Source organism: Amia ocellicauda, chromosome 7 (genome assembly GCF_036373705.1).
Source record: "Amia ocellicauda isolate fAmiCal2 chromosome 7, fAmiCal2.hap1, whole genome shotgun sequence".
In the NCBI taxonomy this organism is placed as follows: domain Eukaryota; kingdom Metazoa; phylum Chordata; class Actinopteri; order Amiiformes; family Amiidae; genus Amia; species Amia ocellicauda.
This window is the reverse complement of record NC_089856.1, coordinates 28,460,090-28,944,160: the sequence shown is the minus strand read 5'-3', so window position 1 is coordinate 28,944,160 and position 484,071 is coordinate 28,460,090. Positions and strand designations below refer to the sequence as shown.

Genomic DNA, 484,071 nt, shown 5'->3' with positions numbered 1-484,071 from the left:
AGCCCTCTTCTGAGACACAAATGACTGGGCTATTCATCATATTTTACTGCTGGGGTCTCTGATGTAAGATTAAGACCTTCAGCAGAAAGTAAAAGAAAAAAACATGCTTTAAAGGTTAATATGTTTTGTTTTTATGCGTAGGTTTTAATAAGTGAAGTGTATAAAAACAAGTCTGAAGTGACCCCTCTGTGAAAAGGTGCGGCTAATTTATGCGTGACGTCACACCAGTCTCAGGTTGTTTTGCTGCATTAGCGCAAACCAAACCCTAAGGCACCCAGAGGAGAGAGAGTGCTAAATAGGTGTATAATATATGGTTGCATCCAGGTATATATCAACAGCGTGTCTGCACGACGTTGTGTGTTAGCTGGGAAACAAGCCATCGTTATGATCAGTTCAACAACTTTTCCCACACCATGTAACAACGCCGACCACACAAGCATCTCCCCCCCATCCTACTGTCCCTCCATCTTCTCGCTCCTCATTGGCGCCTTCGAAACCCACCGAGCATTCCACCGGTCCCTGTTCTCTTGAGTTCTATTGGCTGTCAATCTCCCGGTCTAGCAGAAGCCCCTCCCTCTCTTCGGTTCTATTGGCTACTCTTGATATTCATTTAGCCCACACTCACACCCTCATAGGCCCACTGGCCACTGGGGATGTCAATCAACTACCCCTACCTCTAGTGCACCCTCTGGCACTTCCTCTCTGTATGTGTATGTGCGATATAGAATCACTAGGCCAGTGCACTGGCCCCTCATCCGCTGTCTGTCCCCCCCTTATTACATTTTAGTAGTTAGTAGTACATTCTTCCAATACATATATATATATATATATTAACTTTGCAAGAAAATAAAGTAGAGCGAGCTTTTAGAAGTTATGCACTTTTTTGTATCTACGGCTTTCTATGTGTATTTCGCCTTTACAGTTTCGACTTCTTTCTGACAATTATTATTATTATTATTATTATTATTATTATTATTATTATTATTTTCTGGGCAAGTGGCGTCAGATCATTCGCGCACTGTACCATCGAGGTCCCAACCAGCACGCACATGCGCACTACCGAGCAGCAGCACGCTTTGCGCAGGCGCAGGTTCAGCTGACTTCTCTGAGGTAAGCTGCTCATGTCGAACTCTTCCCGGGATTTCCATTTTTTGGGTTGTGTAATATATGTATATATTTTTTTCAGAATTAAAAATGAAAGTAGTAACTTTGCTGTTACCGTACGTACATTGTTGACGTACATATACAGTTTTAATTGTGTAGATGTATAGATATTCGGTATTGGGAGAAACTTCTGAGTGTTTTGGGTGCTCGCTGCACGGAAACCCGCGCTGCTGTTTTTAGGTGTAACGCTGAGGAGCAGATACAAGGTAAACATGTGTGAGTCCGTTTGCTGTTTTACACGTACTATTATGCCTTTGATTACTGGATGTTGAATTTGGTGGTGTTTGTCTTGCTTACAACTCATTGTCGCCATCCCTTTATTTTGTGTTGAAAACTTTGTCTCATTTAACATCATTTACGTTATTTCAGCAGTATTTGGTTTTTGAGTGCTGGGGTACTAGTTATTTAGGGATATTACGTACTAACTGCATTTATTATCCCAACTTGTCGTGAGAAATGTATTATATTGGTTTTGCACCGCTGTTATTGTAGGTATCTGTGTATTTTTCAATTTTAAATATGTAATGATTGGCAGAAGGAATTGGCCAACCCACTGACAAGATTCCTGTTTGTCTTCACTTTATGTAAACCTAATCAGATTTAAATCGAGATTTTACTATCCATCAGTAGTGGCACTACACTGAACAGATGCATTGCTACTCAGCCAATGGAAAAATCCTAGGAGATGTCGGAAAACATTAGAAGTGAATATTTCTAGCACAGTCTAAATTACAACCGTGCTGTATTAGGCTATGGAATACCAGGTGACTTGTCAATCAGACTTGCACAGCACTGATTAAGTGAGTGTCAAATCGGATTTACAGGTACATGACTTGAGCGATCCAGCTGCAGCATAGACATTCACATTGTCTCTTCTGTTTTATGACTTTTTTTTTGGTGGTGACTTTTTTTGAATGCTGCTGATTGAATAACCCTGGTCTGCCTGACCTTTTGTTCTTCCTCAAGTGGTGAAGAGAGAGAAGAAGGTGGAGATGCCAGCAGTGGCGGAGGAGGAGCTGTCCCAGGCAGACTACAACTGCACCATATGCCTGGAGATCTTTGTGGAGCCCGTCACCCTGCCTTGCAGCCACACCTTCTGTAAGGCTTGCTTCCAGCAGACTGTGGACAAGGCCAACTTGTGCTGCCCGCTCTGCCGCAAGAGGGTGTCCACCTGGGCCCGCCTCCACAGCCGCAACAAGACATTGGTGAACGCGGAGCTGTGGCACCGAGTGCAGGCGGCATTTCCCCTGCAGTGCCAGCGCAAACTCAATGGCCAAGACCCTGATGATGGCAGCAGTGAGTGACCCTGAGGCTCTCTGGCCAGTTCAGACATCCCTGCCCTCCCTCCTTTCCTATTCCCTCGCTCTGCCCTGTGATTCCAACTTCAGTACTTGCCTAAATGATCTTTGAATCAGGGGATCTTTTGTGTACTGTATGGAGTTATTTATGCAGCACCATCCTGTACTAAATTCCTTTGGAGAACCCTGAGGTCTGATCTAATTTTGTATGAATGTGTTGGGTTTTTAAAGCTCCTTTTTGGTTTTCTGCAGCTCTGATTTCACTGCCAAAGGTCTGCAAGCCTGGAGAGCTGCGGCAGGAATATGAGGCCCAGGTCAGCAAGGTAAACAGGCTGGTTACGTGGATAATAGAATCAAAAACTCGGGAAAGGCCAGAAACCCCAATCATGGTGTAGAACTGTGCAACTGTGCCGGAAGGTTCTGGGTGTGTCAGCTCTGAACTGGACCAGCGTGTGTTAATACATTTAAATCTTACTGTGAGATGCTGTCAGGAGGGTTGCATTCTGTAGAGATGTCAGCCTTTCTGACTGGTCATTCATCTCTCTGATCTATTCATATATTTGTCTATCTATCCTTCTGTTACTCTTTCTGAAAACAGCTGGAGGAGGAGAAGCGTGCCCTGGAGGAGGCTGAGAGTCGCGCAAGTGAGGAGTACATCCAGAGGCTACTGGCAGAGGAGGAGGAGAGGCGGTTAGAGGAGAGGAGGAGGGAAGAAGAGCAGCAGCTGGAGAGTGATGAGAAGCTGGCTCGTCTGCTCAGCCAGGAGCTGGTGAGCTGGGGAGGACAGGGGGGCCTGACGCTTCATTATTCCATACCTATTCTGCATTACGAATTAGAAGTTATTTACTAACTGAAATTTTTACTGACCACAGTTGTCAGTTTGACTGTTTTGGTTTTGCTGTTCTTTCCTCAGAACTCCAGCCCGGTTTCCGAATCACAGAGAAACTCTTGGCAGGTCGTAACACCAAATCCTGTAGGAAAGAAGAAGAAGAAAAGTGTAGGAGACATTGAGAAGTAGGCATTTTAATTCTGCACTATTCTCTGTCCCCATAACGGCCTCATTGAAACTAAGCGCACACACTTTCCCTCTTTACATTAATCAGGCCCATACATATTTTTTTAGATTGATATAACTTTGATATACAATTTAAAAATATCAACTTTCAAAATCAGACCATCCTTTTATTGAAGACATCATGACTTTGGACTCTGTAAGGGAAAAGAAAGAAAGAAAGAAAGAGAAAAAATGTATTTAAAAAGTATGCATTGCTAACTGTATCATATGTACTTTGTAATTTCAGGTATCTGTCTCCGGTTTCACAGCGATCTCCCAGCTTGCTTCTGCATGCTGAAACTAGTCCAAGCACAAGCTTCTCTGCCAACAAGGTGTGCATATTTCAGTGCATTTTCCACCTGTATGTATGTTGTTAGGTGCTCTTTAGAGCTAGTCTGTCTTTATGCTGAGGTAATAAGTAACTATCTTACTTAACATTTTACTTTAGTTCCGGAGCAAGAGGATTCGATTGTAGGATAATCAAGGAGGATGTTGAGAATTCTGCACATAACAAAAAAGGTGTAATGCCAAAATGTCAATTTCAGAAATTCAGAGATGGGAATCTTTTCTTAAATTTTACAGGAATATTGTATACTTTTTCTGGACAAAAAATGCACAGTATTTGAAAAGTTTTACTGCTGAATGTAGAGTTCAGTCAGCACTTCAGAGGTAAGATAATGCTTCTGTATTTTATTTTGTTTTCTAAGGAGAATATCTTGGCTGGCTTTCACGCATCAGACTGGTATGAAGATGATATTCCAACATTAAGCCCTCAATCGAAATCCCATTTTCCTGCGGGGGAGGTGGCGGAATCGTCTGAACAGTGTCAGATGCCAGTGCTGACACTGTGTGGTACTGCGGATGATCCCATAGAGCGATCAGAATCAGCCACCAGTTCTGCAATGGGGAGCTGCAGAGACACTGAGTGCAGTGTTGAAATTATCCCAGCAGCTGCAAAATCATTTGTGTGCTCCAGTGATAAAGATCGGAGCATCTTGTTTCCAACAAACATGGATGGGGTCTCAAATTGCAGCAGGCACACTAGACATGGGGGGAGCTCCTGTGTGGGCTGTGGGACAGCAGGGAGAGCTGGGGAATGGTGTGCAGATTGCTCACAGTACAAGGGAGATGTTCCTAAGAGGAAGAAGGAGGAGAACAGGCTCAGAACTGAGGACGAGAAGACGAGCAAGAAGTGTAGAGCCCTGCCTGGCGACTTACAGCTTGATGGGTGCTACTTGGGGATCCCTTCTGAAGCCCCACACATCCAGGAGCTGCTGAGGCTGGAGGAGGAGCTGTTCAGAAAGAGGCAACAGGAGGAGAAAGACAGGCTCCTGGCCCTGGAGCTACAGAAACAGCTAGACCAGGAGAGGGGGCCTGTGGACCGGAAGAAGGGTTCCCCTGACGAGTATCAGCTCCGTGAGAGTATGCGCCACAAGCAGAGAGCCAGCTCTGGCGAACAGCCGTCAGGGAGCGGGTGCAGGACCAGTTTGAGGCCACCGAGAAAGCAGGAGGAAGACCCAAGGGCGAGACAGTTACAGGGCTCTGTGGGCAAGTGCTCAAGAGGGAAGCCAGGTCTTCCTGAGGTTTCAGCTGGTTCCAGTACACCAACCACTGGCTGCATAAAGAACCGCAAGCAATCCACCCTCATAGAGATGTTTCAGAGCCAGGCAAGCTAAAGGGACAATCATCCCTTCTTGACTACCAGTCAGTTTTTAGACTCCTATAATTTCCTGTCATAGGATTTGTTCTTTTTTTCTGTTAATATATTTTATATGTTCTGTTTTTTGTTTTGTTTTTTTCTGTCAACCATTACTTTAAAATATTAATGATTCAGTTTGTGGCTGGAAACAAAGCAGGATGAGCATATGCTGTTTTTCAAAATAAACAAAAAACGGGCGTTGTTACTTAAATTAGTCATGTTGTAAGTTCATAAGCAAAATGGATATTATAAGTAATACTTTGTGAAGTGATGTACTTCAAATGCTTTTGACAGTTTTATTGCCATGTTGAATTTTTTTTTAATTAAAAATGTTTTAAACTAGGTATTGCATTGTTAATGAAGAAGACCTTCAAATTTCACTCAATGCAACAGTTTCACAAAAGAAAATGCATCTACAGGAAGAACCAGGTTTTCAAATCACCTGGTTCATTAAGTCTTTTCAACATATAACAAAATGTTGCTTTTAATTACATTTTATTTATAACAATTCATGGTCTGTGTTCAACACATTAATACTTTGAAACAGTTTGGTAATGGTTGAAAGTGGATCAGTTTTCTTTGATTGTCGCTATTGTACATTTGTTTTGCACTTTGAAATGGATGGATTTTTTTTTTTTAAATAATACTAATTAATACAACATTGTATTGAAAAGTATTGAGTTTCATGCATCATAGTTTTGGTTTCATCTGATCTTTGTACAACATAGACTGGATCAAGCACTGGTTAATGGGGAGAAAGTGCAGATGTTTAATTTTGTTCTTTTTTTTAATTAAAAAAAATTAAGTTAATCTGAAGTGAATGGTTGCTGGTGCATTGATTTGTTCTTGTTGCTTGAGCATATCATATATATGTTAAGGTGGTGAAGCATGGTTAGAAATTGAGAAATCTCATGAAAATGGACTGACACTACACATCACTGCAGGACACTTTGCGATACCGAATGATGTTATATGGAGTTGTTGAGTGGCTTTTAAGCAGGTCTAACACCTCCGTGAAGCTGGCACCCCATGTGTTCAGAGTATGAATAAAAATATATGCATTACTACAGAGTGGTGTGTAAGCCACAGATACAACATACTGGCAGATTCGATAGCTCAGGGTTTTCATTGGATACTCTGGAATACAGAGAAGTGTAAGATTAACAAATAAATGACAGAATAATCTAGCATACACTACTCCAACGTCATTCCTTAATGTCACTTTTTATATACACGAAGTGAAACCTATGTTTAGAAATAAGAGCAGTGACACACTACAATACCCGGCCTCCTACAGTGCTGGGAAACGTCATGTGACACTTCCCTGAGGGCGGTGTTAGAGGTCGGGGGTATAGCAGCTCAGCGCGCATGCGTGCCGGTGTGTTGTTGTCGGCGGCGGTAAGATGGCGGCGCTCGGGGATGCATCAGCTCCGGGACTGAATGGGTTAATACAGCAATTTACAGCCATAACTGGTAAATATGATATTTTATAAGGGAGTTGATGTTGTTTTATTAAGGCACTCATTAAAAAAGGAATCGACGACGCGGCGCAAACAAGTGTGTTAAATACGCAAAGGGGCAATAGAAAGTACTGCCCCCCCTGTCATGCATGGAAAAAGACCTGCTCGGCTTAAAAAAAGAGAGAGAGCGAGAGAGATGGGCAACTAGAATTAGAAACCAAGAGCAGCATGATTTGTGTAAGATAATGTGCCGCGTTACACGATCATGCCTTGAAACTGAAAGTCAGGAAGTCCCATGCTCAACAGCCGCCTAGTATTATTCCAAGGAATGGTTGAAATTTGGCTAATGTAAAGAATGGTCGCTGTGTAACATTTTCAATATCGCAGCACAGGCTCCTCCTAACTGTGGAATGGTGGTTCAACGTACAGTCTCACGTCAGATCCCGAAAATGTTCTTTAAAAGTAAGATGAGATTGCTTCTCCTGCAGGTCCGCTGATGAGAGTGCAATATGAACTTCTGTGCAACTTTTCAGATAAAGCCGATGTGTAAGGGGGGAGGGAGTTTGTAAAAATGCTCTATATTATCAGCCATTCAACTACAAAAAGGGGACGTGGGCTGGCGTTTTGGTCGGGGTGAATGAAAGGTTTAGCCGGGCATCTTGGATCTCGGAGTAAGTACACACTGTTGCATGACATCCAGTGCAAATTTCAAAAAAATATTACTGTACAGCGTGTTTATGAATGACTATTGCACAGGAGCATGAACACAGGAGCCTTAGCGAGGGATTCTGTGGCGTTTAAATCAAACATGGGTGGGTAACTTTAACCTCTGAGGGAAAATGGCTTGTGTTATATTGAAGTCAGGTTCAGTTTTAAAACAGAATCCGGTACAATTAACATTCCTAAATAAAAAGAAAAAAGAAAAAAACATTTTCATTTACGCCCTATTGTATGTTTACAATTCTACAGTGGATTTGGTGCGACACTGACTATCCAATAAAAAGTTGCTGAAGCACATGTCTAGTTTTTGTCTGGCAACTGTTCTGTAGGAGACAAGATGTCTCTGGTGTAATTTAACCCGTTATTTGTGTTATGTTATTAACGGCAGGTTTATAAAATGAAGTGCAAACTTATATCTATGTCGATTTTTTTGTGTTTTTATCTGATTTTCATGCATCTGTCGTATCTTTTTGGTACATGATGAGAAGAGGCTAAGCAGTAAGATGCTGAGGATTACAAAAACCAGGTTATACAATTTGTTGCTGAACAAAAACTGTAGTGGATTTATTCTCTGTTATCCACAGAATTAATGCATGCGAAGGAAGAGCTACCTATAACTCATGATGAGATAAAGTAACTCTTAAAGAAAAGGCAGAAATACAGACAAATGTTGACCTGTAGTTTTGGTGGGCATATTGATTAGGAGTGTCTAATCCATCACAACCAATCATATACTATTGGTGACAGAGCAATTGCTTGGAGAAGTGTTTGCTTGGTTGACCATTTTCAGATGGTCTGTCAGACATCACATTCCTATCATAGCATACCTTTTGTTTCAGGGGTCTTTTGTTATTTATGTGAGCAAGCAAATGGCAGTTACACCTGACTCCTGTGTGTCTGCAAGCTTGATTGGCAAAACCTCTCTGTGAACAAGAGCTGTGCCCAGCTAACCTGGTCCTCGACCCATCTGCAAGTGAGGGCCATTATGGTTACTGCAGAGTCGAGTCTGTATCTATGAAAGTTCGTGTTTCACTTTCAGGGTATTTTTTGCGATTTGAGATGTAGGCATTTGTTCAAAATGGTAATTGGTTAAATTTAATGTTTTAGTAATCACTCAAATGTTTATTCTTTGCATGTTTACTTATTTATTTATTATGTTGATCTTGTCACTATTGAAGAAAAAAAATGGCATTTGCTTTGTGTGGTTTTCTTTGTGAGGCACACTGTGTGAGCAGCATGTGTGGTTTTTGTTTCAGGTGCCACAGAGAGTGTGGGGAAACACATGCTAGAGGCCTGTAATAATAACCTGGAGATGGCAGTGACCATGTTTTTGGATGGAGGGGGGATAGCGGAGGAACCCAGCACCAGTTCCAGCTCTGCAGGGGCATCTAGCAGCAGAGTCCCCCTTGTAGAGTGAGTACATGGGATGCCTAGTTAGAGAACCTAAGAGACATAGTTTCCCACAGGTTCTCACACCAGAGGGGAGTCCTGACACAGGTTGTCATCAGTCCTCAGGACTTGAATACTGAGTTCTCTACCCAGGGTGCCCAACTCTGATTCCTGAGGGTCACAGGTCACAGGTACCCCCAAAGCTCTTAAATCACCAAATTGAACTCCTCATGTGCTTAATTAGATCAATTGATCTCTGTACCCCAGACCAGCACCGAACATGCGGAACACTTAGATGATCAGGCTGGACCATGCAGCACAAACAGAGCAGAGATGATATCTTCTACTGGTTTAACCAAGCCTCTGTTTGCAGTCCAGCTGTTGCTAAATTACTTAATTGGGCCTATTCTTTGTTTATTTTTGTTTTGCTGTCCATGGTACAAAACATTACTCTTTTAAGAAAATAAAAAAACAACGACCAAGCAGTAACCAAAAATTACAGAACAGCCTAAACCCGAGATCTTGTAATTGACACATTCTGTTGTCATTGTAGGGATGACGTGCGAGCCCCAATTCCACAGAAGCAGGAAATTTTAGTGGAACCTGAACCATTATTTGGAGGTCTGTAATACTTTTAGAATTATTTTACCAGCTGTGACTTGGAAGCAATGTATTATTTTTACTAACTTGCTATTTTCTGCTGTTTTGCTCATTCGATCCTGCTTTTCCCAGTGCCTAAGAGACGGAGGCCAGCCAGATCCATATTTGATGGCTTTCGTGATTTCCAAACGGAAACAAGTAAGACCATGCACTTTGACCTTTGTCCTGTAGACAGTCATTAAATGTTTTGCTGAACATGCAGGACCTTAGGGTTCCTTCAAGCAAAATTTCTCAAATATAGCAAGAGTTATGGATCCTTACTAACTCACTTTCTGCTTTGTCATCCTCACAGTTCGTCAGGAGCAGGAGCTGCGAAACGGTAGTGCTGTTGACAAAAAGCTGAGCACACTGGCAGACCTTTTCAGACCTCCCATTGACCTCATGCACAAAGGCAGCTTTGAAACGGTAAACTAAGCAAGACTAACGTATGCAGACGTATCAAAATGCTTGCAAAACTCCAAAGCCTCCGGTACAAAAACATCTCCTCTAAAGTTCGTATTTGCATTACTATCAAGAATTTTTATCTTCAAGAATATTTGTTAGCACTAGTCATTAACATGTTCATGAACTAGGTAAGGAATGAATTCCTGGAAAAGCCTGCAAATCACATCATCCAACCTAGAGACAAATTAAACTGAGTAAAACAAAGTCAAACTGAATATAGTGGAATGCTTTCTTTATGAATGAGACAAGGATATTTTGACTGGGTCAATTCAAATGTGGAGCTTTAAGATTTAGTGTTTTCTGTTCTCTCTGCCTCTTCTCTTCCAGGCAAAGGAATGTGGGCAGCTGGAGAACAAGTGGCTCATGATAAACATCCAGAATGTCCAGGACTTTGCCTGCCAGTGTCTGAATAGGGATGTGTGGAGCAATGATGCTGTCAAAACGATAATCCGTGAACACTTTATCTTCTGGCAGGTATGGCCCATTATGCAGGCAGACATACCATCCTAGCATCCTGCTCACAAATGCCTAAATACACACAGGGATATAACATTTTTCTCTATCCTCAAAAATCCAGGGCATACACAGATCTAAAATGTATTTATGCAAAGTCCAACATTTGATTCCTGTATAGGTGGACATTAATGGCCGTGATAATTAAGTTCAAATCTGTTTTTATTTTTAATATAGCACCCCTTGCAATAAGCTGCTTCACACTGTGATTAGAAAGAAAGAAAACAATTCGGCATGGAGGATAAAACAAATGACAGACGTGATAGGAAAAAGAGTGCTTGCATGTCAGAGTGATTTGTTAACATCCCTTCCCCCCCATGCACAATTTCTTGTTCAGTTACATTTTGAATGATTGGCAAAATATGTGGGTGTTCGCAGGTATATCATGACAGCGAGGAAGGACAGAGATACATTCAGTTCTACAAGTTGAATGAATTTCCATATATCTCCATCCTGGACCCCAGAACAGGTGAAGCTTAAATGTTGGCTACACGGACGTTTCTATTTGTTGATTGTTTAGCATGCAGTTTTATTGGTAAAAATATATGGATTGATTGTTTTTTATTACCCATGTTATATATACATATTAAAATGACTATGTCCTCAAACTGTTCTGATGTAGACTTTATAAACCTGACATTTCTGCACAATTTTCCACCTTAGTGCACTTCTTAAGAATGCTGCTGCTGCTCAAAATCACAAATACAAATTTACCTATGGAGTCTTAACTTACAATCCAGATGGGTTTATCTGACACTTCACAGCTTCGTCATTGTTTTTTTTTTTTTAAACAAAAAATTGGTGTAATTTTAGCATGATTTTAAAGTTTTTTCATGAACGTGTACCTGAAACACATTAAAAAAAGAGTCTGAAAGAAGTAAAAGTGGTAAAAATTAAAAAACAAAAACTTTGCCATATTCGGATAACCAATTGTAATAGCATTTGGACCATGCAGTCCTTTTTTGGTTTGTTGTAATACTTGATGTAACCACCCCTCCACTGATCTCTCTCTCTCTCTCTCCCCCACCCCACCGTCCTGTAGGTCAGAAGCTGGTGGAGTGGCACCAGTTGGATGTTACCTCCTTCTTGGAGCAGGTGACTGGCTTCCTATCAGAGCATGGCCAGCTAGATGGCCTCTCGAGCCGCCCGCCGAAGAAACGTGTGCGCTCTGTGAGTACCCATCGGACCTGCCTGTCTCTGTCTTTACTTCTTCCTGTGTGTCTTATTCTGTTAACCTTTCCTTTTTTTTTTTAATGTTGCCATTTTGAGTTGTCCTTCATGATATAGCTATGATGGCCGTCTAGCTAAACCTTTTTCTTTTTGACAACTCTGTTTTTTCCCTTCTCTGCCTTGCTACCTGTTTGACTCTCTCTGTCTGATGCTGCATGCCTTTCCATTTCCCTCTTCCTAACTCTGTTTCTCACTGATCTCAGGAGAGCCTGATAGATGCCAGCGAGGATAGCCAGCTGGAGGCGGCGATCCGGGCCTCCCTGCAGGAGACTCACTACGAGTCCACCGAGCCACGGGGGGACTCACGCTCGGAGGACGAGTCTGAGGCCGAGCCCTTCTCTGACAGCGAGGGGCTTATCTCGGTCGATGCCTCTGATGAAGACGAAGGGGTCGTGGCGATGAATACCAGCCACCCTGTTCCCCAGCTCCAACCCCAGGCGCAGCTTCAACCTCCGATCCAACCCCCTTGTCAGGACAGTCCCCCCAGGGTCAGAAAGAGTCCCCACAAGGAGTCCAGTCACCGAAAAGAGGAGAGCAAGAAGAACCATCTGGAGCCCCCATCTAGGAGGGAAATGGACACAGAGGACCATGGCACAGGCCTCAACCACCGGACCGAACCGCCACAGAATTCGGGTTTGAGAGAGGCAGAAACACATGCAGGAGAGCCCTACTATCAGGAGGGTCTGGATGATAACGGTAAATCTAGAGAGTTTTTGTTGGCCCTATTATTAATTTTTTTTGTTGTGCAAGGTACAAAATATTTATTTTTTCTTTAATTTGGAATTGCAATATTAATATTAAAAAATACTCTTTAAGAAAAAACTACTAAGCAATAACCAAAAATTACAGAACAAGTTAATTTATTTATTAATCAGTTTGTATATACTGCGGCTCGTATGAAAATGGTTAGTTCCTGTTGAAGTCTCTGCATATAATTTCACAAAGATCGGATACATATGGTTAATATTATCGTTTTAGCTTTTGTACAACAATAAAAGGCAATTCAGCTTGACAGTGCCCCTTGGTGTTGAATACAGAGAGGTTTCAGTCTTCCCTAGTTCAGTGCACCAATCAGGTAGCATGGGGATGAGGCCACAGATGAAATCCCATTCGTTGGGGCTGAGGCCATTGTTTTACTGTGTGTAAAGTGTTGTTGCAGTCTGAAAATGCCTAGATGTCACTGTTGAGCAGTGGCTGAGCTGTAGGACTGTGTTGTTAAAGTGGGCATCAATAAAATAGCAGCCTGTCAAGACACAAGATGGGTGTAACTCTCACTTCCTGTAGGGCGCCCCACACTTCAGCCTTGTGTTCATCCTAAGCTTTCATTTAATAATAGGTGTAGCTTGCTTGGTTAATTAATTAATTAATTAATTAATTAATTTTTATTAGATTTCTCTCTGGGCCTTTGGCAGACCTTTGTGCAAGTCTAGAAAAAGTGCAAATGTATTAGAGATTATTGCAAGTCTTTTGTGAATAACGCTTTCCAGGTTGCGTTTATTCTGATGTAAGGAGGCTGCACTGATATGCAAATAAGTGTTAAAAGGATATTTTTATTTGTAACACTAATGAATTGTTCTGTATTATTCCAGGGCCAAAAGCAAGGTTAATGCTGCGATATCCAGACGGACAGAGAGAACAGATATCACTGCCTACTCAAGCTAAGCTGATGGTAAGTGTCATATCCTTACCTTTCATATCATAGCTTTACTGCAACAATACTCAATCCTTTGTTCACAAGAGCCTGACTGCAGTAGTCAAATTCCAGATCTCTCATGACATTTCCTCACAGGATTGTGGCGCAACCAGCTGTTGCACAATTCAGTCATATAATCAATGAACAGAATTTCAACAGACACATCCACTGAAATAGATACTGCAACACACTAAATCACTTAAACAGATCAATGGCAGTGTTAGTTGTAACAGACCTGTGTATTCCAGGTAGAATGCAATAATGCAGAAATGTTCTTTATGAAGGTCATGATGCCGTCCTGCAAGTACTGTAATAAACTAAGCATAAAAGTCAGATATTACACTGGTTTTCATAACTAGCAGAAGGGATGAGTGGAGGAAAATGATCTATTTTAATTTATATCTAAACTGAACCAAAAATATACATGTGCACCTTTATGCATTTTTGTTTTGTGTGAGGGCTTGGTGCTCATGTGTTTGGGTTTTTTCTCCTTCCCTCGCAGTCTCTGGTGCGGCATGTCCAGTCCAAGGGGTATCCAAACGAACGCTTTGAACTCGTAACCAACTTTCCTCGGCGGAAACTGTCTCACTTGGACTATGACATCACGTTGCAGGACGCTGGCCTTTGCCCACAAGAAACTGTGTTTGTGCAGGAGAGGAATTAACACTATGTACTCTGTGTACCTTCCTTCAGCTACCCCCTTCCCCTTCCCCTGCCCCTCTCTTCCTACCCCCAAAATGCTGAAAACAACCAACAGGACCTGAGAGCAACACAGAGGTAAAACTCTTCCAGCCAGCACTCCCTGCATTACACAAGCAGGCTTCTGCCGATGGACCAGTAGTTTCTCCCCCGACCTGCAGCTTCCCCACCCCTGCAGAACGATGGGGCTGGAGACCTGCGCAGGGTGCTAGGGTTTCAGACATTGCTGTTGACCCATCATATTCAATTCAGTTTTGTAAGAATACATTTTTTCTTCTATTTTTTTCCTCCTCCACCATCACCCCAATAATTGACCACCTTTGGTTTTTCACAGATTTGACAGGGGAGAACAGTGTATGAAACGAAATAAAAAATAATTGTATATATGTCCCCTCTTTCCAAAACAAACTATGTTGATGCTTAAATATAATCATAAAATCAAAGGGAATTTTGTTTATTTTTCTATTACAATTTTTTTTATAAATAAAAAAAAAGTGCATTGCACTCTCCTAAAGCTCTGAATCCAAATGGAGTTAATCCGTCATACAGTATGTACTCAGCATGGAGAACGAATTATCAAAGTTGGAAGTTAGCATTTTTACCATATCCAAAGTGTCGGAGATCTGTTTTCAATAGGAATGAAGTGAAAGGTGAAGTACTACTTAAAATTATTCATCATTTAATGTGTGTGTGTGTGTGTTTATATAATATATACACACATACACGTGTATGTATATGTATATATATATATATATATATATATGTGTATATATAAAATGTGTGTGTATGTATATATATATATATATATATATATATACATACACATTTTATATATACATATATAATGTGTGTGTATATATGTATATACATATATATGATGATTAATTTTAATTACATTCCAATTGTTTATTGATATCTACCATACAGATTATTTGACCCAGACTTTTTTTTTATTATGACTGAATTAAAATTAAATGTGGGCTCAAACCAGAGACAAACCAGAAATGATGCTTATTTTGAAGGTTTGTGTGTTTTCTTGAAATGCAGTCGTAAGTCTGCTGTTTAATGACACGCCTGTAATTGTAAAGATGGAGCGTTGGGGGGTGTTTTGATTGCCGATTCTCATTGCAGTCTGCACTGTTGCCTTCGCCAGCTTCAGTTCTAGAGTGGGTGGTTTTGTTTTTTTAGAACACTTGTGAACTTGATAGTGGCTCCCCAGTCTTTCTGTAAGACTGAATTATGTTGTCCATGAAGAGAAACTTATTAAAAAATAAATGATGTCTAATGGGAACACCAAAACATATTTGACATAAAAAAATGAATTATTTTTAAATACAGACTATTCCCCAATACTCTTGATATTTTGGTTATTTACACAGTAGCCCATGTGATCTTTCCCCTGGTAGTGTGTGAAGCTTGGAGAAGAAATCTTACAGGTTAGCTGATTTTATTTCAATCTGCTTGGCCAGATTAAGCATTTTGTTTTGCCTCGCTGTTCCTTTACATCAGCTAGTCTGTGATTCCCACTCACAAGTCTTACTTGATCGCTTCAGGAAGGAGTGTGTCTGTAACAAGGATTTGTATTCATAAATTTTTGCCTAAAGCAACAATTAGTACTCCGACAGTTTGTTTCTTGAGCGCTGAATATTTTGCCTATCAACTCCACTATTCCACAATACATGGCTTCTGTATATATATATATATTTAACTTCCATGAAATACAATCGTTTTTAACCCTTCATAAAAGAAATGAATGATTTGAACTCGTAACTCAATTAATTTCAGAAAAGCCAACAAAGATTTGTTTGTCTCAATGAAAATCAGTAATGGTGTCATACAAACTTTGTTCAGCAATTTTACAGGTGTTGCTAATTCTTGTTCTAAAGAATTAGCAAAACAGTGCACCTGCTGTTTAAAGCCCAGAATATCTTTGGTTTATATCAAAAGGTCGAACCATCTAACTAGTAACTAGTAACACTGGCTACCTGATACCAGGGTCCTATAATGCAGAGACTCAATGCCTTTAGCATACAGAAAGCTTCCATTAAGTGCCAATGTTTTATTTTTTTGAGCGATTAGTCGGTGGGTCTAATTGGCAATTGCTCATTTGCATCTAGCCGAAATAGTTGTGACATTAGCCTGCACTATTTCAAGCTAAATCTTCTTTTGTTAATAAGACTTATCCCTTGATATAATTGTAACATGTCAAAAATGCTTTTTTGTTGTTTTGTGTAGTTTTTTTTTTTTTTTCCCCCAAACAAGTCTACCTGATACCACCTTAGCCTTTTGATCGTTAATTTTGGTAAGTGCATTGTATTGAAAATATGAATAATAATCACATGTGGTAAGTAACCAAAGCCCCGTCAGTGTGGTCCTGGTCATGTGTGAATCTCGGGGTGTAGTCTCACTGGCCCTGTGGTCCTGGGCTGTGATTTTGGAAGAGTGTCGAGCTGCTTGCGTTGACTTGGTCACCCGATCGTTTTAACTTCCCCTTCAGCATCAGCTTCCTTATAAGGTCTTGGTTTCCCATTGTTGTAAACATGTCACCCTCACGTGAGTCAGTACTTTGTTTAGCTCGTTAGGGACATTTATTCCATGGGGAATATTACTGTAGCTCTTTAAGGAGCCAATCTGCTTCATTCTTATTCCTGTCCCTGGGATCTGCATTTCCACTGGGACTCCCAATTCAAAGTGCTCCTCTTCTAACAATTATTCAGTGTGGTATTTTAGTGTTTTTTTTATTAAACTTCCATTTGTATGAGTTTTTGATTCTCCTCCAGTTATAGGCGATTCAATGACAATGAATTGGATAAGAATGTTTAAACACAGCAGTGCATCCTGAAAAGAGATTATTTTTCTTCCTCTGTTTTTTCTGTAAGGTTTTAATTACTGAACACAGATGCTAGAAGGTTATCAATTTCAAGCAGTAATGTATTGCCGTGATCACCATTCACACTCCCAAAACCGCAGTATTCTTCTCATGCAAGCTGTACATAAGATGACCGCACATGGTAGCTCTAGGACTGTACTGGTTGCACAGCCAACCAACACTATATACACAGATGATAAGGCTGCCACAGATAGTATAAACATACCCTCTTATGATCGGGTCATTTTGTTTTTTCCTGGCTTTAAAATACCTTATGTTTTGTGACTGGCACTATATCAGTAAGGGCAGTACTTTGTTTTGCCACCCCGTTGCTTAATGCAAGGATGCAGTGTGCTGTCCCACTGTGAGATCAGCAGTCCTAGTGTGTGGGATTACCTTCTGGAATTGTCTATGACAAGGTACAAGGACAAGCGTTGGTGTGGTGCGTGCAGGCTCACCATGAAGTCCGTTTTTTCATCATGCTTGTGGGCCAATACAATAGTGCAAGACGATAATGTTATTTCCATGCAGTAATGTTCTTAATCCCCAGCAGGAACATAGAATATTAGTCATGTTTCTTGTGTTTAAATAAGAGAATTCTCTTTAAGCAATTATTCTGAAGCACTATGTCAGACATGTGCATCTACTAAATTATCTTGATTTATTTCCCATTTTGTTTTATTTAGTTTTGGTTGAATAGATGCACTAAGGAGATCGATTGTACATATCAGGATTGTTGTTATACTTTTATAATCATACATTAACATGAATGTTTATGCCCTGTAATTTGTTTAAGGGAAACTTTATCCCTCCCCGCCCCGACTAGCTGCAATAAGCAAACTGATCCTTTCATAAAAGTATTGCATTTATGGGTTAAGTGCACAGCAGAAATGGCAAACTATACTTGCTTTTGAAAGAAAGCAATGCGTATGAAAATACCCTCTGATGATTAATGCAGGCTGCTCGTAGTAACTGCTTTCTCTGTAAATAGCAAGACAATAGGGATTTGAATAGACCTCTCTGTCCGTGTGTGTGTGCTTGTGTGTGTCAGTGTGCGAGGGTGCAAGTGTGTCTGCGTGTGCGCGTGCATTTAGGGACCAAACACGTGTCGGTGTTCATATCTGTAAAACAGTTTTTTTTATACAACTTGGCTTACAATTGTAATATTTTACCTGACAAAATAAAAAATAAGTCAAACTGTGTTACACCTGTGTTTTGTTCTCCCTGTAGGGTATTGACACCTTGGAGAGACCCTTTAATGTGGAACTGATGTTCAACCCTGGCCTTGTTGAGTCCCAATCCTTTGAATTCTACAGTTTCATTCTGTGGCTATGATTCAGGTATATGTTGACAAGTTCAGCCAATAAACTAAAGTGAATAAGAGAGTTGTACAAAACATGAATTAGAATGCCACTCACCAGGACCACACTTTGAGAGCCTTCCTACAGTGCCTTACAAAAGTATTCAGACCCCTGACCAATTCTCTCATAGTATTTAATAACAAATGGTGCACTGCAATTTTGTTCTGTTTGATATTTTATTTTAAAACACTGAAACTGAATCAATTATTGTAAGGTGACATTGGTTTTATGTTGGGTAATATTTGGAAAAAAAAAAAAAAAAAGAAAGCTGTTGCTTGCATAAGTATTCAAACCCCACACATTAATATTTGGTAGAGACACCTTTCACTGCAATAACCACTTTAAGTGTTGAGGTACCAGCTTTGCGCACAGTGTCAGAGTGATTTTGGCCCATTCTTCCTGGCAGATTTGCTCCAGGTTGTTCAGGTTGGGTGGACAATGCTTGTGGATCACAATTTTCAAATAGTGCCACAGATTCTCAATGAACTTTGACTGGGACATTTTTGTTCTTGAGCCACTCCAATGTTGCTTTGAGCTTGTGCTTTGAGCTTGTGCTTTGAGTTGTCCTGCTGAAAAGTGAATTTCCTCCCAAGCTTCAGTTTTTTAGTGGACTGAAACAGGTTGTCTTACAGTATTTCCCTGTATTTTGTTTAATCCATTCTTCCTTCAGTTTTACAAGGTGCCCAGTCCCTACAGAAGCAACTCCACAGCATGATGCTCCCACCACCATACTTCTCTGAAGGCATGGTGTGTCTGGAGGCATGGGCAGTTTTAGGTTTGTGCCACACATGGCGCTTTGAGTTTTGGCCAAAAAGCTCTAACTTGGTCTCCTCTGACAAAACCTTTTCCCACATTGCAACTGGGTCAATCTCTTGCTTTCTGGTAAACTCCTATAATCCTATACATCCACTTTCAGTCCATGAAAAAAATAATAAAAAAAAATCTGATAACCGGCAAGATTGGATCTATCGCTGTACCTGAAGTTGCTGCAGCGGTCAAGGGCCTCCACGGCAGTAAAGTCTGAGGTCTTGGTTCTCTATTGGAAAAGAGTGGATTGCTTGCTCCAGGTTAGGGGGGACCAGCTTCCCTTAGTGGAGGAGTTTAAGTACCTCAGGGTTTTGTTCACAAGATTGGCAGGTGGATCGCTGCAGCGCCTACAGCATTGCGGGCGCTGTATTGGTCCGTGGTATTTCTGTTTCGTGAAGTATAATAATTAATATATTCTCTGTGACACAGATAATTTTCTACTGAGACCAAGCTGAACATGAAACTTTGGCCTTGGTTGGTAGGTATCCAACCAACCTCCGTGGTAGTGAAGTGAACCTCGAACAAGGCTCGCGGTTTACATGTCAGTCTACCTCCCCATCCTCACCTATGGTCATGAAAGTTGGGTAATGACCGAAAGGATGCGGGTACAAGCGTCGGAAATTAGGCTTCACCACAGGGTTGCTGGACTCACCCTTCGGGATAGGGTGAGGATCTTAGTAACCCGGGAGAGCCTCGGAGTAGAGTCGCTACTTCTCTGGATCGAGAGGAGTCAGTTGAGGTGGTTCGGGCATCTGGTAAGGATGCCCCCTGGGAGGCTGCCTGTGTAGCTTTACCGGGCATGCCCCACTGGGCGGAGACCCCGAGGCTGACCCAGGACACGCTGGAGGGATTATATCTCCCGGCTGTCCTGGGAACATCTGGGAATCCCCCAGTAGGAGCTGGAATCTGTCGCTAGGGAAAGGGAGGTATGGTCCTCCCTGCTTAGTATGCTGTCACCGAGACCCTCACCAGGAAAAGTGGTGTAGAAAATGGATGGATGGATGGAGATTGTGTGTGTGTGTGTGTATGTGTGTATATATATATACACAGTGAGGGAAAAAAGTATTTGATCCCCTGCTGATTTTGTACGTTTGCCCACTGACAAAGAAATGATCAGTCTATAATTTTAATGGTAGGTGTATTTTAACAGTGAGAGACAGAATAACAACATAAAAATCCAGAAAAACGCATTTCAAAAAAGTTTTACATTGTATTTGCATGTTAATGAGGGAAATAAGTATTTGATCCCCTATCAATCAGCAAGATTTCTGGCTCCCAGGTGTCTTTTATACAGGTAACTTAAACTCTCCCTTTAAGAGAGTGCTCCTAATCTCAGCTCGTTACCTGTATAAAAGACACCTGTCCACAGAAGCAATCAATCACTCAGATTCCAAACTCTCCACCATGGCCAAGACCAAAGAGCTGTCCAAGGATGTCAGGGACAAGATTGTAGACCTACACAAGGCTGGAATGGGCTACAAGACCATCGCCAAGCATCTTGGTGAGAAGGTGACAACAGCTGGTGCGATTATTCGCAAATGGAAGAAACACAAAATAACTGTCAGTCTCCCTCGGTCTGGGGCTCCATGCAAGATCTCACCTCGTGGAGTTTCAATGATCATGAGAACGGTGAGGAATCAGCCCAGAACTACACGGGAGGATCTTGTTAATGATCTCAAGGCAGCTGGGACCATAGTCACCAAGAAAACAATTGGTAACACACTACGCCGTGAAGGACTGAAATCCTGCAGCGCCCGCAAGGTCCCCCTGCTCAAGAAAGCACATGTACAGGCCCGTCTGAAGTTTGCCAATGAACATCTGAATGATTCAGAGGAGAACTGGGTGAAAGTGTTGTGGTCAGATGAGACCAAAATCGAGCTCTTTGGCATCAACTCAACTCGCCGTGTTTGGAGGAAGAGGAATGACCCCAAGAACACCATCCCCACCGTCAAACATGGAGGTGGAAACATTATGCTTTGGGGGTGTTTTTCTGCTATGGGGACAGGACAACTGCACCGCATCAAAGGGACGATGGACGGGGCCATGTACCATCAAATCTTGGGTGAGAACCTCCTTCCCTCAGCCAGGGCATTGAAAATGGGTCGTGGATGGGTATTCCAGCATGACAATGACCCAAAACACACAGCCAAGGCAACAAAGGAGTGGCTCAAGAAGAAGCACATTAAGGTCCTGGAGTGGCCTAGCCAGTCTCCAGACCTTAATCCCATAGAAAATCTGTGGAGGGAGCTGAAGGTTCGAGTTGCCAAACGTCAGCCTCGAAACCTTAATGACTTGGAGAGGATCTGCAAAGAGGAGTGGGACAAAATCCCTCCTGAGATGTGTGCAAACCTGGTGGCCAACTACAAGAAACGTCTGACCTCTGTGATTGCCAACAAGGGTTTTGCCACCAAGTACTAAGTCGAAGGGGTCAAATACTTATTTCCCTCATTAACATGCAAATCAATTTATAACTTTTTTGAAATGCGTTTTTCTGGATTTTTTTGGTGTTATTCTGTCTCTCACTGTTAAAATACACCTACCATTAAAATTATAGACTGATCATTTCTTTGTCAGTGGGAAAACGTACAAAATCAGCAGGGGATCAAATACTTTTTTCCCTCACTGTATGTATATATATATATAATTATGATGAACAAGCACAGTTAATGGACCTCTTATTGTACTGAACTTGTTGTCTATGAATAATTTCTAATAGAAATATGGTTTGTAGAAGATGCATCTGCATTCCTCTGTGGATGGAACATATGTGTGGTAAAGGTTGTAAGGAAATGCAGTTCCTTATAGATTACCCAAACAATAGCAGATCATTGCTTTTCTACTTCTCTTCCTCTGCAGTCTTGAGCAATTGTCTGGCTTTAGACCCACTGTGGGACGTGAGCAGCTTGTAAAGGCACATCTTAATTCTCAGAAGGAGGTCTGTATCATTCTACTGTCTGTGAAACGTTTCAGTTTCAAAAGTGAAGAGAATTCTTAGAATCTCGAGATGGGGTGGATTTTTTTTCAAACGTATATGTCTACTAAAACAGCACTAGAAATTACCAGAACTCATTTTGCCTCTAGGGTGATGTCCTGGGCTATGCAAAATGTGTTCTTCTGCTCTGCCATGACACGATCTTGAATTTCATTGAGTCATAAGATAGACCAATATATGATGTTTTATGATTAGTGTTAAATGGACTTTTGGGTTGTCAACAAACAATGTTGAAGGGGTCAATGTATGAACTTTATACATCCCAGTAAGGGCCTGTGTTGCTACACTGCTCTAACATCTACTTCTTTATTTAGATTTATTATATATTATCAGCTTCAGAATTGTGTTGGTGTTGACAGTTTGTTTGGAAATAATTTTCAGTTTTTGGCACAGAATCAGTCTAATCCATCGCCAACCCTTTTGTCATGATACAGGTTTGGTGCTGTGACCATCTTATTCATGGGTGATGCACGTGATTAAATTGTGGTTCCCAACTGCATCTCACGTGAGAGCAGGTTGCAAAACTATGGTCTATATGGGAACCAAGTTTAAGTATGTACCGGAGGTTATGTAATTCTGATTATAAAAAATCATAAAATGAAAAAAGAAACCTGTTTTGAAATGGCATTGCAGATTCCTGATTCATTGTTGATACCTAACCACTGCCCTATCCCCTACTCACCAAACCCAATGCTTCCCTGAGTGCTGAAACATTAGATCCCTGACCAGTATTAGCAGGCTTTGCGTTGTAGCTGTTGCATCAGGAACCGAGATATTACTCAATTCAACACTGACAGTTTCTCAACAGGCATACACAGTGTAGAGATGACAGTAATAGGAAACACAGGTCCATCAGAAAAGGTACAAAACTGTGAACACTCGCTATGTGTTCTTCAGATGTGTGACGAAGTGGCTAATCTAGTCTATTGTGCCCCCTCACTGCAGCGTCTCTGATGATTGATTAAATTATTAAGTGACATTCTAAATGTAATGTAAAGAAGCACAGAGAATGACCATCGGGATATATGTAATATGTAAATAGGTTATGTATTGGGGGTATTATAATGAGGTGGTTTTGGCTCAGATAAAATGTGAAGCATTGATAAATGTTTATATATAAAATAATTTTTTGTTTTTCGTTTGAGTTACTGTGAATTGTTTTCTTTTGTAACTTAAACCTTTCAAAATATGTAAAAGAATTCCTAAAAATTAAACTTATAACTTACACTCAATAATAAAGATGAATGAGTTTTCTTTCATTGTAGTGTGTGCATCTCCCTTACGATATCCGTCGGAGGGGAGGCGATGGCAACAGTTTCTTTCATGGCAATTATTTATCTTTTGTCTTTATTTGTATGTACTGTATTAACTCAATTTACATGTCCTACCATACATTGCTTGTATTTGTATTACTGTTTAGCCAGTAGTGAATAGGATTCTGTGTGTTTCACTTTGTCTTTAACCCATGCCTGGTAGTAAGATATCGTACGACGGGGGTGGAGTTCATTACCCCCTCGCCTATATCATGGTAATTGTGTTGTAAGCGCGAGACCTATGAGACCTTGAAATGAACAAGGAACTGGTACAGCACTATTAAGTTATTGTTTTTTGTTTTTGTTTTTATTTTGTGCAATTGGTGTACTTTGAGGACTTCAATACAGCCAGACTTCTTTTCTGCGCTCAAAGAAAAGAAAAACCCTGCATTTTTGTACCACAAATTGTATCTCTCCTTTCATGACAGTCACTCTCCCATGTTACTTTGTGACAAGGTGAGACATTAAACTGACACCCTTTAAAGCAAAAATGCTGTACACACTTATTGGTGAACATTCTGTTAGGAAATGAGTTTGCTTGAAAGTGAAGAAGAACTTGTTCTCCCCCCCCCCCCCCCCGTCTCAAATTCTGTTCTGAGCTCATCCCCCCTTCCCAAGATGTATTTTATGGAGAAAGTAAAACATACAAAATTGGCCAAGTTCTAGTGCAAGCTATTTTTGAATTCTAAAATAAGCAGAGCGAATGGGGTGAAATGTAATTTTTATCATTGTGCTTTTTCAGCATCCCTGAAATGATGAGTTGTTCAATTCCTCTAAACCACCACAGTGCTACAATGGAAAGGCTTGGCACAATAAACTGTTGTATTACACTGTAAATACATGACTGTTCAGTTAGTAGAAAAGTAATCTGAGGTCTGAGGTTATTGGAAAATGTAACCCTTATACTAGCTCAAATTAAAATATTACCCTAACTCATCTCTAAACTTGGTTCTATTTATATGTGTATTCTATTCTATTCTATTCTAAAAATACATCTATTTTCTCTCTCATTGTGACCTATTTGTTTCTCTTTGTTTCTATTTCATTTTACTGATCATCATAGCTGTAATGAATTTCAGTCTCATATAAGTTCATTATCCCCCTTAGTGTGCTGTGGCTGACTGTGCTCCTGTGTATAGCAAAGCCTTCACATTAGGGGTTGGTGATATGAACTGAAATTAATATCAAAATATTTTTCAGCATCCGGACGATAATGATACGATATCATGATATGCTACACAAAAAAACCTGATTGAAATTTTATGAGCCCTTCAAATAAATATAATAATAATACATTTCCAAAGATTGCTTTTAACCTTATAAAACCTGAAAGGCGAGGTATTAGATATATTATGTACCTGAAAAGCTTTTTTATATTGTGCAAATGTTTTTTTTTTTCTGTGGCAAAATGCAAATACACAACATACATAAAGGTATATGAATTAAATAAGTATAAAGTAAAATTGAATATGAAAATATTTCATTTACTCAGGATGTAAAAATAATTAAAACAATTGTTGCAATATGTAAAGTAACTTTTTATCATATACGATTTATTTCATAAATGTATTAATTTATCACCATATGATATGACAAAATCCATATCATGGCACAATGTCATACCGGTATTCATATTCATAACAGTATACCGCCCACTCCTACTTCACATCCCCATATCTACTCACAAGCTTCCCTTCCACAATAGTGAATCAGTCTGCCTACAGTTTTAGCCTCATATTTCCACTACCAAAAATAGATTACAAATATCCCCAAGCACAAGCTAATTTTAACCCTTCCATCATACAGCTGTAGCCAGAGGTGTCTTGCAACTACATTGTTTGGGAGAGCACAGACATAAAACACAGACTCTGCTTTCAAACAAGCAGCTGTGATCCCACTACCCTTGACCCTTCTTGGCCTTCTTGAACTACCGCCCTGTCTCCCTACTCCCCTTTCTCTCAAACACCCTCGAGCGTGCTGTCCACCGTCAGCTCTCTGCATTTCGTTCCCATCACTAACTTTGTAATCCTCTGTAATCCGGCTTCCACACAGCTCCCTCCACTGAGACTACCCTCCTGGCAGTCACTGACTCCCTCAGCTGTGCTCGGGCAGCCTCCCTCTCCTCAGTCCTCATCCTCCTTGATCTCTCTGCAGTTTTTGACACTGTCAATCACTCCATCATCCTCTCCTGCCTCGCTGACCTTGGAATCTCTCACACTGCTCTAGCCTGGTTCTCCTCCTAACTCAATGACTGGACCTACTAAGTGACATGGTGAGGTTCTTCGTCCACACCTCAACCTCTCCTCACAGGCATACCCCAAGGCTCTGTCCTGGGCCCCCTCCTGTTCTCTCTATACACTCGCTCCCTGGGCCCCCTCATCGCATCCCATGGTTTCTTCTACCATTTATATGTAGATGATGCCAAGATCTTTCTGTTTTTTCCCTCTTCTGACCCCCTCATTCCCTCTCACATCTCTTCCTGTTTGTCTGCTACCCGCCCGCTCCAGCTCATCCAGAACTCTGCAGCTGGTATGGTATTCTCTCTTCCCTTATTCGCACACGCTACTCCACTACCCCTCTCCCTCCACTGGCTACCGATATCAGTTCACATCCAATTCAAGACCCTGACCCTCAACCAACCATTGTCTCAATCAGACTGTACCAAGCTACCTTCAGACCCTCATCATCGTGTACATCCCCTCTTGTCTGTACTTATTAGCTATTACAGTCTAGGGAGTATGACTTGTATTTTGTATTAACTGTATATTTCGCCTATGTACTTGTGTAATTATCTGCATTGTAAAATGGAGATCTTGTGCTCTGTTTCTTTATTATTCATGCTTCTTCTTCTTCTTTTTCTTCTTCTTCTCATTTCCAACCACTTTTTGTAAATGCATCTCCTCCTTACAGAGTGCAGTTAGTCTCATACTTACTATGCCTGTGACCCTGTGAAGGATCCGCTCTCATTTCAAACCAACTGTGCACACTGCGCATGGCCAACCCAACATCTCCACCACATCACTTTGGTATATATTTTTGGTGAAACGTGACATGGTTTTTCTGGTGTGTGTATATATATATATATATATATATATATATATATATATACACACTCACCTAAAGGATTATTAGGAACATCTGTTCAATTTCTCATTAATGCAATTATCTAACCAACCAATCACATGGCAGTTGCTTCAATGCATTTAGGGGTGTGGTCCTGGTCAAGACAATCTCCTGAACTCCAAACTGAATGTCTGAATGGGCATTTTTAGGGTTTACAAAGAATGGTGTGAAAAGGGAAAAACATCCAGTATGCGGCAGTCCTGTGGGTGAAAATGCCTTGTTGATGCTAGAGGTCAGAGGAGAATGGGCCGACTGATTCAAGCTGATAGAAGAGCAACTTTGACTGAAATAACCACTCGTTACAACCGAGGTATGCAGCAAAGCATTTGTGAAGCCACAACACGTAAAACCTTGAGGCAGATGGGCTACAACAGCAGAAGACCCCACCGGGTACCACTCATCTCCACTACAAATAGGAAAAAGAGGCTACAATTTGCACAAGCTCACCAAAATTGGACAGTTGAAGACTGGAAAAATGTTGCCTGGTCTGATGAGTCTCGATTTCTGTTGAGACATTCAGATGGTAGAGTCAGAATTTGGCGTAAACAGAATGAGAACATGGATCCATCATGCCTTGTTACCACTGTGCAGGCTGGTGGTGGTGGTGTAATGGTGTGGGGGATGTTTTCTTGGCACACTTTAGGCCCCTTAGTGCCAATTGGGCATCGTTTAAATGCCACGGCCTACCTGAGCATTGTTTCTGACCATGTCCATCCCTTTATGACCACCATGTACCCATCCTCTGATGGCTACTTCCAGCAGGATAATGCACCATGTCACAAAGGTCGAATCATTTCAAATTGGTTTCTTGAACATGACAATGAGTTCACTGTATTAAAATGGCCCCCACAGTCACCAGATCTCAACCCAATAGAACATCTTTGGGATGTGGTGGAACGGGAGCTTCGTGCCCTGGATGTGCATCCCACAAATCTCCATCAACTGCAAGATGCTATCCTATCAATATGGGCCAACATTTCTAAAGAATGCTTTCAGCACCTTGTTGAATCAATGCCACGTAGAATTAAGGCAGTTCTGAAGGCGAAAGGGGGTCAAACACAGTATTAGTATGGTGTTCCTAATAATCCTTTAGGTGAGTGTATATATATATATATATTTTTTTTTATTATTATTATTATTATTATTATTATTATTTATTTTTTTGCAGTGACATATTTTTTTCTGCTATATGATATATCCACAGAGGAATACTGAGGCTCGTAAATTATTTTACACTTTTATGAATTCATTGTATTCTCTTATTGCAACCTTTGTAAGTCACAATGGACAGATAGATAGACAGGTAGATAATGCAACCTCTTCAGTGTGGTTGATGATGTAGTGAACTAAAGGCTGTCTTAATGAATGAGGAACTACTGACTATGTTTAAAGACTTATAAAACAGAAGTATTCAGTTGCTATCTGTGATGACCACACACAAGCTCACACAACACATACAGAGACTCGTACTTTGAGCTGCTGTTACATGCTCCTGTTCAGGACAGTTTGGATATTGAAGTAGTGCTGGGATTAAAAACTTTGGATTACAGAATCCATATTTAGTTTTGGTAAGTCCAATTTAAAGGCATTATTTCTTTCTTGGGTATATTTGTATTGGATACTTTTTTCTTAATTCTGTATATATTTGATTTGCACATGTGTCTGAACTCTCTGTACTTGATTTTGTTGTTTTTTAAGACAAAATATATTTTTAAGCTTGAAGATCATTTATGGTTGAGTCACTGACTGGAAAAATGGCATCTTCAAAAACATCTTTCTTTCCTTTCATAACTTATGACTTTTGGCTTTTATTCCATGTCTTCCTGTTTTAGAATTGCAAAACGTAAATAAATAGTACTTATGTCTGTGTGTGTTCCCAGAGAATGTGTATTGCTCGCTGTACCCGATGTCTGGGCATTACCTTGGTGCCTCTGGCTGTGGTGTCCATGCTGGCCAACACCCTCCTGTTGTTCCCAGACCTACAGATACAATACCTGTTGGAAGGGCATGTCACCAAGTATGCCATCTGGGTGCCAGGGCTGTGGGCATCGGGCTTCTTGGTAGGACTCTCCACACCTAAAAATAATAATAATAATTGCACACAATCAACATATTTGAGTAAGGTATTAACACTGTAGGAATTCCCTGTGCATTGTAGGCAGTTATTTTCCAGCATTTATTTATTGTGAGCATTTTACTTCCCTCTGGATGAAGTGTTTATTGGACATAGATGGATTTCACTTCATAAAAGCTTGTTTGTATTGAACTCCAATGTGAAATATGTTGTGTTTCCCAGGTTCTTCTAGTTGCCAGGGCATTCATATCAAGTGGCTCTAAGAAAGATTGCTGTGGATTCAGGAGTGAAGTAAGGATCCAATGTCTTTACAACTTTTCAGTAAATATTTGTCATATATACATGACAAATTAGATGCAAACACCCTATTGAATACACTAAACACACACACACACACATATATATACTCAATTTGTACTATCTGTACATGAAAGTTGGTGTGTGGCAGTGTGAGACTGAGGTGAGTTGAGGTGATGCTGTGTTTGTCCTGCAGATGCTGTGTTCTTTCATGTATGTGGCAATAGCCGTGGCGGGTGCCTCCTTCTGTTTTCTGATGAGTGGCACTGGGCTGGCAGAGGGTCCGCTCTGCAAGTTCAACGTCACCCTCAGCAACGGCAACCAGAGCCAGGTGTGGGGCACACCGCTGGAGCTCAAAAACAGCAGGTGGGCAGACCACACAAGGGGCACAAGAAGTGGCAGGGGGCACACATTGCTTTGCCAGGGTTTATTATTGAGAATGTATCACTTCTTTACTTCTGGTAAACATGAGTATCAGCCTTGTCCTTACTTTGCCCTGCGCTGTTCATATCCAGAGCATAACGGAAAAATAATGTTCTTCCTGCCGTTTGTGGTTAACCATAATTTCAAAATGTTTTTTTTTCTGCCCTTTAAATTGTGCCCTTAAAACAAGTTGACTCCTTTTGCATAATACGCCAGTCCTGGACTGTTTTCTGGACATTCTGAGTGTTGCATAAGCAACTGGTTGGAACAGGTAAATGTGTCAATATGTTGATACATTTCTGAGCTGGAACTAGTGTTTAAGTTACAAATTATAAATTATAAAACTGTGTCATATTTTAATTTAATTTATGGGGGAAACAATAATGTACTTACCTTTGATTCTGCTGCCTTTTTTGATTTTATTTGATTTAGTCCTTGAGTTTATGACACTATGGATTACCAATGGTGCAGGATTCAGATTCTCTTCACTACTGTTTTACTGTAGTAAATGTCACTTTTGGATCCCAGTTTGGAAAAGTACAATTTCAATCTTCACACATCAGTTTACTATTACACATTTTGGAGCTCTATTTTGTCATGGTTTGGACCTGATATAGCCTTTGATTAACGTATGATGTTCCTATCTGTTTAGGTAAGTAGCACCATATTGTGTGTGACATCACTTCCCTTAAGGCATTGTCCACTGTTGCTTCTTTAAATGAAGCTTCACCTCTCTAAGCTTTACTCAGATCTCTTATCTGACCTGTGTTGTGTCCTCCTGTCTTGGCTGTCCAGAGACAAAAGCTACCTGTTTGATCAGAGCCGCTGGGAGGGGGTCTGTGAGGAGCCGCGGGGCGTGGTGCTGTGGAACATGGTCCTGTTCTCCGTGCTCATGGCCAGCAGTGGCCTGCAGGCTGTAATCTGTGCTGTCCAGGCCATCAACGCTGTGCTTGGACTTGTGTGTGGGCCAGGCTTCCGCAAAAACAAGGTGATTACAAAATCACAGATTTAATTTTTTTTTCCAGATGTTTGTATACTCATACCTAAATGTCCTTCCCAGCTGTAAATGCAGGAACTTAATTGGTCCTCGGGAAGATCTCTTGCACTTAAATATGTTGATACTGGGTATAATCAAATATAAATAATTTGGAGCATGATATAGAAGTGTGTGGGTACCATGTGTGCTTAACCTTAAAATCTTTCTATCCTGAACCTTAAAATACTTGTATTCATTTACATTCCTTTACTGATGGATGTCAAAATTTACTGAGGAATCTAACTCTAACCCTAGCCCAAAGCAAAATACAAGCCTAATTTGGACTGTTTACTTATTTCTAGTGCAAAGTGTAACTTCATTAGTCAACATATCACTCAGAAAACAACTTAAATGTAACTTTAAAACCAACCTCCCATCATTTGCACCCCTGCTTAAATCTCACCTGAATTGCTCCTTCAGTTAAGTACAACTTTAAACCTATACTGAGCCCAGCGGTATATACGCATTAGGATTGGACAAAAGAGTTCTAAGAGATCTGTAAATAATTCTTTTTTGACACCATCATTTTAGCCATTGAGTCTGTGTTCTATACACAGTACATTCTGAAATGTGAGAGAACTTTGATTCTGTTTGTAGGTTGGCCCAATGTGACTACAGCCTCCCTGAGCAAAAGAAGCACAAAAACAGCACCTTGAATAGAGAATGCTCCAGACCAGATGGGAGCCAACATTCAGGTCATTCTCTGGCTGTGGGGGCAAGCCTGTTCATGGTTTTCTTTTGTTTTGTGTATGAAAAGCAGGTTTGTGTTTTTTGAGTGCTGGCAAAATGCACTGTGGATACTGATGTGCAATATAGATTCACAGGGCTGGAACCTTCACTGTGGGAGAGGAAGTGCTCAAGTATTTCTATAGGGGGTTCCTAGCTGTGGCCTCACCCCAAGAAATGGGTGCCTGCCACCAAATCTTCACATCATGGCTAATTAAATGACCAGTGATCTCTTTCCTTGTGCATCCTAAACTCTAGTAGCATTCTCACACAGATGGTTGATTTTAAATGCACACAGGCTGCTGTTGGCCATAGCCTACACCAGAACAAAGGAAACAACATAGGAAATGATTATAGTTTGGCTTCTGCACTAACCCAGGCTCTGGGGCTACTCTGGCTCCCTCCCACCTCTTACCTATTTATTATTTTGCATTATCACAATTGGCAGATCCAAATGGAGACAGACAGTTGCAGATTCATGCCAAAACCCAATAATCTCCCAGCCCAGGTTGCTCCCATTATTACATTTCTTTAAACAATCAATTCACCATTCTTACATGTTCAATTCCACTCAAGTATCATGTTAAATTGCCATAATGTATGTTGATGTCTGGTATCATTCCAAGAAATGTGGACATATCCCCTTTCTTAAGAGGTGTTGACTGTCAAATTTACAATGCTGTCAGTCTTTGTTCACAGCATTCATAACAAAATAAGCAATTTCTATAAATGTAAATAACTGTTCAGTGTGTAGCTGAATTAATTACTTAAGAACAAATACCCCTTTCTTAAATAAATGAACATCTTCTTGAGCTAGGATTGTGGTGAAGAGAAGAACTACACCATTCTAAGGGTAAAATGTGATAAAGCAGTGATATGGGTTCTTATAGCAGTTCATTGCATATGTGTTTTCAAATATGTAAAAAAATGGAAACTGAAGAAAAAAAAAGGGCTGTATACATTTGCTCTTATAACCATGTATACTTCCTTTTTCCAAATGAGCTACCTCCATAATTGATCTTTTCTGCTTTTGTTAATGTGTTAAATACATTGTCAATTAAAACATGTCAATGTCATAGGTGTTTTTCTGAAAGCATGTACAGGTAACTGACTTAAAAATAAAAACATTTGTTTACATTTTCATTTCCTTTATTTCCTGCCAATTTCAGTGGCAACACCCCACAGCATTTAGACAGAAAGAGAAGTGTGTTTACAATTTGGAGAGTCTGATCTTGGCACTTGCTGTGAGCTCTGGCTTGCTCTCAGTGCACCACCAGGATCAAGATGCTGTCCAGACACCCTGTGAACAGTGATGGTATGATGTTTTTCCAAAAGCACGTAGCATTAGAGTGGTCCTCCTCCCACCTCAACACAAGGGTCACTGTGGGTTTCTACTGCTTCTTCATTGTGCATTGTTTTTCTCTTGACAAGGGAATTATGGCCACAGTTATGGCCCTGCTCTACTCCCATTTTCCCTGCCGATTTAAAATGCCAAAAAATGGTTAACAGGATATCTTTAAGACATAAATGCATATAGCAACATGCATAACTATGCTCTCCTAGGCTACGAGACACTGCAGTGCCTGCATCCTCTGGAGCTGCTCCGAGGTTTCCCCCTGGTGTGGACAGTGCTCCCTCTTTTGATGTTGTGAATGAGTTCGTACAAGGTGAAGATGCTGAAGGAGATCTCCTCATAGGGCGTCCGAGTGCCATTCTCGAACAGGCAAGCGAACGCCACGGCAGGGGGGGTATTAGCAGTGGGCAGCTCCAAGTATGCCAGGTCAGAGTAGGCACTGGGCCCTTCATAGATCACCCAGGGTTCGGACCAGCTGTCAGGGTCCCTGGGGAATAGGCTGAGGTAGACTCCTAGATCGAGGCGGGCGGATGGGAAGGTGGGGTGAGAATAGACCACCCAGGTGGGAGTGAGGAACTTTGTGCTGGGAATTGGACTAGGCTGAGGACATTCTGAGGTGCAGGCAGGTTTGGCAGTAGGGGCTCCTCCACGGTCACTGTCAAGCTTGGGGCTCCGGTAGGATCTCAGCAGGCTGTGGAATACCTGATCCAGACTCCTGAGGGTGCGGTGCAACGTTCGGAATGGGGTGGTAAAAAAAGGGGCCGGGAACCCCACCACGCTTCCATGACACCCGTGGGGCGGCTCCACCAGCTTCTGCACCAGCTGCCCCTCTTGGAACACGGCACCATCGTCCATGCTCAACGCCTGCACACGGTACCCCAGGGTGCTGCGGGCGTTGCAGTACAGCACGTTGGTGCCGTCTTCCTGGTCCACAGACACTATCTGGCACTCCACCGTCGCCAGGTTGGGCACAAACTCCCCGAAGCGCCAGGTGCGGCCGTGGGTGTCGCTGTGGAAGCAGAAGGAGTGTGGCGTGGTGAGGCACATCTTGCCAAAGCACTCACGGCAGTCAATGTGGTAGGCATATGCTGGAATCAGGAGACGGCCTGATTTCAGCTGAATGCCGTGGCCAGGCCCCAGAGCAAAGGTAGCCCACTCTACCCCAAGAGAATGAAAAAGAGGTAAAACATCAATGAAAGTCTATGTCTGGGTGACAAAGATCACAAATTAACTACCCTGACTTTTCTAATTTGTTTTGTGACATAAGAAATAAACAAGTTTAACTTAAGGCTCCATTTCATTATAAGACTGTGACTCAAAGCCTGGGCCAAAAAGGAACTTCCCAAGGGAATGGAATGTAGTGGAAGAATTTGGTTGCCTGCCCCAGACTTTGGAAGCCAGAATCGACAACATAAGGCAAGTTAGTCAAGAGTTGCCCGTGATGCAGTAGGCATGATCGCAGCTAGTATCAAGAATGACTGACAAATTGTGTGACTCCAGATGAGAACAACCCTGAAGGTTGTGTTGTAGATCAGAGAGAGCAGTGGCTGAGCTGAGCACTGAGTGCCCTGACCCACCCTTGATGGCGAGGCCAATGGTGCGCTGGGTGAGGTCGGTGACGGCGCTCCAGCTGCGGCCCTGGTCCTGGCTGGAGACGTAGCAGAGGCGTGTGACGTTCTTGCCGGTGATGAGCTGCAGGGCCTCAGGGGTGTGGCCTAGTACAGCAATGAAGAAGAGGAACACGGTGCCAGTGAACTCGTCATACACAGGACAGGGGTTCATGGAGCGGTGCCCCTGCAGACGGGCTGTGCCCAGCGCCCTCATGTCTTCCCACTATGGAGAGAGTGCAGCCTTGTGAGTGACAAACATGCACCCCACAAAAACTTGAATCCCTCCACACAAGCCTAGAGGCATAACTAATCTACGGAGCACCATGTCTGTCTCATACCCTGTATTAGGAAGCAAGGTTTGCCTTCCTTTAATTTATAAACATCAAGTGACCCTTTGTCTACTGCTGTATTATTCATTGAACTATTTTCCTAATTAGGGATTTCAACTATTTTCTGCTCTCAGACTTTGGTGTTGTTAACAACCTAATTTGGTTGTATTGTTGCGGAGAGTGTGCGCGAACAAAACGTCAGTAAGTTGTCGATATCCTACAGGCGTATCAGAAAATCATGTTACAAACATTCATTTTGTCTGGACTCATTTACTAAATTCAAGGTCATTCAACAGATTCCTCCAAATAATCCTAGAAGTTCAGTTGAGAGAGGGGGCGGAGAAGCTGACCTCCACATAATTGCGGTAGAAGGTTCCTCTGCGCATAACTAGCAGTTCTGCCTGGGCGTCGTCAGGGGTGAGCCGCTCCTCGCAGAAGGCCAGGAAGGTGGCAGAGCTGGGCAGGTAGAGCAGTGCCGGGATCCGGTATGTAACGCCACTCGTCTCTTTCCGAAACAGCACAGTACGAGCCGGGAAATAAGGAGATCCCATCGTAGGTTTCCCAATGTTGAACTCTTGACAGAGAGACAGAGAGGTTCCTGATTATTGTAATTGTCACTCAGGTCAGTTGTAATCAAAACACACAGGCAGTGCTACAGATGTTTAATCCATGCCCAACTTTTTAATATAACTGATCTGCCGTTTAAATAGTTTGCATAGTACTTTGGTTTCAGCATTCTTTCTCTGGATTACCGCTTTCAAATGAACAAATCATCTGACATTAATTCGATATGCTTTATTTAAGTGGTGCATGATAGTCTCACATTCTCCAACACTATTGCAAACTGCTGCTTGAACAGTGAAGACAGTATTGAAAATGCCCATCAGTGTTTAACTTGAACACTGGGGAAAAAAATCACTGTATTAATTCCTCCAATTTGTCCTATGCATAGTTACCTGTACTGAACGAAGAAAGATTGATAGGGATGCTGAAGTTGAAAAAGCACTGATTATTTTACAGGCACATTTACACAGTTCCGTGGTATATGATGAGGCACTAACCTTTCTCCAAGGGTGAAATACATCTATAAGACTGGGATCAGAGAGGTGTCCCTGTGTCCTGGATAATTCAGCCCTCTATAATATGGCTATAATATTATAAGAATTTGAAGGAATCTATGAACCAACAGCCCAGCACAAATGGCACAGAATTGGGGTTTCACACAGTATTTAACCCTCTGCTCTGGACTGTGTGGGTAGTTTTAATGTACCTGATACCATTAGCAGTGGGCTGGAGAGCATTTTTTACATACAAGCTGTCTCCATGGAATGCCCCGACTCCCACTGTCAGCATTCTTGGCAAAGGCTAGTGGCTTTAACAGCTATTGTCAATTGAACTTTAACATGTGCTGCATCTCCAGGGCTCCAGACTAACGTTTTCCATTGGTGCCGCCAGTACCTGATTTGGTCATACCATACAAGCCTTGATATATAGTTGTGCACTGTTCAGTACTTTCCATCATGTTGTAATCCTAACTTTATAAAAGCACTTGCCTAGGGTGGACTGTTTTGTTTAATAGCCTACTTAGGAGTTAAGGGAGTGTAGTCATATATTAAACTGCATTAGAAGGGAGATAATTAGCTGGCCTTATAGTCAAGGTTTGCTAGCTCCAGTGACTTATAACTTGGGTAAGATCAGTAAAACACAGTATTAAACAACTAGACGACAGCTGTACACGTTATAATTTGAACACGTTGTCACATGACAGCCATATATAATTGGCGTACTACACTTGACAAGGTGCTCTTGTGCAAATAGAAGATGAAAGTACGCAATGTTGGTCACCCTAGTCTGTACTAGCCATACTATGGAATTATACCCCTAAAAATAGTTAATCAAGGAACCAGAAAAACTGTCGCTTGTTGAGGTCAATATAGTTTTAATTGAGCCAATTATAATTAAGGTAACTGATTAGCACACAAGTTTTTTTTCAAGAGGAGGAGTATGCAGAGTGAGGACACCAAAAAAAAAGACCCAAACTACGATTTTATTAACAAAAGACAAGCACAAAATAAAAATTAAAATATTATTTTATAATACCAATAAATAACAGGATATTCCTCCTACTAGATCCTTCTAGAAATACTACACAACTAATTATAACATAAGACCACTAGTAAAATCTAAATTCCTTAAAAATATTGTTACCCAATTAGAGGTCTGTAAACTTGTATTTGAGCAATTCTTAAGCCATTTTTAAGAATGTAGTATTCATACCTGAATACCAATTAAACGCTAAATTTTAAACAAGAAGGCCACTTAAAAAAATTAAGTACACCCCATAAACAAAATGAATACAGATATCAAAAAATCTTAATTAAAATCAGAAAACAGTCACAGCAACACACACCACAATAGTTTCAATACCACACAACCCTAAACTGTTTCATATTAACCCAATATCTCCTATATCAGCTATTGTCTATTCATTATTTCAATCAACTACAGTCTTTAGAATTTTTCAATCAGCTATGGCCTTTACATTAATTAATTCAGCCACTGCCTTCTAGGATATTCAATCAGCTAAAACATTTAATCCGTATACAGGTTGTGTTATGGGGCACAGGTATTTGATTGAGGACTTAAAACAATATCTTTGATCAACATCTGCTGCCTGAAGAATGCCAACAAGCACAGAACATTTCAACATCAGCAACAAACTTAGGTCTGTTTATTATGCATGTGGTAAACCATTTTAATGAGATGTAATCACTTCTAATAGATAAGATAACCTACAGTCTCTGAAGAAGGCTTCTCCAAATGTACATCCTCAGTTATTTTCCTCACTTCATATGAGAGGAGCTCTCTGGGTTAACCTGTAGTTAGGTTTTCTGTAATGAACTGGTTACTTCTTTATCAGTGAATCCTGTGATTTACTAAAACTACTCCAAAAGCAAGAGGGTTACTTTTGCCAAACCAATCTAGTATAGAGCAGACCAATCTATTCAATATGAACATACAACATTTATTAGTAACCTAGGGCTCTCAAACCAATCCCAGGGCATTTATAAGTTCTGAAGTTAAAAATAAACTAAAATGTCTTACCCCCCCCAATGGCTAGTCACAACCCTTACTCTGATTTTACTCTCCAGCCAGGTAGCTCTCCCTTTGTTTGATTTACAATCCACATTTATACACCTGGAACAATTAGCAAGCAGACCTGCCACGCCTCTAATAGCCTGTAGTTGATTAAGGGGAAAGTCAAGGGAGTGTGTCCATTCCAAAGTACCAAGTATGCAGTATACAACCAGAGCTCACTACAATGAATACTACATCCCATCATGCTTCACATTCGCCTGATGTTCCATGTCACGTGTGGTCACATGACATATAGAACACTGAATCATAAATCTTCATACTGCGTACTGTACTACTTACTAGTCAGAAAATCAGTATGTAGCATGCAGTATGTACTTATGCAGTATGTAGTAGGGTAGTATGCGGTTTGAATATAGCCACATATTTGTGCAGTTTGTATTAAGCTTGGTTATCTTGACACATGCGCACAATAAGCCTGATCACTGTGAGATTTTACTGGTTTTACCCTGATCATCCGCTTCAGCTGAGGGAAGCTTTCCTGGTGTAGGAAGACTTAAAACCAGCCTCCAAGGTACAATATTGTAGCTAAAACTAAACAATTTCCTTATTTTACATATACACAAAGAAAGGTTTCATGATCTTGACTTTGAGGTCATTGTGTGAGATTTCTCTTGCCACTCTGCCTGCAGGGCTAATACTTTTTGGACATTTAAAAATAAAGATACATATTTAAGTTTACTTAATCAATGTAAACACACATTACTGTTTCCGCTGTTTTCCCATTCACATGACTGCATGAAGACTGCATGTATGTGTTGTGTTGTATTAACAGGTATTGAGTTGAGTAATTTTGAGCCTCTGTTGATTGAAAGGCATTGATAGCTGCTGTCCTGCACTGCACAACACACTGGTTCTTTGATACTGAGAGGAAACCAACATTGTGTTATTATCAATCAGTATTGGTATTTGTGAGTAAACAAACTTCATGATGTCTCAGACAGCCTGTTTATTTGGATACATACCATGAATGCATGAACACTGAATTGATAGCAATGAATTTGATTAAAGGGGTGCCATAAGGCTAATACTGCCCACAGCAAATACTGCAAAATTGCAGGAAAGTGATATCAAAATTGCATTTTTTCCCTTGGGGGGGAACCCAACACAACCGGTTCAAATTTTGATTCTGTCCCACCCCCTACTTTTAAACAGTTAGGCCCTTATGTCCAGATATATGGGATAGTCAAAAGGAAACATCAGATTAAACTTTCTGGACACACTGGATAAGGGCGTCTGCCAAGAAATAAAAAACATAATAATAATACATTCTAAAGTGCTTGCTACATACAGATTATTAAAATACAAATTAATCAGTTATGAAGTATTTGTTAATAAAACAGTGAAGAAATGTTTGCAAACATGCCCGCTGTTTATGTGCAATATAAGGACATGGCCTAATTACCTCAGTTTGGCTAAGCTTTTTTTGTGTGTTCGGACTACATTTTTATTAGTGCACTGAAAAAACATAATAATAAGCAAACGACACATTATGTCAAGTGGGTCTGGTTTGCATTTCAGAAAACAGTAATAAACAACTGCACACAGTTAACACCTTCAAAACAAAGAAACCCATAAATAGGTACATTTACAAGCATTAATCAATAAATGTTGGTTCTTTTTGCTTATCTGATCAGAGTGTGCAGTTGCCTGCTATAAACACGAAATGCCCATGGAGAATTAAATAAACAAATAAATGAATATATAAGAATAAAGCACTTACGTTTTGGTTTTTGCTGAAGCAGTGGGAAGTCTAGTACAAAGTAAGTGAGTGTGTGTGTGTGTGTGTGTGTGTGTGTGTGAGTCTGTGTGTCGCTTTGCTGTCCAGTGCACCAGCCTATTCAGAGCAGGAGGGCAGGGTGCTCGCTGATCCAGAAATCAGCCCGAGTCATCAGTACTGCTGCTCCCTGTGCATCAGTACACCAGGGCCATTGTTACACTGTAATTATCACTCCCTGAAAAAAATATAACTCCAATAATAGGAAGCTCACTTCACTAAGTACAGTGGGGGGAAAAAGACCTTCTGTTACTATAATTAAAAGGAGGTCTTTAACTACACACACAATGTAATTGTTTGTTTATTTGTCCCCAATGTGGTCCCTTATGGTTGTGCATTCCTCTAGTGGACAATCTTGCTTTGTATTCCATCCTGCGCTTTCATCGTGGGTTTCACTAACCAGCTGGACACATTGCCGCTGCACTAATGACAATTGATGGGCACACTTGACCACAGATCAGCTCACAGTGCTAATAAATACCTGCCTAGAGGTTTAATCATTTCACCAAGTAAGGAGCACATATGACCAGGAAAAATAGCCAAGGATACTATGTGAAGATGCTTCAGAAACACCTTGCTCACTGGTTTCTGTTCCAGTCTATGTATACCTTGACAATAGTATGAACTGTCAAATACCAGCTTGTGTATTAATATAAGTTTAACCCCCTCCAATGCTGACCTTTCTCCCCTCAATGTGACTGTATATACTGTACCTGTGGCAACTAGCAACACTTGCAATGCACGGGCTATACACTAGGGTTGGTCAGGTTGGTGCAAGACCACAGTGGGCAATCAATAATTAATAATATTATTATCACATATACATATTAAAAACAATATTTTTTCTATTGATCTCCTATATTTGCTGATGCTCTCTAGGAATGCCTGTTGTGTGCGTGCTTTGCACATTAGTCATGTACAACCTCACCTTTCGTTCAGATACAGAGGAGGGCGATCCAGCACCTGATCAAACAATGCGGTTATTGAACCTGCAGCCTCAGCTCCCTTGACACACACATGATGCCACAGCTGAGATTTAGGTTTTAGTTAAATATTTATTTATACTGCAAATATGTAATTAAACACAAGATTTAAGTTAGAACTGTGAAAAAAATACACAAAACAGATGGATTAGCATCAGCTTTTTTGTAAGTGATCCCTTTTTATAGTAAACGTCTTATTGTATGTTTGTTCATTTGCTAGAGATGGTTTAAACATACTGTCTTACATATACATGTATTTATTGTATGTCAAAAACATTATAATAAAAATACATAATTGCATCAGCGTCTTCCTTTTTCAATTGCCAGGTTCCAGGTTCCTTTTAAAAACGAAACCTTGCCCTGTCTTATTTTAATGTCTAATGACTAAAATGAAGTCTAAAAATGTTAATTTTGGACTACACATACCAGAATACTTTGCGGCAGATTTAGAAAGACGAAAACAAATCGCCATTTTAACGTCATCAACTCGCGACATTAATTTAACGTTTAGTTATTTCTTGGCAGAATTGCACGTGTCCGAAGGGTAAGTTTACAGTAATTACTAGTAATAATATTTTAACAATGTTTCTAAACGTAATATAAAGCACAAATATGTAAACCAATTTCCTAAAGTGATATCGTTTCTACTGTGTCAATTTGTCGGGGGTGGCAATATCAAATAATGTAAAAAGTACATGAATCTGTCTCGTAATTACACCACAGCAGGAATAAGCGCTGTAGCAATTAATAAACTATTCAATGTGCATTTAAATTTGTATTATGTGTCTAATCGAAAACCGTTTGTAAAACTCTCCAAACCCATCCACACTTTTCTTTGAACCATGAGTCGAAGAAAGTAAAACGCACACAGCAAAAAAGACAACGTGCAATTTGATTGACAGACTGCTGCCCACTTGTTTGCTTTTTTAATTTGTTCTAGAAAACAAACATCAATCTACACGGTCTATTTACACCTGGTTAATTTTAACCTAATCCGGTTCAATGCTAGTTAATATGTAACCGCAGAGTGCTTATGTAACTGTGATGAAGTGCAGAGTATCAAAATGAATAGAAAAGATCCCACACTTGAATATCTGTTTGCGGTTGATCACCTGCAACGTAAACAGTATCCATCAGTTGACTTTTTATGTTTGCAAATTATAGTCATTCGAAAGGGTAGTGTATTTAGCTGATGCATTACACTGAACTGACAATACAAATATGTGCATGAATCCAAACAGTTTTTTTTATATGATTATCCTGTAAGAACAGTTAGGATGGCAGACAACCAGAGATAATGGAATAATAATAATAATAATCCCATTGATAGGCAGTTTAATCCATTTCACTCTTTTACAAATTGCACTGATAAAGCAGATAAAAACTATGCATATATTCAAAGTCACATGTCTGCCTATGCTTATTTATTTCAGCATTAGCTAAAAAGATTCAGTTAAAAGTTCATCTAAAATTATCCAGTAAGCATGTAAAAGGTGAAATCTGGGGACTGGGGCTGGGTTTACAACTGTTGTGTTTATTAGCGGCAGGCTTTGTCAGCTGGGTCATGGGTATTTTGTGTTTGTGTGCAGGTCTTCAGCTGAGAGGATGGCGGTAAAGTGGTGCGACGGCCACACCTCGCCTGTGCTGTGTGTGGGGGCTGCTAGCTTTGAGTGCCTCCTGGCTTCAGGGGCGGAGGGTGGGGAGGTGACAGTATGGAGCGAGGAAGGCACCCCAGTTTCCACACTCAGGTTGGAGGGGGGGGGGGATGTGACCAGTGCTGTCTTTTCCCCGGGTTCCCCCAGCAAGCTGTATGTGTCTCACGGGGAGGCGGTCAGTATCCTGGACCCCAGGGCCTTGAAGCAGCCTGTCAGCGTTCTGCGCATCGGGGAGGACGAGATCAACGGACTGTCGCTGAATGAGACCAACAGCCTGCTCGCCGCCGCAGATGACTCTGGAGCCGTGAGGATCGTGGAGCTGGACAGTGGAAAGGTGGTGCGAACGCTTCGCAGACACACAAACATCTGCTCCTCCGTGGCTTTCCGGCCTCAGCGACCACAGAGCCTGGTGTCTTGTGGCCTTGACATGCAGGTAAAAAGGGGGGTCTAATTGTCACTGGCTGGAGTGGGTCTGTTTTTTTATTTAAGGAAGAGTTCATGTTGGATTGTTGAGTCTGCAAAAAGTCTTGCAACATGTGGAGTGGACATCACCACAATGGCACCATTGATTTGTAGTGTATGCCACTCTGGTCTGGACTTTGTGCCTTACTCATTTTGCAACTGCTGAATCTTGTATTCTTCTTTCATACACAATCTGCAAAAATCCTTCCCATTATCAATGTCATGTCTTTGTTTAAAGAGCCAACAGAAAATTAGGTTCTGCAGTTGACTGCACTTTTTACTCTGTACACAGGCATGGCTGTCCTCGACAAAGGCTATTTTTCTACCGTTCCCCTGAGGCTTGTTCAGCCTGTCCCATTACATTTGTACTGGTTCAAATTCCACAACTGATGGACAGATATAATCAAGTCGGTCTCAGTTATAATGTTATGGTGAGGTGTATTAGACATCAAGGCTTGTAGGCCACTAGCTCCAGGGCTGTAGGTCTTGATTGTGACTGAAAGCTCTGTATCACTGCAGGTGATGCTGTGGAGTCTGCAGAAGGCTCGTCCCCTGTGGGTGCTCAACCTGAAGGAAGCCACAGAAGAAGAGGAAGAGCCACAGCAGTCAGCCGGCCGACTCTTCAACCCGCCTTTGGCGCACTGCGTCACTGTAGCATCCTGTGGCAACATTTTTGCCTGCGCTGCTGAGGACAGCAGGGTGCACCTGCTCAGGGTGGCGGGCTCCAAGTTCGAGCGACACGGCGTCCTGAAGGCCCACACACAGGGCGCCTCACAGGTCCATTTCCTCAGCTTCCTGACACACCCTTACTGGCTGGTTTCAGGTGGGAATGATGGGAAGGTCTTGTTGTGGGACATCTGTGAGATGGGACAGACTACTGAAAGCAAAGGCAGGGCAAAAGGTGCCCAGCGGAGGAAAAGCAAAAGTGTGCACTCGCCCAAACCGGACCAGAGCTCCAGCCAGGGTATGGCTGACCATGCGCAGGCCCCTGAGGACCACAGAGACCTTAAGCCAAAGTTCAGCTTCAACCATGGCGAGAAGGTGAACTGGATTTGTCCCACACAGCTGAAGGGAGAGGGCACGGTCATAGTGGCAGATCAGAGCAGCTCGTTATCCCTTTATACTCTGAATGGACTGTAAGGTCAATGCAACACTCCTTCTCAAGTACTCTATCACATAGACTCAAGAGCTTTGTGATCAAACAAAGACCATTAAAGAGAATGCAAAGGCAAAGATTCATTCAGCATGTTTTTCATTAATGTCTGATCCCTTGTGTTGAAATTAGTGTCTTCGGTCAGAAAATATTAGTAATCAGGCCCAGGCTGTGCAGGTAACCTATTGTGTAACCTGAGGTTTATCTCTGCAGTTTGATTATCGGTATGCTGTACTTAACCCTGTATTCCCCTACAGGGAGCAGGGCAGGTCATGTCCACTGATATTGAACCCAGAGTTAATAATTCACAGTGCTTCTGTGCTGCATTGGTTTCAGTGACCAACATCTTATCCCATTGTGAGCACTTTTGTGCTTTATGAGACTGTTTCTTTCTTCTTCCTGATAACAACATTACACTGCATTAAATTGCTGGGAAAAGCTAAGGGATTAAAGGTGCAGTTTTCTGAATTGTGTACTGGCCCTATTTATTGTGCACTTTGAAATGGTATTGAAGCCTTAATATGGTCCTGTTTGTTTCCTGAGTGATGAACATGTTCTGTTTCTACTATTTGAATGCTGTGTGATTCAGACCTTTTTTTTCTAGCTAAATATTTAGATGACTTTAACCCATCTGCATTCTAGAAATGAAGGCTTGTACACATTCTCCCTACTTCTCATAGACCTCAGATACATTGTTCTAGCGCCACTGTAGTGGAATCTGCTGAATAACATTATGGATTAATTTACCAACAATACTCTTTATGACCTGTCCTGTTGGCCTTTGTTCCTGTATTTGAATGGAATGTGAACTGGAAGTGTCAAGACTTCCATAAATATGAAGCTTCAGGTTTTGAAGAATGCTTTTATATATATATATATATATATATATATATATATATATAATACACACAAATATAGCTGTATATTTGTATTGCTGTTAATTGCAACATAAGAAATTATGGAAATTATGGAGTTCGCCTTTAATTTATCTATTACATTATATTCAGATCCAAATAAGCCCAGCATAATGTACTTATAGGCTAGAATGTAAAGAGAACTTAGCATTTGATACTAACTTCTGCATCTGCAAACCACAATATAGTCACTGTATGATTTATTTTCAGGGCTGCCAGAATAGAGGGGTTGGAGACAATAGCTATCGGGCATAAAAGACTGCTTTACATTGTTCATTCTATCATGATCTGCATGATGTTCAATCTTATCACAGTGCCTGGAGATGAATGTTAGCTTACACTTGTGCTTAGATTGCTGGCACTACCTGAGCAATGATGAATGGAATCTCTCCATCTCTCTACGTATCTGCAAATAGAGATTTGTAACTGTTGTAAAATGTTCAACTTTGCCCATGAGACTGTTTGAATACTCTCTACTGATCTCACACTGATGCGAACCAGGCATCTGCTATATCAGTATTTCTTCAACTGTTACATGTTTGCAACCCCTGCAGCGATCCATGGTAACCCCGCACTCTCAACAGGTTAAGGTCTCGACTGGTGCTGCCGATTATAGTCCATAGTCATTTTGATTTGCCATATTGATATGAATTTAATTTTGGTTTGTTTGGAATGTCTTATTATTAAAACAAAAATAACAAAAAAGTTGAATTAGACCTGTACCACCTGGACTCACCTCCAGCAAACCCAGGATGGGCACCCCCATTCTAAACAATCTGCCATGGCTCACACCCCCAGAAAGGGCATCTCCTGGTTAAGAACCCCCTGTGCTATATGAGGAAATAATAAAATGTCCAGTTTGGCCAAGCATTGAAGCTGAGGTTTTTAAGCTTGTGTGTGTGTCTGCATATGTGTCCTAGTCTGTATGTAGCTAATTGGAATTTATAAATGAATTTCGGGAATAGAGAACTCCCATTTAGCTCTCTCGCTTCCACTCAATAAAGTATAAATACCCTGTCCTTATCACATGCTCCCTGCGTTCATCGTTTTGCATCCCACCACCACCCCTGTCACCGCCTCCGTTCCTTGGCTCATTCCCCATACACAGAGGGATGGGGATTGATGGTCTGCGTCCGGTGACTGTCATTCCCTCAGCCAAGTGACTTCAGCCAAACCTCTTTTACGTTTAAACATCACACCACATTACAACCTCATGCACATCCATCCAACCATCCATCCATCCATGTTCAAAACCGCTTATCCTGGTGAGGGTCACGGGGAAGCCGGAGCCGATCCCAGCAGGCATAGGGCACAAGGCAGGAATACACCCAGGATGGGACGCCAGTCTCCTCATGCACATCGGTGTTGTAAAACTACTGAATTAAAGTTTAGTACTTGTGTACCTTTCAGAGGAATGCTTGCTTTACCTCATGTACTCTCCACTGTGTTAAAATAAAATCTCCCATCGCTATTGATTCATTAAGCAATGTTGGAAGGAACAAGGAACTGTAATCAGAAGATGTTCCCTTGTGAAAGTCTGGGCTGTACTTTTGTTCAGGTGAGTCTGCTGCTGTGTGCCAAAATGGCTGGCTTTCTACAGTGCTTCTCGGAAAGACCTGGCTCAAGGTTTGCATTCAGAAGTTTCTTCACGCATGCAAAGACACATGTACTGTATTAAAATAAACATTGGCAAACATTGTGGAATTGTACAGTTTCCCCCATAACCTCCCCTTGCCTGTAGTGTACAGATCAGCCTGCTGTCTCAGTGTCTGCATGGTGCAACTGGCTGAGCCACCAGATGCTATTGCTTGCTTTGTGTTGTCTTTCAGTTTTGTACTTGCATGTTGGCTCGTTTGTCTCCTTTATTTCCGATCTTTTCAGAGGGCTGCCTTCAGAGAGCTTGGGAGGAGCAGCAAGTAATAATATCAATGTGAAAAATGTAAGCACACTGCGATCATCTTCAGCCATGCAGATTGCAGAACATGCTCTTTGTTGACACTAAATTGTTAAACAGCAAAAAGACAGCATTGGGATTGAGAGCCATTCCACTCATTTAGGGTTCAGCAGGGTTTTGATCAAAGACCAAATTCCTGATGTATTCCAATGCCTTCAATAATTAGGCTCACAACTAAAAACTCCTTTGTGGTCTATTATTATAATTACATAATTTCTTAGCAGACTTATTATTTTTGTCATTTAGCTGACACTCTTATCCAGGGCGACTTACATTTGTACCCATTTATACAGCTGGGCATTTTACTGGAGCAATCTAAATGAAGCACCTTGCTCAAGGGTACAACAGTGTCCCCCCAGGATTGAACCCACAGCCCTCTGCACCAGAAACCAAAGCTACTACGTAGGTCTAACACTTATTGTCTTTGGCTGATTCTCATTGACTGATAAAATGCAGACTCAAAACACTGATAGACCGGATTGACTACAGTGCACTTTTTTAAATAATGAAGCAATTGTTTTAGTGATCCACTATCACCCAATATACAATCATGACATAATATGTTGACATTTAAATATTTGTTGATGATTTAAAAAGGTAAAATTACCATGCATTTCTCAGATTTTAATTGTATCAGTTATTCTTATGGATCATTTTTTCAAACTGGCACTATTAAATTAGAAAAAAGTGTTAACTGCTGTCATTGAGTCTAGAGCACTAATCTAATCAAAGCACAATTCACATTCAATGAAGAAATCACTTATGGTAATTTTTAACAAGGACAATGCTAAGGAATGTTCACCACATGTACAAAACTATTAATCAAAACTGAGGTCATCCCAACTGATAATGTTTGTAAGTAAATAATGTAAATAATTACTGTTTTGGCAACTAAATGTTGCTTTCTCATGCAATTAACAATGCAATGGTTTAATTTCAGTTCCAGGGTTATTAATATTGTTCCTTGTTTTATTCTGTTCACCCTGCTGTGCTGAAATGTACAAAGAATACCAGCATCATTTAATAATAACATATCTTACTAGAAGTGTTAAACCTCTAGTGATGACAATCAATTAGTTCTAGATCTGCCTAAACATTATTCTGTTTCAGATCAATTGTCCCTGTGGCAAATATTTGTATTTATTTATTTTGCTGACCTCCAGATTCAAGGTGACATACACTCCAATGCAAAATGCATTTTAAATGTGTAGATAAGTTTAATGTTACATAGTGTGGAATGGTTTGTCACAGCAATGCATTAAGTGATACAGTGAGATAATTACAGTAAAAAAATACAGTATAGCAGAGTGATCATACACAGAGACATGGAGCAATAGTAAAAATAGCAAAATGGAATCTATTGTGCCTTAATAGTAAACACTTATGTTACCAAAGTCAAGTACTCTACCTATTTCTGTCAATCTCAGAGATAAATGGTCTGTATTTTAACAAACACTGCATCTTGTCATATTTTGCTGTACAAAGTCAAAAAAGCTTGCAGCATGATTCTGTGCCTTAGATTGAGCATTGTGCAATGTTGATCCAGCAAACACTGCCATTAGGCCCCCAGAAGCCTGGTTAACTGTTTAGTTCAAGGTGGATATGTCTTTGTGGATATGTCCCCAAGTGAAGGGAAACCTGTATAGTATTATAAATAAAGTATTATAAATTCCAAATTGCAATCAATGTATAATATTTCAGGTATAATATAATGCTATCCTCTCTGGAAGCAGATGCAATTTGAAATATTCCTTTCAGAAAAGCATTATAGAGCAGGCAATATAGGTATTCTCATGCTTACTAATCTACAATTCTTGAATGTGGTACATTTTGGAATAGGGTTCAGTGGATCCATCTTGTAATTTACACAGATGTTGGATTTTCAGCTCCTCTTCCTTTAGTAATGAAATGTACTCCAAGTCCTCTTTTGCTTTATTTTGTCTATGGATATGTGTATTGGGAAATAACTGTTCCATGTTTGTGTATTTATTGAGAAATCTTGGGAAAAAACTGAGATCATGTCAATTAACTCCCTTACACAACCATTTGAGAAATTTGTTTGAAGAACATGAACATGAAGAAAAACAAACAAACAAAAAATAAGGTAAATAAAGTATATACTGCCTATTCCTTATTTCACAGGCTATTATTGGCAAGCTGTTTTTACTGTTTTTCACAATACATTTCACTTGTCAGTGCAACATCAGTGCTTTTGTAAAATAGCTACTACAATAAAATTTGATTAACAGAATGCAATTTCCCATAGGTATATTCACAGATTAATATATGAATTGAATATTCCTGCCCAAACATGTTATTGGAACAATATTATAGCTCTAATGCAATGAAAATAATAACTAGATGTAGGAAAATAAGTAGTTTTTGTTTGTTGGAGTGTACACATATTAATATTTAATTGCTGTTAATGAGATGCCAAATGTAAAACTGCATACACTTTTCTTTTCAGGTGTCTTTTCCACAGATTTAACTAAAATCTTTTGTTTTTCCAGATTTAGTAAATACTTAAGGCATTGCCCCACATTTATAAATACTTAATTAATCTGTTTAGAAAAATAAGTATTTATTGTTTGACTAAATAGTTCGCTAAATCTTAAAAATGGGCCTTGCAAACTAAACATTTAACTTTGAAATAAATATTCAACTTAAATCCGAGTCACAAAATAAACATATAGCTTTTACATAAATAAATCAAAATAGTAAATCTCAATCTAAATCTAAATATTAAATCTAAATCTTAAAACTGGACTTTTCAAAATAAATGTATAGCTAACATGCAAAGGTTACATTTAGATTTAGATTTGGATGTAACATAGATTTAACATTTAGATTTAATATTTAGATATAACATTGAGATATAGATGTAACATTGAGATATAGATGTAACATATCGATTTCGATTTAACATTTCGATTTCGATATAACATTTCGATTTAAACTAAACATTTATTTAAAAACCTATATCTATTTATTGTGTGATTTAAGTTAAATACTTATTAATAAGTACGCTTAATGTTTAGTTCGCAAAGACCATATTTAGGATTTAGCTAAATATTTAGTCAAAAGATAAATATTTATTTTTCAAAACAGGGATTTCAAATTTATTTTAGTATTTATTAAAAAAAATGAAATATTTATAAACGTGATTTAAGTTAAATCTGTGGAAAAACACACTCACAAAAAAGTGAGTGCTGTTTTACATTTGGCGCGCTATAGCTGTTAATGTAGGTGATGTGCCTTGATAGTCCCATAATGAATGGTATATCCAGGAGAATGTGCTGGGAACTTCCCCCTCCCTGCCATTCTCACAGTGTCCATTAATGTGTGCCAGGGCTCTTGGGAAATCAAGACCAAACTTATTTTTTGGCTCAGCCCACTGTTGCTATCTATAAAAGGGTCATCTGGGGAAGAGTAAGTCAGTAGTAACTTGTGTTCCTCTCACCGTCAGCCGCCATGAACCTCCTCCTGTGCTCATTGCTGCTGCTGGGATGTCTCGGTAAAAGACAACATTTTCTTTCTAAAATGTGTACTTACTTCATTCTGATCATGTATTTATTCATGTCATGTTTTAGCAGCAATGCAGAACACTGTGAGTGTGTGTTATTCATTATTATTATTATTATTATTATTATTATTATTATTATTATTATTATCTCCTCCTACTGGAACTACCAAGTCAGCTCGCAGCAAATGATTTTAAGCTCCTACACACACGTCAATTTTACACAGGACATTAACTTCACTGCTGAAGATGAATATATACTTAATTTATTTGTATCAAATATCCATGTCAGTAGTATGTGAAGATGCATATATTTCTTCTGTATATGGTATGCATTTGTGTGTTTCAGTTTGATTTATTCATCCATCCGTCAGTTCTTGCTGTGGGATTGAATTTACCAGTGATTATTATTTGCAGCTTCTGTGTTGGGACATGCATCTGAACGCTTTTGTGTTGTGTCTGACATCGAGAAGAAGAAATGTGATGATGTGAATAAAGTGGTCCCTGCCTTGCTCTGTGTAAAGAGAGATTCGGTCAAAAGCTGCTTAGAGGCAATAAAGGTAATATTGTTTTGTGTGATTCATTGTCAATACTCAATACTTTTTCCCAGTCATAATTGCTTTTTTTTTTTTAATACCATGGATATTGTGATTGTTACAAATCAATGGAAGTTTACTGTTTCGCGTGATAAAGGCTCATTGGTTTATTTATACCTTCAATACTACCTTTTTATTATTTTATTTTCTTCATGATCAATAGATTTTTAAAAGCTATGTCTGAGAAGGAAAATTATATTTTTAATAGATTTTTGCACCTGATTTCTCTCTAAACAATCTTGTGGTGAATTAGCAGTCTTGGAATGAATTGTGTAAATCTTTGACCTGGGTCATTTAGCACCAAAAATAGGTGGCAGACGTTGATACTTACAGAAAGTGTCCGTCTCAAACTCCCCAGCCATGCTGCTGAAGATGACTCTTTGAGATCCTTAAAGTAATGGAAAGCTCTGTGGCAGAGACTGTGGGAGAGAATAACCAATAGCATTCAAACAAGGGAAATTGGGCTGCTCTTGTCTTCACCCTTTCTTATGCTTTTCTCGTGCCTTTAATCTCCTGTAGAATGGAGACGCTGATTCAATCACTCTGGATGGTGGTGATATATATGAAGCTGGTCTTAAAAACTACGATCTCCACCCAATCATAGCGGAGGACTACGGTGTCGGTATGAGAAACAACACACTGTGTCATTCAAAGGCTTGACATTCCAGTTGGGCATTGATTAGATATATGCTGTTTAGTTAGGGCATGTATTGATTATATCCCCCAAATCCTTCCAGGAAAATGCATTGTATAGTGTTGTGACTGGTGTAAGGAAAAATTATCACAGCTTAGCTGACAGCTATTTTAATAATTTTATTCCATCTAATCAATTAAAAAACACACACTGTGAATCTAAGTACTGTGGCTGATTCAGAAATCTGCAGGCATTTTGTAAAAAATCACTGCGGCAATGCAACCCAAACTCTGTATTCAACTGTGCAACACAACAGCTAATAATAATAATCCTCTGCCACAATGTGTGTCTTACCTGTTTACTTCACAGAATCAGACACTTGTTACTACGCCGTTGCGTTGGTGAAGAAAGGCAGTGGTTTCACTTTCAAGCAACTGGCAGGCAAGAAGTCCTGCCACACAGGCCTGGGCAAGTCCGCTGGGTGGAACATTCCCATTGGCACCCTGGTGTCTGAAGGTTTTATTCAATGGGAAGGAATTGAGAATGAGCCCCTGGAGAAAGGTAAAGACAATAAGGATATAAATAATTTTCCCCTCACTTATTTCAAATCCCGTTTTGTCCCTTGTTAGATTTGCACCAAGGGTTCAAAATGACCTTTGGATCAGGATCATGCTTTTAATATAAATAAATCCATGTTTTAAATTTGTATTGTGACTTTAGTACATTCGATCAGATAAATAAAAGAATGACACAGCATCTATTGATGACTGTAAAACCATATTGAGATGTGTTTAAATTGAATATATTTGAGAAACCCCTTACAGTTGTATTTATTGTTCTGCTCCATTGCAGCTGTGGCCAGGTTCTTTTCTGGAAGTTGTGTCCCTGGAGCAAAAACCCCGGAACTGTGCAGCCAATGCCAGGGAGACTGCAGCCGCTCCCATAAGGAACCCTACTACGATTATTCTGGCGCTTTCCAGTAAGTCACACAGCATTGCAGTGCTCACAACAAGAACTGTTTATTGATACATATCACAGTGTGAACCATTTCATTACATGTGTTAATTGGCCCTTCATTCTCAAGCCAATATCTTTCCTCTGTTCAGGTGTCTGAAAGACGGAAAAGGAGATGTCGCCTTTGTGAAGCACCTCACAGTACCAGGTGACCGTAGAAAGTCAGAACATTGTTCTGGTTTCTGTATTAAATAATTCACAGTTTTTGCTTGTCAATTTGTTGGCATTGCAAAAGTCATGATGTATTTTGTATTTTGTGTTGTTAGTGGCAGAACAAGCTGACTATGAACTGCTCTGCAGAGATGGGAGCAGAAAACCCATTAGTGATTACAAATCCTGTCATCTGGCGAGAGTGCCAGCACATGCAGTTGTCAGCCGAAAAGATCCTGTGTTGGCCGAAAAAATTTGGCATACCCTGGAGGAAGCCCAGGTAAAGTAACAGGTCACTTCAGCCATTTTCCACTGGCACATCCTACCTGACCCTTAACCAAGCTAGACAAGCTGGCCTGGCATGGCTTTGGTGTTTTTCCCGGGTTTGTAATGTATTTTATTAACAACTTCTGTTAACTCCTCCCCCGGCCTGGTTCACGGTCAGCCAGAAAACATTGCAAGTGGGTAGCGTGCCACACCGCGCCAGCCTGGTTCTGGGTTGGGTCAGATATTCCAGTGGAAAAGACGTGTCACTATGTAACACAGAAACAGGTCCTGGTGCGACACGAGATATCAACGTTTGTTACAGTTGAACACGAGGCTAAAAACATGTTGATACATATAAATGGATGTGTGATCAAGTGTCTGAATGGACACAACCAGGTCCTTTTGTAAATTCACTCTCTTCACATTACAGGAGAAGTTCAGTCTGTTCAAGTCCGATAAATATGGAGGAAAGGACCTGATGTTCAAAGACTCCACAAAGAAGCTGATCCGCATTCCTGAGATCAGCGACTCCTTCCTGTACCTTGGTGCAGAATACATGAAGATCGTGCGATCACTGCAGAAGGGTGAGTGAGCTGAAATAGAATGAGGAGAAAACCCGGGAGAGACAGAGAGAGAGAGAGAGAGAGAGAGAGAGAGAGAGACTGCCTTGTTATTAGCTGTGGCTTTAAGGAACAAGAGACAAACAAGTAGAATATTAATCAGGAGCGTTGAGTTACTACCAAATTCAACACGTCTTATTGCCCATATTTTAATAGTTTTTCTTGTCCATTGCAATTCAGCGGCAAGTTCCAGCCGCCCCCAAGAGAAGGTGACATGGTGTGCCGTGGGCCACGCGGAGGAAAGAATGTGTGACGCTTGGAGCTCTAACACCCTAGATGAAAGAGGCGATGCTAGAATTGCATGTGTCACTGGGGAATCAGTTGATGAATGTCTGAGGAAGATCATGGTGAGTGAAACATGGATGCAGAAGAGGGGAGTACACTGAGAGGACCACTATCTAATAATATATGATTAAAGGAAGATCAGGAACATTTCTGTAGATTGACAAGGAGGAAGACATACAAAGCAGTTCTGAATTAAGGAAACAACTGAACCTCAAAATGTACAGTTTGGTACATATTTTTATTAAACTATATGATAAAGTAAAGGATGCTTTATTCAGATACACAATTTCTGCTCTGTTGTATGTCATTCAAAGACCCACAGAGGTTAGATGCACCCCATGGTTGATAACTGCCTCCCTCTTCTCTCTCAGCGGGAAGAAGCAGATGCTATCGCCGTAGATGGAGGGCAGGTATTTTCTGCAGGGAAGTGTGGCCTGGTGCCAGCCATGGCAGAGCAGTATGACAAAGGTAAGATGGGTGTCTATCCTGGACCCACAAGTTTTCCTGTATAGGAATGTCAACCTGTCTATCTATCTATCTATCTCTATATGTATGTGTGTGTGTGTGTGTGTGTTTTGTGCTATAATTATATACAGCATGGTAAAAGCATAGAATTTGTTTTGTTTTGTTGCTGTTTTCATTTTCATGTAAACTTGTCCAAAAGACTGCCAAGTAGCACTCCTCAAATTGAACTATTATTTCTCTCTCTGTCTTCACAGATAAGTGCACTTCACAAGGAGAGACAGGTAGTGTTGATTCACATGCTAACAGTTTTGGAATGGACATTATTATATTAATGTGTGACATTAATGTACACTGAGAATATCAGTATGAGGTAACAGAGAGCCTGAATTAATGTGTACTGCTGTGGGAGTGACTACAGCATGTATCCAGCAGTCTAACACTGGACCTGAGATTGAGCACAGAAAAACTGAACAAGATTAGAGCAAATAATTTGTGTTCGTGTTTAGAATTTAATTTGAAGTAAGCAAGAAACATCTCAACTCAATAGCTTTAAGAAAATATACATAATGTTCATTTATTTTTTAAGTGTCATTATAGCTTCAGTGTAAATGTGTAATTAGTTGTTGTTCTTTTCTGATGTTCCTGCTTCACTACACACTTTGACACTTAGAGTTGGGCTCCTATTACGCTGTGGCTGTTGTGAAGGGCTCGGGAATCACCTGGGAGACACTGAGAGGAAAGAAATCCTGCCACACGGGATTGGGTCGTACTGCAGGGTGGAATATCCCCATGGGTATTATTCTGCACGAAAACAAAGACATCAAAAACTGCAACTTTTGTAAGTACCACACTGTGTAACCATTGGAGAAAACATGAATTTAGTATCTGAACACAGCACACTAAAATGTCTCAGTGAATTAGGCTATTGGTTTGACTACAGTTGAGAGCGTTTCAGTATAAGCCAATGTTTATATCAAAATGCTTCCAATTGTAGTTCTATGGCTGTAGAATTGCTCTGTGTTATTATATGTTTTTACATGCAATACATGTTACATTCCAAAGTAGGATTGTGCACAAGTAAATGTATGGTTTTTCAAATGGTGCAAATAGATTGCAAATTTTGAAAAGCATTGAAATACACTGCATCAGACAGAATGCAATGGAATTTGAAATGAATACAATGACCTTTGGATGGGTGTCTTTTATTTTTTCTAAACAGCACAATTCTTCCCTAAGAGCTGTGCTCCAGGAGCTGATAAATCCTCCCATCTATGTGATCTGTGTGTTGGCAGTATGTCGAAGATTGTTAGAGATGAATCCAAATGTGATGCCAGTTCTAGTGAGCTATATTATGGATATGCTGGAGCATTCAGGTAGGAATGCTTTAATTCCCTGTATATGGAGACCTCAACATACATGTCCCCTGTAAGAGCATTTTAATCCAGGGAAATGTCATGCAATAATACAGACAAGAACAGGTCAATGTATGCGTACACCTTTTTAGTGAGAATACAGTATAGCAAGTACTGGAACAGATCACAACTTGCTACTCCATTCCATGATCTTGTTTCCCTTATTTCTTATTCTCAGGTGCTTGGCAGAAGGAAAGGGTGATGTAGCATTTGTGAAACACACAATTGTGCAAGAGAATACTGATGGTAAGTGTCTCTGTCTTGTCTCTCCCAGTGTGCCAGCAGATGCATGTTTCTCTCCAACCCCAGCTAGTTTTGTTCAATAGATTAAACACAATTGGCTAGATTCTGCTGGTGTTGGGTAGGCATCTGTATAATACCTTGGCTCTGCTGTACACACCCTGAACTCAACTCAAGCAGATAATCCTGTGCCAACATGGGGGGCTATTAGTAGTTATTCAAGTTGATTAATGATTGGTTGTTCAAATTGGAAAAGAATAAAAAGAAACAGATAGTCTAACATTTCACTTTGTGGATGACACATGTAGGTTGACTTTACCAGTGTTATTCTAGCTGATTCTTCGTGTCATAATGTTGCACCTTTTCCTCATGCTCTCAAGGACATAACACCGCATCCTGGGCCTCAAAGCTGGTTGGGTCCGACTACAAGCTGGTGTGTCCCAGTAAACCCACATCATCTGTCGATGTAAGCCAGTATAAAGAATGCCACTTGGCTAAAGTGCCCTCACATGCTGTCATGACTCGTCCAGAAGCCCGGAAGAAGGTTGTCAAGATTCTGAAAGAGCTGCAGGTATGATGGGCCCAAATTATTAATTATATGAAATGAATGTTAAATCGGAGAACAATCATGGTAGCTGGTACATAAATTACTTAATGCTTAAAATATGTATATAGTAAATCAGAATGTTTATTTTTGTCATGCATTTATATTAATTTGACTGACTTGTATTGAAATATTTAATAATGCATTGTAGAAGATCTTTTATCTAAGATCTTTATCTTTTTTGATATTTTTAAGTGGCCTGAAATAATCCTGTTTAATGTTTTTGTAAACTTATTCAAATGTGAGAATATCATGAATCAAACATCAAATATCTATTGATCTTTGCAGTCAGGTTTGATATAGTTTTGAGCATTACTATATTGCATAGTCATTACTTGAGATTTCATAAACGTTGTCATTGCATATTAAGCAGACTAAGCATTTCCCACACTCCCCCTCTTTTTAAACAGCCAACATCTGGAACCACTTTCAAAGAGTATTTCAATGAGTTTAAGCCAAAAGACCTAGACAAAACCAACCTCCTGTTTAAGGACTCCACTCAGTGTCTGCAAGAAGTTCCTGAGACTAAAACCTTCAAAGACTTCCTTGGGAAATACTACTATGACTCTGTGACAGGGCTCGGCACCTGTGGACAATCAGGTCAGTAAAAGTTAAGGGAGGTTTGAGGGCACAGTTCTCAAAAGGAATAGGGAACCTTTTTTCCCTGTCTGGCTGAGCCTTATTTTCTTGTCCATTTTCCCCCAGATCTTGTGAAAGCCTGCACTTTCCACACCTGCCAGAGACTGGACTGAATCCATTGTTACCTGAACTGAGGAGTGCCTTTCAAATATCCATCCCTGGGCACATGCTACCAATCCCCACTGAATTAGTGAAGGAAGATGGGTTTTGATTGAAACATTTCCCAACAAATCAAGAAATAAAGTGTTTTCCAACTCAAAACTTGTGACCGTGATTTTTGTTGTGTGTGTATATTTTATAGTTAACCAGTGTTCAGTTATTTTCGTAAAATTTCAAAATACGCTTCAGAAACTCAGTACAAACATAGATGACACTGTTTTACAAGATGCTTATGGAGTATTCAGGTCAGCTTCAGAGCATCCACATCTAGAGAGTCCCTTTACAGTATTGCTAGTTAAGATGGAGCTCTTAAAGTTATTTTCCATATTGTGTGCATGTCTAAATGGAAACAAAATCCTATTCATTTTAATTTCAAATTCCTCATTGGTAAATGTAATTGTTTTGGCAGTATTATTGATGCAAGTTACAAGGTGTTTGGTTATAATAATTTGCACTGCATGTTATTGCCCTTTTTTAAGTAGGGAAATGAACTGTGCTCAGTTGTGTAGTTAACCCTTGCTAGTGGTGGCACCATGCTATGGGAGGGAGGCAGAGAAAAACTGACAGAAGAGATATGAAAGAAAACGCAGAGAGAGAGGAGAGGGGAAGAGGACAGCGCTTACAGAGAGAGGGAGAAAGGGAGTGCAGGGAGGGCGCGGAAGGGTGCCATCTGCTGTCTAATTCACGTAGCTTGCATTCATTGCAGGAAGAACACACAGAGTCTCTCTCACACACACACACTCACACCTGATTACAGCGCAGGTGAGCCACTCTGTATAGAGAACCCAGGCAGGTGTGACAGTGACAGGGTGACTAGAGGTAAGCCAGTTTAAGTACTGTTATGCCACTGGCCAGTCACTTAAAATACATGACAGCAATGGAAAAAGCCTACTCAGAACATATAGTTTTACTTTATCATTTAGTAAATCAAATAGATAGGTACTTACAAGTACTGTGAATTTGCTTGTAAAATGATTCTCTCCTTGACTGCTCACTGTTATATAACAACATTGTCAATCACTCAAAAACATTACTGAATTAAGTGTACCTATCATACAATAGGCACTAAAGATTTTTTTATTGGTCAGGGGATAGTTTTGACACCCACACTAAAGCTTGATGCAAAGAGGCTGACCCCTTCATTCATTTATTTGGAACAATGTAGACTGCACCTGTATTATCATAGTGTATGTCATGCTTCAAGGCATTTATTAAATACAAATATCACACCTGTAAACACAGCTGTAGTCTTGTATTCATCCTTACCAGTGTCGTGTATGTTATTCGGGGATCTACTGCATTTGGATGTTTTCAAAGCACTGACAATTGCAGGAGCACTGGCCTCAGTTGCCCCCTCAAATAGTGACAGATGCTCCCTGCTCAGCCCTCAATCACTGCGTGTGCAGCTGGCTAGAAATCCACTACAAGCTGGTACCACTCTTTCTCTGGCCATCAACTTTGAAACATTTACCCAGCCTGTCCTAAAACCTACACAGACATGAGTTAAAAGTGTACCATGTGACTAACATTACTTAGAGTGGTTTAATATTGCATGTGTGGATCACATGTGTGGATCACTGATTACAAAACCAAAAGGAAAATAGTATGTACAAATCTGACTGTGAATTAAGTAAATATTTAAATAATTGAAAAAGAGGATATGTACAGTACTGTGCTTAGGCAGGTATGAAAAAATGCTGTAAAGTAAGAATGCTTTAAAAAATAGACATGTTAATAGATTATATGTATCAATTAACAAAATCCAAAGTGAGTGAACAGAAGAAAAATCAAAACGGCATAAATTCTTCTAGGTACACTTGCACAAAGTCAGGGATCTTGTAGGCATATAGTCAGGTCTATAATTAAACAATTATACCAAACAGGTGCTAATGATCATCAATTCAATATGTAGGTTGAAACACAATCATTAACTGAAACAGAAACAGCTGTGTAGGAGGAATAAAACTGGGTGAGGATCAGCCAAACTCAGCAACAAGGTGAGGTTGCTGAAGACAGTTTATTGTCAAAAGTCATACACCATGGAAAGACTGAGCACAGCAACAAGACACAAGGTAGTTATACTGCATCAGCAAGGTCTCTCCCAGGCAGACATTTCAAGGCAGACAGGGGTTTCCAGATGTGCTGTCCAAGCTCTTTTGAAGAAGCACAAAGAAACGGGCAACGTTGAGGACTGTAGAGGCAGTGTTCGGCCAAGGAAACTTACTGCAGCAGATGAAAGACACATCATGCTTACTTCCCTTCCCAACAGGAAGATGTCCAGCAGTGCCATCGGCTCAGAAATGGCAGAAAACAGTAGGACCCTGGTACACCCATCTACTGTCCGGAGAAGTCTGGTCAGAAGTGGCCTTCATGGAAGACTTGCAGCCAAAAAGCCATACCTCCAACGTGGCAACAAGGCCAAGCGACTCAACTATGCATGAAAACACAAGAACTGGGGTTCAGAAAATGGCAGCAGGTGCTCTGGACTGATGAGTCAAAATGTAAAATATTTGGCTGTAGCAGAAGGCAATTGTTCGCCGAAGGGCTGGAGAGCAGTACACGAATGAATGTCTGCAGGCAACAGTGAAGCATGGTGGAAGTTCCTTGCAAGTTTGGGGCTGCATTTCTGCAAATGGAGTTGGGGATTTGGAATTAATGGAATTAATGGTCTCCTCAATGCTGAGAAGTACAGGCAGATACTTATCCATCATGCAATACCATCAGGGAGGCATCTGATGGGCCCCAAATTTATTCTGCAACATGACAAAGACCCCAAACATAAAGCAACAGTCATTAAGAACTATCTTCAGCGTAAAGAAGAACAAGGAGTCCTGGAAGTGATGGTATGGCCCCCACAGAGCCCTGATCTCAACATCAGCAAGAGGTCAATAACGGAGGAAGTGAAACAGATAAAGGGCAAAAATTGAAGTATCTTGGAAAATGAAAAAGATGTGGCAAATGTTCTAAATGAATATTTCACAGAGGTTTTCACAAAAGAAAAAATTGATAACATGCCACAGGTTAACAACCAGTCCAGTCAAACCCTAAGAGAGATCAGGATAAATGAGGAGGAGGTACTAAAGGGACTAGCAGAATTAAAAACAAACAAATCACCTGGGCCAGATGGTATATTTCCAACAGTACTTAAAGAAATGAGGGAAATTATTTATAGGCCACTAACTCAAATATTCCAAATGACACTTAGAACAGGGGATGTGCCAACTGACTGGAAGACGGCAAATGTCATACCAATCCACAAGAAAGGGGACAAAACTGAGCCAGGAAATTACAGACCAATCAGTCTCACCTGCATCACCTGTAAAATGTTGGAAAAAATGATTAGACAGAAAATAGAGGAGCATTTTAATGAAAACCATATTCTTGGAGATACCAACACGGGTTTAGATGAGGCAGATCACGTCTTACTAATTTATTAGATTTTTTTTAACATGCAACTGCAGCTGTAGTTAATGTGAAAGCATATGATCTGATATACTTAGATTTTCAAAAAGCTTTTGATAAGGTTCCACACCAAAGACTGATCCTCAAATTGGATGCTGTAGGCATTCAGGGTAATGTAAGTAGATGGATTATGAACTGGTTGATGTATAGGAAACAGAGGGTGTCGATTAGAGGAGTCGCTTCTAACTGGAGTGCAGCTGTTAGTGGAGTTCCACAGGGATCAGTACTATGGCCTTTGCTTTTTCTAATCTATATTTGGATAGTTAGCAAACTTGCAGATGATACAAAATTGGTGGTTCAGCAAATACAATCTCGGCAGCACAGGTTATTCAAAGGGACTTAGATAATATTCAGTTATGAAATTCAATGTGGACAAGTGCAGGTAACAAAAATGTCCACTATAATTACACTATGGGAGGTACAGATCTAGATGAAGTATCGCATGAGAAAGACCTAGGAGTCTATGTGGACTCCTCACTTTCTCCATCCAAACAATGTCGGGAAGCAATAAAAAAGGCAAACAGAATACTAGGGTATATTGTCAAAAGTGTAGAATTGAGAACAAGGGCAGTAATGTTCAGACTGTGCAATGCACTATTAAACCTCATCTGGATACTGTGTACAGTTCTGGGCTCCACACTTCAAGAAAGATATCGCTGCTCTAGGGGCAGTTCAGAGAAGAGCAACCAGACTTATTCCAGGTCTGAAGGGAATGTCCTACTCTGAGAGACTGAGGGAACTGAACCTTTTCACCCTGGAACAGAAGAGACTACGTGGGGACTTGATTCAAGTCTTCAAAATCATGAAAGGCATCGACCACATCAAACCAGAGGAACTTTTCCAGATCAGCAATGGACACACGCACCTGGGGAGACAAATGGAAATTGGGTTCAAGACATTCAAAGGAGACACTTCTTCATACAGAGAGTTGTCACAATCTGCAACAAACTCCATGTGAAGCTGAAAATTTGGGAACATTTAAAATCAGACTGGATAGGATCCTTGGATCACTCAGTTATTAATGGACACCAAAGCGAGCACGATGGGTCGAATGGCCTCCTCTCGTTTGTAAACTTTCTTATGTTCTTATGTTCTTTCTAACTGTTTCTGGTTGACCAGTATTCCCTATTAGACTTGGAAGAAACCAATTTACAATTACCTTTAGCATATTGTTGGTGTTGAGGACCCATTTACTCCACCTTAATCCATAATTCTCCTCTGTAAATGTTTTTTGTGTACCTATAGGAGTTTTCTTATTTGTTTGAACCTGCATAGTGTGCTGATTAGAGTAAAACTTCCTTCCAAAAAGACAGAGTTTGCATCTATAATTAGTGCTTGTGGACAGGGCCGGCCCGTGGCTTAGGCAGAATAGGAAATTGGGTGAGTGACATTGAACACGAAACATGATCAATTAGCATCAGTAGTCACTTCAAACCATGTCAAAAAGACCAAAGTCCTCTGGTGTCCAGGGAAGAAAAATAAGAAGAGAAGAGGAGGAAAAACAGGATTAGGACAGAAGTGATGTGATGAATGAATAGTGTATCTAATTGCATAGTTGCCGTTGGAGCAGTGTTACTACTCGCCAGCTTACTTTGGACGATACTAGTAACGTTCACTCATTTAAATACCTAGCTAGAGTTAATATCAGTTACTTTGACCTTAAATTCATTAGGGAATGTTGGAAAGACTATTCAGGTGTTTGGGGAATAACCTAACCTATAATGTTTTGAAGGGCAGTGGAAATTGCTCTTGTAGTGACTCGCTTAACTTCACGTTTTTATACGTTTTTGCTCCATTGCCGGCCCTTAACAATCAGCCAATCGGAGCGCCGAACTGCCGCGCCTTTAATACACTTCCTGAGTTCTGAAAGTAAGGTTTATGTGTAGGTTGGTGCTGGAAAAGTTATAGTTTAGGTCTACAAAACAGAGAGTAATTGTTCATTATTTATATGATTGTGTGCATGCAGCAAAATGTAAATGTTTGTTTGTTTGGTATAAGTTATGGCCGCTCATATTGAGAATAGCAATGCTAATCTGTTAGCCAGCCAGCCTCACCATGCGGTCGTAATACAAACTGCGTTGATTTATAATATATTATTTATTACCGTTGTCTATTGTTTACATGTTTATTGAATTGAAGACAGCGTATTATCGATATGTATAACGGTTGTAAGTTTATAAGATTTAACCTTGGTTAAGGTAATTTTTCAGCATCCAGCTGTAGTAAGATAGCAGATCCATAGGTTTGAATTTATGCTGCATGTAAAGTCATTTGAGTATATTAGCTCTGCTGTCAGAACTGTGTATATTTATATTATTATTCTTTGTATGATTATTGGCTATATTGATTATTTTACGACTGATTTATATTATTGATATTTCTTTGTAGAACCACAAATGCATATTCATCAAACTTAATATTACAATGACTGAAGACACCGTTTTGGATACAGTGCTAGTGATGCAATAAAGGGACTCTGTTTGGAATGAATGATAATTGTGCATTTTTACCGATGCCCCACAATGATCACACCTTTTGAACGATCAGCTATTTTACTCTTTCATCAACCTCCATTACCTATAACATCATTTTGAGAAATACACTTTTTCAAGTGTGCTGCACGAACCATCCACTTCTTTATAATTCGTTTTATGTCACTTGTTTGCTGCAAGAAAGGCAAGACAAAGCAATATTATGCATATTGCACTAAGGTGTCTGTAATATTTTAAAATATATTTTAATATTTGTGCAATATTCTTATTTATATTGTATTTATAATGTTTTATGTCACTTGTTTCTTTAATACTGTTTATTTTGTGGGTTTGTTTCTAAAATAAAGAAAATCTCAAAGACATAAAGCTATGCAGTTTCTGTGTGTGTGTATGAACACAATGATCAGTGGTGGAATTGGCTGCGATGCAAGGGGCACCAGCTAAAATCTTGGCTAGGGCATCAAATTGGTCAGGGCCGGCCCTGGTTCCCGGGCATATTGGTGTGCTGTCTCCAAGCGTTGAGTGTACTCAGGACCAGTGCATTCAGCAGAGGGGACTGGTGGGCAGCCAAACAGCAGCTGGGCCCGGGTGTGTAACTCTCTCCCCAGCATAAGTATGGCTGGGGTGCAGTTTGTGCTCTCCTGGACTGCACTCCGGGCAGCCATGAGGACAACAAGCAGGTGGGCGTCCCAAGTCCTGCTGGTGCTTGGAGGTCACAATGGCCAGCAGTGCTGACAGCATGCGGTTAAACCGCTCGACCAGCCCGTCACTCTGAGGTTGAAGAGGGGTAGTGCATGTCTTCCTGACAGTTTACACAGCACCTCCATTACTCGGGATTCGAAGTTGCGCCCCTGGTCAGAATGCAGTTCCAAGGGGGCTCCGAAGAGTGTAAAGAATCCTTCCAGGAGTGCATCAGCAACTGTCTCCACCTCCTGGTTAGGGATTGCATACGCCTCAGGCCAGTTAATGAAGTAATCCATTGCAACCAGCACAAAACGATTTCCCCGGCTGGAGACCGGAAAGGGGCCCAGAATGTCAACACCCACTTGTTCTAGGGGGCTCCCTGTCCAAAGTGGCTGCAACTGAGCAAGAGGTCACAGCGGCGACAGAAATCCTCTACATCTCTCCGACAGCATCCCCAGTAGTACCTCTGTCGCAGGAGAGGGTCTTGGCCACCACATAATGCCCGGTCCCCACTGCCCCATGGTTAACTTGAAGCACTAGTTCCTTCAATTCCTGGGGCATAATAACCTGCCAGTGGTCGGCTCTCCCAGCTGAATCACGCCACCATTTCTGCAGGACCCCATCCCTCAGTGCCAAGCAGTTTCATAAGGACCAGTGTCCCTTAGTGGCTTCAGACTGGTCAGCGATGTGTTCCCATGATGGCTGTTGGCCCCGTTGTATCCAGCTGAAGACAGGCCAGAGGTCTGGGTCCCTTTCCTGAGCTGCGCGCCAATCCTCCGAGGGGACAATTGAGACTTCCCAGCAGCTGAGTTCCTCCTCCTGCAGACACTGGTCTCCTGTGAGTTCTCCCTCCGTGCCATCTCTTTTACTGCAGTGTGTGCAGTTGGTAGGATGGCAAGGACGCCGGGACAAGGCGTCAGCGTTGATGTGATGCTCACTGGCCCTGTGCTGCACAGTGAAGTCGGAAGACTGAAGCTGCTCCAGCCAGGCTCCCTTCGGTCTGCACTGAGCACCCTCACTGGTCGGTGAGCACCCAGAGGACGACTCGGTTCCTCTTTGCCCAGAACATCTTTGACCATCATTGCCCAGCTCAGGGCTTCTTCTATGGAGCTTGGCTCGGTCAGGCATACTTGCTGCCGTAACTGTATGGGACGCAAGCTCCGTAGAAAGGCATTCAACGCCTGGCACTGGATGGCTTCTATAGGGAGATCTTTATACACTCTTTGGGCTAAGTAAGCAATATCTGCCGCTAGGACTCCCAGTCTCTCTCCTCTTGCTTGCTCTCTGTGGCTCAGTTGCTCCAATAGCTTTTAGTTCTGGGTTGCCAAAGCTTCGGGTCAGTGCAGCGATGAATGCGGTCCCATCAGTCCTCTGCTCCCGGCTCAGGTCTCACAGTGTCTGCGCAGCAGAGCCCTCCAGAACTGAGGCCAGATTGACAGCCTTCTGGCACCGCTCAAGCTGAGCCCCTGTTGTGTCCGGTGTAGCTGGCCCGTGAGAATGCGGGGCTTTCCTTGGGGAGCAATGGATGGGGTTCCCAGGCTGATTATCTGGTTCAGGATGGTTGCAAGGGTGGCCGCGAGTTCTCTGATGATTCCCTGTCAAATGTGAGGGCCGACCTCTGGAGTCTGGGGTAGCAGAAGAGGGTCCCTCATGATAAGGGGCCAGGTGATCCCGGTGCAGTACAACTTTTCTTCCACCTTGTGGCATCTGCACCCGGTACACCACCTCTCCCACTCGCTCTAGGATCTCGCGGGGCCCACTCATTCGCTGTCCAGTTTGGGACACCGGCCCTTGCGCCTCCTGGGCGCATAAATCCAGACGTGCTCTCCTGCTTCAAAGTCTCTTCCTTGTCCTCTGACATCATAATACCACTTCATTCTGACCCCGGCTGCTAGAAGCTGGTCGCTCTCGTTACTGTTGACACTCTCTACAGAAGTAGTGTCAGGTTCGGTTTGTTGCTTTAGATTTTTTGTTAAAAACAAAACTCCAAACAACGTTGTCATTTTGCCATTTTTGTTTTTGAAGGCCACACTGACTGAAAAGTCTCATGTGAGAGCAAATATAACGTTGAACTATGGGTCAAAGACACTTGTTCTCGTGTGAATAAAGATAAGGATGTGGATGGTTATATTAAGGTTTGAAAGTTTTAAGCAAACTACTAAGCACTCATGTATTCTTTACCCAAAACTTTATATATATATATATTTATATATACATACACAGTGTGTGTGTCTCTGTCAGTTCTGTAATTTAGTGGAAATTGTGGGGTCTACCAGGCTCATGGATTAACCCCATGTGGGAACATGAGGGGCGCTGTGGTTGGGGGAGCTGGTCAGTGTAAATAGGGGTGCCCAGTTTCCCACAAGGAAACAGTTCAAGCTGTGTGCCAGTGATGAGCCCCTGCCACAAGAAGATACCAAGCTGCTGAGTGAGTCCCTGCAGCTGCATAGTCAGCGAGACAGGCCCAGAAGTAGCAGGGTGACGACAAGTCCCCGCCTCAAGATGGAGAGCGACAGTGACTCAGAGCAGCAGCACCGCAACAGTGAGGAGGCCTGGCGAGAGGGAGCATACATAGAGCTGGTGTATGGGGCCCAGCAACAGCTCTCGGTGATGAAACAGAGATTCAACGGGTGGAGCAGGGGTGTCCTCTACGAGCAGGCAGCGATAGTGAGGCTCTGCCGGAAGAGACCTGTGCTGTGATGACCGGGCATGAGGAAGAATAGAGGAACAGCAACACATAGCAGTATGGAAGAAACTCAGCCTTCAATCAGGTTAGTGCATTTGTTGTAATGGCTTTATTTCACCCAGCGTGGAGAAGTGAAACGAAAACAATACAAAGTTACTCTGACTCGATACAATAAAGACAGAGAATTTGAAGCACAAAAGTAAGCAAAAGTGTGGTTATAATTAAGTTATTTCTATGTTATCTTTTAAGCAGGCTAAGCAGAAGATATTTCTTTACGGCTGACAGTTTCCAGGCTAATGCATAGATAAGGAAAAAGAAACTTAAATCATACAGTTTGACAACTTCTCCCCGATGCACATCATTCTAAGACCTTGATTCTCAAGAAATCCTCTTCTCCTGTACCAAACTAGAGGGTGGTGTAGTCACATGTAGCTCATAGTGGGTGCTACACAGTTAAGGGAAAACTTGATATGGTTAAATTCCAACCATGTATAATTTCAACCATGTATAATATTTCTGATTAATGGAACACTATCCTCTCTGGAAAATTTGAAATACACCTTTCACAAAAGGATTAAAGAGCAGGCCATCAGGGTATGCTCATGCTTACTAATGTACAATTATTGAATGTTTGGAATAGGGTTCAGTGGATCATTTTCGTCCGTGTAGGGCATTCCTTCCAAAGCAATGGCAATTTTCAGGTGATTGCTGAGTGATTTGATTAAGACCAAAGGACATTGAAAATGGGGGCAGTTCATGCAAACCGCAGTGATTGGAGTTTGCACAGATATTCTATTTCCAGCTCCTATTCCTTCAGTAATTAAATGTACTCTCAAGTCCTCATTTACTTTATTTTGTCTGTGGATATGTGTATTGAGAAATAACAGCTCAATGTTTGTCTTTATTGAGACATTTTGGAAAAAACTCAGATCATGTCAACAGCTGTATTTAACTCCCTTACACAACCACAGAACATGATTTTACAAGAACAAAAAAACAAAAAATGGGACACAAAGTAACTGCCTGTTCCCTATTACACAGGCTATGATTGGCAAGCTGGTTTTAGTGTTACTCACAATACCTTTCACTCACAATATCTGTGCTTTGGTAAAATAGCTACAAACAGGTTTATGATTATAGACAGAATACAGTTTCAAATAGGTTTATTCACAGATTAATATATTAATTGAATATTCCTGTACCAACATATTATTGAAACAATACTATAGACCTAATGTAATAAAAATAATAAGATGTATGAAAATAGTCTGTATTAGTTGGAGTTTATATATATATATATATAAACTCCAACTAATACAAACTATAATATATATAATTGTTTAAAATTAAATATTAAATGTTTTTAATTAAATATAGCTTGGTAGTCCCTGTTCCCATAATTAATGGAATTTCCAGGAGAATGTGCTGGGAACTTCCCCCTCCCTGCCACTCTCACAGTGTCCATTAATGTGTGCCAGGGCTCTTGGGAAATCAAGACCAAACTTTTTGGCTCAGCCCACTGTCGCTATCTATAAAAGAGAGCTGTATGCAGACGACCATCTCCTCAACCTGGGGAAGAGTAAGTCAGTAGTAACTCGTGTTCCTCTCACCGCCTGCCGTCATGAACCTCCTCCTGTGCTCATTGCTGCTGCTGGGATGTCTCGGTAAAAGACCAGATTTTCTTTCTAAAATTTGTACTTACTTTATTCTGATAATGTATTTATTCATGTCATGATTTAGAAGCAATGCAGAACACTGTGAGTGTGTGTTATTCATTATTATTATTATTATTATTATTATTATTATTATTATTATTATTGTTATTATTATTATTATTATTATTATTATTATTATTATTATCATTACCTCCTCCTACTGGAACTACCAAGTCAGCTCGCAGCAAATGATTTTAAGCTCCTACACACATGTCAATTTTACACAGGACATTAACTTCACTGCTGAAGATGAATATATACTTAATTTATTTGTATCAAATATCCATGTCAGTAGTATGTGAAGATGCATATATTTCTTCTGTATATGGTATGCATTTGTGTGTTTCAGTTTGATTTATTCATCCATCCGTCAGTTCTTGCTGTGGGATTGAATTTACCAGTGATTATTATTTGCAGCTTCTGTGTTGGGACATGCATCTGAACGCTTTTGTGTTGTGTCTGACATCGAGAAGAAGAAATGTGATGATGTGAATAAAGTGGTCCCTGCCTTCCTCTGTGTAAAGAGAGATTCGGTCAAAAGCTGCTTAGAGGCAATAAAGGTAATATTGTTTTGTGTGATTCATTGTCAATACTCAATACTTTTTCCCAGTCATAATTGCTTTTTTTTTTTAATACCATGGATATTGTGATTGTTACAAATCAATGGAAGTTTATTGTTTCGCGTGATAAAGGCTCATTGGTTTATTTATACCTTCAATACTACCTTTTTATTATTTTATTTTCTTCATGATCAATAGATTTTTAAAAGCTATGTCTGAGAAGGAAAATTATATTTTTAATAGATTTTTGCACCTGATTTATCTCTAAACAATCTTGTGGTGAATTAGCAGTCTTGGAATGAATTGTGTAAATCTTTGACCTGGGTCATTTAGCACCAAAAATAGGTGGCAGACGTTGATACTTACAGAAAGTGTCCGTCTCAAACTCCCCAGCCATGCTGCTGAAGATGACTCTTTGAGATCCTTAAAGTAATGGAAAGCTCTGTGGCAGAGACTGTGGGAGAGAATAACCAATATCATTCAAACAAGGGAAATTGGGCTGCTCTTTTCTTCACCCTTTCTTTTCTCATGCCTTTAATCTCCTGTAGAATGGAGACGCTGATTCAATCACTCTGGATGGTGGTGATATATATGAAGCTGGTCTTAAAAACTACGATCTCCACCCAATCATAGCGGAGGACTACGGTGTCGGTATGAGAAACAACACACTGTGTCATTCAAAGGCTTGACATTCCAGTTGGGCATTGATTAGATATATGCTGTTTAGTTAGGGCATGTATTGATTATATCCCCCAAATCCTTCCAGGAAAATACATTGTATAGTGTTGTGACTGGTGTAAGGAAAAATTATCACAGCTTAGCTGACAGCTATTTTAATAATTTTATTCCATCTAATCAATTAAAAAACACACACTGTGAATCTAAGTACTGTGGCTGATTCAGATTCTGTTTACTTCACAGAATCAGACACTTGTTACTACGCCGTTGCGTTGGTGAAGAAAGGCAGTGGTTTCACTTTCAAGCAACTGGCAGGCAAGAAGTCCTGCCACACAGGCCTGGGCAAGTCCGCTGGGTGGAACATTCCCATTGGCACCCTGGTGTCTGAAGGTTTTATTCAATGGGAAGGAATTGAGAATGAGCCCCTGGAGAAAGGTAAAGACAATAAGGATATAAATAATTATCCCCTCACTTATTTCAAATCCCGTGTTGTCCCTTGTTAGATTTGCACCAAGGGTTCAAAATGACCTTTGGATCAGGATCATGCTTTTAATATAAATAAATCCATGTTTTAAATTTGTATTGTGACTTTAGTACATTCGATCAGATAAATAAAAGAATGACACAGCATCTATTGATGACTGTAAAACCATATTGAGATGTGTTTAAATTGAATATATTTGAGAAACCCCTTACAGTTGTATTTATTGTTCTGCTCCATTGCAGCTGTGGCCAGGTTCTTTTCTGGAAGTTGTGTCCCTGGAGCAAAAACCCCGGAACTGTGCAGCCAATGCCAGGGAGACTGCAGCCGCTCCCATAAGGAACCCTACTACGATTATTCTGGTGCTTTCCAGTAAGTCACACAGCATTACAGTGCTCACAATGAGAACTGTTTATATATAAGACTGAATTACAAATTGAAATTTTGTTCTGTTTGATATTTTATTTTAAAACACTGAAACTCAAAATAAATTCATAGTAATATTTGTAAGAAACAAAAACTGAAATGCTGTATGTTGCTTGAATATGTATTTAATCCCTGTGCTGTGGAAGCTCCCAGTTTACACAGATTGTCCTAGCAAGTACACAATTACCTTAATATTGACTTCCACCTTAACCATTAAGTTAAGTGTTTAGATATCCCAATGTACACAGTTGGATCAATAATCGGAAAGTGGAAGCTGCATAACACCAACCAGACACTGCTAAGAAAAGGCCGTAACTCAAAACTATCGAACAAGAAGCAGACTTGTGAGTGAAACCACAGAGAGGCCAACAATCACTTTGAAGGAGCTACAGAGTTCAGAGTGGATTAGGGGTGCACCAGTCAACCACATCAAGAGCTGTGCATAACTCTGGCCTGTGTGGGAGGGTGGCAAGAAAGAAGCTGTTACTCAAGACATACCATCTGAGAGCACATCTGGAGTTTGCCAGAAATCATGAGAGTGACCCAGCTGCAATGTGGGAAAAGGTTTTGTGGTCAGATAAGACCAAGATAGAGCTTTTTGGCCAAAACTCAAAGCGCTATGTGTGGTGTTAACCTAACACTGCCATGCCTCAAGATACACCATGCCTACAGTGAAGTATGGTGGTTGCAACATCATGCTGTGGGGATGCTTCTCATCAGCAGGGACTGGGCACCTTGTTAAAATTGAAGGAAGAATGGATGGATCAAAATTGAGTGAAATACTGCAAGAGAGTCTGGTTCAGTTCAGCCTTGTTATTAGCTGTGGCTTTAAGGAACAAGAGACAAACAAGTAGACTATTCATCAGGAGCGTTGAGTTACTACCAAATTCAACACATCTTATTCCCCAATTTTAATAGTTTATTTTCCATTGCAATTCAGAAGCAAGTACCAGCTGCTCCCTAGAGAAGGTCACATGGTATGCCGTGGGCCACGCGGAGGAAAGAATTGCAACTTTTTGGGATGTTTTTGTTTTTAGGTTATTCAGTCTTCCTTGATGGTCTTGTGTAGTATTTAACCTATCCTTGACTCTGTCCACTTGCGCAATAATCACAATGACAACCATTTCATTCCATATGCTTCTTAGCCCTTCATTCTCAAACCATTATCTTTCTTCTGTTCAGGTGTCTGAAAGACAGAAAAGGAGATGTCGCCTTTGTGGACCACCTCAGAGTACCAGGTGACCTTCGAATGTTCTGGTTTCTGTATAGAATAATTAAGGGAAAAAAGTAGTATCTGAGAATACTCTTCACAGTTTTTGCTTGTCACTTTGTTGGCTTTGCAAAAGTCATGATGTATTTTGTATTTTGTGTTGTTAGTGGCAGAACAAGCTGACTATGAACTGCTATGCAGAGATGGGAGCAGAAAACCCATTAGTGAATACAAATCCTGTCACCTGGCGAAAGTGCCAGCACATGCAGTCGTCAGCCGAAAAGATCCTGTTTTGGCTGAAAAAATCTGGCATACCCTGGAGGAAGCCCAGGTAAAGTAACAGGTCACTTAAGCCACTTTTCCACTGGCACATCCTACCTGACCCTTAAACAAGCTAGACAAGCTGGACTGGCACGGGTTTGGTGTCTTTCCCCTGCACTACCCGGGCTGAGGTAAATGATGCCACAAGCTTACTTATTTCAAAGGCTGCAAATATTTTGATTAATCCTTCTTACCATGGTTTAATTTATAATTAGAAAGCTATCTGCTGTTACTGGTATGAATAAATAAAGGTATCTATCAAGACAGGTGAGAGAACAAGTAAACAAAAAGTTAGTGGACGTTGGAGGTTAAAGACCTAACTTACAGATGAAGAAGGGCTATCGTTGGAAACGACCTGTAACAATTCTATGATTTATGACCAGTATATAAATAGCAGTAGCAGTTTAAGTATTTGTAATGTTTTTAAACCCAGTAATAGGGTTGACTGACTGTATGTGATGACTACTTCAGTTAACTCCTCCCCCGGCCTGGTTCACGGTCAGCCAGAAAACATTGCAAGTGGGTAGCGTGCCACACCGCGCCAGCCTGGTTCTGGGTTGGGTCAGATATTCCAGTGGAAAAGACGTGTCACTATGTAACACAGAAACAGGTCCTAGTGCGACACGAGATATCAACGTTTGTTACAGTTGAACACGAGGCTAAAAACATGTTGATACATATAAATGGATGTGTGATCAAGTGTCTGAATGGACACAACCAGGTCCTTTTGTAAATTCACTCTCTTACACATTACAGGAGAAGTTCAGTCTGTTCAAGTCCGATAAATATGGAGGAAAGGACCTGATGTTCAAAGACTCCACAAAGAAGCTGATCCGCATTCCTGAGATCACAGACTCCTTCCTGTACCTTGGAGCAGAATACATGAAGATCGTGCGATCACTGCAGAAGGGTGAGTGAGCTGAAATAGAATGAGGAGAAAACCCGGGAGAGACAGAGAGAGAGAGAGAGAGAGAGAGAGAGAGAGAGACTGCCTTGTTATTAGCTGTGGCTTTAAGGAACGAGAGACAAACAAGTAGAATATTAATCAGGAGCGTTGAGTTACTACCAAATTCAACACGTCTTATTGCCCATATTTTAATAGTGTTTTTCTTGTCCATTGCAATTCAGAGGCAAGTTCCAGCCACTCCCTAGAGAAGGTGACATGGTGTGCCGTGGGCCACGAGGAGGAAAGAATGTGTGATGCTTGGAGCTCTAACACCCTAGATGAAAGACGCGATGCCAGAATTGCATGTGTCACTGGGGCATCAGTTGATGAATGTCTGAGGAAGATCATGGTGAGTGAGACATGGATGCAGAAGAGGGGAGTACACTGAGAGAACCACTATCTAATAATATACAGTTAGGTTCATACATATTTGGAGTGACACAGTGACACAATTGCCATCATTTCCCTCAATAGTTAAATTACAGGTAAGCAGATAAATGATCTAGATTTTATTTAAAGTGTGGTAGTTGCATTTGGAATCTGTAGCTGTTAACCCTCAATATGAAATCCAAAGAGCTGCGACTGCGAGTGAAGCATGCCATCATTAGACTGAGAAATCAAAACAAACCAAAAACATTATGTGTGGCCAAATCAACTATTTGATACATTCTTAAAAAGAAAGAACGCACTGGTGAGCTCAGGAACACCAAAAGGCCCGGAAGACCATGGAAAACAACTGTGGTGGATGACAGAAGAATTATTTCCCTTCACAACAGTTGGCCAGATCAAGAACACCCTCCAGGAGGTAGGCGTATCTGTGCCAAAGTCAACAATCAAGATAAGACTTCACCAGAGTAAATACAGATGGTTTACCACAAGATGTAAACAGGAAACAGGAAGACCAGATTAGAGTTTGCCAAAAAACATTGAAAGAACCCTGTACAGTTCTGGAACAACATCCTATGGACAGATGAGACAAAGATCAACTTGTACCAGAATGATGGGAAGTGAACAGTATGGGGAAGGGAAGAAACTGCTCATGATCCGAAGCATACCACCTCATCTGTGAAGCATGTTTTGGCATGGGCATGTATGGCTGCCAAGGGAACTGGTTCCCTTGTATTTAATGATGATGTGACTGCTGACAAAAACAGCAGGATGAATTCTGTAGTGTTTAGGGCTATATTATCTGCTCAGATTCAGCCAAATGCTTCAAAACTCATTGGATGGCACTTCACAGTGCAGATGGACAATGACCCGAAGCATACTGCGAAAGCAACCCAAGACTTTTTTAAGGCCAATTGGAATGTTCTGCAATGGCCAAGTCAATCACCTGACCTGAATCCAGTTGAGCATGCATTTCACTTGCTGAAGACAAAACTGAAGGAAAAACACCCCAAGAGCAAGCAGGAACTAAAGACAGCTGCAGTTCAGGCCTGGCAGAGCATCACCAGGGAAGAAACCCAGCATCTGGTGATGTCTATGGGTTCCAGACTTCAGGCAGTCATTGACTGCAAAGGATTTGCAACCACGTATTGAAACTCACAATTAAATTCATGATTATTTTAGTTTGTCCAATTACTTTTGAGCCCCTAAAATTGGGGGACCACATATGAAAATGGGTGTTATTCCTACACCATTCACCCTATTTGGATATAACTACCCTCAAATTAAAGATGAAAGTCTACACTTAAAGCACATCTGGATTGTTTCCTTTCAAATCCATTGTGGTGGAATACAGAGCCACAATGATGATTGTGTCACTGTCCAAATATTTATGGACTTAGCTGTATGATTAAGGCAACATTTTTGTAGATTGGCAAGAAAGAAAAAAACATGTAAAGCAATTCTGAATTAAATAAATAATTCAACATGAAAATATATTTTGTTACCTTTTTAAATTAAACAATAAGTAAATAATTATTTATTTAGATACACAGTTTCAGCTCTGTTGTGCTTCATTTGAAGAACTTTACTTTTATCCACAGAGAATAAGGTTGCAGGTTAGCAGCACCTCATGGTTGATAATTCCCTCCCTCTTTCTTTCTCAGCGGGAGGAAGCAGATGCTATCGCTATATTTGGAGGGCAGGTATTTTCTGCAGGGAAGTGCCACCTGGTGCCAGCCATGGCTGAGCAGTATGACAAAGGTAAGATGGGCGTTTATCATGGACCCACAGGTTTTTCTGTACAGGAATGTCAACACTAATATTATGCACAGACACACGTGCACACACCCACACATTCTTCCAGTCTGCCCCAAACAAATACAAAGATCACTAAAATTCTAATAACATTCCCTATTCCTTATCAGATGGAGTGCAATACAATTGATAAATGATGAGTGTGTCTGTATAAATAAAGGTATATGTATGTGTGTATTGTGCGATAATTATCGAAGGCATTGTAAAAGCCTTGAAGCTATTGAAAGATTTTTGTTGTCGTTTCCCTTTCAATTTAATTTTAATACAGACGTGATATTGATTGGTAATGGGGGAAATAACTTAAACGTGTCCAAAAGACTGCCAAGTAGCGCTTCTCAAAATGAACTATTCTTTGCTTCTGTCTCTTTGTCTTCACAGATAAGTGCACTTCACAAGGAGAGACAGGTAGTGTTGATTCACATGTTAACAGTTTTGGAATGGACATTATTATATTAATGTGTGACATTAATGTACACTGAGAATATCAGTATGAGGAAACAGAGAGCCTGAATTAATGTGTACTGTTGTGGGAGTGAAAAATTTAAGAAGATACTCTATTAGAGCAAAGAATTTGTGTTCTTGCTTAGGATTTAATTTCAAGTAAGCAAGAAACACCTCAACTCAATAGCATTAAGAAAGTATACATAGGGTAACGAGCTGAGATTAGGAGCACTCCATTTAAGAGAGTGCTCCTAATCTCAGCTCGTTACCTGTATAAAAGACACATGGGAGACAAATCTTGCTGATTGATAGGGGATCAAATTCTGGATTTTTTTGTTGTTATTCTGTCTCTCACTGTTAAAATACACCTACCATTAAAATTATAGACCATTTCTTTGTCAGTGGGCAAACGTACAAAATCAGCAGGGGATCAAATACTTTTTCCCCTCACTGTATATATACACTCACCTAAAGGATTATTAGGAACACCTGTTCAATTTCTCATTAATGCAATTATCTAACCAACCAATCACATGGCAGTTGCTTCAATGCATTTAGGGGTGTGGTCCTGGTCAAGACAATCTCCTGAACTCCAAACTGAATGTCTGAATGGGAAAGAAAGGTGATTTAAGCAATTTTGAGCGTGGCATGGTTGTTGGTGCCAGACGGGCCGGTCTGAGTATTTCACAATCTGCTCAGTTACTGGGATTTTCACGCACACCCATTTCTAGGGTTTACAAAGAATGGTGTGAAAAGGGAAAAACATCCAGTATGCGGCAGTCCTGTGGGTGAAAATGCCTTGTTGATGCTAGAGGTCAGAGGAGAATGGGCCGACTGATTCAAGCTGATAGAAGAGCAACTTTGACTGAAATAACCACTCGTTACAACCGAGGTATGCAGCAAAGCATTTGTGAAGCCACAACACGTACAACCTTGAGGCGGATGGGCTACAACAGCAGAAGACCCCACCGGGTACCACTCATCTCCACTACAAATAGGAAAAAGAGGCTACAATTTGCACAAGCTCACCAAAATTGGACAGTTGAAGACTGGAAAAATGTTGCCTGGTCTGATGAGTCTCGATTTCTGTTGAGACATTCAGATGGTAGAGTCAGAATTTGGCGTAAACGGAATGAGAACATGGATCCATCATGCCTTGTTACCACTGTGCAGGCTGGTGGTGGTGGTGTAATGGTGTGGGGGATGTTTTCTTGGCACACTTTAGGCCCCTTAGTGCCAACTGGGCATCGTTTAAATGCCACGGCCTACCTGAGCATTGTTTCTGACCATGTCCATCCCTTTATGACCACCATGTACCCATCCTCTGATGGCTACTTCCAGCAGGATAATGCACCATGTCACAAAGGTCGAATCATTTCAAATTGGTTTCTTGAACATGACAATGAGTTCACTGTACTAAACTGGCCCCCACAGTCACCAGATCTCAACCCAATAGAGCATCTTTGGGATGTGGTGGAACGGGAGCTTCGTGCCCTGGATGTGCATCCCACAAATCTCCATCAACTGCAAGATGCTATCCTATCAATATGGGCCAACATTTCTAAAGAATGCTTTCAGCACCTTGTTGAATCAATGCCACGTAGAATTAAGGCAGTTCTGAAGGCGAAAGGGGGTCAAACACAGTATTAGTATGGTGTTCCTAATAATCCTTTAGGTGAGTGTGTATGTGTATATATATATATATATATATATATGTGTATATATATATATACACACATTTCCTACAATGTCATTGTGTTCAGTGCTAAGCTATTTTCTTAAATGTTCTGCTTCTCCACACACTTTGACAACACTGCCTCTCTTTAGAGTTTGGTTTCTATTACGCTGTGGCTGTTGTGAAGAAGGACTCAGGCATCACCTGGGAGACCCTGAGAGGAAAGAAATCCTGCCACACAAAATTGGGAAGTACTGGAGGGTGGAATATCCCCATGGGTATTATTCTGAAGGAAACCAAAGACTGCAACTTCAGTAAGTCCACACCGTGTAACCATGACATGTCAGACCACAGGTGAATATTGTTCAAGCACATATACTAAATGGATATGAAGCAGGGGTCACCAACTGGAAAACATTAATTTAGTAGCTGAACACAACACTGACCTTCAGATGGTTGTCTTTTATTTTTTCTAAACAGCAAAATTCTTCAGTAAGAGTTGTGCTCCTGGAGCTGATAAATCCTCCAGTCTGTGTTATCTGTGCATCGGCAGTGGGAAAACAGAGGTTGCTGAAGATAAATACAAATGTGATCCCAGTTTTAATGAGCTATATTATGGATATCCTGGAGCATTCAGGTAGGAATGCTTTAATTCCCTGTATATGGAGACCTCAACATACATGTCCCCTGTAAGAGCATTGTATTCCAAGGAAATGTCATACAATAATAGACAATGTATGAGTATACCTTTTTAGTGAAAATACAGTATAGCAAGTACTGGAACAGATCACAACTTGCTACTCCATTCCATGATCTTGTTTCCCTTATTTCTTATTCTCAGGTGCATGGCAGAAGGAAAGGGTGATGTGGCATTTGTGTTACACACAACTATTGAACAGAACACTGGTGGTAAGAGTCTCTGTCTTGTCTCTCCAAGTGTGCCAGCAGACGCATGTTTCTCTCCAACCAAAGCAATTTTGTTCAATAGATGAAACACAATTGGCTAGATTCTGCTGGTGTTGGGTAGGCATCTGTATAATACCTTGGCTCTGCTGTACACACCCTGAACTCATCACATAAAAAGAAGCAGATAATCCTGTGCCAACATGGGGGGCTATTAGTAGTTATTCAAGTTGATTAATGATTGGTTGTTTAAATTGGGAATGTGTAAAAACAATACATTAATTGTATGATCATTTATATATATATGTACTGTGTGTATGTATATGTGTGTGTGTATATATATATATATATATATATATATATATATATATATATATATACACACATAGTACTGTGGAAAGGGTTTAGGCAGGTGTGAAAAAATGCTGTAAAGTAAGAATGCTTTCAAAAATAAACATATTAATAGATTATATGTATCAATTTACAAAATGCAAAGTGAGTGAACAGAAGAAAAATCTACAGCAGATCAATATTTGTTGTGACCACCCTTTGCCTTCAAAACAGCATCAATTCTTCTAGGTACCCTTGCACACAGTTTTTGAAGGAACTCGGCAGGTAGGTCGGCCAAAACATATTGGGAGAACTAACCACAGTTCTTCTGTGGATTTAGGCAGCCTCAGTTGCTTCTCTCTCTTCATGTAATCACAGTCAGACTCAATGGTGTTGAGATCAGGGCTCTGTGGGGGCCATAACATCACTTCCAGGACTCCTTGTTCTCAAGGACATAATTGTGTAATGTTGCACCTTTTCTCATGCTCTCAAGGACATAACACCGCAGCCTGGGCCTCAAATCTGGTTGCGTCCGACTACAAGCTGGTGTGTCCCAGTCATCCCAAATCATCTGTAGATGTAAGCCAGTACAAAGAATGCCACTTGGCTAGAGTGCCCTCGCCTGTTGTTATGACTCGTCCAGAAGTCCGAAAGGAGGTTGTCAAGATTCTGAAAGAGCTGCTGGTATGATGGGCCCAAATTATGAATTATATGAAATTACTGTTTATCAGAAAACAATAATTGTAGCTGGTACAAAAATTACTTAATGCTTTAAAAAATGTTTTCATAGTTAGTAAAACATATATACGTTTACTTTTGTTATGCATGAATATCAATTTTAATGACTTACTGAAATTTTAATAAAGTTTAATAAATCATTGTGGAAGACATCTTTCACATGTCCTGAAATAATGGTTTACTGTTTTTGTAAATGCATTCAAACATGAAATTATAATTAATCAAATAGGCATATTTATATATCTTTGCAGTCAGATTTAATTTAGTTTTGAACATTACTATGTTGCATAGTCATTACTTGAGATTTCATAAAAGTTGTCGTTGCATATTAAGCTGACTAAGCATTCTGCACTCTCCCACTTTTTGTTTTTTTAAACAGCCAACATCTGGACCTACAATCAAAGAGTATTTCAAGACCTTTCAGCCAGCAGGTACAAACAATACCAGCCTCCTGTTTTCAGCTTCCACTCAGTGTTTGCAAGAAGTTCCTGATACTCAATCCTACAAAGACTTCCTTGGGAAAACATACTATGACTCTATGACAGAACTCAGCACCTGTGAGCCATCAGGTCAGTAAAAGCTAAGGGATGTGTAAGGGCAGTTCTCAAAAAGAATTTGGAAAATTTCAACCCCCTGTCATTAAAGGCATCTAGCTCAACCATTGTTCTTGTCCATTTTCCCCCAGATCTTGTGAAAGCCTGCACTTTCCACACCTGCCAGAGAGTGGACTGAATCCATTGTCACCTGAACTGAGGAGTCCCTTCCAAATAACCATCCCTGGGCACACGCTACCAATCCCCACTGAATTAGTGAAGGACAACAGGTTTTGATTTAAACTTTTCACACAAACAAAACAACAATAAAGCATTTTACAACTAAAAACTTATGACTGATTTTTATTGTGCGTGTATATTCTCTAGTTAACCACTGCTCAGGTATTTTAGTAACATTTCAAAATACGCCTCAGAAACTCAAACATAGACAACACTGTTTTACCAGATGCTGATGAAGTATTCACATTCAGAGGATCCACATCTAGTGAGTCTGTTCTACATTATTGCTAGTTAAGTCATAACTAAGTCATAGTTAAACACAACAGACCTGGTTTACCAAGGCATTACAGAGTAGCAATCCCTGTAGATCTCTTATTGTCCAGTACATAGGTTTCCTACACATTTCAATCACACAAAACCAAAGGCTGTGCATGTGTTGCATTTATTTTAAAGCAGAACAAACAAACAAACCAACATTAAAATAGCTATTTAAGAAATTATGGCATCTGGGCTGTTACATTTAAATATGCATTTGAATTCCCTGGAATTTATAAAAGGCACATACATGACATTCTTTAAATGTATTAGAAGAAAGTATAAACTATCTTCAAGAGTCTGATCTTGTAAAATTAAACAAAAAATAAAAATTGGGTCATCCTTCTAATAACTTAAATGAAATACTTAAACTTAAAAAAAAAAAAAAAAAATGCAATAAACAGCTATGCCTGTACATACCTTGCAAAGCAATCTAATCCCACATTCCCTTACAAATAAGTATTTGTCAGACTATTTTGGAGCTTGCTTATCATAGTATAATTCTGGAACACTGGAACACAAACTATTTTAAAGATTCAAAAACAGGACGTAGCAATATATGAAATCTATAAGGAATAAGAAGGGTATGTTGTGTTTTAGGGGAGGGGAGGGGTGGGTGGGTTTGGAAAATTGTAGTGGAAGAGAAGCACATTCTCAGTTATTATGACATTTTTCAATAAATTGTATTCATCCTGAGAGCAGAACAACATGAAATCCAAAGAAACAAGCAGTCAACAAAGATGACCAAAAAAAAATATTGACAAGCCCCCTGTAAAACAATGTGATACTTCTTACGCCCTTTATAGAAAGGTACATGATGACATGTAAATAAACAGAATACTGTTGCTTCTCTTTGGGGAGCCAGTTAATGACCATATCCAAAGCTGTTCAGTGTCAACATTGCACTACAGTCCTACCAGCAGCCCTGGCATGTCCTCTGCACTCATGCTAACTTGGCCAGGAATTTCTCCAGATTCTCAATGTCAGCTTCCCCCTCCTCACCCTTGCTGCCCCTTGCGCTGCACTCCACAAACTCCACTCTCATGGGCAGCTGTGAAAATTCAAAATCCTTGCCTTTCTTCCCCAGGTGCACCGTGCCCCCACCGCTGGGCCCATCCTGGGCGCTCAAAGCAGCCGAACGAGTCACCCGCAGTGTGTTCCTATGAACAATGAAAGACAGTGGCAGGTTGAAGAGTATTGCAATGCTGTAGGGTCACACTCTTCTGGCTGGGGACCCCTTTACACTGCTTTAAACAGGACCCTTCAGTTGACACATGGACATCAAAACAAACTTTCAATATAATATCAGTGATAAAACATCAAAATAGGGCTTGATGAGGGATTCACCACAAATGATTAGTTTGCACCACGAATACATTACCATCTATTGACCAACTGTGGAATTTAACCACTTGGTCCTGGTCTTGGACAGTCAGAATTCTGTAGGTTTAATAGGAAACTTAAAATCCAAAAGACTGAAACAAAACATAGAAGTATGAATACTCACATCTCCTTTTCCAGCTGCTGTTGAATAAGTTTCGCAGACTTTGCCATGGTAATGTCTGGAGAGAAAAACAAAAATTTTAACATAACCATGACATTTCCTTTCAATTTATTCACTCCTTTTATTGTTAACAATGCAATCGGCCCTTTTGCACTCAGAACTAAAGCTTGGCTATAAACAGGGGATACAATTAACTTTCTTGGACACTAGGCACTGTGTCTGGTAGAAGGAAAAAACTTACCAGCCACTTGGTATTTTTACCAGCCAAAGGCAAACATCACCAGAAATATATGAGGGTATATAAATGTGTGGTGAACATGACATTTATTCAGGTAATTTATTCACCGTCATTAAAAGTCATTAAATTTCAAAGCATTTTCTTAGGGCCTTTAAAAATCATTAAAATTAATGTTATCATTAAAAGTCATTGTTTATAAGTTACAATGTAAAAGTCTGTTTCTCTCTCTCATCTGCACTCTGACCACTGCTCTCACAGCAGCACATAACTTGACACCTGCTTTATCAGTTGAGAGTGCCAGGGCTGAGAGAGGTCCTTTGGATTGGATCTTTAGGGATGATGACAGACAGTGACGTCCTTTCCATTGGTCAATACCACGCAATGTGAACAAACCGCACGTTTCTCTTCAGCAGAATCTCCACTACACAGCAAAAAATGCTCGTCTCTATCGCAAATCGTTTCAACACAAATTAATATGTTGTAATTGATGAATACTTATCTGACACAACAACTTTGTTAAATAAATATCTATGTAAAAATGCATTATTAGAAGACATATGGAAATAGCATAATAACAGCAGACCCGTATTATTATTGTTGTAGCCGACATATCATAACTTTTTGTCACACTTTCAAATTAACCATAAAGGTTGTGACTATTTGTTTATAAAGGAATATTTTGCCATTACATCTGTAACTGACCGACCAATATGTATTTTTTTTCAATTTTTATACATTTTCATTAATTTGCCAGTTTAGCAATGTGAGGTGCAATGAAAATGCCTTAACATTAGCGTCCTTGTGGTAATGTTTTCCGGTTACAACAACGAAATACAAAATGTGTAAGACCTATCTAGTTAGCTAATTAATACAATCTACTTGACTAAACGATTGGCTTTTCCTGTCCACAGCACACTCACACTGCCGCTCTGCGTTCGGAAACAGAACTGTGCGCTCGAGTTCCAGCGAATACAGAATAGAGGAGCAATAGCCGTCTGTGTGTGTGTTCATGTGTTTGTTGCTCCTCTTTCCTTTTCTCTCATTGCTAGTTTCGGAGAAGGTTGTTTGGTTGCTGTAGATTTGTGGTAGTTTAATTGCACTCGACATTATTATACACTCATGTGCTTCTCTGTAAGGAAGTCATGGGGCGTGTTGTAGCGCAGATTTCCCCAGATATGCAGAGACCTGCAGAATTCCACCGATTGTGCGAATATGAACTTCAATATGAACTTATGAATATCAACGCAACTATTATTAACTACTATTAACTCGAAAACACTTTTTGAAACAAATCAACCAATACATTATGAGAAATCATAACAAGTTGAGTTCCCATACACTTGTTGGCTACCCGTTGAAGTGACTGGTAAAAATGACAGATTGGCGGGTGTCGGGTGTTAATTTTATTCCATGGCTATAAAAATAAAACACTTGTAATGGATGTGCCAGACTTTCCTTCCCCTGGGGGTAATTTCCCATTCAGGTCCAGTACAATACCTTGCTTATTGCAGGCGATGAGCAGAAAGGGGGTATTCTTTACAATTACACTGTCAGTCAGCAAGGAGTAGAGGAACTCTGCCACATCACGCACCTCCTTCTGAAAAACTGCACTGTCCACCACAAACACTATTGCCCTGCGGAGAAAAAGCAGTCAAAAGCAATGGTTTTATATATATATATATATATATATATATATATGCTAGTTTTCATTGTAAATGGTACACTGACTAATTCCAAGAACAAAAAAATATAATAATCTCCAACCATCTGGTAGATTAAGACGGGAATTGGGAAGTGACCAACAATGTGAGAAGTTATTTGCAAATGTTACGATCCCACCACATCCATACAATTCAATTGTTAAGTCAATTAATAAAATTATAAATGATCACCTCGCGGAAGACTTGAACTTCTCCACATACTGAGGCCGCAAGCTTTCGTGTCCTGGCAGGTCAATCATAGTCAAGCCACTTCTCTGCAGGCAAGAGAGGAGTGACTCGGAAACTTCAACAGAAAGTAGACCCCAGATGTTGCAAACACTGGCTGTGTCCATTTATAATGTTCAAAGCCAAATGGGTATTGTGGGTTTCTTTTCTGTTGCACTCTTAATAATGTACCTGACATTTATTTAATTGGTCCAATTTCTCAACTTTCTCAGGTTTTTAGCAGTTAATTATCTGAGACCACCTACACACATCTGAAAAAAGTTTGATTCTTAGCTGTCTTTGGTTTCTTTTTATGAAGTTAATGGCAAGAATTAAAATGAATGTACTGATAGGTACATTTTTGGAGTGCTTATCCATCAACCACAAAGAGAGGAAAAACATTTGAATTCAGAAAGTGCAAAAGAGAAAAGAAAAAGCTGAACCTTAGGAATGTGGCCCAGCATATTTTACTCACCCTGTCATTTTTGGTTTTGTATATTGCAGTGGTGTCTGTAATGGAGGTTTGAGTCTTCTTATATTTTCCGGACAGCAGCTGCAAAAAAAATACTAATTAACAAAAGGAGAAACATCATCTAAGGCAAAGCACAAACATTAGATATATTTTTACTGAGTGCTTGATAGGATTCCTCTTTTGTATTGTACGTTCATTTGGAAAGGAGTGAGTGGAAACACACTGAACACCATTTGTTTCAATTTAAGTTGATATCTTATTAAATATGCACCTTGATATGAGAACAGTTATTGATCAAACAGTGTCTGTTGCATTGCAAAATTAATTAACCTGTTATACAGTAAATCAGCGGCATAGCATTGGTTTGAGAACTGGGGGGAAATGCATTTCGAGCAAGGGGGATGCTGTCAATATCGGATGTAGAGGACAACTTCCCAGGAATGGGTCTGACGCAGATAGGGCAAAATATAGTCGAGTTCTAGTAGCCCACATTTCCAGATCTGCAGAATTCCAACAATCCCACTGGTGGAGCAGCACAGATCCATGCAGAGCTGCACAAATCTGCGCTACATGAACATGACCCTGGTACACAGAGATGACAGATTGGGGATACCCACTCGAATGAAGAGGAGAGTCTTCCCCGAATCACAGAGCCCGACCAACAGAACTGCCCTCCTCGTAGACTTGCTGGCCCAGAAAATCTTCATAAGCACTAGAAGACAGAAACAAACAAATATCTTAAATACACTGTGATATTATGGCATGATATACATACATATAGTATTGTACTGTCCACATGAGTTGCACAATTATTTTCCATAACAATATAAAAAGGCAACCCTCCATCAGTCCACCAGGTCCAACAAAAAAAAAAAGTCTACCCCCCCCCGGAACCACACACCTCATAATACAAATTATAGTCTTGAAAGGCTTTAAAACACTTGTAAACAGACACGTAACGTTAATGCTCGAGCAGCAGCACTGCAGCTGTAGCACAGGTCTCGGAGCGCAGATTTCCTCAGTTCTGCACTTTTCTTGCACTGTAATTGGTTTAAAGCTGCAGAACTGCGGAAATCTGCGCGACATCTGTTCCCCAAGAGACAAACTAGGCCTGAGTCCACAAGCCCATGTGTAAATTACTAACACACTTTACTAACCTGCCGTAAGGATAACCAGCAACAGGGCCACAACAACCCCGATCACGGCGGGATCTTGTGCCTGCAGCTCCTTTCGAAAAGAGTCTAAATAAGGCTGAAACGAAGCCTGCTCCGGCACCATCTCCCCCTCCATCTTTCACGCAGAACAGCGCACTGAGCCGGGCAGCTGCGCAGCGCTGTCACTGACCGTGCGCGAAGACACGTGGACCTTAGACACGGGCATGCGCAGTAAGCACAACTTGACACTGGCGCAGATAGGGTGCGTCGTAGCCAATCTAAGGTCGCGGTCTTGCAGCGCAGATTTCCGCGGTTCTGCGCAGATCTGTAGAATCCCACCGATCCCATTGGTGGAGCAGCGCAGATCCGCGCAACACAGAGCAAAATTAGCACTCCAATGATATTTTAGGTAGAGCAGTACAAGACTAGTACTAATCAGGATATGTGAAACCTGCTAGGACGTTTTTTTTTTTTTTCAAACAAAGCATGATGCCATTTTCTACTGAAAACAATAATTCTTATACGTATAAGATACAAGATACAATAATCCAACAGTGTTCTTAGAGAAAACACCATAAATTAAAATATGAATGTCCTATATAATTGGATTATAACAACTTTTGTATTGTATTTGTACTTTTTTTTACATTCTGGCAGAAATTTAATTTAATTTAATTTCAATGTATATCCGTTTGATTATAATGAAGTACATACATCTCATATGCAATTCATCAACACAGACATACCGAATTGCAAAGTACATACTAGCAGAAATACCACGAAAAGCCACTACAGGACTGACAGTAAGCATTTGCAGTACCTAGAGTGTCCGTCAGAGTCCACCAAAACACTTTTATAATTTGCAAAATCAGAAATCTCGCATTAGTCCCCTTCTCGGCTTTATATGATGAATTCCAGGGAGATAACTGAGATAAACTCTGTGACCCTCTCTGTCTCTGTATAGCAATTGGACGTGCGGATATTTGAAATGACAAACCTGCGCTAGACCAAATGTACCTCTGTCTCAACCTTGACACGTTGCGAATTGCAATGCTTTAAAACGTGTCTGAGAAGAAGAAAAAAGAAAAGATGCGTATATATACCGAAGTCTGGCTTCATGCATATCACATGTATTGAACGAACCGTGTGGGCTGAGGTTGAACGAGCTCATTCTTATAGACTTCTTATTGCTGTCTGGTCAAAACAGGGTTAGTCGTTAATGAGATGGAAACTGAACTTTCCCGGCTAGTTTAGCTAGCCCGGGTTATGAGCCCTGACCTGGGCAAGCAGCGTCCATTCCTCCCATGTTGTCTCAGGTCACTCACCCTGAAACTGAGCACTGCTTCAAATAAGGCATGTAAACATGGTGACACCTCGGACAGAGATGGCGAGTTAGAGAATGTCGCCGGTGAAACGCAATTGAGTTATTTAGTTATTATGTTACACATTATGCAACTTACAGTGAGGGGAAAAAAGTATTTGATCCCCTGCTGATTTTGTACGTTTGCCCACTGACAAAGAAATGATCTGTGAGAGACAGAATAACAGCAAAAAAATCCAGAAAAACGCATTTCAAAAAAGTTATAAATTGATTTGCATGTTAATGAGGGAAATAAGTATTTGACCCCTTCGACTTAGTACTTGGTGGCAAAACCCTTGTTGGCAATCACAGAGGTCAGACGTTTCTTGTAGTTGGCCACCAGGTTTGCACACATCTCAGGAGGGATTTTGTCCCACTCCTCTTTGCAGATCCTCTCCAAGTCATTAAGGTTTCGAGGCTGACGTTTGGCAACTCGAACCGTCAGCTCCCTCCACAGATTTTCTATGGGATTAAGGTCTGGAGACTGGCTAGGCCACTCCAGGATCTTAATGTGCTTCTTCTTGAGCCACTCCTTTGTTGCCTTGGCTGTGTGTTTTGGGTCATTGTCATGCTGGAATACCATCCACGACCCATTTTCAATGCCCTGGCTGAGGGAAGGAGGTTCTCACCCAAGATTTGACGGTACATGGCCCCGTCCATCGTCCCTTTGATGCGGTGCAGTTGTCCTGTCCCCTTAGCAGAAAAACACCCCCAAAGCATAATGTTTTCACCTCCATGTTTGACGGTGGGGATGGTGTTCTTGGGGTCATTCCTCCTCCTCCAAACATGACGAGTTGAGTTGATGCCAAAGAGCTCGATTTTGGTCTCATCTGACCACAACACTTTCACCCAGTTCTCCTCTGAATCATTCAGATGTTCATTGGTAAACTTCAGATGGGCCTGTACATGTGCTTTCTTGAGCAGGGGGACCTCGCGGGCGCTACAGGATTTCAGTCCTTCACGGCGTAGTGTGTTACCAATTGTTTTCTTGGTGACTATGGTCCCAGCTGCCTTGAGATCATTAACAAGATCCTCCCGTGTAGTTCTGGTCTGATTCCTCACCGTTCTCATGATCATTGAAACTCCACGAGGTGAGATCTTGCATGGAGCCCCAGACCGAGGGAGACTGACAGTTATTTTGTGTTTCTTCCATTTGCGAATAATCGCACCAACTGTTGTCACCTTCTCACCAAGCTGCTTGGCGATGGTCTTGTAGCCCATTCCAGCCTTGTGTAGGTCTACAATCTTGTCCCTGACATCCTTGGACAGCTCTTTGGTCTTGGCCATGGTGGAGAGTTTGGAATCTGATTGATTGATTGCTTCTGTGGACAGGTGTCTTTTATACAGGTAACGAGCTGAGATTAGGAGCACTCCCTTTAAGACAGTGCTCCTAATCTCAGCTCGTTACCTGTATAAAAGACACCTGGGAGCCAGAAATCTTGCTGATTGATAGGGGATCAAATACTTATTTCCCTCATTAACATGCAAATCAATTTATAACTTTTTGAAATGCATTTTTCTGGATTTTTTTGCTGTTATTCTGTCTCTCACTGTTAAAATACACCTACCATTAAAATTATAGACTGATCATTTCTTTGTCACTGGGCAAACGTACAAAATCAGCAGGGGATCAAATACTTTTTTTTCCCTCAATGTAGTGTGCATAACGGAGATGGGCTTTTTGAAACACCTAATATATGTTTGTTGTAAAAACAGTTTTATGAGAATGGACAATTCGTCTGTTAGTATAATACATTTGATGTTCAGTGGTGACGTTGAATTAAGCCTGATTATATATTTTTATATTTCCATTTGGAATACATATGAATGCATGTTCAGCTGTGATTTCTCAGAAAATATTGCAATGCGATTGGCTGTCCCGTTATCATCTCAGGGTTCCGTAGACGACAGCACTTGGTGTGTGTCTCTGATTCAGCCCTGTTGCTGCGGTGTTTGCCCGGAGCATTAATGAACAGGTTGGCTGCGTTATTAATATTCCGCGCCTGTAGCTGACAGCGCATTCCAGCGGCAGACTCCTCCGGATCGGCTCCCACAATAGGAAAGGGATGCTGAAACAGGTAAGAGAATGAAGAGCTCTTGCGCTCTTATATACATTTCACATGTAGACTCATTTGTGGGCATGCTTTCGATTTTATATTAGTATTGGCAATATCTGAATAGAAAGAATGGACCCTGCAACGGTCTAAATTGATTAAAAAAAAATGTCTGCAAGGCTGAAATGCAAACCCAATAGGAGCACCACTGATATGTGTGTGATGGCATTTTGGAGAATACTGCAGATGAAAGCTCGTATACCAGTACCAGCTTAGCGGGTGGCATGTTTTAAATATACACTGTAATCATTAAGCAGCCAGACCCCAGTAGAATGATTAAAGACGCATAAGATGATGTTGTGCTCGTTGTACATGCCCTGTTCAAATTACTCCTTATTGATTAGAGGAAGGGTTTAATATTTTCCATCACTGGGATGGTTTAGTCTTGTATTCAGCTTTGGTACCAAGGGAGAGGGGAAAGCAATCACTATAGTAACCACGTTAAATTGATGCCCTAGAATCGCATCCTTTAAAAAAGGTAAGAAGACCTCAAGATGCGTCTTTTTAGCACAAGAATATAACGCGGTCTGCTGGATTGCACTAGTGATGTACGTTTGCTGCTGCATGTTACTGATAGATGTACAGACATCATGTATTATTAATGATTTTGCGGGGTATTCGTTACACAGAAACCCAAAGGGAAATCTGTTGGAAATGACAAAAACAAAAATAAAGGATGTTGTTTCTGAGCCGTGTATTTACGTTGAATACAGATGCATTCATTAGGAACGCGTCTTGGATATAGGGACATAAAAAATGGATATATGATTGCTACCTTATTCTTGAATTAGAAAAAGGACAGAATCTCCCTTTCACTGTATATCTTGCAGTACTTACAACATATTCTGTGCATAGGTTTTTATCATTGATGTATTTGTTGTAATACAATGCAATGTCTTATTTGTTTTTATTACCTCCTCCATGGTTGTGAAATTAAAATTAGGCACCGTAGTCCCCATGGCACTTATTTAAAAGAATAAGAGATGTGATTCGAATGTGAAAGTAGAAATAAAGCGAGGACGAAACTGAGCCTAGTTGCTTAAACTAAAATCTATTTGGTTGAAGTAAATCCCGTCATTTTTTTAAAATACAACGAAACAAAATTATAAATACTCTTTTTGTTGCTAAAAATCGTGTTTTTTGCAGTAATGCCAGTTTTTCATACTTCAAGTACTTTCTCTTCCAATTTTTTTTTTTAAATCAAGCATACTATTTGACATAGTTTCAGTTTAAAATGTTAAACGTGTTCTTTAAATAAATAAATCGTTTGGAATTCACCAAAGACGTGTTCTGTAGATGGATTCCAGAACGCAATTCTGTTGTAAATAATTTGTCATTCTCACACATGCAAGTATATGGGTAATCCAATCTACCAGGAGCACGCGATAATATATAATTTTCCAAACAGATTTTTGGCAGAGCAAGTAGACTAGCGGAAGGAAGTTTTTTTTCGACAGATAGATGTAGCTGCCAAATATGAATTGTAATCCTTTCTTTTTTTCCCTTTTTGCTTCTTTCTCAAATTTGTCTTTCTTGCGTTTTTGTTCTTTCATTCTTGGTCACATATGACAGTTTTGGCTTCCATATGACATGTGTTGGTCACGCATGACACATTTTGGTCAGGTATACCAGTTTGAGAAGAGTTAATTTTGTTTTTAATTTATGCAAAATATATTGATGTGAAATATAATTTGAACTAAAGGGACAATAAGATCTTTATGAACAATTATACATTTCCTCTGATCTTTTCTTCTTACCAGAAATGCCAATGAAGTGTCAAAATGGAGCCGACAGAGAGCCCCCCAAAAAGCAGCTTGCAGCTCCCCAAGGATCAGATCAGCCCCACTGTGGATGTCAAATCTGGTGAGCATGTCCAATGCCTGCAGGTGAGCTCTGTGGCGTGTAATGAAGCCAGCAGCAGAGGGGGAGAAGACAGCAGCAAGGAGGGTTCCTCTGGAGTTCCCACCAGTGATTGCGGCCAGGGCTGGGGTCATAGCCAATCTGTAAGGAAAAGCAAGACCCATGACTGTGTTGTGAGCATGGGGCTACAGCCAATGCCAGACAGTGGGAGCTCTGGGGAAAGCTTGTCACCCTCTGCCCAGAGGAGGGGTAGGCTGGTGAGCAGTGTGAGCTTTTCTGGGTTTGGGATCTCCTCTGATGGTTATGGCAGACTGATGCAAGAAAACCGTGGTGTCTCAGGTTATGGCCGGCAAATCATCGACTACAGGGACTTTACTCCTCAAGTGCCCTTCGTACCGTCCATTGCCAAGTCTATTCCCAGGAAGAGGATCTCACTGAGGAAGCCCAGGAAGGCTTTCAGAGACTTGTTTGGGATGAAGAGGCACAAGCATGAGAAGGCAGCCTCTCCTGTGCCCTTAGATCATGGCCCTGGAGGAAAGGAAACTGCTTCAAAAGAGTCTAGGAAATCCTCGAAACATAGGGAGCGATCTACTGGGAATCCTGTGCCACCAGAGCTCTCCAATAGCGATCTTCTGTCAGACTCTTCTAACGAGTGCTATGGCAATTTCTGTGAAGATGTGGCTTCCCTGAAAAGCTTTGACTCCCAGGCAGGGTGTGGGGAAATATTTGCAGATGAGGAGCAGCACATCTCTCTGGGGATTGAGCGGAGACAGGACCCGGACAAGGATGTGTGCGAACCAAGAAAGCCCAGCCCAGTGGGGGGGTCCTTCCAGGGTGGTGTGGAGCAGCTGGCATCTCCCCATCAAACAGAGGTGATGGATTTCCTGGGAATATGGGATGGCTTGGGCAGAACAGTCCTGTTACGCCAGAATTCTAGAACTGAAAGAAAGGTGTTGAGTACACAAAGCCCTACCCAAAACCAGCCAGCCAGTCAAAACCTAGGTGCATCCCCTAGCAGCCTCCCCACTCCTGCTGAAGAGGAGATGACAGTGGATTTAAATGCAGATGTGACGACACCAAAGAGTGAAAATCAGTCGGTCTCCACAAGTGATGAGGGCTATTATGATTCATTCAGCCCTGGTCAAGAGGACAACAGCAGGGGATCCATCACACCCTGTGGCTCCAGCAGGTTTCCCAGAGATAGCTACAGTGGTGATGCACTATATGAGCTCTTCTATGACCCCAATGAGACTGGGATTACTCCGATCTTTGACGATGACATGAGCCTATCCGAGAGTGATTTAGGTCAGTCTAGTGACCTTCCACTGTCCATGTACAGCTTCCATGTTGGTGCTGAGGAAAACCTTGCTCCCCCACTGGCTCTGGACGTAATTGGCCAGGAACTCCTGCAGAGCAACTGGAAGGGCAAGGAGTGCCTGTTAAAATTGTGCGACACTGAAATCTCTCTGGCGATGGGCATTGTGAACTGGCTCAAGCACAGAACTGAGAAGCTTAGCCCATCAGAGGCAGTGTGTAATGGGACGGAGCAACAGAGAAATAGTGGGTGTCTGAATGGAGAGGTAATTTCTCCAGTAATGCGGAAGGTGCCAAGAAAGCACACGTGGAGTGAGCACAGTGATTCATCGAAACATCTTTCTAAAGAGAGACCAGTCTGCTCACAAAATGGGACTCCTGTGTCTGGAGTTGTTCCCTTCCAACTCAGTAAAGACAGATTTGTCTCTGCTTTATCTGAATGTAATGCTTCTAATGGACATGGAGAAGCCAAGTTCAAAACTGCCACTAATGGTAGGTGTCTCAAAATTTTCAGTGATGATCACTCTTTCATGCTAAACAAAGATATAAAGTTGCCTTCCCCACGAACACCAGGCACAGGGGCGAATGCTATAATTCTGCTTGCTATTAATAAAGAATCTCTCTGTGAGTCCTGTAGGGCATCCTTGAAACACAGCTCAAAGGAATTGCTATTGTGTGCCTCATGTTTGTCCTTCATTGAACACATTAAAACCTCTGAGCTCCTAAACTGTGCTGCTGATGGCTTCAAAAAATCTGTTCCAGTTGACCTCAAGGGGACCCACAATGCATTGCCACTGGGGATCTTTGAATCTCCCATCAGCCCATCAAGAGGAGGAGGTGACCTTAACCTAATGAACCTCTTGGAGCAATGTGTAGGCCAGGTATCTTCTCTGAAGATCAATGGTAGTGTGACCCAGGAGCTGAAGGACAGCGAGCCATTCTTCCTACAGTTTGACCAGAACACCAGTGGCAAGAAAGAGAAAGACCTGATTTTAGAAAATGAAAAAGATCAGATCCACAGATTTTTAAAACCCAAGAAAAACCAGACACCAAGAAGTATGGACAAGAGAAGACAAGACACCAGTTGTCACAGTCAGACAAAGGGAAGTACAGAGAAAGACACTGGCACCTTGCAACCGGAACAAAGCAACGTTCAAGACTTACTTCCTCAACAGGAGGGTGGTGGATTGGAAATTGGGCTGGTCACAACAAACAGCTCAGATGAGCTTGTTCTGGAAACATACTGGAGTCCTTCATCAGACAAATCTAGGTCTGATTTCCTTGGTGACACATATGAAGACCAGCCACTCAGGCCCACATTCCTCCCTCTCTCCAATTCTGCCTTCTCTGAGTTCACCAGCAGCCAGAAACACACAACAGGGCAGCATGGGGATGGAAACAGCAAGGGGCAACAACTCGAAAAAGTAAGACGACACCGGAAGTTGACAGTAAACCGGGATGGCCCGTGTGGATATGTGATGGCAGAAGAGAAGAAAGAAGAATGGAAAAGGAGGATAAAGAAGTGAAAGATGTTGAAAACAGGTAGGTGCTGGTTGGAAAAATAGAAAATGTCCATTTTATGACTGTTTAACGTGACAACACAGCCTTGACTCGATTTGAATTGAAGCACATGTCAAAGCTAATGAAAAAAAGCTAGACTTAACATTAATATAGCTAATATCTTTGGTAATTCCTTCTGAATCAGGAGTACTGCTTGATAAAGACAGAGAAAGACTATGATTAACAAACCAGTCTACATGCAGAATTGTCCTAATTTTTATTGTTACAACAAACATTCTTAATACAAATTATTTTGAGGTAGCATAATGCATTATAGGGGAACTGCTGTGAATTTAATTCCTTACAATATATGTTTTCTCATATGTTAAAGGCTATGAAGGCTGCACAGTGTTTGTCCTTTTGCTAATGCTCCTTCACACTCCCTGTTGGGTGCCAAAATCACCTTTACAGCTTGACCTTTTTCAAGGTGGTTGTTGTGCCTCTTTCCAAAAGATAAATTCTTCCCTTTCCTTATGAATTACGAAATCCAGCCAGCAAGCTTCTGTTTATTTCTGTGCATCAGTTAATGTCACCAAGTTGTTCTTGCTCTCTCACAGCTTGAATGAATGGCAAACACATTGGTTTGACAAGAGGTGACTGGTTTGCCAAAAGGTAAAGAGAGAGAAAGCGGCAATAATGCAAAGTGACAATGACCTGTTGAAGGTTTTTAACACTTTCACCTCAACAGCTAACACCCAAAGACAAAGTATCTCCATTGTGTAGCTTAGTTCAGGAGGATGTTCTACACCGGCAATCTAATAACAAGAGCCATTGTAAAGAGATTTAGCAAAAAAATCATGGACAGCCTGTTAGGGTGGAACTATATGCAGAAGGCAGTTTAAGGGATAGATGTTGTGCTTCTTACACTATCAATAGTTTAATTAGTTTTTTAGTTGTTTTTTATATATTATTATTATTATTATTATTATTATTATTATTATTATTTATTACTTAGCAGATGCCCTTATCCAGGGAAACTTGCAAAATATAAGCGCAATACAAAGTGCAAAAATACAGTGCAATTCAAGACATAAAACATTACAAATTCCAATTTTCATAATACAGTGCAATTCAAAGCATAATACATTTTACAAATTCCAATTTACACATGTGTGTACAATATATGAGGTCTTATATCCTGGAAGTACGAGGGTCTGAAGGTAGCTTGGTGCAGTGTGGTTGAGACAGCGGTAGGTGAAGGTCAATGTCTTGAACTGAATTTATATTGTTCAAATTGTTCAGTTCAAATTAAGAGCCTTAGCAAGTCTTGCTGGTTGAATATGTGCTATGCCATAAATATAGCACTGTTTGTATATCTTTTTCTCCCTTTCTCTCTCTTTCTCTCTCTCTCTCATATTCTTTGAAACCTTATCAATTTTTAAGATAGTTTTGTGCCCCTTAGGGAAAGGTGAGCGCATTGTTAAAGTAATCAATTAACACTTAAATTAGTCATACTGATGAAGAGATCCCAGAGGTGCACTTCCATGCCCAAACCCGCCTTTAATACTTTGGGCCTCTTTCGGTCTGTCGTGTCCCAGATACCAAGAGGCTGTTCTCAGCAACACCACAGAATCCTGTCAGAGTATTTACAGACAATATCTATTTAATCTTCAGCGGTGTGGCCAAAGTGGTAATCGCTTCACACCCAGATTTGTTGTGCATCAGTACAGAACAGAGGAACAATTCTGTCCTTTAGTTTTTCAACGGAGATGATACAAAGAACTAACTGAAATAAATATATGTCCTGAGATTCTTGTTTTGTTTTAAAAGGTGAAATAAAGTTATTAAGGTAAATAATTTTCCAAGTTTGTTCATTAATTTATTTCATTTTCAGCATCTGTCCCTGCACCCCAATCAAACTGATAATTAGTAATGACTCTGGGAATGAAGGCCTTAAATTAAATTATGTAATTCGTGCAGGTTACTTATAACCCTATAATAATAGAGAGAGCAGCTTGATTAATCTGTTCACCTTGTTGCTCATTGTGCTGTAATCATGATGTCACTATAGTCATGTATCTGATCATCTTTACAACATGACATATTTATTTCTATGACACATTTACAAATGTATTTGGCTGATGCTTTATTTCAAACGAATTACATGGAGAGACGCAATTGAATAATAAATGTACAAGGAACAGTAGTAATGCAATTTATGTAATTTAATCTTATATATGTCCTTAGTATGTATCCTTTGCTGTAATGGCAGCTGTAACTCTTTTGATAGATGGCTATCCTGGTTTACCATTCCAGTTCATCCCAAAGGTTCATCCCAAAGTCAGATAAGACAAAGTGTTCTACTGCTTTTCTTATCTGACACCATGTATTATTGTGCTGGCAGATATTGCCACTATAGCATATTTGCAAATTGTCTTTGTTTGAATAGTGTAGTCCTTTACTATTCTAAATCCAGACTGGTATCTTAAAGCAAGTAATTTGTACCATTTATACATATATGGTTACTGTCAGACTTTCCTTGCTCAGCTAGTGGTCTTTTGTCTTCCATTACTGCCATGTTTCTGCGGGATGGATGGATCTCTCTCTGTCAGGGACTGCAAGGGCAAGCTTGTGAGTGCTTCAGATCAGATTCAAGCCAGGTCCTGGGGGGATACTGTGCTGCTGATCTCATTCTAGTCTCTTCTATTTATAAATCCTTAATTGTTTAAAATGACTGATCTGTCACATACCATTAAACAACCTGCTGTCTGGGTAGCTTTTGTACATTATGTTTAGAATTGAAACAATTGGATTTACTGGTGATTTTAAACTTAAAGGCACATACTGTGTTTTCATGTTGTGAAACTGTTTTCCTTTTAACATATCTACATATTTCATGACTGCAGCATCAGCATGTTCAGCATAATTTCATAGTCTAAAAGGGCATTCTCTCTTGATAAGTCCTGTCTATGTTTCTGGCATGTATTAGTAATTATTTTTTACACTGGTTCTAGTCCTGAAGGTTTTATAAAAGACTCATAAGTGACTCAGTGAGTGAAAGTGGTAAAATTCTCTCCAAAAGCAAATGACAACTGAGGAATGTGCAAAGCTACTGTTATCCTTCTTGGGGTCTTTAGGAATGACTGCAGTGGTATGGGGTGGTTGATAGGTCATGGCTGACAGGGTAAAATATAATTTGCTGAGGCAGGGGGGAGATGAAGGTACACTGGACCAACTACCCCTGAGGGTTGAGTCTGTTAGCTTTCCCTCCACCAGTAGCTCTATCAGTGTCTTCACACACTCTACACTGAGATGGTAAATTAAGTAATTTTCTCCTTCATTTCACATGCTGTGCAATCCCTGGAGGCACAGAACAAGCAGTGCAGTGGCCTCTTAACAACTACCAGCAATACTGCTGCTCCACTGACATTCTCCAGATGGGCCACACCAGGCTCAGCCTGTCTGACCTGGGCACCTAAAGGACACCCAGCAGGGGAGGAGTGCAATAGGAGAGTGCTGCTGGACCTTTCCTGGAAGCTGAAGGATTTCTCCATGTTACTGGACCCTTTCCTACAGGTCTTCGTTTTCTTGCTCTGCTGCTTCATAAATAGTCACAATCAAGTGCAGGTACAGCATCTGGAATCCAGATTGTTACTATGCAAAATAAAGTAAATATCTGCAAAGGCATGTCCCTTTTCACAGGCAATGCAGACCTTTTGCCCCTGCCTTGTGGTTGGCATATATTGTACAGAATCTACTTTTTAATCTACATGACTGATGCTGGCCCCTTACACTGGGAACAGTTTGCTGTATATCTCTTTTCCTACAGCTGACACCTAACCTTGCCAGACAGGCTGTGAAATGAAAAGAGGAATGGCTGCAGTCCAGTGAAACTAGCAAATCTGCTTCAGGGTCAAACTGTGCAATATTGCCTTTAACTGGAGGTTTAATTCAACCAAAGGCAGAGAGAGAGAGACAATTATTAATACCCTGTTAAATCTACCAAGACAGATTTGGTCTGAGAGTCATTAAGATCAAGGCACACAAACCACTAGAGTATTACAAGAAATACATTCAAACTCTGGTGGCAGCAGAATAGAAACAGCATGGAAACCATGCAATTTCCTTGCAACTAAGCATGTATTTGGTATAACTGGGTGTATCCATCTGTGCAGCTTTAGTTCTTATATGGAGAATATATAAAAATGCATGTGTTGTGTTGCCATTATCTGGGGAATCCATAACACATAACAGCTTCTGTCTCAGTGGTTATGACTGATGCTAGATAAGATAGGGGACGACAGTGAAAAATATTGCACATGCCTGTTGTACCTCAAACAACAATAAAGCCTTTTAATCTTTTCTCAGTTTTTGTCAAAGTCTTAAGTATTTCTTTGTTTTTTGTGCTGGTAAATCACCTATTACAATCACCTGTTATTACGTTTAGCTTTAACTATTTCCTTTTCTAATGAATATTGTTTTATCACTCCTAAGTTATAGTTTATACCAAATTATGTCCCACATGTCAGTCCCCTTATAGCCAGTCTTAGTGTGCCCTTAACCATATGCTTGCATTCCTTGCTTATGAATCAGTTCTGTACCATTTTCACTGCTCTTTCACTGAAATACACAGTTGCCAGATAAGCACCTGTATTTTTTTTCTCTGAATAAATTGTATGCATCGGCTGAGCAATGTAATGAAATCCTCAGTGTTGCAGTCAGTGCTGACATTTGCCTGGAGTAGAATAGTCACTGAAACCTGTGAAGGTGGCATGTTTGCTGTTGGGAAGGTTTTATTGACTGGACAGTGCTGTAATTAGGAATCAGCACAGCCTGGAGGGAAAGGGCACAGCGAGATCTATAATTAGCCAGGTGCACAGGCGGCATTAGAAAGTGAAAGTCAATGAAAGCAGGCCACACTGACAGGCAATTTTGTCTGTAATCTCCTAAATTATTTTGAGGGAAAATGAGAACTAGCTTTGTACCGTAGTCTTTCTCTCTCTGTCTCTCTCTCTCTCTGTCTCTCTGCTCGGCTGCGGAGCTGCAGCTACCATATTAAGCAGCATCTCGCAGAACCTTGGGTAAGCTTGGTCTCCATGGAAACTAGCTCTCTTAAAAGCCTTACTGGCACTGAAGAGACCATGCTGCGAAGACAGGCCGCAGATTAGATGGGGATTGCTGTGCACTCTGTAAAAAACGACAACCCAAGGTCACTGTGGTAAGACATCAGCCTTCAGTCACCTTGGCGTTGGCTCAGGCTAGCAGCTCAAGTTAGTAATGTGAGTTCAGTTCAGTCCTTCCTCTGCTTCTGTCCTATTTAACAGCTGCATATGTTTAAAACAGGTTTAATAACGCAGTACAGGGTTTCCTGTTTTAGTTTTTTCCTGTGAAGAGTTGACCAGGTTTAGTACAGTTTGCTGCAGCACACAAACACTTGTTTATGTGACAAGCAAGAAATCCAGTGTCCAATGTTGTTTTTCTGTTTTTGAAAATATAAAATTATGTACAGAATGGTTGTTAATACTTTAAACTGAAAGTATAAACATTGCCCAACGATGGACTGGCGTCCCATCCTGGGTGTATTCCTGCTTTGCGCCCTATGCCTGCCGGGATCGGCTCCGGCTTCCCTGCTACCCTCACCAGGATAAGTGGTTTCAAAGATGGATGGATGGATGAAAGTATAAACAGCATTAACATGAACTGTAATACAATATTTATTATGAAATACATGTCAATTTTGTCTGAGAAGCATTTTGAGGTCAGGGAAAATGTTGCCAAAGTTTACATTTGTTTTCATCTTAAAACCAAAGGGATTTTCTATATTATTTTGGCAATATAAATTCTGGGCTTAAACTGTAACCCAAAACATCCAAATCCCAATGTAAACTGTAAAAGTAGATTATACTATATATCGTTACTATATTGAACTTCAGATTAATATTACATTTATTGATATACCTGGATTTTCTTGTTCCAGTCTCCTCAAATTGGTTTTGTTAGATGATTATTTCTCTTGGTAGATTTTGCTTTGACTTGAAATTAGAGTCAAAGGAGAGCAGAACAGATATACATTTACTGGGTAACTGTACATAAACGGACACAGTGACCAACGCAAATGGGTTTTAACTCTGAGACAGAGACAGGGACACCTCAGGGCATTAGGAAATTAAAATATTCAAGCCAAAACCTGTTCTGGGACATTCTGCAGTAAGACATAAACTGCAGCAGAGGTCCGATCACAGCAGTGATGTATTATATACATAGAATATATTGCTGGGAAAACAATAATATCAAAATAACTAATCACACTCTGGGTGTGTTTCTGTGCTAATAGATATATGGGGTAATAAAATAAAAAGAAACCAATATGAACATGTATTATACCAGATATAGACACAGATCGTCTGTAACATTATGACCACCTGCCTAATATTGTGTAGGTCCCCCTTTTGCCAGCAAAACAGCCCTGACCCGTCGAGGCATGGACTCCACTAGACCTCTGAAGGTGTGCTGTGGTATCTGGCACCAAGACGTTAGCAGCAGATCCTTTAAGTCCTGTAAGTTGCGAGGTGGGGCCTCCATGGATCGGACTTGTTTGGCCAGCACATCCCACAGATGCTCGATTGGATTGAGATCTGGGGAATTTCAACACCTTGAACTTGTGATTCATCAGACCAGGCCACCTTCTTCCATTACTCTGTGGTCCAGTTCTGATGCTCACGTGCCCATTGTAGGTGCTTTTGGCAGTGGACAGGTGTCAGCATGGGCACCCTGACTGGTCTGCAGCTACGCAGCCCCATACACAACAAACTGCGATGTACTGTGTGTTCTGACACCTTTCTATCAGAACCAGCATTAACATTTTCAGCAATTTGAGCTACAGTAGCTTGTCTGTTGGATTGAAAGCTGGCCCGTGCTTTCGCTCCCCACGTGCATCAATGAGCCTTGGCCGCCCATGACCCTGTCGACGGTTCACCGCTTTTCCTTCCTTGGACCACTTTTGATAGATACTGACCACTGCAGACCGGGAACACCCCACAAGAGCTGCATCACAATTTGGCCAAAGTCGATCAGATCCTTACGCTTGCCCATTTTTCCTGCTTCTAACACATCAACTTTGAGGACAAAATGTTCACTTGCTGCCTAATATATCCATCCAACTGACAGGTGCCATGATAATGAGATTATCAGTGTTATTCACTTCACCTGTCAGTGGTCATAATGTTATGGTTGATCGGTGTATACACTCACCTAAAGGATTATTAGGAACACCATACTAATACTGTGTTTGACCCCCTTTCGCCTTCAGAACTGCCTTAATTCTACGTGGCATTGATTCAACAAGGTGCTGAAAGCATTCTTTAGAAATGTTGGCCCATATTGATAGGATAGCATCTTGCAGTTGATGGAGATTTGTGGGATGCACATCCAGGGAACGAAGCTCCCGTTCCACCACATCCCAAAGATGCTCTATTGGGTTGAGATCTGGTGACAGTGGGGGCCAGTTTAGTACAGTGAACTCATTGTCATGTTCAAGAAACCAATTTGAAATGATTCGACCTTTGTGACATGGTGCATTATCCTGCTGGAAGTAGCCATCAGAGGATGGGTACATGGTGGTCATAAAGGGATGGACATGGTCAGAAACAATGCTCAGGTAGGCCGTGGCATTTAAACGATGCCCAATTGGCACTAAGGGGCCTAAAGTGTGCCAAGAAAACATCCCCCACACCATTATACCACCACCACCAGCCTGCACAGTGGTAACAAGGCATGGTGGATCCATGTTCTCATTCTGTTTACGCCAAATTCTGACTCTACCATCTGAATGTCTCAACAGAAATCGAGACTCATCAGACCAGGCAACATTTTTCCAGTCTTCAACTGTCCAATTTTGGTGAGCTTGTGCAAATTGTAGCCTCTTTTTCCTATTTGTAGTGGAGATGAGTGGTACCCGGTGGGGTCTTCTGCTGTTGTAGCCCATCCGCCTCAAGGTTGTACGTGTTGTGGCTTCACAAATGCTTTGCTGCATACCTCGGTTGTAACGAGTGGTTATTTCAGTCAAAGTTGCTCTTCTATCAGCTTGAATCAGTCGGCCCATTCTCCTCTGACCTCTAGCATCAACAAGGCATTTTCGCCCACAGGACTGCCGCATACTGGATGTTTTTCCCTTTTCACACCATTCTTTGTAAACCCTAGAAATGGGTGTGCGTGAAAATCCCAATAACTGAGCAGATTGTGAAATACTCAGACCGGCCCGTCTGGCACCAACACCCACGCCACGCTCAAAATTGCTTAAATCACCTTTCTTTCCCATTCAGACATTCAGTTTGGAGTTCAGGAGATTGTCTTGACCAGGACCACACCCCTAAATGCATTGAAGCAACTGCCATGTGATTGGTTGGTTAGATAATTGCATTAATGAGAAATTGAACAGGTGTTCCTAATAATCCTTTAGGTGAGTGTATATTAAATATTATTTTTGTTGTCAAAAGGTCTCATAGAATTAAGGTGTTGACTATATGTAGCAACTACATCTGCCAACAAACATAATAACAGGATTGGTGTTCATTGTAAATTACAATCTATAACTCTGTCTCTATCAATGTATCTAATTCTGGCATTGGCTAAATATACTGGTATACCCCATGCTGTAGTTTTTCTATAACTTTATTCCTTACTTGTATTTGCACAGGAGGGAGTGGATTAGAGAGCAGGGTTTGCTTTGGGATCAGTCCTGAGGAAACAGGATTTTCACACAGAACCTGTGGGACAGATAATAGATGAGGGAGATTTCTTTCTGTCAAGCTCAGATTGTTACCATCTTCAACACATCGTTCATCACTTATCTGCCAGGATAGACAAACACCCGACAGAGATTTATTAAGAGCAAGTGCTGAAAAAGTCAGATTGCTATTTGTTCATGAATCTGTCTTCAAAGCTCAGATCTGGGAATGAGAGAACCCCCTCTGCTGGAACTGATATTTCACTCCACTTCACTTCCACTGAGGTGTACCCAACTGTGTGAGCCTGTGTTGTTTCAGACACTCAAACCAAACTGCTATTTCTATTAGATCTGAACCCAGACCCTCTAGCACAATTATGTTAGCCTACATTGATTTCTTGGGAAGATAATTATTTGGATTATCACTATCAAAAGCATCTACATACATACATAGCCCCCGGAGTCTGATTAAACCAGAAGCAAAACATCATGTGATCTCCAATTTGTAACTGGTGGTGTGAAGAAGAGTGGAGGAGCTAACTGCATCACCAGCTCCACTGCAAATGCAGGACGAGAAATGTGTAGTATTAGAACACAGAGGTAATCCCAACTCTACCCTGGTAAAATCTCAAACTAGTTTAGTTTGTCTGTTTTTTAATACAACGCTATTATGTAAAAGCTCAGAGCCAGTTTTGCCTTCTTTCATCTATGTATGTTATTGCACTTTAGAAAAACAAGTAATTGCAATATAAACACTGATTTCTCACAGGATTGTGGGCAGTGATGCACACATTCTTTATGTTTTCCCACCTACGTTTACTTTGATTACAAATAAATATACACCCTATGATTTATTTATAGCACAACAGCAGCTGTTGCAATATACATTATTGAGGCTTTAAAAATAAAAGATTAAGAAAAAGGGAGTGGAGATGAATAATTGAAGTGTGGAGGTTTCATGGCTGTCTGGCAGGGGTGGCCGTCTGGAGTGTGGTTGGTGGGCTGCTCTGCGTGCACTTTGGCCAGGCCACTGCCTTTTAGAATCATCCATTTTTAAAGAAAGAATTTAGGAGAAATATTGCAAAGATAAAAGCTGATAGTGGGAAGCATTCTATATATGTAGTGTGGTATTTGTCTCCATAACCTGAACATTATTCTTGTAGGAGTGTCTCTGCATTGGCACATCTTTAAAGTCATTTTACACTGTTAAAAAGGTGGAAAGCAATTTAAAGGAAGGTGGCTTCTGAGTAGAATGTTGCTAGGCCTCGAAACATGGGAATTCGATGCAGATAAATACATGGCCATTTTAATGCTACTCATTACTGGCAACCATACAAACATCATGTCACATATGAAGCTGCTGTGCTCACAGAGATCTGTTCCCATAACAACGCTGTGGTGGATTGAGAAACAGGAAAGCAGGGTTGCAAAGGTCTCTTAGGCAGTGGGGCCATTTGACTTGATTTCCCCGTGATAGTTAATTGTCTATATTGTATGATATAATACTTGATTTTTAACTTTTTCTTTTCATTTTAAACAGAGAGTAACACAGTGCAAAGCTACAAAACAACCAGTGTTCAATTATGGCTGTGTATTTCATAACACAGCAGTTTTGTGCCGCTCAGTGAATTTTAATTGAAATGCTAGTTATGGTGCAAAACAGAGTAATAAAAATAATGGGCTCACCGGTGGGAGCTGCTTTCCCTGATTGATTTCTTCCTCTTCATTGAACGCAGATGACTCTAATAGTGTATTCGGAAATGCCTGGTAATAACGGTTACTCAGACAGCAATAAATAAACATGAAACTAGTTTCAAACAATAGGAATTGACTTCAGTGACATTAATCACAACGATTTTGTAATGTTTATTATTATTATTATTATTATTATTATTATTATTATTATTATTATTATTATTATTATTATTATTTGCCGCTGTTAGTGAGAACAGAGTGTTTAGAAAGTATCCCCTCAATTAATCATTCATTCTTTCACTCAAGGAGGTGTCCTTGAACACAGAACCATTTTTAGTTACAATGTTAATATAAAACTAATGACCCATTTAATTCAGCAGCAGGCAACATTTTAACAGCAATGTAGGTAAAAAAATGTAATACAAAGTTCACTCCTGTTTGGAAGGTGAAAATGATACAAACCAGAGGGTTCTGATGGTGTCACATTAAAAATATAGTATCCATAGAGTCATAAGGAAGTTCAATGATCCAAATCTGAGTCAGTGTTTAGATCATTAAAGCGGCCCCTGGTCTGTCTGCAAGGCACAGAGAGAGGGAGACAGAGACAAGGAGAGATGGGGGGAGACAGAGAGAGATGGAGAGAGACATACAGAGAGAGAGGGAGATAGGGACACATAGAGCGAGACAGAGACAGAGAGAGAGATGCTGAACTAAACCTGGCCCTCAGGGTTGCCCCACACATCAACCTTGTTATCCTTTCACTTAAATGATTAATGAGAAACGGTTACATTGATTTATGAAGGATTAATTATTTAAACTGGTCTTTTTAAGAGCTGTTCTCCAAGCCTGCTGTCTCACTTTGAAACCCTGCACCTGGTTGCAGTGGGGTGGGGGGTGCAAGTCCTTGGTTCTCAGTGCCAGCCCTCACACTACAAACCTAGGGACTCCAAAGGTCGAGACACACTGCTGGGCAGACTCCTGTAGGGTCTAGCCTTTGATAGTTACAGCAGTACAGCACATGGAGACAGGGCGTCTCTATAATGGCTCTTGCAATCCATAATTCTGCTTTCACACCCTAATTTTGATTGTTTTTCCTGGAAATGCAATTAATGTAGCATGGTATTAGCCTCAGTATTAGGGAGTGTGTGCAGCAAATGTCATTTTATGCCATACAGGGCAACAAAGCACATTTGTTTGCACAGAAAGTAAAATTAGCCTACATTTCCTTTTGTTTTTCTTCTTTTATTTCCGCTGCCTCCATGCCTTGTCCCAGCAGACATGGATTTCTTTGCATTCTTTATCTAAAAACAGCTGCTCTGTTGCACATCTGGAAGCTATAGGTGTAAAGGGGCATCGGTGACTTGTGAAATGTTTCTGTCCTGCAGCCCTAGAGAAGGACAGGATGTTCTGTCAGAACTATAATGGCCAGCCCTGCTCTGGAGTTGTGTAATTCACTTATGGCAGTGTGTTGTAAGGAGGACTGTCAGGTGATGCCTGATGACTATCATGAAACATTGCTGGGTTACATCCAAACCCCATAGCCTCCTGTACTGTAACAGTAATTGTCACTGGGGACTTTGCTATTAAATTGCACACATTGAGCTTTGCCATAATACGCCCACATAATAGGCTGTTGCTGTAAAAGTCTGAGAGGTGATTATTTAAAGATTGTGTGTGTATTTCCGTACACAATGTGCTTTCCATGTTAGCACATTAACCAATGGGGGTGGATATCCTACAGATCTTACAGTGGAACTATTCACTGCAATGATCCATTGTAGCCACATGATGGCAGTGTATGTGTGCACACTGATGCATCTCTTCAGAAAATGTATCCGGTTCCTGACTTTTTGTTGTTTTGTCGACTTTTACATGGTTTTCACATCGCTATCACTCTGTTTTCTCCTGTCACTGGGAAAATGGTCTCATAGTCACTGCTGTGACCATTGCAGTCTGCAGCTGATGTTGGAGAAACAGACTCGACTTTGTGAAACTTGGTTAATTACTCTTAGACTTGTGACACCAGAACATATTTAACGACGGTGGCAATATGGAATTTTAGCAGAACAAGGAATAATTGCTAGTGTAGTGCCACAAAAGGCAACACAGAATGCTGTCTTGTTTCCCCTGCCAGTAGAATAAACCCAGTGCTGTGTGCTTTCCAGATTTTCTCTGTATCTCTGCTAGTACAATGGGAAACACTGTTTCAATATTGTGGGGCATTTCTAGTATTTACATACAGTATTTAGCAAGTTATTCAAAAGACACAGAAGAGAAAAGCAACATCCTCTTCATTGACACAAACGGAGATCCCGGCAATCAAAGCTCCTTTTAGTCACTTTCTGGTTTGGAAGGATTTGATCTCAGGAAGTTTTTTTTTTGTTTTTTTTTCCTTTTCTTTTTACTGCACAAAAGGCCAGCTGTGACTGTTAACTGAAAATCCTTCATAGATGAGAGACGGAGTAGTTGAAGGAGCCTAGTGACAAAACAAAATCACATAACACACTGCATTGAGGAATACTGGCACCTTGTGTTTTTCATTCTTTTTCAATTTAAATTAGAAAATACAGTGTCAGATACAGTATTTTTAATTGCATGAGATTGCACTGAAAGTAACATTATGTATTTAGTATTAATAAGTTCTTCTTGGTCATTGTCGTTTTGTTTTTTTCCTGAACATGTCAAAAGTTTACAATGCAAAACAATCCCAGTATCTCTGCGATTCATTCCATAGATCATCTCTAATATTGATGGATTTCTAAAGCAGGGTAGAGGCCACACCAAACCTCACTGTTAACATACTCTTCTACCTGTTTTGTTTTGTCTTTGCAGAGGTCCAGAGAGCGGTTGAGGTCCATGCAATGCCAATCCAGACCTGAAAGACAGCTCATGACCTGGCCTGCCCAGCTTTCAGCATCCTTCTCTCCTTCTTTCTGTGTCTTCTTCTTTCAAATGGTCTCTTGAAGCTTTTGCAACTTCAGTTGTAACCGTGCCCCCTAGGATGTTGCCATTTGCTGTTTAGAAATAATGACCTTTTCTGTTCAGCTTTGTATGGACTGGCATGGGCAAAAACTTTTTTTTCTACTTTATAGTACTGTGTTAGCATAGCAGCAGAAGCAACAACAAAAACTGTATTATTGGGACTCCTGCCATATATGCATTTTTAGGATTTTTTTTAAGTTTTTGTATGCATGGTGTCCTACACAGTTACAAAATGACAGCTGAGGAACTGGTGGATTCAGAGGAGATTCTCTGACTCTGAGAAACTCATGACAAATGTCATTTACCATTGTACTGAGGGATCAGTACAATGTGGGTGGCTGTGACTGATTGTACAAAGCTCATGATATTGAGGTGCTGTATTTGTGCTAGTAGTACAGGTTTCTAAATCCAGTTCTGTGTACAGTGTACAGTACAGCAGTTTCAGATCTTTCTGTATAAATGAAGGTGTCAAGTTTATATGAACCCAGACCTATATGAAGTTCTTAGTTCTTGGCAACTGAGAAGGTTTGTTAAGTGCTTTTACCTCTTCAAGAACAAGGTCTTTATGTGGAGTGTGGTAAACAGCATATAAAGCACCCGATCCGTGGATTATAACATGAATTGTTTGATTTGCATTTAAATACAGTCATTGGATGGATGAGCTCCTTTGAGACGGGAATTTAACTCCCCCCCGGTGTGGATGTGTATGAAATGCAGAGAGCCTGAACAGACAGATTTACTGATTGTCTTGTGCATGTTTTCATGGCCTTAATTTGCTTTGAAGATGGTTGATAAGCTGTGTTATGAAACTCTTCCTGAAACCACTTCAATGTTTAAACATCACAGCATAAACACAGACCAAAACAAGCCTAAGCATAATCGTTTTCATTTCTAGGTATTAAAATAGTTGAGATTCGCTGAATGCCTCGAGTGTTTATGAAAAGTGTTTTTTTCCTGTATGTGACCAAGAATGAGGCTTTTAATCCTGACATAACATTATAAAGTTCAAGGCAAAATCTTAGGGTAAATAAGTTGGATTAGTGTTCGGCCCTAATTGTCCACTGTGCGGTAGCTCAGAGTGATATTGATGTGCACACACATTTATTTACAATTGTTCCATTGGAATTATCCAAATGTAGTTCAACGGGAAATTGTTTATGCATATGTTTGTTAGTACTTTTAGATGACATTCACAGCAAACCTCACCGGAGAGTTGAGTGTTGAAAGAATTCCACACAAGTCAGGGACAATTTAACTTGTGCCAGTAACACTCTCTGCAGTCAAGGCTTGGAAAATAAAACTGTACAAGTGATGGTGCCGTTTTGAATGTAATGTCTGGAGAGGGCTTGCAAAAATATCATGTGCATGCGATCAATGTGGCCATCTAGTTGTCAGTCTGAAACCTCATCATGAAGCCATTCCAGCTAAACAGATTACAATCTACCAGGCTTCTATGTGTTTGCCACGATGCGTTTGTTTAATCTGTTGTTTAATAATGTTATTAGGTGATTTTTGACATTGATGTTTATTCTTTTTAGATTATGTCTGATTGACATTTCCAGGTTTTGTTCTGAAAACCAATTGGTCAGACAGATTGAATTTCTCCTCGAGTCTCACAGAAATCTGGAATCTAAAATGAGGCCCTGCCTGGGCATTAAACTGGCATCTCTGATTGTTTTCCTTTAAGAACCCAGTTTGTTGTTTTCAGATGTAAACTCCTTTGCTTTTTATTCTTTCAAATGTAACTTTCAATGTGATTATATCATGTCTGTAACTTTAAACTTTGTTCTTTAGTATATATGGGTCTGAACCATATTTACACTACTAATTAGTTGAATTATTTATTTAAGGATTGTGCTGGTTGCATCCGTGCCTGAATTGGTGGACTGTAGTACAGTGTTATAGAATACTGTAAAAGCTTTGCAATTGCTACAGAGAAGAAGAGAGGACCACAGTCCCTTATTGCTTCCCTGGTTATTGTGTTTTCCCCTGGTTTGAGTGCAACTCGTCTGTTATAAAATACATCTGAAAGTACAAAACACTCCTGAAAATTACTATCTGTGATCTCAAACAGTGTCCAATCAAAAAATAATTACATAAAATAGTAATAGTAATTAATAAACTAGTGTGCCTGCTTTGGTGACAGCAGAAATTGCTACAACCGGGTTGCTGGTGCTGTGCAGCACACTAAACAACACTGGCATTTTAAATGGCAGTAAATTGAACAAAGATGTTTGCTGTCTAGTAACTCCTTTTAGATTAACAGCTCTGTCCCAGCTCAGGTAATGCAACAACAACAAAAAAAACGTCTCCAGTCTCCGAAGGCGGCAGGCAGGGCTAAGGCACGCTGCTTTAATTTTTCAAAGACCAATAAAACATCAAATACAGAGGAAGGCTTTATGGGAGCTTTGTCCTGGTTGTAGAACATGTTCTGTTTATTACCTAGTGGAGAGAGAGCAGGGGAAACAGAGAAATGAGAGCATGGTTTGAGATCCCTGTCGTTCCAGGGCTCAGCAGCAACATTGTTTAGATTGATTTGTGCTTTCTCAGACCCTTTTTTTTTTTTTTACGATTGCTTGTATTACAGCATAAGTAGTAATACTATGGCACATACAGGGCCCAATTAGGCCCCGTCTTTCGCTGCACATGCCTCAAAGGAGATGGAAACTGCCAGATCTAGCAGCTTCTTTTGATTGTATTTGCATTAGGATGAAGGATGTCTCCTGAAACTTCAAGTGCTGCAGCCTCTGACAATAAAAGGGAAGATGTACATGCTTAACTAGGTGTTCAGCCTCTTCAGAAAACAGGTCACACAATATCATGATGATAAATATTTTCTGTCGCACACTGGCTGAATCAGCTTCCACATTCACACTCGTGGTAAACTTTGGAAGTCTGACTGCGATAAGTTGCCCAAAACATTACTAAATTATGATGCTTTCAGAGAGATTGTAAAGGCACGTTGGCACAAACTATGGGGAAGAAGGGCAAGTGTTTCATTTCAAATGGCAATTTATTTAAATAACTAACACATACCTCTTAAATAATATCTTGGTTTAATGGGATTCTGGGGATGAATTAATAAATACGCATTCTTGTGTTTTGTTCTGTTTTTCAAATAACCATGCAAGTACAAGACAGAAAGGATGCATTTAAAATTTTCAAGATGAATTCACTCAGGACATCATTTTTGTCTAACGAACAGTGGAGTGCTATCTCTCTCTGTCCCACATTTACAGCACAGCGAGCTGCTTTAAATCTGGGCTGTATGTAAGACAAAAGGCAATGTACAACCAGGTGCAAAAAGGACATGCTGTGAACATGATAATGGTTTTTGTCTGCATGCCTGAATTTTTGTAAGTGCAATATTGATTCATTTCTACACCATGACATGCTTAGAGTAGACCAATTGGGAGATTTTTAGAATGCGTAAAGATAGACCATTTCATGTGATTCCAAGTGATTTTTGTGCAATATTTATAAATACAAACTTTTTGACACTTTAATTTGTTTTGTTTTATGGAGCACATCTCTCTCTCTCTCTCTCTCTCTCTCTCTCTCTCTCTCTCTCTCTCTGTTGCCTCTGTTTGTCTTTTCCATGGCTGGAATGTATTGGAAAGAATGACATCACATCGGCAATGATTTGTCTTCTATTTTAAACAGTGTTTAAAGACCAGAGGAGGGGTTGTGTGTCACAGTGAAGGGGACAAGCAGGCAAAGTAACAGGCTTTGTTTGTTGAGGTTAACAAGCATGATTTTTGTAATGGGCTAAATGGGAAATTGCTCACAAAGACATTTCTAAAACCTCATTCCGGTCTCTTAAGAAACTCCAAAGAGCTTATATAAAATGTAGCCTCTTTTTGCATATGCAAATAAGGTGATGCGGTTTCATTAACCAGACTTCAATCAGCACTTCATATTTTGCCCCTTTTGAAAGGATCCACCACTACAAAACTAATATGAGTCTACTGAAAAATATGTTTTAAATGTATAGAGCTATTTGAATATTATAATGGTAATAATAGTATCAAGTTTTTGCTATTACAGGATGGTACTTGGGGCAGTTGCTCTTTACAGATTACTTAGATGATGTCTGGTCTATTATTGAAGATGCAGTAATGAATCAGCAATCAGTCTGGGAGTCTGTTGCTATATTTATGGTTATTGGTGGGTTATTTATGAATATACAGCCTACTGTATTTGCTGCAAGAAACTAATTTAAAACAAAAACAAACAGCAGAGGTGAGAGTTGTGTTGAGGGCCAGTCTCTCTTCTTTAGGATGCACATGAAATCACGCTTTAGAAAGAAAAATCGTGGATGGGAAAAAGTGCATTGCATTTAAAGGACTGTGCACTAAGGAGGCTCCAGAGATTCAGCCTAAGACAGCTGTAGAGAAAGAGAAACGGAACAATGAAGCAGTTTGTTTTCACACAGCTGCTCCAGTCTGACTTACTAACACGGAGGGAGCCGCAGACCCAATGGACTGTGCCGGGTAAGTGTGCTGGCTTGGTCTGTTGATCTTTGTGGACCCCAAGCACCTGCAACATGCGTCCAAACTTAGAAGACGTTACACACTACATATAAGCCAAACAAAAACATACATTGTGTCTTTTCATCCTCAGGTTCCCATGTTTACATATTAAAACTGAAGACAAAGTAAGTGTCAAATATTTCCCACTATAGAATACCTAGTGTATGGTGCGTTAATTAACTATTTGGAGCAGCTGTGACCGAGGATAAGACTGACCAAAAAATAGTTAATTGTAAAACATATACATGTCTGATGACAAACTAGGAGTTTCTCCCTAAGAAGACCATTAACCATTTAGATTACTATTGCATTATGAACAGTGCCAGAGGATGCTGTCCACACTGCAGAATATTTGTGGTGTTACTTCTTTACAGTCTCAAAATTCAGTTTGGCATCAGGTAGAACACATAGCTATAACAGCCTTATGTTATATGGCTGTAGAATGCAGTCTTGACAATGTACACGCAACTGGGATAGGTGTATATTTTTAACCAATTAAGTATGCCGTTTTTAATTAAATGTTAGTCTGGCAAGCTATTTTAACATGTAATCGTCGAATTAGTGATATCAACAATTACATTTTTGATATCAACAATTCTATTCTGATAGCCACAATTCCTATTGGAAGTACACTCGTATGCATTTTGGATATCAGAAATGGAATTGTTGATCTCACTGATCGTGTCCATTACATGTTAAAAGGGCTTGCCATATGTTGGGGTCCGTGTTGAGACATAGGGGCCATCAGAAGTAGCTCTCTCTCGCCTGCGAGCTGCGTTGATCTCCAGTGGGAGCCAGTGAGGAACGGCTCTCTTCTCTTTTTGGCACCAGGAGGCTTTTGCAAGGGTGTTAAAGCCAGAACTATATTTGACTTGTGCGGCGGACAGGCTCACACAGCAGCGTCTTTTAGAGGCGATTTTCAAAGCAAACGGCACTCAATGCGATTTGGTTTTAATGAAGCGAGCGACACGTCGATACGGCGCTTCTGTCCGTGTTTCTTACTAAAGTTTTTCGGTTTTTTGCAGAACTGCTCAGAATGAAGCCGCAGTATTTAAAAGAAGTCAGTGAAGTGGAAAAGGCTTTACTATAATAATAACGGGCTGCTCGGGAGAGGTCGGGCTGAAGTGGTGGGTAATTATGTAGTTTTGGCAAACGCGGATAAGGGAAAATGGACAGCAGCAACAATATCAACCACCACCACGCCGTGCCCATGTCTGAAGACAGTGACTGCGGGGCTGACAGCGCAGACCACGGGGGCAGTCGAGCAGGTGGTCTGGACGAAGTGCAAATGCATCTCACCTGCCTGCCGGAGAGGTACATGACGGCAAAGTTCACCTTGTCAGCTTACCTTCTCTGCTGGACAGTATTGCAGTTGTGCCAGGTAAGACTTTAGCAGAATACACACCTGAGGAGGGGGTTGTTGCACTATCTGTCTGCTGAGGTTGCAATGGTCTCGTTCGTGTAGCCCAGACTCCCGCAGTTCTGCGAGGATCTGCGCTGCTCCACCAATGGGATCTTGTGGAATTGTGCAGATCTGTGCACAACTGCGGACGTCTGCGTTGCAAGAACGCGATTAATCGCTGCTGAAAAGGTGAACTTTAACGGTGCCCTTGCTATATTTATCTAATAACATATATTCATATTTAATGCACCATCCCTCCACAAGTTTTTTTGTTAAATGTAAATAAGAGGTAAACCTCATTAGCTTTAGAAGAGACCCTGTCAAAGTATGTGCTTTATATTTAGTTAAGTACCTGTAGTCTGTAGTAGTTTAGTTCAGTATAGTTAAGTAGTCTGTAGTAGTTTAGTTCAGTGTAGTTAAATAGTCTGTAGTATAGACTTAGCATCATTTAACTATTTTTTATCATGAAGATGAAGGTCTTAAACCATTACATTATTATCGAAAAGCAAATACATTTTAGTTAGAGAGCATTTTATCTTGAATGGAATACACATCTAGAAATATTTAGTATTAGTATTCTACATTATACAAAATATACATAGAAATAATCTTTATTTGAGTCATTCATATCTCAGTGCAATAATTATGTGAATATTTTAAAAATATTCTGTAGTCATGGATGTTCTTCATTATTCTACCTCAATGTAGCAGTGGCAAACTATGCCATTTCATATCTTCATCATTTCAGGCTTGTGTTTCATCTCCTTTTTTTTTGGAAGTCCCAGGTAACCTACTATACTTTATAATCAGGATTTGTAAAAGAGTGAGATTAGTATTTCGCAGTTGCTTCCACAAGACATAAAACAATCTTGCCCATGTAGGGTATAGCATTGGAAAACATCCGTGAATTAATTAATGTATTACGGATAATACCTCGAATTTGCCCTGCAGTATCATGAATGTCTACAATTCCTAAAATAATCAGGATTTGCCATTTGTCTCCCTGACCATTCCCACTTGTGCAACATCACTGTCCTACCTAAATAAGGGCTCTCAGTTCCCAAAATTAAATTATGATTCCAACCTGTGTGGGAGATCTACAGATCATAGCAAACCAATCATAAAAGTGCTCAGTCAAAACACACAATGCATCCTTTTGTAAGGCTCAGTCAGTAGAAATGGGAAATATACATATTTTTTCAGAGCATTGATTTTAATATATGTGAAGAGGCAGTGTCAGAGCTCTGACAAATGAGAAGGCGTGATGTTTACATCGCATGATACAAACAGCAGGTAAGTTTACTCTGCTGGCCCTGGGATGTAAACAGAGTGTGCGACAAATATGATGTCTTGCACAAATATTATTTCTGCCAAAGCCCTTGGTAATTTGTTTCTACATTCTTATAGTCTCAGCATAGCAAGCATAATCATTATAAAATACATATATTTATTTGTTGTTTTTGGAAGCTTTGCCCAATAGAGCTCTTGTATATAATATTACAATATTAGGATGCTGGGGGTGCTTCTGAATCTCACCATGCTTGCTTGGCAGTCCCTGCTGTGGTATTTTGGACAACAGCATAAGCATATTGTCAGAATTCTATGCCGAGGACCCATACATCTACCATCTCAACAGACCACAAAACTGGCGTGAGAGAGTGGTTCAAGGAGAACAGTGTTGAAAAAAGGTCCTGACCTCAATTCTATAGAATATCTCAGGGATTAATTGCAAAGGCACAGACACCTCCTGCACTACACTGGAAGCATCACATACATCACTGTTTTTTGTTTTTGTACTGATTTTTGTTTATAATATAGTGTAGCGTCAAACAGACAGTCATTCAACAGTAGTGTAGAGCAATATATCCTTTTTAAGGATGGTTTCATATCAAACATGGGTCATTTGCAGTGGCTGAAGAGCGGCAATGAACCGGGCTTCATTTAAGGCCAGCTGAATTGCTAAATAAAACAGTACCGGTTGGCCTTTGTTTAAGACCAATGATTTCAAAAGCCTTTCAGACACATTTCAACGACTGCCCTCTTCATTCTGCGAACTGTTATGTTTTTTTCCTCTTTTAAGGTCAAAGTCAGGGTGTCCAGTCAGAGCACTGGTGTGAAAGACTGCTGTTGAAGTGATATGTGTGTGTGTGGAGGGGTGGGGGTATGTGTGTCTGGGGGGGGCAGTGTTGTGCTCTTCTTCAGTGCAGATGACTTCATGCGAGCTTGCAGTGGAGATTCAGCAACGGTCAGTAAGTTTAAACTTAGCCCCGAGGAATGCAGCAGTGCTTGAGTATGTACCCAGGCAGGGGATTTGCAAAGTTCATGAGCCTTGGATTCCCTTGGCCTCCATACATCACTGGCCTGTCTGTCTGAGGCCTACGTACACACTGCATCTGTAGTCCTAGACACTTTGAATGGGATTGAGGCAGGTGTAAAATTACAGCTTTTATTTAGGAAGGATTTGGAATAGGACACTCGTGTGCTAGTCTTGAAAAGTCTATGTTTTGTTCACGTTAACAGAACTGGTATCTATGTGAAATCTGAAATATAATACTAATGAACTAATTAATGGCATGCCTATACCAGGACTATATTGTAGGAGTCCTGAATGTTGCTGACTATAATTCACTATCTTTTCTGTACGAACATCTCCTAAGCATTCCCGCAAATCAACAGTTAATTGTCGTTGCTTCAGTGCACGTGTAGCCCCCTCTATTTCCATGTCATTAAAGTAAAACAAGACAGGAAGTATAAGGACTGCTAACATACTGGAGTTTTTGTATGTATGGTAACAGACCATCTAGTTTTCTAAGCAGCACAGTGAGCAAACAGGATGTGCAAAATAGATGGCAAGCTAACTTAAAACTAAACACAAACACTAACCAAAAGCATTACTATATGAAACTGTAGTTTTTAGCATCAGGTCTTACTTTCTAACAGTTGAAGTTATTTCAAAATGCGTTTCAACCATGTGGAAATGACTACAAAATCCCTCTGCTTGTAAAAGTGCTGTAGTGCAGTTGCATTTGTAATACTCAGCTGCGGTAAATCGATACTGAGGTGGCCTTGTGTTTTCTCCGCATGCCGGTCAACTGAGCACAGCGTCCGGTTATTCGGTGAGCAAGGATACCTGTTGCCATGGTGGCCGACTTATGACATCTAAGCACACAGAAAGCATCACTCACAAACACTCAGCTTTGGGAAGATAGGGTCAAAGGGCGGTTGACAAACATAAGAAACTTCCGACAGGCTCAAAAAAGGAAAGGAAGGGAGCTATGTTTGGGAGTTTTATGCAATATGGAGGACGGGTAGTTAGTTGGTTTAGGGATGCTGTACTTCCTGGTCATTCCTGGCAGACCAATTAGCTATAATGAGCACTTTGGTATTTTCACATTGTGCTGAGAGATCTGTTGCTCCAGTCTAGACAGTAATAGGGAGAAAGGCCAGGAGTTCACTGGAAATCTGAGAATCCTGTTCTTCAGGTTTTTATATGTGGTTATTTTCCTGTTTCTTATTTTTTTTTCTGGTCCAAACTGAACATCATTAAGATGTATTTCACTGTGATGAAGGTCAAAGCAGTGCAGAATGAGCTATCACGAACATTTGATCAACAGCGACAGTTCATCGCCAATTTGCATATTCATCAACAATTTGCATATTCAGTTAAAAATTACACACAGACTGTCTCTCTTTTGATTTAGATTGAATATTCCTTATTGTCCTACGATTCCAAAACAGATTTTTAGACCGTCAGTTGTATTCCATTTTTCAAACTACATATTCAATTCAGTATATAAATATGGAGGGAAACTGTAGGATTTGATAAAAGTCTGTTTTGGGGCATTATCCTAGGACATTAAGATAAATTCATTCTAAATCAAAAGAGACAGTCCGTGTGTAGTTTGTAACTGAATATGCATATTGCTGATGAATATGCAAATTGGTAATGAACTGTCGCTGGTGATGAAAAGTGCGTGATGAAATGTCGTAGACCCCGAAACTATTATTTTAAATTTCACCTTATACATTCTCGCTTTCCCTCTCCATGTGAGACAGAAAGCACCAAGGAGATGGTTAACTGAGTTAGTCTTGTTGCATCTGGGTGGGAAAAAAATCTATCAATTCCACTATGAAATGACACCTAATTTGATCTTGGGAGGGGGTGGCACTGGCAGTGTGCACCTGTGCTGATATAGGTGTTGTAATGTTAAGGCGATATGTTCTGTCATGCTTGGCTTGTCTGTGAAGTGTGCTTAGGGAGATCATGGTGCTGGGGTGAAGTCTCACTTTCATCCTGTGCTGGCTGGGCATGCACAGTCACATCGCTGGTGTCTCCCCGAGGATCAAACACACTGAGAGTTTGTAATGTTGTAATGTCTTGTGTTGTAAGTCGCCCTGGATAAGGGCGTCTGCCAAGAAAATAAATAAATAATGGTAATAATAATAATAATAATAAAAATGCGATTAAATATCTCCAGCGTGGGGTGACCTCAGAGACCTACATATAGATATATACAGCTCTGGAAAAAATTAAGAGGCCACTGCATTTGGGAGAAATGTTGTCAGTAGTTTATTGAATAAAACAAAAATGTAAATTTTACCCAAACACACACCTATGAATAGTAAAACCAGAGAAACTGATGATTTTGCAGTGGTCTCTTAATTTTTTCCAGAGCTGTATATGCCTTATATATGTATAGTTTATGAGCCTCTTGACAAGGAAAAGGGTTAAGTACACCCTCCCCCATGCAAGCAGTTTTGTAGTGGGTGGGTCCAGATGGTTGAAGAGGTATCCAGAGCTGATGGTGGATTGTGTTTTACTGAGGCGACTCCATGGTGAGTCCACTGGGGTTAATGTCTCCCTGAGGCTCTCCCAATTGAATCCCAGCTTCAGAGCTGCCTAAAAAGCCATAACTACGAGAGTCCAATCCTTGACACTGCCAGCTGTTGCAGGTTAGGGGGCTGCTTGTGTTGCAACATCACCCAGTTTCCAGGTCTTTTTTTATCACTTTAAAACCTGCTGCTCTTCGGTAAGGTTACATGGGCACGGAGGGCAAGTACATCAAACAAACATATTTATGAACAAAACCAAAACCAGGAACACCCATAAAAAATAAAGTGACCATTGAAACTGCACAGTGGTGAAATATTGTTATTTTTAAAACCCATTAAGGTCTTCAACCTCTGACCCTAAAAAGTTGCATGTAACAAAACATTCCACGAGCAGGGTCTGAGAAAGCCCTTGGAGTCGTAGACCAGCATTGCAAAATGTTTTTCACCGTTTCTCTGGTATCAGGAAACCTTCCCCACATTATGTAAGATAAATAAAGAACTGAAAATAATTCAAATACTTTTCTGTAAAGACAGTATTTCTTCATTTTTTTTAAAAGATACATCTTTTCCCTATTTTCCACTGCATGGAAGACCTGCTAACTGCCCTGTCCTTGTAGATTCTGTATTTACCAAAATATTTCTAAAGAAATCTAAAATATCAGCCATAACCTAATAATGACACTACTGATTAAAAGCCCTGAGCTTCCTTTGTTTTTCATTAGGCTTGAAAGCTTAAAATCCCTAAGGGAAAATGTGAAAAATTCAATTTGCATAAAAACTCTTGCAGAAAAACACGTCTCAGAAGCATTTCATGTGATCCAACTCCATTATTTATTTGTTTATTTTTTACAGAGATTAAGATGCTCACCCTCCTACAGACAGGTAAGAATGCTTCCTTTCTTTTTTCTGTTTGTTTCTTCAAAAGTGTCTTCACGCATGTCTGACTAGGAATTGTGATTTTGACTTCTGTGTTAGCGGCTTCTTAGGTCTGTCTTTTGAGACTTATTACCACAAACCTTTTTTTGTAAGAAGCTAGGGAGGAGGCACTCAGTTGCCAGCAGTGGAAGATGGACTACTTAACATTTGATGTAGATTTTTATACTGAGGTAAATAACACTAAATTATCCTTAGTGTATAGTTTGCACTCAAATGACACCCCCCCTCCCCAATCTAACCTTTTGATTTAGAAGTCCTTTCATTCAAAATGAATGTGTGCACAGTTGTCTTTGGCTATGAATTCAGCCTCTTGTCTTTACAGATAATATTAAGATAGCACTGCAATGCTTTTAAAGTAACAATTCCCAGGCAGCACATGCTTTATGCAGAAGGGCAATGCCTGCTGGATTGAATTCCAAACTATGATATTTTCTCACATCTCTCATCAAAAAAAGTGAAGTTCATGTTTTCAGTTTTGGAGAATGACTTTCATGAACTTTCTCCTACAACTCAACATAAAACGGAACTTATGTCTGATGCCTCCACTTACACATTCACAAAAATCACAGAAAGGATATGAACAATTCTGGTAAGGGAAAGATAAGATTTGTTTTTGTGTCCATATGACACTGTGTTTTATAACCAAAATGACTCACTATATTAACATAATTAAAAATCGCAACAAGACGCACAGAATCACTTTAGAGAGCTAAATGTCTGTCTTTAAACTGTTTGCAGCAGTAGTCCAATCTCCCTTTCATCTGGAAATTCTTTCATTAGATTGTCATGTTTTTGCTTGTTTGTTCAGCCATCACTGGTTTTCATCCAGAATGCAGAGAAAACATTTCAGCATATTTAAAGAAAATTAATCTTGAGAAATCCTAGGGAAAACAGATATCTTGCCTTTTTTCAGAAAAAGCGGTACCAAGCAGCAGTAAGAGTGCCATTGTGTGATCAGGAAATCCGTATTCAGTTTGAATTCTCTCCAGCTGTGGTTTCTGGGCACTCTGGTTTCTGGGCGCTTGATTGTCTGCAGGTTCTGGCCTGTTTGTTTGCCTGTTGATGTATCATATTCATATATTACAGAAGCCTGTATTGTAGTTTATAAATTATATTTTTTGTAATTACAATTACTATATTTGTTTTTTTTTTGGGGGGTTGCTGCTTTTACGTTTTTTTCAAGTAGGCTTTGCATTATATGTGTATCCAAAGCCAATGCTTTGATTAAAGAACATGTCCTCAACAATTGTTCAAAATAGAGATTGCTATATATTAAATTACTAAGGCACGAGGAAGGACCTTACACCCCCACATGACATGAATAATTTCAAGGATGTTTTTGTTTCCCAACTGTAAATGAAGAGCAATTGTTTGTGTTTATTAATGTTGACAAATATTACATTAGACTGGAAATTTCTGCAGACAAGCACATTATCTTTGATCCACACTTGTGAGAAACTCCTCCTTTACAGCATTGTTTTGAATGTAAAAGTATGCACTGGGAAAAAAAACTTCACTGTGTTTCTTCTGAAGTTGCGGCTTGTGTTTTCATCTGGTCTGTTCTAATGCATAGTGCTGATTATCAGATTAAACAATGTCTGTTTCCTCTTGCTAAAAATGTTTTGACTGTGTCAACAAGTTTGCTTTTCCTGAAATGAAAAATAAATAATTAAAATGCATTGAATATACTAAAATAAATGTTTGGGGATTTCACATTTAAAAGGGTTGGAATAAGCTTTGATGTCATCTTAGTTTCAGTTTTTTTCTTAAAATAAAAGTTACTGTGGAAGCCATTAACCAGGAATTTAGGCAAACAGTCATTTAGAAGATATTGTTAAAGACAATATTCCTTCCACCAATACTACATAATGTTTTGAAAAGGATCTAGTCTTGAGATTTGACATGGCTCGTATTGGCTATGGTTTGCTTTTAAAAACAGACTAATTACAGCTTTGTGGTTCATTGCAATGACAGTTACTACTTGGATGTTGGATGGATGAGCAACTGTCAGGCAGGAAACAAAATTACAGGTTAGATTGTTTAACTGAGCTGAAGGTCATGGGCATTCAAGGAGTCAAACAGGCACAGCTGTCCATAGCAAAAAAGGACCCCAGAAAAGTCACAGAATTCAGCTTTAGTTTAGCATAAGTGATAATGAAAATCAGGTCCTGGCTTTGAAGTAAATCATTCTACAACTTATCCTCTGAAATATTTCACTGGACAAGGAGGGGGTTAATGCGGGATATTTTCTTTTCTTTTTTTTAACCCTGTTACCATGTCTTCCTCTTGCTGGAAAACCTGAAACCTGTAATGCTGTGTACTGCCCCCGCCCAGATCACTTCTCTGTTTCATGCCCCAGCTTGCAGTGCAACTTTGTCTGATTTGGGCCTCAAACGGCCGCCCTTTCACCAGACACAGGGAGAGTGAGAGTGGTGTGACAGGAAGGTCAAGCTGCCTAGTTCTGCTTCTGTTAGGGTGTAGAAATTGTTGTATTTGCAAAGGTGGTGTTCAGGGTGGAGGGAGGGATGCAGAGTGATGAATGCTGGGAAGGGAGAGTTTGTTGCCTGCATTTGTATTTGTGTTGGATGTGGAAATTAGGGGAGACTGTTTAGGTACACCTCTTTCTGTGGAATGGTGGGTTATTAAATTATACATGGGTGCCATCCTACTGGCATGTGCTCTGTGTTTCCTTGCGTGTTAGCAAAAGATGCTACCTAGGTTAAGGGGGTGGGGGGTGTTTACTGCTTTGTCATTGCAGTGATTGTGCTTTTGATTGGACAAAAAAGAGCTGTAAATACTTGATAAATGAGCTGGATGCCACCCTCTCCTTCTTTTATGTATGCCAGTGTGCAGGAATTTAAGGATTTAGCAATGTTGTGTTGGTTTTTCTTTCATTTTTCTTTTTCTTTTCTTTTGTTTGTTTATTTATTTTTCTTGTATGTTTTACAAGTTCTGTTTTGTACTAGTTACAGAGAATATTTACTTCCTCATGTAAAGTTGTTACATTTGCTGTATTCAGTTACGGAAAAAGATAAAAGCAGAAAAAGTGGGGGGGTGGGGGGGGGTTGTAGATGTTGTTTTGAAACCTGTTAAATACCTAAGAGGCGAGCAGGTGAGCAGGGTTTCAGGAATGTAGGCAGGTGTTAAATATAAGTTATGGAATATGAGAACTTGGTGCTGGCTTCTTAGGAACACTCCTGGCATCACAATGGGCATATTCTTGGGAGGCTTTTGAATTCCAGGAAGCTATTCTAGAATGCTTTTGTGTGGATGGCAGGCTCTCTGCTCCCCGTGTGTCCAACTGCACAGCAGAGTTATGTAAGCTCTTCACAGCAATATAAGTGTTCAGAGCACATGCATACAAAGGCCAGCCCCTGCTCCATTCTTTCATCGCAAGATGGGCTTGTGAACTTTTTACAGCATAGCTCTTGGCAAAAAAAGAAAAAAAAAAGAGAAAAATAACTATTTCATCTCTAAGTGTGCTCACCCAGACTGCATTCATGGCTCTCAGCTTGCCTGCACAAGACCTTTGGAGAAAAAGAAAGAAAAGAAAAAGAACACTTCTGATTCTTTTAATAAAAAAAACAAATAAAAAGGCAACTGATGCAAATGCTGGAGCCTGCGATTTTACCCATCCCCTGGGGTGCTTAGAAGTAACTGATAAAAAAAAACAAAAAAAATGAAAAACTGTTCTGTCTTACACAGTAACAAATTTAAAGTAATTGCTTTGTTAATACAAATAAAAACGTTCAACTGTGCAATGGATCATTATTTAAGATAATTGTGCAAACAAGTGAGTGAGGGTGTCTTTTTTTTTTTTTTTACATTTAACACACTTTGTTGTATGTTTCCCTATTTCGGGACAAAATAATTATCTTCCAGTGTCCAATCATTAAAAGCACTTTTTATTTTATTTGTATCAGGAAAATTTTTAAGGAAATATTATTGAAAACATTTCAAGATTCAATCTTTTTTTTTTTTTTTTTTTTTTTTAATTTGTCTGCTGTGTTACAATACGAGATGTTCTGTATTGTAGATATGGCCCCGATTTGAACCTGAAGGCACAATTTGGTACTGTAAATTATATGTTGGTGACCATGTGGTTGCTGAAGATACACCAGACCTGCCAAGCTTTCCATAGTAAACAATCTGCAGCCATTGCCATATAAGTCCTTATCCAAACGAGCACGGTAGTGTAAGGGTTAACTTCTGCAATCATTGTTTTTCCTTTTTAAACAATAGAAATGTAGAAAACTCAGAATTGTTACAGTTACTGTTTATTTGTTTACATATATTTGCTTCATTCTGTACAGTATATATTTAATGGCAAGATAGGTCTATTTTGTAACAAACGATCAATTAAAAAAAAAAACCTGACTTGAATGCCTGCAGCAAAAGTAAATAACGAACAATAGCGAAAGCCAGATGGACACAATAGCCGTTACCGAGTTATTGTCTGACCACACGGACGTTACTCTTCTTCCCTCTCTGAAGCTCTTTGAGTTGAATGGCTTCTGTTCATTGCTAATGTAAGTCACGTGTCTGGAGCAAACAGCAGCCATTCAGAGTGACACATTCATTATATTTGCTTTATCATTCACCGAGTAAATCAGAGGAAAGTTGTCAAAAGAGCTGCCAATGCAGGGTCTGAGCGCCTATTTTATTCGGTTTTGGAACAGTCATTTTGGGATCGCCTTGGTAGAGCTGCCTGGCTTTCTCTTGGCAGGATGAAGTGGTTTCAAAAGTGTGTTTGTCTCCCTGTCTGCCCCGTATAAGCTGCCAGAATCGGACAATCATTAAGATGAGGCCAGATTTATTTAACTATTTTACTTTGCTCCAGATTTATTTAGCTTTGGTCATTTAGTATGCTGAGGCTCTGCTGTTGTCTCCATACATGTGTGTATGGAAACATTTAAATAGGCTTTTTATATCTACTTTGTGTATAGTCCTGGGAAATGATTAAAAAGTTGTATTAAAAATCAGACTCAGTGTGCAAGGCATGCTTTAAAGATGCAACATCTTTACACATGTAGACCTGTGTACATGTCTCTTGGTTCTCCCTGTGGATCATTAGGTTTTATCTCCTATTGCTTCACACAGTTTGAGGATGCTGCAGCTTCCCGTGTTCTTAACCCTACACCACCTTTTTTGATATTATACTGTCGTTTGTCTTGGTAATCCTCTGCCCGACATTTCCCCTCAGGAGTTGAACGTCCTATTGAACGTCTGGCACCTGTGTGAGTTTCAGTAGCTTTACCTGTCAGATAAGACTGTCGGCAAGGGAAGGTGTGTTACCTAGGGGTTTTGCAGACATTCAATTGGTCCTCACACATGATTTCTGCCACTAGGAAGCAGTTCAAGCACATTATTTCTGGATAGACTTGCTTTTTCTGTTTTAGTTTTTTTTTTTGTTCTCAGGGGATGGGCTTCCTTCGTGCTTTCACTTATTTCTTCCTTTTTTTGTCTTTGCCAGTAGTAGTGTGTTTGTGTCAGTTTGGGGAGCAATGAACTGACGTTTGGATTAAACAGTCCTCTTTCTGACAGTCCGTCTATAGGAGCAGAGCAGACCTCTTTGATATGTCTATATTAAGGATGCCTTGTCGAGCCTGTTGAAACAGAACCATGTCGCAGGTAAGGGCCAGCTGTTTCTGTTTTTAATTGGACAGGGGAGTTGAGAGCAGTTATCTCAGAAAGACAGCTAAATTATGTGGAACCTTGGTGTTTAGCTGTGTCTCCACTGCCATTTGTCTGTCTGATATTAAGCCTGTAAAATGCTGTGAATGGCATGTCTTTAAAACAGTAGCATAAATCTGGCTGAGGTATTTAGTCAATTGCTGTCACTCTGTGTGGGTAAATTAACAAAGCATGTGCACATCAATTGAATCAGGCTTCTCTCAAAAGCCAAGCCACGGAAGCTAACGTACAAACATTCAGAAAAAGTAAATTGTATTGTATAAATAATATATATATATATATATTGCTGTATAAACCTTATGAAGTTTGACACATGATAATTGGAAATTTTGAGTTTGAGGAGCATTACAGTTTGCCTGCATCAGGGTTGGATTTGTCAGAGTGTACACATCAATAAATCTGTGTTCAGCGAGTATTACTAGGGCTCAGATACTAATATAATGAACAGCAAATTAATGCTTTCCCTCTACTGAAGTCTCGGCAGGATGTTCATACTCTGTGTACAGTATGTTTCTATTGATATGATCATTATCACCCTGTTGTGTAAGGTGGGGAGGCTCTGGGTTTAAATCCTGTTCAGTAACAGTTTCTTTGTATAATTTTGTTTTATTTTAATCTCCTTGGCAATTTCCAGCTCTTACCAAGAACTATGGGTGATACAGTCCTTACGTGTATTAAAAATCAAACATAAAACACTGTGCACTTCTGCCCATATAGTCTCATATTCAACATGCAATACAAATATATAGTATTTGTTTTTTAATCTGTCTGATTATTTAATATGTATTACTCATTAGTAATTGTTATATAATGTAAGAGGCAGGCACTCTGCTCTGGACCTGACAGCTGTGCATGTGTGCTGTATCTCACTACAGCAGAAGTACTACTAATTCTGTTCCTATGTTATCTGATGAGCACTAATGCATTATTAAACACAGTGAGTGTAGGTCTTACTTGATGATCTGTGATCTGTAGCAGCTAAAGGTTATTTAAGGGTTTTGGAAGCAGCATGTGCCTGAGCACTTCCGGTAAAAGATCTGGTGACTCTTCCTTTATCATCATTAACTGTCACCTAAGGGTAACGTTCCCACTCTGTACTTCAGCACAATGCTATTGTTTTGTTCCAGCCAAAATGCTTTTATCCCACCATTTCAGCCTTTTGTCTTCTAGAACCAAGTGGTGCTTCAAGATAAACAAGTACAATGGAACTGCTTATCCACTCTGTATTATTATTATTATTATTATTATTATTATTATTATTATTATTATTATTATTATTAATAATAATAATAATAATAAATTAGACTTCAGCGGTGCAGGTATTGTTAATATGTGATTGCATGCGAGTCTTGTGTAATCCTTTCATTTGCTAGTTAGGTGTTCTTGTAAGTCTTGTCCATGACCTTGGCCATTGACAGGTGTTGTTTCTGGCCTGGTTGAACATGAGAGGGTTAGTGCTCCATAGACCTACAGCATTTATGAGTAAACCTTAGATAGCTTCATAAAACTGACATTGGGAACATTTTTATCAGTCACAGAAAATGAATTATAAGGAATTAATGAAAGTGGGCGGCTGAATAAAAACTCCAGGCTGGGTTTCCATTACCTTGCATGGCAGAATTTCAGTCAGGCCAGTACAGCTCACATTCCTGACCTCACTGCTGATTAGCTGGAAAGGAAAGGCCTGCCCGTGTGTTAGTGCATGGCTCTGTGAGGGTGGTGCACAGGGGTGTGAAAGAAGGGAAATGCCGCCTTCCTGGACAGTTTAGGGGCTGAAGAGGCTTCGGCTGTTGAAACCCTCCTGCAGACCTGGTCCCCCGAGACTGTAAATTATAGACCTCACAGGACCAAGCCAGGCTAGGATCCAGCTTTTTAGCCATCCATCCATACTAATATCAAAGCAGCAAAATTCCCAGTGGTGCATCTGACTATTCTTTTATTATTATTATTATTATTATTATTATTATTATTATTATTATTATTATTATTATTATTATTATTATTATTATTATTTCTTGGCAGACACCCTTATCCAGGGCGACTTACAACATAAGTGCAATACAAAGTGAATACCCTTAATTGAAGTAATAATTAGCTTACATTTGACATTTTAAATTGTGTAACTAATAAAGAGTAGGTTCCTTAATAAGATAAGTTCCTTATACAATTTTGTACTTAATTTAAAACCGCTACTGTTTAAAATAATTAAAAGACTCTGATTTAGTAAATTATTAGTTAAAATAAGGGTTCAATTAAGTATATGAGAGCTTAGTTGGAACAAAAACCATCAGGGTAGGGGGTCCTCCAGGACTGGGGTTGAGAACCACTGGTGTCACCCCAATTATGGAAAACATTTGATTCTGAGTTTGAGCCTTGTTTGACTTTTACATGCAAAAGAAAAACGAGCTTGGCCTTGGATTAAATTATTGTGACTTTTGACGACACCCATTGTATTTTCCAGAAATTCTAAAGCACTTCTTTTCTGAGTGCTGTAGTGGCCTTGAGGCAGTTATGTCATAACCTTGGCTTCAGAACGGCTAGCCTGTCACACACAAAAGAGTGAGCTGGTGACTGCTTGGCTGTGGGTCTTTGAGATTTCTTTCACAACACCTTTTCACTCTCTTTACTGAGTACAAAGGTAGCTGGTCAGCAGTGGAAAATTTCCATTGTGCTTCCTCGTCTGCTTCTTCAAAACGTTTGCCGCTGCCATAATCGACAGCTGTTGTCATGCATGAACAAAGCCTTTTTAAAAATAGAATAATTAAATAATACAAGGGTTTAAAATAACATTGCAGGCCATGTTATTAGAATGTGACTTGCTTGTTTAACATGATCCTCTCACTTTTCCATCTGTAAAACCTCCTGGGTTGCTAATATCACTATTACTTTTTACTGTTCCCTTTAAACACAAGCCGCACAACTGTTTGCTTTTGGTCACAGTTTTAGAAGAGCTAAAGACCTGGCTTTGATCACACCGCTCTTAAAAGGGCTATCTGTGCTGGTTTTATGTTTTAAAAAATAATACATAATATATATATATATATTGTTCTGTCTTTTGTTTCCTTTCTCTTCTTGCAGAAGTACATTAAATCCCAGCTTCCTCATTTAAAAAAAAATAAAAAAATTGTGGTGGTGTTTTTTGTCTCTGATGTAGTCATCTGCCAATGTGCTCTGCTGTCCTGTTCTGTCGAAATGTTTGTTCTTGATATAAACATTTTCCTTAACTGCTTTGTATGTTCACCATTCCAAGAAACCATCCATATCACCCCTAACAAATCTCACATTTAGAAATTCAGTGTTTTAGCGAATATGCATCTCAACATGGCTGCTTTGAACCTTTGAAGGTGAGCTGGATTAGGTTCGATGACACTGATTTCTAGTCTTCTGATTCCGACACAGCAAAATAGGTAAACCCAAAAGCACAGCACTGTCTAAAATTGTAATTATTGTATTTGTCTTCTCACAGACAATGAAAGACACTTTGTGCACCATTACAATTTATAATAAATTCTAAGTTTTGTGTATTTAATAGTGTCATGACTTCTGAATGGTATATCCACATGTTCCTCTTCTCTTTCTCTAACTGACCAAAAGGCGGTTCCTATTGAGATAATTTAAACAGTTCAGTGCATAGATGGATGACTGGAAGCACTGGCAGTGGGATACATTTTATTTCACTCTTCATTTATGCATTTCCTGGTTGGAGAAGCTTGACTGGCCAAACAGGTGGCCTGGTCATCTATTACTCTTCTATAGGTGTCAAAAGCAGCTGTGAAATCCCGGGTGACTAGTAATGTCAGATATCCATTATCACCCCACGCAAACTATTTCATCTGTGACCCCTGGGCACGCAGATCTATAACTAGATCTGGGCAGCCTACACAAGTACTACACTGCGCAGAGCAAAGGGGGACAGCTGTATAGCCACCCCTTGGATAAAAAGGGAATGTCACATGGCAAGCTGACTTTGGAGAGCGAACCACCACCGATTGTGATTCACAGGCTCTGATTCCTCCAGTCACACCATTATTATTAATTTCTGTGTCCTGTGTGTGCTGAACTTTATTTAGCATCGGCACTTTCTTAACCTTCGTTGGAGGGTCTGTTTCTACTCCAGGCCTCATGGAGCACAATCACAAAAGCAGTTTAATGCTATTAAAAATGTACAATTCATTAATGATGATTTAATAGAAGGAGTTGAGCATGTTTTCTTAGCAAACCGAGTGTGAAATGATGAGTAAGAATGGCCTCTTGCCATTTCTAACCTCTATGTTGATTTGTACTGTAGTGCAGTCCTATCCAGTGTTGTGAGGGGACTGGGTTTTCTATCAGCTGTATTTTATCTGTTGTGAATTCTTGAGCCTGGTTTATTTCCAAGCTTCCAGAAGGTGGTGTCAATGGGTTCAGTATTCTTCTTTCTGTACTATTTCTTCTTCTTCTTCAAATTTTTATTTTGTACATTTAGAGTGGACACCGTGGCAGAAGTCACCTTGATGTTAAATGAACTGTAGTCTTACTGTTCTATGCTTCAAAGCCTAATTAAGCGAATGCCAGAGACCTAAGCAGTGCTTTTATATCTGTTATTCATTTCCTAGTCCTATTCAGAACACTGCTGTCCAGCCCCCTTTCTTAGACTGTAGGAGTTTCTTGTTATATACCAGCTGCTAATAACTGTTATTTAAGACTTTTATCCAACCCCATTTCTTAAACCTCTGAATGTGTCTGTATAAGCAGGGGTTATTAATGTTGTTTTATGATACTCAGGACTATATTTACACACTGGAGCTTGTCTCAAGAGATCATTATAGATTTCCACGAAGAATCTCTGAAATCCCTGTCCAGAACTGGTTGGCCTGCACCCCATAGACCAGTCCAGGAAGAACATATTTTCGAAGTATTTCTTCCTTAAAGCATATTTAAATGATCATGTAATGATTTAGTCAAATTGTTAGGAGTGATTGGTCTTACAAAGGCCACACAAACGTCTGACTGGTTTTCATTGAAGCATACCTTGAAACAAATGCCTTTTTTACACATCATTGGTCATCACAATTATTGTTCATGGTTGCTAATGAGAACAATAAAAAGTTCAGTACTCAGTCACTTTAAATTGTCTCCTATTGACTTAATCCTTGACACTGGAAACCAGGCTATCTGCATGTCAGGTGTTACAGTTTCAATGCTTTGTTGACTGGTATAGATAAAGATATGTATTTTTTCCATCCTTTCTAAAACATGGAGGAGGTGTGAGCTATGAGCCTGCCTGCTTATCCCTAGACTGTAGCCCCTGGTGGGTCTGCAGAGTGCATGTGGTGAACGCAGTATTCCTGGCACTGGGGGAACGGACTCTTAAGTGGGGTGCAGGATATGGCTGCGTCACCCCCATGCCCAGCTGTCAGATTATCACAACCTCATTTTCGTCAGGGTATTAAATCTGACAGACATCAGGCCAGAGTAATAGGAGAGCGGCTTGTATAAACAGGCGTCTGTTGAACTGCCTGGGGGTAGTACAGCTTTGCTTATATATTAAAATCTATATGCAGATTGCAAGGTTTCCCTGGAGCCTGTTTGTCTTTTTTATTTTTAAACATGCCTTGTTGTTGTTTTGTTTTGCTACAGTAGAAGACAGATTTACCAAAAAAGCAGAAATGCCACATTTAGGCCTCTGTAGAGAAATTGAAATAATGCACTGAGAGCTTTGCAAGTAAAGGCTTCCCCCCCCCTCTTTGTTGTGTAGAATCATGGGAAGGTTCATGTTGCCTCACCTAAAGGATTTAAGACAAGTCAGTAATGGTCAAATACAATGGCCTTCTATCTAATCTCCACAAACTCCCCCTGCCTGGAGTGCTTTTTGCACCACTCTGGTGATGGTCTAGCAGGACTCCCTTTCTCAAGGAAAAATACAAGATTCCTGAAGGAGGCTGCAGGGGATTTGCAGGAATCTGAAAAGGTTTGGTTCCATATGGAACGATTGTCCTGATGTGTCCTACATGTAATAACGCAGGCTTCTTTCACATGTCCCAGGAGGGGTAATGGTTAGTATTTCACCATGCATCTGAAAAATTAAAGGGAAGGTGTGGAGAACAGAAAAGACAGCAGAGGATGAGGAGGGAGTGAAAGGTTTGGGATGTGAGGTGCTTGGTGGTGGTTGAGCAGGGCTGCCTGCAGCACCATCCCTCTCTAGCCATGTTTGCAGCCGGCCTGCCAGTCAGCATTCCACTGGCTCTGAACTCTGGAGCAGTGAAAAGGTATAAGGAAAAAAGAAAATACTTCAGCGATCAAAGTGGAACCATTTCCTTGATGTTCCTGACCCCAACTGACAAGCCAAGACCATCCCTGCCAAAGAAAATTCTTGTAGAGAGTTCTGTATGATGTTCTGTAACAGGAAGAAGAAATGAGAAGCAAGGAAAAGAGGGAAGCCAATAATCACTAACTGATTTCCTCCCCGCCCCTCAACACACTCTCATCATTTTTAAGGCTAGTAATCAGATTCCTCTCTCAGTTTGTGTGAGCCTCAGAAAATCTGATCGCTAACTGCTAGTTTGGCCCCTGTTCATTGTGAATGGTCCGAAAATATGGAATACTGTTTTGGGATCAATTAGTCATCAACACTTTAGTTTAGGTGCTTACAAATGACTCTGTATTAAAAAGTACACATTAGACAAGCTATTGACTGAATCATACATTGCCAAAGTTTACATATTAAGTCAGAGTACTTGTGGTCAATATGTCAATATGTTAGTGCCATGTTAATGACATTGTATAAATAGCTTTGAGCTTATGAAGCTATAATACATGTGATTTACAACCCCTAGACCAGGGGTTCCCAATGTCTGATGATGGAGGGACAATTTCCAGAGGTTGCATAGGATGGGGGGTCCGCAGTAGAAAATGAACCAAAGATTAAAACAAAACATGTCCCAAATTATACATGTTTATTTCCTATACATTATGAAGTTTAATTGTTGTTTTATTATTTTCCCCCAAATTACATGTGCAATTTGTAACAGAACATTTTCAGAAAGTGCACAAATATAGTAAAGGTTCAGAAATGGGGGGTTGAAGGTTGGCTTTGGGGGACCACACCTAACATCCTCGAGGGCCGCACTTTGGGAACAGCTGCCCTAGACGAAAGTATTTGGCATATGGTTTTATAGACTGGCTGATATATAGGGCACAATTCTCTGACTGCTCTCAGTGCTGCAGTTTTTGTTTCGTAATGGTTCTGTCATCAGGTACTGGGTGCAGTGTACTTCTGAACTTGAAAGGTTTTGTTCTTTGTGGTTTTTGCGGTAGGGAAACAAAAGCAATGGGAATTGTGTAATTTGGGAATGACATCATAGCAGCTCATGTGCTCCCCTTGAACTCTTCTACTATGGCCCAGTGATAACAGGATGAATTAATGGTGATGTGGGTGGCTTGGTTCATGTTACAAGAGTCTTTGAGAAGCACACTTTCCTGAGAATCGCTGAGGTTTCTGTGAAACAACATTCAAATACAGAGCTTTTACTTTGTTTTAGTGCAAAATAGAGAGACAATACAATAATACTCATTCCAGCTGATTAATAAAGGTAGCAGATTTACAGAAAAAAGATACCTAAATTGATGTAAGTTTCTGTCTTTGCTTGATTTGTTATTTTGTTTATAAAAAAGACACTAATAAATTATAATTACAAGACAAAACATCCAAAGGTGTTTTACATAAACGGTCGTGCTCTGATGGTTTACTAGGACCAAACTTGGACAGAGCTCAAGACCTCGTTTGAAATGCAAATCAGGCAGCGGATGCTTAATTATTCCCTGTTTGAAAGGGTTACCGTGGAGACGCAAGGGCTTCAATCTTTCAGGACCTTTCAGAAAAGATCTCACACTTGGCGAGGTGCTGCGCTGCCCCAGCACAGACCCAGATCTCCCAGAGACCTGACCCCTATTGATGTCGGGACATCTTTTATTTCAGATGAGTTTGAGGTACGTAAACCTGCTGGGGACAGTGTTCTCTTTCACTGCTCTGGGGACAAAGGCGTCACATCGTAAATGATGCATTTCACTTTGAAAGTTTGGCTAGAGAGAAAGAGAAATTGCAGACATACAAAAAAAAATACTGTAGGTTGAATAAATAAGTATTGTAATATGGGCTACAGATCCTCACCTGGTTTAAGTTATTACGTGTTTTATAACTTTTATGAGTTTTTGCTTGTGTTTGTCTCTGAAAGTCCCAAGTTTTTGGTGTGCAGAAGATGGCTGACACATTTTGAGAGTTTCTTCAAAAGGTGGAAATCAAGAACAATTGGGGTGACGGATGGGATTGACATGAGGTTCTATGAGGTCGTTTTTATTTTACACAAGACATGAAGACCTGTAAAACTGTGTAGACAAATAAGGACCCCCCCAAGTAAATGACACATGCAGATTTTCTGTTTAAACTGCAATTTGTCAAACTATAGTATAAAGTATAACCATTCACCCTTAGTTAAGATGATATTCCCCAGATTAAAATGTACCATGCTGAGATTGAGAATAGTGAGGTGCAGCTGACGTGCACAACACAGGGCCAGTGACCCACAATTTCTGTAAAAGTATGTAAAGCAGCCAGCTTTGGAGTAATGCATACGGTATATTGCACATGCAGGAGTCATCAATTGTTTACTTGAAGTATTTTTATTTCATTGGACACTGTTCAGTCCTTCCTTCTGTATACAGTACACTGGGGCCTTGGCTTTGCCAGTGCTAAGTCATAAAGTAAAGAAATACTATTTTATTTCTGCCTTGGAATTGTATTTTATTTTTTCCATCTGTTTGTCTTTTGAACCGTTTGAGGATTAATTATTGCAGTGTGAGATGATTCGGACCGACCTAACCCGCTGACTTTTTGAACCAGAACTGCAAGCGATTTAATTGAAATGTATAATTTTATTACAAATGCTAAAATGGAACTTAGTTTATATGATCAAACCTATATACCAAAAGCAAAACTATAACAATAAATCCTGTTACATTGTCATAGCATATGCATGTGCTGCAGTATGAGTGAGTGTAGACAGTGTGTAGAGCAGAGTGTAGAGCAATGTACCAGAGCCTAAGAAACCTCCACAGTGCAGGTGTTGTCTATCACTTTAGATGAGGGGTGTTCAACCGGTCCTGGAGAGCCCTGTACCACCAATATATGAACACATGGAATTATTTAATTCTGATCAATGAAGCAGGTGGTGTGGTAAAATCAGTCCTTTAAAAACCACTGGAGCAATTATCTGAATACCTGCAGCCTCCTGAGGGAAGAATTCCCTTGATTGACTTGCTTCATTGATTAATAAATCACATGTGTTCCCAGTATTTAGAAATTGGTGATTTAGGGTGAACTATTAGATCAAGTGGATTGGGGCTCCCCAGGACCGGGGTTGGACACCCCTGCTTATACTGTATGACAAAACGGAGCAAGATTCACTGGTGATTAATACCTGAACCCATTCAACGACCTGCATGATGCCTCTAGTCTTTGTCAGACTGCTTGCACTGTTATGTAGTTTTGGTTTTCCACAATCTAGATTCTCACTGAGTCTGTCCTGTAACCAAGTTAAGCAGTAGCCACAGCCTCCACTTTCACAAGCATGAGTGAGACAAAAAGGCACGATGGGTCAAATGGCCTCCTCTCTAAAACTTTCTTAAATGTTACTGATCCAAGCAGGCTTTTGCACCAGCAGCCTCTTGTATAGTTCTTTGTACAGTTGCTGAAAGAGGATTGATCCACTGTGTTTATCTTGCCATGTCTTTAAGGATTGGGGATGATCTGTATACCAACCGTATAAAGACAGGCCTCAGCTGCAACTCTCAAGTTCATCAGTACAGTATCCCTATGCCCTGTGCACATTGTGTCTCTCAATTGCATTTACATTATCAACAACCTTTATGTCCGTCTCTAGTTGTCAATCCTGGCCTGCTCTCTCTGGGTAATTGCCTGGATATGGACTGAAGCCTCACACTCTAGCTCTGTGTAAACTCACTCACTCTTGTAGGCTCTGCCAAGGTTTTGACATGGATCGATAGGAGATGATTGTGTTTGAGCCTCGTCTGTCATCCAGGTTCATGCTGATTCTCAAAAAACGATCAGTCTGTAAGAGAAGGCCTGATGTTGTTGCAGAAATGCAAATTTGTGGGTCAACTTTTTCTCAATCAAACACCTTAGAAAATCGTAACTGCATTTTTCGATGAAGGGATAGAGAGATTCATTACTAGCATGAAAAGGAACAATATGTTGTTTTAAATAATGGCTCCTTTAGCAGCTTTCTCACGCTCCCCATCTAAACTGTACTCCATTCTCAGGAGAGTAATCTATGCCAAGAAGTCAGTTGTGCATGCCTACTGTGTTCTAAAAGACACTTTCTGGCTCCAATTTGAATGTTTTGATCATTAAAAAAAAAAGAAAAGAAAAATAAATGTCTTAATAGAAATCATGGGATGTTTTAAAATATTTGTGGTTTTCAATAAAAAAAACAAAATACTGGATATTTTAACATAAGTTAGAGTTCCCATGTGCTTTTTACTGATATAAGAAAGTGACAGTAGAAGAGGAAAATGTATAATAGAATTTGTCCAATGTCCATTTACAATTTAAGAAAATGTTTATCAATGATTTGTGTCAAAGCACAAATGAATCATATTCTATTCCATCCAAAAAGAGTGCTTAAAACTGAACTGTGTTTCATTTGTGTTAATAGATCACAAAATTTCTTATCTATTTGTTTCCAGCTGGATTTTTTTTTTTTGCCTTTTTTGCCAAAACAGGAACATCCTTTCCAAGGAACCATCCTGAATGTCAAGAAGCTGTCAAATTGCAACATCTCACCTCAGGCATTTCATTGTATCCTAACAGTACTGGATTTGACAAGAAACACACCACAAACATTTTTGTATTACTGTCATTTGCGTAGTTTTGACATTACGTTAAACATATCCAGATCTAGGGGAATACCACTGTCTGATAAAAATCCAGTAAGTCATCTGATTACTGTATAACAACCTGATATTCAGAAGCTATCTAACTTTGTTTTATTGCATCCACTTAGGGAGTGTCCTGAGGGAATGGACATGATACGCTAAAAAACATACGAAAATCATTTTTGTGTTATCATGGGGCCGAAGGGTTACAGAGAGCAGTCCATATAGCCAGTTTGCAAGAAGAGCAAGCAGTGAACCATGGTTTACAATGGAAAGTCACAGTAGGAGTTTATAGCCCAGTGTTATGAGCCGTGTGGGACTGACATTCCTAATTCACCAGGTCCACATGATATTGGTAACTGAGAAGGCAATGCAGGATATCAGGCTATTAGCTGTTTCTGAGCCTCTTCTTATTCTGATAGCAAACCACAAATTTATCTCTGGTTTGATCACAGACCATTTTTTTTCTTCACATATTACTGACAAATACCTATCTATACCTAAGGCCTATCTATCTCATTAAATTATTTCTGATCTTTTCCATTGAGATCTTATGCAGTCTTGCACAATCTCAGATGTGTGCACCTAAGAGGTTTTGATGAGTGTAAAAGTCAGGGTTCAAATTACATGAATTCATAGCCGTGATGGAAGCACCCTATAGCCAGAGTTTAATTTGTCACACAAAAAATCTGGGGGTGAATCACGCTATTGTGTTGTGTTTCGCAGCATCTTCTGGAAGGTGGTTATTATTCCTGCATTCTTCCACAGGGAGGAATCGGCTTCCTTCCTGTCCCTAATCCTGTGTGCCGAGGTATGCCTGTGTACAACTCTATGACACAGATTGATGTGGCCTGGGAGAAAAGTTCAGGTTTAGTTTAGTCTTCCATGTTAACAAAAGTAGGCTTTACATTGTGCTTTTGTGTTTGGCAAGATTGCGCAAGCAGAAGGGGTATCTTAGGGCATTGTTTACTTATTTAAAACCTTGTTTTATTGGTATATAAACCTAAACGTTAAAAATAAGTAACAAAATCTCTGTGAATGTGTGTCAGTCATCACTGAGAATTGAAGAGATTCAGTCATGTCAGTTGGGCTAAGGCTTGGCCTTTTGCCATGGTGTAATTATGTAGTCATCGGTCATATTGTTATTACAACTCTTCCCTTTCTTTGATTTGACCGCACGACCTTACTGTCAGGCCTCCCTGCTGCTGATTGGTTGTTAAAGGATATTATGATATCATATCATCAACAACATAATGCACAATTAAACGAAAGTAAATATTACACGTATCACAATGAAAAGGTCATGGTTTTGAGAGGCATACAATTTCACTAGGTGGTTGTCATGTCCCTTGGATTTTTTTCAAAGGCAAGGTGATATAGACACACATCTACCTCTGTGTATTGCTAATATATTTATCCATCTATCTGTACTCTCTTTGTAAATCATAGAATCATAGATTCTTGGTGTTCTTATGGGACTAAATGTTTGTTTTCACAACCCACACAAAGTGCACCATACAAATTTCAGTTAGCCCATATAAGAGCAAGGGTTGGCTGTATGTAAGACCAATTACATTAAGAAAAGGTAATTGCTGGTGCTTATTACTTTATCTGAGTGCTGGGCTGCTGCCAGTTGGTTTTAATTTGCTTTGAATAACCTCTGAGTTCACATAATCAGCTCAGGCTTCTTATTGTCTCCTTGGAAGTCCAGCTTCTTGATGAACATTAGAAGGACTGAGTTGTCTGTTGTGTGGTGCTGTAGAGGGTTATTTCTGTTTTTGTTCAACTCTATGAAAGAAACCAAGGAATGAAAGACCAGAAAACAAGGGAAATGCATGCTCCTTTGTAACGAAAAGCATTTCAGTACAGTCTTTTTCTTTCAACAAGTTTGGTTCATGATCTTAAACAATAATAAATAAACAGAAACAAATTAGAAAAAGACTGGTTATTTAGATAGCTTTCATATATATTGGTCTTATTTATTTTTTATGCTTTTCACTGTCACAAAGTTGTATACTGGGGCTTTTACTTCCAAACTCCCAACTTTGTGAAATACACAGGTTTCAGTCTGGTGTTTACTGCTGTTGACAGGCTTTTGGCAGTTATAGAAGCCCAGTGTACTTTTATACCTGTTCCAGTTTATAGCTCTGCATTTCTCACTCTCCTAGAGTTGAAGATGACTGTGCTGCTGGCTCCTTTTCCCAAAACAGACAAATCAACCAAAACATTTAAATAAACAAAGCCTTCAGCAATTCCTGGCACAGTGTTTCCCAGCTTTTTGTTTCAAGAGCTCTGCACGAACAGAACACTCATTATCTTTTACTTCTTAAGGAGACACAATAAAAGCGAGGGAGAGCTGATTATCATGCCACTGTAGATAAAAACTTGGGCTTAATTTGTACTTTTCATGGTCATTTGTGTGGGGGGAGCAGAGAAATAAATATTGGGGCTTGGATCATCAGCCAGATGGATGCAAGTATTAGTTTTATTATTATTTTTTAAATATTGCAGTGTGTGAAAAAGGGAGTTGACGTCTGTTTCTAAGGTATAACCAAAGGCACCAATCACAAATTCCAAATGGGTCTCCCCTACCGTTGTAACCAAGCTGTAACCAAGAACTGGTTTAGAATTGGCGAGGATGGAGTTCTGATTGAATCCCAATAATTGATCAATAATTATCAGGTCTGCACAGTGAATCTAATGTATGTGCATGCTCTTGATTTTCTCCTGTTACTAATTTCCCTTCTACTGACAAAATGCATGATTGAACTTCCACTGGACCGTATTAGAGCAATGATCTGCACTGAAGACCAGTTACAGGAGTAGTAATCTCTGGTGCTAGTTGTTTATTTAATTGTTCTTATTTAAGACCTGCTAATTGGATTAATCAATTAAATTACATATGTTGGCATGAGTAAAGTAACCTTTATTTAAAATTAATATATGTGCATCTTATGTAAAAAATGAACCATCTTCTTAACCCCCACATCACACTCCTCAGTGTCTTTTATGTATTAACTGTTTAACATGTGTGTCACCTACCTAATACCCGAATCGGCCAGTTCAGGCAGCCGTCTCGCATCGATGAATTAACCAGCTCTTAAGGATGCCATTCGTTTACACAGGACTAACCCAATTAATGCATGTGCTCTTTCAGTGCAGGTGTACAAGACGAGAAATAGGAAACAATAGCACTTAGTGTCTTGAATTCAGTCCAGGATACTGGCCTGGATTCTACTGAAGTGAAGTGAGTCACAGAAAGTGAGTTTTTTTTGTTCCATAAAGGAAATCCAAAATTAAAAAGAGAGAGCAAATGAAATTGGGCAATCATTGTCGCCGATAATCACAGAGTCAAACTAGATTTGTACAGAGGAAGCTACACTTATTCTTTTTTTTTTCAGTAACAAATAATAAACATGCTGGTGGCTTGGCAACAGAATCCCTGAACAAGAAGCAACAGGCCAACAGAGCACTACCCAGGAGGTGTAGGTGGCTCTGTGGGTTACTGGGTGTACCGTACAAACTGTCACCTCTACTGACAGCTCGCACACAACGTCTGTGAGGGGTGGGGGTGGGGGTTGGAGGAAGTGGTGTTTAATTCATTTCCACATTCTTCTGCTCACATTGGTTTCTATTGAGTGACTCTTTCATTGTATAAGAGTGTGTGTTTGTGTGTTGGGTGGTGGTGGTGTTATAGGTGTTGGGGGGTTGTTTGTGTGAAAATAATAATAACATTCTGATATTAGTTTTCAATGTTTCGGGCATTGAAAGAGGAAGGGTCCCCTTTAAGGTCTGATTTTAATTTGACATTTGTTTTTGTAAGTTAAATTCTTTTACCCCCACACCTCACCTCACCTCAAAATCCCTGCTATCCTCTCATAGCTGACCCTTTTATGAAATCAAATTATCCAGACAGGAGCAATTATCACAGAGTGTAGGACATGGAAATTTCAACTCAATACGGAATTCCACAAGCAGCTGAGGACCGTGGGCATCACCCAGTGAAGGCCGTCCTGAGATGCAGCTGAGGGGGATCATATTCAGGCGTAGACATCCCTCCCTCTCACAGATGTCTGGTTAATGTGTGGCAGCAGATCACATACTCATCCCGAAACTTCTGCATCGGCGACAATTGTTCTCGGAAACACATTTTTCCTCTGACAATCAGCTTTTCTAAAATGGGCACGGTTAAAAGTGGCGAGCTCCACACCCAGCTTTTGGGATTCCTAGCTTTAAAAGTGGAACACTGACTCACCCAACAGTCAGATGGAAGTGGTGTAGATTTTCTTACGAAGGGACAGAGAAGGCTTAATGAAATGCCTTGGTAAATAATCCATGGTGTTTATTAATTAAAGTATGCCAAAATATTTAGTAATAAATTCACACATTAAGGCAAGGGTAGAATTCTCCACCAAGGGAAAACAGGCCTATTTTACAACTCACAAAAAATTGCTTTAAGTCCTTCTGAAAACCCAGCTCAATCTCACACAGAGATGGTGGATGAAGTGAGCCACACAGCCTATATAGGTTACCTTGGCATGAGGATTTCTATATAAACCTGTGTGTGGAAGGTCTGTTGCATTGCAGGCAGTGTGCAGGGCAGTCTTGCTCAGCTGACTGACAGGCTGACAATGGCCATCAGGGGGCCTGGATGGTCTGTGGGCCGCAGAGTGTTAATTCACTGACAGGACTTCGTTCCAATTAGCTCAGCTCCAGTGGCTGTGAACTCTCCTTCTGACAAAAAGAGCTTTTTAGAGCAGAACTTGGCTAAGGAAGTTCTTTGAATGGATTTTTGTTTTCTGAGTTTTGAAGCTGAGTACTTATTTCTTTTGTCTCTGCATTTCCCAGCCATCTTTCATCGTAAGCTCTTAACAAAACAATAAGTCTGCTAAACTTAATTTTGACAAAAGTCCTCTTGGGCCAGGTAGACACAGGAAGATTTACACCCCTTTGTCTTGAAGGGGGATAGCTAATCACAGGAAGCCTAAAATGGCCCAGATTTTTCTTGTTTTTTGGATAAATATGTACTTTAAGAATGACCTGAAATTGCGTGGAATTGTTCAGTATGTTTTACAGAAAGCAATAAAGATTTTTATTTTATTTTAGGTTTTTAAATGTAGGCCCAGTTAAACCAAGAGTCTGTGGAGTGACACAGTAGGGAAGCCACTGTTTCCCACACACGTTGTCAGACTATTTTCAGCGTTGTGCAAATATGTTGTCATGCACTATCTCCTAATCACAGCAGGGGGCGACATTTCACAGTTGCGTTTCCATTGTAATAAAGAACCGGAGCAATAATAATGAACTTGCATTTTAATTTAGTATTAGATTTATTTTCTTCTGTTTTCTTTAATTTTCCTTTTCTCTCTTTCTCTCTCTGTGCCTTCCCTGCTTTATCCCTTTTTGTGTTTAGCATTTCTTCAGAGCTGTGTTGTTGTTGCTGCTGAAGTGTTTGGGCCGTATCTGGACTATGTTAGGAATTTGCTGTTAGCATTGGGCTTTATCTGTGCAGCTGTGAGTCTGCAACCTGACAGCTCTTTTCATTAACGTACATTGAATTTATGTTTCACAAGGCTTTTACATGATCTATGAGTTCTGCAGATATGCTACTTGTGTATGTAAAGTTCAAAGTTATTTCCTTTGTGTTTTCTGGGCACATGTGTCCTCTATACGAAGTGGTGAAGGGGTGGTGATGGGGAGCCTAGTAGTTGTAGTATCCCCCATCTGTTTGCCCAGTGACCGCTTTCTGAATGAAAGGTTAATACAGAAATACACCGATCAGCCATAACATTATTATTATTAACCTGTCTAATATTGTGTAGGTCCCCCTTTTGCCGCCAAAACAGCCCTGACCCGTCGAGGCATGGACTCCACTATACCTCTGAAGGTGTGCTGTGGTATCTGGCACCAAGACGTTAGCAGCAGATCCTTTAAGTCCTGTAAGTTGCGAGGTGGGGCCTCCATGGATCAGACTTGTTTGTCCAGCACATCCCACAGATGATCCATTGGATTGAGATCTGGGGAATTTGGAGGCCAAGTCAACACCTTGAACTCGTGATTCATCAGACCAGGCCACCTTCTTCCATTGCTCCATGGTCCAGTTCTGATGCTCATGTGCCCATTGTAGGCGCTTTTGGCAGTGGACAGGGGTCAGCATGGGCACCCTGACTGGTCTGCGGCTACGCAGCCCCATACGCAACAAACTGCGATGCACTGTGTGTTCTGACACCTTTCTATCAGAACCAGCATGAACTATTTCAGCAATTTGAGCTACAGTAGCTCGTCTATTGGATCGGACCACACGGGCCAGCCTTCACTCCCCATGTGCATCAGTGAGTCTTGGCCGCCCATGACCCTGTCGCCGGTTCACCGCTTTTCCTTCCTTGGACCACTTTTGATAGGTACTGACCACTGCAGACCGGGAACACCCCACAAGAGCTGCAGTTTTGGAGATGCTCTGACCCAGTCGTCTAGCCATCACAATTTGGCTCTTGTCAAAGTAGCTCAGATCCTTACACTTGCCCATTTTTCCTGCTTCTAACACATCAACTTTGAGGACAAAATGTTCACTTGCTGCCTAATATATCCCACCAACTGACAGGTGCCATGATAACGAGATTATCAGTGTTATTCACTTCACCTGTTAGTGGTCATAATGTTATGGCTGATCGGTGTATAACAGTCACTTTGACTTTTCTGTTCCCTCTGATATCAGGGGTCATTTCTGCTGTGTTACCAGTTCAGGGTGGAATAGTATTAAACATGCTGAAATGGCATTTAATAGTATATTTTGAAGGGGTCAAAGAGCCAACCAGAGAAGTCCACCAAATACTCCACACTAAGAACAGCAAGGTTGAGCAAACGAGATGTACTTGAACTTGAAAACAAAACACACACAAACACACACACACACACACACACACACACACACTACAGGTATTAGTTACTATCGGCTGCTCAGGAAGCTTTTTGAAAGTAATATAAATTAATGAATAATCTTAACAGTAAAGATACACTTCAGTGAATGTTCTTTAGACAACAAAACTCCAGTGCAGTAGTTATTGCCGTTAAATTCCCAGAATCAATTTAAATTGTTTTAAACGGTCTCCCCTTTTAAACACACAAAGAAGGCACTCTTTTACATGTTTAAATGAGGGTATGAAATGACCTCATCAGCCCTCCCCTCCCCAACCACCCTTTCTTCTTTCTCCCACTTATGCGTTAAATGAACCAAATTAGCATATTATATAATTAACAAAGAAATGAGCAGAGATGAATAGTTGAAGAAGTAGCTCTCCACTCCTGTAGATGGTGCCTGAAACAACCTGTTTGAATTACAGTACAGGGCTGTGCAGATAAGCCCTAATTGTTATGCAACTCTTTAGCATAAGCTCCTGGCATGGCTCATTCTCACTCCCAGGCATTAAGACCGTCTAAAATAGCAACAAGTAAGCATGCAACGAAAGCCAGAGCAGGGACAGTGCAGGGCCTGGCTGTTCTGAGGGGAAGGGGACACTGTGGACTTCTTGCAAAATGTTAAGTGTAATGTACTTTATCCGGAGTTTCTTTAAGGTATGTGCAGTTCAACTTCTTACATGCTGTTTTCCTTTCTGTCTCTTCCTCTCTCCCTCTCTCCATTTCTGGATAGCAAGACTGAGTCCACACCAAGAGAAACATATGTATTTTTCGTATCATTGAAAGAAGCATACAGTAACTGTAACTGGGGAATAATTAGTGTCTGTGAACACATTATGTTACACAGCCGTTGATCCGGTGAGCAAAATTAGATGCCTAGTTGCTCTTTGTACTTGTTGTGTGCCTATTCCTGCGCAGTGAGGGATGCTGGATTTGAACAGTGCAGATGTAGCTTTACATTAGGACATTTCTGTGGTTTTGGGGAGTATATGCTCACAAGCTTTAGATCTATGTTCCTTTAAATTTTGCCCCATGGCATGTCTGCATTTAATTGACTCCAACCTCTGCTGCTTTAAAGCGCAAGGTTTAGTTTCTTCTAGAAAGCTGTTTTTCTTTTTCACATATGTCTTTCATTATTCGGTAATACTGGAGAGATGGTTTGGATCTTTTCCCACGAATGTGATATTATTGGACTTTGTATCAGAACATGGGGCTCTGTTTTGATCTCAAAGTTTATACTCTGTTTACAAGTGGAAAACCACTTAGTGAAGATGGTTTGTGCTCCTATCAATTACCTTTCTCTGCTCATCTGATGTTGGCAGTGCTTTGAGAGTTACCTTGGTTTTGTGTGTGTTGTACAACACCTCGCCCCTACCAGGAGCTGCCCAACTTGAGTTGCTCTGGAGTAACAAACTATTGAGAATCGGACTTCTAAAATTCTCAGGAACTCTGGCGTTTATGAGCAGGAAACACTTACTTACCCTATTTATGTGTGGTTTAGGCTATAATTAGGTTATTTAAGCCAGAAATGCAAAAAAACAGGAAAAGAAGAGGTGGTAAATAGTATCATTACTCTGAATGGAAATAAACATGGCGGAGAACATCCTTATGGACAAGAAAACCAAAACAAATGTTATGAGTGATGAGGTGGAAACATTCAACCCTACTGACTGTTGGAATGTGAGCAACACTGCTATGCTAAAATTATATCATGTTAGACAGGTTATTATATTAGTAGTAGTACTATTATTATTGCTATGCATCTCTAAAATGCCCTCATCAGTCTCCACTCATAACTCATGATGTTTAGCCTGCTTGGTTGTGATGCACCTGCACATATTTGGTGAAACGGATCAGATTTCTGTAAATGTCTAGGAACAGGGCAGCAGGCAGGAAATCAGAGTGGAGTCGAGGATTTGTTTAATCTTAGGTGGGCAACACATGCCCCGTGAATAAAGAGATTTGAACTCTTTCTTGTGCAAGAGAATGGCGAGATGTTTTACCATACTGAAGGTGGCATTACAGGGTCCCCCCCCCCCCGTTAAATAAATAGTTTAAGGAGTGTTGTTATTGGTCTGCTTGTCCAAGTGTTATGGATTATTTTGTTCTTTAAATAAAAATAAAAATGTTTGCAGTTGCCAGAAAAAAAAGGCATAACAGGGAATTAGGAACAGCCCTTCTATAGAATGGTGAAGGATTGTTACTGATGAGACTAGATTTCATTTATTTGCATGCATGTTTTTGGTTTGAAATGACAGTAGGAATAGGGTTTGCGGTCATATAGTGCCTCTGCCTCTGCCTTTTGCTGTGTCAGTGGGTAATATTTATAGTTGTTTGATTTGCACTGACTTTACTCCCTGCACCTACCAGTGCTGCTTTTGTGACACAAATATTCAGCACTGGCTGAGCAGGGCAGGGAGAGCAATTTCCTGCAAGCACAGCCTCTGGCAAAGCACCACCTGATCTTAACAACAGTATTTCTGGTCCCCTGAGACACTGGTAAGGCCAAATCTTAGATCACTAATGAAAATCGGGACATGAGATCTAGTGTTGCTTAACTAGAGTAAACCTAACATTCCCATGATTGTCTATTCTGGCTCTGGTGTCTGCGAACCAACAACTTGGCTGTAAAAACTTAGCCTTCCTTAACAGCAATGGCAATGAGACTTTAATTGCATCACAGCTGTATACATTTCTGTTTTTATTGTCATCAAGCTCTTGTGTACATATTTGCTATTTGACATGGCTGGGACCTTTTTCAACAACGGGGAACTGAAAAGTAGAATACAGCATTATACAGTTATACAGGGAAGCAGAAATGCAGTGCAAGATACAATACAACACTAAGTGCTGTATAGTTTGTTTTTACCTTTTAATGTGTCCATTTCCATATAGGGATATGGGCAAGTAAAACAATGTTCTCAGGAGAAGCTAAAGAAAAGCCCTTGGGAAACCTTGCTTCTGTGGACAGCTGTTCTGAGAGGGTTAAAACCAGGCCTGAGAGCAGCCCTCACACTGGACAAGTGGTGAAACAGCTGCTGTCCAGTGCTATGTAGTACTGTGCGTTTCAGAGCTGTGCTGTGTCTTCATTCTTCAGACATACTCTTGTTTTATTTACCAATTGAATGATCTTCAAGAAATTTAAAAGAATTTAGGTTTAAATTGGAGTTTGGTGTTATCTCTTTCTGTGCATCGTGCAAACAGCTTAATGGTTTAAGATCTAAATGGTAAGTGTTAGTAATTAAGAAATTAACTGCTTTCAGTCATGTAACATGCCGAATGTGCTCGAGTGTGATGGCTGGGGCCATGGAGTGGAAAGCGAGAGTAAGAACAGCAGTCAGACCCCCTGCTGTAGAGCTGTAGAGAGTGTGACGGTCTGGTAGAGAGGGCTGGTGTGACCGAGTCCCATGTCTTACAGGGTAGGGCTGACACACATGGCCACTTCTGGTGTAATGGGAGCATTTCTCACACACCGTGTAAAATAATCAGTCAACTCTGATCCTTCACTTCAAGGGTTGGATTGTTGTAGGATGGCACCAGGGGTGTTTAAAGACAAGTTTTAGGGGGGCTTCGGAATGGTGTCCAGGATCGGGGGGAGGGGTGGTGCTGACAGTGTTGTTTTCCATGTGTAAGATTGGGGGGGGGTGTTGCTGACAGTGTTTTGCGGAGTTACTTTTTCATTCTTGGATTCTTTTGTTGTATTATTTATTGGGGGGCTGAGAGAAAATACAAGGGGCGGCTGACGTCTTTATTATTATAATAAACACACAAACACATCCAAATCTCCTTCATTACCTGTTGGTAATTCAAAGTTGTACAATAATGAAGTACAGAAATCATGACACTAGAAACCCTAACCAGACTCTATCAGAGCACAAGGCATGAGAATCTGTTAGCTGTTGGCTGTGGCTAGAACTATGCTGCTATTTTTTTGATGGAGAGAGGGGAGGCATTTAGACGAATCTGGGGATGGTTGAGAGCAGCTGAAGCAACAGCTGAATGTGGTGTGAATGCTGGCACAGCACCTATCCTGTGACTGTCCTGTAGCTGGGACCCCGGGGTCTACTGTCATGAGCCAAGGACTTCAGTCTTGCTTTGAACTCTCCACTGTGGCACCAGCCTGACCTCTCCTCCCAGAAGGGCAAGAGCAAGTGGCAGAGAGGAGGGCCTGCACTGATCATACCAACAGTCCCATGCTATTTCTCTGTCTCTGCACAAACTCCCTGGCTTACACTTAACACTCACCACAACCAACAACAGAAAAGCAAGTTTTTAAGTATGACTGACCTTGCCTCAGGTGAATAGGCAGAGCAAATCACAAGAGTACAACAACTTTGCAACAACACAAATAATACTTTAGGCAAAATTCCTTTGCTGGGGTTAGGCAACTGTATGACGACGACCTGAGGGAATGCAGAGCTACTGGGATGTAATGTTTGCTCATTCCTTCGCTTTATAATAAAGAGCCAAGCCATGTGACCATTGATCTCCTGAGTGGCGAAAGGAGAGAGAAAAAAACATTCGTGGTGTACTCTTTCGCTAAAAGACAGAGTTAGAAAGAGCTTTTGAATATGTACCATCTGGAGAGTGTGTGTGTGTGTATAGCCATCATTTGTGAGTTCCCAACCGAGTGCCTGAAGGGATACAGTGACATGTGGTCGGGAGCCCTGGCTGTGGCACATCTCGGATCATCTCGAGTCAGGAGTCAGGCCCAGTAATACTATGGGCTCCTATTTCACATCTGAGACATTGAAATCTGCTCCCTAAGTTCAATTAGCCAAGTAACACAGTTGGTCTGAAACACTGTTTGAGATGCAGTTGAAATTGAGATGCAAACAAGTTCCCCACATGCTTTACTCTACATGAGTGCTGGTCTTATGTGCCACCCTTTAGGAAATCCTTGAGCTGCTGTATGACTGCAGGTTGGAATTCCCTTACTAACGATGTGGGTGGCATCTATTCAGAAGAAACCTTCAAGGCATCTGCTGTAGCAGTAAAACAGAAATCTGTATAAAATAAATATCTGGGATTTCAGCTGACCTTTACAAAGTCTCCTTACAGTCATTTCACATCCTCTGGTGCTGAAACGCTGTCTGTCATGTTCAGCAGTGCGCATATGATTTTAAAGGACAACACAGTGAGGCTGCAATCTAGTCTCTCTTCCAAGAAGCAATTAAAAGTGTGTGAATCCGTCCTCAGGATTTTACAATACTTTCCCACATCTCTTTGCATCGACCTTGGGTAACCTCTTCATGTCTGCTGCTAGGATACAGATCTCAAGGGGCTGTGTGATGGGGTGGCGGAGTGCGGGGCGGGAGGTGGGTCCTCAGAGAGTGTGTATGTGTGCTGAGGTTTATGGGAACTGCACAGCTCTGAGCCCTTCTCTGGGAGTGTAGAGCAACAACCCTGATATCTGAGTCCAATGGAGAGAGATGCACATGCAAGTCCAGGATTCAACTTTTTGGTGGATGCTGTCTTTCATGCAGTTCTCCTACCATGCATACTTTATATTGTTCCCCCTGGGACGTGCAGAGGGGGAGGTCAGGCGCCAGTCACTGCCCCTTTTCATTCCCCTGCCCGTGAAGTGCCCTATGTGTCCCAATCACCCCTTGTACCCCCCTGGAACTTGGGCCGCACTCCCCCCCCCTCAGACCACACTTTGCCACCAACCTCACCCCCCGCACCGCACTTTGCCAGCACACCCCCCCATCCCAACCCCCCCCAAAGTGCCCCTTCGTTTGATTCATTGTTACAGCCACTGCCACCCTGCCATGCTGTGCACGTGCTTGCCCCCTCTGACACGGTGTTAGGAACTGATATATTTGACAGGACTGGTGCCTGGATGTGTTATCCTGTACTATGTGGGCTGGAAACATTTACTTTCACATCACATTGAAATGCCAGTTTTATGGTGCAATCTGCCATTTTAATTGTATTATATTAAAGCATTGTTGCATAAGTTAGCAGGAGACAAGACAGCAATATGAATGAGGTTCCTGCAAACCTCTGTTGCCCAGACTGTGACTGTCACACTGCTGTGAATCCTCCTGTCTACAAAGTGCCGTTCATAGATCACTTCAACAGCCTGACCAGTGTGCCCAGAGCCCCGTCTTCAGCTTCCTCTCTCTGTTGGTTATTCATTGATGACAGCAGCCTCCTTTGGCTTAGTGTTATTTACTAGGTTGTGTTGCTAAGTGCCACTGCTTCTCTTTAAGTCGGGATTGGGTGAATATCCAGTCAATGACAGCGTTACCAAATCAAATTAATTTATATAAGTTTAGCCTTGACCATAGGGAACTGCTGAAGGAAATTAGCTGCGAGTTATATCCAGCATATGGTACATTTCCCATCACAACTCCTAATTCTGGAATGGGTGTGTCCCTGTAAAAATGTACAGTCAGTAAGTTGTGACAGTCCTCAAAATTGTCATTGTGTGTGCTTTGTCAGATACGGGGTGCATTCGATTGCCTTCAACCAACCAAGAACTGTCAGTCTCTTATCTTGTTCCTCAAGTGACTGACTACGTTTATTAGCATACTATAAAAGTTTGACTTGTCACGGGAGTTCCTGATGACAGTGATGCTGAATATTGGCTTATCTTGGAATACAAATCGAAGCACCAGCAAATAACTCATACACTCTCCATCTTAAATGTAACTGAAGCAAACCAACACAGCAGTTTAATCTAGGCCTCTCCAGTATGGGAATGGCACCAGGTTCATGTGGATTAAAGAAAGTATCGACACTATGAGGGGCATTGGTGGAGGACAGCTTGAAAGTGCATTCACAAGCACAAGTGTCTATAAAACAAAGAGGGCCAGATGGTTTCATGTTTGCCAGGTTGTTGTGTGTAATGGGAGAGTTTATAGCGATACTGTACATCAAAATGTGTTATCCAGAGGCCTTATGTTACACGTAACTATAGAATGTACCTTTACACATGGGAGTAATCATTTGCACAATAAGTTCATGGCATATCAATTTACACTGCAAAAACCTTTGAAAATCAGTGATAAACGTACACTTTGACATATCTATATAGAACATTGATTGTTCATAATGTTTTTCTTCTGAAATTCACTGACTAAAAGATTTGATATTTTATTTCTGTACTTACACTGCCTGTATACAGATGTGTCCATGGAACCAAACTATATTTTTCTTTTTTAGTGTGACATTTTCTTTTCCTTTAACCTTGCCTGTATTCGGAAATGTTATTATTTTTCATGCTGCAATAAAAGATTACTATTTTCTAATCTGAATGCTATTGTTCCAAAATGACTTTGCTTCCTGCAAGTAATCATAATTAAGCAAGCGCAAACCTATTTAGATGATGGCTGAGGTTCTAACTGCATTACATCAATGAACTTTTGCCAATCCTGTAAATGCCTTGATTATGGAAAAGAAAACATTCAAGCCAAGATTTTTCTGCCTGTAGGTAGCACTGCTGTAGAAATGTACTAATAAGCCATGTTTATATGGTCCAAGATGAAAATCTGGTGTTCTGCTATTGTTTAATAGCTGTTTATGTATTTATTTGCAGCAAAAAAAAATAGCTTCTCAGTTTTGGTAATGTAAATAGTGCTGTCCCATCTAACTCCATACACTGCAGTGGCCAAATTAAAGTTAATAAAACCAGACTGTTCAAAACATAATAGTGCTGCATCTTTAGGGAGAGTGAGTGCACTAGATATACAAGAGAATATATTTTGCTGAGGCATATAAAACTGCTGAAGGTAGGATTAGTTAAAACTATATTTTGCTTGTTATTCTTTTGTACACTATATACGTGATGCTGCGTTTAAGAGAAAAAATATGGTATTTTAAGAAATATATGTTCTTTTGATTAACACTTCAGTTTAATACCAATAGTTAAAATGCTGTGTTGGTAGGGAAATAAAGTCTGATAGCATACTTTGATTATTGTTGTTTGTTTTGGTGTTCCCAAAGAGATAACACATTCTATTGCGGAATCAAAGTGCCCTTGTTAATGCGGTCCTGGAATGTTAATCCCGCTCAATCTTTGTCCCATCCTGTTGCCATGGGTGCAGTGGAGTGGGGCAAATGTGCCGTTCTGGGCTGTGGGAGAACTGTATGTGCAGCAGAAGTGGTGGCGCGGTTGGATACAGTTCTTCATGATTTTCTATAACTGTCTGGCACCATGTAACCCACAGTTTCAGAGACAAATAGTTTTTGTGCATCTCTGCTGCAGACATCATGGTGAGTGAGAGAATAGGCGGAGGACACAGTAAAGCCATGTGAGGACAGATCAGCCCATCCCAGGGGGCTGGGTTATATACAGTGCTCCGCTGGGGATGTCCTCTGTAGGTTTATGTAAGAGGAGAAGGTCTGCTGGGGCGACTTGTCAAATGTAAAATTTGCACAACCTGCATTGCACTAACACTACTGCCCATGCCAACACAAAGTGCGATGAAACCAGATCTCCGCACCATGTTATTTTAACTGTTTGTTTAAATTAATGATATTCTTTCTAAACAACACTGTTTCACTGTTTTGTTGACATCACACAAGCTGTGTTAAAGCAGTTGAAAGCCTTTTTGTGCTTGTCTTGAAAATCCTTTAAAGCCCTTTCTGGAAAACCTATCTCACTTTAAAGCTCTCCTGTCAAGTTTCAAGGCCAGATTACCCAGAATTTTGTGTGTCTCTGTTTATTATTTTTGCTATATGTGAAATGTTCATGAAAAGATCACAGCACTCAGGTTAAAGTAACATTGCATTACCAGAACCTCCACAGCTTACAGTAAGAAAAAAATAATAATGTGTTTGCCTGTCCCTGTTTAAGGCTGTTTACTTTCTATAGCAACGTGCAGTAAATACAATCGCCAGGCTTTAATTCCTCTCAAAAGTCCCTCTATATGGCTGACAGTGATGAATTTGTCATTCTCATCAGAATACTAATCAAAGTTCTCATGTTACCAGTGTGGAATTACAGAAGGAAGTTGTTGACAAAATCAGAGTCACTTTAATAGACATCAGCTATTATTATAGCTGTCTGTCAATGTCTGGGCCTGTGCTGTGCAGCAGGATTCAGTATTTTGTGCATCATTTCTATAGTCTAAGTCAGTGCTCAATCAAACTTTCTCAATATTCTACTAATCCAAATACCTGTATTTATCACTTGTTACTAAGTTCTTCAGTTATGAGTAGCAAGGTGCAGTTATTAATGTATTCTACAATTATCAATCACTTTATAAAAAAGTTCTTATTAAAACAGTCACTAAGAAAGTACTACATTTCTCAATGTGCACTTGGTTAGTAGCTCTAAAATACTTAGTGTAGTAACTTAGTGAGGAAATAGTAAAGGATGAATATTCTTATGAAAAAGAATGCATTAAAACATATGTCATTCTGTCCAGGAAAATTAGAATATTTCAATCAAGAATAGAAGGACAAAAACATTGCCACAGCAATCAATCAGATTTAAAAGTTCACTGGATCATTGTAATTAAAGTGGGGGAATAGTCTGTACACTTGACTGCCTGTCGGGGGGAGAGATGAGCCAATTAGCTTGGTATTAAAATACCAAGATACCAATACCGAGATAACATATCAAGGTTTGTGCATCTTCTAGCTCTAATTACAGTTATTGTTAGTGAGTTCCCCAAACAAATCCAGTACTATACAGATTGGCCTCTTTCCCAGTCCTCTCTGAAGAAAAGTGTTCTCTTTTATGTTTAATCTGTGACTTTTTTGTGTTGGTAGGAATCTCTGTGTGGCATAACAAATGAACTTCCATGAATGGAATGATAAATGTTGACCTTTTCAGGGATTCCGCAGCACAGAACTTTACGCTGCCGTGTCATTTAACATTCGCCCTCGCAAGGTCATTCATCTGTGGGAAGGATTTATAGTACAGTCCTCAGGGTTTGCCATTTCTATCCCTGTAGCCATTCTCTCCCATTGTGTCATCATCACAATGTGGGCATTCCGTTTTTTCTCTTTCTCTTTTTACTGGCATTCCTTGGCATTTTGTTTATGGGTGGTGCAGTAATCCGGCACTGCAGGGAAATGACTAAGTGTCTTTCCATACTTACTGCTAAAGAGTCGATTATTTGTCAAGCTTCACTTCCACAGACGGCTAGCTTAGAGAAGGAGAAATTGCATGTAGGAGTGCACCCACTAATAATATGACACTGTTGAGGAATGTTGTGTGCTTTTGGAAATGTTGACATTTGCCAAACATCATGAAAAACAGTAGATCAATTTTGGAAAAGATGTATACAGAGTATAGCCATGGTCAAAAATGCACTTCCAAAAATAGTGGATTATTGTCAATGCATCCTAGTGCTACTGTATATTATGTATGACTGGGTTATAAATATCAGCTATCTGCAAGATTGTCTGCATTAATGGCTGCGTGACACACAAAGGCTGGCTACGAGATACTGCTTGCTGTGTTGTTGTGTTATCTCTGTGTCAGTGATGGTCACTTTAATAAGGCATTACTCTGTGGATGTAAACATAGATATGTATGTGTGCATATATAATTCATAAACAGCATTACCTGTTCTTTTATTGTATCATGTTCTAGTAAATATATGGATTTTCTGATTGTTTTGGAGCCCTTCTGTATTCCATCCTGTCTGTGGAAGGCTTGTTGTCACACAGATCTCTGCACCATGTGAGGATTTGGCTCCAGTTATTTAATCCCTTTGAGCTGAGTTGGAGATCTGGCTAATGCCTTACACAGGGAATCAGTAAAGAGAAAGTTGTCTGATACATACAGAATTTGTTTCCTGTATTAAGTCCCTGTTAATATCACATAGTCAATTGTTTTCCAGCTCTCTCCGGTGTTTGTGTACGTGCCAAAAAGGAGCACTGTATTTTAATTCCAAACCAACAAAAACCTCTACACCACGCATGCAAAATATCAATGCTATATATACCTCAATACAGCACAGGGAAAAAAATATTAATTAACCATACATGGAGAACAGTGTTGAGACGGACATTCTTAATTCAAAAACATCCCCAGCCCCCAATGGATTGAACAAACAAACACTTAAATAAACAACATTAAAAACCTCTCCTGACACAAAACAGGGTTCAGCTTCCTAAACTGCAGATGAAAGGAGGGAGCTAACTTTGTTGACCACAAAATATCCTCTTGTCCTCATAAATACTCTTTAACTACTCAGAGGGAGGCCAATCTACATAATCTGAATGATCCAATAATGAGTAATTAGCCAGTTCCATCTCCACCTGTCTGATTCCCTTTCCAGTGAAAGGCCTGGACACTTATATACCTTTACTGTGGTAAATCACGGTATTATTACAGGATAGTGTTGTGGGCAACAGGCAAAGCATGCTTCGACTCTTTCCAATCATACTGATCACACGAATGAAGTCCAAAGGTGAAAAAGAAATTGGTTGAAGGACAAGGTATTCAACTACATAGACATAAGGGTAGAAAGACAGTCAATGAATTTGGCACTCAGCACTAGTAGGTGTCCCTTCCCTGCCTGCACAGGGATGTAGATTAGCACTAGGGTGCCAGAAACACCAATGTTGCAGTTTCATGCTCCTGTTCAGAGTCACACTTGCTATTGATAGTGAAGGTCTTCGGTCTGATTGATGTTGGCTATGCTTTAGGAAACTGTTGACATTAATTTGGGATTGAGGCCTGAGAGGAGAACATGGAGTTTTTAGTTTTGTTATTTTAATGAAACCTTTTGAAGATTTGATTTGACCTCCTTGTGGTCTAATTCTCGCTGTAGTATTTTAAAGTCTCTGATCTGTGTAGCAAAAAAAAAGATGGACGTGGACTTTGGAGTAATCACATTGTGAAATCTGAAAGGCTGCCTGAAATCAACAATATTTATATTATGGAATTAAATGAACTACATTTTTTGGATAAAGATAAATAAAGCCAAATTGAAACATGCTTTTGCTGGTTGCCCTATTGTGAGATTTGCACTTGTTTTAATTTACAATCTGGGCAAACTGCAGATTAATCACATCTCCATCTGTTGAACATACATTTCAAAAGAAGACATTATTTGCAAAGTGTATATTGGTTGGGGATCGTGTTGAAAGCAGTTCATATTCTTCTTCTTTGGAAGTGTGTGGAATTGTTTAATTCAAGATTCAACTGCATGGCTCATCCTCCCACTCTGAAAATATGAACAGTGTTAATATGATATGGGCGGGGGGAGTTTTTGATGGGTTGCTTGAGTCCCCAGTGCACATATACCAGCCGCCACCCCACAAAAAAAAAGGGATCAAATTTCCTTTGGGGGGGTCTGAGTCACCAGGAGAGAGATAATTATCAATGACCTCAGAGTGTGGCCTCCTCTCCTGAGCAAACAACTGATGCAAAGAATGGAGACGCACCAGGGATGAGCTGTAATGAGTCGGAGCTCTGTCAAAAAAGGCAAAACCACACCTTAGACACTGGGCCTCATTACAGGTGAGAGGTTTTTCACTGACATCTAGGTTTATAGAAACCATATGTATGCGTATATGTGTGTTTTAATCTAATGCTATCTATATTCATTATTAATAGCATGCCATCTGTTCACATATGGAGCTTGTTTTTGCACTGGATTTCACCTGTAGTCATCAGATATAATTTTTGATATTTGCTTGATTTGCTGTGTATTTATGTCCATGTACTCCTTTTTAATTTTTTTATTAAATATAGATTGTGGGATTTGTGCGGGGGATATAAGGGCTTGTACAGTTGTGTTATTTTCTTAACACACATTTTGTGGAGTAATAAGAAAAGACTAGCAGGCTGTTTCCTCATTTAAATCCCAATATATTTTGAGCTGCTGGTAGTGTATGCTTTTTGCTTGAAAATGTTTTTCTAATTGTATTTTGGTCACTAGCTGATCAATCTAAGAATGTGACAAGCAGTATGAAAAATGTGCTTGTGCAAACAGTGACATTTTGGACACAGACCTCAGAAAAGCAATAGGCTGATACTTCTGTTGACTTGTTGTTATTGTTGAGGCTATTTTCAGGTCTGCTCATGTCAAAGCAAGTTCATCTAAAGCTGGTGGTTTCCGGGTTGAACAGTATTTACAGGGTATGGAATGCACAGCAGGAACAGCGCACTGTTTCCACAGACGGGCCCTCACTCACTGTGCAGTTGTAAACACTACTGCAAATAGACGTGGCACCTTCTCCCATTTCACTTTCTGTTTATGCAATTTTTGACCGTTTTGTACTCTCCTTCTATTCTCTTTTCTTCTTTGTTAAACCTGTAGATGAGTCCAGCAAGCTTTCATAAAAATATTAATTGTCAAATAGAAAGATGGAAATGCATTTTGTCCCCTTTTCTTTCTTATTTGTTTCTTTCTTTTCAACCAATGCTATTGTAAGTGACGGCTTTTTTCAGCAGTTTTTCTTTTTAGACAATACATTCCAATATTACAAATCATTCATTGTTCCACTTTAGGAGAAAGGTGATACAATCATCTGAGGTCTAAGGTCCTCAGCCTAAATCCAGTATTAAATCAAAACTTCAACCCCCTCTGTTGCAAATTACAATCCCAGTTCAAGGGGGATTTAAATTGGATCGAAGCAAGCAGCCTTTCCCAAAATGTTAACCAGCTTCAAGTTCTGCATTTGTAATCTGTGAGGATCAAATCCGACTTGGATCCCTGGGTAACACATCGTTTCTGCACAATGCTCAGTGTAACTTCTAGGATTACAGATATCCTGCCGTCTTGTCAGTGGTAAGACGTATTGGAATGTGCGTTCTGCTGGAGGAGGTTTTAGCCAAGCTGCTCTGATTTCCTGTAGCTGTAGCAGGAAGGTTGCATGCTGCAGTTATACATCCAAAGAAGTAATTATTTATTTAATTTGCAGTCTGAATCCTCAAATTATCTTTCCTTTTTTTGTAATCCAAATTTTTTGGGGGTGGTATCTATGGTGGCACCATGTTTTTGGTCTGTTGCTTTCTGCAGTTCAGAGATTCAGTTTCTACCTATTCCCTTTGATCGGCCAACGCACGCACTTATCTGATGGGTTTCTCTGCCAGAATCTTGGGTGTCGTGCATCATTCCACTGCCGTGCCATTCAGTGCGCGCACAGTGCCAGCTTTCTATCATTTCCCTACCTCAGCCTGTTAGGAGAGTCACCTGCTCCTTTAGTTTTGGGTGAAATACCCTGTAGGTGGAGTCTTTTACTGCAGAACTACCTGCCTATGTAACAAAAGCCAGAGAAACTTCACAATCAAATTATGCTGGAACTAGGCACGATATGAGCAAGAAATTGTACGAGCGTCTCCTCATGAGTTCACTGTTACATCAGCCACCCAGGTATGTTCAGGGGTGTGGTGAAGGCTTTCTGTGAGTCCGTTTCTTCTGACTAGTCTGAGTTTAATGTTTGCAAAGTGTTATTCTCCCAAAATAGGCTTTATGATCACTAACAGTTAACTGAGTCATAACACAAATAGGAAGTGTTGATTGTTGACGCTTACAGAGCAGTGTATGTTTTTCATTTTTCATTGGTTGTACGGTTTTCCTAATGTTATGAAACAGCACCTAATTTTGGTGGAAAACAAGTGATTTTTCCTTAAACTGTACTGCATGCTGTAACATAATAATTTGTTAATTTAGTCTGCATAGCTAAATTTTAGTCATAGTCTCATTCAGGTATGTTAAAATGTGTAATTTTATAGAGGGGTTAAACTCACAATCTTTTACTTCATAATGTATTATTGGTTTTAAAAGAGGAAAGTATATTTTATATAAATAAAGCACATCGTAATGACAGTGGCAGTTTAATAGTAGTTACAATGTAATTACTGCTTGATGTTATGAAGCTTTAAATAGATGTTACAGGGCTGAATAATGACTCCTTTTCCGCTTGGCAGCTGTGGATCCTTGTGTTGTGCTGTTTTCTAGGAAGTGTTAAACTCAGCTCGGACTAAAGAGATATTGTGGTGCTTGAAATAATATGTGGAAAAGGGCTTCAAATTAACATAAATCAAGTATGTTCCTGCCAGTATGTCAAGCAAATCAATGCCCTGATGCTCAATTGAAAAAACATTGATCTCTGTCATTCTCATCTTTTCAGAATAAAAGTAGATGTATTGCACTCTGATGGGGGTCACTAGGGCTACACCGAGGTCATTTAAACTGCATATTTCTACACAAAGCTTGAACTCTGTATACCCATGTTCTTTGACTATAAACATCTCAGGCTTTTGATTCTGAGTTTTGGCAAGACTGCTTATTTGCTTCACAGAGCTTGGTTTTTCAAAAGGGAGCACTGCAAAAACAATAATAATAATAAAAAAGATAAGATCAATGAATCACTGCTTGGAAAGGGATATAAGTATATTAAACTATCCTGCACAGAGGTGCAAGACCTAGAACTGCACTGTGGAGGTTCAAGAGATTATTTAAAGGATGTTGTATACAACGTCAGGCACTAAATGACAACATAAAGTTCCTAGACTGCCCCGGTTGAATCTGAAATTACTGGATTGGATCCTTGGATCACTTAGTTATTAATGGACACCAAATGAGCACAATGGGTCAAATGGCCTCCTCTCGTTTGTAAACTTTATTCTGTTCTTATGTTCTTATGATCTTAAAGACAGATGTGTTTCTTCTGTGAAGAAACCTGGAGTGTAGATTCCCTGGGCTGTTTGTGCCACCCAGTGCAGGGAATTTGCTTTGCTGACGCAGTCTGTTCACAAGGCGGAGAAGTGATCTTGCTAGTTCTGACCTTTTTTCTACTTTCTTTTTTCTACGTTTTCTACTCCTTTCTAAAGGTTTTCCAAGTATTTATAGAAATGGTACTTTCTATGGATTCTGAAAAATATAAAAACATAAAAAAATAAACGCTGTCTCGTCAAAATGACCAAAGTTATGGTCCATTGCCCAATGCACTACAGCCTTCTTATGAAGTGATAGACTGACATTTTGGATGCTGGCCAAGAGCTGTTAAGGTGTCAGTGAACGTGTCAATCTCTACAATCTCTACACTCCCTAAATTAATGAAGGACACTCCCCAGTATGGAACAATGCTCAGAACATGTTATTTAACAGGAATCCAATTGTTTCATAGTCAAACATTGATTCACGGTGCACAACACGCCAATGTGGTCTTGATGGAGTGCCAACTGTAATACTGTTGTGTCATCTCTCATCTTCAGGTATAGTAATAGTGTGATGTATTATTGTAATGTTTTTGCTCTGGTTACTGCTGCTCTCTAGTTGTCCTCTGTGTGGGAAGAGAAAGTGCTTGGCAAAGCCTTTGGGACAAATGAACAAATGGTGTGATTTATACAGGCCCCTGCTTATGTGTTTCCTTTAGCAATATACAAGTTGGCATGAATAATTTTACTGTCTACATGCTTAAATCTGGAGTATTTTAACAATCCAATAATTGTTTCAGAGTTCTGAAGTATACTACACAACTGAAGATGCTATGTGATCCACAGGATAGGGTAAATGGAGACTGTGGCATAATGTTTCGCCTCTCTGACTGCCAGATTCTCAAAGCTGGGTTTCCAGAGTTGAAATATTTGAAATGTAATCCACAGATGCCATTCCAAGTCTTAAAAGTTGATAATACCAAGGAAACAATGGAACTAGACCTGGGCCCACATCACACTGCAGATAATATCAGGAAGCCCCGGTCAGTATTTTTTTTTTTTAAGTAAAGCAGCTCACACCTTCAGAAACCCATTCAAGCAGTTAAGAGTAATCAGATTAATCACAATCCTAGAATTATAAAAAAACAAGGATTTACTGTGATCTAATGCATTGTGTGCTACTCTGTTCCAGAACTTGGCTTACAATAAAAGAGACTGCTGCTCTAAGGTGTTCAGATGAATTATCCGTAGCACGCGATGGTGTCTTATCTGTTTTTCCTCACATGAAAACGTAAGATTTCACCTTCTGCTCAATACAGACTCTGCATGATTCAATGACAATCTAGATCCACATATTTTCTTTTTATGTATGGATATGTATGGTGTCTGTGCTTTCAATTTTACATTGATTTTGAGATGTCTTTAGTTATCTTTGAAATAATAAAAAAAACATGTTTCATTTGTGTCCATTTCTTACAAGAGAAATAATAAAAAAGGCATGACATCAACCTAGAGCACAATCTTTTCACTGTAAAATGACCCTGATTATGAAGCACACTTTCTGACACTTGTACATTTATAATATTTTAATATAAGTCCAGAGTCTGAGCTGTGAGGGGCCCCTCAGTGGGGCTGTTTTTCTCTTCCTGACATTTTCCAGCACAGAGGGTTAAGGCCTGCCTTCCATCACTCCTCCATCTCTCCTCCCATCCCTGTCTTCTTTCTCTCCTCTCCTTACTCATTAGACCCCTGGACAGTGGAGACTAGAGTCTGAGGTGAACGCCTCTTTGCCTCATTATAATGTTTAAATTGAAAACATTCAAAGGCTGCAAAGCGGAACTGTTAACTAGTTATTGTCCGCTTAAATTCAGATCTCTGATCCCACAGTGATTGCCCAGCTGGTGCCTACACATGTTTTTTTAAATAGATGCTCTTGCAAATTAAGAGCAAGCAACATTGAACATTACCTTCCTGTAACAAATATTGCACTTAGAAACCCTTTCTTGGTTGTTGTTGTTTTCCAACGTCTAGAATTCTGTCCAACTTCTAGTTCTTCAGGCTTCTCAGGTGTTGATCTCCCTTATAATTATGTTACACCTGTCTGGCCAGGCTCTGTTGGGACTCCACCCTAATGTATTTGCTGCTCACGTCTGTAAGGAGAAACACTGCTCACCTCAAGTAACATCCCACTAACCATGCTGTCGTGTCTGTCATGCCACAGCCCTGTTTGAAAATCTAGTGCTATGTTAGTCATGTGCTTGGAAACATGAAAAGAAGGTGATTTTCCTTGTTCTTAATTAATCCAGGGTGTGTTAGAGCTTTTTGAGTTCAGACTTACAAACCAAAAATCAAGTATGAGTCTAAAGGGTTTTAAACCTGATCTGCTACTTCAACAAGTTTATTTTTTCCCTCAATCTGTCCCTTAATGTATGATTTGGATGCTTCTGTAGTACTAGTCCTGAGTTCTGAGTCCTATGTCAATGTATTCGTAACCAAGCAGTCAGTGTTCATCATTTGAGGCAGCTGTATCCATACAACAGAGATCAGCTCCTAGACTCCGTCCTTACCGTCCTTCTCCAGTCGTTGCCACTGTAGCTGATGCACTCGTATAGCATTGGCTGAAGTCACTTTAGCAGAAATGTTTTCTCCAAACTTTATCTGAGACTAACCTTGTCATAAGTTGTGTCTGAACTTTCCTTTGTCCTCACCACAGCTGCTGTTTTAAAGAGAGCCCGTGGTTTGTGGTACTGCTATATTAATAGATCAACATGAAACAATGGAATGGTAAAGCTTTCCAAATTTGTACATACTATCGTGTACAGTATAAATAATTAACCACTATTTTCTTAATACAAACCAGCTCCATGTTATCCATATAAAGCCCCCCCATTACCCTCATTACCACTTTCGGCTTCAGATAACATTTAATGACCCAGGTAAGAATGATGGCTGTTTGACAGTCTTGCCCTCTTGTACAGTGCTTATGTTGTCAAAAGCTATAAATACAGAGTGTCCATTGACAGGTCCTGAAGACTAGGCCGTGAGGTAAAACCTTAAAAAGCCTTAAAAAGGCTTTCTGATACCTCTCCTTTAAAGCAGCCTGCTCTTCCACCAACAACATTGCTGCCAAGAAAGGGGATTGACCTCTTGGAAAAACCAAACCAAACAAATTCCGGGTTGAGTGTCTCTCTGTGTGAGTCCAGCCTGCAAATATTTTCATCTGTTTGTAGGTATTAAGAGGTTTTCTCACTATATATGACAAGAAAGCATAGATTTAAGCACTTAAGCCATTTAGTGAAGTCAACACAGATTATTTTCTAAATTGAGGGCTGATTTCACGGCTGGCTAGTAGCGTGGCTTTAAGGAGACAGCGCAGCCAATGGAGCTATGCTTTATTTTAGGACTTCTTTCGTCAGCTGCAAGCTCGGGTGACGGTGCACTTATCAACAGCTCAGTGGGACGTGTCCTTACCTGCAGAGGCAGGAACTGGTGCAAGGACTCCCCTCAGTGAAGGGAATCTCAGCCTGCAAACATACACACAGCTGTGCTGTTAACCAGACAGGATGGTGCACTGTTAAGATTGGGTCATTATAAACAACTTGGCTATGGATCATTTAAATATCACGGTACTTAACAGACAACGAGAGACTGGAGTTTAGAGTTGCCAAGGCTATGCTTGTTAGTTAATTTATCTGAATTCATTTTAATTATAAACACCACCAACACACATTCAGTGAACATGGGTGCAAGTGGTGGTCCTTTATTATTCTGTATTGAGGATGCAAATCCTTTCTTGTGTATTGCATCTTCTTTATTATGGATATTATGATCAGCAGAGAAAGCAGCATAGCTATATATATATATATATATATATATATATATATATATACAGTATATATATATATATATACAGTATATATATATATATATATATATATATATATATATATATATATATATATATATAGATAGATAGATATATGCCATTGATGTCAACAAAAACGGAGGCAGAGGTTCCTCACAGTGTTTACATTCCTCTAAAGATAGGACCTTCAGAACAAAGGACGCAGGCCTACCTCAGAGAGTCCTGTGCACCACATTTTCCCTGCAGACCTTGTAGGCACACTCCAGGAGTTAACCACAGAACTATTCCGTTCACAGCCCCCATTAAAGTAATTTATAAAAAAGCATTTTCCATTTGCAACATGTTTTTTTTGTTTTTTTTTAATGTAGTCATTAACATGCTACAGGAAATTCCAAGGAATTTATGGATTTCCACCTCAACTTCCAAAAATTCCTAAAGCAGGCACTGTTTATCTGGGTGAACTATTTTAAAAGCTACACTGTGTGCCACCATCCACTGTTTGACCCCAGAGATTCTAGGCTTCTTGACATCAAGCAGGAAGAAGCTCACTGTCAGTGAGCCCTGGCATAGGCTTAGTACAGTGGGGCTTTCCCTGTTGTTTTGCTATGCTCGAGTGAGCTTAAAGGCAGGCGTTGTTTGGACGAGTTACAGCAGGTATCAGAGACCTGATCAGGGGAAACGTCACTGGAATTCAAGACTCCTCTCGGCAGGCGATGAGGAAATTGTGCAGTGGAAAATAAACAAATAGCTGGAGAAGGTGAGAAAGAAAAAACAAAGGGTTTTTGCAATGAACACTTCAGGACTGGGTGAAGATGATCACAGAGAGAAGAGTGGAGATTAGTTAAGTGCAGGACCATGGGAGCTGTCTTAAGTTGGGTAATTCTGACTCTACTCTGCATGTATGGATATTATTATATTGATATTGATATTGTTTTTGTTCTGAAAAATAATTATATAGTATCCCAAGCTTTTTTCTGAAAAAACAAAACAAGTGCCATCGTGTTTTCAGTAGCTCTATTGTTTTTGTTAAGGTGGAGTCAAGTACAGTAAATGATGTGCAGCTTATGCCAAAAGATAAAGTATCAGCGCACAGCTGGTTCTCAGTTTGTTTCTCCTGCCTGATTATTTTGACTTCTGAGACTTTGTTGTCAACAGAAGAAAATTAAAATGGGGCTCCTGACTGCAACAGTCCTTTATATCACCATGAAATCTTGTCTTTGCTGCAGTTTGTTGTGATTATTATCTACATAGTAGTCAGATAGGAAGAGCTTTTAAAAGAGCAGTTTATGCATGTGTGTGCGTGTGTGTAAGAGAGGTAGTAAGACTGTGTAGTGGTCTGGTATGCTTGCATATATTGCAGATTTTTGGTTCCGTAGAAATCTTGTTCTGTTTTAAAAACAGACTTTGTTTAAGCACCTTAGGAGGTTCTATGGATGTGTGAAATATTTGAGCCAGGTGCAGTATATTTTGTTTGTGTACATTTATAACTAATATAGTAATCAACATACCAATGCTGTTACAGGGCACAAGCTAACATGTGTTCCATTTTATTAATTCATTAAAGGTTGATGCAATTCCAGAACCATTTTCAACTATGGATGTGTTATTTTCTTAAATATATTAATAATAACACATTTCTTTCTTCTCCAAAGATTTAAAAATAGACAAAGAAATATCAGAAGGCTGGGGGGAGCTAAGCTGCATTGCCTGTGTTGCCCCGCAGGTCTTGTTTTAGTATCTATTTGGATCTGTTCTGTTTGTTAGTGTCTGTAGTGTAGTTACATTGGAAAGTAAAGAACAAAAAATGAAATATTAAGTTTGGAAAGGTCAGTATATGTCTTAGTAATTTGAAGAGTCTCCTCTGAGATAAACATGGTCAAACACAAAAATAATATTGTTATATAGATAGAGGAGGATGCTTTCAACCAATGTTTAATGTTCATTCTTCATGCCAATCATTAATGTCTTTCTTTTTTTGTCTTCCCCACAGGCCCCTGAAATAATTGAGGACTCTGCAAATGACAATGAGTGTCTAGAAGATGGGGACTCCGGCCCTGAAGAAACATCAGAAACTCAGGAATCGGGCGACCCGGCTGTGGAGCAAATACGGGACACCACCGAGGAGTTTTTCGACACTCACTCGTGGCACAGCGACACTTTCTCCGACATCAGCCCTGATAGCTGTGAAGATGTCACTTTGACAGGGCAGGGAACGGGCAATACCTGCACAGCGTGGCATCTCGACACCAGCTTTGCTTCAGTAGAATCTGAAAAAGAACAGAGAGAAACCTCTCTGGAAAGTAAGCAGGGCCCAAGGAACATTACTGTGGATACGCAGCAAAGGACTTACAATGGGCTCGCTGATGTCAACGAAGAGGAATCAGCTGCTAAACTGGGTTCTGTTGATCCTGATTTAAAATCGCCATTTCTGACTTGTGCTAGCAATGAACTTCTGCCAGAATGGAGGGAACTGCTTGTGACAGAGCATTCAGTGAGTGGGATCTGTGATAAAACATTATTCCCAGAAACTGGACTTTCCTCCACCTCAGTTAAGAGTGTTTCTGAAAACACGTCACCTCTGGCAGAGAAGGTGGAATTCAGCATACTGGAGTCAGAAAACAGAGAGTTCATTTCTGGTGATGTCTTTGGGATTGCAGCTTCTGTTGGACTTTCTGGGACAACTGCTGTCAAAAAGGATGAAAATAGAAAGTGCGAACAGACTGTAAACCTTCAGGACGACTTGGACCCCGAGACAAGTTCAGAGATCCACAAACTCGTTGCTGAGCTTCTGGAGTCGCTGAGCCAGGAAGACAGGGAACAAAACTGTGAGGAAAGCAGGACTGAAACGGTCAGTGGTCTGACTGATGGAGATCTCGAGGATTTCTCTGCTCAGAGCCTTTCAGGTGGGGAGTTGCACGAAGCAGAGCAGACTGTTGATGATACTGTAACAGCCTGTGCTGGGGAGGTGGGACAGGAATGTTTAGATTCTTCAGACATATGCTGTGAGGTCATTTGCGCCAACAGCTCAGGACTTGCAGATTCAACAGAGCTGCTAACAGAAACCTCCCTGCATGAACACAGTGCAGAGCTAAATTGTACCTTACCAGAGACTCATAATGTTTGTGTTCTGCAAGGGCAATGTGCACAAGATGAGCTTTCTGCCTCGGAGTCTAACCCAGAGACATCTGACAACTCAGATAAGGTGGAATTGAACAATTTAACAAATAAAGATCTTTGTTCATGTTGTTCCATGTCCAACTCCTCTGACGTTTCAGGTAACCTGCCTTTGAACTGTAAGCATTCTGTGAATGTAAATTCTGATCTAATATCCAACACAGGGGAGGGGGAAATAGAAGCATCTGTGAAATCCAAACATTTGAATGAGTCTAATAGACTTACAGATACTGACCCTTTCCAGAGAGACATTCTAAAGACTAGGTACTCAGATCTAGATGATATTCCACTGAGGAGGATTGAAATTACACTGGGCACAAATTCAAAATTATGCAAGCAGGTGAAGTCACAACTGGATCAGATAGGTTTCAATGGTGTGTCTGAACCAACCTATTTCAAGAAGTTCCCCACTCCTGTCGAAACACCATCCGACACAAATAACAACACAGAGACAAATGTAGAGTCATTCTCTGCTGAAACAACCTTGGAGGAAGTAACTGAAGAACAAGCAGACTCAGATAATGAACTGCCTGTGTTTTCATTGTTAGAAGAGGATAAATGTCATTTTAATGTTGAGGATATCCTAGATTCCTCCTCTGTGCATGCAGAAGACTCAGACCTAACCTCCAGTCATTTTAATTATAGCGCCCACAATTATGCAAGTTCTTCTAGCTGCTCAGAATTTGAAAATAATGTTGCAGATGTGGAAGACGCACTAAGCACCTTAGACTACGAACCATACTGGAGCAGTGAAGATTCAATTTCAGGTTTAGATATAGACACAGTTAAATCTGTGCCTGACTTTGAAGTTTCTGTAGTGGAAGAGCTGGAGAGGTTTCAACCAGAGGTCTTGCAGAGTGATCCTAACAGTTTTGATAGAAATAGCCAGGAAAATGCCTCACATTGTACAGTTCTCCTATATACAGATGCACACTATGGTGGACATGTAGAAGATGCCAACTATAGTGCCAGGAATGTGAAATGCCAACAACTTATTCAAAATTTGGGGAACAGCAGGGAAACCCTTTGCAATAAAGCTGCTGAAGCTGCAGAAGTCTGTGTAGAAAAGGGACGGGAATCATTTGCCAGTTACTTGGAGACCAGAGGTATAGTTTTACAGACTGTAGATAAAGAAGAGGAAGAGTACAACAAATATATAGTTGAAGAATCGGCAGACAGTAGCACCTCTGCTGTGACAAAAAGAGAATGCAGTGAATCAGCTCAGGCTAGTACACAGTCAGACAGAGTGTCTCAAGAAATTAAGGGATCAGTAAATACAGCTCCTGACACCAGTTCATATTTGCATTCTGTTAAACATCTTGAACCTCTTTTAGTGAAATCTGAAAATTCATGGGATTTACCTGTTCCTCTTCAGTGTGAAGGCAGTATAGCTGTAGTTACAGAAGGGGGTCAGGCAATCACTTTAGGTTCATCTAGCAGAAAAGAGCAGCATATTAGTGGTCTTTCATGTAGTGGTGAGACACATACATTCAACAGTGCAGAGACAGAGCAGCAGATTAACTTTTATGCTGAACATGCAAGAAGGTGGACCATGATGCCTCTCCTCAATGGATACATGACGACTAGTGAAAGACGGCACAGTGCAGTCATGGTGCTTCAGGACCCTGATGGCATGAGCACCAACTGCGAGGAAATGGAAGACAATGTGAATGCTCTCCTTGAGAGCAACACTAATCTGAACAAAGCCCTGAAGAAACATGGGTCGAAAAGTGGCTCTGCTGGAAAGGGTTCCAAATTTTCAGTCTTCTCCAAGATGCCATCCTTTAGGAGAAATAAACATTTAATGCAGGAAAGCAAAGGCAAGGGAAAGGTGGACAGCTTTCCCCAGGACCAACAGGACAGTAGTGGAGAGAAAGGGGAAGATGGCTCCACCAGTGATGGCCAACCCAGCTATAAAGACCATTCATATTACAAGGTTAACTTACCCAGTAGCTCAGATTTACCACAGCTCTCCCTGCAGGAAGAGGAACACCAGGCTGAAAATGTGGAAGATGACGTGTTCGAGAAGGGCAGCATTCTCAACCAGACTGTTCAGAAGGCTTTTGCCAGAACTGAAATGGATGAGTTTGGCGTCTGTCCCGCCACACCCAGGACCAAGCATGTCAGACGGCTTTATAACCAGAACACAGGCTCAGCTGTTGGAGAGCCAGGTAGCCACCCACAGTCTTTACGACTCAAGAGCTCCCATAAAGGGGAAAGCCCAGGATACAAGAGGAGTAAAAGCACAGACAGCCTTAACTTGCGCATGAGGTTTGCCCTGGCCCAGAAGTCCCTCTCCAGTTTCTTTGAGATTAAAACCACTGACAAGGAAAATGAAGAGCTCCCAGAAAAAACGGAGATCAACGAGTCCAGGTCTAAACACATGTCCTGGAGGAAGCTTAAAAGGGCAAAGGAGGCAGAAATGCTTAAGAGAACCATGTCAGTGCCTGAAGCTTGCAGCAGTAGGCCTCGGCGTCAGATCCACAGTGACTACGCCTCCCGCACCTCACAGGACAGGGTGGACTCCCGCAGCCAGAGAAGCGCCAAGCTAATGGATTCACCAAGATTGAGCAGAGATCATCTGGAAATGGCAGCAGAGGAGGACAAACCAGTGGAGAGCAGTAAGAGAAGAGGGCCACCCAACGGGCTGTCCATTGTGAGTTCTGATTCTGCCACGCCAACTACAGATGTCTCCCAGAGTGAGTTTCATGCTCTCCCACCAGAGGACTCCAGCCCCTTATCTCCCATGAGCCCAAACAGCCTCATGGCCCATGCTAACCAACTGACTCCCTCTTGGTCCAGGACTCTCATGTCCTCTGAGGTTATGGACATTCCCTTGAGGCCCATGAGCCCTAAACCACAGAGTCCACGCCCCGGCAGCAACCGCAGGAGCTTCCGCTACCCTTGTCGAGCCAGCACTGTTTCCCTCATCTCCCTGGGCACAGGGACCAGCGTGGAGGGTCTCTCAGACCCCCCGGAGCGGCCAAAGACACTGAAGCCCCGAGCCTCCCAGCTCCTGTCCCTCCACTCCCTGGATACGGATTACCAGAAGGAAAATAACAGCTTCAGTAGCCAGTCACAGATGAGCCTTGTCAACTCTACCTCAGTGGGTGACTTCCTGAAAGACGAGGTAAGTTGTGGCAAATCAAGGGGACAGTTAGATATGATGTGGTTTTGAAGAACTTGGTTTGATTAAAATACATTCAATTCCAATTTCATTGGGCTTCGTCACAGGTCTCTCTCCTAAACGGGACACTTGTATTGTAGTCTGAATGAATCTCCTTGCGCCTGAGCCAAGTCTTTCCAGCACTACTACTCTGTCTTCCGTGAGAGCCAAAAAAGTGTTTATACTTCTTTTTAGAGCTCCTGTCCAGTCATGGTTGAATATAAATAGCTTGTTTTGTCTGTTGAGTTCTGTGATTGACTTGAAAATCTCATGAAATTTCACCTGACTGTAGTTTCAAGCATGTCAGGAGTGTTCCTGATGCTCCATCTAGTGGCAGTTAGGTAGAAGTTCACATACAGCAAGTAGAAATATGAAGAAAAATCCACTTTTACTGCTAAATGTTCCTCATCATGCAGCAGACAACTAAAGCATTTAATTGAATCAGAATTTCATAAGGATAGATGCTCTTGGTTACTGGGCAATCAATTAGATCAAGCAATCAGTGTTTTAGTGAATACAGCACCTTTCTGCATCCTCAACCATTTAAATACTGCAATATTTTTTTTTATATTTGGATACTCAACAGTCAGGCTCCAAAATCAAATAATGGGTATGTTGAATATTCAAATTTGCCCATCTGGTGCTATTTCTGATAATTTATATAATTCTCTTGATTTAGTTTATCAGAATTTAAACGGGCACAATGCTGTATCGTCCATGATCACACAATACAATAAAAGGTAAAAAAACTGAAAACAAAAATTGAAGCCAGGGATGTAACTATCATATGTAATCATGTAATCATATCTGTGCTGAAAATTAATTTTTGATCTATGTTCCTATAGAGAGCCGCAGCTGTTACAGTGCAGCGTCAACTGCATATTTACTTTTATTTTTAACCCTTGCAATATCCACTTAACACTTATGCAGGATGTAAGTAAACAGGCAAACCAATCGACACCGGAGAAAAGACCACTGGATCAGACTGCCATCCTCCGCATTAAGCACCCTGAGCAGACCATGCCCATGCCGAGGCCCTTCTCTGACCTGGGTAGCTGGACCCTGCCCCTGCGAAGGAAGGGGGAGTTGCCGCGAATGGCCAGGGAGAGAGGGAGGAAGGACGAGGGCCGGCGCTGCTGCTCGGATGACCTGTGGGTAGTAGAGGAGAAGAACCGCAAGAGGAAGCTGGCCAGGGAGGTACAGGGCAGCTGCACAAGGCTGGCTCTGGAGCCGCCAGAAGAGCTGGAGAAAGTAAGAGACCAAATCTGGACGCTGCTTCTGAGCTCCTGCACCACTCTCCTCCGTCTACTCTCTCACTTCTTCAAGACCTCCTCCTGTTCTTTTTCCTTCAGCTCTGCCTCTGGTCTTCACCGGCTCTCTGCCTCTCTTCTCTGTGTGGTGCCTTTTTTGCATTCAGTCCAGCTCTGTCTGCTTCACCAAATATCTTGCCAGATCTTTGACTGAACTCTTTCTGTGGAAAGGGTTGTGTAAGACTTCAATATCTACACTTTCTTGGAAATTGTGTTTCTGGTTTTGCTGAACTTCTGCCCACTGATTCTGAAAGGTCGAACAACTGTACATGATGTCTGAAAAATCAATGTGCAAAGAAAGACTTCAGGGAATGCACTTGACAGAATAGTTATCTAATAGTGTACTGAATACTGTATTTTTTAATTAATCATAAAATACCTTTTTATCTGTGTGTAAAACATTTAAAATGAATCCATAAAAAAATGAGCATGCATTAAATGCATACATTTTAAAAATAACATGCAAAGTAGGCCTGTCTTGTTAGATGCTCAGACTAATTTTTTAATTTGAAGGCCTTCTGTTTTTGTGCTCAGGCCAGGGCCCGGCTCTCCCTCACCCCAGTGGTGCCCTTCCCCCCGCTGCCCCTGAAAACTCACAGCTTCTCTCAGAGCACCCCGATCGGCCTGGACTGCGTTGGCTGGCGGCGACGTGTGTCATACCCTGGTGAGTAGAGATGCACGTCTCTCCCGCTCTCCTTCTGTTCGCGTTGCACTCTTCTCTGGTACATGAGAGGTGAACTGCAACCTACAGCACCCGGCAGCCCAGTCCACCACCTCTCACTGCCAAGGGGTGTCTTTCTGTTTCACTGCTTGTCCTGTGATGACAATGCCCTGTATGAACCTCAGATCATTATTGTGTGTGCCGTGCTGGGACCACACCAGACTAATTGGACATTGTACATTTATAATGTACCCTGGAATTAATTTAAAGGTATTTTCCATTAACAACTATGATACACTCCCAGAATTATTGACATGTGTTATTGTGTTTTGTGTTTTTGTATTATATTGTTCTAAAACGGTTTAATGTGTGTGTTGTGTTGAACTATCAAAGCCTTTTTCAGTATTTTAAAAATAATGCATAATGTACAATTTGCTGTTTAAAGCTATTGCAAATATTCAGTGTAATACTCTAAAACAATCTGAAACATATATGAGAGTGGCATAGTGATTTGCAGATGTACTGCCACCCACTATATTCAATATTAAACGCCTGCCTTTTTGGAAGCAGCAGACATACTCAGAAGTAATTTCCAGTGTCCTCTTGGGGGAGCTGTTCATTTGTGGTAGGAAGCAGGCCAACATTTGCATGAGACAACATCACCATTGAAATAGTGCTCTCTTGCCAAGATCAATCATTATAAAATATTATAGCCTCCGAACTATTGTTTACAGTAATGTATGTCTGAGTGTGAATCCTTCAAACCATGTGTGGTCTTTCTTTTAGGGGGAGAGTAGTTACAGCTTTAAATACATCATAAATTACATTTCACAAAACCCACAAAGCCAGGATAGATTTTCATATGCACCAAAGAATAACATAATCCTGTGAAAAATTGTTCTTTATTTTGGCGTGACTAGGAAAGTCTGTTTGTATTGAAACTCCCTATGAAATATGATGCCAACCTAAAGGCTAAACAGATGGATTAAATTACTGAATGTTCAAAGCAGTGGGTTGTCAAACGTAAGTATGTATTCCTCTAATATCAAGTGGGAAAGCAACCAAATACTGTGTTAAACTTCGGACAATATGCCTGAAAACTAAAATGTGAGGTAGTAAAGTCTATGAAATAGCAAGGTTATACATGTACTGTACTGTACTGTAGATTTGCTATTCTCAAACTATGATCCAAAAGGCCAGGCTTTCAGAGGAGTGTGGAATTTGTCCTACTCTCCATTAAAATAAAATGTTCTTACTTTCTTTTCTTTTTTTCATTTCTTATAATTCACAAAAGCTGGACTAATGACCACACCTTTACAACCATCTTTAAAAAAAAATGTCAGCACTTAAATCCCCAACTCACATGATCCTTTCTCCCTGTCAGAGAGTATGAAGAAGTGACAGAAACATTCCTGAGAGGGCTGGCATGACTCATTAGCCTCCCCATCCCTCTGCCCTGGGAATCAATGACCTTCCGTGGCAGCAATTAAGCAGGCTAATTTACAGTCCTTCTCGTCCCTCTGAGAGGTTTTCTTTCACTGGAATCTGGTACCAACTATAGTGTGAGAGTAGAGTGAGCATAGAGCACATATTTTTACCTAATTATCCCAGGGTGTGGGAGGGGGTCAAACCCAGAATCCTCTTGACCTCTCGTGAATACAATCCTCTAGATTATGTGTAACAGCCCCCAACTGCCCCCACCCCACCCCACCAACACACACTGGGCTATGGTTTTCTGGGTTTAAGGTGACTTGCCCTTTTTGCCCTGTGCCCCCCCCCACCCTCACACACAAACCTAAAGTGAGGGAAAAAGTGTCTGAATCATTCAGATGTTCATTGGCAAACTTCAGACGGGCCTGTACATGTGCTTTCTTGAGCACTCCTGAGATGTGTGCAAACCTGGTGGCCAACTACAAGAAACGTCTGACCTCTGTGATTGCCAACAAGGGTTTTGCCACCAAGTACTAAGTCGAAGGGGTCAAATACTTATTTCCCTCAATAACATGCAAATCAAATTATAACTTTTTTGAAATGCGTTATTCTGGATTTTTTTGTTGTTATTCTGTCTCTCACTGTTAAAATACACCTACCATTAAAATTATAGACTGATCATTTCTTTGTCAGTTGGCAAATGTACAAAATCAGCAGGGGATCAAATACTTTTTTCCCTCACTGTATATGCAAAACAATAAGACTGTAGAGTCCTTAGCAGTACAGTAATTTCAAGCTGCCTACTTTCTTAATCAAGTGTTTGGAGGAAGGCCGTGTATGGTGGTATATTATAAGACAATATAGTTTTGAAACAATGAATGGTGATAATGGATGCATTTATTAGTGTCATACAAATCACCACCAGATGAATCTAGACTTAGCTTGCCATGGCATTACAGTGGGTCTTAAGATGTAAATTGCATCTGCAGTCAGCTCAAGTACCAGCTGTTTATGAGAAATTAATATTCAAAGCTCCTACGTGGTGGATTAAAACCAGGCATTTTTCTCGAAACAGAAACATTTCAACTTGTCTCACCAGGCAGTTCCTGCTTCTACGAGCAGCTTTTCTTCAGAAACAGAACAGAGAGAGGATGGGGGTGTTGGGGGGGGGGGCGTGGAGTAGAGAGGCACTTTTTCAATCCCAGCCTGTGCATTAAAACAAAACAAGAATTTATTTTAAAAACCAAGCAGCTGCAGCAGTATAACATTGGTGACAAGGCAGCCAGTGCTTGAATCCCCCTCAGAGGACCCCCAGTGATGTCAGCTTGTGTGTCTGTGAGAGAGAGAGAGTGTGTGAGTGTGTGAGTGAGTGAGTGAGGGAGGGAGGGAGGGAGGGAGCAGAACCGGCAAGAGCAGTAGAGGCTAAACGCCCAGCCGCTCACTACTAGACAGCTGTGCCAGGTAGCACTAGGGGAAGCTTGGCTGGGACTGAGAAAGAGAGAGAGGAATCATAGCTGGCAAGAGCCTGTCCTCAGTCTCTGGCCACATGCGGACCCAGCAGAGCACCGAGGGGAGCGGGCCACTGCCGGGCGGGAGCTGTAGCAGCAGCAGTGGCAGCTCTGGACTCTCTCCCGGCTCCGACTCCGACAGCAGCCCCAGCTGTGGTTTGGGAGGAGGGGTGGGGGGCATGCGAGGCTTCATGTCCAGGTACTGGAGCCTGGAGAGTCTGCACTCCACTACTGGTAAGAGCGCCGGAATACCCTGCAGTGTGGGAGACTGTCTGTCAGTTTTTTAAGGGTGGTCCATGTTGCTGGCTGGCTGGCTGGCTGTCTGCTTGTCTGACTGGCAGTCTGTTTGAAAGACACAAGATAGGGGCAAGTGTTGATTGTCTCTGGCTAGTGATTTAAAGGTGCTCTATTTAGGTTTTAATTTGTCTGTGTTTGTTTGTTTGTGTGTGTGTTTGTTAAGGTTTCTGGTTTTCAGGTACTAATGAGAATGTTTTCTAATTGTGTTAATGAACGTGATGAACAGTATCACCAGGCACAATATTGCCTTAAAAGGTATAAACATTTCTAGTGTTTGTGCATCTGACAGAATTGGGGAAATGTATGGGTCTTCTTGTCTTATGTTAAAGGACACATAAGAAAGTAACAATTCTGTCCTAAACAGGATGCTTGATATTGATGTAGGATAAGCACTGATGGTTCTGCTGAGAAAATACTTTATATCTTAGGCAATATTTGGTTTTGCCTGTCAAATGATTTAAAAATGGAAGACATTTAATTTCACTCATTATGGCTGAAATCCAAGGCCATACCCTTAACTTGAAATGTTCTCTGGAAATAAAAATATATGATTTATGCTTTACATAAAGCAGATCTATAGTCTGTGCTTTAAGTTTAAAACATATTTAGAAAATACTTATTTGTGGCATTCGTCTTCAGCAAATAATACGCATACATTGACAGGAAAGCCTTTAGATAAAGTGTGTGTGTGTATATATGTCTCTACCTGTGTTTGTTTATTTTGTCTCTTTTCCTAGAAATAGGCAAAGACGTATGATCATTTTATATATTAGACTTCTGAAGCAGCAGTGAACAGGACCTTTAAAAAGGTCAACCAGATCCAGTAATTTAAGGATCTTTAAAACTGAAGCCTTGTGGAAACCTAAACAAATTCATTTATACACTAAGCACAACACATACCGATTTAAAATACAGAAAGTAAGCATTTCCACATAGCTTTATGGAGTCTTGTGACATTCTGCTCACTGAAGGGATATTAAAGCAGAGAATTCAGTCCATTAGCCTGTCTCATAAAGCTGCTTTCTTAAGTCCACACTGGCTCCAAATGCATATGTTTACAAAATAAAAGCCAGCAACCCAACAAGCTAAAAAAGGATTAATCAGCATTTCACAGAGTGTTCATCAATATCTTCAAATACCCTATCATAAAAAATTACCATCAGAGCAGTAACATTCTGACGTTCTTTTCAACATTTCTCTTAGTATTGTCATCGAGCTCTGTGCTACACTAAAGCATTTCCAGGTATCAACGTGTTCAATCCAATTTAATGTTTTCGATGGAAATTAAATGAGGAAAAATGTATATTTATTTCCTTCAACCATTTGAAGAGCTGAACTGATTTCTGTGAAATGCACACATCTCTCCACTCTCCTGTTAGAAAAAAATAAAGTACCATTGTGAAGCCTCCTTAGTGCTGGAAAGACTTTGTGAGACATCGCCCTGCTGTCTCCTAAACACAACTGCTTCTAGAAAGCTGATGGAAGATCCTAATTCACCAAAATGTTTTAATAACATTTGTACAGAATGCATGTGTGACTGACTGTTTATTGTAAGCATCTTGTGTAAGACAATAAACATTTGTCTGTTGTTCATTATTTGATGTTGTGTGATTTGCAATCCACTTTCTTCATTCCTGGACAGATTTCACACATAGGAAATTCTTTAGCATCATGCAGATTACCTTGAGCATGTTAATCCTGCAGCTTTCCTTTCTATGAGATGTATGCATAGAGTTCAGTTCCCCCTACTGACTGGATGATGTTAGAACAGTTTGGTGTACATAGCCCTTGAAAAAACACTTTGTGTGCTTTTTCACAAGCCCTTTCTATCACTGCATTAGAAGTAACTGCATTCAGAGTCAAGTCTCTGGGACTATCATGTTAAAATATTGAGGTCTTAAACAAATAAGTATTCCTTTAAAATTATAGCCCAAAGTTATATTCTGTACTGGAAAAGTTGCTGGTATCGGTCTAGTCTAGGTATCATGTCTGTGGATGTATTGTTTTACTGACCTGCAATGCTCATTTGCAACAAACACCCTTGTTCTAATGTTTGTAGATTTTTTGTTATTCTTTCACTTAAGACTCAAGATTAATAATTTCTGTATACTGCTCCAGCAGAAAGAGCAAAAATGTATATTGTCTGAGTGATGTAGAATACAGTGTAGTCGACTCCCAATGTATTTCGAGAGCTAAAGTTTCTAGTTTTCAGCATCAATCACTTAGCCTATCTATAGACAGTTTACAACAAAACTGATTATGTATGAATGTATTATGATTTTTTTATTGTTAATCGTTACCACTGTTGCACGTGTAGGTCCAGGGCCTGTGTTAAGAGGAGACAGATGTGTTTGGAGTCCTGGAATTTTATCTTAATATTGATTTTTGAGTGTCTGCACATGTGACCTTTAAAAGTCTGAGGTAAAGGGTCAGAGTGAGACCAGTCAGTGCAGGAAAATATCCTAGGAGGCAATGAATTATATAATATGCAGAGGAGAATTTGCATTAGTGCAGTGAGTGGTCTGGATTGTATCATTATGGTTTAAGTTATTTTGTCATCTTGACTTTGTTCCATTTTGAATTGGCAAGGTGACAAATGCCCTCCGTTGTTGTTGTGGTTAATGCTACTTCTGTATGCCACAGTGTGAGGCCTGAAGTGTGATATGTGTCTTATGAGAGATGTTTGTGTGAGTGCATATCATTCATTCTAAACCCCAAAGCACAGAGCAGCCTACATCATCTGTACATAGAATAAGTAGTAGTAGAATAACGTCATGTATAGGAGCCTGCTGTGGTGATGTCACTCCCCGGAGGTGCACAGTGTGTATCAACCCTGTTTGCTTTGGGACAGATCTTGGTTGCAATGGGTTTGTTGCTTCTTTGGCTTGTGTTGCTCAAACACCCGGAGGTGTGCCGTAGGCAGCAGTACGAATTGGGGGTCTGACCACACACAGTAATATGACAGAACTGACTGAACTGCATTTGTAAATGCTACTAATCTGCTTTTTTGTGCATTTTCTTTAAAGGCAACTCTAGCTATCTTTCTTTGTAGTGCGTGAAATGGAACTGGCATGACTTTGACATAAGACTGTGCTAACTAGTGTACTAAGAGTGTTTACTGTAGAAAATGTGTGTGATAGTTTAGTACTTTGTTTCCTATACTTTAACCACACATTAACTTAGCTTTCCCAATGCTCTGTTATGTTCTGCTGTCTTTTTTGAGGGATTGAATAACTCTGATCATCCCATTGTGTTATTGTGTTATGATTAAACTGGGAGGTACTGCACAAAAACTTGTATAAGTGTCACTAGTTTACAGGCAGAAGGCAGACGCAGGAATCGATACCTTTATGCCATAACTGTGTTTTAAATTTCTTGAGTAAACAAAGCAGAAATAAAGTTAACAAAAGCGTTTTTTTGCAGAAGTTTGGGAGGGTGAATCAAGGCTGCTAGCAAAGCCCAAACAACCTCACTGAAACTGTCAGTTCTGCCGATTAGGGGAAAAAATAAAACATGGCAATAACGTCTCCAAACAACCTACAAAGAAATAATACAAAGTAGAGAGACGGAGACTTAAATAGGTCGCATTTATAAATCAAAATACCCCACGGCTACCTTGGCTGCTGCTCTGTGAAATAGATTGAGTCGACTCGGCAAGAGAGAGAAAATGGCATGGAAAGTGAATAACGAATAACGAAAGGCAAAACGTGAATGACAGTTCCATCGTTAAAACTCAGTCTCCTTCTCCAGATGAATTAGTAAGACTGATAAGACAAGTTTTGTCACAAACACAGGTGGCTCCAATCACAGGGTTTGGGACTATACCTGATCTGAATAATGCGATGATAATAATAAAGAGCTTTTATGCAATGCGGAGTAATCAGTCATGGATTCCGGGCCCAGTGACTTAGGTCACTGTGGATTCTAAACATGCACAATACGCTGGCAAATCTCATATTCCTCAAGATTTTGCATTTTCTTTGGTTGGTGAGTGCATTTCTATTCTCCTGTGGTCTATAACTTCAGGACAAATTCTTTAATGCATAAAAAAACAACATCTATTCTATAATCTGAAGTCAAAAAAGTAGATTTTTCCTCTGAATAAGAAATCCACATAATTTAAATAGACTTTATGAACACAGACTGTACTGCTTTAACAAATATTAAAATATTTGAATATCTTTTCATTACATATTCTGCCATTTTTCTTCATGTTGTGTTGGCAATGATATGAAAATCATTCTTTGATAACCCTACTGAAGGAATGCTCTCCGTCTTACTATGCCCAAATCAAAAGAAGTTATCTGATGGGAAGTTGTCCAAGCATGAATAAGTATTTACTATTTAACAAGCACTTTCACTCATAGACTTCCTATCATGATGTTGTCCTTCAACTGTAATTGAAGTGGTACGAACAGAATACTGTAATGACTTGATGGAATAAATACTAACTTGAAGCTTACAGTCACTGTGGAGTTAAATTGCCAGCAAGCCCTTAACTGAGCTAGAAATCTGTGTGTATTAGGAGTAATTAACTAGCTAATGCATTTCTGAATTACCAGAAATCACAACAGGTTACATAGCAATAGCCTGGAACAGACCATAAAAATATGAAATACTATCATAATCTGTTTTGCAGTTAGTACAAAAAATATATGAGGAAATAAAATCTGTAAATTAGCATTATCCTGCACAACAACAAGAACATTATTAATAATAATACAATAACTATAGATATTATAGTTACTTTAGTTTCTATTCCTGCATTTCATGTTTCTGATTTGTTGAAAACAATGCCTAAGATGTGGTATAAATCAATACATGTATTGATATTATACAGAAATGGCACACAAACCTATTGCAGGTATGAAGATCAATCAATGTAAGCAAAACATTGCAAAAAAACACAGCTTTTTTCAATATCTGTTTTTCACGGCATTGATAAGTTTTATGCCATAGTACTCGCTGAATGAAAGTATGAAGTCCCAACTTCGACCCTTCATATCTCAGACCATACCTATTTCACTTAGCCAGCCATATTATCTCTGTGATAACAGAGAGCTAAAATTATGCTCTTTTGTCTTCTTCCAGCAACCCTTGTCTCATAGCTTTTTAAGTAGCTGGATTCTTTTGCCTTAAATAGGCATCTGGAAATTATCTCTGTAATCCCCCTACAGCCTTACCAAGAATGTATCCCAAAGAGTGCTGCTACAGAAAAATGTGCATTTTCCAACATCCATGTGCACAGGCTAGCTTCTGTCCCAGGGAGCATGAATCAAGTTTGACAGGCAATGGTCCCTCAGTCTCTGATCAATAAGTAGGAAGAGGTGCTGTGGGACTGTAGGTCAGCTCACTGCAGGCTAAGTTATCCTAAGCACTCGGAGCAGCTGTGGAAGCTATCCCACTTTGCAATTAGTTTGGTGAACTACCTAACTAACCCTTTTCACTGCTTTCGACAATGCTGACACCTGCTACATTCGAGGTGACTCCCTCTAAGTTGAGTTTATCTCTTGTCATTGGTCTGGTCCAGTTTCTCTTCTTGAAAATCTTGTCTCCAGATGTCTCCAGATGTCCATATGTCTTTTCTTGTTGTGTGCAGCAGAATCTGTGACATCACCTCTTCTTTGTATCTTATTTCACAAGCAAGATGTTTGTTGAAATGAAACATATCAGGTGTTAGTAAAGGATTTAATTTTTCCCCATAATAAAATCTACATTGTATGGAACATCAGAACTGCACATCTGAATCGAATATGTGTCTAAATTCAGTTCCATTTGATTTGAGGCTTGTTTCATTATTTGGGAATGTTATGCTTTAGTAGATGTATATCAAGTCAATTCACAACTAAACAATAAAAAACTGATGTCCCAATCCCAATTAATTTACCAATCTATTACTGGGCTTGTTAAATCACAAAAAAAAATTAATGTTGATTTAATCTCAAAAGAGGACAATGCCTTGGTCCAGCAGACACTTGATCTTACTTTTTTTTATCATGCATCATGCACAAATTAATTATTATTGATTTAGATTTTAGATTTTTGCTTTCTTTTTAAAAATATTGTAATATTATGAAAGTCTTTTTTGTGTTTTCATATCTGTTGATGCATTTCGCATTTTACATTGTCACTTTCCAGCAGTAATTTGATGTGTAGTGCATGTTCTGTAAATGTATTATGAATAGGATATTTGGTTCATTCTTTCCTAACTGTCCCTGCCTGAAACTAAGTAAGACAATCAATAGGACATTTGGTTTTCTGATACTGTAGTGAACGAGGTGTCTGCTAATTTACATACATTGCTTAATGACAAGAAAACCGAAACACTTAGCATTAACTAACATAGATGTTGCTGCATAACCCTATTGAAAAAGTGAAAAGTCTTTTGGAGTCTTTTCCTGCTAATTATTTTTTTCACCTTCCATGGACAAGATCAGCAATAGCATTATACTTTGCCCCATATTCATTCTTAAACCCTCAGTGCTATAACAACTGGTGAGGATTCTTTATTGCAACACTGAACAGACAAATCATTAGGTCTGTATGCAAACAGCCTTGTAGAAAATCAATGTCTACCTTAATTTTTCAGAATAATACAAGGACTTGCCTAGCTCCTAAACAAAAGGACACTGGGTTGTTGGCTGATGGGTTTCCGTGGCTGTGAATTTCCTTCATAGCTCTTTTATGAGCTCTTTTCTGTCAGTCTGCTCCCTGACATCTTCTTAAATTACTGTGAGGAGCATTATTGCGAATCCACTGAGGTAAAATGGGAGACCAGTTTCCTCATGCTAATAACAGTACTTGTGGGGCTTTTTCAGAACAATGGTGACAACAAAATGCATTACAGTTGACATCCTTTAGTGCTTTACTGGGTTTTAAAAATGTTTATGATTTGTATCTATTTGTCTTTTCTTGTCTTAAAAAAATACATTTTCCTCTTTTTAACCAGTGGAAAATATATTACTTTCCATCTTGCCTTCAGAGATGGTGTTGATTCCATTGCAAATGTATGCTTCACACATATTTTGTAAGATGTAAAAACAGAGGAAAACTGCATGGTGATGCCATAATGAACACTTCAGATTAAAGGGCATTGTGTGACAAGGTGTACACACCACAAGGGTGAATGGTAAAGCATGTCCTGTTTAATTGATGTAATTATTACACGTTGGGCGTGAAAGCTATGTCTCAAGCATGTTGTGTATACATTGAGGAGGGAGGTGTTTCTGTAGCCATCAGACAGTGTCGTCTGGATACGTGATCTGTCATCTTGATGCATGATTTTTAACCATTGATACGTGCCATGGCAGAAACTGCCCCTGAGATAACTAAAAGAACTGACACCTCCTTCCCCCTTGAAACTAGAAGGTACTGAGGTCACCACAGGAAGGATTCTGTTTTGTAAGTGATAAATCCTACAGATATGTTTATTATCGATTCTTATTATTCTGTTAAACTTTGACTGATAAATGTTGTGCAGTGATAAGACTGAAGGCTCAAACATTTCCACACTATAAGCTGGGAAAACCTGGCCTGACATCCAGCTCACCTACGCTGCTGGCAGCTGGTCAGGTGGCACCTAGTCTATACCAAGGTACAAACTGGAGACTATCAGGTCTGACAGAGCCTTTTTAGAGGCATTTAATGGTTGAGACACTCAGGAACCCCCACCCTAATTATTCAGCCTGTTTTACCAGCTTGTTTTCCTCTTCCCTGGACCAGCCTCCCAATTAAATGTATATGATTGCCTTAAAAATAAAAAAATAAAAAAGGAATTAGGTTGTCTTACACTATTGTTGTTGTGACTTTGCTGAATGCCTTTTCAGCATCCACAGAATTGGCCTTCACATATTCAGCTGCCTAAAGACAGGGCCTTGAATCCATGGCAACCTTTTGAAGGGCAGAATGTTTTTGCTGCGTGAGAAGTAAGCTTTAATAAGGCACATTCTCTCCAGCTTCAACAACAGCCTTGTGTGCCGAAAGCTCCCTGTGGAAAGTCAATGACGGCAGTATGATCAGCAGCAGTAAGCCCAGCCAGGCTGATGAAACAACCAATGTGAGCCTGACATTTAGTGTGAACCATTTCTTCAGTTGCGGGAAAAAGAAAAATCACGGGACCCCCTTCTTGGAAAGAATGAAAACAGCCTGTAACTCATCCGATCCATTTAGAGATCAAAACGCCATAGGAGGGTGACACTTGTCAGATGTGAGCTGTTACATATTCTGCAGAGAGAGTCTGGTGATTTGGTGATTGTTAATCATGGTAGACTTCTCTGTATGTTACATTAAAATCAACATTCCTGTTTTTCATCCATTTAATATTGTAAATATCAACATTTTAGTATATTTCCTCATTCAGTGGTTTGATATTTCAGTAGATTTGTCAAGAAAATAGGTGTATGTCACTGTAAGAGAGGGGGTTGAATGCCTGTACTATGCCTTGTGGTTATTGTCCACCACAGGCTCTGTGATGTTTAGTGGAGGTAATTATTTGCAAGTGTTGCGTAGCTGATGATTTTACAATTGCAGATGCAGCACCCAGGGGACATGCAGACTTCTAGGAGATGTGTTTTGAGTTTCCTCGCTTGAAATTTTAATTTCATTTCATTTCCTTGATTAGTAGAACAAAGCTTCCCATGGGGCAGGTCTATAATGTAGGAGCTTAGTAATCCTTCAAAAGTGACCTGATACTGTATTTTTATTATGTCTCTCTGAATACCAAGAACATAAGGAATCTTAATGACAACAGCTGTCTCCCCAGGCCCATCACAGCTCCTCATTCTCCCACACACTAAGGGTTTTGCAGCCTTGGAAAACCACAGGATCTTCTGCCATTAATTCTTACTAAGCTCACGGTTACTTAATATGTCTACCTGTTGGTTTAATTACTCGATATTAAACAGGTCTTTATCCACCTTTACAAGCTTAAGGATTGGTGCTGGTTGGTTTCCAAGTCGTTTTGTCACTACACATGAAACTCTGCATTACCGTTGCTGTGTTGGTCAGCCAACCTGGGGATGTTGGGAGAGGCATGTTGGCGATGCTGGCAGAGACTGTATTGTTTGTGTTGGGGCTGCAGAGAGGCCTGACCCTTCTGCCAAGAGCTGGCATGGTGCTGAGAGAGACAGATAGAGTGAAGGAAAGCCGGGTACAAAGGCATGCCACTCTCTCTCTCCCTCCTTTCACACAATTGCACAACTGCTGGGTTTTTTTTGGCGATGAAAAACAATGAAGGTTGGCAAGTTCCCCTTTAAGAGCCAATAAACTCTGCGTCCATTCCTTCTTTCGCTGGCCTGTGCATTAGAGGCACTCCGAGGAGATGAGAATCGATGCACTCTATGGGATGACGGCAAATTAGCCGCTAGTCATTGTAGTGTTCTCTTGAGTCTCTTCAGATGATGTTTCCGCAGAGGAGTATAGGAGGGCTGCTAGGGCAGGTGGGCTAAGCTGTGATCGTCCCCTTTATTCTACAGTTCTTACCTAGCACAGTGCGATGTGAAGTAGCATTGTGGATACCCGTAAAATATAGTAGGAGGAGCAGGGATCAGGGCCTCCCCTCCATATTTGTATGAGTCAGTTAAAATCAGCGAGACAGGGAGGAAGATTGGTTAGAGAGATCCCTACAGGGGAGAGTAAAACAAAATGCCAGTATGCACAGAGATACGCGGATACACCAGGTGACTCCTGGATTTTTAAAGCGGATGAAGTGGGCGTGTGATGGAGGCATTTGTCAGGGTTTAACCCAGGAAATTCCTCAGCCTGGGCGTGTTAAGAGCTCAAAAGGTCCAAAGCCAAGAGAATGCTGCGTTCTGCTCTCATCATAAAGTCAAACATTGAATAGAGTGCCTGTGTTATGGAAAATAAAACTAACTGAAACTAAACGGTACTTTTCAGAAGCCTGGAGGGACAGTGGGAGGGCAGAGCATAGTCCTGAACAGAGAAACCTGGTGTTCGTCACTTGTCTGCAGCTTATCTGTTCTCATTCCACAGCCCAGGCCTCTCCTGCATAAAGACATCTGTTTAACTCCCACACTTGGCAGTGCTGGGCACCAAGAGCTCTTGCAGAAGCAGACACAGCTTTGCATACTGGCAGCGGCATTAATGAACACACAGTAATCTATTGTACCTAATCATGAAATCCCCCTATTAGTGTATCAGTTTAGTTTTGTATTTATTTTCTCTCAGATGTAAAAGATTAGTATCATTATTGATTTGATTCTATTTATTTATTCTTCCATATATATCTCAGGCCTGTCCCCACTAAAGTGTAATTACAGTCTAACAAGTGAAAATATGTTGTCAGCCCGAGACATTGTTAATTAGGCAGGTCCCTGGGCAGCTGTTTATTATAAAATATCACAGGCCACTCAGCCGTGTCATTACAAATAGATGCAACATGCACAAGTGGGGGAAGACAGGAAGGGGAGATGTGGGGCAGGGAGTGAAGTGGAAGAGCAACTGTAGGGGGAAGGGCAGAGGTGTGCAAAAGAATATCGAACATTTCACAGCCCCTTGTTGGACGGAAACCAGGAGTTCTCTTAATTGATTAAATAGCGGGCATTCTGCTGCCGTGGTGCCCTGGATGATGGAAGAGCATTGGAGAACAGCGGAGGAGGACGAGGCAGTCGTCACGAAAGGCCATCTTCCAAATGATAATAAATAATAACCCAAGCAGGACGTTTGCCATAAGATTAATGTTTATGTTCGGGGACTGAGACGTGAAACTGGGTTACCAGCTGACGGACTGTCTAATGAGTTGGTTGCTGTGGCGTTCTTTAGTTTGGCCTTTCAAAGAGATGCGTTACAATGAGAATAAAGACTGGGTGTTGGATGGATGAACAGACTACGAATGCTGCTGCATCTGGGATACTATACAACCTGGAGTCCCAGATGCTCAGCAGATCTTTGTTCTGTTTGAGACTGGGTATTATTGTGTAGGAGGTGTCCTGCAGTATCACGCTTTGGCTTAAGCTAGGCTATGAACATACTGACATCTTCTGTCGCACAGGAATAATTCGGTTATTGTAAATCTAAAGGATGAGATTAAGAACAGGGTCATTTATCCTGTCAGGGATTGTTATTACCACCAAGACTTTCTAATAAACATTGATTCATCTGTTCATTTTTAGGAGGTGAAAAGTTCATAAGTATTTTTTTTATTCAGGAGGAAACATCAGGGATTTAGTGAAAGGAAAAAACACCACCTATCCACTCACTTTTGTTCAAATACCCTTTGTATTATGTTGTAAACACAAATAATGCCTAAAACAAACTTGTCTCTATGTTAGTAAAAAAAAAAAAAGAAATGATGTGAAGTTAATGCAGTGAGAGCTTCTTTCTCCTTTAGGGAGAGATGGTGTGAGCAGACATGGTAGTCTACATGTCCTTGTAATGGAAAAAGGAAGAGGCTGACTGGCTGTGGCTGCTGTCTTTTCTGATACTGCACCCCTGCATTTCTTAAAAGTTCACAGGATGCTGCAGCTCTGTTAATACAGAGGCAGGAGACTGTACAGTCCCAGCTTGAGCTACATTCATGTGTCTTGCTTTTTTGTATTTTTTATCCCTAGATGACAAGCTCTGCAGTATTGAAGGTACAAATTCTGAGCCAATGCCAAGTGTCCTTTATCATATATATTTTTGCCTTGGCAAGCCTTTAATACCCTGTGGGCTTCTCTTTGACAAGGGAATACTGAACTGTGTGTCTATTCCAGCCCTAACAGCTCTTGATATGTCAGCTTCCTAGTGCCTGTGCCAGAAAATGAATTACTTGACTTGAGTTCAGCAAGGCCAATGCATGTCTCCTGGGAGGTTCAGATGATGTATTGAATGAATGGCTTCAGATGCCCAGTTTTCATAAGGAATGCTTTGAATTCCTGATTCTGTATGTGTGTTTGTGTTTGTGTATATATATATATATATATATATATATATATATATATATATATATATATATATATATATATATATATATATATATATATATATATATATATATATATATATATATATACACTCACCTAAAGGATTATTAGGAACACCATACTAATACTGTGTTTGACCCCCTTTCGCCTTCAGAACTGCCTTAATTCTACGTGGCATTGATTCAACAAGGTGCTGAAAGCATTCTTTATAAATGTTGGCCCATATTGATAGGATAGCATCTTGCAGTTGATGGAGATTTGTGGGATGCACATCCAGGGCACGAAGCTCCCGTTCCACCACATCCCAAAGATGCTCTATTGGGTTGAGATCTGGTGACTGTGGGGGCCAGTTTAGTACAGTGAACTCATTGTCATGTTCAAGAAACCAATTTGAAATGATTCGACCTTTGTGACATGGTGCATTATCCTGCTGGAAGTAGCCATCAGAGGATGGGTACATGGTGGTCATAAAGGGATGGACATGGTCAGAAACAATGCTCAGGTAGGCCGTGGCATTTAAACGATGCCCAGTTGGCACTAAGGGGCCTAAAGTGTGCCAAGAAAACATCCCCCACACCATTACACCACCACCACCAGCCTGCACAGTGGTAACAAGGCATGATGGATCCATGTTCTCATTCTGTTTACGCCAAATTCTGACTGTACCATCTGAATGTCTCAACAGAAATCGAGACTCATCAGACCAGGCAACATTTTTCCAGTCTTCAACTGTCCAATTTTGGTGAGCTTATGCAAATTGTAGCCTCTTTTTCCTATTTGTAGTGGAGATGAGTGGTACCCGGTGGGGTCTTCTGCTGTTGTAGCCCATCCGCCTCAAGGTTGTACGTGTTGTGGCTTCACAAATGCTTTGCTGCATACCTCGGTTGTAACGAGTGGTTATTTCAGTCAAAGTTGCTCTTCTATCAGCTTGAATCAGTCGGCCCATTCTCCTCTGACCTCTAGCATCAACAAGGCATTTTCGCCCACAGGACTGCCGCATACTGGATGTTTTTCCCTTTTCACACCATTCTTTGTAAACCCTAGAAATGGTTGTGCGTGAAAATCCCAGTAACTGAGCAGATTGTGAAATACTCAGACCAGCCCGTCTGGCACCAACAACCATGCCACGCTCAAAATTGCTTAAATCACCTTTCTTTCCCATTCAGACATTCAGTTTGGAGTTCAGGAAATTGTCTTGACCAGGACCACACCCCTAAATGCATTGAAGCAACTGCCATGTGATTGGTTGGTTATATAATTGCATTAATGAGAAATTGAACAGGTGTTCCTAATAATCCTTTAGGTGAGTGTGTATATATATATATATATATATATATATATATATATATATATATATATATACATACACACAAAACACACATATCTACATACACACATACAATCACAAAATATATATACAGTACTGTGCAAAAGTTTTAGTTTTAGGCAGATGTGAAAAAATGCTGTAAAGTAAGAATATTTTCAAAAATAGACATGTTAATAGATTATGTTTATCAATTAACAAAATGCAAAGTGAGTGAACAGAAGAAAAATCTAAATTAAATCCATATTCGGTGTAACCACCCTTTGCCTTCAAAACAGCAACAGCCTATATAAAAGCCTATATAAAGTCTACACCCCCTTGAATGTTTTTCACATTTTGTTGTGTTTCATGCATTTAAATTCGATTTCTCCACTTCTAGACACCATAATCCTCACTGCTAAGCAGAAAAAAATATTTTTGTGGAAAAAAGATTTACCTTTTTGTTGGACACTTATCCAACCATTCTAGAATATTGTATTCATTTGGAAGTTGTGGGGTAGGCTGTGTAGATAAATTAAAGTAAAATATATATATATGTGTGTGTGTGTAATTAGTATTTGGTATTTCCTGTTATCATGGTTTTTGGGTATAATCATATACCTAAACAGCATTTAAAATTGAATATTATCTACTTTCACTTTAGCACCTGTATTTCAGGTGCAGAGGGCCATGTTTTAGCAGTGTTTTGACTTGTAAGGAGCAAAAGCAGCCCAGCCACATAAAAAGACACACTGATGTCTTGTCACACCAAAGCAATGTTGACATACGAATGGTAATAAAGTGCAACACAGTTCTCTCTAGACAGATAGTCACACTGGGACTGACTGGGCTGACATCCATATTATTTATATATTATTTGTCAAATAAACAACTGGGCCATCATTCTTTGATTCAGATCAATAGCCTTCTCTATGCAGAACTTTATAGCTCTGTTGACAGACTATCCATTCTTCCACTCACTGTAACGCTTAACCTCTCAGTGTACTCATAATGAAATGTGGGGGGCAACAGGATTGACCATTCCAATAGTGATATTGCTTTTTGGACCAGGCACAATAAATTAAAGCAATACCGTTCTTTCTTTCTTTCCTCCCCTGTCTCTTTCCCCTTTCATATTTTTTTCCTTCCATCTCCTCAGCTTAGCACACTCTGCTTGGCTCTTACCCCCTCTTCCAGTCTGCTGGGAAGTGTTTGGTGATAGCTGTCGCAGCTCATTCAGCCCTGGTCCATCACTGACACACTTTCACTGCTGTCTCTGTGTTTTAACACCATGTTGCTAATTTTAAGTCAGAAGCCTAACAGGGTGAATAATGCTTGTCATTATGGGGCTTGTCCTGCATGGACCCTGATCAGCATCTTCATTATTCAGGTCTATCTTGGACGAGCAGGCAGCACAGTCGAATAAGTCACTTTCTGTTGCTTCAATAGGTAGTCCCTTTCTACAATCATATTAAATGCAAACCTTTTTAGATCGTATTTTAAAAGCTTCATTCAAACCAAGACATTTTTTCCCTCATTGTTTGCCCTAATTTACTTTCTTGATTGTGTACAGATGACAAAGATCATATCCAAATTTAACAACTGCAGGTGTGTCATGGTCTATTAGGCCAAAGAATGAGACTAGTCTAAAAATTGATAGCATTTTTTTGATAGCATCTTTTTGAGACTAAACAATATTCTGGTTGTGGTCTCGGCTTTATAATAGGAATTTGATGGATACAGAAGTGTTTTCTCTCCCTCTCTCTCTTTCTTTGCTCATAAAAATGTAACAGCCTCCCCCCGTTAACTAGGATTTAAGATTAGGAATGATACCTGCTGCATTCTAATACTGTGTGCTTTGCTGGGGCTCAGCAAAACACAAATTATACAGCTCACAAATCACAAAACCCTGATGTTTATTATATCACAAGAACATAATTCCTCCTTTTTGATGACTGTCAGGCTGATGTGGATGTTTTTAAAGCACCGTTTTTCCTGAAGTCTGCTTAGTATTTCAATTAGGATATTTGAAGCATTTTCTTGAATTAAAACAAATAAGGAGCTAAAAACCAACCTTCACCCAAAACAAAACCGCACCATATGTTTGTTCAGTATGAGTGAGAGAACCTTAAGGGCCATAAATATTCAGATGTATGCATTCTTCCTTGAATGAAATGTATGTAAAGTAAGACATAACAGTAAAGGCTGAGGAAATGGTCATTGTTTTAAACATGGTAATCACTGGAAAAGATGCAACAAACTAGTAATCTTAATGATCTTAATAATGTAACAAAATGTTTTGAAGTTCTTACTTATTTAACAACACAAACCAATTATCCTATGGTCAAAGTCAAAAAAGGAAAAAGATCAATGCGTCCAGACAGACAGAATTAATTGATCATATTGATCCTTCTTTCCAGAATTTGAATACTCTGAGGACATAGCCAACCAAAGAAGTCCTTAAAACATAAGACATTTGATCTCTGTAATGCCTTTTTAAATGATTTCAAAATGTAAATATATTGCAGGTATAGTTCAAATTCATTAAAACAATTATACCAGATATATATATGTGTGTGTCCCTTGTATGTGCATTTTCTATATATTTTAACTTGTACTTGATATTCATACGGGCAGTTCAGAGTGATACAACATTAATCATGTGCAATCAGGCTAAATTGCTTCTCTGCTTCAGCAATTATCTCAGACAAACTGTCCTTTTCTTTTCTTTTCTTTTTTTTCTCTCTACCACAACAGCATGAATGATTACAGCCTGGCTCAGTCCCTATGCAGCAAGCAGTGTCCAGTAGTGATGATAAAGATTTTAAAGCTGGTTTCTGAAATCTGTAACTGCAAAAACCCCAACATAATGCAGCCAGGTATACGGATGAAATGGAATAATGGCACTGTGAAATGAAGATCGAGAACACAGTTATTAAGAGTTTTTTTGGCTTCAGTTTTAATCTGTAATCAGCTTTAGGATTAGGCTGAAGGAGGAGAAACCCTACGTGGGGATTTATGGAACCATCCAGCTTTAGTTAAGGACAAGGGATTTATGGGAAGCAGGTCAGCTCTCGTCTCCCTCATGATTATTTCTCCTAATTAACAGGAGAATCTAAAGTTGTTGTGTTTGTGTACTTCGCACAAAATCAGTGTAAACATCAGGAGCAGTTACTCCTGTTACTGTGTCATTATACCACAGCTACATGGCAGTTCTCAGCACTGTCATCTGCAGACACACACACACACAAACACACACAAACACACACATGCAGCTCTGTGATCAATACATTTATGGAGATTTGTATTTCATATTGATATTCTGCACTCTGCAAGGTCCCTGCATTTTTCACGGAGTCACATACAACAACATAAGTTAGTAAATGTTAAGAGTTAGAATTATACAGAAAGATAGTTTTAAAATACTAAGATTAAAACTCATTTTAAATAGCCCAGTTTTGGGACTGGAACAAACAAAAACTGGGTCTGGTGTCAGTAGTTCATACAAGGTTTTAGTGGAGTTTATAGTGAGAGGATCGTAGGCTGAGAGACAAATTTTACTCCACATTCTTTATATCAGAGGGCCAATTATAATACTCTAAATAGCAAAAGATTGAATTGCAGACACTTTCAAAAGTCTCAGGAAAGGTATCAGTGTCTGTTCAGAAAGAGAATAATTGCTTTTTAATGTATTGTTTGCGAGATATACAGGGAGGGAAAAAAGTATTTGATCCCCTGCTGATTTTGTGCGTTTGCCCAAAGAAATGATCAGTCTATAATTTTAATGGTAGGTGTATTTTAACAGTGAGAGACAGAATAACAACAAAAAAATCCAGAAAAACGCATTTAAAAAAAGTTATAAATTGATTTGCATGTTAATGAGGGAAATAAGTATTTGATCCCCTATCAATCAGCAAGATTTCTGGCTCCCAGGTGTCTTTTATACAGGTAACGAGCCGAGATTAGGAGCACTGTCTTAAAGGGAGTGCTCCTAATCTCAGCTCGTTACCTGTATAAAAGACACCTGTCCACAGAAGCAATCAATCAATCAGATTCCAAACTCTCCACCATGGCCAAGAGCAAAGAGCTGTCCAAGGATGTCAGGGACAAGATTGTAGACCTACACAAGGCTGGAATGGGCTACAAGACCATCGCCAAGCAGTTTGGTGAGAAGGTGACGACAGGTGTTGCGATTATTCGCAAATGGAAGAAACACAAAATAACTGTCAGTCTCCCTCGGTCTGGGGCTCCATGCAAGATCTCACCTCGTGGAGTTTCAATGATCATGAGAACGGTGAGGAATCAGCCCAGAACTACATGGGAGGATCTTGTTAATGATCTCAAGGCAGCTGGGACCATAGTCACCAAGAAAACAATTGGTAACACACTACGCCGTGAAGGACTGACATCCTGCAGCGCCCACAAGGTCCCCCTGCTCAAGAAAGCACATGTACAGGCCTGTCTGAAGTTTGCCAATGAACATCTGAATGATTCAGAGGAGAACTGGGTGAAAGTGTTGTGGTCAGATGAGACAAAAATCGAGCTCTTTGGCATCAACTCAACTCGCCGTGTTTGGAGGAGGAGGAATGCTGCCTATGACCCCAAGAACACCATCCCCACCGTTAAACATGGAGGTGGAAACATTATGCTTTGGGGGTGTTTTTCTGCTAAGGGGACAGGACAACTGCACCGCATCAAAGGGACGATGGACGGGGCCATGTACCATCAAATCTTGGGTGAGAACCTCCTTCCCTCAGCCAGGGCATTGAAAATGGGTCGTGGATGGGTATTCCAGCATGACAATGACCCAAAACGCACAGCCAAGGCAACAAAGGAGTGGCTCAAGAAGAAGCACATTAAGATCCTGGAGTGGCCTAGCCAGTCTCCAGACTTTAATCCCATAGAAAATCTGTGGAGGGAGCTGAAGGTTCGAGTTGCCAAACGTCAGCCTCGAAACCTTAATGACTTGGAGAGGATCTGCAAAGAGGAGTGGGACAAAATCCCTCCTGAGATGTGTGCAAACCTGGTGGCCAACTACAAGAAACGTCTGACCTCTGTGATTGCCAACAAGGGTTTTGCCACCAAGTACTAAGTCGAAGGGGTCAAATACTTATTTCCCTCATTAACATGCAAAACTTTTTTGAAATGCGTTTTTCTGTATTTTTTTGTTGTTATTCTGTCTCTCACTGTTAAAATACACCTACCATTAAAATTATAGACAATTATCTTTGTCAGTGGGCAAACGTACAAAATCAGCAGGGGATCAAATATTTTTTCCCTCACTGTAACCCCAATCAGAAGTTTCCCTGCATCTAGAAAGCAGGGCTGCTTCTTCTCTGTGTGCCCGTTGAAAAGGCTAATGGGAGATATGTTTAATTGCAGAATGGCTCATTTTCATTGCTGAAATAGCTGCACTGAATTCACCTGGTGATCCAGACAAGATGCCCTGGATTCCTGTCCAGACCAGGCTTATCCACGGGTGGGATTACTGTAAATGAAACTTGATTAATATGGAGACATTATCTATTCCTGTAGGTGAACTGAGCTCAAATAAATTGTTGGTTTTCCAATTGGCATAAAATGTTGTTTTCTGTCTAACACAGACTAGCACATACTATGAGTAAAGCAGAAATAGGTCAATTCACTGCTTTAGAGGAGAACTCAATGCCACACTCTGTCTGAGCCGGGGGTTCACCGTGAGGATATATCCCAGCTAGATGTTTGTCACTCGGTTCATTATGTGCAAAAGGGTGTTACCGATTTGCTCTTTTAAGTTCAACTTCAGGCTGCTGCTGTTGCTGCAGCTGCTTACGCCACTGCCTCCCAGACCCTGACTACATCATCCATGCTGAAGCCTGGCCACCTCCCTGACATTGGCCCTGCAAACCCAGACAGTCCCCAGGGATGGAAATGTCTGTTTGTGTCACAGGAGCAGATGTCTCATTAATCAGGCATGGCATTCGCTGCACAGACACCTATTTACTATCTTTGCTTGCCTGTGTAGCCAGAAATAGGGAACTTTAGCACCCTGCACTGCACAGGGTATATGACAAGCAGGTCACAGAGGGAGAAGGGAAGATTGGGCTTAGGGATCATCTTCACATTTACTTTTAGTCTGAACTGCTCTTCCAGAAAATGATACGTGTCGTAAACTTCAAATATGAGCCATAGAAACTCTTTGTGCATTTTGTGATAAGTTTGTTCTGCAGAACCATCACAGATTAAAATACCACACAAGATGCCAGTTTTTGCCTGCAGTGCTGTCTTTCTGTTCAGCTCCTCCAGTCATAACCCTGGACCAGCTGGTGTCTTTACAGGCAAGCCAGGCTAGTCACGGTGACAGGTTCAGTGCATACAATTTCGCTGTGGTCATGATCATGCTTTGACAGATGACAATTGAACATTTTCACACCATTTGAATGGTGTATTTGGTCCCCCTAAGCAGTTGATCTCATGTCTACGATTGCAAGGATGAGTGGATATAAAGACCAATTACCCAATGGTGGGGGGGTTGGAAGCTTCTTCTGACAAATTTTAAAATGCACACACTTTTTCCTCTTCATGGGCAAGATGAAACTCCAACAAAGTGCTCTCTGTCCCTTTCTCTCATCAGTGCCAATCAACCCATTGTTTCCTGGGTAGAGCTCATGGAGAAATGATTTCAGATGGTGTGAGAATAATTTCTTACATCCATTTCTTTAACTGATAAAATTTTGTTCTGCTATTTAATGACTAGAGTATAAAAATAACCAAAACAGTGGCATTTGCAAACATGTACAGTAGTATCAGAATCCAGAACTTGGCAAGAGAAAACCATCATTTGAAACCCAAAGTTGAATCTTTCTTTTTAGGAGACATTCTACATTTGTCTGTTTCTTAGAAAATGCCAGACAATAAAGAGTTAAGAATCAGATAAAAAAATAACTCTTGCAAGTATGACTGTCATGGCCCCTTCAAAAGTAGGTTTCTCTAGTGAGGTTGTGCGCTGATGATCTAGGAGCTGACAGGTGACAGCCCCAGTGACTCACACTGTCATCTTTCCAAGGCAGCGGTTTTGCCTTTTGCTTTTGGACAAACAGTGCATGACTTCATTCCATCAGTTTCAATAATGGTGAAGGACGAAAAAAAAAAAACTGCACACAGAACTATGAGCACTAGCCATTTAAAAGTGTACACCTTTCAAAGTATGGAATGTCTTCAGTGAGCAGATTGAATGGTACAGCAGCTATGCAGCAAGGTTGGCTTGGTTCAGGAAGTAAGGATAGTAAGGTAGCATCTTTATGGTGCAGAAGTAATGTTTTCCATGTAAGTAAATCCCAAGAGATGTCACAAGTGTTTATAGGAACTGCCAAATAAGTAGATTTGGCAGGACAGCAGTACTTAATTGTAACAAGTAATGCCAAAGTGCCCATGTGACAGGTGCACTGGCAGCAAAAGCCCAACTGTAGTTAACTGTTCCTCTACTTTAAAATATTTGCTGGCATTGATTCAGAGCAATGTTTGCCCTTTCACTCTCTGAGAGTATTGTTAAAAGGAGCACAGACACAAAGAAGCAGCATCTGTATTAAATTGGCTTGGAAATCCATCAGTTAGGAAAATGGAAGGACATGGCCAGTGTTGATTTCAGTGGTATAGGGTTTTACAGCGAGACATGTGCATTCTCTCTGAGGAAAATTAGTTTTTGGAACTAGTCTACAGCCATTGTTAACACTGGCATGCTCAACAGTACCAAGGGTGGGTGGGCTCATAGTGTGTAAAATAAGCAAGGTACAGTGATGGCTTACTGAGCCCTCTTGGCTTAGTCAAGCATTCAAACTGGTCAGATGACCTGTCTTCGGGTTGTGTTGATCAGGCAAATCTGGTGTGCAAAGAGAGCAGTTTGATCTGACAGCACAATAGGATTGCCCTGTTGTTTCAATCCAGGGAACCTTAAATGCAATGTTTTTCCATAGTTTAAATGTGATTTTTTTCAGTTGTGCAAACACAGCTATAATTAATACTATTTTACAGCAATTGCTTAACTACGGTTGACGTGTTGTTTTCTCTCTTCCCTTACTGTCCCTGTACATCATATGTGTTCCTTAATTGTCTCTGTAGCAGCTGGAATCTCTTGGCACCATTACTGGGGCTTGTGGTCTGAGCTGAGTTGAAATGTTGTTTATAGCCATGAGGGTGTGGGAGGGAGGTCAGCCTGCAGCAGAGTTTCTGAGATGTAGAGACACAGGAACAAATTCAGTGCACAGACTCTGCCCACTGTGCAAAGTACGTGCGGCTGGTATTGAGTGGAGAGCCTTGCCAAGAGAGAGTCACAGAGATGGAGAAAGAGAGGGAGAAACCAAGACAGTGATGGTTGAAGAGAGGGAGCTAGCTCACGGAGTGCCCTCTTCTGCTCTATTACACCCAGCAGTAGTTGCCAGCTAAATTCACCCAACAGGAAATATTAATTTTTCGCTGGGAATGCCTGTGGGGTCAACACAATGAGCTGAGTCTTCATTTCAGGCATTGCCCATGTGCAAGTATCTCTGTAGACATTTCTCTGGACTAACCACAAATGTATCTTAAATTGGAGGCTGGTCTTTGAGAGTGGTGTTTAGTTTCCACATAACTGTTTATATATATTTATACTATTTAAAAGTGTTTTCCATTGAAATTCCTATATATTTTAAATTCACTTCCTTAAAAAAAGTCTAAAACAATGTTTTATTATTCTTTTTAGAATAGACTTGAAGTCGCCAGTTCTAGAATATTTGTGGTGGTACTTGGGATTTGCTGGCTTTCTGCCCATAAGATTAAGTTTCTTTTTATGGGGATGTTTATAGTTTATTACAACTTAATAAAAGTGTAGTGTGCAGGATATTTCTGTCAAACAGTGCAACTCAGAAACATTCTATCAAACCAAACATATCTTTATTTGTCTAAATAAAACCCTTTTGCTGTCTATGTTTCTAAAAAAAGCCCGTCAGATCATCTTTCCAAAATGGCTGCAGATTTTTTTCTCAGGTTGTATTTCAGCAAGAATGTATTTCAGCATGAGCTGCATTGTATCCTGGCCTGTCCCCTTGTCCCCAGTATCATCACTAATGTCTCCCATGTGCTGTTCTAAGCCCCAGGGCCAGCGCATGAAGACTACTTTCAACTGTGTCGCTGTGTCACCAAGGCCCGAAATGCACTTGCAGTGGGAAATCAGAGCAGGGTCAGAGCCAAGTGGGCCAGGTCAGGCAGTGAGAGCCCCCGGTCTGCCCACCAGCCCCTGGGTGGCATGTGCAGCTCCGCTTTCCTGAGCCGCAGTACAAAAGTATAACCAGCACGCTCACATCCTTTCCGAAACACGAGCCGATATCGAGTGCTGTGAACAATCAATCTCTAATCTGCCCAGAACAGCTCACCAACAATGGGTAGGATTATAATGCCAGCCCCCATGTATCTGAGATTGTTTTACTTGTCTGTTGTAAGTAACAAAGAGGATTTGTGCAGATGTGCATGTAATTTATTGTATTTCCCCCCCACCGTTCACTACAATGAAAAGCTTGCTTTTCTCTACTTGGTTTTCCTCTACTTAGCCCATTGCTAGCTGGATCATGCAGATAATTCACCAGTTTAATGAGTCTTTCATCACCTGTTTTTTTTGTTTTGTTTTTTAATGACAAGGAAATCCCCAGATTAGGATCCATTTAGTGAAGCCTTGGTCGAAGTGGGTGTTTTTTTTTACATTTTACACTCCCCTGCTTATGAAAACCACAGTGCAGTCTTCAGAATGTGTAATGTGGACAGAAACTTGGTTTTACTTCCCAAGTTACTCTTCCCTCTGCAAACCTTTGTCCACATCACTGAAGCGGTGCAGTTCCCCAGTTGTGCTCTCTGCTGAGACAGGATGGAGGGATGCTTATTAGAGACTCTTCTTTTGTAAACCTGCTTCAGACTTATTCAGTATCAACATCTGAAATGAAACAAACATATAAGTAATATTTATTGATCATGTGCTGAGGAAAATAAAAATAAAATAAAACAAAACATTGCTCTGGGCACTTGTTTGGTCTGCTGACTATCACTGAGGTCTCTGGGTCTGCAAAAGTGAGGATTAAATATTTATCTCAGGGTGACTCGGGTTAATTGCCTGTTAATAGTGACTGTTCAGCTGGCTCTCCTTCCACATTAGAGAGTGAATAACATACATGCAGGGCAGTAAAGACAGCTGGCACACAGACAGCACTGTAAAGCCATTCTTCCCCAACCTACCCATTCAGGGGCAGACTGAGACAGACAGATTGGGATTGTACCCTCTACTACCATCTGCACAGCCCATTTCTGGGTTTTTCACTGATATGTCTTTAGAAACTTATCTGGTTTCTACTTGGAGAAAGACAGCATGGAGCTAAATGTTGGCACTGAAGGAAAAAAATAAAGCTTGAATGATGTCCTGCAGTTATTTATGTACTTCAGGGTTTGTGAATAACAAGACGTTCTGAGTCATTACTGTGTCTTACATTAACATAAGTCTAGGTGACGAGTCAGCCTTTTAAACTTGTATGCTTTGCCGCTGTCTCACTGAAAACAATCTGCATTAGAAGAAGGGTGTGATTTTAAAGGAATCATCTTGTTTCTCTTTGCTGACACCTGCTGTTAGGTTTCTGTCATTTTGTCAGATGCATGGATGAGCAGTGTTGGTTTGATTAGGGCTAGTCAGTCTGAATTGAGGCCATTCTTTTAATGGACAGAAGGTGAGCAGCAGATTTAAAACATTCAGTGAAAGAAATAGAAATCAGTTTTGTTTGTTTAATTTTGTTTTCGTTTTTTGGTCTAATAATAAGGAATGAAGATGGTGATCAAAATGTGAGTTTAGGTTTCCAAAAAGTAAAGACAATAATCTCAAATTGCCAGTTAACCCTCAGCACCATCCTGGTTTGTGTTTCTTTTTTACTTTATAAAGAATGTATCTTCAGGATAATCCATTAAGATCATTTCCAAGAAGTGACTGATTAGTAAATATCTTAAGGATATCTGTGTTTCCTTTCTCTGAGCTTTTTAAGTCCCCCTAATCGTTCAGGAAGAAATATACAAGTGAAAACAAAAGGCAGACTTGGTTGTAAGTAGAATTGCCTTATCTTAAGGGGGTGTGGTCAGTGACGTCTATCTGTGTCACCAGCAACAAATGCAAAGCTAGTATTAAGCACTAAGAGTAACATAATCAGTGGCTTGTGAAGGGATTACACTGTTGCATGATAGATTTTTTAAAGAAATCTCTCAATGTCATGGGTAATGTATGATAAAACTACAAAAGCATTCACTGCCAATTAAAGCAAGAGCCACCTGGCACAGTAGCCCAGTTGATTTAACTTAGGAACATGGTGCAGAGTTAGAATTGTGGTTTTATGTGCTCCATGACCCATGAGTCATAGCATTCAGCTACCAATAAGCTGGATCGTGTTCGCGTACCGCACAACTTGCTGCGCCGGCTGATTGAGACTGCGGTCTGACATGAGACGCATCTGATCAAAGAACGCCGAAAGTGTTCGTGTTCAAATTTCCGGAGATCTGCACGGCTCCACCAATGGGATCGGTGGATCCTGCAGAACTGCGCAAATCTTCGCTACAAGAACGCGACCACCTTTCTTCACAAACCCTGCAGAAATCTATGTAATTGGATGACTTAATTTGTTATTATTTTTATATTATTTTAGTTTTCATTAAAACAAAAAATAGAATTGCCAATCATTTAAGTAACAAGTTATGTATTGTGCATCTTTTACATTATATTTTTTTAAATAATGTATGTAATTAATAAAGCATTAACAATGCTAGAGGGTCGATCTAGAATTCAAAATCTATGGTTTTGACAGTGCTGTTCATAGCTTCATTGTGTAATGAAAGTTGACATTCGCCTCCGCTAACAATGGGGGCAGTAGTAGTTTTCATTCAGCTTAACACGTCCTTCTTCATTTCTGCATAATATTTTGTCTCACAGCCACAGCTCTATGGCAAGCCAAATAGTCATTTAGAGAGATCTCAAAATACAATTCAAGATATCTTAAATAGAGTTGCAGATATCTCGAATTGCATTTGCGATTCTGCGCAGATTTGTGGGTGGGGCATAGTGGCGTCACGCAGAAACACTCCAAGAACACGCATCTCTGAATGTCTGCGCTGGACCCTTGGTTTGGAGCGAATGTGCCTCAGCCAAATATCTAGAATAAACTCCATGTGTATTGCTTCTTGACATAAACAAACAAACGTGATAAATGCGCAATGAATGAAGACTAGATGGACGAGAGTAGTGTGGGTGACCCCAGTGAATCTGTCCTGAAGAAAGGTGCGTCATTGATAGTGTGGACATGATTTGGTTTCAAGACAACTGACACAGAACAGGGAAATGTAATTCATTATTAGTTGTGTCCTATTATTTTTGCTTTATAGTATAAACAGTATAAAATGGTCATTAAAAAATATTGTCATACCGTAAAAAAACCGCGATACTGTATTTTGGCCATATCGTCCAGCCCTACAGATGTTTATATCCTTGCCACTTGGTTACAGTACCAGTTTTGTTATTATGAACTTGTTTTTTTTTAATGGCTCCCAAATGCAAAGATAAACAATTGCTTACAAAAGGCATTAATAACTGCCAGTCCTTTTACATTAATTATAAATGAGGCAGGTAGAGCAAATGCTCTAGAAAGTAAGACACTTTTTACCATTGTGTTCAGTTGCACACTAATAAATAAGGAGCAGTCATTAACTGGGCTGGAGCCAGTTGTGACTGCACACAGTGTTACAGTAACTCTGAGCTGGAACATTGCCTTAAGAAAAAGCTAATTACTCAAAGTCTGGAACCAAAACCATAATGAAATCATCCCTAAACGCACTGAATTTTGAAGATTATTTTTTTCATACTGCCTGCCATGTTTCCAGTAAGAGAAAGCCGGCCTGTACTGAGTTTAATTGTAAATCTATATAGCAGCATACAAACACAGAATTTGATCACACTGTTCTCTACTGAGACTTTGTTAGTTTTATATATTTATTATTTTATTCCTTTTTTATAATTCAAACCATTATACATATTTCTAGAGTCACAGCAGTGCCTAACTTTTTATAAAAGTGCAGATGTCTGTAAAATATATGAATGTAAAACATCATTGTAACTTACACTCATTTCACATTTCACATGGAATTTTACATTTTCTTAGAATCAGTATTTGGATCACTACTTTGAAACAACTGCAGTTGCTTAAGCATATCTGGATCCATTTCTATGAGACTTCAATTGTGCTTTTAACATTGAAGGGAATTTTCTGATGAAAGTTCATTTCTTCTTTGCAGTTTCCTCCAGAACGCCTCGTGTGTCTGAAATAGAAAATTGACTTCAAAAACAAATGTGATGTGTTTAGCTGCTTGAGGCACAATGCATAAATATAATAGATTTATAGAATCAATTTCCCCATGCTGCCAGTGGGAGTATGATGCTGTCTTCTTTTTTGTGCTTTTTGTTCTTTGTATCTGCAGTCATTTGTCACTATAGTTACCCAGCTGTTCCAACAGCTGTTTGCATGGTGTAGAACATCACAAATTAGGAAAGCCTGTGAGCATATGTAGTCTTTATTGTTGTAGTTTTTCAGTTTGTATGTGTATGTGAAAAGGTTTGCTCTTGTTCCAGTGACAGTGAATGTGTTGTACTGAACCAGTATCTATTTATGTCTGTGCAAAGTACATACAGAGCTAAACTTCATCTATAGACTGCATTAAAGAGCAAATAACTAGGTTCTGATCAAATATAGCAGCATATATCATCATGTTTTGCTATGCTCACATCCTGATCACCTTTGAAACATATGTGTATTCAGTACACTGCAATGACATACAAATATCTCAGCTTCCAGTGCAACAATGATATACCCCCAAGACCTGCAATATCATCCCCTGCTCCCTTTTCAGGTCGGCAGATGCTTCCTGCCAACTCAGAGCAACAGTTAATGCCAGCCTCTAATGTGAAATCTAGAAGCAAGAGCTAGAAACTTCTCCATGAAAATGTTCAAGCGCTGTTTTCAAAATAGTCAATCTGTTTCTTGGCTATTGGAGGTTGAATGTTGTAATGTGATGAGAAATATGAATGGGTCTCCATGGTGTTTCACTGACTCCCCTTGAGAATGACAGGGTTAATAGTTGAATATAGAAAATAGACACAATTACACTAGACACTGTGGTTTCTGGACACTATTATATTAAAATGTTTGTGAAATTGCTGCATCTCCATCAGAATAGCAAATAGCTGGGAGCTTTATGCCAAAAATAGGAAACCTATCCAAAAAGCTTTTAATGGAAATATTGCCTGGGGAGCTGAGGCCAAGTGGTGACAGAGTGCAGTTCAGACTAAGTGTCACCTGGCCATGGGCGGTCTTTACCTGCCCTTTACAGTTAACAAAATAACTCCGGATGTACTCCTATATAGTCCTCATCAACTGCATTTTCCATCTGAAGGAAATTGTACTTTTTACAATTCCTTGCAGAACCAGTGTTAATATTAAGTGTATGACCCCTCCTCGCCCATTGTTTTGAGTCATTGATGAGAGTAACGCAGAAGCTGTGCCGTTTTCCAGTAAAGAGAATCTGGTAAACCATATTTACCAAGGCTCTTTTCTTGTATTAGTCAAAACTGGACGACCACATAAAATAATTTCTATAGCTGATTAAGGTCCTGCAACATGTGAGGATTGTAATTACAGGTGGGGGGTTGGAAAGCCATTTAAAACCAGCATAGATCTGATAATTACATATTAAGCTAGGTGCTGTTAGGGTTGCTCTCCTAGGACCCGGTTGTTTGTGAGACTGACCTCAGTTTCTCTGCTCTGAACTCCAGCTGTGATCCCTGACTGCGATAAGACGGTGCTGGGAGAAGACGGGGGCAGCGAGGAGGACCTGTATGAGGACTTCCGAAGCTCCAGTCACCGTTTCGGGCACTCCGGCGGAGGAGGGGAGCAGCTGGCCATAAACGAGGTATTCAGGACACCACTTCACCTCATCACATTTTCACTCATATTCATTTCACGATTGCCTCAGATTTGTGCCATAGTCGGACAGCCATTCCCTTTATCCATCTGGCTCAATTATGAATAATTTAAAATCAATTAATAAAAGAATTTGTTATATGTCTGGTTTAAAGCAGTGTTCAATCCGTAGATGGTCAAGTATGCCTTGAGGTAAAGTTACAACGATATGTTTAACACAATGAAACATCTACTGACATCTAGCATTATGTGGCTCTGTGCATCTTTACTGGTTTCTATACAGTGTTCTTCAGGACCTGTCACATGAGTTGCTATGTCAGACATCATCTAATGACCAGCAGGAGAAGAAGGACTTGACAAGACTTGGCTAATTTAAATACAGACCTTTTCCTTGCCTTTCATTTGCACATTTTAGACATGTAACCTGAAGGACAGCTTGGGTGATTTTTGGCTATATTAAAGTGTATAAAAAATATATATACTGTATATCAGAAATGGAAAGGGACCCATTCCCCTTGTCCTCTTTCACTAAATAGCTGACTGAGTTTATCAGTTGTTGAGAATTTGAAAATAAAGAAATAAAGACCCCAAAAAAGTTTGAAATACAATACAAAGTATCTTCTCCTTGGGTCTTTAAAATAAAATGCAAAAACGTAAAATGTAGATAATATAAAAGTAGTAGATAGGATTCAGAATCTTCTATCTCTTCCAGTTAACTGCAGAAAGAGCAACGACAAAAAAGCAGATACACACACTGGCATACACACACAGCAGTGAGTAGTACAGTGCTGATAGATATCTACAATCCCAACCAGCCTCCCACTCTCTGAATGAGTTTTTCTTCGGGGGGGTGATATTTTTTCACTGCTGCTGTTGATCGGACTGGTCTAACTGCCAGTTGATTATTTTCTATGTAGTGTGTTGAAGGACTGAACAGTTTCATTACAGACTGTGTCTCAGGGGAACAGTAAAGTGGAAAGGGGGTGATGGAGATTGCTCACACCCCCTGCCACCTCCACTCAGGAGAAAAAAACAATAACCCTTTGGATTTAACTCATACAGGGGCTAATGGTTATTGCTATGGCCAGCAGTGAGTTTGTCAGTGTCTCCCAGTAAGAAACTGGGTTTTGTGGAAGGACATTTTTAATTCCCTGCAATCTTTGTCATTTAATATTTTTATACATTTTGGGATTATCAGAGGAAATTAATTGGATGAACATGCACGCATGCATGCATGCACCATACACACACACACACACACACACACACACACACATATATATAAAAGGAAATATATATAGCTTAGAAGTCATTAATTAAAATTGATAATTAATCTCCATTGCAGTAGCCTAACAATTATAAAAGTCACGATTTGCAAACCATTGCTGATTGTTTTAATTACAACCTATAAAAGCATTCCACCAAAATTGTGTGATTGGTAAAAAAATGTTTTACTGAGGGCTCACATATGATCACATTTTACAAGGGAAGAGCTTATCAGTATACTACACACGTTCAATATATGGGGGAGGAGATTCATATGCTGCTGTAAAAATAAAATAAAATGAAAGTCCCCCGATACATTTCCTTGAATTTGCTGAACCAGTTGTATCGTATCGTACTGTATTGAAGCTGCTTTGTTTGGGCTGCTAGTGGATGTACTTAAACTACTGAGCTGACATTGGCTGAAAGCAGAGCTTCCCCCTTTTCATGATGTCAGAAGGAATTAGACTGTGAGCTCGTGCAAAGCCACCTGGGGGTGAAATGATCAGGACCCTCAGAAAGCCCGATGCCTGAGCTGTGAGGAGATTGGTCAAGGTGAAATCTGGACCAGCCTGCGTAGGAAACTAAATTAGACTGGTTTGCGTTATCAGGAATGTATCCCTCTTCTTTTAACCAGCAATGGCTTAATAAAGCGGAGAATTTTAGGCTGCAGGTTGTTTTAATGAAAAGTATTAATGGCATCTAATGAAGCACTAATAGTGTTCAACAAGCCATACCTGTGTTGTTGTAAGTGGTGATTAGCCTTTCAGAAGGAATAAACAGTTGTATGTGTATGTATCAAGCACCAGCAGATTGTAATGTGACAGTAAGGCAGAGATATCTGTTAATCCCATTAGCAAGGTCCTAATGCAGATTGTTAGCTTCTAGACCAAGGAATTTGGGAGATTGTTGTGTGCTAGTTCCACAGTTCCACGGACAAAACTGGCAAATAATAATCCAGGGAAGATATCCTCTTTTTTTTTGTATTACACGATGGGAAGAATAACCACAAAAGCGCACAGGGGCCGCCAACATTCAGCTGACATCAGTAATAAATAGCTAGCGCTATGGCAGGCAGAGAGCTTTTAAGATCTATTGTACTGCATCTCCTCCTGCTGCCTCCCCCTCTGCTCTCTTTCGTGTTGCTAAGGCCTGTCTGGCGACTCTGGTTTCCAGGATACGGTGCTGAACACTGCCAGATGATTGGTTCCTGATGATTAAAAAAAAAAAAAGGAAAAAAAAACAGAAAGCAATGCTGGGAGTTAGATGAATGGTTCTGCCAGTGCAGCTTAAGCAAAACCCTGCCACCATTTTTTTCCTTTAGTTTTTGCGTAAAAGGAAGAAGAGGGGGGAGAAAAGAACTGCCATGTAAGTCAATCAGATCCAATAGAATTAGCTGGATCTTGTGTATAAGGGGCTTAGGCAGCAGAAAGAGAGAGAGAGAATGAGAACAAGAATAAGGGGGCACTAATTAAGCAAGATGCCGCGTCAGATAGACCTTGTCTCCTGACAGTACGAATAAGAAAGACAGAGAGAGAGAGAGAGAGAGAGAGAGAGAGAGGGAGAGGGAGAGGGAGAAAGAGAGCGACTGGACGTGGAGCTCCCCCTCCCCCTCCCCCACCTCTGGGAGCGTGGTGTGTGTCGGACAGAGGCGAGCAGCGTTGAGGAACAGCTCCCAGCCTGCGGGGCTCCGGCGCAGGAAAGCAGGCAAGCAGGCAGGCAGGCAGGCAAGCATGGCTCGCAGCACCCACAGAGCCCGGCAGAGGCTGGGCCTGTTCAACACCTTCCTACGCTGCAACCTCAACCCCGAGACGCAGAAGGTGGTGGTCTTTGTCATCATGATGCTGCTGGTCATCATCAACGTGGTCCTGATGTTCCTGCTGGCCTTTCAGTAGAGCCCCAGTGACTGAGAGTGAGAGAGAAACAAAGAGAGAGAAAGAGAGACACAGAGAGAGCGAGAGAGGAAAAAGAAGGGGGACTGCTCTTTGTCTGTCTGTGTTTGCATGGATGGGCTTCCAGGATCTGAGACGCAGAGCGCAGGTAAAGTGAACAGCTGTGGCTGGGCGGGCGGGCGGGTAGGAAGTGCTACTTTTGCATAGGGCGACTGACTGCTAAATTAAGAATAAGAATCTGACTGGAGTGAAGGACTAAATCAGCAGGTTTGGTGGTGTGTGGGGGGGGGTGCTTTACAAAAGCACCGTTTTCATTCATGTCCACCCCTACAGCGTGCGCCGTTATGGTGTTGCTTCAGGTTTTGCTGTTTGTACAGAATTCTGGATGACTGTAGAACTTTCTGGAAGCATTCAAACTTGTGTGCATGTGTCGGAGGCAGGGAAAGGGAGGAGGTGAGCTATCTGTGTGCTTTGGTCACAACTTTTACCCGAAGGGGAGTAATAGGATGCGGATGAGGGGGGGGCTGTAATTCGCAACAATGTAGTAGATAAATAAATGTATGCTTGATGAATCGGAATAGACAGGACACAATTCTACCAGGTTTAATCAAGACTGCTATTCTAGATGTGTGTATGTATTTATAAGTATGTTTTTATAAAAAGTATGCGTTTTTCATTTATTTTGCCAGTTGTGCTCATGCAGCCCAGGGCCCACTGCTTACATTTGTCAGCTGTGTAGCTCTGGGTTAGGAGTTCAGCAGCATCAGTGGGGTGGCTGAATCGTGCCGATTGTGGTCATGGAGGGCACAGGACCTCACATGTGCCCGTGTGGCTCTGTTGGGTGGAGGGCAGGGTTTGTGTATCACCACAGGGCATTCCACTGTTGCATGTGATTTAGCAAAGGCAGCATGTGAGGGACAGTATGTGACTGAATCCATGTACTCTGCCCTGTAGGCATGAAATAATCAAGTGGAAAACCCAGCTCTCATAAGCACTGAGCGTACCAGGCCTTTGATCCTGAATGAGATTGACTCTGACCTCGGGTTTGCGGCAGATTTTTAAAGCTTTTTTTTAACTATACATTATTTTTCCTTATTTATTTATTTAAAATGATTAGACTGCAAATATATGGCAAGCGCACGAAATACAATGTGAAGCTTGCTTATAATGATTCTATCATTATCTTATTGATAATTCTTAAGAAGGCTTTTGGGAACAGCCTAAATTTATTGATGATTTATTTTTTGGTTGTTCTTGTTGTTTTTAACACTGTATGCCTAAAACTGATATATGTTTTGATAGTTACATAATGATACTTGTCTCCTAAGAGGAGGTGGAGGAGAGTGTAGGTTCTGTGGGTGTGTAGCTTAGCAACAGGCTTTAGTCGTTGTCTCTGTGGTTTTGATGCTGTGCTCTGTCAGACTGAGCAGAGGTAATTTCCGTGTGCAGTCTGCAGGAATGCAGGTCTGAAGGGCGCAAGCAATGCAGGTGCTGGCCTCACTCAGCCGTATGCTGTGTTCAGGGGTCAGGCAGCCAGGTCTTTAAGCCCCACTGAGGAGCAGAGCGGTGTGTGGTAATTGATCGTGAGTCAGAGCTCTGTGTTGTGTGTTTGTGCCTGGGGCTGGCTGTGTTGTGCTTGTGGATTGGCTCTTGGTGCCTGGTCTTTAGATGGGCTTAGGAGGAGGCAAGTAATAAAGAAACCACTGCAAATGCGAAAATAGAGAAACAAATCTACATGTAACTGGATGGAAACAGTGCATTCATTTTCATGCTTAATATACTGTGTTTGCGTGCATGTGTGTGTTACTGTGCATGTGAAATTTGTATTTCAGTGTATCATCAAATATTCATATATTTTAGAATTTGGCACATATAACGTTTGCAGTAAGAGGCACAGACAGCAGTACCTGCTCAACACTGCTGATGATTTGCTGTTGTAAGATTTATGGCACATGATGTAAAGAAACATTTCTGGAGATTACCAAAGCGAAACCCTGCAAACCCTGAATGGGTTAACTAGCCAAAAACAAGCCGGTAAATGGTGATTACAGCAGGGGCACCGTGTGTGCCCCAACTGTGTGCCCCATTACAGTTAAAACTGAATAGTATCAGGATACAGAAAATTATATATAAAACATGTTGACTTAGGTAAGGATGGTGCACAATGGCCGAGGAATATTCTGTTTCAGAAATTCTGCTGCATTAAAATGAGCACAGAGATAGCACTGCAGTAAAACACCAAGCACAAAGCTGAAGAGACACAGATGCATCTGCATGGGGTAGCTTGGCTCTAGGCATCATGCAGGTACTGATTCAGAAGTTCATGAAGCATGTTAGCAATGCTGCAGGACACAGCCACTGGTTTGGGGGATGCTTTTTTGAGCACGACAAGTCTCTGTGATGGTTTATGAGGAGCCTTACCCTGTCCCTTGAAAACGACCTTAGACATGTTCCATGTTCTTTCTTTGAACCCAAACCATTTTTCACTCATGTTTCCTGGTAATAACGTGCTGTTCGGGTCAGGACTGCAAATAGGAGGCACTTATTACAGAGTCCAGGTGACTGGGGCTGGGATTGTCTAGAGTCCTTCAAAAAACATCTTGCAAAATGATTTGAATCATTAAGTTACTGAGAAACCAAACTAGCCCATTGGTGCAGATAGTCTGTAACCCTGCTTTCTTGTCCTCCTATACAGCTGATCAGTGATGGCAGCGTGGTGTATGCAGAAGCCCTTTGGGACCATGTCACCATGGACGACCAGGAGCTGGGCTTCAAGGCGGGCGATGTAATCGAAGTTGTGGATGCCACAAACAAGGAGTGGTGGTGGGGCAGGATCCTGGACAGCGAAGGCTGGTTCCCAGCCAGTTTTGTTCGGGTGAGAAAAACCCTCCTCTTACAGGTCTACCGACACATTCACTGCTGACCACTGCTAATGAAATACAACAGCTACTGCTAATACAGTCAACTACTGCTTTCACTTATAATGATTCTACTAGTACTGTTTCACTACTACTATGAATACTATTACTGGTAATAATAATTACATATTAATTAGGAGTACTTTTAAAGTTATTTACAGAGCTAATTAAAATAGAATATTCTAGAACAATAAAATGAATACCACCCCCTCCACATTTTATAAGACTTAATTTAAAAAAAATCTGCTGCTGCCGGTATTGAGAAGGGTCACATGACAAGATGTCTGGCTGGATTGCACTGTAGGGAGCAGTATCAGAACCAGTTGTATCCTCAAGTATTTGATTCTGAAGAACAGCCCAGTGTAATAATTTGTCTTTTCAGCTCTGTAGCTGGTGAACTTTCTCTGATTTAGTTAAATGGCATACTAAACAAACCGATCTAAAATGAGTCACCGGAATCAGTATTTGTTAAAAAGCATTTTAAACCTGCCTACAATAAATAACTTTGATGTAAACTCTTGCTATAAAGGTTCACATATGTACTTGCAGTACCATGGCTGCACCCATGCTAGCTGTACATTATTTTATAGGTCTTTTCACAGGGGGATCCAACTCAAAGAGTAGGAAACAGTAAAAGCATGAAACACAATAGATTAGAAATTGCAAGTTATTTGTATAAGACATTTAAAAATAAATCAATGGATAATTTCAAAGCTATAGTCATTGAGGTTACTGTAAAGTATATCTCAGAAGCTGCCATTGCAAAGCAAGGTTACAATACAGGAAGAATACATTGTTTCCCCCTGCAGGCAAAACTCCCAATCTGATTTATTTTTCAGTGTAGTAGGCAGTTTGCCTACAGTGGGAAGTAGTGATTGAGGGTCTGTTAAGGGGGTGAGCTGAGCTCAGTGAGAGCGGCAGTGACAGTGTGTTGTGTGCACAGCTGCGTGTGAATCAGGATGAGCCGATGGAGGAGTACCTAGCCAAGCTGGAGGACGGGCATGAGGAGGACAGTGCTAGCATGGGCCGGAGGCTGGGACCCGCCCTGCCCAGCAAGGAGCAGATGAGGACTAATGTCATCAACGAGATCATGAGCACCGAGAGGGACTACATCAAACACCTCAAAGACATCTGTGAGGTGAGCACCCAGCACCTGCAACCTTGGTTTGTTGTTTTGGTTTTCTCTCAGAAAGGGAGGATTTCTGTCAAGGTCTGATCTTTGAGGGTCAAATTGTCTGTTGGTTGTTCCACCACAGCTTTCATGTACTCAAAGGGAAATGGACAGCTGGACAGATTCTCACTTAAAAGCCATTTAAATGTGCTTTATCTACAAAACTTGCACATTAAAGAGTGGCCCAATTTTAATCCTTCATAATATACACGTCTGGTAACAAATATATCCTATGTGCTATTCTGTCAATTTCAACTTCCAGAATTAATAAACATAATCAGCCAGTCTCACAATCAATTAGATTTGAAACCTAACAATTTAGGGCATTCACTTTATCTGACCACTACAGGAGTGAATTTGCATCCTTTCTTAATACCAAACTCATTGCACAGATGGCAATTTCTCAAATAGTAACTGTTTAATTAGTGCTGTCCTCTTTTCCCTCAGGGCTACATCAAGCAGTGCCGGAAGAGGACGGACATGTTCACGGATGAGCAGTTACGTACCATCTTCGGTAACATTGACGAAATCTATAGGTTCCAGAAAAAGTTCCTCAAAGGCCTGGAGAAGAAGTTCAACAAGGAGTACCCACACCTCAGCGAAATTGGGTCCTGCTTCTTAGAGCATGTAAGGAACATGGAGGCTGAATATTAATAATTGATTAATAATAATAATAATAATAATAATAATAATAATAATAATAATAACAATAATAACAATAATAATAACAGCAGTTCAAGATGACTAATAGATTATTATTTAAAATATATGGCATACATTCAAACATGACCGGTCTCTAATGGGGAGTCTTCTCACATCTTGCAGCAAATGGATTTCCAGATCTACTCGGAGTACTGCAACAACCACCCCAGCGCCTGCCTGCAGCTCTCCAAGCTCATGAAGGTCAACAAGTATGTGTTCTTCTTCGAGGCCTGTCGCCTGCTTCAGAAGATGATCGATATCTCCTTGGACGGCTTCCTGCTCACCCCGGTCCAGAAGATCTGCAAGTATCCCCTGCAGCTGGCTGAACTGCTCAAGTACACCAACCCCCAGCACAGGTGAGTGCAAGGCCTGCTCCTTCCACCCAGCCTCTCTGGAGCATGTGCAGTTGGGCCAGGAATTGAACCTTCTGTCTCAATCCTGCCTCAAAAGCTCAGCAAGTGACGTGGGGTACAGTATTAGTAATACTCTTCTGTTTCTACTGTCCTGCAGAGACTATAAAGATGTGGAAGCTGCCTTAAACGCAATGAAGAATGTGGCCAGATTGATCAACGAGAGGAAGCGACGCCTTGAAAACATCGACAAGATTGCCCAGTGGCAAAGCTCCATTGAGGACTGGGAGGTAAAGCCAGTGAATTAGGGAATGCGACAGTCTGCCTCTAGAGCAGTGTCATTGCACATAACACTGTGGGTAAAACTATATACGCATGTGTAATACTAAACATAGAATTAACACTTCCCTGTAGAAGAAAAAAAGCAAGGGCAAACCTCTTTGGGTGCCGTGCAGTTCCCGATCTGAACCAGCTCATTTTCTCCTCAGGGTGACGATGTTCTCAGCAGGAGCTCAGAGCTCATCTTCTCTGGGGAAATGGCCAAAATCTCCCAGCCCCAGGCCAAGAGTCAGCAGCGCATGTTCTTTCTGTTCGACCACCAAATGGTCTACTGTAAGAAGGTGAGGAGCCCTGACGCTGATTCCCCTCTGTCCAGAGCTTCATCAGGGTCTGTTAAGAGAATGTTATACACTCTTGCACTTTGTGTTCTCATGTGTGCCTGGTTGTTGTCTATCCCCAGGACCTGCTGCGTCGGGACATGCTGTACTACAAGGGGCGGGTGGACATGGACCAGATGGAGGTGGTGGACTTGGAGGACGGGAAGGACAAGGACTTCAACGTGAGCGTGAAGAACAGCCTGAAGCTGCGGGGGCCGGGGGCTGACGAGGTGCACCTGCTCTGCGCCAAGAAGCCTGAGCAGAAGCAGCGGTGGCTCCGCGCCTTCGCCGACGAGAGGAGGCAGGTGCAGCATGACCGTGAGACAGGTGAGGCCTCTGCAAAAAACGGCTCCACACACAGTCTCCCAACCCCGACCTTTCTGGACTTGACACTGACAGGAACAAGCTGACACCCAATTTCCAATCTGCACATCCACTCCTCGCCCAATTCTATTTTCTCTAGTCTCTAGCTCACTCTGCTGGATCAGCCTTTAATGAGAAGGTTAGATCTGGAATTAAACTAGAAACAAAGAAGGCATATTAAACAGCCTGTATCAATTTTTTATTTTAAACAAAGTAATTTGCGAGAGAAAAAGCTTATATCTAGCATTTGACTTCAAAAGCTTATTCTCATTTAAAATTAACTCAGTGTTTCCATTTCATAGCTGGACTTCAGATAATCAGAATATATTTCTTCACAATATTCCCCCTCAATAACATGATAATCCAGATACAGTTAGGTCCATAAATATTTGGACAAGGACACAATTGTCATCATTTGGCTCTGTACGCCACCACGATGGATTTGAAAGGAAATAATCAAGATGTGCTTTAAGTGTAGACTTTCATCTTTAATTTGAGGGTAGTTACATCCAAATAGGGTGAACGGTGTAGGAATTACATTTATATATGTGGTCCCCCCAATTTTAGGGTCTCAAAAGTATTTGGACAGACTAACATAATCATTAATTAAATTGTGAGTTTCAATACTTGGTTGCAGATCCTTTGCAGTCAATGACTGCCTGAAGTCTGGAACCCATAGACATCACCAGATGCTGGGTTTCTTCCCTGGTGATGCTCTGCCATGCCTGTACTGCAACTGTCTTTAGTTCCTGCTTGTTCTCGGGGCGTTTTCCACTAGTTCTCTGTGCTGTTGTTTAGGAAGTATTGTCTGATCACCATGAGCTTTTTAACAGAATCCTTTGGGAGCCTATCAATTATCAAACAGTACACACATAAAGACGATGGAACTTATTCTTAAATTTCAACACTGTTAGACATGTACTGAATCATTCTGAAAAAATTACAGTCCTCGAAATGAAAATTGGGGGAGTTTTCTCTCGTGAGAGCGGGGGGGTTTCCCATTTGGAGGGCCCCACTCAGCCCGGGGCCCCAGGCAATTGCCTAGGATGCCTACCCCCTTGCACCGCCCCTGCCCATGGTAACCTTTGCTAAGGCTTGGTAACGATTGGTCGGTTTTGTGTTTGGTAGGTTTTGCGATCACTGAGGTCCAGAAGAAACAGGCCATGCAAAACGCCTGCAAGAGCCACCCTGCAGGAAAGCCCAAAGGTACATGACTACTTGACATATATATCATGAATTTAAATATTGTGAGAGTACAACTTTCATCTTACTGTCACTCTAAGGATACAGAAGTAAGTCAGCTTCTCGCTGGAGAGGGTATCAGAAACATAACCCACTGTATCTCATCTGCACATCAGTCCAAACACATTCCTGCACTCAAACCACACCTGCATACTTCCTTTTCATGCATGTTCATATGTTCTTATTCTCTTTTTATTCACCTCCATTCATCCTTTCTTGCATGTCCGTCCCTCTGTCTGTCTGTCTGTGGTTCTGTCATCTATACATCTGTTTTTGGTTTCTCCTTCCGGCATGTCACAGACATTCAGCAGCTGCTGGGCAGTAGCCCATCCCCTGCTCCTCCCCCTTTCTCCCAGTCCTCCCTCTGCCTCTCGGATCCTGTGACCACCCCACCCAGGCCCCCCCCTACCCCAGCCGCCCTCCCCGAGACCCCTCGCATGACCCAGACACGGCTGTTGCTGCAGAGGGGGGTGGGGGTCTCCCCGGGGGTCCTGCGCAGGGCCATGTCCTGGGTGTCGTCCCAAAGCCGTGACCTCTTCCAGTAGATCTGGGTAACGTTGCTGTGTGAGAGTGTCCCAGTTAACCCCACTGACTGCCCATTTGCTGTGTCCATCTCCTGGGTCCATTGTTTTGGGGATTTTGACTTTTACCTGCCTTTTATTATGTTTTGAGATGATGGTATTTCACAGCTATTATTTTCCATTTTGAAGTAGTGCAGTGAGCAGCAGTAGTACACGGTACTTCCCACATCATTCAGTCTTAGAAGTGAACTGTTACACATGATGTGTGTGAGGTTAAATTAAATGTATAGTTATTTGTTTAGCAAAAGCCTCAGTATTTTTAACAGCGTATTATCTGACCCCATCTTTGTGCTGCTTTTATGATACAGATGTACCTCACTTTGCATGAGATCAGTTCCTGAGCAATTTGTTCTAAACTACAATTGTGCTAATTACGTTGAATTAATAGGGATAAGTTCATTAACACAAAAAACGAACATGAAAATGTGTTAAATACTAATATAAATATGTTGTTAATCAGAAAATTGGTTTGATAAATTGACAATAATATAAATCATGACAATAAACCCAATACACTAACCATATTAATTGACATATTAATTTTAATTAAAAGTTCCTAGATCCTGACTGATGCTCTTTGGGTTCATTTTAGATTTCTACTTCCTTTCACTTCCTGCAAAGCAGGGTATACCTGTACTGTGCTGTCTAGTTTGCAGTGTTTCTTACAGCATTAAGAATACATTAGGTGTCCATATCAGATAGGTTACCTCTGGCTTCTAACATTTGTTTCAGCCCCTGTCAGGGATTAGTTTGATATCCTTTAATGTATTTATTTATTTGTTTTCGTAAAGAAACACTAGGTTGATACATGAGTCGCACTGGGGCTGTTACTGTGTGCAATGTTCACTGTGCACAGTCATGCCGTGTGCTGATTTTCTCTGTGCTCTGCTCTCTGCCCAGCTGTGACCCGGCCTTACTACGACTTCCTGCTGAGACAGAAGCACCCCACGCTGCCAGCCAACCTGCCTCAGCAGCAGGTTTTCATGCTAGCAGAGCCTAAACGCAAGACATCCAACTTCTGGCAGAATATCGGCAGACTGACGCCCTTTAAGAAGTGAGGAGGAAGATTTTCTGTGCTTGTGCCTGAATAGAATACAAAAAAAAAATACTTTTTTTATGGTTTGTTTTTGTTTTGTTTTGTTTTGTTTAGTTTTTGTTATTGTTATTATTATTGTTGTTGTTAATAATAATTATGATTTTCTTCAAGAAAGCACTTTATAGGTTGGTTACAATCAGACTTTGAACCTATGTTCCCGGACTGTGTCTATATATTTGGGAGCAAGTCTACGTAACGGCTACAACTAGCACTGCAACTTCAACTACTGCTATGAGTACAACAACTGCACCTACTAATACTACTACTACTGCTCCTAGTAACTCAAGTACAATGTCTATTTATTTGGAAGACCTTGACTGAACAAAAGGACTGTTGTTTTTTTTTTTCTTGTTTTTCTTTTCTTCAATGGATGCCAACTGTTCTCAGTGCCAGATATTTCTTTTCTTTTTTTTAGTTTTGTTTTGATTCACGTGTATAAAAGCTGAAGAAAAGTTAAGGTTCCAACTCTGTTTTTGCAGCAAGATTTTGCCAGCTACGATCTAGTCTTTGTTGCTTTAGTGTCTTTATCACAAGATTCTGGAAACTTGGTCTGTGCTTTTATGCAAATGTGTGTCTGTCTCAGAGAAGAGTTTCACCTAACACAGAAGCACTGTGCAAGGTTTAACTTTTAAGTCCATTATACCATTATTGCAGGTTTGTGCCCAAACATTCAAGCTGAAAGTGTTTTATTTTTTCTGTTTATAAACAGGGACTGATGTGTTACCATTAATTTATTACTTTTTATTTTTATTAGCATCTTTTATTAAATGCTTTTCAGAAATGTTATAGACATTTGTATGAATTGCTAATAACATTCAGTAACTGTTGAGACTTTTTGTTTGTTTGGTACCATTCTCATTATTTCTGCACATGCATTTGACCATATAGTTAAAGATTTAGCTAACAATCTATTCCAGTGTTAGTCACAGAATTATAGATTGAAAATGACACAGGAAAGAGAGAAGCATGTGTTTGAGTCATTGTTTCACGGTAATTATAAGCTTGAGGAGGAACCTTATTTTTACATTGTATATAATTTTGACGTAATCATAAAAAAAAGTTATTTGCTGGTAGGAAAAGACATTACTAACATTTTCTGAATATTCTGCAGTCCATACTTAATTTAAGAAAATGTTGCTGTTAGTTTTTGATTCATTTTGAGGTTTCCCAGAATTGTTCTTATCAAATTTCAAAAGGTTCAGCATGATTCCAAAGCCATTAATTCCTGATTAGGCCCAAAATACATAGTACAGAACGCACTTCAAGGGAATGAAATGACTTGATTAAAGGATGGTACTTGATAATAAATCTCAGACATTTCTTTTGGAAAGTTGGCAGATAACCAAATATTTAATAGAAAAAAAATGAATAATAATGGCAAGATATTGTATATTTTTAAGGAAATGCCATTAGGAAAAGATTTTTAAAAAATCCCAAACTTATATTTTATGGCTAAGAAATATTGCTTAAGCATGTATAGTTGCAAAAGAAAAATGTGCCTATACTGTATTTTAAAGATACAGAAGTAAATGTATTTTTTTTATGAATATAAAATGCCAAGTTTTTTTGTTTTTTTTTAAACCAGGCCAAACTAAGTCAGATCATTTATCATCAGCCCATCTTTTCAAAGTCCTTTTATCAATGTAATCATGCAGACTGGATTCCAAACAGTCATGTCTGAGAATTTCACCGAGCTCCTCATTCTTACTGACTGGTTGTGCCGAGTCACAGGATAAGGAAGAAACCTGTGCTGTAGACCTTTAAGTTTTGAGACATTTTGAGAAAACCACCACACCCACAAAACTTAGCAATTTCCATTTTAAAATGACCTAGTCTTCCCATCAGGAGCACACTATACATTTCATATACAGTTCATCACAATCATAATTAAGCTGCCTGAGGTTTTTCTCCATATAAATGAACTCTAAATGGGGCCCCGGCTGTAGCTTCCGTGTTCCAAGCTTGTCCCGCTGCCTGCTTGCTCGTTTGATATTTATTGAAGCAATAAGGCTGTTGCATGGGGGAGTTTTGCGTTTTCTTTATAAAGAAGCGATTCGTGAAGCCAATAAAAGAAGTGTTTACAAAACAACTGGCTTACCTGGAAAGTGTTAATTCTTATGAGCTGCAAGATACAGGTTTAAAAAACATAAAATCCGTAGGTTTTTAAAACATTAGAAAGCAGCAGCAAGAAAGTCTCTATTTATCCTCAATGGCAAGAGAAGCCAACCTCAGTGTTGGTGGTTCATTGCCCATGGGTCTCTCTCATTCTATTTGGTTCTAATGTGCTTTAGCCCATTGCTGATTTTAAAACCAGTAGGCTGGTGAATCCCAGGGGCCAGTGATGGCTGCCACAACACTGCTTTTCAACTGATGTTGCATATTTGTCTCATGGTAAATATTTTGTTTTATTTTAATACTGCACACATGCACATACACACACACAAACACAATCTACACAACAAAAAAGGACAGGATGAATCCACAGCCCAGGTTTGATAAAAGTAAACCTGCAGGACACTGACAGTGTGTTGTGAAGTGGGGTCCTCTAAAACCCCAGACCTTATTTGACCTTTTTTTGTCCCACAATATCAGGTTGGATGCATAAGCACTGAATCTTTGAGTTCTGTAACTTCAGCAGCAGATGCAGTTGTTGGCAAGCTGTTGTTAAAATGTGTCCAGCATGCTGATGGATACATTTCTCAAAAGAGCTGCAAGTCCTTCTTCATTGACATCATTAAAGCAGGGAGAAACTGAGAGAATGGTTTAGAGCGAGGTCAACCAGTATCCTAAAGGGATTCTGTCAGCTTCAGACAAGCCTGTAATGTGTAAAATTGTTAAGTCGACACAGTGGTGCTACGCATTATTCTCTGCCCGACTGACTCATTGCTGTCAGGATTTGGAAGTGTAATGTGACGAGATTTCACAGTTCACGCACAATGATTTGAGGATAGCTTGCAGTTTCTTAGTTTGCTTCCCAAACGGTTCTGTTTTCAATACCTTTCAGTCATTTGCTTTTTGTTTTAATCATTATTATTTAGGTTTGAACCAGTTGATTTGTATCAATTGCAAAGCTTGCATCTACTAACAAATATTGCAATCACTGAGCAGGCTTATTCAGTTCTCTTAATCACTGGCAGCACTGAGGAGAGACAAACAGGGCGCTAACCAGGTAGGGGAGCTGCGGGAGACATCGCACCTTATAAACTGTGTTGAAGAGGTTGTTGTAACACTATATTATCCTGCATGTCAAACAAAGTGGAAAGGGAAAAAAAGCCAAAGCTTTATTTTATAAAAAGGGATCCTGTACTGATATTTGTACGATTGGAAACTGCACCTTAAGCACTTAACCTACTATTTCCTCAATTAGACCACCAATGTATTCTATTATTTTAAATAGAATTTTAAACATTTCATTAGAAAGCAAGAGGAAAAAAATAATAATTCTGCCACCTGGTGGAAAATAACTGTACATCTATAACTTGAGTCTGCAGTTCCAGCAGTGGACTAACTGAACACTCTGCATGTTTTAGGTTTCTTTGTTTCGGGACTTTTTTTTTTTTTTTAAGTTCCTGTTTTCACTACCATTGTAAATTGGTATCTAAAATGGAAATAGCAGAACTTTATTATTGTACATTGTAGACGACCTCTAACATTCTGCATGTAGTTTTCAGAACAGAAGGTTTGCTACATATCCTGTCAGGTACGCTCTGAACGGGAAGCCAACGCGCAAATTCACTGCACTGCTCAATTTAAAGATGGTGGTGCTTTGAATCCAACCATGTATGATTTTCAGTTTTTTTCTTTGAATAAAAATCCAGTCAACCTATTATGAAGCAAGCATAAGAATGCATGCCAGAATGCTTGAAAACATTTTTTCAAGCTAATTGGATTGGGAATAAATCTAGTGTCTAGTTTGCATTTGCTGGTCCATGGTAATGAAATAATGGGTTGCAGATTAAATAAATCAACAAATCAGTGTACCTGTTCATACGAGTAGTTCTGCATTGGATTAAATTAAATCAAAATGTATGGTACCTTATTGCATGAAAAACAGCATTTTGTTCACAGTAAATCCATATTGTAACACAACATGGCTGCCGAAGTGCTGTTACAAGTACTCTTACCTTGGTATTGATTAGTATGAGAAGTTGCCGGGCTAAAATTTCTCCTGAACATGCAGGTGCAAAGCTTTCAGGTAGAATTCAATGATCTACATTTGGTTTAATTCCTTTTACATTTTAGGAGAAAGACTAGACAACAATTTGGCAATCAATTGCAAATTGTGCAAATGCTCCAAAACAGAAAAAAAATAATAATACTAATCTGCAAAGGTATATTTGATGTACAAATCTGTCTGCTTACCAGTACGTATTTACAGCATTAAGGTCCAGAAAATGCAATATTTATGTACATATTTTGACAAACTTTCTGAAGATGTTTCGTTCTGACTGTGGGAGAATGTCAGTGATTACGCTTCCTGCAATGTTTTCTATTTCAGAGTGAACTAGGCACTTGTGAAATGTAAGTATAGTTTGGTTTAAAAAAAAAAAGGCAAAGAAAAAAAAAAAGTGTTTGTATATTATCTTTGTATGTGTATGGTTGTTTACATATGCATTCAACTCAAACCATGGGAAATAAAAACATTTCAAATGTGTCTTTGAGCTCTTTTCTGATGAGTCTGCAGACTGGTCAGGTGCCAGTCTCAATCTGGTGGTTTGAGATGATTAAAGAGATTAGTGCTATATAGTGCATGTGCTAGTTTCCTTTGAAGAATGTAAGAATTCAGCCCATCGTGTTTGTTCGGTTGTAATATATTGATCATGGATTACCTTTAAGAATTGATGGATAGCAGGTTCTAGAATTATGAAGTATATTCCTGCTGAATAACTATAGATCCTTAACAGAAAAGAGCTGAAAATACAAAATACCATTTCCCTTTATAACTATACATCACAGATTAGGCTTCGTTAACTGACTTGTTTATTATTGTACTTCAAACAATTCACTATGAAAATATTTTTTCACCCCTTAATACCAATATGATCATGAAAAAAATATCTAAAACAAATACAAGTTAAGCAACACAAGTCAATCTTTATTGAAAATGTAAATATTAATACATAACTTTTCTTTGTTACATTAAACGTGCCTTTATGAGAATTTAAATCTGAGCTCCTCTACTCTTCAGATTGCTTTTACAATGGGAGAAAAAAAAAATTCAGCTGGCTCAGAATTAAAACAAATGGGGAGGAAATGGTAGTTTGATAAAATTTGTCAAAATGATGCTTTTAAAAGTTGTAGATTTTATTTGTAGCTTATTGTTGGAAGACAACACTAACCTTAAAAAGAAAGAAAATACCAAAAATAGTTGCTAATTCAGCATAGTGTTTCATACATAATAGAAAAGGTAAAAACACAGTGCCTATCAAACAATGATGGATAAGAACAGCTAGGGCTGAACTGGACAGGCTTCCTGTTTTCCTGCACTTAAGTCAGCAAAATTCCTATTCTCTGTATTTTACATTTGAAATAGCTCTTCCCTGTCACCGTCTCCCATCTCCCATCATGCAGTTCTAAGCTGACAGGCTCTGCACTGTTCACCCAACATAGCATTGAACAGGGGAAGACGAAAAAAAGACATTTCAGAACTTAAATCCCTTCAAATCGTCCACCTTTGACATGTAACCACACACATTACATTTTGAGAAAGCAAAAGTGATCATGTACCTACATCACCACTACAGCATCATTCCCCAAGGGCGAACCACTTGCAGAAAAAGGCAGTAGTGGGTCTGATCAGAACAGAGACTGCTGTGGGTGGACTGGACACTGCATTCACCAGGCAAGCGGGATTGCTTCTCCAAAACACAACGCTGGACAAAAAATGAAAAACAACTGCCCCATCACAATTGAAGACATTTAGCACTAGATGACATTGCTTGACATTTTTCCCCAAACTATAAGGACATCCAGATGGTACACTATTAGATAGTCATATTGCAATGATGTTTTACTCGAGTGTCTTCACATTGCCACAGAATATTTCCAACAATGCTCAATATTATTTTCCATAAAGGAACACCAACATAGAAACGAGCCTTCGGGGATACAAATGAACAAAGCAGAGAACCCCCCCAACAAAAGCATAACCATTAACATCAAAAGTGACACATTGACCATCTATCACTGCCAGCCTTTGTCAGTGAGGAGGGATGTCTAATACAGACTTAAAATCCAGGCTATACATGCAAGCTTACATAGCATAACCATGATAATGGGGGTGGGGGGTGGGAAGGAGAGTGATAAACATTCCCTGTACTATTGCAATGTGGTCCACTCCAGGAACCCAGGCTTTTGCATGTGCATTTATATACTAGGGCTAATGGAAGGCAACAGTAATCCCAAGAGTGGAACAAACTGCTGTGTAGCTAAGGATGTCTCCTTCCTTGGTTACTTGTCTTCAGCCTGCAAATGCTGGTTAAGTCCACCAAGTGCACACGTGCATCCTCAAATCCAGGCCTGCCAAGCTAGACATTGCTGCAGGGAGATTTTTCAGTTAGAAAAATGGAACAACTTCTACGGTCTAATAACCAAGGGAGAATAACACCCTGATAAAGCATTGCTCCTATTAGGTTACATCCTTATCCAAATCATTAAAGCAACATATATGATGATTTAATCAATTAAGATATGCATTTTGGTGGGTGGGGATTAATAAACAAACATTAAGGTCAGTAAAGTTCTGTTTGAGTTTAAAAAGCTGGGGTCCATGTTTAAAAAATAATCTAATTTTGGCAACCTTTAAGTTTAGTTATGTAATTAAAATATACAAGTCTATTGCTTTAAGTGAAAATTATGTAGATGTTTTCTGTACAGTGCTAGAAATACATCTCAGAAAAACCTCAAACCCACTTGTGTGGACTTCCTGATTTACAATCCAAAACATAATGCCACCTAGTGGGTACCAGTGAATCAGCAGGACTTCACCGGAGTACAGAAAGTACTGCATCTTGCCAAGCAGGCTGTGAGCTGTACATCCAAGCACACGGACTCCGACTAATCTCTATATGCAGGCCACAGAACAGTACGTAACAATAATGCATATGATTGTCCCAATGAGTGAATTTTAAGAATAAAAATTATTTATTTGAGTTACTGAAGCTTTTACACACACAAAAAAAAGTTGTTATCCAGACCAACTATAAACTCACATTTAGATATCAAATTAAGAACTCCCCAGTGGACATACTCCTTTTGGTCATGCATTATTGTATCCTGAAAGCACTTGAGACTTCACTACATCAATCCTTACACCCATATTGCACAAACTAGATATTACTTGGCCATCAAGCCACGTGGCCTGTTACCTAGACATAAGATGATCCAAACACATGTTATCAAACAGAAAAACAAAACTCAAAATACAGAATGGAACCCTCTCACCTCAGCCTAGTTCTTAGTCCTATATTACTACACTGGTGTACACACACTTTACATTGCTTGGCCTTCCAAAAATACTGCAGAATCCTTTTACTCAATGCACATACTAAGTACATAATATGTCTGAAAATGTGCATTTATTTATTTTTTCAAATTGGGGAATCATAAGTGAAATAAAAGGTTTCTTGTCTGAGCTGGAAATCTATGTGTAGTCAGTCTTATAGCTGCCACACGTGTTAAATGGGAACAGTTACCTGATAGGAGATCCAAAGCCACTGTATATCTTTAGGAAGTGTCTGACTTATTTCTAACCCATCAGTGCAGCAAAAAAAGAATCCTCTCTATAAAACAAAACCTAAAACACAAAATACATTAATTTAAGAATTAGGAGGAGGAATACTATCACATCAATGTACCTCTACCAAAAAGAAAAATTAAGTACCTTGCACAGAACCAAACAGCCCTGTTCCTTTGCCAGCCCAACTTCCTACTTTAAAACTTGTCCTTTACGGTTTCTATACACTGACACGGCGAGACCACAAGACATCTCACAACCAGCAAGCACTCAATCAACACGACACTCCATCGATGTAAACTTTGTGAAGGGAACAGGCATCCCACATGAATAAAACTAGACCTGTAATTCTATTTAGATGGAACTGAACATTTTTCAGCAGCTCCTATGAATGTATTGTTTGTGAATACCAAGACCTTTTTCCTATTTTTATTTTTTTTTTAACTTGGGAAAAGCAGATCTACCAAACTAGTTTCTTGAAATTATTTCCATTTTAAAAATTAAACATATACGTATACTAATTTCAAGTGCAATCAAATCCAAACTACCTCAGAACACCATTCAGTGCCAGTTTTTATAAACAGTAAAATAAAATGAAGGATGTGTTTAAAGGATGTCAATCTCCACACAAAGATCAGTTAATAACAAAAAAAGTGAAGCTCATCACTGCAAACCAGACTGGGAAGCACTAAGGACTGTCATCAATGAAGTCTGCAGCATAAGACAAGACAGTTGTGCCATTTGTAAGATATAGCAGATATGGTCAACAGTTCAGGAATTCAAAACCAGACTGTGGGGAGGGGATTACACTCAAAATGAACATGCAAAATATCCATTTAATTTTACATTCACTGCTGCATGTACTGAAATCACTTTTCTATACGTTTCAGCGTCCACTATAATTCCTATTCAAGACAGACGTAAATGAAGGCTGAGCTCTAAGTGCAGTGCAGAAACTCAGAGAACAGATCAGCACACTGTGGAGACCATGATCTTCCTCTTGCATCAACTAAGAAAAAAAACAAGAAAAAAAAAACAAGGACAAATCTATCTCAACACTTGCTGTTCTCTTGGAGCAAACTGCAGTACGGCCTAACATTTCAAACTTACATTCCCTCAAAGACCCATAAACGTGACATATTACAATATCCTAGTTTCTGAGACAATTTGAATAAAGGAGAAATCCTAAGAGTAAGTAGGCTGGATGTACATTTAATAAGGATAGAGTATTCTTCTACCACAATACAGAAAAACCCCTAGATGCATAGAATTAAGGATAAAAAGGAAAAGTGGTGTTGTATCTGTCAAAGATTTAGTAAATGGTGTCTTATTGCATTCTATAAACTCAGTTCTTTCTGGTTAGCTGCAAATGTGCATTTGGAAAGGCCACTCTGATTTTTAAGATTGCTTTCAATATTATATTACTGCAGTGTTTGAGTCAGAGTGACAGGAAAGAAGAGGGGGAAAAAAAAAAAAAAATTGGGAACAATTTATCATCATTCATGTTCTTCAGGAATAAAGATCTGTGCATTGGTCATTTTTAAAAAGGCTTAAAATTTCTAATAGGGTGCCAAATTATTACTATGACTTAATTTTAATATAGGAATATATAAAACTCCTGATTTCAAATGCACTGTATATATAATATAGCATCTCAGCTGCATATTAAAATGGGAATTCAATTTTGTATCTTCTAGGTAAGTAAAACTGATAATTTTTACTTCTTGGCAAAATAATCTGAAACAGAAAGGTGCTCACCCCGCAACTACAATTCATGGCTCTTATAAATGTATTTATGTTTGCCCTTTTAAAAAATACAGCAGAAATGGAACAGGACCCGTCACTTTCCTGAAATAGAGGCATCGCATCTGATGAGTGAAAGATAATAATGAAGTCAGTCAGTGCCTGGGTACCTAGAGGTAAAAACTAGTTTGTGCCCCAATGGAAATACCACTTATCCTACCAAAGGGAACTCAGCTGGAAACTTGGACACTACACATTCACATAAAACATCCCTTTTGGGGTTAGTTATAAGCCAGTAGTATTTTTGAGGGGGGATAAAAGTCTGCAATTTCTTTAAATTCCCTAATTTAAAGACCAAGTTTTCCAGCTGGGCTTCAAATTGGACCAGAGAACAAAACGACCAAAAAAAAGAGATTAGTTCTGTAGAAATGCTCACAGATCCATGTTGTTCCAAGGCCCCGTCATCAGCCATGTACAACACACACATGGACACGCACACACACGCACACGCTCGCACACACACACACAGCGGCCCTAACACCCGAGCCTGAAACACTCAACACTACACTAGCCGGAATGGGAGCAGTACAGGCTTCCCAAGCTATCCACCTGCTGGAATCACCCTCTCGCCCCATTACTAGCCTCCACAAAACTCTTTATATAGACGTATCACCCAATGAAATACAACTGTCCATTTGGACCGACCACTGCGGCAACATCAAAAACAAACAAACGTAATAAAACAATCTAAACTGTAGCATTTATCCAAAGTACACTGCACTGAATTGTTGTAAAATCAATGTACACATTTTTAAGAAGTACTAATTTTTGAAAGTAACATTAAGACATTGCATTAGGTATATCGAGTTGCAGAATTCATGTTTTTGTGTTTTTTTTGTTTTTTTTTTATATGAACTTCATTCAGTTCCTTTGGATTTTTGCATATGATGGTTTTGCATCAGTCACTGCCAGTAGATTGAGCAAGCATTATTTTCTTTTCTTTTTTTGTATTTAAACATGCATTCAACTAGATATGGATCCAAATTAATTTAAACTCCCTTTTTATCATTTAATAGTTAGCTATAAAATTGCAAGACAGTCCACAAAACACAAGTTTGCATCAAGACCTTGTTATTAGATGGGAGATATGCAGTGATGACTCAGAAGGTGGGGGGTGCCCGGTAGTGTTTTGGTGATGTGGACAGCACAGGAAGATTTCTTCAACTGGTTCTTTTTCTGTGTTGTGTTGTGTTGTGTTGTGTTTATATATATATATATATATATATATATATATATATATATATATATATATATATATATATATATATATATATTAGTTGGAAGGAACAAATCTTGCTTGGAGACATCAGGGCATCAGCACCAAGTTTACAATACTGGACTGAAAATGAATGCATATCTACCATCTTTGAACCTGGGGAAGAGACAGAAAGATGCAAGTTAATGAAACAGTTATCACCTTCAAAAGCACTTTGGCACAAGGTAGCTGTTACTTCACATTGTCTCTACATTGTTTTCTCCAACAGTGTACACCTGGGTCCATATATACTGCTTTAAAAGGGGAAATGGACAGGCACTCCAATGTGATTTGTCTTACAGTATGTAGTATGTAAAGGTTACATCCAGTTCTTTACTCTCTTGAAAATGCCACTAGGTGAGCAAAAGCCTTGAGAATGCCCTGAATTCGGTTTCTGATCAACCAGACACTTGGCATTAATTTTCTTTAAAATGTATTGCCTTAAATCTGAATCAGTTAAGGCATACTAATTGCAAGAAAATGTGTTCTCATTTGTGGTCGAGAACAATTTCAAAATGAAACTGGACACGCCAACAATTCAGGCACAGAGGAAGAACCACATGACAGTTTCTAAAGAATCAGGAGGGGTGAGAGGGAGGCAACGGTTAACTCTTGTGTTTGAATGACGATGATGGGGCTAAATAGAATACAATACTGGACTGCTTTTCCCAAGTTTAAATTAAAGTGAATCGGTTCAAAATACATGTAAAGGGACATCAGGTGCCAAAATAATGAGAATCACAACAATTACTAAGAAGGAATGCTGGGAATGTCACCTTTTTTCCTCTGCACATGCTATGCTGTGCAGCTTCATACACCTACTCTTTTCTATTGAGAAGTCAGATTGAACTAGTCCCAGACATGGAGGTTTCACTCACTCACTTACACTGCCAAACAGATCACCACTGCGGGGGGACATAGCTGTAGGTGGGTGTGCCAGGGGGCCGGTATGTGGGCATTGTGACTTGGTGAGGGGCTACTGGAGTCGGGGAATGGGTCGTCAACAAAGTCCCTGTAGAGAAAAATAAATAAATACAATAAATATACACATACATACATGTATACCACAGAGGAAAAAGTCTTAATTTCCAATTCCAGCTATTTAGTGGAACACATGTTGGAATTGAATGGAGCTTGAACAAGGTGTGAGTGTAGTCCGGATTGAGTACTTAAAAACGCCCTGCTCACCAGCTGACATTGCCATAGTGGTCCCTGCCACCATGCCCATGGTGACACCGTTGCCTCGAGGTGGTGGGATCTGGGGGGCATACATCGCGGCTGGCATGCCATTAGGCTGGACCACCGTGGTGTGGTGAATGACATGGGGGGGTGCTGCATACAGAGGTTGTGTGTAGTAAGTGCCTTGCTGCTGAGAGAGAAAGCGAGAGCAAGAGAGAGCAAGAGAGCGAGCGAACATTTAAGTACATTCGATTGCTACACAGAGAAGTTCCCATCAGACTGCTAAAAACTCCAGGTTGTGACACCTCGCTAACCAAAGGATTTGAATTTAACGATTGAGAAATTCAAAATATATTCAGAATAAGTCCTAAATATCACAATTGCCTGGTTGAGCAGATAGGCAAAGGGTTGACCATACTAAGAGCAGAAAAGAGTCCCTGAGAAATCATGCTTTAGAGCACATTCACAACTGTTCATACACATTTTATAGTGACAAAAAAAAAAAAACTCATTAAGAGCACAGTTCAAAAGGACACTGTGAATCTCCAGGAGCAGGTGAAGTATAACCATTTTAGAGAGCTGGGCACTACCTGCGCATAGGGATTCTGCTGGGGGTAGGCACTTCTCACAGGGTAGACGGCGGTCTGGTAGGGGTTAGGTGAAGAGGAGTAAGGGGGGACAGCACCGGTGGTTGGGGAGCAGGATACCTTGTATGGCGTGCCTGGAGTGTAGCCTGAAAAAGTCAACACAAACTTTCCATCACATTCTCCTGGCTCTCTACAGAAAGGTAGCCATTCACACAAGAATATAAACATATACAATATAAATAAAAATATAAAAGGAAAAGACACAGAATTCCCCTTCTGTGCACACGGGCTATTCCGTCATCCCCGACCCAGCGGTGCAGGTTAGTAAACTTCTTTGGTGCTTGTAAAATTAAACCATAACCATAACAACCATTTATTTTTAAAGAAAACATGTATTTGGGAAATTAAGCCTCCATTATCAATTTCAGATGATTGGTTTCATGACTACAGTGAGTTCCGCCCAACTACAAAATTGTCTCCCTTGTTACACAGTCCGCATATGGCTAAAGGAAGATTCACCCTTATTGTCACTGAATCTATAGGGCGGAAGCTATTCTTATAAGAAACTAAATTTACTGAAAAAGAAGCAATGCCACATGGACAACAGCCTCTACAACAATGATAGCCATTCAGTTGACAGGGCTGACATCATTGACACCTTAATCCCTTTGATTTTATTATCAGGTTTCTTTAAATCACATTTCTCACATCTGGTTGAAATCAGAGTGATATAATTTGGCAGATGGAGGAGTTCAAAGTAAGATATGATACCCTAGGAAGGCTGCAGCTCAGTTAGGCTCAGCAGGACAGGCAGTGTGAGCCTGGTGCACAGCCTGGGGAAAGAGAAGGCAACATCAAAAATAGAAGCAGATTTAAGGCAGCACAGAAGACCTACCTGTCTGAAAAGCTGTGTTGGCTCCAGGGTACATGTTGGGGGAGTAAGCAGGAGCAGCTGCAGCATAACCTACTGGAAATCCAGCTACAGACCGAAGAGAGGAGACAGGTAGAGATCAAATACAGACGACAGAGGACAACCAACCTATGTGCATCAACTAGGGCAGCTCTCGTTACATCTATCCAATTGGGTACTGGCACAGATAACGGAAATAATGATGGTTTTGTGTAAGACAAGCAGAGAGTGAATGTAAATTGAAAGTGCAATAACTGAGGTACATCACATATTTCTTGGGGAATGCATGGTTTACTCAAAAGTATATATTTGGTTTTGAATATTATGTGGGTTTTTGGTGTGTGTTTATTTGGATACTACATGCTGTACCCAGCCCCAGCCCAATGTCCCCAGCTGCTTACCTGGGTACCCAATTCCCTTTGGGTTTGGATACGGGACCCCTGTTGGTGCAGGGCTGTAGACAGGGTTCATACTGCAAGACAATCTGCAGAACAAAAAGTAAAAGGTATAAATTATTGCAAAGTTACAAATGTACAAGACAGAGAAAAAAAAGCATACTAGCTTATATTGATTGTACTGCAAACATAGACTTAATTTATTATAAGGTAAGGCTATAATGACCTCATCACAACAGACAGCTAGGAATTCAAACTGTCTCCCCAGAAAAGGGTGGTGGTGAATTAAAATGAGAGAGAGAGAGAGCAGAACTACAGAACTTGAGCTTCTCCTCTAGCCCTCAATCATTCCCATTCTGGAAAGGCCTGAACACAGACGGCTGTGCATTCATTTGTTTTATCGTCTCTGTATGAAAGCACATCTTTCAGGTGAGATACAGTGCATACTAAGACAGATGTGTGTTAATAGACACGTCAGCGTGCTGTCAGAGAGTGTTGTCACTCAGCCCGTCAACCGCTTTCAGACCGCGAATCAAAAGACCCATCCGTAAGCTGAAGCTGGGATTCAAGACTGACAGGTTTGCAAAGAGCTACAAAATGGAAATACTGCCATAAAGGCCCTGGCAGACAAACAAATCAAGCTAAAACCCACCCAAAAAACTGGGAAACAGGACTAACTACATATTTAAATGTAGTAAAATATATATTTTTTAATCCCCCAAAGCAACAGCATATTCAAGAAATTGTATTCACTAGTGGGTGTTTACAGTGGTCAAGTCAATAGTTCATCTCCTAACTGTAGAGCCATGTGTTGCATGTACAAATGTATCATGTATGTACAGCCCTGGAGTATTCAACACACTTGATCAAATTCCCCCCCTACTTTTTCATCTCTGTTGCTGTGACAACCTCTTCAAAGTATCATAACTTATTACTCACCTACAGTACATCAACACTATTTTTGGCACCAATAGTTAACTAATTGTGTACATCTAATGAAGGCTAATAATGTGCTTGTTCTGAATGTCACAACCTGATGCTGAACAAAGTATGTGTGTTGCAATGGTTAAATGTCCAATTGGAATTTGTCATCAAAACTGGTTTATACCTGGACTGTTTTAAATTTTGATTCAAAACAACTTTTGAATTTAAAATTTAAGGGACAGGGGGGACAGACAGCGATACAGAGAGAAAGGAAACAAAGAACTTGAAATGCTATCCCAGATCACAGAAATCTTTCCTAAGGGGTGCTGTGAGTCAAGTTTGATATGTAAGGAGCAATAACTATATAATGTTGCATGTATTACATTTGAAACATGAGATCTAGATTTGGTTCACTAGGAAAGTGGATCATATACAGAAAAAACACCATCTGCTGTGACAGGAGGCTCTCCAAACAGGGAACACACTAGTGAACTATTGGTCTGGTTTTTGCTGTTGTTCTTATGGAAAGTCACTGGGATTATTTGCAGGTCACCATCAACATATCCATGAAAGGCCTATGCAGCAACACAGTCATCAGGCAAGAATTAATCTCTCCTCCCATGAAAATTTCAACACTGTACTGCTGACGAATATTAGTTTCACAGAAATAAAAGAAAATACTTACAGGTTCATAAAAAATTCATGTAGACCAGCACATCAACTATAATAGGAATGTAGTCTGTGTTGAATTTCTTCAAAGCCATTCAAAGTTCCTAATCAAATTTAATGTAGTGATTTTTGATTATTTAGGCTATGCAGGGAAAGTATTTTGAATATTTATCTGTTGTTTAAAATTGGAAAGCTAAACATTGGCTAATCAGTTCACACACACACATGTTACGTAACATGAAGGCTTATGTTCTGAAATATTTATGCAGATAACATCAATGATGTGGAAAACAAAAAACATATTTTAATAGGAACCGTGAAACAATGTCAATTTACAGTCTGATATTCTTAAAGGAAAACCTGTAAACTATATTACATAGATTAATATAATCCAGATTTAATCAAGTTTTTTGGGGGGACATGAAGATGTTGTTTTCTTCATCTAGAGTTCCACTTTTCATTGCTGAAAAATACTTCCATTTATCCCCTGTAGATGCCCCAAAACATGCATTTTGAGTATATATGTGATTATTGGGAAGGTTTCCAACCACTGTTTTATTTAGAAACAAATTACATACACATTTTTATGCTTGCAAGCAAATATGCACAGCTATAGAGCGAACACCAAGTTATTTTACACATGCTCAAATGCTAAATGTCACAAAGTGAGGAAGAATACAAAAAAAATTGCAAATGCTAAATCCTATCAGATGTTTTTTTTTATAACCATGCACAAGCCTCTTTGATGCAGGAAGTGGAAACTAAATATAAGGCTCAAAGGACACGTAACTGACCCAGAGACCTTTCACATAAGCAATATGTGCCTTTAAAAGAAAATCCCAAACTTTGTGATTCACATTGTAATTGAACCCTAGGTTGAATGAACTAAAGTGAAAGCTAGGGAAGAACCAACTTAAGATACATGCAGATTCACAAAAACCAAAAAGCTTAGTTATATCCCTTTATTAAAAAAAAAAGAAAAAGAAAAGAAAAATAGTAATCCAATTTGACAGACTTGCTAGATATTAACGATTTATGCACTGGGGCTACAGTGATCTGCATTCATAATTGAAAAGATCCTACATTAGGGCAAGTATAAACATATCTGTAGCTTGTGGTGATGAACCAATGGAGTTAAACAAAAAAAACAACAACAAAAAAGCAAGACTGGAGCTGGAAAGCTTTGCAGTTTCAGCATAGCATAGACTAAAAATGTAATTTAAGTTGATCAGGCAAGACATAACTCACTTATTGATCCCAGAAAATCCCCTGGTTGGCTACAACCTGGGAAGACAAACACATGACGGCTCATAATTTAATTTACAGATTTATCTCAGCACATCACTACTATTGCCTTAAGTGGTGCAGAAAATTGTTTGAAGTACAGTACTGCACTGGCCTGAAATTGAAAAGCATGACTGCCAGTTGATGCAAGGAAGTTGTGACTTTCCATCACACAGTGAAGAGCTAGGCTAACAACCAGAGGAAAAAAAAAAGTGGTCTCACATGATCCCTTCTAGACAGAATACATATGTGACAGAGAGAGAGGGGGAAAAAAAGTTTCAACTTCAAAAGGGGCAAATATACCATCTAAAGGTGTGGTAATGAGATGAACACTAAGTATTGAGGGGTTATATATTACATTAATTAGAATGGAAAGAAAATGATAGGAATGTCACCACGGGAATTAAATTCATATTCCTATTCCAATGTCTGCATATCAGACACCTATGTCCAGTAATTGTTGGAGGGACCCGTCTGCGTCACAGAAGAAAGCCACCATGAATTGCTATTTTAGTTTCAGAACTCAAATGTGTAGACTAACATTTGAAAAATGCTTCAAAATTATGAAAAACAGTATTATAAGCCTGAAATAATAGGTTACCTAAACTGCAACACTGCATCAATAATGATACAAAGGACATTTAATTACAATTTAACAAAAAGTGTCTGTTTTGACAGCTTGTGTAAACCCTACATCAAATTTCAGTAACAAAGCAGGACTTTCATCAGGTATCAAGTAAAATATAAAGCTCAATGTCTCAGTAGGCCACAGTTCTGTATATTGTGTAAAGGGGTCAACATGACTCAGATAAAAAAAAAAAAAAAAACGAATAATCAAATGCACAAACTACCTGGAAAAACAATTGAGTTGCTTTGTCTTCAACATCAGTCCATATTCCCCCACATGTGTGAATAATCGAGAGATCACACTTATTTAAGTGTTCATTTGTAACCCAAATCCATGAAGTGTATTTCCTTTAATTAATTAACCTTCTCGGAATTCGTAACCCAATTCTTTACAACACTGACTAAAGAGTGCTAAAACGGGAAACCAAGTTACTCGTATATATAACTACTTTTACCTGTTATAGTGCAACAACTACTGCGACTTGGAGAAAACGGGTACAGTGTTTACAGAACACAAGACTGGCATGGCGCCCTTTTAATAGAAAAAGGTACGTTTTGTTTTGCCCTCTCATGATTAATAGCCTAATATTTAAATACTGAAAAGCCTCCGTGGTTTTTAATCGGACGTGCCTGGTCACTCGTGGACAAGAAAACTTATTTGCAGAATGCGTGTATCTACCTACAGGATTTTTTGTGTGTTTGTTTTTCTGAGAGAGAGAGAGAGAGAGAGAGAGAGAGAGAGAGAGAGAGAGAGAGAGAGAAACATACAAAAAAAAAAAACACGTTTGCTTGCCTGGTTATTTATTCAACCGATCAGTGTTCAGGTCGAGTTTTGCACTCGATCGCTTTCTGCCTGAGGTCAACACACGCAGTTGAAAGTGTGTACGCCGTGACTGCTGCCTCCAAACGGGCGCTGCAAGGAGATCGGTCAGCGCAGGCCGCAGTTGCACAGGCAGCTTCAGCATCTCGCATCCACGGGTGACTGTGCTCTGTATCCCATTTACCCCCAGTCCACCCTTACCTCCAAGTAGCCAGCACTTGCAACAGGTAAAGACCACAGACACGGATCCCAATGCAGGTGTATGTAATAAGCTATGGTACTCACGTTTGTCAGCCTTCTTCAAACGATCGCCCGATTTTTCTCGCTCTGTCTTTCTCCCTCAGGTACTGAAATATATTTTTTCTTCTCTCTTGTGTCTCCCCTTTCCTCTCTGTCTGGGATTGCTGCGCACCAACCAAACCTACACCAACACGCGTCACTTCCGACTGCCGGCACCGCCGCTCGCCTGTGCGCACACACTGGTCATGTGACAGGGGTCCCCAGCTCCATCACTGGAAATCACACAGTACGGGTTGTATTTGGGAGTGCTAATGATCATTTTGTAAATTAATGTAAGAATAAAATAACATTGCGCCTAGTGTGAAAACAATGATTGAATCCTTAAATGCATCTTAAATAGGCTACTGACATCATATTATTTCAACTGGAAGAGGGTAGCCTAAACCTATCACTTCACGGTGTTCTTTAATATATAGGCTATTTAAAAACGTAAGTTATTGTAGGGTTAGCCACATTTATAATTAGGGATGCAGAAGGCTCTTCATAACAATACAGCACATTACGTAAGTGTACAGTACGCATTGAAAGGAGGGTGTCCTCACAACTGCATAATGTCTATATTAAATTATGTACAGGCATACATATAGTAAGGTAAATTGTATTCATAAGAGGTCAAATTGAGTTTATTTGGATACAGCTACGTCGTGACATGAAATGCAGCTAAATCAGTGCGGTGTTGGGTGTAGCTAGATTACAATGCAACGTTTTGATTATTCAGTTTTAATAACAGTGGTACAGTGCATTAGCTGATCAGTGTCCCACATCTACATGTAACTTATTCATTTAACTGGGTGTATTACATCTTTATATTATCGAGTTATATCCAAAGATATTCCTGCTGTCCCTGCCAAACAAAATAATTTCAAGACAACAAACGTGAATGTGTTTTTTTTTTTTTTATGAATTTACGATTGTATAAAAGGGACGAGTTTGAATGGGCAATTACGTGATCCTTTACGGAGCTGCAATTTTGACAGTCTGGAAATGACAATCCCACCCATGTTTACGCTAACTGGGCAGGCTTCCCTCTCAGGTCCTAATAGTGGTGCAATACAAATATTGTCTATATGGTGCATAACATTTGTAATTTACACTATTTTCTTTACAGAATTAATATATCTAATTTCAAATGTATTTTGAAACACGTTGTATACGACATATACGTGGCAGCTCGTGCTGTAGCGCATTTGCGTATTACACGTGTGCCAGGACCCTTGTTTTTGTTAGGTCCTTTCCTATCCGCTCCCCGTGTGAGTGTGTGAGACTCGCTGGTCCCTGTAAAACAGGAGCGGTGTCCCGGTTTCGACCCGGTCTCACGTCCTGTGAGTCTGGTTTTCATTTGTCTGTCTTTTTATGATTCATTTCCTCCGGTCCGGTCCGTTGCATCAGCTGCCTGTCTTGTTTCTGCGTCTTTTCCCTAGAATGTCCGCAGCGGCGGCCGGTGGGGCGTCTTCATCCGCTGGCGGAGCTGCTGCTGGTGCAGGCGCCGCCGGGTGCTCTGTCGCGGCGGCTGGCGGTGCCGGGGTCGCGGGCAGGCTGCCCAGCCGGGTTCTGGAGCATGTGTTCTCTTATCTGGATCTCCGGGACTTGCTTCGCTGTGCATTGGTCTGCAGACACTGGAACAGATGCCTGTGCGCCGACGAGAACAGCGAGGTCTGGCGAAGCCTGTGTGTCCGCACCCTGGGTGAAGAGGCTCTGCGCTCCGATATTCTTTGCAATCTACCCACTTACAAGGGGAAGGTAAACCGGTTTTAATCACTGCTGCTGTCCAGGCATAACTACCTTTAACCTTATGCACGTTCTATTATTATGGCCCATTGCATCTTACTGTTTTTTTTTTTTCTGAAATTACAGTTTAGCTATACTAAATGAAAGAGATTTGTCTTTGATTTAAATAGCTGTTTTCGCATGTTTCCACGCAGTACTCTGGCCTACGCTGTTACTATGAATCAATTCTGCATCCCGAGGAGCCAGGCAACTTTATTTGAATGAAATGTAACCATGTATCTCTTAAGACGATTTATGGTTTATTTTTGTTATTTAAATGCCAGGTTAAAATAACATAATTTATAAGATACATTAAAATACCGGTTTTCTGGCACTTCAGTCGTATAACTATTGACGGTCATAAGCATTTGCAAAACTGAACATTCCAACATATTTGGCAAAAACATAAGTCAGGTGCAGAAATATTTGGATATATTGATTTATTTTTTATTTTTATTTACACTCTGCATTGGGGCTCAGAAGTGTTTGGTCGTGAAACGCTATGCACTATATCAGCCTTGATGGTTTAACCTAAATGTTAGATCTGTCAATATGGACTAGACATTGTGCAGTTAGTTTTATAATATTAACCATATTGGAATTGCTTATAGGTAAAGGAACTGGAATTGGGCACAGGTTTTTAAAATGAATTGTAAGTGGAATGTCAATTAGAGCACGGGGGTACTTTGGTTGAGATGTAATGTCAGTGTCAATCATAGGGATTTTACAAGAATGATGGCTTGTGCAGCACACACCAGTTGCAACTGCTCTCCTTGACAAAAGCTTGATAAATAACCTCTTCTCTTCAGCTGAAATCCTTCCAGCATGCCCTGAGTTCCCACGACTGCTCTCGTAATGTCTACGTGAAGAAAAACGGATTCACCCTGCACCGCAACCCCATTGCACAGAGCACCGATGGCGCCCGTGGCAAGATTGGCTTCTCCGAGGGCCGCCATGCCTGGGAGATCTGGTGGGAGGGACCGCTGGGCACCGTGGCTGTCATTGGCATTGCCACCAAGAGGGCCGCCATGCAGTGCCAAGGCTATGTAGCGCTCCTGGGTAGTGATGACCAGAGCTGGGGCTGGAACCTGGTGGACAACAACCTGCTGCACAACGGAGAGGTCAACGGCAACTTCCCACAGTGCAACAACGCACCTAAGTACCAGGTATGGGAGACAAGGGTGGGGGGTGTCCACTCACGTTGTGCCAGACTCCAGTCATGTGTCAGACTTCAGAATAGTGTGGAAGGTCTGGGTTTTGATAACCCCTGGATTATTAGTTATTACCCTTCTGAGATCAATTGACAGCAAGCCTAATTGTTAGCTCTTGAAAGAAGACACCTGGGATAAATTGTTGGACAAATAAAGGTGTTTGTGTAATTGAAGCAGTAAGAATTATATTGTATTATTCATATTTATTTGTCAATGTAATATTAATCAACTGTACATATAGTTGGCTGTGATTGGCATTGTGATAGTAGGGTTGAACACCCACAGCAGGAAATGGGTAAAGAGCATATCTCCTCACTCTCTGGAATTTACTAATTTACAAATTACCTCACATAAGTGGTGCCATATGTAACAAAATAAATTAATTAAAGTGGACCCCATTCAAAATGTAGTAATATAATTAAGTAAGGTCTATGTTGTACATTTAGTGTTTTTAAATATGGCATTTACTCTGCATAATGACATTCATATTTATTTGAAGCTTATCTAGATCTTGCTTATAACAAAAATATTGGTTTGATTGGTGTGGATCAGTTAACTGTAAGAGTCCTGAATAAAAATTAAATGGGTGTAATATTATTTTATTCTGGTAAAGGAAATAATTATACCTTTTTGCCACTTGTGTGAATGCCACTTTAATGGCGAACTCAAAAGTTGCAGGTGTTAAAAACTGTGGCCTTCTTTAATGTATATTGTGAATAATCAAAGCACACCAATTATATTTGCAGGGTTAAAGAAGGCCATGTCATTAATTGCCAGTGTACTTCCTTATGTAAGAAATGCAATTACTATAGGAAAATGTGAATTAATCTACAGTCTGTAGGGAGTACCTTAAAGAAGAGCCTGTTTGTAAACAGTCAGGATTGAGCCATCTGATTATGTCATACCGTATGTTTAAATCTAGCTTGGACCAATGCCTAAATTGTCTTTGTATCAGGCCGTTAGTGAGTCAGTGAGCATCGATATCAAACGGGACATTTGGAATTTACCCTGCTATTGTGTTACAGATCGGAGAGAGGATAAGGGTCATTCTGGACATGGAAGACAAGACGCTGGCTTTCGAGCGAGGGTTCGAGTTCCTAGGGGTGGCCTTTCGGGGGCTGCCCAAGGCCTGCCTGTACCCGGCAGTGTCAGCAGTCTATGGCAACACTGAAGTGACAATGGTGTACTTGGGAAAACCGCTGGATGGCTGACACCCCTGGGCAAGTCCTGTTGGCAAAGACGTGTGCCAATGTGACTGTGTTTGTTGGCACAAAGGTTACTCCTGCCCGGCAGTGATGAGAATGCTTGCCTGCCCTTGTGGAAGATTTCAGGTGGGGTTGGGGCGGGTGTGGGGCAAGGCTGATTAAGATGGGGAATAGGAGGCATAGATTTATGGGTCTCAATTGTGGACATTTTACCTTGACAGCTGCTGGACAATTTTAACTTATCATGCAACACATTTTTTTTTTTTTTTTAATTACGTATTATTGCTAAGATCTGTAGAAGTTGTTTTATGTCATTTAAGAAAAAACTAAAACAAAACAAAAGGCCAAATAGGAATTGTGACAAATATATATATAAACATCAGGAGAAAATAATGGTTTACATGTGTTTAATAATAGTAATAATAATGATGATGGTGGTGAACAAATACAATGATGTTGACTGCTCGTTCATGTGACATATAAATTAAGGTGAACAGAATCATTCAAGCCAAATGTCTGTGTACGTAGTATTGAACTGCAGGGATCCACACATGACATCCATTTTTAACCTACAGTTAAAGTTGGTCTGTATAATCTGGCTTTGAAAGAGTCCAATACATTTCACTTTTGCCTGGCTTTCCTGTACACATGGAGCGTGGTACTCCTGATAATATTCCAATACTTCTTATTTATTAGGTTTTATCGCTAGTATCAGTGAACATATGAGCCTTTGAATAAAATTTAAGTGGTGCCAGTCTGGAGTGATCTCAGTTCCTTGCGAGTCTGGATTTACCTCACAGGGACTGACTCTAAATATGAAATGTGTTGAGTTTAAATGAGTTACACAGAGCAAAACTTTGCAAAGATGCCGATTTTACTGAGTTCCAATGTAAGGAAGTTGCCTAAAGGGTTACAGAACACCCAGAGGTACTGACAACAAGCACACTACCTAGCATTGCTGCCCACTGTACTGTACATGTGTCCTGAAATATAAAGTCCAACAAACTGCCTCTTGTTTTTGTATTTTGATTCACATACTTGAGTCCTTAATCAGGAATGGTGACGTATGCTGGAAGGTGACAAGGGATCAGGAACGTGAACTGTCTGACCACTCACCAGAGATTTAGGCTTTAAGATATTCAATGCATCTAATATGAAGCCCACTGAACTAACCTGACATCCCTGTCCCTCTTTACTAGTAAAATATCAAAGCACAATTAAAGAGTACTGCAACATGATTGCTCTATATCTTTTGGTAGCAAGAACCCCTGCATTCTACCTTGTATAATGTGTATTGTAATATTGAGTTGTCTACACTAGAGGGTGTACTGGCTTAAAGAAAAATAAAACGGAGACATCCTGCATTTCCAGCAGGGGACTATTTTAATATTTTGATCTTAAGTCTGTAGTCTGCACAGTATACACAATTAATTGCTGTTTTCTTGCCCACCTGATTTTCATTTATTTCCTCATCAATCATGCTAATTAGTGCAACCTGCTGCATTTGTTTTAAGATGCCTAGAAAACACATTGAACTACAGCTACCGAGGTCTAGTATTGCAGTTTTCACATCCAATGTGATTATGTTATTTAACTGGATTTTTGTCATAAAAGGAGATAACATACAGAAACCTGACATTTTTAAGACAAATACAGGAAAGATCAGTTCCCTTTCTCTCCACATTTGTTTTTGGGGGTGGGGGGCACGGGATTGAGAGAACAGCTTTTGTGTTTTTAATATACCCAGTTTACCATTCCTTTGTTATTTGTTTGAAGATTGAATACATCTTCCAGCAATGAGCAACTGGGTGTAATGAACTGCTATTCTACGTACGTGGAACCACATTAAAGACCTGTGTGTATGTGTGTGGCGTTGTGCGCGGTTTCTGTTCTTCTACAAGGGCAATACATGGAGCTTCCTGATTGGTCAGAGACAGTAAGTTCAAGGGGTTAGTTTGTGTTTTTTCAGCACTGTATATGTTTAGAAAAACAACAGCAGAAATGCTTTCACTTCCTCCTCCCAATACTGAAGCCTAGGAGTGTAACCATGAGCACAGTACTGGAACCAGTTTAAATTTGGAAATGTCACTGTGTTATTTGGCAACATTATTACACATTATTTGTTAATCCAAATAGCTGATTCCCTATTACTTTTACAATTCAAAAGTAATTTGCAACCCTATCTTTATAGCAGCTGAAAAATAAAAAGGGTATACCTGACTAAATTATTGACTGAAGTTTGATGCATCAAGTAAGTCATTGAAACATTCCTGCAATGGAAACCAAAAAAAACACTGGGATCTCAAAGACCAAGTTTGGCAAGTCCTGGTCTTATGTACAGAAATGATGCCCTGTGGCACAGAGGCTAGATGTGACAACATTGCTGCATTCTGGAAAAGCAGAACAGAAATCAGGGCATCTGACTTGGTGATATACAAGTGGTGGTTTAGGGTAGAACAAACGCTAGGGTCTTAGAACAAAGACTAGGAACACATTTACTAAAATAAGTAAATAAAACATGAAACTAATACATTTCTTTATAACACCCAGACTGGAGACTGCATTTATTTCAACAACCCAGCTCACTGCTAAGACCCTCACCCAGAAGAGTTGGTGGCAACTAGCACACATCCTTTAAAATGCATGTTTCTAGGGTATATTTTTTTTAATATACTGCAGGCCACAGCTCAAACAGCAGAGCTCAGGTTTTGTACAGAGACTCTTTCACTGATAACCATGCAGGCTCTTTGGCCTCCAGCAAGCCACAGGAGACCCTGTCAGGCTTCAGACTCACCCAATCCCACCAGTACTGGGCTGAATATGCAGCCTGGGGAACCCCATTCACAGTCTGGTAAATCCAGCAACAATCTCTGGACTGTAAGACCCTACCTGTACTGTCTTTGAAACTAACTTAAAAACTTTCAGCAACTTTTGAAAAAAGGTTCAGATCTTTTTTTATGATAGCACACCACGTTAAGTTTCACATCATGCTGAAGGAAATAATTACGATATGCTGAGTGCTCTGTGGTTTTCCCACATACATTGAAATTATGCTTCTGCTGAAAATGATGGTCAACAGCTAGGTACACAACTCCAGTCCTCAAGGTCTTCTCACTTTCATGCTGTTGGGCCCTTAATTACTTAACTGATCCAATCAGCTGGATCATTTTAAACCCATGTTATATTGTTTGTCAAATATGGCACTAAAACTGGATTTGTACACCACTACCCCAAAGAATATAAACTGCACATAGAGACTGGTTTAGTTTAAGGGTCCATCAACCCTTCAAACTCCAGAAACAATTAACCAGCAGCACACTGTCCCCTGGCATTTTTCAGATTGGAATTCTCTACTCTACGGACAACATATTGCTCTCTGAGCAGAATCGTTTCCCAGGTGAAGCACTCGGCAGCCTGGAAATACCTGGTATTGTCATGTTTTGAAAGCAGTAGAACACATCACACTGTAACCTGTCACATATCTGCTTGCCATTTTACAGCACTGGCAATCAGAATTTGGAACTTTTCTCACTGCGTTAATAGTCCATGTCAACAACGCTATCCTGCAGTGTCAGAGCAAGAGCTACAGGAAGTAAAGAACATGGATTCCCTGGCTTTGATGCACTTTCTTTGCTTTTACTTTTGCTTCTCTCCCGTAACTGGAGTACTGTTTGAGTTAGCCTACCTGCACTGCATGTGAGGGCTACATGACCAATAGTTCTTTCTCACTTCATCTCCATCTCTCCTGACTTTTGTTGGAACTGAAACCTCATTTATTTACTAAAACTTGAATTACTAAAACTGAATGCATTAAACTTTAATTTAATGCATTATTGTTTTAATTATACATTTATATAAAAAACAAAATCAGGAGGCAGTGTTTCCCAATTACTTAGTTTGGCAAACATTGGATTAATGTTTTAGAGATGTCAAAACAAAAAAATGCAACATTAGTTAACTTCCTATTGTTTAGGTATTTTATTAGTCACGAAAACAGCTAGGAATGAACAAAACAGGAAAATGAAACTGTTCATGTGCCCTAACACTGGGTTTCTACAGAAGTTTTTATATGTATGTGTGTATTTAGTATATATATAGGTTGTAGCCTTTTTTTATAGCCTAACAGTTTCAATCATGTGATTACTGTCAAGTTAAAAAAGCCCCCCTAGAACTGAGAGTAGTCCTTGTAAAGGGAACTGTTTTATCAGTGGTTTCAATACAGAATCATAATGAAAAACAAATATATATACATATATATGAAAGTTATACTATCAGATAGATAAACATTTTCTAGACATGTCTTGTCACCATATCAAATTGTGTGGTAGTTTTGTGATATGGAGCCGTTTCTTAGTTTTTTTGTTTTTGCATGTTTTAATAGAATTTTGAGTCTGTAGAGGAGATCAGCTTGAAAGTCCCTTATTATGTATTGATTGATTGGCAGATTACCTTTTCCAGGGCAACTTACAGGTTACATAAGCAATACAAAAGTGCAATAATACAATATACATTTCAAATCAAGCATAAAACAATTACAGTTTACAAAATACAGAGGTGCATAAGTTAAAATATACATTTAATATAAAATACAAATCATACATTATAGTTCTAACAGGCCCTTGGCCTTAACAGCCAGGCCATCTGCTGTTAAAGTAATTAGAGTGACTAACGACCATTTTTGGCTGCAAATCAGAATGAGCTTGTCATTCTTAAAGGAAATAAATAAACCTGGGTAGTGTTACGACAGACTCACACAACCAAACATACCAAATCAATTCCTCTTTGCCACACCAAAGCTCTTGCTGGTTTTGTAATTCCACCAGCTTACATCCTCACATTTGGGACAACATATGTAGCAAACCACAACAGGGTAACTAAAGCTTTAAAACACCAGGGTTGTTCTGTTTCCCTACACTTTTACATTTTTATACTTTGGCAAAAAGCTTTGCAAATGATCTGGGAAAAGGTTCTGCTGCCTACTTAACTTTCGCTCTACAGAGGGAGCCTTTGGTCACAAATACCAGTGCTGCAGGAGTCAAGAGAGTGTAAGCAGGCCCCATGCATTAAGCAGGTTTGAGGCAGTCAAGTCGAGATGCATTACAAGCCATCCAAAAAACTAAGCTTCAGAATATTGAAAGAGTACAAATAATAACAAGACATTCAAATATAGCTTATATATATATATATATATATATATATATATATATATATATATATATATATATATATATATATATATATATATATATAGCTGTTCATATATAGTGTCCAGTGTTTTTTTAAAGAAAATAGTAAAGCCTTCTACTCTGCTGCCCTCTACCACACGTGTGCTGTTTTCAGCCAGTGCTGAGCTTCTGTGTGCACAAGCTGCAGAAATGACTGTGTCACCAAGGACAGGAAGCCTGAACGCAGTAAATAGCAACGCTTTCCTATCGATTGCAGCTCTCAGCTTCCTTCCTTATTTTAATTCCCAAGTACAAAAAAATAAGTGTTACAAAATGTAAAACCGAATGTTGCTCAAGAAAGCAAAAAAAAGCATGGTTGGCATAATAACAGTTGAGGCACATGTTCCCTAATTTACATTTGCCTTGGATAACTGCGCTACATGTACTGTTCCTTCTTGTTTGTATGCACCCCCTCACAATTTTTATTTTTTTATTTTTTTTTCAATTTAGAAACTGGAGTCAAACTGTAGATGAACCCCATTGCAGCTTTTCTGATATAATCTATAATTTAGCTTTGAGTCTCTGTGTTTATAAGAAGGCCTTTATCTGGAGCTGCATTTTACAGTCACATATTTTCAGGGTTGTATTCTTAATATGTTAAACAGTCCTGCAGTCTGGATTTATGTGTGTGACTGTATGTCATGTTTTTACTGTGGAGCACTGGGGTACGCAAGGGTTTATGTATTGCAAAGCTGCTGTGTGCGTTGCTTTTACAGCAGGGCTTTAATTTACGATGAGTGTGTGTCTTTCCATTTCACAGTTGCAGTGGAAAGCTGAATGTTGTAGCAGAAGTGCTAAAGTGTGCAGCCTGGCAGGAAGGGTGTGAGCATCATGTGGTTTCCTCTCAAGTGGTATCTGCTGATAAACCCTGGAGTAGAATGAGAGGTAGAGGGGTGTGTCAGCGAGAGAGGGTTTGTGGTTTACAGCAGCCTCTATCTGTGTGAAAATACACAGTGCTTTTCTAGAGGTGCTGGGCTTTTATCACAAGATACTGCAACACACATTTAACACTGCAGGTTTTCAATCAAGTCAATCTCTTTCTCTTTCTCTCTATGCATTATTATTAATGTTATTATTAAGTCACTTAGCAGTCATCTTTATCTAAGGGGACTTGCATGGTTTTTCAAAGGATAACATACAATGTAATACATATAAATAACATTAGAAAGGTAACATCATTATAAAAAATACAGTGAATACCATTAAGGTATAAGGGGAGATTAGAATAACCTAAAGGTGTAATCTACACAGATACATTTTATGGAGTGACTTTGCACCTCCTATGTTCATGCAACTGCTCCCAACACTGTGGAGCAAGAGAGGGTATACAGAGTGAGCCAGGCCTTTTATCCAACTGCAGAAAATGAACGAAGAGTGAATATAGGGACACGAGACTGGAGACTGGAGCAGAATGGTGAAGAGAGCAGTGTTGAAGGACTCAAGTATTGATTTTCATACAGGCAGTAATAGAAAGCCAGTGTAGGGTATGAAAAAGGAGTGACATGAGAGAATCAAGGTACAGACAATATTTCCTTTTTGTGCACAAGCAAAACAACCCCAAACCTCCATGTCTAATTGCAGGCACTGCACAACACTAGACCATCTGCCAAACTGCTTCATTTTGTTCTCAAGGTGCAGCATATCCTGCTGTATTAGCCTCCAAGTGATGCCTTTGTACTTTTTCCTTTGATAAGGAGGATTTTGCTGTAAAAATTGGAATCAGAAGTAAGCCGAGTTCTGATGAGGAAATTGAAGTGGTTTTCTGCAAATATCCTGCAGGGCTCCCTCAGGGATTCTGCAGTGAAAATAAATATTGAATTCCTGTATACTAGCAGGAATCTGTAGGGAGTTTGGACACTGAGTCATACAGGACACGTAAACAGCAGCTGGTCATCTGTGCTGAAGTAAGTTTGTTGTGAACAGGTAACACTTGCATCCATCCCTTGGTGTAATAATCTTAGTAATCAAAATTAATATGTATGCTAAAGGACCATTGTGGGTGGCTGGGGCTGGCTAAACTTGACAATCAACAGCAGGAGACAAGAAGAAAACAAAAAAAGCAACAATGAAACAAGTTTTCTTAACCACACTTCTAGTTGGCTGGCTTTAATATACAATGTGGTTTTTGGATAGCTCAAAAGAGGCAGAGAATATGAAAAACACAGAGACAGAGTGTGAGAGAGAGAGAGAGAGAGAGAGAGAGAGAGAGAGAGAGAGAGAGAGAGAGAGGAAAGAGAGAGAGAGAGAGAGAGAGAGAGAGAGAGAGAAAAGAGAGAGAGAGAGAGAGAGAGAGAGAGAGAAGAAAGAAGAAACTCTAGTTTTCTTCTGACCCCGCTGTGCGAACCTTTTATCATCTTGGTAGTTCATGTGACTTGGTTTCCGCTGCCTGCCTTCTTCCGCAGATACTAATTTAATCCAGAAAGAAAAAAATTCAAGAAGCCTGAGATCGAGTCAATGTTTTTGACAGTGAACATCTACTACTGCGGCTAGAGGTGTAAGCAGCAAAGCAAGTAAGAGGCACCATGGTCACGAGATGGGCTGGTGGAGGCATAAAGGGAGGCTAACCGATACAACCACGTAAGTAAATTAAAAGTAAATTTAATAATAATAACAATAATATAATAAAAAATGTGAACTGGTACATTTGTTCTTCTCCAAAAAGTTAACTCTTTAGTTGAAACCCTGCAGTACAGTTTTGAATGAGTCAGTTGAAATGTCCAGAATCACTATTTACGACTCACGGGGCCAATTGCTCATTGAAGTGAACTACTAAACTGCAATGAGCAAGTCAGCACATTCAAAATCAAAGTGCAAATTATGACTGAACTTAAATAACTGAAATAAGTGCCTGGGTTGTAAATCCACCCTGCTGTTATCATTTCTATAGCACGGGTATGTACATTAGTCTTTCGGCAGTGAGTTTGAGGAAGACATAACTGGACTGTGCATTTTATTGATGCGGTGACATAAAAGAATTACTCCTGTTACAGTAAGAAATGAATGAAAGAATTGCTGGTTTCTCTCTTTGTATGGTGCGACTTGTCTTGAGAGAGTTGTGGTCATAACGGTTATTGCTGTAATTTGCAGCAATAGTCTAACAACAGAAGTAATGAGAGGTTTCAGGGTTTAAGTAACATGAGTAATTCAGAGAGTACTTGAACTAACTGTTTGACTATTAAACATCAGGTAAAATATAAAAACAGCATAGGGCATGTGAAGAATGATTTTTGTAGTGCTTATATGGTTGCATAGTATTTTTCATCAGTACACAGGTGCCCAGAACCCTGTATCCCCCCTCAAAAATAAAATATTGGTGGCAAGCATATGCATTATTTGTATTAATACAAAACTAACAATGATTTCACACTTTCTTAATTTAGTACCCACTCTGCGGTTAAGTGGCTGGATTTAATAGAGGCTGTAGAAAGTTGGTAGCTGCTTACCTTAAGCAGGCACCAAAAGCTATTTGTCACACACAGCAAACCACCCAGCTCTCAAACCTTCACACCTTGAAAGCTGCCATCACCACACAGAATATTTTACCGTATGGGACCACAGTAGGAAACACGTCTTTCAGGCTGTGCAGTACATTCTTTTTTATTTACTTTTATTTTTTACATTGTTATTTACACCAAATACGGTGTCTTCACATTCCAGCTTTGTGTTCCAGAATTAGAATATACTGCAGTATCAAAAAAAATTAGACATACCTCTCTTTGCAGCAAGAGATTGTATCACAACTGCATATACATACTGTGATGTATTGCCAGCATTGATGGGTATTTAAGGTGAAGGCCTGTACGTGTGCCAGTACAATAACACACCATGGGCCAGATTAAATGAAAACTTTGACCCACCCGCTAATGGAAAACTACAGAACTGTACTCAGTTGCGGCTTCATTTTTAGTAAGATGCCACTTTCTTCTAATCATAAATATACCCGCTATGATGTACAGGTTTGTAGTTTGCTATTAGCGGGTGGGTCAAAGTTTTCATTTAATCTGACCCCATGTCTCAAAGCAAAGAGTGTAACAACATGGTTCATGGAGACTAGTGATGATACCATATAATTAACTGCTCCAAGTCCTCACCCTAATTTCTTGCATTAACTGGAATGCCGATATCAGAAAGGGACCCCAGCAGAGACCAACTTCTCTCGCTGCACTAGAATTAGCAAGAGCTGTTGCATGTGGGAGCAAGGGCACAGGACTCCTTCAGCTATCTGTTAAAAGTCAGTGAGAACAGAGATGGCCCAACCACTTATTAAATACAACAAGAACAGCTGTCCTATGGTATTTGTCTGTTTCCCAATACTTTCGATAACATAGTGTCTACTGTGTGATCTTGGTTTGGGTTTCTAAAAATGTGATATGAATATTTTTATCAAGCCCATCTAATCCATAGCTGAATGTATTCCTACTGAATTATATCAGCAAACCACTTAGTTAATATATTAATTTATGTTTAAATTAGAATTTGATATTTTTATAAATTGATGTTTAATGTTATTTCAATGAAAATAACAATGTCTTGAATACTACAATTATAATAGTGTTAAATACTGGACATTAGAGAAACCCTTTCCAGAGTTCTATTTCTAAGTATAACTGCTAAGAACTTACGTTATACAACTTTTATAGATTGTTAAGAAGCATAAAAGCTAAGCAGGGAGACACTTTTGAATAAACAACAGTTTATAATATATGCAGTTTCAAGATTATTGCAGTATTTTAGCACTGGAGGGTTAATGAATATCAGTTTTGTTACTGCATTTTATATTTCTATAGTGATCCTGTTTGGTATATTTTCATAATTCATGGAGAATATAATTAGAATATGTGTTATTGAGCTGGGGAAAAAAGCACATAGTATAAGTTTGATTGAAATGGGTGTAGTCTGTTAGCTAGATTTCCTTGTATAATAAAACTAAATTCCAAAGCCGTATTTTATACTTTGCCTAATTAATTGTTGGATAGAAATTCATTAACAAACTGTTTGTATTAAGAAAAACATTGAACAAATGGTCTGTTCCATAAAGTCTGTTTTAATACCTTCATGTCAAGTTTTGAAGATTTGTAGACTATAGCATTGTTACAATTGTCCAACATAATCATCAATTACATTTGAACTAAAGTCATATATTTATAAAAACACCATGCTATTCAGCACAATGTGGATTATATATATAGACTAACATTTTTCATGGGTACTATCCTTCAGCATTTATTATATTTTTACATAAATAACTAATTTGGTCAAATTTATCCTGCATATGAGAGAATGTACATATGCAGGATAAAGATTTGAAAATGGAGAAGTTAGAATTTAGATTCTTCTATACTGGCTTTCTTTGTCTTTTAATTTAATTTAATTACTTCTAGGAGAAGAAGCACATTTAAGTTTAAGGTACAAAAATGTGAAATCTGGTGTTATATTTGGACATCACTGTTGTATTTTTTGTTTTCTGTATTGATATTTATAGTTTGTATATACTTCCACCAAAATAGATAAAAGCATGTCAATTCATAGATATCAGTGTTTACAGTTGTATAATTTAATGGTTTAAACTTTGAGGTATGTTATGGTTTTGTTGTTGCTTTTTTAAATTACCCCTTAAGTGATGTACAACCTAACTATGGGAAACATGTTTCAGTTTTAACATGATGGAAACAATCATGGTTATTTATACACAATATCCATATACACATCTGTAGGAGGGAGATGGCAAATTAAAGGCAAAATAAAGTTGGGTCAACATAAATATACTGTCAGCTCTTTGATTTTACCATCAAACTTAAAAAAAAGTATTTCTCTCTTAAAAATACTCAAGCAGGATTAAAAAAGAGAGAAAACATTATACAGTCAGAGAGTAGTACTTTACAGGCACAACTTACTGTATAAGTACACATATTCAGACGTCACATATCCTTAACCCATGTTCGGTGTATTGGGCAATAATAGGTAAAATCTGCAGTGATGAAGATGTACAACGTAATGATAACAATGTAGTGTGTTTATAATTATACAGTAGTGTTTCTTTACTATTTTCTTTGCCAGAAGCAGGCAGACAATGGTCAAATCAATGGTGAAATCAGGTTGCAGTTGAAGGAGGTTTTATTGAAGGGATGATAATGTCACGTACACTGTGGAAAGTTAAGAAAGTGGCGTGCCACAAAGAGAATATTCTCCAAGTTATTGCTTAGAATACAATTACAACAGAAAGTCTTACCGCCTCTGTGTCTCTGGGAAAGCTTAATCACAGAGGGCCCAACTCCCACATTATGTGCACTGTTTGATCAGGGGGATGCATATTTGTGGCAATGATCAAGTACAGATGCACAGGAATGGTCTTTCTTCCTTTCTTCCATTTATTAACAGTGGTGAATTGTCACCATCCTTGATGACGACACTTTCTGTTGGTACTAGGGTCTGAAACCTGATCACCTGTACAGAAGCGCATTGAAGAAAAATATTTAACTTTGTGGTATTCAGTATAGATAGGGGCCTGAAATTTGCAACCTGCTGTGTCTTCTATCCTAAGCATCATCACATTTGTCACACACACTAACACACAGATGTTCTCTTTCTCTCTTTCCCACAGTGATGGTGTGAAGATGCCAATTCTGCACTACATACCCTGCCTGTTGTACTTCACTCTGGGTCAACTCTGCAACTTGCTGGCTTCTGCTTCTATTCACCCTCAGCAAACCTCCTGCAGTGTGGTAAGTACTAATCCAACATTCAGAGGGTAGGCTGTGGAAAAAAAATCAGTTAAGAGTAACTTGATGGGTGGGAAGTTGTGGAGGATAAGAGTTCTGGAAAGGCATTTATTTCATGAAAATTAAGAGAAAAAACTAAAAGTCTCAGATATTTCTGATTGCGGTTCACCTGAATCTTGGGGGAGATCTCTGCAGACCACGCAGTAAGCAGTATAATTGATCACAACAGAAACTGTAATTTTTAAAAGGGGTAAAGTCAACATGCAAGAACTAAGGCCAATCACAGACCTTACAATCAGGTTTTGAAGTGCAGGCTATGGACATGCTTGTAACTTATACTGAGCAGTACCTTAAAAAGCATTGTGTGTTCACCTGGCAGTAGTTGCCATTGCTATGTAATATGAAAACAACCTGGGTAAGGGCATCTGCAAAAAATTAAAAACATACAAAAAACACTACATCACCTTTAATTTGCTGTACTTGTATGGCTTATATGTATTATATTTTGTGCTTATCTGTTGTCTCCATGTACCTTGCAATTAACAACTGTGCCTTCAAACTGCTCAAGCTTCAGAAAGGTCAGCCTGCAGGAAGTGTGCAGGGGAAATGAATAAAACTCTGAAGCTCATTGTCAGAGATATATGCACGCAAACTTGCGCAACCCTGATATACTTCCCTATATGATTTCCCATCCCTCAGCTGTCAAAAGCAAATCTGGAATCTTTTAGATTCAGATTTGTACCTAGAAAAAGTAAGTTTTTAATGCAAACATGGTTCAGGCAGCTCCAAAGCTTAAGCACATTTCAGGTTTTTGAAATAGACATACATCTTCTATAGTGCTGGCTAGTGCTAGTGCTAGTACTTACCAAAATAAATCAAGGTATACATAGCCTATATATACAACTGCATATCATATAAAGATAGGGGCCTGAAATTTGCAACCTGCTGCATCTTCTATCCTAAGCATCATCACATTTGTCACACAGACATTCACAGGTTTCTGGCAGTCTACTACTGCTGCAACTTAGGAGCACAATGGCACGTTTTCACAGACTGCTGCGTTCTTAGTTTTATCAGTTGCTGTCATGAGTGGATAAGCAATTGAAATGAAAGAAAGTGTAAAGAAGAAAAAGTCTACTAAGGGTGCTGACATTGAGCCTGCTGAACAGAAGTGTGAAACCAAAGGGATTGATGTGAAGGCAAGGGTCTGAAAGGTGTTGCAATACCTTTCTAGGTTTAATGATACATCATGATGAGAAAATTGGTTTAAGGCATACATATTTACAAAGAACCATTGCATGGGATGTGTCTTAATTAAGGCAAGAGAGACACAGATTCAAAGAAAACCACAACGGAGAACTGATTAATGCAGACAACAAAGTATTAACTTTCCTAATTGTTTTTATCTCAGATCAATAGGATTTATTCCCACACCCTACAGTATTAAAATGCACAATATGCCAAAGCTTTTTTAAATTATTTTGGTTAACTTGTATTGTGTTATAAAACTTCAAGTACAGTTCAAGTATACAGATGAAAAAACAAAACAAAAAACCTAACCATACAAATTTCAATTTCTGCATTATTTTTTTAAGAAAGCCATTACATTTGGCATCTAATTTATTTTAACTACCGAATTCTGCTGATGCTGTACTGCAGTTTGTGTATTTATACTTCCAGTCTAAATTTATATTACAGTCTGGGAGAAGAGATAGGGTATACAGTTTTGTGCTTATTTTATCAGTGTCTGGATTTGCCATGGTTTCATGTGGTAACAGTGATGAGTATGATTGCTTTATTTTGATGGACGTATATTGGTCTTGTAAAGTAACCCCTGTAACCATTCTGTTTTTGACCAGATACAGAGGACTGCGATGTACAGTGACTGTCTGCTAATGACTGTGCCCTCAAATCTTCCACAAAACATTGATGAGCTCCAGTTGAACAAAAATTATATTAAGGTGCTGGAAAACTCCTCCCTTGCTCAGTACCCTCAACTCCGCACTCTGAGCTGCGCTGACAATGGCTTAAAGAGCATTGAACATGGAGTCTTTTCCAACACACCTTGCTTGGAAAACCTTAACTTGGCCAAAAACAGTCTTGAGACAGGTTACCATCAGACAGGTCTGGCTCTGCGCCTTTTGCCTAGACTGAGAGTTTTGGACCTTTCAGGGAATGAGCTGAATGAAGACATGGCCTCATTCATTCTGCAGAATCTCACCTCACTGGAAGTCCTCTCTCTATCCAGGAACCTCCTGATGAGGCTGGACAGGTCCATCTTCAGCAGCCTCCATCAGCTGGTGGAGCTCAACCTGGAGAGGAATCTCCTATTCGAGATTGAGGAACATGCCTTTCACAGTTTGCAGAAACTCCAAAGGCTCAGTTTGGCTTTCAACAACCTGCCCTGTCTGATGGACTTCCATCTCACCCAGTTAGTGGTACTGAATGCCAGCCACAATGCCATTGAGTGGTTCATTGCCACCCAGGACATGGAAGAAGTCTTTTACCTGGAGACTCTAGACCTTTCAGATAACAAGCTCCTCTTCTTTCCCCTTCTTCCAAACCGCAGCCACATTCGCAACCTGCTGCTCTCCAACAACCAGCTCAGCTTTTATGAACACCTGGCTGAAAACAACTCTGAAGACTGGCCCACCACCATCCAGTTTTACAACCTGAACAACATTACAAATGTGACCACCGCCAACCTGTGGGATGAAACCCTGTACAGTAACACCTCATACCTGGACCTGCTAGATATGAGCCAAAACCAGATCCACTACCTCCCGCGTGGCTTCCTAAGTAAGATGCCATCACTATCAAGGCTCAGGCTAGGAAGGAATTGTTTGAAGTCTTTGGATATAACTTCTGAGGAGTTCCCAGCTTCTCTCATCGAACTGGACTTGAGCAATAACCTACTGACAAAGCTTCGTACCAACCAAAGCTTGTTGCACGTCCTGCCCAACTTGACCCATCTCAACCTGAGCTCCAATTATTTGCAAACAATCCCTCCCAGGTTGTTTGTAGGCATGCAGAGCCTGGCAACTGTGGACCTCAGTTATAACAAAGTTGGCATTTGCTCCACTGAAGATAGAAGTGCAGATGCAAACTACTCAGACTGTGCCATGTGGGGAAATATCAGTTCCTTGCGCCACCTGCATCTATTAAATTGTAATTTACAAAAAGTGCCACCATGGGCATTTGAAGGGACACCCATTACACATTTGGAATTAACCAACAATCCAGGAATCCACATAGAACAGAATATGTTGCAAAGCCTCAGCAGAACATTGCAACATTTGAGCCTAGGTAACACCGCTATATCCCATCTTGACTTTACACCATGCACACACTTAAAGTCTTTAGACATCTCCAGAAACTCACTAACCCACCTTCCAGATTCCATACTAAGCCTCAGTCTTAAGTTGCTGGACTTGAGAGACAACAATTTAACCACTATCCTTCCTGACCAGGCAAAAGTGTTGGGTCACAGCATACAGACTCTCTTCCTTGGAGGAAACCCTTTCAACTGCTGCGAGCTGGACTGGTTGGATATATTTCAAGAAAAAGTGACTATGAACATTGAGGATAGAACAGAGGCAACATGTCTCCTTTCCAATACTGGACGCAGGGAATGGCTCTTTGGTTCTCACATGTGTATTGATAAAAATGGTGAGGAGCCTTCCTGGACATATATTCTGCTCTTCCTACCTGTGTGCCTCTCTCTTCTTGGAATCTGCATTGTCTTTTATCTTTCCTTCAGGCCCAGATTACTTCCCATGGTGATCAAGAAGAGATACTGGAGGGCCACAACATTTGAGCATTAAATTATTGAGCCATTGATAAACAAATAAAGCTATAATTTCCATAAAAACCTTTGCCTGTTTAATTGTGTCTTCACCTGCACACAGTGTAGGGTAGGCTATATGGCATAGGTCACTGAGGAAGCTGTGTCCTTTTAATATGTCCATAGTTTAATCCTCGATTGAGACTTCCTCAATGGCCTACTTGATCCTGGAAATTATGCAAACTACAGCTTTGTCAACACCCAGATAATATTAAAACACTATGTAAATCCCCTTATTTCCACACTGTCAAAACCATGAATAATGTAGATTAGTTCCCAATGTTATGTTATAAATTCAGTTTCAAAAAGCAATTAATTGTATTGTAATTACCTTCATTAAATGGTCTAAGTTTTAGTTTTAAATCAAGAATCTCTGAAATTGAAAGAATTTTGATATTACAAAATACTTTCGGTTAAAAATGTATTTTATAACGAGGGTATTATCAAAATGTGCCCATTTCCCTATTTATTTTTAAATGAAAAGGAAAATCAAGAGTTTTCAAATAGTCTACATTCTAAATATGTCATGCTAGTACTGGCCTATGTCAGATGTCTGTTTAGTTTTAATAAGGGATATTTAAAAAGTGATCATATGTAGGCTATTTCTTTTCTTGTTGCCTCCAGCCCAGGCATCATTTTTTGATCTTCTTTTACTTGTGACCATATTCAGGATGTTGCTGCTTAAACATTTCTGTTTGTTTGTATCTGTTGATTTGTAGACAAGTAAAGTACAATAAATCATTCCCACAGTTGCGATATAGGTCAAAGAACACGCAAGTGTATTTAACAAAATGTAAAGCAATGAAGAGTTTAAATTAATGATAAGTGGCTGAATGCATAAAAGAGCTGGACCATTAGTGGACTCTACACAAATAAGTACCCTGGCACAGGCACACACAACATTTTAGATGGAAAGCAGAGAGAAAAGACTGTGCTCAGGTCGTACAGAGTAGTGCATCTCAGCAACCTCCTGGTTATCAGATAAGGTAGTATGTGGTTTAGCTCGTTGTCTCCACAGAAGGTTGGTGTGTGTATATGTGTTTTAATCTTTGTGTTGGATGTGTGAGAGTGTGTATGGGTGTTGACTGTGCATGGGTGTGAGTGTGCACTCATGTATGTGTGTGTGTATGTGTGTTGTTCTTGCTTTTACAAGTGATGCAAGCCGTTTCTAAAAGCGGCAGAGGAAACTTGAAATTTCCTGTTTTGCTGCCTTCTACAGCATGTGGCGAATGTTTCTTGCCTCTCAGAAATGACCTTGTAAGGTTTTCCCGGAACTGTTAAAGACTCACATTAATCAATTTCTGAAATGTTAGTCAACATTACCACCGCATCCAGCTCTTCAGAACCATACATGCAGGCCTGTGGTTCTCCATAACCAGCAATAGATGCAATATCACTTCCAAACCAGTCTACTCTATACCCAATATTCTGTGCAGGTTTAGGTGCAAACATCAGAATCCCATTCCCCTTTTCAACACCTATGTTGAGTCTCTGTTGCTTTCAGGAAAAAAGTGGTGATATGGTACAAAACCTTAGAAATAACCCCTGGCTGGCTGAGGGAGACTGTGCCGAATGTGAAACGTGGAGTAACTTCATAACAGCAGCACTAACAATGGATTTAAACCAGAACCACCCATTGGTACACCACATTAGACAGTACAATGTGGCCACCTTCAGCATCCACAATTACCAAAGTGAGGCCCGGCAATCTACCCTGATACACAGCACGATTACTGCACTCAAGATGAATTTCCTTAGGCATGCTTAGTTATATACACACACACACACATATACATATAGATATAAATTAGTATACATTTTTGCAAACCCAACAACAGTATTTGGAATCCATGTGCTATACACAGGCCTCTGTTTAGGTGGATGTGCAGTAGTGAAAAAGAGAGTGTAGGGCAGGTATGAGGCTGAACAGCGAGGGGTAGCAATCGGAAGCACAGCACGCCTGTACATTCCTCAGCGCGTCAGCAGGGAGTGTGTGAGCAAACCAGAGCGTAACCAGAATACCGCTGTGGTGATGCTCTGGGTCATGGTGGTTGCAGCACAGAGAGAAAGAGAAACTGAGACCGCTTAAGAGAGGCCTGTCCTCCGCCACTGCCTCCTCTTAGGTACTCTAGGTCTCTCTGTTTTCTATCTCCCTCTCATGGTCTCTTTCTTTTTGACTTCTTTTTCTTTACTTAAGTCCCCCCTTCTACTTTTTTCATTAAATTCAATTCAGCTCATTATAAAGCACAAGTATAAAAACTAAATCCTACAGAAGGAAATCAATGTGTAACACCATTTTGACTAAAAGTGCTTCAAGATAAATAGCAATAAGAGTATAGCCCTTCATTCAAATTTTCCTTAAAATTTTCCTAAATTACTTTATGGCTGGTGCAACACTGAATTCAAACACTGTCACCACCACCTACTGCTTCCACCATATAACCTCAGTTACACAGTTATGCCCCTGCCCCTTACACATCTGATTTCAGGTGGAAGCTGTACCAACAACACAGCACTGCGGGGCTACAAGTATGTGAAGTGTGAAGTAACTTAAAAATAGCACAACAGACCACCTCTGACTCAAGCACTGTCACAAGATTCACAATTCTTAGCTCTTGCTTAAGATTTTATTATGCATTAAAATGTGAGCTATTAAACACTATTTCCCTGCATTGTATATGCAATAGGTACCATTGCCAGATCATGTATTCAGTGCAAAAGAAGGTTTAAAAGAAAACTGGCTAAATAAATAAATAAGCAAGTCACCCTTATCCCCCTATCTTGCTAGTTTGGATTCTAGTTGGTTATTCATTCAAATCTAATCAAAGTTAGAGATGAAAGGATCCACGGATGTCAGTTTCAACAGCATATCTTGTTGTAACTGTTTAAAGCCCAGCACTTAATTTCCACTGGTGTCCCTGACTGCTTTTCAGGCTACAAACAGGCCTATGAGCTTATTTTATCAGTGCATTTCAGAATTGTAATACATTTTCACCAAATCCCCTCACAATCACCTATGTTAAGGACTACTAATTTATCTGACGTAACCTGTCTGTGTGTTGAACACTTTCAGACCAGTATGAAAATGGTTCTGCTTGCTCTTATAGGATCTCTTTCTAGAGCAGCAAAATCAATGTCTGTGAGTCACTTGTTTAGCTTACTGAGAACGTAACAGGTACTCATAATGACCTGCCAACAGACGTATAAATGTGACATTTTACAGCACTGTACTGGTGTCTAAGCTAATAAATATAACTGCACTCCTCTGACAAACAGGACTTTTGTCACCTTACAGTCAAACTAATGAGGATTTTCAGTGTTCATATTTGGCACTGTAATCCAAGTTCAGTTTTGTTTCTATAAAATTAACTGATCCTTGTAGTCGTGTGAGCAAGACTCACTGGACACTTGCTGATCTTCAAACTCAGAATGAAGATTGTGCCTTGTCACTGGCAAACAACACAGACACTAACAAAACAGGAAACAAAATAAAAAATCTTACCTAATGCACTTCAACAGTTTGTAAACTCTTTATATACTATATGTATATTTTATAAACTCTATATACTGTATATATTATAAATTACTGTTATAATGACTTTGGACAAAAATAATGATCTGTTGGCAAACCTTCACAGTGCTGATAGCTTGGATTGATACTACCTCATTCATATCAAAGTTTTCCTCTTACCAATTTCACTTCTCCGCCAAGCAGTAAAGTATTGATTTTGTATAATCATCTAATTAAGAAGTTTTCAAGCTGGTTTAGCTACCTTTTGTGATTTAAAAGGGAGGGTGTGATCAGGAAAACACATGTCTTGGTCCCAGTTTACTAACTTTACTAAGTTTACTAACTGGGACCCTTAAAGGAAACAGCATTCTTAATCTATCATTCAGTCATTTAGAATTACTAAAGGAATTTTATTATGTTGTTAGTTTGATCAATACATTGTGGTTGATTTCAATGTTATCATTGTAATTGAGATTTTAATCTAGAAGCTGACCTCAAGTGTGATGTTCTCTCACACAAACAGAAGCATGAGAAGTGCAAGTAGGCTATGTGAACATATGTTATACTCAACAGATACTGGGTATTTCAGAGCTGAGAGAGATAAACCAATGCCTGTTTGTACATGAATTTAGTATGCTTCTTGTTGAATAACACAAGATAAATTTGGTAAAACATGTTGTTCACTTTATTCTTCCAATGGACAACTATTCAATGATGAGGAAGGGTACTAAAAGCTTGAAACTAAATACACTGTGGAAGACACCATTGAGTCTAATTTTGGATGAAACCATTGTGAACAAACAGCTTGTGAGCAAGGGCTGGGCAGTTGCATTGTAGGAGAAAGGAGAAGCAGGAGGGTAGCTGGATGTTATCTGGCGGAAGCAGTCAGGGGCCTATGTGTTTCTCCTGTGATGGTAATTAGGGAAGGAGTTGCTGAGGGCCCCAGCATGTGAGGCTGACTAACGGGCAGCTGGCTGTCACCAACAGGAAGTGCAGAGGCCGCAAAGCTGTGCTTACACTTAACCCTTTATTCCCCTGCCTACCACTTCTGTAAATGTCTTCAGCTGTTTTCAAACTACACCATCTAATCCTGGGTTGAATGGCCCCAGGGTGACTCACCCCCAAGTTCAGCCCTGCTTGCATTCACATTTGCCTTTGCAATACAATACACAGTAGTGGTGGGAATTATGGTTCTTTTGAGTAACTCAAATAATTTGACTCACTATAAGGATTCGTTCACTGGTACGTTCACCAGTTCAGTGTTCATCAAGTGCTGACATGTTGCTTTGGCTAAACCCACTAAGACTCCTCGCAGATCTGTGTGTTTACAGCATATGTAAGATACACACGTATTTCAATGCCACAATATGGTGGATTTATACAGTACACCTTTCAAAATAAATTTATTTTACATGGATTTATTTGCTCCTGTCTGCATGATGTTAATGAAACTGGCATGCTCTTGCTGTGTTAGTATAAGCCACTGTCCCTTTGGTCTGCAGAGACCTAAGTGCCCTCTCCGCAACCCGCAACCCACAAGTTAATACCTGGTGCTGATTTGTTACACAACCATTTTCCTTATGCATTTTAAAGTCCTATGGTACATTTTGACATTTAATTATCAATACTTGTTCTTACATGTTTATATACTATTAACATCACATGCCATGTCTTCATTCTCAATGTATTAAGGTTGATAATTTACTACAAAAAGCAAAGTGATAGTGTTTTGTGGGGTGAATGTTTGCACAAAGTTTTTTACTGCATGACCCACTTTGGGAATGTTAGAATATATGCAACCCCAGACAGTAAAGTTTAACAAACTACCAAAATAACATTGCAACCTATCTTATGTAATGCATGGGCTTGCAGGTTGTCACAGTTTGTCCAACTGCCAACACTCAATGCTTTTCTATCAGATTTTAATTTCAAACTATACCTTGATGACATAATAATACTATGAGGCGCAACTTTTGTGTGACATGCGACGGTGACGCAAGTGTAAGGCAGCAAAGGTCATACACTTAAGGCCAACGCACACTAGACTGATGTGATGAGACACCGACCCGATTTTGTTGTGTCTGTGTCATGTCAGTGTAGTATTAGCATGAATCCCTACATCGACGTGATAGGATGACAGATTCTGCTCATCTGTGCACTTTCAAACAGGTTTGAAACATTTTACTGTGGATGTATCGTGTTGGTGTCCTATTGCATCACACAGTTTGCACGGGTTGGCAACAGGTTAAAGACACGATGGGTCACCTGACATATGGATCTCCCCACTGACCCTCACCTACTTCTGTCTCGACCACACCTCGCCGAGTTACCTTCAGACCCTTGTCTCTCCATACAGTTATGTCCATAAATATTTGGACAGTGACACAATTGTCATAATTTTGGCTCTGTATGCCACCACAATGGATTTGAAAGGAAACAATCAAGATGTGCTTTAAGTGTAGACTTTCATCTTTAATTTGAAGGTAGTTACATCCAAATTGGTTGAACGGTGTAGGAATTACACCCATTTTTATATGTGGTCCCCCAATTTTAGGGGCTCAAAAGTATTTGGACAAACTAACATAATCATGAATTAAATAGTGAGTTTCAATACTTGGTTGCAAATCCTTTGCAGTCAATGACTGCCTGAAGTCTGGAACCGAGAGACATCACCAGATGCTGGGTTTCTTCCCTGGTGATGCTCTGCCAGGCCTGTACTGCAGCTGTCTTTAGTTCCTGCATGTTATGGGGCGTTTTGCCTTCAGCAAGTGAAATGCATGCTCAATTGCATTTCAACTGGATTCAAGTCAAAGGTTGACACGCGTGTCCAGAAGTCGAGAGCAGGTCGATGCAATGATGTTGAGGTCGAGAGGTCGATAGAGTGGCACGAAGGTCAACAGATGTGGTTGAGTGGTCGACAAGGTTGGTCGAGGTAGACAAGGGATGGACGAGGGGTGGAATTCCAGGATCGATATCGACAGAGAGGTCAAGGGACCAATGGAGTTGGTCAATATCGACAGAAAAGTCGAGGGATTGACAAGGTTGGTCGAAGTCGATGTGTTGGTCGAGGTCGACAGAGTTGGTTTGTCGAGTGCCGTTCTTGACGTGTCAAGCAGTTTAAAGTCCACCGACAGAGGTCGAGACAATCTGGAGAGATAGAGCAGGATGGTCAGCCAACCAGCCGCGGGGAGGCTGCTCCAGCAAAGTAGTCTCATTCCTCTTTCCTCTCCTTACGTCACTCGAATTTGTAAAAGGACCAAGGCCAGCTCTGAACAAGACTCCCACCGCACACCTACCTCTGAAGAGAAACAATAAGAATAAAATGACTGTAGTCTGAGCTCCGAAGAGACAAAAAAGTTGGAAATTATACTCTGCAGAGGATTAGCAAAAATTAAACTGATCTCCGAAGAGCAGGTGAGCACACTTCTCAAAGCCAGGGGCGGGTCTTCCTCCTGCCAGCAGGGCCCCTATTGGGCAGCTTTGGTACATACTTTCAATGATTGGCAGGTCAGAAGGCTCTTCCCATTAGGTAATGGCTGTCTTTCGATTTGAAAGGGAACCATTTGTTCGTGGGTCCTTTGGTTACTGATGACACCAATCCTGGCCTGGAACAGTTTGCCACAAGTTTTACATATCAGGAATGTGTTGATGTTCATAGGTGCACCACTTTTAGCCTTGTCAGCCCAATTATTTTCGGCTTCCAAGGTCCTTTGGTGTTCAGCATGTTAAGCACCTTGGTTATGGTAGCACGCCAAGAGAGATGATCCCATGCTAGGCATTCCCAGTTCTCAGTGTTGATGTCAAAACTTTTCAGAGAGATTTTTAGTGTGTCCTTGAAACTATTGCGGTGGCCACCAGCATTATGTCTCCCAGTCCATAGCTCAGCTGGATCTCCCCACTGAACCTCACCTACCTCTGTCTCGACCACACCTCGCCGAGTTATCTTCAGACCCTTGTCTCTCCATACATCCCCTCCAGACTGCTGCACTCTTCCGGGACCAGAAGACTAACTCTGCCTCCTCTCCACTCCCCTTCCTCCAGAGCCGCTCCTTCTCATCCCTTGCCCCTAAGTGGTGGAAGCTTCCCACTGAAGTCAAAATAGCAGAGTCTCTGACCTCCTTCCGGCGATTACTCAAGAAGCATCTTTTCAGACACTACTTGCAATTCAGTAATTTACTCTCCTGTAAGATTGCACTTATGTTTTGTCATACTCTTGCCTTTGCATTAATAGCACTTGTATTGTTTTATTTTGATTTCCCCTATGCTCCCTCTCCCTTAGTTCTTAACTTTGACTTAACATCTTGTCTGCACTTATCAGCTTTTACAATCTAGGATGTAAGACCTTATATATTCCTTATATACCTTATATATATTCTAAATTTGTAAAATGTATTATGCCTGAACTGCACTGTATGATTGCACTGTATGATTCCACTGTATTATTGCACTTTGAATTGCTCTTATATTTTGTAAGTCACCCTGAACAAGGGCGTCTGCTAAGAAATAAATAATAACAATAATAATAAAAACACATTTTCTGGAATTCACCATATGTCTTTACCATCTCAATATTAATAATAAATAAGGATATACAATGTTCTTACACACAATATTGTACATGTGGTATAGCATTCCATACATGGAAAAAAATGCCAGCAATTACCATTTTTTAAATTTTTAGGCTAGGGAATTTCTCAAGGACTTCACTAGTAGTGTGCCTAGCTGCTCCTCATCTTCTCCTGGAGTAATTCTACATAGGGGCTCAGTTGCCATTTTTCTGAAATGGTCTACAACACTCCTCTCATCCTCTCCCAAGTCCCTGACCTCTCATCTAGGCTGTAATAAACAATTTAATTCACAACAATGTTCAACATGTTCAGTCCTGCCGTTTTAAAAAAGCAAATACAGATTAAGACAAATTATGATAATTAAAATGAATAAACATTTATTGTATCAATGTTCAGCTTCCACACATTCATTCCATTCTACATTTCAGTTAATAACAAATTAATCGTGCCATGTAGCAAATTTATGACTAGCCTGTCAGTTCGTTTGAATGTTACTGGCTCATGGCTGGATGATTTCCGCTTTCGGACCCGATCCGGTCAGCCTCTCTGTCTTGACTCCTAATGTAAGCACATTTATTTCATACTCTGTATAAAAGGCCAAGGCATATTAAAATGGTTTGTTAAATTAGCCTTATTTGTAAAATGACCTCTTTTTGGTGTCCTGGTGTGGTTTTCAACTGCAATACATTGTTTCTAGTGATCATCAATTATCAATTATTTTAACTGTGCTAAAGTCAAGTGTCACTGGACAATACGGACATTGATAAAATGCCATTCATAGTGCCTGACCAAGAATATCTCTCTGAACTCTCCAAGTCCCTTATCCTCCAGCCATTGGCAAACTTCATCTGGTGTCCAGTGTGTGAAAGAAGTCAATCTGTAATATACATAAAGTAACACATAAATACATACATAATCATTTCCTTTAACAACAACAGCAATATTAGTATTAGTAACATTGATATTATTATTACTATTAAAAATAATATATATGTTTTAAATAAGACCCATGCAGTACTTTTCTTGAATGCATTGAACCCAAAGGGTTCATTATAAATCACTTCAAAGGACAGGATTTTTTTTATTATTATTATTATTATTATTATTATTATTATTATTATTATTAAACACAATACACATCTGTAAACATTTAAAACAAAAAATACTGAGAAAACTTCAAATTGTTAGTTTGCACAGCATTTTACACCCCTGAGTGGGTATTAACATAATTGTATCAGTGAATGGGCAATTAAAAAAAGCTACTTTTAAGTGCCTGCGTAGCTCGACTGATGATAATACCCACAATCCACTGTGCCATGTATATAATTGCATAAACCTGCCCAGTCAAAGGCAACACTAACACAGCCCTTCCAGCGGTAAAGAGTCTCTCGCGCGACACTTTCAGAGGTAAACCAGCAGGTTGTTTTTTCCGACATCAATATGGATTAGGCATCCAGAGTTGAAGAGGAAAATACAGTATATATAGTTTCTGAAAAGGGAAAAAAATTATATGAGCGTGTGCTATAGGCTACTGTATACACTCACCTAAAGGATTATTAGGAATACCTGTTCAATTTCTCATTAATGCAATTATCTAACCAACCAATCACATGGCAGTTGCTTCAATGCATTTAGGGGTGTGGTCCTGGTCAAGACAATCTCCTGAACTCCAAACTGAATGTCTGAATGGGAAAGAAAGGTGATTTAAGCAATTTTGAGCGTGGCATGGTTGTTGGTGCCAGACGGGCCGGTCTGAGTATTTCACAATCTGCTCAGTTACCCGTGATCATGGGTACAACCTTAGAACAAATGTGTAAAAAAAAAAAAAACACAACAAAATACAAGCACACACAATTTATATAAGACAGTATATACAAATTCAGTCATTTGAATTCATTGTACTTATTTACCCTAAAGATGCTTTTCTGAAAATGAGTTATGTCAAATAATGGACAATTCTCATTTATTAAAAATGTTATATACAGCATATTATGAATTAAACATCTGTGGAATAATCCACTTTTTTAATTAAGGTAACATCTATTAAATGCCTAAATCTGGAAATTAAAAATATGTAAATAACATGAATTAATACATAAATAATAAATAAACACTAAATATGTTATACATTCAATGTTGGCAAGTATAACAGACCCACATACATTCTCAATAAAGCACAGGCAAGACTCCAGACTCAAGTGCAGTAATATGTTGTCGTTACTGGCGATGATGACACTGCTGGCCACCGCTGCTCAGATGACCAGTGAGAGCCGATGAGGCTGAATGCGCTTTACAGGCGTCTCTGCAGTTCCCGTGGAGGAGAGAGATACTCAAGTCTCTAGTACCACAGCAGCCCTATGGACACGTCGAAAGTGAAGTAACACGATAAAGTATCAGTTTCTACGGTGGCTCATTGAGGACATGGAAAAAAAAATATCCCCTCTGGTTATGTCGTGATCACGACATAAATTACCTCCCATTATGTTGTGATCACGACATAACCAGAGGGGCTATTTTTTCATGTTCTCAACGAGCCACTGTACGTTTCAATGTTTTATTAAACGATTAAGTATTATAATTGTAAACATCACTATATAAATAACAGTCCACCTCACACAATTCCAAAACACAATGTAACGTACTTGGGGTTTCAGGTGTTATGACAAATCCGGCACCCTCTGGATATCGTGCATCCTCTAGCAATCACCTTGATTTCGCACAAGCGCAGACCGCTCTAGATTGATTTGGCGCATGCGCTCCAGGGGGTACCAAATATTTCTGTGTGGTCATGATCGTGCATTTATTATGGATTGAAGGAGTCAGTACAGAATTGCGGGTAGGTTACAGTTCTAAGACAGACATGATGCAAAACTGACAACCAAGTTCATATTAATCAAAGCCAACTCCCTGTCGCGTTTAATGTCTCAGTAGTAAATGTGTATTTTATGTTAATATGTCTAAAGCTACAGTATCACCATGCTGAGAGTGTACAAAGTATAACATATACATTCCAATGCAGTAGGCTACATTACAGTAACGTTTGCAGATCAGTAGCTGTTTGAAGGCAAAGGCTGGTCACAACAAGTATTTACAGCATTTTTTCACACCTGTCTAAAACTTTTGCACAGTACTATATATATATATATATATATATATATATATATATACACACACTCACCTAAAGGATTATTAGGAACACCATACTAATACTGTGTTTGACCCCCTTTCGCCTTCAGAACTGCCTTAATTCTACGTGGCATTGATTCAACAAGGTGCTGAAAGCATTCTTTAGAAATGTTGGCCCATATTGATTGGATAGCATCTTGCAGTTGATGGAGATTTGTGGGATGCACATCCAGGGCACGAAGCTCCCGTTCCACCACATCCCAAAGATGCTCTATTGGGTTGAGATCTGGTGACTGTGGGGGCCAGTTTAGTACAGTGAACTCATTGTCATGTTCAAGAAACCAATTTGAAATGATTCGACCTTTGTGACATGGTGCATTATCCTGCTGGAAGTAGCCATCAGAGGATGGGTATATGGTGGTCATAAAGGGATGGACATGGTCAGAAACAATGCTCAGGTAGGCCGTGGCATTTAAACGATGCCCAATTGGCACTGAGGGGCCTAAAGTGTGCCAAGAAAACATCCCCCACACCATTACACCACCACCACCAGACTGCACAGTGGTAACAAGGCATGATGGATCCAAGTTCTCATTCTGTTTACGCCAAATTCTGACTCTGCCATCTGAATGTCTCAACAGAAATCGAGACTCATCAGACCAGGCAACATTTTTCCAGTCTTCAACTGTCCAATTTTGGTGAGCTTGTGCAAATTGTAGCCTCTTTTTCCTATTTGTAGTGGAGATGACTGGTACCCGGTGGGGTCTTCTGATGTTGTAGCCCATCCGCCTCAAGGTTGTACGTGTTGTGGCTTCACAAATGCTTTGCTGCATACCTCGGTTGTAACGAGTGGTTATTTCAGTCAAAGTTGCTCTTCTATCAGCTTGAATCAGTCGGCCCATTCTCCTCTGACCTCTAGCATCAACAAGGCATTTTCGCCCTCAGGACTGCCGCATACTGGATGTTTTTCCCTTTTCACACCATTCTTTGTAAACCCTAGAAATGGTTGTGTGTGAAAATCCCAGTAACTGAGCAGATTGTGAAATACTCAGACCAACCATGCCACGCTCAAAATTGCTTAAATCACCTTTCTTTCCCATTCAGACATTCAGTTTGGAGTTCAGGAGATTGTCTTGACCAGGACCACACCCCTAAATGCATTGAAGCAACTGCCATGTGATTGGTTGGTTAGATAATTGCATTAATGAGAAATTGAACAGGTGTTCCTAATAATCCTTTAGGTGAGTGTATATATATATATATATATATATATATATATATATATATATATATATATATAGTTAAAGTGAGAAATAAATTAATAAAAACACACGTGATGGTGTTTTTTTAAATTAATATACGGTATATATATTTACTGAAAACAAGATGCAAAAAATAAAAATAAAAGTTTACGTAAATATATTGTGGAAGGTTCTTTCAAATGTGTTAATGTATCTTTAGAAACTGTATCGATTTCCCTTTTATTTATTAATAAAATATTGTCAAGTAACCCAGCGTTTATTAGAGACCGGCTTTTGTTTACATGATTATGCAAATCAACCTGGCGACTGTTGGAGACTAGCTGCTAATTTTCAGAAAGCTTTTGATAAGGTTCCACACCAAAAACTGATCCTCAAATTGGAAGCTGTAGGCATTCAGGGTAATGTAAGTAGACGGATTATGAACTGGTTGATGTATAGGAAACAGAGGGTGTCGATTAGAGGAGTTGCTTCTAACTGGAGTGATGTTGTTAGTGGAGTTCCACAGGGATCAGTACTAGGGCCTTTGCTTTTTCTAATCTATATTAATGATCTGGACTCTGGGATAGTTAGCAATAGGATAGGATCCTTGGATCACTTAGTTATTAATGGACACCAAACGAGCACGATGGATTGAATGGCCTCCTCTCATTTGTAAACTTTCTTATGTTCTTATGTTCTAATGTGCTACTCTACAACCAACAAACTTTGCTACAAAGTCAGCACTGGGGAGTTAAAGTCGTGGGTGCTGTGATGTCAAGTCATTGGTTCATCGACAGGAGTAACAAAATCCCTCAGAAACCAAGCTTTCTCCCTGCTCCTACCTCATTCAAGTTTGTCTTTTTCCTTTAACAATTACAGCTGATGAGGAATAATACCCAGATACAGCTAATGGATATCTGTAAGAGGCACTAAAGAAAATTACCCACATTTAATTCTGCCAGTGTCAAGACAGAAGTTCTAAATCAATGACTTCACATCAGTGTGACCTATTGACATAACGTTAGGTTATCATCATAACCCTAGTTCTCTGAAAAAGAAAGATATCCATTACCGAATGGGAAGAGCCTTCTGACCACAAATCATGTGAAAACTTGTACCAAAGCTGCCCAATAGGGGCCCTGCTGGGAACAAGAGTCTCACCCCCCGTGCCTGAGGAGTGTCTCCTCCTCACAGTAGCAACCTGCCATTTCTTCGTCATGAAGGTCATCTGACCAAGCGACCCCTGAAGGGCAATGGTTGTCTTTCTTTTTCAGGGAACCAGGGTTATGATAATAACCTAACGTTCCCTTTGAAGTCGAAAGACAACCATTACTGAATGGGAAGGCTAAACCAGAGCTGTTGCGAAGTCAGGACATCTGATTTAAGCCCATTACCATCCATGGCAAGTGCAGCAGAGCCTCACGATGCCCTAGGGCAAGCTGCCTGCAGTACTTGAGTGCCCAGCGTAGGGCGCACCTGGTCAGCAACATTCAGGCGATAGAACCTTGTGAAAGGTTGATGACCTGAGCAGGTCACAGCATTACACAGGTCCTCCAGTGAAACGTCATGAAAATGAGCCACGACATGGCCTGTCCCCTTGTGGAGTGTGCCAAGATGTGCTTGGGTAGGAAGACTGGGTTCATCCTCAGTGTGACCCTGTCATTGCTTCCAGAGAAGATCAGACAGGCTTTATCCACAGACAAGGTATGAATCACTGATTCTCCTTGTCCAAAGTTATCGCTAAAAGGAAACCTTAAGTGAGAGAAATCGTAGCTCTGTTGTGGAAATGGGGTCAAAAGAAGTTCCGCTAAGCCCCTGAAGGACCAGTTCCAAGTCCCAGACTGGAATTGTGACCTTCAATTTAGTCTAATGCCTCGGTTCCACTGGCTTAAGCATCCGTGCCATGCCATGCCATGCCATGCCATGCTATGCCATGCTGGACGCGTTCCAGAGCTTTTTTTGTAAAACCAGGTCGTTGTGAAGTCCGTCCCTCTTATGGGAGGAGCAGAGAGATTGTGGGTTTGGTTTGTGTTTTGTTTTAAAAACAGAGACAGAGAACAACACTACGAGCAATACAGCCTGACGTGGAAAGGAGTGATTGTAAAGAGCATAATAAATACACGTTTCTGTTAAGAGAGCTAAACATGTATAGACAATATTATATTCAGACAAGCACATCCCCATAAGAATACGCTTCCATGTGCAACAATAACAATACATATTTGCTATTTAGTATTATTATTATCATCATCGTTTGTGCTAGTAGTTATGTATTTTAAACAGCACAACGTGACTCCCTTAACTTATTACTCTTTCTGCAGATTTGCAAACAATACTTTTTGCCGTATTATTTATACATTTACTTAGCAGACGTCCTTAACCAGGGCAAGTTACAGTTGAAACAAAATACACACGTTTCACGATTAATCATCCAGCTACAATATAGCAGGTTATAATTAAACTAAAGCGTGCACGTTTCAGTCATGGCGTTTACGGACTTATGGACACATTTATTAAACCAGTCCTTAATGTTTTAGAGGGAAACCCAGATCTGCTGTATTTATTTCTTCTTTCATTTAACTTGTAAATCTGTCTGCAAAACAACCTCTGTTTCCCCTACTGTCATCACCTGTATGCCTGGCAAAACCTTTCTTTGCTACCCTCTGCCACTGGCCTAATGGAACACCACTGCATTTCAGTCAGTGTTAATCCCCTATTGCAGCATGCACAGAAAAGGTGCACATGTGGCAGATTGAGCATCCAGTGACATGAGCTGGCCTGGGGTCCTTAGCTCGATGAGGCAGATTAGACTCCTAACTTGTCCTCGTTAGTATAGTGGTAAGTATCCCCGCCTGTCACGCGGGAGACCGGGGTTCGATTCCCCGACGGGGAGGTTGGCTACTTTTGGTTCTACGTGCTTTCCTTATTCGCTCTTAATGACTCTGTAAAACATCTCTAACCATGACCTAAACATACATACATACATACGCACACACAGAGTGTCATTTAACACTTAATCTTTCCTTCCTTTGAAAGGTAATGCACTAGAGTGGCCAACAGAGGGCACTTTTTCTCATTTACAGCTTTTTAACCCTTTGGATCGAATGTCGAATACTCCCTGGGTCCAAATGGGTATTGAGTACCAGTATGTCTTAAACTTTGAACGCGAATTAGCCAGCCTGGACTGCACAGTTCCAAGTGAAAAATAAGGTTACCATTAGAGGTCCAACGATTTATCGGTCGGCCGGTTTTTCGGGGCCGATAACAGCTTTTTGAAACTATCAGCAATCGGCAGGAATGCACACCACTAATGCATCGACAATTTCTCAGACTATTGGCTAAATACACATTTTACAAACAACAACAAAAAACAACACAACAAACACAAAACACAACAAAAACAACAGAGCTCCCTCTTGGGACAAAATGCAAAGAAGCTGTGCTTGCCACTGTTGGATCGGCAGTACTGAGCACTGAGCAGGACTTGCGAACCTTAGGAGAACCCGACCTGTGTAAAATGCTTATATAGCCTAAGCTAGGCCAGCCAGCACTTAACACTATCTTATTATTTGCTCTAAGGTATAGAACAAGCAAACACTTCTGATTGTGTGTGGAGTTGTTCATATACCTTGTCCTTTGTTCTGATGTACAGAACATGCATATTTGTTCTTTTATTCTCCCATTTACTAAGACATTTTTTAATTTGATCTGTGGTTGTTATTTATGATGAAAATGTATATTAACCTAAAGTTTATTGCTCAAATGTACAAATTCTGCCTTTGGTGCATATTTGTTACAATTTCTCTATGAGAGCCACGTTTTTTAGGAATCCAAGCACGAAAACGGTCCGTTCTGCATACTAACAAAAGAAGTACATATTGGACGATATATCGGTTGTCGGAAAATGCTGCTTCCCAATTATCGGTGTTTGTAACTGACACGAAAAAACAGTATCGTTCGATCTCCAGTTACCATGGCATACTATAAACATTCTGCATTCATCTGATGCCTCTTTGCCATTAATTTTTTTTAGGAATTACACATTATAATAATTTAAAGTCCATATCCCACACAGAAAACATGTTTTTGGCTATGGGCTCTTACTTTGTACCCTTTCATATTGAGAAATAACATTTATCATTTTTATGGTTGTTAGGACTTTGAGGGTCCCAAAATACTAAATATTTCCGAAAAATACAGAGAACGCTCCGTAGATTCAGGTAGATTTACCACATCAGGGATTATAGTGGCGCAGTTAACATCTGCTAAACAGGAACATTTCCTCTCTGACTGTCGCATTTCCATTCTGCTTACCAGTACAGCACGTCTTAATAAAAAAATGTTAATAATAATAATAATAATAATAAAAACTGTTGTACCACTTCACCATCAAAAGGAAATGAAACTTTCTGCATGTGATTGCATTGCTTTCCAATTTATTAAAATGAAAAACAAACTTAATTATTCTTTAATATTATACAAATTACATACATATAAATTAGCGGGGGTGGGGGGTGCGATCGCGGACAACAAAAAAACGATAGAGCATAACATGAAACAATAGACGTTTTTCTATCAGCAAGAAATGTGCATCAGAAACACAAACAGACATGAGGAGAGTGAACCGACACACAATAACCAACACAACCAAGAGATACTTTAATGCGCAAGTGCACATGTTGAGCCCCGCTCTCGTCGCCGGGCTGAACTCGATCTGCAGGCACCCCCCACCCCCACTAATTTAGATTGATATAATTTGTATAAAAATAATAATAACCTTTGTTTGCATTTTAATAAATTGGAAAGCAATGCAAACAAATGCAGAAAGTATAATTTTCTTTTTATTAAGATGGTGAAGTGGGTCAATTATTATTATTATTATTATTATTATTATTATTGGTAGTATTATAATAATAATAATAATAATAATAATAATAATAATAATAATAATAATAACTATTTTGTATTAACGTGCTGTACTTGTAAGTAGAATCGAAACACGACAGTCAGAGGACAAATGTCCCCGTCTAGCAGATGTTAATGCGCCACTGTAAACCCGGCTGTGCTAAATCTACCTGAATCTATACCGTTTACAGCGCATGTGCATATTTATATTTTTTGGTGAAAAATAAGCAGAACATGAAGAAAGAGCAGGAGGTCCGATTCCCTACAGATACATGTTGATATTTATATATTAACAGTAGAACCGTCAACATTTCATACTACACTCAACCGCTGCACCCGAATAACGTGCGACTCCTTTATAAAACCGTTGTGTGATGAAAATTATAAAGAGTTGGATAAAATTAATAGTTTGACATATGAAAATCACAACATCTTCAGGGCAGAAACACTGCATTTACATTGAAAATTTGAGTGTTTATCACTAAAAGGAACGAAACTGTAAGCGACAGAAATTGGAGCTCCGTTGTGGAAACTGGCTCAAAAGGAGCTCTGCTAAGCCCCTGAAGGACCAGTTCCAAGTCCCAGACTGGAACTGTGACCTTCAATGGCATCTAAGCTGCCTTGCTCCCATCAGGAATTGGGTCGTCAATTTTATCTTTGTATGCTGATAGCAGACAGATAAACCTTCAGAGTGGATGCAGATTTCCCTTCCTCCAGCAGCTGCTGCATGTGAGTCGTTGCATGAGTAGCAAAGAGGTCGATTCGAGCTCATCCCAGCGTCTCCCAGATCTGCTCCACCACTTGAGGATTCAATCACCAAGCTGTCTGGTCCTCCACGAGAGAGCAGGTCCGCGGTTTTGTGTTGGACACACCTGGCAGGTGTATTGCCCTGATTGATTGGAGATTGTCCTGGGCCCACAGGAGAAGTTTGAATGTCGCACAATGCAGTCTGGGTGAGCGCATGCCCCCTGTGGTGGGGGATGTAAGCCACCACTGTCGCGTTGTCTGTCCAAACTAAGACATGCTTGTTGAAAAGGACGTGCTGGAAGGGGCACAGCGCCAGTGACACAGCTTGCAGCTCCTGTGCATTGACGTGGGAGGATGATCAGAGAACGCTACATGTCCTCTGTACCCCGATCCCATTCCAGTCTGTGCCCCAGCTGGAGTTGGAGGCGTCTCTCGCAACGACTTCCCTCCGGTCAGGGCAGCCGATGGGACATCCGAGGCATAAATTGCTGTAACAATCCAGTGTCCTCCTGCACGCTGGAGTCACGGTGAGTCGGCAGTGTCTGTCTTGCTTGGTGCAGCCCGTAGGCGTTTTCCCAGCCATGTAGTGGAAGCCAACAAAATCAATCGTGGTTTCCAGAAAACGGGAAGTTGCATTGGCCGGGAATCGAACCCGGGCCTCCCGCGTGGCAGGCGAGAATTCTACCACTGAACCACCAATGCTCAGATGACACTGATTTTTAGGTGTTCTGTTAAAATCTGTCTGCAAAACAACCTCTGTTTCCCCTACAGTCATCACCTGTATGCCTGGCAAAACCTTTCTTTGCTACCCTCTGCCACTGGCCTAATGGAACACCACTGCATTTCAGTCAGTGTTAATCCCCTATTGCAGCATGCACAGAAAAGGTGCACATGTGGCAGATTGAGCATCCAGTGACATGAGCTGGCCTGGGGTCCTTAGCTCGATGAGGCAGATTAGACTCCTAACTTGTCCTCGTTAGTATAGTGGTAAGTATCCCCGCCTGTCACGCGGGAGACCGGGGTTCGATTCCCCGACGGGGAGGTTGGCTACTTTTGGTTCTACGTGCTTTCCTTATTCGCTCTTAATGACTCTGTAAAACATCTCTAACCATGACCTAAACATACATACATACATACGCACACACAGAGTGTCATTTAACACTTAATCTTTCCTTCCTTTGAAAGGTAATGCACTAGAGTGGCCAACAGAGGGCACTTTTTCTCATTTACAGCTTTTTAACCCTTTGGATCGAATGTCGAATACTCCCTGGGTCCAAATGGGTATTGAGTACCAGTATGTCTTAAACTTTGAACGCGAATTAGCCAGCCTGGACTGCACAGTTCCAAGTGAAAAATAAGGTTACCATTAGAGGTCCAACGATTTATCGGTCGGCCGGTTTTTCGGGGCCGATAACAGCTTTTTGAAACTATCAGCAATCGGCAGGAATGCACACCACTAATGCATCGACAATTTCTCAGACTATTGGCTAAATACACATTTTACAAATTTAATTGACGGAAAAGTAAATTAAATCTCTTTCCAATTGAATACTAGTAACTAAAATAAAGCGATTACAACCAGGCTTGCTGAAGATGTTGCAAAAATGGTAAAACTATTTCAAATCCTACATCATGTTTTGGCTATGAATCGTATTTCAATACGTATAACATATGAAGTAAATAAGTTACACTTCTGAGGGCATTTTAAAATACATTTTAAAATAACAACAACCAACCACAACAAAAACAACAGAGCTCCCTCTTGGGACAAAATGCAGAGAAGCTGTGCTTGCCACTGTTGGATCGGCAGTACTGAGCACTGAGCAGGACTTGCGAACCTTAGGAGAACCCGACCTGTGTAAAATGCTTATATAGCCTAAGCTAGGCCAGCCAGCACTTAACACTATCTTATTATTTGCTCTAAGGTATAGAACAAGCAAACACTTCTGATTGTGTGTGGAGTTGTTCATATACCTTGTCCTTTGTTCTGATGTATAGAACATGCATATTTGTTCTTTTATTCTCCCATTTACTAAGACATTTTTTAATTTGATCTGTGGTTGTTATTTATGATGAAAATGTATATTAACCTAAAGTTTATTGCTCAAATGTACAAATTCTGCCTTTGGTGCATATTTGTTACAATTTCTCTATGAGAGCCACGTTTTTTAGGAATCCAAGCACGAAAACGGTCCGTTCTGCATACTAACAAAAGAAGTACATATTGGACGATATATCGGTTATCGGAAAATGCTGCTTCCCAATTATCGGTGTTTGTATCTGACACGAAAAAACAGTATCGTTCGATCTCCAGTTACCATGGCATACTATAAACATTCTGAATTCATCTGATGCCTCTTTGCCATTAATTTTTTTTAGGAATTACACATTATAATAATTTAAAGTCCATATCCCACACAGAAAACACGTTTTTGGCTATGGGCTCTTACTTTGTACCCCTTCATATTGAGAAATAACATTTATCATTTTTATGGTTGTTAGGACTTTGAGGGTCCCAAAATACTAAATATTTCCGAAAAATACAGAGAACGCTCCGTAGATTCAGGTAGATTTACCACATCAGGGATTATAGTGGCGCAGTTAACATCTGCTAAACAGGAACATTTCCTCTCTGACTGTCGCATTTCCATTCTGCTTACCAGTACAGCACGTCTTAATAAAAAAATGTTAATAATAATAATAATAATAATAATAAAAACTGTTGTACCACTTCACCATCAAAAGGAAATGAAACTTTCTGCATGTGATTGCATTGCTTTCCAATTTATTAAAATGAAAAACAAACTTAATTATTCTTTAATATTATACAAATTACATACATATAAATTAGCGGGGGTGGGGGGTGCGATCGCGGACAACAAAAAAACGATAGAGCATAACATGAAACAATAGACGTTTTTCTATCAGCAAGAAATGTGCATCAGAAACACAAACAGACATGAGGAGAGTGAACCGACACACAATAACCAACACAACCAAGAGATACTTTAATGCGCAAGTGCACATGTTGAGCCCCGCTCTCGTCGCCGGGCTGAACTCGATCTGCAGGCACCCCCCACCCCCACTAATTTAGATTGATATAATTTGTATAAAAATAATAATAACCTTTGTTTGCATTTTAATAAATTGGAAAGCAATGCAAACAAATGCAGAAAGTATAATTTTCTTTTTATTAAGATGGTGAAGTGGGTCAATTATTATTATTATTATTATTATTATTATTGGTAGTAGTATTATAATAATAATAATAATAATAATAATAATAATAATAATAATAATAATAATAATAATAATAATAATAAAAACTATTTTGTATTAACGTGCTGTACTTGTAAGTAGAATCGAAACACGACAGTCAGAGGACAAATGTCCCCGTCTAGCAGATGTTAATGCGCCACTGTATACCGTTTACAGCGCATGTGCATATTTATATTTTTTGGTGAAAAATAAGCAGAACATGAAGAAAGAGCAGGAGGTCCGATTCCCTACAGATACATGTTGATATTTATATATTAACAGTAGAACCGTCAACATTTCATACTACACTCAACCGCTGCACCCGAATAACGTGCGACTCCTTTATAAAACCGTTGTGTGATGAAAATTATAAAGAGTTGGATAAAATTAATAGTTTGACATATGAAAATCACAACATCTTCAGGGCAGAAACACTGCATTTACATTGAAAATTTGAGTGTTTATCACTAAAAGGAACGAAACTGTAAGCGACAGAAATTGGAGCTCCGTTGTGGAAACTGGCTCAAAAGGAGCTCTGCTAAGCCCCTGAAGGACCAGTTCCAAGTCCCAGACTGGAACTGTGACCTTCAATGGCATCTAAGCTGCCTTGCTCCCATCAGGAATTGGGTCGTCAATTTTATCTTTGTATGCTGATAGCAGACAGATAAACCTTCAGAGTGGATGCAGATTTCCCTTCCTCCAGCAGCTGCTGCATGTGAGTCGTTGCATGAGTAGCAAAGAGGTCGATTCGAGCTCATCCCAGCGTCTCCCAGATCTGCTCCACCACTTGAGGATTCAATCACCAAGCTGTCTGGTCCTCCACGAGAGAGCAGGTCCGCGGTTTTGTGTTGGACACACCTGGCAGGTGTATTGCCCTGATTGATTGGAGATTGTCCTGGGCCCACAGGAGAAGTTTGAATGTCGCACAATGCAGTCTGGGTGAGCGCATGCCCCCTGTGGTGGGGGATGTAAGCCACCACTGTCGCGTTGTCTGTCCAAACTAAGACATGCTTGTTGAAAAGGACGTGCTGGAAGGGGCACAGCGCCAGTGACACAGCTTGCAGCTCCTGTGCATTGACGTGGGAGGATGATCAGAGAACGCTACATGTCCTCTGTACCCCGATCCCATTCCAGTCTGTGCCCCAGCTGGAGTTGGAGGCGTCTCTCGCAACGACTTCCCTCCGGTCAGGGCAGCCGATGGGACATCCGAGGCATAAATTGCTGTAACAATCCAGTGTCCTCCTGCACGCTGGAGTCACGGTGAGTCGGCAGTGTCTGTCTTGCTTGGTGCAGCCCGTAGGCGTTTTCCCAGCCATGTAGTGGAAGCCAACAAAATCAATCGTGGTTTCCAGAAAACGGGAAGTTGCATTGGCCGGGAATCGAACCCGGGCCTCCCGCGTGGCAGGCGAGAATTCTACCACTGAACCACCAATGCTCAGATGACACTGATTTTTAGGTGTTCTGTTAAAATCTGTCTGCAAAACAACCTCTGTTTCCCCTACAGTCATCACCTGTATGCCTGGCAAAACCTTTCTTTGCTACCCTCTGCCACTGGCCTAATGGAACACCACTGCATTTCAGTCAGTGTTAATCCCCTATTGCAGCATGCACAGAAAAGGTGCACATGTGGCAGATTGAGCATCCAGTGACATGAGCTGGCCTGGGGTCCTTAGCTCGATGAGGCAGATTAGACTCCTAACTTGTCCTCGTTAGTATAGTGGTAAGTATCCCCGCCTGTCACGCGGGAGACCGGGGTTCGATTCCCCGACGGGGAGGTTGGCTACTTTTGGTTCTACGTGCTTTCCTTATTCGCTCTTAATGACTCTGTAAAACATCTCTAACCATGACCTAAACATACATACATACATACGCACACACAGAGTGTCATTTAACACTTAATCTTTCCTTCCTTTGAAAGGTAATGCACTAGAGTGGCCAACAGAGGGCACTTTTTCTCATTTACAGCTTTTTAACCCTTTGGATCGAATGTCGAATACTCCCTGGGTCCAAATGGGTATTGAGTACCAGTATGTCTTAAACTTTGAACGCGAATTAGCCAGCCTGGACTGCACAGTTCCAAGTGAAAAATAAGGTTACCATTAGAGGTCCAACGATTTATCGGTCGGCCGGTTTTTCGGGGCCGATAACAGCTTTTTGAAACTATCAGCAATCGGCAGGAATGCACACCACTAATGCATCGACAATTTCTCAGACTATTGGCTAAATACACATTTTACAAATTTAATTGACGGAAAAGTAAATTAAATCTCTTTCCAATTGAATACTAGTAACTAAAATAAAGCGATTACAACCAGGCTTGCTGAAGATGTTGCAAAAATGGTAAAACTATTTCAAATCCTACATCATGTTTTGGCTATGAATCGTATTTCAATACGTATAACATATGAAGTAAATAAGTTACACTTCTGAGGGCATTTTAAAATACATTTTAAAATAACAACAACCAACCACAACAAAAACAACAGAGCTCCCTCTTGGGACAAAATGCAGAGAAGCTGTGCTTGCCACTGTTGGATCGGCAGTACTGAGCACTGAGCAGGACTTGCGAACCTTAGGAGAACCCGACCTGTGTAAAATGCTTATATAGCCTAAGCTAGGCCAGCCAGCACTTAACACTATCTTATTATTTGCTCTAAGGTATAGAACAAGCAAACACTTCTGATTGTGTGTGGAGTTGTTCATATACCTTGTCCTTTGTTCTGATGTATAGAACATGCATATTTGTTCTTTTATTCTCCCATTTACTAAGACATTTTTTAATTTGATCTGTGGTTGTTATTTATGATGAAAATGTATATTAACCTAAAGTTTATTGCTCAAATGTACAAATTCTGCCTTTGGTGCATATTTGTTACAATTTCTCTATGAGAGCCACGTTTTTTAGGAATCCAAGCACGAAAACGGTCCGTTCTGCATACTAACAAAAGAAGTACATATTGGACGATATATCGGTTATCGGAAAATGCTGCTTCCCAATTATCGGTGTTTGTATCTGACACGAAAAAACAGTATCGTTCGATCTCCAGTTACCATGGCATACTATAAACATTCTGCATTCATCTGATGCCTCTTTGCCATTAATTTTTTTTAGGAATTACACATTATAATAATTTAAAGTCCATATCCCACACAGAAAACACGTTTTTGGCTATGGGCTCTTACTTTGTACCCCTTCATATTGAGAAATAACATTTATCATTTTTATGGTTGTTAGGACTTTGAGGGTCCCAAAATACTAAATATTTCCGAAAAATACAGAGAACGCTCCGTAGATTCAGGTAGATTTACCACATCAGGGATTATAGTGGCGCAGTTAACATCTGCTAAACAGGAACATTTCCTCTCTGACTGTCGCATTTCCATTCTGCTTACCAGTACAGCACGTCTTAATAAAAAAATGTTAATAATAATAATAATAATAATAAAAACTGTTGTACCACTTCACCATCAAAAGGAAATGAAACTTTCTGCATGTGATTGCATTGCTTTCCAATTTATTAAAATGAAAAACAAACTTAATTATTCTTTAATATTATACAAATTACATACATATAAATTAGCGGGGGTGGGGGGTGCGATCGCGGACAACAAAAAAACGATAGAGCATAACATGAAACAATAGACGTTTTTCTATCAGCAAGAAATGTGCATCAGAAACACAAACAGACATGAGGAGAGTGAACCGACACACAATAACCAACACAACCAAGAGATACTTTAATGCGCAAGTGCACATGTTGAGCCCCGCTCTCGTCGCCGGGCTGAACTCGATCTGCAGGCACCCCCCACCCCCACTAATTTAGATTGATATAATTTGTATAAAAATAATAATAACCTTTGTTTGCATTTTAATAAATTGGAAAGCAATGCAAACAAATGCAGAAAGTATAATTTTCTTTTTATTAAGATGGTGAAGTGGTTCAATTATTATTATTATTATTATTATTGGTAGTAGTATTATAATAATAATAATAATAATAATAATAATAATAACTATTTTGTATTAACGTGCTGTACTTGTAAGTAGAATCGAAACACGACAGTCAGAGGACAAATGTCCCCGTCTAGCAGATGTTAATGCGCCACTGTATACCGTTTACAGCGCATGTGCATATTTATATTTTTTGGTGAAAAATAAGCAGAACATGAAGAAAGAGCAGGAGGTCCGATTCCCTACAGATACATGTTGATATTTATATATTAACAGTAGAACCGTCAACATTTCATACTACACTCAACCGCTGCACCCGAATAACGTGCGACTCCTTTATAAAACCGTTGTGTGATGAAAATTATAAAGAGTTGGATAAAATTAATAGTTTGACATATGAAAATCACAACATCTTCAGGGCAGAAACACTGCATTTACATTGAAAATTTGAGTGTTTATCACTAAAAGGAACGAAACTGTAAGCGACAGAAATTGGAGCTCCGTTGTGGAAACTGGCTCAAAAGGAGCTCTGCTAAGCCCCTGAAGGACCAGTTCCAAGTCCCAGACTGGAACTGTGACCTTCAATGGCATCTAAGCTGCCTTGCTCCCATCAGGAATTGGGTCGTCAATTTTATCTTTGTATGCTGATAGCAGACAGATAAACCTTCAGAGTGGATGCAGATTTCCCTTCCTCCAGCAGCTGCTGCATGTGAGTCGTTGCATGAGTAGCAAAGAGGTCGATTCGAGCTCATCCCAGCGTCTCCCAGATCTGCTCCACCACTTGAGGATTCAATCACCAAGCTGTCTGGTCCTCCACGAGAGAGCAGGTCCGTGGTTTTGTGTTGGACACACCTGGCAGGTGTATTGCCCTGATTGATTGGAGATTGTCCTGGGCCCACAGGAGAAGTTTGAATGTCGCACAATGCAGTCTGGGTGAGCGCATGCCCCCTGTGGTGGGGGATGTAAGCCACCACTGTCGCGTTGTCTGTCCAAACTAAGACATGCTTGTTGAAAAGGACGTGCTGGAAGGGGCACAGCGCCAGTGACACAGCTTGCAGCTCCTGTGCATTGACGTGGGAGGATGATCAGAGAACGCTACATGTCCTCTGTACCCCGATCCCATTCCAGTCTGTGCCCCAGCTGGAGTTGGAGGCGTCTCTCGCAACGACTTCCCTCCGGTCAGGGCAGCCGATGGGACATCCGAGGCATAAATTGCTGTAACAATCCAGTGTCCTCCTGCACGCTGGAGTCACGGGGTGTCGGCAGTGTCTGTCTTGCTTGGTGCAGCCCGTAGGCGTTTTCCCAGCCATGTAGTGTAAGCCAACAAAATCAATCGTGGTTTCCAGAAAACGGGAAGTTGCATTGGCCGGGAATCGAACCCGGGCCTCCCGCGTGGCAGGCGAGAATTCTACCACTGAACCACCAATGCTCAGATGACACTGATTTTTAGGTGTTCTGTTAAAATCTGTCTGCAAAACAACCTCTGTTTCCCCTACAGTCATCACCTGTATGCCTGGCAAAACCTTTCTTTGCTACCCTCTGCCACTGGCCTAATGGAACACCACTGCATTTCAGTCAGTGTTAATCCCCTATTGCAGCATGCACAGAAAAGGTGCACATGTGGCAGATTGAGCATCCAGTGACATGAGCTGGCCTGGGGTCCTTAGCTCGATGAGGCAGATTAGAATCCTAACTTGTCCTCGTTAGTATAGTGGTAAGTATCCCCGCCTGTCACGCGGGAGACCGGGGTTTGATTCACCGACAGGGAGGTTGGCTACTTTTGGTTCTACGTGCTTTCCTTATTCGCTCTTAATGACTCTGTAAAACATCTCTAACCATGACCTAAACATACATACATACATACGCACACACAGAGTGTCATTTAACACTTAATCTTTCCTTCCTTTGAAAGGTAATGCACTAGAGTGGCCAACAGAGGGCACTTTTTCTCATTTACAGCTTTTTAACCCTTTGGATCGAATGTCGAATACTCCCTGGGTCCAAATGGGTATTGAGTACCAGTATGTCTTAAACTTTGAACGCGAATTAGCCAGCCTGGACTGCACAGTTCCAAGTGAAAAATAAGGTTACCATTAGAGGTCCAACGATTTATCGGTCGGCCGGTTTTTCGGGGCCGATAACAGCTTTTTGAAACTATCAGCAATCGGCAGGAATGCACACCACTAATGCATCGACAATTTCTCAGACTATTGGCTAAATACACATTTTACAAATTTAATTGACGGAAAAGTAAATTAAATCTCTTTCCAATTGAATACTAGTAACTAAAATAAAGCGATTACAACCAGGCTTGCTGAAGATGTTGCAAAAATGGTAAAACTATTTCAAATCCTACATCATGTTTTGGCTATGAATCGTATTTCAATACGTATAACATATGAAGTAAATAAGTTACACTTCTGAGGGCATTTTAAAATACATTTTAAAATAACAACAACCAACCACAACAAAAACAACAGAGCTCCCTCTTGGGACAAAATGCAGAGAAGCTGTGCTTGCCACTGTTGGATCGGCAGTACTGAGCACTGAGCAGGACTTGCGAACCTTAGGAGAACCCGACCTGTGTAAAATGCTTATATAGCCTAAGCTAGGCCAGCCAGCACTTAACACTATCTTATTATTTGCTCTAAGGTATAGAACAAGCAAACACTTCTGATTGTGTGTGGAGTTGTTCATATACCTTGTCCTTTGTTCTGATGTATAGAACATGCATATTTGTTCTTTTATTCTCCCATTTACTAAGACATTTTTTAATTTGATCTGTGGTTGTTATTTATGATGAAAATGTATATTAACCTAAAGTTTATTGCTCAAATGTACAAATTCTGCCTTTGGTGCATATTTGTTACAATTTCTCTATGAGAGCCACGTTTTTTAGGAATCCAAGCACGAAAACGGTCCGTTCTGCATACTAACAAAAGAAGTACATATTGGACGATATATCGGTTATCGGAAAATGCTGCTTCCCAATTATCGGTGTTTGTATCTGACACGAAAAAACAGTATCGTTCGATCTCCAGTTACCATGGCATACTATAAACATTCTGCATTCATCTGATGCCTCTTTGCCATTAATATTTTTTAGGAATTACACATTATAATAATTTAAAGTCCATATCCCACACAGAAAACATGTTTTTGGCTATGGGCTCTTACTTTGTACCCCTTCATATTGAGAAATAACATTTATCATTTTTATGGTTGTTAGGACTTTGAGGGTCCCAAAATACTAAATATTTCCGAAAAATACAGAGAACGCTCCGTAGATTCAGGTAGATTTACCACATCAGGGATTATAGTGGCGCAGTTAACATCTGCTAAACAGGAACATTTCCTCTCTGACTGTCGCATTTCCATTCTGCTTACCAGTACAGCACGTCTTAATAAAAAAATGTTAATAATAATAATAATAATAATAATAATAATAAAAACTGTTGTACCACTTCACCATCAAAAGGAAATGAAACTTTCTGCATGTGATTGCATTGCTTTCCAATTTATTAAAATGAAAAACAAACTTAATTATTCTTTAATATTATACAAATTACATACATATAAATTAGCGGGGGTGGGGGGTGCGATCGCGGACAACAAAAAAACGATAGAGCATAACATGAAACAATAGACGTTTTTCTATCAGCAAGAAATGTGCATCAGAAACACAAACAGACATGAGGAGAGTGAACCGACACACAATAACCAACACAACCAAGAGATACTTTAATGCGCAAGTGCACATGTTGAGCCCCGCTCTCGTCGCCGGGCTGAACTCGATCTGCAGGCACCCCCCACCCCCACTAATTTAGATTGATATAATTTGTATAAAAATAATAATAACCTTTGTTTGCATTTTAATAAATTGGAAAGCAATGCAAACAAATGCAGAAAGTATAATTTTCTTTTTATTAAGATGGTGAAGTGGTTCAATTATTATTATTATTATTATTATTATTATTATTGGTAGTAGTATTATAATAATAATAATAATAATAATAATAATAATAATAATAATAACTATTTTGTATTAACGTGCTGTACTTGTAAGTAGAATCGAAACACGACAGTCAGAGGACAAATGTCCCCGTCTAGCAGATGTTAATGCGCCACTGTATACGGTTTACAGCGCATGTGCATATTTATATTTTTTGGTGAAAAATAAGCAGAACATGAAGAAAGAGCAGGAGGTCCGATTCCCTACAGATACATGTTGATATTTATATATTAACAGTAGAACCGTCAACATTTCATACTACACTCAACCGCTGCACCCGAATAACATGCGACTCCTTTATAAAACCGTTGTGTGATGAAAATTATAAAGAGTTGGATAAAATTAATAGTTTGACATATGAAAATCACAACATCTTCAGGGCAGAAACACTGCATTTACATTGAAAATTTGAGTGTTTATCACTAAAAGGAACGAAACTGTAAGCGACAGAAATTGGAGCTCCGTTGTGGAAACTGGCTCAAAAGGAGCTCTGCTAAGCCCCTGAAGGACCAGTTCCAAGTCCCAGACTGGAACTGTGACCTTCAATGGCATCTAAGCTGCCTTGCTCCCATCAGGAATTGGGTCTCATGGGGAGACAGTGTCAATTTTATCTTTGTATGCTGATAGCAGACAGATAAACCTTCAGAGTGGATGCAGATTTCCCTTCCTCCAGCAGCTGCTGCATGTGAGTCGTTGCATGAGTAGCAAAGAGGTCGATTCGAGCTCATCCCAGCGTCTCCCAGATCTGCTCCACCACTTGAGGATTCAATCACCAAGCTGTCTGGTCCTCCACGAGAGAGCAGGTCCGCGGTTTTGTGTTGGACACACCTGGCAGGTGTATTGCCCTGATTGATTGGAGATTGTCCTGGGCCCACAGGAGAAGTTTGAATGTCGCACAATGCAGTCTGGGTGAGCGCATGCCCCCTGTGGTGGGGGATGTAAGCCACCACTGTCGCGTTGTCTGTCCAAACTAAGACATGCTTGTTGAAAAGGACGTGCTGGAAGGGGCACAGCGCCAGTGACACAGCTTGCAGCTCCTGTGCATTGACGTGGGAGGATGATCAGAGAACGCTACATGTCCTCTGTACCCCGATCCCATTCCAGTCTGTGCCCCAGCTGGAGTTGGAGGCGTCTCTCGCAACGACTTCCCTCCGGTCAGGGCAGCCGATGGGACATCCGAGGCATAAATTGCTGTAACAATCCAGTGTCCTCCTGCACGCTGGAGTCACGGGGTGTCGGCAGTGTCTGTCTTGCTTGGTGCAGCCCGTAGGCGTTTTCCCAGCCATGTAGTGGAAGCCAACAAAATCAATCGTGGTTTCCAGAAAACGGGAAGTTGCATTGGCCGGGAATCGAACCCGGGCCTCCCGCGTGGCAGGCGAGAATTCTACCACTGAACCACCAATGCTCACATGACACTGATTTTTAGGTGTTCTGTTAAAATCTGTCTGCAAAACAACCTCTGTTTCCCCTACAGTCATCACCTGTATGCCTGGCAAAACCTTTCTTTGCTACCCTCTGCCACTGGCCTAATGGAACACCACTGCATTTCAGTCAGTGTTAATCCCCTATTGCAGCATGCACAGAAAAGGTGCACATGTGGCAGATTGAGCATCCAGTGACATGAGCTGGCCTGGGGTCCTTAGCTCGATGAGGCAGATTAGACTCCTAACTTGTCCTCGTTAGTATAGTGGTAAGTATCCCCGCCTGTCACGCGGGAGACCGGGGTTTGATTCCCCGACGGGGAGGTTGGCTACTTTTGGTTCTACGTGCTTTCCTTATTCGCTCTTAATGACTCTGTAAAACATCTCTAACCATGACCTAAACATACATACATACATACGCACACACAGAGTGTCATTTAACACTTAATCTTTCCTTCCTTTGAAAGGTAATGCACTAGAGTGGCCAACAGAGGGCACTTTTTCTCATTTACAGCTTTTTAACCCTTTGGATCGAATGTCGAATACTCCCTGGGTCCAAATGGGTATTGAGTACCAGTATGTCTTAAACTTTGAACGCGAATTAGCCAGCCTGGACTGCACAGTTCCAAGTGAAAAATAAGGTTACCATTAGAGGTCCAACGATTTATCGGTCGGCCGGTTTTTCGGGGCCGATAACAGCTTTTTGAAACTATCAGCAATCGGCAGGAATGCACACCACTAATGCATCGACAATTTCTCAGACTATTGGCTAAATACACATTTTACAAATTTAATTGACGGAAAAGTAAATTAAATCTCTTTCCAATTGAATACTAGTAACTAAAATAAAGCGATTACAACCAGGCTTGCTGAAGATGTTGCAAAAATGGTAAAACTATTTCAAATCCTACATCATGTTTTGGCTATGAATCGTATTTCAATACGTATAACATATGAAGTAAATAAGTTACACTTCTGAGGGCATTTTAAAATACATTTTAAAATAACAACAACCAACCACAACAAAAACAACAGAGCTCCCTCTTGGGACAAAATGCAGAGAAGCTGTGCTTGCCACTGTTGGATCGGCAGTACTGAGCACTGAGCAGGACTTGCGAACCTTAGGAGAACCCGACCTGTGTAAAATGCTTATATAGCCTAAGCTAGGCCAGCCAGCACTTAACACTATCTTATTATTTGCTCTAAGGTATAGAACAAGCAAACACTTCTGATTGTGTGTGGAGTTGTTCATATACCTTGTCCTTTGTTCTGATGTATAGAACATGCATATTTGTTCTTTTATTCTCCCATTTACTAAGACATTTTTTAATTTGATCTGTGGTTGTTATTTATGATGAAAATGTATATTAACCTAAAGTTTATTGCTCAAATGTACAAATTCTGCCTTTGGTGCATATTTGTTACAATTTCTCTATGAGAGCCACGTTTTTTAGGAATCCAAGCACGAAAACGGTCCGTTCTGCATACTAACAAAAGAAGTACATATTGGACGATATATCGGTTATCGGAAAATGCTGCTTCCCAATTATCGGTGTTTGTATCTGACACGAAAAAACAGTATCGTTCGATCTCCAGTTACCATGGCATACTATAAACATTCTGCATTCATCTGATGCCTCTTTGCCATTAATATTTTTTAGGAATTACACATTATAATAATTTAAAGTCCATATCCCACACAGAAAACATGTTTTTGGCTATGGGCTCTTACTTTGTACCCCTTCATATTGAGAAATAACATTTATCATTTTTATGGTTGTTAGGACTTTGAGGGTCCCAAAATACTAAATATTTCCGAAAAATACAGAGAACGCTCCGTAGATTCAGGTAGATTTACCACATCAGGGATTATAGTGGCGCAGTTAACATCTGCTAAACAGGAACATTTCCTCTCTGACTGTCGCATTTCCATTCTGCTTACCAGTACAGCACGTCTTAATAAAAAAATGTTAATAATAATAATAATAATAATAATAATAATAATAATAAAAACTGTTGTACCACTTCACCATCAAAAGGAAATGAAACTTTCTGCATGTGATTGCATTGCTTTCCAATTTATTAAAATGAAAAACAAACTTAATTATTCTTTAATATTATACAAATTACATACATATAAATTAGCGGGGGTGGGGGGTGCAATCGCGGACAACAAAAAAACGATAGAGCATAACATGAAACAATAGACGTTTTTCTATCAGCAAGAAATGTGCATCAGAAACACAAACAGACATGAGGAGAGTGAACCGACACACAATAACCAACACAACCAAGAGATACTTTAATGCGCAAGTGCAGATGTTAATGCGCCACTGTATACCGTTTACAGCGCATGTGCATATTTATATTTTTTGGTGAAAAATAAGCAGAACATGAAGAAAGAGCAGGAGGTCCGATTCCCTACAGATACATGTTGATATTTATATATTAACAGTAGAACCGTCAACATTTCATACTAAACTCAACCGCTGCACCCGAATAACGTGCGACTCCTTTATAAAACCGTTGTGTGATGAAAATTATAAAGAGTTGGATAAAATTAATAGTTTGACATATGAAAATCACAACATCTTCAGGGCAGAAACACTGCATTTACATTGAAAATTTGAGTGTTTATCACTAAAAGGAACGAAACTGTAAGCGACAGAAATTGGAGCTCCGTTGTGGAAACTGGCTCAAAAGGAGCTCTGCTAAGCCCCTGAAGGACCAGTTCCAAGTCCCAGACTGGAACTGTGACCTTCAATGGCATCTAAGCTGCCTTGCTCCCATCAGGAATTGGGTCGCCAGGAAGTGGTCTCATGGGGAGACAGTGTCAATTTTATCTTTGTATGCTGATAGCAGACAGATAAACCTTCAGAGTGGATGCAGATTTCCCTTCCTCCAGCAGCTGCTGCATGTGAGTCGTTGCATGAGTAGCAAAGAGGTCGATTCGAGCTCATCCCAGCGTCTCCCAGATCTGCTCCACCACTTGAGGATTCAATCACCAAGCTGTCTGGTCCTCCACGAGAGAGCAGGTCCGCGGTTTTGTGTTGGACACACCTGGCAGGTGTATTGCCCTGATTGATTGGAGATTGTCCTGGGCCCACAGGAGAAGTTTGAATGTCGCACAATGCAGTCTGGGTGAGCGCATGCCCCCTGTGGTGGGGGATGTAAGCCACCACTGTCGCGTTGTCTGTCCAAACTAAGACATGCTTGTTGAAAAGGACGTGCTGGAAGGGGCACAGCGCCAGTGACACAGCTTGCAGCTCCTGTGCATTGACGTGGGAGGATGATCAGAGAACGCTACATGTCCTCTGTACCCCGATCCCATTCCAGTCTGTGCCCCAGCTGGAGTTGGAGGCGTCTCTCGCAACGACTTCCCTCCGGTCAGGGCAGCCGATGGGACATCCGAGGCATAAATTGCTGTAACAATCCAGTGTCCTCCTGCACGCTGGAGTCACGGGGTGTCGGTAGTGTCTGTCTTGCTTGGTGCAGCCCGTAGGCGTTTTCCCAGCCATGTAGTGTAAGCCAACAAAATCAATCGTGGTTTCCAGAAAACGGGAAGTTGCATTGGCCGGGAATCGAACCCGGGCCTCCCGCGTGGCAGGCGAGAATTCTACCACTGAACCACCAATGCTCAGATGACACTGATTTTTAGGTGTTCTGTTAAAATCTGTCTGCAAAACAACCTCTGTTTCCCCTACAGTCATCACCTGTATGCCTGGCAAAACCTTTCTTTGCTACCCTCTGCCACTGGCCTAATGGAACACCACTGCATTTCAGTCAGTGTTAATCCCCTATTGCAGCATGCACAGAAAAGGTGCACATGTGGCAGATTGAGCATCCAGTGACATGAGCTGGCCTGGGGTCCTTAGCTCGATGAGGCAGATTAGACTCCTAACTTGTCCTCGTTAGTATAGTGGTAAGTATCCCCGCCTGTCACGCGGGAGACTGGGGTTTGATTCCCCGACGGGGAGGTTGGCTACTTTTGGTTCTACGTGCTTTCCTTATTCGCTCTTAATGACTCTGTAAAACATCTCTAACCATGACCTAAACATACATACATACATACGCACACACAGAGTGTCATTTAACACTTAATCTTTCCTTCCTTTGAAAGGTAATGCACTAGAGTGGCCAACAGAGGGCACTTTTTCTCATTTACAGCTTTTTAACCCTTTGGATCGAATGTCGAATACTCCCTGGGTCCAAATGGGTATTGAGTACCAGTATGTCTTAAACTTTGAACGCGAATTAGCCAGCCTGGACTGCACAGTTCCAAGTGAAAAATAAGGTTACCATTAGAGGTCCAACGATTTATCGGTCGGCCGGTTTTTCGGGGCCGATAACAGCTTTTTGAAACTATCAGCAATCGGCAGGAATGCACACCACTAATGCATCGACAATTTCTCAGACTATTGGCTAAATACACATTTTACAAATTTAATTGACGGAAAAGTAAATTAAATCTCTTTCCAATTGAATACTAGTAACTAAAATAAAGCGATTACAACCAGGCTTGCTGAAGATGTTGCAAAAATGGTAAAACTATTTCAAATCCTACATCATGTTTTGGCTATGAATCGTATTTCAATACGTATAACATATGAAGTAAATAAGTTACACTTCTGAGGGCATTTTAAAATACATTTTAAAATAACAACAACCAACCACAACAAAAACAACAGAGCTCCCTCTTGGGACAAAATGCAGAGAAGCTGTGCTTGCCACTGTTGGATCGGCAGTACTGAGCACTGAGCAGGACTTGCGAACCTTAGGAGAACCCGACCTGTGTAAAATGCTTATATAGCCTAAGCTAGGCCAGCCAGCACTTAACACTATCTTATTATTTGCTCTAAGGTATAGAACAAGCAAACACTTCTGATTGTGTGTGGAGTTGTTCATATACCTTGTCCTTTGTTCTGATGTATAGAACATGCATATTTGTTCTTTTATTCTCCCATTTACTAAGACATTTTTTAATTTGATCTGTGGTTGTTATTTATGATGAAAATGTATATTAACCTAAAGTTTATTGCTCAAATGTACAAATTCTGCCTTTGGTGCATATTTGTTACAATTTCTCTATGAGAGCCACGTTTTTTAGGAATCCAAGCACGAAAACGGTCCGTTCTGCATACTAACAAAAGAAGTACATATTGGACGATATATCGGTTATCGGAAAATGCTGCTTCCCAATTATCGGTGTTTGTATCTGACACGAAAAAACAGTATCGTTCGATCTCCAGTTACCATGGCATACTATAAACATTCTGCATTCATCTGATGCCTCTTTGCCATTAATTTTTTTTAGGAATTACACATTATAATAATTTAAAGTCCATATCCCACACAGAAAACATGTTTTTGGCTATGGGCTCTTACTTTGTACCCCTTCATATTGAGAAATAACATTTATCATTTTTATGGTTGTTAGGACTTTGAGGGTCCCAAAATACTAAATATTTCCGAAAAATACAGAGAACGCTCCGTAGATTCAGGTAGATTTACCACATCAGGGATTATAGTGGCGCAGTTAACATCTGCTAAACAGGAACATTTCCTCTCTGACTGTCGCATTTCCATTCTGCTTACCAGTACAGCACGTCTTAATAAAAAAATGTTAATAATAATAATAATAATAATAATAATAATAAAAACTGTTGTACCACTTCACCATCAAAAGGAAATGAAACTTTCTGCATGTGATTGCATTGCTTTCCAATTTATTAAAATGAAAAACAAACTTAATTATTCTTTAATATTATACAAATTACATACATATAAATTAGCGGGGGTGGGGGGTGCGATCGCGGACAACAAAAAAACGATAGAGCATAACATGAAACAATAGACGTTTTTCTATCAGCAAGAAATGTGCATCAGAAACACAAACAGACATGAGGAGAGTGAACCGACACACAATAACCAACACAACCAAGAGATACTTTAATGCGCAAGTGCACATGTTGAGCCCCGCTCTCGTCGCCGGGCTGAACTCGATCTGCAGGCACCCCCCACCCCCACTAATTTAGATTGATATAATTTGTATAAAAATAATAATAACCTTTGTTTGCATTTTAATAAATTGGAAAGCAATGCAAACAAATGCAGAAAGTATAATTTTCTTTTTATTAAGATGGTGAAGTGGTTCAATTATTATTATTATTATTATTATTATTATTGGTAGTAGTATTATAATAATAATAATAATAATAATAATAATAATAATAATAACTATTTTGTATTAACGTGCTGTACATGTAAGTAGAATCGAAACACGACAGTCAGAGGACAAATGTCCCCGTCTAGCAGATGTTAATGCGCCACTGTATACCGTTTACAGCGCATGTGCATATTTATATTTTTTGGTGAAAAATAAGCAGAACATGAAGAAAGAGCAGGAGGTCCGATTCCCTACAGATACATGTTGATATTTATATATTAACAGTAGAACCGTCAACATTTCATACTACACTCAACCGCTGCACCCGAATAACGTGCGACTCCTTTATAAAACCGTTGTGTGATGAAAATTATAAAGAGTTGGATAAAATTAATAGTTTGACATATGAAAATCACAACATCTTCAGGGCAGAAACACTGCATTTACATTGAAAATTTGAGTGTTTATCACTAAAAGGAACGAAACTGTAAGCGACAGAAATTGGAGCTCCGTTGTGGAAACTGGCTCAAAAGGAGCTCTGCTAAGCCCCTGAAGGACCAGTTCCAAGTCCCAGACTGGAACTGTGACCTTCAATGGCATCTAAGCTGCCTTGCTCCCATCAGGAATTGGGTCGCCAGGAAGTGGTCTCATGGGGAGACAGTGTCAATTTTATCTTTGTATGCTGATAGCAGACAGATAAACCTTCAGAGTGGATGCAGATTTCCCTTCCTCCAGCAGCTGCTGCATGTGAGTCGTTGCATGAGTAGCAAAGAGGTCGATTCGAGCTCATCCCAGCGTCTCCCAGATCTGCTCCACCACTTGAGGATTCAATCACCAAGCTGTCTGGTCCTCCACGAGAGAGCAGGTCCGCGGTTTTGTGTTGGACACACCTGGCAGGTGTATTGCCCTGATTGATTGGAGATTGTCCTGGGCCCACAGGAGAAGTTTGAATGTCGCACAATGCAGTCTGGGTGAGCGCATGCCCCCTGTGGTGGGGGATGTAAGCCACCACTGTCGCGTTGTCTGTCCAAACTAAGACATGCTTGTTGAAAAGGACGTGCTGGAAGGGGCACAGCGCCAGTGACACAGCTTGCAGCTCCTGTGCATTGACGTGGGAGGATGATCAGAGAACGCTACATGTCCTCTGTACCCCGATCCCATTCCAGTCTGTGCCCCAGCTGGAGTTGGAGGCGTCTCTCGCAACGACTTCCCTCCGGTCAGGGCAGCCGATGGGACATCCGAGGCATAAATTGCTGTAACAATCCAGTGTCCTCCTGCATGCTGGAGTCACGGGGTGTCGGCAGTGTCTGTCTTGCTTGGTGCAGCCCGTAGGCGTTTTCCCAGCCATGTAGTGTAAGCCAACAAAATCAATCGTGGTTTCCAGAAAATGGGAAGTTGCATTGGCCGGGAATCGAACCCGGGCCTCCCGCGTGGCAGGCGAGAATTCTACCACTGAACCACCAATGCTCACATGACACTGATTTTTAGGTGTTCTGTTAAAATCTGTCTGCAAAACAACCTCTGTTTCCCCTACAGTCATCACCTGTATGCCTGGCAAAACCTTTCTTTGCTACCCTCTGCCACTGGCCTAATGGAACACCACTGCATTTCAGTCAGTGTTAATCCCCTATTGCAGCATGCACAGAAAAGGTGCACATGTGGCAGATTGAGCATCCAGTGACATGAGCTGGCCTGGGGTCCTTAGCTCGATGAGGCAGATTAGAATCCTAACTTGTCCTCGTTAGTATAGTGGTAAGTATCCCCGCCTGTCACGCGGGAGACCGGGGTTCGATTCCCCGACGGGGAGGTTGGCTACTTTTGGTTCTACGTGCTTTCCTTATTCGCTCTTAATGACTCTGTAAAACATCTCTAACCATGACCTAAACATACATACATACATACGCACACACAGAGTGTCATTTAACACTTAATCTTTCCTTCCTTTGAAAGGTAATGCACTAGAGTGGCCAACAGAGGGCACTTTTTCTCATTTACAGCTTTTTAACCCTTTGGATCGAATGTCGAATACTCCCTGGGTCCAAATGGGTATTGAGTACCAGTATGTCTTAAACTTTGAACGCGAATTAGCCAGCCTGGACTGCACAGTTCCAAGTGAAAAATAAGGTTACCATTAGAGGTCCAACGATTTATCGGTCGGCCGGTTTTTCGGGGCCGATAACAGCTTTTTGAAACTATCAGCAATCGGCAGGAATGCACACCACTAATGCATCGACAATTTCTCAGACTATTGGCTAAATACACATTTTACAAATTTAATTGACGGAAAAGTAAATTAAATCTCTTTCCAATTGAATACTAGTAACTAAAATAAAGCGATTACAACCAGGCTTGCTGAAGATGTTGCAAAAATGGTAAAACTATTTCAAATCCTACATCATGTTTTGGCTATGAATCGTATTTCAATACGTATAACATATGAAGTAAATAAGTTACACTTCTGAGGGCATTTTAAAATACATTTTAAAATAACAACAACCAACCACAACAAAAACAACAGAGCTCCCTCTTGGGACAAAATGCAGAGAAGCTGTGCTTGCCACTGTTGGATCGGCAGTACTGAGCACTGAGCAGGACTTGCGAACCTTAGGAGAACCCGACCTGTGTAAAATGCTTATATAGCCTAAGCTAGGCCAGCCAGCACTTAACACTATCTTATTATTTGCTCTAAGGTATAGAACAAGCAAACACTTCTGATTGTGTGTGGAGTTGTTCATATACCTTGTCCTTTGTTCTGATGTATAGAACATGCATATTTGTTCTTTTATTCTCCCATTTACTAAGACATTTTTTAATTTGATCTGTGGTTGTTATTTATGATGAAAATGTATATTAACCTAAAGTTTATTGCTCAAATGTACAAATTCTGCCTTTGGTGCATATTTGTTACAATTTCTCTATGAGAGCCACGTTTTTTAGGAATCCAAGCACGAAAACGGTCCGTTCTGCATACTAACAAAAGAAGTACATATTGGACGATATATCGGTTATCGGAAAATGCTGCTTCCCAATTATCGGTGTTTGTATCTGACACGAAAAAACAGTATCGTTCGATCTCCAGTTACCATGGCATACTATAAACAACAAACCCCGGGAGACCGGGGTTCGATTCCCCGACGGGGAGGTTGGCTACTTTTGGTTCTACGTGCTTTCCTTATTCGCTCTTAATGACTCTGTAAAACATCTCTAACCATGACCTAAACATACATACATACATACGCACACACAGAGTGTCATTTAACACTTAATCTTTCCTTCCTTTGAAAGGTAATGCACTAGAGTGGCCAACAGAGGGCACTTTTTCTCATTTACAGCTTTTTAACCCTTTGGATCGAATGTCGAATACTCCCTGGGTCCAAATGGGTATTGAGTACCAGTATGTCTTAAACTTTGAACGCGAATTAGCCAGCCTGGACTGCACAGTTCCAAGTGAAAAATAAGGTTACCATTAGAGGTCCAACGATTTATCGGTCGGCCGGTTTTTCGGGGCCGATAACAGCTTTTTGAAACTATCAGCAATCGGCAGGAATGCACACCACTAATGCATCGACAATTTCTCAGACTATTGGCTAAATACACATTTTACAAATTTAATTGACGGAAAAGTAAATTAAATCTCTTTCCAATTGAATACTAGTAACTAAAATAAAGCGATTACAACCAGGCTTGCTGAAGATGTTGCAAAAATGGTAAAACTATTTCAAATCCTACATCATGTTTTGGCTATGAATCGTATTTCAATACGTATAACATATGAAGTAAATAAGTTACACTTCTGAGGGCATTTTAAAATACATTTTAAAATAACAACAACCAACCACAACAAAAACAACAGAGCTCCCTCTTGGGACAAAATGCAGAGAAGCTGTGCTTGCCACTGTTGGATCGGCAGTACTGAGCACTGAGCAGGACTTGCGAACCTTAGGAGAACCCGACCTGTGTAAAATGCTTATATAGCCTAAGCTAGGCCAGCCAGCACTTAACACTATCTTATTATTTGCTCTAAGGTATAGAACAAGCAAACACTTCTGATTGTGTGTGGAGTTGTTCATATACCTTGTCCTTTGTTCTGATGTATAGAACATGCATATTTGTTCTTTTATTCTCCCATTTACTAAGACATTTTTTAATTTGATCTGTGGTTGTTATTTATGATGAAAATGTATATTAACCTAAAGTTTATTGCTCAAATGTACAAATTCTGCCTTTGGTGCATATTTGTTACAATTTCTCTATGAGAGCCACGTTTTTTAGGAATCCAAGCACGAAAACGGTCCGTTCTGCATACTAACAAAAGAAGTACATATTGGACGATATATCGGTTATCGGAAAATGCTGCTTCCCAATTATCGGTGTTTGTATCTGACACGAAAAAACAGTATCGTTCGATCTCCAGTTACCATGGCATACTATAAACATTCTGCATTCATCTGATGCCTCTTTGCCATTAATTTTTTTTAGGAATTACACATTATAATAATTTAAAGTCCATATCCCACACAGAAAACATGTTTTTGGCTATGGGCTCTTACTTTGTACCCCTTCATATTGAGAAATAACATTTATCATTTTTATGGTTGTTAGGACTTTGAGGGTCCCAAAATACTAAATATTTCCGAAAAATACAGAGAACGCTCCGTAGATTCAGGTAGATTTACCACATCAGGGATTATAGTGGCGCAGTTAACATCTGCTAAACAGGAACATTTCCTCTCTGACTGTCGCATTTCCATTCTGCTTACCAGTACAGCACGTCTTAATAAAAAAATGTTAATAATAATAATAATAATAATAATAATAATAAAAACTGTTGTACCACTTCACCATCAAAAGGAAATGAAACTTTCTGCATGTGATTGCCTTGCTTTCCAATTTATTAAAATGAAAAACAAACTTAATTATTCTTTAATATTATACAAATTACATACATATAAATTAGCGGGGGTGGGGGGTGCGATCGCGGACAACAAAAAAACGATAGAGCATAACATGAAACAATAGACGTTTTTCTATCAGCAAGAAATGTGCATCAGAAACACAAACAGACATGAGGAGAGTGAACCGACACACAATAACCAACACAACCAAGAGATACTTTAATGCGCAAGTGCACATGTTGAGCCCCGCTCTCGTCGCCGGGCTGAACTCGATCTGCAGGCACCCCCCACCCCCACTAATTTAGATTGATATAATTTGTATAAAAATAATAATAACCTTTGTTTGCATTTTAATAAATTGGAAAGCAATGCAAACAAATGCAGAAAGTATAATTTTCTTTTTATTAAGATGGTGAAGTGGTTCAATTATTATTATTATTATTATTATTATTGGTAGTAGTATTATAATAATAATAATAATAATAATAATAATAATAATAATAATAATAATAATAATAACTATTTTGTATTAACGTGCTGTACTTGTAAGTAGAATCGAAACACGACAGTCAGAGGACAAATGTCCCCGTCTAGCAGATGTTAATGCGCCACTGTATACCGTTTACAGCGCATGTGCATATTTATATTTTTTGGTGAAAAATAAGCAGAACATGAAGAAAGAGCAGGAGGTCCGATTCCCTACAGATACATGTTGATATTTATATATTAACAGTAGAACTGTCAGCATTTCATACTACACTCAACCGCTGCACCCGAATAACGTGCGACTCCTTTATAAAACCGTTGTGTGATGAAAATTATAAAGAGTTGGATAAAATTAATAGTTTGACATATGAAAATCACAACATCTTCAGGGCAGAAACACTGCATTTACATTGAAAATTTGAGTGTTTATCACTAAAAGGAACGAAACTGTAAGCGACAGAAATTGGAGCTCCGTTGTGGAAACTGGCTCAAAAGGAGCTCTGCTAAGCCCCTGAAGGACCAGTTCCAAGTCCCAGACTGGAACTGTGACCTTCAATGGCATCTAAGCTGCCTTGCTCCCATCAGGAATTGGGTCGCCAGGAAGTGGTCTCATGGGGAGACAGTGTCAATTTTATCTTTGTATGCTGATAGCAGACAGATAAACCTTCAGAGTGGATGCAGATTTCCCTTCCTCCAGCAGCTGCTGCATGTGAGTCGTTGCATGAGTAGCAAAGAGGTCGATTAATAAATAATAAATACTGTTGTACCACTTCACCCACCTTAATAAAAAGGAAATGAAACTTTCAGCATGTGCATTTCCTTAGCTCAATGAGGCAGATTAGAGTCCTAACTCTTCCTCGTTAGTATAGTGGTAAGTATCCCCGCCTGTCACGCGGGAGACCGGGGTTCGATTCCCCGACGGGGAGGTTGTGTACTTTTTGTTTTATATCCTTTCCTTATTCGAACTTAATTACTCTGTAAAACATCTCAAACCATAACCTAAACATACATGCACACACACACAGCGTCATTTAACACTTCATTTATCCTTCCTTTGAAAGGTAATGCACAATAATGCCCAATAGAGGGCACTTTTTTCTCATGTACAGTTGCAGGGTCTTTAAAGTGCGCCTGTAGTCAAAATGAACAAAGTGCTAAAGTTAATGTCCTTAAGATTCCCTGACAGAGGTTGTGTACTTTTTGTTAGTTTTGTGTGCATCTTACATGCTTTACTTTTTATCTTATTGATTATGTAAAACATGGCCAACCCATGACTTGACCATAGCATGCATAGAAACACACACACAGCATCTTTGAAAGAAAAATCTCCTTTGGTACGAGATCACTGTGTAGAGGATCACAAACCATGACCTACAAGAAGAGACTGTGGATTGACTAGGAACTAGACCTAAAGAGAAACCAGTCACGTAACATGCCTCAAACCACTCAACATATACAAATACATTAAATATAAATGCTTACTATTAGAACAGTTGTAACAGGAGGCAGTGACAACTGTTGGTCAGTTAAACAAAAAAACAAAACAAAAAAAAAAAAAAAGCTCAAATGTTGATTTGGCCAATGCAGCTCCACTCATTTGTCCTCATGTACAGAAAAAGCAAAAAGGAGTTGCATTGGCCGGGAATCGAACCCGGGCCTCCCGCGTGGCAGGCGAGAATTCTACCACTGAACCACCAATGCTCACATGGTCAAATTTTGAGGTGCTGCGTTAAAACCGGTCCTCCCATCAAATTCTGTTCCCTTTGCAGTCGTCACTCAGTTTTATTGTGAAACCTTTTCTTGTTGTACACTGCCACTGTTATACCACTGCATTGCAATTAACCCTTAACCACCACAGCACTGTGATATTGTGGCACTGCAGTTTTTATTGATCCCTATTGTGTTACAGACCACAGTAGGTGTTGAAATGCAAATAATGTGCTGAAAGATAAAGCAAATTAAGTGTAATAGTAGGTAGACTGTAATAGTATATAGGTCATCATACAGACGGTTTTATGGATGACAAACATCAGTGCGCATGCGTTAGAAGTGTGCGCCCCAGAGACTATCAGTAATTTACAGCAAAGTGCAATTAAAAGAAAAGATATAAGGAGCTATTCCCCCAATTGAGCCAGATCAGATTAAAAAAAAAAATCATAAATGATCCATTAATAAAAACACACCACACGAACCACTTGACTATTATATTTGGAGTTTTTCAACAACATCCACAATCTGATCTGAAACTATATAATCTGGAGTTAAACACTGGGTTGAAACGCATTGCTGCCAAACCCACGAATCATTAAAACGCTACTTAAGTATAGCTACTTATATTCAATTGCTTTACTGTGACAGTAAATTGTAAAAGACTTGTATTTACTGGTCAGAAGACATCGATGTCTCTTGTTTCTACGCAGAAGTTGGGCAGAGGTGTCTGAGCTGCGGTAAAGAAGCAGTAGTGAGATGTGCCAATGTCGATGTGTCAATGCAACTGCACATTGTATTTTTCAAAACACATTATATCACTAACAACTGGATTTTTTTATTATTATTACAAGCTTGCACATTTTTATGAAATGATGCCTCAGCTAAATGTAACAGAATACTGTATTTAATGGATGAAAGCGTGATTTTTTCCGCACTGCACCAAAGCAAACGCATACATTACTTTCTTTAGACTCGATTTTTTTCAAACGATAAATTTGAAAATTAATTGAATACCATTAATAGCTTACAGTATTGTCTTTAGGTTGATGAAGAAAAAATAAATACAATAAAAACACGAGGTAACAAACAATATCGTTCCCAGGATTTACAAAGAAGATGCATTAACATTTAAATCACAAAACAGCCAAATATGAACAAGGTGCATTCTTGACAGGACAGTTAAAAAATAATAAATAAATACTGCTATACGACGTTTATATTTCCGTTTGCCTTCTATTCATCATATTTAACGCATTGTATTACAGCAGATTGGTAATTGCTTTGTATAACTCGACTCCAATCGTTTGCACAGATTTTATATTTTATACCTTGAATTAACCTTCCCTCACTGACGAGGGAAGTGGCGTTTAGGAGGTATCGGCCTATTTCAAACACATGCATAAAATACTTTTTTTTCTGGGACTGTTCAAAGACAGTACATTTAAAAAGCACATCTTCAAAGTGTTACATATATGGAATGCATTTGTTTTAAAACGATAGGTGATACGTATGCTGCGTCCTAGTGCCAAAGCCACTTCAAATTGAATCTCTCAACCAGAGTTCGTCAGTACTTCTTACTCACGTTTTTCTCAAATATAAACTTGTTCATATTGTAAAATTTATTTGGTATGCAAATTTTTAAATACTGAGAAAGAAACTTACCAGTCAAACCCGTCGAAAGGATAGTGCACTTTCAAAATCGTCTCTCCAGCAGGAGCCATTTCACACACGGCTAATAAAGCGATATGGCCGTCGATTCATGCGCGCAAGAAAAAGCGTGCGCACACCCGCCCTCTTGCGTAGGTTGGTTGCGTCATTGCAGATGTCAAAAATACAAGTAAAAAATATAATAATAACAAGTTTGAGATTTGATTGAACAAAATACTATGCGGCTGGTGGATTACGCTGTGTAAAAATACAAATAAACTGTTTAGCTGCACAGGGCCCCGTTCCTCGTACCTGGTTGAACTAATTCAGGTTAATCAGACGTTAGCCGGATGAAATACCTCCGATAATTTAAGTCAGGCTTTCTTCTTTCTCCGAGGCTAAACTTGTCTCGTTAACTGGATCCCGACTTAAGAATCCGGGTACGTGCGCATGCGCGTGCTGCCTCGCAAGGGAGGATTGCGGAGCCCAGGCTGCGTCCCACATCGCACACCTTCCCTCGGTCCCTTCCCTTGCGGGGCGGTAGTACGACAGTGGCCACTTTAAGGGCTGTCCCAATTCCCCAGGGAGCGAGTGAAGGAGCCTAATCAAAGCTCCCTTCGACGGAGTGTAGAGTACAGTTATGCGGAAGTGTTTTAGCGCTGAAGTCCCAGAACTGAAATGCCAACTAGACAGTTGTAGAAATTGTTTATCTATGTATCAAGGAAATTATAATACATAGATGGATAATATAAAATTATTATATTATCATGATTTAAATATATGATTAGAAAGTTCAGCCAAAAAACGTTTCGGCACCTATCAACTACTGAAGTAGTATCCTATAAAACTACGAGGTGATATTAACGAACAATGCATTTCAAAATTATTATTATTAATAATAATAATTTAATTTAATACAGATGACAAGAAAAGACTGCGTAGGTACTTTTTCGGCAATGGTAAAGGCGCTGACTGCTGACACGCTTTTTACGGTGGCCCTGAAGTGCAAAACCGGATGATAGACTGGATAGGATCCTTGGATCACTGAGTTATTAATGGACACCAAACGAGCACGATGGGTCGAATGGCCTCCTCTCGTTTGTAAACTTTCTTATGTTCTTATGTTCTTAAAACACAACAACAAAAAGGAAAACAAATTGACAAATAGAAAAAAGTTAACAATAAGAAAAAACACATTAACAAAAAGAAAACCAAAGACAAAAAGAAAAAACAAATTAACAAAAATGAAAAACAACGACATTAAGAGAAAACATTATCTCTAAACTGGAAAGGGAGGTTACATAGGCAATGCTGTAGAATGCTTCTGATTGGAGGAACAACATGTCAATCATTGTGGAGCGGAACTGCTTGGACAGGAGCCCTTGGACGTTTATGGTGAGTTTATCTTCTTTGACGATGTGAATAATGTGTAATATTTGTATTTTGTCAATTTCTTTTCACTAATGCAGATAATGTAATTATTAGAGGGTAGACTGAGGCGAAATGAAAGAAATACCGTAAACGAAGACAGTTTGCAGTGTGAAAGTATATTGTGAATCACTTTTCCTGGTCCACTCTAATGAACTTTACATTAATATTATATTAGTGTAGCGATCCTGAGGCCACGCTAAGGCCGGGATCTGTAGTAACGGGGTAAGGGCGCTGTACTGCGGCAAAGCAGGTGTTACGACGAATTCAGTGACCGCTAGGCTTCTTGTGACCTGGTGGATGTGCGCATGCGCCGGCAATCCCCGCTATTTGCCTACGGGAGCGTGTCATTGTCGATAGCGCATGCGCACTGCTGCAAACAGCGAGACGACTCATGGCTGTCTTTGTGCAATTGTGCATGTTGAATGGATTGTTTTTTTTACATTTAGACCACTTAAATTATTGATTGCTTTCAGGAAGAGAAGAGACTTTCAACCAGTATAACGAAAAATGTTTCTGGAAAAGATCGCACACCCTATCTTTAAACTTGCACTTCTTAGTACTGACGTTATTCTGTATTTGATCTGCTCTTACTGTAAAATATATATTTTGTGTAAGTTGTCCCGGTTAAGGGTATCTGCTAATTAAAAAAGAGAACCTAACGCAACGGATTCATGTAGGTAATTCAATTACGTATTGTACGATGTACGTGTATTTTTTACAGACCACAAGAAACACATTGAGACACTCGTTTATATTAATTTCTTTATACTACACAAGTAATACCAGTTGTAAACGTATGCAGACTTCATACACTTCAGCGACATAAATGCACTACGATCTTCTAAATGTTTATTTACTTATTTATTTGTAACTAATGTAATTCCTGACAGCTTTTCACAACGATCACACACACAGGTGAAGCAATAACAGAAACGTTGAACTTTAAAGGCGATTATGTCATTTGTTGTTCATGTATGGATTTAATAATTTTAATCTACATCTAGTGAAACAGTCTGGTGGTGCTGTTCTAATTATTTCTCACATTTCAGTGAGACTGCAATATCTGGTGGCCACTAAGAGGTTGCTGTTCTCGGGAATGATTGTTTTCCAAAGAATGATTAGTTGCATGTTTAAAGACAAATAAATGGGCATGATGAATTTACACATCTATAATATGAGAGGCAGAAGATAAATACATGATAGAGGACAGGTCTAAGAGTATGTTCATGGGCCTGACTATATAATTGTGTGTAGTGTTTATTGGTTTGGCCTGAATCCCATGTTTTATTATATACACTACAGAGCTTCTAAATAGTCATGACATTACGCGGGCAATGAAAAGGGCAAAGTTTCTGTTGTGATTCCATTTTATGTTTCATTCTTTGTTCCTCTAATGAATATGTTTGATCACACAAAAAAGTTGTTGATTATTTATGTGAGAGAGACACACTAGCTGAAAAGTTTGGGCACTTTTGGGGAAAGGGGAGTCACCACATTTTCCAGTGGCTGTAAGAAACTCTGCCCCTTGGAAAAAATGGTGAGCCCTTCCTTATTGAGAGCAAATACACACTACAGTCACAAAAGTGGGTGTGTATGCAGGTTGGAGGGGGACACACTAGCAGTACAAGTTTGGGCATTTTTGGTCACAAGAATCTTAGTGGTCACTGAATTCGTCGTAACACTTGTTTCGATTCTGGCTGAGGCCGGAGCCCCTGAGGATATTGTATTATTTTCAATTAAAAATATTTGAAGATGTGTGAGATGTGAATATTGTTTTTCAATATTAAATTGTATTGTCTGTTGTGGTAAAACCTATTGAGATAGCAAATTAGTTATGCAGTCACTGTGGCAAATCAATCCAATTGTATACGGAGAAAGCAGAACCCTTATGGATGATATTAATAATATTTACTTTTGTAGTGATGTATGTATTTTAAAAACTCTTACTGTGTAATTGCCTTCTCGTCTTACTGTATCTATGGATGGCATGAACATATTGCCTATAATATAAGTACATGTATAAACTTCAGTGACTGCAGTGTTCAATTATTTTTTCACCTTGAATTTGTACTTAATCATAGGAATACCATAGTTGTATTACATATTTTTAATGTAATATGTCATTTCTTAAATTGGGAGATTTCCCATCTGATTAATTTAATTACAGATTTCTTCATATCATAGAGAGTGCTATGTTTATGCAATACCTATATATTTTACAGTAGTCAATAAAAGTCCAACTTTTAAACAATTTCTGGACTACAGAAGAGCAAAAACTGCAGAAAGACCTAGGTTTTTTCCTTCTAGTTTTGTGTTAAATTCCTAATTCCACAACAAAAATAAGTGATTATGTCCATTACCATATAAGAATATGGTGTGTGATATCTAAGGGGTTACACATTGGAGTGTGACACTTTGAAGTATTTTGAAAAGTATGTACTATAAAAGGTTTTAATGATTATGAAATGTGTCTTTCATTTCTGAATTTCAGAACGATGTCCTGCATCCCTGGACAATGTCTTGAAGTTTACACCAGGGCTGAGATCACTATTCAGGAATTCAGCCACAGCCTTCCATATAATTTTTAAGTAGTTCAGAGTTCCCAAAGTCCCACACCTGTGGATATATTATTAGACTGCCTTCATCAGATACTTACGTTTTATTTAAGACTAACATGCATTTCAGAAAACAGAATTCCCCAGGATTTGGGTGCATGTAGATCGCTGATCCTCACCTAAAGAGCCACTGGGTTCATATGCAAATCGGTTTAAGTATGTCCAATGTGTTTTGTTCCACTGAAATGCACTGTTGTAAAACATTTTATTGCAAGTCACAGATTTCAAAAAGCACGTATGAATATATTTAATGTACAACATGCTTTCCTTATTAAATGTTTAATCTGATTATAAGCAGAATATTTAATTGTTTCTAGATAAATTTTATGATTCCATATTACCATTATTAAGCATCTTGTCTGTAGTCCTTGAATACCTACACAAATCGCGTTCATAACACTTTGTTTTGTTTTATTCAGACAATGACATGAATGCCAGAAATGTGAGTGTCGTGTGTTCTGTGCCAAAAAATAAAGTGTACACAAGAAGGTTGAAGTGTATGATTTATTTGAAACTTGATGAAAATACTGTGTTAGTAAATTGGTGTCAGACACTGAGCAGGATGGGTCAGAGCGTGAGGGACTTCCTTGTTGAGGTGGTTGGTGAGTTTCAGCAGCACTGGATGAGCCACAGGTTTGAACAGAACAGAATCTGTTTGCCACAAAACACAATCCATAGTATCTGAAACAAAAGGTCAGAAATAATGAAGCCAAACAGGCTGACGTCTACATGGTTCTGTATACAAAGATTGTAATTGTTCTACTGTTGTTGTACTGTCTGTACATTTTGTTAAATAGATTAAAACTGCAGGTATCCAAAACAAAACTACTTAGAAACGTTATGTTAACAATACTGGCCAGAAATGTGTAGTGAAGGGTGCTAGTGGTCGTAAGAAAGCAGGTACTTTTCAAGAGTTGACACCCCAGGACTGGACCCCAGAATGTGATTTGGCCTTTGGAAAAAGCACTCATTGAAAGTGTAGTGTTAGCTCACCCAGATTTTGAGCGTCCATTTATCCTTTGCACCGATGCACCGTTGGACGGCTTAGGTGCAGTGCTTTCGCAGGTACCTGCCGGTGAGGACAAGGCAAGACCGATAGCATTCGCGAGCAAAACGTTGAGCCGTAGTCCCGCACACAGACTGTAATTTTAGGCACTTAAATGGTCAGTATGTGACAAGTTCAGTCCTTGGCTTAAAGGTCATGAGTTTACTGTGTGGACGGATAATAATTCGCTTACATACATTATGACAAATCCTAAGTTGGATGCATGTGAGCAACGCTGGGTTTCGCAGCTTTCATCTTATACTTTTAAGTATAAGTATCGAGTCAGCACAGTGACACTGTCATCACCAGAGTATGTTATTACATAGGCAGGGAGCGTAGACCATCCAGACGTGAATGTGCAAAGGAAGACCAAAGTGTGACCGGTGTAGTCTGTGTTGTGTTATTATTATTTTTTGCAGAAATAATCAGACACCAGGCAGCGATGGGAGAATCAGCTCAACATTTACTTTCTGATGAGAGAAAGAAATACAAAACAGCCTATAACTTTGTGCTGTACAAGACACAGTAATAATAATAGTAAAACAAGCAAACAACATACCTGATGAGAGAAAGAAATACAAAACTGTGTGCTCACCCTCCACAATCTGTAAAATAAATATGTGCAATGCAGTCACCATGTGCTCAGCCCCAATGACAAACAGAAAAACCCCAAATAACCCCCCAATACAAGTAAAAACATAAAAATAATCAACCATATCAGTAAAATAACATTATATACTTAAAATAAAAGAAAAACATATGTATAAAAATGATTTTTAAAACCAAGATGAAATCAGATTTAGAGGAGCTCAGAATACACCTACCTCTCCCATGCAGGCACATATCAAAAGGGTAGAAGGGAAATTAAAATGACTGGTACATTGCAAACATAAAATTAAATGGGAAGATGCACACATATACAACCAGACACATCAGGCATACAGATGAACATTTTGTGTAAATCTATACATGAAACATAAACAGTGAGGGAAAAAAGTATTTGATCCCCTGCTGATTTTGTACATTGACCCACTGACAAAGAAATTATCAGTCTATAATTTTAATGGTAGGTGTATTTTAACAGTGAGAGACAGAATAACAACAAAAAAATCCAGAAAAACGCATTTCAAAAAAGTTATAAATTGATTTGCATGTTAATGAGGGCCCTTGTCAAAGTCGCTCAGATCCTTACACTTGCACATTTCTCCTGCTTCTAACACATCAACTTTGAGGACAAAATGTTCACTTGATGCCTAATATATCTCACCTACTGACAGGTGCCATGATAATGAGATTATCAGTGTTATTCACTTCACCAGTCAGTGGTCATAATGTTATGGCTGATCGGTGTATTTATACCCGTTACACACAAAGTGAGGGCCATACAGAAATGGTTTGTCAAGATCGGTGTGGAATAACTTGACTGGCTTGCACAGAGTCACAACCTCAACCCCATCAAACACCTTTGGATGAACTGGAATGCCGACTGTGAGCCAGGCCTGATCGCCCAACATCAGTGCCCGACCTCAATAAAAGGGATAAGGGCGTTTGCCAAGAAGTAATAATAATAATAATAATAATAATAATAATAATAATAATATAGCTGCAAGCAGCAATACAGGGGGCCAAGTACACATCTACACAGTACCATTTATTCATTTATACACCTTATGCAATTTAAACATTCCTCAAATTTGATTGGCTCATGGCAACCATCTCGTTTCATCAATCATATTGCCTTTAACAAATCTGATGGAGGATCTAGCCAAGGGCATGTGTATAAAATTCCACATCAATCATACCTGTGGTTTCAGAAAAGAAGACGATTGAAAATTGTCCCAAATGTGTCACTTAAACTAAACTGGCCACCAGCCCATCTGACATATGGCTTCAATATTACATATCACATCACACTATACAGCTGTGAATCACTGTATGAAGAGTATTGTTTGTATAAGCTTTTGAAAATAACGGCAGAAAAATTATCATAATAATACTAATAAAATCTACTCGTTGCAGGCAACTATTGAGGCTTCCAGGTGATTCCAGTCAAGAAATGTATGGCAACAGGCTCCTAATAATATAAATCAGATGAAGGCAAATTTTGACAAAATCGGCAGAGTTTTCATGGTCAAGTTCCCCCTCTTGTGGTCAAATATGTAAAAGTAAAAGCCAGTATTAATCTCAAAAAATCAATTACCCTGATCTGATTTAAATGTATCATTTTTAATTAAATTAGTTATAATATTAATAGCTCTGTTATCATAATCAATGAGTAAACACTTTAATCTACAAGTCTCGTCAAGGAGGTCAAGGAGGATGAGGACTGAGGAGAGGGAGGCTGACGGAGCACGGTTGAGGGAGTCAGTGACAGCCAGGAGAGCCGTTTCAGTAGAGTGAGCTGTGCGGAAGCCGGATTGCAGAGGATCAAGGAGTGAGTGTTGGGACAGAAAGTCAGAGAGCTGACGGTGGACTGCCCGCTCGAGAGTCTTTGAGAGGAAGGGGAGTAGGGAGACAGGGCGATAGTTCTGAGGAGAGGTGGCATCAAGGGTTGGTTTCTTGAGCAGTGGGATGACAGCAGCTTATTTAAATGCAGAGGGGAAACAGCCAGAGAGGAGTGAGGAGTTGAGGAGGGAGGAGATGAAGGGGAGAAGATCAGGAGTGGTTGCTTGGAAGAGACGAGAAGGGAGAGGGTCCAGGTCGCATGTTGTGGGTTTGTGACGTAGGAGGAGAGCAGAAACTTCAGCATCTGAAAGAGGTTAGAATGAAGAAAAGGAAGCTAGGTTGGTGGGAGGTTTCGGTGTGATGGGAGATAAGGGTGGAGTATTGAAGAGCCTGCGGATGTCTGCAATCTTGGAGGAGAAGAAGAAGGCGAAATCATCATCAGTGAGAGATGAGGGAGGGGGAGGGGGAGGGGGGGCAAGGAGGGAGGAAAAGGTGGAGAAGAGTTTGCGAGGGTTGTTGATAGATTGTTGTTTTCATAGATTTTCCAAAATGTGTCACTTAAGCCACTATGGCCACCAGACCATGTGACATATGGCCTCCATATTGCATATGGCATAGCATTACATAGCCATCTATCACTGTATGAAGTTTCATGAGTTTTCGTCAAGCGGTTTGGGTTTTATAGGCTTTTGAAAAAAACGGCGGAAAAATAATAATAATAATAATAATCCTAACAATTACAATAGGGTTCCAGCAACTTCGTTGCTTGGCCCCCTAATAATGCTCTTGTTGCTGAATGGAAGCAAATCCCCTCAACAATGTTCCAACATCTAGTGGAAAGAGTGGAAGCTGTTATTGTATTAAATGGGGGACCAACTCCAATTTAATGTCCATGATTTTGGAATGCGATGTTCGACGAGCTGGTGTCCACATACTTTTGGCCATACAGTGTATGTACTTTGACCCCCTGTCCAGTATTTTTGGAAGATGTCCGGCTATTTTAAGTACTATAATTTACTGGATATGCAGTGTACAATTTGCCCTCAACCTCCTCGTCGTCGTCAAATTGCCAGCACCCCATCTCAGTTGACATTTCGTCAACGCCTCCCCTTGAAAGTATTTTCGTTTCTTAAAAGTGGCAACCCTAGTGGCAAACAAGGTGCAGGGGGCATGGGGCATGGCTATAAAATTAGATTAATTTAGGCAGATGAAGAATTTGGTCTGGAGATAGTTGGACTTTGAAAATGGACTTTCCTTCTTTTGGAAGTGGTTCACGAGAGATGTACCCTGAGATAATGTAAATAAATAGTAAAAATTATGTATTATTTACCAATAGCTGGAGAACTGATCGTATTTTATAACCTCCAACACACAATTATACCTATGAATTTATATATTTTGTTAATTTAAGAAAACTGGATTTAATATGTGGGAGAATTTAATGGAGGGGGTGAGAATGGAGCAGCTCCATGACTTGGGCTGCGGCTCCAGGCTCCGGAGCGCTCCGATGAGCTCCAATCCGGCTCCAACGCTGCCAGCTCCAGCTCCGCTCTGGCTCCGGAGCACAACTAACAAAAACTGTCCAGCTCCACTCCGGCTCCAGGTTCTGGAGCTGGCTCCATGCTCCGGAGCCGGTGCACGGCCAACCCTACTCCGGAGGGTGTCTTGGTGGGGATTTGACTGTACAGCACAACAAATTACTTTGTGGATCTCTGCATAATAATGTAGTCTATATAGCTATAACAATTGGAATGCATATTCATTAAATTGCATATAACCTCGTAGCATCAGCATTATCGATATTTTGAACTGAGTATACGAATGTGCCACTAGCAAAAAAGCACAGGCCTATGCATTTAGTCTGTGTTACTGTCAAAAAAACAGCTGCGCCACATGGTTTGGTACAGCTCAAGTAGATTTATTAGGTAAATTATACCTTGCCGATTTAATCTATAGCACTCAAATAGAAAAACGTGAATGATGCAAAAGATCTTGGCGATCTCTCAGTACTTGTTCCCTACAAAAAGTTGGTCCAATTAAAATTGCTTCTTGATTTCTAAGGAAGGGCTTTGTCATTTCAAAGGGGTGTGTCAAGCGCTTTTACTGGATAGAAGCACAAACTTTTTTGCACAAGTTAGCCTGATCTGGAGCAGGTTTACGATTAAGGATGTGTTGTTTAGTAATTTACTCAGCGAGGCTTTAGTTTACTTCGAGGAACGGAAAAGCCCGAGTTCTGTCGAGTCATGCTCAGCGTTATCAGTCTAACTCGGTTCGCCAACTACGAGGAACGAGGCCCAGCTTTCGCTGTATAATATTGTATGTATGGAACGATTTGTGAGAATAGTGAATTCTGCTGCCGTGGAGTATACTCCTTTTAGGTTTTAAAATTTTATCAAGACGAAGTATACATTATTAATTACACAAATGTAAAGAAATCTATTGATGGCTAGTTAATTGCAATGTATAAAATCGATACTCCAACAGAAAGATATAACAATGTATGGACACTGCAGAAAAGCTATTATTTTTCTTGTATCTGATCAATTCGAAATGTACCCCCCACTCTCATCCCCACAGGAAAAAAAATACATTGTTTTAATTCTTATTACCGTATTGTGTTCTTACTGTACATGGTGATATATATTTATATATTGGGTTCCCCAATATAATGCATTAAGGTTTATTTCCAAAAGTAAAATTAGGTTATTTAGTTTGCCATGCATTCCTAGCACTAGGATTGTAGAATGCTACGGTTACTGTCAGAACTTCCTTTCTGTGGACAATCCAGTAAAATGACTCTTCAAGGTAAAGCTTTGTAAAATGTTTTGTTAAAATAGTTTTACATAGTTTTAAAGTAGAATGTGATAATTAGTCCAGTTACAATAAAGCAACAGCCACATTAAAATCATAGTTGAAGTGGATTTTAAATTGATATAAAACAGACAAATTTTGTTAAGGTACAACGTTTCAGTTGAAACAACCCTTCAGATCCCAGTGAATCAGGCAGTCAGGCCAGTCAGCGTTTCAGCAAAAGTGGAGACCTTTCAGCAGGAGACGAGCGCTCAGGAAGAAAAAGGCACAGACACCGAAGTAGTCCGTTCATTTATCTTCAGTTTATTGAAAGTTTCACACAGCCTTAAATAGTCTAACAAACAAATTCTGTAAGTTACGTGGCAGTCCCGATACGTAGTTACACAACATAATAGTAATGATTCATTAGCTAATGCGTTTGGGAAGGAAAACATTTTGCAGTGTTCCCACAAGCAGGTGCACGTCATGCCTCTATTCTGTGTGGTCATTAAGCGGGTAGCCGTTAATTCTATTTTTATAGCTTCTATAGCAATAAAAGAATCATTAGTAAACTGTGCCAGTCTATAGTGTAAATGCTCTATAATATGCCACTGTTGTACAGTTCCTAATGAAGAGAACATCAAAGTCCAAAATCGTCGTGCCCTAGTGGTGAGACAGTGCAAGAAAATTGTCCGTTCTGCATACTAACAAAAGAAGTACATATTGGACGATATATCGTTATCGGAAAATGCTGCTTCCCAATTATTGGTGTTTGTATCCGACACGAAAAAACAGTATCGTTCGATCTCCAGTTACCATGGCATACTATAAACATTCTGCATTAATCTGATGCCTCTTTGCCATTAATTTTTTTAAGGAATTACACATTATAATAATTTAAAGTCCATATCCCACACAGAAAACATGTTTTTGGCTATGGGCTCTTACTTTGTACCCTTTCATATAGAGAAATAACATTTATCATTTTTATGGTTGTTAGGACTTTGAGGGTCGCAAAATACTAAATATTTCCGAAAAATACAGAGAACGCTCCGTAGATTCAGGTAGATTTACCACATCAGGGATTATAGTGGCGCAGTTAACATCTGCTAAACAGGAACATTTCCTCTCTGACTGTCGCATTTCCATTCTGCTTACCAGTACAGCACGTCTTAATAAAAAATAGTTAATAATAATAATAATAATAAAAACTGTTGTACCACTTCACCCATCTTAATAAAAAGGAAATGAAACTTTCAGCATGTGATTGCATTGCTTTCCAATTTATTAAAATGCAAACAAACTTAATTATTCTTTAATACTATACAAATTACATACATATAAATTAGCGGGGGTGGGGGGTGCGATCGCGTATAGTCGGGAGTGCTTGGTCTTACATTGGAGAGCGGGGCGGAATGTGCGTGCTTGTGCTTCCTTAGCTCAATGAGGCAGATTAGAGTCCTAACTCTTCCTCGTTAGTATAGTGGTAAGTATCCCCGCCTGTCACGCGGGAGACCGGGGTTCGATTCCCCGACGGGGAGGTTGTGTACTTTTTGTTTTATATCCTTTCCTTATTCGCTCTTAATTACTCTGTAAAACATCTCAAACCATGACCTAAACATACATACACACACACACACACACACATTTAACACTTCATATATCCTTCCTTTGAAAGGTAATGCACTAGAGTGCCCAATAGAGGGCACTTTTTTCTCATGTACAGTTGCGTGGTCTTTAAAGTGTGCCTGTTGTCAAAATGAACAAAGTGCTAAAGTTAATGTCCTTAAGATTCCCTGAAAAACATGGCCAACCCATGACTTGACCATGGCATGCATACAAACACACACACAGCATCTTTGAAAGAAAAATCTCCTTTGGTACGAGATCACTGTGTAGAGGATCACAAACCATGACCTACAAGAAGAGACTGTGGATTGACTAGGAACTAGACCTAAAGAGAAACCAGTCATGTAACATGCCTCAAACCACTCAACATATACACTCACCTAAAGGATTATGAGGAACACCATACTAATACTGTGTTTGACCCCCTTTCGCCTTCAGAACTGCCTTAATTCTACGTGGCATTGATTCAACAAGGTGCTGAAAGCATTCTTTAGAAATGTTGGCCCATATTGATAGGATTGCATCTTGCAGTTGATGGAGATTTGTGGGATGCACATCCAGGGCACCAAGCTCCCGTTCCACCACATCCCAAAGATGCTCTATTGGGTTGAGATCTGGTGACTGTGGGGGCCAGTTTAGTACAGTGAACTCATTGTCATGTTCAAGAAACCAATTTGAAATGATTCAACCTTTGTGACATGGTGCATTATCCTGCTGGAAGTAGCCATCAGAGGATGGGTACATGGTGGTCATAAAGGGATGGACATGGTCAGAAACAATGCTCAGGTAGGCCGTGGCATTTAAACGATGCCCAATTGGCACTAAGGGGCCTAAAGTGTGCCAAGAAAACATCCCCCACACCATTACACCACCACCACCAGCCTGCACAGTGGTAACAAGGCATGATGGATCCATGTTCTCATTCTGTTTACGCCAAATTCTGACTCTACCATCTGAATGTCTCAACACAAATCGAGACTCATCAGACCAGGCAACATTTTTCCAGTCTTCAACTGTCCAATTTTGGTGAGCTTGTGCAAATTGTAGCCTCTTTTTCCTATTTGTAGTGGAGATGAGTGGTACCCGGTGGGGTCTTCTGCTGTTGTAGCCCATCCGCCTCAAGGTTGTACGTGTTGTGGCTTCACAAATGCTTTGCTGCATACCTCGGTTGTAACGAGTGGTTATTTCAGTCAAAGTTGCTCTTCTATCAGCTTGAATCAGTCGGCCCATTCTCCTCTGACCTCTGGCATCAACAAGGCATTTTCGCCCACAGGACTGCCGCATACTGGATGTTTTTCCCTTTTCACGCCATTCTTTGTAAACCCTAGAAATGGTTGTGCGTGAAAATCCCAGTAACTGAGCAGATTGTGAAATACTCAGACCGGCCCGTCTGGCACCAACAACCATGCCACGCTCAAAATTGCTTAAATCACCTTTCTTTCCCATTCAGACATTCAGTTTGGAGTTCAGGAGATTGTCTTGACCAGGACCACACCCCTAAATGCATTGAAGCAACTGCCATGTGATTGGTTGGTTAGATAATTGCATTAATGAGAAATTGAACAGGTGTTCCTAATAATCCTTTAGGTGAGTGTATAAATACATTAAATTTAATCTCCTGTGAACTATATCATTGCAGACCTGCATACTGGTTAGAGTAGAGGTACCCACCATGTTGCCAATCTGCGGACTTACTTGGAGAGACAAGATGACGGGGCACTCACACAGGTTTTACCAGCTACTTCCTATACCAGTGGTGAGCACACTGATACTGCACCCAGCTAACCCAATGTTCTGTAGCACCAGGGTCTCAACCGAACTCAGAATGCAATGACTGCTCCATGGGGCAGATTATACTCCTAACTCTTCCTCATCAGTATAGTGGTAAGTATCCCTTCAATATAACCTGCCTCAAACCACCCCTCACATATAAATAACAAAAACCAAGAGACAGCACATTTCCTGAACTTGAACCTTCTGAGGAGAGGGATGCAGGGGGCTAGGCCTAGACAGGCAACCGCTACTTCTGGTTGTTATTGCTGCTGAAGTGCCGGTTGGGCAGCTAAACAAAAATTGAAAACTCCTGAGTAAGTGTCCAGGGAAACAAAAGCCAACAAAATCAATCGTGGTTTCCAAAAAGTAGGAAGTTGCATTGGCCGGGAATCGAACCCGGGCCTCCCGCGTGGCAGGCGAGAATTCTACCACTGAACCACCAATGCTCACATTGTCAAATTTTGAGGTGCTGCCTTAAAACCGGTCCTCCCATCAAATTCTGTTCCCTTTGCAGTCGTCACTCAATTTTATTGTGAAACCTTTTCTTGTTGTACACTGCCACTGTTATACCACTGCATTGCAATTAACCCTTAACCACCACAGCACTGTGATATTGTGGCACTGCAGTTTTTATTGATCCCTATTGTTTTACACACCACAGTAGGTGTTGAAATGCAAATAATGTGCTGAAAGATAAAGCAAATTAAGTGTAATAGTAGGTAGACTGTAATAGTATATAGGTCATCATACAGACGGTTTTATGGATGACAAACATCAGTGCACATGCCTTAGAAGTGTGCGCCCCAGAGACTATCAGTAACTTACAGCAAAGTGCAATTAAAAGAAAAGATATAAGGAGCTATTCCCCCAATTGAGCCAGAGTGATGGAGTGATGAATTGTGCTTCACCATCTGGCAGTCCGATGGACGAATCTGACAAATTGAGATAGAAAGCAGTCATTTACAATCTCAATCATTTCTATTTCTGCTTCTGTAGTCCCAACTGGGCTTTCCCATTATAACAACCTGTAACACACTCCTACCACTAATCCTAACACAGATCTTTTATTCAAAAGTTTAAACCACAAAGATTCTGTTTTGTTACTAGGATCTAATTTGAGTTCTTCTGCCTCAGTGTCATTTCTGACATACAATGCTACACCACCCCCCCTGTATTCATCCCCATCGTTTTCTGTAAGCCATGTTTCTGCACTGTGGCTTCTAGGTCTAACATCTTGTTGCTTATACTCCTGGCATTGAGGTACAAACACTTCAGGACTTTCCTACTAGCAGTTTCCCTTTGTTTTCTTTCCTTAGTAGAACATCTCTCATTGTCAGAGCCCCATGCCCTCCATGAGGCATCAGGGAGCACACGAAGCAGGGTGTGTTAACGTCGTTCTCCCTGGTGATGTCATGGGCATATTTCCAGAACAGGTTAGTCTTGTGGAAGGAGAAGGCATCTGGCGTCGTGGGGACTGGTGCAGCAGTGTATTCAGCTCGAAGCACAAATAAATCAGGGGAGAGTGTAGGTGGTCTCAAAAAGCACAAAATCAATCGTGGTTTCCAAAAAGTAGGAAGTTGCATTGGCCGGGAATCGAACCCGGGCCTCCCGCGTGGCAGGCGAGAATTCTACCACTGAACCACCAATGCTCACAAGATTTTGACTCACATATTTTGTAGGAGTTCTTTTAAAATGTCGGTCATGGGTTGTTTTACATAATCAGTAAGATAATAAGTAAAGCATGTAAGATGCACACAAAACTAAAAAAAGTACACAACCTCTGTCAGGGAATCTTAAGAACATTAACTTTAGCACTTTGTTCATTTTGACTGAACACCACTGCACTTGAGTGTTAATCCCCTATTGCAGCAACCACAGAAAATGTGCTGAACCACCAATGCTCACATGGTCAAATTTTGAGGTGCTGCCTTAAAACTCAGTTTTATTGTGAAACCTTTTCTTGTTGTACACTGCCACTGTTATACCACTGCATTGCAATTAACCCTTAACCACCACAGCACTGTGATATTGTGGCACTGCAGTTTTTATTGATCCCTATTGTTTTACACACCACAGTAGGTGTTGAAATGCAAATAATGTGCTGAAAGATAAAGCAAATTAAGTGTAATAGTAATTCACCTGTGTAACGTATTGGTTTCAAAACGCGGAAAACTTAAAACATATATGGAAACAGCGCTTTAGATTTTCTAAACTAGTGCCGTTAATGTTTACTCGTGTTCGCTAAACCTTACGGTGTATGAAAATAGTCAAAAACTGAGAAGTAACTTACCAGTTAACCCCATCGATGGTGTAGTTCTTCCTTCCGATCGCCATTTTACAACCCATCTCCTTGAAATGCGATAGAATTAATTTGCAAAAACGTCGATGCTTTTCGGTCTGCAATGTGGCCCTTGGCATTTTGAAAACTTTAATCAAGACTTGAGGGCGAAATATTCCACAGTATCGAGCACTGTACAAGACGAAACGTCCGCATCACGATTTTACAGGCAAATATGGCCGCTTCTCAATTTATCCAGCCAACGTCACTTATTGCTCATTACCATACATTACGTAAATGTAACGTACAAATGGATGAAAGCGTGATTTTTTCCGCACTGCACCAAAGCAAACGCATACATTACTTTCTTTAGACTCGATTTATTACAAGATTTATTTTTCAGGTATATCCGTGTATAGGCGTACAATGTACAGGAATTAGCCGTTGTGATTCACGGGCTATGGTAGTTTTTACTTAAAATTAAATATCAGTATGTGTAAGCTATTCATACTTTGGAGATTTGCAAATTTGGTGTAAATCGGTTTAGTACACGAGGCAGTAATTTACAAGGAGGGAGAGATAAATATAAGAATGATAATATTTCCGGTTTAATACAAGCTTTTTGTCGCCGTTTTTATAACATTGTACTATGACCTTGTACTGCCCAAACGATACATTTGAAAATTAATTGAATACCATTAATAGCTTACAGTATTGTCTTTAGGTTGATGAAGAAAAAATAAATACAATAAAAACACGAGGTAACAAACAATATCGTTCCCAGGATTTACAAAGAAGATGCATTAACATTTAAATCACAAAACAGCCAAATATGAACAAGGTGCATTCTTGACAGGACAGTTAAAAAATAATAAATAAATACTGCTATATGACGTTTATATTTCCGTTTGCCTTCTATTCATCATATTTAACGCATTGTATTACAGCAGATTGGTAATTGCTTTGTATAACTCGACTCCAATCGTTTGCACAGATTTTATATTTTATACCTTGAATTAACCTTCCCTCACTGACGAGGGAAGTGGCGTTTAGGAGGTATCGGCCTATTTCAAACACATGCATAAAATACTTTTTTTTCTGGGACTGTTCAAAGACAGTACATTTAAAAAGCACATCTTCAAAGTGTTACATATATGGAATGCATTTGTTTTAAAACGATAGGTGATACGTATGCTGCGTCCTAGTGCCAAAGCCACTTCAAATTGAATCTCTCAACCAGAGTTCGTCAGTACTTCTTACTCACGTTTTTCTCAAATATAAACTTGTTCATATTGTAAAATTTATTTGGTATGCAAATTTTTAAATACTGAGAAAGAAACTTACCAGTCAAACCCGTCGAAAGGATAGTGCACTTTCAAAATCGTCTCTCCAGCAGGAGCCATTTCACACACGGCTAATAAAGCGATATGGCCGTCGATTCATGCGCGCAAGAAAAAGCGTGCGCACACCCGCCCTCTTGCGTAGGTTGGTTGCGTCATTGCAGATGTCAAAAATACAAGTAAAAAATATAATAATAACAAGTTTGAGATTTGATTGAACAAAATACTATGCGGCTGGTGGATTACGCTGTGTAAAAATACAAATAAACTGTTTAGCTGCACAGGGCCCCGTTCCTCGTACCTGGTTGAACTAATTCAGGTTAATCAGACGTTAGCCGGATGAAATACCTCCGATAATTTAAGTCAGGCTTTCTTCTTTCTCCGAGGCTAAACTTGTCTCGTTAACTGGATCCCGACTTAAGAATCCGGGTACGTGCGCATGCGCGTGCTGCCTCGCAAGGGAGGATTGCGGAGCCCAGGCTGCGTCCCACATCGCACACCTTCCCTCGGTCCCTTCCCTTGCGGGGCGGTAGTACGACAGTGGCCACTTTAAGGGCTGTCCCAATTCCCCAGGGAGCGAGTGAAGGAGCCTAATCAAAGCTCCCTTCGACGGAGTGTAGAGTACAGTTATGCGGAAGTGTTTTAGCGCTGAAGTCCCAGAACTGAAATGCCAACTAGACAGTTGTAGAAATTGTTTATCTATGTATCAAGGAAATTATAATACATAGATGGATAATATAAAGTTAGCCTGATCTGGAGCAGGTTTACGATTAAGGATGTGTTGTTTAGTAATTTACTCAGCGAGGCTTTAGTTTACTTCGAGGAACGGAAAAGCCCGAGTTCTGTCGAGTCATGCTCAGCGTTATCAGTCTAACTCGGTTCGCCAACTACGAGGAACGAGGCCCAGCTTTCGCTGTATAATATTGTATGTATGGAACGATTTGTGAGAATAGTGAATTCTGCTGCCGTGGAGTATACTCCTTTTAGGTTTTAAAATTTTATCAAGACGAAGTATACATTATTAATTACACAAATGTAAAGAAATATACTGATGGCTAGTTAATTGCAATGTATACAATCGATACTCCAACAGAAATATATAAATGTATGGACACTGCAGAAAAGCTATTATTTTCTTGTATCTGATCAATTCGAAATGTACCCCCCACTCTCGCCCTCACAGGAAAGAAAAATACATTGTTTTAATTCTGATTACCGCATTTTGTTCTTACTGTACACGGTGATTATATATTTGGGTTCCCCAATACAAGTTATGGTTTATTTCCAAAAGTAAAATTCCGTTTGCCATGCATTCCTAGCACTAGGATTGTAGAATGCTACGGTTACTCTCAGAACTTCCTTTCTGTGGACAATCCAGTAAAATGACTCTCAAGGTAAAGCTTTGTAAAATGTTTTGTTAAAATACTTTTACATAGTTTTAAAAGTAGAACGTGATAATTACTCAAATTACAATAAAGCAACAGCCACATTAAAATCGTAGTTTAAGTGGATTTTAAATTGATATAAAACAGACAAATTGTGGACTATAAAAAATAAATACAAAATGTAATTATCCTTTTACATGTTTTGTTGCCATTAACAGTATGGGTATGGTTTACTATATCTGTATACCAGTTGCTACCTCTAGACTCGTTTATGCAGAGAACAAAAAGGGAGGAAAACAAAAACATTGTAGCCCCAAACATTTAACTGTATTATGACCATTCTAATGTCAGTATATTTTATACCGGAAAACTGGTAACATTTAAAAGGGGCACTAATACATGTACCACTACTTCGTTTGCCTACTAATAGTATTGGATTTATTTAATGGAATTCAGTGTCCAGTGTGAGATTTAGTTTTAGTCCAGTTCACGCTTTTGGTTAATCAAAACATTTTAAGAATAATATACATGAGCAGTCACTTAGTGATGTTATTAAGGAAGTACCACACCATAGCTGCTGAAATGAGGAACACAAATGAAGAAGAATGTCTAGTTTTGTTTATGCAACTGAACAATCACATCCCACGGACAGAATTCAGTATGAAATCCCAAAGTTGAATTAGAGAAAATAACATTTTTGAAAGGGGTTTAGAAAAAAAAAAAAACACTGAATTATCTTACAATGTCTCATTTAATTTTAAATTAGTGAAAGGGAGAAAAAAAATCATTGAAAAGTTTGTATCTTTGATTTTGCATAAACAATGCTTTTACTTGCAAAAACAAGGTTAGACTCCAAGTATATGGAAATACAGTGATGATCACTTGTCATGTCAAAACTACCTAGACATCTGAAAATACTTAAATTTGTGCTAAACCATCATGTCAGATTGTTAGTTTAAAAACAAAAAATAAACAGTATACATATACATATATATATATATAAAACTAGTCAAAAATGTCCTGATTTCTAGTCTGCATTTATTCCTTTTTTTTTTTTTTTAAGTACATAATATACAGAACAACTTAAAAAAAACCAAAAAAAACCCCAGAAGGTTTAGCCTCCTAAGTCCCAGTGAATTATAGCAAGAGCTCATCTGATACAGTAAACATTGTTTTTTTGCTTTTGTTAAAACAACCCCCCCCCCCCCTTCCAAAAAAGCAAGAAGAACTAGACACAGACAGCAACAAATGACACCGACTGTGCTACAAGTTCTTGAAGCTTGAGAGAACTTCGGAAATCTCAGATTCAAGTATTGAGATACCTAGGAGGATCTGCGGAGGGACAGAATAAGGAATGAGTCCAAGTCTAGATACTTAAAGATGGGGCAAAAAAAGAACAAATAAGCAAACAAACAAAAATCACAATCAACAGTGAATACGGGGGATATTTCTGATCGGGTAAAGGCACTGCTGATAGAATAACAATAACAAAACATCCTCTTAACCATAATACTCCCCCCTCTCCCCCAGATCTGGCCCTCAGACAGTGAGCACACAGGGCAGTTCATTAGGCCAGTCTGACAAATGAAGTATAAAGAAGAGTTTGTAAGGCCAGTAGTGGAACCCCGCCTCCCCCTGTCCGTCTGGTTTGCATGGTTCTGACAAGGAGTTGGGGGGGGGGGGGAGGGGAATTCTGTGGTGAATGGCACAGTGGTGGAGGACTTGATGTCCTCAGGGAGGCTGGGAGAGATTGATGTCCTCAGGTGGGCTGGGAGAGAGGGCTTGGCAGTGATGGCAAGCTAGCGATTGCTCTTCATGGCCTCCTTGGCTGCTAGGATGAGGGGCGTCAGGCTTGAGAGAGGCTTGGCCAGCTTCAGGAAGGGGTGCTGCAAGCAGATGGGAGAGGTTGGGTTGATTGGGAGATGGGGAGTTTAAAAACAGTTTCTAGTGATGGAAATTTGTATTTTATGCATCATGTCCTGCCACTGGTCTCTGTCCTTTTTTTATTTATTTATTTGTGATGCTTATAGCAAGAGCAGCTTACATGGGTTCCCATTGATACAGTTGGGTTTTCAGCTAGTGTAATATATATTAAGTACCTTGATCAGGGATAAAAACAGTTTCTTAGCTGAAGGTGAAATGTAGCATTCTGTAATTAGCATAGTGGCCTATTACAGTAGACAGTGCAGTGATAATTTATATTCACATAAAGCAAATATTGATTTCAGTAAACAATTAAATTGTCAATATTCTTTCCTAATTACAAATGTTTTGTTAAATTCCTTAGATCTCAGTAAATAAACACACACAGTACTCTAGACCACCTGAGTTTTTTTTTCCATTTGGTGGAATGAAGCACATGAATATAATAGGAACTATAACTGAAGTTAGTCCTGAGCCCTTGCCGTGTTTAACTCACCTGCAGCAGCTCTTTTCCACCGCCCCTCTTTTCCACGTCCATCTCAAGACAACGGTTCAGGAAGTCTCTGAATATGGGCGAGAGCTTCTCTGGGTTTTGTAACTCTGGGGTGCCATTAGTGGCAATCAGGTACAGTGCCTGGGAGGAGACAAACGAAAATCACTATGAAGCCAACAGGCACGCTTCCCTAATAAATGCAAATTCCAGATGATAGACATTAGCCACTTGTAAACCTCCAAGCAATTACTGGATCAGTAACCTTAAGAACATTAGCTTTGTTGTTTTTCTGATGTAACTGCTCTTTTTGGAAATGCCGATTAAAAAAAATATATATATTTGGAAGGTTGAAAAAAAAAAAAAAAAAAAAAAAAGCTGAATTACACACACAGGTGCCTGCCTGCTCTGTGTGCACCTTTGAATAGCAAGATCCATTACCAAGAGATGCATTCAATTACATTTTTGATAGAGCATTCAATTGTTGGTTTTTACACACATGTAGTTTCATAATCTGTGACTGTTGTCTCACACTGTTCTACTTTGAAGATAGCCTCACTGAATGTAGTGCACTGTCCTAGGTTTTTATAAGGGCTCCACTCACTCACCCTCAATGGGTTCTCATTGAGGTAGGGGGGCTCACCCTCTACCATTTCGATAGCCATGATGCCCAGGGACCAGATATCCACTTTGGGGCCATAGGCTTTCCGCGTGACCACTTCGGGGGCCATCCAGTAAGGGGTGCCCACCATAGTGCTGCGTTTGCTTTGCTCTGGGGTGATTTGGGCACAGAACCCAAAATCAGCTGTAGGGGAAAGAGAGACATAGATCAGCACTGGGCAAGACAGAGAAGAGGGAGATCAATATTATTGAATCTGGAGCTGTAAAGGGAAGGAATTAGCAAAGAGAAGGATCTAGTTAACAGACACTTCCACAGATGGGTATAAAGAGAGCACACTCACTGAGTTTGACAGAGCCGTCCATTCCCAGCAGTACGTTGTCGCTCTTGATGTCTCTGTGAATGACCTGGTTGGCATGAAGGAACTCCAGTGCTTGTAAACACTGCAGATGGGAGTGTAGAGAGGTTATAATTGCAAATCAGGAGTCATTTCAAAGCTGCACTTCTTAAACGGTCAAAAGGTGCTACACATTTTACCCAGATCGAATGATTACTTCCGATCGTACTGGTATTGTCAAGAAAACATGTAAACCTAATGGTTCAAGTTTCTTAGTCAACTTTTTGGGTCAAGTAACACAAGCGCGCAGCCATATTGCCATTTAATTTACCCAGTTGAAAGGTCAATATGACGTATTGTCACCGACAGCCCTCAGAGAACGATGTACATGCTGGGATAGCTGTCCGAGATATTCGTAAATATTCTATGCCTATTCCATGCCCATATTCTGCACGTTTCTTTTCAACAGAATCTCAACCATGCAGCTAAATGCATGTCCCCATCACAAATCATGATATTAATACTTTGTAATTGATCTGCCCAATTAGTCCTCTGAGGGTTAAATACAACGCCGTACAGGTTACTATGAGCGATATTATGATTCGTTTTCCATTTGTGTCTGCATGTAGAATTCAGAACGTGTTAAAGCCTACTAATATAATTTGACATATTGGATATTTAAAAACCAAGTTGTTACACTAATAATCATCCATTTACTGCATGGAACTTTACGGATTTGATTGTTCTAAATCGTAAGCTGTTATTGGTTGAATATGTATCAGGGACACCTGATCTATTGAATTGGCTATGCATTTGCAATCACTACAGGTACCCTTTAAATTTGTTTAAAAATGTCCAAGAACTGCTGGTCAGCTCCCTCCCTTGAGCATCCATGCTACCACCCCTCCCCCCTTGTCCCAGTCCTGTACCTCTCTGCACACAGCAGCTATCTGTGCCTCGTCCATGCAGGTCTCAGTCACCACATCTGTCAGAGAGCCTCCAGCCAGGTACTCCATCACCACAAAGAGCTCATCTCCTACCAGGAAACTGAAACCATACACAGACATCAGTACTGCAGTAGTGAGTCAAAATCATGACCATGAAAATGTGGTTGCAGACAAGTCTCAGTGCACATCTTTGTAATATGTCCCATCTCCTGAAACACTCAGGTGTAGTCTGGTCGAAGTCCACATTAGATGGGGGGGATGGGGAAGTTTTCCTAAACAGGAATTTGTATTTGATGTTTATACATTAGGGTACTCAAATTAGCAACACATCTGCATGGGCCTATTTTACTAGAGGGGCGATTTTCGGTTCAAACCTCCACCCACACTTTAGCCATAAAAGGGTTTTTATTGAACAAATCTACATAGCAAACTGATTTACCCAATAGAAGAGAGGTTTGTTGTGAGAATTAATCAATCAAAAATGCTCACTACATAGGAGCACTTTTAAAAGGAGTCAGATGGGGGATGTTATGAACATTGTACTGCTTCAGAGACCAATAAAACTAAAACTTTTTAGTATTTGTAAACTTTTAATTGGACAAATATATTAGTATTATAGACCATTATGATAGCGATTTGGAAGAGGAGGAGGGAGAAGTTGATCACAAGAATTTAGATGCGAGGGGGTAAAAATACAGATTAAGATGTTTCAAGTTTATTTCAGATGGTCAATCTAAATGTCAGAATCCCCTTTTTAACCCAAATAACAGAAGTGACACAAAATAAAGCCATTAATATTAACAAATACACAGTAGTAGTAGTCTGAGATGTATTCAACACCGCAAACCCGACCGGTCAATTTCTGGGCAAAGGAGAAAGAACACATCTTGTATGTTTACCAGTCTGTAAAGCGCTTTGTGGCTACCCTGCGAAGGGCGCTATACAAATAAAAATTGATTGATTGATTGATCTGCACAGAGTCAGACAAACAAGTTTGCAATCAATGCAAAGTGAGCAATGTACATTATTATGATTACATATTACTGCTAGTAAATTGACAACAATAAAAATATGTACATTTGAAGATGCTTTTATATTTATTCAACACACAGCACAAGTTGACCGGCCAATTAGTTTTGTTTTTGTTGTTTTGCAGTGTAATTCTGACATGTTTCTAGACAGGTGTGCTCCTTGCAAAACTGATATCTCCTGATGATATCTCCTGAAGAATTATTTGTAAACATCTGTGATTTTTTTGGGTCTTAAAAATAACAGTCTGGGGATTCGTATGTATGACTTTTTTATTTTTTTTAAGTGTTTATAAGCAGGGTTAATTTTGAAAACAGCCTTGTTTTGAGAATGAAAATGGTGTCTATAGAACTTTGGTTTCTTTGCTAATGCTCATTTCTGTATTCATTCCAAAAATAAAATTATAGAAAGAATGAAAAAGTTAATTGTCTTAGGTTTCTTGTCATATACAGCTCTGGAAAAAATTAAGAGACCACTGCAAAATCATTTTCCTTGGTTTTACCATTTATAGGTATGCGTTTGGGTAAAACATTTGTTTTATTCTATAAAACTACTGACAACATTTCTCCCAAATTCCAAATAAAAATAGTAATTTAGAGCTGGTCAAAATTACAAAAAAGATGCAGTGTTGTAAGACCTCGAATAATGCAAAGAAAATAAACAAATTCATTTTAAAACAAAACAATACTAATGTTTTAACTTAGGAAGAGTTCAGAAATCAATATTTGGTGGAATAACCCTGATTTCCAATCACAGCTTTCATGCGTCTTGGCATGCTCTCCACCAGTCTTTCACACTGATGTTGAGTGACTACTTTATGCCACTTCTGGTGCAAAAATTCAAGCAGCTCGGCTTTGTTTGATCCTCAATCCTCAGAGTTGGGGAACATTGTCAGAGCAGAAGGAAGCAAGTTTTGTTCCAGGACAACCTTGTACGTGGCTTGATTCAGGTGTCCTTCACAAAGACAAAATCTGCCCAATTCCAGCCTTGCTGAAGCACCCCCACCGATCCTCCACCAAATTTCACAGTGGGTGTGAGACACTGTGGCTTGGAGGCCTCTACAGGTCTCCCTCTAAACATTAGACAACCAGGTGTTGGGCAAAGCTGAAAACTAGACTCGGAAGATTACCTTACTCCAGTCCTCTACAGTCCAATCCTTATGGTATTTTGCAAACCTCAGCCTGGCTCTTCTTTGCTTGATGAATGGCTTTTTTCTAGCTTTGCATGACTTCAGTCTTGCCCCTAGGAGCCTGTTGCGAACTGTTCTCCCCGTGCAATTCACCCCAGCTGCCATTTGCCATTCTTTTCGTAGGTAGAACCCTTCTTTTCCTCACTCAAAACTTTTCAACTCTTTTGGCATGGTCAATAGTTATTTTTTGATTCCAATTACTTAGCTGTACATGATCATATACTTATACATATGATTATATTTAAGTAAAATTAAGTAATTTGCTGCACTATATCAAGCACTGTGATTTGTGTAAGAACGCTGTAGTCCTGATGCCTAGAGCAGTCGCTGTGAGCTTAGCACTCTGAGGGTTAAGATAAACTAAATACATCCCTCTAGTACACAATATGGCAATCCTCCTGGGGAGCCACTTTCCGAGTTCACTAATCTACAATTATTTTGAGCAAACCCCATTAAGTATTCCAATTAGAATACATTTTCAATTTTAACTATTTTAATTTGTTTGTTAAAATGATTTCTTTTTACAAAATGTCTGCATTTGTATACCAAGGAAGCATTGGTCTTCTGAAAGGTACAATAAATGGTAGGAACCTTGTATCCCCCAAAAATTTAGAGTATGTCTGTTGCTGATTGTAACAACAAAAGGGGGATCTGGCTCTTTACCTGTCTAAGAAGTTGACAATGTTGGGGTTCTTCAGCTCTTTCATTACCAGGATCTCATTGATAATTAGCTCCTTCTTGGGTTGTTTCTGTAGGTTGATCTGCTTAATAGCCACCTGAAAAACACACAAACTTGTCAGGTAAAGTAAAAAATATTGACAGTCTGAAAATTGTATAGTATAAGTGACATTAACTATTGTATGTGGAGGACATAGTAATTAGGTTAGAGATTTAACTGCAAAGTGGCAGTCTAAAGGCAGCTCAGAGAAATACAGCAGTATGTTACCTCTTGTCCTGTGGCAACGTCGATGGCTGTAAATACTGTACCAGAGGCCCTGCGGGGAGCGTGAAACAGGGGTTACACATCCAGTTTCACTCCTAACACAGTCATAAGGAGTTTCCTCTTGAATAAATTAGGATACAAACATTTTCAATATCTCCTTCCTTTATAACAAACTGCTATTACATCAGTTTGAGGTTTTGGAATTAACAGGCTGTTTCTAGTGTCTATAATATATTTTCCATATTGTGCACTAAGTTCAACAGATCCCAAATACCTTTGAAATTACTAATATTTGCATTCTTCATGTTATACATTTTACCAGTGGTTCCATTGGTGGTGTTTTGAGCATAGTTTAAATTAGAACATTCCTGTCTTTTAAAGGACACCATATACAAGGAGAAGCAGTTCAGGTAGAATTTGTTCTTCACACTTTCCTTGGGAGTGAAAAAGACTATACTATACTAACCAAGAATAATACTCACCCCTGTCCAATCTTCTCATATCGAGTGTACTTCTTCTTAGGGTCTCCAATACTGACTATGGTTCCTAAAAGAAGGATGGAGAAATGAGCAAAAACAATCAGACCTGGAACTGAAGTTAGATTAACACAGGGCTTGAACAGATATACTGCAAGAAGACACGGAACTCTGGAGGTTGAGGTGGTAGTATATGCAACTGAACTTAAAACTGAATTCAGCAGTAATGCCAGAAAGATGCTACAGAAAAATATCCACAGCCAAAAAGTAGTTTTATACAGTTCCTTCAAAATGTTCCCCTAGAACAGTGGTTTTCAAACCGGTCCTGGACTACCCCCCGCCCTGCTGGTTTTCGTTCCAACAGAGGTCTTAATTGCTTAATTGTACCCTTAATTGACCTAAGAAAGCACTATACAATTCAATTAAGACCTAGGTTGGAACAAAAACCAGCAGGGCAGGGGGTCAAGAATGTCAATCAGGGGTGGAGTCAGAGAATGGAGGCGGGGAAAGGAAAAATCATACTCAGTTTCTCCATGATCTCCTCATCAGTCATCTTGGCTTTCTTCTTCTGTCTGTCAGCAGCCTTGGAGGCGGCATCCCCATCAGGATTGACCGGTGGCGGGGGGATGGGGTCGATGACGGAGCGTGTGTACACCTGCAGAGGCACAGGGACACACAGAGTCACAGGTTATAGAGATCGCAGGGAGACACTGATGGTCTCACAGTGACTACAGGAAAAAATGCATGGCCCTAGTACCACTGACAGACCCAGACTCCAGGGACTGTGAAGTAAAACATACTAACAGAGGAAGAGAAAAAATAAATCTACAATGTCTTGATGAACTAGATGAAATACATTGCTCAGATCTTAAGTCTAAGGTAAGTGCTATTGTTTTCAAATTTCCATGCATTGTTTGTGGATGAGCCTCCCTGAAACCCCACCACCCCGACAAGCAACATCCTTTTTGATTCAGTTACAGACAATCCCTCAGTTTTGCACTCTATGTGATGGTCTTGTTAGGAAGCTCTCTCCATATGCAGGTTGTCCACTCACAGACTTGGTGTGTTCAGGACGTGGAGCCACAATGGGGGGAGGGGCCTCTTCATCCTCCTCATCATCATCAGCATCCTTGAGCATGGTGGCAGGGGAGGGCTCTGTACTCTTCTTGGCAGGCTAGAAGAGAGGAACAGCATACAATCAGATATCACCACAAACTCTGATAGCAAGCTGCACACACTTTACACTACACCAGATGTGTCTGTTAGGATAACAAAAAGGAATCTTTACGGTTTATTCTACATCTCATCTATACCGCCAAATGCGCAGTTAACTCTAGATTGGTTTGTGAAATAGTGTAAGAAAAAAAATACATTAACATTCCTCTTGATCTTAGCCGAATCTTCACAAATACTGAAATACATTTACATATCCATCTTCAGTACTTTGCCTTTTCTAAATCTTACCAGGACTTTGTTCAGGTACATTAAAATAGATTCATGGTGAAATGTCAAAAAAGTATTTTATTTTAAAGATGAAAATTAAATACTCACTGTCTGTGTTCCCGATGGAAAGCTATCTTTGTCTGTGAAGAAAGAGGTATACATTAGCATTAAGCTTTAAACACCAACAAATCAAAATGACCTGTACTGATACAACTGATACACCCCAATTTGATATGTTCTTCACAAGCTCTTCCTTCCAAGATGTGCCTCCAATGAATCTGAATAATATACATTTACAAATTGGAGCTTATATGCTGCACCGTACCTTAAGTTTGTGCGTGTAAAATTCAACTTCAAAATCTACCTTTACATTTTTGCACAAGGTTTGTCTTCATAATATTAAAGACTGCTTTGACTTCAAATCAACGGACTAAAAACTTGAGTCTGTAAGCTTATCAATTGTAGGTCTCTGGCATTGACTCTACAGTCTGACAATGTGGTGGCACTACCTTTGAGTCTAGGTAGAAGGATGACAGTGCTTCAGACAGTGAAACCCCTACTCTCTATAGAGAAAGGCAGGCGACAAGGAGCCAGGCTGGCCTGGGGAGATAAGCCTCACCCGACGATGAGAAGCTGAGGTACTTCTGCCTGGTGTTGCCGGTGGAGTCGTAGAACTTGAGTACATCCAGGACAGCCTGCGGGTTCTTCTTCTGCTCAGACTTGGTGATGTTGGAGGTCTGCAGCAGCCGAGCCCATTGCTCTGGCATGCCCTGAGGGAGGGAGAGGGGAAGCAGTCATATGCTGCAGGAGTGTGTGTATGTCTGTGTGTACCAAGACTAAGATATTACTTTTTTTTTTTTTGGTACTTTGTCATTTAACTATGGTACAAAAAATATATATATTTTAAGGTCAGATTTTTTTTTCCTAATATTTAATGTATGTGTAGATAGTCAAATTAGTTACAGAAAAGCTGTAGTAATTGCAGTAAAAAATTGCAGTAATTTGCAATTTGGGCCATAACATGTAAAATATTGGAAAGACTATGATCTCAGTATAGCATGAGCACATGCATTGACATGAACATTATCAAGTGATTGATCTCTGGATCCAGCTAATAAAGACAATGCAGATGCATTCATTAAAATGCTACAAAGTTTCCACAAGGAGACGACCGAATCAGAAGATGAGTGCTTGTGCAGGCAGAGGGCAGCGTGTGTACTCACAGTGAACTCTCCCGTCACTGCATCAAAGCCCACATGGATAGTGTGTTCAAAGTCTGAGGGGGGAGAGATCTCAGGGCGCTCCTTGTCCTTGTCTGTCTTCCTGCGACCTGCAGTTCAATGGAGAAGGACAGTCAGAACACACTGCGATGGGCAAAACTAGTAACATGTTTGACCACCGAATCTTATAGAGAGCATTAGTGTAATGCTATGCAATGCAAATCAAAGCAACTGGACATCTAGAGCTGGACAGAGTTTGAGGTTTTCACAGTTTTCTTTTTTTTTGTATATATATATATATTTTTTTTTTAATGTCTTTTTCACCACCCCTCAGGCAAGTGATCTTTAAGTTTGATTTTGACAATTTACAAAAAAATTAACTTTCTGGTCATCTAAGGTGCACATCAGTACAGACTTTTCCAGGCCTGGGAATGAAGTGTGGGAAAGATTAATCTAAGCAATGAGTCCACCAGAATAACTGTTATAATAGTTAAAATAGCCAAACAGTTTAACAGTGACTGCACCCACTTTTCTCTGCCCCAGTTAAGATGGAGATGATCTTGTTGCGGGGTTTCTTCTCCTCGGGCACGGAGGGCAGGGGCTTGGAGCTGTGGTTGGCAGACATTGTGTCCTTGCCACCAGTGCTGAAGATTGTGCTGCTCATTCTGACAGGGGGTGCGGGTGGTTTGTCCTCCAGCTCTCCGTTATCAGACATGACAGGGACACACAGAGGATGGAGAGAGAGGGGCACAGAGACCAACCTGTCATACACAAAGACAGAATTGGGAAAGTCACAAAACAGAGTGAAAAGAAAAGTATGCACACCAATATTGTGAATGAGGTGCCTGTCAACAGTCTGATGAAGGCACACAAGTGCCGAAACTTTGGTTTTAATTAATACATTATTAAATTTTGTATGACTTTGTGCTGCTACTGTGCAGCAGCATTTTTAGAAGTCACCCCCCAAAAAAATGTGCTTTATGAGAGGCCGTCCCAAGCAGCCATTTTTCTTGAATTAAGTGACCAAACTTTGTGAATATTGATAAGAATTATAAAATTAAGAGATTAAATCAATGAAATTAAACCTTATATGATGAATTTTCTTGGTATTTAAAAGCACTATTTTGAATTTGAAAATATAGATTTCATGAGTTTCCGGAGCTAGACACTGTCAGAATGATGGTCACACAGATAGATGCAGTAGAACAACAAAAATGGGAAACTGTTGATGACCATAGTAAATCAAAACATTCTAGAAGCTTCTTCAGATAAAACAATATTTAATGTTCCATCAATTATAATCTTAAAAATGTATTGTTTATGTCATATGGGCTTAAAAGGAACAGCACCCTTGAAAAGCCTATTAGCACATGACTTTAAAGCAGAATAATTATTTATTCTACCAACAATAATAATCATGGTCTAAGTTTTAAAGAATGTATTTTATTCTAAAGATATTACGTTTACATTAACTCTATACAAAATGATTGAGGTTAATTTCCCCATGGACCACTGTTGTTCTTAATAAGCCCAATAAACCCAGAACCCATTGTACCTCACATTTAAAAAGCTTAAAAATTAATTAGAGAAAGCATCCCTAGTTTCATTATGGGGACAAAATGGGTAGGCAGAGAAAAAATTATAGGGACTGCAATAACATGATGGAAGCTTCGTGCAGATTATGAACAGACAGAGAAAAACAATCTTCAAGAGTATTTTGAGAAGCTGTTTTTGCCAAAGATCTCGGACATGGGACTGCCAAGAGTTTAAATTTTTGACGGTCATGCCTCAGATATTTCCCTGGCACTTGCGACCAAGGCCAGAGAAAATGGGGTTGTGCTTCTCCGGCTCCCATCTCACCTTACCCACATCCTCCAGACACTGGACAAGACCGCGTTTGGTGAAATATCATCCATTTTAAAGCAAAATCGTACGATAGCCGATAGTAATTTCTTGCCATATCGGGCTGATACCGATCGGTGGGCAATTGATCGGTGCATCCTTGGGTCAAAAGGTTATTGGAGGAAAGACCTGTGCTGCAATTCCCTTGTTAGCAGGGACAAAATTTGAAAGGAGGAATTCCCTGTGAAACTTGAGGTTTTCTGGCTTGAGAGCAGCGGAAAGCACATAATTGGTGGCTTTGATAGCACTGGAATATTTCCTGTGAGCCAGAGCCGGGGGGACAGACAAGTGTCCACAAATCATGCTTTTTCAGAAACACCTGTACAGACTTCCACAGCCCCGGCCCCGGCCCCAACCCCAACCCCAACAACCAGCACACCAGCAGAGCAAACTGCCTCTACAAGTGTAACAATTCCATGTAATGGAAATTATGCCTCGGCCCAGAGCTTTTTCTGTAAATCCAGGCCGCTGTGAAGTCCGTCCCTCTTATGGGAGGAGCAGTGACTGTGGGTTTGGTTTGCGTTTAGTTTTAAAAACAGAGACAGAGAACAACACTACGAGCAATACAGCCTGACGTGGAAAGGACTTTATTTTTTCTGCTTTACATGATTGTAAACAGCGTAATGTTGAGATGTTAGGAAGAGCTAAACGTGTATAGACAACATTATATTCAGACAAGCACATCCCCATAAGAATACGTTTCCATGTGCAACAATAATACTAAATATCAAATATGTATTGTTATTATCGTCATCATTTGTGCTAGTATATATGCATTTTAAACGGCACAATGTGACTCACTTAATTTATTACTCTTTTTGCAGTTTTGTAACTGCAAACAATACTTTTTGCCGTATTATTTATAATTTACTTATCAGACGTCCTTAACTAGGGCAAGTTACAGTTGAAACAAAATACACACGTTTCATGATTAATCATCCAGCTACAATATAGCAGGTTATAATTTAACTAAAGTGTACACGTTTCAGTCATGGTGTTTATGGATTTATGGACGCATTTATTAAACCACTCCTTAAATGTTTTAGAGGGAAACCCAGATCTGCTGTATTTATTTATTCATTAATTTAACTTGTACATGGACACACGTTAACTGAATCGTGTTCGCCTTCCTACGGATTGTCTCTGTTGATTGTCCTGCACACCATTCACAAAAAACGACAGCCTGAAACACCATCCAGTTGTTCATAAAATATTAATAACATCGTCTGCTACCGATCCGATTATTATCCTTCAGTTTATTTTTAACTAGTCAGGGCACTGCATCGTTTCTGTAGCTGGATTTCACTCCATGCTGCTAATAAAACTGCAATTTCTTCGTGATCGCACACGGCATTTGAGATTATATCTTCCGACACAATGTATCACCGACACCAGATAGTTAAGTGTCCACAAAACAAGGACGCGTCCGGATGCTTAGCCAGTGGAAACGGGGGATTAGTCTCAGATAATACAAAAATACAATTCTAATTGGTTAGGTTGGTTATTTGATGTCTGAATTCAATAATTTATAAGATATTAAGTGCTTAAATCAATACAATTTGAAGTATTTACTGTTAAAACTCTTGTGGGCTTATTTGGGACACATGTGGGCTTAAAGGGTACATATGTACCTTATAAGCCCACTCCAGACTTTTTTCACTTTTGCATTTAAAGGAGTTCATTTAGTCAATTTATGACAACATCTACAAGTGTTTAGATGAGAGATTAATATTTGATTTAATACCCACTTTATTGTGAAGAAATTCACATATTTATAAGAAAACATGTAAAATGTAGATTGTGGTGGGCTTAATTGGGACACTTCCCCCAAGACTTGCTAGAGTTCTACAGTCCAGATATAGCCTGTTTGAATCTGGACTAAGTGATAATGGAATGTGAACTGGATTCCGGTTTCACATATGTAGTTTATGAACTGGCACTAATCTGGTAATAAAAAAGTCTATTTGCTTAATCCATGAGGGTTCACCATTATTAACAACTAAGATCTCCCACAAAGCTTTGTACATCTGGCATTTGTAAAGCTGGCATTTTCCTTTGTCATCCTGGGAAGTTTGGCACCCGGTTTAAACCAATGACAACAGTTGTGCATTATGCAGTGCATAATAAAATAAAAGCTTGCCGTTTTCTTCCTGTTATTTGATGCACCACCACAAGATCAACTTAATTAAATTTAGAGCAGGAGAGGCTGTACTGATGGAAGAAATTTAATCTCTGGAAGGAATGTGGCAAGTTCCCTTTAATATAAATTGAAAAGAAGTATGATCACAGGAAGGTATAGACCAGAGTCATTTCTTTTTGGCATGCTGTCAGCATTCCATTGTCTTCTAAGACCTAAAGTGGGGTTGTTACTCTGGAATTACCTCCACCCTCACAGGAACAGAAAACTGCAATGAAAACACTACCCTTCTGCTATACCACTAAGTCACATGTGCCAGCGACTGCACCATTAAAGGGAAGGGACATCATTACACCATGCAATTTAGAATTTAATCCATTATTCTCAAACAGTCTTTTCCAGATGCTACTTTTCCACAGCAAAATCTAAAGATTGCATGCAGACAGGCACAAATACGTGTGAATACCACCACATTAAGAATTATATTATTAATTTTAAAACAACAGGTACTAGAGAGGAGTTGATGCACTACATTCTACAGCTGATTTCTGATCAAATTGTATTTACACAAAACTTCCCAATGACAGGTAATTGAATTTGGTACAGAAGAAACTCTTGAACAGTCTCACGCTGTAAAACATTTTTTTTGCTCCTTGTGCTCAGTTTCATTATAGATTTTATAGGGATTTTGATTTAAATTACTACCTACTGGCTTTGGTGGGCATCGAATTAAAGATCAATAGATCTACTTTGATTTCAGAAAACAAATCATATAGGCTACATTTAATATACAGTACTTTGTACTGCAGTAAGCATACTATTTAAAGATGGGGGATCATTATAAGCCAGGTAGATACTTGCATTACAAACCTGTGTGATTGCTCCAGGCCATTTAAATAAAAATACAAACTGAACTGAAAACCCTCTTCACAGATTGGTTTTCCTGCTACCACACTTGGCAAGCTATGTGCTCATTGTCCTACACAGACAACCCCCTTCCACAGCCCATGGCTCTTTGCAATCAGAATATTGAAAAAATAGTATTTGCCACATGGGTCTGCGTAGTAAGACAGACACAGGGGGGTTAGTTTAGTGCTGCGAGTGCTTTTAGCAAGACAAACAGACTGACTTTAGTTTAACAGGTGACTGCCCCCAGTCTCTAACTAATGCCATTTCATTGTTTTACATTTTCTACATACAGAGCCTATTGAGTGTAGCTAACATTGAACCAACAGACATGGGGAATCTGACCTAGTAGTAATACAAAATATAACTATATAATTAATCCATTATGGAGGGGTTCCAAAGGTAGCAAGGCATATTAATTATATGAGAAACACAGTAGCCTAATTAAAATTATATTACACTTATACATTTTAATTTTTTATCTTGACAAACACATGAATTGTATACCAGGCTGCTTTTGAAGGAAAGCTGCAGCAGGACCACCATAGCTTTGTATTAAAGGCAGCCTATGCAACCCCAATCTAGAATGCTGCATTTAGCAAACAATAAAGAACACCTTGATCAGAGGTGAGTAATAGACAGGTCAGCTCTCAGCCTGCATGCTGTTAACTCCACAGTCCATGCGAGTTTGGTTTCCTCTCCCCAATACCGAAAAAACAAACTAAAACTTCCAACACAGAAATGATAGCTGTTGTTTCAATTAGGACCCGACAGATAGGAGCACTGATATTATCGGCACATATTCCACCGATAATGCACCGATATATTCTCAAACTATTGGCAAAATATTCCTTTCAAATTACCCTAAAAACCTTCCTCCGACTGATTCTTTGGTTTTACAGTCATTATTATAATTTACTATTATGTTTTAAGCTTCGGCCTCCAGTGATTCTCAGCACAGCAGCGCCATACACACTGCTGAGCCCGTTGTGAAAAACACCTACCCACTGAGAAACACAACGCTTATAAACCGATAAACATGTTTTACTAAAACACTCATAACCAATAGAATGTTTTTGAAAGCTGTGCTGCATTTGAGTATCCGCAATTTAGATTGTTTATTTTCATCATGACTGAAATTTACCGTATACTTATGGCATAGAGGCTCATTTACTGAAAAGTTAAATTGCTTTTCAAAATTCACAATGGATATCAGCAAACAAAAACTGTTTCCCAATGACAAGCAAGTTCAGATCACAGTAAAACATCTAAAGAAAATGAGAGTGAAAAGCAGCTCTCAGACAATGTTGGATAAAACTGAAAGTATACATGAGGTTTATGAAAATCATTTTAAATCATAGTGTTTTGGCGATTCGTATTGCAATACATTAACATACGTATGAAATAAGTTACACTTTCGAGGGCATTTTTAAATACATTTCTTTAAAACAAATGCAGCTGTGCTGTGCTCCCTGCGCTATAACCTCCTACTGTTGGATCGGCAGTATAGAGCACTGAGCAGGACTTGAGAACCTGACGAGTGTAAAATGCAAATATAAGCCAAACCAGCACTTAACACTATATGGTTTGCTCTAAATGTATAGAACATGCACATTTTTCTATTTGTGTCTGAAATTGCTCATATACCTTGGTCTTAGTTCTAATGCACAGAAAATGCATATTTTGACCTATATTCTCCCTTATTTCTAAGTTTTTTTTAGAATGTTAGATTTGTGGTTGTTATTTATGATGAAAATTAATGTTAAGTTTAATATGTAAAAATTTAAAAGTCCTGCCTTCAGTGCATATTTGACAATTTCCCTGTGACAGAGAGATTTGAGGGATCCATGCTAGAAAATGTCTGTTTTACATGCTAACAAAAAAAAAAAAAGCAAATATCGGCAGATGTATCGGTAATCAGGACATTTCGCTTCCCAAATATCGGTATCGGACCCAAAAAAACTATCGGTTAGGCTAGTTTCAGTCTTGCTTTAACAGAAGATTGAGTGCAGTTTTCTTTTATTTCCCAACAGACAGGAAGCAGCAACTTGACAGTCATCAATGTGGCTGAGCCATGCATGGTGCAGCTTTATGCAGACATTGCAAACTTCACACAAACTCTATGGCTGCTGAGGAATGAATAAGAGTGAGAAGATGCAGTCAATTTTTTTTAATTAATTTCTTGAAACTAATTTACAGCATGCACTGAGGTTTAACTTTTTCTTTAGCATGAAATTGTGTGAAAAGACATGCAAGAATGTAGCACAATGCAGCCCTGGCTTAATTATTAGCATAATCAAGTTTACAGAACTCAGCATCTTTAGGATACATTATCTGTAATCTAATTTTAAAAGATAACACTTCTTAAATCCAACAGGTTCTACTTATACTTGGTATTTTTTGTGTATTCATCTGGAAGGATCAGAATGTTCCAGTTTGTAAGTAAGCACACAGTTATAGACAGCAGGCTCCTTTAGAGTTAACCAGACAAGCTTTGTAGTCTCACTTCCTAATTTCTCCTGATCTGTTTGTGATGAGCAGATAGTTCCAGGAAATTGCAGAGATGCTCTGATGAAGTCATTATTAGATGAGCTGTGCATTTCCTTATTACACCACTGCTGTTCTACTCTTCAGATAAGGACTGCTAGAGCCTCAGAGAGAATCCAGTTATCCGCTGCAGTGACCACAAACTACAGCATCCTGCCCAGCCAGACTAGACTATTGCGGTGCTGTATTACGTCAGCAAGTTACCTACCTCCTTTAAGGCCCTTACAGCTTCCTGAACCACAACAAACTTTTAGGATAGGCCCATAAAGATGTCCACACAGGTCCCCATGTGGACTCTAAACCTAACCCTGGCTAAAATGTAACCCTAATTAGATTAGTCTAAATATAAGGAAGACCATTCCCACCTAGTTTCATAACTGTGACATTTCATTGCAGTGTTGAAGAGAGAGAGCTTGCTCTATACATATCACTACATTACATCACCAGATTACATGCTCCTAGTAATAACCAATTTCATTTATTTTTCTAATTTCATGCATGAATTAAACAATGTTAGAAAAGGCACAGCAAAATAAATAATTCAAACAAAAAATACAACTCTGTACTTCAGGTCAAACTCAAGTTTCTAATTCAAGGAAAGTTTTGTGTTAATTTGCACAATGGGGTGGCTGGGCGGTAGTGGTTTGTGTGCGGCAAAATTTGTTTGGTTAAGTAGGTGTGACTGATCAAATTTGCCAATGACATCGTCACTGTTTCAAAAACCCTTGAAGACCTGCAGCTTCAAATTCAAGAACTCTCAGATGCAAGCAAGAAAACAACTTAAAATTAACTTGATTAAAAGAAAATTGAAGTAGATCAACAGTCAAATGTTTAGGTCTACCTTGGACAACAAATCAGCACAGATTGAGAGATTATGGAAGAAATCTAAAGGGAAAATGGGATTAAGCACATGTTAGGAACAGCATGCTACCGAAAGGGAATCTGCCCCTTTGCATGGAGAAAAGTATTTTATTTGATGAATGTATACAACCAGTGCTCACTTATGGCTCTGAAATCTGGTCACTAAATGCAAAAATGTTAAAGAAACAGTGGACGAAAAGATGTATGCTTGGAATAACAAGGAGAAAATTAATAGATCCAAGAAACAAAATGTAATATCACTAAAAAGGTGAAAGTGTTCAATCGCAATGGGCTGGACTTGGAAGCCCAAATAAAAGATGGAAAGAATTGAATAAATGTTGCAGTCATGACATTGAAAGGGGAAGTTATAGACTGAAGCAATTGGAAATCTAGGGAGACTTTCATCCAGCAGGTATATAGGCTGATGATGATCTGTAACAAATAACAAAATTAAGTACGGTAAACAATAGCAGAGCATGTTGGAATTATAGTATCTGCTAAAAGATCAGACATGTGGAGTACAAAATACATTATTATGCTAAACACAAAGTATCATTTGCCTTCCTTACTGCAGCCTTTTTTTTTTTTTTTTTTTTTTTTTTTTACTCCCAACAGACAGTCCAATATGATCCACTATCAGCATCGGTCAGGGGAGGTGTCCACAGTACACTGATTTTACCACTATTGTGGTAGGAAATGTGTTATGGTCTTACGTAGGAGAATAAAGAATAGGATTTTTTCTTTGTTAAGTTTGCTCAGAATTAGATCAGGATAGATTCTCTGTGATGTACATGCTCAGTTTTAGGTCACCAAATGATTATGCAAAACAGGATGTGCGTCTTTGTGTAACCTGCCTAAAAGTCTAAATTGTAGATTCTCAGTGATGAGAACGATGAGAAATCTGTAACAGATTGGAGTACAAGATTTTGCCAAGCGATATTGTGGTTAATTGTAAAACTGTACACAATCAAATTAAATTATTTTCCAAGATAATTGACTATGGGACCAAGTGTAGTAGTTTTATCTATAATGCACTTACAAAAAAGTTATCCCTATTTAATTTTAATAAATACATGAAAAAATCTGGAGGAGTCAACAGCACCAAACATGTGAACAGTGAAGTGGATTTGCTTTGATGCACAAGACTTCAATCCCTTTGTCAAGCATTTTTGCAGCGTACTAAAACAGTTCAACTCCGACATGGTTTGGGATGCAGTTGGTAATCAGTGCAATGAGGAAGCTCTGCACTAGTATACAGAATGTGGAGTGCGAGGATGACACAGTGACACTGTACATGTCCAAATAAGGTTAAAGCTCACGACTTGGAGGCCTGCTGTGAACATGTCACAGGCCTCTGACCACAACTCAGCCTCACTCTTCCTCATTAGCAGCAACATAACCTCCCAGCCAATCAGAGCCCGGGCTGCTGCTGGTGCTCTCCTGTTAGCACCACCCCACCACCCTGCTCTTACTCCCACAATCACTCCTGAAACAGCCGCTTAATATTAATCAAAGAGGGAAACCAAAGTCTATGAGTTTCCTCTTCCAGCAACACACACACACACACACTGACCACCATTTCAATCTTATGGATGACATGTAAAACTCAGAATAATTACTCTGCAACCCACACACAGTTGATCCAGGACCAAGTCAGCAACACACAATGATCCTTTATAGATAACCTATATACAGAGAAAAGCCCCTGCTCTGGTAGCAGAATGACATTTCACAATCAGCACACTAACACACTGCCTTTCAGAGCTCATTGCACTTCCCGTCTTCACCTCAAACCAGCTTTCCTTTTCCTTTTGCATTTCACTCTAAGCCACACTAAATCTCTGATGATACATACTCTGACAGCTCACATTCTAAAAGGAATGAAAAAAATGAATTCCCTCAGATGTTCCAAGAATAGGTAGTCCTGACAGTTTCATAAAAAAATAAAATATTATCAGGTTTCTTTTTACCATGTTTTGCAACCAACCAGGGAAGTGATGCTGCAATGCTGAATTGGATGGTTTGGTAATCACAGGTCTAGGGACTTAAATGTCTACTTGATTGCCTGACAAAGAATGCAACACTTAGTACATGTCTAAGGTCGTTGCTTTAGGATGTCTTACAATGCAAGAAATTAGAGTAGTTGCACTTTTACTAAATCTATAAAGAAAAGCTGTATACAAAAACAAACAAAAACTCCAGCAAGTACTAGAATTTTTAACTTCGATGCGATACCAGTTCAATGTCACGATAATCGATACCACGGCCGGAGCAGTAAACACAAGTATCATAGTATTAAGAAAACTTTTTCAAGAATTCAGTAACCATTCAAACATGTTCTTTAGAACCACAGAGTGCAGGTAGCTAATAACACTAAGTATATTTTGGTAATTTCTTTGGCCAACATAACACAGAGCATTCCGTTACTGGTTTAATCTGGCTTGTTGTTATAACAGTCAATAGGCACATTCATGTTTTACTGCATTATTATTGAATAGATTTATAATATATTGAAAATGTGTTCCATATGGGAATTTAATGTACTTTTATTTGATATACAGAAGATGCATGTAACACACCAGTCATAATACAGACCACAAAATAATACCTTAAATAACAGGCAAACATATCTACACAGTCTTGAGACAGTTGATCCATTAAAACAATATAAAAAGTGGGTATATAAAGGTAACTCATTTATACTGTGTAACTTACGTTTTAATAGATAGAGCCATGATATCTTAAAGGCATAGCCAGAAAATAAACGAAATCGAGCAGTATTACCTAGGCCTGTATTATGAATGCCTTTAGATATAGTTGAATACAATAAAGCCAACAATTTGGGCTTTGTAATGAACTCAGTCATTGTGAAATAATTTGGATCATGTTGAGAGCTGAAACAGTACATGTCTACACAGATTCACATATTATCATTTTATTAGCAGATGACACCGAATATACACAAATGAAGAATCACACCTGATCTAGCTCATCTGCCTGTCCTCTCATCGGCTCAGCAAGTTACTAACTTCCCTTTAGAATTCACTCTTGATCTCGTTGCAAACTCAGGTCTCTGGATCAATGTATTGATCAGTCACTGTCTGATCATGTGCTCATTATTTTGTATCAGGTTCAGGGCAGGCAATAGGCTGGCTGCTGTTAGCGTTTATTAGACTGCTGTTGGCACTACAATTCAGTATCTACAGAAGTGAAGACACCCCTCCCCCAGCGCTGCACACATGCACTCGTTGTTGTTCACGTTGTTGAAATGCAGTCTGTGGTAAATGCACTGCAGTGTTGAAAAGCGCATTCCCGCATTGATGCATATGGAGGGTGATCAGTGCCAAAATTAAGATGAACGTGATAATGAACATGAAGATGATTATGAAGATGAACATGAAGATGATTATGAACATAAAGAGAATTATGAACCTGAACATGAAGATGATTATGAGCACTGGATAGGACAATAAGCGCACTGGTACTGCCCACCAGCTCTGATTGACAGAGTTCAATTTTTTTGTCACATCGAAAAAAAGAAATACAAGAGACGCTACGAAATGTAGAAGCGCATTGAGAAATGTGAATAGCAAAGAGACAAACGGGAAATATATTATATATATATATATATATATATTATATATATATATATATATACACACACACACACACACTCACCTAAAGGATTATTAGGAACACCATACTAATACTGTGTTTGACCCCCTTTCGCCTTCAGAACTGCCTTAATTCTACGTGGCATTGATTCAACAAGGTGCTGAAAGCATTCTTTAGAAATGTTGGCCCATATTGATAGGATAGCATCTTGCAGTTGATGGAGATTTGTGGGATGCACATCCAGGGCACGAAGCTCCCGTTCCACCACATCCCAAAGATGCTCTATTGGGTTGAGATCTGGTGACTGTGGGGGCAAGTTTAGTACAGTGAACTCATTGTCATGTTCAAGAAACCAATTTGAAATGATTCGACCTTTGTGACATGGTGCATTATCCTGCTGGAAGTAGCCATCAGAGGATGGGTACATGGTGGTCATAAAGGGATGGACATGGTCAGAAACAATGCTCAGGTAGGCCGTGGCATTTAAACGATGCCCAATTGGCACTAAGGGGCCTAAAGTGTGCCAAGAAAACATCCCCCACACCATTACACCACCACCACCAGCCTGCACAGTGGTAACAAGGCATGATGGATCCATGTTCTCATTCTGTTTACGCCAAATTCTGACTCTACCATCTGAATGTCTCAACAGAAATCGAGACTCATCAGACCAGGCAACATTTTTCCAGTCTTCAACTGTCCAATTTTGGTGAGCTTGTGCAAATTGTAGCCTCTTTTTCCTATTTGTAGTGGAGATGAGTGGTACCCGGTGGGGTCTTCTGCTGTTGTAGCCCATCCGCCTCAAGGTTGTACGTGTTGTGGCTTCACAAATGCTTCGCTGCATACCTCGGTTGTAACGAGTGGTTATTTCAGTCAAAGTTGCTCTTCTATCAGCTTGAATCAGTCGGCCCATTCTCCTCTGACCTCTAGCATCAACAAGGCATTTTCGCCCACAGGACTGCCGCATACTGGATGTTTTTCCCTTTTCACACCATTCTTTGTAAACCCTAGAAATGGTTGTGCGTGAAAATCCCAGTAACTGAGCAGATTGTGAAATACTCAGACCGGCCCGTCTGGCACCAACAACCATGCCACGCTCAAAATTGCTTAAATCACCTTTCTTTCCCATTCAGACATTCAGTTTGGAGTTCAGGAGATTGTCTTGACCAGGACCACACCCCTAAATACATTGAAGCAACTGCCATGTGATTGGTTGGTTAGATAATTGCATTAATGAGAAATTGAACAGGTGTTCCTAATAATCCTTTAGGTGAGTGTATATATATATATATATATATATATATGTTGAAACTAATGAATGTATAAATACATATTGAAATAAATAAACAAAGACGAATAAATAAATATACCTAAAAAACATCATCCATACATCATAATTTGGACCCAAAAAATACCACTGATGAAGATGCAGATTGTCCGCTTTTACAACGTTGCCATAGAAAGTGGTCAGAAGTCAGAGGCAGAGCAATGGCGGACACACGTGTTTCAATGGAAGTTTGTTTTTTTTTCGGCAAAATTTACAGAGACACATCTACTCGCTCACACGGTATCTATATATAAAGGGAGTTTAGTGTAAAATGTAATAGTTTGTTCATGTAGCCTATACGCAGTAGTTTTGAGGAAAAAAAAATATATATATACATTTTCAATGTGAATGCAGTATTTCTGACATGTTGTATGATATTCATATGTAAAAAAATATTCAGTTTAATCCAACAGTTTATTTTTTGTTTTCGTAAAAGCCGTTTTATAAGAGACATTTTGCGGGTGTGGTTGTATTTAATCCGAAATCTCTGCGGTTCTAGTGTTAAGAGCTCACCGAATGTAATCTGTCCAATTAATAACAAATTGAACACAAATACTACAGAAAAGTGGTGCAATGTCTCGGCGAATTGTGATAATCCAGTCTTTCCTTTCGTTTTTTTACTTGTCTGTGAAATGACTAGGGCTGAAACGATTCCTTGAGAAACTCGATTACTAAAAATCGATGCAAATTATTTGCCTCGAAGCTTCGTTTAATCTGTACTGCTCAGTGTCTGCTTACGCTGTGTATACGTGAGGTAGACGTGATTTTATGTCGCGGATTGCAAAATGGAGAAAGGGAGAGAAAATAGCAAGGAAGAGGCTACGAGATAGGCCAGAGAAAACGACAGAAAGTGTCCAAAGTTTGGGATCATTTTAAGCTGAAAAGAAAAAACTAAAACTCTGTACAGCGTGTCTATCGTAAAACCGAACTTGCCTACAATACATTACATTATTTGTCATTTAGCAGATGCTCTTATTCAGGGCGACTTACATTTGCCTACCACAATAGCACAATGTCAATGCTTCTGCACCTCAGCAGAAAGCATCCAGTCCATAGAGGGGACCCGACACAAGGTAACATTAAAGTTAGCATTTCAATATGATTGCTAGTTGAGATAAAGGCTAGTGAAGAATGTCTGTTAATTATGGCTATATGTAATGGCTAGTCGAGAACGTAAATCAATATTTTGTTTTGAGGTCCCTAAATTAGCTAAGTTTTGCTCAAGAAAATAACCACAGAACATATGGTGTGTGTGTGTGTGTGTTTGTGACTATCATAATAACAACATGAATGAATCTCAGGCTTTCACAAATTGGCTGCAGCATTTTATCTACCTCATCCAGGAGATACGATCCTGCCAGAACTGTTTTTTTTTTTGTTTTGCCTCCGACAAATGCCACAAAGCCTTCCAATAAAACAGTAAAGGCTTAAAAAAAATTAGATTTTTATAAAAAGGAAACCAAATAGTTGTTCATTTTAAGAGACCTGTATTTTCTCTTTTGTATATTTACTGTTGGTCTTTAAGAAGGCAAAAGTATTTCTTATCCAATTAATCGATGGACTTCAGTAGAATACTCGATTACTAAAAGAATCGATAGCTGCAGCTCTAGAAATGACAGCTTTATATCTGTTATAAAGGGAATCACTCACACGGATAGGAAGACAACAATGATGCACGTTTGTTTATCACACTTCCGGAAGCGATGCTTTCAGAGCCTCGTTTTCACTGGGACCGTGAAACACCATTTCCACCTGAGGTATAAGGAGTCACTACTAAGACAAAAAAGCCTTTTATGTTAAGTAAAAGACACAATCACACAATTTTCGATATATAAGTAGAGTTCTCAGATAATTCAATATTACCGAATGCATAGTTCAGAACCGTTACTGAAATTTGGTATCGCGGTAGTATCGAAGTATCAGTATTTTTGACAACCCTACCAGCAAGAGAAGATATCCATCATCCATACTTTTATGGACCATTTGGTCCATAAGTGAAGATAGTATGCTTGGTCTGTAAAGCTGTACACAACCTAGTTCAGGGTACATCTAAATGTATGTTAGGAGGAGTCTTCCATCTCTATTACAAAACTGCATTACAAACAACATTTCTAGAGTTACAGTATGCTTAAAATGCAGAGAAACGTCACAAATTAATGAGGTCCAGAGGATTGTTCTAAATCCTGGGATTCTAAGGTAGATCAGTGTTTTTGAAGGTTCATTCAATGCTCATGTCATAGCAGAAAAAATAAGTATTAAATAAGAGGGTGAATTTTTAAATGCCTATGGGAGATTTCTGTGCTCTCACAGTCCTTAGACAATAACAGCAACTCTTGCTCCAAGTTATGGTAATCAACCACAGATGTGTTCGTACAACGTAGAAAAGACCATCCAATCACCAGGTCTTTCTTAGGCTGAGGTCGGGTTGACTACAGAGCACAGAATTCCAGCTGGTCATAATAAAGCGATTTAGTGATCTCATACAATCTGTACAAGCCTGCTGCTATGTGGTCTACCAGCTGTATTATTTTTAACCATCACAAAAAGAGTTGGACATTTGGATTTAAAATAGAAGCCATCAACCAACAGCCTGCTGCAATTAAAAGAAAGTGTCCTGCGAGTAGCAAAGCCTCATTTACTTTCCTGTCATTGTGTATCATCAGTAACCCAGCCCTCACTCTAAAGCTTATACATATTATATACACACCCATACAAACACCCTAAATTAAAAAAATATCTAGAAAAACAGATTTAGCATTAGGGCTGTCCCAAAGGATCAACTGTTACCTTCGAAGGATTGGAACACATTACCCTTTTTTGTTTTTTTTCCTCCTTTCTTTTTTTACAGGTAATCCACACAAAACAAAACAACCCCTTGTAGTTTAAAATACAGTCTCTAACATTAATCATTTTGTATTTTATTCAATAGAGAAAAAGTGTCAGAAATAATCAATCTGTGTAAAACCCCTGATGAATAAACCCTGGTAAAAAACAACTATACTGAAAGTAAAAATTACTAAAGATACCAGAACACGGCAACCTTAAGTGTGGTTAACTATAAAAATACTCCCTTCTACAGTTCAGGGTTTATCAAAATTATATATTTTTCTGTATAATAAGCCTAATAAAACAATGTATATGTGATATAGTCATGCGATTATAATTTTAATTTACCCTGGTCAGAAAATTCTGGAGATTGTTGGTTGTTCCTCTGTGATATACCAATTTTCTCTTGCAGAGCTTACATTTTTTGGGGATCTTCACATGAATGCTGGCAGGTGGGGGTCAGAGCTCTTTTTCAGAACAAAAATGTAAATCACCAGTGTAAGCGTATATTATCAAAATACATAGTTTAAATTTAGCACTATGGCTTAATGTAATGGTCTGGTCCAATGTCTGCTGACACGATGGTGGCACGGTTTTGAACTTTGTTATAACAACTTTTAAGTAATGGGCATTAAACAAAATCAAATGTTTTAATTAGATAAGCTATGAGGTACATCTGAATTGCAATTTAGTATTTAAACTTTCAGTTTCTATTAACAAAAGAGAAATAATTCATATTATTCAACTCAAAACTGCTTGGAAATGTGTTCAGCTTGAGCTGTAACCTAAGTTTCTACTGAGACCAAGGAAACGCTGGCCAGCAGAGCAGATCCAATCCAATCAATGCAAGCTGACATATTGAAATTACCACATTAATAGAGAGCAATAATCACTTAAATGCTAAAGCTTTGCTGATCTGGTTAGAAGAGAGAAAGGAAAAGGATTAGGGTCTCCATCCTACTTTACGCTGCATCATTAGAAAACTTGAATGAATAATTTACAGTGCAACCAAAACAGATCACAAATCTAGTAGAAGTCAGACAGTTTCATAGCGTCAGTAGCTGGTAAAAACTGAAATGACCAGACGTTACAAATCAAAGCATTCAGGCTTGCGAGTACAGATGGAATGTGTACAACAAACTGCCCCCTGGAAGATTCCTGACCAATACTGACAGGTAACACTCTTCCCAAAATTAAATCATGTTAACTGTCTAACTAAACAACCCTTTAAGAATGACTTAAACCAACAGAAATACTATCTACTATGCATATTGTTTTTTTAAAAAAGGATAGCAAATCAAGATCACAGCCCCAATTCATATCCCCAGCATGGCTTTGGGCAAACTGTTCAGTTGTTGCATTTGGAAGACACTGTATTCATTCAATGTTCATTTCAGCAGTCAGTGCAGCAATTCAGAAGGTGTTTAACAGCCAAGTTAATCATTATCCAAGTTTCTGCACAACAGATAAGGTGGGAGTCCTGTGAACTACGATAAAGACACTTATCAGGACTGGATTTCTACATCGCATCCTGATTAGTTATAATTAGTTATTATTCAACACATGAAAAGGTGGAGTACTCTTACCTTGAGCATAGACGAACTTGGTGCCCTTTATTCCTCAATCTCTTTCAGAATTAGGTCTGACAAAATATACATTCATCTTTCAAACTCTCTAACAATCTAAATGGCATGCATTCCTCATGACAGCTTCAGTCAGAGTGCACAAGGAAGACTGTTCTATCCCCAACCTGTACACAAAGAAACATGTAATCCCCAATGGGTTAGGGAACGTCTGTGCTACATCAGGAGTTTACTTTACCTTTGGAAAGAAGTATCTTCCAATAATGAATTACAACTCCCCTTAACCAGTCAGCATGCGTAAGATCCACCACCTTCGATGTCCATCTGTATGCTTCAGGAAGAGGCACTCCGTCTCAACTAGCTCCCTCTCACTGTCACGTCAAGCATGCATTTCAAGTCCTGGCAGGCTCGCAGACCCAGAAAGCACAGGCGGATCTCATTCCACTGCAGGATCAAAAGCTGCAAGTATAGTCATGTCTGGCCATGCGCAGCACCTCTGTTCTCTTACACTTCTCACCGGAAAACACACTCATCCCATTTAGAGAGCACCGAACTATGTGGATGACCACCTTGTTTTACCATATCCTGAAGAGGGGATCAGAGAAGAGGCAGTCTAATCAGGATTGTGTCCTTGTACATCTCTTCAAGGCTTTGATTCTACACAAAAACCTTTTTGACTGACATAAAAGCAAGAGAGACTATTCTGTTCCATAAAGACGCAGAAGTTCTGTGTGACTTTAGGAATATGCTGGATGAAGGAAACCATTTTAGCATCTCAACTCAAAGAGGGGAAAAATGTATCCACAGTGCCATACATAAGGGTTTTCAGAGCTGAACTGATAAAAGGTACTAAGATGTAAAACTACAGAATCTGGTCTTGTTCAACAGCCTCAACCTGGTTCAGGCTGGAGTTTTTCTATGCTGGACTGCCACAACTCTCCCCTGAGGGGCTTCTCAGAGACTTCATCCAAAACTCTGATCCTAGTCTAGCATGTTTTCTGCTGAATCAACTTAAAATTCTTGTGCCTACCAAACACACTGTGCAACGCTCCCTCAGACCCTAATCTCCATTCCTTTGTCCTTTCCCTCAGTCTCCCACCTCATGTTCATGCTCCTTCTCCTCCCTTTCTGCCCAGTGGTAGAAGCAGCAAACTAGAAATTAGACCACCTGGCACCTTTTCAGAAGTCCCCTCTTCAGACTGTACCTGTAAAGATCCATGCGTTTGCTTTACATTTTATCACAATTTAACACCGTCCACTACAGAAGATCAGATTTATATGGCTTTGTGTTTACCCATTGGATCCACATTCCAGTTGTCCAGGCATATTATATTGCTATTGGTCATCTCATATGATAAGCTGCTGTATCTTGTCCTGGACTTTTCCTTCAGGGTCTGATTTAGACTATTGCATTGTGTTGTATTTATTCTCATTTAAGGACCAACTGATTTTTTTTTTTTTTTTTTTTTTTTTTAAGCAAAGTGCAACACCAAGAATATGGAAAACATTTTGTAGGTGCATACCAGTTACATTTGCTATGATACTACAATTATGCATGTGATTAGTATATACTAACTAGGTCTAGGAGATTTTACAAGTGTGGAAAAACCTAATTTATATTAAATGTATACATGAGCATTGATATTCTGCAGCACAAGACAGTGACTTCAGTACATATTTATGAATTGGATGTCAGGGCTTATTTCTGCTTCTCTGTTGCACTAACTAGTGGTGGGGAATAGGTAAAAGCCTCAAAATGGACATCAAATCCAGTTACATCTAGATTTAGATGTTAAAGATTAAGAGCTCTGAATTGTTAGAGCCGGTTCAGCTCCAGGCATATTCTTCACATAGAATGCACACTGGAGCTTATTTCTTTAAGGCTTGCTCAGATGCACCTAGTGAATGAAGACCTGCCAAGTTTCAACACGAAATAAGGGGTTGACACAGCATAGGAACGATGTGTGCCTGTCAGTCAAGAGGAACAAAACTGTGCACTGCAGGCTCAGGAATTCTGCAGCAGCTGGAGGTGTGGGCAGGGGAGGGAGGTGGGGTGGGCACCCAGGCTTCAAGAGTAAATATTTTGCAGGCGAGTTCTGCCTCTATCCCACCACACACAGCATTCCACTGTGGGCCTGTTCTTGTACATACCCTCCCAATGACAAAACAGTAGCCTCACAGCCCAGTCAAACCACTACCTTGCCAAGACACTAGCCCTATAACAAAGCATTTATCTTCCCTTCAGCTGATTTTAAATCATTAGCCCCATTTGCCTCCCCAGTCACTTACAACTGCCTTTAAGGGCACAATGAAAACTGCATATATTAGAAATCATGCCACATACCGGAAATGGGATAATAAAATCCAAAGTGAACTGTGAGAGGCAGAAGGCTGTAAAAAGCAAATGTCAAGATCAATATTTCAGAATTGATTTCCTTCTCTTCTTTAGTTACATTGTAATCAGGCAACAATTTCACCCTTTTACAGGCATTCTAAACAAAGGGCATACTGCCATTATCAACTGTACTACTACTAAAATGTTCTGATATGGCTTTAATACCATTCAACAGATTCAACCTAATCTTGTACTTTCTGTAGCAGAATTATCCATGAACATACAACACTTCTCTAATAAGGACGTATTTTGCAATTAAATCTCTTTTAGGCGTGAGAAGAGAAGATAAAGGGCTATTGAACAAAATGAACTGAAAATGACCCACCACTGAAAAACATTGTTTTATTCCCTCAGTTCAATGGACACTGCATGGGAATGAAGACTTACCCTTCATCAACTTCATCAAGCCAAACGTTAGCCATAGCATGTTTATCAAAGTTATTAGCTTTTCTCTTTGGCTGTAAAGGCACAATCACACTGTTTGCTTTCTGCAATTAAATGGTGACAAAAGTAATGTACACAAAAAGGCTATGAACTGTCAGCATTCTGACTATGTATACCATTATTGTCGACACTTTCTCTCTCATTTTCTCCTAGACACTGGCACAGTAATGTGGGGTGGTGGAATTCAGGCTGGCTATCTACACCCAGTGTTGCTGCTCTAATTTCTGTTCAGTTATGGTTTATATATTGGGACTCACAGGGACATACATTTAGTGTAATTAAGAAAAATGTCTTCCATTTTATTAACTTTATGCAACTGTACGAGTCTGGTAAGGGGATTATTTGGCAACATTAACCACTAGAACGACAACAAAAGCTAAAACCATTCTATGAGACTGTATACCAGTTCCACTTACTTGTACAAAACAGTTTTTGGTTACTTTCTCTCATTTCCAATAATTAAAATGATTGATCTGCAAGTGGGTCTGTCAACTTTTTATTTAGTTAAATGTTTAAACAGAGTTTGAGGTGCCAGCCATAAACACAGTTCAATAAATATAATCTCTGAATGACTAACACCTTTGTATTTTAGATGTGGTGTTTGAAGAGGGTCACAATATTTGATATGATACTGCCAATGTCAATGTCGTCAAAAGCCTGGTTATACAGTAGGAGCTTCTTTGACTTCTGGGTAACACCATAGTGACTGACACTACACAGAGTCAACAAACTCAATCTGAAGAAGCGTCAAGCAGCTGTGAGATTGGTTAGTTTTATTACAAACTGCTCAGTGATGAATGGAGCCCACTTACACACAATGCTGTAGCTGGGACTCCATTCCAATAGTGAACATTCCAACAACCCTTCGACATTCTTGTGTGGAAAGAGTGCAAAGACGGCAGATAACGAGGTTAACACATATGCTAGGATAAAGTTAAAAACCTAGAACAATTCTTACTGAATGCTCCTATAAGGTCCCTGGATCAATAGGCATCCATCAAGTGAATAAGCAAGAATGTGAATATGGAGCCCCTTCATTTTCACATTAAAATAGGGCTAGCATGCTTTTGCAATATAGTATGCAAGACGTACACAGAGCATAAGACTGAAACAACAGAGGGTTGAATGAGTTAATAGTCCTTAATTATCATTCCACTATCATAAAATAAAGATTCAGTATGTAATTGTAACACCAAATACCAACACCAATGGAGGGAGGAGCACCAATCACAGCATTTGCTCTCCAGGCTGGTGCCTAGCGAAGGGGAATTCTGTCCGTCTCTTTACTCAAGGCTTGACAGTTGGAGGAACCAATTATAATTTCCAGCAGGCCTGTTTCCCCAGAGTGCCCGCCTCAGGGCTCGCTGTGGAGTGACTGTTTACAGGAAAAGGGGACTCTGAGCCTTTGTATTTGCGGCATCTATAAAAGGAAATTCTAAGCAGAACTTCCTGATGTGAAGTAACCTGCCACCCCCCCACCGCCTTTTCTATTTGCAAGTTCCATTTCTCTCTGGTGTTTGGCGTATGCGGAATAGCTTTTGACACCCACAAGACAGGGCTGTTTTCCCCTAGGACCCCAGCTCTCAGCCCTCACAGAGGGACAGTACGTTTGCCCCTTGTCTATCAGCTCTCCACCGCACCACACAGAGAGGACGCCGGGCTGTGAGTTCCTCACGTCATTTCCTGCACTTCCTCTGAAACATCAGCTACAGACAGCAATGAGTTCATGATCAATGCCTGAAACTTGCAACTCTGCGCCATAAACCCCCTGATTTTCTGCCTTCTAGTACAATTATTCAGTTAGTCTGATCATTTAAATAAATAAAATACCTGTAAACTACACAGATACAAGCTTCTCCCTCTGGGATATATAATAAAATATCACTTTCTTCCTATTCATAGTTCAAAAGGAGGCTGTAAAACAAGGAAATCCATCTTCCTCCACAACATTCTGCTCAGTTAAGTTGACAAGTTGATGAAAAATGCAGTGATACAATACAACAGTGCTTTCGCCTATTTACAGTCAAATTCTGTTACCTGAGATTTGTGTTGCTACACTCTGAGAAATAATACATTCAATCCATACCAAAAGGTTTTATTTCAAGTGATCTAGATACTATCATACAGGTTGTGCAAGTATGAATATCGTTAGCCTGAGAACACTGTCAGTGTCACTGTTGTCACTATAAAGAAAGTAGGATTCCTTGGAAAAAGTCAGTAAATTAAACGGCAAAACACAGCCTTTAGTATTTAAAAGAACAGGTGGTTCATAGTTTTCTAGGCCACCTAGGAAAACAAACCTTTTGTTTTTTAACATCCTTCACAACTGCTTCACATTCAGAGTTCTAATGGGGCCATTTCAACTAGGGGCAGCCATCTAATAAAACTGCTATATTATAATCCTGCCTGGTGCCTCATTCATTACTACTATTTAAAACATAAAAGTGTATATTGTAGCCGTCTCATATTACCAGTTTGTGTGCATTTAAACCATGTAATTTGAGTTAAAGGCATGCATAAATAAACATACTGAATCTGTAAAAATATCTATATATCCATCTATACATCTATATAGATTCTAGAGTAAATGTCCAGACACAAAACTGGTGTTAAACCAGAAGAATGGATGTATGCCAACTCCAGATAGGGGAAAAATGACAGGACTGATTGGTCTACCATTTAAAACAGTAGTCAAAGTCAAATTTGTTTTTGTTTATAAATAAAACATACTCTGTGTATAACCGCACAGTGCCATAAAATGATCAACACAGAGGATGGAGAAAAAAGTGTTTTTTTTTTATCTACACTGTGATTAGTAGTCTACTCAGAAAGCAATCAGAACAACAAGAGGGACAATACACTTTCAAATCTTAACCATTTTTAGTTTCCTTTTCTAATATATCAGATGAAGAAGGTAGACTGTGTTCAGGTGTGCGACTTTTATTTTGCATTCAAGTGTGGTGCAACAAAGCTCATTGTGCTCAGCTCATTTCCAGCATGTAATTACATCTACACAAACCCTTAGTTACATAACAGATAAGACTGCTCTTGTACCGCAGTCTGATCCACTTCAGGTTTCAGGAGCTGGATGCTCTTGCATAAGCCAAAAACCTGCCAACTAGGGTACAATTCTTTAAGCTTGACTTAACTTGAGAAAATACGCTTAGACATGCTAACTGGATTAGTGTTGTTATTATTATAAGTAGTAGTATTATTACAAGCGTGAAATTAATACAATATTTCTGATTGGTTTGGTTTTCTGCTTCAAGGGTACTTTAAAACGTCTGGTAATGTCAGAAACACTGAGCAATGTGCATTTCAATAGAGGTGAGATCCATCATATGTTCTGAGTCTGAACTTGATTCGGATCAAATCAAGCAAACCTACATAAGGAAAGATTAATTTTACAACGATCCTAATAACAGGTGGACAGTGTCGCCACTCTCTCTCCGGTTCTTTACTGCACAAAATCAAGCAGGTGTAATTGAGTTTAAGTTCAAAACTAAAATCAGTAACATTCAAAAGTAGTACAGCAACTACTCAAAAGGGAGGTTTGAGCTTGTGTGTGTATGTGTTGAACTGGGGATAAAAAACGACAGGTTAGAAATACGAATGCTTTAGCCATCATATTCATTTAAACGTTTTTAAACATTGTGTTATTGTTTTGCATGGCGAGAGCAGCACATGCACCTGTGTAAGAAACATAATACTCCCGTTTTCCCTCGATACCGATCGGTAGAATTTGCTTAAATGAAATCGTAAAATAAGTTTGTATCATTCAATTCAAAGTTAGTATGGTGGATTATTAGCATGTGTAATGAAATATTAAGACTTTTCACAAAAACGTAATCACGTTTCCGAATAAAAGTACGGTGCATTGTACTTGTGTTCCTGTCAATTTGCCACATTTTTATGCAGGTAATTCAGATCATGTGTTATGATTACATATTACATATATACGAACTAAAAGCAGTAAGTTAATTAAATATATTACTATATAAATAATTAAATGTGCTTTCGGAACTTACCAAGCGAAACTCTCAGCAACAAACTTCCACAAAACTCCTAGATGCAGCTCCTCCTCCCACCGGCCCTGATTATTAGGGGCTCGGTTATGCTCGTTTCAGATGTCACTCTTTAGTAAAGTCCCTGGCTAAATTCAGCGAATAACATGCGGGAGTACAAGTTTTTGTTTTTGCGTTCCTGTTTTATTCTTTTATCTTCTTGGACCGGGGCAGACCCGCAATGGCGGAGGGGAAGCGGAACTACCGACCCAACCCAATCTCAGAACACATTACAAACACTTACAAATTATAAGTAGCGTTTTTCTCTTGTTTTCCTTTGATAACTTTCTAACTGATCGTAACATCGTATCAGACGTTTAGACAAACTCTGTTAAAAAACGTCTATTCTGATTACAAAGAAACCAGAATCGCAATTTAACCGCGCAGAGCACTATGGGGTGTGTAGTTCAAACTTCCTTCTGATGAGGTTTTGGATAGGAACGGGGATAGGACACAGAACTACTTTTCCCAGAATTACTCAGGCATGAAAAGTGCCTTTAGAAAAAGTGAACGTGATTATGACAGGGAATTGTAGTGCATTCTAGTGATGGTCCAACAAGTGGAGTGAAACAGCTGTAGTTTAAGAAGCAGATAGGAACTATTACGAAGAAATACAGGGGGAATATTATATATATATATATATATATATATATATATATATATATATATATATATATATATATATATATATATATCAAGTAAAGATACATAAACAAGGCTTGTTGTGCTTCTGCTTTTGATAAGGTATAATTAAGCCCATCTTAGAAATCATGAATTACAGCAATTATAACAATCAATGGGGTAAAAGCTATAAATACATACACAAATAATAAAATAAATAATCTAGTAACAGGTTATGAGAAATGCCTTGAGAATAATGAAATGTTATACCTATTTTAAAATATATAGAAGAACAACTACCTATAACTAGTGTTCCTTTTAAGAGAAGTCAGGAAACTGAAATTGAAAAGATGGCATATATGGTTCTATGGTTCTTTATATGACTATAAGCTCCACATATTACAGCATACAGCCCTGGAACAAAATCATAAATCAGCATCTCTACATGTATGGCAGCCATTCCATTCCATTCATATTTTTATTTGGAATTTGGGAGAAATGTTGTCAGTAGTTGATAGAAAAAAAAACAAAAATGTTAATTTTACCCAAACACATACCAATAAATAGTAAAACCAGAGAAACAGATCATTTTACAGTGGTCTCTTAATTTTTTCCAGAGCTGTACATATGACCCCCAACACGTAACACTTGATACTGGCCATAGCAACCATTTTAGTTGTACCAATATCTTTATATAGCATCTCCAATGCATTATACTTGTACTTAAGTAAAGATAAATAATACAATAGTCAACTACGTTTTCTAAGATAATAAAAAAGCAGTAATGAAAAATGTTGCCTTGTGGTATCATCTCTCGCAGTTAATAAGGGAATAAAAGAGGAAGATATTTGTTCATGTGGCTAAAAAAATAAAAAGGAAATGTATAACCCAGTCCTTCAAGAATTCCTTAGAACACACTATATAAATAAGAGTTTTTGTATTTTTTAGCAAATTATGTGAACATGGTTTTAACAACTACACTAAGTAACATTTCTAATTCATAACATAACCTCAGCTGTGTGATAATGTAGTAAAAATGTAACAGTCCATATTGCAAGAATTTTTATATGGGTTAAATTTTACATTGTCATAAACCTGCACATTCATTAATTATGACCTTCTCTTTACAATGCTGCACTATCTGCATAAAGAGAAGACCAAAGTCCAATCTGTTCGTATGAGTAATGATTTCCTTTAAATACTTGTGGAACTCAGCTTGTAAGAAATTAATGTGTATGCATTAGCCAATTAATAAAGAGAAACACTCTTGATGTAATTGTATGGGGTTTATTCACTATTCTCACAAATACAAACACAAAAACACTTAAAGCGATGCGCTCATCCATGGTTAGTTAAGCATATGTTTGTAGTCCTAAAAGCCAAAAACGCATCATTTGGAAAATTTATCTCAGGTTGGTTTGTCCTAGGGGTGCAAGACCAACCACAGTGCTGAAAGGCCACAATGCAGCAGATTTCATGGGTCTGTGTATATCACCATAACCCTAAGCTGTAAAAGTTGGTCTAGTTAACCCTTAAAGATTAATTAGATAACCAAAGTTAGATTAAGTTAGATAACCAAAGATAGATTAAGTTAGATAACCAAAGATAGCCTTCCAGTACAGCTTGTGCAACACCGGTTTTATCAGAAGTTGTTATCTTTAACATAAGTTAAAAATGAAACTAGACCTAACCTTCTGTTTTGCCTAGCAGGAAAAGCACTGTTAGTTTGAAGGTTCCCTGGGATATTTGACATATATTGCAAGATCTATAAGTTAAGTTAAATCAGTTCCACACAAAACTGGACATTCTGTTTGGAACACACAATTATTCTTACTTAAGTCTTATTTATGTCAATAGTTCCAACTATGGATTTTCCTCATTTTTGGCATGAAATAATGAGTATGAGAACAGCAACCTCTCTACACATTGTTTATGTGCCCATTGGAACTGGTGGAGATTCATATCCTGAATTAACCTCAACTAGTAATTTTGAGTCAGTTTGAATTTTATCAGATTTTTAAACTGGATGCTTTTTATGAACACAATTTTAATCTATAACTAATTAAAAAACAATTCAAGGAAGAAGATGATTTATATTTAAAGTTTAAATTGTAATATTTACATATTTATTTGAATAAAATACACTTGTTTATTAATCTTTTTTAAATGTATTAAAATGTAAAAAAACATTAAAAAAGTTAAACAAGTGTTGATATTAAAATCAAATTTAAAATATTACAGCTTAAAGAAAATCACCCTAGCTTTTGAATTACCCTTTACTATTATTATTTTTGTCATTTAGCTGATGCTCTTATCCAGGGCGTCTTACATTTGTACCCATTTATACAGCTGGGCATTTTACTGGAGCAATCTCAGTGAAGCACCTTGCTCAAGGGTACAACAACACCACTTCACCTGGGATTTGTACCTAACCACTACTCCACAGTGCTGCCTGAGTTATTAGTTGCTTAAGTTAACTTTACTTCTGTAATACATAAGATTTAAAAATAACTTTATATTTATCTCAATCTTTCTGTATGAACAGGTTTTAAAAGTGTCAATAAAAGTGTGCTTTTCAGAAAGAAATCCCAAAATGTTACCATTTGTATGTGCTCAGATTTGGAAGTATGTATTTCATTAGGGCTGTAGCACAGTGCAGAGAAGGGCTTCTTTAAAAGTGCAAACATGTTCAGGTCTTTGCATGCCACAAATTGGTCTGAAATGTTTATATGTTTTGATATTTTCCCATAGGGAACTGCAGCGGCAGGAGTTTGATTCAATCAGAATCCTGTAAATACTTTGTATCAAAAACATGCTGTTCTGACCAAAAGTACTGTCCAAATCAAAAGCTCAATCACAAAAGTCTGATTGGATGGTGGTTGTGAATTAATACATTGTTTGACTCAAGATGGATTTGATCATGTAAAATTTCCTTTGTTGTATGGTATGCAATATTTTTGTTTTGGCATTCTCACACTTTTAAAGATAATCACCCTATTATAGATTACTTAAAGAATCATAGTATGTGTGAAAGAAATACACTTAATTAAAAAAAAAACAGTTGCATTTTTGCAAAGTAACAATGTAACTGAATTTATACACTTTCTAACAAGCCTTTATCAGAAAATATCAATGGAGTATGGTTTAAAACAAAGAAAAAAAAAAAAAATATATATATATATATATATATATATATATATATTTATTTATTTATATTTATATTCAATATTGTACAGAAGGTGTGAATATGGAAAATAAGTACATATCCTCTTTTTAATTAGTTAAATATTTACTTAAATTCACAGTCATAGATTTGTACATACCATTTTCTTTTTGGTTTTGTAGTCAGATCCACACATGCAAAATTAAACCACTCTATTGGACACTGACAGAAACAGGGTGAAAAAGTCACGTTAGTCACATGGTACACTTTTTACCCATGTCTGTGTAGGTTTTAGGACAGGCTGGGTAAATGTTTCCACACAGCCCCACCAATGAGTCCACAGCACAGCAAAGTCACTAACAGAGTCCCGGCACACACTGACTCAGCCAGCTGCTTGTCCCCCACTGGGATCTCAAGAGTAAGGGATCCTGGATCCTGCAGATCAAGAGGAGAGAATCAGGACAGTCAGGACATCACACAGACGTCTAGAGGCCCAGAGTTGCCAACATGCTCTGTTGTGCACATCTGCCTTAAGCATAGAGAGCAGTCTTTCACAATCCAGCTGTTTCAAGTCAAGAGAAGCAAAACTGGACAGACTTACAAAACAAAACCCAGTGCTTACAAAATAACAAAATCTTTGCTGGAATATTTGTTTGGTGACGTTCCAATCCTTCAAAATATATAAATATAAAATGACAGAATGTCATTGCCAGAAACAACGGGACAGATGTGACTTCTCGTTCCATAGGTTTAAAGTACTAGTCTACAAAGCAAAGTTGATGGCCAGAGAGACAGAGTGTGGTACCTGCTTGTAGTGGATTTCTAGCCAGCTGCACATGCTGTGATTGAGGGCTGAGCAGGGAGCATCTGTCACTATTTGAGGGGGGAAGTCCAGAGGCAACTGACCTTGAGTAGAAGTATTAGGATTAAGGTGGAGGCCAGAGCTCCTGTCAATTTTCAGTGCTTTGAAAACATCCAAATGCAGTAGATCCCCGAATAACATACACGACACAGGTAAGGATGAATACAAGACTACAGCTGTGTTTACAGGTGCAATATTTGTATTGAATAAATGCATTTAATGCATGACATACACTATGATAATACAGGTGCAGTCTACATTGTTCAAAATAAATGAATGAAGGAGTCAGCCTCTTTGCATCAAGCTTTAGTGTGGGTGTCAAAGCTATCCCCTGACTAATAACACTGTGCAACAATTTTTGTTTTGTTTTGTTTCTCATGCCACAGAACTATAGAAGAACATGGCTATTATTCCCCACAAACTTTGCTTTTGTGACCAGGACAGATATATTTTGAAATGTACCTATTTCCAATGTCTTTTTGTTCACATAAAGTCAGAAAAGTGAATCCAAATTAATATGTATTTATACTAAAGTAATTCAAAAATTACTACAAAAGATTTAGAAGTGAGTAGTTTTTCAAGATTTATAATTATACTGTATACTGTAAAAACTACTCTTCTAAATCTTTTGTAGTCATTTTTGTATTATTTTAGTATAAATACATGTTAATTTGGATTCATGTTGTTTTTTATGTGAACGAAAAGACACAAATTCGCCCGTTTTCTCACTGGAAATAGGTTAAAAATATCACTGTCCTGGTCTCAAAAGCAAAGTTTGTGGGGAATAATAGCCATTTTCTATAGTTCTGTGGCATGAGCAATTAGAAAATAACACTTACTACCCAGGAACAAAAATTGTGTTACATAGTGTAATAATTTCTTTAGTGCCTATTGTATGATAGGTACACTTAATTCAGTAAATGTTTTTGAGTGAATGACAATGTTGTTATATAACAGGGAGCAGTCAAGGAGAGAATAATTTTACAAGCAAATTCACAGTACTTGTAAATACCTATATGTTGAATTTATATTTGATTTGATTGTATGTTCTGAGTAGGCATTTTCCATTGCTGTCATGTATATTAAGTGACTGGCCAGTGGCATAACAGTACTTATTAAGATGACTTATTTCATGGTCTGTGCAAAGCAGCCATATATACAGGTCTCAACATAAAGGGAATGGGTGGAGATGCCCAGGACTCACAGCTCGGAGCTCGGAGGAGCAGCTTAGGGCTCTGGATGTGGATCAGCTCCCCTCTGTCCCCTGAACCTGATGGCCGCTGGTACCGACAGTGAATGGGCACTGTGGCCTGGAAGCACCTTGAACAAGACAGCCCTTGCAGGGGGTAAACCAGGGCTGAAAACCCAGATGACACATATGCAGGTGCCTCCAGGTCAATGTCGGAGTCCAGCAGAACCTATAAAGAGAGTTAACAAACCCATAAGACTCAGACACAATTACTATAACCAGACTGTTCCAAAATTAAATATGGCCACATAACAACGTGATATATTTTGGAACATACTGGAACAAAATGTGTTTCAATAAAAAGGTAGGCCTACAATTTTGTTATTTATGCTTCTGTAAAGTAAGGAACTCCTGTTTGTTATGTAACTCTTTTTCTACAGTATCATTAACTTGGGGGCTGTTTTGTATGTTGTATGCTGGCAATCCTCACAAATTGGTAAATTAGACTGGATGTTGCAACATTATAAAGTCAGGATTTATTTTTTACTTTAGTACCAAATTAGTAGGAAGGAAATGTTTTGAAATTAAGAGACTGAATACATCTGTAGTAAAATTACAAAGAAAGAATCTTCAAGAACCTGTCTCCTTTGAGAAAGCTTTCACATTTTCATTCTGATCAACATGTGTCACAGAATATAAACTTCATTCAAAGCATGTATATACACTCACCTAAAGGATTATTAGGAACACCTGTTCAATTTCTCATTAATGAAATTATCTAACCAACCAATCACATGGCAGTTGCTTCAATGCATTTAGGGGTGTGGTCCTGGTCAAGACAATCTCCTGAACTCCAAACTGAATGTCTGAATGGGAAAGAAAGGTGATTTAAGCAATTTTGAGCGTGGCATGGTTGTTGGTGCCAGATGGGCCGGTCTGAGTATTTCACAATCTGCTCAGTTACTGTGATTTTCACGCACAACCATTTCTAGGGTTTACAAAGAATGGTGTGAAAAGGGAAAAACATCCAGTATGCGGCAGTCCTGTGGGCGAAAATGCCTTGTTGATGCTAGAGGTCAGAGGAGAATGGGCCGACTGATTCAAGCTGATAGAAGAGCAACTTTGACTGAAATAACCACTCGTTACAACCGAGGTATGCAGCAAAGCATTCGTGAAGCCACAACACGTACAACCTTGAGGAGGATGGGCTACAACAGCAGAAGACCCCACCGGGTACCTCTCATCTCCACTACAAAAAGGAAAAAGAGGCTACAATTTGCACAAGCTCACCAAAATTGGACAGTTGAAGACTGGAAAAATGTTGCCTGGTCTGATGAGTCTCGATTTCTGTTGAGACATTCAGATGGTAGAGTCAGAATTTGGCGTAAACAGAATGAGAACATGGATCCATCATGCCTTGTTACCACTGTGCAGGCTGGTGGTGGTGGTGTAATGGTGTGGGGGATGTTTTCTTGGCACACTTTAGGCCCCTTAGTGCCAATTGGGCATCGTTTAAATGCCACGGCCTACCTGAGCATTGTTTCTGACCATGTCCATCCCTTTATGACCACCATGTACCCATCCTCTGATGGCTACTTCCAGCAGGATAATGCACCATGTCACAAAGGTCGAATCATTTCAAATTGGTTTCTTGAACATGACAATGAGTTCACTGTACTAAACTGGCCCCCACAGTCACCAGATCTCAACCCAATAGAGCATCTTTGGGATGTGGTGGAACGGGAGCTTCGTGCCCTGGATGTGCATCCCACAAATCTCCATCAACTGCAAGATGCTATCCTATCAATATGGGCCAACATTTCTAAAGAATGCTTTCAGCACCTTGTTGAATCAATGCCACGTAGAATTAAGGCAGTTCTGAAGGCGAAAGGGGGTCAAACACAGTATTAGTATGGTGTTCCTAATAATCCTTTAGGTGAGTGTAAATGCAAGGGTCTACTATAGAGTAATGTAAATATAGTAGTAAATACTGATTCTCCTGTACTGTTTTTATCCTTAACAACAAAGGCAGATAAATCTCATTAACAAATTAATGTATAATAATAATAATGATAATAATAATAATAATAATATTATTATTATTATTATTAATAATAATAAATTGTCCTTTGATGTATTAAGGCGTTGTAGATGATGAGCTTTGTTGTTTGCCCAGCCTTTCTTCTTGTAATATAGATGATTACTTGTAAGCCAGTCTCCTGCTCTTCTGATGCCAGCTGGTAGGGGTCCATGTAGATTTCTCTGGGCATCTGCTCTATCAGCAAAGTGTGTAGGGTATCAGGAAACCCCGAGACACACTGCACACTGGTCACCAGCTCCCTAAACACAGAATCACAAACCACTCAATCCTGTATACACACTGTTTACTCTGTTTACAATTGGAGATAAAAAATAAATGATGGAATCCTTTTGTCTAAAAAAATTTAACCCCTTAAGCTGAGAAATCCCTCTGGTACCCTTAAAAGGGCACCAAATCCGTGTGCTTCTCTTTAATCCCATGTGTACTCTTCACTGTTGTGTTGTTTGCCAAGTGTCTGGTATCCCACTCTGGTGGTAGCCAAGATAATAAACTTTCAAAAGATGTGTGCATTGCAGAAATACAGTGTAACTTCTATGCACAGGAGCTGCGCGTAACACTGTCAAATAATGCTTAAGAGGGTGTAGTAACACAGTATATAACTCTGATATGTACATTATTTTTCAGTTTTTGGTAACCTGAATGTTTTTTTTTAACATATGGCAGTTTACGGCTTACCTTTATACCATTTCAATTTATTCACTGGACTTAAATTACAATACAAAATTGAAAAATTAGGGTGTTTTTAAGGGCGGACTTTAGTTGGAGGTATAGAAATGAACTACAGCTAGACAGAGTTTAGGTGTTTTGGGTAGAACTTTGTAATTATGCTACTAGGTCACAGATAGGAATTAACCACATCAAGCTAATTACACTGTAGTCCACAATGAAATGTGTACAATTCCATAGATGTATTTACCTGTGAAAACCTTCTTTCCTGAGCTCTCTTGACACGGTAATTGACTCCAGACATTGTGTTGTAAGGCCACAGGGCTCCTTGCCTACAAAACAAACAAAAAAAGAAGAAGTCAGTCTAACAAAATCTCTTTCCCAATCCCAAAACAACATCAATCGTTTCTGGGACTTTCCTAGACTAGTAAAATGTTGCTATGTGTATCAGTGATGTGCTATTAAATATACTTTATTCTCAGACAAGAGTGGGATCAGTCAGTAAGATATATAGCATTTTAATGCAGTTGTCAAAATAACTTGTAATAACTGTCTCTGTACTGTATATTACATTTCTGAAATAATGGTGATTGGGATATTGTTACGAGCAGATAGGAATTTTATGGTTATGTACAGTGTAAATAATGAAAATAATACAACAACATTTATTTCTAAATAAGAGCCACGATGGAAAGATTGAGTAGCTGCAGTGTACGCAATCTTTTCACATCTTGTCTTTGTTCTTGAAAAATAATAACATACACTTTTGGTTAATATATGTTCAAATTTAAACTCAGCAATGCTTCATTATAAGTACTAGGAAAACAATTGTAATTAATTAACAATGGTGGGTCGACCGATCTCTACACTAAGCATTATTTTTTTACTACTCTGGTTATCACATTACCTGCCAGGACCGCATAAATGAGCGCCAACTTTAAAATCAATGTGCAAAAAATGCCCCCCTTCATGGTGCAAACATACTGACAACAAAGCAAACCCTGGATTGTAGTATATATAAGTGCTTAAACCGAAACAGCCTACAAATCAACACGCCATACCTAGCTGAGAAAATGCATGTGCACTGAACTGTCATCCCGGAAAACGAAGCAAAGCCGTTGTGGTGTCCTTAAAAATGCCGGACTGTTTTCTATATATTCACTTTCCATTGTGACAAACGTGAGAGTTCAAACTGTTCATGTTATTATTTTTTTAAACATGTCAACGGACGGTAGGACATGTAATGTGATAATCCGCGCTCATAAGTAATAATTCATCCTTAATTAATATAGGCGGATCAGTGGTCGTTTAAGTCCTAGGCCATAGTGTTTATACATTGTATCGTGAAGCGTGAGCGGAGAGAGAGTTAGCCAGCTGAGGTATTTACGTAAGTAGTAGGATGCACGAATAAACAATAATGTCAATTTTATGTAAGTTTAAATGTCTATTTTCTGTACTCATTTGCTACCTTTTGCAAATTAATTTCATACATTATGACTGCAACAATCAGAAAGTTATCACCATGTAAATGAAAGCCATCGAGCTCACGTGTTGCTTCTGTTGTTTATTTATTATTATTATTATTATTATTATTATTATTATTATTATTATTATTATTATTAATAATAATAATAATATTATGTTTCTCATTATATTTAGTACATAGCTTAATGCTACTGCACAGGAGCATGTACTTAGAGGAATAATGTGTCCATGCTGATTGAAGTGTAGGTAGCTGTAGCCTTTTGACGTAGTCCAAAATGCCCAAATGTTAAAATACTTTTGATCTCGTTACCAAGGGAAGGCTAAAGCAAATTTTGATAGGAAATACTTATTAGGACGTGTTTGGTTCCAGATCAGATAATACGGAAATCGATCAAAGAAAAATAATGTCCTTTCTGGCTAAACAGTGTGGAGTTAGGTTCAACCCCCAGCCATCGTCGCAATGCATGAAGACGAAGCGCTGAAGATGCGGAAGTGTGATGCCTGTGCGGAACCTCTCCAAGATTTCGGGTGAATTGGCAGACCTGTGTGCAGTGCTGAATACAGTAGCGTCTGTGGCAATGCCTTACAAACCACCGGTGCTCTTTGAAACTGTATGCTTTATATTGCATATAATTGTCTGCCCCCGCGACCCTCACCAGGATAAGCGGTTTTCGATGATGGAGGGGTGGATGGATATTTGTCTGCCTGGGGTTACTGTGGAACTGAATGTGCGGCCTGTAAGAATGGGGTTTCACTGCCACCTACAGGCCAAAGCATGAATTAACCCAGGCTGTAGATTTAAAGTAGCAGGCAGTTATTTAAATTGTTAACATAAAATTAATTGCATTAGTGCATTGTAGACATCATTTTGGCAATTAGATGTGGTAATGATGAGCCGGCCCTGGAGAAGGCCAAGATGGACAAGCTCTTTGAACAGAACCGCAAACGGGAGGACGACCCTGACTTCGTGTACAGCACAGAGGTGGAGGAGTGCGCAGAGTGCTGCAGCTGGGTAACCACGACTCGGAGAAGCTTTAGCCCTGAAAGGAGGGGCCTGAGGACTCGGTGGACAGCCAACAGGTAGATCGCTAATAATGTTAATTAATTGAACCAATTATATACGTTATAGAGGAAGTTGTCGGTTGATGTCCGATATGTATGGAGGAAAGGACCTGATGTTCAAAGACTCCACAAAGAAGCTGATCCGCATTCCTGAGATCAGCGACTCCTTCCTGTACCTTGGAGCAGAAAACATGAAGATCGTGCGATCACTGCAGAAGGGTGAGTGAGCTGAACTAGAGAGAGAGAGAGAGAGAGAGAGAGAGAGAGAGAGAGAGAGAGAGAGAGAGAGAGACATATACATATACACACACACACACACACACACACACACACACACACACACACACACACACACACAGACTGCCTTGTTTGTCTCTCGTTCCTTATAATAAGCTAATAATAACAAGTAGACTATTCATCAGGAGCGTCGAGTTACTACCAAATTCACTGCGTCTTATTGATCATATTTTCATAGTGTTCTTTACATTGCATTTCAGAGTGACTTATTTGAACTAATAATTTCCTAAATCAAAACCTTTTAATTATTTTAAACAGTAGTGGTTTTAAGTATCGAATTCTATAAATAACTTATTAAGGAACCAACTCTTATTACACAATTAAAAAGTAAAATCGAAGCAGATTGTTACATAAATTAAGGTTCAATTAAGTAATTGAGATCTCAGCTGGAACAAAAATCAGCAGGTTAGGGGGTCCTACAGGACCTGGGTTGGGGAATCTTGCCCTAGATGACAGTGCGATGCCAGAATTGCGTGTGTAACTGGGGCATCAGTTGAGGAATGTTGTAAAGTAAGTCTTTAAAGGAAATGAAGGTCTGCTGTTAACCAAACCTTGTGCTTTAAATAGGTCTGTAAAGATTCTGGCCTTTTGACAGTTATTGCAGTGTAACCTTATAGACTGCAAACTAATAGACATTTTGGACATTCATCCTTGTTGGGGGGGTATTTCTTGGTATTTCCACAGGGCAGCGATAGAACTGCAGGAGCTGGCGGCCAAGCTTCACAAGGTAAGGAACTCTTTAGGATTTAACTCTAGGGAGTAAGGGTTCACTTGCTCTCTTTCCTCTCTCTTCACATCAAATTAACCCCTCTCTTTAACTGGTAGAGTGCAGTCAGTTAAAATGCACATAGAACCTTGACATCCATCAATTGGAGGAACAAACCTCCCAGGATCTCTAAGGTGCTTCTTCAGAGGATCAGGTCAAGTGGTCCCCATACTTGGCGCTCGACAGCTTGGATCTCTGTTAATATGTGTTGTCTGGTCTTGGTGTTTATAAATTGTAACACATTGATGCATTATATGATGCACTGATGCAGGAGAGCAGCACCGTGTGTGTATGCAGGTTTTCAGCACCAGTCCTTGAGTCAAAGTCCCCAGACTTAAACAACTTATGTTCCATCCCCCCCATGACACGCTATACGATGAAGACGTCATTAAGGAGGAGACCGTCTACAAATGGCGGTTCTGTAAAGACCTAGGCCCTCTGGGTCTGCTGAAGCGCTGTAGAGCCAGAACAGAGCAGGCCAGGAAGAGAGAGGACTTCTGTGCAACATGAAACATGGGCATGTAACACAAAATGTATACTGTTTACTTCTGGAAAGAACAACAATATAAATTACAATAAAAACAAATTAATGCAACAATGTTTCTCGGGCAAAGATGAAAGCTGGAGAGTTATAATGGATCAAGATACAATCCTTTATTAATGTATTCTTCGCTGGTGAATGTCTAACCTACAAAATGGAAAAAAAAACTTTCAGTGCCTCATTGTAACTTTTTATGTTTTAATGCATCTCTACACACTTCAAGGTGTCTAATAAATCCAAAACAGAAACAAACTAAGACTGCTCTTAACAGTGTGTGTGTGGTGTTGTGTGTGTGTGTGTGTGTGTGTGTGTGTGTGTATATATATATATATATATATATATATATATAATCTAGATCAGTGGTTCTCAACCCTTGTCCTGGAGGACCCCCTACCATGCTGGTTTTTAATTGAACTAATAATTTCCTAAATCAGAGCCTTTTCATTATTTTTAACAGTAGGGGTTTTAAGTTAAGTTTACAATGGTATAAGGAAATGATCTTATTAAGGAACCAACTTTTTTATCAGTTACACAATTTAAATAGTCAAATGTAATCAAATGACTTCAATTAAGGGTTTAATTAAGTAATTGAGAGCTCGGTTGGAACAAAAACCAGCAGGGTAGGGGGTCCTCCAGGACAGGTTTGAGAACCACTGATCTAGATATATGACACTCTGATAATAAAGTAGGTAATTATATATATATTAGGTGTAGGAAGATTGGAGTGCAGTTTATGAAGTGATATAAAGTTTTGGGATTCCTCATGCGATAGGGGCTGAATTTATTAAACATTGTACATCGTCTTTTGTGCTCATTTATAAGTGGACATTACAAAGAATCCTTTATTCTTAAAATTATAAGATAAAATATTGCAGCTGCTACATGGGTAGAGGCAATAATAAGCCTCTGTGTTTGCATGTGACTTATATTTTTAAGACTGTTAAAATAGTGAAATTTTACCCTCATAATAATATATTGTTGCACAAGTGAATCACAATAGGTTTGCATTTCCCCAAAATCCTTTATTCATAACAATATAACATTTTCTGTGACATAATCAAAAATTCAGATATACAATTCAGTTTTTTTTTGTTATATATATATATTTATATATAAAATGATTTACACCCAAGTTTTTTTCATACAAAGGAAACAACATATATGGGAAAAACACCACATTCAATTTAAAGCCACAGGATAGATCTATTCCTGTTTTTATGTTTATTTTAATATGGTCCCTGGACTGTAATTTATGTATTTATTTTTTATATCACCATTGTGTTGTAACAACAGCATTGGCTAAAATGTTCATGGAATTTGAAAAGGTGTCATATGACATTTCATTTTTAATTATCCTCTAAAAGATGTGAGTGGAATACAAAAGGCTGTAATAGTTTTGTTAGATTTTAAGTTTGCAGAGCACTCAACAGAAAAAGTAGTTAATGACAAAATGTATCTTGTTTAAATTAATAAAAATATCCTATCCAATTTATATTTGTATTGGACTGATCATATTTGAATAGGTCAGTCAATATTCTGCCTTATTATTTAAGTATAAATATACATCCTTTGCATGTTTCATTATGCTATTGCACTTTCACACTGTGTTAACTGAAGCTTCACTTAAATGCTGGGGTTTGCAATACACATTTCAAATGGTCTTCTCTTTGATCCATCCCAGCTATAATCTAGACAGAGCCCAGTGCACATGTGTGGAAGTCTTGCATGAAAAGAGAAAGTAAAATTGGTTTAGAAAATATAACGAGGTTGTACCTATTGCACAGACAGATGAAAAAACAGGTCATTAAGAAACAACATGATACTAAATATTAAGTTTGGTAACCATATTGGTAATTAACCATCTTGACATTTCTAATTATGTTCTTGTGTGTGCATATACCCACATTTATGGTTTGCAAGAATTACAAGTAACAAATATGGCTAAGAAATTCAGTTATGTTTTCCCCACCTATTATACAAAATCTGGATTTGGTTTCAATATCTTGATACATAAACATTTATAATTTACTGCAAATTCTGATAACAATGCCCAAGATACCTCAAACTTAAATCTTTTTTTTTTGCTGGAGTTTGACTAGTAATAAGCAACTGGCCTTTCTTGAACTCGGTACTATAGATTTTCTCTCATATTTGGTTGTCCAAAATGTATCCTTCTTTCAAAATAATATACCAGTGCTCCTACAAGAGCCCACACTTATGAACATTATCTAGCAGCACATATACAGACAGGGATACTTATCTGTGATAAATGACAGTTGATGTTTATTTATTGACAACAATTGAATACTGTACGTACACATCTATATAAATATTCTTCAAAACAAGACTAACTCTATAGCATCCATTATTTTTAAAAAATAAAAAAAATCACAGTTTAGTTAATAAAAAAATCTAATATCCACACACACACACATAAATGATCTAATTCAATGAAGGTTTTAAATCATCAATAGTTTCAACCACAGATTTTCCTCATTTTTGGCATGAAATAACTCAGTGCATTTTACAAGATTTACAAGGTTAGTATGGCAATAGCAACCTGTCTACTGTGAAACATATTGTTTATGTGCCCATTGGAACAGGCGGAGACATATCCTGAATTAACCTCAACTATTTTGAGTCATTTTGAGTTTGAATATTATTAGATTTTTAAACTGGATACTTTGTAGGAACACAGTATTCATCTATAACCAAGTCAATGAAGAAGATGTAAATACATTAAAACATGTTTAAATATTTAAATGTTTAAAAATATTACAACTTATTACAACTATTACAAATTACACCAGCTTTTGCATTACCTTTTACTAATTATTAGTTGCTTAAGTTAACTTCTGTAATACATAAGATTTAAAAATAACTATATATTTATCTCACTCTTTCTATATGAACATGTTTTAAAAGTGTCAATAAAAGTGTGCTTTTCAGAAAGAAATCCCAAAATGTTACCATGTTGTATGTGCTCAGATTTGGAAGTATGTATTTCATTAGGGCTGTAGCACAGTGCAGAGAAGGGCTTCTTTAAAAGTGCAAACATGTTCAGGTCTTTGCATGCCAAAAATTGGTCACATCTCTTCAGAATATTTCTGAAAATCTGATATATTTTGACATTTCCCCATAGGGAACTGCAGCGGCAGGAGATTGATTCAATCAGCATTCTGAAAATACTTTGTATCAAAACAGGACTGTTAAAAACATGCTGTTCTGACCAAAAGTACTGTCCAAACCAAAAGCTCAATCACAAAAGTCTGATTGGACAGAGGTTGTGAATCAATTTTATTTTTGGCTCAAGCTGGATTTGTACTATAGTCTTCCTTAAGAGCTAAGACAGGGCTCAAGAGCACTAAAAGAGCTCGACCTGTGAGGTAGGGTGGTAAAAAATTCAGACAAAACACAACAACAACAGACCTTTGACTGTTTCCATCTTTAGTGAGGGTCCATCTTTATAATAATGAGTCTGGTCACATCTGTTGTAGTCTACTGAGGTTGTTTTGTGTTTGTTTAGTCAAATACTACATTTCATAAAGTGGACAGGGCTTGATGCATATTTCAAGTATCATTAACAGCAATTTTAAAAAGACCTCAACATTCTGACTGTTCATATGAATCGGCCAAGTTAGAATGGAAAATATATGTATATATTTGTATGCGTGTATGTTATATATATATATATATATATTCTGGAAAACAATTCTAATTCTCATTTTTTCTTTCTGTCCTGGATACAGCGAGGACAATACCTGAAAACAATAAGAAAAGCAGAACAAAAAATAAAATAGAATAAGCATTCATTTATGAGGTTAAAATATATAAATTGAAATTATCATTGATAATGTAAAGTTTCTTCATTCTGTTGTAAGGTATGTAATATATTTGCTTTGGCATTCTCACCTTCTTTTTTAAATATGGTATGTTTCCTTTTGCTTATTTAGTTTTAATACTTAAAATAATTATATGTGAGAAAACATACTTTTAATTTGAAAAAAGTAGCATTTTTACAAAGTAACAATTTAACTGCATTTATCGCCTTTCTAAACAAGCCTTTAACAAGTCTGAAATATGGTTTTAAAACACGTATATATATATATATATATATATATATATATATATATATATATATATATATATATATTCAATATAGTACAGAAGGTGTTTATATGGAAAATAAATAAATATCTTTTAAATTATTTAAATATTTACTTAATTCACAATCATAGATTTGTACATACCATTTTCCTTTTGGTTTTGTTGTCAGATCCACACACGCAAAATGAAACCACTCTATTGGACACTGACAGAAACATGGGGAAAAAGTCATGTTAGTCACGTGGTACACTTTCCTTTTAATGTCAGTAATTGTGTTCTCAATTACTGAGATAACAGTAAGTCCTGTAATAGACAAAAGAAAGGGTTTGTCTGTAAGATATAAAACTGACTTACATCAGGGTTATCACAGCCAATCATCTCTCCATATGACACTTGGTGACACAGGCAGTACGTAGGCTCATTGGGATCAACTGGCATGTCCAAAACATCAGATGGGTGTACTGCTAGTACAGAGTCACTGTAGTCTGGGCTGTAATGATTCAAAGGGTTAACTGTAAAAAAAAGATCTCAAAGAAAAAACATTTGAAAGGTGTTCTGCATTCACATATTTCTAAGTCTTATTTGCTACTCCTTTCAGTAATTGTTTGTCACCTCCCTTGACAGAAACAACAACGTCAGAATTATTTATTTCCTGCTACTGTCACCAATTTAACCCTCTATGTTAAATGAATATATATAAATTGTATTTATTCTTGTTATACTATTGTCAGATTTGTGCACCTGTATATCTACGATCAAGTTTTTCTAGTTTAATCAGGTTAGCGACCTACATATATTTAAATGTGTCTTACATTGAAACTCTACCTTACAGGTGTCTTCCTTTCAAAAAACCCTCATGAGTTAATGCACAGCCCCCAACCCCTCTCCAGGTGTCTTACCTGCTCGTTTTTGTTTTCTTCTTCTTTGGAGAGTCTTCATCAGACCCCTTTCTCCCCCTCCCTCTAGACCCCCTCTTGTCCCTTTGACTCCTGCCCTCTGCAGAAAAGCAAACATACCTGACAGTTAGGAAAGCCTATATCACAAACACTTGGCTTGGAACAAAAAATAATAATAGATCTACGAGAAATAAAACATGACAGATACACACAGGTAGAAAAAAAAACATTTCAGAGGAGCATGCCAAATTTATTTTTCTCCACCTCCTGCTTACTTTTCATGCCTTTCCCATCAGGACTCTCATAGCCGCTCACTTCTAGTTTTTCCTTCAGGTCTGCCTCAAAGCGAGCCAGGTCTGCATCCAGCCTACGAATGTGCTTATCCACCTGAGGATGGCAACAATCAAACTTTATATATACACAAATGCACACACACAAACAAAATATTCAGCAAAGACTAATTCCAAGCAGATGTTATTTAAAATGTAAATTGTTAATTCCCTTTATGCAATTATTATTTTGATAGTGAATTATACTAAATGTAAATGGAGATCTGTCTTGAACATAGTAAACCTATTGCAGAATATCAGTCTGTCTGTGGTAGCATGAATGTGGGTAGGACTGACATGCTCTTTTATTTAAGTTTCAGCTCTATAAAACTGAATAAGCTATATCTATATCTATATATAAAATCATCTGGTTCTTAGTTTAATGCAATGGCCCATGGGATAAGCAATTGTTTTAAATAGAACTGCAAAATATTAACCATTTCATATGTCTGCATTGCAAGCTGCACTTTATCATCACTGTACTCTTTGCACTTGCTGTAAGCCGTCTGGATCTTGTGTAAGTGCTCCACTCTCTGCTCCGAAGCCAGGTTCCTCACATTTGCAATGTATTCTGCAGCCAGCTTGTCAATTTCTGCTTTCTTTTCTGGGTTAATAGAAGACACAAAGGTGAGACTGTTCTACTGTGGAAGGACCCAGCAAGGTATTGTTACTGGAAATCCAAAAGTGAGAAATTACATTTGTTTTTATGAAAATATGAACAGCATATCATCATTTTAAACATGGCCAAAATAACATATTTGGTCATTTCAGCAATTCGTGAATGGGTCCATATTTATTTTCATATACAACAGTATACCAAATAGGCTAGATGCACAAAGCTTTGTGACATGTCTATTTTCTACATGCCTAAGTCATGGGAAAATAATCAGTAAAACAATTAAAAATGATTTAATATTATATTGCCGAGGGTACACAAGGAAAGAAAATGTATGCTAAAAAATGTGTCCAGAAATGCCATTTACGTACCTTCTGTCCTGTTATCTAACTCACGCATTAATGTGAAGTTTCTCTGCAGTTCACAGGGCAGGTTTTCAATACCTAGGCCACAAAAGTTGATTAATTGAAGCAGATGTTAAGAGGGCGCTCTCTCTTTACTACTTTTATATTGTATTGTTGGGTAATGTTTCTGTTGATAACTATAGGCTATATTTAGTCTCAATGTTGTTATTAATACTTTTAAACCAGTGTTTACAACATATTTGAAGTATTTCATTTTTTGCTTAAAAATTATTCCACTTGACTTTCATTTAAAGCATATCTGTTCAAATAATAAAGAATCTAATGCTGAGATTCACACCTTTCATTCATTTCCCCCAATGCATATGGCCCAGAACAGTGGCTGAATTTAAATTCATTGCAGCAGTTTCCCAAAAGCTGTTTGCATATATTTGCAATCTGTACGTTATTATTCACAATTAAGTCATTACAAATTTGAAAATTGGTAGGACATGTAAAAACTTCAGTGTTTTCTGAGTTGCATATGGGGAAGCCTATTTTACTGTAGTCATTTATAATATTCCCTTCTATTTCAGCTGTGCCTTATTGTAAACAAATGATCTATACATGATTTGAGATTGTTAGAAGATAACCCTGGGTTATCTGGGAAGTTAACCTGGGAAGGGGGGTAAAAATAAATGTGTATGCTATGCTAATCAAAATGATCTTTGACTGCACATGTTCGTACAATATTATTCGCGGGGTCTAATAAAACCCGCAACCTTTACAGTCCCGACAGGCACCACGGCCCGGTGCGTGACGTGTCTGCTCGGTTCTCAACCAGTGGCTACAGCGAGCAGCCCGTGTGACGCAGCACTAAATCAAACATCCCGCTCTTACCACTGAAGCGGGTCTCTGCCTTCGCGATCCCTTACCCCAATAGCACGTTTATAAGAGTGCGCTACATAGACAAATAGACGACACACGTTTTTTTTAATATGCCCGGAGGTTTAAAATAACTTTATTTTAAACCAAAAAACAACTTAATTACTAACTTCCGCCATGCACTTCCGGCTTCCTGTTTATCCTGTACTTCAGCTGTCTGAAGTGTGCTCAGGTAAACATGATTAAATAGACACGTTCAAGATTTCATTGCACATCATTCAGTCTTCGGCAGCCTATCTGTCACGACACATCGAGTCCAAACAAACCTTGTTATAAAATAAAAATATATTTTTTTGAAACTTACATGTGAGATTAAGGTAGACATTTAATGTCTCACACAGTATGGCTCTGGAACTTTTTCAAATTAATGTTGCAATAATATTTACTACTCCAATCATGTTACTTACTGTCCAGATAATGTTCAAGATACATTGCCGTCGCCATCGTTGTCAAAATTCAGGAATATAAATATATGTGCGTATATAAATACATATATATATTTAATCCAGCCCGCGTGAACGGGTACGGTGTACTGCTAATTAAATATTCATGACTTCCTTCGCTTCGATTGGCCCAAATGGTGTTGACCGGGAGAAGAAGATGTCATTGGACAGAATGAGAGCCTAGTCCATCTCATGAATATATATGATATTGAATTTGCCATTGCTGGCTCAAGTTGTATACAAACGGCTAAAACTGAAGATATACCAAGAAATATAAACTTTCTAACAACATAATTTATTTTTATATCATGAGTGCATTACAATATAATGCTTATAACCGTATAATTATGAACAACAAATTATAGCTTATTTGTGCCACACAAGAATGTAAGATTGTAAATCTGAGGCTTTTTTTAGAAAAGACTAACAGTACACCACAAAAACATGGACTATTTTCTGTCGGCAAACATAATATCCTTTATTTTCCCCTTTTAGTCTACCATAAAATCAAGTAACCCAGTGACAATTTCCTGTCTCTGAAGGTGAATGGCACTGCGTAGGTCGGTTCCTGCAACGCAATTGTGCGCGGATCTGCGCGGCTGCACCAATGGGATCGGCGGAATTCCGTAGAACTGCGGAAATCTGCGCTATAAGTGCTGTAGTCGGACAACTGGCGAGATGTAAAAACCCGAGGACCGGTGACTGCTGCAGTGCATTATACCGCTCTGATTGTGAGTAAACGGCACGCTATGGCACATATTCCGAAAAGTCTTAACTACAGACAGACGTTACCGTTTCCAAATACTTTAAATTAAATGCATAATTGTGCAAATTCCCAGGAAATTGTTGTAGGGACCCGACACGATCAAGATTTTATTGAATGGCTAGTTCGACCAGACCAGGACGAATTTGTACATGGGAATAATTTAGTTTTTAAGTGATTTAAATAATAACAACAACATATGCTCATATGTATATTCCCTATAGAATACTTAGGCCTAGACAAAGACCCAGTTGAAGAATATTATAGTTTACTAGATTTATAAAATGCCTTGTCTTTTGATTTGAAGACAGTTCACATAATACGCTTTATTATTAGAATGAAAGAGGAGATTCCCAGTGGTTTTATTGTCGAGCATTAATGTGTTGCAGAATTGAGTCGTTGAATTAATATATTTGGGAGGCCTTCATCCAGCAGTGGATTGATATAGGGTGATGGTGATCATCATCAGCAACAACTTACTTATATCGATCCATTATTTGACGAAGACTTCCACAAGATGTTTCTACTTACTTCAAACTATAGGTTATATCTATCTCTCTCCCTTTATCGGTCTCTCTTTATTTGCACAGTGCCTATAGAAAGTCTACACCCCCTTGAACGTTTTACACATTTTGTTGTGTCAATGCCAAATTCTGAGGCACTGACCCAACAAAATGTGTAAAACGTTCAAGGGGGTGTAGACTTTCTATAGGCACTGTGCAAATAAAGAGAGAGAGAGATAGATTTCCCCCCCTTCACTTATTAACTTACCATCTGGGTTCATCCGAGCTCCAAACATTGGCAAACATTTTGTAGACTTTATAAAGTACTTTATATAACTGCATTTATTCATTTCTAATTGAATTGAGATGGTCTGATATTACATGTAATGCACACTTCTCTGCAGGGCTTCCATGGCAGCTTTATTCCATGGGGTTGAGAGACTGTTTCTGAAACACACAGCGAGATGGTGGCCTTGTCACCAACCTGCCTCCTCCCTGCCTTTGGTAGGAAGGGTGCTTGCACTGAGAATTAATCTTCCTGGGCTGACAGAGACTAGACAAGGCCGGTGCGTCCACAGCGGGGCAGTAAGAACCAGCCAGGCTTCCACAGTGCACAGGCTCCCCTTCACTACTGTCTCCCAGCAAGACCTGGACTTCTTTGAGCAGTTGCTGCCTGGGAGAACCATCACTGACCCTGAAGTGCTAGAGTCCAACAATGTAGACTGGTTGAAGTCAGTAAGAGGTGAGGCCTAGTGGGGTAGGTCAGGTACCTTGAGTTTCTGTGAGTTGCACTGGATAAGGGTAGTCTACTAATAAATAATAATAAGATGTAGAGTTGTTGTCCAAAACTATAGCATTTATTCCTTATTTTTGTCAACTTATAATTTACTTTATGAACCTGTAATAACTATAACAAAATAACAATGGGGACTGGTTTTTCAGCTAGAATAATATCAGTATTCCCTCAAGTGACGAGGTAGGCTGTAGAGATGGATTTCTGGCAGTGAAATTGACTGGGATGTGTTGTCTCTTTGCAGGCTCCAGTGAGGTGCTCCTCAGACCTCAGACTACAGAGGAAGTCTCTCAGATTCTCAGGTATCCTCAGGCTTTTCCCATCATGTCATTTAGAGACCGTGCAAGCTTTTCACTGGGCTCCCCAGTGGCTCACCTGCTAAAGACATACAGTGGCTCTCAAAAGTATTAACCCCCCATGTTGTATTGTGTTGTATCAACACAGAAAATGTCCATAATGTCAAAGTGAAAAATATAATCTGCAAGTTGTTCTAAATGAATTACAAATACAAAACTGAAAATAATTGAATGCATAAGTAATCACCCCCTTCAGTCATCAAGTTGGATGGGACCTTTGGTGAACAGCAATTTTCAACTATTTCCACAGATTCTCAATTGGATTGAGGTCCGGGCATTGACTTGGCCACTCCAAGACATTGACCTTTTTGATTTGAAGCCATTCCAGTGTGGATTTGGCTCTATGTTTAGGGTCATTGTCCTGCTGGAAGATTAATCTTCTCCTAAGTCCCAGGTCTCTTGTAGACCTCAGCAGGTTTTCTTCCAGGATTTCTCTTGGAAATGTTCTTATATCCTACCCCTGATTGGTGCTTTTGAAAAGCCCTATTCTGGATTTGATTTGAATGTTCCTTTGTTTTCATGCTGTTGTTTTTGTTAGGAATTGTAGTAACCAACTGTGGGACCTCCCAGAGACAGGTGTATTGAACCTGAAATCATGTGACACACCATAGGAGGTGGACTTCATTAAACTAATTATGTGACTTCTAAAGACAATTGGTATCACCACACCTCAATCCGGTGTATCATAAGAACATAAGAAAGTTTACAAACGAGAGGAGGCCATTTGACCCATCGTGCTCGTTTGGTGTCCATTAATAACCAAGTGTTCCAAGGATCCAAGGTGTCATAGCAAAGGTGTCATACCAAAGGGGGTGATTACTTATGCATTCAAGTATTTTCTGTTGTGTATTTGTAATTAATTTTGAACAATTTAAAGATTACATTTTTCACTTTGACATTATAGACATGTTCTGTGTTGATCGGTGGCAAAAACGCCTGATTAAATCCATTCTGATTTCATGTTGTAACACAATGAAATGTGGAAAAGTCCAAGGGGGGGTGAATACGTTTGAGAGCCACTGTAAGCTTTGAAATACAAATTGGGGCAATCCTGACCATTTATTAGCTGGAAGTGATCGTGATTTAAATTATTGGGAGGCCAATAACTACAAAAACCAAAGTACATTGATGTGTGACTTCGAACTGTGAATCTGGTTGAATGATGTTGGATCTGCCGGATTGGGAAGTGATGGCCCCCTCTTATTTTGCAGGTATTGCAACGAGCGCAGACTGGCGGTGTGCCCCCAGGGTGGGAACACAGGGTTGGTGGGGGGCAGTGTGCCAGTGTTTGATGAGATCATTCTCTCCACCTCTCTCATGAACCAGGTCCTGAGCTTCGACAGCATATCAGGTCAGTCAGTAGCTGGTAGTCAGAAATGTACTGGTGTTAAGAGAAGTACAAGCACAAGGGGTATCTCTATTGGGACATGTTGGTGCCTACAGCTCAAAGTCCACGAGTTCTGGACTATGAATATAACCAATTTGAATTTTGCTTTAACTTGCTCCTGCACTGATTTTGTGTAAAGGGTTGTGGGAGTCTGGAACAAGGTACCCCGCCATGTTGTTGAACCAGGCACCATAGAGTCCTTCAAGAAATAGATGATCAATTAGTAATGCGTAAGCAATCAAATAAAAACTTGGGCCAAGTTGGCTTCTTGTTTGTAACTTGTAACTTGCCTCAATGTACATTGCATTCGGTGTCTACCTGTCCCAGGGATCCTGACATGCCAGGCTGGCTGTGTGCTAGAAAACCTCTCGCACTTCCTGGAGGAGCGAGATTTCATCATGCCCCTTGACCTGGGAGCCAAGGGCAGTTGCCACATTGGGGGCAATGTTGCGACCAATGCTGGGGGGCTGCGATTGCTGCGATATGGACCTTTGCGAGGGACGGTGCTGGGGCTGGAGGCGGTGAGAGAGGGTGGTCAATTCAGGAAGGCTGGGTGTGGGGTGGTGAGTTAGGTCCAGGTAGACCAGCCTGGAGGAAAGTCCTAGTTTAAGAACAGCAGCAACGTCAATATTTTTTTAATTTTGTATAGTTTGTGAACAGATGAATACAGATCACTTTACAGAGTCACAGAAAGGATTGTATGCATCATTGTGTGAATAATTCCTCTCTTGTCAAGTGGAAAGAAATGTGGGAAATGGTTTCACAAGGCTAAGTGATCAATACAAGCACTTGCAGCTGTGCTTCCACACAGATCAGAGAACAGATGTCACTGTTGTTGGATTTAATAAAGGCAACAGGTTCAGGTGCAGCTGTAGAGAAATGGTTTGTCTTTATGTGAACAAAGAGGAACGGCCTGTCTTAAAGTATATATGAGAGGTTACCTCTGTGTACCTAAGTGGAAGCCTCCCTGTTTTTGAACAGGATAATGGAAGAAAATCACCCAAAAACAGACCATTCAACCCATCAGAGCTTGTTTATTTCCCCTACACTAATAATCCAATCATGCAATCAACCTTCAATTCCAGCATATTAGACTTTACAGTGTAACTGTAACAGTGTAATCTTTCCTCTTGGACGTTTTGGAGTAATACAGACAGACTGTACCCATTTCCTGCAGTAGAATATTTTGATTCCTTGGTGGGACAGACCTATTGACAGGCAACACAGGAAAGGAAAGCATGACTGTTGTCACAGCAGTGACTTTATGTTAAACACAAACACTTGGATCTCCTGAGAGGCTCAAAATTTAAAAGCCGTCAGTTTTAAGGATGTGTGCACTAGGCCTTTGATCAATTTAACACAGGCTGTTTTTGGCTCTGTCTTCAGGTGCTCGCTGAAGGCAAGGTGCTGAACTGCCTGGCTGCCCTGAGAAAGGACAACACTGGCTATGACCTCAAGCAGCTGCTCATTGGGTCAGAGGGCACCCTGGGGGTCATCACTGCCATCTCCATCATGTGCCCACGCAAGCCAAGATCAGTCAATGTGGCCTTTTTGGGTATGGTGCTTCGATTAACTACCAGTGTGACTTCCAACCTGTAGAAGGATCCTTATTTTTCCACACTACACAGTGCCTACTTGTGGTTTCTTCAGTTTCAGCTGCATCAAGTCCTCACATTTATGTAATAGCTGGGCTGTGGGGCTTTCTGGGTGTAAGTGCTTTTTATTCTCCACAGGCATTTTGAAGGATGCATGCTTTGATTTTTTCCTGAAAAAATATATATATTAAAAAAAAGAGAGGAGAAATATAACTGGATTTCAAATTTAAATTAAGAAACAAATAAACAGAATTCCTATGCTCCTGTGACAGTGTATTCTCCTCTTGTTTTCAGGTTGCTCCAGTTTCCAGCAGCTGCTGGATACCTTCCAGCACTGTAGGAGCATGCTGGGAGAGGTCCTGTCTGCATTTGAGTTCTTGGACAGCGCCTGCATGAGACTGGTGGAGGACCACCTGAGACTGGCCAATCCCATCAAAGGTAAGAGCAGGACAGAGGTCAACATAAGCCACATCTCCTGCTGGTTTCCAAGCACTGCCCAGCAGTTGGGGATTATATGGATTGGTTTCTAGGCCCCCCCTTCCCCCCCAGAGAAACCCGTTTCTTGTTCATCCTAAAGTGGGACTGTCTTGTCCCACAGAGAGCCCATTCTACATCCTCATAGAAACAGCGGGCTCTAATGCAGTACATGATGAGGAGAAACTCCATAACTTTCTTGAGGAGGTAATGAGCTCATCTCTGGTGACTGATGGCACTGTGGCCACGGAGGAAAGCAAGATAAAGGTGAGACACATTTACAGGGGCATTAAAATCATGCCATGCCCCTCTTACATATTCCAGAATCTGTATTACTCAGTCTTGCTAATTCTGGATTATATTGCCCTATATTGATCAACCACATAAATATTAAATATCAGGTGATTAGTCAAATGTCACACTGTGCTGTAATCCATGTGATTTTAGAATCTGATTCCCAAAAAACTAAAAACAAAAAGACAAACTTGCTTGCTTGTTTCACTATTGAGATCACTGCACTTTTATAAAGTACATTTTAAATAATCCTTGTCTTTCATTGAAAGTGAAAGAATTGACATAGAATTGAACCTTCCAAGTAAATTCAGAAACTTTATCTTTTTGATACTTGGAAATTGCTGTAATTATTCTGTACATTTACAGTCTAAAATGAGGCACAAAAAATTAGAAAAATGGTACAGCCAGGACTGACAAATATGTTGTGCTCCTTGTTTGACTGTGCAGGTACTCTGGGCTCTGAGGGAGCGGATAACAGAAGCCCTGAGACATGACGGCTACACTTACAAGTACGACATCTCACTGCCTGTGGAGAAGATCTATCAGCTAGTGGAGGACATGAGGGGACACCTGGGCATCAGGGCAAAAAGTGTGGTTGGCTATGGACACGTGGGTAAGGAGTCCGTTGTACTGTGATGACTGGGGCCATAGTAATGCTGGAAGCTAGTTTTGTTCAATGCTGCAAACAACCTATGGATAGCAATATTGCAAAAACTTGTATTGTTCCAGAAATTACTAATGTTCCCCCAGGGGGTGATAGTGCTTCTTAGAGTCATTTTTATTAGGTCCTTTGGATATTTGAAAATAAATAACAGTATTGTCCTGCAGAATGACAGGGGAAACAAATCAGATCGAATACAATAACAAAGTAGACTCAATATCCACTTTGCCACTGTTGCTCACTGTGTCAAACAGATGGGGCAGAAGGACCAGACTTGATTTACATTATTGATCTGGATATACTGAGTTACACAGAGAACCTTTAGCGGTTTCATTTTAGCTGGGCCACTGCAGTGATGAATTGGAGATATAAATGTTTTAAATCTTTGTTTAAAAAAAGAATAATAACAACATATGTTAACATCTGTTCCTGGTCAAACGAACAGCACAGGTAACAAATCAGAATCGCCTTAAACCCCCCAAAAATGGTTTTAATGCAACGCTTGTTACTGTAATTTCTGCCTTTCTTCAATATTAATGTTAAAATGTGGCAAGCTGAAATAAGCCATGTGGTTATTATGTTTCAGTTACTGGAGCTTTAGAGTCAACATTCATAACTGTGTTTTTTTTGTTTTTTAGGTGATGGTAACCTGCACTTGAATATCGTCTCTCCCACTTACGACCCAGCTCTGCTGTCTGCTATTGAACCCTATGTCTATGAGTGGACTGCAAAGCATCATGGGAGTATTAGTGCTGAGCATGGACTCGGTCTGAAGAAAAGGAACTACATTCACTACAGCAAGCCGCCTGAGGCTGTGGCGGTCATGAGGAACATTAAAGCTATGCTGGACCCAAAAGGAATCCTCAACCCTTACAAAACTCTGCCAGATGCTATACCCTCACATGTACCCTAGAGGTCAGGAATCCACAACCCTGTCCGGAGTCTAGCCAACTCACCAGCCTCTCGAATCAAGAGTCTCTTAGTGTGGTCAGTACAATCAATAAGGACTGTTTGGTATGGATCCCTGCAAGTAGTGAGATGGCAGAGTAGTCAGTAGCAGTGAAGTAAAGGGAAATTAAAGAGGAATAAATTATTGGAATGATCTCGGCAAAACCCCCGATAGATTCTGAGGGTCGATTCACCAAACGCATATATTATTGCTTCCCCGCCAAGCCTTAGGCTCCAAGGAACAGTTCTTTTTCAGAGAGAAGGCGCAGAGATAACGCAAACTTCAGGGGATTGGATCCTGCAGGACTTATTTACATATTTTTATTTCTTTACACCTCAGTATGAACAATGAATGACTTAAGCAATGGAGTGCTAGTAGCAGCAGCAGTAGTGGGCAGCTCCGGTATAGGCTTTAGGGTCTTGATACTGGATGTTTAAATAGCAGGCTAGCACTGTGCCTATTCTGTTTCAAGATGCACTACATGAAAAGGCTTTAATATACTGGGTTTGAAATAAATATACACTAAAGAGGATTACTGAGTGTAGCCCTCACCTTATTATTATCAGGAATAAACAGTATATTTCCTGATGTGCATCATGTAGTTTGGGATTTGTTTTACATTCTGTTCTCAATGGTAAAATAAAAATGGCAACAGAAGAGGTTTTTTTTAGAATAGCAAGTGTCTTTCTGCTCTCCAGATTTTAACTATAATTAAGCTGTCTGATGCATTTCAGGTATATATTATTGAAAATCAATTGAGTCAGTGCTTCCCAATTGGATGTCTTTCCCTAGTTTTAGCTTTGATATCCACTCAGCAGAGAGAAAAAAAGGGAAAAGGACACTGGGGTTGAGATTACAGTGCTGTGAACAGGTGTCTTTATTGCATGTAGAAAAATCAGATAAAGCAACTTAAAACAAAACGTTTATTCAAAGAAACAGACCTCTTAAGCAAGGACAATTATTTCCTTCATGAACTGCTATAGAAACACTATTTCAGTCAAGTGAACACAAAGGCAAAACCAATAAACAAAAACTAACGTTTTGAAAATGGTATTCGAAATCGGAGGACGAAGGGATAAAATACAAAAAATGAACCAGTGCAGGTGGCACATTAGTCTCTGACACAAAGAACCTTTAACCATACATCTGTGCTCTACATCAACACACCATTTCAGCTGATGATGGTGCATTGGGTTTTTCAGGTTCTCCTTGATTCAGTCAGACCATTTTTGCTCACCCAGTGTTAGCTCTTCCTTACCCTGTGTTAAAATCAAACATGAAAAGGCACTCTGCACTCATGCTCAAATGTATAGGCTATGAGCCCATTCTGTTTTTCTGGGTGTCAATGTTTTTTTTTTCCTTCTTCTAAATCATGTTATAATAAAGAAGAAGCAATAATTAAATGTATCTGTGATTTGAAGTAACTGATTTCTCCAGGATACATTTCTTAAAATGTCTTTGTCACCAATACCATTAGCATTGTCCACTCTGCTGCTTAAAGTAACTTGGTATCTGAGAGATTAAAAAAAATGAAAAACAAAACTTGAGTAAAATACTTCTCTGTAGAAGATTAACAGTTTGTACACTCCTCAAAATGTATCAAAGGAACCAGAATAATAAACACTAATCCCAGATCAAATTGAAAATATTCACACACCTGCCTATTGCAAATTCCAAACCATACACTTGATGGTCCTTTTCTACTGGGTTGGACCCAAGAAGCCTCTGGGACAAATTAGTGGAAGGGTCTCTATTTAATCTGGCCCCTTACCAGGGTCGGGTGAGTGAAAACCATTTGTCCTTCAGTTTTCTCCTTCTGGTGGCACTCCATTTCCCACTACAAAGAGCACAGTTGAAAGCATAATTTTCTTTTTTTACCCTCTTTTAGGTTTGGTGAGAGTGAATTGTCATATAGCACTGACCTGGAAAGGTTAATTGTTCAGCACCTTCTACCACACTTTGTGAAGGTCATAGTAAGATAAATCAAAATCCAAGCGACCCCTTGCTTGGTTAGCAGATTTGTTTACCTTATAGTTGCCTGCTTAACCACTTTATTACAGAATTTTTATCTTAAGTGTTATTTCCTCTATAGTGTTAGTATTATTTAAAGGCCAACTAATGTTAAAATGGTTACATTCCTATGTATTTTGTCATTTACAGTATAAGGTTATTGTCTTTTGCAAACAAAACGAGTTATTTCCTGGTTTCTGTGAAGGTTCTGTGGAATTCAGTGCACCTGTATAGAATGTTTCATGATGTCACACCAGGAAAGAACAAAATGCCCATTCATGCACTGGTAAAACAGAATTATTAAAAACTAAATTTAAAAAGTTATTTTTTAAATTCAATCTTTTTCCAGTATGGTGTCAAAAATTGCTGCATTTCATTGTTGTTGCCAGGGTGTGAACTTTTGTTACCCTCACACACCATACAGTACACATCTGTAGAATATAGGATGTTGATTTCCATGTACAGGCTCCATGACTCTAACCTTTATTAATACAAAGAAAAAAGTTTACTTTAGTTAGCCTTTAAATTAATTCTTACATACACTGTACACAAAACATTAGGAACACCAGCACTTTCCATGAAATAGACTTACGAGGTAAATCCAGGTGAAAGCTATGATCCCTTATTTATGTAACCTGTTAAATCCACTTCAATCAATATTGATGAAGGGGAGGAGACAGGTTAAAGAAGGATTTTAAAGCCTGGACACAATTGAGACATGGATTCCATTAAAAGGTATTCTTAAATATATTACAGTAACTGAAATGTTACTGCTTTCTTTTGTTTTACAACACTTCATATGACAGTATTTGTCAGATTTCATGATCTTTAAAATATGGCCTAGTATTCTTCAGAAACTCAACCCATTGAAGGACTTGAACTTCCACAAAGTGTCTTTCTATCAGACATCATGCATTTTCCTATCAAATAATAAACTCAAACTTGACCACTCCTCCTCTTCCTGAATCTTTGACACCAGGAGAATTAATGGCACTGCATATAAACACATGCCTTCCCCACTCCTCTATCTTTGACTTTACGATGGCATTAACACATACAAGAGAGAGAAAACAAAAGAAAATAAAGCATTGCTTAAAAAATGGCCACTTTGACAGGTCACTCCATGCTATTGATACTGCAGCTGTACAGTAAATTTGTCTGACTGACAGACTTACTGGGACTGACGGACAAACTGATTCCACCTATACAAAAGCACAAAGAAAAATATAGAAATTAAAATTAAGGATATGATATCATCTTCAGGAATAAAGGACTCAATTTCTCAGTTTATACATTCAGGATATGAAACGCTGACACTTTCCCCTGTAGTAAAGTTATTGAAAGCCACATTTTTGTATGGCTTGGGAAGGGCTTTCCAAGATAACATCAAGTGGATTCAATTTTGTTTAGCAAGTTTTAAAGCAAGGGTGTCCTGGCAGATTGATGCACTGGGCCCCCTTGTGACCTTTCAGCCCTTTCTGCCTAGCCAAACACATTGAAGGGATCAAGTCTGGCAGCGCACTAGTTAGCAGTCAGCTGTAGTGATTAGCAGTTTGTCATTGACAAGCAAAGTTAAGGCTAAGAGATATTTGGCATTGCTAGGATGTTCCATTGATTGCCACTGTCAAGACAATACGAAGACATGCCAATGCGTGGATACACTTATCTGCAGCAGATATCGTAAGAGACAATGGGAATAATATATACAAGTTGATTGAGACCTATGGCACTTCTGGTGAAGCAAGCTTTTATAAAGTTTCACAGCACAATGTGTTCAGCGTTGGTTGTTCTGGTACAAAGAACGCTTAGGCGGTTTTGTATCAAGTATACTGTACTATTTAACAGTGTAGACCTGCTCTAGTACTGAGTGGTACCCTAAACTCAGTATATCACAGGCACCTCTTCTTTAAAAACCTATAAACTCCATCTGGGAGTCCCTTCTACCTCAGTGGGGAAAAAGTAGTGCTCAAAGACAGACCTAGATCAGCATACTGGGACGTTTCTTGTGCTGATTTGGGTTGTTAAAGAAGTTTAAAAAGATTTTCCTGCGTCAGATCCCATTGGTCTTAGGGAGTTTAAATGCCTGCAGGTGCTTTTACACAAACATTGAAAGCTGCCCTCCCTAGGCTAGGGTTTCTTGCTCTGTGGAGGAATGCACTTGCACCAATGTTGTTAGGGACCAGCTTGAGGCGATGTACCTGTGACCAACAAAATGCATAGCAAAACAACCAAAAAACAGAACTGGACTATAACAAGAATGAAAAAACTGCCCTTTTTTATTTTTTTCCGTTTTCTTCTTCAAAGCGCTTAGTGTTTGGGATGTGTGCCAGTTGTGGAAGATACCCCCCACCCCCGCCCCAGCCCTAGGATTGCTGTGATCCAGACTCCGTCCTGCCTGGAGGGAATGCTAGCCTGTCACACAGAGTGCCCCCGCCCCCTTTCAGCAGTCTGCTTTGCCCTTCTCCAGGGAGCTGTGGATTTTGTCCAGAGTCTTTTTGATGCGTAGTGCTGTGAGCCTGGCTGAGGGGTTCTGATACCAGCACTCCTTCATTAGCTTCGCCAGTGCTGACAGGGTCTGGGGACAGAATGAAGTATTCAAGAGGATTACAACTAGTAAACTTTCCTCATCGAAACCTATTTGTTACACTATAGCCATCAAACTAGCTAGCCACTCAAAGTCACTGTAGAAAACATGAAACAGTCTAAAACATATTTTCAGCTGCCAATCAAAATATTCATGAGCGGATTTGATTTGGTATTGCTTGAAAATCGACTTGTTTTACACCCAGGAGTGTTCTGTGCATTCTACACCATCAGTACATCTAATTATCAAAACAAACAAATGTTTTTACTCACTGGATCAGAGAACCATCTATTGGGAATGAAGGGCCTTTGCTGCTCAACACAAACCACTTTGCGCATGTCATCGAAGCTGGGGTCATTTGGCACCAGGTCATAGAAGGGAGGTTTGTACTCCTCAACAATGCCTTGGTCAGAAGAGAGAGAATGTGTGAAAGTGATCACCTCACAAACAGCCCCTGCCCAAATGGGAGCCTTAAGGTTGGGAGGAGGGGTAGTTGGGTTTTAGGAATAACTTCAGAGTGAATTAATTTTACAAAGCATAACAAAACATCAGGGTTATGGCTATTGTGAATTGGGAGTAGGGCCACAAAAACATGAATCCCTGGTGTGCAGAATGCACTTAGCAATCCAGAGACAAGAGGAATAAAATAAAAAGTAAAAAAGTAGGACATCTACTTTTGATTGCTTGCAATAAATTTGAACCACTACACATGAATTATGTTACAATAATAACTTATTGCAGTCCATTACAAAATATCAAACCTGAGGAACTATCACTGAAGAGATGCACACCCTTTTTTCTCCCTTTCATTTAAACATGTAAACAGAAGCACACTAGTCATTCAGGCATGGGCAGGGTCAATGTTGGAGTTTTACCATTGCTGTAGGTCCTCCGGGCAATCTCCCACAACACGAGCCCAAAGGCCCAGATGTCAACACGCTTGTAGGCATCGAAGCAGTCAGTCTGAATGGACTCGTCCAGAACCTCCGGGGCCATGTACCTCTTGGTGCCCACCTTTGGATTATTGCCTACGTCTAGCTGATTGTCAGTTTGGGAGTGTGTAACTGCCAGTCCTTTTAAAAGAGGAAATCGGACAATCAGTTCCCCTTACGTACCACCTCAACACATACAAAGGCTCTCCGACATGATATAAGAAAATAATTCAAGAAAGTAAAGCACTGCTGTCTGTTGCTCAGACTCCAGTGTGAGCCAAATTAGGACACAGTAGTACAGCTACATCATTCACAGTCTGGTCAAGGATTAATTTAGTGTGACACTACTGTTTGGACACAGGTTTCATATCCCTTCACAGGCTTTAGGAACTTATTTTCAAAGAGTTATAAAAAAAAAAAAGAGATATACATTTTAACAAGAGTGTGGAAACCTGATCGTAAGTACCCTCTGCTAACAATTAAGTGAATGCTACTAACACAAGGTCAGTTATCATACAGAAACCCTTATTAAGCATTTATACACTAGCATTTGTTTACCTTAAACTAAAGTGTTTCCCAGAATGAAAGTGAATCCATTTTCATTCGGGAGGTGGGGGGGGGTGTTGGGGGGTGGAGTGGAGTGGAATGGAGTGGAGTAAGTGGATGTGGAATAAGAAACAGGGGCTCACCAAGGTCGGCGATGCAGCAGCGCAGGTCCTTCTTCACCAGGATGTTCTTGCTCTTGAGGTCGCGGTGGGCGATGGCCGGCTTGCCCTCGGTGCCGAAGATCTCGGTGTGCAGGTGGACCAGGCCGCTCACCACAGAGGTGGCCATGAGCAGCCCATCCACGGTCTCCACAGCAACCCGCTGCAGGTAGTCGTAGAGCGAGCCGTTCTCGTGGTAGTGCGTGATCAGCCACAGCTGTGTGCTCGAGTTCCGAGATGTCATGTCTGAGGCCATGAAGCCTGCCGGGTAAAAGAGGACATTAAAACTCAGTCAAAAGCACAGATCAGGGCTCTCCGACTCCTGGAGGGCTGCAGTGTTTCCTGGCTATTGTTCCAAACAAGTTACCAGTTATTTAATTGGTCTGATTAGCCAGACTGAAGTTAATACTTCTCTACAGACTGCAAATTATGGTGTAGGCAGTGCATCTCGAATCAAAACAATAATTAATAATTTCAGATTGTTTTTAGATTTGAAAATATCACTAACTGAGTCTAACTGATTAAAAAACTGCTAAGTAACTGAAAACTCCAACAGCAGAGAAAACCAGATGTCATTGCGGTTCTCCAGGAACCGAGCTTGAGACCCAAGGGGCGGGTTGTACTAAGTAGTAGTTTGTGTGCGTTAAGATTTTTATTTACATTATTGTAAAAAATAATGTCAAAGCTCTTATTTCTCCAGCACCCCATTGCAAACTGAAGACGAAAGGTAACAGAGCCAACTGTAGCAAACTACAATCCATAGTTAAGACACTTCTTAAAACTCACCTTTTTTAAAAAGCTTTTAAGGATCTTTCTTAGTTGCACATTTTTTTTCAATAATCTCAAGTTGCTAATGCTGTGTTGCCCGTTTGATCTTTGACTGTTTGACTTGTAGCACTATTGGCAATGAGAAAATCATGTTATAAATACAATTGATTATTGGCTAATTATTATTAAATTATTTTTGTAGTTGAGGAGTTAAAGAAACAAAGGGTTGTGCACTTTGTGAGGTTTTAATGGAACCAATGTGCCAGAGTAATTAGAACCCATTAGAAGATGAGGGCTTTACAAAATGCCTTATTTTAATCTGAAAGCACATATAGTTAGGTCCATAAATATTTGGACAGTGACACAATTGTCATCATTTTGGCTCTGTATGCCACCACAATGGATTTGAAAAGAAACAATCAAGATGTGCTTTGAGTATAGACTTTCATCTTTAATTTGAGGGTAGTTACATCCAAATTGGGGATGTAGGAATTACACCCATTTTTATATGTGGTCTCCCCAATTGTAGGGGCTCAAACGTATTTGGACAAACTAACAATCATTAATTAAATTGTGAGTTTCAATACTTGGTTGCAAATCCTTTGCAGTCATTGACTGCCTGAAGTCTGGAACCCATAGACATCACCAGATGCTGGGTTTCTTCCCTGGTGATGCTCTGCCAGGCCTGTACTGCAACTGTCTTTAGTTCCTGCTTGTTCTTCGGGTGTTTTGCCTTCAGTTTTGCCTTCAGCAAGTGAAATGCTGCTCAACTGGATTCAGGTCAGGTGATTGACTTGGCCATTGCAGAACATCCCACTTCTTCACCTTAAAAAAGTCTTGGGTTGCTTTCGCAGTATGCTTCAGGTCATTGTCCATCTGCACTGTGAAGTGCCATGCAATGAGTTTTGAAGCATTTGGCTGAATCTGAGCAGATAATATAGCCCTAAACACTTCAGAATTGATCCTGCTGCTTTGGTCAGCAGTCACATCATCATTAAATACAAGGGAACCAGTTCCCATGGCAGCCATACATGCCCATGCCATAACATGCTTCACAGATGAGGTGGTATGCTTTGGATCATGAGCAGTTCCTTCACTTCTCCATACTCGTCACTTCCCATCATTCTGGTACAAGTTGATCTTTGTCTCATCTGTCCACATGATGTTGTTCCAGAACTGTACAGGGTTCTTTGAATGTTTTTTTGGCAAACTCTAATCTGGTCTTCCTGTTGCCTGTTTACTGTAGGTTGGTGAGCAATCATGCAGTAAGAAACCATTGAGCAGATCTATAGTGAAAATCTCAGCGTGATGAACAGAAGGAAAGATTAATCAAGGTCAGCAGCACTGAAATGCATTTGCAAATCAAACTGTGCCCTGATTATACACACACACACACAAAAAAAAGAATGTGCTGTGGTGCCATTTAAATGGAAACAGAAGAACCTCATCTGAATCTGTCATTATAAGAAAGGCTGTTTAGCAGAAAATTCACGACAGACATTGTGCGGTACTGGATGTTCAGATTGAGGAGGGCAGATAGGCCCAGCCAGCAGTGACTGACCTTTTTATTATCTGTTGACAGTAAACCAGATTTCTTCCATTCACTTTGTGCAAAAGTACAACTTTTACAAAGTACAAAGGCAGAAGAGGAGAAACAACGTCTTCTATTTTATAAACATTCTCTTCAAAATAATCTTTTTGGTTTTGGCAGCTGTCCGGAAATTTCCCAAACTCTTAGGGGTAGAAAAGGCAATTCTGCAAAATGCATATGAATAATTGTGTTGCCTGATCAATTGAAATAACCCCACACAACCTTGATCTTTCCACCTAATCCAGCTCTGCTGCTGCAACAGAACTACCAGGCAAATGTAAATGATTATTCCTTTGTCAAAAAAAAAAAAAAAAAGCTATAGAAGTACTGAACATTTTTCAATTTCAGATCAGGTTGCCAGCCATCCACCCTCTATGCCATAGACTGTCTGGACACCTGCACTAAAAATAAAATGATTCTCCGTTTCTTTTTTTTTAATATATTTTATAAACAGGGCAGACTGCTGTCTCACAGCAGCTGGTGTGTACCATCTCTCCTTAAAGTAGATAAGTCTCAAAGTTCTGTTGAAAAAAAAAAAAAAAGGCAGCACTGCAAAAACACTGCAATGCACTAATTCATCAAGAGAATTCTGTGTTAATTTACTGGTAGAATACATCTCTTCTAAATACAGACTCCTTGATCAATGGGTGCAGTGGAATTTATGGTCAAGGCCAGACACCTTCTCCTTCCCTACCCAGTATGTTTTCGTGCCGAAGCAGAACCGTGTTGTAGATCTCGGTCTCTCGGAACCACGACTTTTCGTCTCGTGAGGAGAAGATTTTTACCGCCACGTTCTCTCCCTGCCATTGTCCTCTCCAGACCTCCCCATAGCGCCCCTTCCCTGTGAGAAAGAGGGAACATGTTCACACACAGTAAGGAAGAGACACAAGCCATTACAAGAACCCAGCCATGCTGCAGATTTTCAGTCACTGCAGTTGTTGAACCAAATAGGTTTTAATCTGGTTTGCCTCCGGCTCCCACAAACCTACACAATACAAGGTATTGTAATTCAACCACTTCTTCAAATGTTTTTTCAATTCATATCACGTTCAATGCTCTTTTAAATCAATTAGTTCTGAATGTATAACAAATGCACTGCAACGTTAGATCCTGAAAAGAGTCAACACAAAAGGAAAAATGTTTTGTGTTGCACGCAACTTAGTTGACAATGCTTCAGAAATAAATATCGGGTTATATGATGCCAATTTACTTCAGTCTGATTCTTTAAGTATCTTAAAGGCCATTTTGATTAAATAACCTAGTCAGCAGGGCAAACCATCCACGCAGACAACAGAATCATCCAGATCATACAGTAAACTGCCAAAAGTTAGAATTTAACTAAAATATTGCTTAAGGAAGGCATTTCTTCAGTATATTCTCACTTCAGACAGTCTAAACAGCATATTCAAATATTCCATTCAAAGAACTTGATCCAAAAACAGCCTGCCTACTAAACAATGAGGAAAATTAAAATGTTCCTGTAACCATATATTCAATTTGAGTTTGCGTCTGAAATGAATTCAATTATAAAAGTGCTTAACTGTGATTTATGTCCTCATTAACCTACAATTGGGAACATGAAAGCAGTACTGTTGTTGCCTTGACAATATTATTGGCTCAATCATTTCAAAAGCAAATCAAAGACATTAACTAGGAGAACACATTTTAAATGTATTGCATCCATAAAACCAAGGCAAGAATCAATTGGCGCTGATATAGAAGGTTCTCTCTGATTAAGAAGTATTTATCAAAAAGCAAATAAACTAAACTAGATGACATTACAAAGATTGGGTTAAAAGAATTAGCTATGTAGCAACATGACCTAGCTTGTCCAATATTTGGTATTCAGAATCTAATAAAGGAAAGAATTTGGCTTAACCAGCTGTTAATCATAATATTTCTGTATTCCTAGGCACTGTGTCAAGAGCTTTTTTTCTTTTTTCTTTTTTTTACATTGAAAGCCTGTGGATTGCCAATTTTAACGCCTACCAACACACTCCACCAGGGTTATCTGCCGAGCCACTGTCCGCTGTACCAGGAATGGCAGACCAGAGCCACTGCCTGACGTGCACGAGTGATCCAGCAAATCCTGCAGGGGAGACAGAAACACAGGTCTTCACCGCACTGAAATGAGCTCCTCGCTTTTGTTTAGTTCTACAGTTTTAAACAAGTATGTTTTAAGCAGATGTTCCTTCCTCCATTATTTATTTATTTTATCCATGAATGTCAAGATCAACATTATGTAAATCATTTCATGGTTGTACACTCAATATATCCCTCTACAGTCCATCATGCCTGACATACTAATGACACCAACAGGAAAATCGGATGCATCTAGAACAGCCAATAAACCTGAACCAACAGAAGCCCAGGATGCACCGGGGATTCACTGTACTGGCGTGTATAGATTTAGTATGAGCTGAGCTGACTTCCATGCATTTGCTAATTTCTGCTTGTGACGACACTGCAAGACCTCAAAATCGATACTACTGCAAGACAATTTTAGGCTATAGGATATACCCATGGAGGAGGTTTTTATTACTGGACGCAGAAATCAAGAAGCTCATCTTATACAATAAGCGACAAAGGAACAAAAGAGTGAAACACTGGCTGTATGAGACACTGAGGATCCAGTTTCCAAAACCAGCTGTTTATATACTGCTTAAAGTGCAGCAGCTCAGAAGACTGTTTTTTAGAAGTGTTGAGGAGAAGTGTGCTGTACCGCCAGAGTGCTGTCGCCCACGTTGGAGGCGATGAGGCCGTCGATGGCGCCCTGCTCTGCGTCCAGCTCGTGCAGCCTCTGCAGCCGGCTGTGGTGAAGCCGCCGACACCCCAGCACGGCCAGCACAGACAGCAGCAGCAGCACCACAAATGGCCCGACCACGAAGATCACCAGCGTGCTCACACCATACCGGATAGGTTCCCCCTCTGGCACTGAAAACAACCACAAATCTGTAAGGCATGAAGACACCTTTTCCCTTCCTGGTACAGAAGCACTTAAACTTGCCGTTCAGTTTCAGATCGGGATTGCATATTATTCTGAATGCTCTCTCAAACTCACTGCACTAATCAGAACAATTCTCCCATTGAATTTGCTTCGTGATTTGCTTCCGTCTGTCACTGATAGGAACTTGGTTTTGACTGGCTGTGATTTAGATTGGCACTGCTGTTGCGGTTGAGACTTAACAACAAAGCAAGCCGACTGTGGATCGTAAGCCCCTGACACCAGACGAATATTCCTGAGATTTGTTTTTTTGACCATTAGGCTTCTAAAAACCCTCCTCCCATCGATAACAGTTCTTCATCCTTAGCTCCCAGTTGCAAGGTTGACTGGAAATCTTAAAAGTGGCCACCAATTGAGGAAGGTATGTCTTACCCATGAGCAGCATGGGCAGCAGCGAGTCTGAGCTGATGTTCCAGTTGCACAGGTTACCCAGGCAGCACTCCACCACCTGGCTGGCGGAGAGAGGGGTCGAGCATATCATGCGGACCTTCTCTGGGTCTCTCAAGCAGCCCCTTTGAAACACCCAGGCCTCTCTGCTCACGATCATCGAGGAGAAGCACTGCTCACCCCGACAGCGTGCCGGCAGCTCACACAAGTTCCCCTCGCACACGCATTCCACATCCTTGCCTGGATAGAGAGAGAGCCACACAGAGAGACGCACAATTAACATGGAGTACTTTGATGGTTATGTGGATGCACTCATCAGAAAGCAAGAAAGATGTTGTGTTCAACTAATTGAGATAGGGTTGAAGCAAAGGCACTAAGGACTGCAATACAGTGTACTGTCCTAGCAGAGATACTTGAATGAGCATAGTTTTGGGAGGGGCAGTTAAGTTCAGTGGTTTTGAATGAAGGACACCTTATTACTGGCAAATAGTGTACTGCGTTTCTGGAGAAATGCTAACTCTTGCAGGGCTGGGTTATTTTTTGGCAGCAGTAAGGAGGGCTCATGAAACAATGCTGATCCTCGACGACACGTTACCTTTAGCGGTCTGGATTTTCAGGAGTAAAAGCAGAAGCATTTGGACACTACACTGAGCCATCAGGTTCACTGCACTGTAAATACAAATAAAGTGTTAAAACCCTCCACAGAGCCTAGACGAGGACCAACACACATTCAAAAGGGGAAAAACACGGATAAAATGTAAGTGTGCTTCAACAGCCAGCAAGCTATTAAAGAATTATAGACAATATTGTGAAAAAATACTAAATCAAAACACAGCACCCTCAATATAAGGGATGTAGCAAATACTAAGGATGTTTATGCTATGTATACAAGGCTCCAGTAAGCATTTGAACTAGAGTAATGTATACTTAACGATACATGTAAATGGCAAATATGCTTAACTAGAAATCACAATCTTCATTTTTTCCCCTCCATTTCTACCAATGCTTACTGGGTACTATTTTAGTTGGATCTCTTAGTATTTATGCCCAAATATGAAGGGTAGTTTTCAAATGTAACATTTCAGTAGTAGAAGCATGTACAACAAACCAAAATGGTGCGGATACAATCTAATCTAAGTTTAATACAGAAGGCAATAAACATTGCTCATTTAAAATCTTAACACCTCTAGATTGATTTTAAGGGGGCGTAGGGATTTGTGTGTGGGCCGTTGTCATAGAAACCCCAGCGAAACAGAGGCCCATTATTGCAAAACAACAAAGTGACTGAGCTGGAGTGCAAAAAAATAATATCAAAAGAAAAGACATGAAATAACAGATTTTAGATTTGTCTTTTAAATTAAGTTTGATGTTTAAAAATCCACATTAGGACATAGCCAGGAGTCTTCTGCAGTTAAAGTCTTTGAAGTCTTTCACAGGGCAATAGAATTTAGATCAAGTTCTTCTGTAGAATCATCACAATGTTGGACAGAGATCTAATGCTGCAGTTTTATACATTAAATAATTATATTCGTTGTAAGAGTCCCTTTACTTAATATACTGTGGTGAGCATATACATTTCGAAGCATAGAATTTATTAAATTAAATCTATCACTGCAACAATACTTGAACATTTTGTAAAGTTGAGGAGTTCCGAAACATAGATTTAAAAAAAAGCTTTGTGATGCCAATGTGTGAATAAAAAAAACATTCAAGCAAAGACCATCAGGTTCTACCAAGTAGGCCTAAGTGCTTAAGGATTGTCCAATTTCCAACTTACTTGCAGACGCTTCTGTGCGATTTGGTTCTCTGCCACTGGACACATGCATAGCCCAAACGGTCTATTGGCTTAGCCCCTGGCGGCCTACAGGGAAGATAAGGAGAAGTCCAATATGTGTAAAATCTTAAGGCACTGTTGATTGCATTAGTTTCTCTATAACCCCTACTGGATTGTGGCCCTCCAGGGCCAGATTTGGACTACATTGCTGTAGATAATAGGCTACTTAATCAACCAATTATATATTTTTTTTAATTTTTGAGCTTGCATTTCTGTAAAATACTCTGCAAACAAAAACAGATTTACATACTCACATGCATAATTTGTATTCATTTAACAACTGTAAGGGCTGGCCAACATCAGAACATGTTAATTTCCATTATATTTTCATTAGAGACTATTTTCATTGGGGAAAACAAAAGTTAGTTTGAAATTTGGATAGATAACCTTAGGATGTCATAATAACATGGCAACTTTGTGCCTAGTGATTAAAACTTTTTTTAAATGACTGCTACTAAATATTTATTTTACTATCTTGTAAAATACTTTTGAAGTAATTTCTTTAAAGTAGCACATTAAGTGATGTATAGTATGAAATTAGGGAATAAAAACAGCACATACAGAATGCTTCAAATAATGAAAATTAAACTGTTACACATTATCCTCCCTTAGTTTAATCTGTTTATCCCATTTAGAGAGAAGATAAGACGTGTCTTTTTAATGGTGGAGCTTGGCTAAAGAAAAGGAGTAGGAGGCACTTCAGTGTTGGCCATGAATCATGATTTGAAATACACAGAATACTGAGCAAAGGGGACATGAAGTAGAGCAAATCACATTTGATCTGTCAACCTTGCATCGAATTGGTCATTTTAACAACTACAACAAGTATCTGTGTATATGCATATACAATTTTTAAAGTATTGCCTTTGAACTCTTAAATAGTTTACATGCACAAAGTACTACATAATGCTGTTTACATGTAAGCTTTGGAGGACCTTGCTAACCAGCAGAGCACAGTCATTTACCCCAATCATAAAAAAACACCACCTTCAGCTGCTACCATACAGACAGCTTTAAAAACGTGAGTAGAGCCCTTGAGCACCAGGGCTGAGCACTCCTGGTTTATGCATTCACACCCACAAACAGGAATAACTCTAGATATGCATAAAGGTTTCAAGATGGCAACAAAATCCAAATTGTTTAAGAAAAGGCAGGATTCAACACACACAATATTGTGGCGCAGAGGTACACAACACCAGTCCCTGAAGACTGTACTTATTCTCCCTCCTGTGCTTTTTGTTCTGCAGATTCATTCTAGCTCTGCTCTAAATTGCTAATTTCAGGGCTGATTACACAATTTTTCCAGGTCTCACATGGTTGATTTAAGAATTCCTTTATTAATTGCTAGATTGGCCCTTGAAGACCAATTAAAAAAAAAAAAAAAACTATGAATGTGTAAAGGACTTAGTTTTACATCAAACATATTTTATTATAATATTTCTTAGCGAGACAGCCTTATCCAGGGCAACTTAAAATTGTTATATAAATTACATTATATTTATACAGTTGTGGTTTTTACTGGAGCAATCTAGGTAGGATGCCTTGTTCAAGGGTACAAAAGCAGTGTCCCCCACCTGGGATTAAACGCACAACCCTCCGCTCAAGACTACAGAGCCCCAACCTCTACTCCACACAACTATATATATTTTCCATTATCTAATATCTGGTGTTAATTAGAAGGTAAACTGCATCTAACAGGTAAGGGCTAAGCTGACTACTAGTTACCACCATTTCTTTTTTGGTATTAAAACCAAGTTCTCTGAAATGTTCAGTTTCCTGTCATTTTAATAAACTTTTCTATGCAAAAAGATAAGTTATTTGTTTAAATACAAGTCAAAGTACATTTACAAATCACTCCTTGTGGTTTGGATTCTTTATCTATAATTTATCAACACAATACCTCTACACACTGAGTTTATCAAAACATTACGTTAAATTAATATCAAAACTGACATATGAATTAGTAAGAATTACCTTTTGGGCAGTTAAGTTCAGCAATACCTATGAATAGGAGTTATCGTCTTTTTTGTAAAATAGCATACATGAAGGTGCTTAAAATGCATATTTCACAATTATGTATCAATTATACATGTTTGTAATGTTTTGAAAATGTTTCTTGTGAAACTACGTCGCCCTTGGTAAGGGCGTCTGTCCAGATTTACTACAACTACTACTCATATTAAAAGAATACATTATCATCAGCAAAAATGTGTAATATATCAGAAGTCCTCTACATCAACATCCGCATGCTTTCTCGTGATTACAGAACAATTAACTCCCTGTATTAATCAATTATAGTCGAAGTTTTGATTTTATTAGGTTAATAACACTCACAGCAACTAACGGCGCCACGACGATTGCGGCAGAGTTCAGCACCGCACACCTGGTCAGCGATCTGCTCCAGTGTAGGACGCACAGACATGAACTGAACGCATAAACCACATTGCTCTTCATCCGCGTCTCGCTTTATTACACAACCAATATCAGTATTCGCAGTCAAGGATAAATCAATTAACCACGTAACCGACCCTCGTCTGTGTTTGCAGGTGAGATCGACTTTTTTCTATCCAGAACAAGTTGTTGCGGATCTACCTACGAAAGACGTTATTCTTAATCCCTTTGAAATCGATCAGTAAAGAACTTTTGCAGGATATTGCATACACACAATACCGACAGTGATGATAATAATCTCTATCAAATTGGTAGTTATCTCTAAGGGGATAAATCAATTATAAGTGGATATTATGGTTATTGTCATTAGTCTGTATTGGGTCACAAACGAGGCGTGCGGTCAAGATCAAGTGTGGAACTGCCGCTGCAGACGTCGGTGGTGTTTTTCACTTGTGTCCTGCGTCTGTCACACACCTTCCCCGGGCAGACTCGATGGCACCACGACAAGCGGCGAGGGCGCCCGTTCTTTTGTTGTTTGTTTGTTTGTTTGTTTGTTTAATTACCAATATAGCGGGCACTCTCTCCGACTATAGTGGCAACATTGGCACATCCATAATTCATGCGAGTCTTGGATTTTAGAAACAAATCAGACCTTAAAAACGCCAACAGATTTCCAATGTGAATAAACAGTGATTTGCAAATGGCAATGCTTATTAAATAATAATAATAATACAAAATAAATATAGATCCATTCTAGTACTCGTAAGAACACCCCTTTGTAACATGCCACTTAGACATTAATAATAATGTGAAAACATAACACTGACGATTAGTAAGAGGGAAAAAAAACAACACAAACACATTATTAGCTTCCAACACTGCGTCTTCGGACCAAATATTAGCTAACTCGTCCACCAAATTACTTGAATACCGATGTGCACTGCTTCTTACCTGATATGTTGTGTTTATGCATTTTTACGAAGAATTAAAACAATAACTCACAAATCGTATTAGAAATTACAATTTTCTATGCCTATACAACACCACCAGCGACCTCCCTCCCACAGATACTGCATATCGTGCCCAGAGCGCAGATATGACGTCAACAGAAATGACTAACTTTAGCGAGAGAAGTGCATTTTGGGGTACCGCGAGTCCTCCACGCCATCTGTAAACTTAAAAACTGTAAATTTAAAACGACTATTTTTGATTTTTCTTTTTAATAGTGTCCCCGCTTTTCAGACTACTATGTCTGCGCGCGCGCGCTCTCTCCCTCCCTCCCTGCCTCTCATATATATATATATATATATATATATATATATATATATATATATATATATATATATATATATATATATGTGTGTGTGTGTGTGCGTGTGAGTGTGCGCACAGATTCATAGCCTACATTTTGTTACAAATAATATAGCTGGGGCGCAAGTCCAAATCCCCATACCTTTGCATTTAAACGTCATATTCCAATGGACTACAATTCCCGATACCACTACGTGTGCAATCAGCTGATGCAGTGGTGGTGACGTCATTCAAAACAAACAACGTTAGACTTGTGACTTTATATAAAACGTCGAGAAGAGCCGGGGGACTATAGGCACAGGTATTTATGTTTAAAGCCTTTTTTTGTGGGGGTGATGTTTGTAATTATGTGATGTATTTAAATGTTGTTATGTTAATAATCAAAATCTTGAAATCCAAAGTCATACAGGCAATGCTTTTCTACTCTTCGTGCTGATCATGTTACCTAGCTAGTAGTAGCTGACCCCTGTTACTACAGTTCCCAAATATTCATACGTACAATTAAATTTATTTATTCGAGAAAGCAGGATGTTATTTTTTTTAAGTAAGAAACGAATTCCATTAATTCGATTTCACTGCCAGCTAGCTACAATTCACAATCCACACGTCGGACCAAGTTAACATAATTAACATAACGTAATATTCAAATAAATAATACAATACATTAAATGAGAGCAAAGCAAACTTATTATTGTTTATTGTAAAGCATGTTCTGATTATAATGAAAATATGTTGAAGTCATAAAGGAAGTGATTCAGTTAACTACTTCTATTGTCGTGCTAGGCCGAACAAATAGTTTTCTGTAGGACTACACATTGTATTTTTAAAAGTGTTTAACACTCGGTTTGTTTTTCTCTTGCAGTAACTTATTTGCAGGAATGGCTTATGTTAAAAGCGGATGGCTTCACAGACAAAGTGAGTAAACTGACAATAAACTATAACAATCCAGATTCAAACCAGGAGCAATTACTTTCTGTGTGCCTTGGGCAGTTTACATATTGTCTTTCACGTTTCATGATTATTATTTAGCTTTATTGATTTTTATTGATAATTATATATTTGAACTTAATTTATGAATTTAGAGTCTATAGAAACAACATCCCCATATCTCGTGAGTTTTTGTAAGTTTAATCTTTTCCAAGACTCATATCATTAGTTATCATAATATATACAGAGCAAGAAACTTCGACATATATAATTTGAAAAAGAAAAAAGAAAATCAATATCTTCCTAGTAAATACTGATATTAAATGATCTGAGCAGCTAGAACATGTGTATGTTGTCTAGTGTAACCAATCCCATTTAAAACTGATACAAAGCACTTATCTAAGTATGTATCTATGCCGTCTTTCTTTATTAAAAATCGTCCTAATACAAATTTTCTAAAAATTATTAAGATGCGATCTGGGCAGCAAAGCAGTGTTTCTAATATGCATTTGATTGAATTTGGTGGAATTATACCCAACTTCCCAGTAAGAACCATCCGTGTTATTTATACTTTCTTCTCACTATCCCGCGGCATAAACGGTATACATTATAGCATTTAATTTCTGCAAAATACAGATTTTGTCTGTCTGTTCGTTTTAAAATCGAATAAAGATGTTTAGAATAAATGCAGCACTTTTTTATTTAGTATTTTGTTGTAGTGTCACCTAGTGACTGTTGTATACATTGCACTCAATTATTCCTATCATCAAATCCATATAATTATTATAATCCTATAAAATAACTCCTTCGTCAGTGTCAACCCGTAATTGTCAGAAGTTTAGGTTTCTGCCTAAGTTTAGTAACAGACATATCTACAGACAGAATATTATTATCTTATTAAAACAAGCAACTTTTTGACAATATCTAATATACAGGAAAAGTTTAAAAGGGTTATGGGTAATTAATATATAGTTACATGAATATTTGACCTAATTTCATCATCAGCCGATAAACACGATTTAATAAAGAAGCAAGCATGGTATAACAATTCTATTTAGACATTCAAAGTCTAATATAGAGCACATAAGAAGCTGGCAGACCTATTTATAAATATTGTGAAATAATAGTCCCAGTACTGAAGCAACACTTTGTTGATAAACCTGATGGATGCATTTCTTTCATTCTCAAAGGTATGCTTTTGGAAAGCTTCCCACATCTTTTTGAAATTGTCTGATTTGAATGCATCATTTCTATGTGTGTGGGTTTGATATGGATCAATTGAATATTTTGGCAATTGGAGTCTGGGGAGGTGGTTCATATTTGATTCAGAGGACTCAGTTTTGCATATAAAATATAGTTTTGTTTCTTGTTTCCCAAGGTACCATTTTGCGCAGATGGAAGAAGAACTGGTTTGATCTGTGGTCTGATGGCCGTTTAATCTTCTATGATGACCAGCACCGCAGGGACATGGAGGACAAGATCCATATGAGAGTGGACTGTATCAATATCCGCACTGGAGGCCAGTGTCGAGGTAGACCACCTAGACTAGTAAACCTCAGGGCAGGGAAAGGGCAGTGTCTGTCTTCAGTTTAACCTCGTTGAGCCTAGATAGTGAACTATCCAATGTCAATTGACATTTACAGAAAGGCAAAGATAACAACTCAATAGAGAGAGAACCCTAAACAGAGCTTTCCCACCTTTATTGTCACAATTGCACATATTTTAAACATAATGTATATAAAAATATAATAAACAAAAACAAACTTCTTCTACACAATGCCATATTTAGTCTTCTCTTCATTTGTTATGGAATGCAACTTTATGCATTCTTATTGATACTAAGACAGCATGCAGTCTGACTTTCACAGCTTCTCTCTGTCTTCAGACTATACCCCACCAGAGGGCAGAAGCCGAGACTCTTTGCTGCAGCTAGTGTGCAGAGAAGGCAGGACCATCAACCTTTGTGCAGAAAGTGCAGACGACGCCTTGTAAGTCGGACAAAATCCTTCCATTATAACAGATTCAACCTACTACCTCAAATAGTATGAAATGGACGTCTTTTTAAATGTAAGAGTTTACGGTGATGTATAAAACCCGCTTGATTGGGCATCTCCAGGATCAAAGTTATAGAAGCCTGCCTGAGCCTAATCCTAACATGTTTTGTTTATTTCAATTAAATTACCTGTATTTTAAGGAAGAGTTTGAAAACCTGAACTCAAGTATACCACCCTATATTATGCAGTCAGGTTGGCAAGTATGCAGGCCTATTGCCAAATTAAGCCTTTCTATACTGCTAAAAGTGCCGCACATAGCTTCTTAGTGTCCCCAATGCCATACTGAGCACATGGCAACAAAGGTTTTTCCTTTTTTAGCAGTTCTGCGGACTTCAGGACTACAGACAGGTTGCTATGGCAGGTGGATTAACTGTTTTAGACAGGAATGCAGGGGAAATGGATACTGCTTAATAGTGATGCTTCATCGGTCTTTGTCTATTGCAGGGCTTGGTCAATGGCCCTGCAGGATGCCAGAGTAAATACGGTGAGTATGTTTTGCAGAGCTGTATATCTTACTGGGTTATGATCATTTATAGAGTTCAAAAGCAATCCCCTCTCCCCTTTGGGGAGTGTTAAAAGGGGAATAAACTTGTCTTGAGATAGCCGTTGGTTCAAAGTGAATATTTAATGCCATTTTTTTTCTTAACTGGAGGAATAAGGAGATGTAAGCAGGGAATGAAGAACAATTACCACTGCACAATTACAACTGTTAAACATCACGATGCCTCAGTACTGCATGCCATTTAATAAAAACATCTGCTATTTTGAGGTTGTGTTTTCTTGTAGCACAAAGATATGTTGACTGTGATATTTCCTTGGAAACACAGACTCCCTGGGATATATATCAGAAACCATTTTAAATGCTCAAAACCCTTTCTGTAATCACATTTCCCTTCTGCCCTCTGTTCTGAATAGCTCTCTTGGATTTTTTCTGGGAGACCTGTACAAAATTATTCTCCCCTGTAATTTAGTTTTATAGCACTACTAACCTTCATCTCTAGTTGCATTTCTAAGTAATTTTAAATATTTCTATGCTGAATAAAACTGTTTATAGAGAAATTGTGTAGTTTATAGGCACAACATGAAAAGGTTTAAATTATATATTTAACATTTATTTTATGGAATAGGTGACAATGTGACAGATAACTACTTTTAATTTCTCTCCTTAGGTCACAAATCCTCCTCAGGTTGGCTTGTCAGAAGCAGCCATGGCCACAGCTCCTCCCCCCTATGCAGAATATGCTCCTTCTCCACAGGTAAATATGGGCATTTGTGTACATAGTACATGACAGTCTGCTACATATTAATTTGTGGTGGGCTTGTAATGTAACATTAGTCTCTACTGGTTTCACAGAATCTGAACAGCATTGCAAGACTGCTCTTTAAAATTAACATTAGGAAATCAGATCTTAATGTGAATTAGGAGCCGTGACAACAGCCTGTTGACTCATTGAAAAGATGTCTTGTCAAAAAAGAAATGCAATCCGCTGCAAGATTTATGGCTTAAAAACAATACAAAGTTGGTTAATTTAGTGCCTTGGATTTTTGCAGGTTTTTAACTATGATCATCATGGGAATTACGGCCAACCACCTCCTCCTGGGTCACAGATTGTGTATGCGTCTAATGGACAGCCCTACGCCGTTGCTTATCCCTACCAATACCCAGGTAAAATAGTTTAGATATTTTCATACTCTTTTAATATGGCCCTGATCAACTCAACTCATGGCCACTGACACAGTCCATGTCTGCACTGTCAGAACATCCACTTGTCTTCATGCTGTGAGTCCCCAGTGTAAACAATAGAGCCAAAGCATTATATTGAGGAACAATGCAGCTCTCTCTGGTATTAAAGCAGTGCTCACAGACACTTGGTAAGTCACAGTGGTTGCTGTTCTGTGGCAAGCTAAGGAAACCCTGTTCAAATTCAAGCTGACCCCGGTGGGAAACCCTGGTCGCAGTTGGCTGTGATATAGTGAACCAGTTCTGTCTGGAATATAGGGCTCAACCTGAATTTACTGGTTGACCCTATCTGGAACCAGATTTATGTTTGATATTAACAATATATGATTGGCTTTAGTCTTTGGAATTAAATATTTCTGAACTATAACCCTTTTAGTGCTGAACAGGAGGCCTGTAGCAGAGAGGGAGATTGTTAATATTAAAGGATTGCTGTCATAGTGCCATCTTTATACCCAGCTGTTACTTGTTCCCATTTCTTGTCTTCATGCCTCAATTTTATATGCTATAGGAAAGCAGTAATTTGGGTCTTGGGAAGGGCAGAGCTTTTTTCTGTGTGTGTAATAAAATAAGTACATTCTATGCCAATACTGTGAATCCTAGTGTATAACACAGGAAAGCATAAATACATAGCTCTCCTCTTCACAGTTGAAAAGAAGATGATCTGAAAATCATGCATGGTTATCGTAACTAAGCAGAGATTTGAATGGAAAAAGTGAATGCAGAATTCATCTCAGCACACTTCTAACTGATACCACTGTATTCATAAATGGGGGGAAAAAACTGAAATGGAATCTCCAAGGCAGTTTGATGTGAATGTTTTCCAGGCCCTTACCCCGCCCCTGGAGTGAATCAGGTCGTGGTCCGTGAGCGTTACCGCGATGACAACGGAGATGTGGCACTGGGCATGCTCGCAGGGGCAGCGACTGGCATGGCCCTGGGGTCTCTCTTCTGGGTGTTTTAGCTTCACTGTCAGCTCCCCCCGGCTGTAAACCACAGAGGCATTGTATTTGTGATGTACAAGTGATCTCCTTTTGTCAGTGACTGCACACTTACCAAAGCCTTTATTTTAAAAACACTAGCACTTTCTAGTAGTATGTGATTCACTGCTTTAGCTAGAGATTCTGTGAATGTACTGAAGATGAAAAAGAAAGGGAACATATTACCAAGTTAATCACACTTGTCTGATATTAACAAAATTACCATTATGTGATTAGTTTTTTCTTTGTAGTTCAATTGATTTTTGTTTCTGTTTGTGGATTTCAGTTTGTTGTGTGTTTATTTAATTTTATTTGTCTTGTGTAGGAACTCCTTGCTTCAAACAAGAAAGTTGCATTTCTGCGTTGTGCATGCACTGTACACTCCACTTATTTATTTACAGAAGGCCAGCGTATATTTTTTACATTTTATTTTGGTTCTTGTCGGTAAGTGTTTCAAGTTAATTCAGTGTTTGTACTCTTTAATAAAAATATGGCGGTTTGCTACATAAAATTTTGAATTGGTAAGATGTTAAGGGTATAGTTTTGGAGAAATAATGAAGTAGTTCACTGGATGTCTTCTGCAATGACCAGTGTCCTATGTTGAAAGTTGTAGCAGTATATATATTTTTTCTATTCCTAAACCTTTCAAGTATTTAAATCCAGCACTTCTACAAAGCATGGCCTTTTATTTAATTTATATATATATATATATATATATATATATATATATATATATATATATATAAAAATACAATGGTGACTACTCATCCTATAGATGGTCTTCAGAGTGTGCCCAGTTGTGTGGCTTTTGTAACCTGCACTTAATATGAACTGATAAAGGGTTACATATTGGTCTTGCTTTTTTCATTCATGGTAGGGTTTAATTAACTTAATTAACACTGTTTTCCAGATACTGGAAATTAATTGGTGTTAGTTTCATAATGTGGTCCTGCATTGCCTGTATCATTTCCTTTTCATTACAGAAATAATCATATTGTCTAATTAGCCTTTCTGATTTTAAGCTAAGTAGAATACCTCTCCTTAAGGATTTTGCCTTGATTTTCTTAAACAAAACTTTTTTTTTTTTTTTTTTGTTCTCCCCCCCCCCCCCAGCTTTGTCCTATTGCAGTGTTCGTATGCCTCGGTGAAACTTGCTGTTAAGAGATTAGGCAGCCGTGTATCAGAATAATTAGTAATGCACATGTATCCTTCCTTGCAGAGCAAAGCAAAATAATTGATGTTCTGTAATTTAGTTTGGTTTCAAATCACTGATTAATGAAACTCATTGAGCTCCTGCCACAAAGTATACAAAAACACAGCTCTCGACAAATCGGATGGGGAAATAAATATTAAAATAAATATGAGTTGCAGATGGAATAACCAATGACTAATTCGCTCTTAGGCTTTTCCCTTTATTATAATGATTTGCATGATGTCCTCCAGCCAATTTCTTTATTATGATCTATAAAACACCTTTTCCTGTTAACTTCCCAGGTTGTGCTATGTGGAAGAAGGTTATATTGTGTTAAATGTGTTATTATTAATTTATTTTTAGTTTAGATTTGTTACAGGTGTGCTAAAGCAGGGACTTCAGGAGTCTGGTATTTCGTTATTTTAAAATGTTGTACAAATCTACACTCTTGTCAATAAAGAAAGGAAAATATTTTTGGAGGTTGTCCTTTTTGTTTTTGTTAGGAGTATGTTTTGGTAACACTACAAGGTATGTTATAATTTTGTTTATAGTTTGTGATTTCTCAAGATGTTAATTTGTTTAGGATGGATTACAGTAGATGGTACAAGGTGAAACTTGCATGTCAGAACTCCATTCATTTTTTTTTAAATGTAGTATTTAGGAACGCTCTATAATGTGATTTTTGAAAGTCTATGCAATGTGGCAAAGTCATCATGAAATAGCATTTTCTGCAACAGCACACTCTCATTCTTGATTTCTTTTTTTTTGTTTTGTGGAGGGTTAAATCATTTCCAATCCCTTTTGAGATATCAGGTTACCTATATGTTTTTCCTATAAGGGTCTTCAGGAGAGAACCGAGACAATGGGAGCTGCTGTCGTCTCCTGTTGGGCCTAACTTTAATCAAAGCCGGGACCACGTTTCCTATTCCAAATACACGAGATTTAATCTGGGGGCATTAGTAGCCCACAGAAAGACATTTGTTTAGGACTTAATTATAAAGCCATAAAAATGAGAAGAAGAAAAAAATGACCTGCTTGGTGCCAGGTTAGGTGGAGTGTGCAAATCACATATCATCAGATCTGAGTAATTGAAAGAGAAATGCTAGACGACCATCCTGATCAAATGAAAAAATCAAGCAATGTAAGGTAATTTAAAAAGAAAAAGAATAAGAAAAAAAATCTAATTAAGGTTGGATTCTTCTTGGGCCCCTCCCTCAGTGTTTTGTAGGTGATCGGCTTATAAAACCAGTGCAATGTGAGCTTTTTTTTTCTTATTGAGTTTGATAATACCACTTAGGAGCTCCTTACACAAGATGGACCATCCAGCAAGGAAATTTCTCTTTCTACTCGTGCTCGCCAGAGTCTCGTGTCACGACAACACAAGTAAGTTGGATGTTTTCTTCCACTCACATTGGAAAATAGTCCAAGTGCTGTTGGCCTATACAAAAATCAGGTAATTTGGGTCTATATAGTTGGAAAGGGCCTGCTAGGTATATAGAATAATGCAAATCGACAGAGAAGCAACAGTGGTTTTATATAGTTACAAATTCAATAGACTGCATTATTGTCTCTTCAGATAATTTTAAGCCTGATTTTTAATTTTAATCCTTATATTGTGGAAGTGGGGAGGGAATATTGCTAAGAAAAAAAAAAAATACTAAGCCTTATTTGTGGTGGTATTTTTTGCATTATTCAATAAAGTTGGCTTAATCTAACAAGCCTGCGATTTGTTAATTCCTCATCTGTGTTGCATTTGTGCATAGCTCTACACTCGCATCTATAGCATTAAGCCTGAATTCATATACTGCCAAAGAGTGAGATACATGCGAAAATGTGTTACAATAGCACTGGCATTGATTAATTGAATTATAGATGCTGATTAGATTTCAAAGTACTCAGCAAGCTCTTTGATCTCTCATTATTATAAATTTTAAATTATTATAAATAGTCTTCCTTGAGTCTTTAATCATTTTATTTGAATAAGGAACACCCAATTTCCCAATCCTGAGTGATTTTGCTTTGGTCCTACTGTTAACCACGGTAGGATTCAGTCTTAATAAGATTAGAAAAACTGAGAAATTCACGAAAAAGAACAATTTCAAGGAGCAAATTAACACTCTAAATAATGATTGCCTGCCAATGGAATTTTTTTTAACCTCTTCCCCCTTTTGCATCCCCCCCCACATATATCCTTTGAATGTTAGAAATAATATGCTTAGAAGGGATTGCTACAAACTACAGTGCACTACACACACTAGAGAGATTAATTGCTTTACACATTAAAGGGAAAATGAAAACTGAAATCTGATGTTACCAGATTGTGACATCTGCTCCACCTTAATTTTCCTACACTTAAATCTTCATTAATCAGACCACATCCACACTTTGATTCACTTGCCAAACACCAATTAAAAACACAGTACTTGTTGGCATATTTGCATTAGGCAGAAGGAAACAAAAAGCTGCCATCCTTGAGATTTTGGTCAGATATTTTTAATTTGGTCTAGACTTCTTACAATACTCATATATATTACAATTTTCCTAAGATGAAAAATAAGAACTTTGTTACAAAGTCATTTCCATAGACTCATTCAGGTCACTTAAACTCCTTTCAAAGGGGTAATATATACACTACCATTCAAAAGTTTGGGGTCACTTAGAAATGTCCTTGTGTTCAAAAGAAAAGCAAATTGTTTTTCCTTTACAATAACATGAAATTGATCAGAAATACAGTGTAGACATTGTTAATGTTGTAAATGACTACTGTAGCTGGAAACGGCTGATTTGTAATGGAATATCTACATAGGCGTACAGAGGCCCATTATCAGCAACCATCAGTCCTGTGTTCCAATGGCACATTGTGTTTGCTAATCCAAGTTTACAATTTTAAAAGGCTAATTGATCATTAGAAAACCATTTTGCAATTATGTATGCACAGCTAAAACTGCTGTGCTAATTAAAGAACCAATAAAACTGGCCTTCTTTAGACTATTTGAGTATCTGGAGCATCATCAATTGTGGGTTCGATTACAGGCTCAAAATGGCCAGAAACAAAGAACTTTCTTCTGAAACTCATCAGTCTATTCTTGTTCTGAGAAATGAAGGCTGTTCCATGCCAGAAATTGCCAAGAAACTGAAGATCTTGTACAGAACTGTGTACAACTCCCTTCACAGAACAGCGCAAACTGGCTCTAACCAGAATAGAAAGAGGAGTGGGAAGCCCCGGTGCACAACTGAGCAAGAGGACAAATACATTAGAGTGTCTAGTCTGAGAAATTGATGCCTCATAGGACCTCAGCTGGCAGCTTCATTAAATAGTACCCACAAAACACCAGTCTCAACGTCAACAGTGAAGAGGCGATTCCGATGCTGGCCTTCTAGGCATAGTTGCAAAGAAAAAGCCATAGCTCAGGCTGGCCAATAAAAAGAAAAGATTAAGATGGGCAAAATAACACAGACACTGGACAGAGGAAGATTGGAAAAAAGTGTTATGGACAGACAAATCTAATTTGAGGTGTTCGCAAAGAAGAACAAATAAAAAGGAGGAGTGCTTGATGCCATCTGTCAAGCATGGTGGAGGCAATGGGATGGTCTGGGGTGCTTTGGTGGTGGTAAAGTGGGAGATTTGTACAGGGTAAAAAGGATCTTGAAGAAGGAAGGCTATCACTCCATTTTGCAATGCCATGCCATACCCTGTGGACGGCGTTTGATTGGAGCCACTTTCCTCCTACAACAGGACAATGACCCAGACTATGCAAGGACTATTTATGGAAGAAGCAGTCAGCTGGTATTCTGTCTATAATGGAGTGAACAGCACAATCACCAGATCTCAACCCTATTGAGATATTGTGGGAGCAGCTTGACCGTATGGTACGTAAGAAGTGCCAATCAACCCAATCCAACTTGTGGGAGGTGCTTTAGGAACCATGGGGTGAAATCTCTTCAGATTACCTCAACAAATTGACAACTAGAATGCCAAAGGTCTGCAAGGCTGTAATTGCTGCAAATGGAGGATTCCTTGATGAAAGCACAGTTTGAAGGACACAATTATTATTTCAATTAAAAATCATTATTTCTAACCTTGTCAATGACTATATTTCCTATTCAAACTCATTTCATGTATGTTTTCATGGAAAACAAGGACATTTCTAAGTGACCCCAAACTTTTGAACAGTAGTGTGTGTGTATATACACACACACACACACACACACACACACACACATATACTTTCTACAAAAGACATAATTTGGTTTTCAATCTCTAAAGCTTACATTGAAAATAACTTTTATTTTGCACCATTTAAAAATCCTGCTGTCAATGTGCTTAGGAGGTATTTATTTTTCATAGATTATTTGTCAAAATGGTGTCTGCAGGCAACAAAATGTTACAGAGATGTTATCTCTACTATGAAAGTAGCATGGCTCTACCCAACTTATTTCAAAGATGATCCAAACAGCACTATACAGCAGTTTATTTTATTTTCTGGTGTCTTTTTTATTAATTACCTTTAAGTCAGTTTTAAATTCCTGTTGAAAACCACCAGTAAGTGCTCTGGGCCTCAGATTCCCTGCCTGTTGAAGGATTAATTGCCCTCTGAGCTCTTAGTGTGTTTATGTTTAAAATGTTTTGCAGTACAGATCAATACAGCACTCACAGAGTATCAAAACAACTTATTTCAGGTGATCCTCCCATTCAAAACAACTGGTGAATGTGTTACAGCGGAAGACAGCATCAAAGTCCTAGAGCCAATCGTTAAATGTATTCACATGAAACACGCATTTATGATTAAAACAAATATATATATATATATATACACTCACCTAAATGATTATTAGGAACACCATACTAATACTGTGTTTGACCCCCTTTCACCTTCAGAACTGCCTTAATTCTACATGGCATTGATTCAACAAGGTGCTGAAAGCATTCTTTAGAAATGTTGGCCCATATTGATAGGATAGCATCTTGCAGTTGATGGAGATTTGTGGGATGCACATCCAGGGCACGAAGTTCCCGTTCCACCACATCCCAAAGATGCTCTATTGGGTTGAGATCTGGTGACTGTGGGGGCCAGTTTAGTACAGTGAACTCATTGTCATGTTCAAGAAACCAATTTGAAATGATTCGACCTTTGTGACATGGTGCATTATCCTGCTGGAAGTAGCCATCAGAGGATGGGTACATGGTGGTCATAAAGGGATGGACATGGTCAGAAACAATGCTCAGGTAGGCCGTGGCATTTAAACGATGCCCAATTGGCACTAAGGGGCCTAAAGTGTGCCAAGAAAACATCCCCCACACCATTACACCACCACCACCAGCCTGCACAGTGGTAACAAGGCATGATGGATCCATGTTCTCATTCTGTTTACGCCAAATTCTGACTCTACCATCTGAATGTCTCAACACAAATCGAGACTCATCAGACCAGGCAACATTTTTCCAGTCTTCAACTGTCCAGTTTTGGTGAGCTTGTGCAAATTGTAGCCTCTTTTTCCTATTTGCAGTGTAGATGAGTGGTACCCGGTGGGGTCTTCTGCTGTTGTAGCCCATCCGCCTCAAGGTTGTACGTGTTGTGGCTTCACAAATGCTTTGCTGCATACCTCGGTTGTAACGAGTGGTTATTTCAGTCAAAGTTGCTCTTCTATCAGCTTGAATCAGTCGGCCCATTCTCCTCTGACCTCTAGCATCAACAAGGCATTTTTGCCCACAGGACTGCCGCATACTGGATGTTTTTCCCTTTTCACACCATTCTTTGTAAACCCTAGAAATGGTTGTGCATGAAAATCCCAGTAACTGAGCAGATTGTGAAATACTCAGACCGGCCCGTCTGGCACCAACAACCATGCCACGCTCAAAATTGCTTAAATCACCTTTCTTTCCCATTCAGACATTCAGTTTGGAGTTCAGGAGATTGTTCAGGACCACACCCCTAAATGCATTGAAGCAACTGCCATGTGATTGGTTGGTTAGATAATTGCATTAATGAGAAATTGAACAGGTGTTCCTAATAATCCTTTAGGTGAGTGTATATATATATATATATATATATATATATGTATATATAATGAAAATAACTGAACACTAAACACTAAAACACACAAAAAAGCCTCCACTAGGAAGACAGCAGTGCACCTAATTTGCAAGTTCAGAGGCTTTAATTAAATCCTTCCTGAGGAAGAGGGGGAAAACATTGACACATCATGGAACCAAGCAGTGTTGTATCAAACAAAAAAGCTTTTTCCTTCTCTTATTGTCACACAGTCACATGGTGTGTGGTATCAGATGCAGAGGAGCAAAAATGTTTGGATCTTGCTGGCAATGCTACCATGAAGAATATTTTTGGCAGACTGCAGTGTACCAGGGCGTACAGCACTCTAGACTGCATGGAGAAAATTAAGGTACAGTGTGGTCTTTGTGAAACAGAGAGAGACAGCTTTCTGCAATCAGAACAGCAATTTATGCCGATTAAAGCCTCATGCATATGCTCAGTTCAAAACAATTGCTAAAAAAAAAATAACCATACTGGCATTAAAATCACATCAATGAATTATCATCCTTTTACCGACATCTCGCACTTCACAGTCTAATCCTTATTATACTGCAAAGAATAAAATATGCTTTTTCACAGCATAAAATAATGAACCAGAACTGAACCATATTTTGTAACATACAGTACATTGTACTAATCCTTATTATTATCAATACATCCTCAAACGTTGTTTTAACTTGATGTGACTGCAGAGAAAATGCCTTACAGAATAATAATAATAATAATAATAATAATAATAATAATAATAATAATAAACAATGTGTAGAAAAAATATATTGCAAAACATGTTGAAAATACAACATTTTAAAATACCTAGATGTGTATTTAAATATATTGGATGTGTATGCAAGAGATGTCAATGTTTGCTGAAATAAATGTATATGTACATTTATAAATTCTAAAATATACTCTCTATTTAAAAAAAAAAAAAGTTATTCAATATTAATGTTTTGATATTACAATATATTCTGTATGGGTAAATGTTTTTTTTTATAGCTTGACAGAAGTGTAATGGTAAGTATGAGTTGTGGGGGAGCAGGCCTGTGTTTACAGACTCTGTTGGCTTTTCCCTTTACAGAATGGCACAGCAGATGCAGCCTCAATGCGGGCTGATGATATTTACTCTGCAGGCTGGTGCTATGGCCTAGAACTAGCAGTTGGAGAGTCTTATAATGGAGTGGGTGAGTGCCTTCAGTATATTTGACACAGCAAGCAGATCCTAGGACAGGATTAAATAACCCAGCACTCAAATCCCTCTTGTCTCCCTGGCGACAAAGCTCCACAACAGGCCACAATGGAGCCCTAGCCAGCTCCTTTTGCTGGACTGTTACTTTAACTGTTATGCTCAGTGTTACACGATACTGTCCCATCTCTTACAACACTTTTTTTTTTTTTTTTTTCCAAAGGATTAATTTGCTGATCTGGGCATCTTAAATCTGGTAATGCTTCTGAAAGGTATTCCCTGCCCCAGTGTTTTCACGGTTATCTGTAGGTTTATGAAGTTACAATAAGAAATATTGCCAGATATACTTGGAGAGGTTGTGTATGTTTAAAAATGCACAGTAAAAATATACCCTTTTGAGAAAAATAAAAGGATTGGTGCTGGACCTATAGTTTAAGGTTTGCGATTTAACCAATTCTAAGACTTTAAAAAAATAAATAGAAAAATAAATAATCCTCTCCAACACAAGTTATTGCATCAGACTTCTTTTATGGTCATAATGGAAATCAGTCCAGTTTTTAAATTCCACGTACACCACAGCCTGCACTGTGTGTAGTGGAGAGCGTGGACAAAATGTTATTCAAGGCTACCTTGTCCTGACTCCTCTTGCTTTAGATGGCATCAGTTATTATGTGGTGGCCCTGGCAAGGACATCCTCCAGTGACCTCTCGCTGCTGGAGATGCATGAACGCAGCTCCTGCCACCCAGGCATCCAAACTACAGTTGGCTGGACAGTGCCCATTGGCTTCCTGGTCAACACATCACAGATCAGCGTGGATGAACAGTGCAACTTCCCAAAAGGTAGAGTACAAAATAAACAGGCCTTTTTAATTGTAAGGTAAGAAAACATGGATATGGAGTTGAGTAGAATGCATTCAATAGTTTGGATTTAGCTGGTTGCTATTGCTGGCGTTTGCCAATTGGTATAACAGCTGTGGTGTGAGAATTCCGTGCAGTCTCTGTTATTTAGTATTTGTGGATTACAATAGCAACAAATACATACAATAAAACAACAATTAAATAAATGACCAAATAATAACAAACCAAAAAATGTATTACACAATTCTGTTTGCTTGTTTCCCTGCCCAACTCCCAATGTCTTTCCAGCTGTGGGGGACTTCTTTGGCTACAGCTGTGTCCCTGGAGTGAAGGACCCAGAGCATGACCCCAGAAGGAAAAATCCCAAGAACCTTTGCGAGGCCTGTATCGGGGATGACAACGACAGGAACATCTGTGCCAACAACCCCTCAGAGAGACATTTTGGGGAGGCAGGGGCCCTGAGGTTAACCTTAACCGTCTTCACTCTGTTTCTGTTCCACTAGTTAGGAGTCCTCTGGCTTCTGTTTAGGCAAAGCTATAAATATATAAAAATATATATATTTGACTAAATTAGAATGAATTCCCTTTTTTCTAAGACTCTACTTGTTTTGTTCTGAGTGTTTTGAAGCTACTTTTAAAACCTACAGGTCTGTGGCAACTCCAAGACCAGGGTTACAGATCCCTTCTATAGATACTCTGATTAACAGTATCTTATTTTCACCTACAAAAAAATCCCTGGCACTCCAAGAACAAAGGAAATCCAGAACATTCCAAAAATAGAACATTCTAAACTCTCTCACAGCTGTAGACCTTGATTGGATTTCACAGCCTGTTTTGCTAATACAGATGGAAAGCCACCATTCTGGAGATCAAACAGGCTTCCGCTCCTTCTTTGGTGGGGACTAAATATCAGCCCCTCGTGGCTCACAGACAAACATTTACACAGACGGCTGTCAATATGACAAGCTGTGCTTACTGTGAAATCGTAGACCTGCTCTCCTAAAAGAATACTTTTGATTTCAAGGTCTTGTGGCTGCCTACAAGCAAACACATATATTAAAATACATATGATGACTAAGGTTGCCCATTTTCTTGTTTGTTTTCATATCCTGTGTTGTTGAATGTTTCACAAAACATGCAAAGGATTCCACCTGGAGTCGGTAATTCCTTGCAGTGTGGCACTTTTAAACAGCTGTAATATTACCCTACTTTGGCACTGGTCTGCCATGTGCAATGTAATATTCAGAGTTAGAGTTCTCTTAGTGTTCCCAGTTGCTGCCCCTACCGTCACAAATGTTCCTCTTCATTAATTTCTTTATATATATATTTCTTTATATACTTTATAAAACAAATAGACCACACATCTGAGTTACAGAATGCTAAAGCTTGCACAAGCAGCACATAATAAACAAATAAAGAAACTAAATGAGTAATGGCATTTTACTTTTCTTTCCAGTGGAGTTTCAGATCAAGGAATTTAAAATGAACATAACAAGAATAACAATGGAACTAATCACACAAGAGAATGAAAAAATCTAGTTACAAAAAATATTCACTTTTATATTATTATTTATATTTATGTTTTATTTATATTTCATCTGACATTGTGAGTTTAAACTTGAATCTGTATTAGTACTTAAATTGTTCCCACATTCTGATTAATTTGAACATCCCCTTGCTCTGAAAAAAGCTGGTGGAAAAAAATACATAATACATTGTGACAGCTGCTGAATCAAAGATACAGCAAAAATCTAAAATGATCAGAAAGTAATGAAAAAGATAGGAATTTTAAAACACTTATTTTGCTTTTCTAGATGTGTGGCTGAAAATCTTGGAGATGTAGCTTTTGTCAAGCACTCAACTGTCTTTGATAACATGAATGGTGAGTGCCTTTGTACTTTATTACATTTTCAGTGTGAGTTGGAGGATATCACTGTAATTTGAATTCAAACTAAAAATGATTCCATCACAAGATTGAGGTAAGTTTCCACAATACTTTTTTTTTTTTTTACAGTGCAACATTATCACTTAGGCATCGATCAGGAAATTGTGAGGATATTGATAGTGGAAGCTGAATGCAGTTCTAACAGACAATATTAGTCTGAAGGAAGTAAATACAATACATTGTTCTATAGAACGGATCAGAAACACTTTACAGTCACTAGATGGCAGTGCTCAACCATTTTCTTTCACAGCCAGTCAACAGTATTACGTCTCTCTTCCACCTTTGGGTCTTAAATAAATTTCTGACAGTTATGACGAGTCTGCCCAAGGCAGTTTTTTTAATGCCTTATTTTTCCCAGTCTCGTTTTGATTAATCTTATCTGTTTTATTCAACTTATATAATACACTACTGAAATAAAGTAAATTAATCTAAAATAAAGGTCTTTATTCTCAGTGGGACAGTTTTAAGCTCTCATCTAACTCATGAAGATTATTTAAATAGTAGAACCAGGATTTGTCTTAATATAGACTTTCGGGAACAGCATTGAAGTTTTTGTTAAGCACAATATCCCTGCTGAATTTGCCGTCTTCAATTTGTGAGGGCTTCAGATGAGGAATCAGATGATTTATTAAATGTTAAACTAATTACTTTTCAAAGCCAATAATAACTGAGAATTTAGCATGTTTTTATTTAGTATTCTGTACATTGAAATAGTACCGTAAAAATAGATTTTGGTGGGTTGAGGGGAGAGGCGGTTAATTATGATGTTGGATGGTGAAGTGATTTTAAAAAAGAAAGAACTCAAATTATTATTCCAGTTTCAACACAGATCAGGACCAGAAGGCACAGACAGAGTAGGAGGCACTTAAATGAAAGATATGTGTGCGTATGGAACAAACTGCAAAACTGTGGAGGCCAGTTCTGAAGGTTTCTTTCAAAAAGGCTCAATGACATTTCTGGGTCACTGAGCTTCTAGCAATAAGAAAAGTATATTTAAACTCTTTGGTCTGTAAAAAAACCCCACTGTATTTAAAAAAAAAAACAACAACAATAGTTTACACAGAAAAGTTCAGTAAAGTAAACAATATATTTTTATATTTTTTTGCCCAATATAGATTGGGTCCTGTTTCCTATTCAGAAAAGGGGGAAATATGTATAACAAAACAGAATGTAACACGAGAACAGCACAAATCCTCTTTCATTGTTTTGCTTCCAGGAAAAAACCCAGAGTCCTGGGCGAAAGACTTGGAGCTGGAGGATCTGAAGCTGTTGTGTCCGGATGGTACAGAAGCTGGCCTTAGCGAACACAAGAATTGCCATATGGCTGCAGTGCCAGCAAATGGCGTTGTGGTGCGCCCTGAGGACAAGTGCCGTGTTTACAAGTTCCTCAACAAGGCTCAGGTTAGTGCAGAGCAGTGTGTTGTGTACATCCTGCCTGGCACTCACTGCGTTCACGGGACAAGTCGGATATGTTTCCAAAACAAAATGAGTAATTTTAAGGTGATTGATTCCACAGAGTGACAACATCTCATTAGCTGTCCAATCAGTCAATTGAATACCTGGATCTGCACTGCACTATAGTAAGAGATTTAAAGTATTTGGTAGGCAGCTCTGTTAAGGTTTTGAACATACTGCACCATGTCTGCTAGTGCTGACCTTTAAGTTTATGCTGAGACAACAAAAAGATGGTCCTTTCAGTAACATGGACTGTTCAGAATAGAACAAATGTTACAGAAAGGAAATTTAAAGACACAGGTTGTGAAAGTATAATTTATAAATGCTAGGCATGGTTAAAAAATGTATGGAAAAATAAATGCTGCAATACATATAAGATATATTTACTGATGAATATTGAGATATATTTCAGGTACAAGTTGACAGATATGGACAATATAATATATAGGGTAGTGTGTTTGCTGAAATGTATATTTTATATACATTTCTATTTTCTCAAATTAATTTGATTAGAAATGGAAAATGTATTGCAAATATTGTTTTCTGGTTTTTTTAATAGCAGTGTATTTATACAATATAAGGATGCATAAAGGATGTGTTTCTTTGAATTTATTTTCACAGGATATTGTAAACCTTGGGTTAAGGTATTATTTTCTTTAAAACAACAAATTTAACAGGAGACTTGCATGTATTATCTAGACAGGGACAAAATAAAACAGTGCTAGGATTTTATAAGTCTCTACATAATTTAAAATAACAAAGTATGTCTTTCTTTTTCAGAGGCTGTTTGGAAATGTTACTCAGGGCTTTTCTCTCTTTGATTCCTCTGTCTATGGTGACACCGACCTCATGTTTACTGATGGGACCCAGAAGCTGCTGAAAGTCGTGGGGAGTTACATGTCATGGCTTGGACCCAGTTACACTAGGGTCCTGCAGGCTTTTGACTGTGAAGGTAAATGAGGAACAAGAAGAGTAATAACTTAACACACGTTGGCGTTTGCATTACAGGACAACAGCACCCTGAATGTGGAAGCAAACTAGATCACATGAAGGGAGAGAATGGCATTGTAAATTAACACTGAAAATACAAACTTGCATAAATAGAGTATCCTTAGATAGTGTCAGCTGTTCAGAAAGCATCCTCATCTAGGTCCATGTTTATAAACAAGATAATGTATTATTTAGCTTTTTTTACTATGCAAGGACAAAAAGTGATTTGCAGCAGTGCTAGTAATGGAATACATATTTAAAGAATATGACTTGTCCCACTTGGCAGATGTTTTTGTGTTTCTCCTACTGACAATGTGCTCCAACCTGATGTATTGAAAAAAACAAAACAAAAAACATATAAATACTTTTTTCTTTTTCTGTTTTCTGTGCCACTAATGGGTAATATCTGACTTTAATAGTTTCTGATTTTATTGAAGATGTGCTTATAAAGATAGTCTGTCTATTCTAACAACTGGATTGTGATAACAGTGCACCCTGGAGCAATGGAATTCGGGACATAGAATGAATAGGACCAGAGGAAACCTGTTCACATTCATAATGATAGCATACACCACAGTGCCGCTTAGCGTAATCACTATTTGTTCCTATGATGTCTCTTACTTTCAGTGAGAAAAAAAAGTATTTGATCCCCTGCTGATTTTGTATGTTTGCCCACTGACAAAGAAATGATCAGTCTATAATTTTAATGGTAGGTGTATTTTAACAGTGAGAGACAGAATAACACCAAAACAATCCAGAAAAACGCATTTCAAAAAAATTATACATTGATTTGCATGTTAATGAGTGAAATAAGTATTTGACCCCTTCGACTTAGTACTTGGTGGCAAAACCCTTGTTGGCAATCACAGAGGTCAGACGTTTCTTGTAGTTGGCCACCAGGTTTGCACACATCTCAGGAGGGATTTTGTCCCACTCCTCTTTGCAGATCCTCTCCAAGTCATTAAGGTTTCAAGGCTGACGTTTGGCAACTCGAACCTTCAGTTCCCTCCACAGATTTTCTATGGGATTAAGGTCTGGAGACTGGCTAGGCCACTCCAGGACCTTAATGTGCTTCTTCTTGAGCCACTCCTTTGTTGCCTTGGCTGTGTGTTTTGGGTCATTGTCATGCTGGAATACCCATCCACGACCCATTTTCAATGCCCTGGCTGAGGGAAGGAGGTTCTCACCCAAGATTTGATGGTACATGGCCCCGTCCATCGTCCCTTTGATGCGGTGCAGTTGTCCTGTTCCCTTAGCAGAAAAACACCCCCAAAGCATAATGTTTCCACCTCCATGTTTGACGGTGGGGATGGTGTTCTTGGGGTCAGTCCTCCTCCTCCAAACACGGCGAGTTGAGTTGATGCCAAAGAGCTCGATTTTGGTCTCATCTGACCACAATACTTTCACTCAGTTCTCCTCTGAATCATTCAGATGTTCATTGGCAAACTTCAGACGGGCCTGTACATATGCTTTCTTGAGCAGGGGGGCCTTGTGGGCGCTGCAGGATTTCAGTCCTTCACGGCGTAGTGTGTTACCAATTGTTTTCTTGGTGACTATGGTCCCAGCTGCCTTGAGATCATTAACAAGATCCTCCTGTGTAGTTCTGGGCTGATTCCTCACCGTTCTCATGATCATTGAAACTCCACGAGGTGAAATCTTGCATGGAGCCCCAGACTGAGGGAGACTGACAGTTATTTTGTGTTTCTTCCATTTGCGAATAATCGCACCACCTGTTGTCACCTTCTCACCAAGCTGCTTGGCGATGGTCTTGTAGCCCATTCCAGCCTTGTGTAGGTCTACAATCTTGTCCCTGACATCCTTGGACAGCTCTTTGGTCTTGGCCATGGTGGAGAGTTTGGAATCTGATTGATTGATTGCTTCTGTGGACAGGTGTCTTTTATACAGGTAACGAGCTGAGATTAGGAGTACTCCCTTTAAGAGAGTGCTCCTAATCTCAGCTCGTTACCTGTATAAAAGACACCTGGGAGCCAGAAATCTTGCTGATTGATAGGGGATCAAATACTTATTTCCCTCATTAACATGCAAATCAATTTATAACTTTTTTGAAATGCGTTTTTCTGGATTGTTTTGTTGTTATCCTGTCTCTCACTATTAAAATACACCTACCATTAAAACTATAGACTGATCATTTCTTTGTCAGTGGGCAAACATACAAAATCAGCAGGGGATCAAATACTTTTTTCCCTCACTGTATCTGAGCATTCCAGCTAACTCTATCAGCACTGTGTTGGGGGTTACAATTAATTAATACCCTACTTTTCATAAACATTAGACCCTTACACAAAGTTTTTGCCAACCCGAGATTACAAAATCATTAAAAACATCTTTTTTGTGTGTGTGTGTTGGTGAGTCCAAGAAAGATTCTGCTTCTCAACATCTTTGTTTTGTATTTTCTCCCCAGGTTTGTGTTAATAAAACCAGAGCATCTCTTCTCCCACACAGCTCAGTCTCCCATCTCGTGCTTCTGTGGTGACACTATATGGATTGAACGTTCTTCCACCCTTTCTCACCTTTAATCTATCCTGCTGTTGTGACTTTGTACTGAGTTAGCAAATTCACTTTTATTTCACAGTCATTTCTCACTGGTTTTTGACTCCCAGCCCAGCCTATATGTCCTTGAAGAAAATTCCTGAATTAGATCTCTGCAGTGAAATGGAAATGCTCTCTATTCCCATGCAACTCAGTGCTTAAAGTTTTATTGTGTGTTTGCCAAAAAATAAAGGAATTTTCTGTGGTATTTGATGTTAGAATTAAATACTGGTACTGGATTTTTTTTCTTGATTGTAATATGTTTGAATAAGTGGGGAAAGTGTAGCACAGTTATTGCATAAAGGGTTGTTTATGTTTACGATGAAAAAGCAAATTCACACATTGAAGAAAAAACTCAGATTGCAATCCCTCTCTTTGAAAAAAATATACCATTCAGTATAAAGAGAAAAATCATCTAAGATGGCGTATTCCTCTTTGATCATGATGCATTTTGTGCACATTGAAGAAAACAACAACTACTTGATGTGATGGTTCATAAATATTCTGTTCTTTGAGTTGGAGTCAGATATTGGAATATCTGAGGCTCCTGTGATCTCTGGCTGAATAACGTCTGTGTCACAAATTACTGATTGCTAAACAAATCAAATCAACTGTACTTTTAAATGATGTTTCCTGCTATGAATGTCCATAATACTTTCACCTTTAAAATCAAAGTGATTGTCACTGAAGGAAAGGGCACATAACTGGAATAAATATATATATCTAAAAGGAGTCATTTTTAATAAATCATTTCAATTTATGTTGAATATCTTCTGGTTTTGGTTCTGACTGCAAATTTTTGTACTTAAAATAATATTTCTTCTGAGTCTTCCTTTGTTAGTTACATTTTCAGTAAGATCGTTTATGTGACCCTATCCTTTATACCAGCACTCTGAGGTGCTTTTGTGTTAGAGTGTCCTTCTATATCAGTCATGCACTAGTAACACGGGTTATACAATCTAAAGCATGTTCTTCATCTTCATCTCACTTGGCTTATCCACGTTGGGCAGTATGCCAGACATTCCTGTTAACTTAAAAAGTGGAGCACACCAAATAATTTACCTTAAAAACATATACTGTTGAAATATACTGCTATAGTTCTCCATGTAAAATTATTTACCAGTAATTATGAATTCCATCATTAAAATACATTTTATAACATAGCATAAAACCCTAGCACTATATATATTAATTAGAGGTTTAAATATATTTCTGTTATGAATGTTGGTGATTTTATGGTGTCTCATTCGAACTTTCAGAAGAACAAATTAAAATAAAATACATACAAAGTATTTCTGATCCCTAAATAAGACAAAAATGTATTGTGTGGATGGATTAGAAGAAATATTAACAGGTTTTATTCTACCCTCAAAATCACCACATGTAGTTTAAAATAAAAAATGTTTTTTTGCATTTAAAATTGAAATAAGCAAAGTAATTGGAAATGTATATGCTGAAATGGTAATTCTCTTTCCTTACTAGCCTGAGTTGACTATCACTTTAAACTATAAAAGGCTATCTGTTCTTGAACTTGAACCTGCTGATATTGAAACTAAATCTAAAAAAGTGTATGGGGGGTGTATATTCTTGCAACCCTTAGAAATTCTCCTGAAGTATAATTGAACCTGGGCTTTGTGAAATATTGTATTTAATCAAATTAACACAAACATGGAACACATGTAAAGGTTTCAGCTCATGTGTATTTCACAACACCCTTATGTTGGCATTATTTTGAAAGTCTGTCTCACTGGAATGTAAAGCCAGTTTTATACTCTAAGACATCTTAGATGCATTTTCTGTTTATCTTATAATGCTGAAAAATACAGGGCCCATTAAGTTATGGCGTGCGCCCTGGCCTCATGCAGACAATATTCAATACATCAACCATCACTGAATACACAATGCGGAATACTGTGTCATTAATAAAAAATGGAGTCACATTATAGCGACAAGGATCTGCTCCATTTAACTTTCATTGTGCAATTTGTGGTGTCAGCGTTTTCTTTTGCTTTTTCAAGAAAGATGAATTATTTTGAGGGGTTTGCATTTAACGTCTGATCAATTTGCTAGATTGGGTCCACAGAGTTGCTCCTCCAGCCATCTCAAGCAAAGTCAGCGTAGGTTTCTTAATTGATGTTCTTTTTCATCTCAATCAGTCAATCAGGGGGGATAAGACAAAGCACACATCCTCACAAACACATTGTCAAAGGCATCTGCTATTAATCTCACCGCAAACCCAGAATTCCCATGGTCCAACTATTACACCAAACAGATGATTTGTAGCTGGAATTGCTAGAAATCTGACCCTATAGGCACCAAAGAAACCACTGTGAGTTGCTGGTGTGTGATGAACTGAGATTCTCCTTTTACCCAGCTTGCCCTGGAAATGCTTAGCCAACTGTACACCACTCAATGGGAACTAAAGCTGGCAGGATTTGAAAACCAGGATTTAAGACCAACTCATTCCAGGCTATAGGACATAAAAGCACTCCTGGCAGAGGATTTAACTTGATATGCAACTGGGGAATAGTCTTTTTTTTTGGGGGGGGATGACAATGCAGAAACAACCTGATTAAGTATTTTACTTAAGTTCATTCAAGTTTCCAGAGGGCACCAGAAAAAGTAATAAGGACTCAGACTAGTGAGAATCAGAGGCTTAAACTGCATCCGTATATAATGAAGCTAAACTTCACTGTTTCCTAAGAGTACAATATTAAGCAAATTGGTCTAAATGGTTCTTATTATATTTTTGATTTTGTCAAATATATGAGTATCTTATTTAAATATAGAATATGATGTGTGGAAATACGTACAAATTTACAAAAAGTAAAAGCTATACGTTAAAGCGTCATGTGTAAATATGTATTTTCCCTTTTTTTATGAGAAACATCAAGTAAAAAAAACTCTTGTAGTTGCTGACAAGTGCAGACATAAAATATTTTAAAAAACAGTGAGGGAAGTAAAGGACTACAAATGCAGTGATTAAAAAGGAGAACGAAGTGTACAGAGTCTGTGACAACTGTGGCTCTGTAAAGATACCAGAGACTGAGTTTTAAAAATGTGTGTTTGAAATCAGTAAATACTGAGACCAAAGTCCTAATGGAATGTTACAAAAGTATTTTCTTTGTTTAATCATTCTAATCACTGAAATCTAGGCAATCTGAAACACAAAACCTTAAACTCACCCGATCCTCGAGATTCTACATGCATCGAAGCAGGTAGTAGAAGAAAATGTTATGCAATCGAGGCGTGTGGGGGCCACCCCTGTAGCTCACGGAAACAAAGGCATATGCATTGAGCAGGTCCCTGCTAGTGGCATAAAAACGCTGCTTTATCCTATGATTTCCTGACCCCCAAGAAGCTGGCATTCACTTGCTTCAGCCTTACATCTCGCAGCTTCCAGGTGCTGCACACAGCATGCTTTAGCCCACAGGCTCCACTCCTCTGCAATTCACTTGCTTTAGCCTTATTCTCTCAGTTCCGCATACAGCACTGCATTTGTTGCCTTTCATTTGATCCCATGGAGAGGCAAACGTTTTAAACGTGATGTCGTGAAGCAGCCTTTATTTATACACTTGTGTATATATTTATGTATGTGTATGTAGTGTATTTGAGACAACGTAATAGAATGAGGACAGGTTCATGCGCTCTGTATGGAAGCTAGGCGCCGCCTCCAGAAGCCGCAATACACCAGGTCCATAACAATTCGTCCCTGACAATTCGTCCTGCGACAACTCGTCCCCACGATAATTGGTCCCCACGTCAATTCGTCCCTATAACAATTCGTAGACAGCACTGTGGAGTAGTGGTTAGGGCTCTTGACTCATGATTCAAAGATTGTCGTTTCAAATCCTGGGTGGGACAGTGCTGTTGTACTTCATTTAGATTGCTCCAGTAAAATGCCCAGCTGTATAAATGGGTACAAATGTAAGTTGCCCTGGATAAGAGCATCTGCTAAATGACAAATGATGATGATGTCCCCGATGACGATTTGCCCCTATCATTATACGTTCTTCACTTGAGCATTTGTAACCATGAGTGCATTCACTTATTACAGAGCCATAAAACACACATACAGTGCATCTGGAAAGTTTTCACAGTGCTTCACTTTTTCCACATTTTACCTTATTCCAAAATGAATTAAATTCATTATTTTCCTAAAAATTCTACAAACATTACCCAATAATGACAACATGAAAGAAATTTGTTTGAAATCTTTGCAAATGTATTAAAAATAAAAAACAAAAAAGCACATGTACATAAGTATTCACAGCTTTTGCTCAATACTTTGTTGAAGCACCTTTGACACCAATTACAGCCTCAAGTCTTTTTGAGTATGATGCTACAAGCTTGGCACACCTATTTTTGGGCAGTTTCTCCCATTCTTCTTTGCAGGACCTCTCAAGCTCCATCAGGTTGGATGGGGAGCGTCTGTGCACAGCCATTTTCAGATCTCTCCAGAGATGTTCAATCAGGTTCAAGTCTGGGCTCTGGCTGGGCCACTCAAGGACATTCACAGAGTTGTCCTGTAGCCACTCCTTTGTTATCTTGGCTGTGTGCTTAGGGTCGTTGTCCTGTTGGAAGATGAACCTTCACCCCCGTCTGAGGTCCAGAGCGCTCTGGAGCAGGTTTTCATCGAGGATGTACATTACTGCATTCATTTTTCCCTCGATCCTGACTAGTCTCCCAGTTCCTGCCGCTGAAAAACATCCCCACAGCATGATGCTGCCACCACCATGCTTCACTGTAGCGATGGTATTGGCCAGGTGATGAGCAGTGCCTGGTTTCCTCCAGACATGAGTTCAATCTTTGTTTCATCAGACCAGAGAATTTTGTTTCTCATGGTCTGAGAGACCTTCAGGTGCCTTTTGGCAAACTCCAGGCGGGCTGTCATGTGCCTTTTACTGAGGAGTGGCTTCCGTCTGGCCACTCTACCATACAGGCCTGATTGATGGAGTGCTGCAGAGATGGTTGTTCTTCTGGAAGGTTCTCCTCTCTCCACAGAGACACGCTGGAGCTCTGTCAGAGTGACCATCGGGTTCTTGGACACCTCCCTGACGAAGGCCCTACTCCCCTGATCGCTCAGTTTGTCTGGGCGGCCAGCGCTAGGAAGAGTCCTGGTGGTTCCAAACTTCTTCCATTTACGGATGATGGAGGCCACTGTTCTCATTGGGACCTTCAATGCAGCAGAACTTTTTCTGTACCCTTCCCCAGATCTATGCCTCGATACAATCCAGTCTCGGCGGTCTACAGACAATTCCTTGGACTTCATGGCTTGGTTTGTGCTCTGACATTCAATGTTAACTGTGGGACCTTATATAGACAGGTGTGTGCCTTTACAAATCATGTCCAATCAACTGAATTTACCACAGGTGGACTCCAATCAAGCTGTAGAAACAGCTCAAGGATGATCAGTGGAAACAGGATGCACCTGAGCTCAATTTTGAGTGTCATGGCAAAGGCTGTGAATACTTATGTACATGTGCTTTTTTTGTTTTTTATTTTTAATAAATTTGCAAACATTTCAAACAAACTTCTTTCACATTGTCATCATAGGGTATTGTTTGTAGAATTTTGAGGAAAATAATGAATTTAATTCATTTTGGAATAAGGCTGTAACATAACAAAATGTGGAAAAAGTGAAGCACTGTGAATACTTTCCGGATGCACTGTATATGTATATATAGCAGGCAGGCTATATAAATATATATATAAATACACACAGACACACAACTATTTTATATTATTTATTATACTTTATGTTTTTAATTGATACGTTAATTTGAGACTGTAACCCCAATAATTAATTTTTATACAAATAGTCACAACAGCTGGCAGCGAGGGCTGGAGGCTACTTAAAATAGGTTTCATACTAATTTTGTATATCACTTGTGCAGTGGTTAGAGAACAGCCTGAGAACATGGCGATCTGGGTTTGAGTCACCATCAGAACTTGTTATTATGAAACGAGGACAGTGGCCTGGTTTTTGGGTCGGAACCACAGAACAGCCTCGCGCTTTGATTGGGCCGTATTATTATTTTTATTATTTTTTATTTCTTATCCAGCGCGACTTACAACATAAGTGCAATACACTACAATACACTGCCAGAGATATATGACGTCACATCCTGTTTATAGCCAGAGAGCGAGAGATGCAGCTATTCCAATATTGCTAGCCTATATCAATAACATTACATTAATGCATACATTATATAATTGGGTGAGGTGCCCCTGAGGGGGCAAATTGCCACCATATATATGGCTTTACAAAAAGAAAGTACAATGTAACTTGACAAAAGTGTCTGTATTACTGAAAGTATGTTGTTGCACCACTCTATATCAAAATTAAGGTAATTACTATCTGCTTTCAGGTAGTGAGTTTATTTTATAGGCAAATCCAAATACAGGTAATTTAGTATGATTTTAGTATTTCAGTGGCTGTCTTGTTTTTTGCAGAACAATCACAATAAAGTTGGTCACACACACACACACACACACACACACACACACACACACACACACACACACACACACACACACACACACACACACACACACACACACACACACACATATATTGTAGCAATCTCAAGCCTCACTAAGAAGCCTGGGCCTTTTAGTGATGCAGTAAGATTGCTGCATTGTGGCACAGGAGAATGGGATTCAAGTCCCTGTCGTGGCTGGAACCCCCAAGTCGTTACAATATATTAATTATTTGAAGACTGAAGCTAAAAGACTATAGCCCCCAGCCTTTCTGTCTCTCCTCTTTAGGTTTTCCTGACCTGTGTTGCTCCAATGATGTATCAGAGCTGTAGTTCTTGAACCAAACATACACACACCCATTACAGAGATTAATATCACCATCATCATCATTATCATAATAATAATAACAACATATGTGCTGATTGTTCTACATGGCATAGTCTTGCATTTGAATAAGATAATTAAAAAATACATAAGGAAATAATTACCCCTATTGCTAGTTAATTGAAGAAAACACATTATTATTATTATTATTATTATTATTATTATTATTATTATTATTATTATTATTATTATTATTATTGTTATTATGTAGTTAAATATCCTACTTTGCATATTTTACATATCATTATCCCACGTGGAGTGGAGAGGAGGCAGAATTAGTCTTCTGGCACTGGAAGACCGCAGTGGTCTGCAGGGGATTTATTGGGAGACGAGGGTCTGAAGTAGGGTTGGCCATGCACCAGCTTTACAGTTTTCTTAAATTAACAAGGTTGGAGGTTATAAAATACGATCAGTTCTCACTCCAGCTATTAGTACATAATAGTACATTAGTACATAATACATTATATTTTTTTATTAATTGCAATTACAGTGAGGGAAAAAAGTATTTGATCCCCTGCTAATTTTGTATGTTTGCCCACTGACAAAGAAATGATCAGTCTATAATTTTAATGGTAACAGTGAGAGACAGAATAACAACAACAAAATTCAGAAAAACGCATTTCAAAAAAGTTATAAATTGATTTGCGTGTTAATGAGGGAAATAAGTATTTGATCCCCTATCAATCAGCAAGATTTCTGTCTTTTATACAGGTAACGAGCTGAGATTAGGAGCACTGTCTTAAAGGGAGTACTCCTAATTTCAGCTCGTTACCTGTATAAAAGACACCTGTCCACAGAAGCAATCAATCAATCAGATTCCAAACGCTCCACCATGGCCAAGACCAAAGAGCTGTTCAAGAATGTCAGGGACAAGATTGTAGACCTACACAAGGCTGGAATGGGCTACAAAGCCATCGCCAAGCAGCTTGGTGAGAAGGTGACAACAGGTGGTGCGATTATTCGCAAATGGAAGAAACACAAAATAACTGTCAGTCTCCCTCGGTCTGGGGCTCCATGCAAGATCTCACCTTGTGGAGTTTCAATGATCATGAGAACGGTGAGGAATCAGCCCAGAACTACACAGGAGGATCTTGTTAATGATCTCAAGGCAGCTGGGACCATAGTCACCAAGAAAACAATTGGTAACACACTACGCCATGAAGAACTGAAATCCTGCAGCGCCCACAAGGCCCCCCTGCTCAAGAAAGCACATGTACAGGCCCGTCTGAAGTTTGCCAATGAACATCTGAATGATTCAGAGGAGAACTGGGTGAGAGTGTTGTGGTCAGATGAGACCAAAATCGAGCTCTTTGGCATCAACTCAACTCGCTGTGTTTGGAGGAGGAGGAATGACCCCAAGAACACCATCCCCACCGTCAAACATGGAGGTGGAAACATTATGCTTTGGGGGTGTTTTTCTGCTAAGGGGACAGGACAACTGCACCGCATCAAAGGGACGATGGACGGGGCCATGTACCATCAAATCTTGGGTGAGAACCTCCTTCCCTCAGCCAGGGCATTGAAAATGGGTCGTGGATGGGTATTCCAGCATGACAATGACCCAAAACACACAGCCAAGGCAACAAAGGAGTGGCTCAAGAAGAAGCACATTAAGGTCCTGGAGTGGCCTAGCCAGTCTCCAGACCTTAATCCCATAGAAAATCTGTAGAGGTAGCTGAAGGTTCGAGTTGCCAATTGTCAGCCTCGAAACCTTAATGACTTGGAGAGGATCTGCAAAGAGGAGTGGGACAAAATCCCTCCTGAGATGTGTGCAAACCTGGTGGCCAACTACAAGAAACGTCTGACCTCTGTGATTGCCAACAAGGGTTTTGCCACCAAGTACTAAGTTGAAGGGGTCAAATACTTATTTCCCTCATTAACATGCAAATCAATGTATAACTTTTTTGAAATGCGTTTTTCTGGATTTTTTTGGTGTTATTCTGTCTCTCACTGTTAAAATACACCTACCATTAAAATTATAGACTGATCATTTCTTTGTCAGTGGGCAAACGTACAAAATCAGCAGGGGATCAAATACTTTTTTCCCCTCACTGTATATGACACCTTCACTTTCTCACTCTGTTCAAGAAGTGATTCTGTAATCTCAGGGCACATCTCTCGTGAACCACTTCCAAAAGAAGGAAAGTCCATTTTAACTATGTCCAGACCACATCTTCTGTCTAAATTAATCTAATTTTATAGCCATCTGTTATCTGAAATGTCCTGACTTTAGTTTGTCCAAAAGTTGGTTGCCAGAGAGTTAAGGTTGCATGCAGGAGTCATGCCCCCTGCACCTTGTTTGCCACTAGGGTTGCCACTTTTAAGATACGAAAATACTGGACCCCAGGAGGAGGGATATTGACAAAATATAAACCGAGATGGGGTGCTGGCTATTTGATGACGACGGGGGGAGGTTGAGGGAAAATTGTACACTGATAACATTTTTAACGACACATAGATTACAGTACTTAAAATTACCGGACATCTTCCAAAAATACTGGACAGGGGGTCAAAGTACATACACTATATGGCCAAAAATATGTAGACACCTGCTCGTCGAACTTCTCATTCCAAAATCATGGACATTAAAATGGAGTTGGTCCCCCCTTTCCACTAGATGTTGGAACATTGTTGAGGGGATATGCTTCCATTCAGCCACAAGAGCATTATTGAGGTTGGGCACTGATGTTAGGCCTGGCTCTGTCGGCATTCCAATTCATCCCAAAGATGTTTGATGGGGTTGAGATCTGGGCTCTGTGCAAGCTAGTCGAGTTCTTCCACACTGATCTTGACAAACCATTTCTGTATGGACCTCGCTTTATGCACGGAAGCATTGTCATGCTGAAACAGGAAAGGGCCGTCCCCAAACTGTTGCCCAAAAGTTGGAAGTGCAAAATCGTCTAGAATGTCATTGTATGCTGTAGTGTTAAGATTTCCCTTCAGTGGAACTAATGCCTCGGTTCCACTGGCTGAAGCGTCCGTGTCGTGCCAAGCCGTGCCGCTGTGAAGTCCGTCCCTCTGATGGGACGAGCAGCGACTGTGGGTTTGGTTTGTGTTTGTGTTAAAAACAGAGACAGGAAACACTACGAGCGACACAGCCTGACGTGGACTTTTGTGTGTTTTATTCTTTGTGCTTTACATGATTTTAAACAGCGTAATAAATACACGTTTCTCTTCAGAGATATCAGGAAGAGCTAAACGTGTAGAGACAACATTGTATTCAGACAAGCACGTCCCCATAAGAATACGTTTCCATGCACAACAATAACAGTAAACAGCAAATATGTATTGTTATTATTATCGTCATTTGTGCTAGTATATATGTATTTTAAACGGCACAGCGTGACTCCCTTAATTTATTACTCTTACTACATATTTGTTGCCGTATTATTTATATTTTACTTATCAGACGTCCTTAAGCAGGGCAAGTTACAATTGAAACAAAGAACACACGTTTCACGATTAATCATCCAGATACAATATAGCAGGTTTAATTTAACTAAAGTGCGCGTCTCTAAGTGGGCGTTTATGGACGCATTTATTAAAACAGTCCTTATGTTTTAGAGGGAAACCCAGATCTGCTGTATTTATTTATTTGTTCATTAATTTATATTGTAAATGAACACACGTTAAGTGAATCGTTGTTTCTGTACGTGGATTTCACTCCATGCTGCTAATAAAACTGCAATTTCTTCGTGATCGCACACGGCACTTGAGATTATATCTTCCGACACAATGTCTCTGATCTCTTCCCTGTGTCTCAAGTCGAACACACACCTCCAATTCTGAAAGCGAATCATGTCCTCAGTGGGGACGGACGCTTACGGACACGTCCAGCACCAGCAAGTTAACCGTCCACAAAACACGGACGCGGGGCATTAGGGGCTCAAACCATGAAAAACAGACCCAGACCATTATTCCTCCTCCAACTATACAGTTACTACTATGCATTCAGGCAGGTAGTGTTCTCCTGGCATCCGCCAAACCCAGATTCGTCCATCAGACTGCCAGATGGTGAAGCATGATTCATCACTAGAGATCGCGTTTCCACTGCTGCAGAGTCCAATGGCGGCGATCTTTACCCCACTCTAGCGGACGCTTGGCATTGCGCATGGTGAACTTGCGTTCAGAAGTGAAGTGAAGCAAGGCTTGCGTGGCTGCTCGGCCATGGAAACCAATTCCATGAAGCTCCCGACGAACAGTTTTTGTGCTGGCGCTGCTTCCAGAGGCAGTTTGGCCAAATATTGACTGAAGGAGGTGATTACTAATGCATTCAATTATTTTCTGTTTTGTATTTGTAATTAATGTATACAATTGGCACTGTATACAACTGTCAGCAATGGGTGTGGCTGAAATAGCCAAATCCACTAATTAGAAGGGGTTTCCACATACTGTTGGCCTTGTAGTGTAAATACCGGACAGTCCAGAAAAATACTGGCCAGCTGGAAACCCTACGCCACAGACATCTTTACAGTTTTCTACTTTTTCATGTTTGAATGGTTAAACAGATGTTTGTTATTAATATTTTGTTTTTGTTAAACAGTTATTTACATAAAACAAGTGAAAAAGCAAGCGTTATAAATAATGATCTCTTTTTTGTGGCTCCGGAGCTGGAGCTGGTTAAAAGCAGCTGAAGCTGGAGCCGCAGTGTGGAGCTGCACCAGAGCTGCTCTGGAGCTGGAGCGGGGGTCTCCATCAGCCCTGGAGCCAGCCTGGAGCCGGAGCTGAACCTCTGGAGCCACTGCTGAGCCGGAGCCAGCAAACCCGGAGCACATACAGAAATAAATACACAAATGTATAAATACAGGTTTCTTCAAGACATCACATGTCAATTTGCGTCTCCATGGCATCAAATGAAAGGCGACAAATGCAGCGCTGTATACGGAACTGAGAGAATAAGGCTAAAGCAAGTGAATAGCGGCTTCTGTGTGCGCGGAGCAGATGAGCTAAAGCATGCCGTGTGCGGCACCTGGAAGCTGCAAGATGTAAGGCTGAATCAAGTGATTGCCAGCTTCTAGGGGGGGTGGGAAAGCATAGGATAAAGCAGCGTTTTTATGCCACTAACGGGGACCTGACGTAGTTGTTCCATAGACTACAATGGGGGGCTATATTGTGAAGGCTCAATGCATGTGCCTTTGTCTCTGGGAGCTACAGGGGTGGCCCCCACTCACCTCAATTGCATACAATTGTCTTCTACTAGGCGCTTCGATGCATGTAAAATCGCAAGGATATGTCTGCGCAGACTGTTTTGTACAGTAATCCTTCACTTATTTGCTGTATTTTCTGCACCCTGCACTGTATTGTTTGCTTCACTGCACACGGTCAGTGTTACACTTATTCTGCTAAATCAATCTGTACTTTTTTGTACAATCTGTTTTTCCTTTTAAAGAGCAGAGTAACTAAAATATATATTTTGTCCCCCAAGGGTAATCCTTTTCTTACCATCATGTTACCTTTTCTGGGGGTGAGGTAATTATCTTCAAAAGGGTCTACAGCATAAAGATGGGTTAAATGAGCATTTGATAGGAGTGTGATGGACACAATTTAGCATTCTTCATGTCCAAACAGAAAGAACGTGAGAAGAAACGTGAGTGAGAGATATTGTAAATATCTGCAGATGTTCTAAAGTGCCTGCAGTTAAACCATGCAGGTAGTAATGTGAAGGTCTGGACGTGCTGTTTTGGCACAAAAAACATAGGATTTAGTGAAGGCAAATGATTCCATTCTTCAACACCATTCAATACTCTAAGGAAGAAGGGTATTTGGAATTGAAAGAAACAGAACAAAAGATGTTGAAATTGATGTGCTGACTTCCCCAGTCACCTGACCTTCAGTACAATGGAATGTTGATATAGAATTTTGCAGAGAGATAGTGTGCAGTAAAATGCCAGCAAAACATAACCTCTGTTGGATTTTCTCTGGAGAAGGTTATTCATCTTTCATCCAAATCAATAGTTAATTTGGGTTCGGAGTTTATATTTGACATATGTTAAAGGTGATCAGCCCAGCAAAACAGCATAGACAGGAGACAATTAAAGTGATAATAAGATACACTAACGTGCACTCCAAAAAGAGTCTAAAAAGTTATTTATTCAAGTCAATACAATTTTAGCACAGAAGGCTTCGTTTTTATTATATATAATGGTATTTCATTACAAATGAGACAGCTTCATAGGTGGCTATCATTTTCAATAGCATGCTACAGTGGGGTGACAGGAGCACTTTGTGCAGTGTGACTGGACAGAAAAGCTTTCTCAGTTTTCCTGTGAAATGCTGCAGTGTGTGAAACATTTACAAAGGACACTTGTCATTTTAAATATCACACTCCGTCCTGCTGATGGCAAATATTCTAAGCAAATTCAGGCACATTGGGTTTTTAAGTGCATGCAAATAACGTCAATCACAGGCTGGGATACAGCACTACCCATTTTATTTCCTCTCTAGGCGGGTGACAGAAAAGGACAGCCAATGCCAAGAAAAAAACAAAACAGCCTTTTCTTTAAAGATTGCAGCTGACATACTTGTAAAAAAAAGACCCAGAGAAAAAACACACAGACACTACATAGATGAAAGTTAAGGCTGCAGAGAGAATGGGATTGTGAAGAGATTATTATTGTTATTATTATTTCTTTCTTAGCAGATGCCCTTATCCAGGGCGACATACAGTTTACACAGAAAACATTTCAAAGCATTACAAAGTGCAGTAATATAATCAGTACAAATATCATAAGCATACATCCTTGTTCAATGAGCTAACAAGTGCAGATAAAATGAGAAGAAATAAGATGAGCATGAATTATTATACATAAAGGCGAGAAACCAAGCAAGACGTAAGAATATAAGAAGGTGTTCAAAAGCGGAGCCTGAAATTAAGTGAATAAAGCATGTATCTGGATGTTGTGTTTCTAACATCTACTTGGAAGTGAAAAATATCACATTTTGCTGCAATACCTGTACCTCAATACTGCTGTACTCAATACTCAGCACAGAAATATGAAGCCCCTTTTGTGCGGTGAAGGGATATCAGACTCTCTGTGCCCTTTTTATTACATTTTTCAAAATTATGAATATTGTTAAATCAGGAAAAGAATACATAAAAGCCTCAAATAAACAAGCACCCCCACCACACACACAAAACTCCAGTTGTTGTGAATGCTGATCCACTGCACAGTCCTCTAGGGGACACACAAGTCCTGTATTATGAAATAATAACATATGCTGCATAGCTGACTGAGTGACTTCACCCTAACAGACTTGACAAATTGTCACATACATCTGCTACTGTTTTCAAAGAGATCTTCCTTTTTTATATATACAAGAGGCCTGTTTCTTTTAAAATATGGACTTCCCATTAGTGGAGTTTAAAATTAGATCACTTTACCATAATTTAGGCCTTCCTTCCAGCATGAAAACCCCTTAGTTTCTCCCAAGTACTTGGGCATCCCTGTTGGCACAGAGATATTTGGGCATTGTAGCCTTCTAGGACCAATATCTGACACCCCTGCTTTAGAGTAATCACTTCAAATGTTTTCCCGATCCAAGACCAGACAGATACCTGCAATATGTGAGAACTGGAAAGTATTGAGTTAGATACAGTTTTACTCAATCCAGTTAATCTGTTTCTTGACTGCTCCTTCTCTACTGCTAAAGTGAATACAATTAAATGCTCTTCATTAGCATGTTTAATGTAGTTTTGGGATCTCCAGTAACTTGGAGAATTTTGAAAAACATTTAGGGATAGGTTTGAAGAACTTTCCCTATCTGTGTAGGATTATTCATACACTCGGAATAATCTTTTAATATTTTGTGTCGCAAAGAACAAAATAAAATAAAATAATAAAAACTCTTACTAAGGTAAAGGAAATGCCCAGGCTGACAGTTACAGAGGGACTCAGAGCAGTGAGGTGACAAGCAATCTATCAAAAGCTAAAGTGTCATTATTCATTTTTCAGTCATCCTGCCCTGAACTTTAAATATAGCATGGTAAGCTGTTCTTAAGGGTTCAGTCATACAAAACAATAAGGTTTGTATTGAATAGGTGGTTCAAACTGCTTTGGTTGGCACATTGTGCAACAGCCAGAGTTCTTTGCTTAGCTGATCTCTCAGTCCTTCTGTGACTGATCCTCTTTGTGATCAATATGAATTCACATTAAATAGCAATTATGTCATTAATACACTTTTGCATAATAGAAGATGGGTTAGATTGTAATTATACAACATATTGAAACATGCTGGTGTTCCTTACAGTATCAATTGAACGGAAATAGCTTCAGAAGTCATTAGACTTCTAAAAAAACATGATGCATCACACATTGATTAAAATAGGTTATTACTACTATAGCTCTGTGTTACTTGCTTCAGGTCATGTTATGAAGGTAATTTAATTGTAGTTCTATTGAAACACAATCAGTTCAAACCTTTAATTTAGACATAACACTATGTGCCCTCTTGTAAAGAGAAGAAAAAGAAAATGATGCGAAACAAAATTTTACTTCAAATGTATTATCTTGTCATGCTGAAACTGAAGTGATCTGCCATCTTGTCATAGAACTCTTTTAAAGCACTCTTCCTATCATTTACACTTCACACTTACAGCATTACAGTGCTATAACTCCAGTCTTCATTGGCCCAGAGGTTTGGAGGAGAGAAGAGGCACATAGAACTACCTTTGAGTGGGACTGAGAGCTAAAAGCAAGTAGATTCTTGTTTACCTCTCTAATGCCCAGAATTACTGTTGGGGATTGTTTGGTGAATCAGGAACTGTTCTGTTTTTCTCTTCTTTTCCAAAGGAGGCTGTCCCTTCGAAAGACATTATGGGGGATTGACAGCATTGGAGTGCAGAAACTGCATGGTTGGGGAATATAGAGCTAGACTGATTGTCTGAGTGAGCAGATAAATGTTTAACAGGGGTCATAAAAAAGGAATGAAGGAAGTGATTTGGTATTAGTATACTATTTCTTTTTAAACAAGACTAGCTTCCTTTGCAGCATGGCCTAGGATTTAGGGTGAATATGTGACTCCCGGTCACTGGGATGCTTTTGAAATTTGACAGTATTTTAAAGTTGTTATTAAACTGAAAGATATTAACATACCAATTAAGCAGTACACATTAGCCAAGATTTATATTATTGGTACTTAATTAGTTTGCCTGGCATATAGGAAGTGCTGATCAGAAATTCACTAGTCTTGCTGCTGTTAAAAGTTAAAATTAATGATTAGACTAGATTAGATATGGACAGAATGTGTACTGTTATTAATTAACAGTAGACATATAGTTACCTGAATGTCCTGTATTAATAACCGCCATCTATAATAACACATTCGAGTTTTAGCAATACAAATATGTTATGTGCTTTTTTAATATTGCTTGATTTAAATGCTAACGACTTCCAATTTAAAGGCCATTTTTAAATCCCTTCCTGTTTCAAAGGTGCCCCAGTGAGTATGGAGTCAAATGGTCTGTATTATATGAATGTGATTGTGCATGCACCAAGAAAGAAGATTCAGACTGACTAATGCAAAATAGTTAAAATATTTTATTGAGTTGAAAAGCACAAAAAATTATCCCCACAAAAAGCTCCTGACTGTGATAAATGTCTGATATATTTCCAGTCTATGTATCTACAATATATCCTGGTTTCCAGTTAAATGGACAGGCAGCACTACATGTACTTGAATGCTTGTGAAGGACTCATCTGAAACAACCTCCCTTTCATATGACAAACTTCATACCACTCTGATTTCTCTTAAAAAAACTAAACAAAAACAAAATAACATCAATAAACTTCAGGATAATTTTGAGGCTTGGAAATGGTGCAGGATGATTTTTAACAACAGCAGTTGTGAGTTTGTCCACATCAATTAGCTTCACCCTGGGACACCAATTGGCAGATGATTGCAGTGTTACTGCAAAGAGACCATCCATCAACAGCACTGAGGCTGTTCTACAAGTAGTTAGGTTTGTAAAGCATTATAGTAAAAGTAGTCTTTAACAACAAACCTGACTAAAATTCAAAGGGCTGCCCATACAAGAAAAAAGGGGCTTTTATGTGTGTACTTATTAAACCAGGAAAAGGAAAGTGTCATGAAGGACCGTGTCAAGGACAGAGTTCTGTATATTTGTGTATAGTGGCCTGAGTACATTGCATATAGTAGTCTTGGAAAGAAAGAACAAATGCACTATTTAACAGTAGAAACTGATTACACATTTGAAAAAAAAAGTTTTAACCCATCCCCGTTTAACAAAGGGCAGTCCCATGTATAGGACTTAGGAGGAAATTATTTGGATGCTCCCTGGAACAAATGTACAAAGAAAGCAAGGAAACCATAGAAAAGAAGAAACAACAACAATAATAACAAGAATCAGGGCAGAAATTAAGTGGGCGGTGTTCCATGAAAGACTAAGGAGAATCCTCAGTAGAAATAGAGAAATAATATCCCTGGGCTAGATCTAGGCAGTAGACACAGCATGATGTGGGCTCCATTTAAACAGGGTGCACAGGAGATCTTCCCTATGCAAATATTTAAACATTGTAGTAATAGGTGGAAGCGAATACCCAAAGGGCAGTTCTGCTGCATGTCTCTTGTAATTCTCAGATTGTGAGTCTGCATGGGAGTCTCTGAGCTCTAACACTGCAGCAGAGTGAGTCTGAACCGAAGGCTGAATCTTGTTCTTCCATTTCAGTTCGACCTGTCTTCTGCTCATAAAACCGGGCAAAAGACAAAAAGTGCCAGTGAAACAAAACAAATGGGGGAAGTTGATCAATACATGTCAGACTGGCCTCTCCCCTGGGTGACGTTCCAAATTCCCAACAGGCTTTTCTCGACAGCCAGCCACATCTGTCACGCCATTCCCGAGAAATGCCAAAGTGCATAACTGTCACCTTCGCTTCCAACTGCCTACTCCCATTTCCCAAGACTATCCTGATAGCGCGAGTGCGTTGTTAGACAGTTGCCTTTTTCACATTATTATTTCAACCACTGTCTGTCGCATACAACATACAGTGTCTACATCATTTAATTGCCACCCAATGGTTCTCCTCACTTCCGTTTGTACTTTGCAGGGGTAGGTGCTGTACCATGATATTCGTCTACTTTATCTCCCATCCAGACCAGCCCCATTGCAACAACCCGTTAGTATTGTGCTCAAGCAACGCTCACATGGATCTGCAAACGGGCACTCCAGATTAATCATTTAGGATATATATATATATATATGTTCAGCATCAATTAGTGGTGTGTCATGCTACTGCTTAATAAACCGTTCACCAGATATTTAACAGCATCCTTATTGTGTCATTAACAGCCACTTGTTCTGAAGTGTTTTTCTATTACACTGGAAGGTAGCCCAGTCATGCTCAATGCTAGCCTAGGGTACTGGGTGAATGGCAGGAATTCTGCTATGTAACATATTTACAAACTGAGCTCATTTAACAACTCTGTCTGCATGTCTGTTTAAAGATGTATGGATTTCCAAGCTTAACACTCATTCCTTCAGCATTGCAGTGCTGCGAATCACAATGAATCCATGATATGTTGAGAAATGTGACTTACATGGGAGTAATTTTTGTACTCTCTGGTACCAGACAAGGGTTTATTTGGCCAAGAAGGATATGGGATAAATAAACACAGAAATGAAACTTACCTGAATACTCCATCACTTTTGTCATATTAAAGTGATACATCAAAATCAAGTTTATTTGATGTAATATCAAAGGGCACCTCAGAGAACCTTATATACAAGCTGTGGAATATGAGGGGCTGTTCAGTTCAAAAATAACAGAAAAAATAAATCATATACCAAAATGGATATATCATATAGCAAAATAACAAAAAATCATAACAAAATGTATATATCATATGGCACAAAAATATAAATCATATACCAAAGTGGATATATCATATAGCAGAAAAACTAATCCATATAGCAAAGTGGATATATCATATACCAAAGTGGATATATCATATACCAGAAAAAATATGTCACTCTGCAAAAGAATATATATACCAAAGTGACGTGGTGGAGATGTTGTGTTGGACATGCGCAGTGTGCCCAGTTGGTTAGAGATGAGAGCGGATCCTTCACAGGGTCACAGGCATTAGAGCCGAATGAGGGAGACATCGATGCGAATGATTACGAGCAGGAGAGGATCATTATCGCTGACTGTACATATACATTAATATACATATACTATATTACAATTATAACAGTTTTTAATTTTACTATTTATGATTTATTAATATTAATATTTGTATTCTTTAATGCAATTTGGTGGTGAATTGTCGATTGTATTGTTTTGCATGTTGTAAGTCGCCCTGGATAAGGGCGTCTGCCAAGAAATAATAATAATAATAATAATAATAATAATAATAATAATAATAATAATAATAATAATAAAGTGATGCTGTTCAATTTGAATAGTGAAACCAAATCTGTTACTTTTTAATTGAACGGTCCCTCATAGTGGAAAAGTGTGTGTGTGTGTATTGTGACAGAGAATAACGGTGTGGGGAGAATGTGTCCAGTGATTGGAGGATCCAGGAGGGGGAGCCATTCCAATTACAACACCCTACGCTGTGTCACAATATACACTCACCTAAAGGATTATTAGGAACACCATACTAATACTGTGTTTGACCCCCTTTCGCCTTCAGAACTGCCTTAATTCTACGTGGCATTGATTCAACAAGGTGCTGAAAGCATTCTTTAGAAATGTTGGCCCATATTGATAGGATAGCATCTTGCAGTTGATGGAGATTTGTGGGATGCACATCCAGGGCACGAAGCTCCCGTTCCACCACATCCCAAAGATGCTCTATTGGGTTGAGATCTGGTGACTGTGGGGGCCAGTTTAGTACAGTGAACTCATTGTCATGTTCAAGAAACCAATTTGAAATGATTCGACCTTTGTGACATGGTGCATTATCCTGCTGGAAGTAGCCATCAGAGGATGGGTACATGGTGGTCATAAAGGGATGGACATGGTCAGAAACAATGCTCAGGTAGGCCGTGGCATTTAAACGATGCCCAGTTGGCACTAAGGGGCCTAAAGTGTGCCAAGAAAACATCCCCCACACCATTATACCACCACCACCAGCCTGCACAGTGGTAACAAGGCATGATGGATCCATGTTCTCATTCTGTTTACGCCAAATTCTGACTCTACCATCTGAATGTCTCAACAGAAATCGAGACTCATCAGACCAGGCAACATTTTTCCAGTCTTCAACTGTCCAATTTTGGTGAGCTTGTGCAAATTGTAGCCTCTTTTTCCTATTTGTAGTGGAGATGAGTGGTACCCGGTGGGGTCTTCTGCTGTTGTAGCCCATCCGCCTCAAGGTTGTACGTGTTGTGGCTTCACAAATGCTTTGCTGCATACCTCGGTTGTAACGAGTGGTTATTTCAGTCAAAGTTGCTCTTCTATCAGCTTGAATCAGTCGACCCATTCTCCTCTGACCTCTAGCATCAACAAGGCATTTTTGCCCACAGGACTGCCGCATACTGGATGTTTTTCCCTTTTCACACCATTCTTTGTAAACCCTAGAAATGGGTGTGCGTGAAAATCCCAGTAACTGAGCAGATTGTGAAATACTCAGACCAACCATGCCACGCTCAAAATTGCTTAAATCACCCTTCTTTCCCATTCAGACATTCAGTTTGGAGTTCAGGAGATTGTCTTGACCAGGACCACACCCCTAAATGCATTGAAGCAACTGCCATGTGATTGGTTGGTTAGATAATTGCATTAATGAGAAATTGAACAGGTGTTCCTCATAATCCTTTAGGTGAGTGTATGTAGTATATCACAATACTCCTGAAAAAGTGGGCTTGGAGAGAAAGAGAGAGACAGGGAGAGAGAAATCCGAGTGGGAGAGATAAAAGGAAACAGCAACACTTAATTTTAGGGTTGCTAATAATGTTTTGATTTATGCATAGCAAACATGCTCTTAGCACTGAATATCAATGAAGCATGTGTTTATACAGTATAAGTAGGCACCATAATCATGAACAACATAGTGTTTACATTACTCTGCTTTCACCCCAGTGGAGAATGATGAATGGTCAGTAGTTCTGACGTTATTTATACTGTGTGTCAAACAGATATCATTCAATTTTATGCAATTGAGCATGTGTCCATTTTTTATATAAACTAGTTAAAATTCAGCACACATCTTTGGGCTAATCAATTATTATCTATGTCTATACTATACTTGTTTGTGTCATGGTTGCCTTCCCTTTTGCAGTATAACATCTTACTTTGTATACTAATAATTTAGCCAATTCTGACAGTCCATTGTAATCAGTGCTCATATAGCTTTTTGCCTCTTTCCTTTTGAGTCGTTTCACCCGATTAATGTAATATCTATTTTATATGATTTTACTCAGGCTCCTTTGTTTCCTTGGTGATACAGCTATTAGAGAGAAGGGTTACACAAACACACACACACACACATATACATGTAATAGTGTATTATAGTTTAAGATCTCATCATTCATATTCAAACCCTTTAACATACTAGGGTGGCAATGAAAAGTAATGTACAATAAAACTAAAATCTGTTTCCATATATTGATATTTAATAAAAAAACAACCACCATAATTCAGTGATACAATGGCCTGTGCCAGCTAAGTCTTACCACTAGATGGAGACCTAGTGCCACCACGGCCTCTAGACTGACATCAATTTTGATAGATCCCTGGCATTCCTCAATAAAGGCCTAATGATGTTACATGACATGGACATTTGCAGACATATTGTTGAATCATATTTATCCAGTCAGAGCATGTCAGTGCTTCTGCCTCTTCACAGCTGCAGCGAGCTTCTGACTAAAGGAACGTGGGCAGTGTCATCTATCTGCGATAAAACAGTCTCCTGGTGGAGGCATGACTCAAGAAAAAAGAAGAAAGAAGGCGCATTAAAAACAAACAAACAAAAAACAACAGATAGTCTCCCCCACTCCTACTGTTTGCAAGCAGAGAAGAGGCAGCACATCATAACTGGTCAAGCTGAACAAGAAAACCAGGAAAATCTGTGATAAGTGTGCAGAAAATATTGAGAGAAGGGGGCTGGGGACAGAAGAGATATAGCTTTCTGTTACAGCTTAATTCAGAGAGACAAGCCAGCCAAAGACATGACTCAGGCTTATTTCCTCATTACAGTAGACCTAGCCAAAACCTCTTCCAGGTGCCTGAATGATGCCTCCGGTTAAATCCGAAGTCCCCCGAGCTTTTGGTAGGACCCTATTACAGGAAACTGCAACGCAAGGTGACAGTGCATGACAACTGCTCCTGAAAGTTGTACTGAGGGGACATATGTCTATATGTAGGGGTTCTGTGTAAAGCTTTTTGATTTTTAAATTAAGATGCTATATACATTGTGTGGAGGAATATAATTGCATAAATAAACAAAATAGAATGTGCTCAAAAAATGCCCAACAAATACATACCACTGACAAAAACCAATGATACAAAATGCATTACACTCTGATCCTTCATCTCACTGGCTGTCGTAACTGTATAACTGACTGCAATAGGTTCTAATTCTAATTTATTTTTCTGGTGTTTTGTTAAACCACTGCAGGATGCGAACAGTTGCAGAAATCAATGTCATGGCAGTCAGAATTGTACACTTTTTGCAATACAGTAATGAGGAGCATACAAGCTGTTGCACTATTCATTGGTAACAGGTAAATTCAGTTCAATTAATATTGTTTATTTACCTCTACTAAGTATTTTACCTATGCAACATGACTTAATCTTAATGAGAAGGTAAATTAATTGGGTCGAGACAGAAGGGACAGAAGAAACTTCACATGAGTTCATAGGCACCTGAGTGCTCACTATTACTCTTTAGGATGAATCAATGTTAAATAGATACTTCTATGTATCATAGTGTATTATGCTCTTTTGGGGCTGGAGAAATGTAACTCCAAGCTGAGATAGTATATAATAAAGTGTACAAACACTAAGCTGAGACAGGTGAGCAGGTGATGGAGAAATTAATCTGTCAGAGATTAAAACAACAAATAAGCAACAAATTAGTCACAGCACTAAACAAACAGAAGGACTTCTTATTTCTTCTTTCTTTCTTCTTTTGTGCCATCTGTCTTTATCAAAGGCGACCACAACAGCAACCAAAAGAGCAAGACAAGCATTCCTTCCCTAAATGATCTCTGAAGAGCCTGTTCTGCTCTAATTATTTATTAATTAGTTAATATTTATTTAGACGGCAGATTTTTTTTAATTGATATGGAATTAGTGCTGAAGTAGAAGAGGGAAGGGGGTGGGGGCTGGTGGGAGAATTCTCAGGCAGTGATATAAGCTGTAAGAAACCATTCTTCTTTTTTTTCAATTTTGCTTTTTAATGGCAAATCAATTACTCATTTGCAAAGCCATTCTGATTAATAGCCTGGTATTTAATGGTTTTAATGACTTTGTGGGTTTACAGGACTATTTAATCACCAAAAATGCTGATATTCTTCCTTTCAACATGAACAGATAAAGGGCCCACCTTCATAAAACAGTTACTATCAAGCTAGTTTTACACCTGTTTTTATTTTATTTCCCAATAAAAACAACACAATGGAGCTGTAGAGTACCATATACATCCTCTAGGGCATTTAATTTCTAATTATTATATTTAATTTTATTTGTGTAAATTCAAATCTTTGTTAATACAAATTTGATTATTTATTTGTACAAAACCTAAATCATATTCACAATCTTTATGCTGTACAATGATACTGCATTGCATTGAAGAAAGGAGAGACCTAATACTATACTGAATTACACCCAGTGATTACCAAGCGAATTTTAGCCCTGAACTTCAGCCTGAAAGTTTTAAGCTATGACCAAATATACATCAAAAGTAGAAGAGCGACAATAAATAAATAAATAAATAAAAATATGCAAGATGCTTAGATTTCTGGTAATTTCATGAAAGATTATCATATTGTTCGGCAGCCCTGTTCTTGTAGAAGAAAACATCAAACACTATCAAATTGCCTATGGTTTACACCTATCAGACTCCTGGTCTCTCATGGGTGTCAGCCCAGGGGAATTCATCAGCTGACTGACAATCCAAAAGCATGGAAATATGGAAATGTTCTTTGCATGATTGGCCAGTCACTCACTTGGCCACCCGGTCCAGGTGGTAACCCCTCCTGCCCTCCCCTCCCTTCCCTCCTCTTCATATGTTAAATGCATTACATTATTATTTTGAGATGGAATTGAACTAAATTATATTATTTTTTGCTTGCTTCAAGGATAAATTGGTACACGGATTTATATTTGAGCTAGCAATTTGTGTCTTCTTGGTGAATGGTTCATTCCTTGTTGGGCAAACAAAACAAAACATCTTTCACAATACCTGGCCCAATTATGCTTGTTCGACCAGTGGAATGTATTGTTAAAGTTTATATTGGTTTATGTTGCCGATGGACTCCTTTGTGGATGTACAAGATTCCTATTATCTAAGCTGCAGCTAATTCAAGATCATTGTTTGAACTAACTTTATTAGCAGTTTTGAGGTCTTTACCCTGAAAAGAATAAATGGAAAGTTATAATAAGCAGCCCCCCTTTAGAAGGTAACCAAGCACCCAGGAATGTGGAATGTGAAATTAACAAAAACAATGCAGAGTTTTTTTTTGTGTGAAATGGCTTTCCTGTTTTACAGGGTAGTTATGACTATTACTGAGAAGGAGAAACAAATCTAAGTGATTCAAATGCTTTACACAGAGTGTTTGACTGGACAGATATGTGGTTTAAACATGAAGGTCTACTGAGGATTTATGACAAAATGCCCTGTTTCCACAACCTCAGTAAGCCTAAATGGTGCCAGAACTGAAAATAACAACCAAACATTAAATAAATTAGCAACTCTACTGCTTTTGTATCACAAATTATGTGAAAAAAATAAGCTATTACTAGCCTCAGAGATTTTTTTTATTGGGATTCATATGTTAGTACTTAATCCTTGTATTAATAACTTTATTTGCTAAATGTGATATCTAGCTAATGCATCTCACTGTTAGGCAATTTACAAGTTGTTTTGCACCTCCTCAAAACTAATAGCCCCACTAAGATGGGTTGAATTTTCTGCTAATTCTTCTCTATACAAAATGCTTTGAGAAAATATTAATTGTTTCCTTTCAGTACTATAACACCAATCTAACAAAACATGTCATTCTCCATATAAAATGTGACAATTTCAACATTGAAGAAAAACAAAACTGTAGATTACTGTCAAACAATAGTTAACAGGTGTCAAAACAAAAACACAATTGTTTTCTATTGGTAAATTGTGTCATTCTGAGAAAAAAAACAAAAACATGAAGCAATGTTTAAATCTGGCTGGCCTAAATAAACGTTTGCATTTCTCAGCGTAATCTTTTCAAGTAAAAGCACTTGCAGCCCCCTGCCTAGTTGGAATTGTAACCTTCAGGCTTCTTGGGTGCCTCTTTGTAAAGGGGGGGGTAAAATATTTCTTCTTAAGTACTCTGACTGCAGCAGGAACATTGGTGTGGATAATCTCTCCTTGATCATTGCATTTCAATAGGATTTCTAACTGGATTACAGCTAATTATTGATTAAATTTAAATTTACCCCCCTCCCACCCCCCACCAGACTCCCACTTCTATTAATATGGCCTTCAGATTAGTGGTTTGGTCTCTCTGGTTTTAAACTTAATGATGCAAGCAGTCCCCCTGCTTCCATTATCGCTGGGATTTGAGCAATGCGATACCTGCAGGCTCTCTCCGAGTTCAGGGTCACTCTTAAGGTTATTGCTTATTACTGCTCATTCTCTCTTGTTTTTATTGCAGACAATGGCAAACTACAGGAGTTCCTGTGCAGCTCTGCTGTTTGCTCACAGGTCTGTGCACACCCCACAGCTGCAAACCTGTTACATGATTAGACACAGAGGATGTCCAGTGAGGATGTCCAGTGAGGATGTCAATATGGTTCCTTATCCAACTGTCCATGTTGCTCAAATATAGTGGAATGCAGATTGCAGTTCAGACTATATCAAACTCCCCCTCATAACCACATCTAATTTAATTTGATTTGACATTGTAAACAGTGTTAATTTGCTGAATTCCACTTGTAAAAAATTCCACACCTGTGAGCATTGCTTCCCTCCACCAGTGAGCAGCACACACCTGGCTAGTTAGCGTGGATAATTTGATTAGAAAATGGCATGAATAATATGCTTTAGATCAGGCACATGCAGCAGGATGAGATGTTTACATGTGCACTTTTGCATCCAAAGTTTTCACTCCCCACAAAATAAATAAATAGGTAGATAAATAAATTAAATAAACTTTTTGTGACGGGGAAATGTGATTACAGTATTATTCAGTGCTGGTCATTAAAGAGACCAGATCAGCTTAATGACTGTACTCATGCAGTGTCCCATATTATGGAGCTATAAGGGGAGGTATTGAAGTGCCCAAATAATTGAGAGAGAGATGTATTTTCAATCAAGAGAAATTTATGACAAGCGGCCACATGGTAGAGGTGTTTGAGAGGCAATCTCAAGAACAGTTTCAGAGAAGTTACAAACTACAGGCATTATGCAGACCAGACAGGAGAGAAAGATAACAGGCCCACATGTCTGTCCCGTGATGAGTGGAAGCTCGGTTTATAATTGGTTAAATGGTTAAACCAGGGTAAAATTAAGGCATAAATAACGTTTAATATAAGGGGGGCTTGTACGATGTATCAAGCCCAAATTGCTGGTGAAAACTGGTTCTTATCAGACCCTGTTCTTCTGGTTATCAGGGTTGAACTATAACACAGTACCATAGCACAGTAAGACCATGAGACAGTGACCTTGTTTACACAGACGCACAGGGAAAGAAATGCAGCTCTTCAGTATCATGTATTTGCTTTTAATTAATTATTTTCACTTTTCCCAACTAATGATTGCTTCACAAACAAAAGCTTTTGAGTGTCAGCAGCTCCCCAATGGCGCACCAAGACTTTTGCATCTTCTACAAGTCTCTACCCAGCATGCAGGCTAAGTCCTATATCCTGGATTGGACAAAGTGTTCCCAATTTGTGGTACACATCTGGCATAATAGCACCAGCCTGGGGTGGGTACATGTTGCCTGGGAAATCAACAGGTTATCCGAAAAAGGGAATATTACCCAAAGGCTGCAAGTTTGCACATAAGCCTGTTGGCTCTGGCAAGAAGAAGCAGGATGTCTGTGTGATGTTCTAGTTAAAGCAGGCAGAGGGAAGGTCTGCCTGAGTGACAGTGCACAGCAGCCTATTGTCAGCTCTGTTAGAAAAATCGTTCATGAGATCTCCATGGAAACGTGCAATGTCCCACCCCCTTTGGGTAATAATCTTGACTTGAAAGTTAACCTTGGTTTTCAGCATACATGTAACTCTTATAGCTCCCCAAGTGCCTACAGGTTCACATTGTCAGCATTTCCCAGGTGCATCAAATTCTCCAATTGACTGCAGAAAGTACAACAGCAATGAACACTTTTACAATGTTAAGTCCAATTAGCTGTAAGGTGGAGAGTCTGATAACTCCGGAAAACCACAATGGCCAAAATGCTTAATGCCTGTGAATAATGAAATGTAAATGATGCCTTTTGTAAACCACTACAGATAAAACATGAATTACTGCAGTGTTGAAATTACACATTCCTCCAGAGATTGGCCTTTACTGCTCGGAAACAGTGGTCACATTGTAAGCTTCTTTACTAAAAAGAGTGCATGTGATACCGTGTCAGTTTTAGTTCTCAGAAGGAAGCCTGTTAAGAGAGAAGAGAAGCCCTGGTTTAACATGATGAAAACACACACCTGCATCAACACATCTTGAATCTGTGCACAGGTTGTTCTGGTTCAGTCACCTTTTTTGCTTTTCTTTATCATTTAAATGTACTGTGTATTACATACACATTCCTCCTGTAATAATAATATCAGTTTAACATATATGTAGAACAGACTCTCGTTGAGGGCCTGTATGTCATTCTACACTTGAGTGAGCAAACTGTTAGCTTATTCCCCGGAACCCAGGGCAGCATATTGCAGTTCCATTAGGCAAGCATCCTGTCTTTGATCATGATTTAACATACAGAGAGGCATACCCTGCTCCCAGTGGCGTGTGTTGCTAAGCAGGGCATTTGTGCCCTACAGTAAGACTGCCTCAGAAGCCCCAGAGAACCCAGTTCAGTTTTCCATGAACTAAAGCTATGCCAGGGATGTTTCACTTTCATATGGCTTTCAACTGGCAGTGTGGTGTGCTGACAGGCCAGCTGTCACAGCGTTGTGACTGGTTCTAGTCTCCTCTCACACTTCAGCAGCTGAGAGTGCATTATAGTTTTCATTACAAGCTAAATGACTTTGCACACTTACACCCATCTGCAGCCTTAGTTAAACTTCCCATCCCATCAAATGGCCATTCTTACACCATTATTTTTGCAATGTGTATTCCTAAATACACTTTCCTCCCTCCCAAAAAAATAATCATGGACTGCACGAGCAAAACAGGCCAGAAGTTCAGTTCAACAAACGTGCCATGCAGAATGCACAGCACTAAGATCAGGCCGTCAAAATATGTTTTCGTCTGCTAGTTCAATTCCATCTATGCTGCATCTAAGTGTTTTCTTTTCCTGGATAGTGTTCTGTCTCAAGTAACAATGTTCTGACAATCAAATATCACATGGATGAAAAAAAGTTAAATGGCTTCTTAAATGAAGTGCTATCAGAAATCACTACTTGGGTCTGTAGCTTTGTTACTGAGCGTCTTTAACTCATTCTCTGTGACATCGTTGCAAGGGGTGGTGGGGGGGTCTTTATTACTGACAATTCCTATTTTAAAGTATTCAGTTTCCTACATTCCTGCAATACATACTTAATGGAATTAAGGGAAACTAAAGCCCGACATGTGGTGAACAGTCCCAGGAAGACTGAATAAGCTTAGACTTTGCCATTATTTAGGATATGTTTACACAACCATCCCACATAACTTTGAAAGTTGTCAAATACAAGGCAGCGTGCATTGAGATAGTCAGACGGTACCTACTAAGCAGGGGGTGACTCTCTGCTGGAAAAGGGCAGCAGGTATTCATATTAATTAGGATTGGGCAGGTTTCATTGTTGAATTTTCTCAGACGGTGTTGGAATCTACAATTGGAACTGCAGCATTTGAACTCTCATATCCACGTGTGAAAGTGAGCTGGCTTTTATCATTGGTACAGTAGTCACATAGCAGCACGGCGCCTTTCAGAGTTCTGTCAGGTAGAGTCAGCATGTTTCTAGGGGAGATTAGGGATTGATTAAAACCGTAGTCCCTGCAGTCAGAAGCCATCCACATTAATCTTTAAACTATTTATCAAGCAGCAGGGTACCAGAGGGCAATTTGTAGTACATACTGAAGGGGAATATTTAGTACTGAATATGGGGGCTGGGGCTCAGATTGTGTGGTACTACTGCAGTGCGGTACTGACCCCTCAGTGAGAAGGGTTAAAAAATGGAGACCAAACTAGCAGGTGCTTAGTGAAAAAGAAGAATGTAAAAATTGAACAAAACAAAAGCTCAACCTCCCCACTTGTGATCTACTACATTTTCTAATATCAAAATGAAAACTTGAAAAATCAGATTCTCTAATTCAATGATTTGTCTTTAAACAAGATCCATCTGAAACTCTTAAAGTCCATATCCCATATCCCACATGTTTATACTTTTTATGGTTGTTAAGCACTTTGAGAATCCAAAAATACTCAATATTTCTGAAAAATGCAAGAAGTGGGTGTGACGTCACAAGTTGAAGACAACGCCATGGCTTCTGACAGTGTTAATGACTGTTGTAAGCAATATTATAAACTACTGCAAAAAAGTATCTTCACAGTTCTCACAAGGAATAATACTCAAAAAACAATCGTTTTTGGTAAAATGTTAATTTAATCACACAAGTTAAATATTAAGATGTATAGTTGAATGTTTGTTTTTGTTGGGTCTCAGAAGGATATGAACCAACATCAACAACAACAACAACTGGTGGTAAAGAAGGCAACAAGCACAGCAGTGTATGATCCGAAGAGACCCTTTGTTTGTCCCTCTCCTTTCCACAGGCTGTAAAGTGGGTACAGAGATAGTTTTTAATCTGCATTTCTTGGTAAACCCCATCACGACTTCTACAGCATTTAAAAAGCTATCTGGGGTGAAGTTACCCCCACAGAATCACAGAATAATCTGTAAATCCTTTATTTTAAGTTCGATTTTAAAAACATACTAGGGTTTTGGGCTTTAAGTTTCTGTAAGAAATGATTGAAACCCATCAGTGCACGATGTGATGTGGTGTCCTCCCGTAATACGCTGTCCACTGAACAGATTTGTATAAACAAAAATATATATTGGGAGGCGAGCCTGCCTGGCATGATCATTTTGAGATCTAATTATCTAATCTAATTATACCAATAAGACATTTTAATATGCAATCATATAATAAGGCCTTGGCAGAGAGTTCTGGTCCTCAAGGGTCTCAGTCTAACGGATTTAATGGGTGTCTTTAAATAATCAGCTGGAGAACACCTGGGAAAAAATTTTAAATGATCCAATTATCCAAATGAGATCAAATGGGGTCATTAACAGTTCAGGGGGAATGAAAAGAACTGGAGAAATGTGATCCTATATAAATGTAGACTTTTTTTCAATATGTTACAAGATTCAAGACTCAAGATTCAACAACAATGGATTGTACATTGGGGAGAAATGGTTATCTGGATTGATTTGGGGAACTGATTATAAAACTTTGAAATTATGTTACAGTGACATATGTCTTACCTTTGCTATTTTGTATAAGCATTTCTAGAATTATTGTTCTTGAATGTTATCAGAATGCGATTAGATCCATTTCAGGACTGCACAATTCATGGGAAAGCTTACAAGACAAGCATAGAAGATGTTTGTGTTTAGAAAACTAAACTGCATAGTACTTTATCTTGGTAAACATGGTCATTAATTGTTATTATAGATTTTTGATGCTACTTTAACGTTTGCACTAAATCACATTATCGGTTAGATATTGGATTTCTAACAGCAGTAACTAACTGTATGGCACATCCGTTTTTAAAGTTATAATGATTAAAAAACAGGTTGTAGAATGAGTATTTATAATGGACATCCACCCTTTTCAATTGATGAGCTATGCTAGAACTGTGTTGGGAAGTGCAGATTGTATTTCGGGATTCAGATTTTTGGGTGATTTTTTATTTTTTACTTCCAAATACATCATAAATAAAATCAGAATTCACAATCATGAACCCTATTTTGTAATGTACACAATGGGCTTCACAAATGTATGCTATTATTATTATTATTATTATTATTATTATTATTATTATTATTATTATTATTATTATTATTATTATTATATTTGTTGGTATTATAGCAGCTGATTCAAGATGTAGAATTTCTATAAATATCTCAATATCTATCTATTTCTATGAAATATCTTTAAAGGTTGTAAATGTTTTGGGTTCCCTCTATCATACTAAGATAATAGAGGATTTGGGTAAAGAACTGCTAAAAATGAATGGGAGGCCATTATTATTCAATAGGCTTTTATCACAGTAGAATTCAATTACCGTGATTGCATCTGTTAATTCAAAATTTGATAAAATATGAACCTATTAGAAACTTCTCCCCTAAAACAACCACTTTACTGCTATCCTCCTTGAGTAATGCTTGATGTTCTGGAACAATTAAGCTGAAGATGAACCATAAGAATTAAGTTTTACTTGGCACTGAATGGCTCTACAATTGAATCGATAAGTAGTTTCTATGGAAAGTTTTTGCATCATTTCTTAATACACCTATTACAGTGCTGTGTAGCTGCCATATCCTTTTCAATTACCATAAGTAAGCTTGTTTTTATCTTTTGAAAATACAGTGCTTACAGTGCACAAAGGGCACAATTCATTTATTTATTTTAATTAAGCATTGTTATTAAATTCAGTGCATATTTTGTCCTATTATTATTATTATTATTATTAATAATAATAATAATAATAATAATAATAATAATAATAATAATACGTTATTGTTTTTGATTTCTTACATTTAGTTTGTCTGAATTCGATTAATGATCCATTTTCCTTTGTCTTATATTTGCTAGGAGTTAAAGTTAACGCAATTCTAAGCTGTGTAAAAGCCTTATTCATTGCCTTTTAATTGTTTGTTCTCGTTTAACTTCAGTAAAAAAAAATGCATATATAGATATAACTTAAAAAAGGGAAAAAATAAATAAAATAAATGACATCCCCACTTCGAGATTTGAACCCACAACACAGGGCTTGCAGCACTGTTTCTTAACCACTGTGCCAATGAAAATTAGTATTAAAGTGTGAAATCTGTTTTAAGTAGCCTACAGTCGCCACAACCAACTGTCTTGATTTGTTGTATATGACTCCACTACTGGAATTAGTCACAAATAAATGTATAAATTAGGAAATACTAAATATACACCGATCAGCCATAACATTATGACCACTGACAGGTGAAGTGAATAACACTGTATAATCTCATTATCATGGCATCTGTCAGTGGGTGGGATATATTAGGCAGCAAGTGAACATTTTGTCCTCAAATTTGATGTGTTAGAAGCAGGAAAAATGGGCAAGCGTAAGGATCTGAGCGACTTTGACAAGGGCCAAATTGTGATGGCTAGATGACTGGGTCAGAGCATCTCCAAAACTGCAGCTCTTGTGGGGTGTTCCCGGTCTGCAGTGGTCAGTACCTATCAAAAGTGGTCCAAGGAAGGAAAAGCGGTGAACCGGAGACAGGGTCATGGGCGGCCAAGGCTCATTGATGCACGTGGGGAGCGAAGGCTGGCCTGTATGGTCCGATCCAACAGACGAGCTACTGTAGCTCAAATTGCTGAAAAAATTAATGCTGGTTCTGATAGAAAAGTGTCAGAACACACAGTGCATCGCAGTTTGTTGCGTATGGGGCTGCGTAGCCGCAGACCAGTCAGGGTGCCCATGCTGACCCCTGTCCACTGCCGAAAGCGCCTACAATGGGCATGTGAGCATCAGAACTGGATAGTGTTACATTAGGGCTTATAAATGTGATCCACATCAGAACTCAGTGTAAGTGCATGAGGCATTCATGTACTTCTTATTCTTGTAGGATTCATATAGTAATTAATTAAGAATTGGTGCCCGCTATTGTAAAGTGTTACCAAATATTGTGGACAGGAACATATTTCAAGAGTTTATAAACAGTTATTCCTTCATGTATTATGAATGGCCGGTTAACACAACAAATATAAATAACAACTTAATAGTAAATTCTACCAAACAATATAAATTAAATATAATACTAGAAATGAAATCTGTCATATTCAGAAGAAATGGCTGTCAGAAATTAAAGGTGCCTGTGCTTATGGATCTTATTACTCTTTATACACTATTATCAGCTGTAATCTGAACCTCTTGTTTTTGTAACAGCCTCTAATCATCCTTCTTTACAGCTCTACCTTTAAAAGCAAAGAACCAATTCAGAGCACACTAAGTCTATAAATGCTGATGAACTAGGACTAACGATCATCACACTATCAATTAGTTGTAATTAGTACTGTGATGGCAGTCTGACTTTATGAACAATGCATAGTTGTTTTCAACTCCTCCGCTAAACTGTAACTGAATATTAATGCTGCTATCATTTTCCTGACCTACAGTCGTCTCATTGCCCTGACTTCCTGTATCTTTTACCTCGAGCTCATGTCTTCTCACTTTTGTCTCTGTTTCCACTCCAGACTTCCCTCTAAGCATAATAAGGCCTGTTTCAATGACATTGATTTCACATGGACTGGAAAAAAGATGTTGAGTTATTTCAACCTAGAGCAGAGTACTGTAATTTGCTTTTCATCAGTTCAGTAGGCTCTGACTTAATGCATTATTCCACTGTACTGTGAACTGTGGTTTAGCTCCATAACACTCACATATTGCTGCAATTCTGTTACTTATTTTGGGGGATAATAACTAGATATCAATATACTGTGGCATGGTGCTAGGGGGGGCACAATGTGGGCAACAGACCAGCACCATATCTCCCAGAAACCCTCTCACATCAGGGAAGAAGGGTTTTGACTTTGACCTTTGGCAAATGGACAGGGACATCAGATTTATCTTTGTTTAGTAGGGTGTTATGTTTATAGAGAGGGACCAGGATGCAGCAGAGGTAGGCTCAAATAGGAACTAAGGTTTTGATTGGTTTGTTTTTCCCTAATATGTGTGTACCTGTTTCCCTAAAACCCCACTTTTTTCAATAGCTTGAGTGAAAACGTGTGCAAAAACACTTTCCAAATTCAGGACACAGCAGAAATGCAATATTAGTAATGTTTACATGGTATATATTAATGAAAAAGCTAAAACATACAATGCAATGTTACAGCTTTATTCTTTATTATTTCAAAATTTAAGAAAAATAAACATATTGGGTGTCAGCAACGTCTCTAAAATAAAAAGTGATGTTTACATTAAACTGCGGAGAGTGAACAAACCCCATTATGTCACAAGATTAATATGTTCATTTTCTAGATTTTATTGCAAACCATCACAATCTGGCCCTAATTGTCTTCCATACTCCAGGGTTCATCACCTTGGTAAAGCAAATTCTGTAGCAATGTCAATGCAAGGAACTCCAATTATAAATTAGAACGTTCTAGATGACCTAAATAGCTCAACCTTTATTCTGTTTGATATCTCTCCTTTCTCAGTTCAGTCTTTAATCCCCTTCTTATGTGGGTCACTGTATAGCAAGTGCTGACCATTTTAGCAACCTTAATACTTCTGTAATACACTGAAGAAAGAAGGCCAAAAGAAAGAAAAAAATATATATTGTCAGAGAACTATTAAATGGACTTTTTAAAACATGTAATAAATGTCTCCCTCTGATGTAGATACCTTTCTTAAGGGATAGACAATGCCAAGACCATTATTTTTTAATTTAAAAGCTCTGGCAGTTAATGCATTCTGTTCTTAAGAAAGAGAGTATTTCCTATAACTTACAGTTCACCAGCATTTTCCATTCAGTGTGCTGTAACACATTGGCATATCTTCAGGTATGAACAGGTGTGGCACAAAATTCATGATGATTCACATGACAAAAATGTATAATATATCAATTAGACCCTAACAGCAGGCTAAACTGTGACCTTAGGCAACACTAAAATCTGAAGAAAAGCAACCTTAACAAAAGTCTAAGATTACTGGTTTATGAATGTAAACCTAATTAGATTACTCAATGTATTTGTACTGGATAATTTAGCAACATTACAAAAAATCTACAGCTATGTCACTTCATTATTTACAAGCCCAATGGTGATATCCTTATAACCCGAAGGGGATATCCATTCACATTTCACTCAGTGATTTAATATTTTCCTATTCCTTTTTACCCAATATTAAATTTCAAATTAATTCATCAGACAAAGAAACATGCATATATATTCCTGTTGTTTTGACAAAATCTTCCTACATTTTAAGTTCTTCTGATGGTTTTCCCAGGTTCCTTTACTCACCCCAATGCTTTTATTTCTTGGCATACGCCCTCATCCAGGGCAACTAAGAACATTACAAAAGTACAATAATATAGTACACAATTACAAATCAAGCATAATACAATTTCAAAATTACAGAAGTGCATAGGTAAAATATACAGTTAATATAAAATACAAGTCATACATCATAGTTCTCACAGTGCAGACAAGATGCAGTGAAGTCATGGTTTAGCTAAAGGGAAGGGGGCAGAGGGACAGTCACAAATAACAGCTGAACAGCTCAAAAGAATTAACCACTGTATTGCAAGCACAGTGGCTCTCAAAAGTATTCACCCCCCTTGGACTTTTCCACATTTCATTGTGTTACAACACAAAATCAGAATGGATTTAATCAGGAGTGTTTGCCACTGATCAACACAGAAAATGTCCATAATGTCAAACAGAAAATAATTGAATGCATAAGTAATCATCCTCTTTGCTATGACACACCTGATTCAGCTGTAGTGAAACCAATTGTCTTTAGAAGTCATGTAATTAGTTAAATGGAGCCCACCTCTGTGCAATTAAGGTGTGTCACATGATTTCAGGTTATATACACCTGTCTCTGGGAGGTCCCACAGTTGGTTAGTACAATTCCTAACAAAAACTACATCATGAAGATGAAGGAACATTCAAATCAAATCCGGAAAGGTTCTTCAAAAGCACCAATCAGGCGTAGGATATAAGAACAGTTCCGAGGCATTGAATATACCTGGGAGCACAGTAAATTGTATTATTAAGAAATGGAGACAACTGTGAATCTGCCTAGATCAAGCCGTCCTCAAAAACTGAGTATCCGGGCAAGAAGGGCACTAGTCAGGAAGGCCACCAAGAGGCCTATGGCAACTCTAGAAGCATGGTGATGGTAGCATGATGCTATGGGGATGCTTCTCTGCATCCTGGAAACCTTGTAAAGATAGAAGGCAAAATGGATGCAGCAAAGTAAAGAGAAATCCTGCAAGAAAACATACAGCCAAAGCCACACTGGAGTGACTTAAAAACAAAAAGGTCAATGTCCTGGAGTGGCCCAGTCAAAGCCCGGACCTCAATACAATTGAGAATATGTGGAAAGAGTTTAGAATTGCTGTTCACCAAAGGTCCCCATCCAACTTAATGGAGCTTGAACAATTTTGCAAAGAAGAATTCAAGTATTTTCTGTTTTCTATTTGCAATGAATTTAGAACTATTCGCAGATTATATTTTTCACTTTGACATTATGGACATTTTCTGTGTTGATCAGTGGCAAAAACTCCTGATTTAAATCCATTCTGATTTCATGTTTGTAACACAATGTAATGTGGAAAAGTCCAATCATGAGAGCCCCTGTACAGTCTGAACAGATGTGTCTTGAGAAATCATTGGAAGGTAGACAGGGACTCTGCTGTCCTGACCTCAATGGGAAGGTCATTCCACCACTTAGGGGACAGGAATGAAAAGGACCGGGCTCCGGAGGAAGGGGAGCAGGGAGGAGCCAAAGTTAGTGTCTGGAGGGAGGTTAAGTAGCGATGAAGTCTGGTCAAGACAACGGTAGGTGAGGGTCAATGTCTTGAACTGGATGCGAGCCGAGATTGGGAGCCAGTGAAGTGAGCAGAGGTGTGGAGTAGTATGTACAAATTGGGACAGAGAAAACACAAGATGAGCAAAAGAGTTCTAGATGAACTGGAGCGGGTGAGTAGTAGTTGCAGGCAGGCCAGCCAGGAGGGAGTTGCAATAATTCAGGCAGGAGAGAACCAGTGACTGGATGAGCAACTGAGTCGAGTAGTCATTGCGGAAGGGTCGGATTTAGTGTATTGGCAGGTGTGTGTCACTGTGGTGATATGGTGAGTGTAGGAGAGCGCAGAATCGAGGGTGAGTCTCGTAAGTTCTAAGGAATTCAGAGGGAGAGATCAGTACAAGGTGAGGAGGAGGAAAGAAGAGGAGGTCAGTTTTAGAGAGATTTAGCTTTAGGTGGTGTGAGTGCATTCAGGAGGAAATAGCAGACAGGAAGAGATGCGAGGGGGATGAGGAGGTCAGAAGAGGGAAAGACAGGAAGCTCTGGGCATCATCTGCATAGAAATGGTAGGAGAAACCATAGGATACATAGGATTTTCTGGTTATCTATCCATTTTGTGTGTCGCACTTACAGGGGTTTGCTCCCTGAACTAGGTAGCAGATGGCTCCTTGGCCCCCGCTCTCCAAACAATTCTGGGAACCCTGTTGGTCAGGTGCTCCCATACTGTGATGTATCCTCCCAGGTGAAGTGTTGGGCAGTTGACAATTTTGTGCTCCTCCTAGCATCATTTTACACTCTGTAATATTAAATTGTATAGAATAATTGAACTTAGTACTCATAAAATGTTTTTTTCTAGATTCACCTAAGCTACTCAACTGCTGTATAAGGGAATACACAAATAGAACAATAGCACATCCACAAACATTTTAAATACATTTTGTTAAAGAGCTCATACACTTTTAATCACCTTGCTTTAGTGGAAATGATTTGCCAAAGGTCCATGAAGAGTTCACAGCAGAAACATGATAGGAAACAAAGACACCTCAGTTGCTACTCCAGTATGGGTGCAAGGCAAAACTCTGCTGTGCTATTTCACTTGTTTTTGAAGCTCAGCTCATTTGATGTGAAGGGTGCATGAAGGAAACAGGATGCCTGCAGCTACAGTGATGTACAGACAACCAGGCTTGAAGGGTGAGGAATCCACAGTGTACCTCCCATGTTCTGTGTGCTTCTGAGTACAATCCTTCAACCACCAGCAGATTGAGTTGGAAAATGAATATAGGCTGTCAGACACTGTTCTTCATTTCTCTTGTTCACCATCTTGTACTGGCCACTGAACTATTGGGGCATCTATCTTTCTTTGCCATAAGAAGTAGTTTGTAGTGTCATGACATTATAGGTAAACACAAAACGGTTTACTTTTCACATATATCTTGGGACCGATAGAATTATTAATAGGCAAGGCAGCAATCCAGGGTATCACAGATTTGTGCCCGTCATGCTACTCCTGTAAAGACAATTATGGATGTAAAAGTGTTTAAGAATACATATATTAGATGAGATAAGATGGGAGTGAACAATAACCAGTGGGCTTCTTGTGCTTAGAATCATGTTACCTCTTAAAATTATGTTGTAATGTGAATTTCCATTAATTTCAAACCTTGTTTACTGTGGATGGTGAATTCTTCACCTTAAAGTGTTCTACTGAATCTGGTTTCAAAAATCCCAATTCATTTCATACTCCACGATCATATTCTATCAAGTTTTGAACATCATTGTCACTTTATTAATGTAGAAGAACAATACAAGTATAGGAAACTGGCCTTATTTTGATTTTTGTGCTTTACTTTCCTGGGCTCTCATTACTACATCATTCTTTCTCTGTGATGTCTTATGATGTTACTAAAGAGAGAACACAAAATATAACTTCTCCTAAAGGTAAATGGTCCTATTAGTAGGTTATTTACCACTTCAGTTTTAAAATGTGCAAAGCGACAGCAAAGAGACTGAAATTTACATGATTTGGATTTTTTTAGATTCCCAAAATGCAAATATTTTATGCCCCCTCCAGGCATCTTGCACTCTCCTCCAGGGGTTAGCGCTGAATTTGAAACATCTGCATTACTTTCTTTATGCCTTAAAATTATTCACCTTGCTACCCTTACCAAAACTATGAGAGAGATTTACATTACTGAGCTCGATACTGGATACCTTTGGCTCCCCCATAGATGATATGAACAGACAACGTATTTTAATTGGTTGGCAGTAATACTGAAACTGGCCTTGTCATTTTTGATATAACACCAGTTACAAGGAGAATGTAATAATCCTATTGAATCTATTAAAATGAGAAGTGAAAATGTTAGAGGCCATTTATTCTCGGGTCAAGTGACTTCTGTATGCATATCCACCATGACCTAAATTAATTGGGTTGATTTATCACTGATTGATTTATATATTTTTCCTTGTTTATTTTTTTCATTGCTGTTGCATGTATTTCACTTACTATTTGTGTTGTTTTACTATTTGTTGTTACTGGTTGTTGTTTGGTGGTTTGATTGTGTTTATATTTGTTTAATTATATTATTTGGGTGATGGGGTTATTGGTAAATTGCTGGGCACAGACCACTGGTAGACATTCCCTGGTCATCTAAATCAATCGCTTTCACCTGTCCCCCTAACCCAGTAAATTGGCTACAAAAGCCTGGGAGTCTCCTTTCTCAAGAGAGCAGATATCGGTGCAAGCAGTAAGCGGGCAGAGCAGCCAGCAAAAAAGTCGCCGTAAACCCCAAAGACCAGGGGAGGAGGGAAAGGCAGAGGAGGACGGAGAAGTTTACAGGAACAATCGCTTACACTGTGGATTACAAATAGTTAAAGAGAAACTGGACGGGACCGTAGGATCCAGTGTGGAAGTAACTGAGAGAGTGACCAGATGTCGAGAGACTCCTGAAAAGGCTGGTACTGGAAACCGGGGTTATACATGCATTGTGGAATAAAATGAACAAAGCGTAAACACAGTTGTGAATAAACTGCTTTAGTGAGGGAACAATTATCCCGTTTTGTTCTCTTGGTTAGAGTTTGGGTGTGTATTGCCTTTCCCTCTACCAAAGAGACTGTCCATTGCGGTGACGGGGAGAATGAAGGAAGAGAATGACGGATATTATTAGACTTTCCTCGTTTGTATCTTTGCACAAGGACTTGTTTATATTGCTTTGTTTCTGCACAGGACTTACTTTAAAACACAGGTTTTCGGTTTTCCTGATTTCTATAAATAAGCAGCTAGACTGTGCATCGTTTTGTCGTTTGGATGTATGCCAACCTCGCCTCTAAAATATAAAAGTGCACACACACGGCCAGGGGGGGCATGGTGCCATAGCTTGTGTTCACCTAGAAACTCGAAAAAATGATTTCCAATGCAGATGCGTATTTCTAGCAGTGCACACATCGAGAGCTGTGCATCCTCCCCCGTTTCAATTACAGACCCACTGACATAAATCTGAGATTGACCAGCACCAGAAACTGTGTCTAGTTTGCATATATAATGTTGGTTCATGGGATTTTTCGCTGGTGATATGTGGTTGTGATTGTGAAGCGAAGATATGTTTGGTTCCAAATCTGCCTGGTTTCATGGAGATTTTTAGTTGTTTTTTGACTTCGAAATGACTTGGAATCATGCATTTCAGGTCTCCAGCTGTCAACATCTTCTGGGGGAGGACCCCCAGGCCACCCACCCTCAATTACTCTTTGCCCTCATTTTTCAACACTACATTTCTGAAGTGCACAGTGGGACAGAGAGAATGGTAAATACTTGAATCTAATAAGAATTGAATTCTAATCCTTGAAAGTTTCTATTATGTTTATGACTACAATAATCTTTAACGAATTAAGTGGTCTGAACCTGTTTTAATACTAATATATACATTTATTTTATTATGTACATTTCATAACCCCCCCCCATGTCTGGACCTTGACAAATAAATTTGAACCCTGACACAAAATAATTGACTACCCCTGCTCTAGAGGAATCCATCTCTCTCTGCTATGCGTCTTTCCTTCTGCCCCTCCGCGGCATGTTGATCTGGATCCCGCTGCCCCGTTCTGCCATGTCACGTCCCTGCCTGCCTGCCTGCCTGCCTGCCTGTACTCCGCAAGGTGGCTCGTCTGCTGTCCGCTTTCCAATGTGGAGAGATCTCTGACTTGCTCGTATCAGATGCTCTCCTTTTATCCTCTCCCAGGGCAGCGTGATTAAGTGAGGATGTGTGGTGATGGAATGCAGGTGGACCCAGGTGATTCGCTCAAAGAACGCAAGTAATAATAAAGCACACGTGCAAACAAAGTAATAATAATAAATGCAACCAATCAGATATTTTTCTATGGAGTCTCTGGGGAGAATATCTTCCATCCAGGGTATTCTATTTCCTTGATAGAATGCCCTGACCATTAAATGGAATGAGAGGATACGTTTGGATTGACAATTTGATCAACCAATCATATTTGGATTTGTAGCCAATGGGTGTATTCTTTCAGATTTCCCACGGCTCCAGGGTATTCTAGAAGACCTGCTTATGTCACGAGACCTAGGCTAGTGTTGCTAACTAGCGACTGATAGCCAACATCGAAAATGACAACAGGTGGAGATGATTTTGATGTAGCAGGTGGATATTGTCGTGGATTTATTATCAGTGCCATTTTCAAGACGACCATTTAATTAAAAGATGGACATTGTTAAAGGCCACCCAACGCCCGAACATCTAAAGCTCAATCAGCTGGCAAAAGCGGGATATGTTTGCCATTTTCAGGCTAGCAAATGGGAACGATACACTTGGCTTACAGGCTCAGGTCAACACAAGAGGCTCTACGGCTGGGAGTTCTTGTTGTTTGGGACCGACAAGGGTGCGTGGAATTGGAAAGGCTACGATAATCTTAGCTGTTTAAATAAGGCTTCACAAAAACACCAAAACACAGCAGGTTATCTTAAGGCAACAATTACCATGAAAACTTTTGGAGACACAAGGATTGATCTACAGCTGGAAGAACAGAGACGGAGAGAAACGATGATGCACAACGAAAAGGTGAAAATAAATAGGGAGATTTTGAAACGTCTGATCCACTGTGCGATTTTCCTTGGGAAACATGAGTTACCTTTCAGGGGCTATGACAAGGGCAGAGAATCAGCGAATCGTGGTAATTACCTGGAGCTACTATCATTTTTAGCGGAATATGATCCAGACTTGCACTACCATCTGTCCACTTCCAAAGTGTTTATTGGAACCTCAAGTCAAATACAGAACGACTTGATAAGTGCTGTTGCCGATGTGATGGGTGAGACCATCAAAGAAGAAATAAGGAAAGCACCCTTTGTAGCTTTAATGCTGGATGACACATCAGATGTCAGCTATACTGCACAGATATCGTTTTGTAACAGACAGTGGCGTAAAAGAGAGGTTCATCAAATTTGAGGATGTGACAGGGGGCAAATGGGCAGAGGACATAGCAGTCCAGGTTCTTGTAGGAATATGGATGCATGGAAAAACATGTAGCCCAGTGATATGACGGCGCTGCTGTTATGGCCTCGGGACCAGTCCAAGGTGAAGGATAAGATCCCACAGGCACCTCATCTCATCTCACCTCATCTCAAGGTGTTGCAAAAATTAGACAATGCAAAATTTTCTTCTCACACCTTTCTGGCCTGGCTGCGTTCGTTTCTAGATTGCCAAAACGAACACCACTGCTTGATGAAATATGTCAGAAGCGACTGCCATGAGTAGCACCAACCAGGTGGAATTTTGCATCAAGATTGGTGTGCACTGTTTTTGAAAAGAAGGATGTTCTTAAGGATCTGTTTCAGTACATTGTTGACCACTATGATGAATTTGAAGATGCTGCCATACACAGTGCTAATGGCTACATATCAAACCTGAGCAACTTTGAATTTTGCTTTTCAACTTTTAACGAACTGTTTGCACATGTAGAGGGAACGTTTTGATCAAATATATGATGAGAATGTTTTAAGACTGCATTCCCTGAAACTGCCTTCTCAAGCCCGACAGACAGCTATGGGCCACACTTTGACTTGCCACGGCTGAAAACAGAACTGTCTGTGATTCTGTATTCTATGACCGAATTTCAGGGAAAGAACCCATCTGACCTCCTCCTCTTTCTCCAACGTAAAGGATTCTGTGACAGCATGCATCAGCTATATGCATTAACATGTTTAGTTTTAATGATCCCTTTCACCACTGCATCGTGGAAAGGACATTTTCCGCCATCAAATGGATGAAAACTTATGCGAGGAACACAACAGGACAATCCCGACTCTCTGTATTAGCTTCCATGGCTATTGAAAAGCAAGTTCTCTTGGATCTGAAAACTAGTGATCAGCTTTATGACAGGCAGTGACATTTGTTTTTCCAACAAAGAGAATGACATAGGAGAATCTGGAGCTTTCATTTAGTAGGTTGTTTACTTGGTGTTTTTCTCTTTCTTTGTGTGGAAAAATTCAAATTCTTAAATGACACCTAACCTGTGTTTTTTCCAGTGCAACAGCATTTTATTTTAATGTATCTTTATGTAAAATGCAATAAAAATTCTTAACGTACAGTGAAAACTATTTGTTTGCTGAAAATTATGGGATCACGAGAAATCAGTTAGAAGAGTATCAAAAGCTTGCGATATCAAGGGGCTTTGATAAGAACTGACTGCCATTTCAGTCAATGGTAGGTCTGGTTTTGAATGTCTGTAAATGTCAATCTAAGCTTTCATGTTACCGATTAAAATATAAATCTTGACATTTAAATGAGATCACATTGCGTTTGCTTATCAAACCTGGTGCCATTTTCCTAAATTGTAATAATTTCCTATTTTTCATTTTGTTAGGCTCTTTTGTGTAGCGAGTGGCATGCACTTACAGAGCATAGGATATATACCCATTAATTGTACAATCACTATATTGGGCCAATTAACTAGAGTCGAAGGAGGAGGTAGTTGATATGTCAACAATCACAAAAGACCAAAGTGATGTAAAGAAGAAATATCTCACAGGCTTTAATAGTAGAAAAAGATAATTGTAACTCATAGAAGATTGTCATAGTATTCATAGTCACCATTTCAATTTCAAAGAAAATAAAATAAAAATGCCACCCCAGGTGCACCTTTTGTTCAAAATTTGTGGAATGGAAACAAGAAGAAAGACGAAGGTGTCCTCTGATCCAGTCGCCGGCATGCTCTTTAGGTTCTTTCATTGGGTTGACTCGGCATCGTAGATCAAAGTAGTGGATAATGATAGGTTATAATCATAACCCCTGTTCCCTGAAAAAGAAAGACAGCCATTACCGAATGGGAAGAGCATTCTGACCTGCCAATCATTGAAAGCATGTACCAAAGCTGCCCAATAGGGGCCCTGCTGGCAAGAGGAAGACCCACCCCTGGAATCTTTGAAAAGTCTCCTCCTGACTGCAGTTCCCTGCCATTTCTTCATCAGGAAGGTCGTCTGGCCGAGCCACCCAGTGTGCCAGTCGCTGTTTTGAAACCGCCGCCCTCTGGTGTTGGAACCGTAGCAGACAAACAGCTGGTTGGATTTGCGGCTCTGTGCAGTCCTCCGCATACAGCACCTCAAAGCCCAGACAGGGCAGAGTGTATGTAGTCTGTGGTCCTCTTCTGATTCGTGTGGAGGGGGATGGAAAGACTCCAGGACAACAGGCTGGTTTATGTGGAACGCCGACACAACCTTGGGCAGGAAGGCCGGGTTTGTCATTGCTTCCCGAGAAGATCAGACAGGCTTTATCCACAGACAAGGGGTGAATTTCACTAATTCTCCTTGCCGATGTTATCGCTACAAGAAAAACTACCTTGAGTGAGAGGAAGCGGAGCTCCGTTGTGGAGATGGTCTCAAAGGGAGCACCGCTCAATCCATTCAGCACTAATTCCAAGTCCCAGGCTGGAATTATGTCCTTTATCGGTGGTCTCAAGCATCTTGCACCCTTCAGAAACTGGATCGCCAGGAAATGCGCTCCTGGGGAGACATTGTCAATTTTATTGTGACATGCCGAGATGGCAGCCATATAAACTTTCAGCGTGGATGTAGATTTCCCATCTTCAAGCAGCTGTTGCAGGAAGCACAGGATTGTCGATATGGGGCATGACACGGGATCCACACGCCTCTCTATACACCAGTTCTGAAAAACTGACCACTTGTAAGTATATTGGGCCCTGGTGGAGGGAGCCCTGGCTGATTGCAGTGTTTCCACGACATTAACAGGCAGCCCCAGAGACATCAGGCAGTGCCTTTCAGGGGCCAAACCCACAACTGTAGCTGTGCTGGGTTGGGGAGCCACAACAGTCCTTCTGCCTGACTGCTCCACCTCCTGAGGATTCAGTCTCCACTCCGAGCTGTCTGGACCTCCCCTGGAGAGAATGTCCACCTCTGTATTGGACATGCCCGTCTGCACGCCACACGATGTAGTCTGGGGGAGTGTAGGCCCCCCTGGTGGATGATATAAGCCACCACTGACGTGTTGTCTGTCCGAACCACGACGTGTTTGTCTGCCAGACCGTGGCGAAATTTGTGCAGTGCCAGCCGCACTGTTGCAGTTCCTGTATATTGATGTGTGCGGCTGACCAGAGGCCACTCCACACTCCTTGGACCCCCCTTCCATTCCAGACAACGCCCCAGCCTGTTCTGGAGGCATCTTTGGTGATGACTTCCCGTCTGTGCAGGCATCCAAGGGAGGAGCCGAGGCTCAGATTGTTCCGGTTTCTCCACCAGGACAGTGCCTGCCAGCACGCCATGGTCACTGTCAGTGCCTGGTGTTTGTGTCTCGCTGGGTGTAGCTTGTGGGCGTTTTGCAGTGGCATTTCTCCAACGACCCAATTCTGTCACTGCACAGGTAGGCAAGCATTTTTTGAGAGTCCAGTTTAATTCCGAAGAAGCCCACTGTCTGTGCGGGAACAAGGGAGCTTTTCATGTGAACTGTGAGACCCAGTGCAGTCACGTGACATATGACCTCCGCTGTATGTTCCTCCGCCTGAGGCCTGGAGTCTGCGCATACCAGCCAGTCATCCAGGTAGCTCAGGATCCTTATCCCCTTTGTCCTGAGGTTTGCCAAGACTGCATCCATGCACTTCGAAAATGTGCAGGGAGCCAGGGAAAGGCCGAATGGCAGCACATTGAACTTGTACGCCTGGTCCTGGAAGGCGAAACGCAGATATTTCCTGTGCGCCGGGAGGATGGGGACATGGAAGTATGCATCCCTGAGGTCTATTGATGTGAACCAGTTGCCCGGTCGGACAGACTGGTGGATACGCTGCACCGTCAACATGCGGAATGGTCTTTTCTTCAGAAACATGTTGAGGCCCCTCAGATCGAGAATGGGACAGAAGCCTCCATCCTTTTTTGACACCAGGAAGTACCCCGAGGAGGCTTAGCAGTCCTCTCTCTCACTAATCGAATTTCTTCCTGGGGGCACCAGGGAATGTCCACCGCCAGAGCTGCAAGTCACATCAGGCCTTTAAACTCCATACTCGGCACCTGGAAGTGCTCCGACACAGAACTCTCCACCTCGGATCCGATATGTCCGAGCGCAAGGCCACATGGGACAGCGCTTCTTCCGGTGGGGGCAGTGGCAGCTGAGGGAGACGGTGAATATCCTCTCCCGCCGGAAGTTGCGCCGCCATGGAGTGCAGCATTTGTTGCTGGGAGTCCAGCCTGTGCAACAGTTCTCCCACTGTTCTGATTAGAGACGTGATATCGTCCGCTTCCTGCTTCCTGCAATGTGGAGATGTTTGCAGAGCAGAGCGCCTGGCGGGTCTGGAGAGGGAGCGTCTTGCTCTCAGGGACCTTCGTCTGGGGGATCGTGCTCTCCTCCCGTGGGAGCGCCTGCGAGGAGGCGGAGAGGGGGACACAGACTGTGCCCTCGCTGGTGAAGGTCGGTAATGGCTGTCTTTCGATTTGAAAGGGAACTTGATGATTTCCAGCAGTGTCGCACACTTTCAATAAAGTAAAAAAGACCTGACCTGTTTGTATGGAGGATGATTAAGATTAAGATGAAAGTGAAGATGAACATGATTATGAACATGAAGTTGAAGATGAAGATGCAGACTGTCCGCTTTTACAATGTTGCCATAGAAACTGGTCAGAAGTCAGACATTTCAACACATAGCAATGGCGGGCAGACGTGTTTCAAGTTGAAACCAGTGGTGGGCTGTGTATTTTACACCTAGGCCTTCAGTGCTATCCTCCCACAATTAAACTGCCTTTGATTAACCTCACCATGACACTAGGGCTATAGGCTGTTGTCATTTGATGTAACCACCCCTTATTCAAAGTGACAGTAACCTTTATCGAGTGGAATAAAGTGATTTAACACGAGGCTCAACACCTATGAGAGTTACAATACACTAATTGCAGAGACTGAAACCATCAAGGATGTACCACTATTATGAAGTATGACAGGATGCTGCATCACTAATAGACATTGCATAGCCCAAATCAATATCATTACCAAAGAAACAAGAACAAACTCACAACAACCAGTCACATTTACTCATATGACCACCAAGCAAGCAAAAATGCCATAAAGCCATAGGAGCCCTCACACTAACTTTAGCTGGCACCTCATTTAGTCCAGATGCCATGACGGCAACGCCATCAAAGCACTGTGCCACAACTTTATCCAGGCATTTGTGTTCCTCCAGAAATCTGATAATGAGAGCAACAATATCATCAGCCCGCTTGCCCGCAAATAACAGGCATTCCCAGCAATACAATTTGCAATGTTCTTTTGATGCTGTAAGCCAGGTGTACCTTTTGTACTTGCTCGATTTGAAAGTGCCGCACAAATCCTTTCCCTGGCTGGGACGGGGCTACCAGCTGTGGGGTTAGTCGACCCTTCCTCACAATTTCCAGCTTTTTTTGAAAGGTCCTTCTCAAAAAAGGCTTTGCCTGTAAACCCGCTGCCAAATCCATTTCTTCTCCTCCTTCAGTCAATGTAGCTAGTTTTACTTCAGTTATCTAACTGGCCCTCTGATCACGGCACTCGAAAAATGCTAACGTAAGCGGCTAGGCAAGCTAGAAGGCTCCAGCGTGTCAAAGAATATGCCCAACATGGCAAACTCGAAATCTGATTGGTTAAAGAATACGACAGTCAACAACATCCTCCCCATTTGCTTCAACAGCAGAGGGGATTCACTCGAAATTCTGAAGGCCTCAGGGTAGAGTTTTCACCCGGAGACAGCAAGTGGAAAATCTGATTGGATAAAAGCTCTAATTTACATGATTTACTGCACTGGAAGCAGCACAATTGAAGGAGAGAGTAGCAATAAAATGACATAAATAGACTGATGGGAATGAACTTTGTAAAATACATATAACATTAATGAAAATATACACTCACCTAAAGGATTATTAGGAACACCTGTTCAATTTCTCATTAATGCAATTATCTAACCAACCAATCACATGGCAGTTGCTTCAATGCATTTAGGGGTGTGGTCCTGGTCAAGACAATCTCCTGAACTCCAAACTGAATGTCTGAATGGGAAAGAAAGGTGATTTAAGCAATTTTGAGCGTGGCATGGTTGTTGGTGCCAGACGGGCCGGTCTGAGTATTTCACAATCTGCTCAGTTACTGGGATTTTCATGCACAACCATTTCTAGGGTTTACAAAGAATGGTGTGAAAAGGGAAAAACATCCAGTATGCGGCAGTCCTGTGGGCGAAAATGCCTTGTTGATGCTAGAGGTCAGAGGAGAATGGGCCGACTGATTCAAGCTGATAGAAGAGCAACTTTGACTGAAATAACCACTCGTTACAACCGAGGTATGCAGCAAAGCATTTGTGAAGCCACAACACGTACAACCTTGAGGCGGATGGGCTACAACAGCAGAAGACCCCACCGGGTACCACTCATCTCCACTACAAATAGGAAAAAGAGGCTACAATTTGCACAAGCTCACCAAAATTGGACAGTTGAAGACTGGAAAAATGTTGCCTGGTCTGATGAGTCTTGATTTCTGTTGAGACATTCAGATGGTAGAGTCAGAATTTGGCGTAAACAGAATGAGAACATGGATCCATCATGCCTTGTTACCACTGTGCAGGCTGGTGGTGGTGGTGGTGTAATGGTGTGGGGGATGTTTTCTTGGCACACTTTAGGCCCCTTAGTGCCAACTGAGCATCGTTTAAATGCCACGGCCTACCTGAGCATTGTTTCTGACCATGTCCATCCCTTTATGACCACAATGTACCCATCCTCTGATGGCTACTTCCAGCAGGAAAATGCACCATGTCACAAAGGTCGAATCATTTCAAATTGGTTTCTTGAACATGACAATGAGTTCACTGTACTAAACTGGCCCCCACAGTCACCAGATCTCAACCCAATAAGCATCTTTGGGATGTGGTGGAACGGGAGCTTCGTGCCCTGGATGTGCATCCCACAAATCTCCATCAACTGCAAGATGCTATCCTATCAATATGGGCCAACATTTCTAAAGAATGCTTTCAGCACCTTGTTGAATCAATGCCACGTAGAATTAAGGCAGTTCTGAAGGCGAAAGGGGGTCAAACACAGTATTAGTATGGTGTTCCTAATAATCCTTTAGGTGAGTGTATATATATATATATATATATATATATATATATATATATGTGTGTGTGTATGGCAAGCCAAATTATCATTTAGAGATATCTCTAAATCATGTAAAGATATCTACAAATCATTTAGAGATATCTTCAAATGACTTCCTGTATGTAGCCCAAGATTATCACTTCCTGTTAACTTGTTCATTCATTTCTATGTAACTGAATAAGGAAAGAGGAAGTGATAATCTCAGCCAAAATACAGGAAGTCATTTGAAGATATGTCTAAATGATTTGCAGATATCTCTAAATGAACAGGAAGTCATTTAAAGATATCTTGAAATGATTTGCAGATATCTCTAAATGAACAGGATGTCATTTGAAGATATCTCTAAATGAGTTGTAGATATCGTTAAATGATTTAGAGATATCTTCAAATCATTTAGAGATATCTTTGAAAAGCACCTTATTTAGATATCTCTAAATCATTTATAGATATATTTAAATGATTTAGAGATATCTTGAAATATTTGAAGATATCTTTAAATGCATTTAGAGATATCTTTAAATGCATTTAGAGATATCTCTAAATGATAATTTGGCTTGCCATAATGTGTGTGTTTGTGTGTGTGTGTGTGTGTGTGTGTGTGTGTGTGCTACTGTATGACAAACAGCTTAGCCAATGAATCAGGTAGAGAACTTTAATTCAACTGGAGACCTGTATAAAACATATTGGAAAAACTGTGGGTGTGTATAAAAGTGCTCTCTAACCATAACTTGCATGGAACTAGTTATAAAAAGATTGATATCATTTTTAAAATCTGTTTTTCAGGTGGTTTAATATACACTTTTAGAAGTAATGTGTAGAAATTCTACACAAAAAATGTGTTACTAGTCCTATGACACATTTTGTGTTATTTTCTACACAATATGTGCAGGGTACTGTCTTTCTTCTAACACATGAAAATAAAGTAATTTCAGCCAAAGAAATTATGTTTGGAGTTTTCATTCTAGGTTCATCCTGAAACTGTACAGTGTTTTTTCCTCTACTGTTTTTGTATAGTTAACACCAAGAAAGTATATTTTAGATTTATTTTCTTCTCCCCCCAGATTAACTCTGTCATCACTCTCTCTCTCTTTCTGTGGTTGTTTGCATTTGCTGATTAAATTGATGTTGAAGAAATGTTGACAATTCAACATTGATTCCATTTGCAATTGCAACCAATTTTCAATGAAATTTCAACGTTGTCTATTCAACGTTATATCAACATAGGTTATTCCAAGTTGATCCAACGTTGAATCATCAACGTTGATTCACTGTTGAAAATTCAACGTCGATTCCATTTGTAAATCCAATCAATTTTCAATGTATATTCAACGTTGAAATATGACATTGAAACAATGTATTTTGCCTGCTGGGAACGAAGCATTGAAACAGTGTGACTGTAGTTCTGCTCTTCTGCAATAAGAGCAAGAACGGATTCTGAAAACACTGCAGGCAACAGGACGAGGACGAGCAACACTGGATACAGGATAGGAGCAAAGGATAATTTTGGGGATGAGCAATTGCAGATCAAAACACGGATGTACCGACCGACATTGAACCGACGTTGGGCAGTCATTGTTTTGCTCATCGGGCCAATGTCGATGAGCAATGTCGATGGCCCGATGAGCAAAAAGACGACGGCCCAACGGTGCTGTGCTATCTGGGGACTTTCTGTTATGGAAACATATGTCAGTAAAAAGCATATATACACTCACCTAAAGGATTATTAGGAACACCATACTAATACTGTGTTTGACCCCCTTTCGCCTTCAGAACTGCCTTAATTCTACGTGGCATTGATTCAACAAGGTGCTGAAAGCATTCTTTAGAAATGTTGGCCCATATTGATAGGACAGCATCTTGCAGTTGATGGAGATTTGTGGGATGCACATCCAGGGCACGAAGCTCCCGTTCCACCACATCCCAAAGATGCTCTATTGGGTTGAGATCTGGTGACTGTGGGGGCCACTTTAGTACAGTGAACTCATTGTCATGTTCAAGAAACCAATTTGAAATGATTCGACCTTTGTGACATGGTGCATTATCCTGCTGGAAGTAGCCATCAGAGGATGGGTACATGGTGGTCATAAAGGGATGGACATGGTCAGAAACAATGCTCAGGTAGGCCGTGGCAAGGGGCCTAAAGTGTGCCAAGAAAACATCCCCCACACCATTACACCACCACCACCAGCAGCACAGTGGTAACAAGGCATGATGGATCCATGTTCTCATTCTGTTTACGCCAAATTCTGACTCTACCATCTGAATGTCTCAACAGAAATCGAGACTCATCAGACCAGGCAACATTTTTCCAATCTTCAACTGTCCAATTTTGGTGAGCTTGTGCAAATTGTAGCCTCTTTTTCCTATTTGTAGTGGAGATGAGTGGTACCCGGTGGGGTCTTCTGCTATTGTAGCCCATCCGCCTCAAGGTTGTACGTGTTGTGGCTTCACAAATGCTTTGCTGCATACCTCGGTTGTAACGAGTGGTTATTTCAGTCAAAGTTGCTCTTCTATCAGCTTGAATCAGTCGGCCCATTCTCCTCTGACCTCTAGCATCAACAAGGCATTTTCGCCCACAGGACTGCCGCATACTGGATGTTTTTCCCTTTTCACACCATTCTTTGTAAACCCTAGAAATGGTTGTGCGTGAAAATCCCAGTAACTGAGCAGATTGTGAAATACTCAGACCGGCCCGTCTGGCACCAACAACCATGCCACGCTCAAAATTGCTTCAATCACCTTTCTTTCCCATTCAGACATTCAGTTTGGAGTTCAGGAGATTGTCTTGACCAGGACCACACCCCTAAATGCATTGAAGCAACTGCCATGTGATTGGTTGGTTAGATAATTGCATTAATGAGAAATTGAACAGGTGTTCCTAATAATCCTTTAGGTGAGTGTACAGTACTGTGCAAAAGTTTTAGGCAGGTGTGAAAATATGCTGTAAAGTAGGAATGCTTTCAAAAATAGATGTGTTAATAGATTATATTTATCAATTAACTAAATGCAAAGTGAGTGAACAGAAGAAAAATTTACATCAAATCCAAATTTGGTATGACCACCCTTTGCCTTCAATACAGCATCAATTCTTCTAGGTACACTTGCACAAAGTCAGGGATTTTGTAGGCATACAGTCAGGTGTATGATTAAACAATTATACCAAACAGGTGCTAATGATCATCAATTCAGTATGTAGGTTGAAACACAATCATTAACTGAAACAGAAACAGCTGTGTAGGAGGAATAAAACTGGGTGAGGAACAATCAAATTCGGCTAACAAGGTGAGGTTGCTGAAAACAGTTTACTGTCAAAAGTCATACACCATGGCAAGACTGAGCACAGCAACAAGACACAAGATAGTTATACTGCATCAGCAAGGTCTCTCCCAGGCAGACATTTCAAGGCAGACAGGAGTTTCTAGATGTGCCTGCTGTCCAAGCTCTTTTGAAGAAGAACAAAGAAACGGGCAACGTTGAGGACCGTAGACACAGTGGTTGGCCAAGGAAAGTTACTGCAGCAGATGAAAGACACATCATGCTTCCTTCCAGATGTCCAGCATTGCCATCAGCTCAGAATCGGCAGAAAACAGTAGGACCCTGGTACACCCATCAACTGTCCGGAGAAGTCTGGTCAGAAGTGGCCTTCATGGAAGACTTGCAGCCAAAAAGCCATACCTCCAACGTGGCAACAAGGCCAAGCGACTCAACTATGCATAAAAATGCAGGAACTGGGGTGCAGAAAAATGGCAGCAGGTGCTCTTGACTGATGAGTCAAAATGTGAAATATTTGGCTGTAGCAGAAGGCAGTTTGTTCGCCAAAGGGCTGGAGAGCGGTACATGAATGAATGTCTGCAGGCAACAGTGAAGCATGGTGGAGGTTCCTTGCAAGTTTGTGGCTGCATTTCTGCAAATGGAGTTGGGGATTTGGTCAGAATGAATGGTCTTCTCAATGCTGAGAAGTACAGGCAGATAATTATCCATAATGGAAAACCATCAGGGAGGCATCTGATTGGCCCTAAATTTATTCTGCAGAATGACAACGACCCCAAACATACAGTGGAAGTCATTAAGAACTATCTTCAGTGTAAAGAAGAACAAGGAGTCCTGGAAGTGATGGTATGGCTCCCACAGAGCCCTGATCTCAACATCATCGAGTCTGTCTGGGATTACATGAAGAGAGAGAAGCAACCGAGGCTGCCTAAATCCACAGAAGAACTGTGGTTAGTTCTCCAAGATGTCTGGGCCAACCTACCTGCGGAGTTCCTTCAAAAACTGTGTGCAAGTGAACCTAGAAAAATTGATGCTGTTTTGAAGAAAAAGGGTGGTCACAATAAATATTGATTTGATGTAGATTTTTCTTCTGTTCTCTCATTTTGCATTTAGTTAATTGATAAATATAATCTATTAACATGTCTATTTTTGAAAGCATTCTTACTTTACAGCAGTGGTCTCAAACTCAGTTCCTGGAGGTCCGTGTGTATCCTGGTTTTCGTTCCAACCGAGTCCTCAATTACTTAATTGGTCTAATTGTTTAATTAGCTAAATACATTCAAACACCTATCCAGGCCCCAGGATGTTTTATAAGCAACTGTACCTTGAATGAATTGCACTTTTAGACCATCAACTGTAAAATACCTCGCAATATATTTTTTAAATATGTTAAAAATTGAATTATGAATAATGAAAAATTAATTGGACAAATTAAGTAACTGAGGACTCGGTTGGAACAAAAACCAGCATACATGTTACGAGCTCCCCCTCCTTTTTGGTCTAGGATCTAGGGGTAGAAAGTGTTGGGGGGAAAACACAACATAACGTGACTGCACAAGTGACTGGGGAAAGTGTGGTGAGAGGAGCGAGCAGTGGGGAGACAGATGGGGGCCACGGACAATTGTGTAAAATAATACATATTTATTGTTGGGACAACAATAACTGAAGACCGGGGCATGACAAATACCTCGGATAAAACACAATAATGAACAAATACACAGAACCAAAGGGAGGATGAACACACGGGTGCCAAATCAAAGAAATAAAGAACCCCCCGACCTATTTAAGCCCTTACGGCAGCACCCTTGTAGTCTAACCCAAAAATACACATTGCGGTATCCTGCGATGGACTAGCCTAGTGTGTTTCAACAAAACCCAATCCTACGTGCTGTGAATGTAAGTCCTGGGGCATCTTACCTACCTACCTCGCCCTCCCCAAGCTTACTACAGGGATAGGGGACAGTGGGATTGACACAGATAAGATGTATACAAAACAATACAAACGAAACCCACAGGTATAACAACAGCAAAACGCACAAATCTCTGAACAGCACAGACAACAGATTCAGAATGACAAGCCTCCTGCAGGATGAAATGGGAGGGTTCAAGTATTCACGGAGCCTCCTCTGATTGGATGACCAAGGACAGCTCAAGAAACAAACGGCCCTATGATGAGTGACGAGGTAGGAGCCAAAACCTGAGAGAGAGGGGGAAACACAGCGCCAACAAGAAAACAACGACACCGCACAGAGTGCACAAGTGCGGGGTCGTAACAATACACATGGCCCTCCAGGAACTGAGTTTGAGACCACTGCTTTACAGCATTTAACACCTGCCTAAAACTTTTGCACAATACTGTACATATACATGTCTCTACATATACAGAAGTGCTCAAATTTGTTGGTACTCCTCCACAAAAAATGAAGAATGCACTCGAAACTGACAAAAGTAATTGGCATCCACCATTGTTTATTCCATATTTAATAGAAATCAGACTTTGCTTTTGATTTTGTTTTTCAACATAATATTATAAATAATGAAACAAATGAAAATGGCATGATTGGTCCCTGCCTGCCTTTCTGTCACGTATTCTGGATTATCCTTCCTACCTACATCAACTTTGGACCTACTTGTCAAGCGTCTGCTACCACTGCCACCAGTGAGACCTCCCGAAGCACCTCCTCTTGCGGCTCCTGCTACACCTATACAACCAGTCCAGCTAGCAGTATGGGATAAATATGACGGCACACTGGATTGGTGTGAAGGTTTCATTCTACAATGTACCCTTTATTTTGCTTATTTGCCATCTTCCTTTCCTTCCGATGAGGCAAAAATTGCCTTTATAATAACACTCATAACTGGTAAAGTTCTTGAGTGGGCTTCTGCGATCTGGAACCAACACGGTGAGACTACATGTTCTCTGGATTCTTTTCTATCTCACTTTAAAGAAGTATTTCATCATCCAGCAGAGGGAAGGGATGCAGGTGAACAATTGCTTGCTCTACTCCTAGGTAACTCATCAGCTGCTGATTATGCCCTCTGGCAGCTCTCAGCGGGTGGGACAAACGGGCTCTTCGTATAGTATTCTGTCGAAACCTATTGCTCCCACGTTCAGATCTCTGTTAATTGAATAGCCACCTGATCCTCAAGATTCTACATGCATCGAAGCACCTAATAGAAGAAAATGTTATGCAATCGAGGTGAGTGGGGGCCGCCGCTTTAGCTCCCAGAGACAAAGGCATATTCATTGAGCCTTCACGAAATAGCGCCCCATTGTAGTGTATGGAACAACTACCGCAGGTCCCCACTAGTGGCATAAAAACGCTGCTTTATCCTATGTTTCCCAGCCCCCCAGAAGCTGGCATTCACTTGCTTCAGCCTTACATCTCGCAGCTTCCAGGTGCCGCACATGGCATGCTTTAGTCCACTTGCTCCATGCCTCCAGAAGCCGATATGCCCTTGTTTAAGCCTTACAACTCACGACTTCCAGGTGCTGCACAACCCAGCAGGCAAAATACATTAGAAAAAACATTGTTTCAATTACTTTTTTCCAAAAAAGTTGATTGATTGATTGATTGGATTTGCAAATGGAATGGACATTGAATTGTCAACGTTGATTCAATGTTGAATAATTAACATTGAAATTGTGTTGAAAATTGCTTGGGTTTGCAAATGGAATCAATGTCAAATTGTCAACGTTGGTTCAACATCAATTTATTCAGCAAAATGCAACCAATATCTGTTGGATGAACCTAGAATGAAAACCCCATACAGATAGATTGTTGGTTCAAATTACTTTAAAGGAGTACCATGTGCTATTAATAAGCTGTATTTAACTACATTTGTTTATGTCACATTGTAATTTGTTATTTAAATTAACAAATGCTTTTCAAATTCCTATAGAGGAATGTGGATAAATACTAGTTTTACCTTTGTAATTTTTTACAGTAAAAAGCAGAAATTTAAGCAGCAAATACCAACATTTTCAATAGCCCATATAAAAATAAATAAAAGTCTTACTTGAAAAATCTTTCATCCACACAGCCAGTGTGAAATGCAGGTTCTAGTCCGATTGTCTAGGTCAATAGGTCTTTTCTCGCATCTGATTGGCTGATTACCTGATAACCCTCCTGATACACCTGATTCATCAGCTCGGCTGTGTTAAAAAGCTGTTGTGCTCCAGAATCATTCTATTGCTTTACCTCCAAATCACTCCTAGTTGTTTTGGTGGGTGAATCCATGTATATAACACACACATACACATTTATAAACTGCTTCAATTAACCCTCTTTATTTAAGGGTAAATGTGTCACTAAAAATACATACATGACAAAACTTTGGGGATGGCGGGGGGGAATTTCATTGAGGGGATAATTTCTCAACATCTATTCAACCTGAAAGTAACATACATTTCGATGTCGATGAATTGTTGCCAAAATCAGGTTGAATAGTAGTTGTATTGTACTATAGCTCCCATACATCATTGGAGCGTCACAACTCAACAAAACCTAAAACCGAGAGACAGCAAGGCATTGTGGGGGCTATAGTCTTTCAGCTTCAGTCTTCAAACAAAGAATATATATATATATATATATATATATATATATATATATATATATATATATATATATATGTGTGTGTGTGTGTGTGTGTGTCTGTATAAAACCAACTTTTTTGTGATTGTTCTGCAAAAACCAAGACCAAGCCATTGAAATACTAAAATCATAAAATATTACCTGTAATTGGATTTGCCTATAAAATAAACTCACTACCTGAAAGCAGAAAGTAATTGGTGCAACAACATACTTTCAGTCATACAGACACTTTTGTCAAGTTACATTATATTTTCTTTTTGTATAGCCATATACACCAATCAGCCATAACATTATGACCACCTGCCTAATACTGTGTAGGTCCCCCTTTTGCCGCCAAAACAGCCCTGACCCGTCGAGGCATGGACTCCACTAGACCTCTGAAGGTGTGCTGTGGTATCTGGCACCAAGACGTTAGCAGCATATCCTTTAAGTCCTGTAAGTTGCGAGGTGGGGCCTCCATGGATCGGACTTGTTTGGCCAGCACATCCCACAGATGTTCGATTGGATTGAGATCTGGGGCATTTCAACACCTTGAACTTGTGATTCATCAGACCAGGCCACCTTCTTCCATTACTCCGTGGTCCAGTTCTGATGCTCACATGCCCATTGTAGGTGCTTTTGGCAGTGGACAGGGGTCAACATGGGCACCCTGACTGGTCTGCGGCTACACAGCCCCATACGCAACAAACTGCGATGCACTGTGTGTTCTGACACCCTTTCTATCAGAAAGAGCATTCTCTTTTTTAGCAATTTGAGCTACAGTAGCTCATCTGTTGGATCGGACCACACGGGCCAGCCTTCGCTCCCCACGTGTATCAATTAGCCTTGGCCGCCCATGACCCTGTCGCCAGTTCACCGCTTTTCCTTCCTTGGACCACTTTTGATAGGTACTGACCACTGCAGACCGGGAACACCCCACAAGAGCTGCAGTTTTGGAGATGCTCTGACCCAGTCATCTAGCCATCACAATTTGGCTCTTGTCAAAGTCGCTCAGATCCTTACGCTTGCCCATTTTTCCACACATGAACTTTGAGGACAAAATGTTCACTTGCTGCCTAATATATCCCACCCACTGACAGGTGCCATGATAACGAGATTATCAGTGTTATTCACAGTGTTCACCTGTCAGTGGTCATAATGCTATGACTGATTGGTGTATATGGTGGTAATTTGAGAGTTTGTAAGATGGAATTACTTACTGTTGGTTGTATTACCTTACAAATGTTTTTGATCTTATATGCCATATAAAAAGAGGCATACAATTAGTGATCTTTATTTAAATCACATAGCAAGACTGAAGCTGAAAGACTACAGCCCCCACAATGCCTTGCTGTCTCTCCTCTATAGGTTTTGTTGAGCTGTAATAATAATAATAATAATAATAATAATAACAACATATGCGCTGATCATTCTACATGGCATAGTCTTGCATTTGAATATGATTATTAAAAAAAACATTAGGGAATAATTACCCCTATTGCAAGTTAATTGAAGAAAAAACATCATCCATCCATCCATTTTCGAAACCACTTATAAGAAAAAACATTATTATTATTAGTATGTAGTTAATTATCCTACTTTGCATATTTTACATATCACTGTCCCACGGCGTTTGATTGTATAACTGAGTTGTCAAGTTGAGGATGTTGGGGGGTGGAAGGACATATCACAGAGTGGGGGGGCGAATTCTCCATGACAGGGGTGTGTGGGGGGGGAGTGTGGACGAATTAGCAGCAGCTTTACGACAGTGCTCCCCCACTGTTTAAACCTTTACACTGTAGTAGAGGTTCTCTCTCTCTCTCTCTCTCTCAATGTCTCGATGTAACGATACATGTCTATGTATCTATATAACTATGTATGAAGACTTCGCGTTTAGTGAGGAGAACAAAGGAGTATATATATGGTGTGTAATGAGTAGGTGGAACAGGAAACAAGTGGAGAGGATTAACGGGGCATAATGGTGATAATTGAATAATGGGGTTTATCAGGGTCCTGGAACAGAGTCTGAGGAAAGTGTGGCTTGGGTGACCTCTAGTGGTGAAAGCAGGTGGCTCTGAACGACCGAATCTGGCGACGAGGACATCCACGGGGCCGAGGAGCAGGTGCATTCAGATGATCCCAATGGAACTGGGTGAGGAGAGTGGGATCCAGAATGTCCGAGGCTGAAACCTAGGACCGTTCCTCCGGACCGTAGCCTTCCCAGTCCACCAGATACTGAATGCGTCCTCTGCGTCTGCGGGAACTGAGGAGAGACCAAACCACATATGCAGAACATAGGCAGAGGAGGAGGAGGCGATCCAGGGGAATCAGGCACTGAAGGAAAGGGATTGTTGGCAACCGGCTTGAGAAGGGAGACATGGAAAGAGGGTGAAATGCGGTAATAAGAGGGAAGTTGTAATTTGTAAGTGACAGAGTTGATCTGATGGAGAATCGGAAAGGGACCAATGAAACAAGGACTTAGTTTCTTGGAGGGGAGCCGAAGACGTATGTCTCAGGTCGACAACCACAACTTTTGACCTGGACGAAGCTGGGGTGCCGGTCTTCTTTGCCGGTCTGCCTGCCTCTTCTGATGATGGATTGCTCGTTGTAGATGGATGTGGGCAGCCTGCCAGACCTCCTCATTGCATTGAAATCATTCATCTACCGCAGGTACATTTGTCCTCTTGTCTTGCCCGAGAAACAGAGGAGGTTGAAAGCCTAGGACACACTGAAATGGAGTGAGCCCTGTAGAAGAATAGCGTCTGCCCATTGGACTGGGGATGGTATCCTGAGGAGAGACTGACATTAATGTTAAGAGAAAAAAACCTTTCCATACCCGGGATGTGAATCTGTGACTATGTCTTCAGGCAACCCATAAAACTGGAAGACCTGGAAAAACAGAAACTCGGCTGTGTCAAGGGCTGTGGGGAGACCTTTCAATGGAATTAATGTACAAGCTTTCGAAAAGCGGTCCACGGCTACTAGAATGGTAGTGAAACCAGAGGAGTTGTGGAGATCTGTAATGAAGTCGAGTGCGATATGTGACCAGGGTCTGTGAGGGATGGGAAGAGGCTCTAGAAGTCCGTCAGGAAGCTGGCATGCAGCCACAATACTGAAATTCCGGATAATGCGCCAGTAAAAATTGGCAAAACCTAGGAATCTCTGTAGTTCTTTTACTGTACGGTGTTGAGGCCATTCCGTCACTGCCTTGACTTTATCCTGAGCCATATGAACCCCTTCAGCATCTAGGATGTAACCCAGGAAACGAATACGGCTTTTGTGAAATTCACATTTCTCACCTTCATGAACAGTTCGTTGTCCCACAGACACCGAAGGACCTGACGAACGTGATCAATGTGATCTGAGAGGGTAGAAGAATATATCAAAATATCTTCGATGTACACCAGGATGAAGGGATTCAGGAATTTTCACAGAACCTTGTTTACAAAAGCCTGGAAAACAGCTGGAGCATTAGCGAGTCCGAAGGGCATGACCAAATATTCATAGTGACCTGTGTGCATAATGAAGGTGGTTTTCCATTTGTCACCTTTCTGGATTCTGATCAAATTATATGCGCTTCACGGGTCTAGTTTAGTGAAGATGCGAGCTCCTCTAATCTGTTCCAGGGCAGCTGGCACTAGGGGCAATGGGTAGCGATTCTTTACAATCACTGCATAAAGACAGGCAGTGTTTGAAACAGTGACGGCTCCAGGAGAGGATATCACAATGAGTCCAGGAAATAACTGGGTTATAGAGTTTAAGCCACGGAAGCCATAGGATGAGGTCGGCTTCTGGTGAGTTAATGACAAAGAAATGGATTTGCTCAGTGTGCAAAGAGCCGATGTGCAGCGTCACTGGTTCAGTCATCTGGGTGATGTGGACAGAGCCGATGGGTTTGTTATTTATAGCGCAAACACGGAGAGGAGGTTCACAGGGTGAGAGGGGTAGGTTGAGTTGGTTCAGGTTTTTTTTGTCGATGAAATTGCCCGCTGATCCTGAATCTATTAGCACAGAGAGAACTAGAGTGTTAGATCCCTATTGAATTCTGGCTTGGATTCGACACTGTGCAGAGGTAACAGGCGAACACTGTATGTTACTTATAGGGCCATCAGACACAGTTCCGTGGACACCGCGACACAATGGGGGGTGCAGGAGTCAGTTGGTCTGGAAGACAGGAGGCATCCATAGAAGGGCGTTTTTGTCTTGTTGTTGTCAAGTCTTACTGCCAATTGAATTAGTTGTAGTAAGGTTTTCATCCTGACAGGCCAGTTCTGACTGCAGATCAGAATGTAAACCTTGATGAACCAAGGTAATAAGGGCATTGTCACTCCACCGGCTGCCTGCTGTCAGAGTTCGATATCGGAGGGCATAATCTGCCACAGACGATGTGCCTTGATGCAGTGAGAGGAGTTGTTCCCCCGCGCTCCGTCCTTCAGCAGGGTGATTGAACACATCCTTAAAGTGAGCGGTGAAAGATGGCAAAGATTTAGTTACCTCCCCTTGTTGATTCCGGATGGCTGATGCCCATTGTAATGCTTTCCTGGTGGCTATGTCGGAGGGGACAAATGAGGGAAGATGTGCAAAATATAAACTACACGGTAGTCTTCGCAGTGATCGGGGGAGCCATCGTACTTCTCGGGGACAGCAAGGTGAACGGGTCTCGTGTTCATAGTGCTCGGGGCGACAACAGCGGGTGCAGCAGCTACCGGTGGAGGACCTGTCGGTGGCAGTGGGAGACGCTTCAGAAGCCAACCTAGAGTTATTTCAATTTGCCGAAGCATTCTCTCATGTTCTCCGAACATAGCTCCTTGGGAGGACAGAGCCACCTGGACAACGGGTTGACCCGCTGGATCCATTTGTTGGCAAAGTCTTCTGTCAGGACTGGTACCGAAGAGGACTGGAGGATTAGGATTCAATAGCAGCGTCAGGAGAATCAAAGGGCTTTAGCAAAGGAATAGTCAGGGTCATGGAAGGTAGGCAAACAACAATAGCAGGGCAAATCCAGGGACATAAAACACAGAGAAGGCTAGGGTCGATACACGGGAAAACACAATAACAATACTAATGCTCAGAAATGCTGCTGGTAAAGCAAGGCAAGACTTCGAATTTAGTGAGGGGAACAAAGGAGTATATATATGATGTGTAATGAGCGGGTGGAACAGGAAACAGGTGGAGAGGATTAACGGGGCAAGCTGGGATGATTATTGAATAATGGAGTTGACCATGGTTCTGGAACAGAGTCTGGGTAAAGTGTGGCTTGGGTGACCTCTAGCGGTGAAAGCGGGAACATTTGAATTGGTTTAGTTTTAGTTTTTTGGGTTTGTTGTGAGACCTAAATAGTTGAAAGCCTCCTGCACCTTGTAACTGTGGAAAATGTGAAAACAGACTTTCACACAGTTCTGAAAATCCTCAATATTTATTAGGAAATGCAATCCTTTTTCTGCCCAATCCTGAATTTTGTAAATTGATCCAATCTGCTACACAGGGAAAATTTTGAACATTGGTCTCTCTTAAGCAAAAACAAATCATGTGTCCAGGTGTCAGGGTGACTTGACCTCACATCTGTTTATGTCACTTTGCACTTTCCACTGTTCTGAAAAATCCTATACCCTCTTGACCTATCATAGGGTTGAAAGAGCTGCACAAGATTTCTTTGAATTTGATCAGTTCTTGCGACAGTGGCAGGCATCCAGCTAGAATCAGCCGTGGGGGCTTCAGCTGTTGAAGTCTGTGCGGTAGTAGCTGAATTTGGAAAAAATACGAGGCAAAAACACATTTTTGGAGATTTAAAACAATACAAAAACAGGACATGTCTGGCAAAAGGCAGACTTGTGGAAACTAGTAATATGTATACTGTTTAAAGCCTAAAATAAATGCAATACAGAAATACGTAGGACTTAATTTTACCTTAATTAGGGACCGTGTGAGTGAGTAGGTGTATCTTTGTACATTCCAAAAAAATGTATGTAAAAAAATACATTTAAACTATTACATTTCAACTTACCTGCCATTGCTCTGTGTTGCTCTGTCTGACTTCCGACCAGTTTCTGCATCTTCATGTTCAACTTCATGTTCATAATCATGCTCATGTCCATCTTAATGTTCATCTTCATCTTCATCTTCATCTTCATGTTCATAATCATCTTCATGTTCATTATCAATTTTGGCACTGATCACCCTCCATACTTTGATAAAACAGGCTAAATGACTCGTGCTTTTACAATGACATCATCCTTTCATTTACATTGTTCAATATGTACTAACGTTAAATGTTTCATTCTCATATTTCCTTTTGTTCTTTTGTTGTACAACAGGTAAGTATAAATCTCAATAAATAGATTTCTGTTCAGTATGTCTTTTCCTTTGCAGGTATTATTCCATTAATTAAACTTAAAGTGATTGGTCATCAAATTAAACACTCTAATCACTAACAGTGATTCCAGTTCATATTACATGTCTCTAACAAGATACATGAGTGGGGAGTATGGAGCATTATAAGGATCAAAATTAAATCTTTAATTAATAAATGAATTTGTCAATTTGTAAATTAATTAATCAATTAATTCGTCAATTCATAAATTGATTCAGTAATTTATTTCACTGTTTGCCAATTGATCTTTACGTTTAATTTGCCAAATCATCTTTCAATTTCATTTGGCAAAATAATTTATTTTTAAAGGATGTCAATCACCTGCGGGGGTGGGTTTTGACCTTCATGAGGCACCAGTTTTGAGCCAATCACATGCAGGAGGGCGGGTTCGATCGATGTGTTTTCTGGAATGCTAAAGTATCTGGTGCTAGATATGGCTGTAAGCTTCCATGGAAAAGTTTTCATATTGTTATGTAATGCTTGTCTGAATAAAATGTTGTCTATACATGTTTAGCTCTTCCTAATATTTCTTAACAGAAACGTGTATTTATTATACTGTTTCCAATCATGTAAAGCAGAAAGAATAAAATAGCCACAAAATTCCTTTCTACGTCAGGCTCTATCGCTCATAGTATTGTGTTCTGTGTTTGTTTTAAAAAACAACACTATTCCGCAATCGCTCTGCCTCCTCCCATAACAGGGGATGGACATTTTCTATAGGTTTTACTAAAAGCTCTGGAATGCGTCTGAGGACAGACGGATAACACAGACTCTTAAGCCAGTGGAATCGAGGCATAACTGGTGTTTATTTAACATGTTTTATCTTACATTTACTACTATTTCACATTCCCTGAACCATTGTTCTTATTGAAACACAATTTTAATTAAGAGAAGCTGTGTAAAAGCCGTATTAATCGCCTGACAATTGTTCATTCTACCATTTATCTCCAGATATTAAAAAGATCAACACCTACTTATCAGTCATATATGTAGTCTGTATATGACTGAATTATTGGAATAGGTTTAAAATACATTTATATAT

General features: G+C 39.7%; 20 protein-coding genes, 1 long non-coding RNA gene and 16 other non-coding genes across 58 annotated transcripts; 21 read left to right on the top strand and 16 right to left on the bottom strand.

The window, feature by feature from the left end:
• The first annotated feature begins 817 nt into the window (after positions 1–817).
• Positions 818–6,031, top strand: rnf168 (ring finger protein 168). Of its 3 annotated transcripts, none has more exons than XM_066709025.1 (7): positions 818–1,110; positions 2,131–2,460; positions 2,715–2,785; positions 3,061–3,231; positions 3,376–3,476; positions 3,764–3,848; positions 4,224–6,031. In XM_066709025.1, exons 2-7 carry the CDS (start codon positions 2,157–2,159, stop codon positions 5,190–5,192), a joined length of 1,701 nt encoding a protein of 566 aa, XP_066565122.1. In that variant the 5' UTR covers positions 818–1,110; positions 2,131–2,156; the 3' UTR covers positions 5,193–6,031. The 3 variants fall into 3 exon arrangements, with proteins under 3 accessions (XP_066565122.1, XP_066565121.1, XP_066565120.1); XM_066709024.1 differs by lacking the exon at positions 818–1,110 and adding an exon at positions 1,117–1,370; XM_066709023.1 differs by lacking the exon at positions 818–1,110 and adding an exon at positions 1,117–1,380.
• A 546-nt stretch (positions 6,032–6,577) lies between these two features.
• Positions 6,578–14,411, top strand: ubxn7 (UBX domain protein 7). 2 transcript variants are annotated; one of them, XM_066709017.1, is made up of 11 exons: positions 6,578–6,688; positions 8,652–8,808; positions 9,338–9,405; positions 9,517–9,582; positions 9,737–9,849; positions 10,216–10,362; positions 10,780–10,870; positions 11,444–11,571; positions 11,835–12,327; positions 13,221–13,300; positions 13,827–14,411. In XM_066709017.1, the coding sequence occupies exons 1-11, from the start codon at positions 6,619–6,621 to the stop codon at positions 13,986–13,988; spliced, it is 1,575 nt and encodes a 524-aa protein (XP_066565114.1). In that variant the 5' UTR covers positions 6,578–6,618; the 3' UTR covers positions 13,989–14,411. The 2 variants fall into 2 exon arrangements, with proteins under 2 accessions (XP_066565114.1, XP_066565115.1); XM_066709018.1 differs by lacking the exon at positions 6,578–6,688 and adding an exon at positions 7,077–7,346.
• A 13,514-nt stretch (positions 14,412–27,925) lies between these two features.
• LOC136753153 (transmembrane 4 L6 family member 1) lies at positions 27,926–32,181 on the top strand. The gene is made up of 6 exons (XM_066709016.1): positions 27,926–28,056; positions 28,369–28,548; positions 28,785–28,853; positions 29,056–29,225; positions 30,078–30,270; positions 30,916–32,181. Exons 2-6 carry the CDS (start codon positions 28,372–28,374, stop codon positions 30,928–30,930), a joined length of 624 nt encoding a protein of 207 aa, XP_066565113.1. The 5' UTR covers positions 27,926–28,056; positions 28,369–28,371; the 3' UTR covers positions 30,931–32,181.
• Positions 32,182–32,196: 15 nt separating this feature from the next.
• On the bottom strand, positions 32,197–37,508 carry neu4 (sialidase 4). The gene is made up of 4 exons (XM_066709015.1): positions 37,443–37,508; positions 34,688–34,911; positions 33,976–34,231; positions 32,197–33,555 (listed from the first exon to the last, which is right to left on the bottom strand). The coding sequence occupies exons 2-4, from the start codon at positions 34,886–34,888 to the stop codon at positions 32,609–32,611; spliced, it is 1,404 nt and encodes a 467-aa protein (XP_066565112.1). The 5' UTR covers positions 34,889–34,911; positions 37,443–37,508; the 3' UTR covers positions 32,197–32,608.
• Positions 37,509–40,704: 3,196 nt separating this feature from the next.
• Positions 40,705–43,991, top strand: wdr53 (WD repeat domain 53). The gene is made up of 3 exons (XM_066709014.1): positions 40,705–40,797; positions 41,843–42,341; positions 42,890–43,991. Exons 2-3 carry the CDS (start codon positions 41,859–41,861, stop codon positions 43,508–43,510), a joined length of 1,104 nt encoding a protein of 367 aa, XP_066565111.1. The 5' UTR covers positions 40,705–40,797; positions 41,843–41,858; the 3' UTR covers positions 43,511–43,991.
• A 5,814-nt stretch (positions 43,992–49,805) lies between these two features.
• On the top strand, positions 49,806–79,828 carry tfa (transferrin-a). The gene is made up of 38 exons (XM_066710236.1): positions 49,806–49,905; positions 50,329–50,471; positions 51,027–51,129; positions 51,511–51,702; positions 51,994–52,120; positions 52,248–52,303; positions 52,422–52,585; positions 53,003–53,156; positions 53,373–53,539; positions 53,849–53,945; positions 54,197–54,223; positions 54,613–54,780; positions 55,162–55,315; positions 55,533–55,600; positions 55,975–56,165; positions 56,609–56,798; positions 56,904–56,947; positions 63,559–63,630; positions 63,760–63,885; positions 65,119–65,264; positions 66,001–66,301; positions 67,915–67,984; positions 68,453–68,595; positions 69,144–69,246; positions 69,517–69,708; positions 70,000–70,126; positions 71,363–71,418; positions 71,558–71,721; positions 72,468–72,621; positions 72,840–73,006; positions 74,709–74,805; positions 75,238–75,264; positions 77,128–77,289; positions 77,456–77,612; positions 77,817–77,884; positions 78,702–78,892; positions 79,326–79,515; positions 79,632–79,828. The coding sequence occupies exons 1-38, from the start codon at positions 49,863–49,865 to the stop codon at positions 79,676–79,678; spliced, it is 4,848 nt and encodes a 1,615-aa protein (XP_066566333.1). The 5' UTR covers positions 49,806–49,862; the 3' UTR covers positions 79,679–79,828.
• Positions 79,829–80,142: 314 nt separating this feature from the next.
• srprb (SRP receptor subunit beta) lies at positions 80,143–85,513 on the bottom strand. Its single transcript, XM_066709000.1, has 7 exons — positions 85,331–85,513; positions 84,791–84,885; positions 84,177–84,254; positions 83,669–83,751; positions 83,274–83,410; positions 81,542–81,596; positions 80,143–81,194 (listed from the first exon to the last, which is right to left on the bottom strand). Exons 1-7 carry the CDS (start codon positions 85,461–85,463, stop codon positions 80,978–80,980), a joined length of 798 nt encoding a protein of 265 aa, XP_066565097.1. The 5' UTR covers positions 85,464–85,513; the 3' UTR covers positions 80,143–80,977.
• Positions 85,514–90,582: 5,069 nt separating this feature from the next.
• amer3 (APC membrane recruitment protein 3) lies at positions 90,583–110,366 on the top strand. The gene is made up of 2 exons (XM_066708987.1): positions 90,583–93,517; positions 106,728–110,366. Exon 1 carries the CDS (start codon positions 90,583–90,585, stop codon positions 93,499–93,501), a length of 2,919 nt encoding a protein of 972 aa, XP_066565084.1. The 3' UTR covers positions 93,502–93,517; positions 106,728–110,366.
• Positions 110,367–112,287: 1,921 nt separating this feature from the next.
• On the top strand, positions 112,288–218,221 carry arhgef4 (Rho guanine nucleotide exchange factor (GEF) 4). 5 transcript variants are annotated; one of them, XM_066708982.1, is made up of 15 exons: positions 112,288–112,790; positions 118,497–118,526; positions 163,554–167,867; positions 168,834–169,154; positions 169,748–169,877; positions 201,186–201,322; positions 207,184–207,363; positions 208,350–208,544; positions 209,025–209,204; positions 209,403–209,635; positions 209,790–209,919; positions 210,118–210,249; positions 210,369–210,612; positions 211,777–211,854; positions 213,372–218,221. In XM_066708982.1, the coding sequence occupies exons 1-15, from the start codon at positions 112,578–112,580 to the stop codon at positions 213,527–213,529; spliced, it is 6,675 nt and encodes a 2,224-aa protein (XP_066565079.1). In that variant the 5' UTR covers positions 112,288–112,577; the 3' UTR covers positions 213,530–218,221. The 5 variants fall into 5 exon arrangements, with proteins under 5 accessions (XP_066565079.1, XP_066565081.1, XP_066565080.1 ...); XM_066708984.1 differs by lacking the exon at positions 168,834–169,154 and having other exon boundaries at positions 112,289–112,790; XM_066708983.1 differs by lacking the exons at positions 112,288–112,790; positions 118,497–118,526 and adding an exon at positions 124,005–124,211.
• Positions 156,272–159,157, top strand: LOC136753149 (uncharacterized). The gene is made up of 3 exons (XR_010817402.1): positions 156,272–156,409; positions 158,647–158,741; positions 158,891–159,157. It is a non-coding gene; the product is annotated as an uncharacterized LOC136753149 (long non-coding RNA).
• A 420-nt stretch (positions 218,222–218,641) lies between the features above and the next one.
• fam168b (family with sequence similarity 168 member B) lies at positions 218,642–232,202 on the bottom strand. Of its 5 annotated transcripts, XM_066709011.1 has the most exons (8): positions 232,041–232,202; positions 230,273–230,308; positions 227,438–227,520; positions 227,022–227,105; positions 226,130–226,272; positions 225,549–225,729; positions 225,247–225,372; positions 218,642–224,477 (listed from the first exon to the last, which is right to left on the bottom strand). In XM_066709011.1, the coding sequence occupies exons 3-7, from the start codon at positions 227,505–227,507 to the stop codon at positions 225,260–225,262; spliced, it is 591 nt and encodes a 196-aa protein (XP_066565108.1). In that variant the 5' UTR covers positions 227,508–227,520; positions 230,273–230,308; positions 232,041–232,202; the 3' UTR covers positions 218,642–224,477; positions 225,247–225,259. The 5 variants fall into 5 exon arrangements, with proteins under 5 accessions (XP_066565108.1, XP_066565106.1, XP_066565109.1 ...); XM_066709009.1 differs by lacking the exon at positions 230,273–230,308 and having other exon boundaries at positions 225,239–225,372; positions 232,041–232,201; XM_066709012.1 differs by lacking the exon at positions 230,273–230,308 and having other exon boundaries at positions 225,549–225,726; positions 232,041–232,201.
• Positions 232,203–233,275: 1,073 nt separating this feature from the next.
• fbxo45 (F-box protein 45) lies at positions 233,276–237,247 on the top strand. Of its 2 annotated transcripts, XM_066708999.1 has the most exons (4): positions 233,276–233,377; positions 233,477–233,795; positions 234,632–234,988; positions 236,059–237,247. In XM_066708999.1, exons 2-4 carry the CDS (start codon positions 233,478–233,480, stop codon positions 236,242–236,244), a joined length of 861 nt encoding a protein of 286 aa, XP_066565096.1. In that variant the 5' UTR covers positions 233,276–233,377; position 233,477; the 3' UTR covers positions 236,245–237,247. The 2 variants fall into 2 exon arrangements, with proteins under 2 accessions (XP_066565096.1, XP_066565095.1); XM_066708998.1 differs by having other exon boundaries at positions 233,293–233,795.
• A 6,521-nt stretch (positions 237,248–243,768) lies between these two features.
• nrros (negative regulator of reactive oxygen species) lies at positions 243,769–252,053 on the top strand. Its single transcript, XM_066708988.1, has 3 exons — positions 243,769–244,040; positions 248,065–248,185; positions 250,042–252,053. The coding sequence occupies exons 1-3, from the start codon at positions 243,997–243,999 to the stop codon at positions 252,004–252,006; spliced, it is 2,130 nt and encodes a 709-aa protein (XP_066565085.1). The 5' UTR covers positions 243,769–243,996; the 3' UTR covers positions 252,007–252,053.
• A 15,240-nt stretch (positions 252,054–267,293) lies between these two features.
• Positions 267,294–267,365, top strand: trnad-guc (transfer RNA aspartic acid (anticodon GUC)). The gene has a single exon. It is a non-coding gene; the product is annotated as a tRNA-Asp (tRNA).
• Positions 267,366–270,755: 3,390 nt separating this feature from the next.
• On the bottom strand, positions 270,756–270,826 carry trnag-gcc (transfer RNA glycine (anticodon GCC)). The gene has a single exon. It is a non-coding gene; the product is annotated as a tRNA-Gly (tRNA).
• A 268-nt stretch (positions 270,827–271,094) lies between these two features.
• Positions 271,095–271,166, top strand: trnad-guc (transfer RNA aspartic acid (anticodon GUC)). The gene has a single exon. It is a non-coding gene; the product is annotated as a tRNA-Asp (tRNA).
• Positions 271,167–274,746: 3,580 nt separating this feature from the next.
• Positions 274,747–274,817, bottom strand: trnag-gcc (transfer RNA glycine (anticodon GCC)). The gene has a single exon. It is a non-coding gene; the product is annotated as a tRNA-Gly (tRNA).
• Positions 274,818–275,085: 268 nt separating this feature from the next.
• Positions 275,086–275,157, top strand: trnad-guc (transfer RNA aspartic acid (anticodon GUC)). The gene has a single exon. It is a non-coding gene; the product is annotated as a tRNA-Asp (tRNA).
• A 3,535-nt stretch (positions 275,158–278,692) lies between these two features.
• trnag-gcc (transfer RNA glycine (anticodon GCC)) lies at positions 278,693–278,763 on the bottom strand. Its single transcript has one exon. It is a non-coding gene; the product is annotated as a tRNA-Gly (tRNA).
• A 3,917-nt stretch (positions 278,764–282,680) lies between these two features.
• Positions 282,681–282,751, bottom strand: trnag-gcc (transfer RNA glycine (anticodon GCC)). Its single transcript has one exon. It is a non-coding gene; the product is annotated as a tRNA-Gly (tRNA).
• A 268-nt stretch (positions 282,752–283,019) lies between these two features.
• trnad-guc (transfer RNA aspartic acid (anticodon GUC)) lies at positions 283,020–283,091 on the top strand. The gene has a single exon. It is a non-coding gene; the product is annotated as a tRNA-Asp (tRNA).
• Positions 283,092–286,333: 3,242 nt separating this feature from the next.
• Positions 286,334–286,404, bottom strand: trnag-gcc (transfer RNA glycine (anticodon GCC)). The gene has a single exon. It is a non-coding gene; the product is annotated as a tRNA-Gly (tRNA).
• Positions 286,405–290,329: 3,925 nt separating this feature from the next.
• Positions 290,330–290,400, bottom strand: trnag-gcc (transfer RNA glycine (anticodon GCC)). Its single transcript has one exon. It is a non-coding gene; the product is annotated as a tRNA-Gly (tRNA).
• Positions 290,401–290,668: 268 nt separating this feature from the next.
• trnad-guc (transfer RNA aspartic acid (anticodon GUC)) lies at positions 290,669–290,740 on the top strand. Its single transcript has one exon. It is a non-coding gene; the product is annotated as a tRNA-Asp (tRNA).
• A 4,428-nt stretch (positions 290,741–295,168) lies between these two features.
• On the top strand, positions 295,169–295,240 carry trnad-guc (transfer RNA aspartic acid (anticodon GUC)). Its single transcript has one exon. It is a non-coding gene; the product is annotated as a tRNA-Asp (tRNA).
• Positions 295,241–295,944: 704 nt separating this feature from the next.
• Positions 295,945–296,015, bottom strand: trnag-gcc (transfer RNA glycine (anticodon GCC)). Its single transcript has one exon. It is a non-coding gene; the product is annotated as a tRNA-Gly (tRNA).
• Positions 296,016–309,466: 13,451 nt separating this feature from the next.
• On the top strand, positions 309,467–309,538 carry trnad-guc (transfer RNA aspartic acid (anticodon GUC)). Its single transcript has one exon. It is a non-coding gene; the product is annotated as a tRNA-Asp (tRNA).
• A 2,236-nt stretch (positions 309,539–311,774) lies between these two features.
• Positions 311,775–311,845, bottom strand: trnag-gcc (transfer RNA glycine (anticodon GCC)). The gene has a single exon. It is a non-coding gene; the product is annotated as a tRNA-Gly (tRNA).
• Positions 311,846–312,977: 1,132 nt separating this feature from the next.
• On the bottom strand, positions 312,978–313,048 carry trnag-gcc (transfer RNA glycine (anticodon GCC)). The gene has a single exon. It is a non-coding gene; the product is annotated as a tRNA-Gly (tRNA).
• A 3,950-nt stretch (positions 313,049–316,998) lies between these two features.
• pak2b (p21 protein (Cdc42/Rac)-activated kinase 2b) lies at positions 316,999–351,978 on the bottom strand. 4 transcript variants are annotated; one of them, XM_066708990.1, is made up of 15 exons: positions 351,590–351,978; positions 327,547–327,779; positions 327,022–327,128; positions 326,418–326,568; positions 325,907–325,938; positions 325,410–325,529; positions 324,878–325,010; positions 324,362–324,425; positions 323,883–323,931; positions 323,600–323,712; positions 320,701–320,818; positions 319,778–319,877; positions 319,424–319,620; positions 318,822–318,959; positions 316,999–318,288 (listed from the first exon to the last, which is right to left on the bottom strand). In XM_066708990.1, the coding sequence occupies exons 2-15, from the start codon at positions 327,731–327,733 to the stop codon at positions 318,202–318,204; spliced, it is 1,596 nt and encodes a 531-aa protein (XP_066565087.1). In that variant the 5' UTR covers positions 327,734–327,779; positions 351,590–351,978; the 3' UTR covers positions 316,999–318,201. The 4 variants fall into 4 exon arrangements, with proteins under 4 accessions (XP_066565087.1, XP_066565086.1, XP_066565088.1 ...); XM_066708989.1 differs by lacking the exon at positions 351,590–351,978 and adding an exon at positions 345,822–345,847; XM_066708991.1 differs by lacking the exon at positions 351,590–351,978 and adding an exon at positions 344,961–345,089.
• A 1,541-nt stretch (positions 351,979–353,519) lies between these two features.
• pigx (phosphatidylinositol glycan anchor biosynthesis, class X) lies at positions 353,520–361,388 on the bottom strand. 2 transcript variants are annotated; one of them, XM_066709001.1, is made up of 6 exons: positions 361,135–361,322; positions 360,478–360,559; positions 359,665–359,800; positions 357,476–357,689; positions 356,215–356,315; positions 353,520–355,844 (listed from the first exon to the last, which is right to left on the bottom strand). In XM_066709001.1, exons 1-6 carry the CDS (start codon positions 361,196–361,198, stop codon positions 355,701–355,703), a joined length of 741 nt encoding a protein of 246 aa, XP_066565098.1. In that variant the 5' UTR covers positions 361,199–361,322; the 3' UTR covers positions 353,520–355,700. The 2 variants fall into 2 exon arrangements, with proteins under 2 accessions (XP_066565098.1, XP_066565099.1); XM_066709002.1 differs by lacking the exon at positions 359,665–359,800 and having other exon boundaries at positions 361,289–361,388.
• Positions 361,389–361,538: 150 nt separating this feature from the next.
• On the top strand, positions 361,539–364,634 carry LOC136753148 (serotransferrin-1). 4 transcript variants are annotated; one of them, XM_066709013.1, is made up of 5 exons: positions 361,561–361,614; positions 362,138–362,240; positions 362,842–362,993; positions 363,756–363,798; positions 364,220–364,634. In XM_066709013.1, exons 2-4 carry the CDS (start codon positions 362,173–362,175, stop codon positions 363,764–363,766), a joined length of 231 nt encoding a protein of 76 aa, XP_066565110.1. In that variant the 5' UTR covers positions 361,561–361,614; positions 362,138–362,172; the 3' UTR covers positions 363,767–363,798; positions 364,220–364,634. The 4 variants fall into 4 exon arrangements, 1 of the variants encoding a protein (XP_066565110.1); XR_010817399.1 differs by lacking the exon at positions 362,138–362,240 and having other exon boundaries at positions 361,539–361,614; XR_010817400.1 differs by lacking the exon at positions 362,138–362,240 and having other exon boundaries at positions 361,572–361,606.
• A 751-nt stretch (positions 364,635–365,385) lies between these two features.
• On the bottom strand, positions 365,386–372,168 carry ing5a (inhibitor of growth family, member 5a). Its single transcript, XM_066709003.1, has 8 exons — positions 372,020–372,168; positions 370,698–370,769; positions 370,148–370,314; positions 369,657–369,768; positions 369,385–369,481; positions 368,840–368,975; positions 368,629–368,690; positions 365,386–368,139 (listed from the first exon to the last, which is right to left on the bottom strand). Exons 1-8 carry the CDS (start codon positions 372,054–372,056, stop codon positions 368,100–368,102), a joined length of 723 nt encoding a protein of 240 aa, XP_066565100.1. The 5' UTR covers positions 372,057–372,168; the 3' UTR covers positions 365,386–368,099.
• Positions 371,745–381,237, top strand: d2hgdh (D-2-hydroxyglutarate dehydrogenase). The gene is made up of 11 exons (XM_066708993.1): positions 371,745–371,784; positions 372,598–372,786; positions 373,726–374,063; positions 374,359–374,416; positions 375,682–375,821; positions 376,185–376,378; positions 377,244–377,412; positions 377,747–377,890; positions 378,051–378,193; positions 378,668–378,833; positions 379,520–381,237. Exons 3-11 carry the CDS (start codon positions 373,733–373,735, stop codon positions 379,792–379,794), a joined length of 1,620 nt encoding a protein of 539 aa, XP_066565090.1. The 5' UTR covers positions 371,745–371,784; positions 372,598–372,786; positions 373,726–373,732; the 3' UTR covers positions 379,795–381,237.
• acvr1l (activin A receptor, type 1 like) lies at positions 380,678–397,145 on the bottom strand. Of its 2 annotated transcripts, XM_066708994.1 has the most exons (11): positions 396,987–397,145; positions 393,588–393,671; positions 392,406–392,479; positions 391,796–392,050; positions 391,142–391,353; positions 390,409–390,508; positions 389,114–389,260; positions 386,046–386,321; positions 385,300–385,497; positions 384,697–384,827; positions 380,678–384,415 (listed from the first exon to the last, which is right to left on the bottom strand). In XM_066708994.1, the coding sequence occupies exons 3-11, from the start codon at positions 392,464–392,466 to the stop codon at positions 384,281–384,283; spliced, it is 1,515 nt and encodes a 504-aa protein (XP_066565091.1). In that variant the 5' UTR covers positions 392,467–392,479; positions 393,588–393,671; positions 396,987–397,145; the 3' UTR covers positions 380,678–384,280. The 2 variants fall into 2 exon arrangements, with proteins under 2 accessions (XP_066565091.1, XP_066565093.1); XM_066708996.1 differs by lacking the exons at positions 393,588–393,671; positions 396,987–397,145 and having other exon boundaries at positions 392,406–392,648.
• A 394-nt stretch (positions 397,146–397,539) lies between these two features.
• plekhb2 (pleckstrin homology domain containing, family B (evectins) member 2) lies at positions 397,540–404,708 on the top strand. Of its 2 annotated transcripts, XM_066709004.1 has the most exons (9): positions 397,540–397,647; positions 398,209–398,261; positions 399,652–399,804; positions 400,159–400,261; positions 400,772–400,811; positions 401,497–401,583; positions 401,879–401,993; positions 403,371–403,489; positions 404,159–404,708. In XM_066709004.1, the coding sequence occupies exons 2-9, from the start codon at positions 398,225–398,227 to the stop codon at positions 404,204–404,206; spliced, it is 702 nt and encodes a 233-aa protein (XP_066565101.1). In that variant the 5' UTR covers positions 397,540–397,647; positions 398,209–398,224; the 3' UTR covers positions 404,207–404,708. The 2 variants fall into 2 exon arrangements, with proteins under 2 accessions (XP_066565101.1, XP_066565102.1); XM_066709005.1 differs by lacking the exon at positions 404,159–404,708 and having other exon boundaries at positions 397,541–397,647; positions 402,893–403,510.
• Positions 404,709–405,521: 813 nt separating this feature from the next.
• otomp (otolith matrix protein) lies at positions 405,522–420,046 on the top strand. Its single transcript, XM_066708997.1, has 9 exons — positions 405,522–405,620; positions 410,503–410,639; positions 411,369–411,471; positions 412,128–412,313; positions 412,620–412,794; positions 414,146–414,213; positions 415,493–415,677; positions 416,512–416,683; positions 419,144–420,046. The coding sequence occupies exons 1-9, from the start codon at positions 405,551–405,553 to the stop codon at positions 419,152–419,154; spliced, it is 1,107 nt and encodes a 368-aa protein (XP_066565094.1). The 5' UTR covers positions 405,522–405,550; the 3' UTR covers positions 419,155–420,046.
• The last annotated feature ends 64,025 nt before the right edge of the window (positions 420,047–484,071 follow it).

Coding starts and splice junctions, on each gene's coding strand:
- pak2b (XM_066708989.1), bottom strand. Junction 326,569..327,021: donor CAGTGACGGGAGAGTTCACT/GTGAGTACACAC, acceptor TCCCTCCCTCAG/GGCATGCCAGAGCAATGGGC. Junction 325,939..326,417: donor CCTCAGCTTCTCATCGTCGG/GTGAGGCTTATC, acceptor CTTTCTTCACAG/ACAAAGATAGCTTTCCATCG.
- ing5a (XM_066709003.1), bottom strand. CDS start 372,056: ATGGCGACGGCAATGTATCTTGAACATTATCTGGACA. Junction 369,769..370,147: donor CAATGCAGACATATGAAATG/GTTAATATTTTG, acceptor TGCCATCCTCAG/GTGGATAAGCACATTCGTAG. Junction 368,691..368,839: donor TTGGCTGTGATAACCCTGAT/GTAAGTCAGTTT, acceptor TGTTTCTGTCAG/TGTCCAATAGAGTGGTTTCA.
- fam168b (XM_066709011.1), bottom strand. CDS start 227,507: ATGAACCCTGTCTACAGCCCTGCACCAACAGGGGTCCCGTATCCAAAC. Junction 225,730..226,129: donor AGCAGAATCCCTATGCGCAG/GTAGTGCCCAGC, acceptor TTTCTCTCTCAG/CAGCAAGGCACTTACTACAC. Junction 225,373..225,548: donor CACTATGGCAATGTCAGCTG/GTGAGCAGGGCG, acceptor TTTTCTCTACAG/GGACTTTGTTGACGACCCAT.
- nrros (XM_066708988.1), top strand. CDS start 243,997: ATGGGCTGGTGGAGGCATAAAGGGAGGCTAACCGATACAACCAC. Junction 244,041..248,064: donor AGGCTAACCGATACAACCAC/GTAAGTAAATTA, acceptor TCTTTCCCACAG/TGATGGTGTGAAGATGCCAA. Junction 248,186..250,041: donor AGCAAACCTCCTGCAGTGTG/GTAAGTACTAAT, acceptor GTTTTTGACCAG/ATACAGAGGACTGCGATGTA.
- neu4 (XM_066709015.1), bottom strand. CDS start 34,888: ATGGGATCTCCTTATTTCCCGGCTCGTACTGTGCTGTTTCGGAAAGAG. Junction 34,232..34,687: donor TCTACCGCAATTATGTGGAG/GTCAGCTTCTCC, acceptor CTCTCTCCATAG/TGGGAAGACATGAGGGCGCT. Junction 33,556..33,975: donor CATTGGCCTCGCCATCAAGG/GTGGGTCAGGGC, acceptor CTCTTGGGGTAG/AGTGGGCTACCTTTGCTCTG.
- acvr1l (XM_066708994.1), bottom strand. CDS start 392,466: ATGGCTCAGTGTAGTGTCCAAATGCTTCTGCTTTTACTCCTGAAAATC. Junction 391,354..391,795: donor GCTGCCCATGCTGCTCATGG/GTAAGACATACC, acceptor GGTTGTTTTCAG/TGCCAGAGGGGGAACCTATC. Junction 389,261..390,408: donor AACCCTGGTGGAGTGTGTTG/GTAGGCGTTAAA, acceptor TCTTTCTCACAG/GGAAGGGGCGCTATGGGGAG.
- amer3 (XM_066708987.1), top strand. CDS start 90,583: ATGGAGCCGACAGAGAGCCCCCCAAAAAGCAGCTTGCAGCTCCCCAAG.
- pigx (XM_066709001.1), bottom strand. CDS start 361,198: ATGAAGGGGGGCATTTTTTGCACATTGATTTTAAAGTTGGCGCTCATT. Junction 359,801..360,477: donor AGGAAAGAAGGTTTTCACAG/GTAAATACATCT, acceptor TTCTGTGTTTAG/GGAGCTGGTGACCAGTGTGC. Junction 355,845..356,214: donor TAGAAATCCACTACAAGCAG/GTACCACACTCT, acceptor CTTGATCTGCAG/GATCCAGGATCCCTTACTCT.
- ubxn7 (XM_066709017.1), top strand. CDS start 6,619: ATGGCGGCGCTCGGGGATGCATCAGCTCCGGGACTGAATGGGTTAATA. Junction 6,689..8,651: donor GCAATTTACAGCCATAACTG/GTAAATATGATA, acceptor TTTTTGTTTCAG/GTGCCACAGAGAGTGTGGGG. Junction 9,583..9,736: donor TGATTTCCAAACGGAAACAA/GTAAGACCATGC, acceptor TCATCCTCACAG/TTCGTCAGGAGCAGGAGCTG.
- tfa (XM_066710236.1), top strand. CDS start 49,863: ATGAACCTCCTCCTGTGCTCATTGCTGCTGCTGGGATGTCTCG. Junction 52,121..52,247: donor GATTATTCTGGCGCTTTCCA/GTAAGTCACACA, acceptor TCCTCTGTTCAG/GTGTCTGAAAGACGGAAAAG. Junction 66,302..67,914: donor TCTACGAGCAGGCAGCGATA/GTGAGGCTCTGC, acceptor AGTCAGTAGTAA/CTCGTGTTCCTCTCACCGCC.
- rnf168 (XM_066709023.1), top strand. Junction 2,786..3,060: donor ATGAGGCCCAGGTCAGCAAG/GTAAACAGGCTG, acceptor TTCTGAAAACAG/CTGGAGGAGGAGAAGCGTGC. Junction 3,477..3,763: donor AGTGTAGGAGACATTGAGAA/GTAGGCATTTTA, acceptor TTGTAATTTCAG/GTATCTGTCTCCGGTTTCAC.
- fbxo45 (XM_066708998.1), top strand. CDS start 233,409: ATGATTCATTTCCTCCGGTCCGGTCCGTTGCATCAGCTGCCTGTCTTG. Junction 233,796..234,631: donor TACCCACTTACAAGGGGAAG/GTAAACCGGTTT, acceptor TCTTCTCTTCAG/CTGAAATCCTTCCAGCATGC. Junction 234,989..236,058: donor ACAACGCACCTAAGTACCAG/GTATGGGAGACA, acceptor ATTGTGTTACAG/ATCGGAGAGAGGATAAGGGT.
- wdr53 (XM_066709014.1), top strand. CDS start 41,859: ATGGCGGTAAAGTGGTGCGACGGCCACACCTCGCCTGTGCTGTGTGTG. Junction 42,342..42,889: donor CTTGTGGCCTTGACATGCAG/GTAAAAAGGGGG, acceptor GTATCACTGCAG/GTGATGCTGTGGAGTCTGCA.
- d2hgdh (XM_066708993.1), top strand. CDS start 373,733: ATGGCAGCTTTATTCCATGGGGTTGAGAGACTGTTTCTGAAACACACA. Junction 374,064..374,358: donor CTGGTTGAAGTCAGTAAGAG/GTGAGGCCTAGT, acceptor GTCTCTTTGCAG/GCTCCAGTGAGGTGCTCCTC. Junction 375,822..376,184: donor GAGCTTCGACAGCATATCAG/GTCAGTCAGTAG, acceptor TACCTGTCCCAG/GGATCCTGACATGCCAGGCT.
- srprb (XM_066709000.1), bottom strand. CDS start 85,463: ATGGAGGGGGAGATGGTGCCGGAGCAGGCTTCGTTTCAGCCTTATTTA. Junction 84,886..85,330: donor GCTGGTTATCCTTACGGCAG/GTTAGTAAAGTG, acceptor TCTGTCTTCTAG/TGCTTATGAAGATTTTCTGG. Junction 81,597..83,273: donor CATCGCCTGCAATAAGCAAG/GTATTGTACTGG, acceptor TTTTCTCTCCAG/ACATTACCATGGCAAAGTCT.
- arhgef4 (XM_066708982.1), top strand. CDS start 112,578: ATGGACAGCAGCAACAATATCAACCACCACCACGCCGTGCCCATGTCT. Junction 207,364..208,349: donor TCCCAGCCAGTTTTGTTCGG/GTGAGAAAAACC, acceptor TTGTGTGCACAG/CTGCGTGTGAATCAGGATGA. Junction 208,545..209,024: donor ACCTCAAAGACATCTGTGAG/GTGAGCACCCAG, acceptor CTTTTCCCTCAG/GGCTACATCAAGCAGTGCCG.
- otomp (XM_066708997.1), top strand. CDS start 405,551: ATGGACCATCCAGCAAGGAAATTTCTCTTTCTACTCGTGCTCGCCAGA. Junction 411,472..412,127: donor AGAGTCTTATAATGGAGTGG/GTGAGTGCCTTC, acceptor CTCTTGCTTTAG/ATGGCATCAGTTATTATGTG. Junction 412,795..414,145: donor GGGGAGGCAGGGGCCCTGAG/GTTAACCTTAAC, acceptor TTGCTTTTCTAG/ATGTGTGGCTGAAAATCTTG.
- LOC136753153 (XM_066709016.1), top strand. CDS start 28,372: ATGTGTATTGCTCGCTGTACCCGATGTCTGGGCATTACCTTGGTGCCT. Junction 28,854..29,055: donor GCTGTGGATTCAGGAGTGAA/GTAAGGATCCAA, acceptor TTTGTCCTGCAG/ATGCTGTGTTCTTTCATGTA. Junction 29,226..30,077: donor CTGGAGCTCAAAAACAGCAG/GTGGGCAGACCA, acceptor TTGGCTGTCCAG/AGACAAAAGCTACCTGTTTG.
- plekhb2 (XM_066709004.1), top strand. CDS start 398,225: ATGGCTTATGTTAAAAGCGGATGGCTTCACAGACAAA. Junction 399,805..400,158: donor CACTGGAGGCCAGTGTCGAG/GTAGACCACCTA, acceptor CTCTGTCTTCAG/ACTATACCCCACCAGAGGGC. Junction 400,262..400,771: donor GAAAGTGCAGACGACGCCTT/GTAAGTCGGACA, acceptor TGTCTATTGCAG/GGCTTGGTCAATGGCCCTGC.
- LOC136753148 (XM_066709013.1), top strand. CDS start 362,173: ATGCATGAAGACGAAGCGCTGAAGATGCGGAAGTGTGATGCCTGTGCG. Junction 362,241..362,841: donor GAACCTCTCCAAGATTTCGG/GTGAATTGGCAG, acceptor TATACGTTATAG/AGGAAGTTGTCGGTTGATGT.